Raw genomic sequence first — 518,515 nt, 5'->3', positions numbered from 1 at the left:
TACAATATTGAACTGTATCATTATTTTTCAGAAAATTGCCAGACTGTAACGTTCCTGTATTATTCATACTCATTCTTCAATACCGTCTGCTTCTTTTAAGACCGAAAAGGATAGAAAGACACTTTCAGTTTAGATTACCATTTCATTGAATTAATATAGCAGATTCCTGGTTAATACGCTCTTGTCAGTAACTTAAATATCAACTGAATTAAATATGAAAATTCAAACGTGAAATCATTTTACATCGTATTATGTTTCCGATTAATAAATTGAAGATGTAATTAGAAGAAACGAAGCAGAGCGTAGATCTGGTAGGAAATTCCCAATGGGAACACTAAGCTCGCATATTCTTGATATTTGACTTTGGCTAAGAACAGTTGGCAATTGATCAAGAGTAAAGCGAATTATGATCCGTGAAACATTTTCGCGGCGAAATAAAATTTCATTTCGGTTTCTTTTACACGCCGAGGCATTTCCGCTTGGGAAGCGTCAGTGAACTGGCGGAATCGCGAAACATTGCGTGATCCAGACATGCATAAACGGCGAATTGCTTAGCCGGTTGCTGACTTTTGCCGGTGCGCTGATTTTGGGTCAATGTCGGCATCCGATCAAACAGCCTGGAATATTACAATGGCATAACATTTCTAACAAAAACAAGATTGGCTTAACATTACAGTGCAAGTGCACACATTCAAATGAAACATACACGTTATGTACGATAATTTGAAAAATGTTGAAATGTCTAATTTGAAAAATGAATGTAACAAAAACAAGATTAACTTAACATTACAGTGCAAGTGCACACATTCAAACGAACCATACACGTTACGTACGATAATTTGAAAAATGTTGTCTTCGATGCAATAGTACATGTACAGAACAAATATACAAATGTAAAATAACTTTGCCTAAATAACAATGTTTTTATATTCAGAAGCAGGAGTTAAATAAAAATTCACCTCCTCTGTTAACAGTTTTAACAAAGTGAAAATACTATCAAAACACTTTTAAATTCTTCTTTCATTTTTATAGATAAATTATTCGTATTTGGTTGAGTAGTTGAATACCAAAAGTTGTCAAATTTATTTTAGTATATATTAATTTTGAAAATCGTTTCATTTAAGCATAGGTTGAATTTTTTATTTTTAAGTGTTGAAGCAGAAAGCTGTTAACAAAGAAATACAGTTTTGTTCCGCTGTAAGACGATAGCTCCGGACGGTTATCGACGTATTGCGAATCAGGGTACCCTATGCGGCTTCGCTTTGTTCCCGAAACATATCCCCCTCGTTCTGGCACTAACGTCGAAAACATCGAAAGAAGAAGAGGGGATAGCGATTTTCTTATTGCGAAACACACATCGTCGTCTTGTAGCGGAACAAAACTGTATTACGTGTGGGGCGTAATCGAGGCAAAGCATCGCAACACCAACGATACCCTAACGACGAAGAAGATTCGAAGCGGGCCTGCAGTGGATTCAGGTCCAAGCTCAAAAAGATCATGGCAGCGGAGGTTATATCTAGTAATTCCACTCTTTATGTACCGTTCGCTACTTTGGTACAAACCGGTGAAAGAATATATTGACACTTTCCTATAATTTTAACCGTTTTTCTTTATAGAATGTCTCTTCCGGTTTTACCTCGGCGACCCTGTACAATTAACAGAGACACGAATTTTGCCCAGCTTTTTGCGATCCTGGCACTCTATGCGCCGCGGCGGCTGCGAAAAATAAATCGCAACGAGACCGAAACTCCATTGTTCCAACACGGTGTTTCAAGTTCGCCGGGATAAAGGGGGAGGGATCAAGTTATTCAGAGCATTAAACGATCGAAGCACCGAGCTCCGGGCACGCTACGAAACGAGCCAGACGAAGAGAAAAAGAGGAATCTCTTTTCCTTCCAGGAAGAATGTTGTTACGGGAAACGCGCACGCGAAAACTTCACGGGGATCTGCCGGCGATGAAACCGAGGTGTCAAAAATAAAGGACTCCCTGGGAATTATAATTGCGTACCATTAATTTGCCTGGCCACGTGCCGTGATGGTAAACTGTTATGCACATACATATCTACCGGAGAATTTCAGAACGGTTTATTTTTAACTCGTCTTCGGATCGCGAGTTCGAACCTCGGAGTCAGAGTGTATTGAGTAGTGGAGACCGGGGCTAGTTGGCTACAGTGAAATCTCGATATATGTCAGCAACACAGGGCCTTGGTGTCGTTTATCGTCCAAGAGACACTATTCTTTGAACCGCGCCGAACGTAGAAAAGGACGGCGACGCTCGCCGCCGAGGAGTGTATGTAAACATATTCGTCCTATACTCTATATGTCAAAGTCACAGTCTGACAGCGACTAATGCCGTCTACTATATCATATTTGGTATAATTTTCATTAGAAAAATGCCACGCATATGTTGATGAAAGTCCCATAAAAGAATAATGAAAAATAAACAAGTTTTGTTATTGGATTAGTAGTGGTCTCTTGGTCTCACACTGATATACCCGACCCGTATCATTAGGTCGTGCCATAAGTTCGTTCCGTTTACTCTTGTACCATTTAAATTCTAAAAATAAAATATGTAATCACCCTTTCATTCCACAACCTCTTCTGACCTTTCTGGCAAAGACATCATACCGTCACTATAAAATTACTGCGGTTTTTCATTAAAATACTTTTTAATGGGGAATAATATAAACATATCCACGGAACGAACTTATGGGACGACCTAATATGTTACACTCCTCGGCGACTGAGGTCTCTCAAGCTTCATGGTCCCTCACGGGGTACACTCCGCGATAGTGGGGATAATTCCGCGACGTTTATCATCCATGCTTCGGCGACATATATGGAGAATTCAATGTACATTGCTTTTAATTTTTGTTTTATACAACTTTATGATCTGCCGCTATCTCTCGGCCTATTCGAGCCGTGTACCCTCATCGCGCAATACGGCGAAAGCCATAAGCCGCAGCTTAACTTAGAAGCCACAAGTCGTCTTATATCGAAAGAAAACAGTACTATTTGATAGAAACGGTCCAGTGTGCGGTGGCCGGAGCGAGCGAGCACGAGCGCGTTGCTTTCATTAACCGCCTCGGCCACGGCGGCCGCATCCGTCAGATGCTCCGTGTAAAAAGTGAGAATGACGAGTCGTCCACGTGGTCATTTTCGTGACGGTTTATTGTAGCTGTCGTAGGCTCCGGGTGACTAATAGAGCGTAGTGCGATGTCACGCGTTCCGAATGCACCGGGATTCACCCCGGGAAAATTGCTCTTCCGTTAGCTGGTGTATCGAGCGCCGCGCCGATGAACGATTCTGTCGACCGGCTTGCTACGAGCTCTATCCTGCCAGCTCGCGCTAGCGCGCGCGGAAACGATTGCTTTTTAACTAAATCGAATCGTTTCGGCCCCCGGCTCGTCGGCGTAACGCGCGCATACCCTTAACGAGGGAACCGTTTCAATTATGGCACCTGTACTCGTCTGTAATTACGTTTGTTACGTCGATCCGCTAAGAACAAGGCGGAGGGGGGTGGGGGTTTAAGCAATAATCGTCGACCGTTATCGTTTGTTACGCTCCAAGACGGAAAATGTATCCGTTACCCGCGTATCACAAAAGTGTTCGAGATAAAAACTGAAACCGCACGCACCGTGGCCGCTGAACAACACCTGGCAAGTCTGATTTCTTGCGAAAGATTCGTTATTAACGCCAGATCTACCGCCGATAGTCTAACGACCAGTTTCAGACCTTCCCGTTTTGTAAAGGCATGATATAATAGTTAAGGAGCCGGGATAGTCGCGTGACTTTTTAATTAATAATTTCCATTCACAGCCTTCAGACACAGACTTAAGATCCATCTTGGTCTTGATCCGACGGGTATTAAGTCTGCGACTAAACTTGTCACATTTTTTGCTCTGTATTATCGATATTTTGAAACGTGCTTCAAGTTTTTCGCTTTATTTCGCAGAGAATCAAGACAAAATATATCTCAATTTGTAGCTGGAGATATTTTCTAGTGCACGCTGCTCTCGATTTCATCTAAAAAACTCATCCAATGGCATAAAAATGCTTGGATTCCACGGCATGCACATCGTCAATTTTTGGCCTACTTCTAACGCTTATATTACCAAATATCTGCATAATCTCGGCAGCTCCTGACCAGCGCGCACTAGATTGAACCTTTCTCTTTCGAATGAGCCCTTTACCAGCGACAAAATATTCTTATATAAGGACGAAAACGTGAGGCACGTAAAACCATTTTTCGTTTTGGAGTTAAAGTAGCTTCGAGTGTAAAGGGTTAAATACAGTGTTTACTCGATATATGTCCAAAACATGGGTCTAGGGACATATGTCGGCCAGGAGATACTATTATATAAAAGGACTGCGAAGTCCTTTATCCGTAAACACTGTACTTCTTCGCACTAATGGCGAGAAGTATTTCACCGAATAGTTCAAGTTCACCGTGGTCGCCGGAAAGCGGAAACATATCGACGTTTGTCAGTTTAGAGTTTCAAAGGAAATTGACCTTCTCTTGTAGGAAACGAATGGACGTTAATGACGAGTGAATTTATGCGATGCAGTAAATATTTGCAGTAGTCTGTATCTTCCGGAGCAGTAGCCGCTTGGAACGTTTGTATATGTATTCATCAATCCGGAACTGGTGCCGCATGGGAGATAGGTATTCGGAAGTCGAGGAGAATTCCACGGACGCAGAAATCCGAGACCCGCGAAATGTGACGGATAACGCGTGTAATAAAATCGCAGAACCGCATTTATGTCTGCTTCTTTCTCGCCATCGAGCTCGCCCGTGAACACTTTTGAACGGTAACGTTTTGTGCACGCGAATCGTTCCGAGGAATCAAGTTTTCTTGGAAGAGTAACCGTGAGATTGTTCACTTGACACTTCACGAGAATTCTAAATTTTCGTTCGCACTGTACGGTGCATAAATTTGAAATATTAGTTACCTGTTTATAATGAAATAATTTTTCTACTAAATCATACCGCTTAGTAAGCATTAAAAAATTATTTTCAGAAAGACATATATATGTAACAAGCAATATAAGCAATAGCATTTATTAGAATTATTTGGAAAACATGAAGCGAAAGAATTCAGCCATTATTTTTGCACGAAATGAGATAGCAAGGATCGGGGAAGAAAACCATACACATGTACAGTAACGTATGTTTTTCATTAACAATTTTAATTTTATTTTGAATTTATATTCAAGATAATTTAATAGTAGTGTTTTCGTATTTTCATATTTAAATGGAAAATTGCAATATCGTGTAATTTCTTTACTGAACAGTATACGTAAATTCTTTCTGCTTTTTAAATAGCTTCATTTGTTATTTCTCATTGGGAAGACGATACATTACAGCGATACAATCAAAATTTAAACAGCAATGATTACGCGACCAGTTCCATTTGCCTTTTTATATTATATTAATAATAGAACAAATGGTGTAACCGAACACCGTCATTTGAATTTTTATAAATTAGAGATCTCCCACTTGCAACAATTTTCTTTTCGGTCTCTATTACAGTGATCACACCGCAGCCGGAATATATTGTGCTCCACGGTATGCTGTTCGTGAATGGAATAATATTAAGATAATGGCTGGAAATACAGCCAAATGCTCATTATCAAATTATTAGTAGCACTGCTCCTTCCTCTTCTACGTGATTCATGAACCTCCCGTATGCAGTACAGTTTTATTTAAAATGTATTATCTCCAATTATGATGAAAACGGCATAGCTCTTCTGGCACGCGTTGGAAATCAATTAGCAGCGATATGATTGTATGAAGATTACAATCCACGTAATCACATAGTGTATTGATAAAAGACATAAAAAATGTTAACATACGTTATCGTCTATGATTGATAGAATCTATACAATAAAATTTTATCATTGGTACTACAAGAAATCAGACGATTGTATGTTCATGTTAAAAACGGTTATTTATTATAAAATATTCTTATCGTTTATAAATATTAATAAACTGGTATTTCCACGAGTGCTACCGATATCTCGAACCAAAGTAGTTTAAAATTGAAACGTCGCAGCAGTTTATTTCGTTCCTAAGGAAAATATCGAACGCTTCAATATACCGTATTGTTATTCAATGACTTGGAGAAATATGGTGGAGAAACTCCGTTGCGTTTCATGCTCTGTTAGGTGGTCACGGGTTCCCGGTGAGTCGCGGCAACTTCTTCTCACAAAGTTCGATCCGACACTTAAGCTTCGCCTAATTTTAAAAGCGTCCTTATGTCAATAGTCTCCATAGACAGTAAGTACTTCTTTAATCTTCTACGCGGTGCACTATCCTGTTTACGCTCTGCGGCGTTTGGCATGCTTTATGGAAGCCCATATAAGCGGATACAACGGTCCACTGCATAGGCATTCATATATTTAATTCATTTCCAGCTTTATCTCGATGGCTACGCTCATTCCAGATGCGTTTTATTACACAGAGAAGTCACGCTGAAGACTTTCCTTGGTTTTTTTCTTTTCCTTTATTGCGTGCAGTTATCATAGTTTCCATAACACGAGAAAAAAAGGTTCTGCCTTACGGGATTTAACCGTTTCCGAATTATACCGGGTAATTTTGCGAAACGAAATTAGGCGGGAGTGTACGTATGATTTAAAGCCAGAGCTGCACTTTCAAGTTTTTATTTATTGTGGTTACTCGGTACGACAATTTAACGTATAAATGCAACAAGTGGCGCACCATCCGTTTCAATAAATCTCATAGTACAAAAATATATATCCGTTAATATAACAATGTCCTTTGTACACGAACACACTATTCCATCAGTAGAAAATAACATTTTATGCTAATCTCAGAAATTAAGAAAAGAAAAGTGGGTCAGTATTTGAATACAGCTTCATACGTCGAGCAGTCTCTAAGCATCACTCGTTACAACTCGTTAATCTGATTAAATAAAAAATAAACAGTAATCATAAAATTAAACGTTAAACAAAACAAATATTATCTCTATCACAAACTAAAAATAATTAATATGTGTTATTTGTACATATTTCTTTTCGTTAAATAAGTCAAGCGTTTTATATCCGGTATGGATACGATATGTGTATACTTCGATGTAACGAAAATAAAACTTAAATACAATACTGCAACAAGTAACACTCGCACATTTGTCACGCTCGAATAACATTATCATACGAATAAACGGAATGATTTTTAAACTCTGTTACTGAAAAACAATATTTTCATCTTATGATTAAATAAAAGACAATAGCTAATAATAACTGCTGAATCGCTCAGTTATTAATCTTCTGGTATAATTGCACCATTCCCGGAATCCGGTTTCAATTGAAGCGGAGAGCTGGGAGTAGTGGTGTCCGGACTTTCGTTACCGGAATGGATTTTGTTGTTGTTTTCTCGGTCGTGATAATTTTTCGAATTTTTCGTCTTAATTCTAGACTGATCCTGCGAAATTCTTGACGTAGGTTTCTTATCGGGATCAAAATGGCTTTCAAGGATGATTAATACATCTTCTATCTTTTTCTCCTCGGTCGTCGTCAATTTTTCCCTAATTAACTTTTCTAAGCCTTCTTTCTTGCCATTATTCCAAGCTTTCTGCAAATGAAAAGTCAAAAAGAAATAAATGCTGATCTGCCGTTTACGCCGGTTTAATAGTTAATTAATGTTTTTAGATACATACTTCTAGCTCGGCGTATTCGATTCCCGCTTCAGCGAGTAGTCGCCGGAGGGGACTGGCATGTTGACGTTCACGACGATTCACGCGGAACAAAACTTCAAAAATAGGTTTTAAAGTATTTTGACGTTCGAAGACTATTTTCAGTTCTGAAGCAAGGTCAGTACGGTACGCATGTTAGTTTCATCTGTTCATTTCTTTCTGTATTTATTTTTCATAAAATCTATTTCATATACCTGCATACTCTTTTTCTTCTACTTCTATTGGTTGAACAAAATCCCTAATAAATTGTACGGTTTGTTTTATGGCACTGTCACTATCGCTGCTACCGTTCGTCTCAGTTCCACTTTTTTGTTCCAGTGAACTTAAATGCTGCACTATTTGGAGAGCTAAACATGCTCTATCTTTTGCATTATCTAATTCTTTTTCCTTAATTAGAAAAAACTTTGTTAAACTTACTTTCTAATATTACATGAATCTTAGCTTTTATAAAAAGTGCTTCACCAGTTATTTTAAAATACAGAATTGATCATTTTTATTTTGTAATGTTAAATTAAAAATGCATAATTATAAGTGTAGATTATATAAGAGAATACTTACTTGGTTAAATAAGGCTCTTGATAATGCTCTAAGTGTAAATGCACGGTCTGTACTCGTGCACTTTATTTCGGCAACATTAAATCCATTTGCGAATCCTTTGACTGTTTGTTTAAATCTATCCAAAAGATTGTACTTTTTTAAGGATTCCAATAATATAGCGGGGATAACTTTACGTGGTTCGTGATAGACCAATATTATCCCATCTGTTGCATCGCCTTTAACAGACTCCAGCCACGTTAAAAATTCTGTTAATGCGGATATCTCGCTCTTAGCTTTCAATACCTGTAGAACAGATTATTTAATTTAATATTATGAATAATAACTCGGAATTTTATTCACAATTTGATAGTTACCTTATTAGTTTTAGTGTTTCTAAGAACCCGAAACTTTCCAATGGTAACAATTTTCATGCTGTGTCTCTTCGTAGCAGAAGGATCAAGATCCTTATGTGGCATTACATACTGAGAATACGAAGAACTAGGAGTGTAACCAGCTATTTGGCATATTTCGTCTATAACCTTCTTGCCTGTGGTATCCATGTCCCATCCAACTATTTGATAATTGCCTGGATTAATACCAGCAGCACAAGGCTTCCTCGGAGGGCTAGCTTTTCCATTTTCCATTATTGTTGTCGACACCATTTTTTACAGACACTAATCTATAAATAACACAAACGGAATTATGAAAATTATTTGTATCTCATGTATTTACAATAATTATACATTTTATGTTAATTATAATAGAACATATTTACATAATTAAATTCTTAGAGGTATTTACATAATTAAATTCTTAGAGATATTTACATAATTATATACAATATAATTACAAATATAATATAATTATATATAATTATACACAATATAATTATTATGTATATAATAGGATTAGGATTAGAATAGGAAATATATATATATGTATTATATACAATATAATACAATAATATTTTTGAAAAATTTAGAACAATCAAGGGAATAAAATCGTTAACAAACTAACGTAGTTAGTAAATAGCAAAAAATAATGTTCAGAATTTTAGTGAAGGAAATATTGATAGAATGTATTTATAATAACGATACATTTATATTCATAAATCAAAGCGATATGTTGTAAAATGTAATAACGTGCGCAGAAAATTAAAAATGTTAAAAAAAGGTTTGAACGCACATGTTATTCACGAAAATATACCAGTAAAACGATAAAGATTGTATTGCAAAATTTGGATATAAATCATACGTCTCTCTAACTTGAATTTCCTTTTAGAAAATATTTTGAACTTCCACGCAGTTTTTGCACAAGGGCAAGATATTTCGGTACGTGTGTAAAGCAAAAGATTACATACACACCGGCGAGGTCGACCTTGAAACTCACTACAGTACACAAATACTTCTGAACAAAGAGACTAATAGCGAAAGACATGTCTAATAATATCGACTGTCTCATCGCGCGTAATTAAGAAAATAATCGTTCGCCAAAAGAACAACAACATTAACGACTACATACGCACACACACATGCACACGCACACGCACACGCGTTGCTACTATTGTCCTATATAGGTGATACAACATGCCTATTTAAAACGGTGACGAGGATAAAGCGATAAAACATTTACCGGAAATGAGGAAATAGCAGTCAGGCCCACGTTGTTTCGAGGCAATCAACATCAACCGCGCGATAGAAAAAATATCCCGAGAGAACACGCCACTAATGATAGGAAAAAGCGAATGGGTCTAACAACTGGCACGTATATTTGTTTTTATCGGTCGTATATGCGTTAATAAGTTCACCGAATCAGTCGGATGCTTTTCGATTCCGCAACGTTCGCGCAATGCTCGTTAGAAGACGTGCTTCTCGAATAGCGTCACGTATTCGTATGTAAAACAGATATTCTCACCGCACGTGGGCTGTCCGCGCCTCGCGTAGCCTCGATTTCAGCGCTTCGATTGATTCGCGGTATCGGCACGATTACTCACCGCTTTCTGTTGCTCACCGTCTGGCGTTTCTTCACAGATTTCTTCCTATGACACTCGTTACGAACGACAACACTGTAAATCCTTACTAGATACTGGAAATTACTGGTACGCGACTAGAATCATTTGAACGCACGTGCAAGATTGGCACTAAATCGCCCGCTCGCCGAGCTGCGCGTGCGCTCTAGACCCCACGATCACGTGGTTCGAATGTCACTACTGAACGAAGGAGAGACATTAAAGCTGTGTTCACACATTGCATAGACGAGGACATTTTTGCAATCAGTGGCGAAACGCTCGAGGTAGCATGAGTCGTTAGCAGAGCTGGGTCAAATTTTGGAGAAAAAAATATTTGAAAGACTATTTCAAATAAACAGTAAAATTTCCGCAAATCAAATATTTTTATTTTAATAATCTAAAATATAAAACATAAAATCAAATATTTGAACTTTGCGTTCACACTAAAACTACCGAGCACTAAACGCGATTGATAAGCATATAGATATGGAATAAAATAGTATGCGAAATTTTAAAACCGTTTTTCAAGAGAACTGTTCATTTGTGATCTACGGTTCCTTCAAGACTCTTGTTTCTCGTTACGAGTACTTACTATACGATGCAATGAAAACAAGTTTGACTGTGAAAAACAAGGTCAGACATTTTTATACGGACTTTGTTTTACCGATCTCGCTACGACCGGCTTTACACTTATATTTGTGTACCACCCTGTACATTAATCTTTTCAGAAATTTTAACTATTTTGAGAATCTTTCAAATAAAATACTGTTTTAAATACTATTTTAGAAATTTTTGTAACGAATAAAATAGACTATTTACTATTTTATATATTTTTTACCCAGCTCTGATGAAGGAGAGACGCTAAAGTTGCGTTCACACATTGCGCAGATCGCGCTGCAATACAGGAGAGAAACATTCAAGGTGAGCCATCAGTTACTGCGAGACGACCATGGCATCTGGACCTACTGTCAATGCTGCTGCAACATCCTCCTTTATCCTGATTCATCGATTTTCAAAGAATAAGAAACAATAACAACTAATATCACGGTGGAGGGCAAAAGAATTATTTTAGAAGCGATTCAAGTAAGGAATATGGTTTTTGAATCAGTTGTGGTTCATATAGTACAATGATAGAATGACAAGCAATTATTACTGAAAAAAGATGGATTTTTACATGGAGATGCTGAATTAGTGACTGCAATGAAAATAATTTGATACACGTCCAAACGTAGCAAATGTCTGCGACACTGCCAGGCATCTTCGAAAAATTAACAATCACCAGTCGCTGCGCGCAATGTGTGCACACAGCTTAATGATCGTCGGTCTATACTAGATCTGCCGATGCAGTGCGCAACTAACAATAAATTGAATCTCTTGTGCACGTATTTCGTTTTCACTTGCTTAAACATAACGCTGCATCATTTTGGTATGAACATTACTGATGTCTGGTTAACAAAGATATCGGACAGAAATGAAATTGTGAAAACGTGACGATACCATAGAAAATTGATTTTGAATAGATTGTATCAATAGATAGGAACAAAATATTTGCAGTTGTAGCACAGTCGGTAATACAGATTAACAGGTTCTCACGCGACTTTTAATTTACGCCACGGGTACCAAAAACGTCATATCCGGCGGAACTTGTTGAATTTGTTAGATTTATTTAGTTCGTGGTTTTTTGTGTATTGGAAAGTTAATTGGCGAATGTCAGAAATAAACAGATTAGTTTTAAATATGGACAAGGACACTATCCATTTCTCTGTATGTATATCGTTTCTTATCAATGCAAATAACAATTGATGTGAAGTTTCGAGTTTATCGTGCATATAAAATGGTACGTACACGTGACACGCGATTACATAACAATACATTAACATATACGTGCATTACATTAACATATATGTTACTATGCCTGTATGGCTATAGGAGGTGATCAGATTTTTGGTGAACTTGCTTGCGGTGAGGGTAACGATCATACGTACAAAACTTCATGCGAATCGCGGATTTCTTGTCGCGTAGCCTAAACAGTTGTGCACGGGACCCGCACGGGGCTCGTTCGAACCTTGTTTATAAACAGAAGATAAGCGGCTGGTGGCGGGCTACCAACACGTACGCTAGAACACAGCGTACAACTGTAGACAGAATTCAATACGCTAGTAGGCAGGTTTTCGCGAATATCTTACATATGGAGGAAAAAGTTGTTCAAAATTTTGAGTTTCCCAACGTATTCAAAAATCATCGAAATCAGAAAGGAAGTAGCTTTTGTAAATATATGAAACAGTAGCTAAATTCAAATATGTTCCTTCTCCTAAATATTTCAGTGTACCGAAAATAATACGAGAACATTCTTAAATTCATGAATGTTTAGTTTCATATGTTTTCCTTAAACATTTTTGCCTAGTTTCAGTAACACGCGAGGTATAGTGCTGGAGCTAGGTTGTGTATTATTCATGTGGGTTTCAATACAATTTTAAAAATTTGTATTGGACATGGCTTTCCGAACTAAATGACCAAGTGTTGTTGGTATACATTTTCAAAAGTTTATCGTATCCATATGGTTGAGGTGAGCACTTACTATGCAGAATGAGGAAGCGACAAAAAGAACTGCGCGGTGCATATCTACTTTGTATGGAGCACGTTTCAAGAAATGCTATAACGTAATGGACACTGTAGAAGCTCAGAACTTTACAATTCTCCTGTTTGGTGTTATTTGGTAGGCTTGTTCTGTCGTATCTGCACAAAGTTCCATTTACACGTTGCACTTTGCAAAATTGTTGACGGTAGTGATAAATTGGCCCACCGCTTATCTCCCGTTATACGTTATTTATCCTTTTTTTTTTTAGAACGCGGCACACGCTTTGTAGTACTGATAAATTGTTTCAACTGGGTCATACGTTCGTCATAACTCTTTTTTGTCTTTCCATTTAGACGGCATTCCCGCCTCGCCAGTAGTTTCAAATTTATCGAATCCACACGCCGTTTTACACAAGAAAATTGAAGAATAAACTGTGCGCTCGACCGTTCAGCGTAATCAATTATTTTTGTTGTGTTTTGCAGAATGGAACGCCTATTAGCATGCACGTTTCCGTATATATAGAACCGTAATTACAGTCATTAAGTGGATACACTTTGTTGCATGTATAATAAATGATCAATTTATTCCTAGATATTTTCATGGTTGTTACTGCACGAAGATGAAGTGCAACTTTGAAGAATTTACTTTATTTAAGAACATTCTCGTTCTCATTCATAAATTCCGAAATGCGAAGAAAACTTCATAATTCAAGAGACGTGTAAGTACTGTTCGTTGTCTTCTGTTGGCACAAATGCGATTTTCAAAGATCTTCGATTAAAAATTTTCATTTCATATTTATTAACATTCGATAATGCTTGTAAGCAGAAGAATGCAAAATATATTATTTTAAACGAAACATAATTATGTCACCGCTTTCTCTACAGGAAGTCAATTAATAAGATTTTTAATGACTGCGTTATATCCTAAATATATTTAAGAATCTCCTCTTAAATAGTAATTCTAACAGAAATTATTAGATTGCATTACCGAGGGGTGACTTGTTTATTTACAAGTAAAATTGCAATTCAGGAATTTATCTACTTCTTCACAAATCGAGGTTAGATAATTCGACGCGCTACGATCCTTTCAGAAGATATTTAACTGCATAAAATAAAAGCTAGAGAAGGTTGATGAAAATTGCATAAGTTCATTTGTAACTTTTAACTTTTGTTAAGCATCAACGAAGGTAAAGCAGTAAAACGTCAGAGAACTGGGAGGGTGGTTAGCCAATGAGCTCAATTAACAATTTCCACAGATCGTGCAGAACCACATGACCAGAAAAGTAGGAAATGTCGGAATGTGACGTGTATAATCAGGAAAAAGACTTACGATAAAGACGTAACAACAGCAGGGTTTCGCTAGGATCGTCTCAGAGATAACGTTCGATCACTCCCTCTCGTCGTGGATCAGCCAGATCATCAGCGTTCAAATGAAAAAATGTCGCGAGGTCGACGTATCGCAGCAGCACGTACGAAAAATTGTTACAAACTCGCGGCGTCGCGACGATTTCGTTTTTCACTCGCGCTTTCGTGAATGCCGTGACACGCGGACAAATGACTGGCGTCTTCGAGATATTCGTCGGTCCGTTGTTTTCCCTTCGTTTCCGATCCTCTAACGATCGTCACGCGCTATCTTCATCTCCTCCCCGCTCGATCCCTCGATCCGCTTTTGTTCGTTTCTCTCCTCCCGATCGCGGCGTTCCTCTTCTCTTTCGCTTTTCGATGGTGGCCCACTCGTCGGCTGCGATCGACTTCGACCACGCTCAGATCGTACACCGCGCCCACTGATAACAATGCATCTAGATACCGTCGAGATTCGCACGCACCCGCAACGTGTCTGATACCCGAGCGATATGCAGCCGCGACGCGATAAAATTGCATCGTCTGTTAGTCGCGAGCGATACGCTTCTCGCAAGCCGCGATACGTTGCTCCCTAATATTCGTCGAATCGGTGTTTCGGCGCTTCCACGAAGACTTGTTGAAATCAGAGATAACGTTTCGTCTCGATAATATGGGACTATATTCGAGTGACTTTCGAAGTGGCTCGCAATTACTATTGTGCTTCGTATAATTGTGAAATGCGTAGGCTTTTGTTTAAATTTAATTTTTTTTTAAGTACGATAAGATTAGATATTGTAGTTCTTTTTAATTAAATGATTAGGGATCGTAGAAATCTTGGGTAATTTGTATGACACTATAGGAACACATATCAGTCATAATTCACTATTTTCTATAGGAGTAGTACAGTTATCTTGTGTTCACTTTACAATACCTATTGATGAAAGATATAACAACGTAAGAATATCTAGTATTTTAATTTCAGTTTCTTTAGAATTATGGATTACTCCTGGAATAGGTATTCAGTTCTTGGAATGTTTTTCATTATACTTTTAATGTTGCTGTAAGTAGTTTAAGTGAAATAATTCAAACATGAAGCCATATAAAAAAATACAGAAAATAAAAGGGTTTAATGGAACAATTGCCGTTTCATAAAAATTTGTAATTCTCTTAAATTATTATTCCCAATCTTATGTGTAATTTATCTCTGGCTAAAAAATGTATTACATTACGTATAAATTTACAATCCCATTTCTGTAATGTCTATAAAATAATTCTAATGAGCAAAGGTATTATTTATTTTATTAAGCGACGCTCGACTATTATATTTCTCTTCTGTGTCAGCGTATTTAAAAAATATGTGCAAAATATTGTAAAATCTGCTGATACATAATAGCGTTGCAGAATGTATAGCGTACACTGCGAATCGAAAAATACATGCAGCGTGCAGGCAACGCGATCTTATCGCTTCATTGCAATTTTGGAAGTCGCACGCTTATCACACAATACATGAAATCGTTCACAAATTCTATTATCGTACTCAATAATGTATATCGCACGACGGCATTTGCATACGCACGACTGCCGCACGCAATTCATTAAATTTTCCGGTAAAAATTATTGATGATATGGAAAATTATAAACGAATCAATTCAATGTTCAAAATAACCGGATATTCAACCGAATAAATCGGTAAATCTCTGCGAATCGAAATCGAAAATTTCAATGATTTTATTCGTTATTTATAATATGTATTTGTTTCCGCGATTAAAAACGGCGAGTACGTTTTTACTATACATTTTTTAATATATGCGAGGTCGCATTGTGTTTTGTATGAAGCGGGAACGATGAATAAAAGAATGCTATATCGTAGTTTTCCCGTTTCTGGAATAGGACTTCGATATGTTTTTTATTCATTCGATCTCATGGTACTATAGAAAACACTCGTGTCGATCAAGGGGGAATTCTCGAGTTATGAATGTGCCATGAAAGTTTACAACAGTCGTGCAATACAGAGTTATAACAATAGGAGTGAGAAAACTGTAATAAAAGAAAATGAATATTACTAAATAAAAGTGCAATTTCAAATTAAACTTTGTTGGAATTTATTTCATAAATAGAACAAAATTAATCTGTTATTTCTTTGGAAGGAAGGATCGTTTGAATCGGCTTTTGATATACATTGTATCTGCAGTTAATAATCATTGTATGTTGTCCCCTCGATCCTCAGTTGTTCATATTGGACTGTTGCTCCCCTGTTTCGTTTTCTTGTTTCATTCGCGACGTTTCTCTCAAAACCGTAAAGACGTGTCTGACGACGTGCTATTAGAGAATCTATTGAAATATAATCTCTATTCCGTATACTGTAAAAGAGTGTGCTTTCATTATATATACACCCATATCCCAACAGGTTATGGGCCCAGTTAACAACTAGTGACGTTTAACTTAGTGATATTTAATCCGAGATATCTAACTTAGTGACATTAACTTTAGTGACGTTTGATTGACAATTTAAAATTCTTAGTGCATAAATATATATATATATAGTGTTGAGTGCATTTAAAGATGGAAAACTCGAGAATGAAAAGGAACATCAAACCTTTTGATGGTGACCGATACAGTATTTGGAAATTAAGAATTGTGTCACATATGTGATAAAATATAAATCTGATGTATTTTCTGCATTCAAGGATTTTGTTGCAAAAAGTGAGGCCCGTTTTATTTTAAAGATGGTTAATTTGTACACGAGATGAAAGAATATTGTGTGCAAAGAGGTATCAGTTTTCATTTAACAGTTCCACGAACACCTCAATTGAATGGTGTCTCCGAACGAATGGTTCGGACAATTACAGAAAAAGCACGTACGATGATAAACGGTGCTAGTTTAGATAAAGTGTTTTGGGGAGATGCTGTGCTTACTGCTACTTATATAATTAATTTGACCCCGACCCCGCCTTGAAAGAAAATAAAACTCCAGTCGAGTTGTGGCACGGTAAAAGGCCTAAATTAAGGTACTTAAAAATCTTTGGTTCAACCGTTTATGTTCATAATAAAGTTAGAAAAACCAAATTTGATGAAAAGTCATGGAAAGGACTTTTACTTGGTTATGAATCGAATGGTTATAAGGTATGGGATGTGGAAAATGAAAAATACGTTGTAGCTAGAGACGTAATTGTAGACGAAACGAATTTCTTAAAAACTCGACCAGGAACAAGACCTGTAAAGGTTGATGGAAACATCTATAATAAAACTGATGCATCTGACAAAAGGTAAAATCAGTGGAAATAGATGAATTGTTTTATAAATCTGATAATGATAAATCAGATGAATTGTTTTATAAATCTGATAATGATAAATCCGATGATCACAAGAGAAGCTTTTTGGTTAAAATCGTTAGCAGTTAGTATAAATATAAATATCTCAAAGCCAATCGTAATATTTGAAGACAATAATGGCTGTATAAGTATAGCAAATAATCCGAGTAATCACAAGAGATCGAAACATATAGATACCAAGTATCCTTTTTCCAGGGAACAAATACAGAAGGAGGTCATTAAATTAAAATTTATTTCTACAGAAAATCAAGTAGCTGACGTCTTAAAGAAACCATTGCCAGCACCTAAATTTAAGGAATTTAGAGCAAGGATGGACCTGGAATGAAAAAAAAGGAAACAGATTCAGTAATAATAGCAATAATATAGAAATAAGATTATAATGAATATAAAATTGTAATGTTGATAGTATAAGTTTTTTTTGCTCTGATTAGGTTTTTCTGGTTTTCCCTAATCCTAAGCAACAAATGTTGGACCATATGTAATTAGCCCCAGACGAAGCACAAGGAAGACATGTCTTTACTAAAATAATTGATTTATTTTGAGGGGGCGTGTTGGAATTTATTCCATCAATAGAACAAAATTAATCTGTTATTTCTTTAGAAGGAAGGATCGTTTGAATCGGCTTAATACTAGATTGCCGGATGAAAAAGAAATTATCTGGTCAGTTAGTGATTCATAATTCTATTAAAAACCAACATATGAGTTAAAAAAAATTATTTCAGTTTTTCTATAGCAATAAAATAGTAAATGAGTCAAATTGACTCGCCCCGGCAATCTAGTGTTAATGTGCTCGCGTAATAGTAGGCTCTATTATACTGTGTGGTTTGTATAATGCTGTAGTTACAAGGCCGAATTACGCGCACATTCCTAGTGTATTTTTGATAAGAGCATAATTTGTCGGAACTCATTGCCAGCGATAAGGGCCTCGTTCCTTCGACTCATGACGCCGGTACTGCGAAAATAAATGTTTCTCGTGCGAGACGATCAAATCGTAAGTTACATAATACAATTATTTAGATCTTCCCATTAGGACTCGACCGCTCAGATCTGCAATCCCACTTGCCATTTTGCAATCTCCTAATTTATCAAAGCTGCACGATAATAATGTTTGCACTGTGAGTCAATGTTTCGTAATTATGAACGATAAAACTTGATTATTTATGCACCTTTCATACGATAATACAACAAATTATGCAAACTTATTCACGTTTCCCACGGTCGTACCTTCATCTTTCGTTAAAGCTCTTGCTGAATGAGTTATTGTTTTGAGCATGTACATTTAGTAACATATAATTAGTTATACACGCAAGGACATAATTTGTATAAAGTAATTAAGGGCACCAAGTACATTGTTTTCAGTAGGTTTTCAATGGAGGATTTGACAAACGAGGAGGGAAACATACTTGTGTACAGATTCATTTTCATAAAGATTTGTGACAGTCGTTCCTCAACTATATAGGACTAAATTTCACAGAAGTATTATTTATTTTGTTTGTAGCAGACATAAATTACTAACATTTGGTAATTATACAATAGTATAATTTGGGCTTTACAAACTCATGTGGCTGTTTTTGATAATAAACAATTCATATTTAATTACACTTGTCATAAAAGTCTTTATCTGTTGAATTAAACCCAAAGATTACCTTTAAAAATGGTTAATTAAAATAAATACAGTATTGTAAAAGATAAGTTAGTAAAGTATAGAAAATTCCGAGAACAAGTGAGATAAATGAATGTAGCACATTCTGAAACTCGTATTAAATCATTAATATTATAAGTAGTTTTCGTAATTTACGTGCAATATTGTTAAACAAAGTGGGAAGTGTGCGAACAAGAACGATCTGCGATCTGTTACAAAAGGATACCGCAACGTGATGCCAAGACACATTGTATAACGCAGCGCGAGGTAAATAACGTTGCAATGCGTTTCCTTTGTAAATGCATTCTAATTCTGGATACAAATTGGTGCTTTTAGCGACATTAAAATGGCCCCATTAATCGTGTACTTGATATATCTCATGTACCCGGGCGTGCATAGTAATGACATACAGATATAAATTTACGTTCGCGCCGAAGAAACGCCGCGTAATTTATAATACGAATTATTGTGCATGTTGAAAATGATGAAATAAATTTAACGGATTGCTCTATGATGCTTTGTGTTACAGCGAAAGTTGTTATGGTTTTAGAACTCCAGGTCCATACGGGATTAATATTTCAATTCCATTTTGTAGCTAACGCGATATACAAATGCACTCTGCTTATCTAGGAAATAACATAATTTGTTAATGAACATGATAATATGAACTGCTATGTACAATACATCGTACCTTCTCAAGCAATTATTTTTTCTATTTTAAAGTAATTAGTTGTTAGTCGATTTGGATTGCAAATGTGAAAAATAACGAAGACTACATAATAAGCAAATTTTGTAGTGTACGTTTATTAACAACAAATTCTACGCAATCGTATTTCCTATAATTTCAGGGAATTCCCTAGCTAGTGATAAGAAAATGTATGTTTACTTAGATGTAGACGTTTATCTATTTTTGTACGTCAACAACATTGCTATCGCTCTTGATTAAAGATACAGTGTTGCACAAACTGGAGATATTTGTTATTCGCATGTAGCATTATACGTTGTTGTCTGTCATCTAATGGATATTCATTCGTGCATTCCTATGGAAATTGAATTATTTACTTATATGTATATAATTTACTGATTAATAATGGATTGATTGATAATTAATGATTTTATAGAATAATATATTTTATAATTTACAATATACTTATATTTGTATAGAGTATCAAAGTTTTATTTATAAAGTTTTTATAATAGGAAGAATGAACAATGTGCACTGATTACGTGATAGCAATCTCAGGGGATCAGATGTGTAGTCTCGATGTCGTCAATATGTCGACATTCGTCCTGAAGGGCATAATCATTGAAATATTCAATAATTAGAATTTTAAACAAGAATACAGAGTTATTTCACAACGCGAGGTATCTACGTTTCCTAGTAAAAGTGATTTACTTCAGAATCAGAAATGTGGCTTTCGGTCGGTTCTTCCACGACTTTTTTCGCCGCTATGTAACAGCCCGTTCGCAAGAACAGTTAATGCGGTCCAACGAAAGTCCTTTAATCACTATTTATTTGACGAGTAGCTGGAGCCGGGCACCGGCCGTCGCGTCCGGCTCTGCATTTAAATGCGATCAATCTGCAACAGCAAAAACTATTCTTTCCTGCTCGGGGTGTCGGTCGAAGCACCTACCACTAGTTTAATTAAAAGTAGTTACCGGGAACGCTTGAGTCAATTCAAACAGAAACTTTAATCACTTTACGACTCCGTGGATGCTGAAAGAAAGTTGCGATCTTTGATCAATCCTACAGAAAAGTTCCGTTTCGTCACTTGCACCTTCCTGTTCGATGCCGACGCGGGCCGTTGGGGGTGGGAGAGGGTAAATTTCATTAATGCTGGCGAGGTTGAGAATTTGACGTTTTCCGTGGTTTGGACCACCGTGCGACGCGACGCCGACGTTTAGCGTCTCTGCGAGCAACAGCCGGGAACTGGTGGTCTCTTTAATCGCGCAAAGACAAAACGGGCTTGTATTATCGACTCGTACAAGAGATGCAGCGTGTCGCTCGTTACAGTATAATTAGCACGCGGTGCCGTACATTTTCGAGTGCGGAGGGTGGAGCGTTGTTGCCCGTGTACCGCTGGGCCGAGCTACAACGTGCAATATCATGCCAGGTGAAAATGTTATGTCTACCTCCCGGCTCTCATCTTACTTTTCACATGCTAATACAGCCCCCGGCTTTGTTAATTTTTTGAGTAGCGCGCGTCCGGCGCCTCGTAAATTTCCTTTGAACGCGTAATTACTCGTTTGGGAAACCCGCTCGTATATCGCACCCTCTAAGCACTGCCGCCATTTCCTCAGAAATTATTTCCCACGTTCGCTGCCATCGTTTGTTTCGCTAACAGACTGCGTAGTTGCACTATTTCATTAGATTCAACACGCGCCTTTTATAAAACACCAAGGATACTTTTTTCCAAGGAAAGGGCATAGATTCCTGGAAATTATGCAGCACGTAACACTCCTCTGGCGAAAAGTATTTGATCGAACAAATGAAACGTCTGTCGATACAACTAGACTGCGAATTCGATATTTGTGACAGAAATGAATACAGGAAATTCTCGATATTTGTCAACGAGACGGGTCTTGCCGGTGTCGTATATCGTCCAGGAGACATACACGAGCGGTGTTATGTTTACACTCCTCGGTGTCCGAGGCCTCCCGAGCTACGTGGCCCCTCACGGGGTATACCCCACGGTAGTGGGGATAATTTCGCGACATTTATCATCCAGGTCTTGGCGACATATATAGGGAAATCACTGTATACAATGCTACAAGAACATTGGGAAAAATTTTAGAATGAATTGACTTATGAAAATTATTCCCAGAAATTTTTTTATTTAATTTCTGTTACTTAGAAATGACTCACAGAATTTGATTTTGCATACAGTTATGAGAATTAGCTATAACCTGGTTTAAGAGTTGTATCAATGCATATAGTTGTTACGTTGCCTTTTGTTATGAGCGTATTGGTATTTTTTTAGCGAATAAATTTCTTAGTTTATTTATCAAATAGCTTCACGAAATTTTATGATATTAAACAACGATTAGAATTTTCTGCGAGATGAGAACAAGGAAAAAGGGATAAAAATATTATTTACGGTTAATGTATGAAGTTTGCCAATTTGTTGTACTAGAATTTGATTTTTCGTCCATTTTGAAATAGTGATTTACCTACGAACATTGGAACACATGTAGCGTGTTTTCTATTATATGGCTGTCTCTTTTGTTTTATTTCCCCTGTTACGTTTTTCGATGTACGAAGATTGTATCGAATGCCTTTGAAAGGATTCGGATTGGGGAAACTCGTAACTGAAAATTCGTGAAAACCTATAGATTTTTTTATCCCACAAAAATATTCAAAGCGACAAGGCTAGATAACGATCTACGGAGGACGTGAAAGACGATATTGTAATTGACCGAATATACAGTACATAAATAATAAAAGATCTATGTACGACAGATTTTAATTGTTCAAAAAGATCTACTCGATGATCGAAAAAGAAATTATTTTAAGCCCGCTTTTCTTTGGATATCAAAGTTATCAGTATCTATTTTAAGTGCTATATTATATAATTATTATATAAGAGGATAAGGTATTTTTAAAAATTTGTATAAAAATCAGTGAACACTTTATTGTATTGTTATCCTACCGTAGTGTGTTGTAGGTTTTTGTAAACTCTTACAAAATATTTTATAATTTTAACCTGAGTTATAAATCTAATTGGGTAAGATCTAAAGAATGTGGTCTGTCCAATATATCCCTCCTTGTCTTGTGTAGCATTTTTAATTTATTAATAATTTTATGAACAATTGCATTGTTTGGGATACAAAGATTCAGTCCGTAAATTTCATTCCGATTTCGTGATACTTAAATGTTCACGACATTATCGCTTTGCACGAAGTTTCCCAGCGTAAGCGTGTCCCTCCAAAAAATTATGCTAACGTTTCACTACCACTGCAGCTTCACGAGAGGATTGAATAACACACCGACACTGTTGTGTACTGCATGGTGTTTCACTGTTAATGCGGACCCTGTTCACGTTCCGGATCAATGGTCACCCACCAGAGATTTTAATTGGCGACCTGATAAAAGGACAGGTTTACACACGAAATTCTCAACTGTGAGAACGGCAGTGATGCCGGCTCGTGGAAGCCTCAAATCTCCGATTAGGAAACTAACCCTACGGTGCGGCCATTTTATAGCAAGTACTCTTCATATTTAACCCTTGCTCGCCGGAATTAGGTCACTTTGACCCGGCTGTTGCAGCACTCGACTACTCAGGATGCGGTTCTTGTCGTTTTATCACAAACAATACAATTAAAATATCTACCGTAACAGAACACGGGCGGGGCATTTTTTAAAAAAGAATGCTATACATTCGGACAAACCAAGGTCCAAGCGAAATTGGCGATAATTTATTGAATCTACGAATTCCAAAAGAAGAAATTGTATTTCCCGCCAATTCAGCAGACATTGCACCGTCAGATTTCTACCTCTTTCGCTCTTTGCGAAACAGTGTAAATCAGTTCCGTTCATAGCCGCCAGACGAGGGGAGGGAGCACGAATGGAGGGAAAAAAGTTACCCTCCCTCTCTCTGCCAGTACCAGGTTAGTCACGCGACATTGTGACACAGACAGGACAGAGATGGAACGCGTCACGTGACTGGGCCGTGGCGGAAGCATGGGGGAACAGCGCGGTAGAAGGGGAAATTAGAGTGGGGGAACAAGTCCCGATCTGGCGACTGTGGCCCATTCAGCTATCGCCCGTGCGGGCAGAGAATTTGGTCCCACGGGCATAAGCGATTTAGCGGGCGCCGTTGCCCGCCGCACAGTGGGCAATTTGGACGAAATCGGATTCAAAATCAAAGAACTTTCGATAGAAATGAGGTAGAGCGATGAAATTTTTTTTAAATGAAAGCTGAAACTTTGTAGAATATGGGAAAAATAGGGAGATTATTACCATCCAATCATTTCAACGAAAAAATGACTTCATTAGTTTTTGTCACAAAAATCTATTTTTTGCAAAATCCTGAGGTCGTAGACAAATTTGAGACCAGATTTGAAATCAGCGTGAAAAAATCTATGGGAAATGATGTATAGCATGTTAAAAAAAATTTTTTTCCGTGCGTGGTATTGGAAAAACCATAATTTTCTTGAAATTGTGCAAGTTTAACGAATTTTCTCGAGGTTAAAAAACGTTCGGACCACAATCTCTCTATTTTTCCCATATTCTACTAAGTTTCAGCTTTCATTTAAAAAAAATTTCATCGCTCTACCTCATTCCTATCGAAAGTTCCTTGATTTTGAATCCGATTTCGTCCAAATTGCCCACTGTGCGCCGCAAGGCTTGCCGAACGGGACTGGCGCGTAAATGGACAAAATTTGACGTCTTCAGAAGCTTTGAAAACTCGGCCAGTGTTTATAAAAAAAGTTGTACGAAAGCTACCAGAGTGTTGGCAAACGGTCATAGGAAACGATAGTAACCACTTAATCGACTGTAAAATTTTTTTGTGGCGAAGAGAAAATGAAAAGCAAACAGAAAATCGTATCAAGACGTTTGCAGTGACTGGGGATGGAGAGTAGCATGATCCCCTTGGTTAGCTCTGTGGCCGATTTTGAACAGAGTCGATCTCCTCCACGCAAGCCGGTCATCTCGGCAGCCTGTGCCGAGCACATTGTCTACGTGCCGTTAATTCGGTCGCTGGCCGGCACGTGGATTTTATGTGACTTTGCTCGCGCTATTACCGCACGCCAGAAATCTGCGATTACCGTGGCCGATCGTTAGGGCCGGCGTCCACTCGTCCGCACAATTGACTCTCTCTCTCTCTCTCTCTGTTTCTCTCTCTCTCCACCTCTCTTCCCCCGTTTCCGCTTTCGTTCGCTCCTGCTACTGTATTCCTGGTACCGTTTATAATCATTCGAGCGATAGCGGAGTCTAAGGTCACCGGTACAGTTATCCTTTCGGTTCTCAAAAGATGGACGCGTCCCTAATATTTTTATACACGGTGGAAACCCTCAGTCGCTGCGCGAATCTTCGTGACCGGCTAACTTTAGGCGCGTGACTATCGAAAATCAATGCTTCGGAAATAGAATGAATTTGTTAACACACACTCGACTAGCATTTTCTACCTATTCGTCTTCCTGTTCTTTCGTATATTTTCTAACAAATTATGAGCTCTTCTTTCGTTGATATCAAATTACACGCTCTGCCGTTCAAAGTCATAGTAAAGGTCAATTCACACTATACGGCACGGGCCGGCACGACAAAACATTGAAACACGCGTTTTAAATGGAATGGGTGAAAATGCCAATCTAGGCGGACAAAATTATTTCAGCATTATTTTAACCCTTAGCACTCGAATGGCGACTGTAAGGCGCCACTAAAAATTGCTGTATCATTATTCAAAATATTTTTTACATTATCAAATTTGTTTGTATTTAATAAATTACTAAACATTTCAGTACTCTACGAGTAAATGGCACCATTTTCGTATGTACAGTATGAAAAAATATATATATAGAAGGGAAATATTCTAGGTCGGAAGAAATGTTTCGTTTCGAGTGCAAAGGGTTAAGACTTGAAGTCATAGTCAAATAGGTCATTGGATTGTTGTTGACGTCAGCTACAACGATATGTAATAACAAAAACATAGTGGCAATTAAAAAATTAAGGTGACCATAATGTTTTATTAAAAAAAAGTGTTTTTTAATTTTTTTCTCTGGGGGCTTATAGACCACTGAATATCGATTAACTTTTGTTCGAAACACTTTTTTGTCAGAATCACGCCCCGTCGTTTAGTCACTAGAAAACTGAAAAATCTTTTAGGAGATAAGGTTGAGAAATGTTGATGCTCCGTAATGTTCGTAGTGGATATGAATATGATATTATTGTCGCAATCGTTTCTTGCTCAACCGGAAGGAGATTTTCGTCAGAACAGAACGAAAACTTCTACATCGATTTCGGAAGTTAGCTTAATTGCTTGCAGACCTTTGCAGATGACTATACATAAAAACTATTCAAGACAGTCTAAAGAAATGGTAGACACAAAAATTAGAGCAGATCCGTTCGGATCTGAGAATTGCGAGACGATTCTGTTTCAATAGTATAACTAGAATCAATATAATAGTCTAATGAAAATTAAGTTATTACTACTATAAAAACTGACGAAAGGAGTTTTCAAACCAAATGCAGTAATGTATATACTTACCTTTCGATAGTATATTCACAAAACTATTCAAAATATCACAAAATAATAAGGTATTCAACGAAACGCACAGCAGGACGCACGAAAAGATACTGACGTAGACGGAAAAAATTTTCCGCTTTCGCACCAAGTTCGCGATGCATACGGGAAAACCCAAATGTCTATTATTGTTTTATGACAGGCAGGTAGTTACCGACTACCTGGGACGCAGGTAAAACAAAAATGTTCCGATTCTAAGGACATTTAATTTTTGTATTATTCCTCGCTAGAGAATTGCAAAACATTGAAACATGCGTTTTAGATGGAACCGTTCACACTTGTACTGCACGGATTGGCACGGACCGTCAACGTTATCCCGAAGAACTGCGTTGTTTTAGCAGAGTGAGAAAGGTAAGAGCTAGTTCCTCGTCGCTGTCCGATCCGCTCATTTTGACTGTGATCAGTGTAGGCAAAAAGCATAAACTGTCGTGCCGGTGCCGGTCCGTTCTGTTAACGGTACGTGACGGTCCGTGTCGTATAGTGTGAATCGACCTTTACACAGCAGAATATTTAGAGACTTCGCGATTAACCTCTGTTGAATAGTTATCATAAGAGTCGGGGGAATAACTAATAATTATTCTCTCAATTTAACATTAGAATCAACATTAGAACTACCAGAGAAGTCAAAATGGCTCACTTTGGATTTTTGATTTTACAATTATTAATTAAATAAACTGACTTCCATACTTTATTCAGAACATTGATTTATTTACGCGCATACTACGGCGACAACCAAATCTCAACAGATTCATTTTTCTTATACAAGAAAGTCAAATTCAGCGACCATTGTCGGTCGACACTCCTCGTGTTAATACATCGCACTACTTTCCCATATACCAGGCTCGAGTGACGGTGTTTGTTGTTACTTTATATCGTCATCACATTACGGAATTAATGGATTACTCGTCGGCGCGCAGTGAGCATTTCATCGAGAAGAACTTCCAAGGGAGTTCATTTCAGTGGAAACGAGTGACATAATTTTCAAGGCGACCTGTTTCGACGGCGCGTCGTGCCGTCTGTTTTACCGAGCAAGTTGAACCGATCAGATTTATAAAAAGAAGAAACTGCACTCTCGCGTTCCACGTATTATCACGTACGTAATCCCTGTTCGCTTTATCCAACGCGCCAGTTGTTCTTCATTTGCGCCTCGTCGAAGCAAATGACTCGATGAAACTCAGATCGTCGACATGGTTTGCTCAGTTTCGTGGATTCGAAGCGCGAGGGGGGGGGGGGGGGGAGAGAGAGAGAGAGAGAGAGAGAGAGAGAGAGAGAGAGAGAGAGAGAGAGAGAGAAAAACGAGTCTCATTAGCTGCCTCGAGCTTGACATTTTCCGGTCGAATCGATCGACAACAGAAATGGCCTCTCATACATTCCGTTGAAAATCGGGAGTTCTCTCGATTGAGAAAAATCTTAGCCTCTCGAATACCGGTGTAACCTATTTGTTCTTCGAAACTCCTGGGCGGAAAAAAAGCGAAATACTTTTTTTTCAGGTCACCGATAAAACAAAAATAGACTCTCACTCGCGGCACGTCCTTCGATTCTTTGCATTTTTCGATGTGTGCCTATTCTACCGAGACTTAAATAGATCTTTTTAATATATACGTCGGAAATGACAATTTTTTACTAAGAAATCAACGAATAGAAAATAATAACATTTTATCACATTTATTGTGTTTTTATTGATACCCAGGAGGCTATAGACTATATATCTTCTTCGTTTTTTAATCAAATTTTGTATCGTTGGATGAAAAATGTTAAAGGCACAGCATAATTAATTTGCAAAGAAAAATACATGAATATAAAAAATTTTATTGTACATTTTCGATTTAGTTTTTAATATACGATCACCCCCTTTTCTGGTACTGATCACCCTGTATTTTAATCAGTTAATTTTTCAATTTTTGTAGAAGATGCTGACGATCTCGAAAGAATTCGGGAAAGACATTCATTCTATCGATGCCATTTGAATTGTGCTTTAAATATTTTTCGTACTGTAAAGTCAAAGTGGGTATTAGGTGTTCTCGTTCGTCTGGAACATCCTGTATAACCAACGCAATTACCATGCATGAATATTATAGGCGGGAAACTGAAATTTAAGGAAATGGAACGTTGCACCGAAAGACAATTTATGTCCGGGAAAATTCATGATTCCCGACACTGCGCGCCGTTCTTAAGTGTCGTTGATAGGTTTAAAGCGTTCGAACGGGAATAGAACGGAGAAATTTAATTAAGTAGGAGGGTGAAAATAGGAATGGTACTTTGATGTTCCTAACATTACTTTAATGTATATTTGTGACAGACATTACATTGCATAATAACTAGTACGAATTCTGTTTTACAATTTGCAAACATTTGCGATAAACATTTTCGAACAATCGTGAGAGCATTTAATTTTTTCAAAAGAGTACTAAATCTCAAGCTTTAGCAATTTGAAGTTTTCTTCTTTTTATTGCAATCTTTTAGAAATAAAAAATTATTTTGCACGATTAACTGTTTAATTGACGCACAGAGAAAATCTCTTCTTTCCAATTTATTAAGTATTTTTCTATTTTAAGTTTTCTATATAATTCTATATTTGTCGATCAACAATTGTGTTAGTATCGTAAATAGATGCAAAAGTTTTCTACGTTGCAAATAGTATTTTGCATTTCCGTTGATGGCACTTTGTATAACGTTTACTACCTGTACAGGTCCTATTAATTGATATTCATTGATATCATTTTATGCCGGCTATCTTTTATTAAATATCGGATTTTCTTCCACATTATAAAAGTTCATTTGAGCCCATTGAAATTAGCTTGATTGAGCAATTTCGAAATAATGACGCGCTGCAGTAAAATGTGACACGATTACGGCTACGTAACGTGTCCAAAATAAATTCACGCGAGAGACGATATTATAAAACATTGATTTACATTTTTGCAAATTTATTCCATTACGTCGGAGTTATTGGCACAGCCAAAATTCAGTGGATCGCCAAAATACACACATACACACTTTTAAATGTGTGTGTTGCATTCGCAGTGTCATTTTAAATTTTGGGTTGGCCAACAAATTTACAGGCAAGCTCTACTTCAATAAATTTAAATAAATATAAGTGTTGTCTATTTCATTCGAAAACGTTCTGTCATCTTGGAGAGCCTCCATTTTCTTCTAATACTTATTTCTGCAAATAATTCATCGATAGACTAAAGCGAAAACCTTTATACATTTATAGCGTGTACAAACTTATAAAATACAAGAAAGTTTGTACATTATTAAAAAAAAATATATCAATTTCAGTTTACGTTTTCTGCAATTTAAATTTTAATCGACGAAAGAGACTTTTCTCCAATTTAATTTCTAATAATAAATATCCTATGAAAATCTATTAATTACAGTCAGACTTTTGCGTTTCTTGAAAGAATTTCATTTCTGTGACATAATGCCACGGTTTGTTATCTTACTGCTTCGTTATGAATAATGTCGATCAATGCACAAGTTTCCCAGCTCAGTGTCAAGGAAGATTTATAGGTATTGCGGTGCTTCAGAGTCTGAATCTGATCTTTGTTCTGTGATATTTCATTTCATTCGGTTATCTTTTTTGAAATAGTCACTCCTGTTACGGTGATAAAGTATCGAACCGCGACTCGATCTCTTCAGCTTCAGATATTGTCATTTTTCTTTGTCTACTATACACAAAGGAATTTCGGTAACCAAAAATTCCATTTTCCTAACTTCATAAACCAACGACAATTTTTATTCAGTTAGTCTATTCTCTTTCATTATATTTTGCTTCTTTACACTGACAAAATCTTTCATTCTCTGCAAGAATACTAACATTTTTCGCTTGGTCTCAACTGGACAGTACAACGTCAAAGTCAAAGGGTTAACATTTTCGTCTGTAACTTAGGGAACGGTGTACAATAAATGAAGACAACGGCACGTCGGAAAGGGATCGCGGGGCCCCGACAAAGTAATTCGAAGGAAACCGTGCGTTTCTATCGGCTCATCTGCAGCCGTTGCGGAATATAGACATTAGAGGATCATTTATCTTACTTACGCGTTGGCCGATGAGCCTGACCCATTACAGTCGCCCAGGGACTAAAATTTCTCTATCCCGATCTAGTTTCTTCTAACATGCCGAGTTTCCACCTTTGGAGATCAATATTCATTAGGCGCAGCCTCCCTTCCACGGTCGGCCAGGCTATTCTCGTTCTGCGCGCATCGGCTAATGTTTAGAAGCTTTGATTGACCGATCTCCTTGTGGATAGAACGCAAATTAATCGTGTTAGCCGTGCAACTACGTTTGCCTGTCGTGACTACGATAAGTAATCTCCTACAAGCGAATCATTCCCAAACACTAATTTTCCCCTGATCAATGCCGGGCTGGCTCGAACTTTTTAACACCGACAAATCGTCGTCCTACGATAAAGCAGTTTTACAGCGGTGAAATCTCCCTTTTTAATACAGGTCATTTTAACTTTGTTAAATTATTAATTAATTTTAACTTTATTTAATGAATAAAGTAAGAAATTTATTTGTTAAAAAAATACCAATAAGTTCATAGCAAAAGGCAACGCAGAAAAGGCATTATACGCATTGATACAACTCTTAAACCAGGTTATAGCTAACTCTCATAATTTTATGCAAAAAATAAACATTCCGTGAACCATTTCTACGAAACAGAAATTAAACAAACAATTTTCTACGAATAATTTTCTTAAGTCGATTCTTTCTTAAATGTTTCCCAATGTCTTCGCAACTTTGTATACAATGATTTTTCTATATATGTCGCCAAAACCTGGGTGATAAATGACACGGAATTATCCCCACTACCGTGTTGTTGACATAAACCGAGAATTCACAGTATTGCCATTTCTTCATGACCAGTATAATCGTCAAAAACAGCTAACTGGTTAAATGTGTGTTGATATGACTGTATAAAAATTTATTTAAGTCTAGCGATTGCAGTCTACATATAATCTTCATTTATTATTCAATATCTCATTGCAAGGATTAAAATAATTTCACCCTTGTTTATGACCCCTGGTTGATAACGGTATTGCTAAAAAGTTTCCTCGGTGTGTAATCATTTATTATTGTCACCACATCTTTTTATTATGCAGCTTCACGTTGTGAAATGTAACGTAAGAGGGATGTGCTTGTTTAAGAAAAGTATGCAAATCTTTTTAACTCTGAGTCTCGTATGTATGTTTACCGATAATTAAGCAACATTTCAAAACTTTGTGATCCTTTTCTAACGTCCTTAATAAAAAAGAAGGGGTGGAAGAAACGAGGGTAAGGATATGCAGATAAGTGGAACAGTTGTTAGCTGAAGCAAATGAAAAAAGAAAATGAGAGTGTATGGTAGGAGGGGAAGCAGTTACGAGGCAGAAAATTGCTTCCAACTTACACCATTCTTTCAAACTAGCTACGAATAAATCGAATTTTACACAATACGAATAAAAAAAAAATTGTATCTGATGTGCGGTATTGGTAGCTTCAATGTAATGATAAGATAATGCATATTTTCTCGTAAGGAGAACATGCATTAGGAGGAATTCAAAATATTTTCTCTGTTTGCAATATTAAACTTATAAATTATTACGGGTTCTTATGCGAAGTAAAAATTGTCTGCATCAATTATAGCAAGACACAGGAGCTACATCTCTTTCTTTTACTAATAACGAGTGAAAGGTAGTAATACAATTTATAATTTAGCATTTTAAATGTTTTCACTGTTTTGCATTTGATCTACTCATTTTTGTCATACATAAATTCAGAAAATCCTTAATCTATCCTATATATACATTGTAAACAAACAATAAATTTTTAAGCAAGTTATGAATATTTGCTTTTAAGTATTAATACACTGATGAATTTCATATGTATATCTCCTTTTCCTCGATCAATATTAGTTTGTACTTAATAAATACTGTTTACGAGTTCATCTGCAATATTTGAAATTGTTGGTGGAATGGCCTAATAAAGAGTGACCAAAGCTAAAAGTCAATCGAAATTGCAGTAATTTTATCGTTATGGAACAATTAAATCGCATCGGCGATTAAACAGATGAAAATTTGGCAATATTTCGGTGATTAATGGTGGTAATTAATATGATCAGGTTACATTAATTTCCAAGTATGATATTACGAGTATTCACTTTGAAAACACGTTCAATATGTATTACTGCATTTATTTGGAACATAGTTCCTACTTAAATAAGTTAATTTGCAACTTTGTGTGGGTATATTGTATTTTATATTGAATGCTATAATGGAACGGAATGTTTAATGTTAATGATAAAACACTTAATTAATATATTTTATTTTATACTTGCCCTCAAGCTCTTAAATATATTACTTCACTTTTATTCTTCAATTTCAAATTGAGCTTAATTCAAATTTCTTAAATCTGTCAATTTCAAATTTTGCTTAATTTAAATTTCTTAAATCTATGAAAAAACGTACGTTCACATAAATATTCGCTATCTACAAATCAGTGTAACTACATACTCTGCACTACAACTTTTATAAAAGTTGTCTCAGCGTTTGAATCTGAATCATTCCCTTAACGGATAAAAACAGAAATTAACTATTACAGTGAAACAAAAGCTTCAAAGTGGATTTACCGGGGAAGTGAGTTTTCACGAAAATACGAGGAATATTGAATGTATAATAAAGTTATTGTTTCATTTTCATTTCGATAAAACTGTTAATGACAGAAATAAATTTCCATTTATTGAAGTTTTTACGTATCAAGCGCCGTAGCGGAAACACGAATTTGCATCCAAACTCTTAGTATGATGTATACATACCTATAAAGCAACTTTATGAGTAAGCATGCTATAACGGCTTATCGAGCTTGAAAAGTATAATTAAAATTATAAGAGCTTAAAATCTACAATACAGCACATTGTTATGAGAAAAGAGTTGTATTATGGAAACAGGAAGCCGTGGAGAGTATTAATTGTCAGATGCTGCATATAATAAATAATAATCCACGTAAAGAAACTTTTAATGTTATGAAATAACAGGGGGAACTATCAATTGCAATACGATGAGAATAAAAATCTGACTGAAACATGACTGATCTCAGGTTAACTGAACATCGAATTCTTGCTACTAAAATGAAGATCGACAGCTTCCTGCGTTCATTTAATAGGACATCGCGAGAATGGTTACGGTTACGTTCGCCGAATCGACGATAACATCGGCGTGATGATCCATTGAGAAGACTTACCTCGGGATTGAAATGGGAAAGTGGGGGGAAAAAAATAATAATAGGAAGAAGGTAGAAGATTATCTTACAAAGAGATCGGCTAGCCTGCTGATACCCGATTCTGTTCGCAGCCATCACCAGAACCCGTTTCCGGTATATTCGATTTCCTGCACGCGAGTCAGGAGGAAATTGATTCGAACGATGCGCCCTCGTCGTTCCTACATTTCAAAGTTAGGCTTGAAAAACGGGTCTAGGGAAAAAGTAAATTAAAGTTCAACGCCGAACGAGCCGCCCGCAGCATCATTTCGTTTTTCACTTGCGTTAAACGTTTCGTTAAAAACAAAATCGTTCAAACTTCGACTAATGTGCCGACGCGCAGCTGATTGCTCGTTTCTCGTAATTATTTGAGGTTCATCCATTAGTCGCGCAAACCAATTCGTCTCGTTATTTCATCATTCATTTCACATCGTTATCGTTCATTCGGAATCCGTTCGTTTCCATTATAATCTTTTCAAAGACACAGTTTAACCATTTTTTTTTTACGTCAGTATTAAAAATATATTGCAAATTCACTTCGTTTTTCATTGTAGATTTCCTCTGTCAAGCTATGGATGCGTAACATGTTACGACGAATTTTTATATACAAGTAGTTTTTCCTCGATAAATACGTATAAATTAGCGTTGAGAAATTATTGAGCATTGTTGATACATAACGAAATAAAACCAATACACGAGTTATTAAGTGAAATTTTATTTATTTTATTCATTTCAAACAAATTGTAATGGTACCAATGTACATTTCACGTACACAATGAATAAATAAAAACAGTGTATCGCGTTTGCAATCTGTGTACAAATAACTGTTCCACGAATCTGTTCTCCGTTAACATCAGAAGATTTTTTGTTGGAAAGGGAATATTATTCAATAACTTTCATGGCGAAAGTGTGCGAATTAATTTCACGCTGAGGCCAAGATAGTGTGAATTTTTTGTATGCACATGGGAAATTTAGCCGCGAACGCACCCCGCCACTATACTCCGTTGGCTCTCAACAAGCTTTCACCCGAATATTTCAAATTAATCTTACAGAGCCGAGTACCAAATTCCGTGTCGGTATAGTCGACCCAGCAAAGTGGCGTATTTTATTTCACAAATTTTTATCGATACCCGCGAAAAGCAATTCACAGCTCGAGTAAGTAACGTGGGCGACACGGCTCCCTTTTTCTGTCCATTTTTCAATTTGTCAGGCTTTCAAAAGGAATTTTTAAATACGCGAACCGTGCGTGTCCCAGTGCTTTTTATTGGCTCTTTTTGTGTGCTAAAACTTTATCGGATAGAATGTTTTGTACGTAGTCCCCGACGAAAATTCGCAAGGTTAAAAATGTGCAAAGTGACCGTGGGCGCATCTTACGATTAGTTCAACGTAGAAGGGACAAACGTTGGTGATAGTAATTTTCGTGCATTTTGTTGCTCTGTACAGTAACGTTCATAAATACTGGCTATATTTGGTATTGCTTTTTGTGAGTAATTTTGGAAGCATTTATTCTCCTTAACATTTGACTTAGCAGCGAATAACTCCGCCATTTTGAAATATTTTGTTCAGGAAAAAATGGAGGATATAGTTAACAGCTATTTTAATATCACTGAAAAAAATGGAATTTTCACTTATTAATTACCCTTTAAAAGAATTCCCCAAAGTGGGAAATGGGGAGTTTAAATGGCTGACTACTGGAGCAATTACCTTATTCACATTAAGGGGACCCATATGTAATCCATCTTTGGTACAAAAATATGAAGAAAACTATGTCGTCGCGGAAACAGCTGATTCTGTATAGCGTTGGCATTTTGATAACGAAGGCGAAAATGTCATCGATGAACGTGTTTAAAAATTTATAAGACATCATGCGCCATGCAAGATGCGCCACGCTCTTTAATTTATAATTAATAAATAATTGCGGTGTCATTAGATCCATATGTAATCAATTATTTTTAAATCTAAAAAAAAACTTTGTAGTAAATTCAACTTTTTATTTCTTAATTTATTATATAATCTCCATCATTATCAAGGACAGTTTGCCATCTTTCCTGCAAATTTTCAATCCCCCTCTTATACAAATCCAGAATTAGTGAAGTAAAATATGACTCAAGGTGCCTCCCTACATCTTCTACGGAAGTGAATGTATTATTTCCTAAATAATGTTCCAGAGATCTAAAAAGATGGTAGTTAGAGGGAGCAATATTCGGGGAGTACGGGGGGTGCGGTAAAACTTCCCATTGCAATTCTTTGATTTTTTCCTGAGTAAGTTTCGCTGTATGGGGCCAGGCATTGTTAATTTGCAGTATTACACCTTTTCTGTGGACTCAAGAGATCTTTTCAACAACTCAAAATGAATTATGCCACGACAGTCCCACCAAATGCACAGTAACACCTTTCTAAGTGATAAGCTAGGTTTAGGGGTTGATGTTACGGTTTGATTTGCAGAAAGCCATTGCTTGGAACGCTTTATGTTATCATAAAGAATCCATTTTTCATTTCCGGTAACGATTCTGCTATGAAATGGATCTCTACGACATCTGGACAGCAATGAAGTGCAAATTGATCGACGAATATTCTTGTTTGTCTCAGATACTTGATGCGGTACCCATATTCCTTGCCTACATGCCTTTCCCATTTCGTATAGGTGCCTTTGTTAACCATGTGTACCCAAGGCTTCTCGATAATTCGTTTTGTTATTATCAAATTCAACTGGACGCCCACTTCGAGGCCTGTCAGAGAGATCATAATCACCAGCACCAAATATTCTGAACCAACGTTGACACTTGTTGACCTTCAATACATCTCCATAAACATCGAAAATTTTCTTTGTCGTTGCCGTTGCATTCAATCCCGCATGAAAATGAAAAAGTATGCAATGACGAATATGATCCTCGGAAGGTATGGACGCCGCCATTTTATTACAGGGTTGTAACAAAAAATTATACTTTTTAGAATATTTTGAACACAGGCTGCTTTACCGAAAACTGTAAAAGAATACGTGTTTCCACTTCAACGATCGGAACAAATTCCTTGCAAACAATTGATTACTTATGGGTAACCCTAATAGTTGGTAGATTCTGTTTGAAATCTTCATCGCGAGTCTGACTCGATACACAGTGTAAGGCATGGGGTTGAAGGGTGTATGTACTTTTTCGACTGACTGCGAACACGTTGATGCTCGAAGGTCAATTAGTACACTGATGAGAGTTCCTTCCACCTTAGCATTGGAAGCTGGCTGGGAATGGCTCTTGGGTCATTTTCTGCTTCGCAGGAAGAGGCTTGCGGTGTCTCAGCGATTCAGCTTGAGGCGGACTGGTACGGCTTCGACATCGGCGTTGGTCAATTGCATCGTCGTCGGTTAATCAGATTCCATCGTTCGATGCGTTCCAGCAAGGGCGGGAGGGTGGGGGTGGGGACAGTCGTAAACGTATAGTATAGTAGAGACACGGCGCGCTGAGGAATACGGCTCTGCTAATGTAACCAGAGACTCCGCTGTTTACGTATTACGACCTCCCCCACCCCTAAGCATGCTTGCACATCAAACGTGAAACGATTGTCTTGTATCCATTTAACGCGACTGTATGAACAGCTGCATAATTTCGCGAAGAGCCGCCTCAGGAACGGTTCCTGCGAATCAATCTGTTATTTGTCAGTCATTTCACGCAGAATTTACCGCGAACCCGCGCCAGCCTATTCGGATTCAGACGCAAATTTGTCCGCTGGTCGAACGTTAAAATTAGTCTGTCAATGTTTCTTCGGTCGCTTCGTCCCAGTCTACTCTGGGAGCCACGATCGATCGATTCGTTGATTGTTTTCGCCGCGTGTTTGCTCTTTGAGCCACGCGGTAACATAAAAATTTCTAGTAATAATGATAGACATTGTCGGCGGACTATGGACGATGGATTGCGAATATTTGCGCATCTGTTGTATGTGTGAGTTAGTAATTTCGTAAGAAAACGTGCATATTAACACTTTGACCGTCACTCATGAGTGACACGATATTTTATCAAGTTTGAAGATCAATTTTCATTGTTTTTCCTTTATTCTTATATTATGAAGTAAGATGTTCTGACTTTGCGTGACTTTTGTTGACATTGCTGTGGCTGTCCACGTGTTAAGGAAAATGAATACAGTAGTATCTCCGTAACTGTCGCTAAGGTCTCTACCGTAACTGTCCAAATTTTATCCCCAATACCGGGAGGGATCCCCCTTGAAACCAGTCAGGCGGTAAACACGCTTGACGACCGAACCGGCGAATAAAACTAAGTGTTAGAAATTGTATATAGCTAACTTTTTAATGTTATTTTTTTTTATTAGATTTGCTGAAAAAGACTTTCTTTCATGGAATTCTATTATTTCTTAGAACCTATCATCAGATCTCTTTTAAATCGCAGGCATTGGCAGATCTCTATAGAAAATGATCTTGTTACGTTTCAATATTGCAAAAGGAGACCGAGGATTATCTGTATACTCGCGTATAATAGCACACGAGTGAGATCGCATGTTTAACATGCAATGCTCCTATTGTATCTACTTTGCTGGACTCTGTAACACCTGATAAGTTGGAACAACTAGCTGGATAACTTTTCGACAGATATGCAGCAGAGTCTGTTGTTCCGTTACAGGTTCATGGCTGGAATCGTCATGTAACTTCGAAATCAGTCGCTTCGGTATCTACATTTGCAGATCTCGGAAGTCAATGGTCGCGTTGAGGAAAACGCTAACGAGGAAAAACTGTATAAGCCCCAAAAATCAGATCTCGTATTTTTTTAGGACCCGTATCTCTGCAGATATAGTATAAAACGCAGACAAACGTGTTAGCGAAAATGAAATATACGCGCGAAAGGGACATGTATTTTTTGTGAATACTTTTCATATTTACACATCAGATTTTTAGCGACGGAGTATTTCTTGTTATTTATTTCAACCTACTACAGTCAAAATGACCGGTTTTCTATTTCACAATTACTGAAATTATAAAAACGTTTTCATAGGAAATTATTGAATCGATTTCTTTATTTAAGCACATATTTTAATGAAAATCGTATGTACAAAGTTTAAGCAAATTCAATCTTCTCCCTTCTATAAGACGTTTCACTTTCATGTGTTTGGTGTTTGGCAGGTATAGTGTTAAAGAACCGCGCGACATATATGAGAGAACGACAATCGCGCGGAACAGAATTCCGGCTCTTTAATTAGACGTTGCCTGGACGTCGTCATAATCTAATTTTCAGAAGGGAGACGTCAGAAGAGGCTTGCGTAACATTGCTCGTTTCGGTTCGTCGATCAAAGTGTCAGGATTGTTCCGCACGTATATGCGAGAATTCTCCCTGCTGATTTCGAATAGCAGGTCGCACGGTTAGCTAAACGCCTTTATATGCTCGCGAGCACGTAATGAGGCTAGCCCACTAACCGGTCTTAATATCGTTGTCCTGAAACAATCCTGTAACGGTGTCCTGGAGACGCGACGAACCGACCAATGGATCATAAAAGAGAGGGCCATGATTTGAATCTATGTGAGACAATCGAGTCGTCCAGCAGAAGAGTTGCCGGTGCGAGCGTACATTAATTGGGGATTTGAATTTAGACCCGAACAGAACATCTCTATCGCATTTACCTCGCGGTATATTCGGACTAAAAAGAGTACAGTATTATCTCCGTAACTGTCGCAAGGGTCTTTACCGTAACTGTCAAAATTGTATCCCCACCACTGGGGGTTCCCCTGTCGCTCGGCAGACCCGACGATACAACAGTTACGGAGACGCTACGGTATCCTGATTTTGAATCCTGAAAACATCAATTCTTATGGATTTTTTCTTCTGTTTCTTCTTACACTTGGAGTTTGGTTTTGAATGCCCCCAGACCTCGGCAAATTTAAGTATTCAGCGCGTTTGGTTTAGCTCATGCTCAGTCCAAATTGTAACATTTTGGACTGTGTGTCATTCTCGAGTGTGAATTCTCGATAGATGTCAACAACACAGGTCTTGTCGGCGACGAGTATCGTGCAGGAGACATACTCCGAGCCGTGTTGTGTTTATACTTCTCGGCGTCCGAGGCCTCTCGAGCTTCGTGACCCATCACTGGGTATACCCCGAGGTAGTGGGGATAATTCCGCGACGTTTATCATTCAGGTCTTGGCGACATATATAGAGAAATCTTAAAATGCATACGAAAAATGGTTGAATTCCTCTTATTTTTCAACCGTTTAAAGGTATGTAATCCCTTCAAGGAGCATAATTAAAAAAACTAGGAGAAGGAACAGGAATGGAAAATAAGTTGACCGGGCTTTTTAAGCTACCTATCATTTATGCTGTGTGGTATCTCGTACTTAATACTCATGAATTGAGGTTGAAGCAGTCCTTTGACAGTTTGGAAGCATGAAGTTTCGTAACTTCAGCGAACTTAATTGAAAATTAGGCTACCAGAGTAATGAAGGTTGCAGCATGTAAGGCGGGTAGTAACAATAATTAAACTAAAAAACAAGCATATAAATTTTTAAATATTTGTACAATGTAATTTGTAAATATTTGTAGTATACTAATATCTTATTAGAATCATTTAGTACGATATAAATTAGTTTTATTTTTAGTACAATGTATTTAGTTAAAATACTGCACCGATAAGTTTGTACAAATATTTATTTATGAAATGAAAGAATAGGCTTGTATCATTAATTAAGGTAGAAACGAAGTAAGTTGAATTTGAAATGATTCCGTTCAACAAATCATTCGGAAGACAATCGCGCCGAAAGATGAAAATGGGATAGCTTGTGTATTTGCGGAAAGTTGGATGAGTGAAGCATCCTGACCGTTGGAATATTTTTCCAGGAGTCCGGACGCGTCGAGCTGAAGATTTCTGACCTCCTTCTGCATAGTTTATGTCTACCTTTGGTGGTTGGATTGTAAAATGCGGTCGTCCACGCTCTTATTTTTACGTGTGCGACTTGTGACAGTAGGATACGGAGTGCTTTGATAACACATAATCGTGAAACGTCCCGTATATTATTAATTAAAAATCTAATCACGTTAAAACGTATAAATTAAATTTTACTTGATTAAAGTAAATTACAAAGCGTATTATCTGCTTTGTGCGACTTTCTGCGAATTATTATTGCGTATATTATCACACGGATGACTGAAAAACAAAGTCGTATTACTTTTTCTGGTATAGGTACATTTTGAAAATTTTATTAAAATCTTTGTAAACTTTGTAAATTGTGAAATTTTTTAGATTTATTATAGATTCAGAATGCGAAAGTTTCGAAACTGAAATTTTTGGAGAGCAACCTTCAGTATTTTATTTAGCGGTTCCGTTTTGCCAGTTGTATTTTTTCCAAAATTTCATTCACGAGCCACCTAGTACATAAATCAATCCTTCTAGCTTCTAAAAAAAGCACAATCCGTTCGGTCCAATTTTAAAAACCTTAATCTGTTTTAAAGGACGTTGGAATATTAATGGTAGTCACTGTGCACGAGCTTACGTTCGGTTGTATAACTCTAAGCGGCTTTTACTCTTCAAACCTTTTGCATTTTACTCTTCAAACTTCCAGCTATCATTTTAATAAAAAAATATTCTGGAACTTTTGGTAATTTTACATTGGTCAAAATAATTTGTTGTAAAACATTCCTATTTGGAAATTCGTAAAACTGCGGAACAAAAAGGTCGCTCGACAACATAGTAACGGAGAAAAAAAGATTTTTTGTCTTTTGGGATTGAAAAAGTTTAAATGTATGCGTGTGGCCAACAGTTTTTTCACTTTTTGTGGAAACCAGATTTAAAAAATCGTAAACGCGTTTTTTCCGGGGTGAAGTTTTCAAACTCGGTACCGGAAACATTTGAGAGAGTTTCGACCAGTTTATAAATATTTATATTTACACTAATTTTTCGTTAATATAATTGTAATGGGAAGTAATTTTCATCGTTCATTATACAAGTACATATCATCGGAATTATATCGTATTTGGTATCATTTTAATCCAAAAAATTCCACAAATATATTGGTGAAAGTCCCATAAGAAAATAATGAAAAATAAAGAAGTTTTGTTATTGGACTAGTAGTGGTGTCCTGGCATAGTGATGTCACACCGACATACCCGACCCTTATTATATTACACTCCTCGGCGACGGAGGTCTCTCGAGCTTTCGTGGCCCCTCACGGGGTACACCCCGCAGTAGTGGTGACAATTCTGCGACATTTGTCATCCAGGCCTCGGCGACATATATCACGAATTCACTGTATATATATAAACAATTTTTTGATCTCTGCATTTTCTTTTTCTTGCTGTGACCTCTACAATTTTCTTCACAAGTCCGAGCGACAACAATTTTAAAACTTTTTTTACGCATTACCTAATGAACTAATTCGTCTAACACCCACCCCCCAAAAATGAAAGGGTGTTTGAAAGGGTCTTTGAAAGAGTGTTTACATAACTTTGTTCCCGACTGTATCTACTTTTTAATTTGATTTTTTTGTGTACTTGGAATAGGAATTTGGCCCGCTATGAATTGCCGAATTTTTCTCATGTTTCGACCGTTTCAAAGGTATGCAACTCCTTAAATGCTTCTCGATCCGAGTAATTCGCGCCGAAAGCTGATACAATCTTGGGCGGCGTTTGCCGGAATTGGGCAAAGGAAAGATATTACGTTGGTAGAAGGGAGCTCATTCAAAGGAAATTTCGACCGAAATTGAAAGAGCCACGCTTCAGCTACGCTCCGGTTTCATCCTCTCTTCCTTTTGAGCTCTTCTGTTTATATTGTTTGCACACGGGGCGATTTAAAGATACGCGTGATATCTCGCGTATGTATATATATATGTATATACAGTGAAATGAGCCCTTTGAACGGTCGGGTGCGTTGAAGCGTCGCGATGCAGCAAACGCCTCGGAATTCCCCGGATTCCGATACCGACCGGGCGACAACCGTTGCTACTTCTGAGGTTCGTTATTGGGAGACAAAGTCGAACGGGTTAAATGAACCGAAAAGAAGAGTCGACGAAGTGTCGTTAACTCGGGATTTCCTTGGCTCAGAAATATTCCAGACTTCTTTAGTCTCGTTTCGTTGCTTTTCTTTCTTTTTTTCTTCTGTTTTACAGCGCAGATACCGCGACGATTTCGAGGCTGTCCGCTGCTGTTCAAAAACTGGTCCATGAATTTTTCTTTCGTTTTGTTTCGTGCAGAAATTTATCACTTCGACATTTTAAAACTAGACAAAATGATTGTATCTCGTCTATGATAGTTGCTTCGTGGTGCAAGACTGATGCAAATGACAGAGCACACGAATTAAAAGAAAATTCCTAGACAATTAAATAGAGATAAAAGAGTGACCATAGGTCAGACCCAGTTCCGTCCCCAAGGGGACGAACGAACTTTTCGTCGGTGAGCACAGTGTGCTCGAACGGTCTCGCGGTTCGATGCTAACAAGAGGTCGCACGATTTTTATCATAATTCCGTCCTTTCCATGCGACAACGCAAGGTTGTCAGGCAGAAATTTTCTATTAACGCTAAACCTACCGACACTTCTTGTATACCTGTTCCTACTGTGCGTGGTCAAAATTACCGGTCCTTAAAAAACGTTATTGTTAATAGATTAAACGTAGATAATAGTCAATTTGTTGCTGAATGAATTAGTAGATGAACAACTTCCATAAAATGATGATACGAATCTATCAGGACCTTGAATAAGTTCTCGCTGTTTCTTTTACAAAATAAAAGCTTTATTTAAATTATAAGGAACAAAAACCTTTCATTCAAAGTATTGCCCATCACTAGCGACCACTTTCTCCCATCTTTCTGGTAGTATATGAATTCCGCGTCGGAAAAACGACATGTCTTTTGAGGCTATCCAAGAATCGATCCATTTTTTAGCTTCTTCATGAGAATGAAAGCGCTAGTCAGCTAGGCCATGTGCCATCGAACGGAATAGGTGAAAATCAGAAGGGGCTATGTCAGGTGAATACGGCGGGTGGGGTAGAACTTCCCATTGAAGCGTTTCCAGGCAGGTTTTCACTGGTTTTGCAACATGAGGCCGAGCGTTGTCATGTAGCAAAATCACTTTGTCGTGTCTCTGCTCGTATAGCGGCCGTTTTTCTTTTAAGGCTCGACTTAAACGCATCGATTGAAGTCGATAGCGCTCCCCCGTGATAGTCTCATTCGGTTTGAGCAGCTCATAATAAATTACACCCTGCTGATCCCACCAAATACAGAGAAGAAGCTTCGAACCATGGATATTTGGTTTTGCAGACTATGTTGATGCATGGCCGGGCTTACCCCACGATTTTCTACGCTTTGGATTATCGTAGTGTATCCACTTTTCATCGCCAGTCACGATGCGGTGCAAAAAACATTTTTTTTTCTGCCGTTGAAGCAGTAGTTCACACGTGAGAAAACGCCGTTCGACGTCTCTCGGCTTCAATTCATACGGTACCCAATGTTCTTGCTTCTGGATCATTCCTAAAACTTTTAAACGTTCTGAAACAGTTGACTCATCTACTTGTAATGTTTTTCCAAGTTCTGCTAGCGTCTGACATCGGTCTTGATCGAGTAATTCCTCCAACTTTTCGTCTTCAAATTTTTTCGGTGCGCCAGAACGTTCTTTATCCTCAAGTTCAAAATCATTATTTTTGAAGCGTCCAAACCAGTCTCTGCATGTCGTATCCGACAAAGCATTGTCACCATAAGTCTCAACAATAATTCTATGTGCTTCAGCTGCAGATTTCTTTTGAATAAAGTAGTGCAATAAAATTCCCCGCAAATACACTTTATTTGGCACAAAAGTAGACATTTTCAGAACTAAGAAAAAATTGCTTTGTTTACACTAAAGTGAACTACCATACACTGAAATATAAGGTTAGATACACTACTACCTTGCATGTGTGTTACCATTCGAAATTCCACGAACGGGGTACTGCTACTGCCATTTTTGAAGAAACAGCGAGAACTTATTCAAGGTCCTGATATGTTTATATAAGTGCAATTATATAAGAAATACTGCGATGCTCTCTCCTCGATTTACAAAATTGTACTGTGTCGTCCACCCTTGCGGTTTGGATGCATTTGCCATGAAACGGTATTATCAACCAGGCACGTGCGTAACTTGATACCGTCTCATTCAATAAGGCGGCTCATTTATTTTGAGTATGCCATATCACATTGAGAGTAGCCTTTCTTTTATACTGATTGTTTAGGTTTAGAACAGTAAATACCATATTATCTCGTGCGGTCAGATTGACCGGCCGCGGTAGGTAGGACAAGGTCGTCCCATAAGTTCGTGCCGTTTACTCTTGTACCATTTAAATTCTAAAAATAATATATGTAATCACCCTTTCATTCCACGACTTCTTCTGACCTTTTTGGCAAAGACATCATACCGTCACTATAAAATCTCTGCGGTTTTTCATTAAGATACCTTTCAATGGTGAATAATATAAACATATCCACGGCACGAACTTATGGGATGACCTAATACATATATTTCTTGAAAAAAAAAAAAAAAAAAAAAATAAAACGAGAAATAAATACTGAAAAATACATTGTGTTAAAACACGCGACCGCAAAAGGCTTGAACGAATTCGAGCTGTCACCGTTCGGCGCGCGGAACCCGCCGCCGCTTTACACACGAATTAGCTTCGGCGAAAGCATCATAGTAAACCCGACTCTAACTTAGCGTCGCGTCGTGTGCCCAAATATTTGTTCAGCCACAGGGGAGAATCGTGTTCGAGCCGCGACGCTCTGTGTCCTTTCATTGACCGAGCGAAATTCAAGTGGCCTGATTAACGTTGTTAATTAAGTTTCGGCCGGCAAACAATAGCAGGGTGAACGCAGTGTCGAATTTAGGATACGCCGGGCTCGAGTGTCGGTTAATCAGCATACTCCTGCCTCCTGTCGCTTTCTCCTCCGCGGAAAATGTTAAATTAGCATTCGTCGCGGCCGGAATAATTAAGGCGTTCCGCCGGGAGGAAGAATATTTCATTGCCGTCTACTTCGCGTGTCTCTCCGCTGCCACCTCGTCTCACCTATCTGCCGCTCCTTTTCTTTCTTGGAGCTTTCGACTGGATGCGTGCATTGACGCTTCTTGCGCGGTGCTGTTACGTTTGCCCCGGTAAACCACAAAATATATACCGTCGGATATCCTCAGTTTGACAAAGTAGGCCACGCGACGCCGCGAGCTGTCTTGTTTTCGACACTTCTCCCCCTCCTGCCCCCCTGCGATGGGAATTTCTTTTTTAAATCGGCGACTGCTAACATACTTCAAGAGCGATCCGTTCCCTTTGTCTCTGTGTTTCTTGACGGTCGCTGCTCGTCGAGCTTTCGGAATCGATAGAGAAATGATTCGCTCGTCTCGAAGAGTAAATATCCTCCAGGTCTTATCAAACGGAAATTGCAAGGCCGGAAATGGAAATGCTTTAAATCACGTTATTTATTACCGTTCATATGTGTCCGGACACGTGTTTCCCGGATTTTCCATAAATATCTAACGGATTTCGGTTTTTCAAATTGTTATTGCCCTGAAATCTTTTTTTTTTTTTTATTGAGGAAATACCCTGTAATCTTGATTCAACCTTTTCCAAATTGAACGAACGTAGGAGAACTTCTAGCTTGAGAATGGGGTATATTGTTGTGTACTATTTATTGTCAACAAAATTATCAGAATGTCGACAGTTTCTCGAGAATCGGAGATTTCGTGTTCGCATACTTTTTGGATCCACTGCGTGTATGTTTGTGGAAGTAGTCGTTGCAACAGACCAATTAATAATCGTCACTATTTGCCAAGCACGTCACGCGACGAGGGAGGTTCGCGAACCGAGGTCGGGCATTCTTAAATATCCCGAAGGGAAAGAAAAGTTCAAGCGCATCGGGGTCAAACCTATCGATTTTCCCGACCTACGCCTTCGTTCCACTTCCTATTACTTCCGAATCACAATCGGCCCTCCGTGCTTTTAAAGTCGAAGCGTCCATAAGTCCGGTGCAACAGTAAATTCGTCGATCGTGTAAACAACTCCAACGATTTCTCTGCCCCCGACGATTTATTTCGTCTACGAATTTCAAGGCTACTGGAAGATTTTTAGGAATTTTTATTCGTAAAGGGGACACCCACGTTGCTGCCTGTCTTTTCAAAACGGAGACCTGACGTGCAACGTTGATCATAATAGATTTCCGCCTCGCCACGATCACTCCAGAATGATTACATTTGCGTCCTCGGCCTGGGATGGACAGCTATTGTGGCCATTGATGTATACCATCCTTTGAAAAATCGGCTATAGCAGTCACCTTTGAAAATGCTAATATCCAATGTAAAATGTGAGCTGTAAATTGTAACTTGAACACGAATTATTTATTGTAATCTACATATACAAAAAAAAAAAATGGAATAAATAAAATTCAACGTGTAAGATTCATTTGCTTTATTTCTGTTCAAAAATATTCCCTTCAGCTGCTATACATTCATTTAGCCGTGAAGTCCTCACCTTCGTACATTTTCTATTTTCAACACTACCAGTTTCACGGAATTTATTTATCAAATTGAAGTAAACGGAAACTGATGGACAATTACGATTAGGAAATCGGTCCTTATACCACCGCACTGCTTCTCTTCAACACTGTCGACTTTCTCCATAAATGAAAATCGTATCAATTTTATCTTCCTTCAAGTAACGCATTGTGAAACGTTCATCGATAAATTGATAGATTAGAAATCTTAGAAACAGTGGAAATCTGATAGCAAGAAGGTCTTCAGAGTAATTAGTAGTTGATAAACACGATTCTGTACGAACGCATAGGTGAAAGTATATCATAAATGTCTTCCTGTCAACACCGAATCTGTTATTATGTTGGGTATTGCGATACATCTGAATGTATAGCAGATCAAGGGAATATTTTTGAACATTTTGCGTAACAGAAATAAAGCAAATGAATCTTACACGTTGAATTTTATTTATTCCATTTTTCTGGGTTGAAGGTCATTTGTAGGTCATATTGTGTTACATGGATGAATTCGTTAATTTGTCAGTTACAACATTACGCTAACGAAGATATGTCATTAAAAAAAACATCGATGACCATGAAATCTCATTAAAAAATGACCTTGAAAATTTTTTACCTTACGCCGTTACATGTGGCTCCTCAAACAGTGTAACTTTGTCTTAAGAAGTTTTCTTGTACAACGAAAAGTAACAGAGATATTTAGGTGTTCTGTTTCTTCGGACTGACCCTGTATTTTAAGAGGACGAATAACTTTTAAAAGGACGATAACATTTTTAATCATATGTGGAAAAAAATGTTGGAAAAATTGCATTTGGTCGGAATTACAGAAAAAATACTAAGAGTTGTCTTTTACTACTTTCTTATGTGGGAATATATTGAAAATTTAAAAAATACGTTTTGTAGATCTTTGTCGATTGTACATATTTTGAAAATTTCATCAAATCAAAATTTGAGTTTTTCATGATTTGAAATAAACATTTTTTAAGTTGAATGACAGAAAACGAAATTGAATAAAAATGTGTTCTTTCTTTTAATAATTTTAATGAGTTGAAAATAATGTAACAATATTCTTGAATTCTTCTGATTTTTCATAGTTTTATGTGTCACTTAATTATTCCCTAGTAATCATTAATATGTGGCACAATAGTAATCCGTAATGTTTGACTCAATAGTAATTGATAATCAGTAGTGTATAGTTCAATGAACTGTCCACTTACGGTTTGAAACGTTATTTTCTTATTTTCTGTACTTACCTCTTGCAGTGATGCAATTTTAATGGAAAGCAGGAAGCGTATTGAGTTTGGAAAGGAGAAAGAATGAATCAGTCCGGATCATATGGATAATTTATTTACAAGAGTAAAACATTATGTACAAGAATGCCTCAAGAATCGTGTGAAAAGAATACATGCTAAGGGAATGTGGTAGTGGGAGCACAGTTTCAATTTACTTGTTAGTTCACGGTAGAAATTATAAGAGCTCGCAGAGTCATGTTGTTTACACACTGAAATTCCTACATCTTATCGCTGCAACTTACGGTTTTCTTTTTGCGCTAGTGACCCTGAACAGCTACCTCTGTTCACCTCGAACTATCATACTACTGTGGTCGAATATTCATCCACGTTTCAAATTCCTCAGACCTGTTGCCAATGCTAGTCGTGCAACAATTGGAAACAATACAAACAAATATTCTTTTCTCTTGTAGACGTTGACATCTTTAATCAATTCTGTGTAAAACAAATAGTATGAAATATCAAATAATAATTAAATAATAAATATTTTAATTAAAATTGAGGAAAATATAAATGTTTACAAAAAGCCTTAATAACATTGACCTTCACGTATGTTGTCAAGCCCGTCCTAACCTTCAAAAGGTTTTGGCCATTGCTTCTTATTTGTTAAAAAGTCACCAACGAAATCATTTTTATAAGCAGAATTTACTTTTTCGATACCGGATTAGGTCTACGATAGATCTAAGTTAGTTACACCAATTTAAAACCTAACCAAAACCAATGGTAATACTTTTCTTATAAAATTAAGTATTTTTAAAAAATTACATAAATTTTGTTAAATTAAATATTCTTATGAAGTTCAATAAAATATTTCTATACAGTATTGAGTAAATTCTGGACCAGTAAACTCTGTATCGCAAAAATGTTGCTATAGTTGGTTAGGGCTAGATAAGAATGCCTACATTAATACTGGCTCTACACATTTTAATCTATATTTTCATTTTTTACTACACATATGGAACTCGGATTCTTATCTAGCCTAAACCAATACCGACAATCGATGCAAACGAATTAAATAAAGTGTGCCCATAACCTGGGTTTAATTAACGTTTTTTTACTAACACGACTTTGAAAACATATGCGAAGATCAGAGTCATTATGGCTGACCTTCCCTTTGCAAATATTCACCACATATTACTGCAGAATACGAAATGCAAACGCAACGGAGGAAGGTAATTTAGAACCGTTTGTTATTTCAATAGTAGTATGCGAATAATTATATGAGCCAATATACACAGAGCTATATAAGAGTTTATAGCTCGGTATAGTGCTGTTCAAGATTTTCTTACGAGAAGGAAATTAACAGTTTAATTGCCATGAGAGTCACCGGTGATCGAAACATAAAGGCGCCGCGTGTGGTAACTATAACACGGGTCTTAACGCATTTATACCACGCATGAGTTTGCGAAAGACAAAATGAAAAAGGAATACTCTATATGCAGGTACTAAAAATTGATCTATCAAACAAGAATTGTATGGTGAATTAGTTCTTCGAGGTTTAACACCATTAATGGAGAAACAACATTTTTGGAAAACGAAATTTAAGCTAATAAAATTTCTATACACTTCGAAGACTTTTCATTTTACATTTCTGCGAAGACACTCACTTCAAGACGTGAAAATGATGTCTGCATTATTAAAAAAGCATGTATAGATCTTCTCTAACTTTTTCAATAACTATAATTGCTTTCTATACCGTTTTAGTACTGTTAAAATAATTCAAGCCTGGGCAACTTGCGGCTCGCGAGCCACAGTCGACCCCTCTCCCTACTCCTGGGTCCCCCCACCAAACTTCTTTGGAGTGTAGATGTACATGCGTACATTCGCAGTCACGCGAGGACGCGAGGCAAAGCGTGAAATAGTTGATAGTGGGAGAACCGGTACACTGGCAATGGGAACAATGTCGCCAGGTGAGGGGAGGGAGCACGAATCCGGGGGAACAAAGTCTCTCTGCCAGTATCGGAGCATGCACGACAGAGACGGAACAGGTCACGTCACCGGGTCACGGCGGAAGCGTGGGGAACAGCGCGGTAGAAAGGAACATTAGAATGGGGGAATAAGTCTTGATCTGGCGACACTAAGTGGGAGTCGTGAAGCGACAGAGAGGAAGAAGTTGCCCGGGCCTGCTACAATCTGCTGGGCCTAAATCCGGCGAAGTACAGTAAGGTAAAGGTACCAGTAGTTGACCAGTTAAGAGAAGTCTTCCATTCGAACAATAGTAACCACTTGCTCTGTCATCAAACAGGGAGAGTCGATGCCTGAAGGCACTCTTTAAGTCATCTAGATTATGTAGCAAGACCACTTTAAAAAAAGAAAAGTTTACTTATACAAATTTTAAAAATATATTTAAAAATTCAGTAATTGCTTCAGAAGTTGACCACTCGTAAAATGAAAAAACTCGTAATTGACCTTCTGTTCGTGAAAACGATGCATTTATCACTTATAAAACGCTGTGAAAATTTAAAAAGTAAATAATTCAGTCGCGAAAAGTTCACAACGTATGGATTTTTTTACCTGAACCGTAAAGCTGTTCTTAACATAAACATTAAGGAAATAGACATATAACGGCATATTACTTACCTCAATGAATTTAGACGTCCGTTGTTACTATACATACTTCACTTCACATGTAATTGTTTCAAAATTCAACCAGCAGATATCGTGGCATCTGAGGTTCACTTTCATCAAAAGTGCACAACTTATAAAAACCTTATTTTTTATGTTTTTCTAAAAACTGGTCAACTATTGGTACCTTTACCTTAAATTCTCGATATATGTCAACAACAAGGGTCTTGCCAGCGTTGTGTATCGTCCCGGATACATACACAACCCGAGCCGTGTTATGTTTACACTCCTCGGCGTCCGAGGTTTCTCGAGCTTCGTGGCCCATCACGGGGTACACCCCGCGGTAGTGGGGATAATTCCGCGACGTTTATCATCCAGGCCTTGGCGACATATATAGATAAATCACTGTATATGTTGTCGCGTTGTGGTACATGTTCCCAGTGTTTCTTTTTCGTAAGCTTGTTCCGTTTTAGGCCAATTCGACTAGCCTTTGACTCAATGATAAATGGCATGGGGATTATGTAATAGAAAATCCGAGGAATTATCAAGGAGTTGGATGAACATTCACGATACAAAATTGTTAGCCGTGACACTCCGAGGATTCGACTAATAAATCGCATTCAAATAATTTAGTCCGAGGTATCAGTTCAGGGTGACCTCGACCTTTTATTGTTAACACCTAGTCTGTAGTAGAAAGTAGTCCGTTATGGGGTTGGGTCGTAGAAGGGGGGGGGGGGCAATTCGGTGGAATTCGTGTTTCTACATTGACGTCCGGCCAGTTCGGTATTTGTCTGGGAATTTTAATACATTCTTCTTCTACATTTCGCTCTTCGTGCACGCTCGCGTTCTCATTCGTTCATTCTCGCATGTCGCTTCTCATTCTCCCTTGATCACATGCGCGTCAAATATCTCGCAATCGATTCAAACAAAATGAGACAAACAGGTCACGAATTGAGGCTAGACAAACGCAAATAGAAACGACAATATTGTTCCATATAGCGCTATACTAAAAAGAAAATTATTTACATAATTGATCGCTTTGATTCGACTGAACCAAGAAGATTTCAGTTAACCCCTCGATGTACAGGGTGTATAGAAATGTTTGATCTTGGCCACCATAGGCGTACTCTACATCTTCGGATCGATAAAGATGTGTGAAAAAAAGTTGACGTAAAACTGTCCTTGACCTTGAATTTCAAGATTAAATTTGTTTTGATTGCCCATGATGCGTAGAATACGATGCAACAAAAAAATTTGACCTTGAAATTCAAGTCAGACACGTCGAGCGCGTCTTACGACATTGTACGGGGTGAAGTAAATATTGCTTAATATTAACTGCAAATATTTCCAGCAACATGTCTATTATTATTCCAGGAACACATTTGTCTTGAATCCATACGAAAATTTAAGTTTATACAAATTATAGGTTAAATAATAGATGGTAACTTCGGTCACAGCGAATTTCGTTTAATTCAAGGGGTTAATATGAAAGTAAAATGAATTCGCTTACTCGTCGAAACAAATCGTTTCGTGATTTCTTTTCGAAATTAGTTCTCCAATGTATTCCACGAAGATGAATGTAAAATAAAAACGTCGATCCGAGGCTGATATCTTTTCTCGTGTTCTTTCGAAAGCTTTACTTGCATTTTGATAAAAGTATACATTGTAGCTGCGACGATCTGCCACCGGATACTACATTTCACTCAATAAAGATACAACGAACCATAAAACACGATTTGCCTGTGCATTCACTTGTTTCTCGGAAACGTATCTTTCGGAATTTTGTAATAATAGAACTTCTTTTGACGAGTTTTGGCCGGAAATTCTTGTTGACAATATCGATGTAAAATAATACCAGTGAAATTCCTGTGTCCAGAGCAAAGGATAAAGAAAATTGAGACTGTAAGATCGACCGTACGAAATTCATTTATATTCGCCTGTCTCTCCCGCATTCCAAAACTGATTTTTGGTATCATCGAAACGCATTAAAACGAGGAAAATCATTAAACAAGTCCTCCGCGTCGATTCTTCTACAATTACTGTGGATCACGTATCAAATTCCATGGGCGCGTAATTCTCTCCGTAACATTATTAAACCTAATGTAATTATCGTTAGTAGGTATTATATTACGTATCAAAAACAGCGGACAGGTAAACGAACACAGCAATCAATAAATATCACCTGATTAAATAATTTAGTGTTCCCAAAGATCACAAGTAATAATGTATTATACAATTTTTTGCGAATAAACGAACTAACTTCATCAATGAAACGTGAGGGCTCGAGCGTCGCCGAGGGAAGTTTTCGATTATTCACGAAACGATGATTTTCATTCTTATAAAAACTTACGTTTAATACGTTCCCCATTTTTAATCGCTAAAGATATTTACGATACAGCTAGGTTATTAACGGAAGATCGACTTAAAACATAAGCGACACTAAAGTGAATATCCACTTTGTAGAAGAAGCTAATATTACAATTCACCTACTGAATTTCGCCGCCTTTGTTTAAAAGTCCATTAAAAATCAAAATCGACGTCAATGTCTGTTCTCGGTCAGTCTCAGGAAAGTAATTCGCTCCGTCCTTCCTCGCGTCGTCGGAAAGTATGAAACGTGGTTCGTTCGCGCACACGCTTCAAGATTTGTTAACGCACGATCGAACGAATCTCACGAACGATCGGTTCGCGATAACGTTATTGTTACGGCTGTCGGTGATTCGAGAAAACCGCACATCGAAACACCATCGTTTCCAAAGACACACGCACGGGCACACGAACGCTCGCAACTACGCCTGTTTTTCCTTTCGACCGCAATCTCTGCGTGCCACATGTCCATTGTCTCTTTTTACCACGACGACACTAGACCACTGCAAATCTGCAATTTCATCCACACGTCGAACCTTAGGACACATTACGTGGATGTTTTTGATAGAGTGTCTCTTCTGAAAACCGCTGCCGCGGCCGCGGCTGCGGCTTTCGCCGGTCTGTCTCTGTCGCCGTAGCACGCGAATGCTATAATCGGGCGCAAAAGGTTTTCGACCGCTTCTTCCCCACCGGTAAATCACGTTAAGCTGCGATCGACGGGTTTTACGCGCGAGCAATTTCCATCGCTGTTTGAGAAACACTTGTGTCGGCAAGTTAATGCTCCGTGTCTGCTGATTGGAGACAAGCGAGAGTGGTTTCGCGATAACTAGCGCGACGGGGATGACACCTCAGGTAGCCTCGAACAACCGAAACCTTAAGCGCCGATTAGGGGTGCAGCGTTACCGAGGATGATCCATCACGTGTAATACAACTGGAGAGCTCGGAGATTCCTGGAAAAATAAACTCGAGACGCGGAATTTTATCGTTCTTTTTTTTTTTAGAACGGATCGCCCCTCGGTGAGGGGCTCGAACTGCTGAATCCTAATTGCCATACTTTATGACAATGTCCTTTATTTCGGGAGCAGAGATCACTATTTATAACACAATTAAAGAAAATGAATGTTTTTCATGTATTGCCTGTTCAGCTTACTGTACTACTCCCGCGTGCATTATGCATATTTCCAATGTGGATGATATTTCCATTAACTAAAATGACGAAAACCTTGAAGGGAGTGGTTCCTGAGACCATTTGAAGTAACTTTCTCCTCAGGGAAAATTCTCGCCTCGGCTTCGTTAAGGAGTTATTAGCGAAAAACACGGACCAATCAGAGCGCGGCTATAGGGGACAAGTCCTGCTGAGCGTGACGTTGCTGTTGGCCGAACTAGAGTCCGTCCGCTGTAGCTGCGCTCCGATTGGTCCGTGTTTTTCGTTAATAACTCGTTAGCAAAGCCACGGAGAGGATTTTCGCAAAGGAAAAAGTTATTTCAAATGACCTCAGGAACCTCCTTTTTGAAGGTTTTCTGACATTTTTGAAAAATTAATACGTTCGTTTTTTTTCATACTGTACGAGATGAGCAAATTGAACTCTGATCTAGATTTCGCGATTTTATCTCGTACGTATATTTTTTCATGAAGAATCATCCAGTATGATTTTTCGTCACCAATGATAGATCATCCGTAAGTGCATCATGTATATGCGGGTCCATTGAAACCCAACATGGCGCATGGGAGGGTACAAAATCGTGTAAATGGATTCCCAACAAAAGTGGGTCTGACACTTTTAAAACCAGCCAACGAAGAGTTTCTTCATCGATGAGACTTCTTATTACATAGCGAGATTTTTTTCACGGACAAAAACGAATGGAAATTTGCAGCTTTCGAACAGCCTCCATCGTTGTTTGGTTTTCCCTCTTCGATCGCGAGTCGTCACAGAAAATATCGATGTGTCTATCGGCTAATACTTTTTCTGAACATACACTCAGCAATACAATTTTATTTTCTGTTAAGTGTTTACAATAGCGAACAAAATGCTATTACAGAAACTCAACAAATGTCAGTGCAGCGTTTAGTGCATTTCAAACTCTAGTTTTAAAATAAAGTGCGAACTCCGTTACGGTAAATATAAGGTACCTCTTTTCTCTAAAAATATTAATCTTTTATATTAGACTGCAGACGTTTACGCTGCTGCTTCACATTCCTTATTTATTTAAAGGAGTTGGAAATCAATGACACTTTGTTCCCGCGATAATGGCTCCATTAAGATCAAAATAAAAATTTCATTAATTAATTCGGACACAATACAAATGCATAAAATCTGCAGTCTTATCGAGATACAGCTCTCATGACGTAAATGCATCATTTAGTATCAAAGAATGTCAACTAATAACAACAGTTTGTCAATATTTAACAGTTTTTAATTTTTGGTCATACGTTAGTCTATCGAATGTTAATTACTTTTTAACGTAACGAGAACGTTCGAAGATTTTGTCTGCCATTGTAACAACAAGAAATCCACATATAGATACTGTAATATTTATAAGAGACGCAATATTAATTACCGATTTATCGATAGGTTGTATTAAAATGAACCATTGTTACCTTAATCCTCGCTTTAATAACTGACCCTTAATTATATGCAATTACTAGTAATGCATATTATATTAGAAAACATAAAAACCAACCATCGTTAACCATCGTTTGTAATAATACAATAAACGTGTTTTCTTTACCATTAATTCACTATGATACATGATGCTTCATGGTTGACGTAACTACACGACATAACTTATATACAATTGTGCGTTGATATATTAATACGTCATAAAAAACTCGTACATAATCGGATATTACAGGTAATAGCACAAATTGAGCTGAATTTGTTGTATACGGATTTGTGTTTTATCTATCGGCCGTGGCAGAGATATAGTAAATTCGTAGTAAATTAAGTAATACATAAATCACAGATTTTCGTGTCCAATTTCACGTTAGACTCTCTTGTAGTACACTTATGCTCAAAAAGTTACAGCATAATTTCGAAACATGCAGTGTCCCTTACGTGTACGTATTTTTGTAAAAATGTTTCATTGCAAATACTATTTTATTATTGCGATGAAACGACACTTAATCATAGTTATAACTGCAAGTTACATTTATTTGTTAAAAACATAATATAACGTGATAATAAAGACGCAAAGTAGACATAATGCTCCAAATTTATATATTGTTAACACAAAATTGTATTTTTAAATTTTATCAGTTTTTATTTTTTGTTTTGTGATAGAAGATGATGATGAAAATTAATGTGTTCATGAATATACAACAGAGCGGGTCCTCACTACATAGATGGTTTATGTTTAATTTCGTTTATTTTCTGCTGTCACTTTAGAAGAATTTAATATATCTCTCTCACTAATTATAATCATGGTTTGTTATGGTAAATACATTCTTAATGTCGTACAATTGTTAACTGCAGCAAAAATATTTTTTATTTATTAAATCAATCAAATTGATATCGAAGTAAGCATAATTTGATCGTCGATGACAACTTCCGTTTAACGCATTGTACAGTATTTGTCGGATTATTAACAATAGTAAGTCATTTTGCATAGATGTACATATAGTACAACGTTAGTAACATTTAAATGTTACATTTTTACGCATTGTTGCCTTCTTGTAATTCCATGTAGACGTTTTGTAAAAGTTTTGTGCAATCTTCTTAAAAAAATACTAGTAATTCCTTCAAAGAATTTCAGAAACTGTTTTCATTGATTACCATACAAAATTAATTGTTTTCGTCTGCAATTTTCAACTTTCTGCGTTAGATACAATTCCTGAACATATCATGCCAAAAATTCATACGCTATTCAGACATTTTTTCCCATCATTTTTCTTTTCTTACTTTCTTTACTACACTGACACAGAATTTTTAACATATAACTTACTAATTTAAGTTTATACAATCTGGCATAAGCAGTGCGTTGTTAAAATATAAAACAGAACAATCTGAATATAGTTTAGTAACGTAATTGCCTTGTATCTAGAATAAATCATTTTAAATAATTGGTATAAAATAAAGAAAAAGAGTATTACTCATGAAATAAAGGCATGGGAAGGTTTGCCCTTTTCGAAAGTCAGAAATTTGACAATTGACTTTAATCTTTCCATAACTGTCGACCTGCAATTCGGAAATTTCGTCGCCGGAAAACAACGTTATTTTCGCCCGAAAACTTTTTTCATCAGTGGCCTTTAATTCCCTTAAAATGTACCGCTAACAACCACCGATCACACGGCAACATTGTTCGTTCGTTTCGCCGCGTGAACTAGTTACGAAACTAGTGCACCGAACAGAAATGAAATTCGATAATGGAGTTTTTCATCCGGGATCCTTGCTTCCGCGATCTGTAACAATGCCGCCGACGCGGTTTCTTCATTTTTTAGCAGCTCCAAGGCTGACAGTGTTGGCTGGAGATCTGATTCATACAATTACCCACGATCTATTCATTTTTTGGTAACTTCAACAAGAATCTAATTCGCCAATTGTAGCGCCAGAATAATTAAACAAATTGTATTCCACGTTTACATCGACAATATCGTTTTCCAAATTTTGCGAAAATTTTAAACAATATGCATCACGTTGATAAATTTAGCTCCACTTTCACATACCCCTTTCGTTTCATTACGACAGTGTGACGAAACGCGCGGCAAAAATATGAAAATTCCAGACGAAAATAATGCAATGCGTGCATTATTGCGCTTGCAGTTCTTTCACCTTTTTTTTTTTTAACATTTAATACATTTTCATTTCGAGAACAATTGTCTGCGTAATTGATTGCTTTACTCTTATAATAAACAAACAAAAACATAAAAAAATATAAAAGATTCCCGAAGAATGTTCGTGATCATTACCAATCAGTAGTCCGCGTTCAATGGAAAAATTGCTTCGACTTGTCCCAGTATCGGTAACGTACGCGCAGCATAATGACGCTCGATACCATAATTAACTTATTGCTTCAATCATAGGTAATCCAAAGTGTAATGATTCCGTGATTAGTCAGTTAATCACGTCTCGGTCGGTCCGATTACACCTGTTACTTATTAAACGCAACTTCTGATTGCTCGATAAATATGATCGTTTCCCAGCGATTTCGTTGCACTGCAATCACATAGCTGATCACTAATCTGATTACAGTTTGTTGAACTTCAATTGATTTCCGGGCAAATTTTTCGCGCCAATTTTCAATTCGTGAAATAATAAAACTATAACAACGCTGTCATCGACGATTGACCTTGAACCGAATATCCAAAGAAACGAAAGAGGAACTCACCGACTCGCTTCTCCTGAGAGGCATCCATCGCGATGAAGAGAACTTCCGATGATGATGACTTCACCGACGATCGCTCCACGACATCCTCGATTGTAAATTCGAACGAGATACAAACGGGTGGGTGGGGGTGGGAGGTGGGGTTACTATGTCTTATTGAGTCCAACGATCCATCGAATTTCACCTAACACTCGGTTAATAAGATTCATCGCATCAAGATCCGCTCTGGCGCTCATACGCGCGCAACATGCACACATTCGATCACGCATACGCATTCGCACACGTCCGTGGACAGCTCATTCGTAGACACACGCGCAGACGACACGTACGCGAACACACACATTATCTCAATTGACCCAAAAAGAAGGCGAGCATCACGAGGACCGTCTTCGATGTCGGCGAGCCTGCTGCCGTGTTTCCGTGCTGCATTGCAGCTGGGTGCTCCCCTGGAACAAGAACAACGAGGACCGGATTAGCGTCCGACCTGAACTTCCGGTGTCGCTTGCAAAATGTTTTCTGAGTGCGCGCCGAGGATCGAATGAAATTACGTTCAGTAGAATTTAGACTATTCACGTTGGATACTCAACCCGGCCGATTAATCCACAGTGAAAGGTGTAAAGACTGTTTTCATCTACATTTCATCCAAAGTGATCATCCAAAGTGACTGGTGAACGTGAATTTAGACTGTTCACTTTCGATGTTTATCCCGGATGTTTCATCCACAGTACAAGGTGTAAAGATTGTTTTCATCCGTAATTCATCCAAAGTGACCATCCAAAGTAATTAGTGAAGGCAAATGTAGACTGTTCACTTTGGATGTTCATCCGGGAGAATTCATGCACAGTGAAAGATGTGGTGATTGTTTTCATCCGTATTTCATCCAAAGATGAAGATTCATCCAGTGATGGCGAATTTACACTGTTCATTTTGGATATTCTACCCGGACGATTTATCCACAGTGAAAGGTGTAAATACTGTTTTCATCTACATTTCCTCCAAAGTGATCATCCAAAGTGATTAGTGAAGGCAAATGTAGACTGTTCACTTTGGGTATTCAACCTGGACGAATCATCCCCAGTGAAAGGTGCCGGAAGTGGTAGAAGGTCTTGACGGGAGTGGTGGTCATTACTGGCATTACGTATGCATACAATTGTATATGTAACGTACAACATATTACTCGTTAAAATTGCAAATGTAGTTAAAGGAAACGAGGGAAAGCAGTCGGCGAATGGAGGGTCGCAACAAACGGGATTGAATGTGTATGCAGAGAATGTCCACGGCTACAATCGCATTCTTGATTGATTTCTCGATAATTGCCGCTCGGTGGAGTAATGTTCGTTGACGGGATAAGCCGGAGAATTACTGCTATCGGCTACGGGAGAACCATGATGTATACTAGATTAGATGTCCATTTCGTATAGGCAATTAGATAGTAATTGCGTATAGCAGATTTCAGTGTTCCCTGGATGAATCTCGGCGGACACTGTATACCTTTAAAACGATCAAACATTTTAAGCGCACAACGTGCTTGTACCGAACCTCGACACCGTCTATCGAATATACATTACACAAACCACAGATGAAATAGTAATTTAGTCCTTCTATTGAATATAGAAAGTCGGTTTCAAGTGAACGGCCGTAAGGGAAGCCGTAGGTAAACGCGTAATTTTTCCATCACCCGAATCGATTTATGTGATGGGGGCGACGTCAATCCCGCGGCGACGTCAATTTTGCCTCGTATCAGGAATTAAGACGCGCGACGTTTACCGTCAGCCCGTCAATTTCAAAGGACGGCACGGCGACCCCCCCCCCCCCCCCTAAACCAATGCGACAGTGCAGGAATTAGATCATCGATTAGATGGTTAATTATGGAATTGGATCGGACAGACATCATACGAGTAATTCGATGTTTCCAGTTGGAATACTCGTGCCGGGAATTCGCATCGTTACGAGCCGCACACCGTCGAAAATATAATTAGTTAACGTCGATAATTAAAAGCATTCAGTACGGGTTTCACGTACAATCGGCGAGATTTCATTGGCCTGTTAAAATAATTAAATATTCTATTATCAGGGAGCGGCTTGCGTGGTAGGGAATTTTGGTATCCATTAGAGTATGCAACAGATGCGCCCTGATGCGTTCGACAGATGCTTCCGGTTACTATAAATTACGGTATCTCCGTGTATCACTTTATTTTCTGTACAAAGAAATTAATCATTCTATCCGGTTAAGTATTGATAACACATTGAGCGGAAACGAGCTTGGTCCGAATAAATTTAGACATTTTATTTCTTTGCTGCCTACATTTATCGCGTATCTAAATAAACTAAAATATTTCAGTTCTCGTTGAATTTATCGCGTATCTAAATAAACTAAAATATTTTAGTTCTCGTTGAAATATTTTTAAGCGTACGGTTGCGATAAAAATAAGTGAAGTGAACATACACGTTGGCTTTATATATTCGCATGCACTTTTTTCTTTCAATTTCAATTTTGTTTAGAAAATTCCACGACACGTGAGGTACTTTTCAAGTTAAAAAAATATGCTGTAAGTTTAGAATAGTGTTTCGCATTAAGACAGTTTTTCTTCGATTATTTCGACACTATTATACAACGTAGACCACCTAACTTAACTACGCTAATTATTTTCTTTGTCAATGCAACAATACAGATTTTTGTCGTTATATAGTATGTATTTGTCCTTGTTGATGCTTCGAATTCTGGTATATTATTTTTCGTATATGTATACGTCTACCTAGAGATGTACATATATCATGCATTTTCGTTCACGTTATCCTAATAGAGTCCGCGTCTATACTGGCATGTTTATAAACAGTATGGTATTATATGACAACATTATCGCAAGCAGAGATTCCTAGGAACAAAAAACTATAATAACAAGGAGAGAGGTGCTGCGTGCACGTTGTTATATTACGCTATAAACTAAATTAAAATGAATAAAATTTTGGAAACATAAGCTTCAGTATTTTTAATATCCTCTGGATAAAATACTACTTTAAGTACCGTTTTTACCCTCCAGCAAACGGATGAAAAAATATCACGTTATGAACTATGCGGGATTAATTTTACTCTGAACGTAATTTTTCTGTAAATGTATTATTTGAATAGAAATCCATTTGAAAAAAAAAATTATTTCGTTGTTTCTTGTAACAAGAACAGAAAAATAACATTAGTGAAAATAAAAACAAGAATTTACAAACTTCTGACTAATTAAAGATCGAGATCATTCATATCTTTAATAATAATAATTTCACTGAGGATCTTAAGCATTTATGATAAAAATGTGCCGGAAACAGTAAAAACATCAGAATAATTAAGAAATATTGTCATATTATTATGAACCCATGGAAAGAAGGAGAATTAATTTTGTTAAGAAAGAAAATTAATTTTTATGATTCAGTTTGTTTCAATTGAGGTAGATAATATTTATGTTGCATAAGGATCCACAGTTCATAATACTTTGCCAAACTCCGATTATAATTAATGCTAGTACTATCGAACACTAAACCGCGACGGTTACGCCCTGACGAAAACGGCTAGTTGGAACAATAAAAAAAAAAAAGTTAGAGCTTTACAGGTCAGTGCAGCAGCTCCATTTCAACCTATTCCCGGTATTGATTGCATATGCAATGAGTAGTCCAAACGCGGCATCACGGCGCGATTGGCAAACAATAAAACGCGCGTCGTCCACAACGGAGACGATCCGAATCTCATAAACTTTATTCGGTACGTGCTACTTGTAAATTTGCGACCATGCCTGGTTGTACTGCCGCAATATTTTCGGGCGAGATTACTACATAAGGGATGCTCCGGCGTTACAGAACGCGGCGGGTAGCTCGTCACGAGCCCCCGCACATGACGTAAATCGCATTGTGCGTGATGTGCAACTGTAAGTAAGGTGTATGACGGGGGAGTGAAATTAGTAGAGGCGCCAGCCCTTGTCTCCGCGTTGAAAATACATCGGAATTTTATTTCACGAGCCGTGGAAAAACAAGGCGACCCCGTAACGCGCGATAAATCACACGCCGTCCCCGCGATAAATAATAAATCTAAAGTTTACGAGCCACTTTTGCCTTCCGAACTGGCTGTCCATGAAATTACGGGAATATAAAATCCATCGAATTCGCCTGGGAACGAGACAGACCACTTCAATGTCTTTCCGAACCTTTCCGAAGAGGAATTTTGTTTGTTCCGTGTATGCGCAAAATGTTCCACCCTTTTTCAACGTATTTCTTACATTTATTATTCGGTAATTTTTTAAACGTCTGACGACCTAAATTTTTAAGCAACGGTACGTCGTGTTTGTTTATTTATTTATTCATGTGTTTGTCACGAACATGTGCACGTGGGCCGAGGAAAACAAAAAATGTTGAGTACGGCTGACCTAGACCACATAGAAAGCACGAACTGCATTTGATGGATCATCTCCCGCCGACGTTAGTTAGGCTAATTTTATTCGCTCTTCGATCTAGATACGGGCACGGGCACAAATCGTGGCACCGCTTCGCTTCCGCTATTGTTACGCATATTTGAATATTTATTTTTCCACGGTGGTCTGTGCATTCATCGAGCATGGCGGAGAGACTGAATTCATGCACTTTGCTCGAGATAATTACGGTTTCGACGGTGTCCGCAGCTCATTAACACTGCCGGAAGGAACATGACTTCGGTCGATGAAAGATGACTGGATGATTCATCAAGCGTGCACACCCAACTTCCGTCGATTATGCCCGAGTTTTATTTTTAAGGAGACCAATAGCCTCCTGTCGGCTCCTGGAGACGTTAATTAAGTACTACAATTTTTATATATCGGTCAAACCTTGTCGATAATGCAGAAAATGTTTAATCCTAAATATTTCGTACATCTTTGGACAGTCTGACGTCGCTATAAAATATAAAGTGATTTAGAAGTTGTTTAGCGAGCACGCTCGCTAACTTATAATTTACTCCGGCGTTTAGAGCGAAGGCGAAAATAGCGAAATAAAAATACTTAACGCGAGAAAAATAGTTGTGGGAGGGAAGAACGAGGTTCGTAGATAAGTAGGGCACTTGTTAGATAGGGCGAGAATAAAGGGACGAAGGAGAGTGATATATGAAGAGCGGCAAGTGATAAGAGGAACATTTACAGCGTAGGAAACTTCTTTCTTACGCGAGTCCACAAAGTAGTATACAGATTAATTGAATTCATTTCCGCGGTTATCTGCAATTCCTCCGACGAAAATATTCATTTCCATGAAAGCGTTGGTCCCCAGGACTCCTCGTACAAATAGGAAAAAGACAAAAGAGTCTTTTTTAAAGTAGGCAGTGTTTACCAAATACAATGTTCGTTGAAATCACCATTTTCAATTCACCGTTTACGTTCAATTGATTGAAGCGTAAGTTTCACATATTTTATAATTTTAATTATGTTAGATCGAAGAGATGGTTGCATGGAACATTAATTATTTTACTTTTAAAATTTGCATAATGCATAGCAGTTGGATAAATTAATTTGAGGATGTTTGGCCATGTGTAAAATAATCTTGTTCGTGCTGCATTAAATTTTTCATGATTAAATTGTTGTATTAGGTGGTAAGTTTGCGATGGACTGGAAGCTCCGAGTTTCCCTCGGGGCCAATACTTCGGGAACAAATGACGTCAGAGAAAAGGAGATTCTCGATCCCGCAAGTTTGACATCGACGGCGATAGAAGGTCTATCTATCCTGTTCTCTCTTTGTGCATAATGTTCTGTGTAGGCGTGGTCTCATTGCTCTCGATTTCAAAGGAGCTATATACATAGCTCACTAGGGAATGCCCCATAGGGCATTTATCGTATGCTTGCTCTATACCGTGGTTCTAAATTGTACGATTGAGATAGATACACTTTTTCCACAACAATAGTAATTTGTGTTAAAATAATGTGCCTTACAAATTTATTTACAACACTATCCATTATGTTTCTTCGATATTTCTATAGTACTGACTCTCCATTTTCAAACTTGTCTAAGGTTGCATCAGTGTCGCCAGATCAAGACCTGTTCCCCCACTCTAATTTCCCCTTCTACCGCGCTATTCCCCCACGCGTCCGCCGCGGCCCGGTCACGTGACCCGTTCCGTTTCTGTCGTACATACTCCGTTACTGGCAGAGAGAATGGTTAACTTTTTCCCCTGAATTAGTGCTTCCTCCCCTCATCTGGCGACTATATAAAATTGGACGTTTTCATATTGTTTTCTAATTCGTGAAGATGAAGTTTTCGCATACATTTAAAGCATAAAGTTAACAACGTCGATAATAGATATAAAAATTAAACATATATAATTAAAAAAATGTAGGATTGACCAGAACGACGCAAGGCGAAAGTTTAAACATTCCACGAACAGGCAGGCGTTTTTCAGTTGTCGAAACGAGGTGTCCGAAGGCAGCAAATGTTTGTTCGGTATTTCCCCTGAATAACGGTCGCGTATATTTGAATAATTTATCAAGAAGTATAGTTCGCCGCGAGAGGAATCTTTCACGTGCGAACGCGCCTCGAAACGATGCGCAGAAACGTGGTCCAATTCGTCTTCATTAATTACGCGGGCGGCGTTGGCGCCGAGATGCGTCCTTTGAAACTGCGGCTGCTGCATTATTTCCGTGGATGCATTAAAGCCACGACTGGTTGGCCGTCACATTTCACGGTTAAATTAATTCCAGCAGGATTAGGAGCTTCCCGTTGAAGGTTAACTGACGCCCTGAAGAAAAGTGCCGGGTGCAGAGCATTTCTCGGCGGTCAGTTGCACGTTGGACTCCGGAATGTGTCGAAACCGAGGAACAGGGTTCGCAACATAATACGTGAAAGACAAAAAGAATTTCGATCCAGTGTTGTTGCATCACTTTTTACTACATATTTTGTATCCTATACGTTCCGCTAAATAAAGAGAATATTATTTAGCATATGTAGATTTATGTAAAAGGGTCTTCACAAATTCCAGAATAATGAAATAAATACCGTCGTATTTATAAAGTGTTTTAATAAAGTGTTTCTATACAATTCACTCACTATGCGCATGATAACCTTATTTAGTATATGTAGATTTATGCAAAGAGTCGCTACAAGTGCGAAAAGCGCGATAAAATACAAATTTTGGTGTTTATAAAGTGTAAATGTAAATAGTACATGGTTTTTGAGAAGCATCAGACCAGTGTTTTACTAAAATGTTTATTATATATAATATTGATCCATCTGCAGACTACAGTGAGGAAACTATATTACACTTTTATGCTGGTTCTTGTAATTTGTATGTGAAAAAGAGAATATGTATGAACGACCGAACCGTAACGATCAATTTTTGATCTTTTTGGACAGTTATTCAATTAAAGCAATTTAATTAACTCGTGTAAAAATTAGTTTTTAACTGGCACCGTGCCGAACGCTATTTTCCATCAGTCTCCTATTATAGTAAGTAGAGCATGGAAATGATAATGAACGCATTCTGTTATAGTTCATAGTAGCCGAAAGATAATGTATTTCTTGAAACAGTTACTTTGTGCAGCTCGTAATTATCCACCCTTTTCTATTAAAAATAGAAGGAGTTATGTTTTTGTTTGAAACAAGTATGTTCAATGTAAAGCGAAACAATAGCAGTGGTTGCGTAAAAATTGCTGGTGCTTTCTGTTGCAAGTACACGTATTAGTTATTCAACTCTGGTCGGAAATGTAACTCCACTTGGAAACGTAATTCCTCTCGGAAATGTAACTACGAAATATCTAAAATTAAAATGGCGCCACCACAAAGCAAGAACGTATTTTTGCATGCAAAAGTGTTAATCCTTTTTTCTGAATTTTCTGTTATTTATAAGCGACATAACAGGTATGTTAGCCGATTATGAATTTATAACAAAAAGTAAAGACAGAACAAGCATTTAAAATTATTACCGTCTAAAAATGATTGTTAACTATAATAATACTGTGGATTTTCGTGCAGAATAAAAATTATTCAAGTCGCAAACAATATATGTATTCCTTTACATTCTTCTAATGTTATGTTAATTAAAATGCGCAGTCAAAGTTTTATTTTGCATAAAGATCCACAGTCTGCATGAACGATCGAAAAAGACTGAAACTACTGTACACATTTAATAATTTAACACTTTATTAGTGTCCTTCATAGTTACAATATTCTGTTAGATGCAATGTTTCCTGTTATAGAAAGAAGATATTGTAACAAGAAATATCAAAGAGAATATTATGCGTCAGAAATATAAATAACGACATGCATAGTTTTAATTTGAGTTTCTTTTTATGTGATTTAACAAATCGCGATCGTCAGACGGTTTTGAACGCTGGCCGCTAGTTTTGTAGTTCTTCAGCGAGTATAGTTTCGAGTAAAAATAGCTTCAAAAATTAGGAACGGAATATCTCGTTTGGAATAGTTGTTTCTTTGTGCTATGGGATTTTGTTAATAGTTGGGACGTACGTAGAGACTGTGAAATCGGCAGCCTTTTTCATGGATTTAGCGGCGCGTGATCACTCAAAGCCACGGTTCCTCTCGCGAGAAACCTTTCGCTTTGATCGGCTGCTGAAATTTCAATGTTGGATCAAAGAATGTCGGCTTCGTTTTGCGTCTCAATGGGACTGCACGAAAAGAACGTTCCAGATGAGTATAGCTAGGTGTTTTCCCCCCCTAAAAAAAGAAAATTTTAGACAGTTCTATCAAACTCGCGAAACTAAACGAAATCGGAGGAACCTCATCTTCTTGTTAACGGAACTTGCAATTATTTCGTGTTCACTGTGTTTGTATTGTAAGTTGAATCGACGAAATGTAATATTTCACGATTGAACTGCGGATTTTTATGGGGAATGAAAAATTTCTCGTAAGAGACAGGAGTTCATTGAAAATGTATTTCTCATTTTAATGAATCGAAGACGATTTAACAAGATGAAGACGATTAAATAAGTCGGACACGATTTAACGATTTAACAATTTTTATTTTGCACAAAGATCCGCAGTCTAATAATTAGAAACAAAGTACAGTGTTTGCTCTATTATTGTCACAAATGCCTAACCGATAAAAGTCCCATAACTATCCCCACTGCCGCGGGGTGTACCCCGTGAGGGCCCACGAAGCTCGAGAGACCTCGGCGTGGAACAAAGAATAGTATCTCCTGACCGATATATGTCCGTGGCTACACCTGTGTTCTGGACACATATCGAGTAAACACTGTACTCTTCAATCTCTAGTTTTCCAAGGCAAATTATTGTTTCACTTTCAATCAGTGTTTTATATAATAGTACTTTCACCCCCAGATCTGCAATTTATGTCCTCAAAAACCGCGGTACAGCAATTTTTATGTAAATTCAAGCCCTCGCAGTCGTGCTCCCTATTTTTGTCCTTGATTTTCGGTATTGTATTTCGGATAGTATGCGTCGTGTCAGAGTGTACTATGTCACCGGCACGAGCATTAATAAATTAATGACCAGGCGGTGCCACGGAAAGTCGATTGTTATGTGTTTTACCAAAAACAAGGATAATCCGCGAAGGTTGTGAATAGAGGTTCAGCAAACATGATCGCGTGAAATATGCGGATGGGCCGCAGATTCTAATTCGTATCGTGGATACGCGTATTACCATTTTGAAATGAAACGAAAATTACGCGGGGAATTCAAGCCGTTTCAGTTCCGATTAGCCCGCGGTTTCGATGAGCGCAATGACAATTACGCGCACGCTAAGTAGTATTGTTCTGTTTATTGCAGTAATAACTCATACCATCGGCTGCCACACCGCGGATTATGTGTCTGAAAGAAAGCTCATCTCTGACAGGTATTACCACCAAATTGAAAACGTTATTTGACAACAAACACTTTAGAAATATCGCCTCGCAAAATTAACGATAAGCGACACAATATTGAATTTGACCGTTTCAAAGATATTTGCGTTGCAGACACTTCAGTGTTCGAATTTCACTATAATAAACTAATAAATGATAATAGGCGTATTTTTAATATTATTTATCTGTGCAGAGCTGTTTTGATATTCAACGAATGCATAGCAAATATGTTTATAACGTTCAAACAAATATTAATGTTTAATATTTTGAATATATTATTATAGATGAATTAATGAAATTTGTGTTATGATGCAGTGAAATAATATTGTTATATTGAATTACATAGATTATTGATTGCAGTCGTCATGTAATTTGCGTGGACTGCTTTTTACCGAGCAATTCGAAAATAAACTTATGAACTCTCAGCGAAAACAGTTGGGAAATAGGTCGAGGTGGATCGTTAAAGAATATCATTACTGCAACTCGGAGGGAACAGTTAATTCAGTCGACAACAGTGTAGCCATTCTTCGATGGAAAACTAATATCCGGCATCATCGAACGGCATACGAAGTCGCCGAGTTGTTTATTTAAATTCCCCGAAGAAACTGATTACTTTTCCGATATTTACTTCTGCTATTTTCCATTAATCACGAACGGATGGTTCGTGCCGATGCGTTTATACGCAATTGTGCTTGCGGAACACATATGCAAATTAAGCGTCTGTTTTCACTTACCATAAGCGAGACAACATTTTGTCTTAAAACAGAAGATTAATCTCTATTTGAGACTCCAGTAGAGAAACGACAATAACTCGGTGTAGCTAGACTTTCATTCAAACATTCTCTTAATATGAAATCGTCAAGTTATGTGTTTGCTCATTGGACTGTGGATTTTATGCGGTTATATAAAAAATGAGTTGGTGAAACTTAAAAGTAGTAGAAAAATGAAAAGAGATTAAGAAAATCGATGTATTCAATCTATTAAAACTTTTAACCGCATAGGTACCCTCATCCGAAATACGACGAAAGTCGGTCCCGCGCCATCGTCTTATATCGGAACAAAAGTGTATTAGTGAAATTTCGGTGTGAATGAGAAATGCATATAAATAGACGCGTATTTGGATCATCTGTCCTACGCAGTCGATTCCGAACATTTTTATTTTGCATGAAAGATCCGCAGTCACCCGTTGCAATAGTTTTGTCAGAGATCTTTTGTTTTCCATCGATTTTCTTTCTCGACGCAACGGGTCCGCGCTCGCACGTACTCGCGCGTGTGTGCACGCGTCGTAATCAATCGGACGCAGTACAAACTTTGCAACAACAAATTAAATATTATAACGCTCCCGTGGGTGGCAAACACGTTCACCCTGTATTTGCACGGGAAGGCCGGTGCAACCGGCGGGGCACGGAGAGGCGCGTCGTTCGCGCGCATCGACACACTTTTCGCAAATATTGGGCGAACGTGTGCATCGCGTTAACACCTACGCCATTCGGACGAATCAACAATGCCTTATGAAAATCGTCCCATCAACGGGCGACGAAAAAGCAAACAGCCCGCGAAACGAATAACGCGGAAACGTATTCGTCACGCGGGGGCGAGTTTTGGACGCGACGTTCGAGCGTCGACCGATGGAAACGGTGACCCGGAACAAACGCGACGACCTCCGCCAAACAATTCAATTGTCGTGTTACACATTTTTAAGTAATTCCTCCGACATGCTCTCAAAGCGGGGCACTCTTAATTCCCAAGGTTTGATGACTCCTGCAAGGAGCGGAATAAGCTTGCGATGAGATATGTCGTCGGCGAGCCTTTAGTCGCTAGATCAACACTTATTCCCCCACTCTAACTTCCCCTTCTACCGCGCTATTCCCCACGCTTCCGCCGCGGCCCGGTCACGTGACGCGTTCCGTCTCTGTCGTGCATACTCCGGGTACTGGCAGAGAGAGGGTAAATTTTTCCCCTCAATTCGTGATCCCTCCCCTTATCTGACGACACTGGCCAGTGTCGCTAGATCAAGACTTATTCCCCCACTCTAACTTCCCCTTCTACCGCGCTACTCCCCACGCTCCCGCCGCGGCCCGGTCACGTGACGCGTTCCGTCTCTGTTGTGCATACTCCGGGTAATGGCAGAGAGAGGGTAAATTTTTCCCCTCAATTCGTGATCCCTCCCCTTATCTGACGACACTGGCCAGTGTCGCTAGATCAAGACTTATTCCCCCACTCTAACTTCCCCTTCTACCGCGCTACTCCCCACGCTCCCGCCGCGGCCCGGTCACGTGACGCGTTCCGTCTCTGTCGTGCATACTCCGGGTACTGGCAGAGAGAGGGTAAATTTTTCCCCTCGATTCGTGATCCCTCCCCTCATCTGGCGACACTGGTTGGAGGTCCATCCAGCGCGGCTGGAACGAGATGATTTCCTTTGTGGCGTGATTTCTTAAGTCCTCTCTCCCTCCTCCGCCTCACCCTTATTGTCTTCATTTTTATTCTTCGTCGGCCGCCTTCCGCTGGCTTTTCTAGCCGCAATCAAAGGAAAGATGTCACTTGCATTTTTGACGAGAATATTCGGTATCGCAGGACCGAGCGACCGCGGCGCTGATGCGCGCTGATTGTGCGCTGAAAATGAATTCGCCTCTCGCCGGCTTGTCCTCTCTCCGTCTCTTCTCACTGAACTCATAAATGAAATTGGGTCCATTTTATATCCAAGAATGAAGTCCGCGTTTTGCTTTGAAAGGCGCCGGAAAGTTAATTTGTACAACTCATAGATTGGCATATTGCAAAGTTAGCTTGTTCCTCTCGCGCCGGGTTCAAACGGACAAGCCGAGCGCGAAACCTTTTGCAGCCGCGCTCGATGCCGAAAGGAGCATAACTGTCCGTTGCGAGGTGTTTAGTAACTCGGCGGGCTAATTTTGTTAAACAAGCGGAACGGAGAAGCTCTCGCGCTTCCAACAGCGCCGGTGGATACTTTCGGTTTACGGTTTCACGCGTTTCCTATTCTGTAACGGGCAGTCACGTCTGCAAAAGAAACGTGAGCTCCGTGTTCTTTGCCGGGAATCTCTTGATGGCGCTCTTACTCCTGTTTACTGTTCGATCTTTAAATTTTATAAACGACACGCGAACAGTCGTAAACTTTCGCTACTCATTTACTTGCCAAGAGTTCCCGGGTATTATGTAATTGTTCGGCCCCTTCGTTAGCACCTCTGTTTGGTTTCTTCTTGAGTCATAGTACGGTAGTTTCATTTCAAATGCAAGATTACGTGTATACTGTCCAATAGTAATTTATTTTTAATATCAGAAATTTTCTAACCAATAGAAATTATGTTTCCTTCATTTTGCATTTTATTGGAATAACTGAAATGAATTGACGGCATAACTTATCTACTTATAAACTGCAGTTCATTGAAAGTGCGACTTTCGCATTTTAAAATAACTTTGTATTATACTAAGTCTACCTGAACGCAGTGTCTCAGAGACTCGTCTCCCACTCTATCTTTCCCCTTCCATGGCGCTATTCCCCCACGCTTCCGCCACAGGCCGGTCACGTGACGCGTTTCGTCTCTGTCGCGCATGCGTCACAATGTCACGTGACTAATCCGGTATTGGCAGAGAGAGGGTAACTGTACTCCCCTCAGTTCGAGTCAATTCCCCTGATCTGGCGACGCCGCCTAACGTATCGTCCATTTTTTCAAATTAAAGTTTTACACTAACTCGCTACAGTATTGTACGACATTCCGTAATTTCTAGATCAAAATGAAATTTTGCGGAAATTGGAAGGGATGTACGATTGAAGGTTTGTAATTCATTCTGCGGCAAAATACAATTGGAAAAAACGGTTTCCCGTCCGTGAAACCTATTTTACTATGCAAGGCTGTAGAATTAATTCTTTCGAGATTAATCGCAAAACCTGGCGATTTTAAATTAAAAATGTTCGCCAGAGGAGAGTGAGACTCTGCAAATTAAAATCTAGGTCGGATGCGGTTTACTCTGCGTGGCCACAGTATTTTCCTTGTATTAACATGTTTAATTTAAATTCGAGAATGGCCGCGGTCTCTTACACGGGACACCGGCGCGTTCGTCGGCGATTAAAATAATCAAAATAGCGCGCGCGTGAATTCTAAATGATTGATTCGCGTTTGAAACGTCCAAGGTATTTTACTTTCTATGAAAGCGTTTGGCACAATAAATCGTATACGCTCGGCTGCAGAGCCGAAACAGACCATGGTGCAGACCATGCGAAATGCCGGATTTAATGGACACGAAAACGTGTAAACAGCGATGAAACGAAGTTATTCGTAAATAAATGGGAATCGAGAGGAATTTTGATTACTGTTCTGAAGTAGAAAGAAAACTTGATGAAAGGATCTCGTTTTATGAAAGAAGTGTAACGACTAACAATTTATTACAAAATGTATATTCAGACAGTTGTGCTTAAAATTACAATATAATCGCATATTTTTAAAAATTGTATCGCAATATTTTCTTTCATGTGCATGATATTTAATTACAGCATTTGTCAGTTTTAAGTTCATTTTAAAAGGAGACACTTCGATTGGTAATAAATTGGCAAACAATTGAGTTCCGAATGTGAGATTGTCATCGATCGCGTGTAAAAAGTAGTTTATCAGAGATCTAGTTCCACTATCACATGCAGCTTTCCAGGAAATTTATTTTGTGCTCCACTTAAATTTTCTCAGCTTCGTTCTCGTTTGGCCATGCAACGAAAAATTTTTTATTGCATTGGAACGTGTAGTTAGTGAACATTTCCAATAATTACTGTTCATCAACGTATATTTCGCGTGCGAATCAGCGAAAATGCTAGTCCGCGCGCAACAATATAACACTTATCACAACGGCGCCAACAAAACGATCTACGGCATCAAAAAAATGGTTGTAATGCGAGCTAAAGGCCAGAACACGCGGAGGGTTGGCGCGACTGCTAATAAAACTCCAATAAATAGTTTCCCACGACCGTATGCATTACTTGCAACTTTAAATTAACCACAAATATCGTGTCACGTAATTTTCCAGTAGGGAACTTGAGACAATTCGCTGCTAATTTACGAGCGAATTTTATCGCTTGAGCTTCTTAAGTTTCCTCCTTAAATAATCGATTAGACCGGGAGCATTTACGTTCGCGTAATTTTTACTGGCTTTCATAAGTTCCTTTAACCCTTTCACGAAGGACTATAATTTCCTTAGTGCCGGTAAACTTCTTGTTACTGTTAGGTAGGTGATAACAAACTTTCTAACAATAATTCTTTATGTCCTCCCGGCCTTTTAAGTTTTGTGAAATAGTAAGAATCGTGTACCCCGCGGAGTACATTTCTTATTTAGGTCACCGATTTCCACCGGGAGTCTTCCGAGTTCGAATAAAAAACTTTAAAACCCCAACTAGTGATGCACTACCTTTTTTAACAATATTAAAATATAGTAAGAACCTATAGCTTTATAATACTTTGCTTGAAAAGGGATAAACAGACAAATATGTGTTTTTTATTTCCTATTTTAAAGAATTAAAAAATGTCCACGATGTACAGAATGTACAGGGTGTCCCAAAAATGTTGTATATCCTTCGAACGGGTGATTCATGACGCAATTCGAAGTAACTTTTTCCTTGGCGAAAATGTTTTCCGCGGCTTTGATAAGGCGTTATTCGCGAAAAACACAGACCAATCAGAGCGCGGATACAGCAGGCGGATTCTGACTCAACCAATGCCAACGCCACGCTCAGCGGGAGCTCTGATTGGTCCGTGCTTTTCGTTAATAATTCTTTGATAAAGCCGCGGACAACATTTTCGCAAAGGACAAAGTTACTTCTAGAATGATCTCAGGAATTATCCCTTTCAAGGAAGTACAACATTTTTGAGACACTCTGCAAACACTTGCCTCAATACAAATCTTCATCGAATCGTCATCAAACAATGCATACATTTTTTATTCTACATAAAAGTGCGCAGTCTAATTATCATAGTCATTTCAGTTCTCAAAAAGTGTATAAAGACGAAAAAGTTGCCGATTGCCAATGCAAATAGTAATAGGCGAATCCCATGTTACAGAAGCACGAGTCTTTGCAACACCTTTTTGCATCTAGTTTTATCGTTCTCGGAGCAACGGTAAACTGTGTGTCCAGGTGATTTAGGTTTACGCAAGTCGTAGTGACTTCGCGGAATTTGCAGATTTCAATTCTCCCGGCCTCTTAAGTTTCGTTGAATTCCGCGCGGAAAGAAGCGAAGTTTCGACTGGTAATGGCGGGGCGTCGACGGTGAGTTTTACGTTTCACGAACCATTTATCGGCACACGTCGGAAATGGTGAAGTTTCAGTCAAAGTCTTCCGAGAAGAACGACAACAATTCCAATCCGGAGAAGATTAGGTCTAAAATGATCTGGAAATTGTTTCTGCCAGCTGGTTTGGTTCGACTAGCGAGAAATGACCATTGATTGCGATGCAACACGTACAATATCATTCTTGTTCGCGACTAAAGATTTCACGAACTCATTTCTGCCATTATTCATCAATTTGTTGTGTAATTATTCTGGAACATCCGTTGCTGGAATTGTTGTCGCAAACGTTTCAGAATATTGACAGAATAATTCAGTCGATAGAAGTAGTTGACAGATATAAAAAATTGATAGTAACAAGTGATTGAAAAATAAAAAAGTTATTCATCTTTTAAACGGGAAGGTGACTTATGGGCCATAAGTCTTTATGCTGCACTTGACGGCACAGTGAACGATGAGATTTGAAGATTTTAGATACTTTGAGTCAAAATGGTCCCGCAGTCCGTCATCCAAGGGACGACTTGCTTTCATTACGTTTAAAACAGCCATCATCTCTCTCTCCCTATTTGATTAGAGACTCTGCGAACGCGCTAAAAACGGATCCCGAGCTTGAACAGTCCGATGGATCTAATAATTTGGAGATCGTTCACCGGAAAATTAGTCGTAAAAATAGTTGGACGAGTCATTAGAAACGGAAAGATTTCCTAAGCGGCGAGCGGGGATCCACGGCGGAATAAAGTTCCGAGGGGCTAGCCATGAAATTCGGTTAATGACGTACTAGAAAAGAGGAACAGCCAACAAACCGCGACAGTAATCCGAATTACGCTATGGAACATCGTTTAATAACTGCGAAGTGGCCCGTTAAACCCTGGGATCATGTGATCTTAAGTCCGATCTCGAGCGGCTACTCCGGGCGATGGATTGGGGGTTTGAACGAGATGGTCCGCCGGGGAAGTGTCGTCGAAATTACGCCAACCTCCCCCCTACCCCTACGATCGAAATGCCGAAGAGCTCGTTCTCCGGACGTGAAATTTCTGGCGTGCCCAAGTTGCTACGTGGCCAGCAGGCTGCAGGCTGCAGGGGACCCGCCGGCTGAAAACCTCTGTAATCTTCCGATGCACGCTGCCCGCTCGTAATTAACGCGCGTAGCTCGATCGGCCGAAAAATTCCAGGATTATCCGGCTTGTTGCTTCTACGCGAATCGACGGGAAATTTCATCTGCGAGGGCGTCCGTCGCGCTGCCAAGTTGTCCACGGGAATTTTGGCATCGTTCACGTCCGAATAAATCGATCCACTGATTTATAAAAATAAAATGAATCCCATTGACGCGAGAATTTAAGCCCGATTGCTGGACGCGACGGATTTCGCGTGCTCGTTCCCGCTCGCGTGCGCACACACAAACGCGTCGAGCACAATCGGATAAAGATAATGAAAGTTTGATAATAGTTTCGGAATTTTCTCTATTCCGTTTCGCGGACAGGCGGAATCTTCGCTGTGCGTTGCTTCAGTTTCGAAATAAAAATTTCAATTCGTGTTTGTTCACCTTTCATAGATTTACTCGATCTTCTGTCTGCCGCGAATAGTCGGCGATACTGCACGGAGGGCACGAAAAAAAGTGGAAAAATTCTCGTTGCATTTTTCACAATGGACCGTTTCATTTTCGCGAGAGTAATAACGGGGCGTTCGTATGCGTGCAACGCGACGCCATACTTTATTGGGCTTGATACAGTGATTTCGAAATCGCGAGAACGGCGAAGTCGAGACTCCCCGTATAATGCAACTCCGCGTGATAAAGCAGTAAGGAACTAGTAGAGCGTTGCGTTTTAAACATTACTCTCGGCTGAGAATATTTCTTCGTTCATCTTGAGGGACTCTGTATGCATGCACACGTAGGGAGGCGTGCACGTGCGCACGCACACGGTCCTATGATTATCGCTGTAAAGACGTCCACGTATATTTATGACCGAATTAACCCGCGGAAATACCAAGTGCGCGGGCATAAACGTGGTCGTATAAATACATGGCGAAGGTTACGTTTATATGAAATCGGCCGGTAGCAGAAGCCAAGTTTTGTAAGAGCCGTGGATTACAATTTATAGATTTTACGGGCGCGATGGTCGCCGTTGAGAATTCCCGAAATCGATGGAGGACCTTTGCCCGCGGATTTTCACGCGGCAGCGCCATTTTATTTTTCTAGAAACGACGACTTCTTCTTCATTTTTCAGTGCTTTTCAACGGCTTCGTAAACAGCACCATTTAAAAGCAGCTTTTCGTGTAATTTTGTGCATTTTAAAATGATATTAATCTACAGGGTGCCCCAAAAATTTGGTACTTCCTTGAAAGGGGTGATTCCTGAGATCATTTGAAGTAACTTTGTCCTTTACGAAAATGTTCTTCGCGCTTTTCTTAAGGAGATATTAACGCAAAACACGAGCCAATCAGAACGTAGCTACTGTGGACGGATTCCGGCTCGGCCAATGCCAACGCCACGCTCAGAACCTGTCGCTGAGCAGGAATCCGTCCGCTGTATCCGCGCTCTGATTGGTCCGTATTTTCCGCTAATAACTCCTTAACAAAGCCGCGGAGAACATTTTCGAAAAAGTAAAAGTTACTTCGAATGATCTCAGGAATCACCCGTTTCATGGAATTGAAACATATTTGGGACACCCTGTATATTGCCTTGAGAATAGCAATCCGTTTTAAAGTTTGAAAAATAACGAAGAACGGTGTTTTTGTATAGCAGATTATAGGAAGCAATTTCCGTAATTGATGAGCAATCGCATTACAATAATAATAGAATCGAAGTCGCACTGTTTTCTTTTGTTTTTTGGATAGTTCCTTCTTCGAAATGGAACTCTATAATAATTAATCAGAGTGCGAGAACTGTGGTTTATGGGACACCAGCTTGCGTTAAGACGTGAGAAATTAAGTTGCCCAGCGAATTATGCAAATGCAGATGGTCGGCGAGGTAATCGAAGAAGTGGTATTATCGTTTCATGATCAGACAAGCCCCGCTGGAGCAGCGGAAGGCTAGATCCACGGTATTTGAAATTGAAATAGAACGTTCACGGTTTAATTAATGCAACGCGCGACCCAGGCTTTTCTTTTCGTTCGTCGCCTATTAATTTCGCATCGACGCCTCGACGATATTTCATTGTCTTCTCTTTTCCCCCTTTTGCACGTTGTGCGTCCAATTAACACATCTTCGTTGACACCAAAGATGATCGTTCGGATTCTCGCGAACGATAAACTTTTAAAATCAATACATTCCGACTTATTTTCGTGGGCTTGCCAACTCTGTCTGATCATTTAAAAAATTGCACACAGTGCACTTCCCACTTGTTTGCATTCGTTACTAATTTATTTTCGTAACGTAACGCCTGATCCTGTAAAAATTTGCTTCTTCCCGTGTTCTCGAAATAAGTTTATGTAAATTCATGTTCAACCCTTAAGTGGGCCTACCAAATGTACTTTCAAAATGCAATAATCCATTTAAATTAATATTCAATACTCATCTCCACCGGAATGCTGAATAGAAACTTTTGTGAAACGAAATTTCCAATTATATAGAGAATACTACTTCCACACTTTCCTTGGAGAACCGAGAGACAGGAGTGTAACTAGTCATACGTGTTTCTTCGGAAAGAATCGATCGTTCATTATCGTCGCGACGTAGTTACTGTTAACTCACTTTGCCGAACTCTGAAGCAACTTTTAAAAGCCATGTGGCGGGCACACAACTGAGGTAGGAGCTTTTATTGACAGTACCACATACGGTATAATTGTGTAGAGGAGTGCCATTATCAAAGAAGGAATTCACAAAGTCCAGTATTTATCCTCCTATTACATTGATTTTTCACCACTATGTGAATTCTACACCGAGCACAAAATTAATTTTCAAATTAACAAGAAACTGTGTCAATGTGACCTAAATGATCATATATCAAAGGGGATTTCCGCAGTGGCGGGGACAAAATTTTGACACTTACGGTGGAGTCCTTTGCGACAGTTACGAAGATAATTCTGTACTCGGCTTTTTCCTTCGTTCAATCGCAGTCTGAACCTGCGAAACGTTGCAAATCAGATCGGAGTTGATGTTTAAGAAAGCATGAAACCGAAAACTAAAAACCGTGAAAAAATAATTTTGTTGAGCTAGTGCGAATAGCAATCGAACCACTGTGGCAAGGTGCAAATTAGAATTGTGGAGACGAGGGACGGACGAGGGTTAAACCGCGATCGTTTATTTACAGAAGAAAAGAAAACATGGGGGATATTTTCTATTCGGATATACAGCAGAATCGAAGTGGGTGAGGGGGGGGGGGTGGCCATAGAATACTTCCGCGTCAGACAAAAGCGGAAGAACAAATAACAGGAACTAATATCGCTTCCCTTGACAAAAAAGTATCCCGATATTCGATCAGTCGATTCCACAGAGACGGCGCGGCGCACAAAGAGATTTCGTGATTCGAAAACTAGCCAGGGAAACTCTCTCCTCGTAGATTTTTCGCGGTGGGAAACGGCGAATTCCCGCGAGAGAATGGCAGGATATCGAAATCAAATCAGGGCCAAGTAGATAAGCAACACTCCGGGCACGTAGACGAGAGGAGGACGTAAATGCGTGTCTCGCACTTTCGCGGGGAAGAAAACGCAAAGGGCTTGAGCCCTCCGTTCGGTCTCTATTGTATTAAGAAGAGATCGAACAATGCTAGTCTTCATTACCCGCGCTACGTTCCCTATCGTTTTTCACGGCTCTTGACAATTCGATTTAGTTTCGCTCGGTTCTTGAATGCGATTTAGGCGTCCTCACGCGAAAACAACGCGACAGCGTTCAAACGGTACGTTTGGACAAAATAATGAAACACTACAAAGTGGACCGAACCACCTGAATTTTTTTAGAACAATTAGAAGCATTGGTTTGCGAAATGATGCGCAAAAACGATTTTGAAAATATTGCAATTTGTAGGAATTATGTTTTTCTTGTAAATAATAGAAAATTGAAACTGAAGAACGCCAGATATTTTATACTACCTGGGATATTTGTTCGAAATAAATATTAATATTTGCGAACAGTAAAAAACCTATCCGGAAAATGTTCGAGATATTATTTTTCCGAAACGAACAATAATCGAAGGAGAAAGGATGCGCATACAGTATTTAAGAAAAATGAACACACCACCAAATGTAAAGAAGTATTCACATTAAAAATAATTGTAGCTAAATAAATGTAATAATATTAACGCGCGAGTATTTCATATATTTTTAAATCGAGGTGTATTTTCAAAAGATTTGAATTCGAGTCTTAATGGATTAAGTTTAGAAGTCCGTTGCTGGGCTGCAGTAGAGGGAAAACGCATTTCAGAAATTGTTTCCTTTCAAAATAAAAATATAAGATTGACGTCATCGGTCAGAAATAGGTTTCCCAAGCTATACACAGCAGTTCTGGAGATGAAAACGTGTACTGTTTGTTTTTCTTTGATGAAATAGATATAATACTGTTAACTGTAGTATCATTTTCTGAGAATTCATTTTATGAAATTATTATGAGATAATTAATTTTTCTTTGAGTCTTCTTTAACAATTATTTATAGTTGAAAAGGTGACGTATATTAAAGATTATGATGTTTTAGTGAAAACTATAAATTTAAAAGAACAAAAAAAAGTCCACAGACAATTTAGAAAAGTAAAATCAAAAGGCACAGTTAAGAAAAAAAGTTCAGTTTAGAAAATTAAAAGGCACGTTAACTGATGCCTTGCTAAATGAAATGAAAGCTCGTCACGTTATTTAATTACGACACGAAAAACCCCGAAAATCATTTATTAATGCATAATTAACTGCACAATGTTACTGACGACATCCGATATTTTAACACGTTAATCTTAGCACATAAGTTAAGCGAATCTAGATAATCTATTGCACGTTCGAATCCCATCACCGTGCATCCAGGACGTTGATGGATACGAAATCGTTGTGTCCTCATTTAACGTCCGTCAGTTTCGGCAGATAACTTCGCGACAGTAATCTGTTGCGTTTCATTGTACAGCGCTCAGCTGCAATCTAAAATACTGTCCGCCTATCATTTTGTTCATTCCGATTAGAAAACAAAGAACAATTTTTTTTCTAAATTTCCACGTTTGAAAATTCATGCTATTTATACTACTGCTGTATGCTAACTTTTTCATTAGAAAAACTAACAGAGCGTCTAAAATTGTTCTGGTTCGTATCGCGTAAAACTGTGAATAATATTAACGTTATCTATTTTTCCTACACGAGTGGATTGCAACGATGTACTAAAGTACAGATTTTATTGCGCTACGTACTACAATTTTTTGTTCTAACAAGAGATTTCATTATAGATTGGCAAGCGTTCGTAGCTGAGGTTTTCAATTTTCATGGATTTGTTCGGACAGGTTTTATATGAACATTAACGCTGCTGTTCCGGAAGTTATATATTCTTTTTCAGCGCCATTATGAAATAGACGTACTTGATTTAATTTTGTAGAAAAATGTGGGTCTAACTTCATGATCAAAAACGTGAGTGAAAATTGATACCGTTGAGATTATTGTGAAAATGTTTACAATTAGTCGACTCATTTTATACAAAATCCACGATTTGTGCGTCAATTGCAGACACAGGAGTTAAATATAAATTTTTCGCTAATAATTATAATGTAGTCGAAATAATATATCAGTGCTCTTTTTTAAACTTTTCACTGTTTTAAATTGCACCGACTCATTTAAACGAGTTTATACGTAAGGATATAGAAATGATTGATTGAAAATATCATTTAAAATTTCTGCAAAAGTTTCAACCATATCTTGATCAAAATATGTATGACTTATGAGGTCTCGGGTAAAGACGGCTATGAAAAGTAAGAATTACGATTTCAAGAGTTGAAGATTTAAACCTCATCACTTTTATCCGGATTAATTCCATTTCTACGAAACCGTTTCGCCAGGCATCTAGTCATTTCCATTTTGCAGCAGTGTCCAAAGTTACGCGGCAGTTTCCGAAGACAGAAGCAGTAGAGCATTTCAGATACCGGGAGTGTTTTGAGCCCACCGAAGGTATTGGATATCCAGAGGTTCTATAGATCCGCAACGAATCGAATTGCCAAGTATCTTCGGGTGTTCTGGGTCAGCGTCGGTTGTTGCCTCTGGTTATCATACAAATGCATCAGTGGAATCGTATCTAATGCAAGCATGCATTTTTCAGAAACGCAGCGGCCCCGCACATAATATCCGTCGCGTGCATTTACATTTATTGCCCCCTCTTTGTTTTCTGATCTCGACGCTTTTTTTTTTACATACCGCGTTTCATCTTGAGTTTCGATTCGAAAACGGCGTTTTTGTCCCTTTACGTGGTTTAGTTAACGTTGGCAGTGCGTGTACGTGCGCTCAATTATTTTCAAGCGATGACTAGTGTACTCGACAAAAGCGAAGTAGGCGCGCTTACTGCAAAGCCGATATAAATTATAGCAAAATGTATTTAATTTTTCCAATTGTTATTCTTACCGAAAAACTTGTATTCTAAAAATTTGTTAATGTTATTTAAAGAATTTTCTGGGAATGTTAGCAAAATTACTCAAGTGAAATGTCCTTGCAAGGTATACGAAGGAAAAACTATTTTATTATAACAACCGTTCAAAACGCACAGTTTTGTAAAGAATCACTAACGTTATCACTAAATATCTCGTATTTTTTGACATAAAATAAACCAAAAATTCGCTTCTTTGATCCCCCCGAAAAAAAAAAGAAATTCTCACTCCACTTAAAGATTTTCCGAAATGACGCAAGGAACTGACGATCACGTTCCAGCGAGAACCACCCGGTGATTGCTTCGATCATGTTCCAGCCCGTGTCTAATTGTAGGTAGCGGGGGTTGCTCTTCGGAGAATCATCTACAAGGGGATCTGGAAGTGGTTCGTGAGAGGAGTTTAAGGGTGGATGGTGGCTGTGTAAGGAAGTGACGGCGGTTGTAGGTGATAGCACGAGATGCCATAGTGGTATGCGTCTCATCGGAGGGTTAAATGTTACCGAGCTGACGTCTGAGTGATTTGCAAGGCTGCAGACATCGCTGTTAATCTTGTTAAGCCTTTAGACCCTTCCCGCTCCCTAGCCTTCGCTTGCCTGACGACCTCGACAATCTTCGTTCGGCTCGATTGGACGTTCGATCAATGAAAAATTTACACACCTGTGACGTTCACGTCTGATTTCAATCCGCGTGATTTGGTGAATCAGCATTCGTAATATTAAAGAGCATACCATAATATTGAGGAAGTCCGTGACCTTTGCTGAATTGTTTTAAGCTTTCACAAAGGAAGTGCGTTGTATTTAAGAAAATACAGTGAATTCTCGATATATGTCGCCGAGGCCTGGATGATAAATGTCGCGGATATACTCCGCGAAGGTCTCAAGAAGCTCGAGAGACCTCGATCGCCGATCCCATAATACGGGTCGGGTATATCGATGCGAGACCAGGAGACCACTACTAATCCAATAAAAAAACTTCTTTATTTTTCATTATTTTTTAATGGAACTTTAACCAATATATTCGTGGAATTTTTCTAATAAAACTGATACAAAGAAGGACGGCGTATCGGAAAGAAAGAGACGCGGAGAGTCACGGTCTTTTTGTCGCTGTGACTTTGACATATAAAATATAGGACGAATACGTTTACACTCCTCGACTCCTCTACGTTCGGCGGGGATCAAACAATAGTCACTCCTGGAGGATAAACGACATCAAGACCCGTGTTGCTGAAATATATCGAGAATTCACTGTATTTCGTTGAAGCAAATGAAATTTTTCGAATCTCTGAAATGTGACAGGTGTACGAACATTTGCGACTGATCGTATGCAATGAAAATGCAGGATCATACGAGTTTCTTTCGATATAAGGCGATGGCTTGGGACGGCTTTCGACGTATCGTGAATGGAGGGTACCTATGCTGCGTCGCTTTGTTCTCAAGTGGGCCGAGAGTTTATGGGTTTCATAAAGTTGTCCGGCAGACCATAGCGGTCGATCGGAAGCGATAGAATATGGCAACAAAAGAAGAAGAGGGGGTAGAGATTTTCTTGTTGCGAAAAAGATATCGCCAACTCTCGATACACTCGTATTTACGGTAATTCGGAGTGTTCCGGCCGTTCAAACACGATCGTCTGCCAGCGTTATCAGCGAGCACGTAGACGTCCACTCGATTTGCCAATGGGATGAAGTCGCAGCAAAACGATGCAGCTCGGTCTCCAAAAAAGAAGCAGAGAGGGAGATAGAGAGAAAGTGAGAGAGAGAGAGGGGAGGGGGGAGCAAAGTGAGCTTAACCCAGGTTAATCGATCGTCAAGCCTTCAATCACGAGTCCGTCAGCCGTTCGAAACGGATTCCTCCTGTCAGCGATCGCATTAAAAACAAACCAATCTTATCCTGCTCGGTCTCCGACAAGAAAAAGGGAAAAATGGGGCTGAATGTTACCGGGGCGACCTTTCGGCCATTTTTGCACCCGATCGAACGTGCGGCGTGCACTACACATCATTCGAGAAAACGCATGGGATCTAATTAATCTGTCAAACGCATCGATCGCGGAGGATCCCACTGCACGGAAACGCGGAATGCCCGAGCGATCGTTACACACTGGTCTAAATCATGCTTCCCACGCAAACAAAAAAATAATTATTATTGATTTTCGAAATATTAGATATATTTCTTGATTGGTATTTTGAACTGGTGCGAAATTGAATCAGGAATAAACTACTGTAACTAAGAAATTAAATGTAACAAAATATAAATTAAAATATTAATAATGTTAATATTAAAATATTAATAATCCTGGAGTTCTCTGCGATTCTCTTGTAATATACGTGTAAATAACGATTTTTTGAAGAAATGACTTCATTGCTTCAATTTTTCACCCCCATGTACTACCGACCCCGCCATAGCTTTTTTATGCGTCGATTTCCATGAAACTTTATGCGTGTATATTACCCACACAGATCTACAAAAGGGATATTTCAAATTTTCATTATAGGCGCAGATAAAAAAGTTGAATATCCTGACCTCCACTTTTTTCTTCCAAATTCCGAGCAACAGTAATTTAAAAAAAAGTTTGCGCACATTACCCAGTAAACTAATTCGTTTAACATCTTAAAAAACCTTTTATTATGACGAATATTTTGAGAATACATTGTCTCGTACACTAAAATGACAATAGTATTTGCTTTTGATAATATTTTGTTGACAAGCTCTTGTAACCCTATGTAGTGAACGCACGACACTCTCGTACGTTGTGTTCCCGATTAAATTTATATTTGTCAATATCGATACAGAAACGTGTCCCTCGTAGAAAAACAAATGTTCTGTATAACATGTAAATATTTAAAAAAAAAATATTCAGCGCTTGTAATTCCAGTAGCGTTTCACTAAACTTTGTCGTCGACATGATGTGTTTGGCTTGGAATACTCGCTTATCGTCAGTGTTCAACTTGTAGAACATATTATACCTGCAACAATAGGAGTGGAGTTTACGGAGTACTATGCCCGAGTCTCGAACAGGTACAAGTTATCAGGAAACATCAGCGACAGCGCGAAACGGAGAAAGACAAAGAAGATAGTTTGATGGTTCCAAGATCGCCTCGGTTAATAATATGTCTGAACTTGCCATCAAAGGGCTCATTTAGCCCGCTTGAAGGGACGCTTTTACCATTTTCACTTTGCGAATTATAGCAATTTCCCTTTACCTATGGAATTATGAAATGAATTAATTCGTAGAAACTAATAAGTACGCGCGTAATGCTTACGAATGAAGGCAAACTGGCGAATGAAGGCCGTTTTCCGCGCCAAGTGATCATATTTTATACACGCGCGGTTTTGCATTTCTATGAAATTCCATCGGTTTGTAGAAGTCGAGGTTTCAATTAAAATGCAATTTCGATTCTCTATAATTTATTAATTACGGCGACGGAGTGTTCAGAGCCGACATTTAAAAGAAAATCGTAACTCAAACAATACGATTTGACGTGAAAATTGAAATGAAGTTATAATATTTATTATTTCTGTAACAGTGTTTGCTTGGTATTGTTCGTTCGATATCAATGTCTGTTTGGGTTTGTTTACGATACACAGGCAATGCGTGACAATACAGGGTGTCCCAAAAATGTACTTTCTTTATAGGGGTGATTCCTGTCGCCGAGCTTGCTGTAGTCGCGCTCTTATTGGTCCGTGTTTTTCGTGAATAACTCCTCAACGAAGCCGCGGAGAAGATTTTCGCAAAGGAAAAAGTTACTTCAAATGACTTCAGGAATCACCCTTATCAGGGAAGAACGACATTTTTGGGGATACACTGCATACGCAGCGCAGAGTCAATTTAATGATATTTTAGTAAATATTGCTGTCGCAAGTTGTTTCTTGAAGTGTAACGAATTCAGATTAAGAAAAAATTTGTATCATTTCTGATACCCCAATAAATAACAATCGCATGGAAAATAATGTTTGATATAGCCTAAAATATTGCAGAAAAATTGGCACCTACAAGTAGACATTAATTAATAGGTAACTTTTGTAAATAATAGTTAGCTGTACTGAGATTTATGTAATTATAATTGAAAATTGATCAGTTTAATATATTCAAACATATTTTATTCAATGTTACGCCAGACTCGACGGACTAAACTTAAGGCGGTTAGAACGCCGAAAGCAAATGTAAATTGCTTTGCGCCGTCGTTACGTCTTCCTATTTTGCCGTTCGACCGAGCGAAATTTTTGGCAAACAAGCTCGGCGGCCGCGACTTCGCATCGAAGCGGTAAATCCGGAAAATTACGAAACTTCGAAACTGCTGTTCGTTCTGTCGCATGTGAAACGAAATAACGCAAATAATTTCGATGAAAATTACAACCATCAAACCACTTAACAATTACTTCGACCGACTAAGTAGTCATCGTTACGCTAATGTCCAGTTAATACGTAATTATCACTGATTCCAGTGGGTATCGCGTGTACAGCGACCAATTCATTTCGAGCTGAACGAGATCATTTTAGTAGACGAAATAACGCTGAAAACGTCTATTACCCGGACCCGAGTTTGAAAACAGGAACACGTTGAAAACGAACGTTGCCCGTATCGCATAATTAAACTCGCGTTCGGCGTTGTACCACTCCCGTAATAATTGACATTTTCAACGGGAGAACGATATCATCTGGAAAGTTTGCGCACGCGCCTGCCTGCTCATTAAAATACGAATGCAGCTTCTCGATGCAATTTCTCAAAATTTCTGAATTTTCTTCAGTTTTTACTACGCAAAGGATAACGAAAAACGAACATTTCGTTTTTTCCGGTGCTCGCACAATAGAATCATAATTTTCAACAAAGCATATGCGGAAACCACTGGTTACACAACACAAACTTCGAGTTTCGGATTTCACGGCGAGTTTACAATTACAGGAAGTTCCAATAGTGCAGCGTAAAATTAACGGACTGTGAATTCAATTAATTCGAAACCCACTACTGGCAATGATCCTATTTTTTAGGATTTTGATAGTATTATTTATTTACAATTCATTCATTTATTTTTTCGACTCAGAGTGTGGATTCAGAGAAGCAACAAAAGTTTGCGACAGAACTTGTTTGTTTGATGTTGGCTTTATTCCTTTTAGTAGTTGCTCCCTTCGCTGTTAATTGACATGCCCAATATTATTCAATTCAATTAAACTGATCATATAAATATTCAGTTCAATTAACTCGAACTATTCTTTTCTTTCTATTTCGAAATTGAATGAAATTATGTGGTTATACCAGTTAGAATCGAAACGCAATCTGTAATTCTAATAGAATCCGCGCGTACAAGGAAATAATCATTTTCTAGAATCACTAATAGTGCCGAGGGTATCTTATTATATTATACACGGTTTTGGTAGGGACGGGTTTAATTAAAACAGTGCTAAGTTTGAGAGTAATTAAAAGATAATCTTATCGTTACTGAAATGGAAAATGAGAAAACATTAATGATTCGCGTCCTTTTCATTTTGTCCCTCGATTACTATTTTTGACTACCCCGTTTCACCATACAATTTGCCCTAAATACGGCAAATATAATTACGTAAATAGAAGAATAATAGAATTTCCTATTGTAAATTAATAAATGTGGAAAAACTAATTAAACAAAATTACTAAATTGAAATTTAATTCCAAACTTTCTGTGCAGAATTTTGTTAATGAAGCTTCGATGTAAAAGATCAATGTATTAATTTATCGAAAAAGTAGATTAGTGCCAGTTAGCGACAGTACTGAATAGTATAGAATTTAATAGCGAATAAAATATAAAATTATCGCAAAATTTATATTGTATAATATAAGTTAATTTATTTAAGAAACAGATAAGTGACAGTTGGAAGAAATATGCATGTGTATTTGATATTTTACTCACCATTGATAACGTGAACGTTGACGCTGGCCTTCTCCGCCACAGTGGGCACACAACTGTAGATTCCCGAGTCGTGTAGTTTCGCATGACTGATACTCAATCTGCAATAAAACGAAATAGCGGTATTCACGTTAGCGAGAAATATTTGAACCGTATTCTTCAAATCTGATTTTTTAATGCGGGCTTGTTACGCGCGGAGCGAACGAATTCGCTGATCGCAGCACTCAACTATACATTTATAAGTGGAAATAACAAATTACGATCGCTTCTTGCCTTTTACGTAATACCTTGAATTTGTAATTATGATTTGTGACATGCATTTGAATTTGGACATTGAATACAGATTGCAATGATTCATGCATGTTTGCGAGTATTATTTAGGAAGAAATACTATAAGAGACCTTTCGCTATTACATGTAGCATACTAATACAAAACATTTATCATTTCCTAAAATTTTCTTCTTGCAAAAAGGCAATTTATGATTTTTAATTAGTGGGATTAAAATAAACTCATTGAACGGTGTCAAGAACTGCATTCTTGCCAATGACAGTTATTTATTTAATAATAATACTGTTTAATTATAGCTTAACCGAAAAGGAAGTGTTATGAAAAAACAAAGGATTGTGCAAGTTTAGTGAACTCATTGTGAAGAAAAAAAAGTTTAATCGCAGAAAATGAATAGCGCTTTAAAAAAGGAAATCTAGTATACATAGTTTTCAAGTGAAAATATATTTTCTCGAAATAATAAATTGATGTAGGATTCTATAAATAACACTGTCCACAGATGTTGAATCGTTACTTGATTTATGATAATGTTTAAGTAGCCTACAATACGATAATCTCAGAACGTCAGAGTAAAATCAAGTAAATTCCAGAGCATTTTATGAAGTTGTGGGTGTTTATTGATTCATTTATGTTTTAATATAATCCGACACTTCGTGCAGCACGGGTTTAATGGGAACAAATGACGTTAGCCTTTCATTACCAACGTAAGATTTCACGGTAGACGAGGTAGGTACAAAATCTACAGGCGCGCTTCATCGAATTCAAAATATCTCTGACTAAAACTAAATAAGTCAAATATTCAATTCTTAATAATTCGACTGCAATTTCCAACGAATTCAACGTGTCAAACAGTCATATATTTACATGTTAATATGGGCAACGTTCATAATTATTCGTACTAGAGAAATTTTACATTTCACTCTGTCTTTAAACGATAATTACAAATAATCCACGTTACTGTCAATATCAATAAATCTTTACAAAAATAATCAAGGCTTTTTTGCTGCACAGAGGGTGGTTTTAACGACAACTAAATCTCAGATTCCAGGCTTTACTTTCATTAAAATATTATGAAACATAAATGAATTTGCAAAATGTAGACATTAAAATGTCAGCAAAATTGTTATAGAAATTAATCCAGAAAATGTCAAAATTTCTCCTAAAGCAATAATCCCAATAATAGTTAGCCATATTTATTGATTTTATGGATTTACGACAAGAATGAATAAATTAATTTCAGGACACTAGAAACATTAATTTAATTTGAAAATATTGTGGTATTATTTTCAACTGATCAAATTAATTAAGAAAATTAAGGAACGTCTGTGTGGCTCCTGTATCTCGATAGCAATGCAGACCATTGAAATACAATAAAAATAATATGATTCATCTCCAAGATCTTCCTACATTCGCGCGAAATTATTCAAATACTCATAAGCAGAACTGCACACAAGTTCAGAGAAAGTGTTTCGTCGCCAACGTGAAAAATGTTCCGAAGCGTAAAGGAATAGAACAAATATTTACTCTGTAAGATGCGATTCGTTTCGATGTACAGCTTCAGAATGGTAGGTTTGCGAGCCAATATTTGCTAAGATGCAATCAAACTGATCTCCGAGGGAAAGTTCGATACTTATCGCACGCGTCCTCGATATTTTTCAGCCGTGTTCGAGCAAAAGTTAAATATCGTCGCGTTATGGACTAAATCGAAACAGAGAAAGACTTTCGACGATAGAACCGCACATTTCGAAGAAAACCATTTGCTTTGTTCTCGCTCGACACAGTGTTCCTGCAACATCGCGGGACGTTCAATGTGTCGTGCGTAGCGTCGCCTGATGAGGGGAGGGAGCACGAATCGAGGGGAAAAAGTTACCCTCTCTCTCCCGGTACCGGAGTAAGCAGAACAGATACCGAACGCGTCACGTGACCGGGCCCGCGACGCAAGCGTGGGGGAATAACGCGGTAGTAGGGGAAATTAGGGTGGGGGAACAAGTCTTGATCTGGCGACACTAGTCGTGCGCGATGCGTCATTTATTGCGATGGCGAAACGAATGATGTACAAGCTCGCCGTGACGATAATGCGATTAGGTGAACACGATCGTCGGACTTATTTCGTGACGCTCGCCTTTGACACTGGATGTTCTTTGCTGTCTGTGTTGACGGTTCTCCGCTGCTTTTTATCGAATTTCTGCGCTATAAAGTGTGACTGTACGTGTCACTACAGTCGGATTAAACGGCTTGAATCACTATAATTTACTGCCGCGATGAACCGACTGGACTATTAAATTCTGTAATGTTTTACATCTTTGCATTTCGAGGACGTATAACAGTACTCTCAAAAATGTTTTGTCTCTCAGACCTCCTTGACTATCCTGTGCTGTTTCGGGCAATTTTTTCAAGGATAATTAATATAGTTACCCTTATTCTCCATTTTTCCCAGGACAAGACATTAGAAATTATGAATAACTCTGCCACTTTTTAATATTTTTTTTGTCTGAAATAAATGGAGAATAAAGTAAGGAGTCATGTTAATATCATAGTGAAAGCCAGAATTTTTATACATCTTCAATGATCCAGTAGAAGAATATTTACGACAAAATTTGCCTATCAACAATAATATCGGATGAAACGTAGAATTGAAATTGATGTTTAGTCGTGTCACAGTTAACGCTAAACTGTATTTACAATATAAAATACGCCGCGAGTGCATAAACCCCGCGGTTCAATGAAGCATGGAAAGATAGCAGTAAAAATAATCGTAGACGTTATGCCAAGGCAGCATGCTCATAAACCCGCATCAAGGCGGCATTCAACGGACTTTGTCATCGCGTAATTTTGACTAGTTTAAATCCCGTTTGACGTTCGTGATAAAGTAAACGATGTTTTGTCGACCGAACAGTCACGTCGATCGGCGGAGAGCGATGTCCGAGCGAGTATCCTTTCTCGAGCAACAGCAAATAATTTGACGTCAGACGCGGTAGTTTCACGACACCGGTGCTCGTAAAGAAGTCTCGCCAACTTGCTCCCAACGGATTATTGATTAATCATTTACTTCTCGTATTTCAGTAGTTAGTGTCATCGCACACCGTCGCAACTTATTGTACCTCGGGGACTAATAACGATCGTTTAAGGGTTGCGTAATGGTGTCCCAGCTTCCCTTCCAAACCAGCCACGTATCGACTAAATAAGCTTTTAGAAATAATTATTTTAATGCCAGCTAAATTAACCCTAATAATCTCCATAACTAACGAAGATGAATGTCACTGATTCAGTGTCAACTAATAACGTCAACATTAGAGGAAACATTCACTACCGATCTCTAATTAATAAATTTGCGCTACTCCTACTACGTTGTTGCATATGAAACGTCCGATTTTTAACAAAAAATCCGCAGTCTACTATTACTAGACTGCGGATCTCAGTGCGCAATAAATATTTACTGTATGAACAGTGATAAATAGGAGTTGAATAAAAATGTGTTTCTGCTTTTAATAATTTTAATGAGACGAAAATGATGGGGCTTTTTAAACTCGGCTAATGTCTTGTGCAGTTTTGTGTTTATTCACTTTTGTCATAAATGCATGGTAACCGAATTATTACAATTATTTTCGCAAATCGACGTTAGCAAGCCTGATGTTCTCTGTACTAATTAGATATTTCATTTGAAATGAAATTTTGATATAAAATTTTCGTGGTTTCGAACGACGGTCCACGGGGATAATCTATTACGAAAATTTTCTAAACTCTCGCAGAATGTGTGCGCGCGCGCGCGCGAGCTGTGACGGATTTTCCTCCGCGCGATGCACCGCCACAGTTTTTTCCCTCTCGCGTATGCATCTCGGCGAAGCCGGGTGTACGCGATATAATATTCAGTTGGTCCTCGAGTGAAGAGGAAACAGGGGAGTCCTTTGTCAGGTGGCCTCTGCACCGTGAAGACGTATCGGGCATGCTCTGCATTTCTAGCCGGCCCTTGTCAGCCCTGCCGTTCGTGTGTCGCGCGAATATTGCAGCCAGGTTGCATCTGTTTTTGGACGTGATTGACGATTGTCAGGGCGACGCCCGGCGTTTCGCGTCGACGAATTTACGCGGGCCTTCCCTCACCGTGCCCCCTCCCTCTCACTCTCTCTCCCTCTCTTGAGTCAAGAACCTGAATTAGTTCTCTCGTGGCAGCAATTGCGTGCGACGCGCCTCCATCTCGTAGAAATGAAATCAGTGCTTTGAATTGTTGTTTCTCTCATGCATTCTAAACCAGTCTATCGACAGCTATCTATTTCGTTCGAACTCAACGTTCGAAGATCTTTCTCTCGGGTCGACAAGCATTCCAATTTCACGAGATTTGGCCGAACTACTACAGCCCCTGGCAAAAAGATAGGGAACCGTATTAATTTGTTCGTTTTTATTGAGCTGGTAACACAAATCACGCTTCTTGTACATACTTCTTCCGAAACATTACTGTAGTTGCTCACTACACACCATTTCTAACTAATACTTCATTCATTCTTGCTTCGTAAAATTTATTTCCGGATACTAGTGCTTGGCAACGAAATCATTTAAAATGAATACGTCAGCGTGAACGATAAAAGTCCATAGATACAAGCCCCGCGCTTAACGCGTTAAAATCACTCAAGTTTAAACTCGCATAACTTTTGAGTCAGTGAATTTCTCGCCTTGAAACTTTGATTTTCGGCATTCTCTCGTCAAGATGTACAGGATTGCGTAGTAAAAAGTTAACAATTTTTGGGTCGCCAAAATGAAGTTAAGCCGTATACATTGATTCTCACGTTTGATCTCATGCTTGACTCTCCAAGGCACAATTTAGTATAAAAATGGTCGTTTGACGTCTACTTGTCTCTCCTAATTTTTATTTCAACATTCCTCTGCAACACATTTCTATTCATTTAGTGGTTCAATACCTTTTTTCCTCTACACTTTTTGTCAAGTATTTGGAACCTCAGATGAGATTCATTTTATCTATACGTGTACGCGTATGAGAGATGGGGGTTTTGCGATGTATTCCTGCAGATTTCTCCGGATCTCCCCCAATATTGGTTTTCTCTAATACATCGACACCCAGTGGTCACCGCCATGGGTATTTTAGTAGGTAAAAATCCGGTTCTACCCTCGACCATCCCCAGGGATCGGAAGGGCCTTTCGAAAATGTTTCCCAAGTTAAAAGAGAAATATACCTCGGTATATCGTTCAAAAGTTCAAAAGTTTTGCAAAAGTCTTTTGCACATTCCCCTCGCGCTACAGACTGTATATTTTTTCCGACAAAGATGAAGAAGAAGAAAACTCCCGAGTTCTTAATGTGTGCTGAGTACCATTTAGAAAACTTCTCCAAAATGAATGTTAATGTGCCGCACAAGAAATGCATAATATAAAATATAAGAGATTCGACCACAAGGAAATATAATTTAGGCATTCTAAAAATACGTTTAGGTTAATAAGTATATTATTTTATACAGTATCCGTACTGTATTATTTCCGATTCACTAAAATCACCGAGAAAAGAAATAAATGTTAACGTGAAAACCCGCAGTCTAATTATAAGAATAATGTAAAATCTGAAGGTTGATTAACTTACGTCGATGTGAGAGCGTCAGTCCACTCAGTTTCAACAGTGATACGAGGTTTACCGTTCACATCGTTCTCAGAATGCAGCGACGTCAACACCGGTTGACTACCACGGTACCAAGACACTGTGCCCAAATCATGAGGCCCTTGGGACATCTGGCAGGTCAGTGTGAGAACACTTCCGGTTTTCACGTACATGTCTGACGAGCCGTTTATTCTGGCACGTGCCTCTGCAAACAAACAAAATCACCCCGAATTAAATCACAGTTGGAGAGACATTAAGAAACAGGGATTAGCTACCAGAAATTCGCCCCACAAATTCAAATATTCACACAATCTTTCACGAAAATCAATAAATTATCAAAAAATGATGAACGGTTTTTCTGTTCTATCAAGTAGGAAATAATGCACTGTGCAACGCTATGTCAAGATTATAAAAATTATTTGACATGGGAGAACATTAGAACACGTTTTGATGAACGATGAAGAAATATTAATATAGACAGTAATTATTATACTATTATATGAATGAATTTCATTTGTAAAGCAATTTTTAATATTCAGTCGAGAGTATCAAGGGCCAAGGTGCCGATACGTGTCAAGTAAACCTTGATCGCAGCTCCGTAGCCGTGTCAATATTACACATTACACACTATTACCTGATAACCGGAGCCGATAAATTATTCATATTGGGGACAAATCGCATCGTGTATAAGCACTGAGCGTTTACAGGTCTCCTAGCATCGAGATCGGCCTACTTTACGATTAGCACATGAATGTCTCCATGTTGTGCATTTATAATGGGCGAGCAATTATGTGCGAGCAAAACTGTCCCCGAAACCAACTTTTGCGGGGACAAAGTTCGCTGGAACATACGCAAACTATGTGTTTAAAACTATCGTTATCTATCCACTGTACGCCACGCCAGAGTGCAGAGCATCTAGCCACACGAGGCATAAGCAGTGGAGGAACGATTCATAAAACTTAACGAGTGGCGATCATAACATAAACTGTTTTATGGTTGGAACTTTTGCGCGATACCAACTTTATGTATTGTACGATAATCAAAGTAATAGGACTCACGATTATTCGTGTCTTAAGAATGGACTGCGGATATTCGTGCAAAATGAAAATGTTCTAATTCGAGTCTGACGTATAATTAAAAAAAAATAAAAACAGAAATGTATTTATTCTTTCAACAATTTTAATAAATTGCGAATATACATAATTGATACAGATCTACGTAAACAACAACTTTCGATATTTTTTCTGTAATTTCGACCAATTGCAATTTTTTTGAAAATTTTTTCACGTTATGAACCAATTGCTCTAACTTAAAAAAATGTTCAAGTCGTATGGTCCAATATTAAAAAAAGTTAACTTTCATTTAAAAGTGTCCGAATATTATTGTAATTCACCGTATATTTTTTGTCACAAATGACAAATTCTTATATGTTATTTGTAGATAGTTTGTAGTTGAGAATTTTTTAAATAAATTTTATACCAATTACAACAATTTCCGTCGCGAAATAAGAAGCCACGCACAAGAGCATGATCTAATAATTTCTCTTGGGATTTTTGTGTGAAAGAATACTTTTAAGTTCCTTCTTTACTTAGGACTTAGTAAAAGGCTTCCGGTGGGTAAAGTGGTAATAAATTACCTATCTGTAATCATTCACTTTTAATTAATTTTTCAAGGGCAATTTCGATTGCAAACCAACAAATGACCCCGAGTAACACAGTCAAGTAATTTATTTCAGAATTATTACTTACAACAAAAACAAAACAAATGTAAATAATGATTAAAGTTCAATTAATGGTCAGAACATGATGAAAGCAAGGTTTAGTACGTATGTTAGTATTCTGTTGTTGAACGGAATCGTATATGTGGTTCCCAACGAGTTGCTCAATTGAGAATAATTGCAGTTTCGATTTGATCGTTTTGGGTTCAGTGACTTTTCTTTTCTGGCTGCCGCTCTTAACGTTTCTCTCGTTCCCCTTTGTTTCCAACTTTAGTTTTTAGAAGATCTCATCAATTTCACTGTGGTCAGTGAAAGCTTCTATCAGAGAACAGCTCAATGACTTTGGCTGAACAGCAGAAAAATGTGCCTAATCATGGCTGAAGAATAGCAGACATAAGATTCGCGCCATTTCGTTGTGAGAATGAAGTGAACGGGGGTGTGCGTGTATCGATTTTCACTTTAAACGTTAACTTGTCACGCTGACCCCACAATTTTTTCTCGTTCATTTCACGCCCGTGCAATTTAGTTATTATTTCATTACGGTGACGTCAATTACAAGCAGATTTTTGTATTCTGTAAATATCGTTGCGTATTCAAACATGTGGGAAAGCGGACTGGAGATAGTATGCGTATTTACACACTGAAACATGGAAAACTGAATAAAATGAAAATAAATCTCGTATATTTTTCGTATAATAATTAAATTTGTCTGATCTCAATGTGTGAAATGGTATCGCGATTAAAATCAAATTAACGAAATATGACTATACACTTATACTTATAAATGAAATGAAAAGGATCAATTAGACTCTAATTATTAGAGGACAGTAAAGTCTTGATCTAAGCCGAACGTAGCTACACGATCTTAGCCAGTTCGCCTATCCCCTCCACTGAGTGTAAGTGTGTAAGAGAATGAAGTGTAAACATGCCGCGTAATCCGATACCGGGTCGGGTATATCGGTGTGAACCACTACTAATCCAACCACAAAACTTCTTTATTTTTCATTATTTTCTTATGGGATTTTCACCAACTTACTCGTGGAATTTTTCCGATTAAAATGGCGCTAAACACGGTATAATTTGAGCTGTATTTAGCGGTTTGATTGACGGTATGTAGTGCGCCTTCGTGTTTACACGCGTTGTCCTTTTCTACGTTCGGCGCGGTCGACGCGGTCACAAGAAAATAGTAGCCCTACACGATCTATGTCGCAGCACGGACCCGCAGATTGGGCTTAAATCAAGACTTTAATGTATCTCGAAAAATTGACTCACAATGGTTAATAAACAAGCATGGCGCATACGTTCTAGTACAGGAAGTAAATATTCCTCTCAATTTTCTTAGAATAAATTGCTGCTCAAGAATGTAAATTTGCCTTAGCACCCACAACCTAATTTACAATTCCCTACTACGTATAAGGTGCTCCCAATGGAATTTCCATAGGTTCAAACCAGGACGCCCACCATCTCACGAGAGACATCATTTAAACGTAGTATGCCGATTTGAATAGAAATGTGCGATACAGTTTGTTGAAAAATATTTGACATGTACTTTTCTTTTATTTGTGAACGTGGTAATCTTTCGTCGGCAGGAAAAGAAAATTCATATTTGTTGTATGTGTACGTATTTCCCAATGGCTATACGAGGGATGGTAAAAAACCCTGTTTTTTTTTAACAGTTATGTACATCGACGACAACAAAATAGAATTTTGTTTGAGTAATTATTCGGTAGATTTTATTCGAAGTTATCGTCACGAGTTTGATGTTACAGGACAAGGGGTTAAACACGGACGGGCTGCTGGACAAAAAAAAAAAAATAACGGAAATCGGGCCTCGCGCAGTGAAAAAAACATTTTCCAAATTACTGATTGAATTCGTCGATTGCGCGGTGGCAGTATTATCGGTCATATTTCACGAAGCTTACCTGCCTGTGCATTTTGGATATCCCGTGTTGGGGGTGGAACGCACGATTACACGATTAAACGCAGGCCTAGATACGCGCGCCGGGCACTTTACCTATGGAACAAAAGCGGCCCGATAAAAAGATTTCGCCGGATTTTCCCGCGTGACCGGTTCAATAAATGTTGCCGAGCGGATACGGGATTTATTTCGTCGCACGATCTACGGCTAGCGTGAAACAAAGGAATTCATTGCGTTCAAACGGACCAGCGAGCAGACCTTTTTTTCTCCGTCCCCCCTTCCCCGATCTCCCGTCCACCACGATGGTTCAATTATCGTTTGGTATTTTATTAGCGCCACGGCCTGGCAGCTTTTACTGTTTTCACAAAACAAATAACCTGTGACAGCACGTTGTTAATTATCTATACTGGCTTCTTTTGTTCCTTCCTGGCCGGTACGAATCGAAGTGTGACCATGTTTTACTTTGTTCGATTTTGCGACACGCGAAAACGGTAACCGATAACGCAAAGAAATTGCTGATCGTTTGCTACCAATACTCGAAAACATCGGGATGAATGGAAACTTCGTTCCATTGGTATCGCAATTGATAAACAATGCGAGAAAAGTAATATTTCCACTTCCACGATCGTATCCTGTAACGTAAAGCCAACGAGCTTTTTCGGGCTGTTTCAATAGAATTAGGTTAATGAGGATTATTTGAAATGGGGGATGATTGTCTCGTGACACGAAATTGTATGACTTTTCCATTGAACCCTACAGTAGTTTGAATAATAATGATTAGATTTTTTATTTTGTCATTATGATCCTTAAATTTTGCTGGTAAACAATAAATCGATATTTGAATTTAAAACTGTAAATTTAAAATGTTGATATGTAAAATTGATATGTAAATTTAAAACTGTTGGGAAAATTATACATTATCGTGAAACTAAAAAAGTTTTAATTATTTTATAGTTTATTGAATTTTCGCTGCCCACGGTAGAACCATTTGTTATTAAACAATACACGTTTCAGTACTACGCGTTCAGAAAAGTTTAATTCAAAATTATTAGAATATTGTCGTTCCTTTTTATTTTCATTTGGATGCTAACAATAAATAATTTTCCAGCATACTTCATCGAAACCACGATTAGACTTAGGGAAGCCTATTTTTTTTCCAATGAATATCTGTGGCTAAAGGAATTTTTTATTCGCAGAAAAGACAGGTTGGTAATATCCAGAGCAAGATATAATAAATGTTCATTTCATGATATCACAGTGTTGTAAAAAGTTTCTAAGAATTCCAGTAACTCAAGGTCCCTCGAGACGGTCCTTTTAAATGATGATGTCTTATAGGAGCGAGCAATACCTGCAACCTTTCGCCTTTGAAACTACCGATGAAAACGTCCTCTGTAAAAGTTTAATGGCTAGGTTGAATCAGGGTAGAGAATAGAAGAGCGAGAGAGAAAGAAGGAAAGTATGTGTGTGTGTGTGCCTGTGTGTGTGTGTGTGTGTGTGTGTGTGAGAGAGAGAGAGAGAGAGAGAGAGAGAGAGAGAGAGAGAGAGAGAGAGAGAAATCGTGTTGACAGGTTCTGTCATACGTCGTGTCCAGATATAAATTGGCTGAGATTAAGTTGCGACGTGAAAATAATGGACCATTAGCAAAATCGATTTACAGATAAATTCAAACGCCTGATACGAAATAGGAAACATTTTAATTGTATTTCCGGCGTATCGTGTACAAGATTTATCGGTGAACGTTTATACGGGACACAGGGTATAAAAATACATTCGAGAAAATAAACGCATTGAATTATATGAACTGGTCGCTTCAAATAAACAATGAGACGGTGCTGTAACGATAGCGAATATTTACAGCGAAAAATAAAAATGTTCGAGTAAACAAGCAAGGGATGCGAAAATTGTATGTTTACGCTACCGTTGAAGTTGTGTGTCAATTATTTTATTACATCGTATGACAGGTTATTTATAGATTGCATGCATTAAGTAACCGGTTCAAAACATTCCCGGGAGCCGGACAGCGAATTGATTCGGTGTGTGGGAGTTTCATGAAAAGCGGCCGAAGGCTGTTTAACCTCTGGTCGCCGCGCTGTCGGAAAATGCTGTTAGCTTTCGAGTGGCGAGTATTCATTCACGGCAGGGTCTCCCGTGCACGGAAAGCGTCACGCGTTTCCGGCTGCGGATCCCACGGGAGATTGAAACACTGCGGGACGCGAGAAAGGACGTGCGCATATTAACGACGCGGCGCGTCATGACGCGCGATGCATCGAAAATGCTTCAGCTCGAAGAGGGGGCACGCACTGAATAGGCCCGATATAACCCGACATTGGCCTCAGGAACAGCATTACCAGACCGATATGTATTCCCCTCGAAATGCTTCCCCCTCTACCACTAAATGTGGCTCGATTCTCCTAGTAGCGGGAACTATGTGACGTCACGTATCCCCTCTTTGATACTTGTCTGCCACCCTGTGCCCACGCTTTCGTCACGACACGGACAAGTGACGCATTTCGTCACGACTCTGCGCCAGACAGGGGAGATCGGGAGGAATGCTTTTTCCCACACTCTCTGCCATTATCGGGTTAGTCACGACGCAGACGCAACGCAACGCGAATTAGGTGCGCGCATCACGTCACGTGACCCGCCCGCGCCGTAGAAGGGGGAAAGTAGAGTGGGAGACAAGTCTTAATCTGACGACAGTGTATGTGCTTCGCGCAGAGAGTCGCGAGAGGGGAATCTGACGGTGGAGAGGGAAGCGTACAGACTGTACGCTGGCAACGCTGCTCAGGACCTTCTTGGATGGCTGGATCGCCTCCGAGATTGTGTTGCAACTAAAATAAGGTGGGGGACAAAATGAAAATATGGGGTGAAATATTTATTTAAAAGTATGTTTCATAAACTTAAATTATTCATTTATTCGTACGATAACTAAATAGATAGACAAGTATAAAAATAATAAATATTCTACAATTCTTGTACTTGAAGAAAATGCAAAAAATAAAACATCAACTTTTCAATTATCACGTTAAGAGTATCAGCATGTAGAATACAATTTCTTCGGATAGTTTATCGAAGAACTATACTCGTATGGTGCCACGAAAATGAGGAAGACCGCGAAATGCTCCCGCTATACCTGACACTTGTCGCTGTACAAACCCATAATTTCAAGTTTGCACGAACGAACTCCCGTATGCAGAAGCTCTCCTCGTGACGAGCCACGGCTGCATTCGCTCGTCGCTGCAGCCCGCCCTTAAATCTTCAGCGAAGCGTGCACAACAATGGGGGTGCGATGATAAATTCTCACGAAAACATTAATTAGCACACGACGAAAGAGAGAAATTGTATAAAATGAAAGCCGCGGACCCTGGCGGGTTTCGACGGTGCCGGTTCGAAATTATTAGATTCCCACGCGGAACCATTTCAATTTGGGAACCGATCGAAAACCTTCGAAAAATATTGGCGCCGCGACGACGTCAATTAAAAAGCAGTGCCCGTGGAGATTTTCGGATTTCTGCGATGAACGCCGATATTGATGGCTATCGATGCGGTACTTTCCTGTAGTCCTGCACTTCCAGTGATTTATAAACTGTCGGATTTGCAAGGTTGACTGCGTATCAAACAAATTTCTGCGCTACGATTTTACGATTTTCTTTGCGAACTGTTCGCAGTAATTCCGATTCTTGTCACTTTACATTCTAGCGGTTATTTTACGATGGTATTTTTTTCCGTTTTTAAATAAACATTTATATAAATATTTAATGAAATATGAAGTTCTTGCATACGAGACGTATGATTCTAATATTCAAATGTTTTCCAAGCGTTTCGATTAAGATTATTAGTAATCTTTACTTAATTCAATCACTTAATCCTTTCATAGGTATTTACATACATTTATAATAAGTTCCTGAATGGAATTGTGTGCAGGTATATTCGCTGAAACTGTTAAATTCATCGGGGATTAGAGGGTGTTTGAGTTTCTAACTGCTTTATCTCCTGTTTCATGCAAGATACCAATACGATTATGGCGTTAATATCAATTTATTATGATGCTAACTTGAACGTTATCCACGAGATTGTCAGAAACGTAATGATTTATAAGGCAGTAAATGAAGGAATATTTTTTCATTAGGTGTAGGTACATATTAATTCGTGTCCCTCAGAATGAATTTATTTTACATTCAAATTAACATTTTCCTTTTCATAAAAAATAAACGAGATATTAGGGGTTCTCAAATTGAGTGGGGCATCGTGTACAAGCATGTAAAGCAACTTTTCACGTTGGCAAAATTGTTTAGTATATTGTCTTCTAATTGTTTAGTGTTGTAATGTCAAGACGGAATATCGAAGGAATATACAGGGTAGGTAAGAATTCTCAATCGAAGTTATATAACGTTCAGACTTTTCTCAATATCAGACCTGCATTGACTTTGCAGTGTTATTATTCAATTAGCTTGGCGCTATTTTTGCGCGCACAAAAAATGTCAATTTTTACATGAATCTATAATTTTTATTGGAATTGTAGAAGATAGAATAACGTAGAATATATATATTCCTGGGAAATCCATAAAAATGCATGGGAAGTTTTGATGAGAAAAAAATCTATACTTTCTATCACGTTGAATTTCAATAATTTCTGTTGTATAAAAAATTGTTAAAAGAATCGTAGAATTTTCTTGCTATTCTTAGTAGTGGCAATACTTGAAATAGAATAACTAAAACGTGTACATTAAACGATTAGCATTGCTTAAATTAGAAGTTTTGCGAAAAATTTGTTTGTTAGGGAATTTTATTCCTTAACGAAGTACGACAACGTTGTAACGTTTAATTATTTAATACTCGTAGTATTATTTAATACTTGTACCTGTTCTAAAACAGGTTGAATAAAGCAAACGATGTTTTAAATAGAACACTATGGTAAATGGTATAACGAAATATAATAACATAATTGCCTTCAATTTTTAACAATTTGGGCCACTTAGTCGGTAGTATTTATTCTTTTCGTAGAAATAAATGTAATTATTGCACGGAATAGACAATGCACGGGGTTTTACAGCCGCGAAATTTTGCGCTATGCAAAATTGCGGTGCTCGTTCTGGCGGAACAATTCGTCGTGGTAATTTGCAAGGACCCGTTCGCAACATTCTAATTGCGTTAATAGCATTTACGAGATTACTCGATAATCTCACGGTATGAATAACAACGCACAGCTTTTCTTATGAAAAAGACAAAGACGCACCAGCTGTTATATAAAATCATTGATACACTTTTGACCAATCTATATTCGTTCATTTTTACAATTTTTTCTATTACTGTTTTGTCACAAGAATGCAAAATTTAGTGGGCTTTTCCTGGAATTATTGCGATATAGAGGGCATGTGAAGTGTGCATTCCTTACATTTAAATATATTAAACATATACACATGTAAAGTGTTTTATTATTTTCTTTACCACTGTGCGAATGAGAGTGTATACGAATTGTTATTATTTTTTTAAAAATGAAATAGGTTATTTAGAGAGAAATACGTAAAAGCTGGAGATGTCTACGAATTATTATTTTTTTTTCCTTAAAAATGAAATAGGTTGTTTAGAAAGAAATACGTAAAAGCTGGAGCTGTATACGAATTATTATTTAAAAAAAAAATGAAATAGGTTATTTAGAGAGAAGTACGTAAAAGCCGGAGCTGTATACGAATTATTATTATTTTTTAAAAAATGAAGTAGGTTGCTTAGAGAGAAATGCGTAAAAGCTGGAGCTGTCTTCTAACTGTGGCAAACCGTTCAATTATAAAAGAAAATGGCATCGGTGAGAGATGCAATTTTCTTTCAAAGTGTAACAGCAAGACTACACTTGGAGCAGAACGAGCACGATGGGCGTGCAAGAGTGTTCGGCAACAGCAGGCTGTCCGGCGGTTGAACCGTTTCGCTTCGAATTCCAAAACAAGAAAATGTCCAGGAAATTATAGAAGCTTTTGAAGATCGCCGTCTACCGCGGCGTAGGTAAAGAAAGGTAACGACGGTGTCCGGCTAAACCTCGTCAAAGCGAACCAGCTCTTTGCTCGCCCGGTGTTCACCACATTTCCGAAAGGGGGGTTTACACCGGGTAGAAAAAAGAAAAGAGGTAGGAGGCGTGCACGCCGGTGGGAAGAAAGAGACGAAGATAGGCAAGCTTTGCAAGCAACGGCAATGAGCTTACCCCTGGGGTACTTCTGTAATCGCAGTGAAAAACGTTTGGACCTAACGTTACCCGAGGAAAAAACTCTGAAAGGGTGCCCTGCTCTTTCGTCGCCCCATTGTGGAAACCGCTGTCACCGGCGTCGCGACGCTCGGTGTCGTTACCCGCGATGCTAATACCTTCCTCGGACATTAGGGTTTATTAGAAGGGTGCCCTCGTGCAAGAGAGCAATTTCGCTCCACGCTTTTCCCTGCGTCGCGACTACCTGTGCTGCTCTTTTCAAGCTGTTCCGCCCCTCCCTTCAGCGAACACGGATGAACAAGAAACTGGCTTAACGCCGGATATTAATCACGTGTTTCTTTCCAAATTAATTACGGTGCCGCAAACTGTCCACAACGGACCCCGAATCAGAGTAATCTCTCTACTCTGTACTGCGAACACTTTTTAATTCACCGACAGTTTTCCCAAAAGATCAAGAGAGTTCTTTCATAACAGAAGCGACAGTATTTTCGTTCATAATTCAACAAATTTTTAGAATTAATATAATGTAACAACTACAGTGAATTCACGTTGTATGTCAGCCGCACGGGTCTTGATGTCGCTTATTTTCCAGGAGTCACCATTGTTTGATCCGCGCCGAACGTAGAAGGAGGAGTGTAAATAGTTCCGTCCTATGTTTTATTGGTCAAAGTCACAGCGGCAAATGCTGCCGTTTTACACAAGTAAATATCATCGGAATTGTATCATATTTGGTATAATTTTCATAAGAAAAATGCCACGAATATGTTGGGGGAAGTCCCATAGGAAAATAATGAAAAATAAAGTTTTGTTATTGGATTAGTAGTGGTCTTCTGGACCCATATTATGGTACACTTCTCGGCGACCAAGGTCTCTCGAGTTTCTTGGGTATACACCGTGGTATTGGGGATAATTCTGCGACCTTTATCATCCAGGCCACGGCGACATATATCGCGAATTCACTGTACTTCTGAAATTATTATTTAAAAGAAAATTATTCTTTTAATACACTACTATTTTGTGGTTACAGTGATTAGAAATTCTTGATCGTTCAGAATTTCATACAAAAAAAAAAGGAAAGTTTGTATTTATTGTATACCTATATTTTCGCGAACTTGAAAATTTCAGTTGAAGTTATAAAGATGTTTTTAAAGGTAAATATCTGAGACAAATGGAATCAGAATGTCTGCATGCAAGAAGCATTTATAGAACATTTGAACGAATGTATCGGTCTTTCGGCAATAATTTGCAAATCGTTGCAAGTTGGTAGATTTTCCTACCTGCATTACATAGAGGAAGAATTCATTTACGTCGAAACCGTCTAAACGCATCCGTTCTTTGCTGCCGTCCACTGTTTTATGTGTATAAAAATGAGACAAGCGAAGCTACTTCGAATTGTTAATGAGCAAGTGCCGGCAAGTTCTGCTGATGGGTGCAGTATAATCCATTTAACTTAATAGCTGGTGCTTAAGAGAAAATATTCCTGCGGCTGGAAGAATGAAGAGAATCTTCACCCTAACTGAATGAACTAATTAAAAAGGTGACGGTGCAGTATGCAGTGGCAGCGAGTCCCTTATTTTTCTTGCTTGGAAGTCCAAGTTAATCTTTAAAGTATCCATTGTGCGACTACCCACTTCTAAATTAAAATCAAATATGAATGAGCAAACATGTTTCACTGACGGCGTCATTCATTTAACCAAAAAATGTTCGACAGAAGGAATCTTGTGGCGAGAAAAGTTTTTGCTGATGGCATGTTGTCACCTACATGTTGGCATCTAAAAATACAGGTGGAATTCTTGGTGAACGCCTAGAGGTTTGATTTATTCATCGTATGAAACAACCTAATTCTTACCGAACTGTTTCAGCTTATATGAAAATGGGAATTCTATGGTACGCACATCCACAACTGAATCATGCAGACAACACCTACAAAGAAAGAGAAACAATTATGCCTGGTCCACGTTAGTTTGCAGTTACGAGTTTAGATTAACTATTATATAATGTTGCGAGTTCCTAAACTCGTTGCTTGGAATTTTCCACCGCATTATGTATACAAAATAGCACTAGGGCGGATGCAATTTCTGAATGAGGCGAGCATGAGCATGAATTTTTTGCATCGCTACAATGATTATAACATATTTGTCTCTAATAGTTCGTTAGAAAAATTGATACCTGTAGACTGCGGACTTGTATGTAAATTAAATATTGTCTGCATCAATTGCAATATACACGGTATCCTAAAAATTTACTTCTTTGAAAGGGGCGATTCCTGAGGTCACTTGAAATAACTTTTTTCCTAATAACCCTTCGCTAAGGCCGCGCTCTGATTGGTCTGTGTTTTTCTGCTAATGACTCCTCCACAAAGCTGCTGAGAAGATTTTCGCAAAGGAAAAAGTGACTTGAAACGACCTCAGGAATCACCACTTTCAAGCAAGTGCATTTTTGGGACACCCTGTATAGGAGCTACGTTAATAGTGTCAGCGTCAGTGTGCACAAAAGTGATAATATTTTTCACACTAGTGAACTATTCCAAAAAAAAAACTGCAATGACATTACATTATGCACACGTCGAACTTAAATTTAAAGACCTTGTTGCATTTCGCTTGATAAGCAACTTTTTACTCGACGGTAAGCTGAAATTGCGCAATCCCAAAAAAAAATAAATGAATAGGTATTATAAATTATAATGCAGATCACTTTGTTAGGATTATCTGAAAATTAATCTGAAAGTGTCCTTTTATTTTTAATGTCGTCAGTTGTGAACTGGCGTTTGTTCAAAATGAGGGTAACATTTACCGCACCCGTGCAGTATATCACGTTAATGAAAATGAAAAACTTGGTGCTTCGACTTTCGGCCAGGTTTCCGGCGAAAGTCGTGCTGATAACATTCACCCGTAACAAATATTAATTACATGTTACATTATTCCAGTTTTTTGTCAAATTACACGCGATCCCTGTTACAATCGTCTACGGGTATAAATACAGTTGGTTGGACGCTGATTGAAGTTAAACGCGGCAAATAATCGATTTCGAACGGATCGCGCAGCACCGGCGTAAATTACGCGAATAATCCTCGATACGATAACGTATCAACAACTAGTGGCGAGCAATGGAACGATGCGTCCGACAGGAAAGCAATTAGCACGAGCAATTCGTCTTAAAGTCTGTCGCGGATGAATCATGAAACGACGCCTGGAACCCGAAGAACGTTTGTACTATCAATTATACCTCTGATTTATCCCCTTCTTTATCATAGTATCGCAGATCGTTCGGGGTTTGCCCGAGAATTGATGTGACACAGTTTATTCCGTACCGATATCGAAATTCCATTTTTTTGTTAAAAACACAGTGAAGAACAAAATTGTACCGATTGCAACAGAAAAAAGTATTAAATATAATTATCAGGATGACAAGGTGTTTGTATCATCGTAGTGTAATCACTAGACTACGGAAGTTTATGCACGATAAATATGCAAAATGCATATGACACTTATGCACAAAAAACATGCAAATATGCACGAAAACTATGCAAATTAATTATATATTACATTAAGTGTTAGGTACAATATTGAGTATTAACAGACATTTCATAGTTATACTGGAGTATCGTAATTCGAATTACAATAAATTACAATCATTTTTTCTAAATTTGATGGCGTCAATTGATGGCGTTTGTCGGTCAAAATTAATTTATACGCCGAAAATGACTGCTCCACATCACACGACGTTATCGGTGCATATTTAAAGTTACTTATACTGATTCTCCGCATAAAATTCGTACAATGCTGTCCATGTTGCTTGACCACTATGTTTTGTGTGTATGGAAGTATTAATATGTTGAATTAATTGCGATTTTCTATCGCACTTTATACTTTTATTGCACATTTCACAGTAAATATTATTTTCATTATTTTCGTCAATAATGAAATTGGGATCGCCTTCGATCCAGCTTTTCATCAGTGAAACCCTACTTTTCCGAACTTTCGGCATTTTAATAATGATCGCACGCACTCTCACAAAATTTGTCTTACCACTTCGACTATCAAACTGAACTGTTCGAATTCTAAATACCAACAGCTACATATGTTCTTAGAGCTGATTCAGTAAGCAATATAAGGTCGAAACATCATAATTTGTTGAGGCTTCTTCAGTATTATATCGGCGTATCACTATTATCGACGCTATTCGGTTATAATACGAGTGCTTATTAATAGATTACATAAATTTAACAAGATAAATGATTCATATGAGCATGAGATATGCATATACACAGAAAATAATATGTTTTAGATATTTCTCTTTGAAAAACATATGCAACAATATATTGCACATGTTTTTCAAGAGAAATATGCAAAACATATGCATTATGCAAAAAGTGCAAAATAAAAAACATATTTTTAGAATCCTCTAATCGCAAATTTATCCGTTTTCTATATGCATTTGCATAAACATCCGCAGTCTAGTAATCACATAACAACTTCATCTGTAATTATTGAACTGCGGATGTTTATGCAATCTTTGTAGATCTGAGATAAATAGAAGTCGTAATGAATTCTATTGAATTTTATAATCTAATATTTCTTGAAAACTTTCAGATGCCAACAATGCATAAGGATACGCAGTCTAGTGATTATTATTATTTTGTTTTCAAATTATTGAGCTTCTTTCGAACACGTTGAGCTCAAATTAACATGAAATCATATCGAGCCTCCTGCGTTTTGAGAAATACGTGAATAAAGATTACCTGAAAAATGGTTCCGATGGTTCAATTGTACTCCTCACTGTACATCATCGGTCAGAATTATTTTGAGATTTTTATTGAGACATATTGTGCGATACCTTCGCGCGTCGGCCGGCCGCGTTTCCTTTCGACGATCTATCACGGGCATAATTTTTATCGGGGGACAAATCGAGGACTATTTCGAACGAATAAACGGGGCGGAGCTTCGGGCCGAATCACGTTCGAGGTCTCGCCAGAATCTGTTGCGGACGTGCGGCCCGAGCAGCTCGACCCGAACTCGGTTAAAGTCACGGGCGTCGCGCCGAGCCGACTCCCCTGGACATTGTTAAACTTTGAAACGCAATAAATCCGACTTACTGGCGTTTGATACACGAACAACTGCTGCCATTCGCGCTTTAAACAGCCCGCCGACTTTCGAGTCGCCTTCAACTATTTAAGGCGACCATTCACGTGGCCTGGAAACAACGAAAATCGGCCAATCTCCTTTCCCCTGTACTCGGAATTCGGAACAGACGGCTCGTGGAAAATTAATTCCGACCATTTCCTACTGACCCCCTACCCCCTACTCCTAGCCCTCCCCCTCTCCGAAGTATAATTTCAACTTCACTGAGAAAGGAACTTCGGTAACCAGGAAATTCGGATTTCTTCCGAAGATAATTACGACGGAAGCATCGAGTCTTGTTCTGCTAGATTTCGGCAATACGGAGCGAACCACTTAAAGGTCAATGTATGTTTTCCGCTTTTTGGTATACATGCTGGAAACTGGGTCGGATATAACGAATTGCTGCACCGATACTTCAATCATTTCCAAATATAAGCTGAGCCGCTGCTCTTCTCTCAGCTCGTGTATGTAGAATTGATGGTACCGTAACGATATCCAGTAACCAAGGCTCGAATTAGACTGTTCATTTTTGGAAATAAAAGTTATTTAATGGGCATTAAATTGCAAATCACTTCTTTCCTATTTGAAATTAACCTAGCACCATAACAGTTCAACTCTGTTGTAAGAGTTTGGCTTTAACAGATGTTTTGCATTGATTTAATTATGGTTTTGGGGACTGTATACTTTTGAATAGATAATTACAGCTCGATCCAATTTTACAAGTGGTCTTCATGAAGCACAGCATTTATTGTTATTGTCATAGATGTGGGTGCGATGGTGTTACATTCGTTCCTAATATTTCTACAAATTTTCCTAACGTTCATTTAACGGAACTTTCGTTCTCGACAACATATACAAAGAACACTTTTTCCATTCTCAATTATCTCCTTTAACCCAGATGTTACTACCACCCTTTGAAGAGTAATTTAAACTTCCTAGAGAATAAATTCTTTTCGTAACTCTCCTAACCTTACTTTTGCCCTTAAGAGGGAACATCGCGTATTCCCCGAACTACCCTTCCTGCAATTTGTTTAAAACTTGTGTCATTATATTTTAACTGCTAGAGTGGATGTTTATGTAAATCCCCATCGTTCTAGAGAAATTTGAAGAAAATCGATCTTTTAAGAATTTCACCTTCCTGCAATAATAGTTTTGATAGATACAGTGTGTACTCTATATATGTCGCAAATGCCTAGTCGATGAAGTATCCCCACTGCCACGGGGTATACCCCGTGAGGTGCCATGAGCCAAGGCCACTAGAGCTTCGCTGTCCTTTTTTACGTTCAGCATGGATCAAAGAATAGTATCTCTTGGCCGGTATATGTCCCTGACTAGGCCCGTGTTTTGAACATATATCGCGTAAACACTGTATATAGCAACCACAGATTGCACTATATTTTATTGAACATTGAATTTCAAACATCAAATTTCGAATTGAAGAATCGGACGATACGTAAACTATTGGCGGTTTCGAAGCGGTGCGACCTCTATGGTCACTACAACGATCAAAAAACAAAAAAAAAAAAGGAAAGAAGAGCGCCACTGCAATAACCGGCGATTATGCAAGCGGTCGAAGAGGAGCAGTCCGAAGTAGACGATCGAAAATCGGATTTCGAGTGGAAGAAAAAAAACGGCGCACTACTCGCGCGAAAATTTATCCTGATCCAAGCACGATGCATAAAAGATACGGGGTGGTAAATACGTTCGGCTCAGTCGATTCGCAAAGTGCAGCGCACTTACAGCGGCGCTTACCGCCCGTCGGCGTTGGTTCGGCTGGATTCAGTCCTGACGTTTATATCATACACACTTCCAGCTCGTAAAATTTGGAATGTTGCCCGGCTATCTGGGTTAAGAGTGCCCACTCGGGGGGCACACACGGCAAAAGAAAAATACTGGGCGTCTGACCGCCGGAATGCGATTCCAAACGCTTCAATCGACTTCGTTCAGGAGAATCACCTGGATGAGGAAGGAAACGCGAGACCGATGCCCGGTACGATTATTTAGGAGTTAAGGAGATAAATGTCCGGGAAAAATTGTAAGCTTACTATCTCTTTACCGTTATTTTATATTAAACTCTTTATTATGTAATCTTGTTCAGCGTCTGCTCGTACGGGCGCCGATTTTCTTGCCCTCACCATACACAGAACCATACTCGTCAGATGAAAGGAGGTAGCACGAATCTAGAGGAAACAGTTACCCTTTCCCTGTCGGTACCGGGTTAGTCACGTGACATTGTGACATATGCAGTGACGGAACGCGTCACGTGACCGGGCCGTAGCGGAAGCGTGGGGGAATAGCGCGGTAGAAGGGGAAATTAGAGTGGGGAAACAAGTCTTGATCTGGCGACTATGCACAGAACACCGGGCACGAAGCTACGCCCCACAGTGGGCAATTTGGACAAAATCGGATTCAAAATCAAGGAACCTTCGATAGGAATGAGGTAGAGCGATGAAATTTTTTTTAAATGAAAGCTAGAACTTTGTAGAATATGGGAAAAATAGGGAGATTATGGTACGAACGCTTTTTAACCTTGAGAAAATTCGTTAAACTTGCACAATTTCAAGAAAATTGTGGTTTTCCCAATACCACGCGCGGAAGAAATTTTTTTTTAACATGCTATACATCATTTCCCATAGATTTTTTCACGCTGATTTCAAATCTGGTCTCAAAATTTGTCTACGACCTCAGGATTTTGCAAAAAATAGATTTTTGTGACAAAAACTAATGAAGTCATTTTTTCGTTGAAATGATTGGATGGTAATAATCTCCCTATTTTTCCCATATTCTACAAAGTTTCGGCTTTAATTTAAAAAAAGTTTCATCGCTCTACCTCATTTCTATCGAAAGTTCTTTGATTTTGAATCCGATTTTGTCCAAATTGCCCACTGTGCGCCCCTGCGGGCAACGTTGCGTGTGTTTGTCGCAGCTTGCCCGCTAATAGGCATGTTGAGCAGCTCTGATGTAATATATTTCCGTTGCTCACCGTCTTAGACTGTAATAAAATTATTCTTATAATGTAAAAAGTGAACATTAAACTTACAAAAATAAGTCGGATTTTTGACGGAACTAAATGGAAATCCATATAGATGACAGAAAGTTGAAACTTCTTTGCATTTTGAAAATTTGCTATGGCCTGTAAATGATTAAAAATATCGGGCCAAATTTTTTAACAATTTTCGGCATTCACTCTTTTATTCGTAAGACGAATTCTTATTGATAGTTGCAATTAGATTTACGTTAATTGCGAGTACTTATTTGAGTTTTTGTGGGGTCGAGATTATTGGAAAATTACGTTTTTGTTTTTTTGTTTTAAATTGGCTTAAGCTTTCCGTCGCGGAGTACCGATGGTTTTCCACCTGCATCCTATCTGCTTCACCGCATCTCTTAATCCTCGTACCACTGTCTTTATCTTCCTTTCGACAGGTGTTTACGCGATTTTTGGCTCCAGCTCTCCGCCTCTTTCCATTGCTCTAGTTGAGTGAGTTTCCGTTGTTTGTTCTGTGCTAAGTTTGACGAGGTTTTTCGCTTCTCTTTAGAGATATTACATCGCGGCATGTTAAAAGGGTATAATTAATTACGATTTATTTCGGGTTTGTAGCGAAAGAATTATTTTAAAAAACTGGAACTGAGAGTTTAAATTCCTATCAGCAAAAAGATTTGATTTCCGCACGGTTTGTTAAAACGAATGCAACGGAAACTTTTAATGTCTTCTGTTCCTTTCTATATACCTTTTAATCTCTGTATATTGCTTTTAATGCGTTGAAAGCATACAACGAATAAAATTTGGTTTCAATTCTGTAATTCTTCTTCGTGAAAATATGAAATAACATTTGTAATTTCGTTGTTGTTTTACACTGGTACTATAATTTAATTATACCAAGAAGAATAATATAATAACCAGCTGAATTACTACAGAATGTTGTAAATCTAACACAGTTGAAATAAATTAAATGTTTACGTAGTCAAAGAATTGTTTTTAATATTTTTTTAACATCGTGACGGGCCTTTCGTGAAACAGTTTACGATTGCACTCGGAAGTCGTAAACGGGAAGTTTCGAGGTAACGTATCCTTTCCTAGGCGCATGTTAAATACATAAAGAGGGTTTAAAGGAAATCCGTCGATTTTTACAGCTGTGCTATCCCAGTTTATACGTTTAGAATTTAAATTAGTGAAATGCATATGTATAGGGATTATCAATGTACGTATTGAGTTTCATTGTTAACTGCTATGACCAGTCTCATCTAACTACATAAATTTTTGCATTCGAAGCTGTTTTAACTCCGGACACAAAAAATTTCATTGAACAGAGAAAGTTTACCCGAAAATATGCGAAATTGAGTACTACGTAGCTCATACCACAATAAAATCTTTAGCAATTTATTAAATGTAAACAGATTTAGTAATGTGAAAATTGTTCCAAATTATGACAATTTTTATTAACGGCCTAACGATAAAATAACTATTTTTACTATAACTGTCCGCTTACAGATGTGTATTTAAACAATTAAATTGATAGTCTCAGTTCAGCTTTATTCTTGAATTGACAAACTTGAACTACTTCGAACTATGCACGCAACAACTAACGCGAGCATCTCTGTACCTTATTATGTGAACAGTAATTAATGTAAATTCTGTGTGATAAAGAGATTGAAGTTTCCAACGGTTCAGTAATCCATAGAAACTTCACTTGGTCGTTAAATTTCATTAGGTCTCCCAGGAATATAATTTATTCAATCAGATGTTATTTAGGATATGACCTGCGCTAGACAAGGTGTTACAGGTCTTCAGGGAGTTTACAAGTTTGTGATGTCTTGACCACCGACAGTACACTTGAGACTTTAACAGTATATTATTACGAGGTTGTAGCCGTAGTCTTTGACAGAATCCAGTTGAATAATTCTCTTATTTAAGAACTGAATAATAATTAAACAATAATGTACCGTGTAATTACAAGATGCAGAAAGAGGAATTTTCGAAAATTTTTATATTACTTTAGGAGGAAAATTCCTGAAAAGAGTAAATCAAAATGAGCAAGCAATCCAATGAAACTTATTAGTTTCAGAAAATAAGAAAGAAAGAGTGAATAACAGAACAATAAAACAAGCATCGACCTTTAATAAAAGCTATGTAATCAAATATTGTAATGAATGTAACCTATATCATTCCATGTAAGAAACACTGATGACCTTGAAATCTTAACAATATGACCTTAACAGGATTTTTTGTTTACGACAATAATTACACCACACCGAAACAACTGATTTCTTCGTTTAAACTCTTTTCCACCATGAGAAGTGTTAAGACATAAATAGACAGAGATAGTTAATAATTTAAACTTGCTCTTAGAAAGTTCCTAACAATGGCAAGTGATGACCGATGATGTCTTCAACGATCGCACTTTCACATCTTCTAACAAAATCGTAAGTGTACCCTAAACTCGAAATGAATTAATTTCTCTATCGAATAAACAAATAAGAAGATACAATCTTCCAGGCTTGGGTGGTCACAGAAAGGAGTTGATCCTATGATCGAAAGGAATGTTGGGACACGTATGCTGCTCACGTTTGCTATGGAAGTTCGCGAAACCCAAAGCCATCAGTGCAGATGTGCACCCGTCCGTAGGTTAATAAGCGTCCATGTTTCTAAGTTCCGTAATTCCGGAGTGTAAAGTGAATTTATACGGTAGCTCAGGCGTGATGCAAACCGCGGTTAAGTGAATTATTCGACTCGCGGGACCGTCCGGGAACTTCGACGAGGGCAGGAACAATCGCAGCTGATGATAATCACCCCGGCGCTGTCCGCTTGGTCGATAATGGGGCTCGCGGAATCGTCGCGAAAAAGCCCCCGGAAATTCAACGCCCAGAATCCAAGAAAACGCCCTGGGCAGTTCAGTTGGCCCCGGACGGAGGGCCGCAAAACAGTTCGCGATGAGTTCGCCCGAAGTTCATTCAAGTTTAGATGCTAATGACTCGACCGAAATTCGATAACGCGATCGACAAGGGGCTCGGAATTGCCGGAACGCTTTTCACGGAACAAAAACTGACCGCCAACAGATTACCTGAAATGATAGCAGGTCTCCAAAAACCGGACACGCAAGGCTTTTCGATTAGGCACTTGAACAACTTTCTGCCGTTCTTGAGGCTTAATTATTATTAAAAGTCCTTTTAAAATTTTTTTAGAAGTCCTCTGTTTCCATAGAAAAATAGAGAATATTTTATTCGTCGTATTTTCCATCGTTAGCTGTAACTTTGGTAATTATTTGCTTTGGCGATTCCACACCGATTTCAATGACCTTGAAATATGTTGTCATGGTCATTATTCCATATGTCACCGTCGCTCAGCCAGGAATACTATTCGATAGGTATTGAGACAGGGCTAATTTACCCTATTTATTTAACACAAATTTTTACCAATGTAATTTGGATGGTATAATAGACAGAGTAGAACTTCGATTGTCCGTACCAATCAGTGGAACATGAGTGTTCGGATAATTGAATAGTGACCTGATTACAGCGTTAGATTAAACCTATACTGATTTGTACTGTAATTCATGTTGTACACCGTCCACTTTAGATTGAACTGTTTGTAGTATGTCGGAAGACTGTTTGTTAAAAGTATATCATGTTTGGTCTCATTTTAACCAGAAAAATGTCACGATTACGTCGGTGAAAGGTTCGCAAAGAAATGATTAAAAATAACAAGGTTTTGCCATTGGATTCGAATGTTTTAGAATCGAGTTAGTATTAAGATTTGTATTAGTATTGAGGTATTACTGTAGTGGCAGGACAATGCATTTACTAAAATATTATATAAATGCCATACGTTGCCTCGTATTTCATTGAACAGTGGAATTTTCAACTGTCAGAAACGTGAGTGATTTCTTTCTTTTTCGAATTCTTCTCTGGAATTGAAAGTAATATACGGATATTTTTAAATTCTTTCAACCTTTCTGCTGGTTTAAGCTTCAACTAATTTTGTTATAAATTATCATTCTTCATGGTTTCACTGAAGCATACATCCATATGTTCAATAATAGTGTTTAGCAACAATGTTTATGTTAATTTTGTTTAGATGTAATTCAATTATCGAAATGAAGCACGGTTGGCTTTGTCAGTCGAGAAATATCTTTCTAAATTTGAATGTCCACCGGGTAGTTTATCGAAGGATATTCTTGTCCGGCGTTTTTTTGGCAGCGTCGAGCAAACCGTGACCGAGCCTGCGGAGATTAAGATCTAAACTAATATGTCAGTGTGTAATGCGAAAGTTTCAATTTCGAAGCAAATAGCCACTGGAGTAGTTAAGTCGGTGTCGTATGGACGACGTAATCTAGGGTACCTGTTCCTTAAGCTGCTTACTGTCAAAATAATTTAACGCATGTCCACGGTATTCCTCTGGGGCATATAATGCCTGGCACCATTTCGCCTAACATCCTTTGCCACCAATATCACATTCGTATATGGCGTAGAAGAATTAACGAGACCGGCAAGAAAGTCTGGAAGCACGACTCTCCCCAAAATATCTGTGACAGAAATGATGAGATAGAATTATTTGATCTCGGTTCAAAGGAAATTAATAACAAATTTATTAGACTCTGTTCGGAATCTTCGTCACGAGTCTGACTCGATTGTACAGCGAGGTTCGTATATTTAATTTTTGCAAGATTTTATGAAAACGATGCATTCTGCTTTCCGTACAGCGAAGCTATAGTATTATTTATATATTCACCGATTATTCCTGGAATTTGGAATCCATGATAATCGAGTCAGCGATCTCATCGAACCGAGTAATTATCGTGAAACTTTCGGTGCCCGGCGCATGGTGGGACGGCATAATCGCGTTTATGATTAGAACAGCTCTAGTTATAACATGAATACCGGCAGCACGCGTGTCCTACCATTATCAAAAGGGAACATCGATTATTATCCGGTAACGCAACACGTTCATCTGCTGGATAATTACAATCTCCTTGGGTATTCCTGGTAAATTGTACGAGATACTCGAACGAAACCACTTGTAGCTTAGTAATAAGACCATTAACGCGATGTTACTCTCTGTAACGTTGTTACTCGCGTTCCTTAGGTACACATCAAGACATTCACACTTGGGATCGAACTACTAAAAATGAAACAGAAAGTTGTAGGCAAAAATTACACGACTGTCACCTAATGATGTTACGTCATTAACATAAATTCATATTTTTTTCTTCCGGCGTTTGTCGATATTAGCTGAATATTTTATATTTTACCTAACAATGTATTCACATTATTAAGACTATTATTATAACGCTGTTATAGACCGTGAAGGTTTTTTATTTATTTAATTTAATTTATTTTATTTAACGAAGTTCGAGAAAGTGTATATTCCCTATTTATGCAAAATAAAAATTGTCTGTATTTATTGTAAGATACAGAAGCTACATAGACATTTATTTCTTTTAAAGTAATTCTAATAATTTAATTCTTTTCATTTCTTTGAATGCTTTCACTGTTATTGCATTTCACTCATTTTTATCATAAATGTATAAAATCCGCAGTCTACTGATAACATATTCCGTGAAATTGTTTTCTGAAAAAATCTTATTATTGAGCACATAATATGTTCAAATAGATAAGAAATTAGTATAGTGATAAACGCATTTTAATATTGCTCTTCATTTCACATGGATCACGTGTCTTTTCTATTGTCTGTTCTTTCTGTATTGCTTTCTTCCTTCTTCATCTGTTTCTTATGATCTTCTGCAGCTAATTTAGACCTTCTTCTTTTCCCTCCATTATCTCTTCTTCTATCTTCCCAGTTTCTCCGGTGCCTCTTCTTCTTCGGGCTGCTCTCTGAAATATAGTAACATTTCTTTCTCTTTTTGTATATTCTACAAAGTTTCTTCTCCCTTTATTCCCAGTATCGATTAGCTTTCCATTCATTTCAGTATCTAAATCTGGCTATCGTTTTCAGAGTATACCCTTTGCCCCTTTGCTCTAAATCCTGCATCCATTTCTTATATGTAGACTATCGCCGATCTCGCTGCCTCTACCTTTTTCGTTCCAATTTTTCTTTATTCTCTGTGCGCATTTCTGGCCCTCCTCTTACATCCCGTATTTTTTGTGGGAAGATTTTTATTTCCATAAAGCCTACCTTAGTAACCAAGAATTTTATTTCTATAAAGTTTACTTTAGTCCTTGCACTAAACACGTCAAAATAAAAAATATGATTAGCTTGACAAAATTTTAAATAATAATGAAATACAGCGTTTCTCGATACTTGAGATTCTATTAAATTCGCACAGCTCAAGCTAGGCTACTCCTATTTTGTTGAAATTTGCCTATAAAATACGGAGCTATAGCAAGGTTGATCTCGCTTTGTTAAAATTTGTCTATAATATAGGAGCCGGAGCTAGGCTAATCCTATTTTGCTCAAATTTGCCTATAAAACAAGGAGCTATAGCAAGGTTGATCTCGCTTTGTTAAAATTTGTCTATAATATAGGAGCCGGAGCTAGGCTAATCCTATTTTGCTCAAATTTTCCTATAAAACAAGGAGCTATAGCAAGGTTGATCTTGCTTTGTTAAAATTTGTCTATAAAATAAGAGCCGGAGCTAGGCTAATTCTATTTTGCTCAAATTTGCCTACAAAATGAGCAGCTGTGGCACGGTGAATCTCATTTCGTAAAAACTTGCGTACAAAAAAGAGAACGTTCGCAGTTTACACAAGGGGTGTCTATGGAACATTAACGAAAAGGCTTGAAAAGTTCGTGGACTTTGAATTCCCATCACTTGCTCGTCGTCGTTCCGTCCATTGCCTTAGGCAGCACTTTGAGCTTTCGGCGGCGGCGCACAAAGGTGCCACTTTTAATTGCGAGCGTGTTACAAAAGTGATGGTTAATGAAAGGCCAACCAGTCCGGTCGGCCGGCCGTAGAATTTCGGATTGTGTCCGCGTCGAAACCGGCATCGCTTGAATTTCTCGAACCCGGTGAATGGTTCTTCGGTCGGCATAGATCGCGGCTGGAACAAAAGAGGCAACACGTGCTTCCGGCAAACAATGTATGGCCGGTTATAAGCAACGAAACAGTCGGTAAATCCATTCTAGTGCAGGCGGAGCTTTCGGCTCGGCGAACAGTCGTCCATGTATTAATTATCTCGTTATACGACACATTCCGTTCCTGCTCGTAATTTATGCAACCTATTTCGACTGTTTCGCACTTGCCACGCTCGTTGGCAACCGTGCAATTCCGGCTCGTCGCTCGTCACGTGTCCGCGTAGTTGCCCCAAAACATTTTTATACCGGCGCGGCGGCGCGGCGTCACGTTTTTCCACGCGCCGTATAATTCGTGAAATTCCGCGATAGAGACCGGATTATTGTGACAGCTCCTCCGACAATGCGAGAAATCTCTGTGCCCTGTCAAAATCACGCCCGCGCGAAATTTACACGATCTCGCGAGGCCACTTTTCGGGGAAGCTTTTGTCACTCGTTGATGCACAGCGACCGGGGTTCGTGTACACGCGGAACCTCAGATGAAACATTCCGTAATTAGTCAACGTGACAAAACGCTGGATTTTTTCCACCGTCGCACCAAGCCAATTTTTAAATTAATTAAACACACCGACCGCTCGGTGAGTTAATCTTGTGAACACACTGACGTTTTTAATATTTCATTGTATTTTACGATTCGATGAAAGCAGGATTTATTGGCAGCTGAAGAGAAGTCGATGCTCCTGTTGTCCCAATATTTAGGCTTTGACCGCACACGCTCCTAGTAGTATCTCCGTAACTGTCGCAGCGTCGGGTCTGACAGTTGTAGTAGGGGTACTACATTTCTTTCTTCCTTTTCCATTCGCCGACCTATTTCATACCTGAAACTTGAATCGCTTATTGCACGAGTAATTACAATGTAATTGTAATTATATCGTATTTGGTGTCATTTTAATTAGGAAAACGAGATGAATGAGATGGTAAAAGTTTGATTCATGAAAAACCGAAAATAAGAAAATTTGTAGTACTATAGCAAGCAGAATATTTATTTTTCCATCCTCCAGAAACGTGTAAATTTCGTTAAAATATTGATAAAAATGTACACGTGGGGTCTCATAGTCTAGGATTTTAAAAAATATGAAATTTAGCTTAAAATATCATGCTTTATACTGAGATATTCCCTAAAGAATTTCTTACTGCGACAGTAAAGGAAAATTCACAATTTCCGAGGATTTTTTTAATGAAATTGCTGAACAAAAAGGCCATTATATTAATACCAATTACTTTAATCACTGCACTAAAATGACTACCATTCGAGCTGAATTGGGAAAGATATTAAAAAATACAGAGAGGGAGTTTGAATATGTTTGAAGAACCGAATTCTTTAATTTGCAAAACTCGAATTTAACAGTTATCGGTGCAGTTCTTGTTCGATCGATAAAGGCACGTTCACAGAATATATTTGCAAAGTTTCGCATACACTCGACGATCACTTTTTGAAATGTCACTCTAAATGTCATTCATTATGAACTGTTAAGTACTCGGTAAATTTGAAAGTGTCATTTAAATTAAGCGCTGAAAAAGCTCTATTCCTTTTCTAGACGGTGCAGCCCAATTAATGTTATGAATTCACCCAGCCTCGACTCAGCACCACAGGCACTATCAAAAGAGGAAATGTAAATATTTCTCAATGTACACACGCTTGCCTCCTGCATAAACAGCTCGATAATTTAAAGTGTTTAATCTGTGCACACAGTTCATCGTGCTGCGCCAAGTAATTGTTAACTTACAAGCATACTGTCCCCTAAATTGTTTCTGAAATTGTTGACTATGACGCATAGAATTTGTAATATTCATTAAACTGTTACTTACCTACATAATAGTTAGCGATAATTGACTTTGCATTGGAATTCATTTACTCAAATCCCTCTTTGAAAGCTTTAGCGTTTTATTAGAATAAAAATCGCATTTGTAGAACTTAGTGTACTCATTTGCTAAAGCTAGAAAATAATTATGACACCAACATTTAAGAAAGCACTATTCCCAGGACAATTATTAGTAGACTGTGCACGTTTACTACTAATACTACTGAACAATGACTAGTAGAACTAATTTTGTTGTTAGTTACTCTTTATAATAGTGCCTAGAAAGATACGGTTAATAATCATATGAAATTCCAGTTGAATACGACAGTAATAATTTATTAATACATGCGCCATTTTTGAGTAGAATAAAACGTGGAATTCAATTTTTTCGTGCAAAGCTTCGTTTACGAGGGAATTTAATTTGCATATTATTTAATAACATAGTCCGTCGACGAAAAGTTTTCGACCTATTTTACTTCTGCCCCAAGTACGGTTTAATAGTGTAGAACCTTGTATAGAGGCAATATTCCTTTTTACGATATCTTCCTCTGCTTTAAAGCTTGTTTATATTATCTGTACATTGCATAGTTACTTTGGGACTACTGGGTAAAATGAAGAATATTATGTGCACACTAAAACGAAGTCATGAAGATTTTGCAAAACATTTAAATAAGTAAACTAGCTCACCGAACGTTTAAAATACTGGAAAAAAGGAAAGAAGTGTAAAGGTCAATTTTTTTAATGAAAAGTTAGTCATAACGGAAGGATAGTATCGAATAACTATTTCACAATTTTGTCATTTCAGTGTATTAGTCCATAGATTGATAATATGTTTGTTGAATGAAATTTATGGTGAGTTTAGCTCAGCTGGTTGATCTGTCTGACTATTGCTTGGTACTACTACTTACACCGTACGCTGACCACGAATCGAGTTATGTACGCGAGTTTCATCGCTCTAAGCGTTCAGTATTTACCGATTGGTATCAGGTTCTCAAAGAAAAAAAGACAATAATTGTACATATCATGAATGAACACGATAAAAAAATTATAAAAAAGATAAAATAATCCGTTATGTTAAAGAAATTCAATTTCACGTCTGTAATCTGATAAAATGCGGTAAGAAGAAACGTCAAACGTCAAAAAAATGGTATTATAAAACCGGACGAGAATTATTGCGAGTCGGGAACACGAATGTGGAAAAACCGGAAGCGCAGCGGTGTATGTAAACAATAATTAAACATGGAACGAGGCGTTCTATTTATTTTGCGTTCAAGTATTTCATTTTCAAATATTTATTGGCCATCTCGTTACGCGATGCACGCCGGAATCAACTCCCGTAATTTATGCTGCTAATTCGCGCAGCTCCGTGCACGCAGTTTGCCCAACGCCATAATCCTGGCCAGACCGTTCGCAGCGCGAAGAGAGAGAGAGAGAGAGAGAGAGAGAGAGAGAGTCCGTTTAAAAATACTTAACTTATTATTACGTCGGGAAAACTTCCGGGAAAATACGCTTTTCCCGGTCTCGCGATACGTCGACGTTAAATTCTGCCAACGGAAATCGTGCCGGACGAACGAACACAAAAACCGAATGCCGCGCACCGCGTACTCATATTTTTTTCCCACCCCCAATGAAGCCTGCGCCGCGTTCACCGCGATAAAGGCTCTGCCGAGCGACAGCGGAAAAATAAAAGAGAAGAGGGTGTACAATTAAGAGCTTACGCATTTATATCAAGATTATGCTGCACGAGAAATTGGAGCAGACGACACCTTGATAACCGTTCATGAATTTTCATCGGGCGCGTTCCGCCTCCGCGCCGATGTATTAGTTGTGGCAATTCACGAATGATGCGAAACGTAATCCACTGTACTCCCATGAACTTTCATATTTCTTCCTTGAAAAATTCCACGAACGAAAGACAGTGGAGGTGTCCCTTATGTGGCCCTCAAAATGTATCATACTTTAAAAATGCAATGTGTCAATAATATTTATATTTAATATTCATCTCTATAAAATTCCATCTAATCACACAAATAAAGTACGACCGAAAATGGGGTGAATCCACGTAAAAAAATTAGATATAAAATATACAAAAAATAATATACAATAAAATGAAAAAAGTGAAAATATACAATAAAATTTGTTCATAAGAGGCTTTATTTTCCAGAAAATCCAGTTTGGAAATTCGACGAACTACTACCATGCTACTAAATGGGAATTTCAAAGTCAATTTTCTCGAAAACAAAGCCCCAAGAAGAAAAAGTTTCTTCTACATTTTCGACATTTTTTTATATATAGAACCATCCCTATTTCCGTTATAACACCAGTTACAGGTCACCCTTATTCACAGTTACACATTGAATAGTTGTTAGCATAAATTTTAGTGCATCGATCCCTACTCTCTACACTGTATTGATCAGCAATTTGTGAATAATCGTTTCACATTATTCTTTGCAAATGTCCCAGTATTTGTGTAGGAGGGTGCACATAATTTTAAATGGCAGCGCTCGGAACATTTTCCTACTCTGCAGCCTCACCGGCCATGTAAATATTCGAGTACCAATCTACGTTCCGTATAATTTCCGGCTTTCCCCGTTGGATCAACGATTGAAACATTTCCTTCAGGCTGGAGCAAATTGCTTATCTCTCTCTCTCCCTCTCTCTTTCCACTCTATATGTGTAATATCCGTATGAAAATAATGAACGCTCGGAAGATTAATGTATGGACTTGGCCAGACCAAAAAATATCCGGCTGCGCCATGATGCCGGTTCGCGTCCGTGCTTTGAAAAGTTCAGAGGCTCCTTGGAAAGGTTTAGGCGGAGACAGGCGGTCGGCCAATCAGATCGCCGATCTCTCTTCGGCACTCAAAGCGATATGCCGTTTAATGTCCCAATTAGCCGAGTTTACATTTTTAATTGGTCGCTTAACTTCGACCCCCGCGCGTCTGCAAAGGCAATCAACTGCACAAACAAGCGCCGCGCCGCTGAATAAAACGGGACAGCGAGCTCCAGGTGAGAACGAACCTCGCCGACCTCCGTAGACGACGGCGTCTTCGCTCCAGTTTCGAACTGGAACCGTCGTATCGAGATATTCCCGTGCAAACGGGGATTTCACAGTCGCTGCGACGTTGCTCATAACGTATTTAGTCCGGTTATTCGACGATCATTTCGACATTTGAAAGTTCACGAACCGACTTCTCCCATTCGGAATATCGTCGCTGGGCAAATAAAAGCGTGCTTCCTTCTGCGTCGATTAATGTTAATGTTAATCTGGTCAATTGTAACTACGGTCAATAGATGTGTAGATCAGGCCATTTTTACTTGGCCTCTTCTGTCAAAGACAGGGTTCATGTAATACTGTAGCAATGTCATTTATTCGACGATCAGGAGAAAAACTTATTGGAAAACTTGGGAAGCTTAATTAGTGGAGAAGACTCATGATAAAATGAGAATATGGGGCGAAATATTTATTTAAAGATAGGCTTCATGAACTTAAATTATTCACACAATAAATAAAAATTAGTTTCATATTTATCCGAGTAGACAAATTTATGAAAAGAATATCTTTGATTAAAAATTGTCTACATCAATTGTAACAAATATGAGTAAAATACAAAGGTATTTACTTCCTTAATTGGTTTAACAGGTTGAATATAATAAAACTGTATTTTAAAATTCTAGTGATTTTTTACTATTTTGTATTTCGCTAATTTTTACTATAAACGCATAAAATCCGCAGTTTAGTAATTGAATAGTAGGTACAGGAACTATTCAATATGGCGCGTTGGTTGTTGCCCTTTTCGCGAATAAGCGATCACCCGATCTGTTCACCGAAGTGGTACGACACTTTTCGAGATCGCTTCTTTCTATAAAACGACGGAAACTTTTATCTTGAAGCTAGTACGCTGCAAGCAAAATGACGATGGATGTGGTTCTTATCATTGCTCAAATCAGGGGCGACGAACTTCTCCGCCACAAGCCGTGCAAGCTCTAACACCAGTTAGCCGGTTCTCTAACCGGTTATAACTGACCACCACCGCTATCTTTTAGCTGACATTAGCGCGGAGTGATGTGTAAGATCGTTAAGGATGTTTGACAAAGAAGTGCGTACAAATTGATCCATTTGATCAGGGATATGTTCGAACTTATTTCCTTCATTCAAAAAATGCCTGAGAAATAATGCCTTCGAATTACAGAAAAATTTTTCTTTTCATATTTTGCAGCTTCTACAACTTTTATTTTCATTAAATTGTTCATCATAATTTTGCCATTCTTTCGTAGGTCCCGCAAGGTTTTTGTAGACTTTGAATTGTTATCGTGAGCTTTATTCGTTTATAGATGCTATAATATGTTTTGCAGGATCATCAGTTTTTCCCAAGGCTCTACAATATTTTCACGAGTCGAACAATTCTTCCGTAGGCTATAATATTTTTTCATGGGCTCTAAAAGCTTTTTTGTAAGCTCTAAACTGTTTTCATGTGCACTATATATTTTTTTATTGATCCACGAAGTTTTTCCTAGAGATGTGATATTTTATAGGCTGTCGGTATAGTTACTAGGCGGATGTTGAATAAAACAGTCCACGCACATATGAGCAGGATTTTAAATTTTGGAAATTTTGTTACCAAAGCATAGTATAAAATGAGACATTCAGAGGAGTGAAAATATCTTTTTTACATAATTTTGCAGTAAAGTAGTGCGGCATGAACAGCTTGTCAGGTCGGAAAATACATGTCACCGTTAATACATAATACTGTGGGATGTAAAAGCAGGTTATGCCCCGAAAAAACATGTAAATATTACTATCGGATGTAAAAACATTTTTCATCGCTCTTGTGCGAGGCATCAACCCTCCAAAATATTTGACATGTCATGAAACTCCCTTTATGCTCTTTGTTTGTATTATAGAACATTTTCAACGCTTGGAAATGGCCGCACGTAACGGTCGACGGTCGAAGAAAAATGACCTACAAATTTCACATAGACGGACCAATAGATTGTTGAAGTCGAATAGGTATGAAAAGGGTCATTCACAATGGCCAACCACGGATCAGCGGAACCTGAATACGAGGGTGGACGGGCTGCCATTTTGTCACCCCAGGCTTAAATCATTAAAAATTGGGTTAATCGATTTCCATCACTTCTATCATTTAGACGTTGCGAAAGGAAGCGCTCCTTGGTATTCGAACAAGTTCCTCGTCCATATTTTATAATGTTTGACAGATGTCACGCATGAAGATTCACGCGGTGAAGAAGTTGCAGAGTTTCTAGTTACGGTATGGTCGATCAAGCACAACTTGAACGGTTATCGAACTGGAAACGTGTCACTCATGATTATATAGAGCAAGCGGATAACTTGCGCTGTCAATAAAAAAATATTCTTAAGACGTTAACAAATCTGGTAGTATTACTAGAATTCGGAGATTACTATCGCGCATTCCTTGCATTTAAAACAATTGCAAACGGACTAAAAGAATTTAAAGGTGTTTCGCTTAGCTCCTCTATCTAGCGTTTCATGCATAAAAATCTGACTTTGCACGAAGATTGTTATTCTCACGTGTGAACAACAAAAATGAATGAGAAGAATAACCTAATGACAGTAACAATTGTTGTCCAGCGATTAATTGAAGACGAGTAATGAGACACCGAAAGAAATTCTACTGCAAAGAAGAATCGGCGCATCTTAAGCGAATATTAAATTAATTATCTGCCTGCTCGGTGGCCAGGGTGATTAAGAGTTAATTAGAAGTTGAGAAGTTACTTCCGTCGGGCAGCGACGGTACCATTTCATTTAACATTTTCATCCCCGCCGCGATGACTTATTTAACGTTTTCGCGGAAATACTTGCCGGCCATCGAAGCCGATGAAGCGTCGTCCTCGGATTCGCGTTCTCGGCCAAAAAAAAAAAAAAATTAGTTCCGCCTGCAAGTAATAACCCGCGAACAGCCTCTAATTAGCTCGACGAGGATTTCTAAAACGGTATCGATAGCCGATACCTGTTCACTCGATTCTTATTCAAGCGTGCCACTCGACAAATCCACCGGTTGGCAGCGGACAAATAATTCGCGATGGGGGCAAGTACCTCGTTAATTCTTCGGCGTCGTGATTCCGCGATTTTCTGGCATCGGAAGTCGATTTTCGAACGACAGCGCCGCGGGGGTGTGCTCGCATCGTCGTCTCCCATGAAAACCGGCCTCGAGTCTCGGCCAAAACGCGGATCACTGATGAGCCAATCGAAATTCAGTTCGCGAAGTCCGCCCTTGCTGGCTTCGTCGACCCTTTGCAAATTCTTTGAATTTTTTCGAATTTTTCTTGTCAACTTCTTCGTCGTTACATTGATTTATGGACAGCTGCATAATCACGATCGTATCCGAACCACGGTATTATAAATCGGCACTCAGAGCCGGGCAAAATGGTGTATTAAATAGTAAATAATAAATAATCCTGTTCACATGGAAATTCGTTCACAAGAAACATTTTGTAAAATGATTTGTTACGTTTTGTTCTCACCGTGCTAAATTATTTGGAATAATTTAAGGTACAGTACCCATTCTGTTCGGTTTTACTTGCACATTAGAATAGTTGCTCTACGCTAGAAGTCATAAGCTGTTTCCTATATTCCTCCGTGTCGTTAGTTTCACATTAAAATTTCTCCATGCTGGAAGAATCAAATATGTGTTTTAAATTTCCGTGGTTTTCGCCGTAAATCGTGTTTCCAGTCACGTAAAGCCAGCCACGGAGATGTCATTAGGAAGAAGTTGCATGCAGAGTCTGCACCTAACGATAGAGTCTAAAAATATTACAACGTCGTGAGAGATATACTTATTTTATGTCATCCAGTTCTTCCCATCCATGAAATGCTCTTCGGTTTTTAATTTATAGGAAATATGGTGCACAGTAATCCACCAAGAAGACGTTATTAATATTAAGTCTTATTATTCCAGATATATTATTTTTATCTATTACGTTCCTTTAAATAGTAATATTTGATTGACCAATTAATAATTATGTTCTTGTATATTTCAGACGTCATTTTATTAAATATCATTCCGAATAGTTTTCAAGATAGTATTAGAAGCGAATTGAAGATTTTTATAAGAATTATATTACCGATTTCTTAGCGTTTTTGTAGAAGTCTATAATTATGAAGTAGAAGGAGATATTTGCTTATATGGAAACGAGTATTTGTAAGTTTGTTTGAATGATAAATGATAACAGAGGTTATTTCTTTGGCACGATGCCAAATGTACTATTCCGGCACGTATTGCGCCGCATAGAAGTGAATCGGTTGTTATTGATATTTTGTCAACAAATCTACATTGACGTATACTCGATAGGTCAACAATTCTGGTCATGTCGTAACCCATGACATTTGAAACGTTTTGAAGTCTACGCACATGTTTGTTAACACCAGTGACGCAATAAACAAAAAAAACGAACTCGGCCATATTGCAAGTGACAATGTGATAATTTTTGTGATACAGCTTAGAACTAATACCAAAATACTGTCACTTCGAATTTAGAGAATCAAAAATTTGTCGTTATAATCAGTTATAATTCCAGTTCTATCACCTCTTTTTTTTTGAAACTTTTCTATTGATAAGTATCTTCATAGAAATATTTAAAGTTCTCCAACGAAATTATACTTGAAGGACTCCAGGGAAATTTTCAGTAATGACCGACTAATGCTCAACGTCTTTATTGAACCCTTTTTTAATTCCAATTGCGGCTTAATCAAGCAGGCGTGTCACTCCGATTCGGCGCAGCCGTGATATTGATTACCGAGCGAAATGTTTCTCGGTCACATTATAATTATAGAAGTCAGTCAAAGTGCATTTCCTCGAATATACAACTCTTACAGGGTTCTTCGATTTTTATCATGTCCAGCTTTCCAAAATACATAGCAATTTCATATTTTATTTCGAACATAGGCCCACATCAAAAAGTTTTAAAGAACCACGTTCAGTATTTTCACAACAATATCGACCAATTGCAATTTTCTCAAAATTTATTTTTCACGTCGGGTAATAACGCGATGGTGACCTTCAGTGTTGTTAAATGACATATGAAAACATGGGTCAGGACGAATTCACTCATATGTAATACAGTTCCTTCCAAGGTCGTACAAGGTCAGAAATAAGAGAGATACACATTTTGTAAGACTGTATTTACTAGTACGTTGCGACTACAAATTAATAAGACCATAAATTATTGTCGTGATCAATGTCACTTCCATTAGCAAATAATGCAAACATCAAAAATTGACATACGTTATCGTGTTGCCAGTAAGTTCTTCCTTTCCCATTTGTTTGACACACAGTGTTTTAGGACTTTTATCGGCTAGGCATTCGGGACATATATAGAGTAAACACTGTGCTCACTGTTTACGAGACACACGTTGGTCGTATTTGTCGCGAACACCCGTTCTAACAAGATGAAATGGTGTGAATTCCAGCGGAAAGGTTTAGACAATAAATTTTTCGATTTTTATCGACGTTTGCGGGACGGTGACACGGAGCGAACGTGATTATCGCGCGGGACATTATTTCTCTTGCTAAAGGGGCAATAAAGCAACCACGCGAAAACAGCCATTAGCAGATAGTACACACGGTTTCATTCATCCGCGGTCGCGTTCTCACATGTCCTCCGACCGCTCTTTTCATCTATCGAGCTCTCACGCAATGGAGGCGGCCCGTCCGTACAGGGCGGTCAACGAGGGTGGGATTTAAATTGTGGCGCACACCACCGCCGAAAAACAACAATTCTCCGTCACTCTAAACGACGTTATTTGCCTAGTCGCGCACGGCGATATTTTTCCGGTACGCGGCGAGTGTATCGAAAGTGGCGGTACAAACAAATTGGGCTTGCGATGTGCGGTCTGGGTTTTGCGCGCGTGCGTTCCCGTCCGACGTTCGTTCTGCATGCGGGAAAAAATCCCGTGGACCTCCGTATCGGATGCTCTTATTCGAAAAGTATTTGTTTACACGCCCCAGCAATATTTCTTGCCGGATGGTCCACATCGATCGCCGGCCCGGCCCGTTTTTTCGATTGGAACCGCTGCCGCTGGCGGCTGCTAGTGATGGGTGCGATCCGATTCTTTCTCGCGGTTTCCAACTAATTCAGTAATCAACTAAACGGTCATCAAATAAGAAAACTACAGTGTTTACTCGATATATGTCCAAAACACGGGTCTAGCCACGGACATGTATCGGACAGGAGGTACTATTCTTTGATTCACGCGACCTTACACTCCTCGGCGACCGAGGTCTCTCGAGCTTCTTGGCCCCTCACCAGGTATACCCCGCGGCAGTGGGCATAGTTCTGGGACTTTTATCGGGTAGGTAGTTGGGACATACAGTGGCTCACGAAAGTATTCGAACGCTTACGTTTACAAATTTTAATGGATAAAATAAGATGTACTAAACTAATCTGTATAGAACAATTTGGTATTTATAGTAAGGGGAAGTCTCAAGATTATGTCAGTAAAATTTGAAAAGGATTGAACAACGTAGGCAGAAGTTATCATATATTTATTAGAAACACGCATAATAAGTGACTCACAAAAGTATTCGAACGCTACATATATTATTACATTGTTTAATGTTAATATTTTGTTGGACCACCTTTAGCAGTATAACGATGTGTCTCGATCGACGTTCCATACTATAAACCAATGATTTTGTAAAAGTACACTCAATGGAATTCCATACTTCTATGATTTTTTGTTTGAATACCTCCTTTGAAGTTATTTGATATTTATTTAATCTTTTTCCGATTTCAGCTCATAAATTTTCAATTGGATTTATGTCTGGACTTTGCGGTGGAGTAGTTAACATATGTGGTGTGTTACATATGATCCATTCTTTCACAATTCCTGCAGTACGCTTGGGATTGTTATTTTGTTGGAAGTGGAAGTCTTCCAATAATCCTAATTTGCGGGCATTTTCTTTAAGGTTGTTCCTTAAAATATTTAAATACTTATATTTATCGAGTATTCCATCAATGAATACCAAATTTCCGGTGCCACTTGCTGCCATGCACCCCCACACCATAACCGATCCACCTCCGTGTTTCACTGTTTGGTGTAAATTTTTAATTTTCAATTCCGTATTTAGTTTTCTCCAAACATAGTTTTGACCATCTGAGGCAAAGATGTTAAATTTAGACTCATCCGAAAAGATGACTTTATCCCAGAAAAAAATGATCTTTATTGAGATATGTTTTTGCAAAAGCCAGTCTTTTTTTCGTTTTGCCGCATTAATATATGGCTTCTTTCGTGGTACACTGCCATGAAAATCATTATTTCGTAAGATTCGTCGACATAATTCGGAATGAACTTCTTTATGAAACATATCAGCTACCATATTTATGAGTTTAGGAGCGGATATAGTAGGATATTTTTTTATTTCGCGAATGATAATTTTCTGTTCTCTTTCAGTTAATTTCTTTCGTCGACCCGATCGAGCGTTGTTCGCAATTATTCCTTCATTTTTTGATTTTTTATAATGTATTGTATTGTAGACTTACTTCTGTTTATAATTTCTGCAATCTCGTTATATGATTTTACATCCTTATGCAATCGAAGTATCATTTCTCTTTCACACTTTTGTGTTTCTGACTTTTCAGTCTTCTTTTTAACTACTACTGTGCACAGTTGTACGTTGCTGTTACGGAAACAATGCCTTAACTTCGACTGAACGTACCATTGTTTTCATTTAGTAGTAATGTGTACATTCCTTTCTAAGAAAGATGAAAACATATCAACAGCGTTACAGCGTTCGAATACTTTTGTGAGTCACTTATTACGCGTGTTTCTAATAAATATATCATAACTTCTGCCTACGCTGTTGAATCCTTTTCAAATTTTACTGACATAATCTTGAGACTTCCCCCTTACTATAGATACCAAATTGTTCCATACAGATTAGTTTAGTACATCTTATTTTATTCATTAAAATTTGTAAACGTAAGCGTTCGAATACTTTCGTGAGTCACTGTATATAAAGTAAACACTGTACAGTGAATTCTCAGTGTTATGTTTACACTCCTTGGCGACCGAAGTCTCTCGAGTTTCGCGGCCCCTCACGGGGTATATCCCGCGGTAGTGGGGATAATTCCGCGACGTTTATCATCCAGGCCTTGGCGACATATGTAGAGAAATCACTGTATATTGAAATAAAAACAGAAGGGTACAGACATTGTCAATTTCTCGGGAATCAGAAATTTGATGTTCAAATAATTTTTGGATCCGCTGTACCTATGAAGAATCGATATTTTTGTATCATTTGTTAATCGATACTCTTTGATACTTATGCATTCATACGTACTTGAAACGTTCTATCATACGTTCTTATTAAGAATCGATACTAATCCAGAAGGATCGTGCCCATCGCTAGCCGCAGCTGCTTCCGTTGCAAGCAATGGCGCAAGGTACCGGTGCTTGAAAAGTTTTCGCGATCCGAATCGCACGGCTCGTTCGTTTTCGAACGCAATTTTTTTCTGCGGTCGCCACGCGCGCCATGTGTGCCGCGAAATCGATATGGCGACGCGTGGTTTTCGAGTTTTTTCAGTTTTTAATTAGGTTAGACGGATCGGCCGAGATTTGTTTCGCGGATTTTATTGGTGGGACAACGGGAGGCGAGGAACGGAGTGTTTCACAAAAACTTAGGCCGTCATGTAAAATAAAATGATCATCTACCGAACGTTTCACCGTGGAAAATAAACAAAAGTGGGAACACCGTGGGAAATGGGGCGGGCAGTAGATTTTATTATTCGTCAGCTGCAGTCTCTGAATTCGCTACGAAATAGAGAGGAATTTCATGGCCGCGTTATATGCGGATGCAATATGTGCATCCAGAGTTTACTGCGACCGTAACGCCCAGGATGTCTCAATGTGCCTTATAAAATGAAGTTTTAAACAATTTCTGAGAGCTTATCCTCTCGTGTTGTTTTTACACCGACCGCTTGGGTCGAGCTGTTTTGCGACCGTTCGCGCAAAACGGCCGCAATTAAACTTGATCGAAAGATAAACAAAGGATAACGGCTTGCAGAATGATCGAGAGGCAAATTCTAACCTACCGTGTGCTGTGCCGGAGTCGTTTCTGACCCCACGCGGTGGGGATAAGCTCGAGCGACCGTTAATATGTACCATTTTATTCCGATACAAGAAGACGCTTTTTATTTCGAAATAAGAAAATCGATATCCCCACTTCTTCTTCTTCTTCATCCGAAATACGACGAAAACCGGTCCCGAACCATCGTCTTATATCGGAATAAAACTGTATTAGTGAAATATTGGTGTGGGTCAGAAATGACATAGGCCTAGAACTCGCAGGAGTCTGAGGGTTAATTATAAACTGTCACGTACAAGAAGTCTCATTAAAATAATATCAACGCGATATTGAAGAAAAATCTCATGAATACGTTATTACGAAGTCTCGATAGAAATATGAGTCGTAAAGTAAACATAGAGTATTTATATTTGCATTTCGAGGTATCGCCAGCCAGTATCGATACAAGTGATATCGAATTTCTTGTGGCCAGAATTTGGTCACGATTTCCTTTGATTTTGTTATGCCGTACATTCTGAATTCTCCAATTAATTATTTTTAATGAATGAAATTCGACGTTGACACTCGCAATTAATTATTTTTAATTAGTTCGACTCGATTTCGATTCTCCCAATTAATTAATTTCAACTGACCGAGGTGGTCGAGAGACTTCCGATCGAGGCACAACGAAACCGAAATCCATTTTGTGATGCGTTATGAACATAAACGTTACGTATATCATTTTGTCCCGTATTCAGCAAATAGGGCTATTCTTTTCCGTTCATGTTTTTAATATACTTTTTAATAAAGCATGGATCTTTTATTGTGTGATATTTTTCATATGTCGTCTAGTGTTTCCGATTCTTCTTTTCACAGGAAAATTATTTACGCTGTACGTGCTTTGGTTATTGTATCAAAAAATATGAAATTCAGTCTACAGGAAAACGTAGGTGTATATTTCGTGTATTCGCGTTTCATTTGCTACGTGTCGTATGTTGGGTGTACGTATATTCTGGAAAGAATAATATGATACAGATTGTAATAACGTGCAGTAAAATCTTATGTTTAACCGAATCGTAGTAACCAAGAAAATGATTAGGAATTATTGAATTCCCTTTTCTCGAGAAATAATACAGTGAATCCAGAAAGTGTTCCAACCCTTGTTCAATTCTCGGGAAATTGAATAGTTTTCTAAAAACAAAAACATTACAATAATAAATCTGGATTCATCTTAAAAGCTTCAAGCCTATACTTTCTCCATCGTTTGGGTATATTTTAAATTATAAAAAAAGTTAAAAATCGTGACCTCCACTTGGTCTTCGAAACTCCGGTTAGTAGCAGTTTCAAGAAAATTTTTTTACACGTTACCCAGTAAACTAATGCTTCTAACATATCAAAGAATGTCGTTTGGTTCAATTTAAAAAGAGTTATTAGTTTTCAAAGGGCGTTAATATCGTCCTCACGCTAAAAGTAGTGTGAGCGGGTCTTGAATTATTTACGACTGTGCAAGTAAAAGAGACAACAAGACGGATCGTGTGTGCCGGCCTTTACAGAATGTTGTTGACTATTTCGGCGACCGATCGATCGAGAATTCGAAATGCCCGATAATAGCGGCGGGTGGAATTAACATTTCCGATAGCTTTGATCGACGCACAATATAACCGGAGATCTATTCACGTAAGAATTCCATTAATCGAGAGCACCGGTTCTGTCCTCCCGCGGGACATCTCGGACTGCGCGCACACGGTGTTTAATCTGCATCTCTTAATTTCAACTATTTTTTTTTTGTCGCATAGAGCAGCGCGAAGTAATTTTCATCAAGTGGCCCGATGAAACATTAACACCCACCGCTCTCGTTCCTCCGGGCGACTTTCGAACTAACTCGCCGGCTGTCTCGCGAGTGTCGCTTCGAACTTTCAACTAGGCGGGTCGTTTTATGCGACGCAAAGTTGCCAATAAAAGACGAATCAAGGCTCGAGAAAGTCAAGATCGAGTGCGAGTGGGATTTCACTTGTGCGAGAACTGGGTTAATGGTCGCTACTCGGCGGAATTGTCATCGCGAACTAATTGCACTCGCATTGGCGGTAACCCAAGTTCTCTCGCGATAGAAACGATTCTATTGCGCGCTGTCCGGCTGCGTGCGAAAGACCTTACGTATCTACTGCGACGAGTTTTCGGAAGATACAACATTTTTGCGCACTTGTGGACGGAGCTTTAACACCATTCCTACCGACACTTCACGTATACCTGTTACCGTGAATGACCGAAATTGGAGAATGTCGACTTTCACCGGTGAATGTCAACAGATACCAAATACGTCGGTGAAAGATCGAATATTTTATTACATTGTTGTATATTCGGACCCTGTCCGGTGTCCACCCTTACCTAATCCCGTAGTTCTACTCGAAAGTCGATTCACCCCCTTCTACCCCCAAGTGATTCCCTAATCCTAACCCTAACCCTAACCCTAAACCTTTTTTATGAGGAAATGTAACGTAACGCACATAACCCGAAATTAATCACGACTTGGCGTGACGTTTTATAGCGACTGAATTACGGAGAATAAAATATAAATCTCCAACATGTTCAACATTCACCATTAGTGCATGGTGAATGTCAACATTTACCGGTGTAAGTCAGAAATAAGGGTATTTAGCAAATATTTCGGACATACACCAAGCGACTATGTGAATGTTGACATTCACCGGTGAAAGTCGACATTCTCCAGATTTCGGTGTTTCACTGTAACATACCTATTCCTACCGCGACCGGTCAAACGACCGGTCTCTGGCACAACTTATATTTTTTAATGTAGACTGATTTGAATTCGTGAGAAGACGTCTAGGCATCCCCTTTCGACTATGATTTTATTTATTTTACAGTCATAGTAGATAAGACGGTCTAAGAAAATCCGAGGTTCTGGACCGCTTCGGATACCAATCAGGCAAATAAATACCGCGAGGCCGATAGGCGAGCGAGAACTGTAAACACTTTGAAGTGCCGTAAAGCAGTCCCTGGAAGGCACTTTTTCGGCTAAAATCATGCCACAACTGCATTACCTTTCGTTTGTAACGACTTTATAGTTTCGGAATTGAGTCTTTGAAAGAATACTATTACAAAAAGATGTAAATCGTTCTACCGGTCAAATGACCGGTCGTGGTAGGTAAGACAGACTACAAATTTTTCTCAGAAAATAAACGATAAAAAAAGAAGTGAATATTGAAAAATGTATTATACGCATATTTTAGGAAAAGTCGTGAAGTTTAAAGGCGATTCAATTACGTTGTATATAGGAAATTCTAATCGAAATTTTAAAAACGTTCATTTGACCGGTCGCGGTAGGAATAGTGTTAATACGTTCGCCACCACAGGCACAGCGAACCAATAAAGTATTCGAACACGGTTTCACATGGAATGTTCACATGAATCTAGTATTCTTCGAGTTGCAATTCAGTTGCAAACTGCAATTCCAGCTAATTTATTCCAGTTACATCACCTCTAAATTTCCAATAAATTCTTTCATTTAGAATTACAGTGAATTCTCGATATATGTCAGCAACACGGGTCTTGCCAACGACATATATCGTCCAGGAGACGTAACCAAGCCGTGTTTTGTTTACACTTCTCAGCGTCCGAGGCCTCTCGAGCTTCGTAGCCCCTCACTGGGTATACCCCGCGGTAGTGGGCATAATTCCGCGACGTTTATCATCCAGGTCTAGCGACATACATCGAGAAATCACTGTATTATTCTTCGAGTTGCAATTCCAGTTAAGTTTATTCCAAATTCGCAACAAATTTTCTCGCGTTGAATTATTATTCTTCAAACTGCAATTTCAGCTAATTTATTCCAGTTAGATCTACTCTAAATTTCCAATAAATTCTTTATTTTTCGAGTTGGTTCGTTGGAAACCCTTCTATTATTTATTGCAATTAACTATCTATGCCTTAGGTGCCACGTAATTTTTGGAATCGCGTGCTGCGTTCCAGAATTGTTCGTTAAAAGTAGCAGTCTCTTTCGAACGGAAGGCAGTAGGCAAAAAACGAGTTCGTCAAAGTACTTGCTACGAGGGGCGTCCTCTAAAGCGCGTGTTAGTTAAAAATCTGCGTATCCGATACCTTTTTAATTAATCTTATACCTCGGCCGGCTCCGGCGCGGCGCTCGATGAAAACGAGAGAGCGTCCCCGGGAAAAGTGAAAGAGAGCAATCGGCACCCTGTAATTCAGTCGGGTGAACGAACGAGCTTAAAAAAAGTGACTGACTCAGTCGGTCGTCGCTCGAGCTCCTGCAAGCCTGCACAATCGGGGACGTTCCGCGCCCCAGGTAAAACATGCGAGCACAGGTGCAAACAGTTAGGATGCAACTGTTACACCGGCATGCGTATTGAGTTATGACAGCATTAACACTGGTTGATTGTCCAACCAGTTTCCTACGCTCCGCCATAGACGTCAAAATAAAATTCTCGTTATCTGCTAGAAGCGTTTTACAAGTAAAGTCCATACGGAAATAAAGATTTCAATTAATAAATCGAGTTTGCAAATGCAGCGAGTACGTGTGTGTTATTCGATAGGAATCGTCTGACGCGTCTGATCACGACCAACCAATTCTACTTCCTGCATATACTATGGCACGCGAACCCGACGGATCTCTGAACTCGATTTTCTCGAAAACGAAGCTTCGGATGAAAAAATTTTATTCTATACTTTCGCATTATTTTCTTACGTAGAATCACCCCCTCCACGGTAGCATCGATACTGCGACACCCTGTATGTCATGTTGCGCAGGATATAAACAAAAGGGGTTTAAAAATTCGCCGAGGAACAGCATTGTGGAGTTAGTACCGCATAGGCAAAACAGTCGAGGCCAGTAGAAGTTCGCACGTAGAATCGCGAATTTCCACGGGTTTGTTGTCCTTTGTGTTCGCGCGGGAAGACGAAAGAGGTCGTAATTCTCTAAGCTGTTCTTCGTCCTCGCACGCACGTTCGTCTAGCCAGCTATTTTGTGCGGTTCGCGCGTATTATGCAAACGTCCGGTTTGAACCGGGCCAGTGTGAGGTTACACGCCTCGCGTGTTTCTCATCCTCCCGTCTCCAGGGTGAAATCGGGGCGAGGCATTCGCAACCCTCTGCGAATGCGTACGTATTCAAGACATCATGCCAATGACCTGACCCGTGGCGCTGCTGAACGTACAAAAGTCCCAGCGTAGAATACACAACCTGTGTTCGCGATCTTCATTTCAAACCATTTTTCGGGTCCTAGCTGTTCCCCCATTTTTGTTTCAGAATTTGTTAAACAATGTTATGAGTCAATTATGTTCTCGTTTGGTAGCTTTGTTAAACAGATTAATAAGAGTTTATATAAAACTGCCATTTTTCAAGGTACTATTACAAAAAAAAAAGAAAATGGTTAAACTTCACCTGAGGAAACCAAAAGTTTGCAACTTTTTAAAATGTAATCCTGTAGATTTTGGCGAGAAAGTTCGGAAAATCCGAGTTTTAATCGTAGGAGATCAGTGGCTCAAAAGTTTTTCAGCCTTTCAAAATAAACCGCCCACTTGTAAGTCCTACGTTTCGCACACTAAATAAGCTAACATCGGGGAGAAGGAAATGAGACGAATGGTCAAGATTGCTGGTGGCCGAGGGTCGGGAAAAAAGCCTGTTCTCGCGAAAAGGTCGGGCGACCCATGGACTTTGGAACACGAAAGCGGATGCCTGACAGTGGCTCGCCGGGACGAGAACTATACGCGGAAATAGCTGCGGGCACGTAACAAAATTTGTCAGGAGATAAGATTTTCAGCGAAGGCAGTTATGTTCGCGGCAAGAATGAATGGCCGACCGGTGGAAAACGAGTTCCGACGGCGCTAACAATAAGAGCCCGTCCGTTTCGAGATGAAAGGGATTTCCAAGTAAGTTCTTAAATTTCCGTCCTGCGCCGATCTGGCCAACGAAGCAGACGGATAGGGGCGAAGCGGGACGGTGAATCGGCCTCTCGTCCTATCCTTCTTCATCCATCGAGCGATTCTGAATCCGGTTGATAATTACTCGGGATAAAACCCGGGGATTTCATCGCGAAAACAGTTGATTGGAAACGGCCGGAAAAGATATTTCAAGTTTCGCCTTCGTTCGACCGGTGACGAGCCTCCATTCTCCATACACATTTTAGAACTTTGAGCACGGTATTGTGTACGGTATTTTCGCTATAGAAACAGTCATCATAAATTTAATGAGAGTCGCCGGTGATATATATCGTCAATGCGTTCGCTTTCGGATTGAACCTTTTGTGTTTCCGAAGACGTATCTTCGTTTTAACGCTGTGAAGTACCGTGCTGTCAAAGTTGTCTTCTTCCAACTTTTTTTTGTGGAACACGCCTGGAATTACGGGCTTTGACAATTATTTTATCAGTAACTAGACAAAATAATAACTAACATTAATTTTTTATACAGTTTTAATTGGCATTACCTTTAAATTTGTTTATCTATTTGCAGAAGTCGCGGTAACGTCAAAGTCAACATATATGTGTACATGGGAAACACAGTTTAATCGATTTTCAGAGGGCTGGCGAGAAATTAAAAATTATGTCGATTCGACAGTGATTCATCGGAAGAATTGAGAGAACGACGTTTTGACGTGTGCATTTAACATCGAGCCAGTTCCATTGAAAAATTCTATTGGACGTGCGTGCATTATCGATACGATCGAACGAAACGCGAACATTATTTTTCACTGAAGAATTATGGAGAACCCGTGGCAGAAGTGATCAAGATAAACGACGCATACCGTGGAAACGGAAGCACGAGTCGCGGCCAAAATTCGCGGCAACTTTGTTGCAATATTTATGCTGATCCAGGACGGATCGAGTTTCGGGTGCTTTGCATATAACGGGAAATCTTTCTTCCCCCGATAACGTTCCTGAACCAAGGCTTACGCGAGATTGGCTTTATATCAGTGTTATAAAAGCGTCTTTGGAAGCGTGATTGGCTTTCCGGAGCAACAGTGTTGCAACATCCAGTGTTCCGGGGGGATCTACATCGTCTTTATTATCCAGAACTTTCTTCCGGAGTCACCTAACTTGACTCGATACTTCCATACCGCAATTAGAAATATTATAATTCAACACGTTTAGCATGCACCCTGAATCCGTTAGTATTTACACTGAAATACCAAAGGTAAATGTTCAATCACTTGCTCTTGAATAACTTTTTAACTTTTAGTTTCATTGTTCCTGTAACAGTTAATACACAGGCCGGTAATTATCAATTATTAGAATTTCCAAAAAATTCTGTAAAAATTTTCTAGAATTCATTACATTTCCACAATACGGGTCCACCCAGGGACATATATCGGCCAGGAGATACTATTCTTTGATACACTTCTTGCCTATACTCTTCCGCAGTGGGGATAGTTCTGGGACTTTTATCGGCTAGGTATTTGGGACATATATCAAGTAAAGGGTTTTTCTTCTTTCTCTTTTAAAGATCTGGTTTGTTCTGAGTATTATATATTCCTTATCATATTTACTAAACTCAGATGTTTTACAGAATCCTCGTAAACTCTTTAAAAAAAATTACAAATAATCTTTGGATTGTCCATTTGTGCTTAATAAATTAATTCAATGTTTCTCCATAATTGCATACTTTAAATGAACATATTAAAAATATATTCAGAGTGAAATGAAATAATTCACAGTCATCTTTTCAGTAAACATACATGTGCAATAATTGAAGACTTCAATTTCTCGCTTGATGATTATTAACAATACAGAAAGAGATTAATGAGACATATTCTTCTTCCAAAATTCTTCTTCCAAAATTTTAAATCTTATTAAATCACTTTGGGAACTTTCGGAGTAAGCTGCGCAACTTTCGTTATTACTTGAAGTAAGAGAAATATTTGAGATTGATAGAGAACGTGGAGCAGTTTGTTCAAACTGCTGGAAGTTTAATGAGGTATCAACGTGTGACGTCTCCCACCCTCCCCTCTCCCCCTCCCCGTCTCTCACTGCTGATACAGCTGATACACTTTCCGCGATTACCTTTTTCACTTACCTGAACAGAACAATCAAATTCGACGAGTTATGGGATTAATAACGACGAAATTGATATTCTTGCCTTATCAAAAGTTGAGGCGTTTCACCGAGTCGGATGAGGGGTTTCGGCAATGCAATGCGCAAAGTTCCCAATGAGAAGATTATCGAAGAACACCAACACTTTCGCCGGAAGTCACTTAACTTTATCAAAACTAGTTCAAGACAGTACTCAAACGAAGATTGAAGACGGTACTTAGGGCGGAAATATGGCGGCAATATTACTCCAACACTCGGGGAAACGTACTCGAATCGTTTCAATAAAATTCACGAAAGTCGGGATTTATGCCGTTCGTTTCACAGCCTCGACGATCCGAACTATAACTAACGTTTTATAGCATAATTCGCGAAACTGTTCTTTTCACGCGAAACATTCACTACTTAATGTGAAATAGACAATGATTAATGGAGAACATAACAGAATGTCATACGTAAAAATAATATCCCATATGCAGTAATTGGATACAAAAAAAAAAAAAAAATAAAAAAAATTTTCTAAAAAAATAGAAAAAAAATTCTCTATATTGTAACATAATGTTTCACGTTGTGTATATTATTTAAATATATGAACAAAAAGTATATGTACAATTCGACTTCATCAAATATTAACGCTGCATCGGGAGCGTAACTATTAAAGTTAATTTGCACTCACCGAACGAAACAATTATTTTGCCAGGAATTCAATTTTTGAGACCGTTTGGAGATTTAATTTCCAAAGAGACGTCAAATGTTTTCGGAATGTAAGTTGGCTTTCAATTTTTTCCTGAGGCGAAGCAAAAATTCATCAAGTGTTGATGCACGAATTTATGTCTTGCCCCAGTTTCCGTTCTGCAAGGCAAGCTGAATGCGAACTGTTTCGTCGAACATGATCAGTCAAAGTTTACGGTTGTTTTATGATGTAAAGGCGCACTTGGGACGTGACTGGATTTTATGGTAACGACGAATGTCGCCTGTCACTGACGCAAGGGACAAATTCAACCCTGATGCGACCCTGTCAACTGGAAAATCCTTCTCAGTTATTACGTATCAATCCAAGCATCATCTATAATACGCGATCTCTATTAACTTATTTAAGAAAGTAAACATATTTAATACTGTCCACCATCGAAACAAGTCGATTTTGCGTTTGCGTATCTGAAAACAGAGATCGTTTATTTTCAATTTATGAAACTTGAATGTTTTTATTTTGTACCGGCGTAAAAATAAGCCAAGGGTTAAACTTCACCTTGGCAACCCAGAAATTTTTAACTTTTTACTATATAATTCCGTACATCTTGACGAGGAAATGCCAAAAATCGAAGTTTTAAGACGAGGAATTCACTGGTTGAAAAGTTATGCGCGTTTCAGAATTCGTACAACTTTGACAGAAAGTAATTCTTAGAAAAATATTTGAACCAAATTTTCTTATCAACCGTGGCGTTACATTGTATGATACATTGTTGTAAATATTTCATGAAAAGATAGTTTTTTCTAAAGATTGTAAGTACACTTTTTGTACACACCGTATTAAGGACCGCTTTATAGTAAAACACGGGAAAAGCGGGTGATTTCGATCGGCAAACTCGCGAACTCAAAATACGGAAAGTGGTAATGCGAATTTCGTAAAATGTTCGTTGCTATGCGCTCATTATGGTCGCAGGAAGTTTATGAACGCCGTGTAACTGGCGGCGTAACAGTCAAGCTCGCTTTAACGAAGACCTCGCAGAAATTATTTGCAACGTAACTGCAGTACGATTGTTAAATCATACTATCATGGACTTGCAGTCGGCAAAGGAGCATTCTGCACGCTGGAAACGCATCTGAATGAGAAACCCAGACACACATAGCAAACGATTATGTAATAAAATGGTGCATTAAAACTTCATTGAATGTTGGAGAAACGGGAAAGATGCGAACAGATCATTATCAACGCTAATTAACAATAAAATATTTCCATTCGTATCGAAAGAAATATTCTTCAACCATTTTTCTTTGATACGCATAAAAAATGTTTTTACTTTTGGTAGATATACAAAAAACATATACAACAATTATTTTGATCGAGCATTTTTTGCAGAGGTAGCAGTATTCAAAGCCTCGTTATGAATATAAAATTGGGAGAATATTCTGAATAATTGCGTTTCTTTTTGTATCATTAATATTAACGAGTCTTACATTTCTGTTCCATTATAATTTCAGTGTTTAATCAAGAATGTTATTGGTTTATCTCTTTTCAGTTTCTCTGGGCGCGTGGAACACGTGGTTCATTCGTCAGTCATTGGAAATTTCACGAAAACGTCCCAATTTCGCCGATCCTTTTCGTATATTTACAAAAAAAAATGGTTTTAGCTTTGCTATTAGTTTTCCAATATTGGAACTGCTAATTTGTCGCAACGTACCCTTTTGTTTCGTGACGTTTCACCTCCTCGACGAATGATTTGAATAAAATGAATTAAAGATGTCCGAGGATGAATAAGATTTTCTAGTATCTGTAAAATGCACGTATATTATTGTATTGAGTTTCAGACAATTGTGTACACACGTACAATGGTCTAACAAAAAATCCAAGCAGATCCAATTATCTGATAGTGTTGAGTAAGAACTAATTTGAAAGAGGTCGTATACAATGGCAGACTGAATGGCTTAACTATCGAATTTTTATCGACGGAGAACTTTTCCTTAATTAGGTGTAAAAGTATTGTATAAAAGTTCCGTTGGGAGAACAATAAAATAAAATTATGGGTCGCTGTCGATTCCCCCTAGAAAAAATATACTTTGAATAAATATTCTGCTAGAAAAGGAGGATTATTTGATGAACGCTTGATAAATGTACGAAGCCTCTACGAAAGATGCATAATCGACTTGAACGCTCGAGTACACGTAATATTATGGTCAATCATCTTGGCGAGTTTCGAGTAGAAATTCCAGCACGAATTACAGAATAGCGGTGTGCATGTTTACGCGCGTGTATACCGAAATACAGATAGACAATTAGATCTTGCGGTGGCAGGAGTCAGTCAGTCACGAAACTGTTGGGAGAAACTGTGCTAATCCGACTACGTAACCCTAGCATGTCACCTGCCTCGATGTTAGTCTGGTTAGAGTCCTACCAACGAGTTTACACAACTTAGTTTGTGCCGCGTCTTCAAAGATAGCCCCGCAAATGGCACTTTTCAACATTCCTAAGCTCGCCGTGCTTTTTTCTTTGTCGAGTTCCTCAGCGCATTTAGTCGACACAGTTTTGTCACCAATTCGGTGTTCCCTTTTATTTTTATGAAGAGATTAGTTCCAATAAAATCATTCGTTATTTTATTCCGCGAATACCTCGAAAAATGTGTGAAGAATAGTTTCAACGAATATTTTATCACGGCGGTGGTCAGCAATTTTTAAATAATTTTTATACACGTTATCTAGTAAAATAGTCCTACCAGCGAGTTTAAACAACTTAGTTTGTGCCGCGTCTTCAAAGATAGCCCCGCAAATGGCACTTTTCAACATTCCTAAGCTCGCCGTGCTTTTTTCTTTGTCGAGTTCCTCAGCGCATTTAGTAGGCACAGTTTTGTCACCAATTCGGTGTTCCCTTTTATTTTTCTGAAGAGATTAGTTCCAATAAAATCATTCGTTATTTTATTCCGCGAATACCTCGAAAAATGTGTGAAGAATAGTTTCAACGAATATTTTATCACGGCGGTGGTCAGCAATTTTTAAATAATTTTTATACATGTTATCTAGTAAAATAGTTCTCCCAGCATCTAAACAAAAGTCGTTTATAAATAAACTTCAATACAGAAGATATGGGAACTGTTTTCATTGAAGTTAACAAAACGCAGATAATGAATACAGTAAGCAAATATTGAACGTCGAAGTGATTATATCAAGATACTGGCACTTATTAAACGTACCGGTTCTTATAAATTAACACGGTTATCGATTGGCAGTACGCGAATGGCGCCATTATCGCCTCTTGGACGCTCTAACGGCTCATCATTATTTCTTATACCCCTCTTATTCACCGTGCCTCGGAAATTTAAAATCTTTCTCACGTCTCCATTGAGAAATTCAATTATACCGTAATCGCTTTCACGGCACGAGTTTCAAACGGACAATGTTTCCAGTTTTTCCAATTCAACAAAAATATCAGTGGATTAGATATAGATTTTAATTCAGGTCCCACCGAACTACCAAGCAACGGTACACGCAATTAATTTTCCGTTCGCTGGTCCGAGTTAGCGCAAAAGTCATCAGTGTTTCTCGTTTTCTAAAACCCGCGAAAAGAAAAACGAAAAATATGAAATTTCAGGGAACGGACGGGAGAGGCAAAAAAAAATGGTCGCGACATAAATCCTGCCGCGAATAGGAATTCAATTTCCACGACAGCCAACTTAATTATTACGCGCTCGCGGACACGCGGAAATCCCAATGAAGCGGTGCGAGCCGGGCAAGCAGAAGACTTTGAAAAATCAATTTCAACCATCTAATTTCCGCGTTTTTCGCGAGGTGGCACGCTTACTGCGGCCGGCGTTGTAAACTACATTTTCTGCGGCAAAAACACTCCCGTCGAACTCCTTTCTGTTCTTCGTTTATATTTCCGTTCATGCAGTTCGATTTGCATCGAGATCTCGCGCCATTTCATTTCCACGATTCATTCCTCGGTGTCAAACCGGTACGATGACGAACGATGGAATGATAAATAATTTTAAACTCTTTTCTTGAAAATGAAGAACTGTGTCAAGACGAGGCCAGATTAAAATAAGATTGTGTACATTGCTCAGTATGCTCGCCAGATGAGGGGAGGAAGCACGAATTGAGGGGAAAAATGTTACCCTCACTCTGCCAGGACAGGAGTATGCACGACAGAGACGAAACGCGTTACGAGACTGGGGCGTGGCGCAAGCGTGGGGGAATAGCGCGGTAGAAGGGGAAATTAGAGTGGGGGAACAAGTCTTGATTTGGCCACTCTGGGCACAGCTACGGGCAAGTGACTTAGCGGAGTGGGGGTAGGCCGTACATGTGTGCATGTGTGACAACACATGCAGCCTTGCCCGCAGGGGCGTGGCTTCGTGCCCGCCGTTCTGGGTATTCCCCGGGCAAGATAATTGCTGCCCGTACGGGCAGTTGCTGAACGGCTCCGGTGTACATACATGTTGAAAAAGACTAAAACATTTGCACGCACCTAGTATGTTTGCCACGAGTACGCATGGTTTCTACGTTTCCATATTTTTTGGCCGCCCTGTATAATACTTCTCGTCGGTTTACCAATCGTTAATACTTCGCCCAAGGTACCGGAAGAAATCTCGGAGTGCTTACTCTTCGTCTCGGTCGAATTTACCTGAAGATCCGGGATAGGGTCATATTGTGCCGATCGTGGAGATGTTTGTGGATCCGAGATTTCTCGGCGTGTTCCCCTTTCTTGTTAGAATTGCAAACACTCTAATACTTTTCTTTCTTTCCCGCTGTGTGCCCCTCCCACTAATTTGCGCAAGGAATTGGAACGGTGTAATCGGTGCTTTCACGCGCAACGATATTGTTTCCATAATTATGGTGATTATGAATTGAAATGGTTGCGTCGATTTGGAACGAACCGGTCGACCGAACTAAAACGTTAAAGGAACCTGTACAATTTAATTGTGTTTACAAAAATTGTAATGCTCGAGCAGTAAATCCTATTTTACAAATTGCATTAATACGTTTGGTATTATAACGTACAACTCCTTCAATTGACGCATCAATGGGAATAACAAGATTTTAAAGAAAATTCGCAGCAATGGAAACAGTTTGAGGCGTCTATTTCAATACTAATAAAAAGAAAAAGTTAACAAGGATCGTATCTGACTGGAAAATATCGTGTTCGGGTTTCCACGGCTTTTTTCGGCAGCTCGTTATCCTTCTCGGAGATTTCGTGAACATAATTGCACAAAGCTTTCTCCATTTCACCAATAACACGTTTCATGCTACCTTTATGTTTCCGAATCGTTTGAGGATCATCGGTGCACGTTTTCATTTAACGGAACCATTGATTTCGAGTCGTTTAATTAATTGACAACAAATAACTTCACGAAATAAGGATTTTTTCCGAATACTCGCCAAGTACTTTTTATTTTTGTTTTTACAGTTGAGCAATTATTTTCACGGTACGTTTGCACGACACGTAAACGTTGCTGGTTTATGTTATTCGTGATGTTGCCGGTTAAACTGTTCATATGTGTATGCAATAGCTGATAAATACAATCATGCACTGTCTCTAATGACAAAAAAAAATACAAAATTAAGAATCTGCTGTTACGAAAAATTCTCGGAGGATGGAGGTTATGAAGTGTGCATACATATAGTAATTGTCAAACAAGAAAGCATTATATTTAACAGAATAATAATGTGGTAAAACAGAAAGTTTGCAATTTTTATTGGATCCCTCTTATTAGCAAAAACTATGTAAGGTTCGCGTGGGCAGAAACATTTTTCTACACGAGCAATTATTTCATTCGTCAATGTTAAACGAGTTCTCAGCTATTGCTACAAATACTTATTATATTAAGTGTTTCATGAGAACACTTTTTCAAAAATTCCACAGGAACAAACTCCTGTTCCTTTTTCCTAAATACAAGTTCAAACAGAATCTTGTTGGAAACAAATACGTTTTTATTGGATTTCGTTTCGCAAGCAAAAATAATTTTGCGAAAGGTTCACGTGGGTCAACAAATGTGAAGACGGTACCTGGCAAATATGGAAGCGCTCTGTACGATAGAACAAACATACGGGAGACTGAGTGTTCTACAGGTCTTATTGGGTCTCTCGTTATTAGACGAAGCTAATTTGTTGAAGGTCCGTGCGGGTTAAAAACGTTCGGAATGTAAGAACCCGGTTAAATATTTGCCCATGCCGTTTGGGTTTTATTAAAGGGAGCGAGTTTTAATCCAGCAGAAGTTCCACGAGCGCCGAGCCTGGCAGTCAACTTGTTAAAGTAGGAAACTGTTGAAATATTCAAACGACAATGCATATATTCAACGCTAGGCTATTTCAATCTTCGGATTCAGATGGGAATTAATAATTTAAATACTCGAGTTCTTGTTCCATTTAAACGTCTCGAAATGAATACCGGGACGGACATTTGTTTCTGAGGATGCATATATGTATAAGAATTCTGAAAGTTCAAACAACCGGGGCCAGGCTGACCTGAGAAGCGAAAAATAATTCGCGGGTCGCGCGCGGCGATGATTGTATAAACACGGAAAACAAATATGACAATTCACCCCGTGTGGGGGGCGTAGGACAAAGAAAAAGCTTCTCAGTGCCTCGCTCCACCATCGTTCGGTTTCACGTGAATTTTAATTGGAAGTATATACCGGACACGCGCAACCTAACAAACGCACGTGTCATTGCACCGGCTTCAATATTTACACGTTCGGCGAGGAGAGGGCAGGGGAATTGAACTCAATCGGGCGAGTGCGGGAAGCCCAGCCGAAAATAAAACAATGCTTTAAATGCAGAAAATATGAAATATGTGACACGAGACGCGGCACGTAATAACAGAATCCGCGAAAAAAACGTGAGATATTTTTCGATCACGCGGAATTTACGGTTACGGGTCATCTTCCAAATAACTTTAGTGAGACATTTGGAAGATAAAAACATTTGCAAAGCGTCTGCACGGCGTAATAAAGTGTACACAAAATTATTCGACAGAACATTATTTCGAGCATTTGAAATAAACCCTTAACAGTGAGAGGAAGAGTTTAAAGACACGAATTTGTACAGGTAAATGAGCTGATTTTTTCAAATAGAAGACAATCGGCAACAAAATTTTGATTAAGTGAAGAAGCGCAGAAATTGTCTCGCTCAGTCAAATTTGAATTTTAATTTTCTCGATGTTAATGGTTTGAAAACTCTTGGCCCTGTTTTCAGATTTCCCACATATCTATAATTTCATCCCCGATTCTTAGAAAAACAGATTTCGCGAGGACAGGAAGTTTAGCGAGTTTCGCGAAGCGCGAATATAATGGTATGAGACTGCTATGGAAAAATTGAAATCCACTTCGTCATCCAAGAAATGAAATGACAACAGGCGGTGAATTAAAAGGGAGGGGAGGATATCGACGAGTTTCCAGAACAGAGGGAAGCTGCGATACTATATACCTAAACGTTCGCGTTCGGCCGGAACTGCTGTCGTTCGGCAAGCTGAAAGCAAAACAGTGAGCCGCGCGCGTGCACACACATATGTATGTGTATACGCATGCGACACGTCGGCCAGGCCTACATACGTCTGTTTTAATTGAAACGGCACAAAAGGAGACGGACGTAAACCCCGAAAACCCGGTACGGCGTAAGCGCCAATATTTACAATCAAGTGTAGAAATTGGAATCACGGTGACACCTCGGCTTGAAGAATAACGTCATTTTATTTGTCCAGCTTTGTTCGGACCGCGTACACAGTCTCGTGAATGGCGACGTATTCGTTGGGATCCGATTGATTCTCGCCAAATACGAATGAATCCTATTCGAGGCGAACAACGACCGCTTATTCGAAGTTAAATACTCTTCAGGCTGCTCGACATGTGTAACGTTCCGCCGCGCAACACAGGCAATGTTTGTTGAGATCTGCGAGTGTTGATTCTGTTAATAGTACTACTTGCCGAATAATGGAGTTTGCACTCGGGATCAAAAGAACGTCGAATAACGTGATCGTAATTCCACAACAGAATTGTTCCCAAAAAGATGAGGCCCTTGACTTACGAACACGTCCCGTGTTTCTTGTGATATCGTACACAGTGAAGTAAAACATTGGGCTAAACTTCACCTTAGCAATCCAGAAATTTCTAACTTTTTAAAATATAGTCCTGTAGATTGTGACGAGAAAAAGCCAAAAATCCACATTTCAATGCGAGGAATTCATTGATTCGAAAGTTATGCAGGAGGAGCAGAAAATTTCCACTCATTCTCGTAGGCCCGTTTCCTAATAGCTGACTAGTATGTCTATAAAATGTAGAGCAAGAAGCAGGAGCTCGCAGGCGAAGAGGAACCATGTATGCTATAGCTAGGGTCGTCCTGTTTGCGGTGTCCTCCCTTGGGATTGACTTAACTCCTGTTTTCGGCGCTCCGACACATGAACGCGACGATGCAGTTTCATGCTGAATCTTCGGGTTAATTCGCGGAAGGGTACCGCGCGATTGACGATAGCTAACGTTATCGGTGCTTCACAGGGTGTCTCGCCTAAATAAACCATCTACACATCCCCCTTAAGTTACGATCATACCAACAGTATGCCATGCGCGACTAAAGACGAGTGGAAAGCACAGAGCCTTTTCATTCATCTTATTCCAATCATTCTTTTCGTTCGAGTGATTCGAAGTTCGAGGTCAGAAAAGAAAAAAAGGCTATAGCCGGTTTTGGGGGCCAAATCGGCCCTGGAAGGGATTTTATTCCAATTTGCGCCATTCGATAGCCTACCAAAAAAGATACCTTTCACGGTATTGTTGTGAATGTGCCAATGGTAATCGCACTATTGGATGTTGCTCACATGTAGCTGCTATCATTTAATATTCATTTTATGCTCGATACGACACAGACATAGTTCGGCCAGCAGAGTTGCTCACCAGAAATTTCAATAACGACCAAATAACACCGACAATTGACGAAGATAGCGACGAAGACTGAAAACGCCATACATGATTCCACTGCACACCAATCCACCTATAATTATTACAGATTATTCCTAATAATACTTCATGTATATATTTTCTGTCACAAAAATAATCAATCCCTTATTCCATGTAAAAAAATGTTAAGTAGATAAGTAATACAGCCCGTAGATGACTAAAGGCCGAAAGTACTCCAAAAATATTTTTCCGGAAAATTATTAAAAAATAGTTTAAACATAGTTAAAAAATGTTTTTACAACAGCGTAACAACAATCATACGGTTAGAAATCGAAAAAACATGTGATTAAAGAAAAAAAAAATTGGACCGGGGCGAGATCCGAACCTGGTCCAAAAAGTCTTCAGCGGTTCCGCAGTCGGAGACCATAGCTACTGCACCAACCGGCGCCGTTGAAAATACCTTCGAAATATTGGGATATATCCTGCGTAGTATAATTGTCGTTTTTTGTATTACGCAATTTTTAAAGTCTGGACGATGTTTCCCTGAACTTAGAGATGTTTAATATTACATAATATATTTTTACGATAATTATAACTTAGTTTTTCACGGAAAAAACGCCGAAAAACGTGGTTTTTATTTTTTCCTACTATGACGCACCAATCGCAGGAATTTGAAAAAAATTGAGCATAATACTTAGGACAATATCTTATTGCTAAATTAATTCTGATTGGGTCACTCTTAGATTTCCATATGAAATCTGCATTTTTTCGATTTTCTTCGTGTTTTTCGATTTTTACAGCCAGAGTTTACAACGGAAAAATCTGAAAACGACTCAAAGTATGTGGTTTGGTGTCCGAAATGTGTCAGATTTTTTTCAGAATTTTAAATTGTCATTAAATGGGGAAAATGGGCCAAAAACTGGATTTTCGTTTTTCCTCTGTAACTACCCTTACAGATGAGCTATAGGGCTAAAACTTGGCTGAAAGGTATCTTTTTTGGTAGGCTATCGAATGGCGCAAATTGGAATAAAATCCCTTCCAGGGCCGATTTGGCCCCCAAAACCGGCTATAGCCTTTGGGAGCTCAAGTACCTTCTCTGCTCGAAGCCGTTTCCCTTTCACGGCCGCGCAGGTTTAAGGGGGCCGGCAGGGTTTGAAATCCATATACGTATGCATGGGTCAAAACCTTTTCAAACTATCGCTTCAATATTGCAATGAGCAGTTTAGAAGTGGTCAATTGTGTTTCCTAAAAGTCCAATCTATGTCTGTATTGAGCCCAAATTGCGAATTTCTACCTCATCGTGGAGTAATTTGTAATATTCGGCAGAAAATTCGAATTCTGAAGCAAGTATGACGTCACAAGATGGCTGCCGCTGAGAGATTCTCTTAATTTCGCGAGATTTAGTGTTCGTATCGAAAAAAGGGCTCTATACAGACATAGCAAAGACATATACAAACACGGTGGTATGCATTTTTAATTGATTACTTACTTATTTAAGACGTAAAATGTCTAGAAAAAAAGGCATAGCGTAACATAGCGTGACAGTCAAGGCCAAATGCCTGCCGGCCCCCTTAAAGGACAAGCCAAACAGGAAACGACCGTGACGTCAACTCCTGACCATTTCGAATGGCGACTGCGAAAGATTCGACCGGGATTAATTGAAGAATCCTAGTTGGAAGCGACTCTGTATCTCTTACAATTCGATCCGTAATCAACGGACGTCGAATGGAATTTCTTTGGGGCGCCTTTGTTCGACGAAACAATGGCGGCGTTCGACAGGCCAGCGAAGAGAAAGAAACATTGGAGAACGGGATTCGGAGCGGGGCGTGTCGCTCTTTAGCGCATTTGTGTCGGTAAGCGAAATTCTTGGTCGAATTAGTTGCGGCGGCGAAGATCTTAGCTACAACTGCGTCGAACTTGACGATACCGAGGAATGGTCGACATCGACTCGAGGAATAATGCCTGGCATGATTATTGAGTGGACTCGACAAATCCTGATGAATTAGTCTTTAACTAAATTTTTGGTGGAAAAGAAAATGAACAAGTTGACTCAACCTACGTGTACTCCCGTAGTAACTCGCACTACTTTATGATGGAGCGTGTTCAACTTGTTTCTGTCTGCAAAAGAAACGAAGATATGACCCGGTCCAGTTAGTATTAGGTCGTCCCATAAGTTCGTGCCGTGGATATGTTTATATTGTTCACCATTGAAAAGTATTTGAATGAAAAACCGCAGAAATTTTATAGTGACGGTATGATGTCTTTGCCAAAAAGGTCAGAGGAGGTTGTGGAATGAAAGGGTGATTACATATTTTATTTTTAGAATTTAAATGGTACAAGAGTAAACGGCACGGACTCATGGGACGACCCAATAGATCCATCGTGTATAATAATGATGGAATTTTGATAGTAATGATTAAATCGCAAAGTCCGCTGCGAAGCGGTAAAAGGGAATGCCGACAGCCTTTGGGCGGTCGGAAACATTTCGACCACTTCATTCGAGACAATCTGCTGATCCATCCGAATCCTATGATCGATATTGCCGGTTCCCCTTGATACAACCGTGGTCGCGAGGATCCGATGGCCTAACCGAATTCGGAGGGAAGAGTCCCCGCGTAATAAGAAGAGATTCTCGACCATTTCGCCATTTCTTTTGAGGTCGACCCCGTCGGCCACATTGTCCAACCAGGCAATCGGGCTTCGATTTCCCAGACGGCCGTCATTTCACGTCCCTTTCACTTAGACGTAACTTTCGAGGGAAGATTTTTCTCGCACCGGGACAAATCACCGGCACCGGAGTGGTTGCTTTGAGTGAATAAACTGACCAATCACGGCTAATGGAACGGGCCCGGCTCTGTCGGTCGTTACGAATCTGCGGACAGCCGTTAGTCTCCCCTCCCCCCTCTCGAATCTATGTGTCCTTTTATTTCCCGAGACTTTATAAACGCTCGCGTTTTGACCGCCACTTCCCCCCCCCCCCCCTGTAGAATCTCAATTCTTCGTCAAAACTGATATTAAATTATACAGCCCGCCATTTTTTACTTGGTTTTTTTTTATCTTAAACGCTGTCATAAATCTTCTTTTTCTCTCCGGTGTCCTACGTATATACGTCTTACTTATACCTTAAAGACGAAAAGTGTATTCCTCAGTGACGTCATTTCACTTTTACTCTGCCATTGAAATGTAAATGTTCGAAGTTTTTCATTTAAGGACTTTTCAGTTTAAGCGTATTCAACTATACGTTGTGATATTGCAAAATTGATCTTATTTTCTTTTCATTCGTAGGAATGCGGAATAATGGCTTTGCAGTCTTCTGTTAAAGTATTCGTTTTGGATAAAATTGACGTGCAAGCATTCCGTAACCCTAAAGAATGTTTCTACATTTTCAAAATTGATTAATGTATGAGAAATTGGATATTTTTGAAACCTAAACTTTGACTAAAATTCTGGATCTTCCAGGTTTGCAAGAACAGTATCTACTCGATAGTTGTCCAAAACTCGGGTCTGGACAGGGACAATTATTGTCCATAAGATACTATTCTTTGATCCACTGCCGAAAGTATTATGTTTACACTTCTCGATGACCCACGGTAACCCTTACGGGGTCTACCCCACGGTAGTGAGGGATAGTTCTGGGACAATTATAGGCTAGATATTTGAGACATTTATCCAGTAGAAACTGCACATGAAATTGCGCACGCGAAATGTTAATAACTATATTGAAAATTCAGTATCATTTAACGTAAGAGAAAAAGGCGAATAAAAATAAACACATTGGTTTTTAATAATTTACATTTCACTACATATTGCTATCATATTTAAATATACATATTATTGAAGTTTATTGAAGCTTGTACTATGTAGTAGATATTCACCAAGTAACTAGGACAATTTTTTAGTACAAAGATATTTCGTTCAACTGCAAAATAAACAGTAAAATCGATCTTTCCTTTTCGTTGCAATAATTATTTTTGTTTTAGTATGAATAAAGCAGAAAAGTGATTGAGCCAAAGCCAATATTTCAATTTTATTGCAATTATCCTTTTCCTCGTGTAAATAGCAGATTTAATTAATTGATTACAGAATAAATATTTCTTTCCTCCTGCAATCATTTATTGTTCGATTTGGGACAACGAAATTCGGAGTTCCCTTCGTTCAAAGGGATCATCATCCGAAAGCTACGAAGGTAAGCGTTTTCCCCGATTTCACTTAGGTTGTCCGACACGAAACAGGTAAAGGTTCGGAAGAAGGGGTTAGAACACTTATTGACCTTAATTACACAGCAATCAAAGTTCTGCCGACAGAGCTAGAACATCACACGGAAGTGTGCTGCGCGCATCGAATGGAGGATTTTCGCGAGATTTCGATTTCACTTTATTTAGGTCGACCGTGTGCTTTGACCAATCTCTCTCTCTCTCTCTCTCTCTCTCTCTCTCTCTCTCTCGCAGCAATTGGAGAGCGTTCGAGTAAAAAAAATAGCATGGTTCGCAAACGGGAAGAGAAAGGGTGCAACCTAAATTAATAGTCATTCGTGCGATTCATAAAAAGAGTGGCTCACCTGCGGAGAGAGCCGGCTTCGCGGAAACACCGTGTTAAAGTCCGTGACGGGGAAAAAACTTCGACAAACTTTTGCGGAAAGTTAGTCGGAAGAGGGTATTACCGTAGACAGTTGGCGAAGCTCTGCTTAGAAACAGATTTCTCTCCCAAAGGAGCTTCCAATTTTCAAGCCGAGGAAAATCAGTTTCTTTCCCCCGAAAAACCTCGTACGTGAGCTTCGCGAATCAATTCTTTTCTTTCCAAACGAATCGGTCTCGTCAGATACCCGATCGACTTCCGAACCTTTGCGAAACAGAAAAGCTCCGCACCCTTTGATCTGCAATGTAACGTAAACTTAGATTACCGTTTCTGACTGTTTTTAATACTACAATGAATAAAACTGGCTGGATTATAATTTTTTGCTTTAAATACTTTAATATTTCGTAAAAACACCTTTAGATGTTCATTAACCCTCCGTATGGTGTGCCGGAATCTTTCGTGACCCGTCGCGATGGGGTTAAGCTCGAGCGACAATATGTACAATTTTATTCCGTTACAAGTTAACTCTCCCTTTTCTTCATTCGAAATTCGACGAAAGCCGGCCCCGAGCCATCGCCTTATATCGAAAGAAAAGTGAAATATCAGCGTGGGTCAGAAATGACTTCGGCATAGGCCTAGAACTCGCAGGAGTCGGAGGGTTAATCCTTTGCACTCCCTTTTTTTGTCTGTTTTATTGCCAACAGCCTATAATTTTCATTATCAGCATATTATTAGTCTCCTTATTATTTTTAGTACTTCATTTAAAATGTATTTCAAAACACTTTATTGGTACTAACAACTTCTTTTATTAATTATATTTATTTATTGATATAATATGCATTGACTCTCAGGTTACTAAATATTTTATATTTTTATGTGCAACACGCATAATTCACGACTTTCATTGAATCTTTGATACACCATAGTAGCTGATACAGCAGTGTAGACCATAAATGCAAGAAACGTAAAGCCCCTGTTAAATACAAAATTCGTCAAGTTTAATGTTCCTTGCCATTTCATCGCTTGGAAAAGAAGCGGCGGAGTGTTCTCGTTCTCAAAAAAAAAAAAAAATTGGTTTAACGTTGAAGCGATGTGGACCCTTTTTGCAGCTGGGTAAAGTGAAAAATATTACTCGAACGTATAAAGTCGAAATGTGATATGATAAACGGCTTTGGAGATTCGTCTGATAACGAAGAGAAAGATGACAATATAAAGACCGATGACGTCGAAATTGAGTGTTTTTTCTTCGGGCACGATGGTTGACGAGTACGGTGCTGAGTCAGACAACGGAGGAATTTCTCGGAAAGAAGATAATGCGATTAAACTCGATGAAAGAATTCTTTAAACGCGCATCTGCTCAAGATCCAGGTCGCCAAGACCACAGCATTGTATTCGAAGTGCAACAAGTTTGTACGTGGATAGTATTTCTTGAAACTTCGTTGTGCATGTAGGAAGAGGAAAAGATAAAAAGACCTGTCGCGAAAGCATAAAAGGATTCATTTAAAAAATTTGATGAAATCTTCAATACGCGTTGCCTTTACGCACTTCGTTACATATGCAAATTTTGTATTAGTTCAAACGTTAAACTAATATTAGGCTTGCGGGATCTGCAAAATGACGGGTACTGATATTTTTAATTTACGATTGTTCAGATTGTGAAGACGCATCCACGAAGAATTAGTCAACAAATTTATCTTTTTGGGTATAATAAAAAAATGATTAAAAATATAGTTAACACAGTATAGTTTGTGTTAGTATACACAAAAAAAGAAATATAAAATATAAATATCATAAATATTAATATTATTATAAATATAAAGGATATAATATTATAAATATTAATATTATTATAAATATAAATAATATAATGTTAGGTATATTAATATTTTTATAAATATAAATAATACAATATTATAAATATTAATGTTATTATTTCATTATTATGAATATTTTAGTTCTCCGCAAACCTAGTGTTACACGTTTATTAATTATGGTATGTCAAAAGGATTTATCAAAATTTTGATGGAATTTTGAGTGTGTTATCTTTATGGACTTCGTTGGATACGTGAATTCCAGATGTTTAGGCTTTCGGGGGTATTTAATTTAATTAAATATATTGAATTAAACGTTTATTAAAAAATGATGTTTTTGCAACTACTTCAATTTTTGCTATTTGGGACACGGGATGGAGCCGGGTAAGGAAGACTTCGGAAGCAAATTAGGGTAGCGTTTCAGGGTTAGTTAACTTAATTGAATACCGTCTGGCAGATGTAGTCGTTATTAAACTCACATTCTATCGGTTAAGGTTATAACGCGGAACGTGGAAGTGGAAGAACGTAAATATCTCGAACGTTCATGGGTAAGAAACTATTTAGAACACAGTGAACTGTTTTATTTACAGTTTATAATCGCATAGTTATACGGAGTGTACTGGGCGAATTCGGTGAAGGAACTAACAAAACTATTTTGGACATGGCAAACTGTTTTCCGGCACATATATATATATATATATATAAATATATATAAATGTTTGAAATACAAACATGCAAAATAAAAATTCTCTGCGCCAATTACAAGGAAGAAGAGTCGAATCAAAAATTTTTTCTTCCTTTAATAATTTTCATACCTTCATAGTAATCGGTATTCTTAAATAAATCTTCCTACTGTTTTATAATTCATCTATTCATTTTTTTCATAAATTCAATTGTTTTAGAAAACAGAAGTTGAAATCAATAAACAATTCGGATTCTCCATTGAAAGTACTACCACAGTTTTCCTCTGCCACACTGAAATTTTAAACAATCGTATCTACGAAAAATATACAAAATTTACAATCTGTACTAACGATTGCAAGCAACTGCAGTATGAATCCTGCCATACGTTTCTTCAGGAAATATTCATTATTTTCATATTGCAATCGCAATTGAGCGTGATCGTTGGTTTTCTACGTGCTCTACGGGTAAAATCAAAGGTGCAGGATTATCTATCAATAGATCAGTTAACTGGTTCGAAAGGTTCTTCTCTTTTTTTAGTTTATTTTACATATTTACGTATTTACTTTAGCACGGAATCGACGCGATAGAAAAGAGATTCTCATGGCGTTGGAATCTGTCTCATTCGTTACAGCTTCCGTAGATATAGTCTTTGAATTTATCACGAATTTCCAAGGTGCTTTAGTATGCATTCCGGGACATTAAGCGTAAAAAATTCAGCACTCGAACGTAGAGTGAATTGTGGAAGCTAGCGCGTGGCTTTGCGAACAATAAAAAAGAATTTTTTCGAGACAACAGAACTTAAGGAGCTGCGACGGCGGATGGTAATAATACTTTTCCGCGGGTTTTCACATGAATGTCAAACGGAGGCATAAATCGTCCCTGTGTATCCCCGGGAAAAACGCTGGTAGTTAATTTTCCCGCAGATGCCCGCAGGATTTCAGTATCGTAACTACATTGCTGTGCTCAGCGCAGAAATAATGCGTTGAAATTAATATCCGTTTACGCGGTGAAACGCGAACCGGCGCCCGGCGGATTATGAAAATTTTCAGTTACTTTACAATCTTCTTCGCAATGCGTCGAGCTCCAATTATATACCCTCTTTATTAATATTAATATTCTTTCTTCAGTCTTTATTAATATTCGGCTGCTCCTTTACAATAGGATAATTTTTTAGAATTTTAAACAACCTGCTCGAATATTTTCATGTAGCTAGAAGGATTAGATTATTAGAGGTCGAGCAAAAGAAATTTTTATAAAATTGTTACTTCTTCAAATGGCGGACAAAATACTAGTACAATTTCGCAACTTTTTCATCTGTGTTTATTTTGAAATTTTTATTATTTTAGAACATGTACAATATAATTGACACGAATGTACCGAAATTAAAAATATAATTGACACAAATCTTCCGAAATTAAAATGTAATTGACGCAAATCCACTGAATGGACATTTAAAAATTTTAATACCGGCCCAGATAAGAAAGATGTTAAAACAATTACTACTATTTTTGTCACGATTTCGACAAATTGGAATTTCTACCGAAATCTTCACATAATCAACACATAAATAATGATTTCCTAATCGACGGACACTGCACTTGAATCATCGCAACACGAATGAGAATTCGTCCGAATAAAATTTTTAGCAGAAGACCATAAATTCGGATCCAACTAAATGGCAGTGACGTAGAAATATTAAGTTCTACATTCTGTTGCCATGAGGAGATTTTAGAAATGATTTATCGCTTTTCTAAATTTAATCGCTCACTGTGTTGGTGCTTGTTCGAAATACCATGGCGTAGCTGCGTGTGTCAAATGCGTCTACAAACATTTGTTACATTTACACAGACACAATTGGAAAACTTATCCATTTTCCATAAAAGTTTTCAGAGTGCACCTGTCATCGGTGCATACATGGATTTATTCATGAATCGCGAAACATTATACAAAAATTCTGCTTTTTCCTGCATTTTTGGTTCAATGTAATATCTTGATCTCCCATATAACCGCACAATGCGTGAAACAAGAACAATACGAAATGAAGATAAAACGTTGAAAACGTGAAAAATGAATGCGCGGAAACACAAGCATTTAAAAACAAAAACCTTGTTCGTAATTTGTAAACACCTAATATGTCCATGATAAAGCGAAAGGCTTAACTTCACCTTGGCTTGATTTTGAACCTTGATAACTTTTGAACCAGTGAATTCCTCGCCTTAAAATTTCGATTTTTGGCATTTCCTCGTCAAGATGTACATGATTATATAGTAAAAAGTTAAAGTTTCTGGGTTGCCAAGATGAAGTTTAACCAAGGGAAAACAACTTTCATTTCCGATACAGGTTATTACGACTAGTAATCGATTTCCTTTCTTAATACGTTCGATAGGTTGAAAATAATACAACAAGGCTTTAGCTAGTAGGAATTTCGAAAAATTAATAAAAATAAAATATCTCTTTTTTCCGATTGCACCATTCGTCATATTTCACTTTCTAGATGGAGGTACGATTCGAGCACAGTTCGATGACGCGCGCCGTTCAACCGATTAATATATTAATTGCTCTAATACGAGTTTCATTTGTACGCCTGCCAGCGCATCGTCATTTGGTTCCGCTTCAGCGCGGAAATTTCATCCCCATCGGAAATCCTTGATTCGGGCATCCTGAATTCCCAATCTCCATTAAGCACGGGCGCAATAAAAGATCTCAACACCAGCCATAACACCCGGACCTCCATAAAATATACGCCCCGAATATCTCGAAGTGTGTCGCGGGGGCAACTTCAGCGGCGGTAATTAAACCCTGACCGGATAAAATTATGGAACTGTCGGTTCTGCTCCCGAGAGAAATATCTTCCGCTACTATGGAGTTACATTTCCACGTGCGTTGTTTCCTGTCGATAGATGTCGTGTCCGCTGCCCTTAATCCAACGGAATCACTGTTTCCGTTTGTTTCTCCTTTTTTTTTTCATTTTACGAGACAGTTCATGTGCACACGCGAAGAGTTGGCAGATTTTAAACCGATCGCTCCTTTCTTTTTCACTAATAAGTAAAAGCTGTAGCCTTTGCATGCACTAGCAGATATTTAAAGCTTTAGCTTGATCGTTAATTGCAGAAAATGTTCTATTAATACAAATGTAATAGATATTACATTAGTCGCTGCGAATAAAACCGTCATTTTTATTTCACAACGTACAAAACTCGAGATCTATAATTGGTATTAAACAGCGATGTACAATCTATTACGTTCAAGCGAGAGGATTTGCCAATTTCCTTTGGGAGGTATTAAAAAAATCACGCGCGCCTTTTAAAGCTTTATCGTGCGACCAGCGATCAAAGTGGAAAATATACTTAAGACAGAAAAGGAATGACAGCGCTGAAACTATCCAGCTCTTCCCTGCTGAACCGACAAAGAGCTCATTCGACAAGTTATAAATTGTATTAATCAAGGGACTATTAATTATGGCGGTAATAATTAATATTAAAGGGAAGGTGCCCAGACGAGACCTCTTCATTTCCCCACTTTGGCCTGGAAAACTGGCCCCGTGTATTGCATTGTACATAGACATGGTAGCCTGTACCGACTAAATAGACTTGTATTATACAGGGTGTCCCAAATTTAAATGGCAAAACTTCAGGAGCGTGTAGGGGACCGAAAAGTAAGACAAAAAGTCTTTTAGAGATTTGCTCGTTGTCGCTTCGCTTTGGAGAAAATCGCAAAAATTCAATATCTCGTTGTCAGTTGCTCTCTTGAGTTGTTGTATACACTTGTATTTGTCATTGTTTTGACATTGTTGTGTGAGTTGTGACAGTGAGATATGTAAACACTTGATGTTATCCTTTACATTCTTTCGTTTGTTTACATTCTTGTTTTCTTCTATGATTCCTTAATCAGTCTTTAGTCAGTTACTCAGATATTTTGGAGTGAATAGCTTCAGCTACAATGCCGCGTACATATTCTAATATTGAATACGCTGATATAGTTTTAACTGCTATAATTTATCAAGTCAGTGCTAGATGTAATGCTTGCATTGCTGCAAGAGGGCAACATTTTGAACAATATCTACATTAAATAGACGATAACGTAAATAAAATGTAAATAAATAAGTACAAAAATGAGAACTTGTTTTGTTTCTTTTTTTGCGATTTTCTCCAAAACGAAGCAAAAACGATCAAATCTCTAAAAGACTTTTTGTCTTAGTTTTTCAGTCCCGTGAAGTTTTGCCATATAAATTCGGGACACCCTTTATATCTGAACCATCAATCCGCTCTCCTTTTTGCACAGTTTGCACTCTGATAATTTTCTATTAGGCCTCCGTATGCTATGCCGGAGCGGTGGGGATAAGCTCGAGCAATCGTCAATAGGTACAATTTTATTCCGTTATAAGACGGCGCTTTTCATTTTGAAATAAGAAAATCGCTATCCCCCCTTCTTCTTTTGAAGTTGTTCGTTCGACACCGTTTAGTCTCAGAGCCTCTCGTACTATGTCCACAAAGTCAAGCCGCATAGGCACTCTCGTTCGAAATAGGACGAAAGCCGGTCCCGAGCCATCGTCTTATATCGGAATGAAGCTAGTGAAATATCAGTGTGACCCAGAAATTACCTAGAACTCGCCGGAGTCCAAGGATTAAAGAATAATATGTAGAGAAGATTTGAATGCAGGTTTATAATCTTATAATAATAAATATTAATTAATTAATTCGTGATGTACAATTTCCCCTTCAATTAGGAGGAAATATTGCTTTTCCTTTCATATTTGTTACTTAACTGATACTTAGCACGCACTTTTCCTGGATGGGACACACAAAGGGAATAATTAAGGCATCAGATATTCTATACTACAACGACAGTAGCGTGGAAACTGATAAATACGCGGAGCTTAATCAAGTTCACGGAAACAGCGCTTCCGCAAATGTTCCACGACCAGGAACGACTGAATTATCGGCGACGCGATATCATTGCAATGCGATCGCCTGCCATTAATATTATTATTCCCAGTCGCAACTGAAATAATCGGGGACAAACGGGGGAATGGACAGCAGGTGCAGCCGAATGCGCCGCTCCGACTGACGCCTGATACGTTAATGAACATTCAATTGTCCAATAAAAAAGCCGACGCCATTATTTCAGTGCTGCAGTAAATGCCAATTTAAATCGAATCGAATGTTGCGCCATTTCGCAAGGCCACGTCCATTTACCTACCAGCTTCACTCTTTTTCTGGCCGCCGGTTTTTTTATTTTTTTTTCCTCCTTCAATGTGCCAATTTATCACGAATCGCTTTTTATTACACACCGTTCGATAAATATTAAATGATTCGGCCGATTATTTTCTTCCTTTTTTCTCCCCGCCCCTCCACCCCCTTTTTTTTGCAATCCGTGTCGGATCATCCCGCGCATATCAACAGTGGTATTAAATTTGCGGCGAGTTCGAAAACGGGAGTGGAATTTAATTTTATGGCGGCCGATGATGACTCTCATTTTCGGATGTTTAACGCAGTTACGACTGACGAATGAGGACAAAAGCGTACGCGGATTAAATTAACGCAGTCGGTTTCAATCCCATTGTCCACGGTCCAGGAATTTAAATATATCGATCAATCGAGTTTATCGAAACTTTTGTTCAGACAGTGATAGCTCAATGCGCGAACTCGTGGAGACACAAGTGAAAATTTTAATTTGCGTTTCTCATATGTGGACTAAATCGTGTTAAAAAAAAGACTGTCGTTTTGTTCGTCGAATAATACGATCTGCGACTCTTTAGCTACTTTTTCTCGATTGACAAAACGCACACATTCATAGACATTTTTCTTTGATACGAGTTTGATTTGAAAAAATGGGCCCCGTAATTTCATTTAGCCCTCGGTAAGTCGTATCAGTCGCGACGAAAAAATGAAACAGATCTTTAATAAAAATTTTGTCTTCATTGCAATTCCTCCCGTTCTTGATCGCGGAATAAAGTCACCATACTGCATAAAGATGCAATCAAGATTTCCCCTAAGAGTATGCATTATTCAGCATAACTCACTGTTTTAGCCATTTTTTCGCTTTTATGTTTTCGAATAAATTACACTAACATTTCGGTGTCACCGAAGAGTGGGAGCTTCGATTTTGTGAACGCCGACGATGTTTAAATAGTAATTAAAAACATGCTTCGACGTTCCATTACGTTATTAGAAATTACCATTCGAAACCAATTTCCATCAAATTGAAGAAATAACGTGCACGGAGTTGTTGAAATATTTTTAAAAGTGTCGAATTAAAACATCGAATTGAATGAGTTAGCTGCTTTAATTAGAGTTCATTTCTACTCCCTCGTATTTTTGCAATCAAAGTCGTTGGCGTTCGGGCTTCGCAAGATGATGCATCGTCAGTTTCAATGCGTTCTGACACGAGAAAAATTGCTCGGTACATTGAATATACAGCCATGTTTCATTCCTCCGAGAACTACAAACATCTCTTTCCTCTTGGTTGCCGAGGCTGCATTGAAATTCAAAATGTTTGCCGTATCGTATTTGTGTCAGCAATGTGGACACAGTGAATAACAAAATTGTTTCGTCAGTGTTCCAGCTCCTTCCATTTAACAAGGCATTTCAAGTGGAATCTTGAAAATGGACTTTAAAAGCGTAAGATGGTACCGGTGCAGAAAATCGCTGCGACTATACGTTTAATTGATTAATAAAATTGTTATTTTAAATTTTAACTCGTGTCTAGTGATAAATCTTGTGATAGTGATACAGTCAAATCTTGATCCAATCCTCGGGTCCATTCTGTGACATAGATCGTGTAAGGCTATACAGTGAATTCTCTATATATGTCTCCAAGACCTGGAATTATACCCACTATCGCGGGGTATACCCCTTGAGGGGCCACGAAGCTCGAGAAGCATCGGATGCCGAGGAATGTAAACATAACATGGCTCAGGTATGTCTCCTGGACGATACATGACGCTGGCAAGACCCGTGTTGTTGACACACATCGAGAATTCACTGTACTATTTTCTTGTGACCGCGGCGAGCGTAGAGAAGGACAGCGCGTGTAAAAACACTACTTACATGTTTACATTACTCGGCAACCGAGGCAGCCCGAGCTTCCTCCCTCCCAGTGGAGGGGATAGGCGAACTGACTAAGATCGTGTAGCTCCGTTCGGCTTAGATCAAGACTTTACCGTAGTATCCTGAGATGATCTTGCGAAGGCTAGAATTTAATGTTTTGTGTTTTATAGCGTCGTGAGTTCCATAAACATATGAAATCTGAATTATTCGATTTAAAGATGCATATTAAAGGGTCCCTTTCGATTGCAACCGCTGTTTTCACAGTCGACACTCGCCCTTACAACCTATTCCACGCTTGGTAGCTGTGCGGTGTTAATGACGAACGCGGAGTCGATGTTTTTTTTACTAGCACTCTACGTGTCGTGCTTATTTCTAAAAGAAAAAGTAGGTCAGGTCGTTTCTGGGAATTTCGGATGGTCATTCGTTACTCCGAAAGCTTGAAACGGTATACTCTAAAACTTTACGTTTCTAGAAGAAATGGAAATATGTATACTACATAATCCAAGTCAGAAATAAAATACGTTCCAAAAAGATACGATTTTCATTCTGCCTTATTAAAATAGAAGAAGCTAATTCTAGAAGAAATTTAAAGCTACCTTTCTTGATTAATTGCAGAGCTAAAGTTCATCACGGTAATTTATTTTTGAATCCGTTTCAGTTCAAATTGATTATAAACATGGATGAAGAATTGTGTCATGTACGTATGACCAATGCGGAAGCCAAAATATTAGACGTTAAAAATAGTTTAATAGTGGTTTATAAAATAATTTACAATATACTACAACCATTTTTACTATTTATTAATTGTATCGTCTGATTTTAAAGAAATTCGTCTTACAACACAAACGAAAAGAAATCAAGGAATCATGTTACAGTATTTAAAAGAAAGATAATGGGTGAGTTTTCATCCTGGGAAATGGAAGAAGGTGAAAGTATTACTTTCTAATGAGAAACTATTAATTGTTGTCTTTCTGTATAAACTTATTTCGTATGCTATATGAACATTATTTGGTTGGAAGTAATCAATAGAATTTTAGACTAATTTCGAAATTATATGAGCAATAATTTTCTTCTACCCACTGTATCTACCATGTCCAATTCTGAATTCTGATTCAACATGTTTCCAAGCGTTCTAGAAACTTGGTCGTAACTTCTCGACGTCCATTGTCAATGCACCTTATATTACTTTCCCTTTTTTTCAAGTGTGGAAGTAATTTATAGATCTTCCGTAACATCGTGACAAGTTTTGTAATAAAGGCGGCAAGGAATATAGAAAGAAAGCAGAATGGAGCTACAAGGAACGAAACTCGTTACTCATTCGAGCACTTTGATATTAAAACTTTATTATTAGTTGAAAAAAATTAGGAAACTCGCCAAGTACGTAAATACTGGTCACCTGATATCGTGAATTAATTCGTTATCATTTATTGTATGTATCACTCAGTGGTACATGGACTGTTTGAAACACATTAGGACAAGATGTGTCCTGATCATTTGGCCTGTATACTTTTCAAAAAAGCATGTTTTTCCCTGAGGTTTTAAAATTTCTTAACCCACACACGCTCCTCACGAATAGTTGCCTAAAAGAGTACAATGTTACCATTTCAAAGGAGTATATCTTACAACTCACACAGGAAGAGATAAAATGTTTTACAGTATTTAAAAAAAAAAAAAGAAATGAGTAAATTTTCACTAGCAGGGTTAATTTTGTTATAGTAAGGTAGTTAGTACAATTGAAAGAAAATGTGTTTAAGAAATTATCTTTCACGCTTTTTGCGATTTATTTTACAAGAATCTATGCATAATTTACTATTCTCTAAATTAGCTATCTACATATCATACAAAATTAAATTGTTTAAAATCCTACAATACTTGTATATCCTAGATCCATTACGATGAGCCTTGACAATAGCACGCGAGTTTCGTGACGGAGTTAAGAGTTTACGGCAGTCTGGTTATTGCAAATTATAATACACTTGAGGGCAAGACGTTGCAGGTCGAGTCAAGAATGATTGCACCGAGAGGGACAGATTCAGAGTAGTTCAGATAAAGAGCGCTGAAGGAGAATAATGCGCTCCCTTTTCTCGGTACCCACATTAATCTACCGTTCCAGCAGGAATGTACACAAATCGTGTACGGTGTGATGTATTGCGGTCACCTTTCATCGCGGAGAGAAATGTAATTCGTTTTAAAAGGAACTAAAGATTGACCGATGAGCTTCTTTCTCCGCTAGTAGCGCCAAGGTTCACGAAAAGACGAAAAGACTTGCTTGAAATGTAAAATTCTCATTCGGAAAAGAGTCGGTGTCATTGTTTACTCATTTTTGTTATTACACGAATTCGCAACAGTAGACATCAACGAAGAAATAATATATTCGAATTCCTCTGTCTTTTTTCAGTTACGTTCATAGTTCAAATTAATTTAAATGCAAAAATGAACAAATAAACTATTGACAAAAGATGTATTTAATATTCATTAATTTTTTAAGAGAATTATAAAATAAAGCATTTATTAAATATTCTCAAAAATTGAATTTTACTCAACCTTTTATTTTAATTTACTGTATTTTATGGGACGATAATGAATACGAAGAAATTGAATACAAATTTTATGTAATAATCATACTAACAATTTTTTCAATAATACACTTTCTTTTACGGCGATTACTTGCTGATCGGTGAAATAATTACCGAAAAACTATTATGAAATTCAAGACAGTGAAATACTCTACATGCAATGTCATAAAAATAGTTTTTTTTATAATTACGTATTTTAAATTTCAAATACATTATTTCCATGAATGTTATAAGGAACTTTTCCCCTGATTTCTTTGCCATTGTTTATTGTATCGGTATTGTTCACTGTTGCTGCTTTTATCGCAATTTTCAAACTGTTATAAATTTAAATACTATTATTACCAATTAATAACATGTCGAATTTGCTAGGCTGTAATGTGTATCACGGTTTCAGCAATAAGATGAATTAACAAGAACGGAAATACGGCAAAGAACAACGGTAGGGTAGCTAATTAATTTTCAAAAAATTTATTTACCCTTCGCAGCGTGATGTTAAACCGAAAGGAGACAAAACCCAAGGTTGACGTTTCTTTTTCGTTTGCAGCCTTTTGAAACCGACAGAATGTTCGCCGGGCGCACGAAACTAAAGCGCTTAAGCCCTTTGAGTTGCAGTAATGGTAATATCATAGAAAATTCTCGGTGTTGTAAATGATGCTGCGGTTCCTCTGCATTTACTCCGCCGAAAAAACGTTGTTGCGGAAGATAAAATTAGACCACGGAGACTTTCCGTAACTTTTATAATTAATTAGCTACGAACTCATTTTGAACCTGCTTCGCCAATGAATACCATCGCAATCACTATCATTTCTCTTGTCGCCTAATTGAAAAGCTCCCTGCATATGTTTCAAAGTTAACATCTCTCGAGAATCGTGGATACTATCGATACTATAATAAATTCTTTTATTCTCTTGGTTAGTTGCTGCGATTTTTGCTATTATTAGGATATAAACCGTATCTATTAGGACAAATATAATAGAAAAAATTGGCACGCAGAAATACCGAAATGGAATGAGAATTGAAAACACAGTGCATGCGCGCGGTTTGATTATAAAATTCGATTAAATTTCGAACGGTACCACAATGTCGATTTACCGGAAAATCACAAAATTGTTTCACATATTGAAATCGCAGAGCCGATACGTTCAAAACAATTTGTTTTATCGGAATATTTGAACGAGATTTCTGGATGAAAATTCATAAAAGTTATTCGACCAAAAAAAGTACAGCTTCAAATTACTTTGGGCAAAGTATTTACTCGAATACTATGTACAGCCTGTTGATCGGAACTAGCTCGAATAGTGTATCCTGCAATCCATACAATTTTATTTTTCATACTACAGTAAAGTCTTGATCTAAGCCGAACGCAGCAACACGATTTTAGTCAGTTCGCTTATCCCCTCCACTGGGGAGCGTACCCTGCGAGGGGCCAAGAAGTGTAAAGACTAAACTGGTATATATCGGTGTGAACCACTACTCATCCAATTACAAAACTTCTTTATTTTTTGTTATTTCTTTATGGGACTTTCGCCAACTTATTTGTGACATTTTTATGATTAAAGTGACACTAAACACGGTATAATTTGAACTGCATTCAGTGGATTAATTGACGGTATGTAGTGCGCCTTTGGCCGCGCTGTCACAAGAAAGTAGTAGCTCTACACGATATATGTCACAGCAAGGACCCGAGGATTGGGCTTAGATCAAGACTTTACTGTATTGTCGACGGAATCGGTTTTGTGAAGTTCGCTTGTCACTGGCTGTTCCAATTTAACAGTGAACAATTTTCGAAAGTAATAACCATTATCACAAATTTATTGTACGTGATGCAAAGTAACAATTAATGTGCGCACAAAGTAACAGTTTTTGTATAATCGTAGTTCGAAGTTAAATGGTTGCTTTTGTATAAAATAGATAATTTATTTTATTAATGTTGAAAAGTTGTTTGATAGAAGAAGTTCGAGTTACAGACAGATGATCGTTGCACATTCGAACGGAAGACCTGTATCCGTCGTGGAGCTGCTATTAGGGTAATCCCCCGCAAACTTGAAATGAGGCGTTTTACCCACTGACCTTCTGGCAAAGCAGCGCTTTACCCACTGACCGCATTTTCGGGTAGCTCCACATTTATTTAAGAGACCCTTAATACTTACATACTTGTTTGGTAAATATTGTTTATTTTCGTTATCATATTTCTTATCTAAATGCTAAGCCAAAGCAAATTTCTGTTGTATTTACTTTGTTCAAAGAAACATTGCTTTATCACAGAATACATATATAGAGAAATAATATATTTGACTGAAAAGATATAAATTTTGTCTCTATTCGTGAGTTATGAATTCTTATTAAAATTTCATTAACGTGAGTACATGATTTATTGTTTCTATTTATGTTTCTGCACGATTCAATTCCCAGTATTCTTTGATTATGTATACATATATTTAGCTACGACGATTCTTATGTGTGCGAATACAAACGCCGTAAGCAACAGTTGTCGCGTACATGTACTACCACATTCATTGAGTTCAAGACTTTTCAGACTTGTCGATCTGACAGACAGATTTTGTCGCCGGAAATGTTTCGCATGATATGTTTCAGTATAACCTGGCTATATTATTATCCGATTTATGCCGTGAGCAATCGATAGGTGATGATATCATTATGATAACGTTAATAATAAATATAATTGAGTTCAATTAGAAAAAGCCAACACGCTGTCCGATATAATGTTGCCTCTGATGCTGAACGACCATATCGGACACCGTATGCCTCCTCCTGACAACAATGTAAGCGTTTCACCAGCGCTTATTAATAGCAATAAAATGTTTGTTACAATTCATAATGCTGCCATGGAAACATTATCAATCGATTGCAAATAGTTTGCTGATGAAAACAAGTCGGAACGCGCCTGAAATCGGACAAGATAGTCGGTGGCAGTATTGGAACGTTTCCTACAAAGTTTACCACTCGAAACTGCCTCGAGGATTGCTATTAATGCCGAAGCCTGATCCTATACCCCGTCTGTGCTTGTACAGAGAAGACCTTGAATTACTGGACGTTACCATGTGCGGTAACACGGTTACCGACCTGCAATCCACATTACATGTAAACATTTATATTGTATTTTAACACAATCATTTTATGGTTGAATCAACAATGAATAAATGAAGACGATGTAATGAAAAGTCGTATCTGCGTATATAATTATTGAACCCTCAATTTTTCTCGAACGTCCGACTTTTCGTTGAGTTATACTACTGAATTTCGTAATTTTTCGAATTTTCGTGCCACCCCTTTACTATCATATTCTCCTACTAGAAAATTCGATTTTCGGAAAATTTTTACGGTCTGACTTGTCATTGACTCATATTGCTGAATTTCGTGCCACCTCCTTCGATATCATATTCTCCCAATACAAAGTTTGATTTTTGGAATTTTCGAAATTTTTCGGATTTTTCGGATTTCTACTAGAAGATCATTGTAGCAAAAGAGGTGACACCAAATTTTCGTGCCACCTCTTTTACTATCATATTCTCCTAACACAACACTTAATTTTTTCTAATTTAAAAAATTTGGCTGTTCTCGAAATTTTCGAAGACATTAATTGAATTCTAATGTTGAATATACATGTCGAGGATGGGGAAAGAAGAACCCATTAACTGTTGTAACTAATATTCTTTGTTTCTCGCCAAATAAATAACAATGTTAAACGTGTACGTATTCAAAATAGAACGAAATAAAACTACAATGTAGTATGATATGGGCCGTTTCGCATGCAGGTCGAGTGATAATGTACAGGCGATTATAGCTGGTACCATGTGTAGTGTTGACGAGTATTTCTTCTTTTTCTGAAGATCGATCTTGATATGTTCTACCCTAAGACTACGGGCAGTCTTCTTCCCTGGCCTGAGAGCTTCTGAACGCGAAAGATGCTCGCAGGAACATAAAAAGGAATCCGCGCAAGGTAGAGTTGGGTAGTGCTTAAATGGTTGCTCTAATAATTTTCGTGGCCACACAACTCGTAAATCGTAACACTAAAACAGTGAAAAAATCCAACTGAAAATTATTTGTGAATATTCGTATTAGCAAGAACTGAATATTCCATATGCTTTATTTTTACTACGGGTGTATAATATGATTTGGAGTCTGTATGCATTTGATCAGATTTGATCGTATTTTCGTGGATCTAGTTCCAACATTTATCGTTTGTCAGTGTAGAGGGCGTAAGGAAACGAGTTGTCTTGTGTGAGACACGAAATCTCATATGGTGATTGGTCTACTCCTATACCTCGTCTGTGATACTAGGCTGTGAAAATCTATATTTCAAAAATAAACACATGGTATTGCATTATCTTCACGAATGCAATTTTTTAATAGAATAAACGCTTTCTAAGTGAAAGTGACAATGCTATGTAATATAAAAGGGAGAATATAATATCTAAACTTTGAACAAGAGTTAAATAGAAACTTTTCTTCTTAATAGTCACAATAAATTAAAAATTCTGAAACACTTCAATTTTTACTACTCCATATATGAACTACGTATTTTTATCATAGTGCATCTACAGTTCAATAATATATGTGCAACTAGAACCACTAAACGGCATATGAAACATTAATCATGTTGTTCCATAAAACTGCGTTTCAGGAGTCGATATTAAACAAATTACAAAGGTGTTACAAAGGTGTATTACCACCCTTTCCACTACTCTGTTCCGTCACTCGTTTCTAATTGCTTATTGTCACGCGCAATACAATCGTTTCAATAAACAAATAAATTGTTAAAGTTACATACGAGGTCAATTAACGGAATTCAAATATATTTCGATCAATGGAAACGTTTATAAAACATTTTAAAATAAACAGTCCCCTTCCATGAGAAAACAATTATGTATTTTTCCGAACATCATGTTCGACACAACTAACGGTAGTTATACGGGTTGTCCCAAAAATTCCTGAGGTCATTTGAAGTAACTTTTTCCTTTGCGAAAATGTTCTCCGCGGCTTCGTTAAGGAGTTATTAACGAAAAATATGGTCCGTGTTTTCAAAACACGTGTGTGAACATCACGGACCTTTCTCAAGGAGATACAAAATTTTTGGGACACCGTGTACTACACGAAAGATTGGTTAAATCATTTTTATATAATGTAAAATTATCCTGCACATTACTTATTTGTGTTCTGTTTTCTTAATAGTAGTTTTTCTTAATCGTAGGTGTATTTGTTGATGAAAAAGAAATTTTTATTCAACTCCTTGAGCTACGACTAATTTTATTTTATTTATTTGTTACAGTGCAAGGGGCTCACTGTCCTCGAGTCGGTTGTATCTATCACTACTGTATAAATTCCTCATTGTCAATTTGACTGTTAAATGTGTATGGCCAGTAATCAATGACTCGCACTATTGTCAAACGTTTCCATCTAGCCGATAATGATTGTTATGCTTCCACGGAAACGCAACTATTGATTGGGGCATCATTTATCATGTTTTTCCCGCGCATAAGCAGCAAAAAAGATTGCCTATACGTGCTCGGAATATCGTATTTAGTTATACTGCCCGAGCTCCAACGATCTATCACGTTCGATCTCTCTTCAGCGATGCTGGGGCTCTTTACATGCCGTGTAATAACCAACTCTCTTTAATACAAACCGTCGGAAAATGCAGGAAGCTGCAATCTCGCGAATTCTTCATCGTATCAAGCACAACAAATTTTTGATGGACAGTAATATTGAAGTTACTTTATTGCAGTTTGAATTTATTCGACCATAACGCATTATACTTCCAAAGTTTACAGAGTTCTTGAAGCTGCATACATTCTGGGTACAAAAGACTGAAAACGAAACCTCTACAACATGTACAATAAGTATTTCATAATACCCCTAAAAATCAGTAAATATTTGTCGTTTATTATTACGTTTACGTTTTCAAATCGTTTAATTTGCTATCAAAAATTGTAGAGATTAATACTTGCGTTTCAAAAAATTTAGTTTTATAGCATCAAATTGTCCAGCAAACAGAGTCAGCACACATTTTTTACAGTCACATGACTATTACAAGATTTTGTAATAACCGATTGACTCTTCAATAATAACGCATAAAAATTGCAAAAGCAAATATTTTTAGAGGTTTCAATTGAAGTATCCTTTTTTTTTTAAAAAAGAAGACAAAGTAAAAAGATGTTTTCTAACGTTTTAATTTTGGTGCAGTTCCAGAATTAAATCCACTAAGCATGATAATGTAGCAGTTTTCGTTTTCATTGAGTTTACTTTTTACACGAAAAAGTAGCTGATCAATTTTAACAATTTTCGTGTTGCAAATGTACCGCGTTCACCGTCCACCCTGTTGGCAATATGGCGACGCGACGTCGTTGCTGGTTTAATTTTTTAGAAGTAATCTCGAGGTCGAATTTGAATCGAGGGCAAGATCTATCCAAATTTTATCCACGAACGAAGTGTGTCGTCCCTTGAAACGAGTACCGCGGGCATTCAGCAAATACCAAGCAGAACAATCGCCCACAGACTTTGCATTCTGAACGTCGCGGCGTGCATTACATACTCGGAACAATAAAAGAAACAGTCTTTCGCCTACCACTCCCCAATTCATTGTTACCACAAACTATTTCCCATTCGTTCCGCCATCGAGACCCGCAGTGCACCGAAACAAAAAAAAAAAAAACAATAAAAACTGATCTCTTTGCAAAAAGTGTTTCATATAACCACCGACAATACTCTAGATACCTCGCAGCCAATTTTCCATACGTTCTGAAAACGGTTCGTGATTTCAAATCAAATCGCGAATCTATAGCCCGCAAAATTCGGTGGCAGCGAAATATTCATGCATATATATAGTTAACGCAATACTGTTTAAAGGTTTGCAAAATTTCGAAACAGGTGCCACCAGTTTTTTAAAACGAGTATTAGCAAAATTAAAATGATTTCAAGCGCGAACAGCCAATTCTTAACAATTTTTTTTATATATTACGATATTCAAATTGGTCGATTTATCCGGTAAGAAGCAATCGAAAAATAATTACAATTTCTGAAACTATTTTTTTTTCGTTTTATTTTAACAATGATGTACAGATGTCACAATCACGCGTTTAAAGATTAAAAGATCTAACGGTTCAAACCGAAGAATAAGTTCAGGAAGGAAGTTTTACTAATATATAAATTGTACTATTTTTTTTCAAGTGGATTCTTGATAATGATTGACAAGGGTAAAACGGTTTTTTAGTTTCTACGGATCGAATTAGGAACGAAATGTTACGGTGTACACTGAAACACGTTCGTTTTTGCTGTGTTCGGTCAAAAAACTGCGACACAGGCTCGCCTAATTGCTGCGCCTCACTTCCGTGCCGCTTTCCTTAGTCCTCGTCAAAATTCTGGAAACCGTACGCGAACCGATTACGACACGTGAATATTTGATAGAAATATGGACGTGTTCGCGTGGCTGAAATGTCTGTACTGTGCATACATGTATTCGCGACAGTCGGGCTCAAAACTGTAAATACCGTCTCACTGATTGCCGACCTCATTTCTGTGCTGATCGCCTTAATCCTCGTCAAAATCCGCTTACCATCAAGCTGTACGGTACCAACATTAGGAGAATAGATAGCAGATATTGAATGCGCGTATTGTCATTACGTGGATTGCGAATTTTTACGCAAATTCATTTTTTTTTTGAGAAATCTCAAAACAGTGTAGCCAACTAGAAAACCTCGGAAAAATAACAAAAATTCTAATAAAGTATATTGAATTTTTGTTTAAGTGTTGTAAATACTTGTCAGTATCACAAGTTATTTTAAAGACAAGACCAGCCTTGCAGGTACAACTTCCACCCCCTACGTGTAATTAACTAATCAATTAATCAATCATTCAAATATACGATGTTTGATCGATTTAGTTATTTTTAACTTGTAAATTCAACGATTTGTCTAGAATTGTGTTAATAAACCACAGTGATAAAATGAATTCTTTATTTGATATAGACTGTCTGTTCAAATACCGCAAATTCTACTTATTCTACGGTCAGATATTTCGAGTATACAGCAAGCTTCTGCGTATGGTTAATAGAACGCGAGTACACACATGGATAGGAAAAGGGACAACCATAACCGGATTGCCCAGCGGAGGTCTGGATCTCAAACTAATTATGTAGATGGGTTATCGAGTTATTTTCGCTAAAGACACGGAAATTCGTTGTGCGGTTGCAGGGTAATTCTCTGAACGGTATTGACGCAGCTGCATAATTAACCTTAGGCGCGGCAAAGTACTGTGATTCAAACATTTGCGGATCTTCTGGTACGAGCGATGGCACCGGACGTATGTAGGTAGTACGTTTAAGCGACTGTTTATCTTTCGCGTGACGACGAGACTGAACCGAAATCACCGATTCCTGTCCCTTTTAATTAACACGTACGGCCAGCCAGGATCTCACCTTTTTACTTTCATCGAAAAATTGTCTTCGGCATTTCACAGGGCCTTTACAGAATAGTAAAGTCAGACTGCACGTTGCATGCGTTCACAGCGAATGTGTCAAATACGATCAAACGCAAAATCGTGATGTAGATTTAATAAACGGGCTGACATTCGTGTCTCCGCTGTCGTCCACTGTATTATACACGGTGGATGACGTTAACAGAGTCGTGTAAATATTCCCGATGTTTATGGATATACGTAAAAGACCATTTCCACGTATTAAACTGTTGCATTCGCGATACATGATTGTATGATTCTAGTGATCACTTTGATCAGGAACTTGATTTATTTAGGAAAAATTTGCGCTCGCTAAACATTTTATAAATCGGACATTTCACGTGCAACCACCTAACAAAAATGGAATAACAGTTCCAAACATTTTACTGATACTGTATACCCGAAATGCTTTGACGTTCTCGCAATTATTAAATAAAATGTTAAGTGCTCTCCGACGTTAGGCGACTTGCCCTTGCAACACAAAAGTAAGTAGTAGACATTTTTATTTAATTTTACCATCGGCCCTGGACAGTGTCGTCAGATCAAGACTTGTCCCCCCCACTCTAATTTCCCTTTCTACCGGCCCTATTCCCCCACGCTTCCGCCGCGGACCCGATCACGTGACGCGTTCTCTCTCAGTTGTGTCTGTGCCACAATGTCACGTGACTATGGAGAGAGTATGACGGCCTTGGGAGAGAGAGGGCCACTTTTTCCCTTTGATTCATGCTCCCTCCCCTCATCTGGCGACACTGAGCCTGGATCCCTAACGACCTAGCCCGTATTCGGTTTCAACGAAGGTGTGAAACACGATTCCCCTCCTTCTATCCCTTTGACTGTGAACGACGCCTTTAGGCGTCTCACGAAAATCATCGTCATGTGCCGACGACGCCTAAAGACGTTTGCCGCTAAGCATACCGGATACGTATGTATGTAGCTACTTCTGTGCCGCACAGAGCAAGCGTCGTCCTCCTCGTCGGCCCACAGTCAAAGGGTTAACGTTTATCTTAGTGATAAGTGGGTACAAGCATCGTAACGAAGCGTTTTGTAAAGAGCATTCACGAACAGAGACCACGGAAAACAAGATGTTACATTTGCGGCAGCCAGCCGTGCTGCTCAAAGGGACACACGCGGAAGAAAGAAACCCGAAGAATTCCCTGGAGACTACCACTTCACAAAAAACTCTGGTATTTATTATTACATTAATGTGAGTCTTGTAGATTATTTTTTATTACTGCATTAATCCCTTCCATACGATTTTCTTCACAGCAAACAATGATTAGACGTATGTCTATATTCATTTGAATGCTTAAATATTGGTAACAAAGGAATAGAATTTTATTTCATCTTCACAGAAAGACATAACGCTTATACAAGGTGTTCGACTACAGGTGGGACAAAATTTAAGGGGTGGTTCGTCATGACAATATAAGACGAAAATGAAGAGTAAAAAAATTGCGATTTCAGCTTCATTTTTTAGTTATTATCAAATAAAAATCCGCCTAAAATGCGGCAACCCGACCTACAGAGGTGTAATCGCGTATCAAAGGGGGTCCTCGCTCGCGTCCAGTGGTTAGGCTTTGACGTCACACACTTTAGCCAATAATTCGGCTAGAACCGAAGATGCGTGTGGAATGACCTAATCGGACGGTTTACACGCCGAGTTTTTGCCAGGTGACTTCTTGCGAGGCACGCGGAGTATCTATCACTTGACTGTTGCGCGCCATTATGACGTAAGCAACGTACACATCTGTTGGTCGGGTTGCCGCATATTAGGCGAATTTGAAATTGATGATAACTAAAAAACGATGCCGAAATTGCAATTTTTTTATTCTTCATTTTCGTCTTATATTGTCTTGGAGAACCACCCCTGAAATTTTCTGCCACCTGTAGTCGAACACCCTGTATAAACAATCTTAAAATAATTGTTCACTTTCAGAGAATTTGTAGAGCAGATTATGGGAGAAATTAATTAAACTTATTGTCGAAAACTTATCGTTTTAAGTTGCGATCCTTACGCACCATGCGTGAGATTACCGCGCCATTGGTTGCCATAGGGTGGCATATGTAACCTTTATTATCCTAGTTCGACTATAGTTCACCGAGTCGCAAGGTGTCAGTTTTATTAACGAAGATAATTCTTCGCCGGACGTGTTAATCCGCGGATCGAGCCGGTCGTGTTCAATCGTCCAGCCGATATCGAAGTTAACGATCGCCTTAGTGTAATGTGGATCGAGAAACTGATACGACCTAAGCCGCCGCATTAAAGTTTAAGCCGAGCTTTCGACAGTGACTCGCTGATCGACGGAAATACGTTTCGCGTCCGAGCTGTGCCTTTAAGTAGAATTTTAGAAATCGACTCCCGGGAAAATGCGATTCCCGCGAGGCTTCCTTCCCCGCCAACTGTCAAGAGAAAAGAAGAAAGAAGATCTTGACCTCCCCTTTTTATCAATCGAAGAACGCCGCATTCAGTTGCATTTGCCCCGGCATATTTCACGCCCTCCCTTTCACGTCCTCCCCCCCCTCTCTCAAAGGGTTATCTAGTAATTTCTTTTAAACGTCACAGAAAAATAGTAATTTATATTTTATTACTGATGTAAATGGTAAGTGATCTAGTTTATGCTCTCAGAAATAAATATTGTCGTATGTTAACGCTATCTGATAAAGTCTATGTTGCAAGGACAAAGAAATGATCACCGTCAACATATGCAGAAGATAGTGGAATCGATGCTCTTTCCGTTGAACTTTGTCGCATATCGATATCTCAATCCGTTTCCGAGATATCAGCGTTCAAAGTTTTCGCATAAGTCGAATGGGTCCAGTGGTGGGGGAAGCGTTCATTCCCCTACCAGAGAAGGGGTAAAAGAGACAGTCAAATGGTCAAAAAATTAGCTCCGTCTTTACACGACGATAGTTCAAGAACCAACGAGTCTGTCAGGATGAAACAAAAACCATTTGAAAGAGCAGGCTTTCCGCTTTCCAACATTCCAAGATTCACTATAACAACGGTAATAATTTCGAAATTAAAACAATTTGAATATTACCGAACTTCAATGCGATTGCTCTGTGCGTTTCAAGGTGTTGAATGACTTGAATTCAATAAATATCCTTTATTTCTACAACATTAAACATTATTCACATACCCCCGTCTCTCCCTCAGGAGAATCCGTAATTAATGATTACCATCGCGTTAAAAAAAAAAAAGATATTTACAGCCGTGCGCACAAATATAATACAAATATTACGTTTTTTTTTTGTACATCATATGGAAACACAAAGAAACGTGGTATGCCCTATCTTTTTGTCCACGAATAATGCGTTCGGAATGTTCTGCTACCTTATCGGAGAGATAGCCGCTGTTTTGTGCGTATCCGCAATTAAGTAGAAACGATGCGGTTAGAATCTGATGCGTAGCTATCAGTCCGTCGGCAATTTCCTTCTTTGAAATGAAATTACGAAGTAATTTCCATTGTCTGACACGCGGAGGAGCACCGGGCAATATTCAGAAAAACTTGCTCTGGCAGGGTTGTCGCTTGAAACAGTCTTATTCGATTAGAGCGCAATGCAATCGAATAAAGCGGCTGGCTGCCATTAATTTCAAAGCAACCGGGACAAAGGTTGCACGGGGTGAGGGCAACGCTCGTCGAGGCGTGCGCGCCCGCGTTTTAACCGTCCCCGCGCCCCTTGCCAGGGGGTTGAAATTTTCACCGTGAATTTTCAATAGAGCGTCGCGCGATCAAGGACAAAGCTGGACCAGGCTTGCGATCTCGCCTAGTCTGCCGCCGCTTTCTCCTCTATTCCATTTCCTCTCTTTATTTCCCTTCAAAGTCCTACCACCCCTGTAGTCGGCCGGGCGTTTCTCGAACTCCGCAGCTCCGTATCCTCCTTTTTCCAGCGGTGTGCAGGCCAGTTTCCACCATCGACGCCACCGCCACCACCGCCGCCACTCCTTTCCCTTTGCCCTCTTTCCCGCCATTCGTAGCCGAGTGCTTCCTACCGGGAAGCGTCATCACCAACCCCTGCCCCCTTCTCTACATTTCCCCTGACTACGAGCGTCTTAGCCCTGCCTCGTACCCCCGCGTTACACGCGCTCGCGGTTTCCTCATATTCGTGAACTATTTTCTTTTTCTAACCGTCGACTTCCAACCCTCGGATATGCTCCTTAAATTGCTATTGGGAGAGCACGTCTGACGAGATTCTTCATGATCTACTAGGAAAACGGGCGAGAGAGACTCACGGCATGAAAGGCGCATTTTTGTTGATAGAATGCCTTCTCTAAAAGAAAAAAAAAAAGATTTTTCTGAGATGCTAGTACAATTAGTTCGTTACGTGACGGTGGAAAAGAAATTTTTGAAAAATTTCTTGGAATTGCAGAGGTACTAAACGTTGATTTTTACAACATTTTTATGTGGGTCTCTAGTGGGAATTTCAAAACTGCGTTTTGTAGATATATGTCAGATAATAGTCGTAAACTAATTATAAAGGGTGTAGCCGAATAAGGAGGTCAAAAGTGCCCCCAGACTAAATTGTATTTGCAATATGTCGACATGGGGGGCAGTAATGGGGTGACAAAGAAAATCAGGTTTTTTCGTAATTTCTCTTATCCTCTTCAATTGAAAATTCTGAAAAATTGATAGATATGCATTCTAAGAGCTAAAATAGGTCTGATTTTTTTCAGAATTTTCAATTGAAGGGGATATGAGAAATGACAGAAAAACCTGATTTTCTTTGTCACCCCATTACTAACCCCCATGTCGACAGATAGGGTTGAAAATTGACATAAAGTATTTTGTTTGAATAAGCTATCGAATGGCCTACAGCAAATTTAATTTGTTTGGGGGACACTTTTAGCTTTCTTATTCGGCTTATTTTGTATTTGAGATAAAAATCGAAAAATCTGATTGTCGTCACACATTTATAACATAAATTCTATGAAAGTGTTACGTACATTCGGTTTAAATAATCTACGTGATATCTTGAAAATTTTCAGGAAAGTTTTCTTGATTTAAATTCTACACGATATTGGAAATCTTCTTCTCGGTAATAGATCGCTTAATACTGTGTAATGCGATTTTGGGAAATGGATGAAGTCACATACTCTCCCGGTTGGTTATAACCAACTGATAGGAAAAAGGTTGAATGGTGTAAGAAGATCTAACTTTCCATGAAATCGCTTTTTCTGCGAGTGTTACGCTGCATTTGTGGGGAAAAAATGGGTTCACAGAGAGTTATAAGCTTTTTGAATTATTGAACTTTTACAAACTCTGTCATTTTCTTCTATTTTCAACGGACAAAGCCATTAGTCCGCAAGCCTAGTCCGCAATTACAATGCACCGTTGTTAAAATTTTCAGTTCATCGGATAATTAAATTTTTACTTTCAACTACAATTTATCAGTATCGTATTTAAATAATGGTAATATTATTTATTTCATAATAATAATATTTTTAACGAACACTCGCGTGGAACAACTTTTTCTTTGTTTTAAATGATTACATATTGTATAGTTTTCAGCGGCGGAAAATATTTTGCGTATCACGTTATGTTTGTGTTCCCCGAATAATTGCATGAAATTGTTGTGTCGCGCGACGGCGTGCGTTTGGAAATCGCGTTCGGCGCCTTTCATTGCACAACGCAGGAATTTAACAAGAGGTTAGCGCGGCGCTTTAATTACTCAAGCGCCATTTTTGCCGGTTAGCCAGATCGTTTTTCCGTTTCCACGTGTTTCACCGTTTCGCGTTTCCCGTCGTTACCGATGTTCTATTAGCACCACGGTTTTATGAAACCTTATTTAAGCAACTCCGCGCGGCGAGTTAAGCGAGTGCTTCGGGCACGGTTTCGTTCAACTGTGCTGCTAATCTTTATCTTGCCGTTGCAAAGGTGGCTCATATGTTAGTCTCCAGAATATTTTTTTTTATTGCAATTAATCCGTGAAAACGCGCACGGCTTTATGGGACAGGATAATTTATCGTAAATGCTTCTGCATTCTTTTTGCGAACAATGCGTGATGCCTTATAATTTTGAGATTAAACTGCGTTCTTTTCAATTTTAGACTGCGACTACATTAATTCTTATTGAGAGTTAAAGTAGACGGGTCTTTATGTAAAATAAAAATCGTATGTATTAATTGCAGGGCGTAGGAACAAAAGGGGAATTTATTTCTCTGTCCAGAGGTTTGATTAAGTTGTAAGGAATGCATTTACGCCCATTTTTATGCAATAAATACACAAAGATCACCTTAATTACAACGAGTAGGTTGTGTTAACTGTATGCCAGACACAATGAAATACATTTAAAGCTTTCTCACCAGCGTTTTGTGTAAAGCCAACGATAGAAGTTATGTGTATGATTCATTTCCCGTGCGACATAAAAGAAACTTGCCGAAACTGCATGTACTATATTTTTATGTGTGTTCACGACAAATGAGGAAAATCGAATGAAACACATTGTTTGATTACCATTGTTGTTATATTTTCATTTAAATATCATCTGAATGAAGAACATACAATTGTGTTAATAACTGTGTCAGCATTTTAATCAATATACTGAACGTGTATAAATCTCTTTGGTTTATTTACAATAATTTGAATAACGAAGCTCTGTCATTACGTAAAAGAAATAACAATCAAAGAACAAGCTTTATCATTCCCCATTGTTTACTTAAAAGCTTTCTCTCATCGTCATTATTCTACGCTTATTGTCAGCTTGTATTAGCCGTGTATAATTTTTTTGTTCAAAGTGTTTTAATTATTATCTTTTTATATTATACTGCTCTCAACTTGTTAAAATTATCACAAGACAAAGATTTATTCAATTTCTGTTTCTGAAAATTAATTAAAAAAAATTTTATTTTGCATAAAGATCTGTGGCGATTATTAACGTTAATTATGATCGTCCTGTAGACAAATATTTTACGAGAAAAAAATTCACCACGCATTGCACACACTACAGGCGTTTTGAAACAGCGCGTACGACAGTGAGATTCTTGCTACAGCGTAGGAATTTGAATACATGGAAAACAAATATTTCCACGTCATCGCGATTTCATGTTCAGTCGATTGTACAGGAATCGTTCTAAGTAAAAATTCAATACCACGTCCCGGTTGCGTTAAATTTTGGACGGCGAGAGGTTCATGCATTCATTCAGTTACCAGCATGAGAAATACAATTGTGCTCTTGGTTTATACAGAATTATGCGTCCCGATAAATTTTCCGGCTCAGTGACGCTACACTCGATGAAGACGTCCCGCTAAAATTATTGTCGTTGTCAAACACGCGAATCGATTTGACCGTATCGATGCGAACATCATTCTTCTTGACGTATTCTTCACGTACACAACGTTCTTCTGTCTTAATTATTTTTCGTACCAGTTTTGTCAAATTTTTATGCAACTCCATAATTTTTCATTAACGATTAGATGAAACATTCACACAACTCTTACAACATTTTCGTGGGAACCGAATTCACGAATTTGATGCAACATCATGATTCTTCATTAGAAAAATCATCTATCACATAATAATTACATAATATTGATATTGGAAATTTTATTTAGAAATCCATAATTATAAATCATAAATTATTAAGGTTCATTAATCTACCTACCGTCTGTAGGTAATAATTGCTCAAAATCACTTAACAGTTAACTTTTTAACTAGCTTCTGCTATATTCTTTCGAAATTATTTTCATCACTATAAATCCCTTATGGGACATAATAAATACAATAAGCTTAAATAATACTTATACAGCGTTGAAACGCTTATGAAATATTAACATCAGTATTTTTCTGAAAAGCGAACTTGAGTGGAATTTTCGAGTTAGATGGCGGAGTTAATGAATTCATATGATAAATGATATTTCGAAACGCATCTTCTGGGGAATAGTATCATTAATATCCAGCACACGTCCGCACAATACAAACACCGGAATATAATATTTCCGTCGGGAATGAATTTAATTACAGTCGCAGCAACGCCCGGCAACGCGTTAATAAAGCAGTAGGGAAAAGAAAAAAAAAACATTTTAATACTCGAAACCTACAAAACCGTATTGTTCTATCAGTAACGATTATAGCTGCGGAAATGAAAGCGGACCCACGTATAAAAAACCACTAATGACGAGGAGGCAGAAGGCTTAGAATATGCACACGTGTTCCAGTATGTGTAATTTACTATTGTCTCCAACGTATTTCTTGTACACGGTACAGTATTGCATGCCGCACACTTTTTTTCCGTAGCCCGCCGTACCGGAAATACCGGCTCATGAATATAACGTGCCAATATGAAACTTCCATATCCCGGCGCGGCGTTTCGCGTTACGGCTGTTCGGTTTGTCTTTAATTACAAGTATTACCCGTGCCACGGTGGAGCAAAATAGCCAATCGCCTAGCCTCTGCAAAACAGTTTGATCGTCATTAATATAGGAAAAATAACTGGCTACCGAAAAACATTCTGAACAGGAACAATCGATTAATTTTACTGCGGTAACCGTTCAAAGTTGGTGGCTATCGAGGAGTTAATAAAGCTATCGGAAAGTGCATTGTTCAAATAGTTCCGGTTTTATGGCGTCTGGTGGATTTACTGAAAAAATATTCGTTCTCATTTCATTTTCTGTAAAAATATTCTCTTAAGTTGGAACACGTCGAGGAACACTGTTTCTCTTCGTCTCGTCAATATAATGAGTGGAATGCAGATATTTATGCGAAATATTAATTGTTAAGTCGATTGCAAAATACAGAACTTCAATAAAAATGTCGTTTCGAACTGGTGTCGCTAGATGAGGGGAGGGAGCACGAATTGAGGGGAAAACGTTACCCTCTCTCTGACAGTGCCGGACTGTGCACGACAGAGACGGAACGCGTCACGTGACCGGGCCAGCGTTGCCAGATGAGGGGAGGGAGCACGAATTGAGGGGAAACGTTACCCTCTCTCTGACAGTACCGGACTGTGCACGACAGAGACGGAACGCGTCACGTGACCGGGCCAGCGTTGCCAGATGAGGGGAGGGAGCACGAATTGAGGGGAAACGTTACCCTCTCTCTGACAGTGCCGGACTGTGCACGACAGAGACGGAACGCGTCACGTGACCGGGCCAAGCGTGGGGGAATAGAGCACTAGAAAGGGAAATTAGAGTAGGGGAACAAGTCTCGATCCGGCGACACTGAGCGGGACTCTCGCGGAGTATGAGCCGAGAATGCAGTTTACAATCCCGGATTGGAAAGGCGATTATCAGTCATTTCCTATTGTTCTCGCGCAATGTGTCCGCGATCGATGGCAGAATTTGTAAAGCGCGGTTATTTTCATTCTAGATTGAAACGAGAGTTCCAATGTAATACCGATGCTTCCGTACGGAGGGAGGGTCGGGTATATTGTACCCTTTCGACGATACGGTGCAACATGCAAGCGGGTACACTTACAAATGTGTAGAACACGACGACGTCAGTTGTAAAGGACGCATAAGATATTCCTTGGAGTACAAACAATCATCTGACTCCAACTAGGTGCACGCGCTTCCATGCATTCATCTACCTACGTCCCCTGAACAATGTACAAACAGAAGGACTCAAATAATTCACAGGCCTGAAAGCAGAACAATTATTACTGAGCACACGCCGAGTAAGATAAATCCAGTTGCGAAAAATTCGGAAAATATTCATTGTCTTCCGATTACGGTGTTAAAATCGAAGAAATTCGAGGACGGAATAATAATAGTTAATATTTTCTTCATGTCTCTTGAAGTTGAATTTTGGTATGGTCATCTAGAATTTTTAGCGATTATCTTATCGTTCTATTTTGTTTATTGTTTTCGAAAATATTAGGTGTATTCAACAGTTTCAGTTACTTTTTTTTAGGCATCTGATAAAATAATTTGGAAATATTTTGCCTACGTGTCAGGGAAACGTAGCTAAATTCATTTGTTATTATTTAATGGTGCACGTTACAGTATTTTATAATTAAAAAGTATGGGTAAAAATAAAAGACTAAAACTTTTGTGTACTCCGGATTGTGCAGTCAATATGTGAATAGTTTTTGCAAGAGACATTTTCTGAAGAAAATTGAACTTCTGAAATAGTTTTAAATTAAAATTCTTATACTCACTTGCACCTTTGCAATAACGAAGAAGTTTCAAGCAGAAGTTGTTCGAAGAAGTTCTGAACTTAACACTAGAACTAGCACGTGGGTCAAATGACCGATTTCAGAGTTTTCGTTTCATAATTACTGAAATCTGAAAGACGCTTTTGCGTATAATTATTGAATGAATTCGCCGATCGTATGTTGTACACATGAATTGAAATTTAATTAATAATTATTGTGATCGACCGCTGCAGATTCTCGACATTTCCCTGTATCCGCGTCCACGTAGAGATTCCTAGTCGACAAATTACCCGAATAAAAGTTTAAATAAACAATAAAAAAAATGAAAAAAATAAACAAACACAAATAAATAAAGAAACACAAACTTTACGAGAAATATTACTTTTCATTTTTGTAAAGAATTTCTCTATTGATTTCACCTTTTAAACAATATTCGACCATCTCGTCCTTACTAATATTTTTACAACATACAGTTCTTTTCGTAAGAATTGCGATCGTTTTTGTCCTTTAACAAACAGATCAACTTTTTCGACCAACTTGATTTGCTCAAATTTTCTACAACTAATGGTTAAATAAAATACAGGATTAATCCTGATTCCTTTTAACAGACTACATTTGTTTACCCATAACGAGAGACGAATTTTGAAAAAATGCACGAAGCAAAATTAATATGTGATTCTAAATTGTACATTTATATGTAAAATAAAAATTGTTTATATTAATTGCAAGCTATAAGAGCCACTTAGATTTTGATTTTTTCTCATCATAATTGTAATAGGTTCGAAACTCGATTTACTCGAAAACGAAGAGTCAAAGGAAAAAATGTTGTTCTTTCTTTTCGACTCACTTTTGCACGTAGAATTACTTCCCACGCGATTGTCCACGGTGCGCGGGACACTGTGTATATGTATTAGAATACTTTCTGTGCTTCGATCGATGAACGTATTTAATTCATTTCACGAGCAACGGTTCTTCCCTCACGGAAATGTCGAAGTATGGCTTACGTTAGAGTTATCGCATCCTCGAGGATTATTAGCCACGTTCTTTTATGGCCGCTGTGGAACAGCGCCTACAGAATGACGTTTCTCAGCTCGTCTTCCTGGAAATCGATTTTTTTTCTGGATCATCCGACCGAACGCTTAATCCATATTACATTGACGCGCGAGAAGACTGTAAGATTCGAACAAGAATATTGGTCGCGTTACCTTTGAATTAGAAATTTAATGTTGCACTTATTGCCCCATACGCAGGGCCCAACAATACGTCAAAGACAATGAAAACGTAAAGGTAATACGTAATAACGTCGACTAAATATACTCGTATGTAGAATACTTATAATAATCTGGAATATTAAGAACTTTGAAAATATTTTGTCATTTTCCATATGAAAAATAAAAGAAATATACAATTACAAAGTATGAACATACTTAGTACATGTATAGCATATAAAACAGATGTTATTTGTGGAATAAATTTTCCGAACATTTTAACGCAAGTTAACATTTCGTGTCAATATTAAATGGACAAATTAATTCGTAAATTTCACCTTCTATGGATTTACTAAATCTAACAAGTAATTAACGAATCCCTAATGCAATTAATTAACTGTGAGAGTCACGAATTAATTTGTACACGTGATATGATCATTGATCAAAACATTAAACGTTGAATTCGAAAGCGAATGATCTACGTTCCGATTTTCATTCACCAAATAAGTAATAGTTATCGTAAAAGAAAAAATGTATTTCATCGAAGGACGGCGTATTGGGATTCCGAGAAGGACGCTCGCGTTCCTCTATTTAATCACCGTAAGTGATATCAACCATAAAACTTGACCATTACAATGCTTATCGGCGGGATTCGTTCTTACTACCGCCTCCGTCGTTCGTTCCTCTTTTTCCTTGTCCAGGCACGAATAACTTTCCCGATCCCTGAACTCTTGGAGCTTTTCCAATTATCGGCTGAATCATTCGAATCGCGCATTTGCATTCAGCTCCGGCCCTTCAGAACTTGTTTCAATGCTAATACGTCACCATTTACCTTTCTCCTATCTACTTAATTCATACGAGCTATTTCTAAGAGTATACATATATATGTGATCGGTATTGATTCCTGTAGTGTACGCATCGCCAACAATTCGACGCGTTTGTTATTGTAATCGCAATTATAAAACGGCACCAGACGAACTATTTTCAATTCGAGTTTGCGCTCGATAGAGAATTTTTATTTATTGACACAGTGGCAAACACACATCAAACGCCAGCTTTCAATGTACAGGGTGACCAAAAAATGATGTATTTCCTTGAAAAAGGAGATTGCCAAAATGTTTCCCGCAGCATCGTTAAGCAGTTATTGAAACGTTGAGCATTTTATGAAATATCGGTGAACATCAAATATTATGCTGTACGTATATGAAATAGTTTTGTTTGCTCTATCGGAATTGCGTCTGCTTCGTGTATAAAATCTACGCTTCAGTTATAGAACCGCGAGATCTATTAATATTTTTTATATATTTCTTTGCGCATCAGTTAGCTGCATAGATATTTATTTCTCTCTGTCAATAAGTTACAAACGATAAAATCTGAAGTCTATTCGTAAGTACTAATTCCACATTTATGCTGAGACGATACATTGATACAATCGCGGAACATTTATATCGTACCATTCTCATTCAGCCTGAACAATTTTATGGATGTCCATTAATTTTCCCGTAGCTCGACGCGTACAACGTTTCGTACGGGAACGTCGACTGCGTCTCAAATAAATTTCTCATAATCGTCGCGGCGAGAAACAGATGTGTAAAGTTCTTTGACCAGCGATTCTAAACAGTCGTCGTCGGCGAGCCACGCGCGAAAATAAATAGATCAGTCGTTATGTATAATTTCAGTTTCCTGTTGCTGCTCCATTTATCGCGCTCACCCTTTTACGCTGAGCTTATCTGTTCCGGTCCACGATTAACGGGCGCATCGATTTCAAAGCAGAAACGTCTACCCTTCTTCCCACGACGCGACGGCCTCGTAAGCTCGAGCTTCGGCGTTTCGCATCTGGAACACGAAATCGTTTTTCTCGATTTCTCCCGCGATCCCCGATTTCTCGCGGGAACAAACGTTCCGCGACTATTCGATCCGTATGATTGATACTTCACGGGGAGACTCGTGTATCGTCCAGATTCCTTCCGATGAAAATAGAGCCAACAGCTCGTGACGATTTCTTTTCGCTCGGCGTCGCGTCGGTACGTACGTTATTGGATTTTTGTCACAGTTCGCTCCAATCAGCGAACATAATAACCAGACTGTAGATCTGTATGCGAGTAAAAAAAAAATTCCAATAAAATGGTCAAATGGAAAATTTCAGTAATTGTTATACAGGGTGGCCCACATAACTCTGAACAGCTCAATATCTCGAAAACTATGCCATCGATTTTAAAGTTCTTAGCCTTAAATTGCATGGAACTGAAGGGCCTTTCTGACTACATAAACGTGAAGTGGCCTCCCTTCCCCTTTAACGGGGGAGGGGAGGTATCTTTGTAATTTTAAATGGAACCCCCTATAAAATGTTACATATTTAGATTCTACCGGAAAAACAAGTCAATTTTGTCTGAAACATTTTTTTGTCAGATACTTCCATGATGAGATATAACAGTTTGAAGTTTCGAGTTGTAGGTACTTGAAGCGCTCGGAAATAGCGTTATGGAATTATACGCGCTTGAGTCGTTTGCTTATTCATGAAGAAACACAAACAATAATATTTACAATTCTTGAGTTTGACTCACTTATCTATGAAAACGTTTTCAGTTTAGAGCTGTTATTCAAGCAGTAACATTGTGATTGTGGCTACTTTTGACACAGAAGTGAATATGTTATTAACGTTAGGTGAATGCCAAAAAAATTATCGGCGTGCAGCAGTGATGTTTTTTGAACGTTATGTGATCAAAAAATGTCATGCAACATTTCATAATTTAGAAAAGCGGCTTAGTAAAGCTGTCACTAATGAAAATAATAGTGCCAGTATTCTTGCTGCAATTACATTAAATTCTCATATTAGTCAACGTACACTTGCACAAACATCACATATTAGTCGTTCATCAATTCAACGAATTTTGAAACGGCAAAAGTATCATCCATATCACATGGTTTTATCACAAGAGCTTTCGATAGCAGATTACGATCACCGCGTAAGATTTTGTGAGTGGCTGCAGGGTGTTGTGGAAAATGACTTTTTGTGCAAAATACTTTTTTCCGATGAGGCCACTTTTATGAATTTAGGGCATGTAAATAGACATAATCTGCATTATTGGGCCATGGAAAACCCAAATTGGATGCGATGTGTTCCCTTTCAACATCGATGGTCTTTAAATGTTTGGTGTGGCCTAATAGGAGATTTTGTGATTGGACCTTATTTTTTTCAAGAAACTGTAACATCTGCAAGTTATTGTGATTTCTTAAAAAATCATTTGCCTGCGCTTTTGGAAGATGTGCCACTGCACGTTAGAAGAGAAATGTGGTTCCAACAAGACGGCGCTCCTCCACATTTTGCAATCATCACCAGGCAATTTTTGAACGAAAAATTTGGGAACAAATGGATAAGTCGTGGGGGACCTCGTCAATGGCCTCCTCGATCCCCCGATCTAACACCATTAGATTTTTTCCTATGGGGATATGTAAAGGACAAAGTTATGTTTGAACCATCGACGACAAAAGAGGATATGAAACAAAGAATACGTGACGCTTGCGCTTCAGTGACTCCCGAAATGTTAAAAAATGTTAGAACAACTTTGATGTTTCGAGTAAATAAATGTTTACAAGCCCGTGGTGGACATTTTGAACATTTAATTTAAAATACATTTTATTTCTTCACGAATAAGCAAAGGACTCAAGCGCGTATAATTCCATAACGCTATTTCCGAGCGCTTCAAGTACCTACAACTCGAAACTTCAAACTGTTTTTTCTCATCATGGAAGTATCTGACAAAAAAATGTTTCAGACAAAATTGACTTGTTTTTTCCGATAGAATCTAAATATGTAACATTTTATAGGGGGTTCCATTTAAAATTACAAAGGTACCTCCCCTCCCCCGTTAAAGGGGAAGGGAGGCCACTTCACGTTTATGTAGTCAGAAAGGCCCTTCAGTTCCATGCAATTTAAGGCTAAGAACTTTAAAATCGATGGCATAGTTTTCGAGATATTGAGCTGTTCAGAGTTATGTGGGCCACCCTGTATAAAATGAAAGTATCTTTTTAGGGGATATTTAGCAACAGCCTTGATTTTACTTGCGTATTTTTTTATCATTTAAAATTACAAAATGGCGACGTTGTATCGTCTATCTGTGTTGCTAAATGAAAAAGTCATTATCGAGGTTATACTTTTCAAAACAGACGAGGAGAGAATAATTCAGCCTCGAGGATTTTGGTAAGAAACTGTGTACAAGTATCAGTTTCAGCGAGTGTCGCAGATTTCGAAAAAGTTTTAATTCGTTGGACAGCGTCGTCGCGGATGGAAAATACGGAAAGCGATAATGTTGTCTGAAAATTGCGAAGCGAGTTTCACGCGATATACTCCCAGCGGAGGAAAGAAGCCGGGAAATGACGCATTGCCGGGCTTTCCACCGGAGAAGGCGGTCGATCACAAATTTCGCGATCTTTCCCTCCACTTCGCGGAAGACGTTCGGAATTTATCGCGCAGGGCGCATCCCCGAGCGTGCACTCTGCTATACAGCGAGATTCGAAATACTGTTTTCCTTCGGCGAGAACACATACCCGGGAAACCGCGTAGAAAACGAACCGAAAGAAAACCGGCTACGTTTCTCCGCGATTTTTCGAACATACCAATTTTATAAATCCAAACGATTTTTCTACGACATGCCCCTCGAGTCTGATTTTCCCCTTTCCCCAGAAAATCTTCACTTTGAAATAACTGTTTGTTCGATGTACGAGTACGATAAGCACCTTATTTTGCGCAAGCATCTTTCTGTAGCAAGTCAGCTTTGAAATCGCTATGGCGTATCTATTAGTTATTCATTTTTCGAATACCAACACTTTTATCTTGAAAACGGAATATTGAATATATTTCTCAATTTATTTACTTTGGCTTCTTTCACGGATTTACTTTATTCTGAAATAAATAAAAATAACAAAAACTAATTATTACTGTTGGGTATTACATTGTAAATATCATAGTGACACTAAGGGAGAACAAAAGGTTACTGAAGGTCCTTCTGCAAAATACAAATTTTCTGCGTCACGAGCAAAATAAGAATTTTTTTTCTAATTCATAAGTAAAACAATACATTTAGCATAAGTCTCGTCATTTTTCAATAAAATGTCAGCTACCAGTAGACAATGGATTTCAACATTTACTTGATAAAAATTGTCTGTGCCATTTATAGCAAGCAAGGACTTTGTCCTGAATAATGTTCAATTTCAAATTTCATTATAAGGTGTAACTACACCCCTCTTTAGCTTATTACCTTAACGTGATACTTTTGATTTAATTCTCTGAAATTGCGGATTCCCCCTGCCACGTGGGCACATAACCTCACCGAGTGAGCCTCATGCTTACTCTTACATTTAGTGACTGCTTTCATTCAATTTCAAATTGAATATACTGAATTAAATATAATATATCGATGCTGTCAAATTCTTTCAGTCTTTCTACTACTTTTATTTATTAATTTTCGTCATAAATGCATCAAATGCTCCGTGAGTCTACAAGAACTGATTTTTTTTTTCGGCTTGCTATTGGCTCACTGCTTGCACTAGCAATTATTTGTCATTTCACTGTACATAGATCATAGGACGTTTTATTTTCAGCAATACGATATGCAAAGAAATATAGACGTCGAATACATATTCCACCGTAGATACATACATACGTATGCGCGCGAAGCATTCGAACCTCTCATTACATTTTAATCACGTGGCTGTCATTAACACTGGGAACACCGACACGGAACAGGAACACGTGTACGGGGGGTTCTTCATACACTAATTCGGAACGTAAGCGTGATTTAATTTACGAATTTGTCATCAACGTTTGCCCGCACGTTGAGCTGGTAAATTTAATTACAAAATGCCGGCCTATCCGGAGCCACGGTATCCGATCGTTTTGCTTCCCTACTTTTGATCGATCTTCCCGCTAATTGCGAATCTGCAATTTCGGTATATCGTGACAAACATTGGCACCGTGCTTGTAATATAGGAAACTACGGCGCCCGACGATCGCACACGGAAAATAATTTCGTATGCGTCCGGTGTACACACATCCGCGGATTGCGATGTCGAACGTGAGATTGTACTTCGATACTGAAATCGCGGAATATAAAACTTGACGATGTCGTTTCCTGCTGAAAATTTCGATCCATAGTCGTCCAGAGATATGCCCCTCCCCCCCTCCTTAAAACGATCGTGCGCAGGCCACTTCGACTCGGATGCCGACGAACTTCCGGTAGATGTCTTTACCCCGGAAGTTGAGCATTACGAATCGAAACAATATCGCACCCGTCATTTCGCGATCTTCATAAAGATACAATTGTACCTATGCATAGTAAATTTCATCTTTCGCAAGCTAAAACAGATTTCAAGATTTTAATTTATTTACTTCGCTTTGCATAATTATAATCACGCGGAAGTCGGTTCAAAATAATTGTCGAATAAAACAAACAATGCACGATTTAAAAACGAAGACAAAAGAAGACTCTTCACTGATATTACGTTCCGAACGCAACGAGTGTGTTTTGAACTTAGCTGTCAAAGAATTGCATCACGAATTAGCCCCACATTTTCCATTTCTGAGAAATAAATGGCAGTCAGCTTGGTGGAGGAAATCCTCGAAGCTTGTTACAATGGCGTCACGAGGGAAGAAAAGCAGCATGTTCCCTTTGGAGTGATTAGAGCATCCACGAACTCGTGCGACACTGATGTCGGTTCAAGATATGCAACCAGGAAGACTCGTGGCGCACGTGTCTCTGTATTGTTCTTTTGCAAGCCTCGTCTTTGATACACTATTACCGGCTCGTCGTATCCAGCTAACTATAACGATTCTTTGATCCCTGATCCTTTCACTGCAGAAAATGCATACAGTGCGAGCAGTAGAATCGGTCGGCCTTTCACTTTCCTACGTTTGGAACATTACGACAATGAACAATATTTCGAGCATATTTTGTGCTGCATGGATCATCGCTGCATTCTCTTATATCGTGTAAACCAAGAAGTTGTTCATCACGGCTCAATTGTAGTTCATAATATTTATATTTACCACAAAACAATTTGAGAGCTTATATTTGGAACATATCGTCACCTCGATGACAACTGTAATGAATAAAGTTTGTTCAACAGAAAGCCTTCATTGTTACAGTAATTTTATTATAAGGTTAAAGGAATTCTCACAGAAGCAGTTTTATGTGTTTTCTAATCGCGAAAACAACAATTTGGGACGAGCCAGTGACCCCTTTGGTAGACCGAATGTTAAACGTATTGTTAGTAGAATAACTCGTCAAATAGCTTGCTTTAGGCAACACAATTAAATTTCTGGCGGTGACCTACAACGCATCTCAGTCAGCCAGCATTGGGCACAGTTATTCGATATTTGATTCCAGCGTGTTCTAGCCGGAGGGTGAAATTCTTCGAGGAACTACAATCTTCTTTACAGCCGTACCAATAAGACAACATTGGTTTGGCTCTGTGTGCATGCGGTTATACACCGCTGCGAGATATGCGATATGTAATGGATTAGACGTGTAATCCGATTCGAGTTATGTAACAGCTCAACGAAATAATACAATTTACGTAGTATCAATTTAGATAGCGCACGAGGTTTCTAGCTACAGCGGATACGAGACCACTTTTCTTGGCGTTCATGCGAACGCACACTCTCAATGACAGTTTAACATTACAGTGAATTCTCGATATATGTCAACAACACGGATCTTGCCAGCGTCGTGTATCGTCCAGGAGACGTAGCCGAGCTCTGTTATGTTTACACTCCTCGGTATACCCCGCGGTAGTGGGGATAATTCCGCGACGTTTATCATCCAGGCTTTGGCGACATATATAGAGAAATCACTGTACACCGACCGAGCATTAAAAACGTTTGCCTCGCGTTGCCTCGTGGAAGTGAGAAGGTTCGATTTATTTAGATTTTGTGCAGTTTTTAACATAATGTATCAGCATACGTGATAAAGATCTCGAGAACGAAGCTTCGGAAATTCCGTTCTATATTCTCGATTTACTTTCTCGTGTAGAATCACCCCCCTCCACGGTTTGTACCATCGATACTGGAACACCCTGTATAACGTTCAGGGACAAATTAAGTTAGCAATGAATGTTTTGGATGCTCGGCGTGTGCACGCCAATATCTTTGGTTGTCGAAACAGTTTGAAATCTCCTGGCAATGCTCGTATCGCGGTGACCGGATCGCAGCGAAAATATCCTAACGAAATTTTCTGAAATTTGTTGTAGCCCGGGTTAATAGCTCCCATAGTTTCCAGATGAAAAGTTAGGGGCTCTCCATCCTCGAGGAATTTTGAGCATCCGAGACCCTTTGTCCGTCAGGATAGCGTGCGCGGAAATTTACAGCACACTCGAGAATAGAATTTCGACAGTCCATTCAGTGGCTGAATTTTGTAATCGGCTACCGGTAGGTACCTCGTTATCACTACTCTCTGGCGTGCTGCATTACCGGGCACCGTTCGCGGAAATTTGTAGCCTGGTAATGACCGTTCGAATGTTAACTTGCAGCGGGGAATGAGGTAGGGGGGTGGGAGGGGGTGGGAACGCCAGAGGTATCGGTGTACACGTAAGGCTGGAAAATTTGGGTCGATAAACTTCGAAGAGCGCGAACGACGGCCGCAGTTTTACAGTGAGAATCAGAGGGCCCACTGGAAACTTTCCATTGGCTGTTTAGCGGCGAACAACCAATGGCGGCCTCGTAAACCACCGCGTAACCGATAGCAATTTCCACAGGCCACTCCCTGCCACACCATAAAAACAAAGCTTTAGGCGAGCCACTGCGTTACGAGCTCTGTACTAGCTTACCGAAGACTCGACTCGACCCGCTTCGGCACGGCCCGGCCCGACCAGACCCGACCAACTCGATTTTCTATGGAATCGTGATCAACCGTCGATGATACCCCCAGCCAGGCAACTGCAAGAAGCGCCCTAATGAAAGCGAGTCCCGATTAGGAGAACCGGATAGTCTGCGACGCCGTTAACCCGCGCTACCGACCATAAGTCAACGAACACCTGGCCCATCCGAAGAAAGTGTAAATTGTCCCAGGCAAAACCGAACACCTGGAGCCTCTTGCGCAATCAGTTGCGAACTCCTGGTATTAGTGAATTAAAACATTGAAACCTCTCGTGTCACAGAAACTATTTAGATGTACCCTTGAATCTCTTTTCGCACAGCACGGTTTTCCATAAATAATGTTCACACGGATTTCGAACACGTTTCGTTTGCTTTTACAGGACTTTTCAAGTGGGTTCCATTGATTTTTTGATGTAGGTTTTCAGCTATGTATTTGGATTGGATTTAACATTGCAGGCAAATTTTTGTTGTACTCTGTGTTTAATGGTATTTTTTTATAGATGACGTTGACTGATGTGATAAAAATATTGCAGGATAAAATATAATCGTACATTGGAAGAAAAGTACCTTCTCTTATGTACGCTTTCGCCAGGAAATTTCTGCGACGTAGTAGAAATTTACTTAAGAATAAAAATTTTATTGGCCCGATTAATGAGATTTATACGGCGGGGTGCGTAAAAGCGGTGTTCGAATTTCATTGCGTCATGAAATTGTAAAATTGCTGGGGAGAAACGTCGCTTGTAATTTAGCTACGCTGAACCTCTGCTGGGGAGGGTCGCTATTCCTTTTCGTAACAGCGAATGGTATCGTTTTAATAGTCCCATTACGATTTTTACCTGAAGGCAATTTTATTAATGATGTCGCTTCGCTCGAGAAATAATATTGATTGTTGCAACATCTTCATTACTTTGCGAAACTAATTTGCATGGTACGTAGACGTACATAGACAATATTAATATATTATGGTTTATATCAATATCGACCATAAGATATTGGAATAAAATAATTAGTGGCTGGATTAAGGAGAAAATTAAAAGCTATCACATAATTATCACCAGATTTTATGCATTTATGAAAAAAATGAGTTGGTGCAATTTAAACACTAAACCGATTAAAAGACTTTAAGAATATCAATATATTATTTGACTATATTAAAATAATTTGTGAATGATATAAATTTCCATTTAGCTTCTGTGTCTTAGAATTGATGCACAAACTTTTTATTTTACATAAAGATACGGAGTCTAATTATCACATAAATGGGAATATTTAAATACAAAGTCAATATTATTTGACCGTTAAGTGTACACTGAATTTAATTACTCGAATAATCGTTTACGAAATATATTTATCTTAAATGTTTCTCGATTCTAGTTGTATGAGACAGTTTCGTAATATACGAAGTTCAACGACAGAAATCAACGGCCATTTCAGTGCAAACGGTGTATAGCTGTCGTGTTTTCGATTCAGACACGAAGTATAAGTGAACACAGACGTTTTCAAGTGTACGCGTCGAGAGACGTGTAAAGATTCAATTAGGAAACGCGAATTTCTGCTTCGCAGTGGTGAAAGTTCGGATCATTCTAATTTTACAAAGTGACGTTTAGCGTGGAGTTCTAACTTTAGCTTCTGAAATGTTCTTGGGGGTTTGCGAGTATAGTTTAGGTCGTGAATTTTGCTTTGCGCACGACTTGCGCACCCTTGTAGCATGGGGCTTGAATATTACGCAACTCTAAGACACTGTAGACCTTTCTTGCTTCACTAAGCTTTGTACACTGTGCAGAAGTAAATTAATGGTGTGCGAAATAAACTGGACTCAGATCTAATAATATTTTTAAACCATTATAATACATAATTGCACGTTTCTGTTATTGTGCAACGTGTCTTTTATTGTGTAAGATTGACCTCGAAACGAATTAACTCACCACCAAGTGACAATATTTTAAAAATTAGAAAAGAAATTTAATACTGGTTACCTAACGTTACTTATCCAGAAACTGTTAATACAGAAAAATTGAAGAAGATAGTGGACAAACTTTTTATGATTAACTCCTGTATTTTATACGCAGAGAATGTTTATTAACAGTGTCGTTAGCGAAAGGAACTCATGAAACGTTGTTTCTTCTAATTTAGAAAAAAATATTTTGTAGTGATATAATCCAGTTAAGTGAACGCAGCCATTTTGAATATTGTTAATTATACCGGCTGAGGCAAAGGCATCAGTCTACCCACTGAGAGTGTGCCAAGCGACCGTTTCTAATTGCAGCGCATAAGTGGCGTTTGATCGTACACTTCGAAAGATTCTAGAATTCACGCGATCCATATAAGGAAAGGTCGATTCTATGCGAACAATTATCGACGATTTAATGACTACACGATTGGGTTCTACGGGCGACCGAAGTACTCGTTTCCCGAAACGATGGGAAATTGGCTGCTCCATGACGGCAGGAAATAGTTGAGTGTGATCTCGTCGGTGTCGAAAGTGGAATTTAGTTTCCCTTCATAACGATTGGCAGAATTGAAGCGTGCTCGTTGAGTTGTTGGACTAGAATTTCTTCGTACGTGTGTTCGTTAAGAGCTGAAGTGCTGATTTTCACCCTCCACCCCGCACCCCATCCCTGTGCTCGTGGATCCGACGCTGGAATCGAGGGTTTCACGAATCCTAATTGGCTAACGTTCTCCGAAGGTTAAAAGCGGTGATTCTTCCAGGACGGTCTTCATTGTGAGACAGGCTCACAGTTCATTGACACGGTACGTGTGCACGGGTGTTTGTTATCGCACGGATTCAGACAAAAAACATAGACCATTTTGAACGAAACCCGAATGCAGGATTTATCGAAGAAAATTCTTCCTTCGTTAACTGAGGATGTTGAGCTGCGAAAATGTACAGGGTGTATCGAAAATTGTGGTACAACCGGCCGGGTGGTGATCCTACTTGCAAAAACAAGTCGAAAAGAAGCCATAACATTTTTTCGTCTGACGCCTCGTTTTCGAGAGAGTCGAGTTTGAAAATGTAGCCAGAACGCATGCCAGTAGATAGAAACCGGCTGACGCGTCTGATCTTGACCAACCTATTCTACTTCTTGCATATGGTTCCATGCGAGATCTGACACTTTTCGGAGTAGCGTTCCGGATTTTGTTCAAATTTGAATATCTTGTAGTCTTCAGTGACCTATGAACGAATCTCAAAGGGTTTTTCGATGTCTTAAAATTGTCATTATCGATCATTGTACAACGAAACATTAAGTCTTTAACGTACACTTCCTTCCTTCCTTTTGTAAGAAACGCGAATAAAAGTGGTATTACTCTAGTACAGGAAATATTTGACGAAGGTTAATTGCAGACGTGTTTTAAATAATTAGTGCCTTCATCATTCTGCGAACGTTCGGTAACTTAACTCTTTTAACTCCGAAAAGGTGGAAAATAGAATTACCAAGGGTCCTCCTCAGTAATTTTCTCTCTTAGAGGAAGTGTCTTGTTACTTCGCCCTGTACAAGGAATATTTAGTGCACTAATGTGCAAAATCTTCGAATTGATTGCTGTAATAAAATTGAATTTTCTAGAATTTATCATTGAACCGTGACCTAAAATTACTCCCAATGAAATATTGTTTAGAAACTAAATTTGTAATCGAAACTCTTCTATAGTATTTAATGCAATTTTCATGAAACCATTATTTTATTCTCTTCACTAAAAAAATACTAAACGATATAAAACAAGCATAATTATATACACATATATTCTAGATTGTGTAGGCCGTAATAAATATAGATGCAATATTCTAATAGATACGTATAAAATTTCTGTTTAATGTACACTTGAAATGTGATTTGTAAATCGACAATTTTTCAGAATTTTATTACACCGTAAAGTCTTGTTAAAAATTTGTTGTTTTTCACTACATGGGTACATAATCATAAAGTACTCACGCGACACAATAGATTGTGAAAAATTCCTCCGTTTTAAATATTTTAAACATTTGTTAAATACGAGATTCAAACGAATTTTCATTAAATGCATTAATATATTATTTATTTTACATTTTGTGAAGTGAAATAAATGTCTGGATGTCATAGCAATGGTAACAATTTTTTAAAACAAAATCTGCTTTTGTACTTTGCATCTAAAAAATGATAAAAAGTTCCATTGGAAACTGTATAACGTAATTCTCCGAATTTCTATACTGGATTTATTTTATAACATGACATAACTCCATGATTTCGGCTAAAGGATGCCTTCTGAGTTTTGTTTCGGTGAAAGGATAAGTGTGGTTGCTCCGCAACCATTTCCGCAAAAAATTAGATATATCGAGGTTTCCTTTCCCCGAAATTCGCGACGATATCGGAAAACGGTGGGGAACGATATCCGATTATTCGAGGATCCAGAGAGTAGCGCAGAGCTCTTGAATTAATTAAACCTGGCATCCGGATGAGACTACACGCGGGACACCGCATTAACACGGGCCGGAAAAGACTCGCTTATTAAAGCGGACAACGAAAATAGTTGAGCAGATTCCAACAACGTGTCACGATCGCGGCCGCGCTCGCTCTCTGAAACTTTACGGTATGACGAAGTTCCTCTTGAATCCTTAATGGTTCCACCGCCTTGGAAATAATCGCAAGAAATGCCGGTTGCGTCTACGTCAGCCGGCAGAAAATAGGAGGAGCGGTTTGCTGCAACCACTGCGAATCAGGCAGGGCCCGAGAAGACGCACACATCATTTATGTTCTGGACGGGAAAGCGGCTTCATCCCCCGGGCAAATAACAGATGAAACACTATCACGACGCTCCCGGATAAGTTCACTTACGTATGATTACTTTTAACTATGCAGCACGCGTCCGTCCCTCGACACTGATTCCGTGAACTGCCACCGAGATTCATCGAAGAACTGACATTCCGCTTGTGACCTTCTTTCCGCAATTGTTGGGTAATTACTGGTCCGTGGGATCTCTGTGCGAAATTCACGATTCTTTCGGGGCAAACAATTAGGGCATTCATATTTATTTAGTAGGTAAAATTAATGAAATTTTCTTTTCTGAAATTTTATATCTATTTATATTTACTCTCGTGCCGCTGTACAAATAAGATAAAGAAATACTTTCCGTGCAAACCAACAGAAATGAAATTCTGTGGTACAGACTCTGATGATCCCGAGCGTGGGGGAAAAAAGGAGGAAATTCTCATTCCTTTTGAGCGGGCGCGCGGAATTCTTTTAATCGAGCACGCAATAATAACCCGAGATACGATCCCTTCGCGCGAAAACAGTTGTAACGAGTCCGCGGGAACACGCCCGGGGAAGAGCCGGGAAGATAAGCGTCCCGGACTCGACGCGGACCCGCGGCGCAATTAAATCCACGTTCAGAAATCGCGCCGAAATAAACAAGCCAGCAGCGGACTAATGGAAAGAGGAAGCCAGCCGGGGGTATAAGGGAGGCGCGCTTGGATATCCGCTTTTAGTAGAAAATTATTCGCCTCCGTCTCGTAATGAATACTCGACGGTATTGTGCGCTGTTGACGCGAGGTAAGGAATGGGGCCCTATTCGACTTTTCGAGAACATCTGAAGTTGACAAGATAAGGATAATGGATGGGTTAGTGCCTCTATGTTGCGGGGATGAGAGCCCAGGATTTACTGGTCGGGAGAAATGTGCAAAGTATAGTGCGAGGCCGTAAGACGACTAATAAGCGGCGGAATAGTGCCTGCGGGCGAATCAGCCGAGACAGTAATTTCGTTCGTAAGATACACCCTGCTACGAGAAAGTTGACACATTTGTGCTAATAGATTAAAACTTTCGAAGTCCATTCTCCGTTGAAGAGAAGCTTAATTTATTTTCTTTCGAATAATCATCTCGAAAGACAGTATCACGTTCTGGTGCTTGAGATGATTCGTATGTTTATAAAATTCATTTCCATTGACATTAAAAACTGCATAAAGCATATTAATTATAAAAATGTCACATATATCTCAACGTCTAACGCGCTGTATTGAATTTTTATCATTTTCCTCTATATAAATATCCCAGAGAGATGTAGATATCGGCTGTTACGAATGAAAATAGTAAAATTCTGTAAAAGTTAAAAATAATATGATTTCAATGATATTTTTCGTTCACGCTAATTCTTATAAAAACAGAGACCTTCAAGTGCATTCGCGTTGTTACGTACGTTGCCACGGAAATGTATGTATATTTTAGAAATCTATTCCTTCCATTATCATTTTTAATGACATTAAAAGTACAATATTTTTGTCTATCGTTTAATAATGCACAAACATTTTATTTCCTTGATCCGAACCGCACGAGTGTATAAAATACGTCTGATCAGTCTCGTACTGCCGTCTCTACCCTCTGTAAGTAGAAATACCTGAAAATAGTCGAACACACTAGAGTTACCGTGTATTATTCATGCACTAATTTACAACCCCTTCTTAGCCTCGTCCAATTATAATCTATAAATTCTGAAGTGCAGGCAACCTCTTTATCAAATACCGGTACAGGAAACTACTTCACTCTATACAGTAGAAAATTCCGCGATATTCCGCCGAGATAGTCGGAATTTCTGCTACAGTTTCGTCAAAGTCTTCTCTCCTTTTTCGGTTAAACTTCACCTACGCAACCTAGAACTTTTTAACTTTTTACTATATAATCCTGTACATATTGATGAGAAAATGCGGAAAATCGAAGATTTACGACGAGGAATTCACTGGTTCAGAAGTTATGCGTGTTTAAAGTTACTGTATTTTGGATCGATTTCACAGAATTTATTAAACGATTTACGATATCACATTGTGCAGGAGTAATGAAAAACACGACACCATAATCGCACCTGTTGGCTTTCTTTTTTGTCACTTGTAGATTTTCTTGTTATTAATTTTATGTATGAACACTTATTATAGACTTACGTGTGCTTAAACGAAAGCTTATTTAACGGATAATTTAGCAATTAATTATAAGGCATCGATTTATAAAAATGATTCTACGTCGATTTGAATTCAACGACCGTCCCGGTTCTATAATTATACATTGAGAAACTCGTTCGACGAAGGGGTTGGAACACGTATTTCATAGCTCGCAAAGATGCGATTTTAACGTCAATAAAACGTGTCCTCGTCTTAACGTGGAATCAGTTTTCGATGGTACGCAGATGGGGTTCATTAATATTGAAAGAAATGTAGATGTAATGTATAATATAGGGGAGAAACGATTTCGACGACTGCTTAATTATTGTCGAGGCAAGCAACGGCTAGGGACCGTTACTTCGCGAATGAATTAAAGTTGAATTAGTTACCGATGAACGATGAAAATTTACCGGGAGGAAAACGCTCCCGTCCCCGGATTCGTTTATTTGCGATTAACAGATGCGGCCGAGACTTACGGTTATCGAGAGATTCATTACAAATTGAAATCGATTCGAGTGAGGGCTTTGCGAGGGACCGGACGCCCCCCGATCATCGGGAACTTTGTGAGGCAATATTTGAACGTTAAGTAGAATGAGGAAACGAGGCTACGTAACTCGATAGATTGATAAATGATTAACTGGTCACTGGCCACACGATTGCTCTCGGTAGAATTAACCGTGAATTAACGTTTAGGCTAAATAAAGATCGCGACGTCAACGAAAAATCAACGAAAACACGGATATTCTTTCTTTCTTTTCAAAATTCATTCCATCAGGCACGATTTTCTCTTAACCTTTTCATAACCACGATATATTGTTTTTCTCAGAAAGATTTGAAGATTGCAAAATCCTAATCCTACACGATGGTCGAGCTCCGAGTGACCTAGCAAACGTGCAGGAAAAATGAAAAATGGTCCAGCCAGCTTCCCGGAGAACGATGTATGTATGCATTTCACTGAACGGAATACGGGACTTGCTAAGTTGTAACAGTCAGTTACATTCGAAATAAAACTGCATAGTAAAGCGTGTACCGAAACGTAATTTTTTCCGAATGCGTTCAGGTTTCAAGCAAAGGGGCAGCCAGACGTGAGAGCTGTCACTTTCAGCTCGTAGGTCCTGGCGAGGGAATCCAAACAGCTTTGGCTAGAAAAGTATCCGCAACACGAGACAACTTTTCCGCAAGAAAACTTTCGGCCAGCCTGTAAAACGTAGCCGGCAAAGCCACAGAAACTCTGCGGCAAAGTAAGAAACCGACTTCGGATCGAAAAGCTGACTAGAACGACGTCACGATTCCATAAACCGTTCGACTGACACTTTTCTCACGAGCGGAATTGACGCGATATTATACCGCGACGAAAACAATTCCGGAAGTCCCGACAATGAACCGTGCGGAGCATTGTTAGTCGCTTTCAGAATGCAATACTTACTTCTTCTGTTTCAGAAATTCTTTATACTTTATATTATAATTATATAATATGTTATAATTCTATATATTATTATAATTCCATGTATCATTATAATTACATAAAATATAATAATTATATATTATATAGTTATAATTATATAATATATTACAATTCTATATATTACTTTTTTCTGTCGTATTTGATAGGTTACTTAGCTGTCAATGAATATTATTGATTAGAAGAACATTAGAAACGCTCTTTCCGTTTTTTCCTATGCAATTATTACGATATAATATTGGTAATTTATTGGCATGTACAGTCAAGTCTACAGATTCTAAGAATGCAATGAACGGCATTTTTTGAGAAACGTCCATGTTTCCAAAAACCCTTCATAAGTCGATCATTATTGGAATCAGTGTGCTTCGGTTCCCGGTGAATATTCACCGGTCGAAACACTGTCGCGAAACAGGTGCCTGCGATATCAAATGTAACCCGTGCGAGCGATAGACCTGGCCCAAGATGAAAGCATTTTCCTCCCGATAAATCGTACGGGACACGTATGTATCTCCGAAGTTTCAAGGCTCGTGCAACTCCGCATTTACCTCCGCGAGACAAGAACTTGCGAGCGGCTGTATTCCAACACGGGGAACTTCGCAAACATTAAAAGCTATTTCATTCGCGGAAAATCGGCCTCCGTCGGTGGCGTTGCTGGTGTATTGGTGAGATTTTTTTTTAGGGCGAATTTCACAGCAGCTGCATCGCCCACTGTTTCCGGTAGTGTCGTAAGAGGTTCTCGATGACTGAACCGAGGATACGAGGTCACCGGATCATGAAAAGAAACGATTAAACTTTTGCGGAAGTTTATTTGCCGCGTTGTAATTTTCTTGGTCTGGTTTCCTCGGTTCCACGGTTCGGTGGGAGTAGAGGCAGACAAGATAGGAATTTGTACTGTACTTATTCAATTATTTTAATGATTGTTTATTCGATTGATATTCATTTCAGGATACAGTGCTCCAGCGTCATACGTAGATTAAGTTATTATCAGCTAATGTAAACAAGGACCGCTCAACAGTGAAGGTGCAACAGAATGACTTTAAATTTCTGTAAACCAAAAATATTCGAAAAAATTGATCCTTCCATATTTTTCCGCGCCACCGTGGAATTTCGATACGAAGGTAGTTGGTGTTCCTTCAGCGGCTCTTTCTTTTTCTCTCTCTCTCTCTCTCTATTTCTGGCCGCCAAACGCCAGCTCCATAAAAATAATATTGATCTCGATATTTCAGAGTCGGGTTCAAGGGGAAGGAGTCGACTCGAGCAATGCTCATGCGGTTTCTATTGCTAGAATATCGTTGATATCCTACGATCATCCGGAGACACTTTCATGTCTCTGTTTCTCGGAGAAGAGCTCTGCCCCCCCCCCCTTGTGATTTTTCTTGTAGCAAGAAAATACATAGTTCACAGTTACCGTTTCCTTTTATTCTACTGCGCGGCAACACCGCGAACATTCCCGATAATAATAACGCAGTTCTAACATTGACTTCAAGCATCCGCGTCAATGTTTGTTATTCGACCGCGGATCTGCAGCGAATATTAACATTTTTACTACCAATTCGACGGAAGAACCGAAACTATGGAAGAAGTTCGTTTTAGTATCGATTCCACGGACAATAAAACATCTGGTTTACTACCCTTCGTTGCCATTTTTCGTTTATATGTGAGGCCATCAAACTTTAATTATTATGATATTCATAGTTTAATAGAATGTCTACCTCTGAGAGAACACTAAAGCTTGGAATTGGAAATCATTTTATTAAGAATGTTCGCGATAGGAATGAAATCGTAGAAAAATAAATAATGCTAAAAATACTTAATGTTTATCAGCCTACGGGAATCAACAAACATTTTGCTAATCTCTGCTTATTTCAATCGAGACATAATTTGACTATTTCAAATTTATGTTGTGTACATTTGCGTAAGGCAACTATATTTTAGAATTGAACAATAACAAACTTATTTAAAATTGTATATATTTCCATTCTTCTCTGTCATCCATCCATCAAATTTGTCGACAAATATGAATCGGAAAACGAGAAATCATTGGTAGTGTTATTTTTAATTGTAATTTAAAATACAGCAGGCACAACGTAGTAATTACATTCTAAATTATAAAATGATCATCGTTATAGGAAATACACATGAAGATGGACATATGCAGGCAACAGCAATATGACACCCGTCCACGTTCCCTTTAATTAACGCAAAATTTGATCATGACTGGACGAATTGTTATTTGAGAAGTATAATGTTCAGGATAGGGGAACCAGAAACCATTTTGTTTCGATTGTGATACCTTACACAGACCATCGCCATTTTCATTTTAATGCCACCGGTTCTGGTTTTGTGCACTGTTTAAGAAATTAATAAACTATTTTAGAGTGAACAAAAGTGTTTTCTAAAAAATAGTATTAGAAAATTTTTTACACGATGTCAGAAAAGGAAACATGTTTGCATTGCAGTTAAAGTGCACACATATTTACAAAATCAACATCAATTTTATTATACTGTACATTTTTCATGGACATTTTATTTGTGAAAAAGTATTCCTGGGTACGAATTGCAAGATTCACCAAAGAAACCGAAATTGAATTTTTCAAAGTCAACTGTGATAACGACTCGATTGGTTTCCTTTACGAAGGAACAGGTTCAACTTTATTTATTGGGCCAACATTTACAGAGATATTTTTGGTAACGCCGAACGCAATTTAAAAAACTCAAACACGATCCTAACATTTTTCGGAATTTTCTGTTTTCTGTCATTATTTGAAATAACACAAGGAAAAGTTAATAACTGCAGAACAGAGTTCAACGAGATATTCCGGGCGTAATTTTAGCCTATCAACGCTGTACAACTTAGCAAAGATTACTTTAATAACGCGCGCATAGCGCGGAGAAGAAAGCCGTATACTTTGAGGAGTTAAGTTGTAAAATATTCACGCGTTCGTTTATTAGCACACCGTATTCATTTCTATTTATCGTTCATTTTCTTCCCTCTCTACGACGACGTTTACGTTCTCCTTGTGTTTTATTAATTAAACAATATGTTCTACACGCTCGGAAATTTGAGGCAGCTCTCCCGGCGTAGAACTTTTCCAAGATCTCAAAGAAGATCGCGTAAATTGCAGACAGCATGCTAACTAAATGTCTCGAGCAGAAATTTTTTCCATAAATTAATTAGACATATTCATTGAAGGAAAGAAGCGTCTCACATACTATTTGCTAATAAGTTTCGATATTCTGTTCATCCAATTACGTCGACTTTATTTATACTCGCTATAAAATTGCCAATTAATTAGTTGCTTCGGATATACAATGTAATTAATTTACAGAATTTAAATTATTAATAGTAGAGCTACGAGACCTGTCAAAATGAATTTAACATTTCTTATTTGTGGTTATCTAGATTGTACGGTGCATTCAGGTAGAATTATTTAATAAATTGATTTCTTTGGACATAAAGATCTAAAAAAAAACTGAATAAATACATTCTTATTACTTGTAAAAGAATTTAACGAAGCTCCAGTACGTTGGCAACGATCGCCAAAAAAGGGGTTAAGCGATAAAAAATACTTCAGATAAAAAATGGCTTCCATTTCAATTTCAACTTTAAGGTGACTTTAGAAATAAGTTTGCAGTTTTCAATGCGGCGAATAATAATGGCACCGTAAAAATCGACGAACGCTCGTATAATGAATCGAGAACGGCGCATTGGTCGATGACATCAATTCTAATCCGATTGTTGCAGTCACTGCCCGATTATTTCCAATAATCTGTAGCCTCCACGTATGTAACGAACCGCATCGTCCTCCGGTGCATCCAGTTTCCACTTATTGGCGTTAATGGAGAGTCCCTGTGCCCGTAATTACAGACGCAATGGATTTTACGTATTCATTTGTATCCATTCCCGCCTCTTTTGTATATCCGTATCGTATTTTCGTAAGAGATATGGCAGCCATAAAATTTTTTATGAAATTCATTTGAGAGAACCGATGCACGCAAATCGGATGAAAATCGAATCACACACAAAATCGTTTCCGCTCAAATTTACCGCTACTCTACTTTTTTGCATAAGTTATCATAAATTATTTCAAATGAAGAGCTAATAATTCGTATGATCCTAATTACGGTTCCCTAATGAAACGATTAAGAACTGATTAGTACGCTGAAATTTTTTGTAGGAAACGTTTTCTCGTTGAAGAATCAAAAATCAATTAATTCCCGTATATTTCTATATCGGGATGACCCAGAAACCTGCAAAGCGAAAAATTTCGAAATTTTCAGGATGCTGAAGTTCTTGGATCGGTGCATTAATATGGTATTTCATCAAGGTACGAGTGGATGACATCGAATCGACGTAAACCACGGCGACGGACTAACGACTGGTGTTACATTAATTTATGAAGCCAAGCACGAATTCAAATTTGTGCAAACGCGTCGGACAATTTAACAATTTCTAGAGCCGACACGACCGCTGCGCTATTGCATCTTTTTAGATGCAGATTATTGTGCACTATTACGTCTTTTCATATGCAAAGGCTAATGGCCGCGCGCGTGAGACTGCATCTTTTGTTATATAGAATCTAGTTCGCCGAGCTATTATGTTCATTCATATGCAATTAGTTCGTGATTATTCTGCTAGGCACGGTTCGAAATACATTTTCGTGGTTAACCTTGATTTGTCAATAGACTAAACCGCAGATGTCTCGCGTTTCTCGATACCTAAAGATTCTTCACATCTCTCATTTGCAATACTTATCTCTTTCTAATTATTGCAGAATTTAATACGTACAAAGGGCTCGGATAAAATTTGAAAATTTTTCTACACATCCACTGATCAAAATATTAACCCTCGGACTCCTGCGAGTTCCAGGCCTATGCCGGAGTCGTTTCTGACCCACACCGATATTTCACTACAGTTTTCTTCCGATGTAAGACGATGGCTCGGGACTTTCGTCGTATTTCGGATGAAGAAGAACATTTGTATATTTTGTACTGTATCAAGCATTTTATACTTTATTTTGGAGTAGTTAAAAGATAACCTAAAATAACGTTTCTTGAAAAATGATTACAAAACGCAATCACTGTACCGCGTTAGTATAACAGCTTCCGCGAAACGCAGTGAAATTAAATTTTTAATAAAGTTTAGCGTTATACGTAGCGTCCGCAGTAAACAAAATAAAACTCCGCCTAATTTTCTTTTTAATCGAATAGTATCTGAAACTGTGAATTTGCCTGCATTTCCGCGATGCGCTAACAACAAAGCTGTTTGCAGTAATGTTTAACTGGACTGGACACGCCAATGTTATATGTATTCATAGCTCACTGAAATAAAAAGGAATGAACTGCAAAATCCCTGCGCGAATAAAGTATAATAATATTGGCATGTTGCAATTACCGCACGGGAAACTTTCACGACCGTGCAAAAACCCCGTCTCATTTCGTTCTATCCAAATTCTGCCCGTAGTTTCTCACGCAACGAATTTTGAAGCTCCTTAATTTAAACATATTACTCCACTGATACAATGCGGAATTCGCTCGAGGCTTCCGCAGAAAACTTTGCAGACGCTCTTATTCCATCAGCGCCACTGGAAAAAAACCAAAATCACAGCAAACATAAGCCCTTCTATTTTTGTTTTATATCGCAGCGCGTCGCGAAAAATTGGGATACTGTTTTTATAATTGTAAAAACTCGCTTCCCTTTTCTAAAAAGTTATACCTTTGGTATGCAAGAAATAATATTTTTTGACACTAAGACTAATTTTATAAAAAAGTCGTAAATTTTTCTGAGAACACAACATTTATTAACATATCGATGTTGAGTGTTGTAAGTTTTTAACTGTAGATATATTGATGCAGATTACAATTTTATGTACAAACATATTGCAGCGAAGTTTCCGTAGGGCCTTTTGCAGAATTTTCAAAATTCGGCAAAAGATGGAAAAATATTTTATTATTACAAAATTGGTATTTCATTGGAAGTCACAATTTACTATCAAGTATTATAGTCTTATTATTAATTGATAAGTGTCACTGAGATGTTTCCCGTTGTTTTCACGATCTAGTTCTATAAATAAGGTATACATATATTGTACGTTCATTAACGATTAGATAATGCTCCAATTATAACAGAGATATTATTACAGCCCTTATTTATGTCACGTAAAAATACCGTAGACCAGTTGTTATTAATTTGTATCGTGTTGTGGCCAAAGAAGATGCAATAAGTATATTTTATGTTTCTACAGAGGTTTATAAAATTGATGAAATCATTCCGGATTTCTCGGGGTGGTAACTGCATGAACACATACACCGTGTGCAAACGTATTGTTCGCGAACAGATCTTTTTATGAGCACCAGCTGCTATGACCCTTTTATTGCGTTTGTTAATAACTTTTTTGCAACTTGTTTCAGCTTACGTAATCCTATTTTCTTATGTTGTAGAGTCTTATGAATACTAAAATACGAAACCAATCACGGAAGCCAAAGAATTAATGTAGACTACTTTTACTGTTTTTCTGGGAATGGTTTCGTGCAGAATGTAATCCATTTTATTCAGTACAATCAGTAAAAACTTTTCAACTCATTCATAACTCGAAAATATTACAACAGTATTTAAAATTTTTTAAAATGTTTCCACTGTTTTCAATTTGATCTTCTCATTTCATTATAATTTCAATGACTTTATTAGCAAATTTTTTAATTATATTTTATCATAATTTCATAGACAACGAAACTAAATATAATTGCATGTATTAAGCATGATTTTAATAATTCCCAATATACTTTTCCAAGGAACCACGAACCTTTTTGCTTTCTGTTAGAATCCTGGGATTAAAACCCCACAACTCCAAATACGTTGTGGTTTATCATCGTCGCTGACGCACATAAAACGACGAAACTTAATGGAAGTAGTTTTCTGCAAATTGAATCATTCGAATGACATTACATCACGTTAGTTGATTTTGTGACACCGTTATCATAATTTGACGTTGTGCTAACTTAATTAAAATTCTGGTCATAAAACGTGCTCCAACAACTTCTCCGTTGAAGAAAAAAATTTTTATTTGCATTTACTTACCGGGAGTTTACCCTATCCCCGCCCATCGTCGTCATAAAAGATGTTACAGTGCCCACTGTCTGAACTGTCTTCGTGCCTTTGGTGAAAATATCATTTTACAGGAAGTCATAAAAAATTCAATTTTGCCGAAGACAAGCATGATTAATAAAACAGTGGAGTACTAGTTAACGCAGCTCACTAACTGAATGACCCGACCCTTGACCCAATCTAAAAGTCTCGACTCACATTTAATTTGGAAATTATAGATGCTCTACGAGCATCGTTCATTTTGGGAGCTACTAAGAACTCGAGACTATTTTAATCGAGTATGAATTTCTCAAAGCTTCATGCAAACGAAGCTGAGTCTCGGCTGAACATGACATTCCCAACGTAATCGAATGTTTACATAGTATAAACCATGTGTTAACGGTTTCGAGGTAAATAATTAATTAACTGTTTGTTGCGTAATTATTCAACGTCACTATAAAATAAATAGCAATCCTATCTAAATTAACGTGGACCAACGTGTTGTAATTCGCTTATCCGTCTTGCGAACTGTCAGTGCCAGCATAAATTATAAGATATAAATTATTGAACGTATTTAAGTGTCAAATATGCTCTCTGTACCAGCTATTTTACTTTAACTATAGAAACAAATTAATCAAGACTAATAAATACTTAAAAAAAATATATTAAGGAATATTTGGTAATTATTTACCAAGGCTGCAAATATGTTATCTGGGGTGTGATTCTGAACAACTTTCCCTATACATGTTACCGCCGCTTTGCTATACTTTCCGAGATATTTGTAAAAATCTATTAGGTTCACTACAGCGAATGACGACCTTGACATCCACTTCAAAGTCATCCTAATCGGAGAGAAGTAGCCTTTTGTAAATAACTACCGAATATTTTTCTTCAACCCAAAAACATAAAACACTTAAAAATAAACATTATAAAACATTTATAAAACATTTAATAAAAATTCGAATATGTGCAATTGACTGTCACGAAATACAGAGAACATATGCAGGTACAAAAGGTCATGCGCTCACAGCACACCATACTACCGTTTATATTTCAATAATATTTTCAGAGCATAGTGATGCAAAACTCGTTTGAGGTTTACAATTTTCACTGGCATAGAAATAAAACGGTTTCATAAAAACTCAGTCGGTAGTAAAGCGTTTGGGCGGCCAAAGTGCATTTAATGAAAATAAAGCTACACTGAAACGTGAATTTAATTGAAGATTAAAAGAACCGTGCGATTTAATGGAAAATAACGGTCTCTGTAAACATATAGGTCGTCATGCCAGAGAAACCATTCGATGACAGCCAGCAATGCCAATATGTATAATCAATCACAAATATCCACGTACGTCCGTTCATTCCTTAATTAAAACTAAATAGAAACACACAAAAATCCTTGAATAATTGCCAATCCGTTTATTGAAAGTTTAGTATGAAATGTACACACATTACAATAACGATAATAATCACAATTAATTTTGCAAATTTTTTAATAATTTTACTCGTTTGTTTTTCGAAAAATTAATGCCATAAATATCGCAATCCTCGCAGAATACATTCAATTTAAACTAGTAAGTTAATCAACTTGCATAAGTTGCATGAATTTTTAATTTTAAGAAAAATTTAAATTAAAATTTTTGAATTTTTTAGTATTTTGTAATCAAATAAATATCAAATATAATTACAATTAAACGTATCGCTACAATGATTATTTATTTGAACATGTTCGAAATTGTTCGAAAACGTACCCTGATAATTACAGCATTCAGAGCGAGCCTGGCGAAAATTCGTAATATGGACGGCCATCGCACTCACTTTGAAATTATAACCCGGTCTGGATCAGTCAGCAGCTGGAATTCTAGTTGAACCGCAAATTTTGCAAATCGAAAAACGAAATTCGATATTCGTCGCAGGACCCGCCGCGCCGCGAACCAATGCAAACGCGAGCCTAGAAATCGATGGTAAGTGGTTGATTTTAATCTTGGAGTTCACCGGGTAAAATATCGATTTTGCCACCTTTGCATAAACCGAATGTGCACAACGGCCACGGTTTTATGCGTGTTTGGTTTTGACATTCGGATTTTCAAAGCACGGCAGACGTTACACGGACCACGCGGTCAGTTTGAAAATATTTTCAGTTCTGCACTGGCGTTCATAAATATTTGATATTTCATAGAAAATATTTGGTCGATTAAAACGCACCGAAAGAAGTTCACTACAAATTCATTTTCAAACTTTTGCCTGGTGCAACCGCTTGGATGCTAAATATTTCTACAAATCGTTCAAATTAATAGTCCAAAATTCTAAAAAAAAAAAAAGGGTGACGATCAATCTTCTATTCTTGTCCCTACGAAACAGTGTAATTTTTAATGTGTCTCTCGCATATAGGTTGCATAAAATAACGTAGGCTCTTGGAGGCAAATATTTAAAAATTGTGTGTTCCCATTTTCTCGGTAATGAATATTAAAATTAAAGTTTAAAAGTGTTGCTTTCTAGGGTAGCAAAATTGAACGAAATCTGATTCATTAAATTATGTACAGCTAAAGACGATTAAAGGATAATACCTACGATCGGAATATATATATATATATTTTTTAATTATTCTTGACCAGTAAATGTGATTGTGATTAAAATGAATTACACCTCACTATTGCAGAAACTTGTAATCGCATTAACAGTTACATTTCAGTCATTAGCGTGTAATCAGATTACATTATATATTTTGCTCAAACATTTATGTTAGATATTCCCGCACACGATATTAAACGCCATCTATCATTTCCAGCGTGGTTATAAATAATAGTGGTAAAATTTGCCTAGGGTTTGAAGTTATTTTAGCGATTGCTAAAAGTGATTTTCAGAATTAACAAATTTTCTGATTGAAGAAACACTAAAAAAATGTAAAAACTAAAAATTTACTTTCCAAATATGAAATGTTACTCTTGGTGGTTCAATTTTACATGAAAACGTCTTGTTAGGCTTAAGATATTATGTACATAACAATTGTAATCGTAAAGAACGCAAGACAAATTTATTAAGATTATTTTTAATCAAATGTAATTGATTTCCTTTAGTATCTCTGATCTAATAGCATTTACTATAAGCAGACTCCGGATGTTATGCATTTATGACAAAAATGACTAATTGCATTGCAATTTAAAACAGTGAAAAGATTAAAAAACTTTATGAGTATTAATATATTGTTTTCACTACATTAAAATAATTAGTAAAAAATATTATTTAGTGTTTTAGAATTGATGCAGAAATTTTTTATTTTTCATAAAGATCCGGAGTCCAATTATAAGGATAGACCTGTGTAAGTTAATCAGGTGATTTAGATAGACATCATTATGCTGTCATACCCTTTCCACTTTTAAGATATGAATACTCTGAGAAATCCTGAACCCGTCATTCCCTTAAAAACATTACGGTTCATTTGTGTTCGTTCGCCATTTTGCCCGCGGCATAAATTTTGCAAAGTGCGAATTCAGTTAGTTTCAAGCTCCGGTCACATAGACGCTAACACACTCAGTGAGAAATCTGCAGATTATTGGAAAGAAAAACTCCGATTCTGCGTTCCAGGGATCTCTTTTGGATTACTGAAAGTCCAAATAACTTTTCCTCCGCGTCGACTGCTCCTCGTCCGAGTTCTTTCAAGCCAACTCTTTTTTACTGTCTCTCCTCGTTGTATCTTACTTCGCGAACCATTGGGCATTCGATTAACGCGATTAACACGTGATTTTGTATGTTTTCACCGACTTTTATATTTTATAATTCACATTAAATGGAACTTGAATCATATATTTTGCAAATTTAAATGAAGAACTAGATAGTACTATTTGATTTGAAATTTTTCTATCAGAAGTTTTGATTGTTTTTGAGGATTTTTAAATTCTCCTAATGTTTTTACTGTTTAAATATTACACCTACTCATTTTGCTCATAAATGTGTAAAATCTGTCTACTAATCATATAAGGAGAAAAACCATTTTACTATCGATATCGTGTGAATGTAAGTGAATTGTTTGTCAAAAAATGAACCTGATAATTCGTCGATTATTTTGGTGACCATAAATTTTGGTGCAAATAGAATCTGGGGCGTTTCAATATCTAATGAGTCATTACAGGGCTTACTCGGGCCTACGTCCTGGCACATATGAATATTTAAGTCCTTTCATATTTCTAATGTTCACCCACTTTCCTAATGGAAAAACCTCATTTCTTAATTGGCATTATTAATTCATATAATAAGAGCTGGAGGAAATAAGTCGTCCAAGACTGTTTTACCTTTTAAACGGGCTTCCAAAATTTATTTCCATCGACCTCGATTATTTTCGTAGGTCCTTGTTAAATATTGGAGGGGTTCCATTTAGATTTGAATAAAATGGAATAACCCAAAGTAACTCGCAATCATAATTCGAAATAATCAAAATCATAAAAAGATAATATTTATTTTGTTTTACCTGGGATCTCTGTTTCAATATCGAAATGCAAATTTTGTTTAAAAGAATCACATTAACTGCATCACAGCTGGTATAAAGATTTTTCAGTAATATCGAAAGAGTTGAAACGATTGAATGGTATTATGCTCCGCGTCCAATAAACAATTGTCTTGTTTGCCCGGGATCGTTTATTTTTGCGCTGCATGAAAAATATATATCCGTCCAATAAACCACCCAATTTTCAACGCTTTGCCTGGCAGATTTGTCTACAAGGAAACAACGCGTGTGGAACGCGAGCGGGTATAAGTACATGACAGTTTCTCCGGGAAACGTCCAAAAAGACATCGCCCCGGTTCTGCCAGGCTGAGAAGATAAATACAGGAAAACAGAAATTCTTTTCTCAACGTTCCGTACCTGCGCTCGGAATTCCTGTAAAATTGCTTCTAATTTGTGTGTGACGGAATCGCCATAACAATTCGAATACAATTTAATAACAACAATAGTTTCGTGAGGAACGGAAACAATATTTGTCTTTACATACGCAGTGAAATGTTTTTCGACCTCAGATATTCAAAAAATAAGTTATTTTCATTTTTGGACTATTTCACTTTTTCTGGAAAAATGAAGAAAAACCTTCGAAATTTTGGTATGTATACCCCTGTCTCTAAAACTGTTGCTTTTTACATTTTACATTTTACACTTTTTCACACGTCTACTTATTTATTGTATACAATTATTCTATTGCTTTTAGGGTAGGTAATCGTGTTTTCAATTAATAACGATACGCCTCACACGAAACGGATTAGAAATAACTGTTTTCTCAATAAAAAGGAAAATCCCTCTTAATCTTTGAAGAATTCGGACAAGAATTTCTCGAATCCACGAATTACAAAAAAATTTACCATTTAGACTATTGATAGGGTAAGGGTCCTAATTACTGTGGGTTTACCAATTACTGTGCCTATATTAATTATACTTATTTTTAAAGCATAGTGAATATTAAAGAAGCGATAAAAAAGAGATATTAAATTTTTTTCATTAGAAACACTTCACATATGTTTTGCATATCGCTTCTTTAATAATCATTACGCTTTAAAAATAAGTATAATTAATATAGGCACATTAATCGACATCCCCACAGTAATTGGGTCCCTTACTATCAATATCCCTTACGATCAATATTCAAGCATTGCGATTGCTTCAAGAAAAATATTTTCCGAAGATCGAGGATGACGGTGACGTGCGCATTTGCTCAGTTCGGCGGTTTCCGCAATAGTACTTCCACGGTGAAGTATTAAGAGAATTCTCGTTTCAGAACGATCAGGACCCGCGGCAATCATGTGAAAATCGGACAGTTAATCGATCGGAAGTTGAGGCACGCCGATTCAAATTCCTCCGGAAGCCGAATTTCATTTGTTGTTATTCACGGCCGGCTGATGCGCTGATCTATGCGGCTTTCCGCGGGGGCAAATAGAAAGTCGCGGACATTCTCGTTCCAACTATTTTTGCCGGCTGAGAAATTAAAATTTACGATCGCGGAACACGATTACCAAGACAAGGGAGAGACGCGTTGGGAGACAAGGACGGGCTGCGCCGGGCCGTAATAAATTTTCGTGCGAGCCGAGCAGACGTTTATTCCGTTGGAACGTATCGCGGGCATTTACGCTGTCGAGATTTAAACGATATTACTGCACGTATCGCCGCGTCGCTAACAACAAGGCGAGTACGGCGAATAGTTGCAACTAAATCGCTCGTTAACGTTATCGAATACGCACAGGGTGCAAAGAAATGGCTTGACTGTCATAAGCGTATTCTACATCTTCAACAAAATTGTCCTTCAACCTTGAATTTCACGGTTAAACTTTTTTTATGGTATTTTACGCGCCATGGGTAATAAGAAAAAACTTGACCTTGACATTCAAGGTCAAACATTTCTTCGCACCCTGTACAGCGATGTGCGAAAGATTCCGGCTGTTATTTGGGTATTATTTTACATAAACGGACGTCTTCGAACAAAATAAAAAAATCGTTACTCTCTCCAACATGTCATTTTGTACAAGTTTTTCCTTAGGTGTTCGTTCATCCCCCGCTCACCCCTGTTAGCCACCATTTATTAGACTTTCAGACCGCGAATCAATACGCGGCTTAAATCACGTGTAAGTCCAGCGACACGGGCTTCGACTTGTCCGCTCTGCTTAAAGCAGAATTTAATTCAACGAAAGTTCGAGCAAGAATCGACATCTCGGCCATTTAACACGCCGCAACCCGGCATTAAATCCTGCGTTGCCAGGCGGCCAACCCCGAAGAACGAGTACCATTATTCTCGTGCGATTACCACGAATTTCACAATTGATTTGTAGCCTCCTGTGCTGCGTTGCGACAATGCTAACGCGACCCGCCCGGCTGGGGAGGATTGCCGGATCGGGTTGCCGGGGGTCGGGGGTGAAACCAATTAAGCCGTCAGTGCGTTAACGCGTGTCATTCAGTCCCATATTGTAACCAAGTGTGACCAATCGTGACAATGAGACTTAATTGCACGAAGAATGTCAAGAGTAAGCCTAATAATGATTTCTCATTGCCGTGGAGACCTGTTCCCCGATCGTTTACAATATTTTCGAGCACGATGCTACGTCGCGGCTAGAGGCGTGCTCTTAAAAACGGTAACCTGGCTTCGAACCTTCAAAAAATCCATTTTTTTGCATTTTCTTTAAGCACAGGTGTTCTTGAACACGCGTGCAAAAGATTTGCTTGAACCGTAAAATAGAGACTTAAAGCAGAAAGAATTATTCTGTATTGTTTATTAAAATTGGCAGCGAACACATTGAACTTCTGTTATAAGACGAAAAAACAAGCAAACTTCTCGAAAAGTTGTAAACATTCGGAACAACATTCGCTACATGTATAAAACATTTAATTTCGTAATGTCGCGAGACACTTTCTTAGACATTTACTTTTGACACTGACAACGCTTTCTTGCATTCAGGAGGACAACGAGAAGAGAGCTCTCAAGTTTTACGTCGAACAACGGTTTCGTGCGTGCACAACCTTTTAGTGACCTTGAACTTACAGATGTCGCACAACTATCTGTACAATAGTACAGGACAAGTAACTCTTTCGCCGTTCCCCTTTCATTAAAAGTTTCCCGGGGCCAGAGAACTTTGAAATGTTCATCTCGGGAGCAGCCGATGACTATTCGGATTGGACGGAAGTTAAAAATGAAATTGCCGGGGAAAATTAACGGCAACAGAGTCGACGAATTCATAAAACTTGCACGCGCGAGGAAATTCGAACAATTAAGGCGGAACGATCGAATTGAGAAAGTCCGAGGAATTCGGGGAAAAGTTTCGATATAACAATACGTTCCAAGATGTTCGCGAGAAGGTAAAACCGAACCGGTGGGAGACCTGGGAAAAAATCGTTCGATGACGATGACGCGTAAAACGATTTTTTTCGTAACGAAATCGGTAATTAATTGAATTTATTCAGATTTCAATCAGACACATTTCAATTAGAAAAACTAGACGAGTACGATGGTGAAAGTTCCATAAAACATAAAAAATTAGAAAACTCGCATTCTTTTACTTCGCTTGCACTAGTGTGAGTCTCATCGATACTCGACCCCTCGCTGGCTCGGTCGTCGAGTGTGTTTACCGCTTGCTGCGGTGGGGATACAGTTTTGACAGTTACGGTACAGAGCTTCGCGACAGTTACGGAAATAATACTGCATTATTTCCACCACTATTTCTCTGCGGGTTTGAATCAGCCTATCAATTCATCGAACGTAGAAACTGATCCTACTTTGTACACTGATCACTCTGGGTGGGTGTCTTGGATGAAACGCCGATGAAAACAATCTTTAGACCTTACATTGTGCATGCATCATCCGGGATGTACGTTCAAAGTGAACACTCTAAATTCGCCTCAACCGCGCGGAACGAATGGCCAATAATAATACCCTCGCGAACGGAAATGTTCCCGGGAAGAATCAGCCCCGTGGATTCCTTAATCAAAGAAAATTACGCCAGTACGTTCTTTGTACGCGTACAGGCCTTCCGCTCCACGCTGATGAAAACATCCGAAACGAGACAAGGAATATCCAACGGAGAATATTGCCAGTGTTCTTAGCAGCGGTTAGGAATATTCCCGATTCCCTTCTGAATTATTGCGAACTACGGTTCAAGGGGTAACGTGATTCCGGGGGAGAATGCGCGCCGCCATATCACCTAATCCAGTCCGTTCTCCTTTTCCCGCGTTCGATTGTGCCCGCTCGAGTGTTTGCCCAATTTGGCCGGCCGAATGTCAATTCTGTCAAACTCAATTCTGGTAAAAGTAACTCGCTATCAAAGTTGAGTGGTTAGGGAATATCACGGTGCCTTTGTTTTCCTTGCTCTGCTATCGCGCGACATGTACGGCTAGATGGGATTTCACAAGATTGTTACTGGCATTTGTTTTCGATTTTATACCGGGTGAACCATGAATCGTGAGCAGTAGAGATCACTCCGTTATTAGCAGTCCGATCGAAAATGTTTTTATCAGATATAGCATGGTTTCAAGAGAGCTTTCACGTAATTATAGCAAATTTTTGGTCAACTACTTCTTTCATGATTTTTCAAGGTCACCTTCAACTTTTTGCAAATACACCTATCGTTCTCTTTACGCCTATCAGGCATAAAGGTTATGTAAAATATTTTACATCATGCAAAATTATTTTATCGGAATGCATACATACATTTAAAATATTTCAATTATAATTGAATTTATTTGACAGCAGTTACAGCGGCTTGAAGATGTTAATTTCGTATGTAAAATTGTATGTCTCTGACTGTCCAAAAATTATACTACGTGGATCTTCGATTTTACGAACAAGCATAACAGGCATACCAGAATTAAAACCACGATGAAATTTTTGCACGCGTACACAATATATTTGTCCGAATTCTTGATTTTTCGCTGATCATTCAATTATAAGGGATCAATGAAACAATTATAAGAAAATATACAAGAGTACGATCTTGATCAATTGTCAAAGTGTAGAAACCCCTTAAGCTTGGATAGGAGCCAATGCCTGTACGATTGGCTTATTTGGACACAGCCATGGATCTCGAAATTGAATGTTATTTCCATTCGGGAAAAAATTGTTTATTCGCCCAACCAGTAACGGTAATTAGCGTCGCTACAGCTCGTCAGATTGCGTAATTGATCGCAATATTATGCTCGAGCGGGCTCTATCCATTTCTAGCGGAATCACGCTGTAATGCCTGCGCCTATACGGTGCACAACTTCGTATATAAATTACTGGTATTTATACGTCTACATACCACGCTAGCTACAACTTCATTGCCGATCTCTGGAATTCATGAATGCCGCTGGAGTTAATGAATGCACGCATATTATGTAAGATCTATAATTAATATACTACCAAGTTTATTTTCGAGCTGAATGATCCTGGGATCATTGATCACAGGTACGGTGCGATCCTCATAGTTCGTGAGAATAAAGCATGGAAATAATTTTCTTCTGATCAACATTATTATTTATAGGGCAAAAGAGATTAATTTACAATTCCATGTACTTAGAAAATTTTACACAAGGGCATACCTTGGAATATTTAGTTGTCACTGAATATAATATTTTTAATTCACGAATATTCCGATTGTAAAGATGCATTTATGAGGAAATATTCAACAAATTTATATCGATGGGTAGATATTCGGAGAAGGGATAAAAATTTGGCTACGCATTTTTATTTTGATAAAGTAATGTAAAATGGACACTTTTAGTGCTCCGTAAACAGAGTGTTAATGTACAGAATCAATCCCCCAATATTGTACATTGGCAGGAGCATCGTGTACGCCACAAATCAAGAAAAATCGATACGAGATGCGCGCGTTACGTACATACATACGTAGTCGGAGGAAGCTGGAATTCAGTTACATGCAGGTATATTTACCTGAAAAATGCGCTGCCCGCAAACCTCGATCCCCAAACAAGCCAATTCATCCGGCCGAGCGATGAAGGATAAAAATTGAAGGAATCTCGCACAAAAACCAGTCTGCGGACTCGTTACATAACTAGGAGGCGTATTTGGGTCAACCTCGTATCCACATACACGTGGAAAGAGTGAGAGAGATAGAGAGGGGGGGTGGGGATGGGCAGTATATGCGAACAAGAAATCAAGAAAAGCCCGGCGTTGGAGGGCAGAGAGGTCGGTGAGACCGATCGATATCTCGATCCCCGTTGGTTACTTTTCGTTTTGCGTCCGCGACCGCAATTACCCTCGTTGTCGCCGATATTAGCCCGCTAATTCTGCCGGGGCGTAGTAGCGGCGTTAACGGCTTAACGGCTAATGTATACGCTTCCTGCATTGGCCCAAATCGCTCAGCGCAGAGAGAGCGGAGAGTCCAGCCCGCGCCGAATCGCGCGCATACCGTTCGCGCGTGCATAATGCGTACGAAGGATGCTCCCAAGAGCAACGCGTTCTGCCCCAGATCGCGTCAAACCGTTGTTTTGGTTTTGTCCGGCGGCGTCGCTGACACCGTTATTGTTTCCCAAATCCACGCCAGTTAATTAGCATTTTCATCGAGTTCGCCGGGTACGCCGCCGCTAACCAGCCCGGCGATGACGCGACGCCGTTCGAGACACGGGAATTAATGCCATCCGGCTTAGAGCTGGATTCTAACGGGGATGTTACGTTCGATCGCTTATGCTACTTATGCCACGCCGACACTCGGTTACAGCCCACCGCACAGTCGGTCGAAACGACTTGACCGCGATCGAAAATCTGTAATTTCGCTTCTGAAACTTTCATAAATTTTCCCTCAACTTTTGAACTAGTGAATTCCTAACATCGAAACTTGTATTTTCGGCATTTTCTCATAAAAATCTACGGGATTATATAAAACAGAGTCGAAAATTTGTAGTCCCCTAAGGTAAAGTTTAGCCGATTTCTTGGATTATTGGGTTACTAGTGACTATTTGAAAATTCGTATGATTCGAAGTTGCAAGCACGAAATTTCAATATGCATGTATGCACATATTTAAATACCAGATCAATACAAATACCGTTCGTCACCAATCTAAAAGTATCGTCGAGGTGGCGAAATTTCTTTGTGGCTCAAACATTAATTACGAAAAAGCTGCCTCTATAGTATTATCGGACAGGGCCGATCAATGTCCGGAATTGTCCATATCGATTACCCTTCAAGCCCGGTACACGCGGTATTTCTAGGCCAGCTGTTTCTCTGTTAGACTTCGTTAACACGGGCAGAAAAGTCGGCAGATCAATTGAAATGATCCGGGGCCAATACAATGCAGCCGGTTTCGTGTAATTTTTACATCGAGCAAAACTGCCGGGTATTTTTCTTCCGTCACCCGGGTGTTTTCTTTTTTCTTGGCTGTGCGTCGGGGAAGAAACGCATTAGCGGTTAATACGGCCTGTATTAATTCCGCGGGTCACATAGCCGAGCGAATATTTCACCGAGGAAGAATATTTCCCCGATGATCGCGGGATCACCGTCCGCTCCCGTTTTCTAAAGTCCTCCCCGAGAGATTACGAGAACGTAAATTAATTGCGAGTAGGATTCGGATTTCAGGCTGCGCGAACGAACAAGGCCGAAAACATCGGATGCGCGTTCGAAACCGTCTCGGTTTACGGCGGAAGCTATCCCTTTCCCTCGCAGCTTATCGAGTTTACCGAAAAAAGAAAAAATGTCGTCTACGAGACGTAGGGGAGAAAAAAATTTCGCAGAGATACGAAAAAAAAAACGAATCGTTATCGAACCGCACAGTTTCGAACGGTCGAGCACAACCGCGATGGGGAAAAAAGCTGTTGACCGTAGTTAAGTACACACGTAGAGTCCCGGGGCCGTTTTCGCTCTCCTTGCAGCAAATCACCGGGCACGTCTCGCGACACCGGGCCGGGCGGGAGGCGTAAAGTTCCGAGGCGTGCTTTTTGCCCGACGGATTTGTAAAATTGATTTCGCCATCGAGTTCATGCTTTACGACCTCGAGCGAGTACGCTCGACACACCGGCCAAAGAAGGGCGATTTATTTCGCGCGCGCTTTTTCCATCCCCTGCTCGAACGACGGCCCGGCACGGGCATTAGACGTCGCGGGTACTCGCGAGCGCATAAACACATCCACACACACGCGCACGTACATACGTACGTGTATAGACACGTAGATTGGCGTACACGCAACCCCGTGATTCTACACGACGAGAGGGACTTAGTTTCTCAACGTGTTTCCCTGCAGACGCTTATCGAGCCACCCCATCACCCAGAATCCAGCCCTATTAGAATACACTCCGCGACGATGCTACACTCCCGGTCAAAAAGATAGCACAATTGTGCTGTCGTTAGACACAAAACTCTTGATGTTCCATCAACGATTTCAGCAATCGTGTAATTGGTAAACATAGTTTTCCTTCGATACAAGACGATGGCTCGCGGTGGCTTTCGACGTATTGCGGACGAAGGTATCTATTCGGCTTGATGATCGGTCTTCGTGAGAATCTTGTGCATAAATTTGGCATAAGAACGCGACTATGCTCGGAACAAATACTGGCAACAGATTGTCGGAGCACATGCACAGAGTCAGCTATACGAGACAGTGTAATTGGCACGATTGACATAACAATGTTATGAACGTTTAACCCTTAGCACTCGAATGGCGACTGTAAGGCGCCACTAAAAATTGCTGTATCATTATTCAAAATATTTTTTACATTATTAAATTTGTTTGTAGTTAATAAATTACTAAACACTTCAATATTGTACGAGTAAATTGCACGATTTTCGTATGTATGACACGACAGAATATATGTAGAAGGAAAATATTCTAGGTCGGAAGAAATGTTTCATTTTGGAGTTAAAATAGCTTCGAGTGCAAAGGGTTAACAAATCCCACGTGGCCAGCCAAAGGTTAATTTGGTTGTCTTTTTCCACGCGTGAATATCAAATGAAATTTGTTAATTTGGTAGAAATGTTACTATTTGTATCGACTTACTAGAAAACTCTAAGCATATTCTCCCGAACTGTCTCGTATTGTTTCAAGGAACTCGTTCCTTAAATTTGCTCTCATTCGTTGCCCGAACAGCCTGTAATAGCGTCTTACGGTATTGCCACGGAGTGTACATCTCCCCGAGATTTCCACCCCCGTTATCTCTGTTCCCGCCGCCCTGTTCCAGTGCATCTTCGCGAGCCCTCTTCCCCAGTGCCATCTCGCCAAGATTTTAACGTCAACGGTTGTCTTCGCGACTTTGCATCCGCGTCGACCGGAGGTAGATAAATCTATTTTAGCTTCTTTCCTCCGGGTGTACGTGCGCCGGACCGTCACGCTGTCGGGGCTGCTTGGAAAATCAACCCCTCCTCTCCTTCGTTCTTTCTTTTCTCTTTTCTCCTTCGTCTTCTTCTCTTTTTTTTTTTACTCGATGGATTCTCAATGGATTGTCGCGTCTGCCACGGTTTTTGCTCGCACTCTGTAAACCGGGATTCGTGCTCGAGATGTTCCTGGGGCGGCGAGCAACCACCACCAAAACCGGTACATACATTACCAGCTCGCGATTTACCCCCGCTTCCATTCCTCCCCCCTCCTCTCTTTTCTCTCGTTGGTTTGCTCATGGTGGAGGATTCGCTTTTACGAGGCACGGATGGGCAACGCGTTCGGACGAAGCGGCGCAGCCCTTCGGCGCCAGCTCCTCCTTCAAATTCCGCCAGATATTTTTATTCTTTTCCGCGGTCGAGTTAATGATTGCGCACACCGCTCGCGCTGTAATGGACATAGATATCAACGCGACCGGAACGGATATACCGAAATTGGATTTTTTTAAATTGAGCGCCGCAACCGTGGCGTGGCGACGCTCGTCAGTGTCACGTTTATCGGAAGAATGGTTTAATTGTGTACTTAATAAAATATCGATAATGCTTCTGTCAATTATATTTTTCCCCGCCAACGATCAACGCTGCACACGCTCGGCGAGTCTTCGAATGAAAAGCCGCCGATGTTGTAAAATTAAAAATCAGAACAACAGCCTAACCGATTTTCATTTCCTCGAGTTATTTTTTTTTCTTCTTGAAAATGATCTCATACTAGAAATCAGGTGGAAAACGAATATGATGTTTCTTACGGAGTTTGACAATTTTTTTACGACTCAAATCACCATAGATTCGAAGCATCCTCTCTGCGACGACCCCGTAAAATTTGATATATGATTTTTTGTGGCCGTTTTATTGCACTCTGAATGAAAAGTGTGCATCTTTGTTTTCCGTCTCGTTTCCTAATGCAAAAGCAGCTTTCATAAAGAAAGACAGCCTAAGGTGGCGATATAAGGGTTTTCGCCCTATCGAAAGAGCCTGAGTTTACTGTTGTATGACTTTACTGCAAGAAGTTATGGGACTTCAAATATCAGTTTATAATAGTTTATAATAATAGTTGATTAAATCTGACAATGTTATTGATCGAATGGATTCCAATTGTAGTTTCATATTCTTGCAAGAACAGCCATGTCAACATTTGACTATGTACTTGAAATATACAGTGATCTGTTCACATATTATTATACCGCACAAATGACTATATAAATATTGATAATTATTGTAATAATTGGCTGCGTCCCTTCTCATATGGATTGTTATGTACAATAATTTGCACGCTAATATGTGAGAATTATACAATTATAATGGGGATTGCAAGAACAACAAGAACGTTTTTCCAGTTAGGTTATGTAAAGGTAAAATATTGGCACACCCTCGGAAATCTTTATATGCATGTTATGTTTCACGGAAACATTGCTTCTATTTCTTCGGACAAAGGAAGGATGTCCCGACAGTCATCGCAGTTGATTTTGTGCCAGTTTGAAAGCTGATTTAGCGAGTACAGTTTCATAATACATTAAAAATGTCTATAATAGCTAAAGAAAGAATGGCAGAGCAATTTGATTGGATTTACGGACAAATTGCACATATACTTGATATAGGAAAGCTGTTGTATAACACATAAAAGCTTGTTGCTTAGTATCTTAAAGTGCGCTGAGAAGCCATTACATTTCCATTATAACATTGTTTATACTTATCTTGCTTTCAAAAGCATGTTCGACGAAAAACCGCATACATGGATTAAGATTATTCAAGATGTATTTTTATTTTAAATTGTGAAAGCATATCGCGAAAAAGAAAATTACTTCGTACTCTTTTCATGCAAGTTCACTGTGAGTTCTAAAACAAAGCGGAATTTTCAACCGAAATTCTCTTGTTAGGATAGTAGACCCAAGAGAAATTTGATCCGCCAGATTAATTTTTTCAACTGAGAAGTTTCTTAAAATTGACCTTCTCACACTATCTGAAAAAAGAAACTGTCTGATTTCTTCAAGTAACTTGCATTTTTACGAAAAATTGTTCCAGTTCTTTCGGTGGTTATGATAAAGAATAAATATAGCATAAGATAAAAAAGAAAATAAATACGTTCCGGATAAATATACAGTGAAAAGAAAATCGATCCAATGAAACCATATTCTCGAAAAATTATTATTTGTGTATTTCTTAAGTCCGAGTCCAAACAATCTCAAGAAGCATATGATTTTACACTTAATTAAACTTGAGAAACGATGAGAGAGTCAGGAATGAAATATTGTAACTAGTAAATTAAATATTGCAGAATTAAAATATTAATCGTCTCTTCAGTTGAAATTAGTGTAAAATCCCTTAAGATTTTGTATACCTGTTTTAATGAACACACACGTAATTCATCAATTCAATTTCAAAGGTAACGATTCTGCATTAAACTTTACAAACATTCTCGAATAGAACATTTAATCCCTTAAAACGACCTATAAAAGACAGCAGTTTCGTTTCGAAAAGCACACGCAGTGTTTGCAGCTCGGGCGAAAGTTATTTGCACACGGATGGACATAATTTTGCAGTGAATGCAGCTTTTAATTCCATGGAAAAATAAGGTGCACCGGGCGGAAAGTTTACAACCGGGGGTTACACGCTGCGGGAGCATTGAACCGCGAAGATTAAGTCCGCGACGAGGCGGTTATGCCAATATGAAAGCCGTCGGAGGCTATAGGAAACAAAGTTGGGTTGTTTATAGTGTGCCTAAACTTCAGCCACCGATAGGAATATAACTTATTCCTCGTGCGATCGTTTTATTTCGCAGAGGGCCCGAGATACCGCCGGCCCAGAAGCCCGCAACTGAAATCTCGCGTGTTCGGTATCGTTTACCCTGATGCTATGCTAGCTATGCGAAATGCTCCGCGAATGGAACGGTCACTGAAAAATCTGCTACTCGGCCCTCGGCCTAAGTTAAGATCTTCGCGTGAGCGCGGACGGTTGTTAGGCATCTGTTGAATAACTTTATACATACTTGTCATTGGACCTGATAGAATTTAATTTTCACGAAAGTATCAGCGAGATGCGTACAGGGTGTTTCAAATGTATATGTTGCGACCACTATAGCGTGATTCTGTACCTCTGGATACGTGGAGATCTGTTAAAAAAAAGAAAAACGGATCGCAAAATTGACCTTGACCCTTTTTCCAAATTCAAACTTTTTTTATTGCATCCTATAGCACTCATCGCGAAGAACAAAAGTCTCGAAGGAACTGTGGGTCTCGAGTGAACCGTTTACCACCAGAAGTTTCTGAGAACGAATGGACAGGAATCGTTGTCGGCAATTCGCGTGCATTAAAAATTGATCATCGGATCCGTAGGTAATCCGTAATCTCTTCCCCGGGTCTGACAGTTTCGCAAGGGAAATCGGTTTTTGTTTTCAGTCGAATCATCGACGAATCGAACCAGGATTTCTTTGGAGAATGAAAATCAACGGGAAGCCCGCGCGACTCCCGCGGCCAGCTGAATTATTCAGAATGCACTCACCGTCCACGTTGAGGGTGTAGTTCAGCGACATCTTCGGTTCGGTGCTGACCTGGCACTCGTAAACCCCGGAGTCGCGTTTTTGGGGTGACCGGATCTGTAGGGTCCAGTTCTCGGACTTGTCCGGATGGATCACCTGGAACCTCAGATCCGAGGTGTACATGAAGGTGCCCGCGCTCAGGATATGCATGTCCCTTTTACGCATCCAGGACACCTGCAAGATAAACAGAAGCAAGCCGCTTTAAGCCCAAGCGATTCCACTAAATCCATCTTGAGGGTATGCAGCCGCAGCTGCAGTCACGCCCGCCTTAAACGACGCTGAATCTTGAAAAGGCGCGTTTGCGCTGGATTTAATTACCAACCGACGAATTGCTGCCCCTTCCCCTCCCCCCTCCCTACACTTTCTCCAGGTTTCGCGCGGAATATTCTGCTGGTTTTCTTTGTCCAGATATTTAGTCCCGATATTGGTGGAAATTCAGTTGCAAAATTTGAAACTTTATTCAGCTCTTAGAGAAATGTAAATTTCGTAGAATATTCTACTTTATGTAACAGAATTGAGAATAATGTCTACTTGTTACAGTTAATATTGCAGGGTTCTGGGATCATCTGATTGAAACTTCGGGGAACTCTGTAGAGAACAATGTCTTTACTTCAAATCTGAGTTAATGTTTATTGATCTGAATCCGAATAGAAGATCGTGTTCGCATCCACCGAGATGTATTGTAACTCTTTGCGGAGATTTATCCTGCTTTTTCCGTTTATTGGGCCGAGATACGTTGTACCTTCCCCAGTTCCTTGCATACATCTAAATGATAGAATTATTAAAAAGTAATAATTTATGTTATGACATAATTCTAGCTTTTAAATTAATGTAATTACGTTTAGTACATGTTCTTTTAAACATGCGTAATTGCATGTGTAGTTTAATTAGAATCTCATAATTACAATGAATTTCTGCCCAATTACTTGCAATTGTTGTGATTAAGTAGTTATTAATTGAAGCTGTCGAATGACAATTTTCAGGAAGCACTAAAATTTATTGCAAATACTAATGCATGTTATAGAACATTTTTTCGAAATATATTCGCAACACGAACGTTCACTGCCCAGTTTTATAATAAATGCATAAAATCCGCAGCCTAATAGATATTCCCGTTTCAATTTTTCAACTTCCAAAAACAGTAAGTTAATGGTTACTCCATTTAGTTGAACATTATTTTCCCAGTAACTTTCGTATAAATCATAGTTCTACCGACGACGTAGAAATAATTGCACCGAATTTAAGAAATAAGCCGTACATTTTTCTCAAAAAGCGACGGTATGAAAAACATAACAGGTTACAACAGTTCTGAAGATTTACTAACATCCTGTAACACAGATAAAATGCAACCACCAAAAGCCGTCGTAAATCTCAGTTGGTCGACGAACATTTCTCGAAACCCTTTCTATAGCTTCTCATTGTTTCCGGCGCTAACCAGTCTGCCAACCGTTTAATGCCTGCGGAGGGTTTCCGGGCACGGTTTACGTGACCACGTCACAGCCACGAGTTCTAATTAATTTCCTCTCTTTTAGAACCTTTAATTAGTAATCACTAATACCATTTGAATTGACAAATTCTTCGTAGAACTCGAGGGAGTATTCTAACGCGAACCATTGAAAACATCAATTTTTCTTCAATTTTTATAAAGAATATATTTTCAAAATAGAGAATATATTTTCAAAGTAGCTGAAGTGCTACAATTAACGAAGTTATAATAGAAATAGGCAGGAAATAAAGACAGTTGGATTCTGTACGACATCAATAATTACAATTTATTTACATTGCCCCTTATGATCATTTTTTTATTTCTAACAATTGCGATTTTATTTTCTGTCATTTTTCAATCATCAGCAGGTAGATGACTATTCTCAGTTGTATTGTGTTTGGAATATTATCAGTTAGGCAATTTCTTAAAATATTTATTTACTAGCTTATCAAATTAATTCGTAAGCGAATAAAAATATTATCATTCTAGTAGTGTTAGTTCGAACGAAATGGGTACATTCCCATAGAAAATATCTTATCGATAATTGATTGTTTTGTCTTTTTGATAATAAATGCAAGATGGATGATTTTATAATTAAGACGGATAGATTTTATAATATTCTTCCTAAAATTTGTCAATAGATTATGTTTCAGCCAAGCAACGGTTTTACACGGTAATTAGTATAATAAATTGTTGTTTATCCCAGGTTGCGCGTCATGGAATTTTCTTGCGCAGAAAACTTGTCTGACCACGAACTTGGCTGGAGGAGATCGTTTCATAATTAATTTTCCGAATACACTTTCCCGGCTGGTACAGGAGGGCACAATTAAAACCGTTTCAGACATTTACCTCGCGGAAAGTTTTTGTATAGTAATTACACGAGCTACGAATTAACGCTCATAACGAAAATGCTAGAAGATTTACACGGCAAGTTATTTGTATAGTGGTAATCGCTATACAAGAAACTTGGGACAGTTTTCAAAGAGCTGCGGAAATAATAATTAACTTAATCTTCTAATTAAAGGGGGTTTAAGGTATTTTAAAGTTTTTGCCTTCTTTAAAATAAACAAGTGTTCGCCAAGATATGTAGGCAATAATTTAATTAAATTATGATCGATTACATTTTTCGTTATTATGTTGGAATTCGAGGGATAACCAGCTCGGGTGTCTGGAACTAACAAGCAATAGTCGATCACGGGCCAACAGGTTCCAATTAGTCAAATTAGTCTGACTAAGTGATCGTTTACGATCAGCACGTGTCATCGATAGGGTCACACAAGTGTTAGACACTAATATCTTAACGTTAATCAATCTTACTACTATGACAGCGTAGCAAACATACCCGAGAACAAAGTTTCTGAATCTTTATGGAGCATTTACACCGTCATAGAAATGTACCCAGGACCATGGTAAACAACGAATTATTGTTCAAAGATATAACCCATCTGAATTTCTATATAAATAGAAAATTAGTGATTTATTCATATCCAAAATGAACAAATATACAAAAAACAAAATATATGCAAAACCTGTAGTGAAAACCAGCAGAATCTTTCATAGAGGATCAAAATGGCCCACTGTTCGATCGGCTTTGTTCTACGAGCGTGCGTAGTTTGAGGGTCAGAGAGGGGGAAGAGAGAGAGAGAGAGAGAGAGAGAGAGAGAGAGAGAGAGAGAGAGAGAGAGAGTTTTTTGTGGATTCACGCAGAAACGCGCGTGCGAGCAAAAATTTCGTGGGACGAGGAAACTTTTGTATTAAATTCTCGGACGCGCTTACGAGGACGAAACGCGTTTTCCCACTCGGACCGACGAGAATGGGTCGCTGAAAATTGAGGCCACTGGGCTCCGAGTAGTCAACGAGTGTTCGCTAAATACGAGGCAGGTCGAAGGAACTTTTACGCAGCGGATTACTTTGTGTGCAAGGGTGAAAGGGTTGACGAGAGAGAATTGTTACTAATAACAAAATTTTTCGAAAGCTTCGTGGAGATTCCTTTACAAAGAAATATCGTAGCTGACCAGAACGGATTTTCTCATGCAAGGTCGTGCCGGACTACGGGCCATTGTGCTGGTTCTAGAAATACGTATCTAAAAATAATCGTGAGAATTTTGAGCTATTGAAATCTAGACACCGTCATACGATTTTTGACGAATACATTTTTCTCTTAGTTCTATCGACGATGTTAGTTATTCGGTTCATCATTGTAAAATAAAAATTTTCTGCAACTTCTGCAAGATACGGAAACCACTTAGGAGTGCATTTCTTCCTTTAGCAATATTAGTATGTCAAAAATAATATATTGATATTCTGAAATTTTTTAGACATTTTTTTCGTTTCAAATTACGATTACTCATTTATAAACAGCTAATTATTATATTGCAGATTCTCGCACATGTGCAGCGAACCTTGTTCTGCAAAGTATAACAAATTTTCATAAAGCATTTATGTTATTTAAAGTCTACCGAATCTGTTCGTCAAGAAAATATATTACTATTCGATGTTGCCCATTTGATAGATAATGAGAACTGTTAATAAGAGATGTCAGATGGAGGAACATGAAACAGTGCAAAATGAAATGCACAATAATAGGTGAATATAATATACACATTGGCAAGTTGCAAGGCTACCCCATTTTTACTACAATTAAAGTAAAATAGATCCCTCTGAGGGGCAAGAGATGGTTTAGTACAATATGAAAGAAATGTGACAATAATCGTGCACCACGGTTAAAAGGCTTCCCGTGACAAAGTACATATATAAAGCATTTTCACGGCGTAATAAAGAGCTCGTAATTAATGGTAATTGTTTTATGATGGTCATAACGAAAATTAAGCCGTGTTTAAAATCAAGTGTTTGAAATGGATTTATGTGCATATTTAATCCACATTTGTATAACTGATGCGATTTTCATAAAATGGATTCATATATCATAAACGTATCTCTTGTATTGTACGAAGCTCTATTGTACTATTGCAGCGAATGTCATTAATATTACTTTTAAGACAAGCGTCAGTATCGCTGTTAGATAATCCATCTTTCAACGACTAAATATTCTAATTCGATATTATAGTTGCAGTTTGAACTGTTATCAGAAACTCGCAATTTCTGACACTTGCAACTTGGTAAACTTGTCAAGGCAGATTTAATTAGCGTAGCTGTGGAAGAAATTGTTGGACAAGGACAAGGAGAAGTTCGGAAATCTTCGATGGCGAGATTGTCTTTTGAAATTCCTGAAATAATTTCGACTACAGATTTCATAACTTTCACAACTGGAAAGGCACAGGAAAAATTTACGGACGCTGTCATATTATTTTCGAATTTTTGCGATGATTAAAAGGGAAAATATACAGTGTTTACTCGATATATGTCCCAAATGCCTAGCCGATAAAAGTCCCAGAACTATCCCCACTGCCGCGGGGTTATACCACATGAGGGGCCATGGACCGAGGCCTCTAGAGCTTCGCTGTCCTTTTCTATGTTCGGATCAAAGAATAGTATCTCATGGCCGATATTTGTCTCTGGCTAGACCCGTGTTTTGGACATACATCGAGTAACCACTGTGTTTTCAATTAACTTCGGTTCCTTATTATCGACAATTTTCGTTTCGCATAAAAATCCCCGGACTAGTAATATCTATTAACCGATTACATCCGGGTGTTATGGCGATCGATTAATTAGGAACAGAAGGCTCGTTTCGGTCTTGCATACCTACCAGTATTCCTCGAGCCGAGCGCGTAATTTCCATTTCAGGAACTTCCGTGCCCGAGGACAACAAGAAGACACTTCTGGGCTATCCGCAGAATAATATTGCCGATTGACAAATCGTGGACTGGTTTTGTCCTTGTCCAAGGAGGCAGTCCGCGATCCGGAGGAACTTCTGCGGATTACTTGGACGATAGTTCGAATGGCGAGAGGTATTCGGGAGCCGGTACTCGCAAATATCTCCCGTGTGAACAATGGACGCGCTACGTCGGATAGATCGTTACACGCGAAGCCTAGCGTTTCTAGTATTCGTCCGTGAAATTTGGAATTCCATACGCGATTGATATACTACTTGGAACCTGGACGACGGTCCGATATTCCATGCGCCGCTTACCATCGACTTGCCAGACCAAAAAGATACATTATGCCTTGGCAATTCGCTATTCTAGGATTGTTCTCCTTCACCTTGCAATTTATGCTATAATATTACTTAACAATTTACCTTTATTGCCTGAATGTATAGTTTATAACAGAGGCACAAAACTTTATCAAAATATAGTTCAGAATTTTTTGCAAGCTTGGCTGCTACTGTAAAGATTTATATTGTTCTAGGTACATTCATGCGGCGCAACATTTCAGTTTTAACAACTGAACCAAATAAACAAAAACAGTGTACAGCGACGTACAAAAATTTCGGCCATTATTTACGTCAGCGATTTCTCGCCGATTTCAATGACCTTGAAATATGTTGTCGAGGTCATCATTCTGAGCTACTTCTCCCTGTCCATGTTACCGCCGCTCGGCCTTGGTTTCCGAGATATTTTTTAGAAACTGTTAGGCCCACTACATTAGGTTTTTCGTGGAGTGGGACCAAGCCCCTACCCGCCCTAAAACACGTGTTCGGTCAATTAAAAAGGGCACAATTATCTAGGGCTGTGATAATTGCTAGGGCTAGGAACAGTTATTCAGAGTGAAAACATTTTTCAAGGTCATTGAAATCGGCGAGGAATCGCTAAACTAATGATTACCAAAATTCAAATTATCTCATCAAACTAAATGAAAATGAACGAATTAAATCGGGTGTTTTCTATCTGTTTCGTCCCTGACTGCGCATAAGGTGTTTTATACTTTTCTCCACCACTGTAAATCTGTACGTGTGCTACCTTTTCGTCCCGGAGCGTAAATAAAACAATCTTGGAGTGATCCGAAGGGTATGTGACACCCTTAGGGGAGCGTTGGAGAGGTTGAGTCGAAGTGACCCGGCGTTTTTGAAGCGGTGGTGGTGGCGGGATTCGTCGTCGCGACGCGACGCGACGCGACGGGAGCCAAGATGCAACGTCAGCGTCTCGGCGCGGCGTTTCACGGCTCGTTCGTCATACCGAACGGAACGAACGGACCCGTCATTCATCGGGATGCCTCGTGGATTAACGGGAGGGAGGGGAGGGGCGGGGGCGTTTTACCGGTGGAACAGGTGAGATCGATACCCGTCAATTTCGAATGAGCGCTGATCGGTGTGTTTCAGCGACCTCATAAATAATGAACCGCTCGCAGATACGGCGCCGATACTGCCGGCGTTGTAAACAATGTCCGGGGCCGCGCGCGGAATTTGACAGGGCATTTGATGTTCGATGAAGGAGATCCACCGTAGGAGATATATGAGCCAATCATTCTGTTTTAGCACTGATTCGATTCTGAACCGCCCCCTCCCCTCTTAGGAAATTTATTATCCACCGGTAAATAACCACCTGTAAAAAGAGAACCGATCCGCTGTCGAGATTAATGTTTTATTGAATCGTGTAAATACAATTGCGGGCTTGTTGTCTGTCACGATCATTAAATCGAATATTCGCGTAAACGCCCGTTCAATTATATTCGGTTTGCATGCATCTACATATTGGATGGGAACTTTATTATCCTTCCTGCGAACTGAACCACGTTTAATTAATTAACATCGTGATTTTCATGTGATGCCCGGTTCTAGGGCAGAAACAGAATTCGCTGATCTGCAATGCTAATTAGAGGAAAATTTGTATTTACGAAACTCGGGATTTCCTTCTACAATATCGCATAGTTCGGCTCGCCAAATATTATAATGTCCAAATTGTTTTGAAGCGTGACTTTTAACCACTGCTTGTTTCCTCAACCGAATATATAGCATACTATTCAACTTCGAAAATGAGTCAAAATCAGATTTTTAATTTGTATGTTGCCAATCGTGCAGTGTCCTCATAAATTTTGAACCAGTGAATTCCTCGCCTTAAAACATCGATTTTTGGCATTTTTTCGTCAAGATGTACAGGACTATACAATGAAAAGTTAAAAATTTTTGGGTTGCCAAGGTGAAGTTAAGCCAAATAATTTATCAAACAGTTGCCAGCATTTTACAGAAAATTCCTTTCCTTTATTATATTGCACATTTAAATATAGACAGTAATTTTTGTACTGATGCATCGAGCATTATGCCAAAGTTTAGGAACAAATTGCAATTTTAAATTTTGTTTCATTACAGATGCTTAATATAATTCGTGGTTTAAATAAAAATATTTAACAATGAATTGTCTTTTTACGTTTAAATTGAAATAATTGACAATTACTCTTTTTCCAATTTAATGATTAACTAACATTTCTGGAATCGATTGCAGAATCTGCGAAAATGGAATTTAACATTTTTATTGCAACACGTTGTACGAACGATGTGTACATTTCTCGTAATTGATCGTGACGATTTATCATTCGCGACTAATCAATAAAGTGACATTTCAATACACCCTCGGCATCGAACATTAATTCTCATGCGCAATTTTTATTCGAGTTAATAGAAACTTTTCACCGGTGCTGAGATTCGATTTCAAATCACTGAAACGGATTTTATGCTTTTCGATTCCCTTTTTATTCGCGAACGAGAATTATATTCCAACGGCTCCGCGAATAGGCAACTTTTAAAGCCTTTTTTCGGGCTGTTCGGCGTTTCCAGGCATTTTTGTGCGTAATCTTTTTCATTCGCAGATGCAATCCGGCCGATATAGAGACGCCGAAAGCTTTCGAGCTTTTAAGATAAGTGCTATAATGCACGTGAATGAATACGGTATATACAATTGCTTCGTTTAATATGTGTTCGATCGATGGAATTTTTACGTCGCAAAATATTTGTTTACTGCATTAAGAATTCGAGACCTCTTTGTTTTCGAATTAAAGTAAAAAAAAAAAATTGCCTAAAAATTTTTGGCAAATTGTTATTACTGCAAATATTCCATTTCCATGATATATCTTACAGAATAAAGTTGTGTTTACTAAACGTGAATTCTGCTTCAGTGAATGCACGTGAAAGCTTCATTAGTCAGTAATGAACGGTTAATTGCGTTAAACGTTACTATTATACTGTTCATGTGATATTTATGAGACAGTGGGATTGCATGCATGTTTGAGAACGCAATATATGTAACAATATAAAATAAATGAAATAAATTTTTATATTGTATTTTACGTAAGAAAAAGGTAAAATTGTTATTGAGCAACGTGAACGGCTCAGTTGAGTCTTTTAAAATCTAGTTGTAAAAGAAAATAAAGGTTCAAAGGAAAATTATATATTAACATATGACATACCTGTGCTAGTACAACTGCTATGGTTGAAATAAATTCACATGGGAAAACTGTACACTTATACTGATTGGCTTCTGAGCCCTTGGTTGTATGTTCGAAGTAATACGGAACGGAGTCGGTGCAACACGATATTGGCACCGATGTTATTTAAATGTTCAGCGATATTAAAGCGTTCCGAGGCCATCGGCTGTTACATTTCACGGGCGGCGGTAACCAGCGTCTCCGGTGAATGAAAAATAGATCTCGAATTCTCCGTGGCACGGATAACGATTTAATCCGCTGATTGCGTGGAACATACAACCCAGCCAGCTCGCAATAACGTTTCGATCTCCCGTATATTTGTGGAAATCGGTCGGCACGGCGGGATACGTTTATGAGTCATAAATCACGGCGGAGGAAGGGGCCGCGCGCAGATATAAACCCGGGAAAAGGTAAACAAGTATTCCGATATACGATTTTTTAAACGCCACGAGACCGTCAGAAATTCTATGAAAACTTAGAAACCGATCTCCCTTTGCATACAGATGTTCCCGCACGCACGGAAAGCACGTTGTGTCATCCGATTTTTCAAACAATAACGCGACAGTCTATAGCTTCGCACATGTTGGTCAGACATCTTATTTTTAACCGTGTCGAGCATCAGATCGGTGCAAAAGTTTGTGCTCGAATTGAAAATAGAACACAAGTACAGTAAAGTCTTGATCTAAGTTCAATTCTCGGGTCCGTGCTGTGACATAGATCGTGTGGGGCTACTATCTTCTTGTGACATAGAAAAGGACAGCGTTTGTAAACACGGTCCAGGCGGCCGAAGCTGCACTGCATACAATTACGCGGCATGTTTACACTTTACATTGCTCAGCGACAAAGGCAGCTCGAGCTTCTCTGCCTCTCGTGGGGGTATAAGATCGTGTAACTCCGATCGGCGTAGATCAAGACTTTACTGTAGTCACGTTTTTTGGATGTTAAATGTGGAATGTCCGATATGTAACAGTAACTTTTAACCAACATGATTTTCTCGAAATAATTTACTAAGCATCATTGTAATCGTCATAATCTTTGGAAAAATTGTTGAGCTTTTTCTATCATTAACTAATGTTCACTTACGACCACATTTCGACTGTACATCGCACAATATTGTCGACATGTTCATTTTCTCAGTCATATAAAAAGACTACACGGCAATCACGTCGACTGACATTGAAATAAACTTTATTTAAAAGTATAGTTGGTTAAGCAAATAGAAACCGCAGATAGACTTGAAAGATTAGCTTTGTACTTGCAAATGATTTACTATAATAAACCTCTTTGATTATAATAGTATTTCTTGATGAAAACACTGCATAAAATTTGCATTCTGGAATAGGTCATTTCGTATGCAACGACCTAATATTTGACTGTCCCTCATACGTCCCTGCATTTCTACTTTTATCTCGAAATTCTTTAAATGTTACAACGGTAGAGATCAAAATAAAGTTCTTTACAATTTGATTATGGATAACATTATTTTTATCAATTGAAAATTTTGTTTGCATGTCATGTTAAGTTTATGGAAAAGCTCCACTCGTTTGGTCCATTTTTAGAAAAGTTGCTCCAATTTACAGGGTGTATGTAGACTTGTTTGATTGTGCATTATTATATACCTATGTAGTTCTGATTTTATTATCTTAAAATTCTTTATATGTTACAACGGTGGAGATAAAAATAAAGTTCTTTACAATTTGGTTATGGATAACATTATTTTTATCAATTGAAAATTTTGTTTGCATGTCATGTTAAGTTTATGGAAAAGCCCCACTCGTTTGGTCCATTTTTAGAAAAGTTGCTCCAATTTACAGGGTGTATGGAGACTTTTTTGATTGTGCATTATTATATACCTATGTAGTTCTGATTTTATTATCTTAAAATTCTTTATATGTTACAACGGCGGAGATAAAAATAAAGTTCTTTACAATTTGGTTATGGATAACATTATCTTTATCAATTGAAAATTTTGAGACACTGCGAACAGGTGTTGGATATTGTGCGCCTGATCAATACAGTCGACATAAGTCTTTCAGGTGATGGATCCTTTCAGAAGATTTCGGACGTTTTTACGTAGAGAGGAATTGTGCAGTGCTCACGTGACCATCTATACGCTGCTTTCGAGTTTAGGGCGCGTTCCCAGCGGGACGCAGTGTCGTCGTGCATACCGAAGAAGTTTACTTTGATGCGCTCTCCCGGGTGCAACACGCTGCATGCAATCTGCAAATGTACTGACTAAGTCGTGTTTCGACAATTCCTTCTAGCTGCCTCGTAACAATGCTTACTATCAAATGCGTCGCGCTTTACACGAGATAAATAATTAATGCTTCTTCATCGTAAGAAACAAAATGAGGCAGACTTCTCGTGATCATTCCTGCGCTGGGTTCGTTTACGTTAATGCGCCAATCTGTAAAATTAGTCGTTCAGAAAGCACAGCGCAGTATACTTTCTTTGTAATTTGCAAACATTAACACTTCATACAGAAGATGATAAGAATTCAGTGTAGTTAACTTTTCATAAAAAATCGAAAGAGTCGAATCGGTTTTCATTTTCATTTTTTTTTTTCTGTTTTGATAAATTGTGTTTCATTTAAAGAGTCGTTGGTTTAATGCAAAAACTGCCGAAATTTTAAAACGCACAACGAACTTCATCTCTTGGTATACCACATGGTTTATTCTTTCTAAATACGCCAGACTGTTCGTTGATAGAAATATTTTCACTGAAAATCGAAAACAGTTTCGAAACAAAATAGCGAAAAGTCGGGAAATCAACAACAGGAATTTGCAATAGCTTTTGTAAGGCTAGAGTGTTGTTTTACTCCCACCCCAACGATACAGATTATTTTATATCGCATGTGTCTAAAACAAATGAAAAAAAAATCAAATGTCACATATACGTCGGTGAATACAGAATTTATTGCTGAAATTTTTACACGTTCATTTTCCCGCTAGGAGGTACAATCGCTTTACAATAAAAAAATTCATTTGATATCGTTTGTACGCGCACAATTAAATTGCGAATGTAATATGTGAGTTTAATATCAATTTTCGAACATTTTTTCCAAAAATTTGGAATCACATGAACATTCGCTGATGGTAATGTCAACAATAATTTATAGTTTATCAGCCGTTGTTATTAGCTACTTATACTGCAGCACTTCGCCTAATACACTTGACGCAATATTGAATCACCGTTTTAAAAATATCCGGCAGCATGCACAGCACCTATTAAGTCAGCTCTCCTCGTAAAATCGGCAGGTGTTTTAATACTTCTGGGCGGCAATGTAAATCGATCGTTCGGCCTGCTCTCGCGTTCATAAAAATTTTAGATGACATTCCCAATGTCCTTGCTCACGATATCGAAGTTTGTCCTTTAAATCCGGAACATAGTGCGCATAGTGCGCAAGATGGATGTGAACTTTCATCTGAAGTTCACTTCGAAAGGACAAGATTAAGTCGATCGCCGGGCTGCCACCCCATCGATTTACCGGATCGGGGTGAAAAACGATTCTAAGACACCCGGGGACGCTGGGAGGTTCGGTGTAAACCGGTCCGTGGAAATCCCCGTGAATCCTGACGAATTCGACGAGACGCGGGATTCTCGTTTCAACGAAACTCTGTCGGGATCAACCGGCATCCATTTTACTCATCGCAGCCGTGAACGCCGTGAATTTTCGGGACTTCGGATAAATAAAACTGGCGAACGTCGAGGAATAAGGAGGGAGGCGGATAAGACCGCGTTTTCCGGCGTCAATTTTCCATTTTCGATAAGAGCGTGATCGGTGATTCGGCGAGACATATTGGCAGCGACGAAATCGCCGCCGCCAGGAGTGCTTGCTGCTCGACCAGGAATCAGCAGAGTCAGGAACGACGGAAACATTCTGTTGCCTCGAATATTCCCGCGGCATACACTTCCCTGGACAACTTCGAATATCGTGTAATACCGTTCCGTTTAAATGGCCCTCGGCCGTCGCGACGTTTAACTTAACAGACGTAGACGTAGGCAAATCGCTGGCATAATAGCTTTGTCCCCCGGTATCCTTGCAATCACCGTGTTCCGCAACAGGTTTTTTTCTACCGCGACACTCTAGCCGGACCGTTTTACGTCTTCTCTTTCTCTCGGAGCCAGATGTTTTCCATTCCGAGATACTGCCGGCTGCAATTCTAAATATCTGTATCGAGACTGCCCGAGGACACCTTTCCCGGCGTTCCCTTCTCCGTCATTTCCCATCAATTTTATTTATTTAAGTACTACACAAATATTTAACGCACTCACAAACTTAATCACAGTTAAGGTCACGTTCGTCAATTTCGATCGTTCGAATTACAAACAAACAAGAAGCCAAACATTTACTGATACTATCGGCGAGGAAACGAAAAATATACGGCAAACGGAGAAACGAAGGAACCGCTCGACATTTTGCTGAAGAAGAAACTCCAACAAGACAACTTCGAGTGTACAACTGTGTTCGCGTCGTATCGTAGTCAGTATGCATTCGAGCATGCATATGTGATGTCTCACTCCGAGATAATCCGAAGCATTTCAGAAACAATTTATTCTTCCGACTAAAAGCCTTTAATGGCACGGTCTTCTTCGTTTATAACGCTTCCGCGGGAACAGTCCGAAATTGCCGCGCGGGAACTTCAAACAAAAGACGGGGCGTCGCTATCGAAACTAACAGTTAGAAGTCCTAGGCAACTTGGGAGTCATTCGCTTGTTTTGTTCGCGTCGAAATTTCGGCGCAGTTCTTTGTACCATCTGGAACGACAATTTTTCAAAGACAATGGCGCGTCACGCTCGTTCGCCGCGACAATGCCGCGATTCGAAGTTCGCCGATTTTTCACTTTTAATGATACAGGAAGAACGCTTCTTCAAAATGGCTTGTTCAAAGTTCTTTATGTCATCGCGTCTTACCAGTAAATTGTCTTAGGTTAATAGCTTTTCAGACCGCTTTAGTATTCTACCATGACATTTATTAGTCATCTAGAAAATTACTGTTTTCATGATGTATCATTGTTATGTAGAAATAGGTGGTATAAAAATGAACAGAACATTTTTTAAAAAGAAGAAGGACAGACAAAAAATGAATCTAATTCCTATGTAAACAATGTAATTAAACACGCATAACTATTGAACTACTCATCTCCCGGGATTAAATCTTGGATTTTCGACATTTTCTTACCAAAATCTACAGGATTACATAAAAAAAAGTTACAAATTTTTGGCTTCTTGAGGTGAAGTTTTATTTACATTTATCACTATTTACTGATGAGGTTATACAACATATTAAACGACTATAGAAATTACACGTTTAAAATTGAAACGGATGTATTTAAAATAAATGTACAATAAAAATAAATCACTATTTACAAACGTTCGACAGGCGAAAAAATGATTCCCTTTTACAGCTTGTGTACGCTGAATTTTGCGAGTAACTGTATGTGGTATAATTAAGTGACTCACCTTGTGTGGCGTGAACAGTCGAGAAGAGATTAAGGGCCGCAGGGCCTGCGGGTCGCATCAAGTTAAAGGAGCAGGAAGTCGTCTTAACAATTTCATTCGCGATCAATTAACGGAGGAAGTAGTGAGTTTGTGGAAGGGGGGATAGTTTGTCAGGCCCGGGGGTAGTGGTGGGGGTGGAGAAGAGAATGAGCGGATACGGAATGAAGGTTGATGAAAAGTCGAAGTTACCCGGAACAATGAACAGCGGCATTTCCTGCGTAGGTAAATTGGATTGGCAGTTTATTGGCAATATTCGTTTGCGTGGCGTAACGCCAAAGCTTCGTGTACTCTGCGACCGACAAAAATCCTTCCCCCCCCCCCCCCCCGCCATTGGCGAATCCTCTCGACCCCCGTGCGCTCCTATCGCCTACACGCCGCATGCAAGTTCCGCCGATCCCAGCAAGGCTGGAATATCTCATCCTCTGATAACGATTCTGTACCTGCTGCCAATGCGTCCCACTGACACTGTTCGCTGCCCATGGACGTACTCGCGGGACGCCGCGACACGGAACAGAAAACTGGCATCTGCATATCCTTACTCCTTCTTCCGGCGGAGTTGAGTGGGCCCCCTCTCGATATTTGAATTTTATCCAGGCCGGGCCTTCGCAGTATTCGCAGCTGTTTCCCCCTGGCAATTTCAGAAATTCGATATTGAATCCCGCGACGGCGCCCGGCCCTCCTCCAAATTCCACGTTTCAGTTTTACATGGGTTTAATGCTACGAGTTTTCTGACCCCACGCTCGCGCGACGTCCGCAAATATCGTCTCGTAAACCTCTTTTTACGGGCGGCGTTCACTCTTAGAAAAGGAACTACTTGAGCAGCAAGTTTCTACGACAGGGCGTAGGAGGCTAAGAAATTCCAGCTAATTGAGACTTCACACAAATCTTTAGTGTCTTACACAAAGCCACTATCATTGCCACATTGCGTCTAAAACTACAGTGTTTCACAAAGGAGAAAAACGCTTACAGATATGTTACATATCCGCCTGTGGGCAGCACTCGCGGTAGATGCATCTCACATACGTCAGATGGCAGCACCCGCGGTAGATAACCTCGCGTATATTTAACCCTGTCGTTACGGGTGCCGACTATAGTCGGCGGCCGCGAGACGACTTGTGTGCACGGGTGCCGACTATAATCGGTACACAGTGTACATACAAGACAATCACAAAGTGGCGTTGAAAGACGTAAGTCCGAACATCGAAAACTACCGACATGCAAAGTGTACACTTCGCGGCACGGTGCCCCGTTCAGTGGCGCCATTCCAGCGGAGCGGGCTGCCGTAAGGAAAGGGTTAATAGTTCGGCTGCTAGTCTTCTTTCACGGGCAATAATTACACCGTGGTTCTTTAATGCAAAATAGAAATGTTCTGCGTCGGTTGCAAGAACTTAGAGTTCTTTTCTTGAGAATTTTAATAAGTAGACATTTTTGTGACCGTGTTTACAAATTCTTTTCTTGTTTTTATTGTGTCCACCTACTCAGCCTTGTCGTAAACACGTAACATCCGCAGTTTAGCAATAATAATGACGAGCGATCTTCAGAGCAACAAGAGGTACAATAATTTTTTTTTATTATAAATCCAACTCTTTTTTATTTAGCAAAGATATGAAACTTTTTAAGCCTAGGTAAGCAGATACGAATTTCAAGCATGTCAGTATATTATTTTCATAAAGCAGGAAAGATCTTTCTACTATTTCGCGAAATTGACTCGGAAAATATTTGTCTTGGAACTAAAAATTTTTCTTTCATTTAAAATGATAATTAATTCGAATGATATTGTGTGCCATAATTAATATCCTGAGCTAGACTTCACGTTAAAACAAAGAAACGCTATAAATTAAAAATAATCCGCGTTGTAATTCAATTGAAACATGCAACACTCAATTTGAATAAGTCAATATAAATATTTGCAAGTTGTGTCTGTAAAAATATCTCTAACCCTAATTTATGTCGAAAATTATAATACGTCTATAAATGTGATTTAGGAATCCGTCAATATTGTTGAATACAAAATATACAAGATTGTAAGTGCATTTAAAATATTATTACGACACTGTTACGCTGAAACGTTTAAGCATACTTTGCACTAATTGTTCGGCGCATTTAGGAACTGAGATGGCCCGTGTAATGTAACGATGCCGTTTTCTGCATTCCACTCCGTGCGAGTGCAACACCAGCGTTTCACATCCAATTTTCGATATATTTGTGAAACCACTTTCGGACAACTGTAAGGATACTGCTATGGTACAATCGCGTCATTTCTATCGTGTCTGATTTTTCACTGTAAACGGACATAACGTTGCCAAATCTGCGCACGTTGCAACATCTCCAGGAGCCAACACCAAAAAGAGTAGTTGTCAATTACTATAATATTGTTGCAATCTTGAGAACCCATGACAAAATTCAATTCCGTTTCTATTGTTTGTTGTATAGCTCGCTTTAAGAGTTTCGTCGAAAATAATGTAGAAGCAGTAGATACACTTTTGTGTGACTGACCGGTGGGTTTATGGACTATGGTGTAATGTCATGGAATAATAGTAGATTGAATGTGTGTATGAGCTTAAGCAGATTTTACTGTTATTGTTAAATCAACTCTTGGTTTAACCCAAAGCCACTTTAGGATACGCTGAAAATATTTTGTTCAATTTCGGAGGAATTATCATTATTTTGTTTAGTGGATTTCACAATTGTGTTACTAAATAATTTCTCAAGCCATCTAAGTTAAGTAAGCAGAATGGATTAAAATAAACAGAATGGGCATAAAACTATAAAAACATTTGAAGAATGTAAGAGCTTATCGTATTACTTTTAATACACAAAAATTATTGAAAAAAAGAAATAAATTTATTTACATTGCATAACCGTAGACTACTGACCAATGCCAAAATAGTGACTATTATATTCACAACACATATTCGTGACTATTTTTTCACCAGGTATAGAAATGAATTTTTACTATAATGTATTGGAGAAAATGAATTTCTATTGAGATTGAAGAATGCAGAACATTCAAAAGAACTGTAACAAATTTGTCTGTTTTTCCAGAAGTTGTAATTTGGCAGTGGTCGTGTGGAAAAGTATTTACTATTGAAAGTGGAATGAAAAATGAATTACGCTGCGTAAATAAATAAATTCGTTTTCAAAAGAATAAAAATACTTCGTTCGTTGCGCGTGTTACTACTCTCGGGAAAACATTGAAAAACATCGAATGCAGAAGCACGAAAGCTTTCCCGTTCTCTCTCGGCAAGTTGTTTTTTCATTTTGACCGAACTGTTACACAAGTATGCAAGTTTTCTGTTGAAAAAAAGCGTCGTAAAACAGCAACGCCGTGCAAAGAAACGAATTACACAGAGAAATACGATTTAATTTCCAGAAAATTCATGAAGCAACCGGGGGTGAGGGCAAGTGGAAGAAATTCAACCGCAGAATTCAACCACAATGTTGATCCTGGACTTCACCGCTTACCGTAACATGACAAGAAATCGATAAGGAAAACGACGTTTGTTTTCTATCCGTTCCGCCACGCGTGAAAGAAGGCAGTGTCTATTTCAGAATGAATTTCGTGAATATAAATAGCTCTTCCTGTGCTCCGATTTTCATGCAAAACGAATCTCCCGAATGTAAATAACGTCTTGCTTTCTGATTTTTTAGCGTAATTTATCTCGCTTCGTCCAGAGTTACTTTTTAATGAATTTAATTCAAGGGTGACGTGCTCGGAAACGTAAAACACGTAATCTTCTATCAGAGGAATAGAACAGTACTTCAAGTCAGTGTCGCCAGGTCAAGACTTGTTCCTCCACTCTAACGTTCCCTTCTACCGCGCTATTCCCTACTCTTCCGCCACGGGCCGGTCACGTGACTCGTTTCGTCGCTGAAGTGCACGTAGTCGCCAGATCAGGACTTGTTCTCCCCTTTAACCTCCCCTTTTACCGCGCTATCCCCTACTCTTCCGCCACGTGCCGGTCACGTGACTCGTTTCGTCCCTGAAGTGCACATAGTCACCAGATCAGGACTTGTTCCCCCACTTTAACCTCCCCTTTTACCGCGCTATTCCCCCAATGCTTCCACCACGGAAGCACGGGGGTCACGTGACGCGTTGCGTATCTGTCGTGTCTGTGCCACAATGTCACGTGACTATCCCGGCACTGGCAGAGAGAGGTTAATTTTGTTCCCCTCAATTCGTGCTTCCTCCCCTTGTCTGGCGACACTGCCCCAACTTAATAAGAAAACGAGTTAAACGCCGAAATCATTAAGTATTCATGAGAATTAACGTAGCTCATAAAAACAGCAGTTATAAACATATTTCCTCTGTGAACAGTCCCCGCACTAACAAAGCGATAAACTTGCCGTGAGCGATGAATGATATCGCCTAGTTAACAACTAGTTCAATGTTCAGTTAAAGTCGAACCGCGGTACAGTTGCGGATAATTAGTGGAAGTTAAACGCTGTTAAAACGCGCCCGAAGTGTCTTGCGGCTACCCGTTGATTTCGAAGCGTTCCCGTGCATACAATTAACTTATTCTTTAGAGTAATCCAATTATTTTCAGACAACGTTACCGCGAATTGATACAACCCCCGCGAAATATTTCGTGCAAATAAACTCCGGAGTGCATGTAATACGTATAGGTGGCACTGCGTGAGATTGCAGGGGATTAGTTTAGATTAGAGTCCCGCCAAGTGGATGTTCGTAGTTTCTATGCTAACTGTCGGCCTAAATGCATATCTCACTGCTGCTACAGGATATCTATACTACTCCTTCTGGTCCTGTTGCCTTCCACCTCAACGAACAATACAGAACAAAGGCTGTATAACATCTACCAATCCGTATCTTATTATAGTAACACGCGAGCTGCCGCCATTTGTTTCGCTGCTTACCTTCAGTCTTATCATGTTTTACTGAATGCAGCGTACCACCTTTATGATGTATTCAAACAATTCAGCAGAAGTAGGTAAACGATTAATGTGCGTTAACGTTACGACTCGGATTAACCAAGTGCATGAAATTAACTTTTACCGATTATTTACAGACAACCAAATCACATTCTCTAAATTGATCTCCACCGCTTTCTATGCATCTACTTAATCCTACAATGAATCTCCGCTGCGGCGGAAAGAAAGTAAGACTTAAATAAAAATAAAGTTACAATTGCTTAATTGCGACAGGAATTTGTACACAATATCGAAAGAAATTTATATGGAATGTGCAACGGTGTAGAGAGCTCGTTGATTGTAAGAAAATCACAACGCAGATTCGAAAGAAACAACCGACACACAAATTCCTTTGTATCGTGTGCCAAAGCATATCCGAAGACTACAGGAAACAAACGTAATTCGCAGCGGTTTAAAATTCCAAGCACAGAAGAAGCCCGAGCTGATATCGCGCTCCAACAAATATCTCCCTCGATGATGCAGTAAAAGTGCATCGCACGTACAACACAGACCCCATTTCTTTTGCTTAATTTTCCAACCAGTCGGATTACGGGGTTCGCTTTCGTTCCGTTTCCGCCTCCTCATCGGGATGTGTACACTTGATAGAGCCACTCTTCAATCTGGCAAGACACGCCCTAATCGTGCGACCGTCGATAGTTCGTTCGCCAAAAAAAAAAAAAAGAAAAAAGAATCCCGATCGTGTCGTATCACTGATTCGAAGTCCTCCGTACACCTAATATTTACATTACTCCTGGTAAAATTGATGTTATCTCAACGTTACTTGTGCTTTTCATAGCGAATCACTCAAATTTACAATGAGAGACTGCTTTTCATAAAAGTTTTAATATCCCACAAAACCACCCTTGTGGCCCCCTCCAGCACGGAACCCCTAAATTTTTCCACGAAACTCGACAGCCGGAGTCCAAGTTCCATCAGGGACGAAATTAATCTGTGAGATACTAACTGATTCAATGTTCTCGCCATCTCTGGGATTTGGACCGTGGGACAAGTTCTTGGAGAAGTTCCCCTCGTAACCGGAAAAATAGATGTAAAATCGACATCGGACGCGATTTCGATAGTTTCAGGGTTTCCGGCGCGGCGCGGCGGGTCGGCCGTGTCACTCGGCTGATTAAGCTCACCATTGTCTGGGCCCGGGACACGCCTGTTCTATTTTTCGATCGGCCGTTGGATCTCCGGCGTCGTAATTAATATTTCAATCCGAGACGGCGTTCGAATCGGATGGCGGATCGCCCGGCAGATCAAGACGACGGACGGGTTAATTGCGTTTCGTTTCTCGCGGGAGGAGACGGTAGTCTTGTGTCGCGTCTAGATCGGAGCTTCGATGGATAGCCGGGTAGAAGTTATCGTATTTACATCGGGCCGATGAACCTCCCTGGAACTAGCATCGGAAGAGGACCGCCGTCAAACGTCCTTTGACGCGCCACCTGATTCCATTTCCTGAGATATACGCAGGTCGGCCTCGTTTGTCGGAATGTTCTGCATGGAATTCGCGATATCAAAGACTCCCCCACCCCCTCGCGCATTCCTAGTAAGCTGCTGGTTGTATTTTTACGGTTTGATTACGTAGTTCGAGTCGCTTATGGTACTTCCCGGGGTTATCCCGCGGATATTGTGCACCGGCCGTACGCTATGGTGTTCTACGACGTGACTTTGATCCGGGGAACAACGAAGAATATTAGGATCCGCCGAGAACAAGCCGACATCTATTACGACCGTCTGAACGATGGAATGGGAATGAAATTGGCCCCTAACTGGAGAGCGAAGCAGTATCGCCGGATGAGGGGAGGGAGCACGAAGCGAGGGGAAAAAATTACCCGGAGTATGCACGACAGAGGGCGAAACGCGTCGGAAACTTGGGGTATAGCGCGGCAGAAGGGGAAATTAAAGTGGGGGAACGAGTCTTGATCTGGCGACACTGGAGCGAAGAGTCGGTAGAGAAAAAATTGAAGTCGCTGGAGGATTCCGTCGAAAGAACTGTTGTACAGTGAGTCAGAAACTCAGGAACGCAGACAACATTCTGAAATCAAAGTCTTCAGGCCAAGCGATCCGGGATGGAAGTTTCTTTTATCAATCTTTTATACAGATTGTATGCTGACTGTGTTATCAAAGATTCTCTTTATATATTTTATACAATTCACGACAATTCTGCAAGACGATACACTTTGGCGAATTCCTTGTTGACTTATTCATCGTTAGCACTGATATTGCGAGAGCAACTATAGCAAGTTATTTTTCAGCTACTCCTTTCGAATATTCCACAATTATTAAAAAATTTTAAATATTGGTTAATAAAAGAACCAAAGTTAAGTAAAGTAAAAATATTGGAGAAAATTTTAGAACTTGAAGGTATAGATTTCCATAAAATAAAAATATTTGGTAGTGTTTTTCGGTTGCCGCAACAGATACTGATCAACGATAAATAATTGAGATTAACAATGATTAAGAAGTAGAATGTATATGAATCAATAAGTGATTTTACAGAACCTCATATATAATGAACCTCGCAATCTATTATAATATAAGTTAATCCAATATTCGATCGAAACAAGTTTTTATATTTTAGAGTAAACGTGATCCGTTATTGTTTGATGCAAACAATTTTAAATATTCTTTTATTCATGAAATCATCGATCTCGGCGGTTTGATTGCGAACTTTTTTATATTCCTCGATTAATTCAGAACTATGCATACGATTCGCGCAAAATTGGTTTATGCTGTCTAGTTATTTTCCAAATAGATTAACTTTAAAATATTCGATTGATCGCTTCTGGTCAAGATTAAAAATTTTAATTTCCATGTAGCTTTATCGTACAAATATTCTAGACTACGTTTCCATTAATTTTCGATGAATGGTGTTCCGTCATTATTTAATACTTTTGACTAGTTCTTTATTGTTCGTTAACAGAGGATAGAACGAAATGAACTATTTCATTTTGACATCTTTTGTATTTAAACTTCAATCGTTTCAAATTTTTTCTTTATTTTCAAGCAGACGTTAAACCGATTTTATTTTTCATATATTATATGAAGTCATATTAATAGCACTCACCCTGTATATCTTTGCTTTCTCTGAACATTCGCATTGTCAATGGTAAAAATTTTCTGAGGTGTTTTGTAAATGTTAGGATGCTGAAATCTTCGTACCACGAACATTTAAATGACACATTTTCATGGTGTAAAGTCAGTGTAGAAACGGCTTAGCGATTTTGCAAAGGGAAGATTAAATAAGGGTTTAGTCGCGGGTCGTGAACGGGTGTATGGATATCCAGTTGTTCACGTAAGTGTTGTCATGAATAAAAGAACTGTTCGGCGGTAGAAACATGTCCGTAAACAGGGACATTTGCCTTCTACGTAACCGAATTTCAATTTATTTCTGGTATTTCGCTCGCCCTATGAATGCATAAAATCGGCAATCTGGTTATCGGAATCGCTTACCGTGATTTCGGCCTTTATCTGGCGGAACGACGCGATACATCGTCTCTGTCAGCCGGCGAGAATTTATCAGCATATCCGGGGCCTGGGTTACGCACGATTACCGAAGATGGAACGTTTTTATTAGTAAGCGTTTAGAGGCGCCGCCGATGATTCTGCCGATCAATTCGAGAGCCTTTCACAGGGGAAGGGGAGAAAAGCCCCCGCCGTTTCCACGGCTCTTCATCATTCGTGATCTTTGTTATATTGCCGACACAGTCGCGACTCGGAATACTAGATACCAAGGAATAAAAGAATATCGAACCTCGTTCCAATGGAATACGAAATTGCTAATGAAATTTAATAAATCCTTCTTTCAACATCGTCGCCGCTGTGAAACGCGTTGCCCATCGAACTTCGCGTATGTACGCGTCGGACAAATGCAACCTATCAACAATATCCATTTGTTTCTCCAATCACTGTTAGAACGTCGATCTTTTTCTTCGCTGGACATCGAGTTTGAAAAATAATTTCAGCCCGCTTTCCGTGGACAGCTTTTAATTGTAAGCAAATCTTTAGAATTGGTAGAATACATCGTTTTTGTTAAGTTGGATTTACTCGCAAGGGATTTGTTTAGAAAGTTCGACATTTTCTGCCAAAGAAAAAGACGTGCTTCCGTCTAGCTAAACTAAATTATGTACGGCCACTAAATGACCTTGAATGACCTTGAGAGACGGAAGTATTATAGGTAGACAATAACGATGAATAGGATGGACTAGAAATATTTTTAGAATGTCGGAAGCGTACAGCTAGATGTGTAAAGAGGTTAAGTAGGCACGTACGTTTATTCAGTTGTTGCGAAAGTACTGGCAGTTCTAAAAATACGCGTCTGGAGCGGAAGAGTCTCTTTTATTTAAAATTTTCAGAGTAGAAGAGGAAACGCGGACTAAAGTGTCCAGGAAACCCCGAATTGCGACGCGGGTGCAGGCGTTCTAGGAGAAACGGAAAAACAGCCGCGAACCGTCGGGAAAATTGTCGAGTCACCTGGAAGAAATTATGGTCGGCGAAGTACCTACTTATTACGCGGTTCGGTGCGTTCGCACGCCTCTGATTACGCTCGTAGGTCGGCGAGCATTACTACTACATTCGCAGCCGCTTCTAATTACCTACTTAACTGCAACTATAGCGTACGTATCTGTATGTGGATCGCGAATCGCTCATTCCTTCTGCTTACCGCGCGTTCGAAGGATCAAGGCATGTCTGTGACGAGTGAACACGCTCTCTTTCCGAAGATACTTCCGACAGAATTATCATTTCGTGCGTATTATCATTTCACTTTCATTTACAAGATATTTTCGTTATGTTCAACTATGATATCAATCCTTTGCCTTGTAATTTCAAACAGAGTCCACTAAATAAGAATATCCAAGTAGACTGAGAATTTCCTATCTGCCGAAACAATTAAAAAAAAAAAAAATTTTTTTACTTAACTTTACTTGTAACTGAAGTGGACATTTTTTATTTACACTTGTCTTGGTAGTCTCACTGTTAAATCAATTGTGGAATAAAATCGAGTTTGCCTATCACAGTTAACATAAATGAAATGTCTACAGTAAGTAGCTAGTTTAAAATATGATAGAAAATTTTTTTTTCTTATAAAAATCTCTAGTGACGATGGTATATATGGTACTTCAAATAATAAAATAAAATTTGTTTATCGCAGTTACCACGAACGAAACAGTGTATATTCAGTATGTCAATAAGTAATCGACTGTTTCCTGAATAGAGTAATAGCACAGGTTTACTTCGTTAAGGGGGCCGGCATGGTTTGAAATCCATATACGTATGCAAGGGTCAAAATCTAGACAAACTGCCGCTTCAATATTGCAATGAGCAGTTTAGAAGTGGTCAATTGTGTTTCCTCAAAGTCCACTCTACGTCTGTATAGATCCCAAATTGCGAATTTCTACCTCATCGTGGAGTAATTTGTAATATTCGGCAGAAAATTCGAATTCTGAAGCAAGTATGACGTCACAAGATGGCTGCCGCTGAAAGATTCTCTTAATTTCGAGAGATTTAGTGTCCGTATCGAAACAAAGGCTCTATACAGACGTAGCAAAGACATGTATAAACACGGTGGTATGCATTTTTAATTGATTACTTACTTATTTAAGACGTAAAATGTCTAGAAAAAAGGCACAGGATAACATAGCGTGACAGTCAAGGCCAAATGCCTGCCAGCCCCCTTAAGTTTAGCTGTACAAATTCGACCAATCGAGAGTCTTACTTTTACGAGATTCGGGAAACCCTTTATAGTTGTTTTCATGTTACACTGGCCTACGTGGTTTGCCATTAAACCGCCACCCTATCACAGTTATCTGGGTACATTCGGTTCGAGTGCCGTAATGAGACCTTAATGGCTTGTGTGCTGCTTTTTAATAGTCAGTATTAAGGATGTTGTTGTGCATTTCAAGCGACAGCGTATCATATTAGTCGTCTGAAAACGTCCAGTATGCGATGTTTTTTGGGGCTGCCGAAAAATCTGAAAAAAATTCAGATACGAATTATAGAAGCTGATCAAATTACACTGTCCAACAAAATCAAACTTTTTTCGAGTTTTGCAATACCTTTTGGGTGATTCTTATACACTTTGTCATAATAAAACCAAATCTGAAAGCAGAATTGCTCCATCATGCAACGTTCTCGAAAAATATTGGTTTTTGTAAAAATGAACGATTTTGATAAAAAAATGACGTGTTACGCAAAAACTAAACACGCGAGAAAGTTCAAATTCGAGTGAAGAGATAGAGGGGACTCTCCTCTACATATTCATATAGTCAATTATATTTTTATGTACTTCCTAATAGTTGTAAATGGTTGTTAAAGTTTGAAAATGTGCCGACGCGGGTACTTTGTACGCTCTATTTTTGTATTTATGTGAAAAGTCCTTTATCTAGCAGGAATTTACTACACAGGAATGCATTCTACAGACATTTCTGGTAAAGAAACCATTCACGAAAAGTATTTGGTTCCCTTAATAATTAGCAGTCCTCGCCAACGATGAAATTTTTCAGCGAGTAACGTACGCGTTGCAGACTTTATTAATCGACGAAACGTCGATAACATAATTGACTGCTTAAAAATACTAAATAAAAACCATAAAAAAAGCAAAATTCATAAGCTCAAGTCAAGTTGCAAATAAACCGATGGCATTTTCAGTTCTCATATAATATCGCGCTGCATTTTGCACAACGATGCTTGATGCTAATTACTCGATTCCTCCGGGCCTATTAACGGTAGAAATTTTGTTACGGACCAACCATAACTCATACGGACGACTCGCCAACCCACGCGAAAATAATTTGCAGCACACCCCTCATCCCCTTTCACAATCGCAATTGAAATTATTCGCGTATATCGTTCAAGTAAACTGCGTTCCCGAAAAGTCCCATAAAACAGTTGTATTAAATTGAAAGGGACCGCCCCAATAAATTTATTCAGAAGTTTAAAGCAGCACTCCGGCCCGATATGTACACACGCGTTGCCCTGTTTAATTTATACACCCTTTCACGCGCGTTTGTACATACATGTAATATATTTTTCAACGTCGGCTGTCCCGTTGAAAAAAAGGACGAAATTTCGAATTTCTACGTGGCTCCCGCCGCTTGAAATACGGTAACCTTTCTTCCACGGTCTCTCTCCAACAGTCATTTCAAAGAAAATTATTATTTCCTGAAAAATTCTTTTTGCGACTTTAAATTGAGAAATTATCCGAATTACTCTCACCCATCTAATTTCTGACGTAAAACTGTAGTTCTGTCCTTTAACAGCATACTTTTAATAAGTACATCCACGAATGTGTTCTTTGAACGTGCTAGTGTAACAGAAACTTTTACACGGAATTACAGTAATAAGTTAAAAATATTAAATTCATTAAATTATTCTTTCTCATTTAATTTCTTACACAAAACTGTAGATATCTTTGCTAAGAGTTCGCATGATTTTCATAGTAACATTTATCAATATATTCTTTGAAAACAGTGGTATGTCAAATGTAAATATTTTTCTCGTATAATTACAGGAAATAATATACAGTGAGTAACTTTAATATTCGGCTACCATTTTAAAAGAAGTATACATGATAACATTAGGGTACCGTGTCTAGTTAATAATAGTATAAACTTTATTTACATAATTTATGTGGTCTCATTTCAGTCCCTACGGGATTCGTCCGAATATTAAAGTTACTCACTGTATAACCAAAATAAAGGAACTGAAAATATCGAAAATTTGTTCTTCGTCAATTTTTATCGTTCGGTTCGTATTAAAAACGAAATTTGAGAATTTTCCGAGTTACAGAGACTCGCATATAGTTATGTCTTTATTGGAACGATATTTTTATATCGTGGAAAAAGTCTAATAAACAGGTCGAATGAAAAACATTTTTGAAAAAAATACGAGCACCGTCCGAATGATCCCCCGGGAATTCGTTGGCGGCGACGCCACCTTTCAAGAACAAACACTTCGCTCGGAGTGTTTGTCCCGAAGATGAAAGAAACATTTTGAAATAGCCACGAGTGATATTTTCGTATCATATTTTCCTTCGAGCCCCTCGCCAGAATGCCAGTAACGCAATCGTTGTTGATCCGTACGTTTCAAACCCCTTAAACGCAGCCCCGGGCAGGATACAAATTAAACCCGCGCACCAGCACACCGACATTTTTCTCCTGTACGCTTTGTTCGAGCAGTTCCATCGACCAGCTACGCTGCTCAAGATGCTATTATTCCAAGTATAATATAGTCCGCGACGCGGTATTCATCCACAAACAAATGTTCCTTGTGTTTTCCCTTCTCGTTCCGTTCTCATTACTCCTCGACATACTTTCGTCAATTTATCAGCTCGCACTTTTATTTTCACTAGCTACTCAGTGAAGCTACATGTTTCATAACTTTCATAAATGTTATCGAAATCGCTCGAAATTTTATACACGCTATGTGACGAAACGATACTACAGTGATTTCTCTATATATGTCACCAAGATCTGGATGATAAATGCTGCGGAATTATCCCCACTACCGCGGGGTATACCCCGTGAGAGGCCGCGGAGCTCGGAAAGTCTCTGACGCCGCGGAATGTAAACATAACACGGCTCGGGTATGTCTCCTGGATGATACGCGACACTGGCAAGACCCGTGTTGTTGATATATATCGTGAATTCACTGTACACATTCACATTTACATGATCTTAATCGAATTTCACCACTTTTTAGTTTAGCGTGGCTCACGTTTTAAAAAGTTATTCTAATTTAACACCTGACTGCCGTGTCACCCAATCATTTTGTCCAGATTTAAAAATGAATTTTCGTGCTGATATATCCAGTGTGCCGAATTTGGGTAGGACCTGAAAAATGCAAGGAGATTGAAAGTGTACTCAGTAGCACATATCTTACCTTTACATTTCATTAAATAGATTATTTTGAGTTTTTGCAATTTTTGACATTGGTGGATTGACATCAAAAGGTTCTCGAAGAAAGCAAATTTATATCTGTGTGTACGTCTACATTTTCTCTAATGACGTCGGTGACAGAAAAATAGAATTTAATATCCGGTTTAAAGGATATTAATAATGTACATTATTTGTTAGCGTAGCATTTAAAGGTAAATGTCAAAGAATCGCGTTTTCTTTCACGTGTTTTTGATCGATAGACCGGAAAACGCTTTTTCGACAGTTTTATCTGCTGCATAATACAAAAGACGCGCGTAAAGCCGATTTTAAGGATCATGCAAGCGTGGGACCGGTCTCTTAAAGGAACGTTTGCACATTATCGCCGACGATATGTTCTCGAACGATGTTTCCGTCTCCGAAGCGGTCACCGGCGTGAAATTGCAGCCCGAGCAAAGCGATATTACCGCACGGAAGACATTATCGACTGCATAAACGTCAGTCGAATCTCATAAATTTATTTCTTGCTCAACATCGAATATCGCGTTGCCGCCATCCAGCACTCGCGATGGAAATGCATAGAAAAAGGGGAACTGATCGAACACAGGCGGGGCTTTCTTGCATTTTTACACGTATCGCTATCATATTTCCATTTCGCTTTTCTTTCTCTCTTCCTTCGTGCCGTAATCGTATGCATTTATCCGAGAAAAAAGTACTAATTACCGTGGACATTGAATAAACCGCGAGGAAAATTCTACAATTAAAACCGGCACGCTGATAACGAAACGTAAAACTACTTTTGTTTTAAGCCAATATCCGATTGTAAAAATGATACTGATTTTTTTATTTGTTACGCGCCGAACGTGGAAATATTATACGGGAATTATCGCATTAAAAAACCATACAAAGTGTATCATCCGTTTATGACTTTGCATGACCTTGAAGGTTATAGTTTTGTATAAGCTTTCATATGATATAAAAAAATATATACAGCATTTCATTTAAAATTTGACGGTCACCTTCACCTCTAAAAAAAATGCAAACACGAAAAAAAATTAGATGCGCCATTACGTTGTTTGCAAAGACAGTATTACTTTATCCTCCTTTCTTTTTTTCGCAATATTTATTACTAGTGATAGCGTGAACACCCTGTATAGTAGGGCCTAACATAGAAGTTGCTTTTTCAATAAATAGAGGAGGTTGTCTCAGAATCGGCTTGTGTAACTTGAATATGTTCCGTTGTTGCAGTGTAACATTGCTTCAAGGCTGTTTACCAAAGATGGTTCAGCTAAAGCAACTGGAAAAATACTCGCTCGCGGGTTACAACAAATTCACTGGGATCGCAGGATCTGACATGCTTATCGCGCTAATGGAAATTAGAGAGATTATGAAAACACGGGGGCCCACGTCTTAAACATGTCCTCGTAGCTGCCAGCACGGAAAATTTGTGTCGCCCGCGGCACTCTCTCGCGCTGCGCTCGTAATTACCGCATCACCAACGCTCACACACGCCGCTTTGTGTGCATGTGGTACACGTAGGTGACCGTCTTAAGGCACAACACTGAAATTTATTGCCACTAAACATGGTACACCGAGAATCCGCTCCTCTGACTGTTCATGAAATTGCGCGCGTTCCCCATAACACGAATCGTCCGGGCCGACATACGCCATAAACGCAGCGCGGCCTGCTAAGGTTCCACTAATCATTCGAGGCCCACGATCGAATTTTTCACGAACAATGTAGTTTCCTCGAGGACTTGTTAAATCGATGTAAATTGGATGCGCAACATTCAATTTTTTTTTTACTTTTCCTGAATTTTATGGAAAACTGTTTCAGACGAAAGTTGAAATACTTTATAAAAGATTTTATGAAATTGTTGAATGCCTACTATTTATTCTTTCCACACAAATGTAGATAAAGAAATTTGGATATGGGAGAAGCACATCGATTCGATTATACAGGGTGTCATGAAAATGTACTTCCTTGAAAAGGGTGATTTCTAAGATCATTTGAAATAACTCTTCCCTTTACGAAAATGTTCTCCGGGGTTTTGTTAAGGAGTTATGAACGAAAAACACGGGCCAATCAGAGCGCGGTTACAGCGGACGGACTCCGGCTCGGCCAATGCCATCGCCACGCTCAGCGGGACCGATCGCCGAGACAGAATCCATCCATGGTAGTCGCACTCTGATTGGTCCGTGTTTTTCGTTAATAACTCCATAACGAAGCCTCGGAGAATATTTTCGCAAAGGAAAAAGTCACTTTAAATGACCTCAAGAATCCCCCCTTTCAAGGAAGTACAACATTTTTGGCACACTCTGTATAATACTGTTGGATATAGTTATAATCTCGTGGCGACGTTTACGTCGAACATCCCTTAGGGACGCAGGAACGAAATATGCATATGATTCATTCCAAGGCAACAATCAAAGGAAAGTATTGCATTACAAATGCGTTTGATAGATTAGAATCTGCAACGGAAACATGATATTTAACGCTGTTGCGGAAGTCGAGGGTTCCTGTGTGCGCCCACTGTAATACTTCCGACTATGTAGAGTAGTAAACGTCGTAATCCTAATTGCAGTTACCATTGCACCAAATATTCTGTTACGTCTTGTATCTGATATTCCGATCGCATAACTTTAGTAGCGTTTGCGTTCAAACTTATTCCTTGTATGCACAAAATTTGAGAAATAATTTATCATTTTAAGTAACATAGGCAATGTTAACATAATTTGGCAACGTCCACTAGAATCCAATGACAAACATGTATAACATTCAACGTATTTGAAAATCTAAAATATTCTGAAATATGATTTCGTGATATACAGGAAAATGTTTAGAAATAGAATTTTCATAAACCATTTTGAATGCAAATTGAGTCAGACTATTAGCGGTTTCAATTTGAAGTGATCTTAATTTTCGATTTAATTTCTGAACCTTTTAACCTTTTAAGTTTGTTCATTTGGTAGCAATGATATTAATAATTTTAATATATAATGCATGCTGTAAAATAAATTATTTCATAACTGTCAGATCGTAATAGGTACATATATTAATAAATTCGGTTGCTGGTATAAACATTTTCTAAATCTAGAAATTCAATTACGGCTTATTTATTAAAAAGAGTCATTTTTTAATGAAGAATATTGAATATAACCGAACTATTTATATTGCACATTCTGTGTATAATTCTATTACGTAAAGTAATTTTTAGTCAGGCAAAAAATGATATCGCGATTTCCTTATTGAAAGTCGTTGCTTTAACGATGAATTTAAAATCAACTACGCATTTAATGAACCTAAATCATATTATTCCGGGAAATGTTCATTAAAGTTGACGGTGGAAGGGCAAATGGTATTACACAGTACCATTGCGTTAACAGGGAACGCGATTTCGAGTAACGCATCGGGAACTGCGAAATTCGTACGCTAATAAATTACCGGCCGCTAATGAATGATAGCCGCTGGCAAATTACTTACCGCTGCCATTTAATTACAAACATCGAACAACTATTTCCTTCGAAGTGATAAATGTCAACCAGCCACGTATATCGGTGTTGCATAACGTTACAAGACACGGGGCGAGCGCAAAATGCGTATAGAACCCGAACAATGAACGATTGCGGCTACATTCAGCATTGTCTGAACAGTTTCCGTGGAGTGAATCCGGTAATATTTAGCGATAAACCAGTAGGGATGAAATGGACTGAACTATCTAAGGTATTCACAATAGGTTCTGTGTGGTCTCGTATACATCAACATCAAAATGTCATTTTGACAGCGATGGTGCTCAAACGCCCGAGCAACGAGGCGTGCTCTACGTTAAACAATCGAGTCTACAATTCCACGTCTACCCAAACTTACATACAGAAATACTTCCTGGCAATTAACTTTCTAATTTATTCCTCCAGTTTCTGAAATTCTCGTAACTTAAAATACTTGAGAGAATTTAATGCAAATAATTTTATGCCATACTCTCATACACTGTAAAATTTCTTTCTACAGAATATTATCAATTTGCAAATTTAGAAGATCGAGATTTGATTTGATTAAAAATTTTGAGTATAGAAAGTTTTCTACTAGGAAGCAACAAATTTTTATGTAAACATAAATTTCACTTGTTATTTTTGTTTTCTAATAATTCTTCACATTAGTATAAATTAAAATGTATGTTACGACATATTATTTGTCTTGCGTCTCCCTAAATGTTCACGATTAAAAAGTAACCGAGTGAAAAAGTTAAAATATGAATTTATACCATTATTATAAAATGTTAATATTTTTGAGAAACTAGTCTAAATGAACTGAGCATTTTTATTGATTTATAATATAGAACGCTTTCCTAGGTACATTTACGGAAAAAATCCAACAAAAAATTAATATTTTTGCCATTAATATTATTAAAAAAAAAAAGAATTCAAAATATGAGTGAGGTATGAAAATATCTTGTGGAGCACCGCGAAATGACGAGATCTCTAAACAAAAAAGTTGCGGCTGAGTTCGTAGCAACAAGAGTTTATTGGTTCGCAGGAATCAATAATTTCGCCGCTGCATAAAGTGTCCTACAAATGTCAATAGCAGAGAGCGAGCAAACTAATAATATTCCGCTCTTCTGGAATTTGTAAGTATATGTGTATAAACAAAAATCTTGTAGCCCGAGCCACGCCGGTAGAAGTTTTATACACTTGCACGGCCAGTAACATTTCGCCGCTGCACAACATGAGCTGCAATTATCAATAACAGGGTGCAAGCGAACCAATAATGTTCCGCTGCTATGGACCTCGCGAGTATATAAACAAAAATCTTGTAGCTGGGTCTACACCAACGGGAGCTCGTAGAAACACGCGGACCAATAAAATTTCGCGATGCCGCCGCAACGTTGGTGCCAGTATGAAATTGTGTTTCGTCGCTTCTCTTTTCTTCTGCACTCTCGGTTCATCCATAACACGACCTCGATTGATATTACATTCTGCCGCTCCGAATTTTCAATCAACACTCTTCGTACGTTCCCGAGTCAATTATCACTGAACTGCGAATTTTACACGTTCGAAAACTGACCGAGACAACTGTTATACTCGGTCGCGGAGATATAAGTTTGCCGCGCGTTCAGCGCCCGATGCATTTCATTTTAATTCCTTCCAATTCTGTGGAAACACGCGTTTCGCAATGTATCCTCCTGGACACGGAGAGGAAGGAAAGCCAAAGAAGCTGAACAACGCTGTCAGAACGTCGGAAGAATTTTACAGAAAATGTTTCTGTTTTTCTGCCTCGGAGCCAATGTAAAAAGAACGATGGAAAAATCCGAGGGAGGAAATCTGTGAACGGCGTCACGGGGACGGGAAACTTCGGCGGTTCCGCGACTCGGGCGGGACGGCGAGATTGGCGAAAACAAAATCTCGAATACGAAAGTCGAAAGGTAAACTTCTTCGGGGCCGGCGGGTCCTGGAGGGGAAATGTTATGTCCGGTAGTGGGAAAGAGTAAATTCAATCTGAAACGCCGCCGTCACTCGATGTCGTGGTCGCGCACCACGGGACAGAAATCGTAAAGGGGGTTTTCTGGTCTAGAGCATCATTTTGTAGGCCTTGTTTCGAAATTTTTCTGAAAAAATCGGACGACTATTTTACATCGAGGTTTCGCATATGTATTCCCTATACCTTGGACTATACAGCGTAATTTTTTCAAGTCAAAATACTTAAAATTGTAGGAGTTATAGTTTCTCAAGGGGGTACTCTGGTCTTTTTTTCTCCGCGTTTCCTTCAAGCATAAGTGCCGTAGAATATCGTAAAAGTAACGAAATAATTACCTTCCACGAAGGTTGTTGCAAAGTACAAACTTTCGAGTTTTTCCTTAAGATTTCTTTCTGATTAACGGAGGTAAAAATGTCGTACATTTAAATTTATTGATTCCGCTCACGGACTGGCAGATTCCCATTTGCAATCTGTTGAACTTCAACGATTTCGAGGGTCACCGTTTGAAGCCGTTTTACAGAAAGGTAATCTCCGATCGCTTATAAGTGATAGACTTTATAATTTAATGTAATGCAAATCCGCACATTTCCCGGGGAAAAGTTTCGATACGGTAGTGCCATAAATCAGGGAGTCGGCTGACTTGGAGGATTCAATTTACCGACGTCGACGTACCACGGTTACTGTGGTTACCTGCGGTTAATTAATCTTCATAATCCCATGACCGAGGTAACGTCTCAAGATTCCATTTTTCCCCGCTTTTCACCATCGCGATGAAACAAATATCGATTCGGTTTCTTCCGGCACCCTAGATATTATAAATTGAAAACGGATGGCTGTAATTACGTGGATTATGCATTTTTATAATAGCGTAGGCCTTTATTCATTTGCGTCATTAACGGCCTTCGAAATTTCGATATAAATAAACGTGCGATAAATTAACACGCTCGCTCCAAATTCTATCGTCTTTACAATTTTTATTGAATACAAAACATCTTCTCATACAATATGAAAAGGCCTATTGTCACAAAAGAGTTTTGTACCTCGCAGAATTTTATGATAATGGTTAAACTTCGCCTTAGCAACCCAGAAATTTTTAACTTTTTTTTACATAATCCTGTAGATTTTGACGAGAAAATACCAAAAATCCAAGTTCTAATGTTAGGAATTCACTGGCTCGAAAAGTTATGAATGTTGAAAGTTGTGCGATTTTAAGCATTTCTGACAGGTAAGAGCCTCGTTGTTTAATGGCTTTCTAAAATGCGATATAAATAAATGTGCGATAAATTTATAGGGCTTTATAGTTTTCATTGTATGCAACGTATTTTCCCATAAAATATGACGAGGACTGTTATCACTAAAGAGTTGTACCCTTCAGACTGTTATGTTACGTTTTATGTTATTGCTCTTTCCTCAAGGTTTATGCATTTTTCAATTCATTTTGCATATACTGTGTTAACTCAATTTAATGAGCAGTATATTGAAGTGCAGAACAGTATAATTGGACGTAATTTGACGCAGAGAATGACAAAAATAATTAAAAAGTACAGTTTCATCGGAACCTTTTAATCTTATTATACATATTGTAGAGAAACGCGTTGCTCTGTTAACGTCAAATAATTAGCAGGGAAACGGAAATTTAACGTCATGACTGATTGGACGACTTTGGAGACGCTAAGCTTGTTTTATTGGCATTTTAATTGCAAGATATAAATTGCGCATTTCGGCTAATAATTCTCAATAAGCTGTTTGCGACGTATATAAAACAATGTGCATTGAAAATATAAGTATCAAATGAATTACGTTCCATAAAATATTTAATAATGCTAGAACAGTGTGGCTGAATGAGATATGTGCTTTAAAATATTCAATGTGCATTTAAATAAAATCAAAATTTACTTGTACGCGTATATTAATTTATGTAAAATTAAGATTTGTAGAAGAATTCCAGGAATTAAATGAATGCGTGAAATTGTATTTCCTTTGTCAGTGGTTCCAGTGAATGGAAAATAAGATAAATAAAATGAAAAATAAAGCGGACGGGTTTCAGCTCCGCCAATGCCCAACGCCGCATTAAAAATTCCTCGATGAACCGTATCAATTCAAATGAATTCAGTGGATCTCTCTTTCTGTTCGCGGTGTCCTTCTTATATTCATTTGATCGTTTGTCGTTTGTCATCGATATGAAAATGAAAAAAACCATCGACCGACCAAATGAACGAACCGCGTGTTTGACTACGATGAACTGACAGGACGGTTTCTCCGTCAGTTACCAAGCATCGTTTCCCTTTTTCCCCGTTACGCGCCCTTCCTTCCGCGGCTCGTTTGCATACCGAGAGGCCGCGTCGAATAAGAAACAGATCTTGCACAAATTATTGTATCGATCCCACCATCGAGGACCTCCTCCGCCACGTTTCTGAAGACGCTGTTGAATTATTTGGTTATGATCCCGTTAAGCATCTATCGTGCTAAGAATGCAATCAGGTACGGTCAATTCGGCGATATGAATTTCATAAAACCATATTTTATCGCACGACGGTCCTTAAAATGAAATGTATCTGATAAACACTCGTATTTCCATAACCATTACTGTTATCGACCTGTTATCGTGCTGTACAAAACTATAAATCAACAAGTAAGATTTATATATTCTGGCATTAATTCACTTATTAATGATTAATGATTTTATGCATTTGTGCTACGAAAATCAGTGGCTGTACTTTGAAACTGTTCGAAGATTTAGAGAATCGAAGTGTATCGATACATTACATTCGATTTACTGAAATTATTCAAGAAGGAAAGGCAGTCTCCTTGATAGGGGTAATTCCTAAAGTGATTTGAAGAAACTTTTTGCTGCGAGAAAATTAGCAGCACAAAATGTTATCAATCGTTTCAAATATGTTTATAAAATGGTCTCGAATGTAATTCCTATCATAAATGTATTAGTATAATAATTTCTTCAAATGTAAGTAACGCTTGCATGAAGAATGGCAGATGTTCCGAGGGTCTTAGCAGTAACGGGATGATTTGTATGTTGTAACGGTGATACTCAACGTCGTTCATAAATCATTAAAAGGTTAATAGTGTTGGGACGATTACAAAACTTGACAGTCGAAATTTGAATTATATCGCGGCATTTGCAATTCAGGAGACTATCTCAGATTTCGCATTGATTAATTCTAGGGAGTAAATTTCCACAAAGCCCGCCATTACGCTTAATAGGCTGTAAATACACGCAGATGCGTGTGGAACGTGGTGGATCATACATATGCGCCGCATTCTGTTGGTTTCTGTTATTTTGAATCCGTCATGCCCCAACCAGTTAGGGTACATTGTAGGTCGATAACGTGGAACTGTATTATGCGACCAATGTTTACAATATCATCGTAAAAATATTTCTTATACTCCTGTAGAATTCTTTCTTCATATTTTTGAAATTCAATGAAGTTGCAGAGACACATTTGGTGCTCGATAGATGTGGATTATCAATCAAATGGCAAAAATATTTATTTCTCGCCATGATTCTTACCGATACGTTCGTTCGCGAAATGTATCAATTTCAAATTGGGCAACATCTGTACTTTTGTCTTCATTCGTATTGAATTGTACTACATTTATCGAACCATGAATTTGTGGTGCTGATAATACTCCGTGTAACTTTATGAGAATTGTACATAATGAGAGATAGTATAATCTAGCGTTCCGTGAACGCCACCGTATCTTTGTTTATGATCTTCAATATCGTTTATGACTATTTGATTCGGAATCGACTATAAACGTCTCCGTACACATAAATACCTCCGGTGCGATTCACGGAATAATACGATCGTTGGTACCTATGCATACCCAATAAAATCTAATTGCAAGTTTTACTATATTACTGTGAGAAATGAAATTGCTTGGTACATAAAGTTATTAACAATTTCATCCACTGTGGAACTGCTCTTTGTATTCTATATTGCACATATTATATCGATGATTCGACGCTGAAATTGACGTTGAAAATTCAGATTCCCTCTGGTAATACTGCTTTTTTAAAAATATTTTGAACTCTTATTTGATAAGAAAGTACACGACGTTTTCTTTTAACACATATCCGACGATCATTTTTTCTCCGTTCATCTCTCTGGTCCTATTAAAATAAGTTAAATAATTTATTCGCACGTCTTCATACACACATAACCTTTAAACTATTGATTTCCTAGGATTGAAACTTGGATTTTCGGCATTCTCTCGCCAAAATCTACAGGATTACATAAAAAAAGGTTAAAAATTTCTGGTCTCCTGAAGTAAAGTTTAGCCAGAGTCTCTACAGTTGTAAAAATTCGATCGAATGAAACGTATCTTCGAATAAAATATGGAGAAAGATATTATCCCACTGAACTCATAAATTCTCCGAACATTATGCTATGTGTTCAAATTTTAAACGAAGTTTTACGAAGTTATAGTATTAGCCATGGACTTCTGAAAATTTCTGAAAGACCCGCCAGTAGATAACGCGTTAAGATTCAATTTCAAAGAGCATTCGACGTTATCGCGCCATCTGTAGCGCACGAAAAGGTTTTGTTAGTATAATGGGATAGTCTAACGAGATTTTGCGACGGCAATCATCTAACTGGGACACCGAATTTCACGGGGACGCCGCGCAATAACGTGTGGGGTGTAAGTAAACGTGGATGCGTGCGGCGAGCAGTGAATCATACATATGCACCACCTTGTGTGTATCCTTCTCTTCGATTCCAGTTAACTTGGATCACGAGCCCAGCATGCCGATGTTACCGGTCACGGTTCCCGAGGGTTCGTCCTGCAATTTAAATGACTGCGACACGCAGCAAATGTCTCCCGGGGTTGGGCAACAACAGCAGCTTACCCGCAGTCTGGTCTCGGTCGGTTCCAGCGTCTGCCGAATATGTCACACAAATACGTCCAAGGAGCCGCTCATTTCGCCTTGTAGGTAAATGTATAATCGTCATTCCCACGACCCTTGTCGAGGTTACCACCCCTCGACGACACGTACACAGCCCTGCGTTCCGCGCTCGGGTCGTGACCGTTTTAACACGCCTAGCCGTGCGAATTGGTAGTTAACTCGTGCGACGATTGGTCAGAAGTTCCACGAGTTACGGGAGACTGTTAGTCTGGCGACTGATTTTTATAACTGGCCCGTTGGTATTCTGTGATCGTTTTAACACGTTGCACGTTACGCGAACTGTAGTCGACTCGCGCTGCGATCGATCAAAAGTTCCACGAGCTATGGGCGACCGAAATTAGTCAATTAATTGATTGATTTCGAATTCAGTTTTAGCTGGACCAATTTTTCTTAATAGACCATTGGTGTCTTGTTCTGTGACAAATTAAAAGGGGTACATGATGCGATGCAAATACTATTTTCGTGGATGGAGATGTGTATGAAAATTTTCTTCATTTTTTGGGAATGTAATACTATACTTTATGGAACAAAACGCTATTAAACGTAATATATTGATTAAATGCGGAACGGCTTGACGGTATCACCAAATGCAGAAATTTGTATTGTATGTTATTCAATAGTCCCCGAAGTTACATAACACAAAATAAACATGCTTCTGTTGAGAACAATTAGTCGGAATTATTGAAACAAATCTTTGCGAAACAATAATCTAGAATTTATCGAACATAGTGATATTAAATGTGCCGGTCTGTAGACAAATGTGTACATGTCGGTAATACATTATTTCGACGTAACGAACTAATAACACGACAAACAGCGCTCACAGAAACATTAATCGCGTGTTCGAAACGCTATACATAGTAAGCTCTATTAAACGTGGCCGCGTGTGATTGTAAGTTTTGCCGAATCCTATTAATGCCATGACAAAATGCTGTAAACACGCTCTCCGTATTGGAATTGCAGAAAATCCTTGGAAAATACACGGAAAGCGTTGTAATACATCGATACAGGAATTTCGTCCACGAATACGTATGCTAATGCAAATTTACATTCGTATAGATTTATTTAAAATTTATCTAAATTTATTTAAACATGAGTTCTACTTTTTTTTTTTAAGAAATAGATGTCTACGTAGCCTCTGTGTGTTATAATGAACGCAGACCATTTTTATTTTGCATGAAAATCCGCAGCCTGATTATCACCATGTATGTACGTACCTCGGATATCTTCTTTCCAAGAATAGACCATAATTAGTACAGACTGCGACACGGTCTTATTTAAGAAAGCCTAAAAAAAAAAAAATGTAAATCCGAGTAGCAGATTTTTAATGAAAGTATTACACCAAAGTTGATTTTTCATTTGACTCCCATTTCAACTTTACTACGCCACCCACAAAAATTGCAATTTTATCATGAAAAAAAAACCAGCACCAACAGACCGCATCATACTGTTGCGTAATTGGTTGCGTCTAATTAGCGAGCACGGGGACTTTTTCAATCATCTGAGACTATACTATGAATCGTATTGACTTACAGTCGTGACTGTAACGTCGTTCTTGCGAGCCGCAGTACGTCAAGCTTAACAATAGAAACAAATGTTGTTCCTTAGTTTCAATTGCTGTCTTGGTTGCGCGGAGAAACACATTTTCCCAGCGAGTTACAACTTCACTACGGCCATTCTTAATCGAATTAAGAGTTCGTTACGTTGCTTCACGGTTTTAATTCCAGCCCTCGACTCCCCACCCCCCACCCCCCGAAGTTAAAAGAGGCGGCCGCAGTCTTTTCAATATATACGAATAAAAAGCTCAGCGGCGTGTCGTGACTGAAGCCTTTATTTCTCTCCTTTCTGTTTTTTGCTTCTTTTCATGTAATTTTTCTTTCACTCTCCCGGCTCTCTCCTTTCCCCCGCATCGTCGCGCAGCTTGGCCATCCGTTCTACCCTTTGCTCCTCTTTCACTCATCCATTCCCGGCGTCATGTCCCCTGCCATCCGCCTTATTCTTCCCGTTTCTGCCTTTTCTCACTGTCTATGTCCTTTTCCGCGAGGCAACTTAATACTCGAGGTCCTCGCGAGAATTCCCGGCGAACGATACGCGTATCGCCTGACCCATTTCCGCCACGCATTTCACAGTTTCATCACGCGTTTTACAGTCCCCACCGGTTTGCCCTTGTGACAAACGATTTTTTTTTCCATTTTTAATAACCCCGAATTCAAATCCATGCTATTTTGTCCAGTGAAACACTCGGTTGTCTTAACAGTTAAGGGCAGCATACGGGTTGTATTCCCAGTACCGTGTTTACTCGATTAATGCCTAAATCGCGGGTCTAGCCACGGACATATATCAACGAGGAGATACTATTCTTTGATCCACGCGACTTTACATTCTCCAGCTTCTTGACCTCTCGCGGGGTATACCCCACGGCACTGGGGATACTTCTGGAACTTTTATCGGCGAGGCATTTGGGACATATATAGAGTAAACACTGTAACATTGTTACATGCTCACATCTTCTATTACACTTCTGGACAAATGTTCTTTTGCAAACGTTAACCTTCGCTGTGTTTTATTAGACAAGGTTTTCGCCTCATCGCCAATTTTTCAATAACCTTGTAGGTCTGAAGGACACAGCGAACCTTTCGGATATGTTCAGTGATGCTTCTTGTGTAAATTTGCGTGATGTCAATACTGAATTTGACCAAACGCGAATAACATTCTCCCGGTCTGATAATGTCGATGGTCTACTTTTTACCTCCCATAATTTGCAGGATCCTTGCGATATTTTATCACAGTTGAAAGGGCCTAGCCGATTAAGATGGTCAAAACTGCCCTTAGAGGTTTTTCAATGATTAATGAACCATTCGAAAGCTGACCCAGAAAAACCCCTCTGAGCAAAATTTCAACCCCCTATCTTGCCTGTGAGGGTAGATACAGGGTAAATTAGATTTCGCGCTTTTCCACGCATTTTCCACACTCTGATGCTTCCTAAAATTCTGAAAAAAATGTGGCATATTTTGGATCCTAAGACAGATTTTTGAGAATTTTTTCAGATTTTTTTCTTGCAAACTGTGGTCGTAAAAAATGAAAAACCTCAAAAAAATCGGAAAAATGTACATTTCTCAAAAATATGAAAACATGCTATTTTGCTGTTTAGTGCCCCGATAAAGTACCATAACAGGCAGTGTCCTCAATTTTTTTTAGATTTTTTCTTGTGGGCACTTTTTGTCCAGACAAGAAAAACCGAATTTTTTCGCCGTTTCTGCTATTAGGAGGAAAGTTACACTTGTTGGTTTTATCGCAGGTATATATTAAGTCATTTTAAACATTATTACATTGAAACAAGTATGTGTTTGACCTAAAAAATGTTTTAAGAGAAACAATGGATTGTATTTTGTGCGGTATATACCACAATATTCGTAACGTTTACAACATCGCCGGTTGGCACAGCGGTTAGGGCGTCGGACTACGGAGCGGATACGCTGGTGTTCGAATCCCGTCGGTGGGAAAGTTTTTTTTCCATACGTCATCTTTATTTTTTCAATTTCTTATATGGTTTATTCATGTGATTTTAACAATATTTTTTTAATGTTTTAAAAAGATTGAGATAACATTTTTAACTAACTTTTATTTATATCACTCCGATTTTACTTCGAATTTAATGATATTATTTTCTTGGATTAGGCAATAAATTAATATTTATATTATTGTGTTCGTCCACGATTTCTGCCAGATATGAAATTGCCTGTGAAAATTGGTAAGATTCCGTGAAAAGAATTTTTAAATCTACTTCTGTCACTTCCGGAAAATCAAGAGTATCTACCGAGGATACTGTTTGAAATGGAGTCTTTTTGCAGTTCCCATTGTTTCCAATTTTTGGAAAGGTTTTGTTGTCTACTTGTTTGTGTAGAAGCTGGTACTTTTGACCTAGTATACTATGAATTGCCTCTGAATCCCACCGAAAATAATGAACTTCCTGATCCGTATCATAAATGTCCACAGAACAAGTCTTTCATTCAACTAACTATAAACGGGAATTACTTCCTCATGTACCTTACAATAAAGAGGAATGGCTTAGGCTTATTTGTACCTGATACCTCACTTTCAAAATAGTGGTAGTATGTAGCCCTTTTCTTTCAATTTGACAAAAACCAATACTTTGCTGCGTGTTATTTATTCAGAGTTCTTCTTATTTCCTCCCTAATTTCTGAAGACGCAAGGCTTAGAAACTAGATTAATGAATTTTAATATTAACAATGTTGAAAAGGACCGCAATGATGAACATATACAATTAGAGAATCGAGGAAATAATAGATACTGCGAATCTATTTTTGTATGTATTTTAGTTAAAAATGTTATCTCAATAGTTTTAAAACATTAAAAAAATATTGTTAAAATCACATGAATAAACCATATAAGAAATTGAAAAAATAAAGATGATGTATGGAAAAAAAACTTCCCCACCGACGGGATTCGAACCCAGCGTATCCGCTCCGTAGTCCGACGCCCTAACCGCTGTGCCAACCGGCGATGTTGTAAACGTTACGAACATTCTGGTATATACCGCACAAAACACAATCCATTTTTTCTCTTAAAACATTTTTTAGGTCAAACACTTACTTGTTCCAATGTAATAATGTTTAAAATGACTTAATATATACCTGCGATAAAACCAACAAGTGTAACTTTCCTCCTAATAGCAGAAACGGCGAAAAAATTCGGTTTTTCTTGTCTGGACAAAAAGTGCCCACAAGAAAAAATCTAAAAAAAATTGAGGACACTGCCTGTTATGGTACTTTATCGGGGCACTAAACAGCAAAATAGCATGTTTTCATATTTTTGAGAAATGTACATTTTTCCGATTTTTTTGAGGTTTTTCATTTTTTACGACCACAGTTTGCAAGAAAAAAATCTGAAAAAATTCTCCAAAAACCTGTCTTAGGATCCAAAATATGCCACATTTTTTTCAGAATTTTAGGAAGCATCAGAGTGTGGAAAATGCGTGGAAAAGCGCGAAATCTAATTTACCCTGTATCTACCCTCACAGGCAAGATAGGGGGTTGAAATTTTGCTCAGAGGGGTTTTTCTGGGTCAGCTTTCGAATGGTTCATTAATCATTGAAAAACCTCTAAGGGCAGTTTTGACCATCTTAATCGGCTAGGCCCTTTCGGACTTGTTGATTTTTCAATTCAATAATTTCGAATTTGTTCTATTGTTTCCAAGTTAGTTCACGCGTTCAAGCGAAAAATCCTAGATATCCGATAACTTTTGTTTGTAATATTTCGCTGTTGTGATTTTTTGGAATAATTGCGTCAGTGATATTCCTAACAAAATGTTACGCAGTTCGGTTGGACTTTTGTTTATAGTCGGCTTTCGCGAGCGATTCAACCGGCTCGTTTTAACAGAAAGTTGCTGGAAGTTTTTACCTGCTGGACAGCCGGTAGCTAGTCTATTCTACGCCGTCCGGTATCCGATTACCCAGGCTATATGGATTACAATGGGTTACCGAGAATGGAATTTTATTCGGCTTATGGTTGCGACCCCAGTTCTCCATATTCGCCCTTCCGTTCCGCCACCTCTACAACTCCGCTGCAAAAATCGCCACTGCGCTCGTTAATCCCTCAAATAGCTGCACATTCTTCCCTAATTAGCACCTAACTTTTTTCGCCACTCGCGCCACACTTCTCTCGTAAATAGACCGCGAAAATCTATTCATTTATGGCATATATTTGGTCCAACTTCTGCCTCGTTCGAAAAAACATGTTCAACTGGAATCGCTATTATTTTATTTTCTCTAGCATCTGGAATGCATTGTTCTTCTTCGTCTCTTATAATGTAAATTTTTATTGATTGATATTTTCTGTTTCGAAATTTCAGGGGAGTAGTAGTAGTACTAACAGTCATTCGCACAAAAGTTCTCGAATTAACAAGGCGGTATGAGATGGGACACTTATGGTTGAGTAGCCATGAGACAAACAACACAGACCTCGTCTATTTCGGGCAACGATAGCACGATTACTAAGCCACCATTCGACTGTTAGCAACCAACCGTGCTGCTAACCATATGTCTCTAAGACACTGCGTTGTCACGTAATTAAAAAAGGTTTGGCTATATTTTTCCTAAACCTTATATAATTGATATTTCATGACAGGTGGTCCCGAAGAGTCATCACTAAGCACTCTAGGGTTGATTACCCTTCCCACGAGATTTATTCTTATTTTCCTTTCCGTCCTCCGTCTTTGCTCCTTTCCTGTTGCCCTACGAAGCAACGATGATGCTACAAAGGATTCTATGCAGGCAAGGGGAGACGCAGAAATTGTGAAAGAAATGCATCCTGTTCAATCAGGAGCTTATTCAGTGCAATTTGTACCCATTTAGCTGTTAATAGCAAAAGTATTACATTCAAAATTTTAGTCTTTTTGTAACACCGGAGACAGATAACGTCATTTATTCGTCAAATGAGATCATTTTTTAACTACCTTATTTAGTACGTCTCGGATAATTTTCGTTTATGTTTGAAAAATGTACGTATGGTTTTGTTAAGAAATATTGAACGATACAAAGAGTTTCTTTTCAAAAACGTATCAGCACTTCCCAGTCTCTCCTATTTTCATAGAAACAGGCAACTCGATCCAGAGAGTTTCGATTTGAATTTTCAACGGCTTACGACTAAAAAGAACGAATGCCCAACAGCTATTCTGTTATTGTTCAATTTTTCGTCGTGTTATCATATAGAATCATTTTTTACCGCCACCTGTGGCTGGACACTCTGCGCAGGCCATAAGCTCATCATATGACACTCGAGTGCCTGCCATTTTGAGGAGCCGCCGTTGATGGAGGGACACGATGAAAATAACGTTCGGCTTTGAATGCAGTCGGATATGAGCTCTTAACGAACAATGTGACAACATCATAACGTTCACTTTGATCTCTGTTGAACAGTCGCAATTTGATATTGTGAAACAGAAACATGCGTTTCTGACAAAAACGTTTCCGACATCGAATTCGTATATTTCCGATATTTACGGTTGAACAATTTCAAATGCATAAAAGCTAGCGAACTAGTTTTCTTCCCCAGCTTGTCTTCCACTGTGAAAAATAAAGGAAATAATTTTTTTAACAGGCACAAATTATTTCTCCGCGTGCTTGTGATACCATCTAGCGGCTCCGCTGGTTAAGCGACGCGTGACTGTCACTACGCACCAACATGTCCGCGCCCTTAGCTATCAAAAACACTGAAAATCGCACCTGTACACACGTTTAATTTGTGAACTAATGATCCCCTAGGATTGAAACTTGGATTTTCGGCATTTAATCGCCAAAATCTACAGGGCTGCATAAAAAAAAGTTAAAAATTTTTGGTTTCCTCAGGTGAAGTTAAGTCTATTTTTCTGTAAACACCTTCCATCACTATAATAATTAGTGTTTGGAGTATCCCTATTACTGACATCTTACAAATTGATGCGTTCGTCTGTTTAAACGCTGATCAAACCATCTACTTTAAGATCGTTACACAATTTTTATAAAAACCCTATACATTTTATTTACAGATGCAAAGGAACACTGGCCTATGTGCATCTTGCCTGTTTGGAGCGATGGTTGAATCAGACTTCACGTTCCTATTGCGAACTGTGCCGTTATCACTTTAATGTTGTCGAGACACCACGATATCGATTGTAAGTTCAGTTTGCAAACTTAGTGTTTTACAAGTAGATCGCGGATTTGATGCATTTATGATAAAAATAAGTAGACCGAATGGAAAACAGTTAAGGCATTAAATTTTTTAATTATGAATCAGGACACTGTTATATTATTGCTTAGTGCATCAAATTAGAAGAACTAAATATCTGCATAGCTCCTGTATCTTGTGATTAATGAAAATTGTTTTACTTTGCTTAAAAATTCTCCGTCTATTTAAATCGTAACAACGATTTTATTATTGTTATTGACTATCTAGAAAATTAATAAAGAAGGTAAAATTTTTCATACTGTACGATTGTTGTCCAATAAATTTCATATCATGTGATCTATAGATTCACCGATTTCCTTGCAATATTAGGCTGTTGCATATGAAATGTCCGATTTTTAACAGTAACGTTGAACAAACATATAAATAACTGTATTCAGTGGCTTAATTGACGTTATGTAGTGCGCCTGCGGCCGCCCGGTCCATGTTTACACGCGCTGTCTTTTTTTACTTTCGGCGCGGTAGCCCTACACGATCTATGTCACGGGACGGATCCGAGGATGGGGCTTAGATCAAGACTTTACTGTATAATGAACCTGTGGATTGTAATAGTATTTCTGGAACAAACGCTTCGTAATATTTGCATTCGAAAATCGGACATTTCATATGCAACAACCTAATAGAATACATAAAATTCAATTTGTTTTCGACTTGCATAGTGATCACTTTTATGGGAACCTTCAGGCCAGAATCATTGAGAATATGGATTAGCCATCCGAGGAATCGTAGGAACATGCAGGCAGATTTGCTTATCTTCACATTACTTTCCATCGTTACGGTGGGTATGGTAACTGTTTGTCTTTTAGGTGAGTGTGATAAAAAATAAATCGAAAATGTAGAGTTTTCATTGAATTTCTTAATATACAATGTAGAATATTAGAGACTATAATTATTTTTATGTTTTTTCAATCAAAAGCTTTTAGTCATAATTATGACACAATATTATTAACATTATTGAAGGAATAAAGATATACTATATTAGGGTACAATATGTAATATTACTATAATATTAACGCTAACCAAATGTTAACCTTAAACACCATTAAAACCATTATGTTTAAACCATTAAATCCTGACATACAACGATATCAATTAATATTTATATCCATAAGTAATTTCTAACATTGGTTTCATATTATTTGTAATGCTGATATTATTGCGTTATAATTCAGGTATGCAATATTTCGTTATCGAGGGAAAGAAAATTGGCATTTCGAGACATTGGACAAGAAGGGCTGTTTGTTTCTTCTTAACCGTCGTCGTGAGTGGCTACATTACCACAGTATATTTATTGGGAAAAGTAATTACATTTATAATTTCATCTTATGTTCATTATCATCTCGGCATTATTATTAGTATTAACACTTACATCTAATTACTTGCATTAATCAAAACGGGAAATAATGCTTACTTTAAATTACATGAATAATAACAATATTTCCATTATTTTCGTTAAGCACAATATCGGACAAAAACAATTTCTTATTACAATCATATAAAAAGAAAACTTAAGTCAAACAATGATTATTAAAATCAATATTATTGAGTTCGCCATGAATCAAAGTCTATTCTAAAACGTTTCTGATCGACAGAAATTGTAAAAGTGGATTATTTACAATCGACCTTAATACTTACCGACAATATACACACATTATTATCACATCATAATAACAAATCGTGATAATTTATTCATTTATGTCATATAAAAATTTCCCAATAGCTGCAAAATACAATATTTTATACAGTTTTATATTAACTTACTAAAAACATCATTAAAATTTCATTAATATGTACAAAATTATGTGAATCGATGCAGTCTTATCATTATTACAAAACAATACATTTTTGTCCACATCAGTCACATTCATTAGTCGGTAGTTCTACTTAATTTGATCGCCAGGAATTAACTAATTAAATGACGATTTCGATACTTTGGGTCAATCTAGACCCGGATCTCGCCGTCAGACGGTTAATCTACAAAAGTATGAAAATGCATAAGAATTCACCGTCTATTTTTAATATAATATAACCCACCATTAATATTTTTGCGGGGACCTTATTCCGTTCCAAATTACATTCCCTATTTTACTGTCGTTTTGCCTTCACGGTATATTCCCCCCGTAGCTGACCACGCAGAGTCGTGTAAGTACTGAACAGGAATCGCATTGTAACGAAACATATTTAACTCTCGTTTGTTGCGCCCCAAGAGACGGATCGTGTTCTTGCAATTAACTGGCCGGCTGCCGCTGGCACGCAGAGATTAGCTTCGCAAGTAAAGCATAAATCTGATTATAAGCCCACCGTTTATTCCGTAGTGTAATACCAGGCCGTAACACACGAAATTCCGGTTTCCGAATTCGGCGTTCTTCAGCCGTTTTGCGCATAAAAACAACGTTTGTTCGCGAAATAATTTCTCCAAAATTGCCTGTTTGTTCGCACTCACCCCCCGTCACGTATCGTTTGTTTGGGACCGTGCGCGATTCTATACGGTATAATTTCAACAGTCACTTCGCGGTCCGAGGAAATTGAATTAGGAATGGAATTGAACATTTCTGCAGTTTAGTCACAATAATTATTTCATATATTCGTCGAAAAATAATTACTGTCATAATGAGACAGCGGATCTTTGTGCAAAATAAAAATTGTCTACCTGAATTGCATCAAACTGTAGTGAAATAGAAATTTACTTTTTTTAATATGTTTAATAAGTTGAAAATAATACAACACTGTTTCAAATCCTTCGAATGTGTTTTACCGTTTTAAATTAGACCAAGTGAATGGTGTAATGGTTAAACAAGTAAATGTGAACCAAATTTTATCGTGTCGGGTCTCATTTTAATCAGGAGAATGTCAGAAATGCGTTGTTAATAGTTTGACAAGAAAATAATTAAGCACAAGAAAGTTTTGTTACTAGATTATTTTCTGGTTTCTACGAGGGGTGTAACGATTATGAGCGTGCTCCACTTCCAACTCTACGAAGTGTCCCACAAAACGCGAATACTTCTACGTAGCTTTTCTTTAACTTACCAATTTCTAACTTAGACATTCTGGCTTAACAAAGTGTTCTATGCCAAAAAAATCATAGTCGAGAAATGCTATTTCACTTAACGTTTTTATCGTTGGTTTTCCGAGCTAGCCACGTTTACAGACCGCGATGGAAAGTAACACAGCCCCTAACAAGTTCTCCAAACGACCTTCCGTAATCCAAACTTTCGAGGTTTTTTTTATGTCAGCTGCGGATAGACCTTTTTTGCAAATGCATTCAAGACGTATTCTTCCCGCGAGTAATCCTCTTAATGGTATCGCGGTTCTGTACTCTATTTCTTTTTTCTTTTTTGGAAACTTTAAATCCATCTGGCACATCCGCGAGGCGGTCAGGCAGAAACTTGAAACTTGCCACCTTTGTTTTCATCAAGCCCTGACGGTACTTCATTTAAATATGCAGACATTTCGCGCGCAGCTCGCGTCGCGGTATCCCGAGAATAATGAAACTCGTTTCGCCTGCCTTTTCAAAAATTAGGATGATGTAATATTATAATGTTCTCGCGAAGTTCCCTTATTTTTGATGGTTTTCGCGCGGGTCTATCTTCTTCCGAGGAACAGACAATTTAGTTTACTTCCGCTGCGAAAAAAATTAAGTCGCAAGCTTTAAATTCACCTCCGCGAAACGCTTCCGTTAAATTATTTCACGGTGACCGGCGGCTATTTTTTAGCGGAACGTTATTTATGTTGTGCTACATTTTAAAATTGAAGAAAATTCTATTGAGAGGAAACAGTATTGTTCACTCGCCTCATTAAAAGGGTACTCGAATCGTTAGAGCGGAATTTTAATCCTTGAAAGGGTTATTTATTACCCTAAGCTCAGATAGAATGGTTAAATATCGTGATATTCATTTTTTTTCTCAACTCCGAGCAATAGGAACTTTTAAAAAAAAATTTTCGATGCATTATCTGGTCAAGTAATTTTTCTAATATCTCAAAAGATTCATTTGTTTATTTATTCATTCGTACATTTGGTCCAATTTTAATGCGTTCATGAAGAAATATTTAAAAAATTTCTGTTTTTCGATGTAAGACGATGGCAGGACATTGTTCTTGAGTGGGCCGAGAGGGTCGTCTTATATGGAAACACAACTAGATACTCTAAAAAGAATGTAATTCGAAATAGTCACTTTTAATGCTCTGCACACTTACTATTAAAGAAGTGAAAACACTTTTTAAATGTTGTGCGAATGTTTTTGTCCAGTGGTGTAGTTGTATCACCGCGAAATTTTTCGTGCGGTATGGGTATCGGGTAGTTCCGATCGAAGAATAAAAATATGGAATTTCAGTGGAGCAGCCGCATTTGACAATGGCTCGAGGGCGAGTATAGGTCAGCAGTTATATTGTTGTAGCTGCGCGACTGTCTTTCCTGGTTTATGTTTATGCGACGCAGTTCCCCCGACCCAGATAGCAACCTGCCCCGGAGCAGATACACGTTAATGCATGGCGCGAAGGTGAGACAGGTGAGGCTAACACGCTCGACTGCGTGGCTGGAATGTCGACTTGGTGAACCGAAATAAAGGCATCGCGACGCACTCTTTCTGGTTAAAGAAATAGCGTTAAAGACGCCGCACGAGAACCGATAACGCTGAAATACCTCGGGCGTCTTCAAAATGAAACGACGACGAACATCAGACCGCAACGCCGCGCGCGGGAGGTTAATAAGGCTTTTGTCTTTTGTCCGCTTAGCTCGTTCTTAGAAACATGTCGCGGGTCACGATCACGCGCTTTGCTTCCGGTGAAAATAAACGGAGAAATGCACAGAGTCACATAAGAATTCCTAAAGAAAACATACATGATGTTTATTTTCCGAAAGAATATAGCAAAATCGTTGTTTTCATAAGTATTGCACAGTATAGTTGTAACGTAGAAGAATTATAGGTTAAACTTTACCTCAGGAAACCAGAAATTTTTAACTTTTTTTATGTAATCCTGTAGATTTTGGCAAGAAAACGTCAAAAATCCAAGTTTCAATCGTAGGAGATCCCTAGTTCAAACGTTATGCGTGTGTAAAGACGTGCGATTTTCAGCGTTTTTGACAGGGATGGGCGCCGCCATGTTGGTACGTAGTGATCGTTGCGTGTCGGTTACCGAGCGGGGCAGGTAGATGGCACCACAAGCACGCGGTAATGCCGATAACGTAGAACACCGATCTTTGAAAGGAAATATCTACGATTAAAAAGAAAGTTGTACATATAACTTGCAATTCTTAATCGCTTGCGTGGCTGGGGGACTCCGCGGAATTATGCAATTATATATCGTAAAATACTAAAAACTGTTTGCAATGGTTTCTATCCATTGTCAAGCATTAAATATATTTGTCGTTTTTGATTATTGATTCTTGAATCGTTTCAATCTTCGCAAGTCTGATATTTTTTCAATTAGTTGTATCGCAAGTAGTTTTGTATGATCTGGTAATTTCTGCGACTCGTACTTTGTATGTATATTTCCAGTTCGATTACTGAAATTTCAAATTCCCGTTGTACTGCGTCATTAGTTATACGGCATTTGTGATGGTACGAACGAATTTTTGAATGAAATCGTTCGAATATTTCAACGTTCGATTCTGAGCCCCGCACTTCTGTGTCACATGTCCATATTGGTTTCGATTTGCATTTATACGATGTGGTTTTAAAGTTGATTGATAGTTTCAATTTCGGTGCTTGTAACCAATCTATTTTACACGGTTGCGCACCTCCTTTCCCGTCGAATGCGACGCATTTAATTGATGCCACGCAAAAGGTTTCCTACAAGGAAGCCATTCTTTTAATAATCGTGAACGCGATTATGAAAGAACTTGCTAAGGAGAATTACTTAATTTAGATGAAAATAAGTTGAGACAGGCAGCAGGAGATAAATTATGAAATTTTATAAAACATCTTCATGGCGAAGCCTCGAAGAATAATGAAAGCCTCCGGAAGAATATTGATGCAGGAACTATCGGAACGAAGTTCAAAAGATCAACGTTGAAGGGTGCTTAATAGAGGCATGACAAGTTGCCTTTATGCGCCATCATAGTAACGTCAATCAGCGTTTATGAAACTTGGTTTTATCCGACCCAACTGCGTTACAATATTCGCCGGATTTCACTTTCTACTCTTTTTTTTTTCGATTTTCTACTTTAATATACCTGCTTTGAAGAATTGTCATTCGACGTCAAAGAGGCCGTTACGAATTTTCTCAGCTATATTTTACAGTATCAAAGGGAGGTAGGGTTATTTTAGTCAAAAAACTTCCATCACAGGTCCAGCCATATTTTTTGCTAGTGTTTTAGCACGTGTTTTACAGAAAAAAACCATCACAAAATCAATACTGTAATGAATAAGAAATACTAAGATGATTTAAAAATTGAACAAGCACAGTATTCACTCCATTTTTTTTTTGTGGCAGATTATGAAAATTTAACAAACGACATTTGAAAATGCGATTAAATATTAAGGGGCAAACAAATGTGTTTCTAAACTTTAATTAGTTGTCTTAGTGCAACGGGTTTACGATAGACGGTGTCAGCAATTGTTAAAAAGCGAGGTGCAATTGAAATAAAATATTGGAACGGAGACGCGTTAATCGATTCTTAAGAAGCATGGAGCGCATAGCCGAACGAATATCTCAACAGAAACGAGGCAAGAATTTCAAGCTAAGCCTTGTTCCTCACAGCATAAATTCAATTCCCTTCAGGTAGTCGAATCGAAATCCAGCCAGTGCACATTTAATTAAGAATTATCGCGAATACGTGACAGTGCGGAATCAGTTTCGCCCCTTTTCGATCAGGCCACCGCCCGAAAGCCTGGCCACTTCGAAGACACTCAGGACTAATTTATCGGAGCGGGAGTGTCTTTTGCCTGTGACAACCGAAACTATCTGGATAATTTAAATCAGCGGCAGAGAGTGGCACTGCTTTGTACAAATTTTCCTTTCTTCTCCAGCCGTGTAAAGGCTCGTCTTTCTTTTCGTCAGGAGCAGGTGTCGCCCTGGTACAGGTGGTGGAAGAGCACCGTCAACGTCAGACTTATCATGGACCCTCAACTATTTAGGAGACCGTCGAACGAATCGTTTCAAGGTTTCGAAACTCAGACGACGGGCAATGCGGCATTGAATGGTATCAGGTTCGTTTAAACAATGCAAAGTGCGGTGACGTCTTGATATACAGGGTGTCCCGTGTGAACGATCGATTGGGAAATAATTCTACACGCCGAATTGAGTCGAAAAGAAAGAATAAAATTTTTTCATTCGACGCTTCGTTTTCGAGTAAAATGAGTATAAAAATTTAGCGAATACCACAAATACGCCGTTCTCCTTTACGCCCGAATTTTGAATCGCTTATTACACAAGTAATTATGATCGATACTATGTCGTGTTTGGTGTCATTTTAATTAGAAAAACGAGACAAATACGATGGTAAATGTTTCATAAAAAAGAAAATCAAAAATTAGAAAAGTTGCAATTATGTTATCGTGTTATAAATTTTTGCATCAATTGTATTATATATTACTTTTTCAGGCAGGGTGATGCCAACACTGATCCAGAATGACAAGAATACCATTGTTCATTGTATTTCCATTCTCTGTAATGTGTTCATTGTAAAAGTAACAATAAGTAGCATTCTAGCGAGGAAGTAGTTTACACAAATCATCGCGTAAAATATTTCTTTGGTCTTGAATAAAATTTGCAGTTGACGTGCTGTTTGAATCTGGCCATCGATAACCTACGTTACTACAACCTTTCGAACGAAATGAAATGTCAATAAAAAAGTCAATTAAAAGTCAATTAAAAATTTCCAATGACACACATGTGATAGTAGCGTAGAGTGAAAAAAAACTGTACCCTAGAGTAATAAGCAATCGTTTTTAACGATCAACGTGTCAATGGCTTGATATTTAAGCAAATTGTGTAAAGTTTAAAGAGATGCCAACAATTATTTCTCTTATTCTGAATAAAGTTTGAATTCACAATGAACTTTGTAATATTTTTCAAATGAACATTTAAGTGATTAAGCATTGGCTTTCTTATTCTTAGGAATGTAATTTCATCTGTATTGATTTTTTTGAAATGTTATGAACGGACAATTATATAATTTTTAGGGCCACTAACTTATTGTTTAGTTATTGTAGCGATGTAATTTAATTCGTTAAAGTCTGAAACGTAGGAGAATTTCCGACTAAACTTCAGTGACAATCTCGTCTTGAGGAAAAAATATATTGCAAATACAGAGCATTACGGTAAGAACTAAGCCGGAGTATTTTCATTCGGGTACAATCTAAACTACGCAGATAACCATAGTTGTTTGTGCTCCTAGCCTCGGAACGAAACGTATGATAATAGCGCAATATAAATAGTTGGCAGACCTCCAGGTGAGTTAATTGCTAGATCAGCAGTAGTTTCGTTTCCTGTGTCCCAGCACGTCCGACTGAGCTAATTTTTTCTTGGCAGAAGGTGTGCTTAAGCTGGCAAGATATTCCTGCTTAATGCGCCGCCCTAGGTGCACCTGCATTTGGATCTCATTTGTGAGATTAAATCTTTCGAACGACGCGGGAAATATGTAAACGTTCCGAGATAGAGGAAGACCCAGAATTGCCGCGAGGGTTAACGGCATGTATTATATAAATGTATTTATTTACTACTATCTGGCCAACTAGCTTCAGAAAATATTAAATCACTAGATTGCGGATTTTATGGATTTATGACAAAAATGAGTAGGTGTGATTCGAAACAGTAAACATATCAGTGCGAGTGAAAGACATCGATATACCATTTTCATTCTGTTAAAAGTAGAATGAAGTATCTATCTGGCTGCTGTCTATTCCACTTGATGCAAAATATTTTTATTTTGCACTAAATTCTGCAATCTATAAATCCCATTAAGTAGCAATTCATTATAATATTGTATGTTAGAAACTTCAATCAATCGAATAAGTAAACTTTTTTTTTCAATCAAATCCAATTTTTTCGAACGTTTCTGTACACCTAGTCAATTAATAATTTTAACGTCTCAAACAACCCAAATCGCCCGAACACAATTTAGAGAAGTTACTTCGATTTAAAGGACATACCTTTCAACTCTACATTCTGGGACAAAATTCTTTTATTATTTTAAACAACGTATCTTTGGATGTACAGAAAAATGTCACAAGAACGAAACCTTTGCACACAAAGGTTTGCTCCTCTTGCGGTCGTTGTTGCCGCATGAAATATAGTTTTCATTTTCAAGCAGACATCGATATCGTCGTCTATTTTGCAAAAGAAAAGATGGACACGGGAATGTTTCGAATATAAACTGCATCATCAGCTTTTAAAAACGAATGGCGTGTTACTGGTCCTAATATAATATGATTTTAATCATTCCCGTAGTTATCGTATGAGCTTTGGATTGAACCGTTTAAGCGGTCGATACGGGACGCTTCCCCGATGCGTGATATTTCTGTTTAGCCGAAATTTTGCGGGTGAAATCCAATATGGACGCGCAGCAGTTCCTGGCCTCTCGCGGTCGTACAAATTTATAAATCAAGGACGCCGGATACGATCGAACCGCCATAAAGAGAGCCCGTCAAAAGCCGATAAAAAGAAATCCCGACGGGCAGCCGCGCTTTCGCCAAATTTTCTTATCGCCGAAATAAATCGGATAGCTAAAGCCCGGCAATTAGCAGTAAATATTGTTCACCTCGTTCTGGATAATCCGCGCTTAAACGCCCGGGCCCTCCCCGGGTTCGTTCGACTTTATCCGGTAGTTAGTTAAGCTCCAACAAACCAATTACAGTGTCCCGCGTCGCACGAAGGAGCACTGACTATCGTTGGATCAGGGACGAAGTGAACTGCGCGGTTAGCTTGACATTAAGTGCGGAACAGCTGATCCTTAATGACCAATTCGCGGAATTAGGCAGTGTAATTAATGGCCGTGCAGACGAGCCGCTTACGATACCGAGTTAACGACACTTTGACGCGTGCCGCGCAGATAGCCGAGGGTGCGCCGTGACGGATCACGTTTCGAGGACTAACAACGCCTAACGAGACGCTATCATTTCGGCCTGGGTTTTTGGGAACGAACAGGAGAACGGGATTCTGACACCCTCCCCTTTCCCCTCCGACAAAATTACAGGACATATAAGAAAACGAATGATAAGTTTTTTTCTTCCTTCATGTATCTAAAAAGATGTAAAATGTTAATTTAAACACAAGAAAAAAGTAAAGAACTACATTCGAAGGACACGTGACGTTCCATTGAATAATTGAATGCAAGTACGTAATTTTTATTGTTACTTGACAACACGTACCTTTAATTTGCAAACTTCGATATCCCTTGTATTTGGTGTGTATGTTCGACTGTTTGGATCAATGCAGTATAGTGTTACTGATATTTTTCAGTGTATTTTTCAGTGTATAACAAGCGACAAGTACAAATCCAATGCATAAATGACTTTAAAATACTAAAAAGGCCAGGGAGAAAGCACATAAAAGGGATATATGATGCATGAATGCAATATATGAGACATTTTAATAACTGGAATGCCGCAACCTTTAAAAAAGCAGTCGACCGTAGATTTTAAGGGATTAAAACGTATTTTACCATAGCCAGAAGGGACCAATAGGGAAGACATAACTCACGTTGCGCGTTACACATCATTTCACTTCTGCTAACTATTTCTTTTTAAATTGTAGTATTAGTGTTTTAAAATATTCTAATTAGTTGCGAATTAGTAGGGAAGATATAATTCACGTTGCGCGTTACACATCATTTCACTTCTGCTAACTATTTCTTTTTAAATTGTAGTATTAGTGTTTTAAAATATTTTAATTAGTTGTGAATTAGTAGGGAAGACATAATACACGTTGCGCGTTACACATCATTTTACTTCTGCTAACTATTTCTTTTTAAATTGTAGTGTTAGTGTTTTAAAATATTTTAATTAGTTGTGAAGAAATCTCATTTTTCTAACTATTAATGTTATTTGTAAGGTTTTTTTGCATATATTATCAGTGGTCATATGATTCAAAGATTTTTTTACCCATAGATGTAGTGTGATAAAACCTGTTGAAATTCTGAATAAACGCACTCGTGTTATTTTTATAAATTAATGTGAAATAGTCACGTTTGGTGGACCGCAGACGTGGTGTTGAACGCCTGAAAACGGCCCCTTTCACAGCACGTCGAAAATTCGCGGAACAAAGCGTAGGAGGAACGGGTTAAAAAATGATCTGTCATATAATACTTTATTCCGGCCGCGGACAGTTTCAGGGGAAACGGCGAACTTTTCGTAGGACAATCAAGTATTCACGACAGAAATGGCTGCGCGATTTATAGCGCCATTTAAGAACCAAGAATCTGCGCAACAATGCTCGCGAGGGGAAATGTGGTCAATGCTTTAGAGACGAACGGCTGAATCGTTCTGGAGTAGCTACTCGCAAGTCGGTCAAAGAAACCCGCTTCGACGAGGAAAATTGCGGGGGAATATCGACTGTCGGCCCCGTAATATTTCACCTACGAACAGGAGAAAGAAGAGGGCAGGGCTCCGGGAGGGTTCAACGAATTGAAAGCGTCGAAAGAAAACAATGTGTGTATTTGCACCCCGATATCCGGTAAATGCTCTTGTACGCGAGGCAAGTAAACAAGCTGGCCTGTCTCATCTTCTGTGCAGTTTCCCAGCTTCGCTAACTATTACTCCTTGCATTGAGATATTTTCTCAACTTAAAATTTACCCAGCCACTTTCTGCTATACTGCTGTTTACACGACACTGACATTACAATCCCAAATATCTTCAACTGATATGCAAAATTCGAGGATCGCTAAATTTTACACTCCACAATTATAATCGAAATTTATTTAAAAAGAACTGAGTTAAACTTCACTTTCCGGGACCGAAAATTGTGCACTTTTTAAAACACAATCCTGTAGATTTTGACGAGAAAACTCTAAAAAGTGCAAGTTTTAAAGCGCGGAGTTCAGTCGTTGAAAAGTTATACGCGTGTAAAGTTGAGCCATTTGAAGCGTTTTTGATAGGCGAGGCGACGCTAACTATGGGCTTCCATCTCATTATGAAGTCGGCGAATACTAAATAAGTGCAGCCAATAAAAGTACATCGTAATTACGTGCATCACAGTGAAAAAATTGCTGCAAATAATATTTTAATTTAAAAATCGTTGATGTACCGATGAAAATTTCGAACACTACTGTCTGAAATTGTTGGTTTCGACACTTTATTCTGCCAAAAGTAGAACATTTAATCCTCCCGCTCTGTCGAACCTCTTTCTCCAGCGAAAAACACGGTGCTCCACTGAAAATACTAAAGTTAATATCACCGTAATGAATATTAAACAATGTGATAGGGGTACGGGTTCAATGAACGGCACTTTAATTATTTTCTCTTGATCCGCCTATTTCGAGCTAAATTTGCCCATCGACGGTGCCCGATAATTTACAAGAAATTCCAATCGTGCCAGCGATCCTGCCAAAATAAATTTCAGAGGATACTGATGCTCCATAGTGTTACACATTTTTCAATAGAAACACATTTTTGCAAAAGTTAATTTACAGTATACCATTATTCTACATGCAACAATTATGCACAACTCAGAGAAGTTTTTACTTCTCATACACTTCTCAAAATTAGTTACATATTTCTATTTTTTAATTACACTTTAATTTAGCACATGTTTGAATTAAATACATCGAATGGTAACGCAATTAGAGAGATAAAATATTTGACAGTACTAACAACGAAGACTTTTCACGAGAGAAGCGCACGAGGGCTAAAAAAACAAATTGACATCAAATAAAAAATGTTTAACAGAAACTACGTTTATCATTTTATTACACTCGTGCAGTATATAGGATGACAATTTTCCAGATGGAAAACCTTATAATAGTGGGAGAATAATTTTTTGTCCTTTATTCTTATATTATTATTAAACACGTTGTTCCGATTGTGTGTGACTTTTGTAACACTGGAGTCACAGTCAACAGAATATTTTTCAATAAAAATAAATTTAAACGTCCGTCGACAATCAGTTTGAACCATCAAACGACCATGTAACTGACAATGGAAGGTACAACATCAAACTGAACTTGGTTTTCCCCTTGTAAATCTGTAGCAGCGTACCTCGTTTACCCTCGGTGAAAATGGACACGGGTCAAGATGAAACGTTGAACTCGTTGTGAATGTCTGATGATCGCGAAAGCATCAATCATTCAAGGATCCTGTTTAGAAACTTTAAATTATATCTGCTGATGTACGAGCCGCGTATGGCCGGCTTACAACTGACGGGAATAATTAGTATTTCAATATTCATATTCTACTTGCATACCTGATAGTCCTTGACGTTGACGTTGATGAAAGAATCGCGCGATTAGTGATCATCACTACTGCAGATGCTCATTCATTTATATCCGACGCGAATGCCAGAAACACATTAAAACTAAATACAATTAACTATGCCGTAAACTAAGTAAAAGGAATTACGAATGACTTTGAAATGAACTAGGACCCCAACATTTTTTAATTACCGTTGAACTTACTTTCAGCGTAAAAATCCATTAAAAAATTACATTTGTAAGAAAATTTCTCTACCATCTGATTCGTCTCGAGAAATCATTTGAATTACATAAAAACTGTTACTCGTGTTACTGCAGACAGAGAAACTATTTAGATGATCCGTTTCAAGCGAAACACCCTGTATATGCGTGACAAATAATAATTGCATAATTTTTTCACCATGTGAGAAATACCATTTATCGAACTGCAGAAAATGAAGCTGGAATTTGTTGAACAAAGGGAAGGAAATTAACTAATTGTTAATTTTAATTAAATTTTTCGAAAATTCCATTGTTTCATTACAATTTCATATTCCATTTTTCAGTGATACATTGTTTCTACAGTTACCAAATGAAGTTTGCATGTATGAAATTTTATTTTAAAAGTAACTGACAAAAAACACAATGGAGATAAAAATAAACATTTGCATGTGGAAACGTAAATGGAGTGTAACGTAAATGTACCTAACAGTGTACTTTGTTAAATAACCATTTTTTCGAATACTCATAAAAATGCAGGATTCATCTAGTAAAAATGTATAATTATACGATCGAGTTTAGTAACGAAATTTTGATTTCGAAAAAGTTAGAATCGAATTTTATTCAAATATGATTTGTCGAATGTGTTTGCTTATTACTTATCATTTCTATTTATGGTAATGAGATCATAGTTTGTAAAACAAACGAAATACGTATAGTTTTCCGGAGTGACTTCAGAAGCAAATATATAAAAATTCATAAAAATTGAGATGGCCCCCGATATTAATTTATAATTATAAAATAAAGTCCTACTGAAATCGGTGTTCAAATATAATAATTCACGCTTCTGTCAGTTTCGAACAAGATTTGAAAAAGTATTGCATTAAATGATTTCCATTAGTACTTTCCCGTCGAGATTTAACGCGCTGACCTACATCCGATAATAAATGGCGCACTAAATATATCAGAGTGTAGTATTCGAAAGATTTGGGTGGTCGTAATGGGGTAGCCAAGTATTCTGACCATCGGAGTGCATGAGCTCCGAGCATCAATAATTCTTCGGTTAAGCATAATATGATTTTATTCAAATTTTTCCGCGTGTTACGCGTTATTAGAACGGAGAAAGGGGATTTATAACGCACAATTTGTAAACAAGAAGAAGCTTTTAGTCACGTGTTTCATAAGCTTTTACAATGGAGTCAGAGATCCGGAAAAGTCAATTATCGATACCGCTGACTATGAAACAAATGGTAAAGCGTGGAACGCAAAATAGCTGTGGGGAAGCATTCCGCGTTGACGAACACAATTTTTAAAGCCTCTCAAGCATGCGAAACATCCCTCTGATGAAATATCTATACGAGTGGGAAATCACCGACTGCCGAAACGGTTTTACATCAATCACGGATGACCAATATGTGACCGTTGAATGACAATAGTATAAAATGAATTCTATGTATACGTAAAATATAAAGACACATAAGGCGATGTTTATTTTAGAATTTTTCAGCGACATGAATCACAGTATTTAACGTTATCAATGGGATTTAATATTTATTAAGTAGGCACTTCTTTATAGAATTCTGAGAAAGATTTTCTTGTGAGAGTATTGACGTACAGTAAAGTCTTGATCTAAGCCCAATCCTCGGGTCCGTGCTGTGACATAGATCGTGTAGGGCTATTACATTTTTGTGATCGCGTCGACCACGCCGAACGTAGAAGAGGACAGCGCGTGTAATCCATTGGATGCGAGCGAGGACCCCATTTGATACGTGACTGTCGCACGCCTTTATGACGTAAGCAACGTACACCTCTGTTAGTCGGGTTACCGCATTTTAGGCGGATTTTTAATCGATTATAACTAAAAAATGAAGCTAAAATCGCAATTTTTGAATTCTTCAATTTCGTCTTATATTGTCATGGAGAAGCACCCCCTAAAGTTTTCTCATACTTGTAGTCGAACACCCTCTATATTTACGCTGTTCGGCGACCGAGGCAGCTTGAGCTTCTCGACCCCTCGCTCCCCAGTGGAGGGGATAGGCGCACTGACTAAGATCGTGTAGCTCCGTTCGGCTTAGATCAACACTTTACCGTACATATTTCGTTTACAAAAGTTATTTGAATACAATTTATTCAGCTGGATATTATTTTATACATGTTCTGCAAACTTTCTTGATCTTTTTTTACACATTCGTTTATATTTATTACAGCCGCACACTATCACATAGTATGTGATATGTATGCGAAACCGAACGATACATTCAATATTACATTAAGGTGCTCAAAAATTATTGCAGCTACGGCAGCAAACCGCAAACTCCAATTTCCCCGGTAATTCGTGGCAACGGATACCAAATAAATTACCCATGAATTATTGGCGAGTGCACTTTTACCGGTGTTAGAAAATCGTTGCCAAGAAACAACGTCGGTGTACAGTAGTTTCAATCTCTACGAACGCGCAACAGAACTTTGTTGCCGGTCTTAGCCTTCTCCACGGACTGGTTGGGTTATTAAAGCTGCATACCCGCGTTTCGGTTGCTCCCGGAAACTTTATAAATTGTCAAAACTAGGTGTGTCGATGTGTTCTCTTTTACCGATAGTATTTTCGGCCGTACCAACGTATCGGTGAACTGGAGTTCCCAAGAAACTTCCGGTAGAAGAAAACGCGATCGAATGGTGTTCCAAGGATGTTACGAGTGAATTGCGTTTGCTGCTCGTCGAAGCTCATATCAGTACAAATACGATTCACCGGTAATGACCAAATTGCGATATCTGACTCATTAACAACTTCGTACACTGATTTTGTTAACGATCTCCGAAGCAGAAATTGTTTTCAACGTTTTTATCCAATTTTTACACTCTACTTGTTCTGGTTAACCCTTAAGTGGTACATTTCTGCGAGACTCCCAATTTTCATCGACCTCTATTTTAATTTTGACAATCATTATGAAACATACGTTTTCAAGGAATTTGCTATTTTTTAATTAGGCTTGGAATTCTTTATTAATACGTAAGGCTAGAATAATTGAATTTGATCTTTATTCAGTTAGTACTTGAACAACGGGACGAATTACGATTGTAGACTAAACACTTTGCGCTTCATAAATAAATTTTTTGCAGCGTGATTATTCAAATGAATTCAAAGTTACGAAGTTTGATAATGAAAGCGAGGGGTACGCTTATTACCTGCCGTCTAATATTTTTTTTCTTAAAGAATTCATCTATTAAGTTTTCATTATCGTTACATAGGACATATAATACTGTTATCGAATTCGTATATAATACTTGCACAAATAAAAATACAAAAATTAAAATTGGATGAAACTAACAAAACCATTTGAAGAACTTTTATTCTATGCAGTTACTCGATTCATGTCCAAAACACGGGTATAGCCAGGGACATATATCGGCCAGGAGATACTATTGTTTGATCCACGCTAGGAAAGGACAGCGAAATTCTAGAGGTCTTGATTCATGGCCCCTTACGGGGTACACCCCGCGGTAGTGGGAATAGTTCTGGGACTTTTATCGGCTAGGCATTTGGGACATATAGAGTAACCACTGTATTTCTTTCACAATACGTTCTTAGGTTCGTGGAAGTGATAGAAACTTGAGAAAATATACTTTCCTAAGGGTGCAGCAGTTAAAACATCACGTTTAATAACGACATACGTAAAATCACGAAGGGATCGTTGCAAGTTTGTAAGATATGTATATTGAACTAATATCGAATTCATGCGTGAAAAAAATTGTGTATCTGTTGTGGTCAGTGCCCTATAAAAATCGCGTTGGTCAACTGTTATTTGGAAACGGCGAGGTCAGTTTAAAATTGGGGCCGGTTCGCATTAACAGTAAAGCACCGAATTGCACCCGAGTGTCGGTATTACGTTCGCCGGCTATATTTTTGTTATAATGGCACTTTACCATCATAAACCAAAAAGAGGACACGGGTATTGGTAGCGTTCGCTGTGCAGTTGATGCAAAATCCAAGCGAGCTTGAAGTGGAAGTGAAAAAGGAGCAAAGCCACCTCTAATGGTTATGACTGGATTGGGTGAACCAACTATCTACCCCCGTGGTGTCTGCAATTGCGGTGGGTCACGTTATCCCACGATTTGGAAAATGACGAAATTTGATAACAAAACGGTCGGACTTTCTACTCGGACCTCACATAACACTCTATAAACGTATTTATTCTTAATACTAGCCATCCGAGAGCCGAATCTCCGGAGAATTTCGGTAATACCAAAAAGCGTGAATTTGATCTGAAAAATTGGTGAATTTGGTTTGCAAAACCTCGAAATATGTGATTCAATTTATTTCATGATACCACTGATACCAGAGTTGGGCAAAAATTTATTTTAAAATTTCGAATACAAATAAATGAAATCTATTTTTTATTCGAACTCGTTTCTCTCGGATACATATTCACCGCAGTCTATCCGTCGGATACTTTTCACGATTTTCATTTGTCGTCCGTGGGTCATCCGAATTGCGGAGCAACGGCTATGCGTATCCGACGCCTCTAGCGGCGAGATTTTTTATTTGAGAGAATGTATCCGAAGATACAGCTGATGAGTTGGAAAGTATCTTTGATTTTTATTCGATAGTTTTTAGCAGCGCCCCCATGTATTCGACGGTCAATTTCGTCAGATACTCGCAACTCAGAATGTATCTTAGATTTTCGACGTACGATTTTTGCGTGGCCCAGAGATTTATTCGGATGGTCGATGTAGGGAAGATGATTTATTCGATTTTTTATTCGAGACGAGCATGAGGAATAAATGAAAATCAAATGTATCTTTTATTCGAAATTGTATTCGAAGTTCGGATAAAAGACCGAGCGACGTTGCCAAATCATAATACTTACGTTGTAATATGCAAGTACGTCCTATGGTATAGTGACTCCCATTAATATTCAAACACTATTTATTAATTAAACGATTGTTTAAACCAATGAATTTGTATTATTTAAACGAATGTTTAAACACATACATGTTCATTATTTAAACGATTGTTTAAGCAAATAGATTTGTATTATTTAAACAGAGGTTTACATAGGTAAATGTTTATTATTTAAATGACTGTTTAATAAATGAATTTTTATTATTTAATCAGATCTTTCAACCGATATATTTTTATTACTTAAACGATTGTTTAAACAAATAAATTTTTATTATTGAAACAAATGTTTAAACCAATACATTTTTACTATTTAAACAATTGTTTCAACAAATAAAATTTTATTATTTAAACAATTGTTTAAACAAATACATTTTTATTACTTAAACGTTTGTTTAAACAAATAAATTTTTATTATTTAAACAATTGTTTAAACAAATAAATTTTTATTATTGAAACAAATGTTTAAACCAATACATTTTTATTACTTACACGGTTGTTTAAACAAATAAATTTTTATTATTGAAACAAATGTTTAAACCAATACATTTTTATTATTTAAACAATTGTTTAAACAAATAAATTTTTATTATTGAAACAAATGTTTAAACCAGTACATTTTGATTACTTAAAATATTGTTTAAACAAACACATTTTTATTACTTAAACAATTTACGTCACCTTTTGCAATGAGTAAAAGTCTTTATAATAAAAGGAAATGTCATTGGGTTTCACCATCGGTACTCTGCTGGATATTAAGGTATTAAGACAATTTTATAAAGAACTCTTTAGATTATGTATTATGTACAGGTATACGTACATAGGCATTGCATGCTATGGAATTTTTCTGTCTACGGTTCTGAATTACAGACTCTGTAGAACATGCAGAAATTTAGAATCAAAGACATCGATGATTTAAATTATCTGGAACAGTACTAAATAAATAACAAGTTAACCATTGAAACAATGAATTAAAAAATTATTACTGAAAATATATATTTATGACGACAATTATCAGTGGACAGGCATAATTTTTTAACGAAGTTTACTGCAAATTTCATGCTGATATCTCTTACGGTTCAACATTTATTGTAAAATGTCACGAAATTTCTCGACCCAGCACAGTGTCCGGCCGTCCAAGGCTGTGTATCGCGATGCAGCATTCGCTTCAGATAATTTTAATTTCGTTAATTTTAAAATGTTCATCTTTTTAAAAAACAGGTCTGTAAAGAGGACACTTGGGGCTATATCCTCATTTTTTTGCAAATTTTTAAAAAGTTCCCTTCTATGAAAAGATTGCATTTGTTGAAAACAACGCACACCTTCGGCCAAAAAGAAAGTAACACGTGTTTCGTTCTTCTACTCTCGGAATCATTCGGCAGGGATCGACGTCTGTCGTTGCACACATGAACATATGTATATCGTCGCCTGTGATTGCACATATATATGCATATATTTGTAGCCGCTTCGACTGCGGCGAACGTAGATAGAAAAGGACAGCATGCAAACACGGCCGCGTGGCCGAAGGCGCTAGAAAAAGGCAGCACAACCCGATGATATTATTATTCGATTTGTACCATGTTTGGGCTTATTTTGTTCAGGAAAACATTTTCAATCGGTAGGTAATGATATCATTATGGTAACGTTAATAAGAAATAATATTAGATATAGTTGGTAAACGCCAATACGCTACTGGTTACAATGTTGCCTCTGATACTGAATCACGACCATATGGAGCGTCGCGTCATGTGCCGCCTGGAGACAACAATGTAAGCGTTTCACCATCACTTATTAATAACAATAAAATGTGTGTTACAATTCATAATTCTGCCATGGGAACATTATTAATCGATTGCAAATAGTTTGCTGATGAAAACAAGTCTAAACACGTCACAAATCTGATAAGTTAGACGGTGCCAGTATTGAAACGTTTCCTTCGAAGTTTATCAACGAATTTTATTTCACTAGCTGACCGTTCCATTTCGATAGAGTCCGCTGCCGTACCAGAGCATGTTCTACAGAGTCGGTAATTCAGAACCGTAGACAGAAAAATGCCATAGCATGCAATGCCTACATATGTACGTGTACCTGTACATAATACATAATCTAAAGAGTTCTTTATAAAATTGTCTTAATAACTTAACATCCAGCAGAGTACCAATGGTGAAACCCAATGACATTTCCTTTTCTTATAAAGAGTTTTACTCACTGCAAAACGTGACGTAAATTGTTTAAGTAATAAAAATGTGTTTGTTTAAACAATATTTTAAGTAATAAAAATGTACTGGTTTAATCATTTGTTTCAATAATACAAATGTACTGGTTCAAACATTTGTTTTAATAATAAAAATTTATTTGTTTAAACAATCGTTTAAATAATAAAAATTTAATTGTGAAGACTAGCGTTTAACTAGTAAAAATGTACTGGTGTAAACATTTGTTTCAATAATAAAAATTTATTTGTTTAAACAATTGTTTAAATAATACAAATTTATTTGTGTAAGCTAGCGTTTAACTAGTAAAAATGTACTGGTGTAAACATTTGTTTCAATAATAAAAATTTATTTGTTTAAACAATTGTTTAAATAATACAAATTTATTTGTGTAAGCTAGCGTTTAACTAGTAAAAATGTACTGGTGTAAACATTTGTTTCAATAACAAAAATTTATTTGTTTAAACAATTGTTTAAATAATCAAAATTTATTTATGTAAACAAGCGTTAAAAGTTTAAACGATAAAAAGTGTTCGATTATTAATGGTAGTCACTGTACCGTGGTACGTATTTACGTATTATGGCTTGGCAACGTCGGATAAAAAAGTCGGCCATCCGACCATCGAATACAATTTCGAATAAAAGATACATTTCATTTTCATCTCTGCCAAATACTCGTCCCGAATAAATCCTCAAATAAATCGTCTGGCCACATCGAGCTTCGGATATCGAATAAAAGTTACGAATAAATTTCGCCGCGACATCTGCCTTCGAATACATTCTGAAATTAATTTTTATTCGACGCCTAAAATCGTTCGGATGGTCGGCGGACGCCGAGTATCTACAAATAAATCCGTCGAATAAATGGGGGCGTTGCAATCGACCATCCGAATAAATCCTGACGTAGCCAGAAAATCATCCGGAGGCACATCGAATACAAATCTCGAAACCAGACGCTCGTCGAATAAAGATACAAATAACTGCTCGCGATTCATCCGACTTCGAATAGAAACAAAAGAACAGAGAATTTGTATCCGAAGGCGCTTCAAATAAATTTTTCATCGGATACTGCCCAACTCTGACTGATACGAATAATTTTGTAATAACCATACAACGGATTTCATACATTTGTAACAAAATTGAGTGGACGTAATTTATATTTTTAGAAAAAGTAACTATTTAAGCGTGTAAATATACAGGATGAGACAGTAACAACTACTATCTAAAATAACTCGGTATCTATTGGTCGTGTCGAAAAACTTTTTAACGAATTAGGTAGCATTTTAAGGGATGCATCGAGTTTTTTTTCAAATGCAATGCACCTTTTTTAAATACCACTTTATAAATATATAATGACCTTGAGTTGACCTCGTGAAAACATTAGAAAACGTCACCTTGATATCTCACAAAAATGAGATACAAAGGAATCAAACTTTACTCGTTCGACACCCCCCTTAAAATGCTATATAATTCGTTAAAAAGTTTTTTGATACAACTATCAGATACCGAGTTATTTAGGAGAGTAGTACTTATTGACCCACGCTGTATTACCGTCAACTTATTAAAAGAAAGAAAAGACAAATTGCCGTCTGCTTCCGGTACATTACAACAGATGCAGACAGTTTCTATTTTGCATAAAGATCCACAGTATAGTAGTAACAATTGTAAACATTTTTGTTGATCCCCGAATGATCTGACGGCGGCGCTGAACTTTCCGAACAGGCAAACAAGGCGATAAAAAGCTGCCGAGGACTTCGAGCGGCGTAACTTAGCTGCAAACAGTTTTTACGCAACTATACAAACAAACGAGAATGTTTTTTGCGTTCGCAGAAGTCTGATGTCTTTACCAGGTATAACATCGGTTCGCTCGTAAAGGGGAGGTCGTGCAGGAAGCGAGAATACCGTGCTCGTAATAATCGCATAAAGTAGACGACAGTTCATTACGGCGCCACTTAAACGTAAATTGTGATTTTCACGGTGCGGAGTTTCCGAGTGCTCGATGATGCTAGTCGCGGGGAAGAACTCTTCGTTAAGAACGAACGTTTAAGGCACTTAATAGAAGATCCGAATCGGACCGGCGTTAAAGGTGTCGAAAGTTTCCGGGCGGAGCTGCCTAAAAGTGAAATAAACTGCCAAAGTGTTTCTTGACCGAGTTTTTTCTCACCATCTTGTCTCTCTTTCTCTCCGTTCGCGCGACAATGCGATTCGTAGTTGACCACGATAAAACGGAAACAACGAAAGAAGAATTCGAAATTCTCACAATGCATTTCAATCGGAAGTTTCGAGTTCTCATAACTAAATGGAATCCAACAAACCGCCGCGTCGGAGCCGGAGTCGGAGCCGGGGCAGCGAATCCTGCGAGCGAAATCGGAAAAACCTCGGGGACCGTGGAAAGCCTCATGCAGGAACTTTCGCGAGCAGTTTCGTTCTCTCTGCCGGTCTCCCGTATTTTCTTCCTCGGGGCTCGCCGCGAAACAAATACCTCATCGACTGGAGAACGCTTTTCACAGGATCCTGAAGCCTCCCCTCTCCGCCGCCGTACATCATACTCGAAACAATCGCGTCAATCAATTTCCATCGCGGTTCAGTGATTAATGCCCGGCACCGACACCCGGCGCTAAACGGGTCTCGCGTGGGAGAAAAAATTCGTCGATTTTTGGGAAATGTAATTACAGCCATCGGTGGGCAAACATCCTTGACGGCCGCGGCCGGGGGGGTGGGGGTGGCCCCTTTATGTTGCCCATTGTTGCGACGCTTTGTCCGCCTGCGACCGGACCAGCTGCGCCACTTGTTACCCGTAAAGATTACAACAACAACAATTGTCAGCGTGAATGCCTGACCCGTTGACCCGTTTTTGACTCGCTCCATGTAGCCGATAATTGGATGACGACGGAACCTCTGTTCGGAGGGGACAGAAGGTTCAGGAAGAGAGGACACCGGGTAAAGAGCTGAAGGAAAGTCATTGGAATGAGAAGGAGAAAGGTTTACATAGGCGCCGTCGCCGAGAACCCATCAAGTTTTCCGCGATTCCGCCGATAATCCCCCGATTGCCAGACGATAGCTGTTTGCGTATCTATCGCGAGGACTCTCATGCTCGAACAAAATTCTGCGGAGACTAATGGTGCCGTTGCATGACAATATACCGTTTCGCGCCACCCCGTCGCGTCGAGGGGCTCTTTGGAATTAATGTACGTACTATAATGAGCCTTATTCAGTGGATTTATGATCCGGAAAGAGAATGTCCTGATACGATATCTAGTCCATCCGGATATCAGGGACGTGTCGAATTACTTGGAGGACCCAGTTACTCTGGGATTTCATGAAAATATCTGCTTGTTCCTGCGATGTTATCTCCATTTGTAGAAACTGCTTTTCTGGGTCCAAGGGGTCTTTCTCGATGCTGTGGTTATAAGGCAATTTTTGAGAATTCCTCAAGAGTGTTTCGAGTATTGCAATGCCAAACTCGGCTAAGTCGATTTTGAAGAGTGCGCTTGAATTTTTTCAGCTACGATAATAATGTTAAATAATGGGAGAAATGAACAATGTGTACTGATCTCTTTGGTACGTATGCAATTAAATTATAGGGGAGAGTAGATGAGTTTAGACCAGCACCTAGGCTAATTTATGAATCATAATTATCCCCGCTAGTACTAATATTGTATGGTTAAATCAGATTCAAATTTCTATTCAATCAATGTTATTACTGACTCGTGAAATATTTTCTTTGTCAAGGTAGACAGATCGGTACAGCAACCAAAGTGCTGATTCAAAATAGGCTACCGTCTCCTATGATTGCGATTTTAGGAATTAGACGTATAATTCTATAATTTCTTCGTTGACATTGTTGAAAAAATTCGTTTGCGCTTGATAAATTGATCAATACGTCGCGCGAAAAGCTGAAACTCATTTTTCGATTAGCTCGCACGGTGGAATTGTTTCACAGTGGCTAGCAAAATGAACTTGTTCCCTAATGAAATTGAAGAGTCGTCAGCCGGACGGGGCTGACGTATCACATTCGACACGGAAATCTCGCGGAACAACGACTGCACCCAATCAACCTACCCTTGACAAGCGGCCCGTTCTTGACGAGAACAAATGAAAACACGCGTAATCCAATCCCAGCCGTATAAACTCAATGTCTGAACGATACCGAGCGAGAATTAGCTCGTAGCTCGAGTCCGAGCTCCAGCGACGGCTTCGAGTCAGCTTCTAATTAAGCGTTTCCGTATTTTACGACCAAAAAGAAAAAAAACAAAAAGAAACGAAAAGAGAAAAGATAAACGAAGGCACACGCTGAACCAAGCTGAGATCGACAGCTATTTCTCTTCCTTGAATACCATTCTTCACTATAAGCGTAGGGTATGTTTCTCGGTCCATCTGCGCCGCGTGCGAGGAAATTCATTTTCTTGAACGGCGCTTCCGTGCATTAGCTGACCGTGGTAAATTGCAATTGAGTTATTTGCTAGGGGAAGCTAACTCTATTTTTATCGGCTTTCCCCGGTCTCAGAGCTTCCGGCCACTACGTCGAGCGCGCATTCGCTGGCAGAGTAGATGATTGCATTGATAACTGAAAGTGGAATTGCAAATCGTGTGTATGCGTATTGTTGAATGCATATAAATTAATATTTGACGGGGACGTCTGTTAATCCTAATAATTTCGTCCCGTAGATTCAACGACTGTTATTTCTGCGTTGCGCTTGTCCAGTGAAATTCCATCTGCTGAATTTTGTTTTTACCTCGATGCTACGATTAGCGGTTCATTTTTTGTACCCGATATTTTCGTTGTTTTCGGAGCATGTTCGGCGGCTCCGTGGTACACAACGAAAAAATCCTTTCACGGAAACCCGCTCAGCGCGTTAAGAGGCTCTAACGCGACTGGTCTAGTGGCGATCAGTGTCTCTTTAATCCTTTGCGGACGAGACACGCCGGTGGACGTGAAAGTCCTCGCGGGACAAGAGTTTTAGTCGGGAAGATACAGGTATATCCGGCGTGTTAAATATATTTTATCCTGAGAAATTCGGATTAATTTTTTGTTAATCGAGTATGCAGTCATCACTATATTCTACAACTGTCTCCGTAAAGACAGTTCGTAAAACCTGTTTGATTTCGTATCCGGTACGCGATTAATCCTCGGATAGCGGAGTGGGGTCTATTTTGACTCAACGTTATAAACGTCCCATCTAAATTCTAATTTTCCACTAGTCAGTTTAAATCATTGTTCGCATAATGTTCGATATAAATGTCAACGTTGCTCTGAAAGAAATAGGTTTAAAAATATGTGAAAACAAGAATTTCAATGAATCTCCCGCCATATGAGGGTTCAGCACAGGTGAAATACAGTTAATACAGTTTCCTTCCGATATGCGACGATGCCTCGGGACGGTTTTCGTCGTATTGCGGATGAGATATCTTGACATTGTTCTCGAGTGCGCCGAGTGTTGATGGCTCCCGAAATTGTGAATACATACCCAATAATTATTCTAAAAAAATTCTTAAAATCCCTTGTTTTCACTGTCGTTACACGAGGAGGCCCCCTTAATTCGAGGCCATTAGAGTCATTAAAAATATCTGAACGGAGGCTGCCGATGTGCCGCGGAATCCGTCGCGGAATCCGCCGCGTAAGACGCAAGAACGGTGAACTTTCTAGGTCAAGAGTCTCCACCTACAATTCCTAACAGTTCCAAACTCGCGGCTCGTTTCAGCCAGACACAAGAAAATGCAGTCTGAATGTACCGTCATGAATACAGGACCCGCGCATGCATGCGGTATATATAGTATACGTGACTTCACGCGCGAATCCTGAAGCTCCGAAGTTGCCCCGGAGCTACCGGAAAAACGATTGTTCGCCAACTCCAAAAGTTTCAAGCTTTTTATCGTTCTCGAATTCTGCCGCAGGACAGCCTTGAGACAGGCACAAGAGAGGCTGATGGAGGAATGAGAGAGCGAGCATTGAACTGGCTGGATGAAGAGAGAGGGCGCGAAGGGAGAGAGAGAGAGAGAGAGGGAGAGGGTAAAGGCAGATGAACAGAGGAGGAGAGCGCAACGAGGACGAATGCTCGGCACGTATCATTTCGAATGCGTCCCGTTTATCAGACGCGATTCGACTTCTTTAACTTTCCACGCCGTCTATTTTCTTACGTCGTAATGATCCCCGGCCCGTTTTCTTTGGTTCGGCAGGAATTAAATGCTCTGGGGTCCGGGCGAACGTTGAGATACGCCAGGAATAAGTAGAGTTGAAACTTTTGTGATCTGCGTTCACACGCCGAACGTCCATTGTTTTCGGTGCGTCTTTGTGTCCGTTTCCACCCTTAAAATCAATGGATTTTTCTTCTATTTCGGACAGTGAAAGAGGCCCCTTTTGTATGTCCTGATTGCGTGTAATGTCTTCTTCTGTCGTGATAGAGAAATTCAAAGGTTCGATCTGGATAAGAGCCAAATAAAAATATAATTAAATTTATCTTATATCTTTCTTAATTCCGAAAAAGTAAACAACATTTTATGTGTAATTTGAATGGTGTCAAGTGGTCAGTATCCTGCAGAGGTTGTTTCTTCTCGTAGTTTTCAAGCCAATCGATATTTTTTTAAAAAATAACTCTATATATTTGCTGTTTGCATCGCGTAGCTCATAAAAAGATACATTCAAATATGTACTGTGACATGACCTTCAAATGACCTTGAATTTAAAAACATAAAAAACTGAAACAGGACTTTAAAGAAACAACCTCTGCGGGATACTGATAACTCGATACCATTCAAATTACACATCAAAAATTTTTTACTTCGTCAAAATTAAAGAAGATATTCAGGAGGTCGCACTTACGTGAGACACCCTGTATTATTTTAGGAATATATAGATGTTAAAACGGTAAGTATATTTCATTCACAGTGTGTTAAAATATTTAGAAGCGATGTTAGACAACATCTTTTGTGTGTCCACATTGTGCACCGCGACACATTGTCCACACTGTTCTCCTCGAATATACCAGAAATGCAAATATTTGATTCGAATTAAAGTGAAATGGAAATATTATCAAATTTCGTCGACATATTTAATAACCTACTTTGTTTTATAAATGTACAGATGCTCGAAGAACAAATATATTTCATACGAATTGTGTTGAAATAATTAACGGTGATGTTGAATAAACATATATACTTTTGTATGCATTTGTGGAACAAATGAAATATAGTTTTTCAACGAGGAAACATCGGAAAGCTAATCGAAGAGGGAATTTTACGATAAAAATTTCATTTTTCTCAGACCACTAAAGTTTTGCAACGTTACCAAGTTATGACACAATTTCAGCAACCGTTAATATGCTCGAAAATGAAGGGAGCATAATTGTCAGCGCCAAGCGGCAGAGAAACTTCATTTGAGTGTCCCGTCCAGCAGTTACATTATTTCCTATAAGTGTCGGTCAACGTCCGTGGCAATATTTAACATTTCACGACAAATCAGAGGTACGAGTGAATATAATTCATTATGTAACTGTTTGAAACGTTATGGTCAAGCAACTTCTGTTTCTGAAATTTCCAATAGAATAGGAGAATAGTCCCCGACGCTGAACTTTAATTACTCGTCGAAACTGCAATCGAGAGTTCCGGCGGCAAAACAAGAGAGCAGAAAGAATTCTGCAATATTCATGCACAGAAACCAAGCGGATCAAATGAGAAGCAGAAATGTTAACTGAACTTCACCTTGGCAACCCCGAAATTTTTTACTCTTTTTTATATAATCCTGTAGGTATTTATGAGAAGATACCAAAAATCGAAATTTTAATGCTAGGAATTCACTGGTTCAAAAGTTATGCGTGTTTAAAGTTTTTGATATTTGAAGTTTTTAGTATCGCAACATGCTTAGGATCTAAACAGCTTAATCTGAGGTTTATACTATTTATTGTACAAATCAATACAAATTAAATCTAGCATCATAACCGATGCGTCTCGTTTCCTTGGTTATAAACGGTTCCAAATCGTCCGGATACGAATGACGTTCCCTTCACAGTTTAAGGGATAAATGTGCAAAAAATATTTACATTTAGTTTGTAACGGAGCAGAGCAACAACAGTTTACAGCAAATCCGTTTCTTCGGAAATTACAGACTCCGCTTCGGCCGTGATCTGCTTCAGAACGACATTATTCGTCAAATCGAGATGTCACAATATTTCGGCAGACGTGCGACAGCTGCAACCATGTCAACGCGCATTGCGTTTGAAAAATCAATAAACGTCTGGAAGTTAAAGCTCATCCGTAAACACGGCCGTTGCAACAATCAAGCAAACTTTGTTGACCTGTCGTTGTGAATGGATTCGGTAGGAAAAAAAATCTCCAATCAAGCAGCTCGGCCGGTGAACGCTTGTTTATCGCGTGGCTCGGAGGAAAACAGAGAATCGGGAAAAAGAGGGGGTTGGTGTAACCTATGCAGGACGGGAATTGGAAAGCAGTGCAATCTCGAAGGCGTATCAAAGAAGCGGACAGAAGTTTCCGTGGGTTTACTAATCGCGAGTGTCAACTTGAATCAGACCGTATCGGGTGTACTTGCCGGTAATAGGAGTAAAATGTATGAAAGGAGACAATCCAATTTCCCATCCGCCGACTCGAAATGATGCTTATCGACTGGCCGGAGGTGGGACATATTATTTCCTCCTTCACCAAACTATCCAGACCCGCACCTATCCTCTTCCCTCTGGTATCCACCCCCACCCTCGACAAAAGTCCGCTCATAATTTCCTAAGGACCGTTCGACTGATAACGTGGAAACAATTCCTCTCCTTAATCGTTTCACTATTCGCCCGTGTTCGGGCTCGGGATGTGCGATTGATTGTTGCTACATCTACTTCGTGCTCTCTTACAATCCTCTCCAATACGAGCTACAAAATTTTCTTTTTAATCCTCCAGTGAGCGGATTGGATTTGTAAGATACGTGAATTGAACTTGTACCGTCTAAATTTTTTACCTTGCGATTATTATTTCTTTGGATCACTCAGACAGACATTGTTTCAATAATAAAAAAAAGGGACAAATCTTCTGCTTTCTACGTAACTGGAATTAAAAAATTAGCAATCTGGTGGCAAAAGTATGGATAAAAAATTGTTTTGTACATTTTCTATATATTTAATAGCATAAAATAGATATAAATACAATCTTTCTAAACAGTTTTTTGATCGCGTTATACGGGAGTCTTGTACAGTAACGCCTCGATATATGTGACAGAGATGCTCGCGATACTTGTGAAAAATTGCACTCTCTGTATTGGTCAAAAAGCTTTTTCGTACTTTTTTAAAAGAAAGTATCACTTTATTAAACATAAATTAAACTTTGTTCGTGCACAATAATAAATAATATATAATAATATGAATAGCACACTGAAGAAAAATCAAGAGGACTTTTTGTCCGATCCAATATTAAGGAAATTCTTTCTGCAGCTGGTATGCTTTGTTGGATCCTTTGCATTGACACGTTGGGTACGACACTTCGGCCTCCTGAGGGATCAAAGCGAGCTGACCTCGGTTTCTTTAAGTGAAATTGTATTCCACATCTGGTGCGGAAAAATTCAAATTTGATGCGACCCATTTCAGTGTTTATTTGTTAATACATTCCAATGTCCATTTTTAGCAACGTCAACTTCTTAGAATTTGTCAAAGCTATTAGAGAGAGAAAAAATTCTAATTTAATTAATTGTGACAATGAACCCTACAATTACTGTTTAATTTATCTCGACAGCAGCCTAATGCAAATGGAAGAAACATATTGTGTCGCGTGGCACATGAAAAGTAGCATAACATCAGCCCCATGTATTTTCAAACTATGTACAGTAAAAAAAGTGAATATCTCAGGGCAAACATGCTAACAGAGCAACTATACATCTAAACAATGTCTGTGTCGCGTGACTCGAGGAGAACTCCGGACTCGATTGTTCCTTTGTCGTGTATGAAATAATTTAGACGGAGTGTTGCTCGCAAATCTATATATTTAACGATGGAGAGAAATATGTTGATAATTCAATCCTTCGTGCAGCAAATTGCACAAGCCGAAAACCTGTGAACAATCGAGAATCGGATTCGATTGTGCGCACAGGAACGTACAGCACGCGCGTGTTTTGCCTGGAAAATAATGTTCCACGTATGAAATTTCAGTTAAACATTCGGTGGGTTTTTCATTACGGCGAAGGTGCGCCGTTCATCATTGAAATATTCCTGTCGAAATTGTATTTCCTCATTTATCGCGACTAAACAAATAATAGCAACGCAGAAAAAGTATGAGCGGGCGCTACAGTATTTATAAAATCATTTCACTGTAATGGATTTATACGCTACCAATGGAGGTTTAATTAATTTATAATTGAACATTCAATACCCGTGTTTCAACGACGCGGACGGAAATATGTCGGCACAGATTCGAATTACATTCGCAATGTGAATGCCTTGCCGCTAACAAGTCCTCGATAACCGTCAGTGACTATAATATTTTAAAGGAAATGTTATTCATTATCGTTAAGAGTAACTGAAAATTACATGATGTAGGAGAAGTTGCATCTGCCACAAAGTTTTCCAATTTTTTCGGAGATTTTTCAATCTGCACTATTCTCTAAAAGAAAAAAAAAACACGAGTCCACAGTTTTCCACCCGGTATATCATGCAAAAACATTTTCGTGGAAACTGAACGATGGATGGTGAAAACAGAGAATTCTAGCTTTAATCTGAAAATGTCGACAATTTTTAAAAAATCGAAAATATGGTGTGCTCTTCGAAGCCAATATGTTGAAAAAAATAAACGAATCTTCGGTTTCTCATGTAGGATATCATGTAAAAACATATTCGGGGAGATTGAGCAATGGAAAAAGTCGGAAATTTGATGTGGCGTCCTTTTTGTTTCTTTTTTTGGAGCCGGCGTGTGTAACACATTTTCAGTGATACACCCCGTGACAAAGCCATAAAACATATGAGGAAATAAATAAAAAGTGTATTCTAGTTTTTCTTTTCCCTTTATTTCCCTTGTTTTAAAGCTAGAGTTCAAATAACTTCAATAATAAGTGAAAATACGCTCTTGTTTCTTTTGAAAATATGCTCCTTTTAGAAAGAATCAAAGAATACATTTTATTTTACGTAATATTAATAATGTGTGGTGCCACCTTTATTTTGTACGATCGCTTTCGAGAGAGATTTGTACAAATTTTGTATTGGTTGTTTTGTTTTATATATTTCCATTTTTATGAGGAACATTTCAAAATTTTTTACGGAAGAACAGATTAACCGAGGCGATGTTTTTTCAAAAATACAAGAAAGTCTAAGTCATCAAATTATTGTAGCGTCCTCGGTATCGCAATTCGTATACCGAATTTCGCGGGTCATAACTCCCGTTCCGCTTGCTTGCGACTATACCAGGAGCGCTGACGACGTTAAGGGTTAACAACGCCTAGTTGAAGTAAATTGAGCCGTTGCAGTCAACACTTTAATAAGTTTAACAACGTGTTTAGACAAAACCGCGGTTGATCGTGATTTTTGCTTTATGTATCAATTTCGAGATGTCCCTTGGCGCCTATGTGTATATAACGTCATATTGCACTATGACTAAGACAGTTTTTAATTGATAGGAGGGGGCTATGGTTGCCAGAGTAGGAGTGCGTTTTTGTGAAACCAGGCGAATCAAGATTTAACCAAAAGCGCCCCGTCGATGGGGTTCGCTCACAGTGTCTTCAAGAAGTGTCCGGTGACACCTAAATGATTTTGGAACCGTCGAGCAATGTCACCAGATCAGGGGAATCGATTTGCATTGAGGGGAACACATTTCCCCCCTCTCCTCCATTTCCGGGTTAGTCACGGCGCAGGCGCAGATGCAACGCGAATTGGGTGCGCGCATCACGTCACGTGACCGGTCCGTGGTGGAACGGTGGGGATGCTCGACGCGGGAAAAGGGGGGAATAAGGTCGTGGAAGGGGAAGGATAGAGTGGGGAGGCAAATCTTAATCTGGCGACACTGCTGTTGAGTGTCCGAAGTTGTTGCAGTCGACTGACTCTCACGTTCGTTCTGCTTGAGATCGAACAATTGCATTTGTAACATCGTGTGACGTCGACCTTATAGTTTTGTCGCGGGGTGCATGTATCATAGCAACATGTTTCCAGTTATAGGCTCAAAGAGACGGCTCAGTCATTCGCGTGGACTTTTCAATGACCGTTCCGGCTGGAAAAAATTCGGCTCCGTAAACGAGGAGAATATACCTAAAAGAAATTTAAATGATTTGAGGGTAAGGAAGGACCGAGCGGGTATTATCTACGACCTAACATTCGATTGGCCCGAATGAATCATTTAACCCTAGTTTTAAAAGAAGGATCAGGGAGCAGCACAAGATTAATCGAAACGCGGAACCTAAGACTGATTTCTTTCTGCACGCGATCCATCTAGATTGGAAAAGTTTCCACTTTTACTTTATTGTCGGATAGCTGCACGAAGATCGACGTTCGCCAAACGTCCCCGATAGCCCCTGTTCCAGTTTGCCGCCTCCGACTGTCCCTCCGCCCTTCTTACAACGGAATAACGACTTTCTTTCACTGTACGCGCGGAAATCAAAAGAAGGTGGAAAGAATTACCGCTTTTAGAAATGTTCGCCATGAGATATTGGCCGCCCAGATATCGGGCGTAATAACGTCATGCCTTTTCACCGCACTACATTGTGCCTCAAGTTCGTTTTCCGTTTCGTTTCTTTCCCTTTTTTTTACCCTGCCCCCTCCCCCTCCACTTTCTTTCGGTGAACGAAAACCACCGAAAATATAACAATGGATTGAAACGTCGCTGTGGATATGAAAGTCCGAATGTAGGTTTACAGACTTTTAGCGATAACATTTGACTGCATGAACTCATGCGGTGTCTGCGCCTGTGTATTGTACATGCGTGTATGCGTTTCGTAGCACGCAGACTTCAAAAATACCATTCTGAATATTCTCTATAATGTGATGCACCTTTCTTGGAGATAAAAATAGGGAGGCGAAATAAACATTTAAAGACATACTTGTCTGAAAATTTCAACTTATAAGAGCAGTCTCACGAGCAGTTGGCAATAAATTACTGTTTCCGATTGAATGATATTGCGGTAAAATGATATTGCCGAAAATTTTATGGTTTCAGAGAAAGATAGGATAACAGAGTATCGGGTAACAATATGTTTCGGTTGCAATATCCAAATATTGTGCAATATCCTTCCGCGTAAGGAACGCTCGATATTAGTGTTGGTATCGGTTTGCGGGGATATTAAATTTCTACGAACAGGGTAACGAACGATATTTATTGAAGTATTTTCACGCATAAATACAAGCAAGCCAACATCAGAATCCCCACGAATGCTTGATTTAATCATAATTCCCCGCAACTATTTTTAATACAGAATATCACGTGCACGGTTAACGTGGCAATTAAGCGAAACCGTCGATGCGATTCAACAACCGAAAAGGCTCGGATGGCTCCTGTTTCGATGTGCTCTCTGGAAAGGTGAAACGTGCAGATAGATACTGCGAATTTAAAAATACCTGCGTTAACATGGACCGAATAGTATAAGCCGAAACACACGCGAATCAATAAAGCGTTAATTTATCGTGCTGTATGAACGCGTAACTGAAAACACGGTGCTGAACAACCTTCCGAATGAAAAACATCAAACTGACCAAGCCACTACTCGAATTCATGCGCGAACATGCTGAAAAGTTTGACTCCTAACTCTGCCCCGAATAGTGAGCGATCGCTGGAACCAATTAATCCCGCACAAATCAGTCAGTACGTCCCACTTTTTAGATATACTGTCCGAACGATTTGCTATTATCGAGTTTTTCACTATAGGAAACATTTTTCTCGCGGACCGTTATCGCCGGGTATGTAACTTGATCAGTGCACCGTTGTCCGTTGCAGTCGAAAATAGATGCGACAGGTGAAACAGGAAAAATAATAAAAATCAAAAGCAGATTTCAAAGAGAGAATTTCTTGAAAACTGTGAAAATTTACTGAACGTTGTTGCTGTTACTTTCTTTCTCATTGTTTCATTTGAATCAGAAAATTCGTTTGTAATTTCTGTACCGTGCAGTCCATGTATTTATGAGAAAAACGAATAGGCGGAATAAAAAAGTACGGGGACATTTGACAAATTCAAGAGTTCAGATATTTTCGACTTGTAAAAATTATTAAAAGAAGAAACGCTTTTTCATTTAGCTCCTTACAATCCTCCCGGACAATTCTTATTTTACGCACAGATATTATCGTTTTTACACAATCGAAAGGGCGTTATCCTAATCGCCTTTCGTATATGTACATATAGAAATACGCGGCATTTACGTGCAATTATCGTCGAATGAACCCCGCAGCGAGCGCGTGAACGAAGTATCACCGCGGTCAACAGCACTATTTGTTATTCAGTTTCGCGTAATTATTAGTAAACGCGCAGTCGCTATTTACCGTCGGGTGATGCAAAATGGCGTGTGTAAATAGCGTCCGGACGTTTCAATTAAACATTTTCATCTATCGCGGACACGTATTCTTGCGTCATTCAACGTGTTCTTTAGGCGAGATCGTAACAATGTTCGCAATGGTCTGAATAACGCGAACCCGGCGTAGGCAGCGCTCTAAAGGGCTTCGAATTGGTCCCGAAAAAAAATCGACCGTTTTCGTTCTATCCAGGAGCTTGCTCGATTGACGCGAACCGGACAGGTTTGAATTGATTTCGGCCGAGGAAAGATCACAAAAGACTATTTGCAGTAACGTAAGGAAGAAAGGGAGAATCGATACTTTAAACGGTAGCTACCGACTATCCCCGGCCTAGCAAAACGGCAAACAAACAGCCGCCGTTGAATGCCGCGCCGCCTTCCAAAGAGTCCTCTTCGTCGCGAATGCCATTGACGCCGTCGAGAGGATTACGAATTGTTTTAATCAATCTCAATTAGATGTGTCGTAACCTGAAGTCCCGAGGCGGCCGATTCCCGAGCCACGCCCACCATTAATTAATTAAGGTACCTCATGGATTTTTCAATCGACCGATTTCGTTATTCCGATTTAAAGCAAACGCGCGGAGCACGCGATTCACAGAGTTATACAATTCGACGCGGATGTATTACAAACAAATGCTCCGAGCATTAATTGCGAACACTGCTAACGTGTCATTTGCTACCGAATCTGGTAGTTTCCACTGTTCCGCCGGTTTGTTTGAGAGAAATTCATCCGTGTTTTTGATTCGGAACGATTCTGTATATTATTCTGTAGATAAAGTAGACTTGACTTTTGTTACGGTTTTATTGCAATTGATTCGAAAAGTACAGTTTTTGTTGCACAAACGGTAGTTCCGCAAACAACATGCAGTGTCCTATGTTGTATAGTATACAAGTGACGAGCAACCGGCGGCCCGCGGGCCGCACCTGGTCCTGTAGCAAACTGCTGCGGCCCGCGGGCGTTCGGGACAAAAATCATAACTTCTAAACCAATCGATTTTCAACATAAGAATCTTAAAACTTTTTCAAAGAGAATACAAAGATGCGTTGATTTGCATAACGAAAATTGTAGTGACCTTTATTTTTTATCGACTAGAAACTTTTATGCTAATTTTCATTAACTATCATTAGTTGAATACCGAGTAACCTTTGTTGGAAATATTTTTACAATATATTATCTAATAATAAAAAATAATACATCAAATAAGAAAAACGTTTTATTGTAGATCTATTTAAAAAAAAAAAGTGTTGCAGTCCTCGTATTACACGGTGCCTGTTGTTCGCAAGAATTTATAGTTTATAGCACGTTACAGGTAACACCTGTATCGAATGTTTCACCCTCATTACCGTCGCATGCATGATGAAGGACACAAATTTGCGAATCTTAGGAAAGTCTGCGAATAACGGTGTAAGTTAACGTAATTACGCGGCAAGCTTGTCCGACACCTATTATAACACCTATATTTTGATCAACATGGGAAATGTCTTTCTAAATTGCGAAAATTTGGCTCGGTTTAGTTGCTAGAGTTTGGCCATAGAGAACTTTCATTAGCGTTCATCCTCTAAAATGTCAAGTCGCTGCTATTTCACTTCGTCGGAATGCCTGGGGATAATAACAATTACCAAAATTAGCTCATTAAATCGTTTCTCTCGCTAGAGTCGAGAAATTTAGCGACATCGAAGCTTGTAAAAGCGAAATTTGCAAATGTTTAGAAAGATCCGGAGTCTATTCATTGGGCTACATTACCCAGTACAAAAATACAAAATGACGAAAGGTAACAATCAATTTTTCTACTTCATCAGCAGCAACGAGTTCAGTCCGGAAAATTTAACCGTACCAACACGTTCCGCCCGCGAAAATCCCCGGGAGCCCATTCGTTCGCGTCGGCTCCATAAATTCCGTTATCATATGTAGATACATACGTATTTACCGATAAAGCACGATTGCTTCCTTCTGTTCGCCGCAAAGGAAGACAAACTTGTAATACCTTACCCAAGGTATCGTACGCGTATCTCGGCGCGACTCTATTTTCCTTTTCTGGCCAATAAAAATCGAGTGTTCTCCCCCCACCACCATCCCCTCTCCCTCTCTCTCTCTCCCAGGAAATTCAACACTGCTCCATTCGCTTCCGCGCGGAAATCTGAGATGAGCCGGAAATTCGTCGATATCGACTTGAAAACAACTTATCACGACGTTCCTTAAATGTCTTATCTTTATCGGCAGCCCCATATTCAAGTTTGAGCGATGCTCCACTTAACATGAGGATCCGAGTACCCCCGCGAAATTATTGGCCAACCTAACCGGCGCGCAGCACCGCGAATTCGGTCTATATTTAATCGATACCCAAGACCGGAAGACTCGGTGCCGTCGCGTCTGTGTCACTGGCCCCTGGATACTGGGAAATTATACGTTGCCTTGGTACACGTACGCGCCGCCCCTTGTCCGGCGTCATTTTCCACCGCGCGGAAAAACCGTTCGCGGAAAGATCGATCCGCGAAAAAACCACCGGGATCCTGACAACTATCCCGGGAGGGGGTAGATAGGGGTATCTCCTAAACCCCCCTTGTTCCGGCGACCCCGCGAATTGTTTTTACGAAATGGAAGAAATATCGGTGACAAGAGGAAAATACGTTTAATGGGTTTATCGATCGCTGGGAGGAAGATTCCGCAGCGAGATTCTGACTTTTGGCTTTCCGCTGCCGCGGAATTGAAATACCGCGATCTTGGAAAATACGGAGTGCAGAAATTGAAAGTAATGTTCGTAGTTATAGTATGCGTCCTATTCGGTCGATTTTGAAACGTTTCTCTTCGGTTAAACTTCACCTTAGCAACCCAGAAATTGTTAACTTTTTTTCATATAATGCTGTAGATCTTGACGAGTAAATGCCAAAATCCACGTTTTAACGCGAGGAATTCACTGGTTCGAAAGTTGTGCGATTTTAAGCGTTTTTGACAGGTAAGGGCGCGTAACAAGAATTTAATAAAATCATGAGTAAATGAATCCTGGATTTTTGGCATTTTCTCGTCAAATTCTATTGTATAAAACACCCTTTCTGGGTTGCCCAGGTCAAGTTGAGCCATTTTCCGAGACACAGTTGACTCGGAAAGGAAGTTAACGATCGCAATTCGTGGGGAAACGTATTTCACTGTAGAGACATATTTAATCTGTTCAGTACATCGCATATAAACAACAGCAAAATAATAAATTGATTTTATCTCCATCAGAAAATTGAAACTGAAATGACGTTTCAGATTATTTTTAATTTTCCAGCTAGAGTTCATTCTTGTCCTACATATTCTAATCCCACATAAATTTACTTAATATATCTTTTTCTTGTATTTCATAAATCCGTGATTGCCATCACACGTCATGCAGTGATCGCACATCACAGTCGTGCCGTCACCTAAGTGACGAGATTGTTATACGATCTTCTAGCAGCGAATGAACTGTGGATGAAAATTAACGTCTTCGATGTGACGCTCTCCGAGCGCCATATAACGTAGGATTTGCACACACTGGCAGTGACGGTGCTGGAATTTTGCACTGAAAGTTCTCTCAGCTGGTCTCTCACGACCTTTTCGATGCTTTTTACAATTCCAAAATGCGAGAGAATCTTCTCGCAGGAATCTGTGCTTGAGGGAAAGGATGCAGTCACACGGGGAAGTCAATAAGTTTCCGACATCTTTCATGCGTTCAAGATCCAAGGAGACATTCCTTCGGTTTTCCTTGAGTTTGCAGGCGATGATTTCTGGAAGCAGAGTCGCCTTTTTTCATATACTCTGCTGCTGAGAAGAAATATATTAATTCATTAACGATCGTTCTATTGTCAAACATTGATAGAATTTTATGAGAATCGTGATATTTTTATTTATTTTTAACGAATACATCACGAAAAGTATATAAACATTTCTCATATATTACATGGCTAGACATGTTCAACATATTCTAATCTCCTATTAGTGGAATTTGCGGCTGGATTCTAGTCTTAAGCTTTTGATCGATCGGGCCAGTCTTGTCTTAACTATCACAATCATGGCGTCTTCTCTAGTTCTGTTTAGTCCTCTGAAGCTTCTGAAGGGACTAAAGGATCTTAACTCTACATTTGAATTATGTATAGCACATATAGACTTACTGAAACACTTATACGTTAATAGTGGCATATAAATGCTACTAGCATGAATCAAAATATACTAAATGTCACATGTAAAAGATAAAGAGAAATGAGAGGTTTCAACCGATCCAAAAGATGGTAGTGATGATACAAATTTATGAATATTGAACGGGAACAATGATCCTTCACACGTTCTGACAGAATATATTCATTTAAACAATTAATCAATGCCCCTAACCACAAGAGACCAATTTTATAATGACGAAAAAATTAATAACGTTTCCCGAAGTTTTCCATATTGTTTGTCGTTACATTCGAATGCGCTAACTATGAATGAATGAATTAATATATAATTTATCAAAATATGTGGTTTTAGTCACGCGAGACTCATCGTTTAAAACTCCTTTAACCCGTACGTGTCGCTCTGACATAATTTAACAGAAAAGTAAGCCGTCGTCTTTGTTTACATCCCTTGCTCTGGAAATATGTAAATTAATTTAATTTCAGCGATTCGTAAGCACGATCGATCAAATTTCATATCATTGTCCCTCTTAGTTGAACGTTAACTTCTATCGAATTTAATTCGGGATACGTTCATGTAACAATTATCCGAACAGTGCGCGCTCGAGTGACATAATTCCGAACGTAAAGGGTTGAGTCCGTTGCATACAGCTGATGCGACCTTTGTCGTTTGACTCACCGGTTTCGGGTGGCAAACGGAATCGATGATTGCGTACAGCTGAGATTCCACGCGGCACCCACATGTATTCCATAACACTTATTGTGTGGAACGTTAGAACACGCCCTGATTAAATTAGCCGAATCATGTACGGGAAAATGCAGTTCTAGAATAGTCTACAAGTAGCACTTCGCACGTTTCATAAGTAATCGTTGTTGCTTGTAAATCTACACGCCCGGAACTTGCTTGACACAATGCACCCGCTGCATTATGGTCTCCCATGCATTTGTAACGAGTTCTTCTGTACCGAGCAAAGTCTGGCGAAATACACGTGTTTAGAAGCTGAGTATGATTTCAATTATCTTTCCTTACCTAGCAAGGAAAGGATTACAATAGTATAGTAATATAAACGTGCGTAGAAATGGAGAATCATTTTAGTAATAATAACCCCTAATCTAGAGATTATGAGCTCATTTACCAAAATGACTACCTCCACAGAACAAATAGTATTGAAATATTGATAAAATGAGTTGCTGTTTTGGCTTGTCTTATGTTCACAGAAAACCATTCCAAACTAATTACTCAAGACGTATTTCCTTATTTCACACATCTGTAGTTTCATTTGGTCATTACAAGCTGCTAACGCAGTAGAAAAATTTGTCAGAAGTTGGAAAACATCGAAAGCAAAACACTTAAAACTTCCACATAATTCTGTGCCAGAACCTCGTGCTACATGTTTCCAGTTTTATTTTCATGTTTTCTTACAGGGAACAGTTTAACCGTCTCTCATGCATTTCATTGTGCCAAATACAGCATAGAAAAATATTAAAACAAACTTACATAATATTTTGTACAGCATTTTGAATACATTGAAAACGCGCTTCAAGAAAATAAGTTTCCGTTGAACCATCGACCACTGGAAATTTATTCATAAAACCTGGAAAGCACACAAATATCCGCAAGAATTCTTTTACAATTTGCCTCAATAAAAAAGGTGTATTATATTCTTGCCATCTGTGTTCAGTCAACAATATCAAGGCCTGAAAGCGGGATTCTTCATTTCTCTATTTCTCTTCTAATACCCATTCTACTTGGTTCTTACAATCTGGAATATACATATACTCGTCGCAGTCTTTTTCTGCACGCATTTTCGCCGGCCCCGGTAAAAAGTGCTTTTGTTTCTTCATTTTAAAGTGCTCGCGAGAGTCGTAAAGTTAGCGAAGAATGAGCTGGGAAAGGAAGAGCAGGAACGACGAGGAACAGAAAATGTAAACGCGCTCTTCCTTTCCCGAAGGCAGAGAATTCGAAATAGGTTACATCCACGGAAGATTTCCCAGCACGCGGCTTTGTGAACCTAAATGGCCGGAAGCATATAGACGACTGTTATTCGGAAACCGCGATACGGTTTTAAACATTTCGAGTTTGAATTTCCCGGCAATCAAAATGATAGAATGCGAATCGCACATTCGGCTCCCTTTGACTATAGAAAGTTATTCGGCTTTAAACCTCCGTGTGCTGTGCCGGAGTCATTGGTGACCCCTCGCGGTGGGGATAAGCTGGAGCGACAATATGTACAATTTTATTCCGATATAAAATGACTGATTTTATTTCGAAATAAGAACATCTCTATTCCCTCTTCTTCTTCACCTGAAATACGACGAAATATTGAAAAAAAGTGAAATATCGATGTGGGTCAGAAATGACTCCGGCATAGGCCTAGAACTCGCAATAGTCCGAGGATTGAAGATTAACTTTCTGACAGGCGATGACGAGTTAATTTGTCGTTCGAGTTCGCTGCCACCTTTCAGAAACACTACTTATATTCTTCATAATTCCACGAGCAAGAAAAGTATTTACCACTGTGTATGATAATGCAATTTGCATTTTTTGCAGACAAATTCTAAGAAAGTGGAATCAAATAAAATCTTATTAAAATCTTTTGTATTATAATACTTTATACACTTGAATAATCTATAAGTCGATAAAACCTGCGGGCCGACCATAATTATTCAAACTGTGGTCATGAAGGCCACGAACATTACAAACTCTTTACATAAATGAGTTGTTTAAGCCGCGTTTTAAATGAAAACTTTATAAGAAATAGAACATTGGGATTTACCGTTGAAGGAAAATCTTTTTTGATTATTTAAGGCATTGTTTAATATAGTAGATATAACGTAATAGATACAAATACAAAAATGTGCCATTAAGTTGTTAATTAACGTTTCTACTGAAATATGATATAGCTTGTCTGAAATTAATAAAATTTTCTCAATATTTAACTTTGTGTAGTCGTAAAGTTGTAAAAAAAAGTTTTATATGTCTTTAACATCTTTAAGGGATTAAATTATGTATATCTATTAACGTTAAAAGTGACATTATGTTTGCGAATTGTCCTAAGCGTTAAACCATGTTTTATTGAGAATTTGTTAGTACCGTTCAAAACTACGTAACTTTGATTGGTATTTTGACAACTTTTACCGGAGAGCTCCGAGACATGGTGGAGATACAGAGGCAGATTTATTGAAACGGCGTTTGCTGTACCGGAAATATTTCTCTAAATTTTTATTCAAATAAAAAAATAAAATATTTCTTTTGAAATATACAAGCAGAACTAGTACTTGTTACAGCCGACTATAAACATTCGTATTTAAAACGAAAAAATGGTTGAATGTGACCTGAAAGATATGATTTTTGGCGTAAAACAATGTCTCTCAATTCAGAGCAAACATGACAAACCTTTTTCCCCTACACGATTTTTTTAGTAAAACGTCACATCTAGGTACTTTTGAAAAAAATCGTTGAATCGAAAGATTTTAATGCATTTATGACAAAAATGAGTAGGTTAAATACTGTTGAATTATTTTTGACTTATACTAATAATTCAGAAAATAAATCAATATCTATCTATGTAACTTCTGCATCTTCCAATTAATGATGACAATTTTTATTTTGTATAAAAATCTAGTCATCAGTGTTCTCATTATCTGATAAGATATTTTATAAGATTCAATATAGTGTGTTTTCTTTTTTTTTTAGTACTAATGATTCTACGTCGAATGATAATGAATTATAGATACATATACATATCATGTAGTTTCATCCATTAAGGGATACAATTTCGAAATGAACGTTTATTATGGAACATAATCGCAACAGATTAGCAATACTATTTCGAGTCTAACGTACTAGAAACGCAGTGCCCACGGGAGTAAATGGATCGAAGAATGACAGTTAACGTGCAATACAACCTGGCAAATTCGGGAATGCAAAGTGTCATTTCCGCGAAGTCTCCTTCGGGATTTCCATTGGTGACTCTACTCCTGAGTCCACTGGGCCGACATTTTCCAATATACATATAGGGTGTACTAATCTACAAATGGACGTTTCCGAGAATTAATCAATCGAATTTAAAATATCCCCAAGTAAATCCATAATGTTCCACTCCTACTCACATTTTTAGATCGTTTTACATTAGGTTGCACCAAAAGTTTCTTTTGCAATGTTTAAGCCTCTTGCGCTGGAATGACGTGTCACGCATGTCGAAAATGTGTTTACTCAGAATTCTCAATCTTTTTTATTCCCTCGTTTGTTGCAATTCTTCTGTCTTTTCTTAAAGAATTCACCAATCGTCCAACACTGTTCAATAATTTGATCACGCGAGTTCTGTTAGCACAATATATTCGAGTTCAAATAATTAGCGCAATTACGGGATAACACAACTTAAATTCTAGTACCATGAAATTCGTTCACGTACAAGTATGTGTGTATTAATTTAATTTTGTCCCGTTGACCTCACTCTCGTTCGTGCGAATCCTTTAATCATTCGGCTAATTATACATTCATTGAAGCATCCTTACTGAATTTAATATTATTCCGCCGTCGTGTTTACCCCCGTCTGACTTCTCAATCGATTTTCTCTCTCGGGAAATGTTCCATTTTGAAAAACTAATATTACCGAGTGATTGAGAAGGTGTGTTGACACAAATTGCAATTTCCATTTTCCTATTTAATTTTCATTATTTCACCTTCGCCTATCTGTCTGTCGCAATCTACTTTCTGTAAAAAGTGGACGATGAAGAATTTATTTCATCCGTTAAATGATTTATTCAATTCAGAACAGTATAAAAATAAATTGTTAGTCCATGCAGCTTTCAGCGTGTTTCAACCATCGTGAAATTTATTACGTATATGAATGAATTGTTTCCAATTAACTGTTTCGTACTTCTGTGATGCATCAGTATAACAATTAACAAAATAATGCCGAATATTGACTTGACCGATGGAACAGTGAAAACACGAGTAAAGCAATGATAGGCAATTTAAAATACAATACCGTTTCAAACGGTATGCTATGAGTTTATGATTAATTAATATTCGTGTTGATAAATTTTGACATGTACGCAACAACCTTACGTATCAAACTGATTGGATGTGCAGCGATTTTTCGCAGGCAATCCGGTTTTACCGTAACCTTAATCGACACGCAACTCGGAAAACAATTAATTTCCCCGGTAAATATTTGCCGGACAAATTTAGTTGGAAGAAAGTGCGGTATATGACTTCCACTGACCACGAAGATTAATTTCCGTGTCATCATCTTTCCCCACCCGGGCTCGGAGCTAAGGCGAAATTAATTACCGTAACGGCATTGTTCTGTTTGTCCCTGCAATTCTTACCGGCATGGAGCTCTGTATACGCAACCCCCTTTTTCCCCCTCGTTTTCCCTTTATGAAGGGGTCTCTTTGTAGCCCACGGAATAGTAAACTCCCTCAAACCCTGTAACGACCCGGACCGAAAATAAAACAAAAAAAAAAATAAATAAATAAATAAATAAACCGCCGCGGAACAACTGGAAGAAAATGGAGACAAAAGTGATTAACAGAATAAACCTCGAAGAATAAGAAATACTTACACGTTCGGGAAGTTGGCAGGATTTCCAGGGAAACGATTACAGCCGGGGCACAGACGAAAAGATAAGGAGAAGGCAACGGCGCGGCGCGACGCGGCGCGGCGTATCGATAGAAGGGGAAGGGGCCAAAGACTGAAAAAGACGGAGCTCTAGATAGAATCTCGATATCGTCCACGAAGCACCTGAGGGACTCGCGCCCGCCTTCGCAGAAGAATCCACCGAGTTGCTCGGTGTGCTCGTACAAGGTTCGTAGGAATATCTGGCGATAAGCCAAAAAAGCATGGCGCTGATCGTCACATTTTCCTCTCGAGGTTTCGCCGAGGTTCCCGGCTCGGGAATCCGTCGAATGGTCAGTTCGACTTCGAACTAAATCATCGGTCGCTTCGTGGCCGATCCCAGACCGGTTCGAAGGCGACCGATTAAATCTCCGGAGAATGTTTTTCCATTGTCTTTGACCTGGAAGCGATGCCCTAAATGTTACTCACAGGACCCCATTCCTCTTCCGAGCCCTCCGCCAAACAGGCACCTCCTCTCGTGCTCTTTTTCTGAATCCGAGCCACTGTGTAACTGGGCCGTTTTATACTGGGACTGCGTTGAATACAGCAACCCGGGAGTTCTATCAGATAACCGAGAACGTCCGTGTCGCTTCATTAAACTGTACATACGAGGGTGAGAGGGGTCGCCTGGCATGGTCACCTGAAATATGTTGTTTTGAGTACTGTGAGTCATTTTGTGTTTGATACAAATTAAATGATGGTGGCTTTAAGAAATGTACTTGCATATTGTTAACATTAGTTATGAAAACTGGAATTTTGAACATTTGTTGTAATAAAGTATTAACAAACACGTTGTTTTCCTTAAGCATAATAGTTGAAGTTTTTTGGTCCGTGTGATCTTGACCTTGACCTTGGATGACCTTGTGCCGTGGTTAACGAACTCGTCACACAAGTCACTGTCAGGCTATAGGGCAAGAAATATACGGTCCCAATTGTAAACATTAAATTGACCTTGAGATCACCTAGACCCACCTAGAACGCCAACGTCAGATCTCCCTCTCCGAACAGAAAATTTTTCGTTGAATCAATTTTTTGAGAAAACTCAATCGGTCACTTTATAAGAATCACCCGGTATAAGAATACCTCTACTCCCCCTCACTACAAACCAAACCAGTATACGTTTAAGAATCCTGCCGCCGCTGCCAGCTTGTGTTCGTGTCACAGACGCACACTTATGGGCAGAATTCAATGTGCCAGTAAGAAGTTTTCTGCGGATATTTCGGGAACTTGTAATTCCCGCCCGAAAGGAAAGATACGTTCGTATTCAGTACGACGAAACGAATAGAATTGCGTATAATTGGTACCAAAAACTAGAGGGGGTGGGAGGCTGGGTAATGTTCAGCCTTCGCTATGTCATCTTCAGACTTTAATCTGACTATACTGATCCTTATGATTCCTAAACCCTACCATTCTAGATTAGATCCTATATACATCGTTGTTCCCCAATTTCACACAGAGATTTTCCATTTTCCAAATTCCAATTATCAATGGTTCAATTATCCCAGAACCACCGTCTATTTCACTGCCGAATTATAGGTACCATTTTCAACGTGTTTTCGGATAAATTGCACGTCCTACCTTACAAATAAAACACTTGTTAATACACTATTCTGATATTAGTATTTTATAAAAAAGAATAGGGAAGATATGGATTTTTAAAATATTAAAGGATTAGAAAAGAAATGTTGCTATGTCGTTTCCAATGTATCAAAATTATTGAGCAATGAAATCAATTTTTATTGAACCACTGCTCCACAAAATCGATGCAGAACATTCTTATTTTGCATAATGTTCCGTAGTCGGGTGATTACTTTTTGAAGTTGTTTTTCGAATCACTTGTGGTATCATTCGTCTCTATTAATTAAAATGGCACGAACTTTCCCGATTCCCTGAGGGAAAGACTTATGAACGTGAATTGAACAATGAATTACGATTGTTTGAAAAAGTAAGTTTCAGGTTAGTAGACAATTCACGCAAATTCTGTTGATAAGTTACATATAGCAATGTCTCAAGTTCAATTCATTTATTTAATATTTGACGAAACTTTCAACATGGAGTTGACTCGATGTTATTCTAACTTTATTGCCAGGCAATTCGCACTGCACTATTGCTGCAATAATTGTCGATACCCATTTCTTGTTACGTTCCCCCGATATTGATTTTAATATAAAATTATTGTCGTTCGGCGACATTTCTTCGATTTTATGGGACAATGCACCGCTAAATTTGCACCATACATCTTTAAGGTCCCATTACGCAGGGCGCAGTTATAGATCCGTCGCATTTAATGCGAGGTTAACCGCAACGTTTCATGGTTGACTAATAAAATGAAACGTACCCAATATATTGGCAGTAGTTCCAATGCTCAGAAACATTAATAATTCTAGCATTGGCATTGCAATCATAGCGTTGCAACCACCGCAACGATTCATCAACAGTATCCTCCATTTAGCGAAATAAGCCCTCGGAGACTAAAATATAGAATGAACGAAATGTGATTCGACCTATCGCACAGATTAATCAAATTGTACAGTTAGCTGGCCGTTTCCAAACACCATCCCGTTCCTTAAACAATCACACGACAAACAGATCAATTGTTGAACAGGAAACAAGAGTTCGATTACACACGAGCATTTCAGACTATGCTAATGAAATATGTACATTCGCGCTCAAAAGTCTCCGAACATTTCAGTATCTCGACGTGCACGATTTTCTTTCTTTGAATTTTTTATGATAACATTGGGTGCTCGGTTGTACAGGGTGCGGCCGAATAACATGTACACGCGTGCACGAGGTGATTACTTATGAAAAAATAAGAAAACAACATAAAATAAAATTTAATAAAATAATAAGCAAAATAATAAAATAAAATAAAAAATAATAATAAAGACAAAGAATAAAATAAAGTAATAAAATAAATTAAAAAGAAATAATAAAATAGAATGAAATTTTTTGATAGGAAGCTTCGTTTTCGAGAATATCGAGTTCGAAAATGCATATGCGTGTTATTAGATGCAAATCGTCCGACGTGTCTGATCATGACCAACCAATTCTACTTCCTGCGCATAGTAAAGTATTTAACCTTGATTTTCTCGAAAAGGAGGGATCAAACGAAAAAATGTTACTCGTTTTTTTCGATTGATACTTATATGTAGAATTAGCCCCTACCCACTTGTACAGGGTTTATAAAAATTATATGTCACGACCACCATAGAGTGATTCTACACCTCTGGATCGGTGGAAATCTGTTAAAAAAATGCACCGCAAAATTCACCTTGACCTTGGAAATCGAGGTCAAAGTGTCGAAAAATTTTCTTTTATTGCATCGTATAATACTCATCACATTTTGATCATATCACATAATACTCAATGCATTTTTTTCACAGATCTCCACCGATCCGAAGGTGTAGAATCACGCTACGATGGTCGTGACATATAATTTTTATACACCCTGTACACGATATTCGGCCTGTATAGCGTCTGATCGACTGCATCGCTGGAACGATATCTCTCCCGTCTTGTCTTGGAAATAAGCAATCTAAAAGTGGCACATCCGCACGCTCGAGGACCTCTTAACTGTGTCTGCCCGTTAATCGTGTCAACTTTATCCGATGAGCAGTGGCGAGCTTAAAGGGGAAATTGTGGTCCCCGGGATTAAGTTGCCGAGATATCGTTCTAATCTTGTCTCGCGCTCGCTTCTCTCATTACTCACGAATACGATGTACACACACTTCGCTCCCTCCCCCGGTACCGCCGAAATTTCTGTTAAAATTGTCAATAAACCCGCGCGACGCCTGCCTAACGAATCTTCTGCCGTGAAACTGGTTAGCCTAGCACTCACGCCGAGCCGTTAAACGGAAATCTGTGTCGTGTTATGCACCGCGGCGTGTCAAGCGTTGCGAATTTTCACTGCGAGACGAACGCAAGAGCTGATTTCTCATTATCCCTGTCATCGATGATCCATGAAGATTAACGCATCCGGCTTGTTGCGATCTGCTTCCATGAAGCTCGCAGTGAACTTAACTGGACGAGCACGAGCAGTTTCAAAAACCTTCATTTCTGCCTTTCTTTACCATGTATTTGTACTTTCAAGTACAGAATATATTTTTTCTTAAAAGAAATTTTCTTTTCTAACAGATTTTTCGCAACGCTTTGACTTTCACGGCGCAGTAAACTATAGTTCGTTAGCGTCAGCAACGTGCAGGAGGTGTGGAACTCAATGTGATAGACCTTCATAAAAAATCTTCTAACAAATAGTTACACAATAGGTCCTTCCATGCTATTAACCTATTATTAGTGTTGGTCATAGTTTTACAGTGTAAATGAACAAATTATGACACAACCGTAGAGAAATAAAAGATTTCATATTATGTAACAGAGGAAATGGGTCAAGTGTCACGCAGAGAGCCTATAAAGGCTACAAAGAAACTTTGTTTTAATATAAAATTAACTTTAAAATACTTTATTCCTTTGAAAATTTGTCTTTCAAATTAAATTTCTCTTTCAAAGAAATTTTACTTAAACAGAAATTTTTCTATTGAAACGAATTTTTTTCATGACATTCCTAAACATTTATTATGCAGTTGATAACAAAATATTTTGTTTAAATAAATTATTTAAAGACTGTAAATGTTCATAGTTTATTTTTTAGAAGAAACACGATTTTCAAATGGTGAAAATATTTTATACAATAATTTTATATCGGAAAGAGTACTTTTCACTGATTCATAAATTACAGTAATGTATCGTTCAAAGTAGTGTAAAACAAAAATAGAATATTGCTATTAGAAGAATCATTCACAAATTCTCCGTTTGTTGGGTGATTATAGTTTTATAAAAGTTAATGGTAACTTTATATTTTGCAGAATCTGAATGACTACGTTAATTATTGTAAAACCTGATACGAGGTCTCAACAGATATATTTAAAAGGAAATGGTTGAAAGGGAATAATTATAATTTCAATTATCTCGTAGAGAAATTCCGCGGGATGCCAGGCTCCATATTAAAAAAGTTTCAACATTTAATAAACTGCTCGTATCAAATTAGGATGCTGGTGTTAACTTGCTGGAAGAGAAAGGAACAAGAGAAATTTGATTTACGGGTTCCACTGAATAACGGGATTACTTTCAATAAATTTTGATTATAGGGCGGATATGATCTACGACGCACGACAGCACGTATTATATCACGCTAGGCAATTATTCATCTTCCCGATGGTTTGATGTCTCCGAAAATAAAGAAGTATTTTCGGAATAGCTTGTTATGTTCATCTGTATAATTTATTCTTTTGGTTTGAATAACAATACGCAAAAGAGAATCGTAATAATGGTTACAGAATTAGTTTTAATAAAATGGTGACCTGCTGACTTAAAACTTTTATATTAGTCGTTATTTTTAACGTTTCAACAGACTTTTGGGGTAAAAAATCGCATGTTTTTAAATTTTCTTACTGTTATCTAGAATCAGAATCTAGGCTTAAATTTTCGGGTGCTACAAATGGGGGAAAATGCTAAAAAATGGCTCCTACATATGAATTGATAATGGCAAGATTTTACAGAATTGCATTCCCTGTAAAATTGCGTTTTTCGGCACTTATGTTACATTTTCTCAGTAACCATTCGACCGATCGAGTTCACATTTTGTGTGCTTTTATTACCAACAATAAGGATAACAGGTATTTGAGACAAAAAGTTTTTTGAAATTCTACCTACAGCCGAATCTGCAGGATGATCTATGTTGAAAGTAAGAGTGCAAGCAAGACTATACATTGATATAGGGTTATAAAATTTTTTCTACCCGATATGTCAATATTCTCTTTGACTAAAATATACATCTAGTATGGTACTATATTGCCTAAAGTTTTAATGTTGATAGCTGCAGTAGACACTGAGAGAAAGGAACACGAAGTTGGCTTACTTTCTATGTACCGGAAAAAATGCTGACCCCCTCTAAGGGATGAATGCATAATGTTCGGTGGGTAAATTGCTTAAGAAATAATTTTTAACATGTGTAAATTGTTATGGCCAAGTGTAAAATAACGCCGCGATGTCCGATTGGCCCTCACCCCTAATCTGAATGCGGCGAAGATCAATGTCGTCGACGTCAACTATTGTTGGAGTGCAGCCAAACCAATCTGTTCCGACGATGCGTGCAATGAGCAACGATTTATTTACCGAGCCGATCAACCGATACCTCCGTTTCATCTCGATTAAACCAAACACTCGTCCGCGGCGCGGCGCCACGCCGGAGTGCCACGGAAAAATAGAAAATCAATGAACCGATCGGAATTCAGTTAATCGAGCCGCGACCCAAATGCATAAGGGTGATTTTTAATTACCCAGCTGTGGCCGAATTTCGAAATTCATTACCGACGTGATCGATCTGCGATGCATTTACCGTAGAATGTCGCTGATCGACGGTCGTTAACGAAATGACCCGTTACTGATCGTCAACGGCCCGATACAACTTCCCTGTAATTTTATGCCTACGATTATAATTGCATTTCGACGATACTGACTTGATTACACAACTTATCACTAATTATCACTAATTCTTACAGAAATGTTTATCCTGTTAGACGTTTATATTATTTTTAAACATCTAGCTTTCCACCGGAAAATGGATAATATTATACTGTTCTAATTAATATACTATACTAATACATATACTAATATAGAGGTATATTGTTATACTGATATACTGATATATCGATATACTGATATACCGATATACCAATATACCATTACACTGATATTCCCATATACCAATATAAAAATATACCAATATACCAATATATAGGATGTTCGACTACAGGTGGGAGAAAATTTAAGGGGCGGTTCTCCATGACAATATAGGATGAAAATGAAGAGTAAAACAATTGTGATTTCGTCTTCATTTTTTAGGTATTAAGAATTAAAAATCCGCCTAACATGCGGCAACCCGGCGAACAGAGGTGTACTTTACGTGCGTCCGATTGGGTCATTCCACACGCATTTTTGGTTCCAGCCGAATTATTGGCTAAAGTGTGTGACGTCAAATCGTAACCATTGGGTGCCAGGACTCCCCCCCTTTGATACCTGACTGTCGCGCGCCTTTATGACGTAAGCAACGTACACCTCTGTTGGTCGGGTTGCCGCATGTTAGGCGGATTTTTGATAGATAATAACCAAAAACTGAAGCCGAAATCGCAACTTTTTTATTCTTCAATTTCGCCTTATATTGTCATGGGGAACCACCCCTTAAATTTTCTCCTACCTGTAGTCGAACACCCTGTACGTTCACATACTAATATGTGTTTGCCGAATTTTCAAACTCGTTTTTTTTTCGAAAACAAAGCCTTATAGTAAAAAGTTTTATTCTACATTTTCGACGTATTTTTTTTGTGTAGAATCACCCACACTTTTCGGTTATACCATCAGTTAAGCGCTCGGTAATTTTAGTATTGATAGTACTTAATTTCTATTAAGGCATTCATTTGATAATTAATATAAGCTTATCAAATTCTCCGTTACATCAGCAAAAATATAAACGATATTCGTTCATTTTGGAGAAACTGGCACAAGATATTTTCATCTCTGCTGCGAGAACTGCAGTAATGTCGTAGACTAATATTTATTTTTAATGCTTGCCGGTTCGTTTCGGTTTATTGGTAACCACTTGGAATGCCTCGCGAAGTTTCAATATAAATTCAACAGTTCCGGAGTTACCTGGCTGATGGTTTTCATGTTTCCCTTCTTTTTCTCGCTCCGGAAAGCCGGCGCTCAGTGAAAATTTGTGGTGTAATAAAACTGGAGGCGACCCGACATCGAGCAAATAAAGCTTTAAGGGAATAATCTATGCAAATGAACGTGCGTATGTGAAGCGGGATAAAACACGATACGAGTGTCCGGTAAAATGAGGTCATTGGCAGGTTTTCCCCCCGGTTTATTTTTACAGTCCGCCGTAGAAAAAGCGCAGGTGAGATATTTGCGTGCTCGAGCTAACTACGTATACAATGTCCTCTGCAGTCTCTAATTATGGCTGCCGGGGGTATATTCTTATCTAAAACTGATCTTCCTTCATGTCGTGTCTCTCAGGACGAAAGGGAAACGACGTTTACGTTCTATGTTTTATACCTACAAGTCTGCGAGGTAAATTAACCCATAAAAAATGTGATTCATTTTACTGCTCAATTTCCTTTATCGAGAAACATCCATACCGATTTTTCACGCATTCAGTCCCCAAGTGATCCTAAAGTTATTTAGTGCGACTTCTTTATGTCAGCTTTATGCGTTGCAGTGAACGTGTTAAAGGAATGGCTGAAAAATTCGTGTTTCTTCTGGTAAATCATTACGAATTCGAAGATTCCAATGTTCTTTTTCGTTCCGTAACAATTGCAACAGGAAGCTTCCCGTTCTTTCCGAAAACTCCGAGATCAAAAAATCCCGGGGGACTTGCGGGCTGACAATAACGAAGCCGTTAAAGCAGAGGAGATTAGCTACGCAGAAACAAGCGGTGCGAGCAGGCGGAAAAATAAATCGCGCGTTCATAAAAGGCAGAGCGCGCTCGTCGTAAACGCGGAAGCGAGATTGTCAATTTGACATGAAAGCAACTGGTTTTACAGCTAATTTGCGGTCGTCGTTTGCCGAAATCAACGAGCCGCGTTCCAGATGTCCGCGGAATGGCACCGTCAGTCAGTTACCCTGGCCCGGGTCAGTCAGTTTTGCGGGCCTTTATGCGAGCGCGGGGTGGTGGTGGTGGTTCGAAGGGGTTTCACGGGGGCGGATAGTCGGTGAAACTGGGCGGCGGCGGTGGCCGGTCGACTTGGCGAGAAACGCAACGTTCAATAAAAAAACAATTACCATGGCCCGTGACCGTAAAACGTGAACATGCCGTGTCGGTTCGGCGTCACGTTCCCTTTCTCTGTTCCCGTCCAGCAACACGGTCTTTTCCCGGCCGGGCTGTCCTCCTCTTTTCTCTGCCACGGAAAATTGCTTCTGCGAACGGCGCACGGACAAATGCCGGGAAAATCGGATTGCTGATTGCTGCACTGCGGGAAACGTCGCCTTGATTCGATTAAGCGGCACGAGAATTTCGATCGTTACTTTGCGAACGATACAAAATCGCCTGACAATTGGCGTACAACGCGCGTGTCGCTGCTCGTCGAAGAATTTGTCTCCTTTTTTTTCCCCTCCTTTCTGTTCATTTTTTTCCCCCCGTTTTATTTCTGTGCTCCACTTCGAACAATCCTCGCGTCATTTGCTTGCGGAACAGGTCCAGACCCTCTTGCCTCATGATTTGTTTCGCGACCGGGCTCGCGAGAGTCACTTTATTGCCGGCGATTTGTCAGCTGCGAAAGTTCTACATTTCATATGGAGATTTTTCGGCGTTACCCGCCGTAGAACGAGTTAACCTTCTGCACTCTATTGGCGCCGCTGGGGAGACGTTCATGATCAGCAGACTGCGGATCTTCGTGCAAAATGAAAACTGTCCAAGACAATTGGGACAGAAATTATATGAAAGTTGCATTTCTTTTTCGGATAATTTCAATAAATCTGGAATAATATAATGACATGCTTAAATCCGTTTAATGTTTTCATATATTTTTCTTTTATTTTTTCTTTCATTTTTGCTGTAAACGTAAAAAATTCGCAGTTTACTTGAAAGCTAAAATAAAAGTATCATTCGCAACTAAGAAAATTGTGTTGAATGTACACGAAGGACGGGTATAAGGGTAAAGAAAAAATGCCGAGAGTAGTCTGCACTTTTATCGTCTGAGTAGGTAACTTCGCTCTAAGTCGCTGTTGCTCCACTGGACGAGCTCCGGCGCTTTCATTTCTCACTGGCCAGGCATTTAGTGCTTCTGATTGCTCACAGGGAACAGCGCTTATGCAAATGATTGGAAACGAGGCAATTCAAATGTACAACGGTGGCAGCCGCAAAAGCGAGACAATATTTTCATTGGACGTTAGCGGCACGGAACCTGGGTTACCGGAAAGACGCCTCGAGCGAGGACAGGTTCATTAAAAAATCATGATCAATTGATGTCAACACCATACAAGTGGAATCAGTGCAACGGGATACCAACAACAAATCATACTCTACGGGATGATCTTGATTCGAGGGAAATCCGACATCGGAATTAAAAGAATAAGAACAATCTCATTAATCAATAATTAACACCTGAGAAACCGTATTTCTCTCATCCAGGATCATCACCTAGTTTCATTTTTATTTTTAAAACTGTAAATTTACATAAAAGATGCTGTGTAATGACTATTGAGAAAGATAGTTTATCAAACTATTTGATCGTTCTCGTGTCATTACGATTTGACGTTGGAAATTCTTTGTGTCTGACCATTGGTAGATTGTACTACTGAAAACAGTATTGAACTGTTATCCTTAAATATAAGTGATGCGTTTACAGCGTTGACGAATGTGTCAAATACAACAGGATACGAACCTTAACAGTGAGACATTAGTTTCTCATCCTATTTGTACTCAGTTATTATGATATACAGGGTGTCTCACCTGATATTACCAAACATGTTCTAATTGTAACGACATAGGTAGGAGTCATTGCGAATGCAGATAACTGTGGTTAAATACAAATTACTGACAGTCAACGATTTTATAATCGATTGTTTATAAGTCTCTACTTCGTTAAATAAAAAGAACCCTTCGGAGGTAACCAAAGAAATTTGTGCAACGATCTAATAGCTTCGAACGCAAAAGGTTCAAATTAAATGCGTTAATATAGAGAGAATAACGGAGAATTCGCGTTTAAGAACGTCACTGCTTCGGAACGACGCGACACCGGCTGACAAAGGCGCTAATTCTAAAGTAATTTGTGATCCCAGCAAGACTAACTGCAACACTCATAGAACGGGAAATTATGTTTCGCCGAGAACGTCGAAACGTATAATTTCAGCCGTGCACTCGATTAAGTCGGATAATTTATACTTCGGGAAAATTCCCATTAACTTAAACGCGACCGATTAGATGGGCACCCCTGCCAGACTCAATCTCAATGTAGGCCGCTTAACTTGGGTGATAACGATTATCGTCGACTCATCGCGCCATAATGGTAGGTTTGTGCGTCGCGCCGACGATCACTTCGCTTTCCGACCACTTTCCGAACATTCTGCAAGTACTTCGCGACGAGTTTTATGTAAGTTTGATGATTGAATGAGCAGATGTTCGGCAATCACGTGACACGTCACGATTCGAAGCGGCGCTAGTCAGCATACAATGAAGACATTTATTAGCCACAACGCACGACACGATTTAGCGAGCACTCAGTTATCAATAAAACTTCCGTAATCAGAGATGTACGCGTATTCGAGGAATCACAGTCCTGTTTCCTAGCAATTATCCACGATCTGAACGAAAGATTCGTAATAATAATAATAATAATATTGCTTTATTCAGCCTTACGGCCATGTATTGGACTCGGTTTACAATAACCTATGAATACAAAAAATAACTATCTTATCCACGCCTTAATTCTCTCTCTCTCTCTCTCTCTCTCTCTCTCCCCTTCCCTCTTCGACTCACCCATCCCTACCCTGACTACTCTACCTATATTCTGACTGTTCCTATTCTTACTCCGATTATTGCACCATTTCCTACTCTGTTATCTTTGGTTTACGCTTCCTTATGTTACCTTTATATTTCTGCTCGCTTATCTCTCTTCGAAAGATTCGTAATAAACATTTGCAGTAAAAATGGAGTATACAGTGCCGCGTATATAGCATTATAAATGTTGTCGGGCAAATTTCCGCGCTAACTGATCCCGGAAAATGTCACGAGCCCGAAGGTGACCAACTCCGCGGGCGTATTCCCGAAATAATCGAGAAACTGAAGGCAGTATAAACCGGTATTCACGTTCTTCCGGAATTGGCACGCTGCGCGGACGCGATAAAGCCGCCGCGCCGGGTTCGAAGGGAAATCCTTGCGGCCAACTGAGCGCAATTTGCCACGATACACATTGGCCCCTGCGAATGCGTTTGAATTGGACGGTCCGCTGCTTTTAGGTGCCCATGACTAACTCGAAACTGCAATGTTCCCGTGCAGACTCGCGACGAGTACATCGATGATAACCCGATCGCGCCCCTGGACCGGATAAAAGTTCGCCACCCTCTCCACGGAAATCCGGGCGAAACAGTTCGCTAAGTTAAATTAAGAAAGGGGCTTCAATTAGCGCGATAAGTCGGTCTTCCTGGCTGGGAACTTTTGTCACTTTTGACGGCTCGGCTTCCCTCGTCGATGTCGAGCTTCCCTCCTGCTCGGTCACGAATCATCGAGCCGAGATTCCAAGATTAACTCGGCCGAACGTTCGTCTCTGGCTTTTCCCGAAGCCTCTCACCCCCCCCCCCTGTCGCCTTTCTCGCGGACACCGTGAAAAGCGATAATAACTCGGGCATGATTGATTCTCGGAAACTTGTTGGCAGGACCACTGTTCCTTTGTCAGGGATTCACTTCGTTCGAACGATTCCGCAAAGTTCCCCGAAAGTGTGTGCCGGAACGGTGGAAGTTTATTAAATACTTTAATTCGACGCTGCGTGGCTCCGCCTGGCTAACGGCGGGTCAGCTTGACTCCCGTCTGGATAAATGCAGTTATGAACAATTTTTCAGTACACGGTAGGTCCAAGAAATATTTAATAACACCCGATTCTCGAAAAATTGTCTATAGTCAAACTGTGCTAATTTCGTGAAAACGTACGACGGTCAATTTGGATCGATTTTAAAGCTAGGAATTCGCGTAACGTGCATTACTCGAACTTTTGGGACAACCTAATACATTACTTTGTAATACATTGCTTCGTACAATTTTTATTACAGTATGTGCTTCAACAAAAAATTAGGAGTCAGTTGAGTTTGTTAATTGGTTGTCCAGACTAATTTTGAGGAATTTTTTGCAACTATTTCTTTCAAAAGAAAATAGTTCAGCCTTCTTTAGATAAAGCACCGTCGTTAAAGAGTCCATTGACTGACGTCCGGTAGCTAAAGAGTTAATTTTCACACGATAAAGCAAGAACGTAAACAACAGAATCACGTTCGCGTGTCACCAGCCGATAACTCGCGGCTGAAGAAAATCACGCGTAAGCGCCACAGGCTGTCAAAGTGTTAAATCGAGTAAATCGAGAGCGCGACCACGGAAGGGATTGCCAAAGTGTTAGCTAGTCAAAGGAATGCGGGTCTGATCGTTATCTAATAGTCTCGTCGTTGTTTGGAATGCGATAGACGGTTCTCCTATCGCGCGTATTTTTGCTGCTTATCGAAACGGTCATGACTGCGAATAGGACCGCGCGATAAAGAGACTACGAGTATATAGTACTTTGGAAATGTCAAAGGTGAGGTCGTGTGTGGAGCGAGCGAAGTATTCCCCTCGCTCCCGTGCCCTCCCGCAGACCAACTTGTCAACTATGCACAGAACTGGGGACTGCAGTCGCAGTTCAGATGACTGCACTTTAGATCGCAGTTGAACGCACAGTATTGTGGATTCAGAAGACTGTAGCCCACATGACAGTACGGCGCGGAGAGATGACAAATTGGTTAGCGGAACGATAGCGTGGCTAGAGCCGGGCAAGATTTGTGGATGTGGCCATTTTGGTCGATAACAACGATCCTTGCAACGAGAAAAGGTCATCGTAAAATCTGGTCTAACAATCCTTTTGTAATCGAAATAAATTTAGTCGTGTAATTTTTCTAAAACAGAACGTACCAGTAATATTTTGTGCCCGGTACGGTTAGTGTTAATGCGTTATTAATGAAACTGGTCTCATCAGATGGTTTCACACAATCCACAACGAAATCGCAAACGCTAAGGATATTAAAGATCCTGTGTACCTTAAGGATTACATCTTTGATCCCATAATGTTCAGGCATGCCAGTACTGGTTCTTGCGGGCAGAAGCCTTAATCGCTCACCGTAATCTAGAGGCACAGTCTAACGCCTCGTAACTCTATTCAGTAGATAGAGCTTCGACTGCTAAACTAAACATCTCTAACTATCGACGGTAGTTCGAGCTAGTCCTGTTGGATAATGTCAAATGATCCATACGAACCAAGACACGTCCCGCAAACAAATCTCCTCAGATCTAGAACAGCGAAATAGGTTTTATGATATTGTGAATGAATATAATATGAGAAACCAATAAATGTCATCGACAGAAATAAGAAAAGTTTCTGGCAGGCAGAAAAGCGACGTCTTCGATTCTACAACGTCCTGTTTATGCTGGTACCACCCTCGACGATGAATTGATTGTACGCCACCATCAAGAGGCGTGAATTAACGCCCCGGTCCTCTATCGAGTACTATAGACTCGTGACCTACTCGACAGAATAACACTTCCCGTCAGTTTTGACGTTTGCAATTTTTCATTCAGACACACGAGTGAAAACGAATTTCAGATTGTTATATATTTCATAGCACAGTTTAAATGGTCAATGAACACTTCTTCGCGACAAAATTCCTCGACAGATTAAAACGGCTAATAAAAAAGTTGTACACTTGTTGGGACCTTATTCTCCGAGTTTAAATCTCCGTCGTTAGTTACAAATAAGTCAACAACTTCTTTGAACTTCTCGGAGAACTTCGCGCCGGATTCCGGGAAACTTCCCCCCGGAAGGAATCGAAGGATTTCGACTCACCTGTCCGCGATATTATTTCCAAACGCGCGCATTCGCGGATAAGTGTCGGGGGATCCAACCGAAGTTCCATCGACGGGGAAGCGAAAATTAAACGAATTATTGCCGCTCGATAACGAGAGGACTCGAGCACCGACGATACCAGCAGGCTACAGTCGCCGTGGTACGAACAGCTTATTGTGATTGTCGCAACTTTTAACGACAGCAATGGCAGAGCAGCGCGTGATATCTGCTTCTCGCGTAATGAGCTTAACGCAGAAGTTTCGGAGTTCCCGTTCGTTTCCATTCCGGCGGCTGCAGGCCGAAACTTTCTTTAAACTCCATCCGTCTGACCCCCATTTCCACTGGACATTTTTATGAATCGAGTTTGAAGCCTCAGCAATCGTTTCCAGCGGCCAGTCGCGATATCACGTAAAACGTCATGGATAAACTTTTGATACGTGAAACCGTTTCTTCCTTTTCGCCACATACCCCCTTCCCCGCTACCCGAGCCACACCGAACCCGCTTCGTCCACTTTCCCGTCGGTGATTGTATTCGGAACTTTTTAATTTCGCCGAAGAAAATGTTAAAATGTTCAAAATGTTCGTTCAAAATGTTCAAATGTTGAAATAAATAAATTTGTACCCGTAATACCATTTCGTTTTAAACAAGCAATATTTTCACAGTTAAATCCAGTATTTTCCAGCTCCTGGAAAATTTCAAAGCTGCGTAATTGAATGCAATAAGAAGATGTTTAAACTAATTGATGAACAGCTGCATAAATCAAAGATCTGTACTATCATCAAAACAATGTGTCATCCAAGTGTTAAAAATGCCCTAAGTTAATTTCTACACCTAATACTTTGAAGAAATGCTTCGACCTCCAGTACATCCAAATAAGAAAATGGTGGAAGGAAAATTGTCTGCTGCTTTCGTTAATGGTATTTTCTGAACAAAACTCAGTTTTCGGGTAACTGAAATTCCCGTTTCGCCATTCGCGCTCACTTTGGAATCCTTTAATCCAAGGCTCTGGCGTGTATGGCGTATTAAAGCGGAAGCTCGCGAGGATTTTCGATAGTTCAGTATCGTGTAACGGTCGAAAAAGAATGCGTGAAAATCCCGGAGCGTTTCGGATAAGCACTGTAGAGGAATTTACCATTTCTTATTCAAGCCGCAGGAAACCGCGGTTCGATTTGTGGAGTGCGAATGCTCTGTGTGGTTACGGGGAACATGGGGGAAACGCGCAACGTTTCGCTGGCCGGTGTTTGTACCTTTGCTCGGGACGTTTCACAGCGAAAGAGCAATTATCAGTTTTGAGGAACGAATCCGGTCCTCGACTTCCAGGGACTTTTGCACGGTATCGAACGATGATTTCGTCGAGGCTAAACGGGAGGTCCATTTAATTATGTGAAACGCATCAACCCGTATCGTATGAAGTCGAAAATGGTTGCTAATGAAGGAAAAATTTTTACTCAAATCCGGTCTCACGCATACCGAACGTGAGATTTACGAGTGTTTAGACAGGGTCCGCTGCGATAGGTCGAGACACTTGAGGCGACGCACAGTGGGCAATTTGGACGAAATCGGATTCAAAATCAAAGAACTTTCGATAGAAATGTGGTACAGCGATGAAATTTTTTTTAAATTAAAGCTGCAACTTTGTAGAATATGGGAAAAATAGAGAGATTGTGGTACGAACGCTTTTTAACCTCGAGAAAATTCGTTAAACGCGCACAAATTCAAGAAAATTTTAGTTTTTCCAATACCACGCGCGGAAAAAATTTTTTTATAACATGCTATACATCATTTCCCATAGATTTTTTCACGCTGATTTCAATCCTGGTCTCAAAATTTGTCTACGACCTCAGGATTTTGCAAAAAATAGATTTTTGTGACAAAAACTAATGAAGTCATTTTTTCGTTGAAATGATTGGATGGTAATAATCTCCTTATTTTTCCCATATTCTACAAAGTTTCAGCTTTAATTAAAAAAAAAAAATTCATCGCTCTACCTCATTTCTATCGAGTTCTTTGATTTTGAATCCAATTTCGTCCAAATTGACCACTGTGTGCCGCGTGCCGCCATTTAATTTCAGTAAATACAGAAATAAATAAATATATTGAGCATTCATTTTACAAGAAAATTACAATTTTGATTTTTATAGCACTGTCAAATATTCCAACATTATGCAATCAGTGAGAATATTAATATTGTTAGTATGGCTAGTGAATGGTTGTACATAACAGGAAGTTCGGAAGTGATGTAGAAATGAAACAATGAAATATGGTAGAAATATGGTTATCTGTAAACTGTTTGTTTTTTATTCTTTCTGCTAACTGAACTGTGCTGCACACATCATCGTCTACGCACAATTAATAAGTTTATGTTTATGCTTCGTATCGTGATTATATTTTATGTTTCATATAAATATTTAAAACATTCGTTAATATTTCTGCTGTACAATCTTTTCCAAGCTAAAATCCATATCATTGCAGCTAAAAAGCTTGTAGAAAATGATGGAAAAATATTTAATCGTGTTTTATATGAGTAAAAACTCAGATAAAATGTTAAATAAAAAGTTTTAAAACAAATTTGAAGAATATAGTATTTTCTTTGCATTTAAAGCAGACAACAATAATTATTCTGTGCTTCCCTTTTTTGCACTGTAATTGCCAAACATAAAATTCAGCAAATATTTCCTTAACTGAACATCACACCGCTTCCGCCAGTTTCGCACGCAAGGTTCAACTCGTCGATACACGTCATTGCGCTGGTTCAATTATTCGATGTACGTAAAATGGGAAGAAAGAAAAAAGTTAATAAAATTTTCACTTTTCGCGAAGAGGAAATTTTGACGGTGAGTAAGTGAAAAAGGTAAAGCGGCGCTTTCTTCTTGCAGATGGAAGCGATGGGATCATGATAATTCATCTAGGTGTTTGGCCAAAGTAACCAGAAATGGCTGGGGCACTGCAGCGGGTTTAATATTTCAATCGGATCCAGACAATCAATCTTCAATGAAGCTCTTTACATTGGCGTTCCAAGCAAACACAGTAGTTAGCACACGGAAATGGCTTCCGGATTGCTCTGGATTCCTGGATTTCCCGTTATCGGTGGTGTCCAAGTCACGTAACGGAACGTAAAGACGACTTTGAGCATTGTAACGATAGCTCTCGCAACGTGTAACGCAATTGGCTGGCCTCCTGTTGGTACACACGTTTTGGCAGGATGAACCAAGAACGAGAGGATAGAGAGAACCCCCTCCCTGGCCCTCGACGTAGCAATAGCTTTGATCCAATGTTCTGTACAATGCGTGCACGTAAACGTGCCAAATCTAGTTGTTCGATCGTTCATTCGGTAGGTTTGACAAATCTGTCCGATATGCAGGGCCTCTGATCTCGGTATTTGCGACGGTATCATTAGAAACATCTGTGCTTTTATTGCTGTCCTTGCGGCCACCATCCACCGTCGTCAAACATCGAACTCGAGCCAATTGCCTAGTTAATTACGTGGCACAGAAGAGATTTATTCGTTTCAACGCTAAGCAGTAGAGTAGAAGATGCAATTGTGAGGTGTCCTTTTCAGTGATAGAACATTTTTTCATATTTCCAACGGTGACGAAGACGATCATAAAAATCTTCTGACTGCTTGAAGGTAATTAAACCCTCCCCTAAATCAGCTCCTAATTTGCACGTTCTGTATATTGTTAAATAACAGACATATTCATTGTTACATTAATATTTCCTTTAAATTTACTTGCATCGCCAATAGAAATTCTTTCCACGTTGAAAGCAAGAATAATTACAATGACAAACACTTGATTTTGTTCAACGAATAATTTTTGCCAGCGGTGTAGTATTTATTTCATTTCCATTTCAGAACGACACGTAGTCATAACTTGATGATCGGACGCTGGAGTAATCGATTCCGCAGCAAAATGAGTCGACCATTTTGCAAATGCGATCCGAACGGGTTCTATTTACCGTCCGAATCTGCAGAGAACTTCCGAAGTCCAGAATCCGAATTTCGTCGACAAGCCACGACAAGTTCACCGCGAAACATGAATGTGTCAATGAATAAGGGAGCACGAAACTATCGCGAGCCGTGCCGATTCGGTTCACCGTAAAATAATCTCCGCCTTCGCATTGTCGACGACTCAATCGATATTCCCGACAGGCTGCGAACTTCCGTCGCGCGACAGCTGCAGCTAGTTCATCCAGAAAAATGCAACACGTCTTGGTTACCCTTTGCAGGAGCATTCGCTTGTCGGTAGTTGCATTTCATTCGGCGATTTGTTTCGTCGCGTACAATTCAATCAACGAGGATCGGTCGAATATTATACAGGGTGAGTCACGAAACGTTAGCACCTCAAATATCTTTGTTGTTTCTAAAGATACGTAAAATATGGTAAGGACAAAGTTGAATGGAAAAAATTTTGTTTTTATGTAATTTTTTTGGAGATACCAAGGTCACCTTGACTTTTTTAAATGGAACCACCCTTTTTTAAACACCCACAATGATAGTCCCTTTCATTAGGAATTCAGTGACTATAATTAGTCCAAGGTCATTCGAGGTCAAGGACAGAAAAAACGTATAAAACTAAAATATGGAAGCAGTATACGTTTATCACGGTTGAGACTTGTAGGAAATAGTAAACATACTATGGTCGTAGTTAAAGTAAACATACTAAGGTTCTTCAATGTTATTCAGCATTCTTATTTACTATCAGTATGTTTCCAAACGCGATTCCGCTATGTTATATTCGATGACTGAAAAGTGTGATATGATCACGATTTACTGTGAATGTAGAAAAAATTCAGTGCAGGCCCGACTACTTTATGAAGAAAGCTGAGCCTATTTTCAAAGTCAACAGTTTTTTCCTTGCATCCTATAGTACTCATCTCGAAGATCAAAAGTCTCGTGTCAACCGTTCTCTGAAGAAGAACAACTTTAAAGTTTCGTAAACTATTTTATTCCACGTGTCCACGGTGTTTCCCGGAATAGTATGAACGTGGAGGGAATGATTCTATATTTCATATGCAACAACCTACTATCTGACCAACTTGGACTTTAATGACTTTGGACATCACACGACATCATGTATTCCATTTGCCTTGAACAGCTTTTCGATTGCTTCGTCAATTCCGTTTGATAATATGGTTAGCGCGTTTTCGAATGTTCATTAGCAAATGGGACGTCATGGGACGAACAAAGTAATTCCTATCGAACCACGATTCCGGAGAGCTAGCCAAGGTACAGTCGAAGTGGATTCATTGTCCTGACGATGATTAAGCGAAATCCGTTAAAGCCACGTGATTGGGTCCATGCTGCGGTTGATCGTTTTTAGAGGTCCCTTATTCCTGGACGTTCCGTTGTGTTTTATGGATCCGTTTATTCGAAGTAAAATTTTGCGGTAATGTGCTACACGACAATACGATTAGAGAATGATGCTGAGGATTTAATAAAAATTACATTCTATAAACATATTCGTTTTTATATTAATATTTTGCTTACATATCACGAGATTTATCATTGCTCTTGCTTTTGTTGTTAACGGAAATAATTTCCACATTGAAAGTACGAATAATTACCAATGACGGACACTTGATTCGTCTGATGGAATAATTCTTGCCAGGGTTAGTACAAATATATTCTTAAATATACTCTTACGTTAAACGTACGCAAAAGTCACTGAAAATAGCGATAAAAATATCCGTTAAGCTTTACGAAGCACGCACTCTTGATGAAAAATGTCGTTCCCGTCGTTTCATCTAATAAGAACGTTTGTATCTTGGGAATGAAGCATCTGGGAGTCCATGTTTGTGGAACGTCTTTTGATCATTACGATGAGTGAAGCACGCTCGTAAAGTTAGTCCTTGGATTTGTCTTATAAATCTGTTGAATAGCGCCACCACGAAAAGTATGTTGGTGTCAGCTTATACAAGGGAACAATGGGGATAGGGTTTCATGAGGGATGGTCCATAGAGGGGGTGTGCGAGGGAGGAGAGTGGGGGGTTGACGAAAGCTCGAAAGGCGGATACTCATGTTGGTCACGTATCACGCTGCCGGTGGATTATGGTGTACCATGCAACAAAGCAAACTACGGAGGAAAAATATATGCCGCTCGTATTATGGCCCTTACACTGTTAACCATTTAAAGAGCCGGCTATAAAATTCACAGCAAAATTGCAGCCTTTCACCCGACGTTAGTAACGTTTTTTGTTCCACGTAGCAAGAATGTCGAGTTTTCAGTTCTAAAACACCGTTCGCTCATTCAAACGTTTATTTCAGTTTTTATTTCACTTTCTGTCACCTTTATGAAAACCGTATTCGGCTTTGAATTACATTCCGCCCACTTCCTTCTTTCACACATCCTACCCCTTATTTTGGAAGTGTGCTCTTTGACGTTCTGTGCAGTATGTAATATTTAATAGGTTAAAATTAATATAATAATATAATTTAAAATTCTTCCGATGTTCCTTTTGTTTTAAATTACACCTACTCATTTCTGACATAAACGCACAAAAGTCCAGTCACGAGCATTCTTTATTGTAATAGAATAACCAATTATGACCATTATGACGTTAATGCGCACGAAACCTGCATTTCAAGCAGTTTAAATTTTTGATACGTCAGGAACGGTATTCCTGTAATATTTTAATGTCCCGCACATTCGCGCAATTATATTTCACGCGTTAATACCACGCCATTGTTTAAAATGGTATAGAAAGTAGAATGCGAAGCATGCGCAGCTTAACTCTCTCGTTGCAATGCAAATATGAAAACTTTTGTAACGTTTCTGTGTACAACTGCATTACAAACTTGTCGGCGTTCCTTTATATTCAGCATATTTTCGTGCAATGGACATGTCATTCAATACAATACCGAGTAATTCGAATGCAGAACATGAGTCGCTGGCGACGTTCATTTCAATCCGAATAACAGTGACAATACATTTCGTTTTTCAGTCGATACCATTTATTTCATTATACTTCCACGTTTAATTGTTGTAATAAGTATAGTAAGCGTTGACAGTAACACCAACTGTTTTACAAACGTCTATTGTGGTATCGTTATTTCAGAATGTATCTTGTAAAATGACAGAATAGTGACATACCTTCACAATTTGAAAGAAAATATGGTGAACAGTTTTTCTAAAACAAAATTCCTGAACATTGCCTTATTTTCATTTGTTTATTTTCTTTGTGCGTTCTTGAAAGGGGTGATTGCTGAAATCATTTGGTTAATAACCCCTTAACGAAATCACGGAGAACATTCTCGTAACGGAAAAAGTAACGGTAAATTTTTGGGACACCCTGTATAGCTATTTTACCCCTGCTATTTTACTTTATTTTAGTTTATATTATATTTTAGGAAGTGAAACAATAAATTAATACCACTACAGTTCAGTGCAGAGTATTTCAGTGCATTTCACATAAATCCCGAGGAACTTATGGATCAAGCCAATACTCTATTTAAGCGTTCCCCTCATATGTCAAAAAATAGTTTTGTACCGTTTCCCTAATCCGGGTTACCGAAGCGGTCCGAGTATACGACGCTCGCTCTCGGTTCCCGGTAAATATTTCTCTTGAAGTTACGGGGAGAGGAGAGGGCGAGAGATTGATATCAGAATATATTGAAGGCAAAAATCAGACGTGGACGATATTGATTTGTTCATATTTTTCAGAGGCAAGGAGAACGTCCTCGAGCCAACGTGTGATCAATACTAGAAAAAAAAAAATATGTATATAATTTATGACACGCTACACTCACGAAAGTCATTAATCTTTGTAAACCACGGCTGAACACGTTTCCACATGACCGCCAGAAATCTTGATACGAAATCTCGTTGCTAACGCAGCCTAGGTTTGAGGCGTGGTTTCCGCGCCCGTATATCGTTCGGTCGAAACTATCGTTCGATTCCTTTGCTCATAACTAATGGTACGTCGAACCTGCTCGATTTACGGTTTCGCCCGGAAGAGTGTCGAGCATCCAAAAATGCGTTTCTTGAATCGATTCCAGCCGCCGAAGCACAGGTAAATGTGTTTTGGAACTTCTAATCGGTGCCGACTATCACTCGCGCTCTTCGCCGTTCGTATGTTACCTATCGAAAGCCTATTAACACGTTACCGTATTATTTTCTTCACTGTTACAATGATCAGAACCGCTTTCTCCTTAATAGTTTTCTAATAGAGAAGAAGATTCGTGGGTGGAACTTTTTTCCAAAACAAATGGAAATGCAAAAATCATCGGACAATTACAAACACGAGGGCAAAGTCGTAAATCTATTACACAGAACTGCAATTAACAAACGACGCGCGCACGACAAGATGGATGCACCAGGATGCAGTTCCTTGGCAAGCAAATACTGTGATCATATGTCAAGTAGAATGAATATATCATTCGTCCGACTAGGGTCAGATCATTGCTAGTAGAGCGTGTAAACGCGCGACAACGGTGTAGTTAAAATTATGTATCGTGATCGATGGAGAATTGTCACTTCGTATTGATCCGCGTTTCACAACTATGCATAAATGCATGCCTGTGCTCTATGGGACGCGAATAAATGCATTATTATTGTCAGTGGTTATTTTATGAGAAAAGCATTATTACCAAATTGACACAGTTCGTTTCCATAAGCAATATGCTTCATTATAATTGGTACTATATAATCTGATTCGAGGGATTTATGAATGGCAGAATAACGCATTGTTGTGATTCGTTGTTAGATTTTTTTATAGTAACACAGTTTTGGTACAAAAATATAGTTTTGAGCGAACAATAGAATACACAATATACGAAATAAAAGTTTCGTGCAGCGATTGCAAGAGACAGGGGTTATATCAAAATTTTCTTGTTTCATTAATCGTTTGGTTAAACTTTGCTTCAGGAAACCAGAAATTAATAGCTTTTTTACATGTAATCCTGTAGATTTTGGCGAGACAATACCGAAGATCCAAGTTTTAATATTAGGAATTCACTGGTTCAGAAGTTAAGCGTGTTTAAAGTTGAGAAATTTGAAGATTTTTGACAGGTAAGGGCGCCGCCTGTACTCAGCGTCGCACGTAGTCTAACGAGCAGAGCCGTTAGATGGCAGCACAAGCATACAGTGGTTTTCTCGCGGTTTCGCTCATTGGACGATATCTGGGTACATACCAATATGGCGGCGCCCTTCCCTGTCAAAAACGCTGAAAATCGCACATCTTTACACACGCATAACTTTTGATCTACTAATCTCCTAGGATTAAAACTTGGAGTTTCGGCATTTTCTCGCCAAAATCTTCAGGATTACATAAACAAAAGTTAAAACTTTCTGGCTTCCTGAAGTAAAGATTAGCTAATCATTTCAATCCGTTAACATCAATATTCTTGAATTCTTTGATTCTTTCTATTGTTTTAAATTTCGCCTCCGAATTTTTTTCATAAATGCATAAAATTCGACGTCTAGTTATTTAATCATGAAAGCAGATTGTTCTTACTGTTTCGATTTTAATTCGGTAACAATAAACACCACAGTGAACATTTTCCAGTTCACAGTATTAAATCTGTTTTATAACCGATTGAAAACTGGGAAAAATAGTGAGAAGCAATATTAATTCTTGGCGAAAAGAATTCACAATCCGTCACACTTAACGGTCAACTATTGTAAAACGTGATATTCGAGAGGACCGTTGCAGTCGCGTTCGTTTCGTTTAATAAACGAAGAAAAAGGAATGTGCACAGAGAGAGAGAGAGAGAGAGAGAGAGAGAGAGAGAGAGAGAGAGAGAGAGATCCTCTCTTTGACTCTCTAGAAAATGCTTCAGCGAGTTTTCGCTGTTAGGAACGACGCAATCAAAGACTTATGAAACAGTGTCATTGAAATCGTCGAGAATAAAGGTGGAGCATTTAGAAAGCTTGTAAAACTGCAAATAATGTTAAGTGGAGACTATGTAACTTTCAGTTCATACGTTGATACAGAAATGGGTGTTCCTTGGAAATTCACGAAATTATTTCATTCGCGTCACTTTGAACTGCTACATCAAATTAAATGGCAATTACAAAATTATGCTTCATTATTTATTTGCATTATTTTCAAATTTTCAGAATACGTCAAAATAAGCGTAATTAATAGAATTTAATATAGATTTGAACTATTTTTCACCTGTTAAATTTTACTCAATTCTAATTTCTTTAAAATTTACAAAATGGGAATTTTCACAAACGATTGCTATCTAGTAATAAATATTTGTTTAGTGAAAAGTTTTGTTATACCACAGTAGCTAAATTGATAAGTCTATAAATATTTACTGTGAGTGAATTTTTCAATTACATATATGTTTGTGATACACATTATTTCAAAGTATTTTTTTTTTTATAATTGTACGTAATGAGTCATAATGATATTTACATAACTCTCTTAATTTAAATACATTGAATAAGGGAATATGACATTCTATATTGAAGCAGTTAGTAATTTACTTTGACACGTTTTGTATGCTGTGTACTATTCATTGCTAAAAGAATTCGTTTCCCAATCGACATTCAAACGCTACTTCACTGTTCGCAATTAACGACAATACTTAATAATCGAATAATATTTAAATTGATCTGTTCCTTTGTGCGAAGAAGTAACCACTGGTTCGCCTCAACCCTTTCCATCTTTATATTCATAGTCGTCATTAGCATAAAGTCTTTACGGTCGAAAGAGCTGAAAGAAATAATTTTTAAGTTCTCGGTTAATGAAATACGATTGTGCACGGATAAATTATATTTACCTCGGACTGCTAATCCTCGAAAGAAAATCGATTATTGACGTTTGACAGTAACAGTAAATAAGTTGATACTTGTTTGTTGATACTTGATATTCGTTAATAAATTCACAAATTTTAATAGAAATTAAAAGTGTGAACTGTGTCGTGTCAAGTAATATAATCTAATAAGTTCTTTTAAGCTTACTATCTAAACTGTGTTTCTTAGAAATGAAGATTAAGGCAGCTGTTTAAAATTATAGATAGAAAAATTAATTATGCGAGTACAGTGAATTCTCGATATATGTCAACAACACGGGTCTTGCCAGCGTCGTGTATCGTCCAGGAGACATACTCGAGCCGTGTTATGTTTACACTCCTCGGCATCCGAGGCCTCTCGATCTTCAGGACCCCTCACGGGGTATACCCCGCGGTAGTGGGGATAACTCCGCGACGTTTATCGTCCAAGCCTTGGCGACATATATGTAGAAATCGCTATATAAAGAACCGTTAAAGGAAATATCTTTAACAATGTATATTATGACATCGACCGTTGGTCTCCGTAGATTTTAAATACAACAGTGAAGTATTTAAAAAAAGGAATTTCAAGCACAGGACTATAATGTGTTATCTGAGTCTGAGAATCGTTGCGCGTGAGGATTTATCTGGCACGGAGTTCGCGTTCGAGGAACGGAGCCCGGCGTTTACAACGCCCGTAAAACGAATGTTGATGTAACGTCTAACTTTATGAATCTCTGAAATGTTTAAGACGCAATCATGAGCCGGACGCTCAAGTCGGAGAAGCGGAAGAGATCATTAAAGAAAAGGGAAATGAGTTACATTTCGTATAATGACGGTGCGACGCAGTGGATTCACAAGAGAAGAAGAAAAACTGACTTTTCACGTCTTACTTTATTAGTAGGATATTACTGGACTGCGGATTTTTACGCATTTGTGTCGAACGTGGATGCAGAATATATAATGGGACGTAAAAATAGAAAATTACACTCAACAGTATTTCTACCTTGATGGCGACGTTGAAATTTTCAACAGAGGAAGTCAACTTCTGTTGAACTCCAGTCTCTGTAAATTACACCTGAGAACTTTCGCTTTGCACAAAGATTTGTAGTGTAAAGTCTACTGTAGAGAAAGAATTGACCGATTATGTTCGCCCAGTATGTTTCGAAGGATCTTTTAATTTTAAGGAATCAAGAAGTAGCAAGAAAAGGTTGCTCAATACTTTCTTTAGGATTGACAATAAGCCTGTGCTTATCTTGCTTAAGCTATCCAGGAAATTGGACAACTTAACGTATACATTATACATTATACATTATAGTACACGTTACAAAATTAGTAATCTGCTACTGTATACTTTACAGCTTTATTGTGAAAAGTCTGCTGTTCCTTGGTAAAATGTTTTATGCAACGTACCTCATTCGTGAAATATTAAAAATAGTTAGCGCGGGAAAGTCATGGATTCCCTGAAGCTATGGAAAATTAGAACACATCCTGATTGTAAAAAGGAAAGTTTGCGAGGATAACTTAATTTAACTTAATTGTTAGTGACGGAAGCGACATGATTGGGAAGGAAAAGAGCAAAGTCCAAGCTCAAGTTCGCGAGTGCAAATTGCTGATAGGAACAGAATCGTCGGCAAAAAAAGATTTTCAGGATAGTCGGCGAATTTGTTGAGGTAGAAAGGAGAAGGGGAAGGGTCGCTGATGGGTTCATCGGTACCTAGGAGTAGCAGAAGCGCCCGTAGGTCAAAGGATCGCAGTGGATGTTCAGCACCGTACAACCGAGGGATTGATTGACGGAGTAGTGATTGACCAAATCCATTGATTCAGCAAAGCTTGGCTTCCGGCGCTTAGCCAAACGTTGCGTAGTACGTCTTACGCATTCGAATCAGTGATATCGATTATTGCGTCGACTAATGATAAACTGCGCCTGAAACAGTAGCGCACAGTTAAATTTAGTTAAAATCTGCACGGTTAAATTTACACGATTCATACACTTTTCCCAACACTCGGCGAAGCTCTCCCGGTAGACAAGGGTAAAGGGTGAATACAACGTATACAATGCCAAGAAAAAATATGGAATGAAGAAAATTTTATTTGCAGTAATTGTCGTCTTACTTTCATAATTGTAGCAGCAATGGACGGCTGAGATTCTTCCGATGAAAATGAGTCCAAACACGAGGTAAATCGGATTAATTTTGCCGAATTAATATGGAGCAGTCTACGTTTTAATTATGTACTTTGAGCCTGGAGAAGACGTTCCCCGTCGTCGGTGTATTACTCCCACCATTACTCTGACGATTCCCCTACCTGGTAGGTATCAGCATGTGCTTTAGGCCAGGCCCAGTGTCGCCAGATGAGGGGAGGGAGCACGAATCGAGGGGAAAAAGTTACCCTCTCTCTGCCAGTACCGGACGAAACGCTGCGAAAGCGTGGGGAATGGCGCGGTAGAAGGGGAAATTAGAATGGAGGAACAAGTCTTGATCTGGCGACACTGGCCAGTCCGTGCGTGAGGCGTGAATTCGTATGTTCTTGGCTGCACTAGGGCCTAGTATATGTATGGATGTAGATAGGTGTCACGCCATTACGCAGCCGCAGACGTCGAGTCAATTGAGTATGGTGGGAGTAAGAAGGGTGATAAAGACTTATTTGCATAAATCAATAGAGGCAGTCCCGACTTACCTCGTGTTTGGATTTGTTTTAATCGGAAGAATCTCGGCTATCCATTGCAACTGTAATTACAAAGGTAAGACGACAATGACTGAGAATGAAATTTTCTTTATCGCATGTTTATTTTCTTCAGTCGCGGTCTCCCTTTGAAACGCCGAGTCTCGATCGTCGATGCTCGAGGTGCTACGCCTATCTCGCGTCCGCTCGTTTTATCGATGCTCTCGTTTTGCGGAGCCGCGTTCTAGCCAGTTCTTGGAAAAAAGATGTCCTGCTAATTGAACTGCTGAATCGATGTAAATTTAACCGTGCGCTACTGTAATCGCTGCAAACAGTTGCTCGAAGTTTCTCGATTCTCTTTTTCGGGTGAAAAGTTATTCGTAGCAGTGTCGTGGTCTTGTCGCAGGCAGAAGAACGGAGCGACTTCATTTCTAAGAGTTCCGTTCTCGAGCGTGGGAATCTGTTTGCCGAGAAGTTATCGGATTTACGCCGATTTTAGCGATGGAACCGCCCCGGTATCTCCGGCTCTGATCAAATTACTGAAAGTTGAATCGCGGCAGACTTTGAACGCGACCGAGGCAGCCACGACAGTGGCTCTACGTCCCTCTACAGCTCGGGGAAGATCTTTCCGGCCGGCAATCGCCGTCGGCTCAATTAAGGTAATCGGCTTGCCAAAGTGATCGGTTGCTTCGGGACGGTTACTTTCTTCCCGCGACGTTCGGCATTTCTTTTGGAGCCTGCGGCGAACCACTTCACAGACGGCGGATAATTCGAGCGTGTTACCGATCCGTCGGCACGCGAGACGACGCGATGGTAACAGTGAACGTCGTGCACCGTCAGACTTATCAAGGATCCTTAACTATTTATGTAAGGATCGAGGCGACGTGACAATGGACAAAAATAGAAAAACTTCCATATCGGCATTTAAGGTTTGTGGGACCCGTGAAAAAGGATTCCAATATTTGTAATTTACGATTATCGAGATGGTACCGATATACAGTGAATTCTCGATTTCTGTCAACAACATGGGTCTTGCCAGCGTCATGTATCGTCTAGTTTACACTCCTCAACGTCCGACGCCTCTCGAGCGTCGTGGCCCCTCACGGGGTATACTCCACGGTGGTGGGGATAATTCCATGACGTTTATCATCCAGGCCTTGGCGACATATATACAGAAATCACTGTATCTGTAACGAATTATTCAACTAATTTGTTTCTTCGGGTATAGGATACTATAGAAGTTCCTCGGACTTGTCCCGAAGATTTGAACCGGGGAATCGGCAAGCGATTTCCATCAAAATGCAAATGTAAGTTTTAACAAGGGATCCGAGTCCCGAAAATACTGCACAGTTATTCATGAGTCCAGACGAACACGGTGCACAATGCTTTCTTTCCTGCTCCTCTCTTTCCTCTTATTTGTTTTCCGAGGTATCTGCGCGTTTCGAAGACGAGGATGAATTGGAGTGCTCTTCGAATGGTGTAAAATTCAAGCACGGTAGTTTATCTAACAGTCTGTAAATTCAAATGTATTTATCAATAGAATTTACTTCGAACAGCTTTTTCGTTAACGAGAAGTGAAAAGGTCTTTAAAATTGCATTTTTCTCTCATTTCGATATGTTAACCAGTAGATGAAGTAGTTCGAAAATGTAACTTGATTTTTGCAGGACATGCATACGTGCAACAACAGCTCGGACGAGGCCAGTATTAATTCCGTACTGTTTTGCAACTTTTTTCTTGTCGCGCCCATTTTTCAATCGAGAATAGAAAAAACTGCTGTCGCCATGAAACTGCTCCAGTTGCTTTCATACCGATGTACAGCTTATTCTTGTACTTTTTTATCATTGTAAATTTGCTACAGTTTACATTCCGCTGCTGGTGCGCAAGCATTCACGGTCTAAATATGGCTACTGCTGTTTTCAATTAATCGTTAAGCGCAGGTTCATTTCGCACGTTGATCTTTCATTTCGAAGTGCCATTCGCAAGGAGCAGACTGGCTATGTAACAAGCAGCATCTCCGGCAAACATTAGCAGTGAGAAAATCTCGGCGAGGTATTGTTTATATGCTTCTTGAGTCTCTCGGTTCTCGTATTTCTAGACGTACTTTCGCGACGCTACACGTGCATCCAGGTGTATACGGAGTATTTGGGTCAAGTTAACAGTGCATAACACGGAGTCGAGGTATGCAACCCGAGCATGCCTGCCCTTGTGCAGATTTTAAAGACGCCCGTTTTAAAAATACCGCGACCCGAAAGTGATAAATCTGTGCTCATCGGCGTCCTTCTGCCAGGCTATATGTCGTTTGCTCGGGGAACATCGTCGAAAGATTTCACGAGTACTCGGCAAAGGGAGCGAAGAGTCGCTTGTAATGTTTCAAACGAAGGTTGCACCTTGTCCCTTGATGTTACGTTGTATGCATGTTCCGTGTAATTATGAAAACTTGGAGGGTTCGAGTAAACATGCACTTCAGATGCTGACCTTCTTCGCGGTTAAATTGGTTTTGTGGGACACGCAATGTCTTGCGTCTTACGGACCGTGTCATCATTCGACTGCGGATTATACGCATTGGTAACGGAAATGGGTATAATTTAATACTTTAATAGTGAAAAGATTAAGAGAATGCAGTTACACTGTAATTTTTAACTTCATACAGTTTTCTTTTGATACAGGACGATTGCTCGGGACAGCTTTCGACGTATTGTGGATGAGGGTACCTATTCGGCTTGACATTGTTCCTCGGTGGGCTGAGAGTTTATGGGTCCTGTAAATGTGAATATGTATTCAACAGGTATTCTAAAAAAAAGTACTGCCTAAACGTTTTGTGTACGAGATAGAACAAACACAATTTATCGACGAGTCGAATTCTAACAACGATGATTTTTCATAAATACTGCAGCTCCGTAGCCACCGCCAATGGCAATATTTTTATTAAATATGCGTTTGCAGGATTATTGGCAAGTCATGCTCGAATGCGGAATTTCTGCGGCTTAACGGCGGACATTTCACCGGAGTTTGTCAAACGCAGTTTCGGAAAATTCATGAAATGCGTTTTGTCCGCTTTTGCACCGCGCAAAACCGTCTTTTTATCCGGGTTTTGAAAAACGTATGTACTTTCGGACCGATATTTTCATTTAGATCGATTTGCACAGTTTTATTGCGGCATATAGGAAAATTTCAACTCGATCATGACTGCGTTGGATCGCTACTGTTGTGTTTTATTGTTCTGAAATTATTATTGTTTAGTTTCTAAATCGCGAAGTTATTGAAATTCAGTTAATTCAGTTACAAGAAATATTGTTGTCGTGTAATTATTTTTCAATAGGTTTTTTGCACCTAGACTAAATAATTATATTGCCTTGTGATGACAATTTGTGTAATCAAAATTGCAAAAATATCGATTTTAATTCTCATGATCTCGTTTGGTCCATTGGACTTAGGACATACATTATCTATCAGCGAGTATTCAGTAATTTTTGAAAGTCTGTGATCTATGATTAGGGTTTTTTCATAGATACTTCAACAGCAATAACAGTGTCAATCATGAACTCACTAACGTAATCCCATAATTTTGTTTGGGATTATTATATAACAGAAAAGATGATTTATAAGCTTCCCTTCGTTACAGCATAGTTATTGAAGATCCAATTAATAAGCTTCCGGTAGATAAAGTGTTAACACGTGGTAACACGTACCACGAAGTTACCAATTAACTCTACAAAGTTTGCATTTAATCTTCGAGAAGTATCAATGTTTGAGCCGATATCGGATCCAAATTAATCCACAACAAATTTTCCCCCTTCACAATTACACCGAATAATCTTATTTTACTGCATCCGTGGATTAATACAACAATAAAGTTAATTTATGCTCGCGTGTATCAGAAATTTTAAGCAACACGCGAGCGCACAATATCCCATACATTTAAAAATAATAATTATAGACAATTAATAATAGAACATGATATATGAACGAATCGAAATCTGAAATGCGATCATTCTGTTACCGAATACATCAATGAAACATGATTAACTGACCGGTGGAAACGCTACAAAATATATTTTAACAGAAGAGTATTTATCGGTAATATATATGAAAAACGCGCATAAAATCGCGGGAAACAGTACGCAATTGTAATAATTCAAAATCGAACGAAATCCCGAGAGTTTCCGTGATTAAATGGCTTCGAGCGGAACAATTAACCGCAAATATTGTTCGAAGTCGAAAGAATGGTGCGCTATTACCACGAAAGGTTTATATTCCGCGAGGAAGCAAAGACTCGCTGTTTTCGAAAGCCGCGAATTGCCGACCACGGTAAAACAAAAATGCGTAACGCGTATCACGAGAATGGAGGGGGGGGGGGGATTTGAAGGGGGCTAGCCATATTTACGACGAAATCTTTTCTTAACAATGCCGTGATATTAGCAGACAGAAAAGTAGCAAAAGAAATCGAATTCTGACACCCGGTCCAAGTTATTTTGCAATATTATCGGTCAATTGGGACGCTATGAAAAGGGCGCGAGACGAGTAAACGGGGGAAGGGAGGGGGTGGAAGAAATTTCATAGGTAGGGAAAGGAGTACACGAAATTGGAAAACGGGCAGGCGCGCCGGTAACATAATGGCATCGGAAAAGCAATTGTCCGGATTAAATGCGCCAGTTTTCCCGTGGTCTTTTTCATGCCCGGATTTAATTTATTCCGGCATAGTGGCGTGCCCGTGCTCCGGACGCGTGATCGAATCGCGATTATCGTCAGCTGATCAGAAATTCGAAATATTCAATTAATTTCACCCAGCTCCCTACCGGTGGGCCGCGGTGTTAGACTACCGTGCAAAATATTCCCGAATTCCCTTCGGATATTAAGCAAATCGCTTTAGTGCTAATTAATCGAGGAAGCGAAGGGAAACGATAAAGAACGTTAATTGCATACGGCGTTGAAAACCGTTCGCGATACTTATGTGCGCATCGGCGTGCCATCGGGTTCGTATTTTACTTTAAATTTGCATTTCGTTCATCATCGAATGGCATACAAGTCAAAGAATCTCTCTATGGTTCCCAATTTAACAAAATAAAATTGTTTACGATTGGTGGTGGATTTTTTCCTGCAGTATATTCAAGAGAAGTTAATTAATAATTATTCCGAGAAACAGGGTGGTGTAAAAAAAGCGTACACAATACCTTCCTTACTTTCGTTATTTATTGTCGCAACTATTTCAGGTAGTCCACGATAAAGAACAAATTCAAATTATTAACTAGACAATTTTCTTGTGGTAGCATTTGGGTAGCGATGTCGTTACAGTTTGTTAATACACATGTTGACTTGTATGTTTACTTACAAATTAGTGCTGCTGTTTGGAGATTTATTTGTTAATAGTTCGGCCAGGGCTATTTTAGCAGGCGCTGCCTTGAAACTGTCCGGAAGTTGGTATTACCAAGTTTTTATCTGTAACAGCTTCGCGAACTGTACCGAAAACTTGCATAGACTTCGAAATTCAAAGCAGCACTCCCCCTCCCCTCCCCCATATTATCTCGCGCGAAAGCTTTCGCCGGCAACACGTTATCGCGCGTGATAATTATTCTTAGGGCGCATTAAACGTTCAAGCATCACGTTCCGTTTCCGGTGGCAACCAGCACGAAATTTACCGTGATTTGTCTGCGGTCACCTCTGACCGGCCGATTTAAATAAACGCATTTTAATTTAATGACATCGATAAATTCGCACCGTATTATTGGCGCTACGTTTACATTAACAAGCTGCCGCGGGGTCAGGACAATTTGTTACTGAAAACTGCCCGAGAGCCACTCGTAAGCGTCGCTTTGTTACGGTGACCATTAACATCACAGGAATCGGAAAACTCTTCATAAGTAATTTATACTGCAACATCTAAATGGCTTTTGTAGGCTGAAATACAAATCTCTACATTCGTTTGCTTTGCTATATTTATTATATAATACTATTACAGAATGAATAATATTATATAAAAATGTTAGGTTGCTATAATTGCGTTACAGTATAAATTTAAACGGAACGATCTAAATCATGCCCATTCATGGCATCATTCGATTAGTTTCTGATAATAAATATCGTTTTTCTGATTTTTTTTTTGTAACGAGTGTAGAATAAATATGGACAGTTCCAATTTATTTGTCCACATAAATTCACAATTTTTTTCGAACGTACCACCAGTTTTAGGACACCTTTTAGAAAAATAAGCTAAACGAGCGGGAGTATAGCTAGTTGCAGTTGTTCCATCAGTTGCCTCGGTTATTATTACACACCATTTATTATATTTTACGACCACAGTGCCGTGTCGTTCTTTTTCAGACCCCGGGTTCCGCGAGACTTTATGGTGCGGAACGTTCGGTCCTGTTTCGGCTTAATTTGGGAACAAATTAAAAGCGGCGAGTAAACGCTGCAAAACAGGAACGGGGCACTTCGTTTTTCGAGTTTCACACGCGTAGACGCTTCCCTATCCGCGCCGCGCCAAAGCGAAGCGGCGTTATTCACCCGCGGAATTATAATTCGATAGACGAAACTTGTTGCGAGACCCGGGAAACGACTGGAAAAGCCGAAGGAACTTTGATTGTCTTTGAAATGAACGTCTGGATGGGGGAATTTTTCGAATTTACAAAATTTGAATAAACAGAAAGAGTTGTAGAAATAATACTGATAATCGGTCGTGTCGAGCACAACGTCAAAATGAATCGAGCTTAAAACTGAAACAGGTTAAAATTAGTGCGATAGTTTGGAACAATTTGTTTCAAATTCCTTTGTTATGGTAGCATTGTATGGCCTGGCCTAATTATGTACGTATGTAAAACGTATGTGCACGCAGAGTTTTTTACTCTTTTCACGTATACCAGTCGATTGTTAACGGCGATTCAACGTTAATTTGTGTCCACTCGTTTCGGCATTAAATATTGTTTAATAAGCATGTGTATTCGCATATAAATTGAATAAACTTAGTATACATTCGATCCAAGTATTTAAACACTCCCTGTACAGGAGACTTTGCGTGAATGCATTATCTTGTTCACGAAGTTTCCTTTAATAATGAATTTATAATCTGCTACTTTAAAAAGAAATTAAATGAAATTATCCGTGTTTCGTTTTTTTTTTTTTTAGTAAGCATTTTGTTGTAATTTTGTATTTATTCGTAAATATTTAAAGAGATACACTGACAGGATATACTGAGATATACTGACATGTGGTAAAATTAATAATGTCACGCTGTATTTTATGTTAATGCAGTAGGCATTGACGTAATTCATGAAGGATCGCTAATCAGCAGTTTACGCTATAAGTTTACGCTTTTGTTCCTTCTTATTTATGTACCTGTTTAACCTGTCTGCTCCTCGTAGTTCTGAAATGTTGCTTGTGTGTAAATGAAACTTGCAAAAACAGATGGCTGCAACCTTTTCACGTCACAGGAAGCCCTTCGAAATTCAGGAAGCTCTAACGAGCTCATTAAGCAATCAAAACTCTGTAACGACCGCCGAGATGCCGAAACTTTGGAGCAGGATCCTTAATCGACTTCCAGAACTATATTATGCTGAAAGCAGCATTCCTTATTTGTACTTCAGAATACATGAATTTTTTTGCTGATATCAACAAATCGTTCATTGTGTCCCGCAATCCTTGAAACATGAGAATAATACAACACAATTTCAGTACAATAATAATTCCATATATCAAGCATAATGCAACTGGTATATATGTCACTAAAGGTGATTAAACAAACGGTCGTTTAAATATCTGTTATGATCACGAGAAACTAGTGTGGTCTCTTAACTGTAGTCGGTAACAATTAAGTTAAAAAGAGTGTTTCAACTTTCAATTATTTTCTATAGTTATGTATTGTAATTTTGGTTACATTTTCCTTCAGGAAACCAAACGTTTTTTACTTTTTCTTATGTAATCCTTTACATTTTGGAGAAAAAATGCCGAAAATCCGAGTTTCAATCCTAGGAGATCACTAGTTCAAAAGTTATGCGTGTTTTAAGATGTTCGATTTTCAGCGTTTTTGACACGTATGGGTTATGCTGGTATGTAGTGTAACCGTCGCGCGTCGCATAATATTACAAGTGGTCATACGAAACGAAAATGGATGGTTTTATATAAGAATCTATATAAGACTTTTCTATCGAATATCGCATTTCCGAAAAAATAAAATGTGCATTTTCGTCGAGTACACTTTGTTAACTTGTCACTAGCTGCAGATGGTACAATCAACACACGCGAAAGTACGTCTAAATTGTAGAATAACATTTTTTTGTTTCCACCATCGTTTTCGAAATAATTGAGTTCGCATATATTCCGTCGCGGTTGTGCAAGTCCGCCCAACAATTTTTTTAAATTGGATTTTTACCGAGAACGATTTTTCCAACGAAAAAGTTTCATTCGGCATTTTTTACTTATTTTTCCACGTAGAATAATCTCCTGCCGATATTACAATGCGCGTTCAGTCAGATGTTAGCTATAGACACGCGTACGTGACAAATTTTGAAATTTGATTTTCCCGAACGCGAGACCTCAAATAAAAAATATTACTCTGCACTTCCTACTTAGTTTTTGAAATTGAATCAGTCTTATACCGCCTGTGGAACGATTTTTCAGACTGTATATTATTCTCGGCATGATATAAAGAACAAAGAAATGTTCACCACCTATAATTACCAGATATTAATAGTAGTTTTATTTAATTTTCTTTTCAACTAATTTTCTAATCGTAAACATATTTGTCCTTTATTCAGAATTTTGTAAAATCAATAATAGAAGCACGTGCTGAAAAAATAAGATAGTGATCAAATAAATTGTGTTTAATTTTTGAATGTGCGATTTGATGCGTCTTTCTAGGAAGGCCGCTAAACGAAACGGAACATCTCCCAAGTGATATTTATGGGAAACGAGGGAAGAGCCAAGGGGCTTCTTTCGAAGCGATCAAATTACCTAGAGCATGCCCACTCCTGTCATGTTGCTCGCGCAACTTCGTTCTGTGATATTCTCCGGAGGACTCGTTCGAATTAAACTTTCCTTAACGGCGTTTCGAAAACAGCGAGGCCTTTTCGGTACGTTCCACAATTGTACGTTTGATCACAATTTTGGCTGCGCGCGTCGTTTTACTTAGTTAATAACTAAAAAAAAAAAAACAAAACTAAAATGAATCCTCGTTCGACCTAATATTTTATGAATCGGTCTTGACACTCGATATACTGACAGATTATACGGGAGCACTTCGTCTGATTAATATGTGATAATACTACTAGTTGGATGGAAATAATTCATCTCGGGTGAATTTCATTAAATGTATTTTCGTAATCTACGAAAATACTAATGACTCGTTTTAATAACTAGATATTTTTGGTGCTAACTTTTAGACAGCTGCCTCTGGGTCCATTTTGACCCAACTTTTCAAAGGCAAGATTCAGCTACTTGGCTTTAAACGGATAAATTATATTATCAACATCTGTTCTTACAAGATGAAATTACAAATCACACTGCAAATTATCTATACAATTGTCCAAGACGTCCGTTTCATACGGATTAAAATAAAGGAGTTTGTTCGTGACACTTGTTAACAAATTTTAATAAATATCTTTAGAAGTGTAAACTTAAACAGAACAACTTGTCATTTACACTTGCTTCCGGGCATCGGACACAAGCTAACGCATAAATGCGGGAAAAAGTCGAATTTGTTCCATTTTATATCGAGTACAAGCACAGTGCTACACGGATAATTTCATTTTTGGCCAATAATTTCAAAACGTATCCGTTCAGCTAAAAATGATCCCGCAGGATTTTATATTTCGACACGTAAAATCAATAGGCGCGGGCTTTTCTCTTTTCGGTATGTGTAAAAAGGATTCTTTATCAAATTTTGACCCTGTTTTAAATCCCTTATTACAGCATGTGAAATATATCTAATAATGTTCTCTTTTATGTTTTACATTTTACGGATTAGCGCATTTGCCCTTACTGTTCATATAAAAAAAAGTTGTCCGATAAATGTGGTTCAAAAATATTCTTGTGTTCTCATACATTTTTGGAGACCAAGGTAAAAATAACATTTTAATTCGAAATTGTAAATTTAGTCCAACAAAATCCAAAATATACAAAGTGAATTTTAAACACATGCATTACAATAAATAATTATTTTCAAATGCCTCAGACAAGGTAAATAACATATCCATAACACTTTGGAACTGGTGGATAGAGAATCCTCTCCTTTATTCCCCAGGGGTTACTAAAGTGAAATTGATACTTCAATATGTAGCAACAGTAAAATCAAGGGCGTTTTATTACGCTTTCAATCAATTACTCTCTGATACAATCTGTTTGTTTATCATTTTTCTTAGTTTCCGCTTTCTCGCAATCTTCTTTCCCTACTCCGCCCATTACCCTTGTTTCTATCCTAATTATTTATTACGGTCACTCGTATCAACACAAATGAGAATAAATAGTTTTCTCAATAGCATAGAGGAAATAAATAAAATGTGCTTCATATTTTATATCTGGTAATTAGACAAAAAATAATCCTTCAATATGAATCTTGAAATTAAGAAATAACTTAACATTACGAAGTAATTATAAGTAATAAGGAATAACTTTTTTAAATATTTAGGATAAGATAATTCAAATTTTTTATTTTTAAGCTCGAGAAGCCTTGTTACTTAGTTCTTTACGGATTACTAAAATAAGAACGATATTTCAGTATCAACTATAAAGACATAAACGATAATGTAAATGTATTTTTTCTAAGGCATTAAACAAAATTAAGATAAACATTTTTTAGTGTACTTTTAATATTTAGCAAGTGAGGAACTCAAGAAACCTTACTTTTCTAAAAGTTACTAAAGCAATAAAATGTAAATTATCTTTTTATAGCTAGCTGAAGTAAAATAAATATAAAATATTTTTAAAGTTTAATCCTTCATTGAATAAAATTGTGTAATCAGAGATACATTTTATCATTTATGCAAGCTTAACGATGAATTTTCGTATAAATTCAAAACGGGCATGTCGTGAAGGGGTTAAATATCCGAATGACAATAAACCATAATGATCTCTCAACGATCAACTAAAAATGAAATATTTTTGGAAATTTGCATCTGTCAGGCTCGGAAAATCTTTTCAAGGTTAAACTTTACCTCGGGACACCAAAATTTTTAACTTTTTTTATGTAATCCTGTAGATATTGATACTAACATGGCGGGGCCCTTACCTGTCATTACCGCTGAAAATGGCATAACTTTTAAACTAGTGATCTTCCAGGATTGAAACTTGGATTTTCGGCATTTTCTCGCCACAATCTACAGGATTACATAAGAAACAGTTAAAAATTTCTGATTTCCTGAGGTAAAGTTTAACCTTTTTCCAATCTCTCGGAGGGTTGTGCGCAATAAGAATAAAATATTTTTGCTATTTTGCTGAAAGAAATCTTTTCGATGGGTTCGTTGATGGACGAAACAATAAAACGGAGGAATTGCAAGGAAGAGCGGCACATTCGAATAAAATAAATGACGTCTCCGGTTCGAAACCTTGTGCCGGGTCAGCAAACGTGCGATCTAACGTCATACACAAAATTAGCAATGCAAATGCTTTGTCCCATTTTACGGATGGGCGGCCTGTGTAAGCCGCGTAAGCCAGAGGCGAAGTCGCCGCCGCCGCCGCACGTGCAAACGTAGTTAATGTTCCGATTTCGAGCGAGACTAAACCACTGACATAATATGGCGGTGTAAACACTCTGTCGAAATTCCGGAACATTCTAAATAGCATTAGACGGGCCGTCGTGCGTTATTAACATCGTCACGATGGAAGAATCAGCGCAGCGGCCTGTATTGCGAGAAACTTTCCTTATCCGGTATCGTCCCCGTTTCTTCTGTGCAATAACACAATCAGTTCGATACTAAAATCGTGTTGCACCGAGTCAGCTGGAAATACAATTTCTATTTCGATGGTCTTGCTAACCGAAGAAAAATATTTCTTCCATTTTGTTGCTTTGTATTTAATAAATTATATTCCTATTCTTCCTTCTATTTTGAATTATTCGCTTGTTTTGAGTGTATTTGTGCACTACGGTCTGGTTTAGCTGGTAATACAATTATCTAGTAACACAAATTTTATTTCGATGTTTTCGTTTCCCGAGAAAAATATTTCTAACATTTTGTTTCCTGTATTTTGGAAATCACGTTCGTATCCTTGATTCTGTTTTTAATTATTCGCTTATTTTTTATGGATCTGCTTCGAAGAAATACATAATCAGTTACATAATAATTATTCTAGATACATACAAAATTTCGGCAGATTGGTATACATTTATCGCCACTTTCTGCGTGGAAAATCAATTAATTTGCTTCCTGAATTTAATACAGTGCTCCATTTATTACTGCTGTTTCACAGATGAACGAGTAAAGTTTATTTGTGCGTCCTATATTTAAAGGTGAGAAGGGAATGTAATATAAATTACAAAATCGCGGAACGCTTTGTTCTTGAAACAAGGGTAATTGTGACAAGATTATTGTAACTCGGAACAATACATACGAATGCAACAACGAATTTCCATTATAATGACACGGAAAAGCGATTGACAAAGCTTGCGCGTAAATACGTGTAATATTTATTTTCTTTAAGTCAAAATAAAATATGTAATTAATATTTGAACATTATTTTCTAAATTAACACCTACAGTAAACTTAGTCTGTCAATGTTCAACTCTTGCAATGTTTAAAACTTATTTTCTATATTAATACTTTCGGAAAATATAGTTTTTCAATGAACATACATCTTTTTCTTCTGATAAATTATTGGAAATGGAACAACAGAAATTTATATTTAATATATTTTTATTTTCATTTTTTGAATTAGAATGATTATTAACATCTGCATCTGTCAGAAAATAGTGTATAACTACTTTCACATAAATTGTTTGCTTAATCAGATATTTTATTCAGTAATTTTAAAGAATACTATCTAATCCTCTCCAAAAAGAAGCAGGAGTTCAATTAACTATTATACAAGTATCTTTGCAGAAAATGATAATTATTTCCTCGTCGACAGTTGCGATGAAGTAGTTAATAATTGTAAAATCGACACTCGAGAAAGGCATTTCGAAGGAAACAGACCATTTCCTCCTCAAGTGCTTGATAAGAAAATGCAGGAAACGTACTCAAAGCTTAACTCATTATCAAGTTCAATTAAACTCGCTTAAATCATCGACTGTCTTATCTTGCAATGGAAACTCGGTTCGAGCAGTTTTAGAATGCGCATTGTCTGTCTGCAGAAAGGAAAATGAATTTGATAACTGTCACTGAAAAATAAAGAGAACACAGAGATGGAAGAAATACCGTTTTTAAAACGTAACTGTCCTAAAAATGTTGTTAAATGAAGTTATATTTTTTATCCGAACCTGCTTTCACTTGCGAGTTTGCTCAACAAGCCAATTAATTAATTTCAAATTCTTAATTTTCTAGTGTAAGTCGAACCTGTAAATTGGAAAATACTTGCAAAATGAAGAAAATACATAGAAAATGATTATTTAAAAAACAAAGTAGAATGCATTTTAGTTATTTGTAAATAATCGATAAATTCACGAACAGGGCAACGAACTAATTTATGCGCCAAAAGGATTAACATTAAGGGGGGGGGGGGTTACTGTACTTTTCTGATACAAATTGTACGCAAAACTCCATTACACCACTTTTCGCAAAATCTCAGGAATTCCTATTGCAGTACTCCGAGGCCGAATTTTGTTCTTCGAATGAAATATAAACTAAGCGGAGCCGACCGTGGCACGTAAACGGATAATAAAAGAAAATGTAACGTCGTTATCTCGGACGAGAGATGCCCGACAGATACATCCTAATTTCATTTTCGGGTTGGAGGAAGTGGCCCGTAGCCCGGGACCGTTCTTAAAAAATTCAAGTTAAGCAAATTGCATGGAAGAAATGGCAGAGAATTATGAGGCGTGCATGGTGCGTGTTGAAATCCTCGCTACTCGTTTTATCGTTGCCAGACTCGACGGTTTCGAATTTTCGCGCCGGTCGAAATGCCGTTTCGCCCCTTCTAATTAGGTCACAGCTTGTCAGTGGGCGTCTCTATCCTTTTGAAGCCATTGATGGTCGACGAATGAGGCAATTAGCAGAGCCTGACAGGAGGTCAGAAATACTGGTTCAAGAACAAGTATCGATCTCATCTTTAAATTTAGGAATTCGCCGACCAACATGGCGGCGCCCTCAGCTGTCAAAACCGCTGGAAATCACACATCTTTACACACGCATAACTTTTGAGCTAGTGATCACCTAGGATTGAAACTTGAATTTTCGGCATTTTCTCGCCAAAATCTACAGGATTACATAAGAAAAAGGTAGAAATTTCTGGGTTGCCAAGGTGAAGTTTAACCTAATTCTTAGCTAAAACGTAGAATTTGTAGAACGTATTACTTCATGAATTTTTCGGACACTTAACAAAATGCTGCGGTTAGTTTTCAATTTATATGTAGCATAACTAAATAGCGAATCTGTGTGCGCAGTCTCATCTCCCGACCAAGGTTTCTTTTGGTCAAAATAAAAAATAAATGCTATTCACCTTGTTTGTGTCACGCTGTTGCCATTTTATAAATCCGTCTAATACAACTAGAATTTTCGGGGCTCGACAGTTGATTTAATAAACGTATTCTTGCAGTTCCTAGTCGATGCATGCTGAAATTGGATGCAATTACCAGCGAAAGGTAGGACTGTACAATGCAGCTAAAATTTCAAAAGCTTCGCTGTTACAATTCGTAGTGGCGGGGCAATGCTTCCGGAGGGCAGAGCAGAAATTAGCTGTATCTGGAGCTCGAAGGTGTCCAGTCGAGTGATTCAGAGAGCTCTTCTCTGCAGAGCAGAGCGTTTGTTTTGTTTCCAAATTTTCCTCCATCATTGCGACGTGAGCAAGCATTCTTCGTAGCGGGCTTGTCTTAAAATAGGACGCATTAAATCGCGTACATTGTTCACGTAATCGTTGCGTTAACGCTTCTAACATTGCATCGATGATGATCTACAATTAACACCTTCCAGTATTATTTTTTTTTTCACGGTTGCAATGACTACAATGGGCCAGCGCAAAATTTTGATGTACAATTTCTTCGTTCAAAAAGAAAATTTATATTTTTTGCTTGCCTGCGTGTACTTTTTCCGCGGTAGAAGAAGAATAAAACTTCATCTTGTTTGAAAAGAAATTAATAAGATTCGCGTAGATTGTAATATAAATTCGTTCAGTTGTAAACATTGTTCATTTAGTTTTGGCTCGTGGTAAATGCTACTGTGAGTTTTGATATAACTTTGCCCCGAATAATTTATGACAATGTGACTGTTTATGAGAATATTTCATACGGTCGATAATAATTTCAGTAACCTATACATGATTATTGTAAAACTTCAAGAAATAATCATAGACGACAGACTTATTTGACTAAGATAAAATAATGAAACTTACCGTAGTGTTTTCTACTTAATATGATTATTTTATGACGCAACTATATTTACCAATATCCCACACGCGCGTGACTATCGTTTACCGTATTGATCGTAAATGATCGTGGTGCTGGTAGTTGACCAGATTAATTTGACTAATTGGAATCTCTTGGGAGGCGATTGACTACTGGCTATTAGTTCCAGCCAAGGTAAGCTTACCGAGAAGCTTAGAATTCAATGAGTTTCACACTCAAATTGAAATTATGTATATTCAATTTACAATACCGTTTGGTAATTGATCGAAGTGGTTTTTCGGAAATATGTACTGTTTCCATTATGTAAGATATGTATTATGAGCTATTTTCTCCGAAACTATTGAAGATATCCACATTTTTATGTGTTGGATGGTGCACAGAACTAATACCTTGGATTGTACAATATTTTGGGTGGTTAACCCTATCCTCAATATTTAGAAAGACCTAACAACTTTTATATGGTACAATTTCTTTATTCTGCACAGGTAAGGAACGATAAAAAAATAATACTATTGTGTAAATTTTCATATTTGGCGATATAGTGGTATCCCAGTTCTACCCGATTTCGTTGTATCAAATCTTCCCGTGTAATTCCTCGATCTCCACAGTTCGAAAGTTTCGCATTTACTGAAACTTCAACAAATAGCACTGCTATGCACGTTCTCCGAACTCGTGCCAGCGCACGGCACGTAAAGATCGTACGGTTTGATTAAACTTTAATGATGGAAGTATGAATAAATCGTGCTGACGTGCGGCTATCGTATCATCGGGTCTGCATACGTATATCCCGTGCATTATTCCTGACGATGATCTCCGCTGTTGTCGTGAACGAGGGAGCTTTAGCTTGCTCGAAATTTTTAGTGCGGTTCCTGCAGTATAGCATTGTTATTGATAATGATAGTTCCTAATGGCTAAGGCACGATGTCCGATAATGTTAAATGGCTTCATATAATTACGAAAAATTTTTACATAACCTTTACATAAACCACAAGATTTTAATCACATTGTGTGATATTTTCTTTAGATACACGATGGTAATAATTTATTGGCAATGTTTAAATGTTTCATAGAAAAGAGGTAGGATTTTTATGTATGTATATTTACAAAATTAAACTCTGTGGTGCTTTATTTAAAATTTTTGTTTTATCATGCTTATCAATTTTATCTGTTATACATAGCCCGTGTGTATTTAATGCTGAATGCTTTATGCTGAGTTATTAACACTAAACGTACCAAGCACTAAAAGTAATTGGTAAACGTTGCTTTATAAAAATGACTAATAATAGATGCGTTAATAATGAAAATTTCAGTAATTAAACAAAAACCGGTTATTTGACACTCATAAGTTTAGCGTTAAAATTCTTGTGTTATTTTATTGAAAATTCCTCTGAAAGAATGATAGATGTGTCGTATACTTTGCATCGAATGTGTCGCAACTATAGCTAGTGTCGTTAATTATAAACGAAGTATAAATTTATATAAAAACGGCAGTGCTCGATCTCACGTATTCATATCACATAACACGTCGTACGAGTTTACTATGCTCCAATATTTCACAGAAAAATTGTGAACGCGTAGCGGATACCTATATCGAAAAAATTCCCTATGTGACGTCAAATTCAATATTTATCTTACGGAAAATCTTGATTCTGTGGTGTTTGGATAACACACTGTCTAGTTTACCCAGAAATTTTTCCATTTATACACAAAAATCACGTGGTGGATAGTGTGACTGTTGTATCAACGGTTAAAAAATTGCAAACTAACTTAGCGAATCTAGTTGCCCATGTTACATGCAAATTTCGTTAACAATAAAGGTAATGTGGAATAATGGAAATTATGCTGCAGAACAGATTGCATTTTAGTCGTTTGTAAGGGTTACGCAAATGAGTTAAACACCCACTGTTATAAATTTGTTTTGGTCTCGGTTCTCTTAATTAAATTACTGTTAATTTAATATTCGGCGCTTAAAGTATCAATCTATAATTGTTTATCGTTCCATTATCGATCGGACAAGATTTTATTAACCCAACGGGACTCTGTTATCGCACGTGCAGCATAATAATAGGTGTTACTGCAAATACCGTTTAAGCACACGAGTCGATGTTATCGAACAATATCCTTTTACCCGGAAACGTTTTTCATCCCCAAATAAATTGCTATGTGTCCGCGCGTAATCACCGTTTCCCGACGTAACAAGAACGAAAATAAAATTCGATGAGTGCACGCATATTTACCCCGTCTCTCAGGCTGTTTCACTCTTGAAACACGCGTCATGCATATTCTATGAACAACCCGGCACCGAAACCGCACGGCAGCCTTGCGGTAATGTTATCCCAGAAGCCTCTCAGATTCATACAGCCACCGTGAATGCGTACCTCGGATCGGAGATTTTGAAAAACGATAAAGCGAACCTAACCGCAACAGAGCTGCAGGGTTACCTTTGATAGAACGCTGGACCCTTTTATGTACCGCACATTCTTCCGTTCGCTGATCAGCGTGTATTTTAAAATAGAATTATTCCTGCTAATTAAATCTCTACGGTGGTTCTTCCCGGATACGAATTAATGAGTGGACAATGATGTTTCGATAACAGAGAAGAATTCGCAACTTTCGTAACGAAATGAGAAACGCAACGAAATAGCTTCAAGTGCAAAGACTGAACAATATGTTTACCGAATAAAATTAAGACAATCCGAAAAATTGTTATCTTAGAGCTCTTACTTAGACGCGTTTTTCGCTTAACTTTACCTCAGGAAACCAGAAATTTGTACTTTTTTTTAGGCGCCCTTACCTGTTAAAAACGCTGAAAATCGCACATCTTTACACACGCATAACTTTGGAATTAGTGATCTCCCAGAATTGAAACTTGGATTTTCGGCATTTTCTCGCCAAAATCTACTGGATTACATATGGAAAAGGAAAAAAATTTCTGGTTTCCCGAGGGAAAGTTTAACCCGTGTTGTTATATCTACGGAATAAAAGACGCGGTAAAGAAGTTATTACTTAAAGTAAGTCAACCTTCTTCAGTAATTAAAAGTAGTATGAAAACTGGATACTCTATAGAGAAGAGGACCTGTATTGTTAGAGGACCGCGCGAGTGGTCGTTAGAAAAGAATCTTATCGCCCAGGAGGTTCGTCTTGCTATAATGCGAGCAGAAAATAAAAAAGAAGCGACGCGCGTATCTCGTCGCGGTATTACTCGTTCCCGGAAAGAATGCTTGTTCGGTCGGATGTATCATACGAATCCACTTACCTCTTTATCACCCAACTGATGAACCCTGCAATGTAGAAAAGCGGTCTGACTGACCGCCGTTGTCACGTTCCGTGGAACATTCGTCTCAAACGTCGGCGAATTAGTGACGTTATGGTTGCCGAAGACGTTCCCCGGCAGCAGCTTCTGCTCCCGCGCAAAGTTACCTATGGAAAAACAATTAGAAACGGATAAGTGACCGATTTAATCCCGCATTATATGTTCGTAACTACACCATCGATCTTTATGCAGAAAAAATATTTCTGCAACAATTGATGCAGAAACCAAACAGAATTTGTTTTTGCTCCTTCAACACTGAAACTATCGAGTACCAAACGCAACTGACGTACATAAACAATTTTTATAATTTCAGGAACTGAACTTAATGACTAGTCACTATAGTTATAGTTTTCTATTGTGCTACAATGGCCAAGGATTCATTTTTAGACTGACGACGAAACGAGAGACATATTTAATTACGTTTCTAAAGGTTTGTCAGTTAATCCTTTTACTGGAATAAATGTATACGATCTTAATGAGTAATCAGTGTACTTATTTTTGTAGTTCGTACAATAACTAGCAATTAATTTTGTCTCTGAATGTTTGATAATTAATCCATTTACCAGAATCAGCTTAAATGATCTTAATGGGCGAAGAGTATATTTTACGATATATTTTAGTATTGTATTATAATTAATTTTTAGAATAATATTAAAAGGAAAGACGAATCTCATTATGTTTCCATAGGTTTGGCAATTAACCCATTTACGGGAATTAACGTGAATTAGCTTAATGGGTAATCGATACATTCTGCAATATAGTTCAGTATTGAATAATTGATAACTGAAGAATCAAAGTAGAATGAGAAAATGTTGAATGAGAATTACAGTTCTATATATTTCGACAATGATACATTTAGACAGACAGCTGAAATTATTGTATATTCAATAAACTGTGGATTTTCACACGGAATAAAAATTATCTACAATAATTACGAGTCGCAGCAATAAAAACGTACTTTTTGTGATAATAATCTTAACAAATTGAAGATAACTTAATGACATTTGTAAACTGAAGATAAAACAACTACTATATTAATTATGTTAATAATATTAATTCTTCTATTTTTTTTTTTACTGTTTTTTATTTCACTTACTCATTTTTGTCATAAATGTATAATGTGGGAAATCTAATGATCCTTTGTGATACTTCTAGAAATCAGCACCAATATCAGTAATTTATAATAAAAGATGTATTTCGTCGCATGTAATTAAATGCTCTGCAGTTCTGTTCTTAACCCTTTACACTCGAGTGGCGACTCAGAAGCGCCACTGAAGATTGTTGTGGAATTATTTCAAAGAAATTACAAAAAAAAAACTATAAAATATTTGTTACATTACAAAATTTGTATTGAATAGATCACTAAACATTGAAATATTATTTGTGGAAATCAGAAAATGAAATAAAATGAATATTTCATAATAATAATTAAATAAGAATAAAATGAAAATATTCTAAGACGGAAGAAAAATTTAGTTTTAGAATGAAAATCGCGCCGAGAGTGCAAAGGTTTAATATAACCTTAGACGAGTTACCTATACTATTCAGAAAATAATTAAATTCAAGGTCTAGTACTTTAGATCTGACAAGCCTCCGTATTACCTTGTTTATCTGCTCGGTCCTATCAGGCTCATTCATCTTTTCACAACATGAACCAACCTCTCAATCTTCAAAGCTACTTCTCCTTTCTCTCACCTCTCAAGGTTTCAATGACCCTCCTACAATTGCAGATTTTATCCACTTATAAACTTCCACGTGATATCTTATAATTCCCGTTCTTCTCTCATAATTCCCAAAATTCTTCCAAACCCTGAACTAATACGACGTTTAGCTATTTGAGAATTCAAGTTCAAGTACTAATCGTTGAGTACTAAATTATTAGGTATATGAAGTATTAACAAATTATTCATTTATGTAATAAATAAATTTTTCAAATTAAAATAAATTCAAACAATTTACACGAACATTAATGCAAGATGAAATCGCAATTGATTGGAAAATAAGAAGAACAGAAAGATGGATAAGGTCCCAATTACTATGCCTATACTAATTATTCATATTTTTAAAGCATAATGAATGTTAAAAAAGAGATATATAACATATATATTAACTGATTTTAATGAAAAAATATAATATCTTTTTTTTTAAATGTTCACTATGCTTCAAAAATAAGTAGAATTAATATAGGCACAGTAATTGGTACCCCCACAGTAATTGGGTCCGTTACACTAGTTGAGATAAACAGTTGAAAGGGATTAACACTAAACGTACCGACATTTCATGTGTACCTAATCCTACCATGGACGGTCAAATGACCGCTTTAAAAAAAATATGTATCTTAATATAGAAAGACATGGTATGAAATTTTTTCGGAAAGTAAACAATAAAGAAAGTTGTGAATATTGAAAAATGGGTTGTTTGTATATTATAGGAAAAGTCAATAAGTTACATGGCGATACAGTAACGTTATATACAAGAAATTCTAAACGAAATTTCAAAAACGGTCATTTGACCGCAGCGTGGTAGGTTTAGTGTTAAACATGTCACTGAGTGGACTGTAATATTTACAACGATGAAAAACATAGTGAATTCATATAAAAACTGTAACGATTCCCAAAAATTGGTTTGGTCGAAAAAACATATCGGCTAAAAGAAACGGTATTAACGGGTCTCCTAAAATTCGAAAACCGGTGGCATCAAAGGAAGCAGCGTAATCTATACAATGGATTAAATTGAGCAATAACGATAGTTACTGTTTTTATCACGAACACTTATTCTTAGTTCCAGATCGAACGTACGACCCATTTGCATCAGATACGACATTGAACATATCAAACGGTACGCAATAAGAGTAGAAATCGTGAAAAAGAACGGCACCGAGGGAATTCCAATTATAATATCACAAACAATGCAACGATTAAAAAGAATGAAAGCCCGGGTAGATAGTATCCATCGACCGCGCGGGAACGCGCACGCATTTCCATGCATTTTACCTTCGTTTTTCCTGGACACATTAGAGTGTAAAATTAATTGAGTTTGCGGGCCACGATCGTCTACGTTTTGCGGGCTCGGTTTTTTCCGTTTTTTTTTTGCTTCCAAAACGTAAAAAGTACCACCGGTTATTCGGCGCGATTACACGTAATCCTTATTTATCGACGGTGTATCAGAGAACGACGGTGCCGCTAATTTCTTTAATCACGACGATTGCACTGCGGTGAGTACAGAGTGCCACCTGCTCCTGATTGCTTCACTGTTCGATTACCGAACGAACCGTCCAAACCAAGATACGTGGTTTCGAAGAATGGCATGTCAGTCTATTAGTCTGTCGCCCACTACACGTGAAACGGATAAGACGATCGGTTCAGAGATTTGCGAACCGATTAATCGGTCGTTTCGTGAAAGAAACACGTGTAGAGCAAACATTTATCCAACAAATTCACACTCTCTTTCAATTTAATCTGAGAACCATACGTACATTTCGTTTCACACCTTCAATCCAACCGTCTTATATTAAGTCGTGATGTATACAAAATTGAGAAAGATATAGTGATCCAAAAAATATTAGAACAATGCATTTCCGATTCTCGAACGATTGTCGATATTTGAATTTTGACAATTTCGCAATACAAATAGTACAGTCGTAAGTCTGAACCACTTATGTTTGTTATGGTGAAGATTTCGTACTATAATTAAATATTTCTGTTATTCGTTGGTCTTAAATCGAAACGTATTTTGTCGTTATCAATACGATTCATTTTACACGGTACCGACAAAAATGAGTAATCTCGATAGTAAGTTTGACTTGTATTAGATTCTGGATTTCCGCGCATTCGTAGCTTTTACTGAATTCTGGAGACTAGCAAAATTTGCGATATGGTGACACGGTAGAAGTCCGACCAGAGTACATATTCGCGTCACAGGTGGACGGAGCAGAGTAATCAAGCGTTCAGCCAACAAGAATAATCAGAAGCACTCAGATTCGTTGTCAGTAGCAGTTAGTCTAAACAGCATTTTGGTTTCACAGGGGCAATCAGGCTTCACCCTGAACCAGCCAATCGCTTAGTTCAAAGGGGAATCGGTCACAAACTGTCACGAGTGCTATCAGATGTGTACGGGTGCTCCACGCTGAAACCAGCATATTACGAGCGATCATTCTAAATGAAAAGTTCATGCAGACCGTAGATCGATCCGGACCGATTATCCTAACATAAGCCAAAAAGCCGTCTCACTTCGCCTGTCAAGTTGTAAATTACAACGTATTCGACACGAGAGTTGCAAATGCCAATGATCAACGATGCTCTTGGGAGTGTCAACAGTGAATTTCTCGTTGTTCAAAGTGCATAATCTATAAATGCAAGGCGGATGAGGGTACGAAACATTATATCTACATACTATGGGATAATGACTAAAATTCATTCCATATAAAATCTTGCTGCACAAAATTAGTATTCCCAAGGACTAATGCTAGATAAAAGTTAGTCGTGAGTTAACGAAATAACGACAGAATTATAAATTAGCAGAATAACAATTTCGTAAGTTACAACTCTAATCAAATATTTTCCAATGGATTCAACACTTTATTAAGTTAAAATTCTAAACAAATATTTCACGGTGGAATCGATGATTGAATTTTACAATGGAACCGATAATTTCTAAAGTTATAATTCTAAAAGAATGTTTTACAATCATATCAATAACTTAATAACTTACGTTTTAGCACATTCAGTGATCCTGTTTGTATGTACGGAGACTTTTTAGACTGTTTCCAATTCAGGGAATTTGAAAATACTAATGAAGGACCAGAAATTCTGTGTTCAGAATGCTCGAAGGAGGTCCACGTCAGAGCCAAAAGTCTCGGCCGAGCGTGTCTCTATTATGCAACAGAAAAACCGAAGACAACAGCTGCGTGCGACGTTGGGGAACAGGATTTACTATCTTTCGCCGGTAACTTCTTTCGGGGACAACCGCGACGCTCCCTGAAATATCGATGAGACGCAAGCGAGCGAGAAATCGTTGCTCATCCAGTTAGATTCCTTGCGTGACTGCCGTGCGCGCCCGCGAGTCTCGATCGAACCGAAGGGCTCGATCATTTTGCAAACATTTCACGGAATGATTTAGAGCGAATCGGATGTTTGAAGAGCCGCTGGAATGCGCGGACAGCCGCATGCAAATCTTCCAAATTTATTAACCACACGCGGCCAACTCGAACGGATTTCGTATGACGCGAACGATGCGGATTACTGTTTGTCTTGCCGAGCCGCGGCGATGTTGCCGGTGCCAAAACATAACATTACACATAGTAATGTGTGGGTTTTTTCGTTTTCGTCGACGGCGATGCATTTGAACGGTTTAACAATTTGATTAAAGGGGGCACCGTGATTAACGCCTTGTAACTGGGATCTTAAAAGTACAGGGTGAGCGTGATCAGTTTAAATTACACCGTTATTAGCAGGTCGATCGAAAATTTGTTTGTCCAGTATAGCACGGTTCAGAGAGAGCTTCAAGACGATTATAGTCAATATTTTGTGAACACTTTTTTTCAGGAATTTTCAGTCACCATGAACTTTTTATTAATAAACCTATAATTTTGTTTGCACCTGTTTTTTAGTGAATATAACAAATTGTAGGTTAAAAAATGGTTAAAATATTGTGAAAACATTAAAATATTCTAGTTGAAAGAATTTTGCATTACGAGGGATATGGCGTTATCGATGCATGCTGCAAGTAGAAATATCCAATAATGGTCAGACATTCACTAATCCTTTGGGGAAGTTCACGTATTTAACGAACATTTGGAATTAAATATTTTGAAAGCAGATCTGAACATTTTATTTTACGTTTCCGTTGTGGCACTATCTTCTTGTAATTGTTTAACAATCCCAGTTATTTGTTAAACATTTAAATGAGAACAGGATAATTCGGTATGCATGTTAATGAAAATTTAAAGCACATTTTATGTTTTCACTTACTTTAGTTTAGGTAATATCTTAATAGAGTTGTATGAGAATTACCTAACGTAATTAGCTGAAATAAATGAAATTATAATTATTGTTACTTTGAAGGCTTTATTCAATTCATGCAATTGTATAATCGCATAACCCCGTGTCAGTATCATTAAAAAAATTGCAGAAAGTAGAATTGTAGACAGGGAAACATTCTTGTGCGATAAAATTTTCTCCTCGTTATTTTCTCCGTATTTTTCTGTATAGAATACACCACATCATAATTACTCACAAAACATATAAAATGAAATAGATTATCTTGTTGCAACGCGCTAGGAGGAAATGAAAAAAATGGAAAATATAATAATTTCATAAATAAGTTAGAATATATTAAATGAAATAATTATTCTACAAATATTCTAAAATAATAGGTTAACTGAAATATTCGTTTAACTTCATCTTGACAACTCAGATGTTTTACTACTCATGGTAGTAAAAAATTATTATTCTAAGGTGATAGCAAATAAATTATTCAACACAACATCTTCTACTTCAAATGTTCTAATCGCGATAATTAACGAATTCGCTTGCTAAAACTTTTTTCGTGTCTTTCAATACAATTGGAAAATTCAATTCCATACACAATAGAAGTTTTAACGCCATTGGAAACATTTTATGGCAAAGATTTCCAGTTTTGTCGGTTTAATTTACGCTGATCAATAGATAAAGCACAATAAATAACCGGGATGTCAATTGCAACGAGGAAAAATCGTTGCATGTCGGGACGAAGGTGCTCGGAGCACATCGGTGTTATAATTCAAATGTTGTGTTCGACGATTAATAATATACCGGTCACGATAACACGAACCTTTTTCAAGGGTGGGACATTTATTTCCGGTTGGAAAAACATTTACGATACCACTTTCCATCGCGATATGAATGGCGCTCTTTGATTCGTTCCGACTACACGAAAGAAAAGTGAGCTCCTAAATTTTTGAAAATCATTCTGAAAGCTACTTGGGCCGCAAGCACAGTAAGCACTTCCGGTTGCTTTGATTTAACCCATATGCTGAATAAATCCATATTTCCGATAGAACCTGAGTTCAATTTAACTTTCGTTCATAAAAAAAGAAAATTTCATAATTCTCCTCCTTGATAAAAATTACATATTGCAAGATGTAATTTAATTATTTTAATTCTAAAAGATAGTGTCAAATACTATCTACTGTACGTAATAGTTTGATTATCCGTATTTCAGGGAAATTTGTTAGACTGTAAAAAGTAGTTATAGCTGATCATTTTATGAATATTTATTTTAAATTTACGAAACCGATTGAACGAAAATATATTTCACCTCTCAAGGATTTTCTTTGAATAAAAATTAAATTACCAGCTTATGCAATTCCACTGAAGTTTATATTTTATTATATGTCGTAAATTGACATGCATTATAAATGCATAAGCTTAAGCTGCACAGACTACTGCGCACCAGAATTTTTTAAAGTGAGTTTCGTTGACGAAGTAAAACATTCACAATTTCAAAAGCTTTTCGTCTACTTTGAATTCATTTTTCTGTTTGGACTCTTATCTTAATTTATTGAAATTTCCACGATTTTATTCACCATATGTCAGAACATTATACAGTTCGTACTCAAGTGCATTTTTCATGCTTAAGTAAGTTAAGTCAAGATTTTTTATTAAAATTTTTGATCGTGTATTAAAAAAATAAAATTACCATGAATTTTATGAATTCACAAAGCTGTTTAGATGTTCGAATGTCATTAATAACATTCGTCAGTGTATTGTATTTTAACGAGAATTTCGAAAAAATGCGTCTTGAATTCAATTTACTCTTTCTGATTATCTAACGAAGTGTACTTTCGAGAAAATGATAAGATGATAGGATAATTAAATCCTGCGAATCTCAATGATTACGCGATTTAATCTTTATGCCTTTGTGCCTTAATAAAGTCGAGCTTGCAGCAACGGCTTTTGGAATTTATCACAACCGGGGCGAAATGAAGCAAGATCAAGAGAAGAAATTACAGCAATGGCGTAGTCGTGTAATTGCACTCTGCGTTAAATTAAAAAAAAATTTGAAAAAAGGGGGAATAGAGCGAATCGGATAGTCGGGAAACGCGGGTTCCGTAAACGATCGTTCTCGCGGTGTTTCATACGCAATTAAACAGAGAGATGACTGCAAAGGAGGCGCTCGTGCATGGGCTCCTGAAATTCATCAGAAAGTATATTTCGTTGTGACTTCGAGTGGTTATGAGAATCAGCCTTAATTACATACGGGTGGGTGGGGGGAGGTCGGCAATTGCGACCGGTTAATTAGATTTTCAGGTCGGCGTGCGCTTCTCGCTACAGAAATAGCTGTCAGACGAAGAACCGGATAATAGCGATGCGCAAACAAAACTGCATTCTCAAATGTGCAGGTTTAATCAACCGGTTATTATTGGCGTATCATAATCGGCTCATCATTGTCTTTTAATTCCGCTGATTATACTCGCACGCTTAAGAAGCGAATTTTACCTTGCTGATCAATAATTTAATAATGGCGAATCTGATCATAAATAACAGAAAGCACCGACCTTGTTGTTTTGATTGAAAATCGTTAACAAATAAAGTAAACGAGTGCACATATTTTTGAAATTCATTTTTTAATTACCATCAATGGAAATCACTGATCCAGATGTTTTTATTTAAAATCATAAAAAAAAGTATGGCTACAAATATTTTGGAAATTCATCATTTACCGTTCGGTTGACAATTTTTAAATAAATTGCAACTTTTATAATTTGAAGTTGTAGAATCCAGATGAAATAATGTTTTATTTGCTAAGTTAATAGTTTCAGAAGAAATGACAGTGGAAAAATGAAATATTATGCCGGCTTTCGTATGATTCTTTTGTCAAGGTCGTTATCAACGGCAAGTGCATAAAACGTTACAAGTTGTGTGTTAAACTCGTTCAATAAATCGTCGAAAATGATTCCATTACTCCTTCTGAATGCATGTAAAACTAACGATGGCCATTTTAATCCGCTTACACACAAGTTCGGAATTTATAGAATAGTTTATAGAATGAATTTTCCAACTTTCAATCCATATTTTAAATCTCCTACCTTTCAATGCATTACCGATTCTGCTGCGAATCGGCGTTCAGTAAAGTTTCATAAAACTAGTTAAATTCCAGTTTTGTTTTAATAATTTTAGTGCGTCTCAAATCCGAAATCGTTCGCATTCTACATTCCCATGCAATTTGTACAAATGCAATTAATATATTTAAATAAAATAATTGACCACTTAACAATTGACCCGAATTGTAAATTCTTTGTCAAATAAACATTTTTCAATAATCCTCAAACCAACATTTCAATCAAAGTGTGTTTGCAATAAAGTTTTAGCAACTTCTTCAATACAAGCACAGTAATGTCAAAATTGTTTGAAATAAGAGTATGATATTCTCAGAGTAGCCATTCTAATACTAAAGGTCAATTAGCAATTATTTTTACATACGCACGTATTTTATCACGTTTATGTTCTAATAGCGTGATTTACGTCAGCAACAAGTTAATACACATTTGTCGTACGTTTAGATCACACAGACGGTACATTCTAATTTATTTAAAGATAAACACATTGTTCTAACTGCGTTTTAAGTAATAGTAGAAAACCGTGAAAATATTTCCTACACAAAATGTACTAGATACCTGGTTCTTGAGGATCATCAAAGTCCCTAGTTCGCAGAAAGTTCCATGGAAGGTGAATCACTGTAGCATTTCCATGATACAAAACTTCGACAGTGGTCTTCCTGTAAAATCAACGCGCAAACGCGCCGGTGTCGAACGGAAGAGGCACAGATTGAAAAGTAGCGAGGGAACGATGCAGGTAACGAGTTATGATTGGAACCGTTTAAAGCTCGCGGCAAAACTGATTCACGTGGGAACAGTTTTGGTTACGTTGGTCTGGATTGCGAGATTTGTCTGTGACAGGCCGATGACGAGACTAAAGGTCGGGTCACAATTTGACGGGTGAATTTAGCGGCGACGCACACGAAATCCCACGGAATCCTTGTTGGCTGGTCGGCATAAAGGGGCTCTATACAAACGTTATCACCATGGCTGACGCGCAATCAAGGTGGAAAACGAAATAGCTCATTTGCAGCGTGCGATTAGCCTCGGAGGTCGCCTAACGATCATGCGAACTAACCCGGGCGTCTCTGTGTCTGTCTGTCGCGTCCACCTTGATCTCTCCCTTCCCGAACCTTTTATCTCCCTGCTTCCTCCGTGCTTTTCCCTTGGCGTTTCCTTTAATTCTCGGTTACCGCTGTTAATTAGCGGCTCAGTATCCTAGTATTTACACAACTTCTCCATTTCTATTTAATTTCAGCGAGAGAGAGAGAGAGAGAGAGAGAGAGAGAGAGAGAGAGAGAGCGAGAGAGAGAGAGAGAGAGAGAGAGAGAGAGAGAGAGAGGTACAAATGTACAAATGAGAGAGAAGTTTGAAAGGTACAAATGTCTGCGCCGTGGAAACATCCGTATTAAATTTTCTAGCTTACAGATGGCTCGCTGGAATCTTCTACTTGTTAGATCAAGTAATAATGCCTTCAACAATGAATCCATAGTAGCATGCAAATTGTTAAGACATGTTGGGTAAACTGGTATGATTTTACATATTTTACATGAAAGACAAATAACTGAATATGCGACATATTTCCTATATATTTTGTATACTTTACTTTTTGTACACTTTTCAGTTCTTGTTGCAACAATTTATGAATCGTTGGTAGCCTGCGGACCTGCAAAGTAATAATTGTTTGCATCGATTTTTTAATATATATATACAATCGTCGTATATGTGTAACGTCCTCGGTCTCGTAATTTAATTTATTTATTAAGCTTTATTAAGCTAGGCGTTATATTTATTAAGCTTTTGTATTCAATAAAATATTCGATCCATGAAAAATTGAATTTAGGTAATGTCCGATTATTGATATTGGAGAGACGCATTTATGCAGAGTTAATCAATAAAATTTCGTTGAAGAATAGTCTCCGTTTAGTACTCTAGTAATCTAGTATTAAATAAGTTAAATTTTCTGAAATTTGCTATTGCAGTTTTACAGAATGTCCTTCAGTTTTAATATATTCTGAGATATTATGAACCTTGTCCGAAATTTTAAGGATTCCATTCAGAAGCAGCTGAAGAAATATGTGACAAACAGTTTCGTGAGAAATACTCTCTATGATACCAAAGTTTCAGCAAATCCCTTGATAGTTCCAAATACAATCGCAAGCAAGTAATGCAAACGAAATACAGATTGATCTTGTTTGTTTGTTTGCTTGATTCGGCATATTTCGTGAATGTTTACGTTTTCGCCCGGAGCGTAACAGTTTCCCTCAATTCTCTCTCGTGGGAGTTGAATATTTAGCTGTTCATTTACAACGATGACCGGTGATGATTTTAGTACTCGAGGTACAGATGAAAGGGTACAGCATCCATGCGGCTGAACTTTGATTACAGTAAAGTCTTGATCTAAGCCCAATCCTCGGGTCCATGCTGTGACATAAATCGTGTAGGACCACTAGAAGGCGCACTACATACCGTCAATTAAACTACTAAATACAGTCCAAATTATATCGTGTTTAGTGTCATTTTAATCAGAAAAATGCCACAAATAAGTTGGTGAAAGTTCCATAAAAAGAGAATGAAAAATAAAGAAGTTTTGTAATTGGATTAGTAGTGGGTCACACCGATATTCCCGGCCCGGTATCGGATTACGCTATAATGTTTACACTATACACTCTTCGGCAACCGAGACAGCTCGAGCTACTCAGCCCCTCGCGTGGTATAACCCCCAGTGGAGGGGATAGGCGAACTGACTAAGATCGTGTAGCTCCGTCCGGATTGGATCAAGACTTTACTGTACTACTTAACCCTGCCGTTTCAGTAGAAATGGTCTTTTATGGTCGTGTGCTCGTTAAATGGCATTTCGAGGTGGGAGATGGTTAAACGAAATGGAGTACCCACAACTTAATGGCGTGTAGGAGACTGCACTGATTAGTTGAGTTTATTACTACGGCATTTAAAGCTATTTTTAATGAATATTACATTCTGAATATTATTTATAACATTTACGTATATATTTCACGGTTAAATGTTCTTTTGAATTTCTTAAGCGTTTGTTTAATAAGTTCTAAGGTACTTGTTTACAAAAGATCACAAAGTATCTATACCGTGAAACCGTGTTTTCAACATTCATCAGGATATTTTGTTCGATGCATCGTGCAAGCTCGAACAGAAATTGTTACAAAACAAGAGATAAACCATCTTCTGGATAAACCTGGACTCTCCATTCCAGACTAATGCCTCGTAGTTCCCGTGGCAATAAATGGAAATAACGAACGAGACAGTAAAGTTGCGGAGTTCTCGGTGAAATCTTAATACCAAAAATGTCGAAAAAGTCACGTCTCTGTCGTAAACCTAACTCGTGTGTCTCGACCATTCGGCATCGTATGGAAATGTTAATTCAGTGATCCCCGATCGACATACTTTTAATAATTCTTATTTCCCGGCGAATGAATTATTTCTCGTTCCCGCGAGCGTTCTATAAACTCCCGGTGAACTTCAACAGAAGTTATCTTATCGATAGCTGTTGCCATGACTGTAGGATTCCCGGCGAGAACGTCTGTGCTCGTATCGTCGGGGCTATCGGTTCGAATATAACGGGGAGGAAAAGGAACATTTGCACGGAATTAACATACGAATTCCGGCGAAACTAATAAAATTTCCATCATCGTGGGAAAGGTGGATTTGCATAATTCGATCCGGTCGATGCTCAACAGGATTCGAGCGGGAGGGCAATAAAACAAAATTCGAAACTGAATATCCTTTCGTAAGACGATCTAGCGTAGTTCGCGATTCCCTTCGAACTAAATTCCACCCGATACCTTGTACGTGTTGGAAACGGTATGGCTCCGGAGGAGGTGCTGGTACAAAGATCACCGGCGAGATAGCTTTCTAGTCAGACGCCCCCGACAACTCATTTTACGAGCGTTGTAAAAAACCTGATAAAATATCTCTTTTCTTCGTGGCATGCAACCCGCCGTTTCATCGCCGCGTTTGCCGCAGCCGCGCGACAAAAGGCTTGCGACTGCTTAAAATCCGCAGCGAGCATTCCTCGACGGCTGTTCGTCTGATTCATCGAATTGTAGGTTAAACTTTACTTGCGGAAACCAGAAATTTCGAACTTTTTCAAATTTAATACTGTATATTGCGGCGAGTAAATTCTGAAAATCCAAGTTTCAATCTTAGGAGATCACTAGTTCAAAAGTTATACGTGTGTAAAGATGACATGGTGACGTCGCGTGTGTGTTTGCGAGTTAAAATTTTGTGATTATTTCAAGCTGACGTGCAAAGTAATATCGCTTTCTCGTTGCTAAGCCAATAATCACAAGAAAAAGGTAGACAATTTCTGGACCACTGAGATTTGATAATACACCCGGTAACGAATGAGGAGTTCTATATTTTCAACAATAACGGACCAGTCGTCTGTTTGAAGAACTGTTAAGTCGCTTTCCAGGGCAACTGTATTGTCTACGGTTCTCGATTGAACAATTCGCAACACACAAAACTTTAATAAACACTGCCATTAAAAAGGGGAGCAAACAGAGAATGACCAATGGAAGAAAGAACTGGCGTGTACGTTAATTTAATAGCTAAACGGAAGCATCGATCTCTCGTACGAAGAGTAACCAGCGTACCACCTCTTTATGATATTGATTACCAATTCAGGCACTGGAACGAAAACCCCTTGTTAGACAAGTGTGTGGAATCAGTCAATCGCTATGGGGACATTTATGGAGGGTCCTCGAGTAGTGGGCTCTGTGATCCCTTAATCCACTCTTTCCGTTAATTAACAATAATTCTGCCCATTCGCGAGATCCTCGGAATTTCTTCGAGTCCCCTTAGCGAGTTGCGATACCAATCAAAGCTACTAATAAACTAATACTAATAGTGTTTAGTAAATTACGTCTTGTAATTTATGGACATTCTGTACAATACTGTATGTAATAGTAGAGGACACCGTACGTGAATTATTATTATTTTACCTGAAAAAAATTAAATTAAATTAAATTGAATAAATAAAATTTTCAGTATTATACTGTATATTTGATACACTTATGACAAAAGTGTGAACGTGAAATTGAAAGCAGTACAATGACTAATGAGTTTTAAGAATATTTATATATTGTTTACAAGCTGTTCAAATTATTGACGGGATAAAGACGCGTGACGAAAGATGTTTCGAGTCTCAAATCAATTTGTCACACTACTTTCTTCCAGTAGCGTGTCAAAGGAAACGGAACACGTTATAACAACAGGAACCTTTTTTCCAAAAGCAACAAACTGACATAATCGTTGACCCAACTGCGACCCCGAACTGTTAATAAACGGAACGTAATCCGGAAGTGGCGACGTCCCCCTCGGCTGCTTGTAATTTTCTTGTGTCCCTGTGTTCAAGCTCGCTTGCGCTCGCAACGGCACAATATTTTCGATTTAACTCGACGGAAAAATGAGTCGAGGACGGTTTACCTCGGAAAATTGCAAACGTTGTAAACAATCAAAGCGCGTTTCGCGGAGGTAAAAGAGATTACTGTCGGCAAAACAATCCAGCGATGGGATTCCATTTGTTTATGGAGTTGTTGCGCGCAGGCCCGACATTCGCGTGCTCTTTATAAACGTCTAAGGAATGTTGCTGTTATTGACTTCACCTTAAATGCATGGGGGGAACTTCTTCTTGCGAAATTCAAATTTTATTCAAATCCCGCGGATCCGGGGAATATGCATCGGGAGACAGGGATTTATGAAATGGAGCTTTAATCTCCGGCGGATGATGAATTGTACATTGATAACATCGGAAAGCTGTTTTACTGTGTATTCAAATTCGAGTCGTCAAATGTTGATGTCATTAATCATTGAAAGACAGTTCCGAAAAATAGTCACGGATAATGGATGTTTTCACAATATTAAAGGGGGACAATTAAATTTCTTCAGATTTGTAACAATTACAGTAGCTTTAAATGTAGCGTTAAAAACTTCAAATACAATTGAAGAATTTGCTAACGCCATTAATCATTGTAACACTTTTGTATTTTGGAAAAGGGTCAAGGATAATAGATTTTTATGCTACATTAAAGCACACAATTCAATTTTTTCACGGTTGTGAACATTAGGTAAAAGTGTTTAAAATTTTCAAATAGCATCAATGTATTTATTGGAATTGTCAAAGAGAATAAAAAATAAGAGAACAACGATGACCTTTACCTCAAAATTGAAAAGGGTACGTTGCGATATAGTAAAGACTGCTGCGAGACGAATATTATTTATAATTGCAAGTAAACGGTAATATGTAGAACATAAAATCTTTTGAAGATACTGTTATCAAGAGATAATTTACAAAGTGGAGAGTTTTCGTTTGATAACGAGATGAACGTCGATAGAGTCCTCGAAGTAATGATATTAAATTGAAACCTCTTCATTTAAATTATCGAGTCACAGATTTTATATGAAATTGGTACTTCGGTCAGGATATTACCGAAGTATTACCAGCATCGTATTTCCAGTAAAAAATAATTTGATCAGAAGCTTTTACGAAAATGTTATTAATTTGGAGGATGTTACGAAAATGCTGCATTACAGATGTTTCATTTACGTTTAGTGGCAATACGCAAGCGAAATATAATATATTAAAATATATAAATTATTCTGCAGGTTGTGACATATTTAATAAATTAAGGGTGCCGTCTGGTAAGTGTTAACTACAATAAGAAATCATTCGTTAATTATGATGCATTAGAATCGATAAACGTAGATTAAATCAAACGATTAAACACTGGTAAAAGTTGAAACATTAAGGAAATATCGAACTTCCACAATTGATAAATTATATTCGCACATTGTACAATGATTTTCAGATTGGGCTAATAAATAGCGGTTCCACGACCATGTAACAGTAGCTTGTAATTAATCTACTTTATGGATGCATTAAGCCTGTTACAGGTTGCCATGTAAAATCAAGTTCGATGCTTTGTCAGCGGAATCTCTTGAAACGGAACGTTCATTGTTCACCTCTCCATTCTTGCACTTTCACGTGTACATTTTAACGAATAGCTTGTCGGCCCCATGAAAATTTTCTGAACAAAACATATCTGAATTAACCAGCCGGCCATTTTGAAATGCTTCATTAAAAGTACAAGATTGTACAAATAACTTTTATGCACACTGTCAGGTTAAACTGTTTAATTCATGCGTAATAAAACAACCATAAAATACTTTCATCGTGCAGGGTTTTAACATGTACATACTATAGATAAATGTTTTTTCGTTAAATTCGCCAAAAATTCGTCTGACATTTTTAACGAATTTTACAGGGAATATTTATTTTCCGAAATTAAATTTTTTTTTATTTAATTACGCTTTAGGTCGGAACTGGCCTAGACTAAATTGAGAACTGCTCGTTCTATAAATTGCTACCATTTTCTATATTTAAAAAAAAATTTGTCTACTAAAGTAGTATAACTACTACACGCGGACTAAAATTCAAATTAAATATAATACCGAATGTTAGACAACAATAGAGGACATTTAATATTAACTTAAAATATTAACATTAGAGGACATAAAACTAGAGGACATTTTGGAGAAACTAATATATTTCATTTGTGCAGAAATTATTTTAGCTCGGTATACTAAATAATATCGTTTTATCAGTGTGCCATGGTGGAACGTGGATAAGGATCAGCACTAACGCGCTTATCACTGGTTCAGTCCCATGATTATGACATGATTATGACGTCTGCAGCATGCTTGAACCCGGCGCTGAAGGTTCAGAGACTAATCTATCGCGGGCGATCTCGGGTCACGGTTAGGTAGAAACTCGTATGATTATCGGAACCAAACGACGGCAATCAATAACGAAGTAGGCATCGACACCTGTCACTGGGATCTGCTGTTTCTCTTGATAACGCGATCAACGGCCAATAGAAATCACAATGCCAAACGTCTGTGCTTTGTCGATGCAATCTCATACTACGTGGCTGCGGTAAAAGACGATCATGACCGCGCAAACAATAGGGGTCCGAGGTGTTAATTTTGACGTTGATGTTGGCCACTCAATTTCGAGTGGAATTATTGGATTTCGCGAGGCATGGGATCACAAAGGGCCAGGAATTGTACAACAATGGGGTTGCAAGCGAACAATAAAACTCCCGACAGCTGAATGTAATCGAACCTAATGAAATTGATTTGTGTAGCTGCGTATGATTGTGTTACTTTGTACGGCTACGCGTTCTATGCGCGTTCGTGCTTTTGTACTATTATTTTCAGTTATCCGAAAGTACATTCCCGTAAACAGTGTAATATAAACCAGTTTATATTAGGTAAAATTTACATCTAGCTTACATTGTTCTTTAAGTAATAAAGACAACTTGCGACCTAACGCAAACTCCTATACAGACTCTGCTTCAAAAAATAATTATTTTGTGTACAAAAATGTCATTATGCATCAGCAGCACATATAAACATGTAAAATACAAAAAAACGTGTATGTCAACGAAAGTGGACAGTAATTTTGTTTCATTTTGATTACGATGGGTTATTTCATTAGTCAAATAAATTCTTACCATATTCAGATTTTCGTAAAATAATTTATGCAAATAGGAACTCGTATAGAGATTCTCACATATAAAGAAGTAGCGAGGTGAACAACTAGGGCAACAATGATTTTAAGGTGGTTTCCTCTTTTCAAAAACGGACCACGGCTATGCGAGGTATTGTCAAGCTACTGAACGAATCAGTCCTGCAGCGTGTACAACATGTAAAGGAACGTCTGTCGCTGAGAAGCTTGAGGTTTCGAGCACAAACGAGATTCGAGATAATGTAAAAGGAGATTTTGTCGCGGGACGTGCCACACATTTCTTTTTGTCGTCGCGGAACGATCCTGCGGGCTCTGACAAATCGTAGGTCGCTGCCTTTGCGAAGCACTCGACTTTGTCCACGTCATCAATGGATACGCGCGACAAAAGAACTGGCGATATTTTCGCGACACGGCTGAGGATTAATTTCCAAACGTAACGCTCCCGTAGATGTATCAGAATTCGTTGAGCACACCTCGTTACCATAACTTAATCAAAACACCGATTACGATGGAAAATGTACGAAATTGTAAATAATACCCCCGCCAAAAAATATTCCGCAACGAATTATGTGAGCGTATATAAAATAGGAAAAACAGTACTGCGAATACAGGGTGTCTCAGAAAGATTGTGCCAAGAGGAGTTGTTGATTTGAAGTTGAAAATTAACCATGGACCACAGACTTTAAAAGGCTTAACTTCAACTTGGCAACCCAGAAAGAAGTGTGATCGCTCAACTTTAAACAATGAATTCCTCGCCTTGAGACTTCGATTTTTGGCATTTTCTCGTCAAGATGTACAGGATCATATAGTAAAAAGTTAAAAATTTCTGGGTTGTCAAGGTGAAGTTGAACCCTTTACAAATTTTCAAATAGCCTGCCAATTTTAATCGGGAGCCGGTACATTTGCTTAGCGTTCCCGTGGAATGATTGCGTGGAAAAATCAAAGACAGAAGGCTTATCGAGATTTTCAGCAGGTGATTACGCGCAAGATAGATTGTACCGTCGTAGATCGGGAGCTAAGCAGAGAATCTAGACTACCGTCGGAGCTATCTATCACGAAGAAAGTCGATCGACAGTTCCCAGAATCCTGCGTCGTTACTCCGAGAAGAAAATTCTCCTGTCCCGGGTGACCTGAACGAATGGCCGTGCCGCAGGTGTGCGTGCTCGTGCATGTACGTGTTCACAATACCGTGAGAAATTGAAAAACAAACGACTATTACCATTCCCCGGCTGTTGCTCCGTCTATTTGATCAGGCGTTACGCTACCGATCTATTCATACTTAACTTCCTACCCCCGTATTTGTACACCCCTACGGGGATCACTGTGCTGCTCGATAGACGTCACCTTTCGCGACGTCACGTATTTACTGCTCGTTTCTCTTCCCGGGTTATCAATCTTCATGACCAAACAGCACGCAACACCCACCTTCTCACTTCCAGCTTCTTCATAAATAGAATCGAGACACAGTGTGTACACGTGGAATCGAAATTGGATAGTAATGTCCTGGGTCGCCTGGGTCGATCAACTATTTTTGTGCGAGTTCACCGTTCCCGTAAGTAACCGTTTGCGCAAATAACGCACCGAGACTATGTTGGATTAATAGTATTTTGATTCGCCGTAACAATATGCAGAAGTAATTGGAACAAAACGAAAATCGATTTAAATCCGGAACAATATGCAGAAATAATGGAAACGGAATGAAAATCTGCCGATTAAAATAGGAGTGCAACAATACGCAGAAATAATGGACACAAATTGAAAAGCTGCAGATAAAAACGTGTTCGTACATACATTGATAATCGGTGGCCGAAATATTGGGTGCAATTCGTTACAGGAAATTAAATTAAAAATCGATTTGCAAATGCTTGCAGCTTGTCTACCGTAAATTTTACAGACTCTTCTACATTCTTCTGCGAACAACATTTGCGAACGATATAGTATATTAATATTCATACTTTTCCTGCTTGCAATATTTATAACGAGGCAGATCGTTTCAACTTTGCCACCCTTGGCTCTCTTAATTAATTTAATTAAATATTAATAAGCGGCCCGATAATGAAAGCAGACTTTAACTCTCTTTATTGTATCGCTCACTTTTCGCGAACGGGAATATTTGAATCGATGAAGACAGACAATTAAAACACCATCAATGTTTAATCAATCACTCGGTCACGTATTTATCATAAAGGCGTCGCAGATAATTGGGAGACTATCATTGATATTTATTTAGAAAATTATTGTCTCCAAGCGGAACGCACGAAATTTTACACAATATTCGATTTACAATCAAGAATTCTGTGCCGACGTAATTAATGAGATCACGAATCGCGTGTTAACAAGCGTAAAACACTTGACCCCCATTGCATCGAAGGGCGTGTGCCGAACAAGCTGGAAGGAATTTCTCGCGCGCCGGTTCAGTACAGTTATCATGGAAATTGAAAAGCAAACAAGTTAACGTGGCCTCCATTGATCTGCCAATTTAATGTGCCAATACGGGTCGTTCTGTATCCGTTTAAATTGTTCCTGTCCCCTCCAGCTTTTCAGAAATGTACCGTACTCCGGGTTGCATCCTACAAAAAGTGACGTCAGAAAAATTCAAACACAGATTCTCGCAATCGACGACCACAGTTTCTGCGCAAAGAATTTAGAAAATATTATCTACCATTTAAGAATATTATCAATCACTTGCACAAATCTACACGAACACCTGACAAATTCCGAATGTTCGAACCGAAGAAGTATCTAAAGGTTTTGAACACATCGAAGACATTAATCCATTTATTAGTTAACCCATTGTACTCCGAATACTTTTTCAATTTTCTTCCCAATAACTGGTCATCGTCAGCATGTCGTCACGTAATAAAATGTTTATCTTTTTGTTTCTGATTTACATATGTTTTAAGATAAAGAGACATAAAAATCATCGTTATTTTTATTTTCTACAATTTTAATTAACAAGTTGATCTAGATTGTTGAATTTGTGTAAATTCTATATTGGCCTAAATTTGATAGTGAACGACGTTTTGTTTGACTTTACATGCAGATAACCCATATTACCAATTCCGCGCACAGCATACTGAAAAGCAATGTACGTTCGAATTACTACATTCGTATTACTCATGTTACGAGGTTTTCGAATTCAACACAACTGATATCAATTGTTAATGCATTGGTAATTGAAAACAAGATCCATTAGATCGAAATATAATTTGCTAAATACGAAACAGTAGCGGAATATATGATTTATAGAAAAGAAGTATAATAGTTACATAACTAATCAATAGCATAAAATGATAATATTTTCACAGCCAAATTTTTATTCTACTGTCCTCAAATTGAAAATAAATTAAGAATAATTTTTAAATCTGCGTAAAATATGTATGCAACATACGCATACATCCTGCATTGTTCTAGCATGTGGCTCGCACATTTTTTTAAAATACTTTGGACATGCTTCTTGCATATTTCTTGCACATTTCCGAAAGTTTTAACGGCATAAAAACCTGCAGTCATAAATTGCCAACAGCATTGTTTTCAATAATACAAAACGTCGAATTATGTTGCAGAAAAACTAACATCGAATACCTTCTCCGGAACATGGGAAATAATAAACTGATTTACGACCGTTCATAAACAGTTTGTTCGTAGTCGTTCACGAACCGTCATCAAGATATCGCCCGCGCGTAACTTCAAAAGTTTCTCTTTTATCGGCGAACAGGACGATGTCCTTGCTCTCACCAGGAACGAATAATCCAGGGACTATAACATTAGCGTCATCGGAAACAATGGTCCGCGGGCGCTATTGTGATTCGAAAATATACGCGCTGGGGATAGTAATAAAACTTCTGCAATCTTCATTGAAAAAAGTTTTTAGACATTCCTCGTTCAAATAACTGTTACCTCATTTATACCACAAAGTAAAGGCGGTGGGGGGTGGAGGGGGCGGAGGAGGAGTAGTAATTATGGGAATTTCAAGTAGAAAGTTTAAATAGATAAATCAAGTGATTTTTCGTTGGGCCGAGAACTCTGTAGAGGAAACGACGGTTAAACTGGCTGGCAACAGCGTGAATTAAAACCGCGATATTTTAAGGTTATCCGGTGTTTTATCGTAATTAAAATTTCACCATGAAATATTCGCTTTCATCGGAATAAAGCGTTATCGGTGACTTGATATTACGTAAATACTCCGGCTAAGTCAATTCCATTAAGCGTTCATAAACTGCTGGTTGCAACTTCTGCGTTATTTTCACCGGCTTAATAAATAGTCGGCGCAATCGCTCCACCGTGCAAACAATACGCAAGACGTGATTCGATGCGATCAGCGTTTAGCATTCAATTTGACCGACTTGTGCTCAATTTGTTTGGATACGCTCCTGATACGTTCTAAATGGTGACCATTGGAACGCGGATTTTGCGCGTGTATGTGCAACATTAGTAGACGAAGTACAAAACGATAAAAGCGTCTCTTTTCCCTAGCTAGGAAAAATTATATAAATTATACAATATGTGAATATGGGCACGATAGTGAAGATATAGATCATATGATATTGAGTTGTCCTATATACGCAGGGAAAAGACGAAAGTTAATGAGAACCTTTGCTAAAAAGGATATAGAGCTAGAAGAGGAAGTTTTCAGTATATTAAAAAAGAAAGACGATTCCATTTTGAGGGCAACAGCAATATTTTTAATACAAATAGGTAGATCAATCTAAACATACCTCTAGTGAAGGGAGATGAAAAATAGAGTACAAGTATTATATTAAATCTTAGTTCAGAACATTTGTTATATCTCTACATATTTTATATGTGTTTATGTAAATATGCAGTTTATTAGTGTTGAATATTGATTATATAATAGGTAAAATAAGGCGAAATGAATATATTACACATATATTTACATCTATAATATGTAAGTAATTAGATTAACACTACCATATAAGGACTGTTTTGTATTGGGCAGATAGAGCTCAGGCTCTTCAACGCCATTTTTATGTAATATATATAAAGAGAAGAATAAACCAGTAACCAGTAAAAGCGTCTCTTAAATTTTCTAATATATTCATACGATACGTATATTCAGACGGGAAATCAATTTTTGTTTTACTCCAGTTTATTGTAATTACGGGTGACAGTTTTCATTTTGCATAAAGTTCCGTAGTATAGTGATCGTCCATGTAACATGAACGTTTGAATTTTTAAAAGTTTGAAATTTGTAAATGAAAACCATCTTTGTTTCCTTTTTTCATGCGTAGTGGAAAATATATTAATTTCACTCGGTAAATATGAACAGTCATCGTTGAGAGAAAATATTCGATGAAAATCGTGATTGTTTGAAAAATTGTTCAGGCGTTTATTAAAAATCGAAAAATAATATATATCGGGCAAACATGGTAGAGTTAACACGATAAAGTTAATGGATTTTAAAAAATATTAATAAAACATGTCCTTTTGTATTTTCACCAAATATGAAATAATGTAATGAAAGTATGAGAACATTTAATTAACGCGGCGAAGTGTTGAAACAGTTTCTTTGAATATGCGTCAGCTCCAATACAAATATTATACTTTCCCGCAAATTAAGAAGAGATCGTGCACTCAGTTGAAATTGCCCTAGGGATCAAATGTCTCGGTTTTGTACACGCAACAAACAATTTCCAATTTTCAGCTGTCCGAAGTAGCATGCCGAACATTGCTTATTGCAACTGATAAATTAACTAATTCCTGCTGAATGAAATTAATCGAGTCCTCATTACACCATTGGGTGTACTTTAGTGAAGTGAAAAACGCAGGAAACGAATTGCTGCAATTTCGCCATCCCTCGAGGACATTGGACAGAGAAAAAGTATTGATAAAGGAAAAGGAATCTCAATTTAGAAGAATTTCGAGCTGTAGAGGCATTTCTGCAAGAAATAGCTTCAAAAATACGTTCCGATAAAATTTATAAATAAAACGACGAAGAAGCAACATCAGTTTTATAATTTTAAAAAAACCATCCAAGAGTTCAAGTGTCAATATAAAATGCTGATCTGACGAATAACTTCTTTTTAGAAAAATTCATAGTTTCGTTCGGCCACCGGGAGGAACAGATCTCGCAGAAACTCCAATAATCCCTAATAACGATCAAAATGTTGCGAAGGGTACGGGAAGAATGCTAGAAGATCGGCAACCTCATGGAACTCTCGAAATTAGTGGGCCCTCGCCTCGGAATCCTCGAACCGTGTCAGATTACAATTTCAAAGTGCGACAATTCGGATTCGCGTCGCGCATCAGTACGCGAAGAGTCGGCAAATATTTGTTATACCGAGAAGACGTTAATTAACAGGCGGCTCGAATATATTGAAATTCAGAAAGTGAGGAACTCGGGAGGGGGGGGGGGCGAAGCGGCCGGTCGAATGCGCTAGAATGCGCGAAGAGTCGGAACGATGAAAGCCAACGGCGTGTGCGCAGGGGGGTGGGGTGAATACACGTGGGGGAGAGGGGAGCGTCTTGAAATGTAGGCGAAACACTTTATTGCAGACTGGTTCGCAAAGCTGTTCTTACCAGCGGCTCTTGTTTCAGCGGAAGGATCGAGTGACCCATTAAGAACGCGGCTCGGGGAGCAAGCCTTTTAACGGAAATGAACGTCCTGTTGTCCTTTTTCGCTCACGAGCTCGCTCCAGGAATCTGCGGAATTTCGGCGGCGAGTTATGCGCCGCCTCCAACGACCTGACGATATTGAGATTTTCACGGTGGTTCGGTGTGAGTGTGGCTCTATCTCGGCTTGGTCCGACAGCTGCTGCAATCGCCCCCGTCGCCAACCTTAGCGCATCTTGGTGCTTCTCGTTTCATTAGTAGACCACATAGATTTTTTTTTAAACCTCGTACTACCAGTGGGTCCGTGCGACCCTGTAAAGAACCACCTAATCACCAGTTTGAGAAATCCACCGAAACTAAAGAATTTTGGTAATGAAGCTGAAACTGTAGAGTTAATCACTATAATTACTGCTTTCAGGTCTCACAGCTCGTAATGAGATTGAATTTCTGCAATTGTTGGATCTTCCTGTCAGCAATGCGAATTTTGTTTCATATTTTTGGAAGATCAAATACAAAGAAACATTCGCAATCATCTTCTATATACTATTCTACGTAGAAGATTATACACAATTCTATGGTATAGAGAAAGATTTTGAGGTCAACACATTCAACACATTTACGTCTTTGGAATTGAATTTTGAATTTCTAATAGAATGTTATGAATTCAATTTTATAGCAGGAGATGCAAAATATATGTAGAATGGTCGAGTAAATACTAAAATATTGAAGCCGGAAATGAAATGTTGGCTGATCAGACATCGGTCCACGTAGGATCCGTTTGGGCGTTTATACCGCCGTGCGATCAGCAATTCAAAAGCCATTGATGCGAGTTTCGTTCTATAGGGTGTCTCACTGAATCCAACAAATACCAAAACATTAATTTCTTTCAGGCATAAACAGACTTATTTGAGCTAAACGGAGACACAAATAAATAATGCGTCCACGTTGATTTCGGCACCGCATGTCCATTTCATAAAATTTCATAATTCTTCCTTCTTCTTCTTCTTAGACCTCTTAGGTTTCTTTTGCTTAATACGACTAACAATAATCACTTATTCGTGGGAGACTATTGGCGTTGAAACGACCAATTTCGAACATGCAGTCGCACACGCGTTACGCGCGTCACCCTGTGCACCGCGATCGGTTGCACAGCCGACAAGACGCTTTTATGAATCATGCAAAGCATCGAGTAACTCTCCGACCGAGTTTCCGCCGTTTTTCCTTACTGTCCCGGACAGGAAAATCCGGACAAAGTCATGAAACGAGAATGACCGGCCATGTCGTTACGTTTTATGATCGTCGGAGAGGCCAGCCCCGCGGAACGCAACTCGTCAGCGACCGATAAAAATTTTTGTAATCCTCCACAGACGTCACCCCCGGATTCTCTGATATGCAAGAACATTTTTTTTCTCGCTCTGACCTTCTCTCACCGTCAGAAGAAAATTTCGACGTCACACCGGCGCGGTGTTAGCTTTATGGCCGGCCGTCGAAATCTTTCCGGCGTCTGAACCGCGGCCGGAAATGAAGTTCGCCTAGAAGTTTACAGCGTCGCGGGAGACGAACTTCGAAAAATAACCGAGCGAAGTCCCGCGCGAGATTAATGCGCTTTACGTTTCACCACTCGCAGACGTACACTCGACGGAGAACAAAAGCGAAGGGAAAGGAGTCGGGAGACCCGGTCCCGATGAGAATGAACGGAAAAATGCTGGATGACAGTACATAACTCTTCGGAACGGATGATCACGACGCTTCCCGGGACTACGTCGTCTTATATAACTCTGTGAAGTATAAATCATCGATGAAAGCCTTTGTAGTGTAATTATTTTGTGCTTGCAGCAAGCAGATTGCTTAAGACGTCGCTGTGACACTTTCTGCGAGGGAAGTTGCTTCGGAACCACTTGCAACTTATGCGAGTGTATTAAAAAATTAATAGTTCCAACCCCTTAACGTGCAAAGTAAATGAAATTTAATGCGAGTGAAGTTATTTGCTGTTTATTATGCTATAAGATTTATGTCACTTATTACTCAACTGGCCAATTTGTGCAAACTTAATTTTCAAAGCTAATTCCTAAGGTGATAGCAGTCATGTTACTGGTAGTATTTCCTGTTAATATTAAACAACATTTCAATGTGTACAACGCCATAAAGAAACACATAAAGACGTATTTGTGCGTCAAGGGGTTCATGTCAGCAAATGGTTCCAACATTTTCGCGTCCCCCACAGTACATTTGCGTGCCTGTTTCAACTAAATACAGTAAAGTCTTGATTTAAGCCCAATCCTCCTGTCCATGCTGTGACATGGATCGTGTAGGACTACTATTTTCTTGTGACCGCGTCGACCACGCCTAACGTAGAAAACGACAGCGCGTGTAAACACTACTCATGTGTTTACACTACTCGACGACCGAGGCAGCTCGAGCTTCTCGACTCCCCCCCCCCCCCCCCCCCCAGTAGAGGGGATAGACGAACTAAGATCGTGTAGCTCCGTTCGGCTTAGATCAAGATTTTACTGTAGTCAGCAATTCGTCTGAAGTTCTACGTGCCGGAAGAACAGTTGTTCGAGACACGGTGCCAGCAAATTCACACAAAATACCAGAAGGAAGTCCCTTTCGAGGGAAAATGGGCTGAAGGGTTTGGAGAGCTCTAGAAACAATGGCAGCAACGGACGTAGCTCTGATCCGAAAATGCACGTCCTCGGCCGCTGGCTTTATCGACGGCGAGAGACACCACGTTCTTCGTAGCAGAGCAGAGAAAAATAAGATCGGTGGAATTGGCAAATCCTTACAGGTTTTCGAGCCTCCTAACGATAAGTAACGCGTCGGCGCGAGATTTCGACACGTCCATAGTGGATACGTATAACTACGCCGCGTCGTCGCAACGATGAAAAATGTTTTCTCGCCGGTTTCCACGCACGCTCTCATCGGTTCTATATACGGCGCAGTTTCTTTCCTCGAGCTGAAAACCTTCGGTGATACCAAGTTTTTAACTTTCCGACAGTGACCAGGGAGGAATTACATTAGAGCCGCGGGGACACTTCTTTACCACTGCTACATATTTATGTGCCCTCGCGCCTGTCATGTAAAAGTTCCGCCCGAGGAAATATTCCACAAATATAGTTTCGTATTATAGTGAATTTATCGCGGGGCAACCTGTGAACTTGTCCGTTTGCTCGACAGGCTACGCTTACGATAAGCTCGCTGTGTCAAAGACAGCGGAATGGGCCAGTGTTCGAGCGTGATGTTCGCTATTGTTGTGACGTCGATAGGAGTCTAATTACTACTGATTTTTACCTTAATGTTGCTTTTGTAAGCGGAATTAAAATTGTATTGCAGTGTATTATTTAGTTCTTTTAATGTTGTCGCATGATCGAACACTTCTTTCCAGGGGTGTACTTACAACAAATCGATGATGAAAAATTACGATTTGAATCGCACGCGATGTGCGCGTCACTGCTCAGTGGATAAGGTCGTCATAGCAGCCACCTACTAGACACATTTTTTCCAGCGTGTAATATTCGCGGAGTTATCCCCACCATTTCCTGGCACTGAATCTTCTCTCTGTTTCATATCTACTTTATGTGTCTAATTCTCTCCACGATGCACGCAAGAGGGAACATAAATATAGACATAATAGCCGACAATATTAAAATACATTATTTTCCTTTATAATTGCTGCGACGCGGTCTCGAAAATGCTTGCCTTTCGTGGTCTGCAACATTTTAGAAGTTTAAAAAATGATCTACGTCAATTGTATAAATTCGAATATTTCACTTCGATAATGGTCGTATGCAATTATTAAATCGCATGGTGGATTTCACATAAATTTTCTGAGATACACAGTGTACATAAATTTAACTTCTTATTGATTCAAGTTTTATGTGAAATTGAATAATAACTGAGCAGCTTTGCAGAAAGTTGCCACGTTTTTGCAGAGATCAACGAGAATGACAACATCGTCTCCTCTCGCGTAGCAAAATGTTCGGGTCAATGGATTTTTTTGCAAGTTATCTTATAATTACCGGTTCCCGTCGATCGACAAAGTATTTCGAAAGTACACGTAACAGAAGAACGGGTCGGGCTCACTTTACAAACTTTTAATTACAACTGTTCGCCCCCCGCTTTCGCCGACTTGTTTTGCGCTGTTTTGAATTTCTGGGAGTCGGGGCAGGGTCGGACTGTTCGCTGGAGGTAACCGTGGTAACCGTAATTCGGAAAAGGAGCGAAAACTCAAGGCGCAAGCCCGGGTACTTCGCTGAGTCATAGATTAATAATGAAAATGCATTTGCATACTAATTGGCCTACGACTGCGCGCGAGGTAAATGATTTACATGGCTTCATACTTTAGGTACCATAGTTCAGACGGAATTCGAATTTACATCCCTTTGCAATCAGGTTTACTTTCAGCTCCAGCGAAGCTAGAAATGTGAAAGTTTGAACGAGCTATTTTATTGGACAGTCTGGGTATCAGTTAGTTTGTGCAATTTCGAATCCGAGTTCCCGTAAAAGTCTTTTCTCCCCTGAAAATACATTGAAATTCTATCAGCCTTTAATAACGAAACGTAATTCCATTATCTTTTCACTTAAATTTAATTCGTATTTAAAAAGGACACATAACAAACCCAAAGCGTGAAGCAATAGTTCTGATCGCCTCGAATGTCTTCGTTATTTTTACAGATATTAACAAATATTTTAATGTTGTACGGTGCGAACAGGACCATAATCTGGATATAATAAAAGCTATATAATTGTGGTGTCTTCGAATATTTTGAGATCACCGCTCTTTTTTAAAAATTGTTTGCTGTATATCTTGACATCTAGCAGTGTAGGGATGTTTCGATAAATTGAAAATAATATGTCGATATTTTTATGCTTCTTAATCTTTCTGTTGTTTAAAATTCCACATGATCATTTTTTAAAATGATTAAAATTCCTAGTTATATATTAACGATGATACAACTGAAAAGCAAACTTACAATGAAACAATTTTATATTCACTACAGTTTACATTGTACTGTATTTTGGCTGGCAAAAGTACAGGCCTCAAGATTTAAAGTGTCCAGCTATGTACTACCTTTTGATACGAAATTATCACAGTTCAAATATCAACAAATTCTTGATAATGGGAAATTCAGTTTTGAAATAATTTTTGGATCCACTGTATCTTTTCAGTACGTTTCGTCGCAATAGATAATAGTCTCTGTGAAGAGCATACGTTCGCTCTCGAATGTGCATTCCCATGCACAGAACGAAGTAGGCCTAATGAATCAAACAGTATCTGCTCGTCAGTGAAAAAGGTAAGTGTCGCGAGTGCACACGAAAAAGGAGATCCCGCCCAGAGGATCAAAGAGACAAACGGCGTGCTACGGGTGAATAAATGAGCAACAAAACTTAAGGTTATTGAATCAAGCGAATCTCTGCCGAACGAAGCGCTCCTTTCGCGTCTATTTACCTGTTCCTTTGGTTCCCTTATTCCGCTCAAGTGCCATTTTCCTCTTTCATCGATTTCACCCCTTTCAACGTTCGCGCCATTGAAGGTGAAGCCATGTATCGTTGAAATTACGTTTTAACATGCGCGATAGCTGTGTGCGGAGCTGCCCATTGATTGTCAGATGCATTCATTACAAATGCGGAATGAATGTATTCACGCTTGTTTCAGATATATCAACAGTTGAATGAGATTCGTGAAGTGGAATTCTACGCTGCACATACCTCGCGCTGTGTTACACACAGTTCTATCACCGTTCTGCCGGCAATCAATTGCATCCTTTCTGACTCTTATGACTTGCTAATTGCACAATATTCTGGTTTGCGAACTCTTCGCTTTTTCATTCAGTTCATTAATTAGAAACAATCTCTCTTTTTTTGTTTTTATTGCTGTTACAATTACTAACGCTTATACCAATTTTTCGAGCACAAGATTGTCTATCTTCGAAACTTTCCCACCCTCGAAGTGTGCAATTTCAAATTTTTGAAAGCAACGAAGAAGAAATGTTTATTACAAGCGAAAGTTGCTTTCTGGACTTTTCTGTGTAAAGATGCAATTTCGTGTATACATTTTGGATCAGATGTTTCATTTTTGGTTATATAGTGTGTCCCACGAACTCTGCCCACATGAATATCTTGGTTATTTCAAACAATGCGAGAAAATGTTACTTACAGAAGTTCCAGGGTTTAAGAAATCCTTGTACATAATATGGTATAAATTACATTTTTGCAAGTGGAGGCGTAGAGAAGATATAGAGGTCATCTTTATTTTTTTTTAAATGGAATGTCCAATTTGTTATGCTCGATTTCGATAGATTGGCGAATTCTGAGTATAAAAGTACTAAAGTGTATTTGTCCTAAAAGTTACGTATTCAAGGATATGCTCATTACGTCAAACGTAAATATTGCTAGGCTTTTGACGTCTCCCAGTGTCAGTCAGTTTCTCAGTTAGTGAACATAAGATAGTCAATATGGAATTTTCATTCGAAGAACAATTAGAGATGCTTTTAATTTATGGAGAAAGTAAGAGAAACGCAATTGTGGCTCGAAATTTGTACGGTGAAAGATATCCAAACCGTATATGCCTTCCACACAAGATTTTTGAAAGATTGTGTAAAAAATTAAAAGAAACTGGAAGTCTCGCTGATCGTAAGATGAATCGTGAAAAGCCTGTATGTAGTGATGAAGATAATGAAGTTAATGTTGTTGCAATGGTACATCATAATCCTCGTATCAGTGTACGTCAGATTCAGCGCGTATATTACTAAATCAAGTTATTACTAAATCTTACTTACCTAATCTTTATAACAAAATTTCAAAAGTCTTCTCGAACGCAGTTATTTTGATAATTAATTTTGATTTTAATAAACGTTTACGAATTTTAATTTAAGGGAATATTGATTAATTTTTTCATTGTAAGCTCCTTGCTTCGAATTATGAGCTTCAGAATAATGAACTTCCCGTTATCGAGAAATCGTCGGTGTTTGAACTGTGATAATTATCGCAGTTCAAAGATTAAAAATTTCTCGAAAACCGGAAGTTTGATGATGAATTAATTGTCGGATCTACTGTATATTTTCAAGACAAGAATAATTAAATTTCTTTCTTTCCAGTTCGTGTTTCATATGAAATTAATAAATCCAGAAAAATATTAAAAGACGCGCGCTTGAGGATTTGCCTATTTTCTCGAAAGCTTTCTATCGGTCATTGGCGAAGCGAATTTCTGGAATCGTAGAACCACAGACTTCTCCAGAACCGGGGCCGAACTGAACTTCGAGTGCAAAACGTTTGAACAGGGATCGTAGTTCTGATTTACAATAGCACACGTGAATGAATCGATCCCATCGATGTTGAATATGCAAGAGATTCGACACCCGTTCTCGTTATACGTGTGCGACCACTTTTGCGAGTTACGTTATATATTTAACAATCGCGAACTCATCACTGAACTGGTTTAATGTTTAGCGTAGTTTACGAGTTGTCAAATTGCTTTCATATCGCCCCGGAGAACAATTTACGAGAGCACGGGTATCGAAGGAGAAGATAAAAAATTCGTTTTATTGCTCGCACTATGGATTCCTCCTTCATCGATCGCGAGATAAAAATTTTCTTGGCGATGTCGTGCGTCCGTGTTGCGAACGTCTCTTGGGTAATATTGGTGGAATAATATACGCTTTTAAAATAAATGTTGTCTTTTCCGATATCAGATTATATACTGCCATTTCTCCAATATTAATTACACAAACTGAAATATCCGAAGCGATAACTGCAATGAGAAATAAAATTTGTTTTCTTCGCGGATGTTTACGATTTTTCTACGAGAAAATGATTTAGGACGAGTTCTAATATTTTTAATTCACGATTATTGAGATTGCAAAAATTCATCCATGGGGAATTAGTCAACAAATTTACTTTCATCGGTATGTATCATTTGAAAGATGGCTAAAAATTTGGATAGACACATTTTTGTTACTTTTATAAAGTAATGTTAAATGCTCACTTTTAGTGCTCCTTCTAGTGTTACGCATGAGTCCGTCGTATAATATTCATTGTATAGTGTAGTCATTGTGTCACTGGTAAGAACAAACGGTTGTGTGCGGGGACAAATCCAATTCCAATTGGCACACTTTGATTTTCGCCGAATTCCAGAGTTATTCTTGTCGCGCTATGGCTGGGGCGAATTATAAATTCCATGGAAAGGAACAGCTAATCGAATGTTTTATTTCGGAGGTAACCAATGGCCGTTCCTCTTCTAATAATTCACGGTGTTGCCCGGAAGAAGGGAACTACTTTAAGAGCGGCAACGGGAAAGACAAACAGAAGGGAGGCTGCTGTCGGAGTCGTTGGGCTGCTCCCGTGCGGATCGTAGCATGGTCGTGGCCATAAACTCGTCTTTTCCTGGCAGGCTGGCCGAACTTTTAAGACGGACAGAAAGGTGGCGCACTTTCATTGCCCCCGGCATCTCCCAAGTGTACCGGACGGAGCGAGGAAATTGGGAAAAGAAGAGGGAAGAGACCCTTAGGGCCCGCTAAGGCGTGCCACCAGGGAACGCAGCCTGCCAGTTGCCATCGCGATATATGGGCTTCCAAATTCTTACGTCTTTAGGCGTCCATGCGATGTTCTGGCGAGGGGATGAAACACCACGATGGACATCTGGTCGCTCGCGCGAAAAAAAAAAAGAAAGGGACTGGTGACACCCGGAAATAATGTACAGAACCTTCGAGAAATGTTCGGACAGTGAAGCGATGAATGTGTAAACCTTTCTTCGGAAAATATTGCTCGAATGGTTTGTTATTATAGAGAACTTGGAACTTGGAACACAAATTTTGCACATCGCCTTGCTGGTTAGCTTGTTACTTGCGACTAGACTGCAGATTTTATGTATTTATGGTTAAACTTCACCTTGGCAACCCAGAAATTTTTAACTTTTTACTATATGATCCTGTACATCTTGGCGAGAAAATGGCAAAAATCGAAGTTTTAAGGCGAGGAATTCACTGATTCGAATGAACCGGAATAGGATCCAGGAGGAATATCCAGTAGGATATTCTTGTGGATATTTTTGGACGATGATGTACTTGCGCGTATTGTGTGTAGCCGCGCGTGTCAATCTACGCTGACGCGCCGTCATTTTGTTTTCGGGTGTACAGTAGAACTTCAATAGCTTTCGTCCGAATCTCGACTGCCGACACATGACACAGATGATAGATTAGCTACGGGAAGAACATGAGAAGCAGAAAGAGCGAGTGGTCGATCTGCACAGAGGTGTTACCCAACTTGTCGATCGTTACGAGTCGAAGAACGTACCGATGTTAAATCTAAAATCGCGAGAGAAGAGCATCGAAAAATATGCAAAGAGTACTTTTTATGGGTGCCTATCTCACGTTTACGGGGTGAGAATAGCCCAGGAAGTTGGCGATGAAAAAGTTTATGGAATACCTTGGAGGATATAGGAAGAAGTGTGAAACACAGAAATTGCTCACTATTTTTATAAAGAAGGGAGAAACGTTAACAAACTTCTTCGAGATGCGTAGATAAATGTCGAGCTACAGTTTCGTTTTCCACGTATTGTTCTGGACTTGTTAAGAACGTTTGTAAATCTTAAAAATATAATATGAACATAACTCTTACTTTTGCGGTTGGAAACGTGTTTGTTGTTTTATGTTTCTACAAGGCTGTTTCATAATATGTGAGATCCTTTGTTCTAAATACATAGTACCTACTTGTCTCCTGTGATCGCATTTAAAGACTTTCTCAATAAATACAAAATTATTTTAAGAAAAATTGCTGCGTACATATGTTCAGAAAATATTTCATAGAATTTTTTTAAATTGCTTTTATAACTAAATGGATACAATCTCTAATAAGTGGATTTTATACATTTATGCTGAAAATAACTATAGGTAAAATGCCAAATTTATCTGTAGGGTGTTACAAAAAGTATACAAAATTTCGCGCACTTAAATATTTTTCGTGGTGCAGGAATTTTTATTCTGCTCGGCATTATTTTCGTCAGGTTCCGAAATTTCGACGACGTCCGACCGGACTTTCGTTGCGGTAAGGGAAAACCGACCGCAAAACGCCCTCAGATGTCACCTCGTACGTGAGGAAGTATTCCCCTGTTCTTTTTACCGGAAGGAAATAGCGCGTGTCGTGCACGCGTCGCCGAGAGTACGGATTTGTAGTCGGAACATCATTCTTGCGAATTGCATGCACGCGAGTAAAATCTCTATTTACATCGTCCTATGGTACTTGCACATCTAGAAAAATGATCGGAGAATTTTATTAACACGTACAGTGTGAGATGTGAAGTGATGAAAATTTTAAAATAAATACAGTAATAAATTGTTCTGTAACATATTTTCACATATTCACTGTGCTATAATTCACTGCGATAATCAGGTAACTAATTTAGAAAATATAGTATGAAATAATTTAATGATTGCATGTCATAAAACAAAGGTATTCATCGATTTAATATTGTGATACCACTTCACATAAACGAAACCTGAATTTTCATAGAATCTTAAGAGCTTTCGGTTACGGAGCAGTAAAGAAATTAACTAAAACCAGAACTAATGGGGTGGTCGAGTAATTAGTACTTTGAACATAATTATCCTGCGGTTCTAGAGCCAGTTAGAAATTTTCTCTTTTTAAGCCGACGAGATGGGGAAGAGGAGCAACACTTCCGCAAGAAAAAAAGTTATAATAGAAAGTGTCGTAGGTGTTAATCGGTTGAAGAAACATTGAAGGGCGGTTTCTTTAATTCGACGTGAACCTTCGTGCCTGTCGAACGGGTCTCGACATCAGCAAAGTTATAAAATATTATTTTATCAGGCGACAGGTGTGCTCGAACGCTCGAGTTTCTCCCGAGCGACGTAATTACAGCCTCTTCGCGAATAGTGGCGAAATCCATTTAGTCGATTGGCAATTATTCCCATGGACTTCCTTCGTTAGAATGCAAACCGACAGAAGGTACCTTGTCAAGTGTTACATACATATTTAAGTCGGAATTACATGAAATTCCTCTCTAACACTGGAACTTGGGATTTACTTTCACGAGAGCCGATAGTTTTCGTTCGTAACAATGTTTGGTTGAGAAGCGATCACATCTGATGGGGATAGTTCGTTCTACTATTCCCTCGTTAAGAGTCTTTCACCTATCTTAATAAAAAATGCTTCCGGATTTTTTAAAAAATCGATTTTGCAACCTAAAATTCTGGAATTATTCACTGTCATGTGTGCTATTTGGTAGCATGTTCATGAATTATTTCGTAATTTATTGTTGAGCAGAACAGAAGAAATAGAGCATAATTGGTTAAATCGTGCTCACCCTGTAACTACCCTTCTGGTAGGGGTACCGATTTGAAACTTGTCGCAGAGGGTTACCGTTGGGAGCCCTGTCGAATGGTGTGACGAAAGATCAATTTGTTTTGGAGGCACTTTTATAATTTATTCATAACTGCCACTTTGTTAAATTGTGTTTCAACCCTATAGCTTATTAAAAAAGTTAAATTTGTTCAATTTATTTTGTTAATAAAACGCGCTTCAAAGTTCAATTCAGATGATTTTGAATTGTTTCAAAGTCTAATTGACGTTTCGTTTCGTGTTGCATTTATGCTGCACACTTACATTCCATTTGCGAACGAAGCGTGTACGTTTTCGATCGTCTTGAATTTTCTTCAATAGCGATTGTGTCGTCGTCAAGGCTGGTTAAGTGGTTCGATAAGTTTTCGCCGAAGGTTTAGTCGATTGTGCAGCTGCTTTCGAAGTCAGGAACTAATCTGACAGTTAATTTAACAGCCCTTTTGTCACGTAGTTCATACAGGGCCATTATATCGGCACTAGATGGGATTGCAATGCAATTCAACCGTGCCTGCATAGAATGTTCCAAAGCATTTGACGTAAATAAGCAATTTATCGATAGAAATTCTGCTCGCAGTTCGACAGCTGGAATTTCCTTGGCGGCACGGAGACCTCCTTCGGATCACGCAAGAGGCATATAGATTCGAGCATTTTCACCGAAATTTTATTATGTTCGACAAGTTATACATTTTTCATTCTAATTTGAAATTTCATTCTTTGCAACGCGGCACAAAATTGGGACGTAAACTTTGGAAGCTATCAGCAAATATTGCAAGTTACGTTTATTATAACAATTCTGAGAATAGTGTGAACAAATACCTATGCATACACGTTACATTATTTATTAATACAAAATACATAAGGGATGAAATTTCATCCCTTAATTTTAACATTGAACATTTGTAATTTAAACATTCATGTATATTGTGTCAAGTTGTATGTATATTGGAAATATACTTGTGTTGCAAGAATATTATATTTAAAAACAGTATTAAATTTAATATTCTTCTGGTCAGTAAATAATTCGGACATTCAAAATTACACTTTGTAGTTTGTGTTTGAAGATACCAAGTGAACGTTGAAAATTGTTAAACGCTTTCTTTGAAACGTATAATTTTTAATAGTACATTTTAATTGTAAATGGGTTTTACTTATTGTTAGTTAAACTTGTCTAACATAACGAAAAATTCCCTACAAAATTATGGACAAAGAATGATCAAATTGATAAAATTTAACCCTAAATGTTTCTACTCGAAAAAGTAACTCTGCAATATTGAATAACAATTTCTGATACAAGGTTTCGTTCTTAAAACAAATTAGGTTTGAAAATTCATCGAGCACCTGCTGAGCTCCTGATTATTGTTTACTATTTCTACTTTTAGCATACAGCGTTGATGATACGATATGATACGATACTGTTTGTCTTTAATCAACCTGAGTATGTACTAACTGCAGATTTCATTAAACGAATGCGCTGAAATTGGAACACCATGCCGCTGACAATTTTATAAGTGACGCCAGAGGAACTAATGAGTAATGGACAGACACGTGAGCTGAATTATGCTTCGATACACGTAGACGCCATAAATCATTGTCGATTTAATCGAAAAACGAAGCGTAATGCGGAAAAAAGTGTGTTGCACGTTCTCCAATTATTTGTTCATATACGTTTAACCTTATTCTGGCTATGTTACTAGCATCATAACTTTATTTTCAGCTATTTAATACTGTACGTTCTGTATTTATTTTTTGCGTGTGTCTAACTTTGTTCTGTAGTACCAGCGCCATAACAACTATATTTTCAACTAAAAAGCGTAAGAGATTTTTAGGATGTAGTTTGATGCATAAAGAAGGATTAATATTGTATTTGGTTAAACTTCACCTTGGCAACCCAAACATTTTTAACTTCCTACTATATCATCTTGTTCATCTTAACGAGAAAATGCCAAAAATCGAAGTTTTCAATTCACTGGTTCAAAAATTATGCGTGTTAAGCCTTGTATTTAAAAATACAATGCATCACAATGGGTGATAAAGTTAGCACTTCCACTAACGTTCCTTTGTTACGAAATAATTAGTATCAGAAATATAGAAGCGTGAACATTCCTTGTATTTTCCTTCGCTTTTCTCTAACAACTTTTCGTTATTGCATCTCTTGAAAATATAAAAACGTCTACCGTAATGTATGTGCAGTCAGAAACAAATTTTCAGTCAGAATAAATTGAAACAAATTGTAGATGTATGCGGAACTTTTGAACCAGTGAATTCCTGGCCTTGAAACTTCGATTTTTGGCTTTTTCTCGCCAAGATGTACAAGATTATATAGTAGAAAATTAAAAAATTCTGGGTTGCCAAGGTGAAGTTTAACCGAAAACTTTTCACCACCATCGTCGTATGAAATAACGTTTATTCATACATTACAAATGTTATATTGAGCATGCAAGGAGAAAGCTCGTCGACCAATAAACAGAAATACAGAATACTACAGAGTTTCAATACACTCGTTACTCGCTGTATGGACTAGGCTAACTCTGGATTGCAGCTCTCACTTGCGTCCACTTGAGGATAGACTTCTGCGAATTATGTCTTCGACAGCAGAAGTGACACCAATTGCAGGGGACGCGGTCGGAAAGTAGTTGTCAGGTCTGCGCCGCCTAACAAGTTCTTTCAAGAGAAACACTTTCAGCACGCAGGCCTCGGCCAAACAGCTCTTTCAAAAGCGTAGTGCCAAATATACACATATGTATTTCCATAAAATTCCTTGCTTCGTCACAGCAACGAAAGGCCCCGTCTTACCATAATAATCTCATTTTTATTATAAAAATCAATCACATTGTACAGCGTATTAGAATTAAAATTGTTTCAGGTGTAAAGTCTATTAAAATTATGATAACAGGCATTAAAAATTCAGGTTCACTGTACATGCATGAACACCCTCAGCTGAGATGTGAGCACACCCTTCTAGAACAAAATTAAAATCGCTATTCTTTTAAAATCAATTTCCAAATATTGAAACAGCCCATGTTCACCTGTAGAAAATTATACTAACGCCCACTATAAATGCGGGGTCACTCGAAACGAACACTGTTGCGTCGATTAAGTATTTACCTACCTGGACGGTAAAATGAAAACAGAATGGCCGTTCCATTCGTGACGGGGGTGCAATCACTGCGCGAAACAATTGAATCTGGTGGACTTATGCGGGATTAGTCGGTCTAGACGTTCAGGGAAAGGACCAAGGACATAGTGGACGGTCACCGTTGATACTCATCGCGTCGTGGCCGGACATTGTCGATCGATGACGATCTTGGTAACGATAGGGATGCTGATAAAAATGTGGAGACGTTATTGGAGAGTCCGGGGGCCGGCCGAAGACGTCGACAATGTTTCCCAAACGAAGTTCTCGAGTCTGAGCATGACCCTCAGGAACTATTGTCACTCGTTACCCACCGTCGTCGCCGAGCCTCTTCGACGCCGTCGTAAAAAGAACCAACAGGGACGGATCACTCGTAGACCAAGGGACATTGTTACGACGCCCCGAGCTTTTTTACAAGTTTATGGCGTGGAAAGAGGGCACGAATCTCATTATCCCGATGTATCCTCGCAGACACCTGTACGTGATAAATTTCTCTCACCTTCCCCTTCGTCTTCGCCCCCTGCGCTGCCCACTTTTCTTCGAATTTCTTTGCATTCTCTTTCTGCTATCCTCGTTCTCCGATTACGATAACAACCTCCGGTATTGTTCTCGGACCACATTTGTTATTCACGGTTTGTTACTGTGTTACCATCCTGCTCGCGTTCGCGAGAAATAAGTGTGGATTATTTTAAAGATCCGACGTTTTATTTTTTAATGAGACTGTGTCATACTCGTTAATGAACGCCTCTTGCGCTTGTTTGAATGCGTCATGGATAATCGTTTAAAGAAATAGTGTTTTATTTATTTGAAATTTCTCTCTCTCTCTCTCTCTCTCTCTCTCTCTCTCTCTCTCTCAAGCTGCACTTTAATTGAATTGAAATTTCCGAAGTTCAACAAGGGTTCAATATTGAATTACTCTATGACAGAGAGGAAAAAGTGGGCTTAACATTGGAAACATTGTTATACCTTCGTCTTCACTTTTCTCTGGTCCAGCTATTTCTCTTGCTATTCTGCTCTCTCGCAAGTACTAGAAAAGGAAGCGAAGTGGCAGACGGAAGAAAGTATTAGCTATATCAAGCAGAATTGACAATGAGAAATTATAATCTCCGCGAGTTAACGCCTTTAAGGTGGGCGGCAAAGACAATGCCAGAGGAGAACGGAGACTTTTAATCTTCCTCTGAGTACAAAAGATCCCCCGTGGCAATTAACCATGAACATTTGTCCCTTCATCTCAATGACGACAGAATCATTTTAAGTATCCTTCTGGATGCCGCGCTCTACGGAAAACGTGTCTGCCTTCCGTACCGCACTGGCAATTTCGTCCTCCTAGGTTTCTCTACCTTTTCAAGTTCTTCGAATTCGTTCACGTGTCTATAATTATTAGAATATTTCAGTCTTCACGAAACAATAAAATCTTATTTTCCATATCACTAGTTTCGGAAAATGAATATTAAGGGGGTCTCAATAACTACTACAATTTCAAGTCTTTTGACTTAAAAAAATTATACCGTGTAGACCAAATAATGTAAAATATGTACGCAAAATCTCAGTACAAAATGACACTCTAAGAGTAGAAGACTAATATAAGAAGAAGTCAAATTTTACGCAAACGTATAAAAATGCGAGGTCTAATTATCAGTGATCAACGATACGAATTGAAAGCGTGCCGCGTGTCCCTCCCATAATTGGGTGACTCAGTGTACAGTCTGCGCACGGTGTCTAGAAATTTGTCACGGCGAGCCGCAAACAGAAAACACGGGGGAACTCATTAAAAAATAATTAATTCGTTTAAATGAAAGAAGTTTAATGAAAGAAGAACGATTCATAAAAGTAAGACCGCGATGCGGACGCCTAGAAAATTGCGCAATAGAAATTTCGTAATTTATTAAATGGAATATTTAAGTTCGTACCGCGGACTAAATACCCCCGAGTACGATGTGCATGAAATACCCCGGGAAAATGGAAACTTTTGTTTAGTTACAACCAGCCCACACATAATACGGCACGTCTGCGATATGGTTGCGCTCTCACGCGGTTAGAGAATCGGGAGACTTCACTGTATAACGCAGCATTCCCACTGAACGAACTGCAAAATTCAAAAGAAAACTTCTGAAATGTCGCGCTGCGCACTAGAAGATTTATATGGGCCTTCAAGAAAATGTAGACGACCAGATTTTTCGACAAAATGCGCAGCATGGAAACGAGGATCCTGAAAAAAGTAGCTCGGGTCAAGATGTCTCGAAACAAAGGAAATGGGTTTCTTTAAAATAATACTTGACGCTGGATATAAAACACAAAAATTATAAGCGTTGTATACAACATTTCACGGAACAATAGTTTTGATCTACATTATTTAAACCAAATCTTGCGTTTCGTATTGGATATTCTACAAAACTAAAAAAATGTATTATTAATAAATGTTATAAAATAAGTGTATATACAGAGCGATTCAGAAGTCAGCGACCAGTCGGCAAGTTGGTAATGTAAATAAAAATCGCGAACGTTCGCGAGTAATTAAAGAATCGACTCCCCAAAAGACTTCTCGTTTCGACCTCGAAGGACTTGCTTTCCGAGCGATCGATCGTCGAAAATTCTAGTAGGCAATTAATATCAGGGTTTCCCCGAATTCGACTTACCAGTTACGAAGCTTACGTCGCTCTACGGAATCTATGAAGGATCGTTATCCCCGAGTTACACCGGGCAGATTAAAGATAAAGTTTAATTGCGGGCTTAGACGGTGTTCGAACGGTGGCCGGTAATTGCACGCGCCCGGTCAGAGTAACTTTGCGATTTTCACCGTTTGATCATAAAAGCTTCGGCGGTGCGATTGTAATTCCGCTGATCGGTCTTCCCGTTGACAGCGTTCCGGGAGGGGAGAGAGAGAGAGAGAGAGAGAGAGAGAGAGAGAGAGAGAGAGAGAGAGAGAGGGAGATAGAATGGAGCTCGCCTTGTAATTCAGTGAAACAAATCTGTTTCCGGTTCAACGAGCCAGTCCGCGGTTGTGTTCGGCCTCGATGCAGTCGTTCTTCCAGTTCCTCGACTTTCAGGTAACGATATGTCGAGCCCGATCTGAAGCTTTGCTCCTTTCTCGAGCGGAATCGATTCTGCCGACTTCCTTCCCATTCCAGCGAAATAAGGAACTTCGATTGTAACTTAACTGCACGGTTTTATGGCGATAGATCAATTTAGGCGAACAAGTCTACCTTCACCCGTACGAAATTCTTGCACTGTCGCTCGAAAGAATTCTATTGCCGAGCAATAAAACTAATTGTTAATATTGATTTGCAAGAATGACAGGATTTGCTGAATTAATTTTGAAACTATATTGCACTGAATCTGACAGAAGTGTCATTTCTGGTTCCCAAATTTTACGTATTTATAGAGTATATAAATAAACTTTACTCGATACATGTCCACAACACGGGTCTAGCCAGGGACATATATCGGACAGCAAAGCTCTAGAGGCCTCGGTTCATGGCCCCTCACGGATAGTTCTGGGACTTTTATCGGCTAGGCATTTGGGACACATATAGAGTAAACACTGTATACTCTGATTGGTCCGCGTTTTCCGTTAATAACTCCTTAACGAAGCTGCGGAGAACATCTCCGTAAAAGAAAAAATTATTTCAAGTGACCTTAGGAATCACTCTCTTCAAGAAAGTATAACAATTTTGGGACTATATTATAAAATACATTTTTATTTAACTTTGAAGCTTATGAGGATTCATATTAAACTCGTAGCCTAAAAAATAATTTCCCAATGATTCTATACTGTCATAAAGTAATATTTGAAAAATATATGTTCACATAAACGTACTTAGTTCAGTTATTCGAGCTGATAAACACCCATAATCGAGATTCCGCCTTACTTCAATCATACACAACGTGTGGTTGCAAAGTTTCGCCATTATGGCATCGACGAAATAAATTTGATGCGCGAACGGAGCACAAGTAATTTGGCGAAGTTGTGACTGACAGCTGAAACAACGCGTCCGAAAAGTATTGTTGGGAAAAATTGCCACAAGTATATAATCCCCGAACTTTTCCTTCCTTGGGTGGAGAAAGTTTTTCCTCTCCGAATATCGTTTAATTAATGACGGGGAACCATCTCGTGCAAAAATTGTTGGAAAACCTGTTGATGATGATGGACGAGAAATATTAATGCCGGCGTAGAATGACAGTTTAATTTCTATGACTTTGGTCGAGGAAACTTTGTAATTAATTAATACGTTCTTAGTTAGGAAAGTTTGCGTTAAATACGGACAAAAATTTATTTTTGTGTGACTGATACTTTGACAGGATTCCTTGAGTTTGTTAAATAAATTCTTATGACTCGTTCACACGCGATTCTTTCTTATCTTGTTGCAGTCATTATTAAAGCTTTATTTTAATGTATTACCCTTACAGCTACATGAACTTCAAGGCATAACTTTGTAATGAAATTCATGCAAGCTATGAGCTGAATACAAAGTGATGTTATTCATTATAATACGCGATGTATGCAAACATGTATTTTTCATAAACATGAACGTTTTATGCAGCAAACATGACTCTTGCATTGCTAATTCAAGTTCTTCATATTCATTGTAAACGTGGACAACAGGAATTTTGTATCGTTAACGTCAATCAGTAAATAATGTTTAAGAAACAATCAAAAATGTTACTCTCGAACGACACTTAGTGCAATAATTTACACGGGAATAATTATCCGGTTATGTTTTACAAAACATATGTATACAATAAACATCTTTAAAGGTACTACATTATCAATGCCTAAAAGATACACACTGGATTATCATTGTTTAATTTGCTAAAATCACTGCTTGAGTGAATAAGTAAGGAAATATATTCTTTAGATACTCCTGGTCAGCAGCAAACAAGGACAACCGCATCTATTGGTATAGGTAAATCGTGCCAATAATAGTTATGAAGTTAATACTAAATTTCCCAATAAATTAGACAATACTTTTAGATCTTTGACTATAATATGAATTGATAATGTTATAGTTTGTTAAAAAACTTTACAGTATATTATTATTATATAATAAGTATACAGTATATTATACCTTACAGTATATTATTATTATATAATAAGTATACAGTATATTATACCTTACAGTATATTATTATTATATAATAAGTATACAGTATATTATACCTTACAGTATATTATTATTATTATTATTATACCTTACAGTATGTTATTGTTAAAAAAGTGTTAAATTTTCTCTGTATTTATACACAACTTTGTTGATAATCCATTTTTTTAAACATAACGTTAGCTTCATATTTTTCTATTCCTCAGTGTGCTATCTGTCACCATCTCTGGTTTGTTCATTGGGTTATCCTGAATGTTCTTATTTCCCCTTTTTCTTTTTCCTCCTTCTTCGTTCTCCATAATTGGTTCTTTATCTTCTTTCCCTCATTTCCATCTCTATCTGCTCTTTTGTTTTTTCTCTCGTTATTTTTCTGTTTTTCATTGCTATGGTTTTTTTTTCAATTTTTCCATTGGGCTTCTCGTTATTGTAGTTTCCCATTACACAGGATATTCCGTAAGTTTCTATAAAAATTCCTACTGTCCATTTTACAAGTAAAAATAAGACAAAAATGTCAAGTAATAAAATATACATGAATAAGTTATGTGATAATTTTAAAACGCGAAACACTCTACTCTATGTTTTTGCTTCTCAGTAACGAGTAATTTTATCGATACGTCAATGTTTGACGATGACGCATCACTGAATTTATTATAATTGTTTCAATATTTATATTTGTCATTAATATTCGGTCAAATGTTTCGATTTTTGTTAACATTTTATTTCAGACTCATTCATCAGAAAAAATCGACGTCGATGTAGAAAACAACACGCAACATAATTATTGAATGTTTTGCAGTATGTTAATCACAAATAAAAGAAAATGAATTGTGGTCCGTCACGTTCCATATTTTTGTTATAACGTCCAGGCAGACTCTACAGTGTAAAATGCTATTTTCTATCCTTACGTATGGTAATTGTTAACATCTCATTACATCTATCTTACTCTTACCACGTTGCCACCTAACCTCACTCTTACCACGTTGTCACCTAACCTCACTCTTACCACTCTCCAAACTGTCTGCCTTCTACCCTTCTCTTTTACCTATTTCTTCTCATTTTTCCTACTCATCCCTGTCTGCCACTTATGTTCTCTCAATGCTTTATTTTAATTATTTCCTGCTATAAACATCGTTTTTATGGAAGAAACTTATTTTCGAAGTTTCAGTACAAGTACATTCTCAGAAGTAGGGCAAATGCAGGTAATGTGGAACAGCTCGTAATATTGAACGTCGTAAAATTTTAATGAGAAAGTAACGAACTCCAAACGTAATTAATTTTCCAAAAGCAATAACTAATGCCAACAATTGATTGTCAGTCAAGCATCCGTTATTAAAAAACAAATACCAACGGTCCCAAAGGTAAGATAAAGAGTACTGTTCAAAATCGGTTTATCCTAGTAGTTATTTTTTCTTTATAAAATTCGTTGTTTCCCATGGAAACATGTATGTATTTGATCGTTACGAGTACGAGTAAAAAAATAAATTAACTTCAAATGAAATACTACTCCAACAACTTCTTCTGACGAATAAAATATTTCATTTTCAGAAATGCACGTGTGCTTTCAAATAAAATATTTTCTTTTCATAAGAACACGCGCAATTTCAAACAAATTAGGCTATTTACTATTTGAAATAGTATTTTACCCAGCCCTGACACTATTATGTACCTTCGAGGCGTGCCCAGAGATCAGCGTAGCATCCCGCAGATTTTTCCCTTCATATCCTTGAAACAATTCCGGATTTCCTTTTCTTACGTCTCCAAACACTATTTTCCGGACGGCGGCAGTGCCTCTCTGTTTGCATTGTTCTAATACAGCTTCTGTAATATCTATCCGGCGTGAACGCTTAGTTCCCTTCGGTTGAAAAGGTTAATGGAAATTCACCGTTCGCGCGAGGCTGTTATTCCGGATCACCTCGAGTATCTCTTCGCTTTGATAATTGCCCGGGGCACGGAGACGTTTTTCCTCGGCGCGATGCTACGCGACGCACAGCACTCATTGTTCGCCCGTTGGTTGCCCGAAGACATCCGGCGCAGCCTGGCAAGAGGTTTCCCAGCGCATGGGAGTCGTCTGTTAAACTGCAAAACTTCTGAATATGCTAATTTCACGGCTAATTCTAATGTTTCCGGGAAACCCGGCCACGGATGAAGAAGTGGATAGGAGAGAAAGAGAGAGAGAGAGAGACGAGGGTGGCGGCTTCCACCAAGGAAGTTCCTAGCCCCGACGTTACCCTGCATGGCTACTCTAATTGCCTTCCGCTCAAGTGTGTAATGAAGTATTCCGAACGAGTGGGTAAATGATACCGAGGCGAAATCCTCGGGAAACATTTAATGATCTCTCCTATGATCGTTCCTGCGTGGACACAGCCAGTAGTGTGCAAGACGCTAAGGGGAAATCCCAGTTTTTATTTGATCCGCTGCTAAGGGGATGAAAACGGCGTGAAGACGTTCCCTTTTTTTCGGCAGATGCTCCGTGATTGTTTGATTTATCGAAAGGGAACAACCCGCCGGTCCCTGGACCTGTTTAGGCCTCGTAATCCGACGTCCCGGATCCGTCGTATTTCGGCCAAGTAATAAAATCGAATACCGATGGGAATAGAGGATCCAGTATCGCAGGAATTGGCGAAAATTGTGTGGGAGTTTCAATTCGTTCGCATTGACAACCGGCTTCCCCAGCTGGAGGTAATATTTAATAGAAGGCGAGATTGAATTCTCGAACGGATTTTCTGTTCCTCGGCAATGTTTCCAATGCTGTGTTGTATGTATGATAATTCGTCTTCGGACGAATCCATGTACGCTTGCCTTTTAAAGATTTTTCTCTCTGTAACTGTCGAAAACATCTCTACCGTAACTGTCAAAATTTCATCCCCACCACTGGGCGATCCCCCTTCGAACCAGTCAAGCATCAAACATGTATTAGTGAGACTCACACTAATACGAGCGAAGCAAAAGATTGCAACTATTCTAATTTTCTGAGTTTGGTGTCATTTTAATAAAAAAAAAAAAAAAAAAAAAAATGAGACGAATACGATGATAAAAGGTTCATTGACTAATCTGTCATGATCTCTTTGATGCTTGTCGAACGCCCGAACCTCCGCGTTCGGCACACTACAAAGAACGTAGTGCCTCTTCTATAACTGTGACTCGGCAGACCCGAAGATTCGACAGTTACGGAGAGAATACTGTATTGTGTTTCTGAAGGTGCATCGTAAGCCACCGTGTTCCGACTTCCTCGCTTGAATGCAGCAGAAACGGGTCACACTAAACAATATTAATCAACCTCTTGTCAATAATATATCCTCTCTGAATAGTATCTATATTCGCGGCGTTGTGTCGATCACCGGGAAAGCTGACCCAACGCGGACACAATTCACCTCTCCGGATTTGTCTGCTGATGTATCGTGTCAAATCCTTTTACGAGACTGTATATCACACGTCTCGAAGTGGTTAGGTTGCGCGACCTACTGAACGCGACGAAAGCACAATGCGCCTCGGACATGGACACCCCCGACGCAGATACATCGATCGATATCGTCGGCAAACGTATCATAAAATACTCCCCGGGCTATCACGTTTGAGGTATACCCGTGATTATTTAGCGATCCGCGTCGTCGTCGGCGCAACGTTTGCTTTTCGTGAGAGACACGTAAAATAAATATTACACCGTGACCTGTTACACACACTTCTGCTCAAGCAGAAGGTGTGTCACCGTGGGAATTTTTGTTACGTTTGGAAAATAGAATTTTCCTGTGCACGCGCAAACTTGTGACAACTAGAACCTACACTCGCAGTCAGAAAACGGCGGAATAACGTGATCCTTTACGTGAAAAGTGTGTCAGATCGACATGAGGGATCGATCAGGGTTAAAGTGCAGTTAACCTTTTAAAAAGTGGACCGAACGACTTGGGTTTGTTTAAGAAGTTAGAAGGACTTTTCTTTTTCTTAGGTTCTTAAAGTCGCATCAGCTTCTTGGTTTGCAGCAACCATGTAGTTTATTATGCTATTCTTGCCAGTTTTGTTTCCCTTAAGAACTCGATGAACTTTCCTCGTTTGTCTTCTTTGAACTCGTTTCTCGAACAAATTTTTGAAGTGGTCTCGCTGGTTTCTGATTATTTTACCGCATGATGTAGGCAAACATTTTTCTGAGGGAATTGCAATTAACAGGAATCTGTAATGAACATGAGCCTGAAATGATAATTTTAAAAATATATCTTTTAAATATATGTCAATTAAATATGTATGCAGTATGTTTAAAATGACGTCGTAATTATCATCGAATTCCAAATCGAATGAAAAAATGTGCACCGAATTCTAAAACTGAAACATTATACAGGAAACGGGATACGATGGATTTGACATTTGATTTTAAATTATTAATTAATTTAAATCGAATTTCTTTCGAATTATATTATTATAATTATAATAGCGATAGAGTAACATTGAATTTTCGTTTGTGGTTCATGCAGGTGTCAAATGTACTCGTTGGAGGGAATATTATGTCCGGATTTGATACATGTTATCTGACAAATTATCAAATTTCGTATTGCTGCAAATTATACGTGCACTACATTCAAGGAGAAGTGACTGTTATTCGATCTGTTACACCTTCCGGAAATTGCAATATCAGATTGGAGACCACGAATTGCATTCTGCAGAATGACGTTCAGTGTCATTGTCATATCTCAGAGTTTTATGGTACCGTATAAGATGCGCTAAAAAATGGTAAAAAACAAACCTGTATAGAATTTCGTTTTTTTTTTTTTTTAGTTATACGTATAAAATTGTTTATTCTATTGATCCTATACACTTTTATTATTACTATTAGTAAAGTATTAATTTTCCGAGTAAATTCATAGTTTAGCATTGGTATTACAACCATTAGTATTACAAATGGTTTGCTATTTGTTATAATATTAATCATAGCGATCCCATAATTTCTCTAATAATCATTCCAACTGATGCAACATATAAAACAATTAAAATTTATATGATATACTTCTTTTAAGTATACTTTAGTGAAGACTGGCATAAGAAAAAAAAAACAAAAGTTGCATGTCTAAGTGATTCGAAGAGCTGAAATTTTCTTTTTGAAAAACTGAGGATCATATTTTCAAAAGTTGGGTACTCTTGATGCTAACAGCATTAAGCAACTGTGCCGCGTCCAGAGTTATTATTGTCGAAAAGCTGTGCAAAGTCTAAAGTAACTTTGAAAGACAGATTAGCAGAACAGTATATTACTTATGCTTCATAAACCCAAGATACACTGCATATTGTGCATCTCGCCGGTTTATAACTTTCACCTTATTCTCCGTCCTCGAAACTTACTTTTATTTCCCGGCTATATCAACTCATTCCTTGAAAGAGCATTGCATTTTACACACTATCTTGTCAAGCTATACAAGATAACAAATTATTCTACTTAATAGTGAATCGAAAGGTTCAAAGACGAAAAGTTCCATCTGGAAGCCACGAAACAAAGTGAAGGGCGAAGAAAGGAGAAAGTTAGCGAAAGGTACACAATAAGATAGTCAACTTCTCAAGCAAATTAGTTTCAGTGCATTTAACATATTTAAATGACAAACAACTGTAATTGTCTTCCGCCACCACAACGCTTTCTATTTTATCTCTTCGATCGTGTTCTTAGACATAATAATATATATTTACAATATTCATATATAATATTCGATAATATTTATTTATTTCGGGCATCGCAAAATTGTACTAACAATACTATACAAATGTTTGAATATTCTTAATTAACTCTAGGTCCACACAGCTCTAAAAAAAACTTTATACGAACTTTGATAGATCTACAACCGGCATGTTTTATAATTTCCATTACAGGTAGAGATAAGAAACTTAAAAATTGTGAGCTTTCTTTTTCTTCGCAATCGCGACCAACAGAAATTTAAGAAAAATTGACCGATTAACTAGTAAACTAATCTTTCTAACATAAATAATAAATAATAATTTTAAAAGACGTATTCATTTTCGAAGAGTGTAGGAATACTTTTTACACTGACTGTGGGTGTTAGAATTATTGGATCCAGGTGCAATGCACAGTGTAGGAACAACTTGGGCGAAAATCTAAGCATCAATTGGATTGACGGCCGCAAGATCAGCTAAATGGTTCGAGGTATCTTAGCCGGTGTCGCATTCCTCGGAGCGAATGGAAGCTAAAATTTGATCTGTCACGGTCCCCAGGAAAATACGAGAGGTCGCTGTATGCGACAACACGCGAAGCGCGGGTCGATCTCGATGTAAATTCGATACCTGGCCACTGTCGAACGGCGACGTACGTCACTGCTGAGTTCAATCAAGCCCCGCAACTCGGGGACCGGCCAGGCGGCTCAATAATTTCTGAATGTATAGTGCTCTCGTCATCTCATCCCTATGATATTCGGCGAACTATTGGTGCATTCACCCGACCGATGATATACAACGATAGCCCGCCAACGGGAGATTCCTATGTACACGGATCTCGTTGCAAATACGTAAGAAAAGCGACCCGTAATTAGCCCTATCTCGAGGGGAAGCACTCGCCGCAGAATTTAGTGTCTGAGAACATGAACTTTGGGACACGAAACTCTGACCGTGATTCTCCACAGTGCTGGGTAAACTATTTAATAATATATATTGTATAATATTTTATATTCGGAGGGGGCCTCGTGTAGGCGCGTTTAATGAAGTACGAAACACTAATATTGGTTAAATATACCATTTTTGATCCCAAAAACTGCTTGCACAACATTTTAATTTTTTAGCACTATACACTATACGTTTACTTTATATATGCCCCTAATGCCTAGCCGATAAAAGTCCCAGAACTATCTCCTGGCCGATATATGTCCCTGGCTAGATCCGTGTTTTGAACATATATCGAGTAAACACGGTATCTACTGGAAAGGGGTACACGGTAAGTTTAAAATGATTGGTACAATTAAAAATTCGATATGTAGGGGAAAAAGTTGCTTAAAATGTCGAGACCTATAACAGATTTAAATTGAATCAAAATCGGAACACAGAACCACTTTGCAAGTAATTACCTAATCAACCAATTATGAAATCGTAGGTTATAGGCAGTTCTTATAAGCACGAGCCTGACCCGTGGTATCTCGTTCGGACCAAACGTAAACAACACGAGTCAGACCTGTGGTTCAGTTGTTCTCGATACTTTCTTACTTTCGTTGCGCCGAAATAAACATGTTACAAGACGCATACATTTCACGTAAGTTCGACGCATGACCGACCTTCTTGTTTATTGTGGCCCGAGCAACTGGGAGTCAGCGGGTAGGACAAGGGGTTAAACACAATTATTTGCATTCAGTCACAACGAAACCATTAAAATATTTATATTTTCAATTGAAAAAAATTTATATTGAAACCTAATATATCGTGCCTAATAAATTTTGAAGCTACATTAAGGTCGCATGAGCTATATTACAGTACACAGTCAGTCTTAAAGGGTTAATAAACGATAACCTCCAACAGCAACCTTTAGAACACCATTTATGTGCACTGTTCACATTAAAAAATGATTCTAGATATTACTCATATTATTGTAAATATTGTAAATATTATTTTCGTAAATATTTCCATCACTCGTCGTGGTACGTCGTGCTCTTAGATTTGAGGAGTGGAAGATCACGACGTAGGTCGCCTCTCAGGAAGATGCTATGCGCGATCTTTGAGAGGACACGTTCCCCGGGAAGTGGAAGAAATTCGAAATGCATTAAATGCGGGAACGAGACTGGCACAGTAGGTGACAGAGGGCTCCGCATCAAAGGTGACCGCGCTCTAAAGGAAAAACAGGAAATGCTGGACTGAATCGTACCGTCTTAAGCACCCACTTCCGACTACATGTACCAGCTGGAGCGGAGAGTACGCGAGAAGAGCGTTATGCAGGAGACGCGTCTATGTAAATTGTTTCCTGATCGATCCGCGCGAATTCAATCCGTTTTCTTGCACTCGAGGAGCGGCGTCTCGCCGAGAGAAGTAAACTCGCGAGTTCCTTTGTTCCATTCACTGGCAACTGAATCCAGTTGGCTGGGACAGTTTAGGCTCCGTCTTTGTTCCCTAAATTTTCAAAGTGGTGGAGGATCGATCTCTCGGCGAAGAGTTCGGAATGCGAGAATTAGACTGCCGAGCGTTTCTGCAATTATGGATTTCGCGCGGTCTGGTCTGCGGATCGTTGTGCCGATATGCCATTATTATCGGAATGGAAATATCAAAAAATGTGAATTCAATAAAATTAGTAGAACAAACACGTTGTTTACGTAACCGTGTAATTTGGTAATTACCGAACCCATATGCGCTACAAAACTGTATTAATATCCTGGAATATGTAATAAAAGAATTAGTGACTTGAAACCAATCTACAATACCAAAAAAATTTATTTTGTAAACTGGAGCAATCTTTACTGTGAAACCAAAGCAGTTAGTTAATTAAATTTTCAAACTACCATGCAGAATAACATCAGTTTTGTCTCCTCTCGCAAAATGGAGGCAAATGCTTGCTTGTGTTATGCTTATATCAATGTTTCTTATTCAAGTGTGGAACGTAAAGAAGATTGGGTTGGTAGATTTTATTGGAAAAGCTATACTGAAGATATAGAGGAATAGAACCGTGAAGAATGGATTGAACGTAGCTCTCGCGGCGATTGGTACCATTGTTCCTGTCAAAGTGTTATAAATTGATGTTGCTTCTACGAATGTATGAGAAACCTACGCCTAAACTAATAAATTTCAAAGAGGAATATAATTGTTGTATTTGGCGGTAAGAATTCAATTTTAATAGATTAATTGTCTACCAGTGAAAGAATTTTGCGTTCTTCGATCATCATTTCGTTATCCATTTTCACCAGGCATTCGGCAAATAATTAAGCTGTTCAGGTTCGACAGTAGTATAATTTTACTGCACGACGTAGTCTCCCTGTGAAGCAGGGTCGCCACTTGTCTCCCACTCTACCCTTCCCCTTCTACGACGCTATTCCCCTATTTCCCGATGGCGAGTATCCCCACGCTTCCGACACGGTCCGGTCACGTGACGCGTTTCGTCTCTGTCGTGCATGCGTTCCAGTGTCACGTGACTAATCCGGTAATGACAAGGAGGGGGTAACCATATTCCCCTCAATTTCCTTGGTCTGGCGACATTGCAGTGAAGTCATCGTTCGATTTCACCGAAACACTTTGCCTAGCCATCATCTGGTACACGGAAACTACTTTTTCCGAAGTACTGTAACACAAAGGGCTATGATAACGTGTAAGTTTGTCTTTTGTTTTTTATATGAGATGTATCGAGCGTCTCGTTGTCCCGTATCAGGGTTCTAAAATGATCTCGCACTTATCCGAGCTTAGCCTAAATATTGTTAACAACGTTCGCGCGCCGTAATCTCCGACACACTCACCGGGGGAGGGATGTGCTTTTCGAAACGGTGATCGACGATCACGAAGCGTTTGTAATTGTGCCGGCAACCGAGCCCTCTTTATCGACGACCGCATGCGCGCGCGCGCGCACGGTTTCCAGCAATGAACACAAAGAGATCAAGCTTTGATTAAGAGCAGCCGCGGAAACACGAACGAAAGCAATTCACCACACTCCGGGGGACGAGCGCGGCTCGTCAAAAACAATCGTCGCGCGCGTTCGCGTTCCCGCAAAAATCAAGCATTCAGACGCCGCCGCTGAAATTTCCAAATCGTTCATCCAAGCGCATTGGAATTAATGCCGCGTTATCGCAATGAAACGGCCGCGATAGGAGGTCGGATTACGATATATCGCGGCCAATCTTATTGAACGGCATGCGAAACCGATGCTGAATGGACAACACCGAACGCACCGTGTGCATGTGTATGTACTTGCCGTGCCCAATATCAGACCGCCCGAAACGTTTACATTCTTCGCGCGGTTGCAAATCAAAATGCCTTTTGCCGGTTCACAGCAAAAGCTTCAAGTTACAGTCAAGCTTCACTTCAAACGAATAATTGTAAGTAAAATTATAAAGTTGACTTTTTAGGAATCAAATTTCTTGAATAAAATTTGATTCTGTTTTTCGACTTGTTTTCTCTCATGATATCGCGCCGGGTCCGATTGTACGATCAGCTACGAACCGTCCCGTAGATCGTTGGATTATCCTGCGTAAACGTCACATGAATTGAGTCAGTACGGTCGACGTTCGTGTCGCGCACACTGAACTATGTTTCGGGGAGGTGAAGGGGATCGACCATCGAATGAAAAGTGGTCAATAGGGGTCGGAGAATGGAGGTAGGCGGCCGGGGGGGGGGGGGTGGATTGGAGCGTATAGAAAGAAATCAGTTGGTCGAAAAGTTACGAAAGGAACTGGAAACATCTGTCGTCGGTTTTTCTCGCGTGACCACGCCGGAAAACTGGATGGAATCTGAACTAGTCAGGAGCTACGTGAAGTTATCTGCCACGACAACTGCAGCTGGCACTTCGTACGGTTGTTTCGGGATACTCGTTCTTCGAGGCTGGTTTGTAACGTTCAACGGAGAAACGAATTCCTTTTTTCCTTCGCTGCGCAAGCGGCCGCGTATTCTACACGTTGGCGCAAGCTACTCTTTCTCGTATTTTAAGGAATAATGCATTCCGTTTGAACTGCTGCTGCTACTGTATTATACGCTTTAAACGTTGCTCACTCCTTTGTGCCGCGGAAGTTCCTCAAAGTTTTAGGAAAAATAAATTCCCTTCCGTCAAAATAAATTGGCACCTCGAGTGCGCTTGGATTTCCATTCGAACTTAATTCAGAAAAATAGAAATTAACTGGACTTCGTACAAATAAGTGAGAATGCACGATATTTAATTTTTTAATAGGCCTTTATTGAAATAAATAAGAATTTGTATTTTACTGACATAAATAAGAATTTATATTTTACTGAAATAAATAAGAATTAATATTTTACTGAAATAAATAAGAATTTATATTTTATGTGTGCTTTATGACGACAAAGTTAATGCACGGTATTCAATTGCATTATGTTCGTATGGAAACTATTTATTTCTTTCAGTTTACTGTATAATTGTTCATTTTGTCGGCGAGCACGAATAAGCGTAAAGCGATCTGCATCGCATATTGACAGACATAATTAGAGAAATTTGATCGTTAAACGCGATAGCTGAAATTATGCTAACAAGTTACGGAATTCATTAAGTCGCACGTTTTGTTTTAAAACACGAGTGTACACGGTGCTTCTGTTCAATCTAATTTTAAATAATTGTAGAGTGACCAATTCGCATTTAATCATAGGTATGTTATTGTTCAGCACGTATCTGCTCATTAGATAGAATGTTAATAAACGGACTACGTATGTTTATGCAAATTCATATTTGTATGGACTAATTTACGGGAGATAGAATTAAACTATCATTTATGTCAGTCAAATAGTGTAATTAAACCTTGTGCTATATCCATTATATTTTTCGCAATGACAGTCGATGTTAATAGGCCGTAGTTCCTCGCAAATCGCAGATTACTTTATTACTTTAATTATTACTTTAATCGCAGACTATTTTATTCGTTTGTTCGTACGAAGAACGAGTCAATAAGTTCTTCTATATTTCGCATTTATGAGCTACAAAATAGTTAATCGTTAAAATCTTCGGCTCAGTATTCGCATAAATATTTCGTTTCAAATTAACGCGTATAATTATATATGAAATGCGCAGGGGGAACCGAATATCTTTTTAATTACATGCGCATAATAAGTGAGATTATTTTTCTAGCTGTTGAACGAAAAACGTAGAACCTGTCGAACAAGAAGGTAAGTTTTTCTCGAAACAATAATCCCGTATGCGTATTTCTTGTTGGCAGAGAGTCATGGATCATTTTGCCGGGATGAATGACACTTAAAAACGATGAGAGAGGACGAGAGAAGAGGACGGATCGATGACTGGATCAGTCGAGCGTGGCACGGAACCGAAAACTGTTCACCGGCTTTATCTTGGACCGCGTTTCGTTATTATCAGCGCCAGTTTTTCAAGCCGGGATGAGCGTTTGATGTCACCATTTGACGCTGCCATATCGCCAGGAAAAAGTCTGGCATACGTATCTTCACGTTGGCACTTCAAGTGTATCATCCGTTATCTACGATTTACGGGACGAAAAAAAGAAAGAAAAGGGAAAATGATGAAAAATAGGAAAAGAAATATCGCGTTGGAAAGCTTCAGCGCAAGTGAAAGTATGAAGGATCAAGCTTCGTTGTTTCGCGAAGGTTTAACAAAGTCCATTTATTATTGAAACGGAGCATACGTAATGCTTGCAACAATTCGTTTCATAAATCCCCGTAGTTATTCTTAATGTAAGTGATAAAGAAGCAAACTCCTTAGTATGATAGCAATGGTGTCTTAAAATTATTTCAATTTCCTAAACTATTAACTTGTCGACATGAGTAGGCTAACACTTCTTTACAGTTAACGTTGACCTTCATGCGTCTACTCACGAAAATACGAATAACACCAATATATGCTCTACTCGAGATACCATTCAAACTTTCTCTGAAACATTTTTTTCCACGAGTAATAGTAGCGAAAAATTCGAGATGTCAAAATCGGGCGGGACACCCTGTATAACGTGATTGGAGCAGAGACAACTGGAAAATCGCAATTAAAAATTCTATTAAATGGAAAGCGGTAATATTTGAATGTTCCCATTGGAAGAAACTATCGAAATCAGACCAAAAATTAAAAGTTAATTAAGCTGTATTTTAACGAGCAGGAGTGCTCAATTAATATTGCTCTATACGATCGTCAGCTCTTGAGGTCCACACGCGTTTAAACGATTCCGCTTGAAGGCAGCGAGCGTGCTAATCTTAGACGAATAAACTGCGAAGTGTCAAAAGCAAGGAGGAGCCTAATTGAGTCGTCTGTGGACCGGGAATGCCTGGCCCGGGGCGGAAGTTCCTTTGAGGGCGCGTGTATGCGTATTACATTCGCCCCACCATTGCAAGTTCGCGGAGGGGTGTTTCACAGAGGGCGTTTACCGTGTTGCAGTCGCGGCATTAGGCTTTTTCGCCCGTTCCCAGGTGCGGCTGTAACGCGCGATCCTCCAAAATTTCAAACCGCATTAACCCCTTGCCTTACGATCTCATTTCAAGGCTTCTGATTAAACCGTACTGTTTCACTCCGTCCGACGCACTAAACACGCATCGACGAAAAATAAAATACTGCGGGTGCACAAATTATTAAGGCGGTTGTGCGAAGAATGTATTTTCTATGTTTGCGTGAAAATAAAATCATAGAATTAGAAAAGCTTAATTTTTTGAGAAAATATTTATAACCGTCGGTCCTTGGAACGTGATGCAATATAGAAATGTTGTGTGTTAATCACAAAAGATAGGAGTTACATACAAAATTTGTTCACCTCTTAATAATTTTAACATCTCCTAAGTACTATGACGGTGTTCTTAGGGACTCATTCTTCTCATAAATGCACGAAATACACAGTCCAACAATTATTATGTTGACGAATATTTCAATAAACCATAACTCGGTAACCGCTCATTCACCATACTATTGACGCAATTACTGTATTAGCACAGTGTCAGGTTAATTAGTGTGCAGAGTATAATTAGTTACATAGTCATAATATAATAAACATTCCAGATTTAATATTTGTATTAATATCATTAATGTACACACTATGGCAGTGTTTGAATACTGTATTTAATATTTATGTTTGTATAGCATTGTTGTATGTCGAATCTCTTTCTACATTGCTGCCTTCCCTTAATACTGCCATAAGTACGTCTTTGAAATATTTCCAATTTTGAAACGGCGACTGAGGATGACAACCGCAAGCTACCTAAATTTACAAAAATCAAATTCTACGTCCTATTAAAGTATAAATTGTGTTTACTTAGGTTACTGTGACAGAGTTAAATAAACTAGAAAATTTAATGGAATATTCATTTAATGGAATAAATAAATATTTGTTTGCGTCAATCCTCTACTGAGAAACAACGAACGCAATCAAAATTTCAATCGCTTGAAATTTTAAAACATAGTGTCACGCATGAAATTTTATTAACAAATGGAATAACGTCCACTCTCCGTTTTTCAGCTCGTGTTGCTCTGTTTAATTGTTAATCATTCAATGTATACATAATGGATGCTACATTTTGGTACGCCATTAATTCAGTATTGCACTGTGCGTTTCCCACTACTAGACACTGTATCAATACGTTGCTAAAGAATATACAGGGTGCATCACTTAAACAGGAACGACTATATGTGTTTGTCATTTATGCTTGTATAAAAAACAATGTGCCAGAACAGGTTTTTTAAAATACAGACAATTGATACGTTGATTTAAACAATGCAATTTTTCCAATATACGACTTGGAATATTTTCATACAAAGTCACAGAAAATAATTGGATATGGGTGGTTTTGTTTCGTGCTTCTTCAAGCTCACGAAACTAGTCGACGTACTGGACGATATTCAGGAATTGTGGGTGATCTGATGCTTTTCACACAGAAGTGGTTAATTTTCCACTCGCCGATAACGCTGCGGCGTTAACACCGCCGAAAAAAGTGTGCTGATGCAGCAGCAATGCTCGAGAAAGAGTCTGTTCTGGCTGCAATCGTAAATTTTTCGAGTATTTTTTCGGAGCTGTTTTGTCTTCTTTCAAACTATTTGGGGCGTGCTGCGTACGAGAGTGCGCGGTGAATAATTCGACTGTTGTAATACTATAATTGGAGTGGTCTTCAAGATAACGTTGCGAGTTGTTGCCCGTTAATGATCATACAAATGAAAAAAATGGGTCTTCCGCACCGAGAATTATTCTTTGCCCAATTTGTTCGCCGTTGCCAAGTAACTTATTCCAGCGCAACGAATTCGGTATGTCGAAATATATTTTTTTTCATTCTTGACAGACAGACACGAGGCTTGACCCGTTCTTGGCTTAACTAATTTAACGGAAAAGTGTACTAGCGTTAACTAAGTTAAGCTGTCAACTAATTTGACAGAATAAACATAAATTTTTTTTTTATAATGTAAGATATGGGTCGTGTTATTGCATTGCTACTTTCATTACGTTGTAAGACTAGTTGACAACAAATAGACCTTTTTACATTCCCGATGATGACGACGCGACGGAGGGAATATTGTACGACGTTATTAATCGCAACGTGCATTATCAATCCGAGAGGCTAATTAAACAGAATAAGTTGTCCAATATTGTAGTCGAGCAAATGATGAGGCTTTCTATATCTGCATTACTATATCTTCCATTTAATGATGAAATCATTAATATTAATAAGGTGCATAGCGACAGTTCGAAAGATCACAAATCCGTCAATATTCATAGGAACTCAATTTCTTGTGAACCAATTCCGGAATTAAATAAAAAATTATTAAGATTTTTCAACAAGAATCCAGGCATACTTCTTTATATTAATCAAAATTTCTCTTCTTTCACGCTATATAAAATCAGAACGCTTGTAAATCGTGAGAAAGCGAATTAATGATTACGCACTACTCGTTCGATTCGCTCTGTTTCTCGAAGCAGAAAGCTGATCCGATTTGATAGCGCGAGATTAAACGAGCCCGATAATTGTTCAATGAAATAGTAAATTGCAGGAAACATTGTAAAAGCGTGATCGCATAATACGTTACAGAAATGGTTCGAAGAAGATTGTTCGACTCCAAACATTTCTAAAACGACTTTGGTGTGTTCGTCGGATCAATCGTAGAGTTAATGTCTGATATCGGCGAAATTTGTTCGGTCAGCAGCGTCGGGCTTGCACGGGCTCGGTTCAATGGGAATTCGAAATCGCCCGATGAAATTGTACCGAAGTCCCCCGGGTGCGTAATTATTCCCAGTTGTGTAAGGAACGAAATTACACGGATCCGCCGGTGTAACGAAGCCGGCACGCTTTCGCCGGTTCTCCGCGAAATACAATACTTAGCTGGCTGGGACGCGTGAATATTCGCCGTCTAATTGAATCGTTGTTCGCATGTATCGCGAGCGTCCTCCTCGGGGAGCAGCGAAAATTCCCATTCCCGCTGGCACATACGCAACACGTACGAAAGTGCGGCAACAAGTTCGTAAGGTCGACACCTTAATTCGGGCAACGGAACCGCGGAGCGTGTCACGAAATCACCGAAGAACAGATTGCCATGGTTCGAGAACTCTCGCGACACGCCATGTTCAATGAATCGTTCACACGCGTCCCCTCTTTTCACCACGGACAACTCGGTGTTCGGTTAAGATCACTCGAGGGAAGATGCCAAACAACTATAACTTTGAATTTGTTTCAATCGCGATCATTTTAAAATAGTTACAATGCCATTAATAGAAAGCCACCACCTTTTTCTAGCTACAGAATTGGTTCGTTTGCAATTTTACAGTATTTCAACTCTCGTCACGTATTTTTCAAAATCTTTTATAATTTTCAAACTTAAAAAAAAATTCAAGAGGTTTACGAAATAAAGGGTAAAAGTTTAATATAAAGATTATCGATACCAGATACCACAAAGGTGTATTGGTTTAATATTGGTCTGCCGGCTATGTGTAAGTAGAAATCTGTCCGGCCATTGACAGACCCGTTCCACTTGTCTGACTACCACACGCCTCCATTCTACTTGATTGACTACTTGTCCGCCTATCCTACTTATCTGATCAGGGATCATCTCGTCGATCTTATCTGATCATCGACTGACATATTCTACACTTATCTGGTCAATATTTTGATTGTTCCACTCGTTCGACTATTACTCGATGTATTCTACTTATCTGATCATAAACGTTGTAAAATAAATCACGTTTGAGAATTTATCACAGATCAAAGTTTTAAACAAAGACTTCCTCCAAAGCACTTTTCAGCCGAAAATCTTAACAAAAATTCCGCCGGGGTGCAATATGTAGGACAGGAAAGGAAAAGATCAAAGTGTCCAACCAAATCCCGATGCTACTATTGACTACGTGACTTGGCACGTTATGAACGTACTTTCATGCAACAACACGAAAGTGCAGACTTTAATTAGAGTGTATGTGTACTACGAAATTTCCAACATAAAACTGGGAGTCTTGTTGCTTAACTCTTTTTCATAAATAATTTCTAATTTTTAGGTGGAAGACCAAATGTATTGATCAACTGTACTTGTAGTTCTGAATTACCATAAATTTAATAATGTTGACAGTGTCGGTTAGATTTTGTCAACCTTTTGACTGCGAAAGGCACCTGCAAATTCTACAAAATACAAAATGACTTTCTTAATCTATACAATGCAATTCTTATTTTCACTGCAGCAATCATTTGTGAATCTTTTCAGCTAGCTACAACAATTGATATTTGAATATACACAGTCCGGCTTAACTTTACCTCAGAAAATTTTTAACTTTTTAAAATGTAATCCTGTAGATTTTGGTGAGAAAATGCAGAAAATGCAAATTTCAGTCCAAGGAGATCACTAGTTCAAAAATTATGCGTGTGTGAATGTGTGCCAACATGGCGGCGCCCTTGTCGAAAGCGCTGAAAATCGCACATCTTTACACACACATAACTGTTGAATTAGTGATCTCCTAGGATTGAAACTTTGATTTCCGTCATTTTCTCGCCAAAATCTACAGGATTACATAAAAAAAGGTAAACAATTTCTGGTTTCCTCAAGTAAAGTTTAACCCACAGTCCAGTTATGAGTCACTATAATACTCCACAAGTGTTCAATACTTGAATATTAGAGACAGCGAATGTTTAGACATTATTGCGAGAAATTCCCAATGGTAGCAATTCTATTTGTCAATAACTTCACAATTGAAAATGTAGCACTGGAAAAGCAAACACTTTCTCATCCACCGCGTCGCATCCTCTTCATCATCTCCCTCTTCGCCATCAACAATTTTAATCACGAGCCTTATGCTCGCGCACTTCAAGGGTTTATATCTCAAATAGAATATGCTCGTGGCAAATAAGTCTTTAAAAAAGGAACAAACGGTTCGCAAGGTTCCCCTTTGCGCGGCTCCCCAATTTCAATTCAACGCTGCAGGAAAAAATGCCCGGTGACACGCAGAGTGGGTGGAAGTGGCGATGTTTGTTCGCGAGGAAATGTTTCGCCGGTAACAAAATCCCAAAATCGCGAGGTATAAAGCTATGAAAGGGGGTTAGGCGAGTGGCCCGGGAGTGGTCTCCGCCCGTCGCGTCGCTTCGGCCTGTTTCCCCATCGCTCTGCTAGCTGTGCCTTTTTAAATATTCCGCTATTTTTGTCCTTCGTCATTTCACCCGTCGCCGCGCCGCGCCGGCTCGCTCCCGTCCGCTTCGGTTGGCTCTTTCTAACGTTCTCCGCGCAGCCAGCAACTGCGCAAAGCAACCTTGCAGACCAGGGCAGGGTAGAACAGGTCGTCGGTGTGAGGCCATGATGCCCCGTCTACTCGTTAATTTCCAGACGGACAAAAGGAGAAATCCAGGCGGAAAGAAACGGGTAGTTTCACCTAGTGCCGTAGCCGGCAACCTTCCAGAATGCAATCGCGCCGGTCCCACGGTTACATTTAGCTGAAAGGGAGAAATCCAGGCTGTTTGAGTTAATGAAAGGCCGAAAGGTTGGAGACGCTGACGAGACGCGCTCCTGCCTCTTCTCCACCCACCGCCAGTTATCCCCCGGTGAGCATCCACTTTCGCCTAGACACGTCCCGGCTACCTTCCACAAGCGGCCGCAGATGCTAATGTGTGCGGGACGTCGCACCACCACACCCCAGTATACACTCCCGTCTACAAGTCACCGAACACCTGGTCATTCTGATGAAAATGCTCGACCTGGATATTTTAACCCTCCTGCGAGTTCTAAGCATTTGCTGGGATCGTTTCTGACCCACGCCGATAATTTTACTAGTACATATGACATAACATTCGCAAGCTTATCCCCACCGCTATCGCGACGGGTCACAATTGACTCCGGCGTAGGACACTTCAGGGATATCCAAATTGTTAAGAAATCCTGTGTAATTATACAAATGTTGAACGGTCCACTGATAATGAAAATGATTTAGGTGGTCGAGTTAGGTCGTACGCATCCTGTATAATCGATATCTCTTGTTGAACCTGTTAAGAGTCCAGCGGACTTGTGGACGGGAGAGTACGAACGTAGATCGACCTCGCGGTTCAACATATGACACCGCGGTCAAATCGAATGAAATTTTGTTCGACCAGCAGGCTAGATATAGGCGTCCCAATAAATTTTATTTCCTGCGGACGACCCGATGAGGTATCCGTTGTTTCCCGCCAACCGATTTGCTGCGGCGATGGACCTATATCGGATGTCGTTCCGTCGCCAACCTCGACACAGCTATTGCTTTGGTGACTGTTTTTATGAAACACGCGCAAAGCTGAACATAGAAACCGCAGCGAAAGCAGGGAACTCTCGACTCTTTGAACGCGAGGTGGGAGGTGGGGTGGGGGGCGAGCACTATAATTGTATTGGCAAGCTGATCCGCGAAATTCAAAGTAATTCGATTGGCGACGCCAATGAACTTGGTTCTTGAACTTCGTGAGCAAGCATCTCGTGTGTGTCAGGATACAGTCATAATCGTGTCTGTAACTAATACAGTGTTTACTCGATATATGTCCTAAACACGGGTCCAGCTATGGACATATATCGGCCAGGAGATACGATTTTTTGGTCCACGCGAACGTGGAAAAAGACAGTAGTGAAAATAGGAAATATAGAAAAATAAGGAAGTTTTGTTATTGGATTAGTAGTGGTCTCATGATCTCACACCGATATACCCGACCCGTATTATGTTACATTCCTCGGCGACCGAGGTCTCTCGAGATTCTTGGACTTTTATCGGCTAGACATTTGGGACATATATAGAGTAAACACTGTAATCCTACTTTTCTGCTACAGTAACAAATATTAATGAATAGGTTCATATTTTATGCCTCGAATGTCGTCAACAGTTTTGTACAAATCTGCAAGTTTGTTCTCCAGAGGTCTGTTCCCGGTTTCCTTAGCACCGTAATCCATGCATCTGAAGACAGATGCACTGACATCTGAACAAATAACTATTGCGAGGCAATGCAACGATGCGCAAGAATCAGCAATTATTCAACAGCCGGCAGTCCCTTGTTTGCAGAAAAGTTTCTTTTGAATGTTCAGCTGCGCAGTATTCGGCGAGATAGAAACATGAAACAACGAACAAGGTACTCCTCGCGCGAAACTAATGTCAGCTAAGTGTACGCGGTTCTCACCTGCCGTGAAAGTTGTACATTTTAGAAACTTTTGCTGCCCCTATTAGTCCGCCCGGCATTAAATGCAATTGCAACGAAACTCGATAGACCTTCGAGGCACTTTTGTTTTCTTATTAATTATTCATTGGTATAACAGGAAATCAACTTTGCATAATTTAAGCTCGATTTATACCTTGAGATTTCTTGTGAAATTCAGATGCTTCTGTTTCGGAAATTGTTAACGTTACTAAAAATTTGATAAAACTCGTTAAGAGAAGAAGTACGACTTTAATGAATAAATATCCACGGTCTAATGGTTATAATAATAAAATGAAAGACGTATTACTGTAGATCAAAATATTATTCATTGTTATTACTTTCTAGTAAGTTCTAGTTATTTTACAAATCCCATTGTGCGAGATGATTTTTCCTTTAGAATGCAGCGCTTTCGCGAAACCTACGTATCTGCACGCTTTTTTATTCCGGTTTTTACGCGTAAGACTCGTAAAACCTTCATTCGTTGAAGCAATTCCGTTTCCAATATTTTTACAAACGTTTGAATTTCTGGATCCTGTAACATTTGGCAGAGAATACACTTTCTGTTTCCGTTCGAATCCATCATATCACAATTGAGTACATTTCTTCGAATTACTATTTATAACTTCGTTTATAACGTGTCTATTTTCATATGAAATTGTTCAGCATCTATGTATTCATCTATGTATCTTTTATGTATTGAATCGCAATACCTTCTTTTATTCAAAAAATCTGAAAACTATGCATTCCACAAAACATTGAGCACTTTCATAGAAGTTGAATTTAAACCATTTCCATTCGACTGCACCAGTCGAAATCCTCTATATGAAAAGAAATTTTATTTTCAATTGCGATAGATATATGAGCTGTTCCATGAATAGCGACGTTAATACTCAATGAAAGTACGAAACTATAGATTGTATAGACTGCAAAAAGATTAATTCCACGCAAAACCGAAATCTAACTAAAAACGCTGAACAGCGCATTCACTATTTCTGTGAAAGTGAAATTGATATTCCCATGACTTTGAGAAGCATATATTTTTAACATGTACAATGGATTTAAATGCTATTTGGTACCACTGTATATTATTTAGTCAGTTTGAATGTATCCAAAATCATAATGACAACGAAAGAAAATAATATAACCCAAAACATAAAATGCCAAATTTAGTTCTTAAACACGTTGCGTTATTTATGGTGTGATCCTATAAAAGATGCGAAGATAATAAAGATTCTTAAATTCTTTAATAATCCTCGTGGAGGTTATTTTATACAGCATGTAGTCTAATCGTGATTAGCGTATGACAAATTTTAGTATTGAGGGAATGGGACCCTTGCCCTTCGAAGGTCCTGGGGTAATTGTCTGGGGGTCGTCACACCGGAAAGAGCACCCTCGTTTTCCCTACTTCGTAGCTAGATCGTCAAAGAACGATGTCCTTATTCTGAGGGCAATGTAACTTTAACTTGCCCGCTGTATCCAACTTTCACTCATCATTCTCTAATAAATGAGCCGTCCAGGGACCACAGCGATCAACCCCAGTTTTAAAATTTTTTAAATTTTGTTACTGAACCATTAGATTGATGCTTTACTTTTAAATTTCTTTAATATTTTATATAATAATTATTCGTCCATTTACAAACTCTATTAAACACGTATGCCTTTCTTTTAGGACGAAATAAATGCCAAGGATTTAAGTAATAGATATAGGAATAAAATAAATACAGAGTGCACCAAAGTGTTGTACTTCCTTGAAAGGAGTGTGACCTCTGAGGTCATTTTGAGGAACTTTTTCCTTTACGAAATTGTTCTCCGCGGCTTTGTTAACCAGCTATTAACGAAAAACATGGACCAATCAGAGCGCGACCACTGCTGGCGGATTCCAGCCCGGCGACTGGTCACGCCGAGCGTGGCATTGGCATTGGCCGAGACGGAGTCCGTCCGCAGTAACCGCGCTCTGATTGGTCCGTGTTTCTCGTTAATAACTTCTTAACGAAGCCGCCGAGAGCATTTTCGCAAAGGAAAAAGTTGCTTAAAGTAACCTCGGGAATCACCACGTTCAAGGAAGTACAACTCTGAATACATTCCCTTTTTCTTTTAGGAAATTGTTATAGACGAAGACCATTCCATCTCTTCACAGAAATTTTCATTATACGAAAACAGACGAATAACGGGGACGTCCGAGATTAGATGAATGCTACCAATATTTCGAAAACCATCTGATGCTGAAATTCACCAGTGTAAAAAAGATTCTAACCAGGACGGACGGCCATTACTATCTTGATACTCTGTGGATCGACTAGCATAAATGTAGGCAAAGGTGGGTTTGCGAAGGACGTAGTTTGCGCAACATTGTAACTATCCACGGTTGTGTGCAGAGGGGCCTGTGTACAGACGAACTGTGTACAAAGCGTGCGTGCACACGTAAACACGGGCGAATGAAAGCGTGCGCACACGTACAAATGGTTTTTGCAATACAAAGTATCAGTTTGTGGGGAAACGTGTGTGGCCGCGTGCGTTTCGATAGCGGTGAACGGAAACATATGCTGTTTCAGTTTGAAGTTTATTTCGAGAGAAAATCGTCGGTGGAAACGTAAACGCGCAGCACTGCTCCGTCGCGAAAAGATCTCGTTCCCCGTTCATCTTTGGATAGGAACCACAGACCCGTGTGTGCGTGTGTGTACGGAAATATTAGTAATATGTTTGTTGAGGCATAGAGGCGAGCTAGACCAGAACTTTTGCAATAAAACTGTGCAGTGACTGAACCGTGAACCGGAGACTTGATATCCGTGTCTGAATTTCGCGGAGAAATTGAACGGCGAGACACGGCTGAAATTAATTTCTCAGCCCGCACAGAACTCCACGATAGAGCTTTAGAATTTTCATGCTGGTTGCTCTAGTTTTAGCGTAAACTATATAGGATACTTTTCGTTTAATTCTAACGTATTTATAGGCTGCAGATCGTTACGTAAAATAAAGTTTGTGTGCATCAATTGCGAGCTATGGGAGCCAAGGAAAAATTTATTTTCGTAATTTTAATATGTTGAGAATAATATTGATGCAGAGTTGTTCGATACAGTAACAAGATTAAAAGTATTTATCCCTCGTGTACTACAGGCATTGAATTATTAAATTGTATATCAATATTATAATATGAAAAATTGTAGATTTAGCAACAGCAAATATATTAAAAAAAAAAAAAACAAAATTGAAATACAGATGATGAGTGACCTCACAAACGATCTATAGTACTTAAAGGTTAAGAACATCAATTTTCAACTCACTGGAATAATAAAAATAAGAAACAAATTTTTATTTGGTCCTTGCCTCTTGAAATTGGTATAGGATTTTATTTTGCATACAAATCCTACCTATTATTACTACCCATGCTTCCGTTCTTGAGAATACCGAAGAAATGCAATTGTATTCATACGACAGTAGTTTTACAGCGGTTCACCGACGAATGGTATTGAATCTCCAAGGAGCAGCTATTGAAACATAGTCCCCAATATCACCGCATATTTGACTTTAGAACCGGACAGTCGGTTGTGCGGCCATGGAATTCAAAATTTGTGTGGAAGGATCGTTCAAAAATTGGACGGAGCTCAATGCAGCTGAACCTCCATTTACGTGTGTTTCGCGTGATTTTCACGAAACGCATGAATCGAATCGAGCTGATGCGTTTCGTGCAAACACGCGAAAGACAGAACCAACACACGCTCGTGTCGGTACGTAATAATTGAACACAACCTACATACGTGGTCTGAAGAGCCAGCTATAAACAAGACGCTTCGAAGCGAGTTGCTGGTAGTTCATAAAACATACAGAAAATTGAGCCTGAAAATGATATGGTAGGTGAACTTTCACCCCACCCCCCCCTTATTTTAACTCAATTAATTTTTTGCCTGTACCCAGTAATTAACATTTTCCGCAACGGTGGGGAAACAACAGAGAAACTTTATCCCGTGTTAAATGCGGAAGAATGGACATTTCTGGTTAAGCCGGAATTAGTATGGACGACTACTATTCTAATTGTTCATATCTGTTACGATTCAGGATGTCGTATAATTAATATTGATTAATTATTTGTACTTATTCACTACTTTTCATAATTGCTAATCGGTTTCATAAGTTTCATTTATATCGCCAGCTAATTGTTATTAAATGCTTTTGCGATATCCGTAGCAGAAATTATTTACGACTAAGGGTTTGTTAATTGCACATAATTAAGAACGTAGATAAGAATTTCCAACCTCGGTTACAGCAAACTGGAGTGTAGCAGAAATTTCTTTTCTAAATACAATGTTTAAATTCTTCTGTATTAAAATTTATTTAATGTTTATGTCGTTTTGCGTTTCTCCTTCTCGTTCTTGTTATAAGTGTATAAAATCTGCAGCTTGATTCAGTTTTCTAAAAACCAGAAATGTCAAACTTTTGAAAAAATGGAGAGCTATTAAATTTTTAAATATTAATACGTTATCAACTGGCCAGATTTTTATTTATAAAAATTCTTCCTGCTTCGAATCGCTTTCGAGATAAACGATGAAACAAGTTTTTCCACCCTTACCTATAGGGGTTGATTTCGTCCCTTCAAGATTTACGACTGCAGATAAAATAAAGGTTGGACCAAACCTTTTTATGAGAACTACTTCTTTGTAAAGTTCCGTCGAAATGGATATGTTGCGCGATGACCCTTTAGTTTCTTTTATCTTACAAAACCGAATTTGACAATTTATGTCGCTATTCGCGGCGTGTATACATTTCTAAAATATCAGAAACGCTCGAGAAGGAATTTTCTAATTATTGTAATTTCAAGAAAATGAAAGGAAGAAGACAAAAATGGTTGTTCAACGTTTGATCGTCGAGCGGCGAACGGATAATCGGTTCGTCAATAAAGCAATTTCCCTCCTCAAGTCTGCATAACTTAATTCACCGTCAATTCAAAACTGCTTCTTCCGTCCAATAAGAAGCATTACAATGGCTACACGTTCGCGAACGGTAGGGAACACGGTGTAATGACGAGGTGGAACGTATTCAATTCCGATAACGGATTATTGTGCATCTCGCGGCCAATATCGGGACAGACGGGCCCGTTCCCATGGAGAAATTTTCAAACACTCGGGGATCTTTCAACGTTTGACGGATCGCCAACGCCTCGAATGGCGGTCGGATAGACATCCGTGAGACAATGCCGAGTATCTCTCCTGCGCCAAAGATAATTACATCCCTCTCTCTGCTATATTATTGTCTCCGTGGACCATTGTTATCCGGGCTGCTGGTGATACAATGGTTTCCTCATGGTATCTACTCGGGCCTATTGTCTCGTAATTTATATCGTGATTTTATGAGTTTTGAACAGAGTGTAACGACGACGGTTACGGCTCACGGAATCGGGCCGTAAACAGCCAGCATCTCGATAACACACCGGGCACGAACGTAAATCACCGGACTGCCTAATATTTGCCGTTTGACAAGACTCTGCCGGCGGGTTGCATGCGAGAGCATTTTATTACATTGCTGCCACCGGCGTCAATGTTATACAGAATCGGAAGATTTATAGGAAAAGCGCGACTTGAAATATACACCCTTGTTGTTGTACGAAGCGTCCGCGTTCACGCGCGCGCGCGCGCGCCTGCGATTTGAGTAACGCACTGTCAACTGGCAGGGAATTGACCGATTCACGGAGCAGAGTTCGTGAAATCGAGACTGCCGATTCTCGTTGTGAACAGAAGGCCGATGTGAATTACAGTCGCTTCGTTTTCGAACGCGTCCAAGCTAGCAGCGTTGCAGGAAACTTTAATTTTTGAGGAGTCGTGGCTAGATAACCACTTGACTGACGATTTAACTTACAAGGTGTTTCAAAATTACAAGTCGTGACCACTATAGCACGATTCTGCACCTCCGGATTGGTGGAGATCTGTTAAAAAATGGACCGCGAAATTGACCAAGGACAAATATTTTTTATTGCATTGTACAGTACACTACTAAACTTTGACTTGAGACCTATAGATCCTTTGAGACTTTCGTTCTTTGCGAAGAGTACTATAGGATGCAATAAAAAAATTGTTGACCTTGAAAACAGTGTCAAAGTCAATTTGGCGGTCCATTTTTTTTAACAGATCTCCATCTATCCTGATGTGCAGGATCACGCTGATCTATGTTGGAACACCCTGTACAATTTTCGATTTATTTTTTCCTGTAGAATCACAGGAAAAAATTTCCAGTTGCGCTATCAATTGCTGATCGCCCTGTATATTTTGCTGCTTCACGTTACGTTCATCAATAACGCCCTAGTTATATGGTGTGCGAGAATAATTGTAGTATTTTTCGAAATGTAACATTTCAGAGAGTCGATAAAATTCTTTTTGCGGAATATTTCGTATGTGTTCAACCTTTTGTTTAGCTTTTTCAAAGACCGTGTGATATGGCGAACGAGACGATTGGAAATTTCGTTAAAATTTCCGTTCGGAATTCCGCGTTGCCGAGGGCGCCGGTCGATCAAGCGAAAAACTTCGCGTCTAATAGAATTTCAGAAGAAGCGACGCAGGCATGCATGTTTGGAACGCAAGCGAAGTCGTGTTTTGTTGCCGTTCGGAAAGTTAATAAAAATGCTGGCTTCGCCGGCTGCGTGGCCGGCATACTGAAGCACGTTGCGGCGGGTCATAAAATCGCGTAACATTTGTTGGTCTTTCTGCCAGCAGTGACTCGATTTTCGCAGTTTGTTACACGTTCGCCATGGTGTAAGCAGTTCTCCAGTGACCCCATTGAACACTCGTTGTGGTCAGTATTACATTGCCGAGCTGATTTCGCCTCGCCTTTAAATTGCATTTCATTCGTGCACGTAACAGGTACTTCACGGGATATATCAGGAATTTTAATTAATTTCGAATCAATTTCCCAAATTCCGGAATTTCATTTGCCAAAGCACGGTAGGTTCGAAAAGTATTTAAACACTAAATTTCCGGAATATTGTTGATATTTAAATTGTAACCGATTGTAAATTTAAATCGTAATCGAAAGGATTAATTATTGAAGTGTGGATGAAAAGTTTATTTTCAATTGTGACTATGCGAAAGTCAGAAAATTTAGAATCGAACTTCCTCGATCTGCAAAAGAGAATGGGGGCGTAACATTCGAAGTAGAACGTAGATACATCATTTGGAAGTTGGTAGTTTATGAGAGAACGAAACAAGGACAAATATCCAAATTGCATGTTTCCTCGCGAAAGTTTCATTTGTTCAGCAAACAATCTCCCATGTTCCATACGTCGAAAATATACAAGCACGCACGAGAATGTATCGAACGTTGATTAGAAAGGAAACATTCGAGCGTGGTCGATGCCTGATTGACGTTTAACTTCGTCTGGAGTTGCACGGAACCCCGACTGTTAGGTATATCTCGTACAGTTTGAACAATGTGTGCTTCGTTGATGAAGCTTTTTATGATGTTGATAAATCCTTCGTTTTCTTCTGAAATATTGGCTACCTTGCTGAACGTTCATTTTGTTTTCCAATCATATTTGAATTTATTTAACTGAAATCTATTTGTAATTTAATTGAAATTATAGACGTATTTCTTCGTCAAGAATTCATTTAAACGCAATCACACATTCGTGCTATTATTGCAATTTTTAGTCAATTTTTTTTTAATGGACCTGAAAATTCTATTCGTGAGAACTGAAAGGAAAAATTGACAAACCGGCACTTACGTGTTTAGCGTAGGTAGTTTAATGCGAAAGCCCTGTGGGAGAAGTGGCGTTTACAAAATTCGGCCTGCTTAAATGTTGTCCCGAGGGGAGCAACTAATAAGCAGGAAAAACAGAGCCTCGTTTTTATAGCTGGCTAATTTGTCATTTGCACGAAAATTCGCCGTTTGCTTCGCTACCTGCTCGAGTTTCTTAAACAAAGTTCGAAATGACCTAGTACAATGTGCTCAGTCAACGAAGCGTTATTAAAAGAGCCCCGAAGAAAGGATGAGAGAAGTTACTCTTGTTCTCGTTTCGTCCATAGCTCGCAGCGCCTTTGTGGACGGTCAAGTACCTTTAACTTTGCAGTAAGATTCAAAGCGTTGCGTATTCTGACCACAAACCTCCGCCAGAGCTGCCAGCAGATTGGATTGGTTCGCTTTCAATGGCGAACTGGACCTACTATTTGATTTCTCGAAGGCACGGGCGGCGATCCTTCATCGTTGTCCATCGGCTAATGACACAAAGGGTCGTTGTGTCCAGATATGTGATATTCTGTTGGTAAGCGGACCCGCGAACGGTATCAAACAACAAACAAACTAAACCCTCTGGACTGAATTAATTAAATAACGCCCAACGGTTTTGCCAATACAGTGTTTTCTCGATATATGTCAACAACACGGGTCTTGACAGCGACATATATCAGGAAATACTATTCTTTGATTCTCGCTGAACGTCGTACTCGTCCCGTATTATGTTTACACACCTTGTTGCTCGAGGACTTTCGAGCTTCGTGGCGCCTCACAGGGTATACCCCGTGGTAGTGGGGATAGTTCTGTGACTTTTATCTGCCAGGTATTTGCGACGTATATCCAGAAAAGACTGTATATACAAGGATTTTTTAAGACACGAGATGGCGCTCGTGAGACATTTGAAACTGGCTTGAAAATTTCATTTCGTCATGTTTATTGTAGTCCGGGGCAGCGTCGCCAGATCAAGACTCGTTCCCTCACTCTAATTTCCCCTTCTACCGCGCTACTCTGACACATTCCGTCTCTCCGGTACTGGCAGAGAGAGGGTAACTTTTTTCTCCGAATTCGTGCTCCCTCCACTCATCTGGCGACATTTTTATTGACGTTTAGATCATCAGCATACAAAACGGAGAGGAGTATAATATTTTTGGGGTCACAATATTACCGATAATGTCGACTATCTGTAATTTCCCAATGCAATCGCACCAATTTCATCAGCCTCTATATCTATACGGGAATGCAATCTTCAAGTACTGCAGCTCTAAATTACAGGTTCTGGCTCTATCGACTTATAGGTGTAGATAACAGTAGCTGACCTTGCTCCAGCATTGCCAGTAAAAGGAGGGAGAGAGGGACAGAGAGAGAGAGAGAAAGAGAGATGGGGGAGGGGGGGAGCTGGACAATAACGAGCGAATGTACAGTCAGCGAAAGGAACGATCACAGAATAGCGTCCACTGCTCTTTATAGACGCTTCAACCCACGTACGGTATGGTTATAGCCAACAAATATCGCAATGAGCCATTTTTACTGCTTCGTTCCACCTGGAATCAATGTATTACGGTTTCGTGCACTCCTAAGGACCGAAGTACCTCGCGTGTTTCAGTGAAAAGCAGCGGAAATCCAACGACAAGGAAAGTTAATCTGTCGCGGCGCGTTGCACTCGCGTCAGAACGAAGCGATCTTCGGTATAGGGGACGCGCGGTATCGTCAGGGGTGAGCAAAACTGTCGAGAGATTTAATTTCACGGATCAAAAATTCAAACAATTCAGCCGTACCCAACGCCCCGGCAAATTTTATGCGCACTGCAACGGCATATTTCGACGAAACGCGTAAATCCATCGCGACAACACGCTCCGAACACCCTCCTTTTGTTCTCCCTATCCGCGTCTCTACATACAGTGGGACCCCTAAAAAAAGTATTTCAACACTAAATTGCCGGTCTGCGAAAAAGCATCGATATTGAAACTACGATAACTTCGTTGAGAAGAGTAGTACAACGACAAATCTGATCCCATTCTGAAGCTTGAAACCTGTACCTTTGCCAATCATCGTTCATTTTTGTCTAAGATAAAATGTTAGAAATTGTTAGGGGGCTTCGAGCTTGCAAATAAGTCCAAATTTATTATTGTACTGTTTCTTTTTTCTTTTAACGAAATTCTAATAAATATTGACAATTTCTCGAGCATCGGAAGTTCAAATACATTTTGTATCACGATAATTTTATGAAACAGTAAATCCATCATTACGAGGAACACACTGTGGACCAACTTGCACAATGTTTCATTACCAGGTCAAGTGAATAGTTTTATTCATCCCGAGTGCAATGAATCACGTCGAAGAACATCCGTCCAACATTTTTCCTCTGACAGCATTGATTCTTCGCCAAGAATTTCCGTAATGAAGGAGCAGAGAATCGACGGTGAAATGTTTCTGAAAGTAATACGGTTTGCGGCGCATTCGCGAGGAAAATCCTGTCGATTCCCCCGTCCGAGAAATACTTTTGACATCGGGCTGCTGGTACGAAGTCGCGGTAATTCTTTGAATCATAAATCTCTCTCAGTTTGACAGTACTTTCCATGCCGGCGAGAGATCCATAACGCCTGCCTCTCGGTTATGAGTCGCGTCACGAATCGAAACCGGCTCATAACGGATGTAACGTGCCATCCTTAACAGACCTTATCTACAAAATGAGTTCCGAGGTATCTCTTTCTAAAACGTTCCATTGTTTCCTCTGCCGATCGAACCTTCTTTTCTTTTTCTTTTTCTTATTGACTCGCCAACTATGCGCGGTTCAACTGCCAGAAATTCTTTGGGAAAAGAAACTGAAGGCTCTCTCTCTCTCTCTCTCTCTCTCTCTCTCTCTCTCTCTCTTACACCTTGTACGTGCATTACGCCCCTGCAAAATAATTGTCACACATTGACAGTTGCGAAATTCGTGCGAAAAATTTGATAGGTAATTTCATTAATTAATGCATGTCGCTTCAAGTATTTAATTCCTGAAATATTTCCTGATGCTTGAACATATTCCATACGGTTAAATGGAAAAATCAGTTTCATTAAAAATTTCGTTATTTTAATTTGTAAAATAGTATTACTTATAATCTATATAGGAATATTATTTGGTGATTATATCTGACAAAATTTTCAATTATACATCCGTTTTCTATAACCCTTATTCGAAACATTAAAACGAATATGCTTTTTATTCAATAGTTCAGTTTTATAAGAATTTGATTTGTATATATAGGAACTTTGTCTAATAACTAATTTTATCAAAAGTTAACAAATTTAATTTAAAGATCCGTTATAAATTATTATAATTCTTATTTCATTTTTGTATGATCCTTGTCGCATTTTGACATTGAATTTTGACAATGAATGAAGAAAGCAGTAGCCATGTTTTATTATTTGTAAACAATGCGATCAGTCTTACACAGAAATTCCATCCTTTTACTTATATGAATTGAATTTGCTAATTTGATTGTTATCTTTTTATTTTATTGTTTTGTTACCATTCGATGCTAATGCAATATATTTTAATGTAATGTAATGGATTGTACATAATTTTCGTGTGAAATGAAACAGCACACGAACCGGATGATGAAGATCCGAAGTTAGATCAAAGTTTTCTAAGTAACTGTCTGACATTTGAAAAATGAAGATACGATCGAAAGTTCCGCGAATTTGCTAAAATCTCTCTGCAGACGCTCTCTAACATGAACGTGTGATTGGTCCATTAAAAACTTTAAGGTATCCAATTTCTAATTAAAACTTGGAGCTCACGGCCCACGTGTGAATCCCATAGTCACTGCCCGCACTGAAAGTATGTTCTTCTAATGAATAAAGAATAATGTGTCTGCGCCTATTTTTGCGGATTGAACATCCATTTTTAAACAAGAATGCAAAATTCAATTAGTACCTATGTAATGTAATTAGTAATTAGACTCAAAAATTGTTTTAACAGACACCTTTCCTTATAATATTTTTTTGTGTAAATTATTCAGTATTTAACGGGAGGTTAGTTGTCAAATACTGAACGGGGTATATTTTCAACTTGAATTCTCTGATTTTAATTAAAATTGTAAGGCAGATAGTTCTGAGAGAAACTAAAATTAAAAATGATTTTAATCTAGTTGACCCATTTCATTACAGTGTTTACTCGATATATGTCCAAAACACCAGTCTAGCCAGGGACATATATCGGCCAGGAGACAATAGAAGCCTCGGTTCATGACTCCTCGAGGGATATACCTCGCGACAGTAGGGATAGTTCCGGGACTTTTATCGGCTAGGCATTTGGGACATATATATAGAGTAAACCCTGTAATTTTATTAATTTATTTCAACTAATTATTTTTTAAGCTTAATCTAATTTTTTATAAAGACGTGTGTGTGGTCTGTGAAGCAGAATGGAGGACACGTTGGAATCTTTTCTTGTTTAAATATAAAAGATATTAGTAGACTGCAGATCTTTATGCACAATAAAAAATATCTACATTAACACATTCTACATGTTTCCTTTAATAACTTTACTAAATTGAGGGTAACAAATCGATATTATGAAATTCTTTTAATTTTGTCACTGTTTGAAATTTGACATTAAACGCACACAAAAGCGCAGTCTAGACATTAATCGAATTGTTTCCACTATGTCACAATATTTTACAAAACGCTTTAAACGCAAGTTTAATCAGGAAAGTGTGAATATATGAAAATGTACCCCACATTCCATTTATAAAATCAATGTTACCCTCTGTTTTTCACGCTTAGAGTAACTTTGAAGTTTTTTACGTCCACATGCAACAAACGATCCCTGTACACGACGAAGTTTACAAAATCTACACAACATTGTCTTTATATTAATAGGTACATAAATATCGACCTGTAACGAGCGCTGACACACTTTGTACAAATTGTCACGGAAAATCATTTCAGAAAAATCACTAATGAACAATAAGTTGCTTCTGACTTTCCAACAATCTGGAAAATTGCTCTACAATTATCTTGCAACATTGAATTTCGCAAGTATACAAATTGGAATAGCATAGTCAGACGTAGAATCAGGCGTTGTTATAAAAATAGTACTAAATTAAACAACGATTACCAAATACTAATTTCAGCAGACATGCAGCTTAAGCGTACGTTCACTGGACACGTCACACTAATTAGTATGCCTGATGAAATCCAGCAAAACTGTTGCTGCGGATGCGAAAATAAGTTTGCCAGAAATTCGTTTCACTTCTGTCGCATCGGAATATATTGCAACCAAACAGCACAATTTTCCTGTCGACTCGTTACATCTTTTTATTCCATTGGATAGCCTTGTTACTTGTCGCGCAAACTGTCCGGCAGCAACAAAATGCGTGGCCTATGACGCCATACTTCGCGCCCCGTGCCTCGTGTTTCGAGTTATAATGAACTGTCGCCGGTCGAACAAGCGCCGGAACACCGCCTGCCAGCTCATTTACAATTCAGCCTGTCAACTAATGTATAGAGTCAACTAAGCGCTTAGACGGTGGAAAACTTTTAATACGGGATTCCAGGAAATCCGAAACTTTTCTGCGAAGCGTGCCTCGTATCTAACAGCAAAGCACCGGATTTCCCCGATTCTGATCGATCCGCCATGAACGCTTCAGCCAGTCCGATCGGGAATCTTAATTCATAAAACAAAACATTCACGGTTTTACTGCGAATTTTCCATGCTTGAAATGTTCAACCTCTACGTCAATACTTCGATAACCGGCTAGGTTTCAATATGTTTTTGAGTAACCTGTTCTTCTTGACAAATAGTATCACATGAAAATTTAAGAATAATATTGCTTTACAAATAGAATAAATGTAAAAACTTTACATTAGTTTCTCGCGAGAAAAACATCGAAAAGAGCGGTTATTATATTTTTTTTTAAATTCATGAACAATACTTACACCCATACACTGATACTGTAAAAATATAAATGATGTCGCACTTAAACTTCAATGCGAAATCTATATTTTTCCGATTTTTTATTTTTTATGACCAGGATTTTCATCTTAAAAATCCAGATTAATTGCAGTGTATGCATCTGGACGTTTAACATCTGTTCGATTTTTTTCAGAATTTTCGCGTGTGACTAAACAGGAAAAATAGGCCAAAGACTAATTCTTTCCATTTTACTCTATAACTAGCCTCCCGGTAGAGATGTAGGGTTAAAATTTTACACATGTTTCTTCGCGATGCCCTGTCGAATGACTCACAGGCCGATTAATTTAATTCAGAGACATTTTTGACCATCTAAATTTTGACCATGAAAATGTAGTCAAAGTCAAGCAGACTGCTCGACCTCCTAGGTGTACGTCCCCCCTTAATAAAATGTCGATCGTTAAGTGCAGTACGGCGTCAGGTGATCTGTCCCAAAACTGATCAGGTCCCGTAGTTCATTTTGCACGGTGTGATATGCGTCAGCTCGGTGAAACATAAATTTTTCAGCGATGTTTGCGATATTCGTTTCCCTTCGATGTAGGACACACGCCACTCGAAAGACAATCATCGGGGATCAGGGGCGTGTTTTTTCGACGTGTGTATGCCGACGTCGCGTCGTCCGCGCGGCGTGAACAGCGTGAACCTGATTGAAAATCCAACGGAGGCCATTGTACCGGTTACGGGGAGGGAGCATTACTGCGCGATTTCAATGTTCCGCCGGGTGATTTTCGCGGCGGGTATTAACCAGCGGAAAATGCGTTTCGTTGTTAACACACCGGGATGAATCAACCGGCGTCAAACGCAGATCGTACAAGTATGCCAAACACGCCCCGAACCGGTGGCGGTGCGCCTCGGTATAATTGAATTACCGAACAAGCCACTGTAGTCCATATGTCGAATAATGATCCTCGTTGATCAATGCGACGGAATGCGTTAACGCCGCGCGCCGGTGCCGAAGTACACCGAACGATGTCAGATATTTCTGCTGTGATCGATTAATTACACGAGCCGGTTGTTCGATTATTTCAACGTGGCTCCGATGAATTGTGATACCATCCTATCCCCCCCGCCGAGAGGGAGGAGGGAGGCTGACCGTAAAAGCGTTACGCCCCGGATTCACCAGATTTCCCCGTTGCCGGAGACTGTCCAGGGACCAGCAAGAAACCGGTTGCCGCGACGCAATGACACCCTAATGGCCTACCTTTCGCAAGTGATTGTTTCCAAAATTTTAACCGGGAAGTCGCAAATGTGTCTCGGAACTCTAGTAAACTGTTTCAGCAGCATGGGAATTTTATAAGATCGATTTTCCGTTAATGTTCGTTTCAAAAACCCCACATTCTTCGTGAATACGTTACAACAGATCGCGAAATGAACAGTTATCTTGCGTTTTCAACAGGTCCTGTTCGAACTTATTTCTACAGTCAGGGCACACAAACAGATAGGGCACCCAATTGATTCGTTAATTTTTACTTAGTAGACAACTAATGAAATTCAGCAAGGAATTTCCATCCTCCTTTTGTACCCTCTTCCAAAATTCGATGTTTTGAATTTCAATACGAACATATTTAGAATCTAATCAAATCTTGAAAATTCATTATATTGAACAGCAACTGGAAATTCGAAATATTCAACGATAATAAACCTCGATGTCGGGATGGATAGATATACCAATAAAAACTAGAGCGAACGGAGCGAAAAAATCGAATGTCGGGAACCCATCGGTGAGAGAAAGTTCAGTTATCATATGAAGTGGAATGAAATTATTGTAGTTTTGTTTCTTTTCTATTCGCCGATACATCGTTTTGTTAGCCTTAACTTTTGCACACTGTCTATATCTATTCCCAATATGTTTGCCTTTTATTCAAACGACCTAGTATCCACAATAGCAATTGAAGTATGGTCAAGAATGATTTGGAGGTGATCGATTTCGGATACGAAATAAATAAGCCCCATCATTCGACGAATACACTACTACAGTGCTTGCAGAAGGTGGGTAGCTTTGTTTGCGTTAGGCCAGTTGTTATGCCGAACAAACAATGGCAACGTCACGGCTCGTTAAATGGTATTATCGTCTATTAGTATCGGATTTATTATCCTGATCCGTGGCGACCATTCTAATCCTAGATAAGACCTATACCTCCGTCAAATCTTCCTTCTCAAAACGCGTACTGCAATTCTATAAAATTTCGTTATAATTATTATTCATACTTGATGCAGTGAAATGAACAAATCCAAACACAATTTTTGAGGAATGAACACGCGTTTTGGCACGTTTAAACGGCACCGCCGATCACAATTAATCATAAGCAAGCTATGACTTCCGTAGCAAATCAATTTCCGTACAATTTCCATAGCACGTTTGAGAAGTTTCGCGACAATAAAACTGGCTGGCAAATATTGGCTCGTTGCTTATGCGATGGCTGAACGGTACGCGTGCAAGCTTAAAGAATAAACATTTAAGAGCGACGATGGGGTCACGTTGGCCGAATAAATGATCGAACCGCGGGGAGCATTTATAATCTGTCATCGGGGCGGGCCATTATTCTTTCACGCTTCCTTCCCAAAAATTTTCTAATTTCAGCCGGCGCGACGGCGAGCGAAAGGATGGTGCGTCGCCAGGCGAGCTCGAACAACAGGATTCCAATACATCGTGCCGAGCTTAATCCTACTTTTCTCTATACCTCGTCGTGGCGGTGGCGTTCAGTTCAGAGTCCCCTCTGTCATATACCCCGCTGCGTCTGAAAGCACTGTTGCAGTATCTATATGTCCCGTAATATTGGCTGTATATCACGATTATATCCCGGAAGGCTGCTCGATACATCGGCTCACCGTGGTGGTACGTATCGCTTGCGACGGTTTTATGCACGCCGTTAGCAGAGCAATGGTCCATTTTCCTCTTTTTCCCTTCTATTGCTATCGCTGCGCCGAATAACCTTCCTTATCTTTTTGATGTACCACGATCGTGTCGGTGCCGCACCCCTTTTCCTATTTCTTGATTTGAAGTGCACCTGATTGTCGCGATACCGTGCCGCTTAGAACGTATCTCTTCCCCTCCCTATCCTGCTCTCTCTTTCTCCCTCTCTTTCTCTCTATCATTGAGCTTTCCCTGCTGGCCTCTCTCCAATCGGAATTGTTGGATCGCACATAAACTTTTGTCCGCTACCTGGCTACCTATCAAGTTGTGTAATATTAGGTTTTTGAATGCAAATGTTACTACAGTCTACAGCAGAGTCGGGGTACTGGCGGCCCATGGGCCGCACCACCATAAGCACACTCCAACGTCCTTCCACTAAGACCGTAGGATTAGGCGTTGCGTAGGCGCAACGTGTCACATATTACTCTGGTCATCAGAGAGGGGGTACATTGTATTCCCCTCGATTTTCTCGACCTGGCGATACTGGTGCTGCACATTGTTTCTTTCCCCTGTTCTCAGAGCCCACCAGCATCTCCCACCATTCGACTGGTATTCTATGAAAGAAACAGCGTGCGGCCCGCGGTCCGTCGCACAGTATAATAAGTACATCACAGTATAATAATAAGTAGTAATAAGTGACATTTTGTTATAACTTTTGAACTATTAGAGATATCGCAATGAAATTTTCACTAAAAATATTTAAAAAATAGTCATTTTTTAATGTTTCATAATTAAATATGTTTTGAATTTGTTAAACAATAATTTTTAATTAATTTTCATTAATATTTTTGACGAAAATAAAAATCGTCTAAATATAATATTTCAAAGTATTTTTTACTTTTAAGTGTGTATTTTATATTTATGTTTCATACATGTTATGTTTTATGGGACACGTAAAATGTAGATTCGAGAAATCTTTTTGTATCTACCGGGTACAAATATGGAGTATCGTAATTAAAGTAATCACAAATAAAAAATAATATTAAAATTAACATATAATAATAATGGATAGTATCAAGTGGATAATATCAATAATTACGTTATTAAATTGGTAATAGGTGAATGGTAGACTTTTAAACTGTTTTTTTAATTTATTAAATTAATAGTTCTAATGCTTCTGGGTCCAACGATTTTGGTTTTTTATTATTTGATTTTAGCCTTATGGACGATATGTAGACGACGATATCTGACGATATCTGACGTTAATAATAATGTGTTTATTAAATCTTAATTATACGTAGAATAAATATTTACCATACACAAAGACATAATGCAATAAAACAAAAAAAAATAGAATGTAAGGTTTAAGTAATAGAAAAAATGTCTTGAATCTTTCAGAACGAGCGTCTCTTAATGATACTCTTTCAACTGAATGCCAATAGCAACTGTTTGCCTCCTACGAGATATAAACTTTTTCTGAATGTCGTGGCAAACAATGTTACACAATGTATACTCTATAATCTAAACAGTTCGTTAGGAGTTTTTAGAATCAGTTTCACGTTTTACAAGTCTTCGACGATAGATATGTATAAATGTAGCAATAGCATTAAAAAACTGTTATTGTTCATTATCTTTAAGGTAATAAAAAAAAATTATTTCTTTAAATGGCTATATAAGTCACTTCAGGTATAAACGTAAAATTATTGTAAAAATGTACATATTTAAAGAACATTTAATCAAATATATGAATGTATACATGTACTGTAAGACGCGTCGCGAAGTTTGAAGAACAATAACTTGTAAAGTGGTTTGAGGGGGTTTAGGATTTTTGCATGACTATGTAGGGGGAAATATACTGAAAAAGTTCCAATTTGTCCGGATACGGAACTCTTTGAAACATAGAAGATCTGACTTTCTGAACGTAAACAATTTGACAAATGTTCCCTTCTGTATTCAATATTATTTTTTAAATAGATTATTTACAGTAATCATTATTAAATGATATCAATTTTCATCTCAAAAGTCTGCTCTTCAATTTAAAAAAAAATCGAGAGCAAACATTAAATAGGAGCGCCAGGATATCGCATTAAAGAGAAGCAATTTTTGTGGCGAAAAATGCTGTTCTTAAAACGTCCAAGTTTCAATGTTTATTACAACCGTAATATTTATTAAAATGTACTAATTTTTTCATTTTCGAGGTCCATGGACATTTAAGAAATAATGTTCGTTGATTAGATATCGATAAGAGAAAGTTCTATTTGGGCTAAATGTCGCTTACTTTTCCGATCCGTACCACTGTGCGTCGCGTCAGTTCCCCGGCTCTGGAGATAAAGTCAAGCTAGGAGCTGTGCTGAAGAGTGGGAGAACTGGAAAACTAATGGTGGGGGTCGCACAACGTCGGCGGGGAAGAATTTCCCCGGCTATGGTCTACAGCAGGCCTCAGCACGGTTGGGACCCCTCAAGCGCTTGCTTCCCCCACCAACGTTCGTTGGTGTCTTCGTTGCCCCACCGTATGTACCGTCGTAGATACTCGCGACAGACGAGGCGCGTCCTTACTCCATGGTAACGGTGTTTACAGGAGGAGGACCGGAGGCGCTACAGTGGGGACGGTTTTGTCTGAATTGAAGCAAACCTGCCCAGCCATGGTCTACAGGTTCATTACACAACCATCCTCAACCGCCTTCCGATATATCAACTTCTGTGACAGGGCCCGTTAGATAGCCTCACTGACGAGTCCTCTAGCAGGCCCAGGACGAAACGCTCCCTTTCCTTTTGCCTCTCAGCAGCCAAAACTAATACGTGAGTGGGGGTTAATTGTAAAGTTCAGCCCGATATGGAGATCTTTATCCAAAAGGGAATATGCAGAAAATCTGACTAACAGTAGTCCAACAGGCTATGTTACAGTGATGGTGATTTTAGACAATATTAGATAATTGTAATGTTGTACGTATACTTCAAAGTAATTCTTGAACGATTGAAAAACAGTTAATTGCTTTTGTAGATATCGTTCCAACGGACTCGCTAAACGGACTGTATATTTTTGATGGATGGCATGGCCACTTTCGAATCGTTCGTCCGAAAACAGAAAATCCTTGCCGCGCCGAGCTGCGATATCGCGTCCGAGTCGCGGTCGAAATTATTTGTTCCCGCGGTCGAACGGGGCAAACTCGCGTTCAATGCTTTGATTGGATTCGAGGGTGACGAGGCGCGAAACAACGCGTCGATTGTTAGAGATTGGGCCGGGCTTGTCCCCGATTAAAATGAAAGTCTCGTTGTGTTCAATTAACCGTGGTTCGATTCTATTATTGCATAATTCCCGTTTCTGATGTTTCAGCCCGCATTTATCGTTGCCCGTTCAGCGCCGTACGATTTGTCGCCCGTTCGCCGTTTATCCGTGACGGGAATCGCGTTTGTTCGCGGTCGAACGATCACAACTTGGCTCTCTAATCAATCGTAATTCACGCTTCTCGACAGGGTCGAACGGAAAACCATCCAAGACTCTCCGTCTACGCGCGTGTCCGTTTAAAATGGACTCCAGTCATTTGTTTCGCAAAGTTGAATCTCGTTCTCGTCCATCGCTGCACTCTCGTTGCTAGATTGCGGGTTTTATGCGTTGATGAGAAAACCGATCAGGTGAAACATGGGAATGCAAAGCTATCGGAAGAATTTAAAAATACTATTGACAGAATTGACACGCGGTTGTAATATAACGGGCTGGGACGAAAGTTCGTAGAGTTTTTCAATTAAAATTAAAATTAAGATACTTATTTGTTGAATAACGTGTTTTCCATTCTGTTCTATTACTTTTTGCCATTTTTAGGCAAGTTGCACCTATTTTTGTATCTTCGAAATTGTACCGAGTGAACATACAATGGAATCCATTGTTTTGGAAAGAGCCTACATACTCTTCGCTGCAGACATGTAGTAGAAGAGGGTTTATTGCGTATGATTGAAATCCTCGTGAAGTATGCAGCCAACTAGAAGTGACTTATATAGAATCGTATAGAGACCTTTGAAATGACAGTAAGAGCCAATAGAATCCGACTTGTTATGGAATAAAAGTATCCACTAGAAGTAAATCACTTGAATATGGTATTTGTCTCTACCCTTTAGAAATATATGACAAAAACTCACAACGCAACGCTGAGATAATCTTAACATACCATTAGTAATTTATTTTCACTGTAACTATACAAGATAGTGTTATCTTGTTCTGTGTACAATACAAAACAATTTTCTGTTTAAAACGTGAGGAATTTTTAAAAGATGCAATAACTTCTTCATAAAGCGTTAAACAACCATATAACATTTCTTTCTTGTTTAGACCCACAGAACGTTGACAAAATTGGGCACTCTAAACCTGGGACACCCTGTATAATACATCTACAGACTTCCAGAAAATTGTTCATGCATTAGTATTAGAACATGGATTGTATCTTACCGCTAATCTTCGAACATAGTTTCGAGGAAGCATTAACTTTGTTCTGAAGGCAACTGTAGTTTAAGGTAATCAAATTATTTATCCACCCTGTATAGTGGCTAGACCAAAATAGTTTGTGCTTCTAATTAGTTAACTCCTCGTGGCAACACAAAATTGACAATGATTCGTACATGGCCTCTTAAGCAGTTAGCTTTTATTAAATAATAGTCTAATGTCCATAATTATTTATCTAATAGCATGCTGGGAAACGTATTAACAGTTTGATATAAATCGTAGCTTTCGTCTGGCAGAAACAAAGGACACATGGAAATACAGAAAATTTTAAAATCCATATAAAGATTATTTCTGTAAGAATAAAATTAGTTTCCGTACAATACGAACTTCGGAAAAAATAACCTCTACTGTATCCTCACTGTATTTTACATTCTATGTGGATGTACTATGATTGGCCACGGGAAAAGTCGCAACCTTTTCTTAGTGAATCATTTATAGGTCCACGCGCACGTAACATTTTCTTGTCATTCTTGCGCATAGAATATGCCTGGCACAGTTTCGTAAAAATCCCCGGACATCTTCGACAACGGTAGCAACGGACAAACTAATTTCAGCGTAATTATGCAGTTCACTCCGCGGAGTTTTCATCGCTGGCGACTGTATTGGTTGGCATATGGAGAAAAATCAGTCAAAGGAAGCTTTAGGGGCCAGGGACCGTGTATCGACGAGAGGAGAGCGTATGACGCGGTCGAAAATCGAGCAATCTCCGAGAACTCGATCGGAAAAACGTAGTCCGTTGGAAAGGGAGAACGTTGGCTGATGGAGTGTCGAGAGAATAGAGCTGGCTGAATCGATGAAATAATTTGATCCAATCCCCGATCTCTTCTCAAATATCTCCGGCTCAGAGGAAGCAGAAAGCGCCCCCCGCGTAGTGGGCACAAATGGATTTTCATTTGCGAGACGAGAGATTTCGCTGATTTTACGGGATAATGTGCTCGGTCGATGTGGGTCACGATACACAACCATCAGGGCCAAATTACCGTCGCGAGCTGTAAACGATTTTGTCATTAAATTTAATACGCGCCGACTTTGAGGACTAACCGGCCTTGCGGATTACGTTGTTCCGCAGCTTTTTGCGTTGCCGCGGCGTCCTATTAAGATTTGATCCTATAACGTTGCCCCTGGAGCTTGGCGAAGTGCGTTTTCCGAAATGAACTTCGTCAAAATCTTGTAAAGTTACATCGCGAATATGCCCGAGTCATGGAACGTCTTCATTCATTTCACGCTTCTAAGGTAAACCATATAAATTACCTATTTATTTAGCTCTGATGAATATCTCTGGAAAAATGTTTAATATTCTCCTTCGCAACGTATACATCGATAGTGTAGTTCGAATGATATAATACCAATACTGTTAAACATAATTAGGCAACAGTATATCGAGATATTACCGTATCGCTGAAAATGGTCGTAAAAAATCAGTCGGTAGACGGGGCTACGCCTTTGTCTCGAATGTCGGACGTCCTCGAATGGAGAAGCTTCAATTTACAGCTGAGTTACGGGGCAAAGAACGAATATCCTCTTCCACGTTAACCGATCGGAAAATCCATTGAGGTAAGCAGACACGTATAGAAGATCGACCCCAAAGGTTGTAACAGACGGAGACGATGAATAAGTGCAGCCGGCAATATGGAACCAGTATGGGAAGAGGGAGAAAGAGAGAGAGAGGGAGAGAGAGAGAGAGAGAGCATGAAACGTGTACCGTGAAAAGTCCGTGGCGGATTTTTATGCGATATGAAGGCCACGTTTCAGCCCCGATTGAATGCAACCGCGGGGTGTAAGTTAAGAGGAAACACGGACAGCGGTAGCCGGGATAGTTAGAGTGCGCCGGGGTAGTTGTACTGTTAACATTCCTGACCGGTCTCTCTATGCAAACTCAGCTTTCGGTACCCCGCCTCTATTTGCATCTTCTCGAAGATTGGATACGCTTTGGAGAGGTCGGCTTAAAGTGCGCCGGGTGCCTCGCGAACTTTCCGAGTCCGTTCGTCTGTCCGTTGATAATAAAGTATCCGGGGCGCTACACATTCCCCCGATGTAGAAATCGAATTTCCGTTGAGCCGACCAGATAGGCCAACTTCGAACGATAATTTCGCGGCAGAAAGCTGCGTCCGGATTTACGACGCGGTTTTAAGGGCTGACTCCGGAAGAAACTTTCGATCGTTTATCCGTCGAGCGCCGCGTCCGCGTTCGCTCTATTGAAAAATTCCTTGTTCTGGATTTTCATTTTCAAAAAAATCGATTCCTTTTAACCCTACCCACGACATTTTTCTCGGTTAACACGAAATATTTATTATATATAATATACACGTTTCCTCTGTCTGTGACCTTGAATGGCCTTGAGTAATAATTTTGATGGCATCGTGTGAACCCTATTAAACCATTCAACTTTGTCCTCAACACACGTCACTTATCTGTAGAAACAACGATATTTGAGGTACGAACGTTGGGTAACTTTATAATATACAAAATGATTCTTCCATTTCTGACCTTGTATGACCTTGAGGGTTATTATGTCGTGTACGAATGAATTTGTTTTGACACAGGCTTCCATATGATATACAAACATACATTCCATTTAAAAAATTGAACACCCTGTATTTACCTAGAGTAGTATTTTTCGTACTTAATATACCCTTAATTAATTCGTTCAACAATCGAATTGACGATTTTGATGGAATAATAATAGGGTATAAATCTTTTGGACGTTATCTGAAGTTTGTGAAACGCAGGAAATAAAACGGAATTCCTCGGTTATCCGAGAAATGATATTGTGTTGCACTGTTTTCCCGGGAACGAATCGTTCAACGATTCCAGTCTGATTAGCAAAAGTACTCTCGAAACACGACAATCACGGAGCGAAGGTGAAACTCCGAAGAGCAGCCCGCCCGTACGATCGTCTTTGTCGTTTTCAAGGGATCCAGCTATTGATTTACCGGAAGCATTTTAGTAACGTCGCGCATTGTGTCGTGCGAACAATGAGAGCCCCCCACGTTCACCGGTTATATCGTCGTGGATCGACCGATAATCATCTTTCTCGATATCAGTAATTCGAATGAATTCTTCGTCCCAATAACTCAGTAATCAATTAAACGGGGCCACGTTAACGGATTATCAAATAATTGCAAATTGTGCGAAACGAGGTTATTTAGGCCACCTGCAGACCGAAACATATCGCGCGACCGCTGCCGCTGCCGCTGCGTGCGCGGGCGTTAAACCGTCGGAAGGGAAGTAGATATTTAATTATCAGTCTGCTATAACCGGGATTCAATTGTCGAGTATCGTTGTTCGATGAAAATACATGTGACCCCTGTACTTATTAATTCCGTCGGACATCGAGCTATGCAAAATTACTGCGGATTTACTAGGCCGGTTTGTCGATAAATCGATGGACCCGTTATCACGGGGCCAATTTCTTTCCTCTTTTAATGAAACCTTCGATTTTTAGCATTTTTTTTTTTTAGAGAATTTACGAAAATTCCAATCAGGTCTCATTCTACATAGTCATCGCTTGACCTATAATAAAGATAAATTGTTGTTAGGGGAAAGGTAACTGTTCAAATTCGAATGTTTGATTTTACACTGTCAGAACTTCCTGAAATTTTTCGGAATAAAAGGATTATTGTACCGTCAAACGATTAGAGCAGTGGAAATTTCATTTTCGATGAACTTTTTCTATTGTATTTCTAGATGGGTCCCATAAATCCATTTTCTTTATAAAATAAAATTGTCTACTGAAAAACTCATCATATTTTAAAGCTTCGGGTTAAAGCTTCGAAAATTTAATGAGCACATGTATATGTAAGGTACATTTGTACGTGTAACGGTTACAAACAGGATTTTAACTAAGAGTATAAGATTAGTACGTATTACGCAGGATTTTCTATAAATTAACAACAGTATTAATTCGACTTTATGAACCAAATGAGTAAGGTATGCTTCTACAAATTACCAACAGAATTTTAACTGAATGCATGCTTCAGCGTATCATTCGTTTATTAGTCTCTCAGTTCTATCGTCAAACTAGGTGCATGTTTTAATTTTACAAAGGCTATTCATGTCTGCTTATTACTGTAGAAAAATATTTCTGAATGTTTTTTAATACAGTTGGATTAATACGGCAGATTCTAAATTCTTATGATTTGAAAATGAATTAAACTTTTAATGTGGGGAAATATTTCCGTCATTATATGGAACATCACAATAGCAATGAATGCGCGAAAATGAATGATAAAAAACGAGGAAGGTATAACATCAAGAGCAACCTAACTGGCATCTTTTCATTAACTTCAATTCAGAAAGCTCGAAATTAGCGACCTACTTTTGAATGGTTACTATGGCACTCTATTCGGTAAATTTAATATTTAAAGAAACTGTGCTCCTCAGCGTTCGCTTATGAGTTTATTTCTCTTTGTTCTCTATAAGCTTTATGTTATACATTTATAATACATTTTTCTTCGTTCATAAATTATTTTCTTTAATTTTCTCTATTCTACATTTATAATAATCCCTTTACTTATGCATGATAGACCTGTTCTCAAATAAATTACAGTTATTATTACATAAATACATTTCGTAATACGATAAAGCTCGTAAGTAATTTAAACTTAAGCAACAGCTCCATTAAAAGTATATGTAGTAGCTAATATTGGACTAATTAACTGTAACTGTGTTTATACATTTAGCTTAGCGATACATAATTATTCTTATGAACATGGCAACACCTTTCGGAAAGGAAATACGTTCGTTTGTCTTTTCGTATAAATTAGTGCCCTTTGTGAATGTGCATAAATTCACAGTACCGTAAATTTAAGTTCACTAATGACCAAAACGGTCGATGCAGCTTGAAATACTAACTCGAAAGAAGTCGTGCGATTATCGCATAAGTTTCGCGTGCAAACGCGCGCGGTACGCCGTAAAATCGTGCAACAGAAAATTAATTTTCGAGCGAATGGAATTAAAATTGTTACGTGTGCACGTCCCTCGTGAATTTTGTTTCCAGATTCTAATGAGACCGTAAACATGCGCACACTTTTCTTCTTCATTCGCACGGACGGATATTAAAAGCGCATTCGTTCGTTCATTAATAGCATCGCGCTGGAAGTACGAAAAGTTTTCGAGAAACGAGGTTATATACATAATATAGCGAAGAAAATATCGCGTGGCTGGTACTATTCGCCACAGTAACGGCGTATACGGACAATTTACGATTGTAAAGTTTTCATTCCGTACGTTGGTTGCTGCTAGAGATAGTACGTTTAACACGATACGCCATAGTTCCCCGTATTTTCTGGCGAATTTGAATAAAACAAACACTCGAGGGCGCGTTAACAATTTTAAAGCGTTCTCGCGTGACAAGATAAGTGATTCCGGCCGGGGCAATTGAGATTCATGGTCGATAAAGTTTTTGAAAAGGTATTTACCGGCATTCCAAAAGCCCGCGAAAATGTTTGCAGGAACGACGAACAAGTTATCGACGTTAATTCCTTCCAATCGCCAAACGAAGAAAATTGATTCTGTTACGTCTGTAGTTGCAATGATTTTACAAACAGAATTTGAAATTTCAATTTCATTCAACCCCCCTTACCCCTCATGTCCATGTGCGAAGCAGGCGCACTACATTGATACCAAAGAAACGGTTTCGATTATCACAAACTTTTTCAAATTCGAAAGTACGTTTTGATTTCTATGCATGATCGACAGCTTTTATCACAATGGATCAAACAATGTCAATTGTCTCTTGATAAATATGTCGAAACAAGTAAAAATTGATAGAACCGTGTTTAGAAACTCTGTTAAGATGCGAATGAATTATTTTGAAACTTACTTCTTATGGCATGTTAGATCTTCCTGATGTAAAAAGCTGATCATAAAGTTATCAGTTTAAAAAACGATGAAATTACGAATTGCTCGTTGCATACCTTGGTTCTGCACTACCATCAAGACCAGAATGGATTGACTTTTAAACCTGTAAGGCGATCCTTATTAAAATTCCTAGAGCATGCGATATTGGATACTGGTTGCGATTAATTAAAGCATTTTATGGGAGTGTCGTAGTATTGCATTCTTTCAGAACTGACTTGAAGCTTTATCTTCCCCTTTACTTTTCGTTATATCTTCAAATTGTTTCGATATTATCCTTTTTATATCATTCGTGTATATTTATCAATTCTAGTATATTTATATCTTTGTATATTCATCAATTTAGCTTGATGTACTTGTAACAAAACATACTCGCAGAAAATAATATAATCACTTCACAACGTACTAACACCAACAATGCGAAACAAACATAACCTACATACAATATTCAAATAAAAAATTCTCTGGAATCGTTTCCAATAAAAGCATCTTTATTATGGTTGGTGTTGAATCATAATTTATTATAAAATATAAGAAAGAACAGAGGAAGATAAGCCGAGAAAAAACGTCGACAGAATACGTGTTAATATTTGATCGGAACGTCGACGGCTATTTCGTTCAGCGGTGTCGATTACCAACGCAAACACTTTTCGCAGACAGCGCGGAAGTAATTATCGTAACACGCTGTGCCAGAGTTTCCTCGGTTAAATACCCTCTGCAAACATAGCTAATAACTCGAGTAAAATAATGCAGCGGGAACAGTTTCCATTTATCTAATGAACAAAGAGAGTTCGACAAATTCGAGCGTAGGTATTAATGTCGCAACTGGCAAAGTTACGGAGGGGGTCGAGGGTGAGAGCGGCTCTTGATCCCGTTGTTGTCGCGTTCCATTCGCAGAACGCGGCTTCGCCCTTGAACGATAACAATCGGAATTCACGATTCCGTGGATCGTGGATGGATTACGCGCATGGATATCCTTGTATTTTTGCATTTTTCGATGGCCAACCACGTGCCCCGTTACCAGCCAGCCGCGTCGCGTCGCGTCGCGTTGTGTCGCGTCGGCCCGCGAGAAGAATCCCCCATGGAGGACGCTTTGCGAATACAATGCGCATGATGAATAGAGAGGATACATTTCTGCGGTTAGCAAAAAAGAACCTGAAGAGGAATTCTTTGGCGGTCCTCCACCATCGGGAGAAAACGAAGTGAACGAATCGCTGATGTACACAAAGGTCCCCCCCCCCCCCGCAGTCGAACTCGCTACTAGGTATTTCGATTCTAACCGGGAAAGGGGGGGAATTCCACGGAGTTTCCTTATGTTGAACGAAGTTACTTCTAATAGAGTTGTCATTTTACAAAGGATACAGTTTCGAAGAATATTCGATCCGTTCCCCTACTGTGCGAGCTCCGCGAGCGTTTTCATCCTTTGATACTTCCGGGAAACGTTTCCGGGAATGGAGGCCGAGTTATTTCGAACCGAACGTGCTTTCCCCGGGAACGCGAGTAATTTTTCGGAAAATTACCGTACGTCGTTCGCGTTAACTCGAACTCGATAATCTAATAATTCGACTGGCGTGTGACGTCGAACGGAGATACCGGCACAATCTATTCTTTTCCGATTGAATGCGGAGACGATAATATCATGTTGTGGCAATACAGAGTTCACGAGACTCAATCGGTAAAATTAATAAAAAAATGCTACTGCTCTTAGCTTGTTTTCAAATAATTTAGAAGAATACTCAAGCGATGAATCGAATAAATGATAATTAATACTCTTCGACTGCAAAGGATTGATTAGTTCAGCGTAACCCGGTGTTTAATGGAGTGCGAATTCCTAATGCTTTGATCCGCAGTTGATTCGGGCGTCGGTTTAATTTAGGTGATGAAAATAGATTACAATTTAGGTGCATCTGTGCGCGATTGACCTCCGGCGCTCAGTTATTTTTCACTTTAACTAATATCACCGCAATGGACTGACCAACCCTGTCGGAAGGACTTCGAGGAATACAAATGAACAGTCGGGCGAAAGTCGCATGGAATATCGTCGTCCCGGATATTCAAAGCATGACCCGTGGTTATTTCGCGTAGGTATTGCGCTATTTCTCTAACCCCGTTGTCGTAATATAACGTATTGCAAGCTGTGCAATTATCAGCTTGCAGGCAGTCTCTGTTCCGTCTCTACTTCCGTCCCAGCTTCATCCTTTTTCCGTTGAGCACACTTACATTCTCCAGAGCTAATTCGTTGTATATCCAATTCCCTTCTCCGGCTTTCGCCTTTTCTTCCGCTCTGCCTCCTTTTCTCGACCAAGAAAATGACTTTTCTCATATTTCTCCTCCCGCGTCCAGAACATAGTCGTCTATCGCGGAACTTTTCTAATTTGTCTTGTCCTGACTAGCTTCCCTTCGCAAATTCAAGAAGAACTTGACGACAATTGAATAGCATTTCAGACATTGAAGTTTACCAGAACATCATACAACAGGAACAGCATTCGAAGTGTCTGCTAAGTTTGATTCGGTCCTGTGAACTGCCTATTTCCTCAGGAGATTGGTTCGATTAATTATCAACAGAATTTTATGCGTTTGTAACACCGTGGAACAGGTGAATTTTAAGAACAGTGAGGAGATTACAGACATTTAAAACTGTCAATATCATATTTGCGATTTATTAAAGTAATTTAAGAGAGAACGAACTTTCGATTCGGTTCCGATTTCTTGTACTCGATGCAGAAAATGTTCATTTTGCACGAAGAATCACAGTTTATTAATTGTGAATGGAATTTTACGTGCTTATAACAAAAATACGAAGGCGAAGAATTCTTTGCTGTCAAGATTTTCCCTTTCTTATTTAATTATTTTTCGAATCCGAACACTGTCAATATTTTTAGTATGTTTTGGTATTTTTGAAAATATAAATGAAACCTTCCGAATAAATTCTGTTTCATCCGGTACGAAAATACTGAAGGATTCATCACGAGCCTGACTCGTTACTATACGACAAGGGGGCTAGTGTAATCCTGCGCAACACGTAACTACTTGATCGTCGACAAACGAAACACAGAATCCACTCGCCAGAAAGAAGAGTGTAACTTGATATATTTTCGCTCGCGGTTAAGATCGCAGTGGAAACTTTGAACCAGTATTTTTCAGTAGAAAACATCCCGGTGATGGCTTTTGCGATGGTATCTTGCCGTTGCACATAAGAAGGTGCTTATTTTCGCCCGAGTGCTTTCCAATGCTGCTAGATCTAGTGCTCCGATGTAAAAACAACGCCTAATGACAAAAAAATTCCGGAACAAGTTCTTTACGTTCGCTTTCAAAGGGAATTGTAAAAACTGTTGTTTCGAGAACCCTCGCAACAAAGGGTTTTCCGTCCGATGCAGCAACGAGAAGAAAAAAAAAACACCCATTGACCTTCTTTCCCTTTTGCGACCCCCGTGCAACACCGTCACTGTCGCCAACTATCGGCCTAACGACCAGTATTTTTACGTTGTCATAACCTCGGATAATAAGTTACCGGTTCGGGCTCACGGGTCTACGGGTATAATTCAATGCCAGAGGTCCGCCGGCGATCGTCTCTCGTGGCTCTATATCAATTTCCGGAGGCGCTCGTGGTCGAGCAGTATGGCTACCGTTGGCCACGGGAGTACACACCCTCGTACATACGTAAGACGTAGGCTCGGGCTATTTAGATCGTAACGATCTTTTATTTATCACGGCTTATGAACGGCACACTAGGGAATTCGGAGCATCGGAAACCTCTTCTCCCCAGTGTCCGCGGACGACAACGGGCTGCGGAGCTAAAGTGGAATTTTATGGACAGAGACGCCGTGGAAATCGCTATTTACCTAATTACTGGATGTACAGGCCCCGGCACGTAACTGTAACCACTTCGGTACCTCCGTAAATAATGCCTCCCGCGCGAATCTTTGCGCAAATACACTTTTATAGACTGTACTACAGAACGTAGAATGAAGCTTTCAGTTATATCGTACGTTGTTGCGTATGAAGTATCCGATTTGAGATGCTACGAAGTGTTTTGATGAAGAAGTACCATTGTAATCTATAGGTTTATTATACAGGGTGATCGCGTTATGCTTGTCCGGTATTCTTCTCGGAAATGGTAAATACGAGATAAAAATGACAGAAGACAAAGTTAGCTATGAGCAACATACAGTGACTCCCACTAATATTCGGACCCTCTTAAAAAGACGATAACTCTTTTTATATTGGACTGAACGACCAGAATTTTTTTTTAGAAGTGAGGACAATTAGTTTACCACATGCATAGGAAAAAGTTGTCCAGATGACCTTCGATTTCGAGGTCATTGAAATTAGCGAGGAGTCCTTTTACCGGAATTGTTTTGGTTTACAATATTTCTCAAAAAATTAGGGTAGTCTTTACATTTTTAAATGGAAGATGATAAACATAAAAGTAACAGTACAAATAAACAACGAATGTATTGTATTTCTTAATAACGGAATAAATGTGAATTTTTAAAAAACCAGAGGTTATTCTTTTTTAAAATGGCCTAGCGATTCTGGGGCTCCCCCGTATCGTTATATGAAGATACATTAATACGTTGGTGTGTGTTAACGTTGGTTTCATAGGGAAAAAAGCACGTCTATTTCTGGCAAATTAAAATCAGGTGTTCCATATTAGGTGCAGTTACCCGGTACGTTTGTTCGGGTTTGTACAGCGTCTCGCGCCATTGTTGCGGGCTGTACACGTGCACGTAAACGAATGAAACGGTACGCGGCAGGCTCTTAACAATCGGGGCGCGTGCTCAAGGGCTATTTCCAACTAGATTGGTACATTGCGCAACGGGCAAGGGGACAACTCATCGGATAATTGGACATGTCACGCGGTCATGCGACTGTCGTTACACGATCTCAGGTCAATTACGAGATTGCGGCTTCAAATGTCTTGCCGACGAAATGATTAGCTTTCGAACGAAACAAACGACGTTGGGGTTTCACTACTGAGCTTAACTACCTTACGAAGCTACCTAATCGTCGCGACAGCTTGATTAGGTGTGACCAATCAATACGTAACACTGCGCGTATTCTCGCTGTTAAAAATATTATATATTTGTATGTGTTCTTGTAATTATTCTTCAAAGTCAATTGTAATATAGAATCCATATTCTATACTCAAATATTTACAGAGAAATAGATTGGAGACATTGGCTAGAAAGTTTTGTCTGCATATAACTCTTCAAACATGAGTTTATTAAATTGTTTCATATTGTTTTGTCGTAATGTATATAACAACTTTCGTAAAAAAGTAGAAAATTGAACTCTCGCATAGAACTTATAGTTACGTTGTTCAAAAGAATTCAATTTAATTCGAAATGGAAAACTAAATATCGCGAAAAGAAGAATACATGACTTAGGCCACTTTCATAATCACCGGTACATGTAAGCTAACTTTAAAAATGAATTGGACGTGCGGAAGGAATAAGAGAACTTGACACAAGTGTGTCTAGTGACGAGATTTAGGACGGCTCAAGATGTCTGAAATTAAAAGCTCGAAACTCGGCGAGTATTCAAACATTTAGCAACCGTGTTTCATTTGAAAGTCTTGTGCGAGTCGTGAAAGTTTTATTAAGCGTTGTAGGAAGACATAGAAACTTTAGAACCACCGAAAAGTAAATCTAAAGTTTCTATGTCTTCCTCTATTTTACATTTTGTTGTCTTAATATGTTAATTGCCACAAACATGTTTCTTTCAGAATATAAAAAATTGCGTACGAATATAATATAAGAAAGTGGGAAACGAATTACCAGTGCTTCGGGGCTCGCAATACGTTGAAGTGTTCCAGAGCTTCAAACTTTCCAGACTTTGACATCTTTATCGAGCTCAAGACGGTTTCAATGCGTCTTAAAACTTGGTATGCTTGATATGCTCAAAACATCCGAAGGATATCTTCGATTTTAGTCTACTTTGAAGGATCTTCTTGTATTTCTAATATTCATAAGTACTTCTTTTCGGAAAGAGTCAACTTTGAAAACTAGAACTCAATTATGTTTTTTATAGTAGCACAGTATATTATCCAGTGTAACAAGTTGTTAAAATTTCGTTCAAACAAATTTTGTATGTTCATTAGAACTTTTAACTTGTAAAAATTTGTCTCAAGAGGTATACTACAAAATTAGGAAGACGATTACAATTATTAATGGAAGAACTATTTTGCCACTTAACTGGCGTTCCTCGAAATCGTCTTAAATTTTTATTTTGCATGAAGATCCTTAGTTTATAAATTCTTTTTTCAATAAAGATCTTTTAACGATGCATACTTTGCAACGGTTACGTAAATAATGTAAAATGTAGATTTAATTTATATACATAGAAATATAATGTTTTTAAATTCAATTTAAACAAAAGAAAACATTGTTACAAAACAAAGATTGTATTCCATAAATAGCATTCTATGGATACTATACTATACTAATACTCATTGGCAACTCTCCCCTACATCGTAACGAGTCATTGACACCTTAAGAGCTCGGTTATATATTTTTATTTTCGGTATTTATCCAATAGCATTTTTTTCAGTCAGTCCAATTGCAAGAGGAGATTCATTAAAAAAACTCCCAGATCTATCAATGTCACCAAAAACAGCGAACATCAGGTTTTAAAGGACGAAGAGAACCGAATTTAACGCCGTGTAATCTGATTTAATCGGAGAATTTACCGTGTCGTACATTTCCCGGGGAGTGGTTATTAAAAGTTGACCGATATACTTAATCTCGTCTCATGAATCATTTATTTTTTTCCCCTGGCTGATATATCGGGCAACTTCAGCCCTCCGGCGAAAAACAGGAGCACGAAGGTGCGAGAAGCAGTCGATTTCTCAGAGCCCGGCAGCCGCGTCAGATGACGTTGAAATGTGATCGGACTTATCTTTGCGAATTACGAGATGCAAACACTTATTACATAACTTCAATTTGCAAACACGAGATATGCCATGAGCGAGCGTTACGGCCTGCAGGGGCCAGGGGCTACTTCACCTAACAAGTTGACACGCCATTTTCCCATCCTGAGGATGCACAAAATTTTCTCCTTTTCACGAACAAATCTTTGTCAACTTTTACTACCGTTGACGAAATCTTTTTCAAAGAATACTATGCATGCTTTTTACTACTTTATTTAATTAAATATTATGTACCATTAGGAATGCACAGACGTTTATGCACATTCTGATTTACATGAACTATTTCATAAAAATCTAAACCATAAAAAATTTCTTGCATCAACTAGGCAATTCCTTCTGCAAACTATAGACTGATAATGTAATTAATTTTGATTAATATGCTCGTTGCCTTGTATTATTTTCAAATTTCATGGCATTTAAAAAAATTATATTTCAGGATATTTATTCATTCGGAAAATTGTTTCTTCTTTTGACTATTGTAGGTTATTCTCGATAAAGTTTCGGACATATGAGGTACATTCTGAGAAGCAAGCTAGAGCAACATTGCAAGCGAGCGGGTCGAAGTTTCAGCTGTTTCGAAAGTTTGCAATTAACATGTATTTTTCCCACGGATTTGCGAGTGGTACTACGTACAAAAGCTTTTTAGAAAATTGCTCAGGGAGGAAGGATTCTCGATCACCGGAGACAGGGGCGGGGGGGGGGGGCGGTGACTGTTAAGATAGTATGTAGAAGATTTGTCAGACTTAAAGGCTACGGAACTTTCGCGTAGTTAGAAAATTTTTACGAGGAACTATCCTTTACACGTCTCCTGAAGATATTACGCACAGCATCGTTTTAAAGTTTCCTCGAAACCGTGGGTTCCAAATGATTCGCGCGGAATGCATGCTTAATCTTCGCGGACGTGGTCCTTTCAACAACAACATAAATTCGGAATACTGTGCCGTGTTCGGCGTGTGACGTAATATACTCTTCGAGCAGACGGAACATTACTTCTACTTTAGTGAACGTATTTTCCATTAATATTACCTAGTACTCATTGTCGATTACTGTAATTACTAGTGATTTTATTAACAAAATTATTCATCGTTGGTGACCGAAGTTGTTTGCGATTTAACTAAAACAACTTTGAACTGGATCAAGCACCAATCTGTGAACGTGTTACCTGCAAATTGCTAATTCCGCATCGACCAATGACTCAGAAGAAACAACCCCTTTCGCTGGTGCCGGAATAGAAAGAGAAGGAGAGAGAGAGAGAGAGAGAGAGAGAGAGAGAGAGAGAGAGAGAGAGAGAGAGAACCGAAGCGTAGTAAAACAAAATTTGTGGCGCAGTTTTTTTCTAACGGTTTGGCAACTCGTTATTGCCGGGTTGGAAGCAACGATAATGATTTTTCAACGAGGACAGTCGGTATGCGGTGGCGCAACCGGCTCGCGCAGTAATATTCGACGCAATGAAAAGAAATAAAGATTATTCCTGGTGTATGGAGGCCGTAAACCGGATCGAGGGAAAAGTATCGTTCCCCCTGGTGCATGGGGGGGGGGGGGAGAGATGCGCGTGCACAGACATATCCTCCGCGAAAATCCCCTCGAGACAATAATCCCAAGCGTGCCAGTTGCAAATTAACCACAATGACTGTACACTGGCAGGCGGCCGGACGGCCGCGTGTTCGCGCGTGCATGCGACCGAATGCTCGAACGCGCGTGAACGATGCCCCGTTCGTGCGTTATAAGCTCCCCGTATAAACGTGAATCGGCCGAAACCAACCGATACCAAACGACGGAGAAAATAACAAAATGAGGACAAGGCTTGTAACGAGGCCGCGCCGAACGAAATCACGTATTTTGAATCGCCCGCCAGCCGGAATCCTTCGGATTATCAACGCGTCAAAGTGAATTTTTTCGATACCCTTTTGCGCTCGCTTCGATGCTTGTTCCGTCGTAAAAACCTTCTGCGAAGGGACATCTGCACGACCGTGAAGGTCAACTAGACTGTTAGCGTACCGAAGTTTATAGTTTTATAGCCGTAGCCGCCTCTAACCAAATGTACCTCTACTCCTACTCTTCCTAATTTTCCACCACTTCCAACACCTTCCGAAACACACACTTCAACCAATCATAGACAACTTCCTAAGACCACACCTACCTCCGAGCTTTCCTAATTTCTATACGATTATAGCAAGAGCAGAACTGTTTCAACACATATCATCAATGCCTTAATCAAAGCTAAAAATAACAACAAAGAAATCATTTTTTCATGGATTCCCTCCCACGTAGGGATATTGGGCAATGAATCAGCGGACGATGCGGCTAAAAAGGCCTCCAGAGAAATACCTTCAAACAACTCGGCTTCTTACAGAGATTTGAATAAACAAATCAAAAGAGAAATCTGGGATAGATGGAACAATAAATGGTCTAATTCTCCTCCCTCTAAGCTATCCTTGGTAAGACAAGACCTCCGTAATAACGACTGTCCCCCGATTACTAACAGAAGAGACCAGGTAGTCATCACCCGACTTCGCATTGGCCACACTAACCTGACCCACTTACATAAAATTTTAAAAGACCCTCTCCCCGTATGTTCCCGATGTAATACACCACTTTCAATTGAACATCTCATCCTACAATGCCCTCTTTTCTCCTTCCAAAGAAGACGCTTGGCTATCCCCAACAATTTAAGTGATTGTTTCAATGTTAAGTCGAATATAGACCAAGTTTTAAAATTTCTAAAATCCACAAAAATTTTTCACACTTTGTAATATTGTATACATATAACAAGTACAAAATTTGTTCTCCTCAGTATACTTATAAGTGACTTATATGTTAAGTACAAAGATATAATAATGTAACATTATGATATAATATCTGTGGTCGCTAATGACCTAGTTGTTGATGCGACCTGTATAAATAAATAAATTTAAAAAAAAATAAAAAAAAAAGAACTGTTTCAAAAACCGAACCACCAACAGCAAGCCAAGTCTTGCATTTCGCAGATAAAGTTACATGTTCCCCGGAGTTTGACTCTACAATCAATCGCCGTTAACCCACCTAGCCGCGATCCGATTCTCCCAATTCCGGGATCGACGCAACACAACAATACTGATGCGTCAACCTGGACGTCATGTACTGGTTAATACTGCTGCCTGTCATTCGTTCATATCCATTTTCTTAATTTAACATCTTTTTTTTACTTAACTCCTTCGGTGTTTAGTCCGCAAGTATTCTTCGTCCACGAGAAGATGGCTCAAATTGCTGATAAGGGACAAAAGGGAATCTCAGAGACACCATTCTTAATACTAGCGTAGTCTTGACGCAGGGTTCTGAAGGGTCACGTCGTGACCGCGTCTCTCTATTCGAGTCACACTCGATAGGTTTGTTTGTTTTCTTCGTGGAACGACTTGGGATATTGCGAAATACTTGGAACGTGAACTAAGGATATCAGGTAGTGGGGCATAGATACCAGTAAGCAGAGTACTTGTCTCCCACTCTACCCTTCCCCCTCTACTACGCTATTCTCCCACGTTTTCGCCATAGCCCGGTCACGTGAGCCATTTCGTCTCTTTCGTGCATGCATCACAATATCACGTGACTGATCCGGTACTGGCAGATAGAGGGTAACTTTTCCCCTTCGATTAGAGTCAATTCCCCCGATCTGGCAACCCTGTCTACAAGTTTCTCTGCGCCATCTTCTTGTGGACGAGGAATACGTCGCACGGACAAAGACCAAAGTGTTCATCTATGTTCTTTACGAAAAACTTGATATATTAATATTTTTATATTATTTAGTATAGAGGTGATTGGCGTAATAAAAATATACTGTTCTGTCACAGAATACTATGATCTAGATTTTTCCAGTATAAAATACTTTCATGAAGGAAGACAAAGTTTACTCGATCCTTTATCACCTTTAATTCGTTTCACAAAAGGATATTCGATATTCGTTTTAGACCGGAAATTATTATATAACAAATTCTATATAATTCCCATCGTTCTGTGAATGCATTTTTATTCATTAATTACAGCCGGAGGGTATTTAATTGGTGCACGATTTATATAATTTTGTGAAGTACGTGTCACAGAAAATGTCGTAAAAATCGAGATACACGGGATGAATACAGACATACGCTTAAAAAGAGCGTAGCAATTAGTCAATTGAATTCATGAACCTCTCTGATCCATTCAGCTCGTTAGTATTCTATTCAGTCAATTTGCTTGACCTATTCGCGTGCTCAATTCTTGAAACTTCTGCTTCCGAACTTTCTACGATTCAGTTACTGATAATTAAAAAACGGAATAATTCGTTTAAATTACCGTTCTACTCTCAAGAAAGATTTATCTGTAAATACATCATTTAAACGATCTTCTGTCCTCGGTACGAAGTTTCACGAAGAGGAAAATTGTGATATTTCAATTTTACTGGAATTTATACCAACTGCTCAATTCTTGAGTGAAAGAAATCTTCAAGATGGTAAAATTGCAAAAACCGTGAATTATAAGTTGTTTTGTATAGAAATTATCGAGACTAACTTCACCCAATTTTATAATAAAATGATGTTACTAAACTGTACAATTTGTTGGAAGAACTAAAACAAAATGTAATTTCATATAGATCAATGTGAAAAATAAAATCATATTTTACAATCGCTTGCAGAGATGAATATTAGTTGTTATAAATAATATATTTATTTATGTCAGGTTATTTTGAATATTTTTAAATATTCTTTGTCTGCTAACAAAATTAGGAAATTGCAAAAAGTTGTATGATTTTATGTAGTAACTGTTTAAGTAGCTTCAAACAATCCTTTTGTTTCGCTGTTACAAGTACAGTTATCGTAGGGGAGTGATTTCCACTGAATCGTGATTTATCGTTTGCAATTTTGTTTCAATTTGCAACGAGTATGTAGCAACCATAATTGTGGAACAGTATCGATCACGAAGCGATTATGCAACTGCAATCAATAGGCGTACCACGGAAATGTGACGACGGGCGAAGTTACGATAGTGATAATACAAATTCCAGGCATTTTAACTGTACGGAATGGTTTAAAGAGGATTATAAAGCAACGTATACATCGATAGCGCTGGAACTTTAATATGCAGCCACGAATTCTCCGTGGATAGAATTTTCTCGCTTAACTTCCTTTTTTTCCACGTTAATCGCGGTCGTTGTTTCCGAGCGAAGTTATTTTCATTTGTCTGGTAATAAATCTCCAAGATAAAATGTTTGCGATATTAAGCTATTTCTTTCTTCGAACATAATAGTTACGGGTGTTGCGAAGATGTAAGGACCAATACCTTATTTATTTACTATTATTTGCTCAACGTATAGTCCTCTCCAAAATCTAACACGATGGGAATGGTAATTATAATGAACAAATATTCATTCTTGTCATAAATTTATAAGATCCCAGATCTGATGGTCACACTCGTATATGTTACCTCAAAAATTTAGTATTGGGTCTGACATTAATTACATACGAAATATTAAACATTTGACGATATCGAAATTGTCACGTACAAGAATTGTACAAATCTAGAGAAGAATTTTAATGAAAACGCAAACAATGCGACACTAAGAGATAAATAATTTCGTCAAAGGATAATGGAAAGCACAGAGTAAAGTGGCGCATACTTTATGGATTAGGTTTCGCATAATACTAGCATGTCATTCCTCCTTCATATGTCTTTCGTGAAATTGAATCGCCTTTGTGTTTGAGGTACGCAGGAAATAAATTTGAAATAAATTCCGACTGTGTATGATGTCCTTATAAAAAGGCAATAGTAGAATGCACTACGTTATGTGAATTTCCAGCAAAATTTATTACCTGGGAAATGCAAATTACTTTTAGGAGGATCGCAATACCGTACTGGTTAATATCCTTTTAAATAAACATGCACAATGATAATCGTTTACAGTATTTTATAGAACCCAACACACAAATCAATATGATTTATTATTTTCTATTTTGCACTTCAAGGGTCAACTTCAACAAATATTTCATATATTTTTATTTTTTTATTATACCAAATGCGAAGAGAAAGCCTCTGAAATTAAAATTCAGAATTCAAAGTAACGCCATTCTGTTAAACAGTTAGATACAGTCGGGGACAAAATTAAGTGGTCATCGTTCAAAAACTTTTTAAAAATTGGACTAAATTAAAATGCCACTTCAGTTCTTTTTTTTCAGTCCAATACAAAGGCTGAAAATACTTTTTCTTGTTTGCCCCTCTTCGAGGAACTATAACTCCTACAAATGTAAGTATTTTGATTTGAAAAAATTATATTGTATAGTCCAAATAATAACAAAACCTCAATAGAAAACAATCTTCTGATTTCTTGACAGAAATTTGCAATCAAGGCGCACAATGACGCTCTAAACCGGAAAACTTTTATAATAGATTAAAGATGAATCACACGTAACAGATCACCCGATAACAGAACGTTTCTAAACGATTAACAGCAAACGAGCGGATAATATCTCACGTCAGTTCCGAAAGAGCGGTGATCGGTGCTCGATGCGATAAATCTCTCGATCGCGAGCCGAGCAGATGAACTCCTCCTGCTGGCCACGTATGACGGGAAAGCGCATCGGCGTGCATCGCACCGTTTAAAGGAGATTACAACGGTGTTTCCAATTTCTCCCAGGTGAGTAGCCACGGGGGCCGAGTCGAAATAGTACTTGAACCATCATCACTTGCGCACGGTACGCGCGAGATTCCATAACTACCGCACTAGATACAGTAATCATTATTAACTCGGCACAATCTCATTATCTAGTTGCGCTGGAAACCACGTAGAATCTCTTACTGGAGGATTCTAAATGCGGCAGCGATCTCGCACCAGCCGCTTTGTGCCACGGCCTAGCCAAGCGTTTATTAATAATTATTGTATATAAGCGCATATGAGGTTTACCGACTATGCCAATCCTTTAATGCCCTCAACTTTATTGCGCGAATTTATATGACTGAAACGAGATAACTATGCGCACCGCCGCGCCGCTGCCGAACGTTCGATGGCGAAACTTTGCTTGCCTAACGGCCGCGATACTCGAGTTTTCAATGTCCGCCATGGAATTTCATATTAACTCGCTAGAACCATTCCGAACAGAATATGAAAATATGTAATAACAACTAATAACTATCGAAGTCGTCGCAGTCATCGATTTTAGTTAAAGTAACTTAAACAACTTGAAGAACTTTATATAAACTATTAATTTAGAAAATATTAAAATAAAATTGCGAATATTTCGTGCTATGAAATGAGGAAAATAAACAGTGGCTCGAAAAAGCGAATAATTCCTCTTGTCATCCTCTTTGTGTAGAGTTCTATACGTCTCGTAACATTTTTTCACGCTGTGTTGACATAGTTTTCTATCATTTTTACGCCCCGTTGAACAAACAAATTATCTTCGGTGGAAAGATGAGGACGTTTATTATTTTTTCATATTTTCTTTAAACACTATCAATTGTCCTAGTCTATTTATTTGATCTACGTAACGCGTACTATAATTCTTTAAAATACTTTTATCCTTTAAATTTTATCACGAGATATTTCCAAACTTCTTGAAAGGACGATTACAATATTTCTCTAAACATGGATTTATTTAAATAGTGAAGCATCCCTTCGTGCTCTCCTCCACCCCTTCTAATTCAATTAAAAAATTGAAACTTTCAATCGAATTAATCTGGGCAGAATCCGCAACGCGTAAAACGTAGCTTGAATTCCGTTTGTCTTCGTTCGCGATCCCTCCCTTCTCTCGTTAGTTATACCGACTGCGTCCTAACGGCTTAACTGATTGCAATTACCGTAAATATCCGTACTTGCTAATTGAAACGTAATAACGAACCATTCAGTTTTCAATCGCCGGAGATCCACCGTAATTATTACGACGGTGATTTGCCAAAGGATGAAAGAATACGGGGAATCTTCGTTCCTATTGCGCAAGATTATCCGGATTGTCCACGGTGCGTTTAGGGGTGGCTTCCGTGTTATCCGCGTAATCCACCGTCACGCAGAGGGGTTGCTTTCGGTGAATTCGGTGGAAAATTAATATCATTACTTTGCCATACCAAGAATATAATTGATTTTCCCCGTGGGGTGTTCCGATATTACGGGCGTGCATCTAGCCAGACGTTTATGGTGGTCGTTGGAAATGGTTAAAATCCCGTGGTACAGAATCTTAACGAACATCTGGTCTTTTTGACAATTTGGTCCGTTGTTAATATTTGCTTTTCACGACTATTGTCCTTAAATACAAATTCTACTTAAACACAAATAAAATTTTAACCCCGAAATACATAATTTCAACTTTGCAAGTCATTTGCTTGTAAATCTCGTTATACAATATATACAACATACAACATTCACCAACCTATTAAACTTTTCTCATTGTTTACGAGCACATTCTGCACATTATTTCAAAGTTTAATATCATACACAGTTAAAACTCATTATACGATTATTAACTCGAACAGGTTAAAACACTGGATGCCTCGAAACAAACTATGACAACGAATTTCTTCAAATTCATAACTGAACTGCTAACTTTTATCTATCTACATTTGATTAAACTTTTAATAAGCTAGTAAAATGTTCGACTCCATAGAAACTACGGTTCTATAGTAACCACGGAACAAACAATCTTTTTACATGTCCGAAGTCTGTATGATTTTATGCATTTATGACGAAAATGAGTAGCTGTAATTTGAAGCAGTGGCACAGTTAAAACAATTTAAAACCATTGATATATTGTATTACATCCGACTTATTTGTATATAAGCACAATTATTGAACTGTTCTGTTATTGAATCTGCAGTCCACTAAAGACATTTGCAATAGAATAAGCAGCACATCAATCCATGAATTCCTCGACTAAATCGTTCAGGTCGTCGTTTATTTTTCGACGATAAAAACGAGATTGAGTACCCAGCACATTTTCATAACAATCGTTGCGAATCGAATTGTCCAGGTAAAGTTTGAACGGAAGTGTTCTACTCTGTATGAAAATTAATTCTCAAAGCAGATATCGTTTTTTCGAAACGGGGACGTAAAGCCGACCGTCTGTCGGTGTATCCGTGGCCCAGGATACCACGCGATAAATTTTTCGCGTCGGCCCGACTTTTTTTCTGCCGCCGACTAAGCTTTTTTCGCAAATTGAAACTGATCATGCGAGGCATGCGTCAGGTAATTACGAAAGCTGTGCTTGCGAACTCGTCGGGAACAGGAACAGGACCGCGCCGCAGTGTAATTGTGTCGTCACGCTGCTCGTTTTTGCGCCTCCGTAATTAAAAAGACTTTACCCGGTTCCTTGTATTAGAGAGCCCTTTTCTACCTCGCGAATTAAACAAAAGAAAAGAAACTTTTTAAATCTGTTGATAAAACGTGTCTCGTATGCGTACGCTATTATGAGCACCGCACCGTGCCTGTGTGCAGCGACGGCAATGCGCAAAAAAGAGAGCAAAAAAGAAGAAGAATAATAAAGCCGCAACGACGATATAAACAGACAATTTATGTTCATATACGAGTATATCGCGAATGCGCGGTCTATTACGAAACGATTTTCACGTCATTGATAAAGAGCCGACAGTGCCACTATTACAGGCACCCACAGCTTTCGATAAAAGGTGCTGGCGGTGCGAGCTTTTTACGGGAATCGATACCGTAAGATGCTCGTAACTAACCTTTATACTTTTCGAGTTGCACGAGACACGGTGACGACGAAGCCCGGCGGAGTAATTTGTTACAAAGAAATGGATACGCTTATGGCCGTATTGAACCCGAGTTCATCGACAGTTTCAATCGCGCTGTATTTATTATCCACGGTTTCGAGATGAATAGACTTATGCATTAAAGCGAACAGATTTTCTCCCAGCGTTATGTAAGTGATTAAACGATTTAAACCGTTACAACTTTCTCCCATTAAACAGAAAGCAATTTACTTTGGCTTCATTAAAGTCGCACCTCATTCAGAATTACGTGTACAAGGTGTCTCCTTTAAGTTGTAACCTCTCGAATATATATATCTTAATTTAAAATACACAAATATATTTCAACTTGAATGGTTTTAACATGAAATATACAGGGTGTCCCGAAAATGTTGTACCTCCTTGAAGGGGGTGATTCTTGAGGTCATTTGAAGTAACTTTTTCCGTTGCAAAAATGTTCTCCATGGCTTTGTTTCCGAATTATTAATGAAAAACTCGGACCAATCAGGGCGCAGCTATAGCAGACTGATCTAATCTAATCTGATTGGTCCGTGTTTATGTTAATAACAAAGCCACGGAGAACATTTTCGCAAAGGGGAAGTTATTTCAAATGACCTCAGAAATCTTCTCTTTCAAGGAAGTACATCATTTTTGGGACAGCCTGTATCATGCTATTGTTATAATAATCGTCAGCATCCTGCTGGTGTTTTTCTCACGAAGTTGTCGAAGTCGTCAATGTTTTCCAAATAATTATATATATTTTTTTAATTACATCGCTCACGAAAAAATACACTCTGATATGTGATCTTCGAATAACCTTGGAACCTGAAAATTCAGGTCAAATTAATTGTGTCTGCAAGGGTACCAAGAATTACTTCCCACCTTCTTGTGTGCAAATCAAACAAATATTCGCGATGCAGGAAGAACAGAAAAAGTCGCAATAAAATGTGGAATCTGTTCTAGTTATTATTACAGAGTTCAGAATTGTTATCGTTGCGATTGATATTTTTGTTAAGGGTAGGATGGTTGTTCTACGTTAATGGCTCCTGTTTTTCAATGTGTACAATATGCCGTTGAACTAGCCGCAAGCGATAACTTTAATCATGTTACGGCCATGTATTCCAAAGCTTACGTTCTTGAACTTGAGACACCATTTTGGGTGTACATAACCCGCTGCGTTGTTGGTGTATGCGTGCGTCCGTGTGTCCGGAAGTTAGCTTTGCCTAGGGCGCATCTAAATCTTCATCTAATTTGCTAGCATCTATAGGCAGAGCTGCGCTAATACTAGACACATTACCAGCAAATTGTCGTCATTAAACTATTACTGTTCCGAACAATCCCGGCATCAGTATCGCAGTTTACTTGCTGTCACAACGCGCCATGATTTGTGACCTCTTTGCTTGTCAAACCAATTCCCCATTGTACTTAGGAACAAATTGGCATAGGGCACGCGTATTTTGACATCTAAACACTCGAATTTAATATATGCAACAATAAAGACAAAGACTAAAATTTTCGGTTCACAAAACAACCCACTCGAATAGCAAACATTGCCTCGAAGAAAAGAGAATTAGCTCGGCTTTCATTATTGCAGCTGATTAGCAACACGTGACCTCAAATACAGGATGAAACGGTGCAAATTATCCTAGCTATTACACACGCTGTTTACTTGCAAATCATCTATTTCAATAGCATTGTCCGCCGTCGACCGCGATACCTGTTACCGAGTATAATCGGAATAATATTTCATACGAATTAAATTCGCCGTTGCAATGTTAATTACTAAATTATAGTTTCTGCGGCGGCGGCGTGCGCAATAAGCGTATTGTATAATGCGATGATCGGGGAGGGGAGGGCGATAAGGCAACGATAACGAAGAATATTGCAGTAATTGTCTCGTCGGGAACAATGCGACCCGCGTTTAGTATCGGGGCGAACACGCGGAAATTTCGATGTGATCAATATGCACATAACTGAGGCGACTTTCTGGAAATGAGCACGGGCTCGCGCGCCACCGCAAAAATCTCCATAACCTTTCGCATAAGTGATCATAAATCATCGTAGTTTCCCGGGGGTTGCTCCGATGCTTCTCCGCGGGACCTGACGCGAGACTTCTGGCTTTATATCGCGAGACCGCGGGCCCCGTTTTATGTATTACATAAGTCGAGCGTGGCAGTGTGCTCACCACTCGATAACGTTTCCCATTTCGCGTATGTATGTGTATGCGTGATTACATTGCGTCCGGCCGGCTCAGTTTTCCATGAATCTCTGTTCAGACGGCGCGATTCTTAATTTCGCTCGCGTGTGTTGTTTCCGCAACACAGACCGCTGCATTTCTATTCTAATTTTCGAAAGATCCGTGTTCAGATCTGCCGGATTAATTTCGTGCTATTTCCGTACTTCTTGATAACGGTTGGCGGTAATTAATTATTATTAGATCGCGGATCTTTATGCAAATTTCTCGGTACTGTTCTATCAAACGGAGCATTATGTTTAAACTAACGCTCATAACCCCATGCCGGAAAATTCTGAATTTTTCATACTTGTTATATTAAATTAATTTACAAAACATGAACTCCCTATCAAATACTATCCCGAGCCTTATCAAATACCACGAGTGAACTAAAAAGCTAAATGCAAAGACTCGCTGTAGCTTGAGTTGATCAGAAACCGCGTATTGTTTCCAAGAAGATAAATAAACTTTCAACTCTCTCTCTCTCTGCTCATTGATAAGTCACGAAAAGACCAGGAAAGAGTGTTGGTTCTTACAGAGAGATCGATATTTCTCTCGGAGCATGTCGTCGCGTCGGTGCGGTACGGGGGGAAAAAAGCTGCACGTCATGTCGGTGCATGTTTTCTATCAATGCGCAACGGAAGTTTTACTGGTAGCAGAGAGCAGGTCAGAAATGATACTCCTCTCGTAGGAAGATTTAACAAGTTTTTTCCCCGATTGCCACTGCCCTGGAAACACACGGAAGAAAGTAATCCTGCTCGACGAAGCGGAGTAAAGCAGTGTCGTGCCGTATCAAGGAGAAGGTCCGCTCCAAAAATTTTCTCGTTTCGAAAGAAAAAAGCAACCGCTAAACGACTCCTGGCACGTGACGCTACCCGGTGAGACAGAATGAGAGCGTGACGCAAACGAAAATAAGAAGAAGCCCGGATTCTATATTGCCTTTCTTCGGTTAGCGGAATGATGAAGTGAAACTTGCCAATCCGATTTAACGTTTCCTTCTCGACCGTATTTTACGATACTGTGTTTGCCTTTACACACATTTTCCCGAATTCGGTTTCCATCCTTTGTGCGCCGTTCCAGCCAATTTCACACAGCAGCAGATATTTTTTATTAAGCCTATTCACTTGCTAATATTCAATTTTTCTTCTCCATCATACATCGTACCTACTTAGTTCTCAAACACGTGGCGCAAAGAGTCACTAGACTATAATTCGGATTTTTTTATGAATGACGGTGAGTTTTTGCTTTAGTACTTTTGGATCGCTCTGTAATTATTCAGATTTTTATCATATTTATTGTTATTGTTGAAATTGTGGATGTTTATAATAGCCAACATGTATGGATTATTCAGACAAATAAATTTATCGAGTGGCTCCACATATGTACATGCATCTTTACAAGTCGCAATAGCCATAAATCGACTGGAGATTTTACGCGTTCATAACAAAACTGGGCGGATGAAACTTCCAACCGTAGAAATGTTTATAAAATGTTCGAATGTCGATACATTAGTTACAATTGAGCAAAATTATTTAAAAGAGAAATGAATTTTTATTTGGTTCCCGTGTCTGCCTATTGACAAACGATTGATAAACAATATTTAAAAAACTGTGCCTCACTATGCTCAGAAACAATTTCTTACTTTTCCTGAAAGACTTATTTCTTCGAATTGTGTCGCTTTTATTACAAGTGCACAAATCATTTACCTACTAAAATCAATGTACATTGTGCACAGCAGTGTACAGGTAAATATGCCGTGTGTTTATTCCACAAGTTGTGACTGACAGAAATTGTATGTAGTATGTAATTATATGTTGTGTGTATTGTATTGTATGTAGAAAGGCATACGAACTAATACTGCTTTGCGAAAAAGTAACTCAAAGGTACATTACAGAACGTTTCCTGAGGTCTAGTTTTCGACAAATTGGAGTTTGAAAATCCGTCTATCGACGTCCGTACACAATGTCTACACAGTAGTATACAAGCGTAACTACCGAGGGAACAATGTTGCCGGCGAATACTGCTGTCAGTTAAACTTGGTTCCAGTGAATTCTTGTCGATCAAAACTGTATCAGCGGAAACTGTATCGGGCGATTTCGACATAACTCGATACGGGATGTCTCTAAAGACTAGGCTTCATCTGTTTCATTGCAATTTCTGTTGTTTTGAAAATCTCTTCGAGACTCTACTACTACTATTACAGTTATTTTGCAACAGTTTACTATGCAAAATATTCAAATCGCAAACATTATCGCAAGTATAATCCCCTGTTCCCTTTGTATTGTGCTCCAAATCCCTTTGCGCTTTAAAAGCGGCGATCGAAGCCAATCAAAAGAATCTTAGATGTTGAATTGATTGATATTCATGAGTACATATTGAACATGGTCCCGTCGGTAGTATAAAGCACGGACGCGGGCTGTCGACGTGGCCAGAATCTTGTTTGTGCCGTGTCGCCGTAGAAAATTATGCGCGCCCGCTGTTTGAGCTCTCGTATTTGTGCGGTTGTCAGCTACTTTCGATTGCGTGCGGTTAGCGATACTTCCCGCGGCGCGAATTTCACCCGAAGGGGACCGAGTTCGAGGCGGATAAATGAAGGAGGAATTGCCGCCGCCGCCGCTGCTGCTGTTGTTGGTGGTGATAGTGTGGGCTTGGCTCGGGCAAAAGGTGGCGAAAATCGGGCACGAGAGGGGAGAGGGGGGGGGGGGTCACGGGGGTACATTGCGGTCGATTACACAGGAAAAATCGTAAGCACGCAAACCACTTTACGATTCAATTCGCCGTGGTAAATCACGCGTGAACGAGAATCGATTTAATGTTCCCTGAACGCGTGCACGTGATGTGGACAATGCGCCGCTCCGAAATACACGATGATGAACGAGCTTCGCCCCGCTGCCGTTGCCGAAAGTTGGTTATCGCCTAAAGATCCGCCGATTTGTACGTTCGTACTTACTCTGATTCGCGTAATCGCACGAACTCCCGTCCAATCGGAATTACTTTTCGAAAAGTGCGCAAAACCACTCCAGTCTTTCTGCGAAGCTGGAAGGATTGGATTTGTAGACGACATGTAATGCAGATTTGGAAAAAATTGCATTCGGTTGGAATTGTGAAGGGAACGATATAATTAGGCTGTGGAGTTGATGCATTTGTGATAAAATTGAGTGGGTAGAATATAAAACGGTAAAATTCATTGAAAAATTGACTTAATATCGTTGTCATATTTGCAGCTCGTTCTAATCAATAAGAAAACTGAATCTACATACGTGGTTCCTGTGTCTTGCAATTAACGAAAATAATTTTTACAATCTTTTTATCCGAGCGTGTACTGGAAATTTTAACAATATGCGTTGTAGATTCATGTCAGTTGTATACATGGAGCAAAAATTAAAATGGCGAATTTTACAGTTTACTTTTCGATTTTCGGCCTGCAACTGCGATTTTTATCATTTCTATTCTCGCCATTAGTGTTTCACTAGTTATTTTTTGCAATAGAAAGTTTAACAATCCATAGTATCATGATACTTTAATGCACATAAAATTAAAATAAGTCGTGAATGTACAATATTAACTGGAACGTTTGTTAACGATAGAAAGTTAAAAAGTTGATAATAATTTAATATAGATTGTTTGATGCAAGAGCAGTTTAGCATAACAAGATAAAATAAACTGAGAATGCAGCATATTAAATTGTATTTAACCTTTCGTTTACCACGAACATGAAGTTTGGAAATTTGTGGTACACGCTTGCATTCGAATGCGTTTGATATTGTGTCTGGCCATTGGTCAGTGTTTCTACTTGTAATAAACTCTCATGATGATGCTCTATTACAAGCTTTCCATTGATGCTATTATCTTTATCAGCTGATACGAAGTTGTTGCGGCTGGCAAACAATATCATAGTACTAGCCACATTTACTGTTCCGTCGTAAAAACCCTCTGCAAAGGGACGTCAGTACGACCGTGAAGGTCAGTTAAACTAACCACCCGCGGCATAATGACCATGACCGCCATAAAAAACCTACCGTAGTTTGGCGTAGTCAAAAATCCGAACAACCTCAGCTGACGATCACATGTTGGCCTGCGAACCGTTAGCGTACCAAAATTTATAGTTTTATAGCCGTAGCCGCCTGTAACCAAATGTATCTTCCACTCCCACTCTTCCTTATTTTCCACCACTTCCAAACACATCCTTCAACCAATCATAGACAACTTCCTAAGACCACACCCACATCCGAGCCTACCTTATTCCAAAATATTGTAACAACAACAGAACTGTCTGATACACCGAACTGACTAGTACACCGAGCTGTCTAGAACTATCGAGAACCGAATTCCTTCAAGCACCGAGCTGTTTAGAAGTTACCGAAGGCAAGCCGAGTCTTGCATTTTAGAAATAAAGACTAGTTCTCCGGAGTTTGAATTTACACTCACTCGCCGTTAAACCATTACCCAGTCGCGAGCCGATTCTCCCCAATTCCGGGATCGACGCGACACCACATTTACAAACATTAATATAAATTGGAACTGGTCAGTAATGGACATACACGTGGACTAAACGTTCTTCCGCTGCGCAAGGTAATAAATTATCAAATCGATCGAATCGAAAACAAAAGCTACTGTAAACAGAATTGTGTACTATATTTTCGATCCACTTTTGCAATAATTTGTTCGAAACTGTACTATCGAATCGACTATCGACAATATCCCGCAAATTTAAAAGTATATACACTGAACTGGTATGCTAGCAGTAAACAAATTTACGTATATTTATTGGATGTAGTATAGGCACGAGACGCTTCTATTCAGAAATCTATAATTCCAACGATATCCGAAGTAATAATGAAGTTGTTAAACTGAAAGTTTCCGTAGGAACAAATTAAGAAGAAACTTTAAAATCAAATTTAAAGTTCGGAGGAATGAGCAGAATTTTGATTACGATAAGTTTAGTGAATTGTAAATGTTCTACAGCGGAAGTATGTATCCAGAAAGATCGATTACCTACATAGAAATACAAACTTCAACTTAACAATGTAGTCTCGCGTGTATTTTCGTAATCTAAAATATTCTTTCGTGGTTAAAAGAAACTAGAAGGTGAATTATTATTTTGCATCGTCAATTGACACATTCGAAAAAATTATCAAGCTCCGATTGTCGCGGTTTTCCTCTCCATTATGGTCTGGTTAAAGTTTTATTTTCGCACCGCATGCATTTATGATCACTTCGGAGGCACTCTCGTTCAGGTCAACGTTGATCAGTTAACCTGGATGTACTTTTTATGACATGGCATGCTGCAGCACTCATGAAACTGTTGACGATTAATTGATTGTTTGTTGAGCCAAATGCGAATCGCTCTTGACCGTTTGTGTTTACACAAACAGCGTAAATATCAAAACGCATTTGGCATTTCAAGGAAACAGTGGAATGACATATCTGACGAAGTTGTGGCACATAATGCTTCGAAAATAATGAATTAAATTCATATGGAGAAACAAAAAATTGTTACAAACTAAATAGAGGTAAATAATTATAAAAATACCGAACGCAATTACAGGAACATTTTGAACAATATATTTATCCTGTGAATTTTATACGCTTGTACTAGCTGATACAAGCACTTGATAATGTCTAATAACGCTATTTTATGTATTTATCTGTAACACAAAATGGTGAAAGCTTCAGAGGTATTTAAAAATATTCGTACATTATTGTCAATTTCTTGAAGCTCGTAAAGGAAGTAAATGTAACTCCTGCTCGTTGGATGCAGAACGTGGTGCAGAACACTTTTATTTTGTACAAAGATGCGCAGTTTAATAATTAAATACATTTCGCATGCACTAAATTCACTTTGAATTGAAGCATTCGTTTTGTGGCACTCGTACGATGATGGTATAAAACGGTCTCGAATCGATGATGTTCTGTTCCATTATGAATGATCGCGAACGTTTACGCGTGGGTCAGTTGTCCCCATGAAATTTCGTTTCTTGCCACTTGAGCAGCCGCGTTCCTGTGATTGCACAATTACGAGGCGGTGATTATTTGCTTTGCCACGGCCGTGTCACTGTTGCCCCGGACATTGCATTTTCCGTCGAATGGACATCCGACCGCAGTGACTTTTAATTATGCAATTAGCACGCATACTCCGTAAAACGTTACAAGCGCAAGGGTCGCAGGCCTGTTAAATTTCGAAACGCTCAGGGCCGTGCTGGTGCGCGCACACTCCCTTAGAGCCATCATTCACGACAACACGTTCTTCCTGGTGTTAATGCGTCAGAATTCGATATTAATGTGGAAGATGGAAGACATCGACGGAGCACAGGATGTGCCTCGAACAGGTGACCGAATTTTGGCGGTCTATTCAACATGTATTTAAGTGCTAATAGGCGATACATTATTTCTTGAGTTCATTAGCTCCGTTTAGACTCCGGAAGTTTAAATTCCTATTGTTCTACAAAATCTTCGCGAGAGTAAAGACAAATTTTCTCTCCTCTAGCAATGAGTTTTCAAGATAGGAAACAACTAAACATTATTTTTGTACTTTATATTTTGTAGAAAAAAAAACGAAGAGGAAAAAAGCTTTTTCTTAGTAATCTTGTACTATACGATAAGGATAATGTAGAAATAACGGCTTCGAGGAAACACGAAGAGAAAGTGAGAGCAAAAATTTAGAGGCACGTATTCTCGGAATTATATTATTATGTTATTCAGAAATAATGAATTAGTCATCGGCACATCTTATACATACTAAGCAGAAATTTCTCGTTTCGAAACTTAAGTCTCGGTTCGTTCGCTTCTAAAGTGCTTCATAAACTGCTGAAGTGAGACACTTGGGCCTGCGAGCTGCCGCATTATGCGGGAGTATGGAGACATGGAGGTGAATGATGCGTCCTAATGCATGTCCTATATGCTTGTGCATGAAGTTGTTAAAGTGTTGAAATTAATTGTACTATCTGTTATGGTTGCGAAGTTATTACCACGTGAATCTGAATGGAGCACTAAGCATGAAAGTCAAAGTAGTTAACGGTGCCGAAAGCTGTCATTAGCATTGCTAGGTTCATGGAACTAGTCGAATCGCCAATTAGGGATACCGACAATTCCGACAAACTTTGTAACGATTCTTTGCGTTGACAATTGCAATCCATATAACACGCGTTTTCGTACAGTACGCGAATATACCAAGATCTTCCGTTCACTTTACGAAGTGACAAAGAAGAGGAACAATAATTTCTTTCGACCTCTAATTCGTTCGAAATTATTGTTATAATTAGACCGTGGATCTTTGTGCAAAATGAAAATCTTCTGCATGAATAGCCAGAAATTGAAACCAGATAAAATATTGTCTCCTTTGGAATAATAGATTGAAAATAATATATCGATATAATTCTTTTAATATGCCTGCTGGAATACACTCCCATATAACGCGATCAAAGAACTATTTAAAAAGACTGTAAACATGTTATAGTTGGTAGTAAGTGTACAAGAAATGTATAAAGAATTGTTCAGAAAGACCATGCACTTACTATCCCAAAAGATCCATACGCACAATTTAAACAGAAATTTTTTATCACCCACTCGATACTGTCATAAATGCATAAAATCCGCAATCCAGATTTAAGAAATTTCTACACACGAATAAAATCACTATATCAAGTCTTTATACACAGAGTACGGTGATTCTAAAATTTATGTTGCTCCTTAAGGAGCAACTAGATAGTCGTCCATTTTTTAGAACTAGTTTCCAAGAAACCGTCTGTGAAAGAATTTTTCAGGCACTCGCCCCTTGTCATACTACGTAGGCCTCTTTGTTTTCCGCTTCTAACGTGAACTCTGCTCTGAATTGTGTCCGCTTCGGGTCATTAGAGATTTGAACACAAAAAAACTGCCACAGAAATTGGGCGGAAAAAACAATGTAAATACGAAAAGACTCGTTTTAAGTGTCTCTTCACTACTTCGTATTTCAAAAATGATTAAGTAATATATATTCCAAAACAGGAGAGACCCTACAAATAATCATTTCGATGTTAAGAACTTTCATCTAACTTAAATGAACGTTGTTTTCACCATAAGCTAGACCTAAAGAAACATTCTGAACATGAAGATTATTTGACAAATCTCTTATTGTTTATCCCTATATCCTGCGAGAGGTCTGCAACGCGCGCTTTCTGATTGTCACAAAACAGAATAAAATACAAACTCTCGAAGAATCTTGAAAACTCTTAAAAAATCACTTTTAGAACTATATTGCGACACATAGCTATAACAAAAGTATAACGTTCCAAGTCCTCAGAAGTGTTTGAGGAAATAACGGGTGTAAGCTTCGTTTCATTGTAATTTCGAAGAACTGTCGGCCACTCGATCGAGACTTATTAATGCAATGTCGTCGAAATTGGTGGACGCGCGTCTACGGACAGGCCCGTGGAACCGGCGAGCATTTCGATTCAATTCGCAAGGTTCTTGAGCAAAGTGGCGAGCGTAACGCGAACTTCTTGAAAAGTAGGCGATGCATGCGAATGCATCTCGAGGAACCGATGGTGGTTCTAACCGCGCGCGCGATCCTCGAAGGCGAGCTCGCCTGGGTAATTGAACGCGTTCGAGTGGGCACGTCTGGGGAATGTTTTAAGAATGCTCTGGGTCTGGTCACGTACCTTGGCTGACCGCGATCCCTTCGATAACCAGTAGAAAACCAGCGAGTATCAGAACGGCGAGCCAACGACACCACATTTTTAACACTTGGTTCACACGTTGTATCACCGTCGATCGTTTCCCACGTTGGACCGCTTCTGGTCAGCGCGGCGCACACACCGCCCCCGAGAACCCAAAACCGAAACGACGCCGGATCAGGTTAATTCAGCTTTAAAATCGGTGTTTCGACTCGCGGCCTTCCGCGCCCCTTCACCCCCGGGTAACACGCTACTCTAGTTACACACTATACGGTATTATGCAACTTGCTCCAGTTACCACATTTCCCGATCGCAAACCCCATACCATCTAAAACATTCTCGCACGCGCGGATCAACCGATGATCATCGTTCCGCGGTCGCGAAAACCGGTGCTCGGTTCCAATGGGGTTTCGATGGGAATCGAGATGGGACGACGACCGCGACACGTCCACTACCGAGATCAAGTTTTCCACGTATCGTCGCACTCTCCAGGATTACCGGATGATCCAGCCCACGACGGAATCCGCCAAAGAATCCCGGGGATCGATCCAGCGCGAAACGGTAGAGAGCACCGACGATAAATCGCGCGTCAAATCCCGCGGATCGGTTCCCGATGCATCAGTGGACGGCTAAGACCGCAAGCATCAACACACCGTAAAGTGCCACACCAAGATTCTCAAGCAGGCCGTTGCGTCGCGTCGAAGCCGAACCGTAATCCGCTGCAACCGCGGCGATAACCACGCTCCCGGGTTTCCTGGATCTCACGGGAATCCGTGATCATCGCGACCACGGTGTCGTTTGTCTGTCGCATTTTTTCACCTCTGATTCATCCCTAGCCAGGATGACCGACGAAACACGAGATACGAGAACACTTGTAATTATCCTTTTTTACTCTTTTTCTTTTAGTTTAATGTCGTGTATCCTTTGGGATCGGTAGAGTTGGCGGTTAGGGTGGTGAGAACACGCGCGAGAGTGCACTGTACTGAGACGCGTCTTCGTCGTCCTCGTCGTCGACGTCCCACGCGACGACGTTGAACGCACATGGACCAGCCGCGTATACACGGATGCGGGTTGCCGCTTGGCGTCGCGGCGCGAAGTGATTCTGCGGGGGACCGTTCCGGATGCACGCATGCGCCCGGGTTGCCGTGCACCAGGCGCGGACGGGTTACGCGCAGACCACTTCTACTTCACGCGTTCAAGGGCCGACTGGTCCGGTGAAACGGTGCTGGAATGCATCCGCGGGTCTCTCCTTGTCTCCTACTAGGGTCAGCTGCTATAGAATCCTCCGCCGCGATACGATCTTTGAAGGTATCATCACAGGGAGTCCTGTGTTCGGCAAGAATCCTGGGAATTCTTGTTCGAGTGGACGCGACAGGAAACGTTTATGCTCGCCCCCATCGGTAGTCGGTGTTCACCTCGACAGCGCACGGATGCTATCGTGACGGACGTCGACACGAGACTTCCATGTACACTTCGCTTTCGGTTTGATGATTTTCGTTAGCGACTTCGGCGTTGATCGCTGACGATATTTGAATCACTAATGCTACCGGACGGTTGCGAAGTCCTATTCTCTAAGCACAGTGAACCCTCTTGAAACACGGTCTCGTCTACCCTCGTGGAACACGAGTGTCTTCATCGCACTGTTTCCCTGACATAAACAGAGAGTTTACCGTTTTTCTTTTTCAATCAGAGTTTAACAAGAGTTTTGTAACTGTACCGATTTATGGGTTTATTTCGTAATTTTTTATACCTGTTTGCGAAGGCTAATGTAACAGCAGTTCCTCTTAAAAAGTCGCTGAACATTGAGCAATTGTACGACGATTTTGATACTGTGGGTCAAAATAGTCCCGGGCACCGTTGTCGGAGATGTGGTCCCTGTGTATTACTTTGCAGTACACTGTAGAATAATTTAATTTGTTTTAGAAACTTCGGTAGATCATGACTTTTTTTTGTTTCCGAAATTGTCCTGGATGAGAGGTGTCAATGCTAAAAACTTTTTAAAATTGTAAATTAAACAAATTGAAATAATTAAATATTTGGGAGCTGAAGTTTTAAATATCTGACGCAGCTCACGTGTTTACGCGCTCTACTTCTAATCACCGAAGAATCAATAACTATTGAAAAGGGGTTTCTTTTTTTAATTTCCTGTTCCGCGGATGACTGTAGCAACTATTGGAAATTCTGGTAACGGTACAGACGTCAGTTATTGGGTTATTTCACACTCGTAGCATTTCTAGTTCTATAAAAATTTCAAACTGCGTTACCATCACCGCTTCTGAGTACTTCCTTTTTCTCCGCGGGAGTTCTTGCACTCGAAAAGAGACACATTTATCTGCAGTGGTCGTTCATAACTTCGTGTAGTCGGAGGGATACATTATTGAATTAATATTGACCTTTGCGTTCAACATATGGTAATTGAATTATTATACGAGTAGCAATAGAATGAGTAGATGACTTATAATGGTCAGAATATTAATCACGAATTATACTTAGAATAACTTGATCGATGGTACAGCTCATAACGGAGTGATTCTAAATTAACCTTTTCAACTCGAAGCCATTTTAAATGCAGAAATAGCAGGGTAATTGTAAATTAACCTTTTGCACTCGAAGTTATTTTGACTCCAAAATTCGGATGTCTTATCTGATCAATTTTCAATACATATGACTTATTCCATTTTGTCCATATGAAGTCGAGTGTATTTACTTGTACCACGCGTGAACCAGTATGGTGTTTGAAAAATTTGAATTCCAAAGAAATTTGCAATTAATTAACAGTAAGTACTACGAACTAATTTGTACACCTAATATTAAACGCAAACACGTTTAGCAATTTGGGAATTGTTTTGTATTATGGTACAGTCGTTTTCAGCCATGTCTCAGAGGGGATAGTCGAGTGCAAAGAGTTAACAAGATTCGAAAATGTAAAGTGAAATTTGATCACACAACTGGGGACAATAATGTTGACCATCCTAACTATCACCGTTATTTTTAGAGATATGAGAAAACTTCGTTCATAAAAGTTGTTTGGTATCGAGGGGGCCATAACATACCAGCAATAATTTCTTTCGCGGTTTAGGTCTGACAATGAATTAGTTTTATGGGGACTCAAGATCAGCTCCGTGCACTTTCTACCTATTTCTATGTTTTCAATAAAACAACTGATGTTTAATATATTGTTATTTGAAGTTTACTGTTAATTTATTATGGAAGGTGTTAATGTCATTTGTCTAATATACACCATGACTCTGTTTTATGAAATATCGCAAAAAGTAGTGGTAAAAGATCTGAAAAAAATCCAAAGGAATTATTACTTTTTTATATTTCCAAACATAACGAGAATAATTAAACTGATAAAAGGTACTCTTCATTAAGTACAAAGCGTCATTTCCAGGAAAATGAACTTTGAATGTTCGTTGGACAGGCGTGCTATTAAACTGGCCTTGGATAATACATTTATTATAATACGTTCGCTATGTACCATTTTCACTTATTAAGAACAGAAATGTGTGCATAACTGTTACACTTTCGAAAACGATTTACTAAAAAAAAATCATATATACCACAATTCTATTCCGAGTGAACACAGTATAATTTTTCATTTATTTGGTAAAATACTATCAAGTGTTCAATTTATTATGAATAAGATACAATTAAAGTGGAAATAAAATTGCTACAACTCTTATTAGATGTTTTACATCACCAATGGTAGCATTTTCAGAAAATCAACGTACAAATGGACAATATACAACAATAATACATACATCTTGCTTTTATTTGCATATAATAAGATTTCCTTACTGTGTTTGTTTTGTCTTTGTTACAAAATGTTTGGCATGCTCTTCCTCGAAACAAGAAATATAAAACAAAACTTGTTCATGACACAAACTTTAATACATTAATTACCAAATGAGGAAAAAATAGCTGTTTGACTCTGATACACGGTTGGGTCAAAAGCGCAACACGGTTTCAATACAATACTCGTGATGTGCAACGTGTTAATCTGGGTCTGCAATCTGCATACAGGAAATATGCTACTGAAGTATCTACCGTGTAGAGCAACAATATCGAAACGCCGGGCTGGACGTACGTTCGAAAATTTAATTAACAATTGATAGTGTTCCTGCACGATACGATAATACGTAACCCAACGAGGTCTAGTATAGCGTAGACTGCAATTAACGAGAGCGGCGAGTCAGAAAATTATGCTCGGTAGGCTCGGGCCGCGAGAATATGGAAAGCGTCTCGGAAGAAATTATGAAATCCGCAAGCATTTTGCACGAATCCCACATAAATAATTTGCCGCGCATTCGCCATGAATATACAGACTGTATAAAGCTTTCGTTATTGCGGCTTCCACCGTTAAATCTAACCGGCCATCCGCGGCACGTTGCATTTAAGAACAGCACAAGACGCGCACTAATCTTCACGTTCCCCTTCTCAACCATAGGATTTTGAAGGAAGAAAATTCTGCGCCATATTATCGTACGGCACGCAAGCCAGGTACCCTCCTTGAATTACGAGTGGGGGCTCTGTTTAAAAAAGCCTTCCGGAGATTCTCTATCCTATTTTAAATGTCTGAACTTCACAGCCAAAAAAAAACTGGATCCTGGATCCGCTGCTGTCGGCCTTATCCCGACTGTAGCCTCCTTTAACTCGGAACTATTTCAGAAATCGAAGTTATCTGGTCATTGGGTAGGTAAAACCAAATTTTGCACGATAACCTTTGGTGTAAAGTAGAGGTCACCTAACACTAACATTTTATTGACCCTCGGACGGCAAACTGTTCTTATAATTATACAGGCTGTCCCAAAATGCTGTACTTCCTTGAGAGGGGCGATTCCTGGGGTCATTCGAAGTAACTTTGTCCGTTACGAAAATGTTCTCCGTGGCTTTGTTCAGAAGTTATTAACAAAAAACCCGGACCAATCAGAGTGCAGCTACAGCGGACGAATTCCGGTTCGACCAATGCCAACGTCACGCTCAGCGGGATTTGACGCCGAGTCAGATCGTAGGAATTGAACGACAAATAGCGGGGGAAATGCTATAGTCAGAACCTGAGTGACGTCACGAAGCTATAGTGTAGTCTAACTCGGACAGTGACGTCACGATTCGTGCTGAGGGTCGGGATCTTCACGATACTACAGTGCGGATCGTGACGTCACTAGTTGTCTCAGTGATCGATTGTTCTAGTGTCAATTTTGGTTATTTAACTTACTCGTGTTAACGAGGAAAAATTAATATGATTAGATGTTGATTATTAGAGACATATTTGTATGTTTTCTGAACATATTTTATAAACCATAAATGCATTGAGACCTAGAATCCAGTAATAACCATAATCACTGGCACACGAAACGGGAAACACAACGATCGAAGTGACGATTACTATTATTCCTACTACAATATCATGCCTCGGTGATCAATATTTTCAGTGACATTTTGGTCGAGGGAAGCCAAAATTCTCCCGTGGAACAAGGTGTTGAACGCAACTGAGCGCATAATGTGCCGCCGCATACACATCGAAGCTGCCCGGACACATTCCAACTTCCGATTAGTAGAATACCTGTCATCACGGCGTTCTGTGAATTCAGAAATCAGAATAGCGCTGGGCGCCTTTTGTGCGTCTATGATGTGCCGGACAAGTAGTATAGTATTATGTGCTATGTACTGTATGTGACGTGGGGTCAGAGCCAGCGAGCGTACTGTCGCTCGCGCGAAATCGCTTCTCCTCTGACCTTTCGTCGTGCTTATAGTTGTTGCTTGGCCGAGTCGCTTGTATATTTATTGGCTGGGCAAGTCGTTAGGTCGTTGAAAGATTTTTTCACATCTTGTTCACGTGTTGTTCGCGCACTTTAATTCGAATCTTTGCGTTGATACAATGAAATCTGCTACATTCTGGTGGATGTCTGTCCATCATTTTTAGGACATTGTCGTTCGCAGAATTCCTGCAAAATTTCAGTTAACGCTTTCGACTTTCACGTCAGTCAAACTTTTTGCCAAACTGCAATTTCATTTCCCCTATTAATGCTTTAAACATTTGACGTTCGAACGATTGCATATCAAAATAGGGACTCCGATACGTATTCCGCAATTTTTTATAGATTTATTTTTAAACTGTAAACAACTTAGATATGCGTTTTTCGTGCGAATTATAGAGTTGAATGCCGCGTTGAGGCTGGAGCATTCAATTGGTATCGCGAACATTTTCAATGCTCGTTTACCATTCATACGGAACGAGTGCAACTTTAAAAGGTTCTGTCGGCATGTTGTCGCGCTGTTGTTCGGCTCTGTGAAATTGTCCATGTTTTAATAACGTGCGCTACACGATCACGAGCCGGTAACACACCCGGGGGTTCGTGGCTATAGACAGCCTACGCGTTGCGCTGCATAGTTGGCACCGAATTTCGCGCCGATAAATTTCTGTAAACAGGAACAGATTACGCCTCGCTATCAATGTGTTGCAGTTTGGCAACACTAGCCGACTCTTGAGAGAGTTCAATAACTCGTGGACCGGGCGCAAACAATTATGGCTGGGAACAGGTCTCGCTGCAAGAAATATCATTTCTACCTGGAACTTCGTATCAATTATAGGCTCGCCGCGATCGTAAATATTACACCGCCGGGGTGATTTATTGTCGTTCCGAAGGAACGAGTAACAAATAACGACGGATACGACCATGCACAGCGATCGAAACGCTATAAGAATGTACCAAGTATGCAACAAAAAGGTCTCGACGACCCCCACTCTCTCAAGATTAATTACGGAACAATTAAGGGAGAATTGTGCTTTATGGCGATAGGGGTAGAAGGTTTCTTGTATAGCGTTCCTAAATGATCAGTCTGATTAGTCTGACGGTTTATTGTTTAGGCTATTCGCAATAATAAAAGTAACGCGTGCACCCCAGCTGAGGCGCACCTCCGGACGGCACCGGTAAGCGGTAGAGAGACGCAGGTAAATTTACAAATTTTACGGGTGGATCATGTGAGACTGGGTTTCGGGTTGGTCTCGTTAGTTGTAACGTGGGATCGGCTAGATCGTCTCGACAAACCGTGAGAGCACGAGCAACGCACGGTAACGAAGACCACGAAGGCCCGGGGATAGTACAGTACGTATGCTCGGTCGTGCTGGCATGTAACACGTACAACATTCTGCTCCAGATCCGTTCGATCAATCCGATGTGAAAGGTGTTTCCAAGCACAGGCTGGTACCTATCCTTTTACGTTGATTCGCAAAAGCCGGGCCAACGTGTACACCGGAGCTTCGAAAGCCACGCAGAAAACCGTCGGCTATGGAGTGATAACGCTGAAAGAAAGTGGTCATTCCATTTCAACGGACGCCGCCGTTATCGGAGCGCTACCCTAACGATAGTTATCGAAAATGAAGCTGCCCACGCCCACGCCGTACCGCGCCGGCCAAGTTCAAAGGCGGAGACGAAGTGGACCACGCCGTGAACCGCACTGTTCTTCACTATTGTTCGGGGTATCAAATCTGATAGTGTCCACACGCTAACACACACACCGAACCTCCCTCACTCGTCTTAGTGTAATCACATATAATTACTCAAGAAAATAGATTGACATTTAGTTGGTAAACTTAAGAAAAAGGCGGTATTTTTTCAAAATGTTCAGCCTACTACCAGCGAATAAACGCGTCCAACAACGTCCAATTTAACTAATGAATTCGACAACATCTGTCACCGAATAACACAAGGTTATTCTGCGTGTGACCAAAGGCTGTAATTATCTGTGAATATCTAATTAGTCGGTACCGAAAGCACAGGTCCCAGCAGATGGTTTCGATAACGCGGCAGCCGATCGGTATAATCTCGATAGCGTGCTTCAAGCACACCGACCGGATGCGTGAACTTCGGTCAATAGAGATTTCTGACGATGGTTTTAGTTGGAATGCAATTTTCATGTTGGAGATTTAGGCAAGCCCTTGATCACTTATTCAACGTAATGGCGCCGGGGGCTTCGCGTGAAAGCTCCTGCATTAATGCCAGATTGCCGTGCTCTCGAGAGTTCGCGATTAATCCTGTAACGATGCTTCATAATGTCCCCTGAATTTTTACTGTGATTCTGCTGCTCCTCCTGAGATATATACTGGGTGTGCCGCGAGCTCTGATATACAGTCCGGGACAGTACGATAGCTCGTTTACCGTTTTTAGTCATTTTTATAGTTACAGTTATAATTATTACAGATTCCAGTAATATTGCGTATCCAAAAGTGTTAGCGTATCATCCTTTCATTTTAATACGTAGTTTGTTCTATTCCATCGATCCAATACTTCATTCGCAGCAGTTTATACTGATACTGGTTGATGTAGATTGTGGATTTCATGCACTTATGAGAACCATGAGTGAACCGAATTCAGAACGGCAAAAATATTTAAAGAATTTGAGAATACTGTTGTATTATCTTCAACTGGTCAAATAATTAACACATTGTTCACGGAACATTTCGCGCGCGGGCGACATTTTAGCCGCCGCGAAAGAAATTAGACATTTTCAGAAATCGCTGTAACTTTAAAATAACAAAAGTAGTATGTCAATATAACAAGTGTGTGTGTGTGGAACTGTCACAAAGACGATGGTAACATAATCCATTGTTAGAAAACCCGTATAAATACGGGACCCGACTTCCACCACCAGGCAGTGAAAAACAGATTTATCCGTGTCCCGGCAACAATGTGGTAAGAAGAGAAATAAAATGTCGTCAATGGGTGCTCGAGGGGACTTGAAATAAATGTACAATTTCATACTAAATCGATGAATTCTTAAATGGAAGCTTAGTCACTCAAATTAAAAATTAAGATTATTCTTGATTCTATGATTCTACCTTTACGCAAACATAGAGCACGCAGCCGTCCTAATGAAATTATTGCTAAAATACACGTTCGCTGTATTTGCATGCAAATATATATATTTTGGTTACCCCATACGTTGTTCACTCCATTATACGTAAACAGAAATCGCATTCGTGGATCATTGTTTACCATAATTGTGGAGAGAAATGCAAATAGGAACCAATGTTCTGTAAAATAATTTATTTCAGAAGGTTTTGGAATGGCCGACATGTTTTCCTGGTCTAAACATTGTTGGAAATGCTTAGATAGAAATATTTATGCATGTGGAAAATAATTTGGGACAGCAAAAAATTGGAAATATAGAACATAGAGAAATATAGAAAATACACGACAATGGTAAAAATATAGAAAATATATGAAAATATAGAAAATATAAAAAGTGTAGGAATATAAAAAATCTAGAAAATGTAAGAATATAGGACATATGCAAAATGTAAGAATATACAATAAAAAAAGTATGGAAAATATCTAGACTATAGAAAATATAGAAGATGTTTTCTATACCAACTATTGGTGGCATTAACTAGTTGCTAAATATTTTCAATGGAAACAAATTTAAGAAATGCGTGTCTAATTGCTACGATGACACGTTAGACTGAATCTGTGGAATCTCGATTGCCTTCGAGGAAGCTGATAACCACGGAAACAATTGTCCATGCAGGTCGTTGCCGTGAAGGGCTATCAACTGGTTTGCCGCCTTTTCCTCCTTCGGTGATTTTCTTCGGTCCATTGACAAGAAAGGGCTCGTAAACGATTGCCAGCAGGGCAATTGAGCTTAAGCAACGAGGAGGACGTGGAAAGCGTGCATTGGAATTAGTGGGACAACCGAGCGAAAGTTTCATCAGGCAGTGTTAGAAATGACGCCTGAGCTTCGTTTCTTGATTTGAAATGACTGGAAGCATTAATCTGTCATTTGCGTTAATAATCTAGTATATTGTCAGAATCGCATCAGTAGAACTACCAACGCCAAATAACCGATTTCTGCTTTTACAGTTATTGAAGTTATGAAAATGCTTTCGTGGAAAATAATTCAGTAGATTTCTTTATTCGAGTATAAATTGTAATCAAAGTAGGACGAAACCGAAATAAATTCAATAATGTTAATTTTTTTAAAACCACACACCAGCTATTCCTAATACTCTGTTCATTTAGTGTTAACAGTACAGTATGCTTGTGAATATGTATTGACACTGCACAGACTAGGAAACAGAGGGGATATGTATGAACAAATTATTTATAAGAAAAGCTATATCATTGGTAACTTTCGACACCATATTGGGTAAAATAGTATTGTGATACATTATCCATATATTCAGAATTTGTTTGCTTCACTCTTAATTGAATCTCGTATATTTCGTAATTATATTTCGTAAATAATGTGATTGTATTAAATTTTGCTACTCAATCAACTACACAACGTTCACGTTTCCATATCACTCTACCACAGTATGTAATTAATTATATAATATTGAATAATACTATGATATATTAATATATTTATGCATCTACTTCTTTAAAAGAAAATTTCAAATTTTCTGCCTCGAGAAACCATCTTTTCTTGATCACAAGGTTAATATTGGCATTTCTCTCTTGTTCACTGTAACCAACGTTCCCATATTTCTTTCGCCCGAGAAATCCAACTTTATTGCTTATCGAGTAAATAGACACAAAATTCTAGAGATGCTCGTAATCAGAACACTATTATCAATCGAATGAATTTCAGTGAAGTTCAAAGTAATAATTTTATCCAATATCCTGTAACACAATTTCAATCAGAGTCGATAACTACACATTTTAGATCCCATTTTTAGTATTTTAAATACTTGTTTGATGACGTAGATAAATCACATTTATACCCACATATCATTAGACCTCAAGATTTGGATAAAAATTTAGTCGATTTTTTTTTCGTCGACGAGTAATTATCGCGACAGTAATATGAAAACTGTTTCAAGTTTTAATCAAATTCTTCGTTTAATTGTGGTTCATGTGTTTGTGAATACTATAAATTCGCGAAATTCATTTTCCAGTTAATAGAATACGTTAATAAAGTTAGCTGAAACGTTTCTAGTACCAGGCTCGTCGTAAATTTGCATGCATTCTATCGCCGAGCACGATCGTTTCGCCAACAGCTAAGAAATCGCGGTTACAGGTCCATCCCATAGTTTCCCACAGCCTCGGTGTGAATGATATCGATTTTCCGCGGCGCTCGTTCCTGCGATGTAAACGGGCCATTACCCTTAGTACATCTTCCTTAATCTTTGTGGTATGTAATAATGGCTCGATGACTGAGACAGTTTTTCTTGGCACGAGATTTTCGTTCTCGCTGATTAATTTTTCTGTCCCTCCTTTCCTCTAATACACCCCTTCTAATAGAAAGGGACAGCACTCTACTGTCCGTACTGCTACCCTATACATTAATATTGCTATAATTTCATACTTGTAGGAAGCTATACGCGAAAATGAGAACACAATCAAAATGTGTTTCTTTTAATAGATATTTTTCAGTCGATTATGATGTAATTAAAATAATAAAACGATGCTGTGAAACTAAAACTGTATATGCTTTGCTCATGTTTGCTTTACATACTTGTGTAAATTTTATTTAGTCACACATGTTCCTCTTCATAAATATACGAATTAAAACATGATATGTAATGTCTCAAATTTTGAAGTTAAAAAATAACGACTTAAGAATTTCGAGTAATTAGCGATTATTATTATTACTTTCATTTGACTTATAAATTGATTGGTTCGTTATCAATTATATACGAATCCAAACATTCGTATAATACCATGTAATTGTATACTATATCAAATGTAATTGTGGTAGAGAGATGGGAGTTAAACGATGTGGAAAATCATCTCGTGATGTATAGCTTCTCTAAAGTATCAAAATACTGTGTAGTGAAAAGTTTGATTGATCACACCGTCGGAACGATACATTACAGAAAATTAACAATTGAACATTGCTTTGTAAAACTACCGAAGCTATCGCAATTAATTAAAGTAATATGAACCGGTAAAATTTATTTGTTGACCCTACCCAACAATTGCCACTGCGAATAATCTCTAACATTAGATAACAATATTCCAAAATTTTGTTTCCACTACAGCTTGGAAAACATTCTGTGACTAACCCATAATTATATGTTATTTTGTTACATACAACATGATATACATACATGTATAATAAAGTGGTATGTAACAATGGTGCGGTATATGATACATAACAAAAGTACAAAAGAAAAATATATACACAGGGTGGCTCAAAAGTTGCGAGACCATTTAAAATTTGAATTTGTTTACTAAAGAATTAACTTTACACCTAGAAATTATAGAACATACTCGATGTGCTGATTTCATCTTCTGAACAGATATTTGTTTGTAACTTAAATCATTTATAGTTAAAAATGTAAACAAAGTCTCGTGAACAGACGTCACTCGTTGCATGTTTTGTAAGTGTACGAAACTTTTTCACCACACTTCACTTCTTATAATGAATAACGAATAGGACGACGTCGCGTGTGCTGAGCTTCAATTTGCAAATGAAAGAACAATCGTCGTAGTTTACCATAAAAAAGAAGAGAAAAAAAAAAAGAAACGGAGTAGCCAGCTCCGTTATGACGGGTAAAACCCCAGATTACATTCGATGCACGGAACAAGTCGGGCGTAATGAATCCATAGTAGCTGCATGCGTTTTAAGTCGGACACGTAATATTCCTCGGTGGGTAGAGCCACGATTTAACCCGAAGTTACTGTACAATTGGTAGGTATGCGTGGCTGGGAGCTTGTGAGTTATTACAGGCTGGGTATTACGGGACGACGCTTGTTACGTCCACATAGTTAAAAAACTTTGCAAAAATTAGAGAGAACTAACCGGAGATTATCAATTAACAGCAACACTACAAATGATAAATGTTCTCTGATAAAACCATAAAAATTTCATCCCAAGCGATTTGCACTGAAATGATTACTCTCAGAGTTATCGCAGCTGCTTCGAATAATAATGTTAACAGGTTAATACTTTTACAAACAGAACTATGAGCTGGATCGGCTAACACAATAAAAAATTTATGATTCCATTAAAAAAAAAAAAAAAACAAATTTAACCTTCATGTGTCTACGCATATATTTTTAATAGAAAGCATTATATTGATTATCGAAATCGGCATTCCTTCAAAATACAGAAAGACATTCGACAAGGAAATTCGTGCTTGCAATGCTCGCAGTTGTCTTGACCGGTAATTGTTTCGATTAGATACAAAGTTAGTTTGATCATTTATAAAGCTCGGATCTATTAAGAATTTTCTATAGGGAGTAGTGAAAGGGAAGATGATAGGTCCTTGAAGTTAATAGAATTTTTCCGAAGGCTCAACATCTTTTTCAAGAATTCCGCGTGATCGCGTGAAAAGAATGATATAGAACGAACCGGAAACAATCTTATTGAGTTCTTCAGTTTAACGAAATGTTCGTTTGGCCGAACACTTATAATCGCAAATTTAATTCCTCCCTGAATCCACGGAGATAACTCCCTGGGATCCGGAGAAGGCCGACTCCGGCGGCTAAAGTTTCATAGAATTAAACTTTCGACGGCGGAAGTTGCTGCATAGACAATGAAGTCACCTATGGTGGCTGCAAAATAGAAATCTGCATGTCTATCACAAGGGCGCCCTTATTCAAATATCATTGGCGAGACGGGTGGTCGCGGTGTCTTTGCAATAATCTCAGTTTCAAACTTGCCAAGCGTTGATCATCGTAACGAGTGGACAAGAAAATGACAATGTATGCCCCCCCTCCGTGGAGAGGATAGGCGAACTGACTAAGATCGTGTAGCTCTGTTCGACTTATTTGTTAGATCAAGGCATTACTGTAAATGACATTATCTCAACGAAATTCTGTAATGGATCCGAAACTTTTAATTGCAAATTATAAGATGCATACAATACAGAAGAATTTATTGTATCGTTCAATAACGAGGAATACTAGTGCACATTCCATGGGATTGGAATTATCATGCTTCTTATAAATATATTAAACAAATATTTCACACGAGTATTTCAAGCATTTCCTTTATATATTCTGATCACAAATGATCATACTGAATTGTATTTATATACAGAATATAGGTTAAATATACACATGTATTTTATGAAAACTTGTTTTAACTTAAAAATATGATAAACTTTATTTAGATTTTGTATCTTGTCGTGTTGTGTCTTCACTTAATCTTCATCTAACGATTACCATTGCACAAGGTAGCTATATCTTAAAGTTTCCTAGAGTAAGTTTAATTTGCTCCCTTATAATACCCATGTTAAACACCCTTAACTCTTAAGTACTGTAGACGTTGAAACTTGCACAACTACTGCAGAAGAGGTAATAGTTATTACATACATGCATGTGCTGAATAAAGATCAAATTCAATTGTTTTTATTTTATAGATTAATAATAAACAGTACCAATTGTAATAGAACACTGGAAAATCTGTAAAAAACTGTATGTTTTATGATAATCAATTGTTATCGGAATCGAAATAGGGACGAATGAATATCGATTTCACAGATAATCTATAGTTCGTTAAGGCTTATTTCTTTATCGATAGTTGATAAAAATGATTGTGCAGCATATTTTAACCACTGCAGTTATGTAAAAATATGTAAATCAATTTTAATTAAAACTTATAACGTAATTTTCTACACTACTGGTTGTAGATTCACCGGGTGTAGGTATTTACCTAACCTAGGTACTTACCTACACCGGTGAATCTACAACCAGTAGTGCAGAAAGTTGGCTCAATGGGTACGATAGAACACTGCACCTTGTCAAGTTTTCGATATAAGTCTTTGAATTATTCCAGTAGCTGACCATCGCGTGAGAAGAGAGAATCTAACCAAAGGGGACAAAAGAGAAAAGCGATAGTCAACACCGGCCCTTACCTACTTAAATCTAAACATACACACCAGAATGTATACTACCTATCCTGCATGACGCAATATTTAAAAAGCGCAAACCATTCTCTCCACGTTCTCAATCATACGTCAGGGTGCAATAAGCCTAACACCTAGAGAGAACATCCTGGGATATCTCCGACAGCCTAACGTTAATCTCAACATTCACACTCTAACTTTACGTACTAACTTTACGACAGTGTAAGCATCCTTTGCGTATTTGAATCTACTACTGATATTACTATTGTCACCGACGAGATATATATAAAGACTGCCAGCCCCCATGTTAAACTGCGAGTCTCAAAGTGGGTGCCAGGTGGGTGCTGGGATCGGTCGGTAACGGCCCCAATGTCGAGATACTCTCGTCGGTTGTGGAACTAAGAACGTGGAACTATCACCACAGACGAGGTATAGGAGTAGACCAATCACCATATGGGGTTTCGTGTCTCACATGTAAACAACTGGTTTTCTTACGCCCTCTACGCTGACGAACGATAAATGTTGGAACTAGATCCACAAAAATGATCAAATCTGGTCAAATACAAATGATTGACGAGTTATGTACATATCTGATGTTATGACTATAGAATAAATCTTCGAATAACTTTTGCCGAGCGCCGAGCTTCAAAGACCCAGCGACGACAGACGACATACATTGTAAGCGGATGGAGAATCGCGCACGTATGAAAGTTTAAACTTTTAGATTTTTCAATATATCCTCATTAAATTGTGACGAGCGAATGGAGGGGATTTTCCTGATGAAAACGAGGTCAAATTCGAGTGCAATCGAACAAGTTTCACTGATACGTAATGTTACGATAAAAATTACAATCTCATTAAAGACAGTCCAAATGATGTCGTGTTTGGACTCATTTTGATCGGGATGAGCTCTACAATTCATTCGTCTTAACAATATTGTTCTGATTAAAAACATAAAAGCATAAATTGCCAATAATGCTGGATTCTCCATCTGCTTACATTGTAGGTTGTTGGTCGGTCGTTGGTCTTTGAAGTTCCGAGCTCGTAGAGTCGCGAGATATCGGTGTGAAACAACTGCCAATCCAATTGCAAAACTTCTTTATTTCTCATTATTTTTTTATGGGACTTGCGCCAACTAATTCGTGGCATTCTTCTGATTAAAATGACACTAAACACGGTACAAATTGGACTGTATTTAGCATTTTTATCCGTAGATTTATTCGAAGGCTTCGAATAAATCTTCGGATAACTTTTGCCAGCTCGACGAATAAACGGCGACGACGGCTGACGAGGACCAACGAGCGCTGAACGTCGAAGACCCAGCGACTCCCAAACGGTATACAATGTAAACGGATGGAGAATCGCGCATTATTGGCAATTTATGGTTGTATGTTTTTAATCAGAACAATATTTTAAGACGAATGAGTTGTAGAGCTTGTTCCGATCGAAATGAGTCCAAATACGACATCATTTGGACTGTCTTTAATGAGATTGTAATTTTTATCGTAACATTACGTATCAGTGAAACTTGGTCGATTACACCCGAATTTGATCTCATTTTCATCAGGAAAATCCCCTCCATTCGCTCGTCACAATTTTATGAGGATATATTGAACAATCTAAAAGTTTAAACTTTCATTCGTGCGCGATTCTCCATCCGTTTACATTGTATGTCGTCTGTCCTCGCTGAGTCTTTGAAGCTCGGCACTCGGCAAAAGTTATTCGAGCATTTATTTGAAGCCTTCGAATAAAAGATACAGATGAAAGATGAAAAAATTTCTCGAAGTTTGAATAAATCCGCTTCGAATAAAAAAAAGTATCTTTATTCGTCGTATAAATTCTCGTCGAATAAAATTATTTATTCGATACTCGTCGAATAAAGATACCTTTTTTATTCGAACCTTCGAATAACGAATAAAGATGAAGTATCTTTTATTCGAATCGTTATTTAAATAATTTTTTATCTAACAAGGAGAGGCCACGTCCTTCGGGTCACCGATTCGGTTGAAACTTTGCACACTTATAGATCTCGTTCTTCTCTTTACGAATATATACCATTATAGGGGCAGATACCCAATACTTTTCGAGATATTGACGATTGAAGTTTCATTATTTCCCATGTAATGCCGTATTTTTTCTAGACTACAACAAGAGTCGGTGTGGCGCGACGGTAGCGTGCCAAGTTTTCAGCCGGACGACCAGGGTTCAAATCCTGCCGAGTAACGCATTTTTTTTCATTTTATTATCATTGCATATTTATAGACAACCCTTCCTTGGTAAAATGTCTGCCCAAGTCATGTCAACGCTGGCGTGACTCGCGACGGGAGCAGGGGTTGCATTCCCCATAAGTCTTACCGTCGCCTTGTTGCGTCAGCGTTGCTCGTGGCGGGTAGTTGGGGTTGGGTTGATCTACCAAATGGTGGAGGCGTCCCTGGCCATCGTTCTCCGTGTGAAGCGTCGGATATCGTATACTGGTCGGCAGAAAGCTCTGCAAGCATTGTACGCGTCGCGTCCACCTCGAACCAGAGCCTTCTGCTCTGGTTTAGTTATTTTCTTGGCAATAATTGCTCGACTTGCGTGCGTGCGTTAGTTTTTAAGAATGACGATCGTCATTGTCATTATGTCGAGTAATTATTGCCCCAATTTCACTTCCTCGACTCGTTTCTTAACTCCGACACAGCCTTCTGCTGTGTCGGACCTTGCTTGCTAGTTTTGAACCGGTCCACGTTGCGATATTCGGCGTGGATGCACGGAGAATTGATGGTCGGGGAGCAGTACTCGCCAGGTAGACAACCCTTCCTTGGTAAAATGTCTGCCCAAGTCATGTCAACGCTGGCGTGACTCGCGACGGGAGCAGGGGTATCATTCCCCATAAGTCTTACCGTCGCCTTGTTGCGTCAGCGTTGCTCGTGGCGGGTAGTTGGGGTTGGGTTGATCTACCAAATGGTGGAGGCGTCCCTGGCCGTCGTTCTCCGTGTGAAGCGTCGGATATCGTATACTGGTCGGCAGAAAGCTCTGCAAGCATTGTACGCGTCGCGTCCCCCTCGAACCAGAGCCTTCTGCTCTGGTTTAGTTATTTTCTTGGCAATAATTGCTGGACTTGCGTGCGTGCGTTAGTTTTTAAGAGTTTGTAAGATTGTAAATCGTCCTTGTAAGAAAGGGAGTCAGAAAGAAGCGTATTGAATTCCTTCTGGCTTCCTTTCGGGTCTCTTGTGCAGCAACCTCCTCGTGGTGAGACCTGGGCAATCGGTATTATTCTCTATTTGTAAGAACTTTATTATCTTACAAATAGGGAATAATATCGAGCTAATAGCTGCTCATTTAGAATTTGCTTTAACATTGTAAAGTTAAAATTTAAGACTTGCTAGTTATTTACACTGTTTTTGTTCCACAGTTTACGAGTTGTGCACACTCTTCTTTGCGTGGCTTCCTTTTTAAATTCCTGCGAGCTTGCCAGGGTAGAGTCTGCTAGTAGTTCTTCGGGTGAAACATATCAAAAGATCGATCCTCAGAATAAGGAGATATACTCGGGTAACACTACACATATGGTATCAGCTACAATCGCCTGTACACTACCTTCGTCCTGCATGCAAAACGGCCCACATACCACGCAATATTTTAGTTCTATTTTGTTCCAGTATATATGTACGCGTTCAAATTGTAATTTATTTGGTGAGAAATAAAGAATATTTAGTTACAACAGTTAATGTGTTCTTCTTTCCGCACCCTGTCACGAGAATTTTGTGCCACCTCTTTTGCCACCATGTTCTCCTATTAGAAAACCGAAAATTGTGAAAAATTTTTTAAATTCCGAAAATCGGACTCTGTATTAGGAGAACATAATGTCAAAGGAGGTGGCACGAAAGATTCAGTAGTATAAGTCAACGACAAGCCAGACGGCTGAAATCCCGAAAAATTTCGAAAATTTTCGGAAATTTTAACTTTTGTATTAGGAGAACATGATATCGAAGGAGGTATCCGAATTTTGGTAGTACAAGTCAACGTCAAGTCAGAGGCTCGAAAATTCTCGGAAATTAAGTGGTACAAGTCAACGACAAGTCGGACGGCCGAAATTCCGAAAAATTTCGAAAATTTTCGGAAAATTTAACTTTTGTATCAGGAGAACATGATGCCGAAGGAGGTATCCGAAATTCAGTAGTACAAGTCAACGCCGAGTCAGACGCTCGAAAATTCTCGGAAATTAAGTGGTACAGGTCAGCGACAAGTCAGACGATCGAAATTCCGAAAAATTTAGAAAATTTTCGGAAAATTGTACTTTTGTATTAGGAGAATATGATATCGAAGGAGGTGGCACGAAATTCAGTAGTATAAGGCAGTGATAAGTCGGACGTTCGGAAAAATTGAGGGTTCAATGATTAATACGCAGATACGTCTTTTCCTTGCGTTGTCTTTATTTATTCATTGTTCTTTCTTACATAAATTGATCGTGTTAAAATGCAATATAAATGTTTATAAGTAATGTAGATTGCGCCTCGGTAACCGTGTTATCCGCACATGGTAACTTGCAGTAATTTAAGGTCTTGTCTTGATATAAGTCACCGACGAGATATAATGTAAAGACTGCCAGCCTTACGGGAGAATGTGTCGCTCGAAAAACACGGTGTTTTCTACCGCCCTCTAGGATAGATTTTGGCTGGAGTAAGAAACAGAAGGCTAACGACGGTATCTCGTCGGTGCAGAAGACCACGAAGGAAATTCTCGTCGGTGAGAAGGTGAATCATCACGGAACCATATCGATTATCAAATGTTACATTCTCCGACCAGTGTTGGGCAAAATATTTATCTAAATAAAAATTTCGAATAACGAATAAAAGATAAAAAAATTTGTATTTCCTTATTCGAAGGTTCGAATAAAAAAAAGTATCTTTATTCGACGAGTATCGAATAAATAATTTTATTCGACGAGAATTTATCCGACGAAAAAAGATAATTTTTTTTATTCGAAATGGATTTATTCGAACTTCGAATAATTTTTTCATCTTTTATCTGTATTTTCTATTCGAAGGCTTCTAATAAATCTTCGAATTACTTTTACCGAGCGCCGATATTCGAAGACCCAGCGACGACAAACGACATATAATGTAAGTGGATGGAGAATCGCGCACGAATGAAATTTTAAACTTTTAGATTTATCAATTTATCCTCATAAAACTGTGACGAGCGAATGGAGGGGATTTTTCTGATGAAAATGTGGTCAAATTCGAGTGTAATCGAACAAGTTTCATTGATACGTAATGTTACGATACAAATTACAATTTCATTAAAGACAGTCCAAATGATGTCGTGTTTGTACTCATTTTGATCGGGATAAGCTCTAAAACTCATTCGCATTAACAATATTGTTCTGATAATTTATAATTGATAATTGTATTATCATAATATTGTATGATAAGATAACATACGAAACATATAATTTAGTATCACATTAAGAAGTATATGAAATAACACTAATTGAACCACAATGCGAATTAGAAATATTTTATCGAAAATAGATAGTGAAACAGCAACTTATCTTCTGCTGATAATGTTGGTTCCTTTGCAATTGCATTTCTGAATGCAAGGCTCTACACTCTACAATTCTATACCAACGCAAAAACTTACCATTTAACAAAATAAAAGAATTTTAATTAGTACATTCAGATAAGCAAATAACATTAATAATATTCAAATATCTCCGCAATTTTTTAGCACCAAAATGTAGCTACAATCAATATTTTTATTTATTAGAACTTGAGGAAATAAAAAAAAAATCAATAAGAGTATTCCATTCATCAATAACGATGGAACTGATAAAAATTTATAAGGAAATTTTTTATGATTTCTATGCAAGAATATATTTTCTTATTTATTAGGAATAATTAGTCTCTGCACATTTCAAATTTTTCAGAGGGATGAACTAATTCAATAGCTTCCACGAACATAATTTTTACGCGAATCGTTCGACACCCAGTACGAAATAAAAATTAAAGTCATAGGGTTGGTATGCGGTTAAATATATCACCATTGTTTTAGTATGCTCTGTCATAATTTCATCGATTGCGGTTTTACGCTTGCGGCGGCTTCATATGAACACGTGGCCAACATTATCACTTGTCACTAAATGTATTCTCAAGCTGACGCCAATAGTAGCCAGATTTATGACAGGACCAGATAAATTTATAACGCGCGAAGCATAATCATTATTATTCACTGTAATATCTAATTACGATTATCTGTAAGTGTGATTATGTATTAATCGTGGCATTAACTGACCACAAATTGAAATATACGTGTGGCTCAGTTAAATTCCACTATCACGAGGGACAGAATTATTAAGTGTAGCTAAAGTGCAATTTGTATGATTTATAATTATAATTAGCACTTCCACCCTTGTCTATTAACACGGTGCGCATTGTCTACACGTTGTAGTGGTATGCTTCGAACTATTTTGCATGGAGATTTATTCATGGAAATTGTTAAATTTTACATTTAAAGAAGAACGTTCCTATAAAGAGGAGTTTTTTTCTACTTCATTTATCTCTCACAGCACCTTTTTGTGAAATCTTTTTCTGATTTCCAAACGTAACAAAGAAAAAGCTATGTTTGGATGGTATATCGGGTGTGAAAGAACACCTCAACCGTGCTCCATTATCGTATGTTTCGTTATACCAGCAGCATGTGGTCGTACATTACGTTGCAGCAAAACGACTAGCCGATGCGACGTATGTCCGTTGCTATTATAAAGATGCACTTAAATGAAACACTTCATCATTACGCTACATTACAATAAAATATTACTCTGCAGTAGCAAATTCTAATTCATTAGCATTCGAAGTCAGACTATAAAAGTGTAAGTTATTATTACAGTGGGTGATCGAATTTTTCGAAACATTTATACAGAAAAACGATTTTACATTGAAACATGTTTTTTTACTATCCTAATTTTCTATAAAATATTAATGTAATATGAACGGTCCTTAAATCCTTCATGAATCCTCCCTTCTTTGTATTATAAAACTTTATTATTATTATTTTCACTACCCCCTTTTCTATAAATTCATTGCTAAACCTTGATTTTCATTGTTAAACCTTGAACTGTTTGTTAATTAATATTCATTGTTATACTACTGGATGTTGTTACATATGGATTTGTATTAAATACGCTCCCAACACATCACATATTAAAGATACATATTTAGATATTTAAGATGTATTATTTTCAACTGAATACAATTATTTAAAAAAGAAATACTAGTCTATGTAATTCCTATACATTGCAATCAATGCAATTTTTATTTCACATAAAAATCCGCAGTTCAGTGACAACAAATCGTATCATTCAAACCCGTTTGCCCAAAAACCATGATTTTCGAATAACGTCAACGTTGCAGCAGCCAAACGATCTGTCAAGTATATTTGTAAGAACCTTCCATTGCAGTCACATAAAAATCGTCGATCGTTCAGCGCGTTCCCGTTCAAATTGACTTTATCAAGCATTTAAACAGAAAATTCTAACTGCATCGATACAAAAAAATAAAAAAAAGAACTGGAGATGAACGAGCACGACGCTGTTGACGGTAAACGCGTCACGAACAATCGGCACGTTTCCGACGATTACAAAGCATCGAACATCGACGGCCCTAAAAATATCGAATTTCTGGGATTCCGAGGGTGGAAGGAAAAGTTGGAGGGCCCCGGGGGCCATTGAAAATTTCAACAGAAACCAAAAACCGTTTGTGCGGGGCCAACGGGCCATAGAGAAGCGCATACACTCCCAAAACTATGCGGTGACACCTATCATTTTTATGAAATTTGTGAAATACAATTTATATATCAAGGATACAAATTTGTATAATATATTGTAAGAAAATGTACCGTGTTGCTAATGACCTTTGATGTTGAAGCAACATTAAACAATTAAATTATATATATATATATAATTTATATTCTTATTTTTAAACGATATTTATTGTTTAATCCTGTCGCAAGTATATACGTAATTTATTCTGATTGCACCAAATTATCCCATTTAATTATTCAAATTTCTTAAATAGATAAAAGTTTATCCGATAGGTCTGCAAGGTTTACAAGGCTCCCTTCTTTCATCTCACGGTGAATATGGCTTTAGTTAATTAGCGAAGCAGTGCGTTCTTAATTTTATTATTTACTAAGCCTGTAAAGCTAGTCCGATTTATATCGTGTTTGGGCTCATTTCAATCTAAAAAATATGAACAATCCACTGGAAAAAGTTCAGGGACACATTACTGAATTTGAAATTTTCTTTATAGCATGTTTACCCTTTATGTTCGCAGCACGTTTCTGAAGTGTATACGTTCAATGTGCTGCGAGGAGATATGATATGGCACAATGGTAAATAACAAAAGTCGATTTTACTTCATGTTGATTAGACATTTTTAGCCGTCATAGTGAGTAGTATAAGGCCTATAAGTCTCGACCTTTTTTCTTATCAGCCTGTATATTCCACGTTAGAAAGAAACGAAGCGACAAAGTTTCAGATTAATTGTTCTACAAATGGCTGAATTTCCGTGAAAAACGTGTCAAATTGACAGGAGGGTCAGATGAGGGTTAAGCGTTCGCTGTTTTAGTCAAGGCCCGTCCTAGTGGACATACTTTTGCGCGGGGGATGTAGGTACCAATAATTCCGGGCAGCGTTCATCCGCACGTTCACATACGGCGAGATCCCGAGGATGTGTGGGGGGGGGGGGCGGTTAGCGCGCATATAACGCGGGCAAACGGCGGATTACGAATGGAGCAGTCTAGATCTGTCATTCAGTTTAATCGTTTCCTATGCACTCCGCCGTACCCATTGTCGACCGAGCTCTATAATAATTTAATGCCAGATATAATAAGTTACTTGCTGTCTGGCCGACTGCCAGGCTTGCCCTATTCATTCCTCTATGAAAGCTGAAAAGCTCCCGCCGAACAGATGGAGCGTTAACTTATGGACCGTACGCCTCATGGTGGCGCGGCGTCGCGGAACCCAGCGCTGCGCTTAAGTGAATTTAAACGTCGTCTGATCTTAATTGGTCAGCCTCTAATTGAGACGGTCATTATAGGCCATTAACGCGAGATCAACGGACATTATCATTTTCCTGGTCGGAAGGGAAACAATAACGTCGATTACACTTCGGGAGGCCAACGCTTCCTCTCCCTCTCTCTCACACACTCTCTCTCTCTCTCTCTCTCTCTCTCTCTTTGTGTGTGTGTCGGCATCACCCGCGCGCCGTGATAAGAAATGACAAGATTTTAATGATCGTTCCCGATGAGATATCGCTCCCCGATTCAATGCGATGATGGATTCGATTTCGAAACGGTTCGGTCCGAGCCCATTGTCATGGAATTATCGCTACTTAACGTTAGTTCGTTATAAATGCGTGGGGGCTGATATCTGATTCCGTTGGTTGAACACCGGGGACACTTTTCGTTGATTATCGATTGGTGGTCGGGGGAAGATGTTCACATTGAATTACGAAAATGATTCGCGCGGATTGTCGAACGCTGTGCTGGGTAATAGTAGACGAACTAAGGATTTCAGACGTTATTTAAAGCAACTAAAGATTATGCCAATATTTATACACCAAAGAAACAAAACATGAACACGAAGTTGCGAACAGTTTTACAGTACAAGTCTATTCCGAACATATTGTTCCGAGTCAGACCGGAAAAGATGAAAATAAACTGCTCATTTCTGCCATGGAACGTACTTACTACATTTCCGAAGTTGACACCATAAATGTCGGCAGAAGTGTGAATTACAGCAAGCTAGGAAACGATTACCATTTCATAACTCTCTTTGAGGTAACCGCCGCGGTCCGGAGACACGCCATTTAAGCCAACATTTTTTTTCTGTTTCAGACCGCAAAGAACATTGAGAAACATGCTCGAAGTACCACGGACGGAAGCAACGTCGTCTAAAAAGTTTCGCGTTCTTCCTTCGGCGGGCACATCGCGTACTAATTATTTCATTTATCCTTGTATCTCCTTTTTGGGCCACTTAGGCATTCAGTTTCGCTCGGTACCGCTCTAACAAGTAAAACGAGTTACGGTGGCGCGGTGCAGCGGAGACGATATGCATCGGAACCCGAATGATTTTTAATGCATAATGGAGGCGATAAACGGTCGGAAAGAGAGAGAGAGAGAGAGAGAAAGAGAGAGAGAGGGAGAGAGAGAGAGAGAGAGAGAGAGAGAGAGAGAGGCGCCAGGCAGCAAGCGGTCGGTATTAATACCAAGAATCTGGGAATTTGTCAGTGAGCGTAAGACATTTTAATTACAGCAATTTAAATTCAATAATTTTGGTATTTTGCTCGGGTTGGAGAAGCTGCGCAGCTGTTCTGCGAATTAGCATACTAAACTTTATCACCGGCAGCTCGACAAAGACGTGCCAAGACGGCTGAACTAATTTCGAAGATAGAATAAAGTTGGTGGCGTGCGCGTTCGTCCCTAGCCACCTTCGGAAATGATAACTTAAGAGAAACTAACATCGTCATCGCTATTTATTTTTACAAAATATCGCCGTGCTCAGCCCTGACAGCGCGCTGTCATCCATAACGGGGACGCGTCATTAAATTACGGCGAAAACTTCCCCAGTTTCTAGTCGGTTTATTACTGGCAGCTTTCGAAACAAAGTTATGCGACTACCAAAGGTATTCGGGTTTGTCAATTTGTTTGCACGCAATTGTTTAAATCGCTTTCGTACGCGAGCTTGTAAACAATATCGCTAGACTGCAGATTTTTACTTTAACTCGCCATTTTTGTAGGATCGTTTTTAATAATTTAATTCGGAGACTTTATTTCATTCATTACGATGATTCATTGCAGCGAAACTAAACTGAAAGTGTTATCAATTGAAGGAAATAATGCATCGTAACATAAATTCGGCCGTATTCGATATTTCTTTCCATTTATCAACAAATTTGCAGACTTACATCCAATGAATTATTTTCATTATTCGTCATGACCATATTTCAATGAGTTTATTGTTTTTACAGTGACTCGTAAATAAATTCTTACAACTACAACACATTTATATTTGCAAACGAACAAACGTACTTATAAGCTAATATAAATGCTTTCTCCTATTTCATAAAATTGTTCATGACATAAATGCATAAAGATCTAAACAATACATGTATGTTGTATGTTGAAATTCATATGATAATTCTTTCTTATTTAATAATCAGCCAAGCTTAACTTTTTCAATTAATATACGAGTTCAACGATCGAATTTCACATTGCAAAAATAACGAACCTATATCGTGACCTATGTTGAGCGAAATCAATGTTGTCCATCACTGTAAAGCTCTCCCCGAAATCGGTGTAAAATTTCCCTCGAATAATTCCCGTTTTCCTGAACCGTTCCCCAAGACAAAGTTCTAAATTATCTTTCATTACCATTACCCGCTACTTGCGCAAGCAGATCAGGGAATTATTATGTTTTATTATCTCCTTTTAATCCCGAAGGTAGATTAATCTACCCGTTGGCTCACGAAGTAAAATCTAAGAAAAGACACAGCAGCGAGTTCGCGGCATTCTATATTCCGTTCATGCTCGCGGGGAAACTTCGGCTCTGCACCAGGTAGCAGATAAAACAAGGTAAAGCTTGCTTCGCAGCGGGTGACAAATGAAAAAATAACTTCTGCTATATTTTACTACAACCTCTTTTGTTCGGGCCGGTTTCGCGACAGTTCGTCGAGAATTCCAGAGGAGCAATCGTGGATCGAAATCAAATAACAAGTACCTATTCAGCACAACAAAAAAAAAAACTGTTCTACCATTATTTCGGTGTTCGGCCGAGTGAAAACGAAGACGGTGCCGGTAACACAAGCTACGGAAATACGATCTTTGCAATATTCAACGGCTTCATTTCGGGACCCGGCGGAAAGGGTACCTATTATTTCAACGGCCCAGTGGTTCATCACAAAATAATTTCGTGAAACTGTTATAGAACCGAGACGATGATGTGGGCAACGTCGGAGGGCAGAGGGGCTTCGAAATTATCGAGATTTCAATTTCCCGGTTTCTAACGGACACTTTAAAATACGATCCCCGGGGTATCCTGCTCATTTTTATAGTCATTACCACCGGCATAATTTTTCGTATATCCAGAGAAAGGGTGGGAGAGAGGAAGTAGGTAAGTCACGGCCGTATTTCTGGCGCGGCCGAGAGACCGCTTCTGGTTCTGCTTGCTGGGCGATGAAGAAGAGGGGAAAAACTGGGCGGAGAAAGAGGACGGATAACGTTGAATGGCGAAGAGTGAGAGAGAGAGAGAGAGAGAGAGAGAGAGAGAGAAGCAGAGAGCAAGAGGGAGGCGGAATGGAACCCAGGGAGAGGGAGGGTGAGTAGACGAGTTACGGAAATTTGTATTCAATTTCAGTGGAACTGTTTTGTTTTACTCAGTTTCCCTGCATACATTACATCACTAGACGTGCTCAGCTTTTCAAACGATCTTTATATTATCAATGCGGTTTTACAGCACACCTCCCGACGCGGAAGACGAGAAACACCCTCAAAGGATATCGTCTGCGTGCGCGTACGCCCAACCCCGTGAGAACTACCGACGCCTTTTTCCTCCTCGAGGATTAGTAGAATGCTCCGGTGTAATAAACGACGCCACTTTCTTCTCAGTTACTTTTTTTTTTCATATCGCCGCTGCCGCCGCCGCCGACGCCACCGACGCCTCTGTGTATTCTTTTATAAACGTCGCTAAAAAGTTTGACGGTTCCTACCCGAGCCAACCATGCCCCCTCACCACCTTTCAGTGCTATCAATTCGTATCGAAGGATTGTATCACACGATGATCCGAATCGAGGATTTCAGTGACGTTTTCGTAGGAATCTCGAGCTACCGTGCTGGATAGTATAATAAGATATTTTACATCTTTATATATTTCATTAATTTGAAGGTAGGGCATCGTTGGGGTCACGAGAGAAGAGACTCGTGGCGGCTCAGGCCACGAACTTATCAGGCTCAGAACACTCATGTGACCTTGAGATATAGCACAAGTTGACGCACAGTGCCTAGCAATATGATAAGATATATTTGCATATTTCGTATAATTAAAAGAAGAAAACGTACTTTTTACGCACACTTGAGCGGAGATGCTCAACGTGCCTATTAGCGGGCAAGGGCGCCCGTCGATGCCCGTGGACACAGCTACGGGCAACGCTACGGGTAAGTGACTTAGCAGAGTGGGGGTAGGCCGCAGCACAGCCGTAGCTGGCTACGTAGCTGTGACAATGCGTGTAACAAATGCATGCAAACTTGCCCACAGACGCGTGGCCGCGTACCCGCAGGGGCGTGGCGTCTTGCCCGCTGTTCTGTGTACGCCCAGGGCAAGAAAGTCGCTGCCCGTACGGGCAGACGCTAGACAGCTCTGCCCTAGAGTAAAAGGCCCGTTTACTATCACCTATAACGTATATTAGAGAGCTACCAAATTTTCGAATTGCTGATACGTGTGGTATTCTTGTCCACTGTTGGAAATACAAAATGCCTGAGTTCATCAGCCAAGTCAGAAAGTCGATTATGCGGCGCAATGTTATTTAGTCGCGATCTATGTATAGGCGTGTATAATACGAACCGGCGACTATCGGAGATCAGGAATAGGATGCCCCATTCGTAATGCAGTATGCACAACTACAAGAAGTATTGGAATCAAACTGAAATAGAAACACCTGGAGACGTGGCGCGATTAACATGTTCGTCACCACCATTTATTTGAGCAACGGATATTTCATTACTGTTTCATTGAACGAAGGCTGCTGTAACTCTGGTCGCAAACCAAATTTTTTTATGAAATCAGAGCAATTTATTTAATGAGACGAAGAATAGCAAATACAGACAAAATAGGAAACTCCCTCACAAAAATAGCATAATAGAAGACCGGATAGTCGTTAACACCAAGAAGTTATTGCGAATTTCAAAAATCTAAGAAAAAAGAGATTTATGGTGGTAATTACTGGTATTGCAATTCTCCTCTATTTTGCGGAGGGTAATGGCTATATGGTTACATTTATTACAAACGAAATTTCGGTGACCTTGCGTGTATTAGAATTCACGATTTAAATCAAGGATTTGTAATTTTAAGGAAAACGTCAAATTAATATAGAAGACCAATTTAATATAATCTTCGGCGTCCATCGATGTGTCATAAATCCATGTTTAGGGAAGCAGTAACCTCGCAGCTGGACATAACGATTCCTCGGAACTGCTAAGGAGGAACGGAACTTTAGGGGAAGCCCAGGAGGTTGCTATCTTGTCATTCACTCTCACGGGAGGTGGTATCTCTTCATTTTAGAAAATTTAGGTTTCTTCGATAATCTTGTCCTATTAAACTGGCATTGTGCGAAATTGTGCCAGAGCCTTGTAAGTAGACCGTAGATTTTATGCATTTATGACGAAATTGTGTAAGTGAAATTTAAAATAGTCTGAAGATTAAAAGAATTAGACAAGTCTTTGATCTATTAAAATTTTTAAAGAATTATTACAGTCATTAGAGTTGTGAAGCTGCACTGAAATTACAACTATCAGTTTCCCCGTAAAATTTTATGCGGTCGAAATAAAAAAATTCAGAAGAATAAAAGCACGAAAAGACAAACAAGGTGAAAAATGGCTGCCACCCGGTTGTCTTTGGACGGGGGATACGTGGCGAGGCTCCATTAAAATTTAACGGGATTATCAGTATAATTTTACCGGTACTTCCGATCGTATTCCGTGAGATCTTTCGGATCTATAACAATTACTCAGGCTTCTACGGGAACTATAAGTGGAGGAGCTGTGTAAGCCGACTAATAATGCACCATTTGACATTTGTAGTCGAACTTTTGTCACCCCCTTGCCATCTATATTCGGGAAAACGTGTGGAAATGCTAATAAAGTCACTTCCTGGGTGAAAGTTTTCCGAAAAATACTCAGGGTGTGGTATTGCTGATATATAAATTCATTTAGACAATGATTAGACAAAATTTAGACTATGCTTACCTTGAAGACACGACAGTATAATATGTTATATTTCGACATAACAGTAGCTAAAAGAAAAAGCTTAAACAAAATTTATTTCAAGTTCTGTTGCGTCAATCACATATTGTTTAAATAAATTTAGACTAAGACACTAACGGAAAATTTAATTCTTAAATTGTTTCCTGTTTCTACATTTTCTGTATTAAAGTTAGTACTTGATTAGATTGAGAAATGTTCATTTTATTTTACAGAGAAATAGTAGTATGTTTAAATAAATTAAATGTCTCTCATAGTTAACTATGTAATAAAATGTGTAAAATAATAAAAAATTTACGATTTCGTTTACTACGTTCATGTCTGTTGATAATGTTCATATTATTAAAAATTTCCAAAATGTATGAAATTGTAGAAACGTGGGTTTCAGAATTATATTAAATTGTTTTAATTATTTTAGACAGGCATGTTGTAATTACTAAGAAATGGTTTAACCTTTGTCGACAGAATTGTCACCGATCATTCAATAAAAGAAAAAACCGTCTGCATTCGTTAAAATAGTCAAAGTTACGTAATAAACAAGTAAATAATGAGAAGTACAAATTACTTCTCTTCGTTTAAATTAAAAATGCAGCAAAAGGAACGAAAACCTCGCTGCAATGCAGAAGAGATTGATGCATTTGTAATGTTTGACAAACAAATGTTATAAATGTCGGGAAATTGTTAACCTTTATCAACAGAATTGTTACGAATCGTATAACAGAGAGATCGTCTACCTACCGTTTATTAAAATAGTCGAAGTTCGTTACTGGATACCGTTCACCAGAAAAACAGCGAAGTTAAATTAAAATTGACTAAAGAGTAAATCGTATTTATCTGAGTAGCGGCAGATCCCCGGGGGTTGTCCTGATACCGTGTATGTCAATAACAGGTAACGATTTCATGAGGAACTTTATCCTCTCTGTACGGTTTTATCGGGAGTGCAATTAATCTTGTCGATGTAACGTCCGGCGGAGCATAACTCTTATCATGTGTGACATTACCGCAACGTGTTCTTCGTGTATCAGCATCTTTTGTACTACATTTGTGCTTCAGAAGGTCTCAACAATTCGAAATGTGTGTCTTACCCTTTATTGCTCTCGCACGGACAACGTTTAAAAATGTCGTTTCAAAATTGTATGTAGAGGGCCTCTCCGTTTTAATATTGTAACAAATCGACTGCAGATTTGTATACATTTACGGAGTGTGTAAATTTGTAAAATCCGAACGTGCGTATTAAAATACCACTTTTATTCTATTCTTACCACAATTTTTACTAAACAAAATTTTCATAAAATACGCTACGAAAATGGAAATTTGCATGAAACTTCATATCATATTAATAAAGAAAGGAGTAATATTTGGTACTATGGTTTGTGACGATTTTTCAAAAAATATAATTCAAAGGTAGTTGAAAAATAATTGGAAGGAAAACGACTTTTTTAATCTTAGTCTCTCGTTCTCTAGATTATTTCATATTTCATTGATTCAAGTTTGCGTCGATGTAATGATAAAATAACGATTAACTTTTAGTAATTGTGTGTAATTGTGATTTTGTTGTGTTTCACGTAATTTAAATTTATTATTCTATTAAACATAATTAAGCATATTATTCCTGCCTTTATTTTAAAAATTTGATAAATATTTATTACGTAACTGCTGTAGAATATACTCAAGATGGAGCATAGTCATCGACTCTTATTAGTTTTGGATTTAGCTCACGTATTTAATATGAAGCTTTTCAAAGAGATAGTGAAGTTGTTGCTTCGCCGAAGACGCTTCTTTATGATTGGTCATAATCGAATAGAAAGTTTTATATTTCGCACTCGATGTTTTATGAGAGTCGTTTTCCGCTATTCCGCTGGATGCCTTGGCAGATTATGCGAACGTTTCCTCGGCATCAAAACGAACATTTGCCTCGAACGATTCCTCCACGTCCGGTTTAACGATGTATATCGGGAAGGTTCTAGGAAAATATTCGTTTCGTATTATTCATTGCAGGATCTACGTATCCTATTAGGAACTTCGGCTTTCGTGATAATAGTGAAAATTATTATCAATGTTTCGTTGGAAATGTAAGATTAAGCAACTTTATTTTCTTCAATATATAGGATGAAGAACCCCATTATTGTGCCTACATTAATTATATTTATTTTTGAAGCAATATTAAAAAATAGATATTAAATTTTTTCATTAAAATCTAAAACTAAGTATAATCTAAATTATTATAATCTAAAAATAAGTATAATTGGCACAGTAATTGGTACCCCCACAGTAATTGGGTCCCTTACCCTATGCGAATACAGATTTCCTACGGAAACAGGGAGATAGTTAACTGTGTTTAAAGTTTAATCATTGAATTTTTAACAATACCGAATTTTGGAAAATTGTTGTAGATAAATCTTACATTATTTCTGTTATGATGATTCGTTTTAGCTTCGTGTATCGTTTAAAGTATATTGTATCGCAAGTGAAACTTGCTCAATGAAAAAGAAAGAAGGACAAGGGGTTCTTGAGAATTCGTGACACAGAATAACACTTTCTCCCCGGTTCAATATTTGATTACACCAGTTTATTGATTCGCCAAATAGGAAGCATTAGCCTGAAAGCAACAAGTCCGTCTCATCCTGCCGCGACAATAAATATGTCACAGGTTTATTTGAGAGTCAAATAAGCCGTTGCTTTCGTACGAACGAAACTTTTGTGTCAAGTGGTCCGCGCCGCTTCAGACAATAATCCTTACCACAAAAAGTTTAATCGGCGCAACCGGCGAACGCCATTCAAGTAGCAAAGTCTCATCGACGCGAGTCCGTGTGTACGTCCAAACAATCGCAATGATACAGCTGGGAAATTCAAGTTGAATTGTTATTCTTATCTTTCGCTGCCGCAACTATTCTAAACGTTCCGAAACTATTCGAAAAGATACGAACAAATGTGAAATTGATTACAAGTGGTCCGAGTTGAAAGTCCAAACGCATCATCGGTTTACTATCACTGCACGGGTAAAGATAAAATTATATATTATACATTGTCATGGTAAAATATTTTTTGAATTACACATTTCGAAAAGAAGATTACTTCTATTTGACAAGAGAACGAAATTATAGGCAAAGTTTACGTATATGTTGTTTCAAATAAGTTCAAACAAGAATAAATATATTTAAATGATAGAGGACCGCATTCGTGACACATACGAATGATATGAATGCGTCTAAACTCAATTTCCTTCAAACTTTGCACATTAGTAGTTCTACGAGTTGTACATAAATTTTACGCAATAACTCCGTTACTGGAAATTAGTAACACAAAGCAAAATGGAAAAGATGAATTTACGACGTTGTAAATTTCGCAGATTACAAAATAAGAATAATAAATTCTTATCGAACGAACGTAAATGCATGATAGCTTATACACCTCATATGCCAATAATACCATGACATAATGCAATAAAATTCAACTTAAAGAATACGTAACATTAATCTTATGTAATTAATTTCCAAGATCCAGTGATTTTAGATAACATGGACTAAAAATCTGTACAATTCCAACCAATTGTAATTGTTCCAAAATTTCTTCACGTCGTGTGAATTTTTCTAATTTTTCCAAAACAAAAAAGAAATAAAAGAAAATCCAAGTTGATTGGTCCATTTTTAAAAAAGTTATTCCGTTTTAGCTGCTGTCCAGATATTACTGCTGGTTACTGTACACGAATCTGTAA

The 518,515-nt window shown here is 38.6% G+C and overlaps 3 protein-coding genes and 2 long non-coding RNA genes across 9 annotated transcripts; 3 read left to right on the top strand and 2 right to left on the bottom strand.

Moving 5' to 3' along the window:
- The first annotated feature begins 5,997 nt into the window (after positions 1-5,997).
- LOC143354901 (uncharacterized) lies at positions 5,998-6,964 on the top strand. Its single transcript, XR_013082410.1, has 2 exons — positions 5,998-6,280; positions 6,418-6,964. It is a non-coding gene; the product is annotated as an uncharacterized LOC143354901 (long non-coding RNA).
- Exu (maternal protein exuperantia) lies at positions 6,648-14,697 on the bottom strand. Of its 5 annotated transcripts, none has more exons than XM_076789040.1 (6): positions 14,168-14,697; positions 8,627-8,931; positions 8,274-8,555; positions 7,910-8,102; positions 7,680-7,822; positions 6,648-7,594 (listed from the first exon to the last, which is right to left on the bottom strand). In XM_076789040.1, the coding sequence occupies exons 2-6, from the start codon at positions 8,912-8,914 to the stop codon at positions 7,283-7,285; spliced, it is 1,218 nt and encodes a 405-aa protein (XP_076645155.1). In that variant the 5' UTR covers positions 8,915-8,931; positions 14,168-14,697; the 3' UTR covers positions 6,648-7,282. The 5 variants fall into 5 exon arrangements, with proteins under 5 accessions (XP_076645155.1, XP_076645163.1, XP_076645172.1 ...); XM_076789048.1 differs by lacking the exon at positions 14,168-14,697 and adding an exon at positions 10,167-10,419; XM_076789057.1 differs by lacking the exon at positions 14,168-14,697 and adding an exon at positions 10,246-10,419.
- Positions 14,698-26,494: 11,797 nt separating this feature from the next.
- On the top strand, positions 26,495-27,614 carry LOC143361551 (uncharacterized). Its single transcript, XM_076801040.1, has 3 exons — positions 26,495-26,568; positions 26,627-26,747; positions 27,237-27,614. Exons 1-3 carry the CDS (start codon positions 26,495-26,497, stop codon positions 27,372-27,374), a joined length of 333 nt encoding a protein of 110 aa, XP_076657155.1. The 3' UTR covers positions 27,375-27,614.
- Positions 27,615-58,461: 30,847 nt separating this feature from the next.
- On the bottom strand, positions 58,462-485,093 carry Dpr1 (defective proboscis extension response 1). Its single transcript, XM_076789143.1, has 6 exons — positions 484,974-485,093; positions 366,525-366,688; positions 228,606-228,816; positions 94,017-94,236; positions 88,153-88,250; positions 58,462-59,099 (listed from the first exon to the last, which is right to left on the bottom strand). The coding sequence occupies exons 1-6, from the start codon at positions 485,047-485,049 to the stop codon at positions 58,996-58,998; spliced, it is 873 nt and encodes a 290-aa protein (XP_076645258.1). The 5' UTR covers positions 485,050-485,093; the 3' UTR covers positions 58,462-58,995.
- On the top strand, positions 279,032-282,747 carry LOC143357666 (uncharacterized). Its single transcript, XR_013082866.1, has 3 exons — positions 279,032-279,399; positions 281,894-282,042; positions 282,437-282,747. It is a non-coding gene; the product is annotated as an uncharacterized LOC143357666 (long non-coding RNA).
- Positions 485,094-518,515: the final 33,422 nt, after the last annotated feature.

Source organism: Halictus rubicundus, chromosome 1 (genome assembly GCF_050948215.1).
Source record: "Halictus rubicundus isolate RS-2024b chromosome 1, iyHalRubi1_principal, whole genome shotgun sequence".
NCBI lineage: Eukaryota > Metazoa > Arthropoda > Insecta > Hymenoptera > Halictidae > Halictus > Halictus rubicundus.
The sequence above is the reverse complement of the archived record's forward strand: the minus strand, read 5'-3'. Positions and strand labels throughout refer to the sequence as shown.

Coding starts and splice junctions, on each gene's coding strand:
- Dpr1 (XM_076789143.1), bottom strand. CDS start 485,049: ATGTGGTGTCGTTGGCTCGCCGTTCTGATACTCGCTGGTTTTCTACTG. Junction 228,817..366,524: donor ATCAGTTGGGTGATAAAGAG/GTAAGTGGATTC, acceptor TTTATCTTGCAG/GTGTCCTGGATGCGTAAAAG. Junction 94,237..228,605: donor CTACACCCTCAACGTGGACG/GTGAGTGCATTC, acceptor GTTTGTTTGCAG/AGGCACGTGCCAGAATAAAC.
- Exu (XM_076789040.1), bottom strand. CDS start 8,914: ATGGTGTCGACAACAATAATGGAAAATGGAAAAGCTAGCCCTCCGAGG. Junction 8,103..8,273: donor CAAGAGCCTTATTTAACCAA/GTAAGTATTCTC, acceptor TTTCTAATTAAG/GAAAAAGAATTAGATAATGC. Junction 7,595..7,679: donor TCGAATACGCCGAGCTAGAA/GTATGTATCTAA, acceptor TTTCATTTGCAG/AAAGCTTGGAATAATGGCAA.
- LOC143361551 (XM_076801040.1), top strand. CDS start 26,495: ATGCATACGGGAAAACCCAAATGTCTATTATTGTTTTATGACAGGCAG. Junction 26,569..26,626: donor ACCGACTACCTGGGACGCAG/GTAAAACAAAAA, acceptor ATTCCTCGCTAG/AGAATTGCAAAACATTGAAA. Junction 26,748..27,236: donor GTTTTAGCAGAGTGAGAAAG/GTAAGAGCTAGT, acceptor CCCATATACCAG/GCTCGAGTGACGGTGTTTGT.